We start from the raw sequence: 501,882 nt of genomic DNA, 5'->3' as shown, positions 1-501,882 counted from the left end.
AGAAAATGATATACGTGAATAATGCAAATTCCCTAACATATGCACTGAGGCGCGGCATAATTCATTGCGGGTTTCCCCGGGATCGTTGTACTTTCCGATGAAGAATGGAAGGGTCCGGGCATTCATCTCACCGTCAACAGGAAGGAGAATCGAGCGGCACCTCAATGAATCATCAAATGGGAAGATTAGTGGGAAAGAAGCTTCGAAAATTTCATGAAACTTTAAGCGCGCAAAAATCATGCATTCCGACTGCAAGTGCGCGAGGATGTCAACTCGTCCTTGTTGTTAGAAATGCCACGTGCGGGCTGTCAAGATCTCGACAAAGTGTGCTAATTTCTCTACTTAGACATTCCCTTTCACTGTGCTCAATTGCTGAGTAATTCCTCTGACAAGAAGTGTCTTAATAAATAAATAGCTGTGAAATACAGCGTGAAATTTATATATGGAAAGTATGAAAATTTTGAGGCTGCGCCGCACACTATGAATTTTAATAATGAAAAGGGATCGCATAAACTATTCCCATTCAATTAATAATAAATTTGAGATTCAGGACAGTTTCTGGGCGCTTGGAATTGGGTGTGACACAATTTTCCGAACACACCCCGATTCTCTCTTGTCTTGTCGGTGGTGAAGTTTTTGGGGTGGCTAAAGTGTTGTGGGCTATAAAGTGTAGATTTTCATAAATAAATCCCCTCGTGGGATTTATTATTCCATGGCAATTTATGGAGACTCGTGCCACACTGCAACAGAATGCAATTGTCTCTGTGTGGCCCCAAAACGGGCCACGAATGTCCACCCAGGGAAGCACTTTGTTTGCCATCAAACATGAGAACTATACTCGTTGGGACATTCCGGCACTCTTGCTGCATATTGCCAAGAATTAATGTCCACGAAGCCATATTGCGTCTCGGTGACGCATCTCCCCTAATGCCCTTTTGATTCCTTCCGCAAGCACTCATCCTCGGCGCGGTCGGAATACAAAATCACGCCTAGTGCGTCATTTTTAAGGATTAGAGATGCTGATACAGATGCCACAAGTTACACGTGGGATCAAGGACACCCGAGTATGTTCAGATCGAAAGGCTGCGCAGTGAATTAGATGTCCTGAATCCTGATGGGCGACCGAGAAGAGGAAAGGTCGTTCATAAACAATCGTGTGAGCTTGCCTCTTCCAAACAAATTGACTTTCTCAGAAACTTAAGACAGTTTTAACCACATTTGAGGCGAAATTCTGGCTTTTGTGTTTGAAATGTGAATTGAATTTCACTTGATTTTGGAGAATTTTCTTTCAATTCCATGAATTCTGTGCACATTTCCTGGAATAACATCCTAATAGAAGAAGCTCTTCTCTAATTACCTGTTTCATCATCAAAGGTTTCTCTGACTTATTAAAACTTCTCTCTGTTTTGTATGACTTTGATTGATCAATCTGGAGGGTGTTTGAGAACAATGAGAGAGAAATTGAAGACTTTAATGAAGTGAATCAATGATTTCTCAGTGAAAAACAACCTAATTGGCAAGTGATCTTCAATATAATGAAATACTTGTGAAAATCCCGCCAAACAAGTGTATCACAAACTGCGCAACTTTCCACCTGAACTCAAACATCAAATCATGGCAGGAATATTTTGCGCATAAAGGACACACAAGTTAATCTGTGTTCCTGGAATTCTTCTCAGACTTTCTAAGAAGGACAGTGCTGGATGTGAGTGAAGTTAGCTTTCGTCTCATTGACTTTACAAATTACAGAAAAGAAATTCCGAGGCCATAACAAGCTCGAATGCTTGCGCTATAGCAACACCCCATCGAGCAACGCTCTGGAAAATTCCCACACCTTTGCCATCAATTTTTACAATTCTGCCCTCATCGCCGACTTTCAGCATTTTCACACACTCGCAGACAAGGGAATGCCAAGTGATAAACCACCCCCCTGTTTACCCGTTCGCTATCGACACCATAGATCTCCCGGCTGTGGAGCTTTGCCAGAGCTTTCGGCGGTGGCGGAAAAAAACGCCGCCTTCGCGAGACGCGTGCAAAGTTTGGAGCACTTTTCGGTGCGGGCATAAAAGAAATTCACCCCCGGCAAGCAAAGTGTTCTCAGACGCTCAGTGAATACGCAATGGAATTTAATTGCTTCACCCACTTCGGGGTGATTAATTCAGCATGCTTCCAAATTGCTTTCAAAGCGCCATCGATTGGCCTTTTTTGCTCAATCACATGCTTTACCAACTAATTAATTTATTTCAAAATACATCCACCCAACATTAAATCATCCACACTCGCATTTTAATCGTGATTGCGAGAGCTTTGCCAAAACCGATCACATTCATTTGAATTAATTCAAATTAATTTTGCCTAATTTACAATTTCAACAATTATAAATCTACATATTCTATATATGAAAGCGCTTAATTAAATATCATAAATATCAATTCGAATCTTTCGTTTGATGGATATTTTGTAATTAGATATGATTTTTTCCAATAAATTATTGCTATCAGTGCGATATTTTACAATAGAGGAGAGATGAGCAATTATGGGAACTACAGAAGGGGAAATTTTACAGGTAAATTAAGTGTTTTCTCCCAATATGCGAATATTCACCTCTAATTTGTGAAACATGTTTCTGATTGAACTGTTTTTGAGTAATTTTGTTGATATTTCCCACAATTTTCTACTATAAATATCTTTCCGTGCAGTTGATTTCCCCCAATCATATTTATGTAGGTACATTTTATCATGAAAAGTCTATTTAAACTATGGTTCGACGATATTAAAGATCAGAAGAAACTTGGTCAACCCAGTATTGATTCGCGTGTGGAATATTTTGGAAGTGTTCCAAAGCAATTTGTTTGTGACATTTCCCAACTATTCTGTCCTCGTATCAATTTACTGATACATGTCATACACAAGAAGGAATGCATTGCTAGTTGTTGGTGTGGATGATGATGGTATAATGTGTTGATTGTTAGATTTATAGGCATTTGTGAGCTTTCCCACTCCGCCTATTGGCAAAGGCGACAACATTCCCTTTGGAAAGCGGCATTATCCGCAAAATATATTAAATCCATCCGCACTAGTTTGTGGTATTTGCACATGTTAGCCATTCACCACGCTTCTATGTGTGTCTCTGCATTACTCAAATTGTCCAACAACACACCAAGATTGCGAATTATCTCAATTGTTGCGGAACACTCAATGGAAAATGCTCCATTTATTGAATCCTAATGCATGACAAAGAATACACATCTGGCAACTCAACCATTATTATGCATCTCCCAATGTTCTCAAACCCACTCTTTTGGGGGCGACAGCACGAGAAATGCGAGGACTGCAGCAATTCCTGGCATTTGCAATTTCATCACTCTGGTATGTGTCATTAATGAAATGATGGGAATATTTTTTCATGATGAATCATCTCTCGTCTGGAAGGGAAATTAATTTGAGGCCCTGACGCGTGAAAGGGGGGACAATTTGGCCATTTTTGCGGCATAGACAAATTCATTGATTCTCTCGCCATCCATCAATATTAATTTTCCCTCGCGAGGCATGAATACCTCTGTGGCCGCAGAAAACAGCGAATTTAATGGAATACTGATGGTGGGGAAAAAAATGCTAGTCGCTAATTAAATATCTATTCGGCACTGGGAAGAAAAAATCTAATGAGTTTAGCGTCGTATTTCTAATTAAATTCCTTGATGAGAATCTCCTTCTATTGCTCTATTCTCCATATTATTCATTATTCAATTTAACTTCACAATATATAGCACTTATTTACGTCCTGAAACTAGCACTAATTTCTAGATAAAACTTCATTAGTGAGCACAATGTTGCGAAAATTTATAAATTTTCTAACTTTACTTAACACAATCAAATTCTCTAAACTCTTCTCCATTGTGGTCGTCAAATGCACACCCAGAGATATCAATAGCAATTATGTTCCAGGTAAAATTGAATAAGTAATGAAAAGAATATTTTAAGCACACACGCCTCAAATTGTCGTTGTCAATTTATCACGAAATGAATTCCATTATAAATTCATGTGAGTTTCACTAGACTTTCCGGCCAAATGCAGAGCTCGAATTTTCATCATGCAACATTCAAAACTCCAACAATTGATATTCGAGTCATTCTCTACAAATTCTAGAAATTTATTGAATTAGAAAACTTTGTATGCGATGTATAGTTTCGGCTATTCTCACCCCATTTCGAGCCCACAATAAACTTTGGGTCAGTCGAAGACAATTTCATTGGGTAAGAGCCTGATTGGGAAACTTTCTATTCGACTATCTTGCAAATGCAGCGATTTCTCGTCGCTTTTGTCAAATCAAAAATTAAAAGTCTGTCAGATTTCGTGATTGCCAGCTTAAAAAATATCGACATTGAGCACTGTCACTTTGAAAAGTCAATTACCAATATAGTGAAATTATGGCGAAAAGTTGTCAAAACTCTCCTGAAAAATGAAGCAGTCGACAAATTGTGAGAAACACAAGAAAAATAACTTTTCCACAGTTAAAAGTATTTTTAATTAATCACCGAAATCGATATTGTTGCGTAATCAAGTTCCAAATAATACGCATTATGGAAGTGATTAAATATTTTGGAATTCAATATGGTTGTTGCATTAACATCAGTGCATATGGATGATTTCAGCGGTGTTTTTGCAAATCCTGAAAGTATTTATAATATAATGATGATTGTTATCTCTGCAAACAGTTTAGCAAACAACACTGAGCGATTATGATAAAAATTATTATATAGTAAATATGAAATCTGTTAAATGTTGAGCCAAATTTGCCAAAAGTGCTTCCGGAAATGTCTCAATTTGAAGCAATTTGGGGTCACAAATGACTTTGCAGATGCAAATGCGAGATACTGCAAGAGTTTGAGCAGTCAGCAAAGTGGGTAAATCTCCCGAGGGGGGTGGAAAAATAAAGCGGATTGCGGATATTGGAAAAATGTTTTGCTAAATACAAGGAAAAATTCCCCTCTTCTCATAATTTCAGGATGATATTTGCATTTTGCGCCATCAGCAGTCGATGCTTTATTGCTGTGCAGGTGTGCTTGGGATGACTGGGGATGTCGTGACAAAATACTGGGAGAAATTGAGCTTCTGCTGAGCTTGTGTGGAATGCACAAACGCCCGTCAAAATCCCTGGAACAATTGGCATTTTCGTGGAAAATTCTGTGTCATTTTCAATTCCCCGCAGAAAGTTCATGATTCTGCTGGGGAAAATTCATGTGGGATCAATTTACCGGGATTTCCAATTTGACGGAGGAATCATTCCGGCTGGATGGGGAAGTGTAACCGAATACAAGGGCACAACTAATGACTCCATGAAGCTCCTGAGCACAAAAGGCCACCCGAGGTCCACTCAATCGCCCAGAGTTAAGTGCATTGGAGTGTTGCAAATTGCCGAAGCGTGAGATGCAATTGTTTTTATGTCTCCACTCCTCAAATCATCACTATAGAGAATCTGCCGATTAGCAACTGGAATTGTAGTGCCATGTTCCGGCAAACTCCAATCAATACGAGCCCGATGGCGAGTCTCCTTCTGAGGATGTGACCTCATGTAATGGGAACATTGTGTAGCTCTTGTCACCCCATTCTCATTCACAACTTGCCCCCCCATCAATAGATGCGCCCCTTTTATGGCTTCCTGACGAGCACAGCAACTTGTAGTGCAACATTTATTGTGTGTGTGCTAAAAGATGCTCTCCTTTTCCTGAAATTCCATCCGCTCTCGACTGGAAGGAAGCTCTTTGGAGTCTTTAATTAAATGCTCTTATCTCTATTGGAAACTAATTAACATTATTTTGTCATTAGGAGCGAGTAAATACACGACACTCAACTTCCATTTGCCATTTCTTCGTTGGAAAATTGAGCGCAAGTGCGCTCTTTTTTTCATTAAATCTCATTTTGTTACCCTCATTTAAAATCAATAACTCTGGGGTGATTTCACAAGAGAAGCGCCGATTAACTTGTGCTCAGCCATTTCACAATCCAATACATTTCACTCACCCAGTCAAATATTTGATAAGAGAATCTTCTTGATTGACTTCCTGACGCGCTCATGATTATTTTCGCCATCTAAATACACTCAATATGCGCTCAACTGAGTAAACGACCCTTGATTATCCTTTGAAAACAAATGCCAAATTAGAAACTTAGCACCAAATTTAATTATATACTAATATTGGACTTTCACAATCAACGTCCACGCGAAAACTATATTTACCGATACCATTTGATGTGGATGCAAATTTTAATGAGATTCATTGTATGCCAAAAATATTTCACTCCAAACACACACACACACGCTAAGTCCATTTGAATGCAAAATATGAAAAGAGCTTAACAACACACCGTGAACACGAGAGCTTGTGGAAACACAATACAGACATGAATGCATAATCCCCTCACCTGGGCGGAATTGATAAATTTCACCATTGAGCCAATTAGCACGTCTTTCCGGGGCTGTATTTGATCACTGGCTTAAATTCCTTAACTTTGCCGGGCTCCTGCCTTGCTTATTTGCACTCTACTTTCCTCCTCAATCACATCGCCATTTGGCCACGATGATGAGCGGCATAATCCAACCTGTGGGCTGCCCTCAAAGGCGCTCCGAAGCTCCTTGATTAATGTTTTGGGACAATTCCCAAGCTGAGGACGAGATATATTTGCAATTTGGGGGTATTTATCACGAGGATTGTCTGCCAGTGGGAGAAATTCAATACATTTTGAGAGACTCTGTGCTTAGTCGTCAACCTCCAATGTTTAACTCATTGTGCGTGTCAAAGAGAATGTCACAAGAAGGATGAAATTTCATTAAAAGATAATCCCCAGGAAGTGTACGTAATTTACAGAGACTTATCGATTTCGGAGAACTCGAGACAGATCCTCAAAAGCTTACTCAAAAGTAACTTGTTTAATTTAATTTTTGAACCCAAATACTTCTGAGAAAAGGATTACAAACCAATGATAGGCGTGACACAGAGCTGTGTGAAATTCCGGGAAATATCTCACATTCACACTGGCAAAATATACCGCAGGAAAATGAATTTGAGATAGCTGGTGGCTCGTGAAATTAGACTTTTTCCTCTGAAATATTCAATTGGGCAGCATTTTCGCAGCCTTGTCCTAGATTTCGGGTGTTCGGGATAGAAATATTGATGGATTGATTGGCCTATTCGGCACAACTAGCAATGCTTTCATCTTCAGGAGAGCTGGGAAAAATCCCTCACTTTGTGTACTGTGCAAAAGATACCCGAGAGATAATTAAATTGGCATGTGAACATGGGAAAAGCTCCGTGAGAATCCTCGCATTTCCCCACAAAGGATGATCTGCACCTTGGCAAGCTGACCTCAATACTTCCTTTGCAATTCAGATACACCTCCATTGATTTCGTATTGAGGCGCAGCTCCAAGGAATCCGGGTGGGCGGATTCGCGCCACCCACACACATTCCCTGATTTTGAGAGTCCCTTCAGCGGCACAGGGTGGAAATCCCTGGGAAAATTTTAATTGACTCCGCGAGCACTGGTGCTGAGTGAGTTCAATTAGTCATTTTGCGCGGGACTTCAGCTCTTTTCCAGCCATTTGTCGCGCCCCGTGGGAGTCTCGTGGCATCCGCAGCGCAATTTATGCGGCGCGCCATGGGGGAAATATTGTATGTTCAGATGCTGGGTGGGAGTAAACATAAAGATACACCCCTGTAAATCCATTGCGGTTCTCAGGGAATCATAAAAGTCAGCCTCGCTCGCCCACGAGCGCAATATTATTCGGAGTTATACTGCAGATGTTGGGCTGGAGGAGCTCAAATCGCTCCTCCGTGTAGCGCCGCGGCGCCTTGGCAATCGATTCGGGGGCCCCAATCGATTCGGAGGCCCGGAATGCGAGATGAGCCATTCTGGAGAAATGATTGTCCCTCACTGCAATTTTTCCTCGAGCTCGGCAGCAAAGGTTTTCCGCATGCGAAAACACGATAAATTTATTGTTCGCCTTATCCATCGATGCTCATCGTCCTTTTATGCCCATCCACCTAAATTATATGGCATATCCGGTGCGGGCACGTCTCGAGTTTTGCAAGACGACGCGGCAAAGGGATTTCTGCGTCTTTTTCGTGACTTTTATCGCTGTGCATAAAAATACAGAATTAATTAATGAGTCGTTCACCATCGCAATGATTTTATTTTACAGCCAAAATGTTGACCTGAATAAATCACTGAATTATTCAGATATTATTCACTGTCGAATATAAGAAATGTGCGGAAGGAATTCCTCAAGGATAGCGCGAGGGAACTTTGCCAAAATAAGGTCACTGACTCTACAAAAACTCCTCGCGAAGACTATGTTTTTCCTGCGAACTCCCAATTAAATATGTGCGCGCGGAAAAATTGTAATGTTGCTGAATTTCACAGGAAAACCGGGCTTTCATTGGGAGCACATATGTCATGTTTTCCCAATAAAAATCACCCTCTGAATATAAATTGAAGGGGGCGACGGGAAAAATATATCAACCGATATTTGTTTGTTCTCTTCCAATTTTATTTTCTGTCAACACAGCACAGAAAAGCCCGAGAGATGGTCCGGCGCTTTTTCAGTCGCAACGAGCGGCATGCAAGGAAGAATGGAGACTCTCCTGCAGGATTTGCACAATATATGACCCTCACGCTGTGCACAGTGGCGTCAATTCAAATGCGCCCGCTGCCCAGCCGACGGCAAAGTGCCACACTCAAGCGGCAGCCACTGTATCTGATTATGGGCGATTCGGGCAGCAATCTGTGTGGTGGGTCGGACTCATAATACACTCCAGTGAATGGTGTTGTGGTGCAAAATAAAATTCACATGATGGCAAAATGGAAATGTTTTGCAATAAATTGCAACGAGTTTGTCAGAAAAACGTTCTAAACTGGCAAATTTATTGCCAACGAGAGCTCTTTCGCCCCCACATTGGCCAATTGTAATCACAATTGGATGGTCCTCTCCATCTCTTTTGCCCGTTCTGCATTTTTCTCCGGCGAACCATCACTTGATGATATTTCACGGAGTGTTGCGCCTCATGTCGTGGCGGAATGTTTCCCACACTCTTCAGCGCAGAATTCCAGGGCGTTTTTAGTGGTGTCTTTGAAGCCTAATGAGAGGGATGACGATCTTGTGTCTCATCTTCTTGCGCATTGCTGAATTTTAGTGCTGTAATTTTTACTGGAGCCACTTTGAAATTACTCTTTTTTGCTTTTCACACTTTTCGCTCCCTTTCTGCGATGTCTTTGCTTCTGTTTTCATATCACCATCCGATAAGATACTTAAACATTCTTCTAATTGTCTCCATTTATATTTACACAGCGCGATAGGGATAGTGTAATAACATGCTAGAGACAGGTAAATTTAAACACTAAACTCACTCTCTCTCTCTCTCTCTCCCTAAATCCACTAAGCTCTGGCTGTATCTATTTCAGTATCACAACTTAAATTCTCAAATGCATTGAATTGTCACGAACTATCACACTATATTTCAGATCCATTTAACTGCAAATTTCTCGAGTGTTTAGAAATTCTAATGCAGTGAAAGGTGTATCTGATAGAATAACTTTCGGGAGTATTTAGCATTCATCCCAATAATTTGCATTTTCAACTATACACTGGAAGCTACGCATGTCACAGCTAAACTCCCACGTGGCGCTTGTAGGTTGTGTTCTGTGGGAGGGTAATTGGGGTCCTTTCGCACCTTCCCTCGCGCCTCCTGTGGGAAAGTAGGGTGTTTTCCCACATTTTTCACCCCCTCCCCTCCCCATTCAGACTCTGCGATGAGAGTGTGAATTAAATGCTTTCTTGCTGTGTATGTGAGTGTGTGGGTGGAGATGGGAAAAAGGGAAATTTCTTGTTTAATGCCATGGAAAAATAAAAGCAAGGGCGGAGAATTTAAGAACATGCCCATGAAAATGGGAAAATGAGTTTATTCACGTTTTGCCAAAAAGAAGAAAGAAAAAAAAAACCAGAGAAGAAATGGAAGAGATTTATCTTGAAATTTATTTATTCCTGCGAAAGTTGCTCACTTTGGTGCGCGGGGAAATCCTATTGAAAATCTGCAGAGGTTGCAGATGTATAAATATTTATTGCCTAAGCCCCGCACGTTGAGTTTAACATGAAAATATTCACATCATATCTCATGCTGGAATAGAGGTGAAATTAATTTTGTCTCCGTTGAGATTTGACAAAGTGAATTCTTGTAAATAGAAGCATTTTTCATTACAGCTCCATTCTCTTCCATTCTCTCCCATTTTTCAAACATCCGAACGTGGGCAGAGAGAGAGAGAAAAATATCAATTTGGCCCTCAATTGTATCCTTAGGATATTAATTTATGCTAAATTGCGAAATATTTCCCAGAATTAGCGCGTCAAAGGTCAAAATTTGCTTCCTGTCGAGCGAACAGTGAACAAACAGAGCTCTTCGGTCCTTAAATATGATTTCTCATTATCACAAATGATGACGATATGAGTTCCTTCCGGCACGAAAGCTCCCTGGCTCAGTGCGACAGATTGCACGCTCTGCTCGGGAAGAGTTGAGCACAACATCTACTCCGAGATTGCAGTGTGGACAAGAGTGGCCAGAGCAATTGTGGGCGACCGAAATCCCAACATCGATCCGTGAATGGCTGAGGACATTTCTGTGTTTCTTGGTCGTGTTGCTGTGCGGAAATCTTTGGGATTTGCCTCCACGCGCGCCTCCGTGTGGGTCATATTTCATCTCTCCGGGAAAATAGTCTGTCACATATGTGGTGGCTAAATGTAGCGTATTCTGTGGGTGGGCGGAATGGATGGGTTGCACAGGCCATCGCCGCACGGTCAATTTATCATCTCGTGCTTTTCGGACCCGCACAACAGCTCTCGGCACAAATTGTCGCGGTGTTTGGCGCACGCAGGGTTCACGGTCGAGTCGTGCAGTGGGAAATTTATGATTAAAAGTAATTCCAAACACCAAATTCCACTCAAAGTGCTCGTATGGTGCAAAATTAAGGGCATTCATCTTGCCAGGCTAACGACAGGGAGGCACGAGAGCTGCAGAGATGGAAGTTTGTGCTGGAAAATGACTCCCTGGGTGTCGACTTTTGTGGCCAAAATATCACTCTCGCGACGGTGCTTCTTTTCATCTTTCCTATAACGGAGAGAAGACAATACGGCACAGAGTACATCATACTGAGAAGGAGGATTTCGCTTAAGGACTCAGCGTTGGCCAAGGCAGGGCGTGTCATGTTCTTGGTGTACTCAATGAATTTGCGCGCGAAAAATTGAACAGGAATTCTGGTAAATTCAATTGACGCATTGCAAAGTCTCACAATTCAAAGTAAGTGAAAGACTCTGCATTCAATTGAAGATGTACAGTGTCAGGAAAGCTTTGTCGCCACTTGGAGAGATCACAGTTGAGAGTCATGAAAGTCTTAGTGGAAAAGAACATTGATATTTGAGCAACACACTCAGCATCTTGGAAGGTTGCCAGAATAGTGTTTAATTTTATCGTGTCGCCCATATTTTGGACAACTACCCGCTTTGCTGACTTTTTCACCCCTTGAGGAGACGCTCACTTTATGAGAAACTGGCTGGGCTGCCTCGATTGTCTTCTTTGTCACTGAGGCGAAGCATCTCAGGCGCCCACCGGAAAGAGAATTCGCCAGCTATTGAGGAGCGCGCGAGAGTGCAATAAAATGAACTTCAAGCAGTTGATGGTGCTTCTGCACGCAGTGTCACGACAGAAGTGAAACTTATTGGCATTAATGTGAAATTATGGGAGGTTTCCACCCTCTCGCGACTCCGCTTTATTGCACCATGGCTGACATCTGAGATTCCGCCAAGAGATAATGATGATGATGATGGCGGCAACCTCCAGTTTTCCCAGCGCTCATATCAAATATATCATCATGCAAATGAAGGCGCGTCGCGAGAAAAAAAAATTGGCACACAGCGCGAAATTTATCAATCCCAATGTCTTTCGCGCGCAGCATTCATCTCTTCCCGCCTCCGAAATTTCCACCAGTTTGCATACATCGCGAGAATTGCTCACACGCTTCCAATTACTGCTCGTCGTCACTTAATCATTCGCACAAGCAAGCTCAAATATTTCTGGCAAAGCGCAGCACAAAAGCTCTTTGGGAAGAATTAGCTCAACCCGGAAATCTCACGGGGCCTCTGAACCTTGTCCTACTTTTGCTGAATCTCATTCAGCCTCAGAGCCGCAATGGATGTTGTTTCGCTGCTTGTGTGGGCGATATTTCATCAAAATGAATATCCTCGATAGTGGGAAAAACATGCAATTCCGGAGATTCACGTGCGTTGTAACTTTGGGTAAATACAATATTTCCGTTCATTGAAAATTCCACGGTTTTCTTGCCACTCAATTTTATTACCTACGCTGGAATTTAATTTATTGTTGCACACAGAGAGAGATGGTAAGAATGTTGTGGAAATTCCACCCCAAGAGCCACACATTTCCACATGCGAGAAACTCAATAAATCCAATTTTTCTACCAATTTACAGCCACTGTCAACTTTCCTCCCAGAATACCTGGTTCTATTGCACTCGAATGCCTGCTGCACTTTGTCGTGCACAATTCCCAGAAGTGACGAGAAAGTTGAGCTGTTTTTTTTTTTCATTGGAAAAATGTGTTTCTCTCCCACAAAAGCAAGCTTCCCAATTGCACCATTGCTTTGGCAATTAGACAGAAAATTGTGAATTAATCAAATGAACTTGAGAGCTTTAATATCAAATTTAAACACACAATACACTAAATTATTTATAACATATTATGGAGTCTCGGCGTTTCCCTATTTGTTTGCACACTCATTTCTCTGTCTGTTTAGCATTCCTCTTCCATCAAAGAATAACATAAACTCTCCCATTTAGCATATAATCACTCTCGTAAGCTCATCTCCTGAATTAAATTCAATGCTTTTTCACATTAATTGCGAAATTTTGCGGTGCGGAGTAATATAATATTATAAATTTCCAACTTATTCAAATGAGAAATTCTCAGTATCCGTTCTGTGAATTGTAATTAAATTCTTACTGTGCGCTCGACATCTTTTGATGCCGGTGAGCTTTGCAACATGAGAAAATTCATGAAACATGTACTCATCGTCACAGTGGTAAATTACCAGCTATTTCCTGTGCGAATTTTCAATATGCTATCTATCATCTGCCTCTGGGATATTTGCAAACACATAAAAATTTCCCTGCGGTCATATTTATTTTGCAAATAGAAAACATTCAACTTTGATCTGTGCAAATGTTGCAAAACGGCCAATATGTGAAATTTGCATTGTTTGTATGCTTTTCATTTGGCACAAAATCACCTCGCGCCTCCCGCTCTGCACTCTTGCAGCTTATTGACATTGCAAGCTCTGGAGTGTGTCTCTCCTTTGCCAAGGAATGCACAGAGCCAAGGCAGCGGTGAAATTGGATTTCATGCCTTCATCTTCCCGTCGAATTTCCCTCGCGCGTCAAGCCGAACTTCTATCCGGGCATTTTTGTCGATGATTTATTATTTATTCAGTGGCTGAAGCGGCCAACAAAATTGACAAAGTACGAGTCTCGCCCCATCCAGTTAAAGTTTTATGGGCGCGAAACAGTTTTAGTGCATTAAGGGTTCATGATTTATTTATCACTGAACACATGTATAGGGTATATAGTCAGCCTTGTCAGGCTGGCAAACATTGATTTTATTTGCATCCCGAAGAATGGGATGGAGATGCTCCAATTTGCTCGCGCGCTGCACCATTTCATTTCACGATGCGCTTTTTTTTCCTCGTCAACCACCGGATTTTTGGCCATACAATCCGTGTCCGAAGTTTCTACTCTCGCTCGGGGTAAATTGATGGCACTTTGGATTGAGATATGCGATATGCTCGAGAGCTCTTTGCAAATAGCACCACTGAATGATTGAAACGATGCCATAGTGTCAGTCACAGAAGTGGCTGAAAAATGTCCACGCGAAGACCTGGGGCTTTTCAAGAGCCGACAATTGCGATTGAAAGCCGCGCGTGAAAGTCACTTAATTAGCGTAATTACACTTGTACTGGGCGAGAGAGCGGCATCCATTTGGCACCCAGGCAATTTGCACAATTATCATTTCTGGCCGGCCAATCTCTCACCCTTGATGGAGGAGGTTCTGCTGGCTGACTTGACACTTTATGGATGGTACGTGGACAAATGTTTATGCTAACACGACCCACTGCCTGAGAAAGGAAGACATTTGCGGCCGATGAGGCGGACGAAACTTTGCCATTCTGCGGAGGAAATCATTTGAACAGAGTCAAAAGTTCACACAAGTGTGTCTTCTCTGGCCAAAATGTTCGCCACACCCAAGAAAACTTCCACGCCTCAACACTCGGCCTACACAAGTGGTCAAAATGCGCCAAAATAGCTGAGTAAAGTGAGCACAGATTGTGATTTTTGAATGAAATCAGCGGAAAGATGATTGAAAAAGTGCAAAAAAGGGAAACGTAGTTCAAACAGTAATTTTTTTTTTCTCAACACCCTCATGGCAAACATGAAAAGTTAGTACACTTTAGTGCCTTCCAAAAGGCAATTAGGGGTGGAAAAATGCAATTTACATGCATTAATTAGGAATTAAAATTACAGCCACACTCCAAAGTAAATAGCAATTAAGAGTGATAATGTGATTTTTCGTTGATAAAGCCTCCAAATACACACACACTCTGTATTTTCGGTTCGCTTTCACGAGAGGAAATTGCAATTGGGAATTGTTACAATATTAAATGTGGCAAACATTCACCCGATGGAGTTTGTATTGAATTATCAATTCAAATGGGGCGAAATTTACATAAATTGCCTCACATTATTTATTGCAAATTGGACCATTTTTCAATTAAATTATATTCACAGCCAGGAAAGAGCACATGTTCAAAAAAATATTGTAATAGAAGAAAACATATCCATCAAATTTCCCAACATTTGACGCTGAATTGTTTGCCCACAGATGAAACATTGCCTTGAACATTGCTCATTTGTGCTGTTTATTAATTATTACTGAGCGAATTGTTAATGAATTCACGTTCATTCATGCAATTCCTGAACAATTGAAATTACAATTGCAATTACTAAGTGGGCAGTCTATTTACTGAATTTCAACTGCTCTAACATTCAATACATTTCCATTCGATATTTGCAGAGCAAAGCACCCTTCTCGGTGCTTTTAATAAAGTAAGAAGCTCTCCATGAGTCGTCATTTCAGCTAACTACTTAACATTTTATGTGAGAATCACTGGCGAGGAGCAAATTAAAACATCCCCTTTGGAAAATTCTGCACAACTCCGCTGGGAGAATTAAAGTTTTTCATGTAATAAGACACTTTTCACGAGAGAGAGAAAATGTTCGCAACTTATGCAAAACTATCACTTCACTTCTTGCAGAAATATGCTTGTTTTAACTTAAGGGGAATTAAATATTAAACTACCTTAATAAATTGTCTGACGATTGTGCGAAAAAGAGAATGAAAAAGAAACATGTGAAATACACTTCCGTGAACTCTCAAAAGACTTGTATTGCAAGATTCGCAAGAGTGTCTGATATTGAATGATAGAGAACATAACTTTACAAATGCATTTGTCCTCCTTTAATGCTGCATTTGCAAAACTTCCACCGGAAGCGGAAGAGCTTCCATGGCACACAAGATCATGAGCCGTCGCGAAGAAGCGAGAAAAACTGGGTTTCCGAGGCGGGAAAAAAAAAGTTTTTTTTTTCCACAACCACCAAGAGCGCAAGAAGTTTGTTGCTTGGTCAGACAATTTACACAGTGAGTTAAACATTGTTTTCGTCAATGCCCATAAATCTCTGTCGACGAGGAAGGATTTTTCAAAAAGGAAAAAATGGGTGGGAAAAATTCACTTCCTCGCGCATTTGGACAATTAATTTGTATGAGTCAGCGTCAATGGGGAAGTTTTTTGGCTGAAACTCCGCATTTTCAACTCGATTTCCTTGCATTTACACAAAAATTACCATCCACTCGGTTAATTACTCTACAGATCTGTTGACTTAAATATTAATTAGCTGTGTGCGTCTCTCCATTGTTGATGCCATCGAATGCTATACTTTGCGTGACTTCACGGGTTTCCATCGTGAGCGTTTTTGGGGTGTTGTTTTGTCATGGAGAAAAACATGAGCTCCATCTTCTCAATTATGTTTACTTCAACTTCTCTCGTCTGCTGAAGATTCTCAATTTTCAGAAAATTTCATTTATCAATCGCCCTTAATTTCATAATATTCCCAAAAAGCAAACTCTCTTGTTCATCTTCTCTTCTAAGAAAATATAATATTCCTTTTTCTCAGAAAACTTCTAAAGATAAATACTTGAATTGCTCTCAAATATTCTCTTTTAAAAAATTGTTTAAAAAAATTTTCAATTTTATTAATAAATTGTTAATTGTGCACTTTTCCAGCACTTCGGTTAAGTAATTAATAATGTAACGGAAAATATTCACTAGAAGCGAAAGCAAAAACAAGGGAAAATTTTCGGAAATGACACTTTTCATTGTGCCATTACATGATTCTCCAATCGCATTTATCAAACATTGAGAGCATAAATTATTAATTTGCACACTGGAATTAATTAAAAATCGAGGGTGCTTCAATTAAACTAAAATTCGTATAAAAAAGAACGCAGAGAGCATTAAAGGATCATTATTATTGTTATTATTTTGCCTCTTTATTCTATAACCCACTTCAAATCTTCATCTTTAAGCAAATCTTTTGTCACTCAGGCACGACTTCTTGGTACTGATTCTATCCGTGAGTAAAAATAGCACTGGATAAATTTGTATTTTGCCTATCCGGTTTATTTACCCTTTTTATCAGGCTGAGTTCATTCACAACTTCATATCACTCCTTGCTTATCGAAACACGGACACTCTTTGGCCGTCATCGCGAGTTGGGTGGAGAAAAAAATGGTTGGCAGTGTGATAAAAATGGGAAATTTTGCGCCGTGAAGTTGCCTGGAAACTCATTAATATTTATATACATCCCTCAAAATGCCTCTGACAGTGCTCAGGAGTTGTTCCTTTATCATCTCACTCAAATTTCGCCATCCATTTCACTCGTCATTTGCCTCGGGCGCCAGCGAAAGAGTTTTCTCTTGGCTAATTTTCTCGCCCAACCACCAAAAATCGAAATTAAGAGCAAAGATATACATAAATATTTTCTTCTATCAATTTCAGCGATCATCGAATGGGAAAGTTTGTGTTTTCCGTTGATGTGGAAAAACATTAGAATTTTCTTTCCACCCTTGGGAAAGTTTTCGCATGAGCGCCGCCGCGCCATGAGAGAACAAACAGTCACTTTTGCTCTCATGAAAATTTCTAATTGGGAAACTACATACATTTTCCGGGCGGGGTGTGTAAATAGCGATTGAGATATTGCTGGGAATTTTCAGTGGATGCTGACGCCACTGTTATTCCCACGTGCAATCGATACCGATAGAGCTTTTGCGGACTCTCGCCGGCGATTTTAATTAAATGTGCTATTTTGACCGACAGCATAAAATCAAATTTGTAATTAATTATCTACATTTCCCGATACGCTGGGTTTTACCACAAAATTCGGCAAATCAGGAGAATTGCTCGGCAGTCTCGTGGCTTTAAAGCATGTGGAAACACACACTCTTCGATGCCTTTCTTGACGCCACTGAGAAAGTGCATGCGAGTGGTAACGATTCTCCGTGAAATTCAATGTCTAGACATAATTTGAGAACATGAATCAAGTGCATGAAACATGATTTTCAGCACGAACACTGGCAAGAGCAAAGTTGACTGTCTAAGAGAACTTTTTGCTCTTTGACAAGCACATAAAAGCACGATTGAATGCTGAGGAACAATCTCAATATCGCGCGTCTCAAGATACCAATTCCATATTTCTCCCTCGACGATAGTCTATGAATTTTTGATATTGATGTGAATAAAATGGAATTGTGTGTGTATTTTTATATTTTGGACTAGAGCAGGAGAAAAACCAAATTCGCTGAACCATATCTAATGCTCCATTTCAATTTATTCCTTTCAAATTCAATTTATTACCCAGGATTATATGTAGCTGACAATTTTCAATATTTATACATATTATTTGGCAGAGTATTGACAAAATATAACAACTATGATACTGGAAAATTGTAAACAAATATTAATTAAGCATGCATTGTTTATGAGACAACAAATATCATATCATTCATATTAATTTTAATAAATTCTTGCTCCAAAATTCGCTCATTCAATAGCAATTTCTACAACTTAAACTCTTTGTATCAATATTATTCCAAAAATTTTATTCCGAAAAGATATTTTCTTATGCGAAATTGCGTCTAGTACAATCATAAAAATTCAACAATTTCAACCCAGGGAAGTTTTTGGGAAACCATTAAAATTCATTATAAGCGATTTGGCTGACCTTATCTAATAATTAGCCGCAGCCTAACTTGCCCAAAAGGCAATCAATCCGTTGATACATAATATCTGTAATCTTGTGAATTCTCGGTTTGTTTCCTGCCCACATCCCCTGCTCTCTGGTTGATCACACAATTTCCAAGCTGTGCCTTTTGACCGAGAAGCGGCGTAGTTTGCAAACAAACCCATGGAGGAAGGAAAACGTGAAACAGGATGCGGAAGAAGAGGTGATTCTCTGTTTATGTGTTGGCGATACGAGTGCGGAGTCAAAGAGGAGACCAAAAGTGATTACATGAGCGTCAAAAGCATGCCAAAGTGATGGGGTGAAAATGTCACGGGAGTAGAATTTTCCAATAAAACCCACCCACACTCGGCCATTTGCCCTCCACCCTTGTTGGGGGCGTCATTTTAATTGGCGAAAACATCAGTGTGATCCCATCAGTGACTCGGGATCACACTCTTAAGCCTATCAATCGCCCAGGTGAGCTGAAGAACAGCACGCGCGATTTGCTGGCGAAACTGGGGGGGCATTCGTCCTGATTTATCACACCCCGCGGTGACCCCAGAGCCCGTCTGCACCCCCGCAATTGATGTTAATTAAAAAAGTTTTGCATTTGCAGAGCGACACACTCGCTCTCGGACGGCATAAATCTCCAGGGAGGGCATTTTTGCTGGGAACTTTTGCTACCCAATACACGGCGTGCTTAAGCAATTTCATGCCATGAATTAATTAGCAGGAAGTAACATCATGTTGACTGCTCGAGAAGCCACTCAACCCTCTCACATATTGTGATTTATTCGCTACACAGTTATTCGGCTATTAAATTTGTCTTATCTCTTGATTGCCTTCATCGATTGACCCCATTTGGGCATCACTATTGGGTCGCAATCGAAAATCCGAAGGCGCGCGCCAATAGGCAAAAACACACAGCGAATACCAAAGAGATTTCCCACACCACTTTCTATAGTTTTCCCCCCACCCCGCGGACCCCCGGAAAAGCGACGGCGTCAGAGATAATAAATGACGAGTATCGCATGTCATGAAAATTAAACTGAAAAATTGAGAATATTTTTGTGAGTCACAAATAAAAGGGGAAAACAGAAAAAATGATTGTTGCATAATTTTTATGCATCAACAGTCAAAAAAGCGACAGATATTTTATTCCCCGATGAAATTCACCATGATCCGCATGACACGTTAACTGTTAAACTTTATCAATAAAATAATAACCGTGCAAAAGACTGCAAATATCAATATAAACATATATTTTGAAATAATCCCAGTAAATTAATTTTTAGCGCTATCGAGATGCACTTTTCCAATAATTTCCCATAATTCAAATATTTGTCTTTCATCGAAGCGAATGAAGAGAGATGTTATCAAAACAAATTGAATTCATTCGTTGGCGCGTTTGAAAAGGCGAAAATTGAGTGTTTTGTGCATTGGATGAAAATGTACTAAAAAAAAGCGATTTCAATGAGTTCGTGCAAGAACTCAATAACAAACTATCAAAGACACAGAAGCGATCATCGAAATAAAACACTGCAAAATGCAATTTCTCAAATTCAATTTTGAAAGGAATTTTTTGAACATATTCTAGTGAAAATAGGAGTTTTAATAATCGGCAAAGGCTCATAATGTCCTTAATTAAGATAAAAATTTCAAGTGTTATAGAAAAATGCCATTTTTCGTCAATCAATTCCTTTCTTCACAATTATGCGGAAATGTTTCATACACAGAAACTCAAATTTCATACACATTTAACCTATCTTATCTCTCAATTGCATTCGTTGGTTCTGGCACGAAGAATATGCTGCGAAAGGAAACTAAGAGCTCCTGTGGCGAATTTTATCCTGGACAAGATCCTTCTAGCAGTGCAAATGCCTCAGTCGATTTCTCTAAAAACCCCCTGAAAACGTTATCCTGAAGGACTATTTAGTCTATAAACACACCATTTCTGAGCACTTCGCCCTCTGTTCGGGATTTTCGTGCACACAATTTCAAATAGCCACGAATTCGTTAGACAATTGTATTCGAAGCGCCGATTAATCGCGGTCCCTCAACAAGTGTGACGGAAATCTGTGCGCTGCGCTAAAAGAGGTTAATGCTTTCGTGAATTTCATGAGCCAAATCTCGACGCTCTGTGAATAATTGATTAAAATCGCCTCGAAATGGGCCTCGACAGATTTCCCGTGGAAATTGCCGAGTGCAAATTGGCCATTAAGGACTGCGGAAATGGATGTGTCTTGAGAACATTGGCGCGTCTTTCAATTTGCATGCGGAGCAGCGAAGTCAATTGGCGCACTCTTAAAGTTTGGCGAAATGGACCACTTCTTCGTCTCCTGAGTGACTATTTGCTCAGTCAAAATCAATATTGTGCGTGTTTGCCTGCGAGTGAGCCCAAAATAAACAAATTCCTGAGGCTCCCCCACCGCCTTCCGCCCTTCGCTCCATCGTGAATTTTTATTTGATGATCTCGCAGTGCTGCGAAAATAGGCCGAAATCGATGGCAAATCGCAAAAGGAGCTGGCGAGGATGAGCTCTCATGGGGTGGAATTCTGGGCACTTGAGTATGGATTTTCCATCCCTGCAATTTCACTCACGACCGACAGGAGACAATATACGGGGATTTATGTTTATTTGCTGAGCACGACAAGAAAGCAAAATTCGATGATTTTTCACCCCCGCAACGCTGGGAAGATGAGCACTTTTCGAGAGTCACAAAATATTTAATGATCCTCGAAATTTCCCATTAACTTTCCAGAGCTGTTGCTCATGCAAATTCCTCCGTGTGTTTATCGCAATGCAGAGTCCAATAATTGACTCATCACATGGAGGTTTATTGCATTTTTGGCATGTCAAAATGGAAGCAAAAGCACTGATTAACGTTGGCGAATGATGAAATTTTGTCAAGCACAGCTTTTTCTGTTGTGCATTTTCCATAATATGCATTTGGAGTTGTCGGAGCGACACAGTCTCATTAATTATTCTGATATGTGACAATCTTAATTCAATATTGAACATCAAAACAGTTCATTATCGCATTTAGTGCTGCAGTTCATTAAAAACTTTAAATTGACTCAGAAACTTTCAATGCCACTGAGAGAACGCAATACATATTATAACTTCTTCTTTATAGTTGTGAAGACGAGTTTTGGACTCACTTTTCCAATGCTAAATTCTTAAGCATTTCCGAATGGATTTCATGAAGAATTTTATCATCTTTGGCACAAATAAAAGATAATTGCATTCTCTAAATGCTTCTCGAACACACACTAAACTTGTTAAATTATTACAAAATCATGTTTTTTTCATAACAAATCAGAATCCGATGCCCCGCTCTCCGCTATCTTCCACTCAACTGTTTGTAGCAGCTCTAATTTATCAGCAAAGTGATTACATTGATTTAGACGAAAGACTTAAATTGGCAAATTGCGCAAGAGGAGACCTAAAACCACTCTTGATTGTTTTCTACATTGGGAAAAGCGCACTTTGAGCCTCTCATGGTCAGACAAATCACACAATATACAGATGCACTTCTTGTTAGCCATAATTGTTCCACTTTTGCCCATCAAGAGCGACAGCATACCGATAAATCAATCAGTGGAAAATATGCTCTTCTCACTCTTACTCACCCACATTTAATGCATAATTGTTATACATTAGTGAGCAATTTGACGTTATGCAACAGCTTCAGGCTCCAGTGAGCCCAAAGTGCACTCTCCTTTTCTCACTTCACACCAAATGCCGGTAAATGCGTGCCCGGCGATCAAACGCTGGAATCATAACGCTGCACTGGACATGTAACGTTGTAGCAATTCTTCACGCAATGCAATTATCAGCGTTATCAACCGCGTGATTGTTACGAGGAGTTATGCCAAGGTCTGGCGTAACTTGCGATTGAGGAGTCTTCGATTTGCCATTCTCTTCCACGGCTCTTTTTTCGCGCCCCATCAGCCAAAAGAGGGGCTCAGAGGAAAGTGTCGGTTCGTGGTATAAAAGCTGGAGTGTGAAAGTGTCCAGACATCAGTGAATTTGCAGTGGAGTCAGAATGAAGTTGTTTGTGGTAATTGAACTGTGTGCTGGGGTGAAGCTCGTGGATTAACCTCTTGTGTGGATTAACAGGTGACGGCTGTCTTGGCCTGCGTGCTTGCGGCGTCCGCGGCGCCTTGGGGTGGTGAGTCCGGATACAACGTGAAGATCAGTCATGATCATCATGGCGGCTTCGGCGGCGGCGCAGGATTCGGAGGCAACGGCGGTGGATTCGGCGGTGATGGCGGTGGATTTGGCGGCGACGGCGGTGGATTTGGCGGCGAGGGCGGCGCTGGAGGAGGCGGCGGTTTCGGCGGTGGCGGATTTGGGGATGGCGGACAGGGTGGCGGCGGTGGAGAGGGTGGCGGCGACGAAGGAGGCGATGATGGAGGTTTTGGCGGCGGCGATGGCGGTGGCGGCGGCAGCTTTGGCGCCAGTCAACTCGACGGCGGATGGGTGAGTCCAGAGTTTCTGCCTAAAGTGTGATGTTACCAAGATCTTAAAGTCTTTCCATCTGCACAATCAGCACGTTCCCGACTACGAGTTCAAGTACGGCGTGAAGGACCCCAAAACAGGCGACCACAAGGAGCAGTGGGAGCACCGCCATCACGATCACGTGAAGGGTGAGTACTGGCTGCACGAGCCCGACGGCACGAAGCGCATTGTGGAGTACACGGCCGATCCCAAGACTGGCTTCCACGCCATCGTGAAGAAGATCGGCCATGCTGAGCATCCGCATCACTACGGCGGCGGATACTAGTCATGAGGACGCAACGACTCCGAGGATCACATCGTCACATTGAGCGCTTCATCGAACTTCTCCTCCCCTCCTGGGCAAATCTCTGCCATTCCCGCCGCGCCCGAAACCCTTCCAGGCACCGCTCGTGCATAAATGAGGCAAATTCTGTGTATTATGTCCCGAAAAAATGTGTATATTATGTATAAAAAGTACTTTATGCAATTTAAAGAATAACGAAATACAATGAAATTACGACACATAACAAAGTCTGAATTTATTGATGACAGAAAACTCCATCAGAATTCCATTTCAAATCATCATTTTAGCATTTGCAATTCCGCTTGAATTAAAAGTTTAGAATCAAGAACACTTCTGCAAGAGTGTAAGAAGTTTCGCTCGCCAGATTATGCGGTATTCAATTATTGTAGCTCCACTGGGTGTCCCATAAAGCACGGGACTTTCGCCGCAGCGCAATCCTTGTGGGAGAGAGAACAAAGGCGCAGCCCGAAAAAAGGAACTTCCTCCTCTGAATAAATTACAATAATACTCAAGGGATGAAGTGTGTGAGAAGTGGCACAGAGGCAAAAAGTATATCCTTTCAATTTAGAGATTGAGAAGAAGGAGATGAAGAAGAGGGCATAAAAAATTGAAATATTGATTTCGCCCCGACGGAAGCCCTGAAAAATTCCCTCTGTGGCCTCTGTGTGCGCACATTGCACGCTCACCGTAATTACGATGATGATGATGTTCCCGGAGAGGCGCCGTGCGTTGTGTCTGGCGTGGATTTATGCGGGGCCGAGGTGGGGGCGCGCCCATAAAGTAGCCCTGAAACCAGACAGACACACACGCCGTGTGTGTTGAGCAAAATTGAGCGGCAAGTGAGATAATGCCTTGCAAATGGGGAGAAAGAGTGGATAATCCACTGCTGAGCTCAAGCTCACGAACGCTGGGATTCCTAGGGCGCAAACAAGTGTTCTCACTTCGATTGGGCGGAGCTTAAGTGAGGGCGGAGCTTAAGTGAGGGCGGAGCGTTGAAATATGCTTTTCTTCATTATTTTGCGTAAATACCAGGAAATTTACAAAAGCTTCTCTCACTTCCTGTAAACACTAGACGTAAACAAGCATTTCAAAGATACTGAAACACCGCAATTTGTGCTTTTAACGCATTTCTGAGAAGCCTGATTGATGAACATTCGACTTCGTTTGACCTAATTCAAGTCCTCTCTCGCCCACTGTTCAATTCTGCCACATTGACTATTTTGCCTCGTCGCAAATGTTGAGAAAAGTGTTGCGAATTCCATTCTATTCACCCTCTCTCAATTTATTACGACTTCTGCCGAGAATAATTCTGCCGAATCAACCATAGAATGAGATTTATTTGCTGGTAATTGATAAACATAAATTCATGTGCAGCTGTTTTTCTACCAGGAAGATGAAGCGATCACCGCAATGTTTGTGATTATTTAGGATAACACCGACTCCACTAAAGTGTGAGGAAGTTTTTTTTTTCACAAAAGGTGGATTGTAATCATAAAATAACAATGATCAGCAAAATCCCTCGGATTTTTCTATAACGTGAATTTTATTATCAGTGCTCACACATGAAGTCGAAAACACTAGCTTTTCCCCCTCCGAAAATCGGCCACACCACAGACTCTTATATATCCATGATTTGAACTGAAAAATGACAAAAACGTGGAAATTCTGCTGGAAAACCCCCCAAATGCTTTTCATTGTTGAGTTATTCACAACAGAGCCTCAGGGTTTGGGTTCACGATTTGCAAATTTCTCCCCGTTCTTCATCCGGTGCTTGCGATGGGGGAGAAAAAGCGTCTGTGAGGAAGCTTTCTTTGCACATGTCGATTTTCTTTTCTCTCCGGGAAATCCCCATTCACGCCAACGAATTCATCCCCGAAACGACATCGTTTGCAGTGAAGGAAATTGAGGCTGTGCTCCCAGTGAAAAGTCCAAGTCACTCACAACAAATTTAATCCCCAATAATTGATGCCTCGAGGCAACAGGTGAGAAGCACTCAGCTTGAATGAGTCTATATACTTGTCTCTAGAATTATTATTAACACTGCTCTATGGCTTGGCCAAAATGTGAATGCAGAATAGATTCCCACGCATTTCACAACCCACTCAAAACACAGAGATTTGCGTACTCATTGCATTTGGGGATTCGTGATCTCCTAAGCCCGAAGGTATTTGACTAACAAAAGGTCGACCCGAGGAGCTTTGTCGCTATTTTTAGCCGGGCAAAGATGCCTGAAAAAGCTCCTCGGGAGAATGCAGGGAAAGGCAAAACTTTCACCAACGCACCAGCCCTAATAGAGAGGAAGTTGTAATGCGATAAAAATTACCTTTCCTGACTCCGGATGGGTTTCACCATTCCCACCCGTCATCACGACGAGTGGGTGGATTCGGAATCAAGGCTCAATGTTTTTCTTCTATCCTAATAAGATTTCTCTGACGCAAGACAAGTGCAAAATACACCCTTGGCAGCGGTGAAATGGTGCCCACTCAAAATTCTCCCCTTCAGTCGCACTCACAGCTCAATATCCCCATCAAGGCGAGGAGAGACACTGGCCGAGATAACTCAGGCCCGAAATAGACCTTCAAGCGCACGATGATGCTTGTTTCTGTTCAATTGAATCGCCACAAAGGGTGGGAAGTTGAAAACTCAAAGACCATGCCTCTGTCCCTTGCTTATCGGGATGCAGTGGGAGCGAGAAGGGCCATCAATCTTGCGGAGCTACTCCGGCAGATTAAAGTTCCACCCACTGTCGCGGACCTTTCATTCACTGCCAAGTAGTGCCATCATCATTCACAGATCAATCTGCAACAATTCATTCAGTGTGGCATCCTTCATCCGAACCCCTGGTTTTCGGTGTTAAATATAGCATCTGGCGATGGTCTGCGCTCCCCATTTTCCTCTTACTTATGAACATAATCAATATAATGCCCTCCCATTAGGCTGTCTCGCTCCTCTCGTTGCTTTATTGCCTTCACCCCCAACGAGAGGCTGGAATCTTCCCGCCAGATCACGCGAGGTGGAAATTTATTCGTGAAATATTTTCCCAATTTTCGCCAAAAACAAGGCACAGAATTCATTGGAGCATTTAATTATGAATATCCGAGAGATGCTTTAATTTATACTATTAAAATATTAATGTTATTGCCTCATCCAATTTATTAGTCTTCTTCAGTGAATCTCTGCAAAGAGAGTCAAATCCCACCGCTGACACCAGTTTCAAATTTGATTTTTCGGGGAATTCCCCGAATTTCGGAAGCTGGAAGCTTCAGAAAAGTCATCTTTAGTGAATTTAAATTAATCTAGCGAATCCCATCGCTGACACCAGCGCCGAGAAGGCCTTCCAGACTTTTGGCTCACTGCAGAGCAGTGATCTTCCTTCGTAAATCGCTGTGCAATTCTTCTAATTCGCATCCGACGCTGCGCAAAAGGCGAATTATTAGGTGACAGGCGGTTGTACAGCACCAAGATCTTTGACTGTTATTGGATTAGCATAAATATGCAAAAATTGAACGGAGATTTTCATGAGACTTCCATTCATTAATCCCAACCATCAGGCATTTATTCATTGAAAGTTGTGTCTCTCGAGAGTGTATTCTTTGGCCTCATTTGCATCATCAAATTGAAAATTTATACCACTTCAGCGCGGAAGGAATTTGCGATTGCCTCCTTCTCATTGCCCTTTTACGATCTCCACGTGGCCGAGAAGTGGGTAAATGCGGGGCGTCCAGACTAAATGGGTGATAACGTGATGATTTACTTAATTTTTTATAGCTCAATCCCACAAATTTGTTAACGATTTCATGCAATTGCCCTGTCATTTCCATGTGTGATAACATTAATTTGGCCACCATTTCTCGCTCATGGATGGACGTGCGCGTGCATTAAAGCCACGATGGGGATGAACTTGAGGTGCGTGCGTGGGGGTGAGACGCCGGAAAAAACACACACCTCGCTCAGGGGTGAAGTAACAAGAATACACCGAAGGTTATCGATTCACTCTGCACACTCGACGAGGCACACCATTTACCTGGTCGAAAAGCTCCAGTGAAAGCTGCTGAAGCTCCGCGCATGTGCAGAGGTGGGAGAGCCCCTTCGCGCGGGTATTTTTAGTACTCAGTTCTGCCTTGATTTTCGGGGGAGGCAGACACACACTGCCACCGCGGCTGTGGACTCACGCAGATATGCAACATGGCAAAGCGCGTCCCCAGGGAATGGCAGTGTCCTTCGTTGAGCACAACATGCTCCTCAGCTTCAATGTCATCAGCGAATCCTCTCGAGAACCTTCCAGCCCGCCAGCGTTTCTGCATTTTCAATCACACAGAGTCGCAGTTGCGATGTTGGTGCACAAACAAGCTATACTTTTCCACTCTAATTAATCAATTACAGTGAAACCCTCTTACCTCACATTGCGCTCATCGATTGATGCTGGTCGGATTTTCATGTATTGAATTTTCACTTTCACCCCGAACACACGAAAATTAATTTCCCACCATGATCCACCCCAATTCAATCCCTTTCCTCTCGTCTACCTGACAGGCGCTGCTTCCTAGAACATCCGCAAACTCTGCCAAGGTTATCCAAGCACATTAATTCAGCTCCGAGTGTCCCCACTCTTGGTTATTTTTGCAGCAAAATAATTTTCTTATTGCTCTGTGAGATGGAAAGAAAATTTCATCCAAATTGTATCATCTACCCTGCTTTTCCAACTGGCGCAAGAGTGGAGATTAACCCTCGTCGGCCAGCCAGGAGTGGAAAAAACCCAAACTCCATCAGGTTGAGTTGGAAAGTGCGCCAGAAGCACTGGCGCAGGGTTAAAGACGTCATCGTGAAATACCTGCAATTCACGATGGAGACGAAATTGTGAGTTAATTACAGACTTTCTGCTATTTATCTGCACCTGAAGATTTATTGCCAGCACAGCGGGAAACCGAGAAAATTCCTTCCCGAGTTTGGTGATAAAAAGTTTTGACATACTGTGAATAATTGCGGGCCATTTCTTGTGGTGACGATCGAAGGGATGCCAGAGCGAGTATCAATGAACGCATGAAATACCTTTGGCGAATGCCGTGCATGAGTCAAGTGCATGCTGTCACCGTTGGATATTCACCCCTTTGCGGGTGTCGAAATATCCAGAGTATTTCACACAGCCAATTGGCTTTCCATTCAAATGCATTTCCTCATCGCTGTGCAATACGGCGCAAGAACATGAAAGGCCAAGAAGAACAGCGACAGTGAGCATGTTAACATGGATTTCTATGCAGAAAGGGAGATATTTTATGCGATACTACCGGCCATGTAAATTAGAAAACTCTAATTATCTTAATGCCATTGCCCAACATCCTTGCCACCAGGATGGTATATAAGCCGAAGGGTTCTCAATGCAGAGCATCCAGTATTCGAAGTGCCTTCGAACAGTGACAAGATGAAGTTCGTTCTCGCTCTGGTTCTGTGCATCGCCTTCGCGGCTCTGCTGGAGGCAAAAATCCCAATCAGCCACACGATGCGCCACGACGACTTCCATCCCATCAAGGAAGGCTGGGTGAGCACACAACCTTCCACCCGATCTCTCCCTGTCACTAAACAGCCCTCACTCTTTCCAGCACATCCCCAGCTACGAGTACAAGTACGGCGTCTTCGATCCCAAGACCGGAGACCACAAGGAGCAGTGGGAGCACCGCCACCATGACATCGTCAAGGGTCACTATTGGCTTCACGAGCCCGACGGCACGAAGCGCATCGTGGAGTACACCTCCGACCCCGAGACTGGTTTCCACGCCATCGTCAAGACAGAGGGCTTGGCAGAGCATCCTCTGATCTACGGCATCGGCGGCGGCATTGGCGGCGGCGGCGGTGGCGGCGGCAAATAAATCATCACGATGAAACCGTCACCCTGAACCTCTTCCGCATCTATCCCCAACAAACACATCATCCAGCAAAGATAATCTATGTATAAAGCAACATTGAATATATCAAGCAATTTGTAATGAAAGCAATTCAAAGACTTTTACTTATAATATCGACGGGAAATTACAGGGATATCTGCATGAATTTGAATGAGAATGTGACGTTCTTTAACTCTATCATTATTTCGAAGCAATCTCAATAGATAGAAAACACTCAGGCATACGATTAGAAGCCTTTTATCATTCATATTTCAATGAATTTCATTACGATACTTTCTGCTATAATATTTATGACAGAAATATTAAAGACGTCTAAATGATTATATTAAATTTTGAGGCGAAGTAATTACTAGGCATTCGAAAAGGGATAAAATTTCATTACTGATTTAGTACTCGGATGAAATACTAAGAAAATAATTAAACCAGAAGAGTCGAATGGAACACATTTGTTACATAAAAGACTTAATTATAATCCGTCAGGTTCCATGTTTTCTCAGAAATCAAGGGCGTCAACAGAAAAGGTGACAAATCAATTTATTCAGCTTTACGACTAATCGAAATAATCGGAAAAGATTAGAAATTTAACTGAAATATATATGCACAAATTTCCACTTTGCAATCGACTTATTATGTTATTTTTTACAGAGTGAATGGTTCACTCCCGTTCTCGCCGTTCCTCCCACACTCCCAAAGACACTTTCTTCACCGACACTGCCGGCCAGCGAGTATTTAAGCTGTCCGGCAACCAGTGGAAATCATCCAGTCATCCAAGTGCCTTCGAGCAGTCAACAGGAAAAGAAGAAAAGTCAGTTCTCCAGACGCAGAATGAAGTTCCTCATCGTGTTCGCTCTCTTCATTGCCGCCGGCATTGTCGCTGAAGCCTGGACGCCGATCAGCCACACGATGCGCCACGACGACTTCCATCCCATCAAGGAAGACTGGGTAAGTCAGTTTCCCGCATCCCTGTGAGGGCGAGTCTAAGGGCTTCTCTCCGCAGCACATTCCCAGCTACGAGTACAAGTACGGCGTGAAGGACCCCAAGACAGGCGACCACAAGGAGGCCTGGGAGCACCGCCACCACGACGAGGTGAAGGGCGGCTACTGGCTGCACGACGCCGACGGCACGAAGCGCATCGTGGAGTACACGTCCGACCCCAAGACCGGCTTCCACGCCATCGTCAAGACCGAGGGCCACGCCGAGCATCCGCTGCACTACGGCATTGGCGGAGGCGCCGGCGGCGGAAACTAAATCCTTCCGGACTCGTCAGGACTCGTGATCGACAGCAGACAACAATCCACCTCTCCGGAAAACCTCCTTAAATTATCAGCAATGTGATTCTCCAATTGAGAAACGGAAAATATACAAGCAATTTGTAACGCAAACAATATTTTTCAATTACTAGAACATGAATGGCACTTCAAGGTTCAATTTCTTGTCTGACTTTTCCATCAATTTCCGTATATCTATCGAATGAGCGCAATAAATTATTTGCAGGTAGAAATTGTTGTTGGTTAACTTGTTGTTTTTGGTTTCAACTTCCTACATTGTTTTATAAACATTATTTGTTTTTTTTTAGTACACTTTTGTCCCTGATTAAATTTGAATTCATGATAAGAGGTGCATTTTAAAAATGCCAAATTATATCTTCGATAATACCTAAAGTTGTAATTCATTTTATGTATATTGTATGTTATGTTTATCTGCTAATTCTGATAATTAATTCGGCTTTCGATTCAACTTTGTAATCATTTGGTTATTAAGATCTGCTATCGAATGTTTGACAGAGTCATTCAATAGATCTATGAATTATGTGAATTTTTTGACATATTTTCATTGGTTTAAACGAAATATGGAAAATCCTATGAATAAATGAAGCTGTTTGAATAAATAAATTATTTATCATAAAAATTAATACAAAATTCTGAGCAATTTTTGTGCTTTATTGTACAAGCTTCCATTATTATAGAACTCACTGTGTATTTCAAGCAAAGCTACAATATTACCATGAAAGAATTGGGAAAAATTGAAAAATATTGTTTGCGTTACAAATTGCTTGTATATTTTCCGTTTCTCAATTGGAGAATTACATTGCTGATAATTTAAGGAGGTTTTCCGGAGAGGTGGTTTGTTGTCTGCTGTCGATCACGAGTCCTGACGAGTCCGGAAGGATTTAGTATCCGCCGCCGGCGCCGCCGCCGATGCCGTAGTGCAGCGGATGCTCGGCGTGGCCCTCGGTCTTGACGATGGCGTGGAAGCCGGTCTTGGGGTCGGACGTGTACTCCACGATGCGCTTCGTGCCGTCGGCGTCGTGCAGCCAGTAGCCGCCCTTCACCTCGTCGTGGTGGCGGTGCTCCCAGGCCTCCTTGTGGTCGCCTGTCTTGGGGTCCTTCACGCCGTACTTGTACTCGTAGCTGGGAATGTGCTGCGGAGAGAAGCCCTTAGACTCGCCCTCACAGGGATGCGGGAAACTGACTTACCCAGTCTTCCTTGATGGGATGGAAGTCGTCGTGGCGCATCGTGTGGCTGATCGGCGTCCAGGCTTCAGCGACAATGCCGGCGGCAATGAAGAGAGCGAACACGATGAGGAACTTCATTCTGCGTCTGGAGAACTGACTTTTCTTCTTTTCCTGTTGACTACTCGAAGGCACTTGGATGACTGGATGTCGTTCGTTCGGCTTCTCCAGGCTTTTATAGTCATTCGTGCGGAAGCACGCCAATTCCATACAACTAGTTCAAATTTAACTATGCTCAGAATGTACATTCTAATTTGTACCAATTTAATTAAAACATTGCATCCAATCATAAAGAGAAACTAGAATAAAATTGTATTAAATTTTCTATTTCCCCACTGGGCTCAATTATATTAAATTTCTGCTGTGGTGAAATATTTGTGGTATAATAACAAAATATTGGTAATTGTTTGATTTAAATTGATCTCATGATCAGTTTATTGTGGCAATTAAAACAATTTATTGCATCGCATTATTATTTTCACTTGTTTTGTGTAATTGCCGCCTCTTCACCTATTTTATGGATCATCAATTTTCGCTGCTTTGCATAACATTTTCCATTCCCATATGCAATAACTTCTTCACCCTTTCACACCGACGATGCGGCGGATTGCTGGGTAGTGAATTTGGGGAATAATTGGTGTTACTTCCCATGGAACTGACGGCGGAAGTTTCCCTTCAGCCTCTTGCGCGGCGCTCTTCAACCTCCGATGTCGTGGCAAATTCATTTAGTTCCAGGCGAGCTTCAGCGCTGTGCCCGGGAAAATTTGTGGTCTGTGCTTATGGAAAGCCACAATGAAATTGCTGTTGTGCAAATTTTCCCCTAATGGCACTCGCCCAACAAAAGCATGTCAGTGCCATTCGGAAATTGCACTGCGTTGGAGAAATTCCCTTCCTCTCCTCACACGTGCGGAGTCTCTCTGGTCATAAATCGCCCCGAGGAGTCCCCCAATTAGAGGCGACCTCATGTGTCATGCGGTGAAATCACTCGAGGGCGCTCGTGGAAGAAATGACCGTCCATTTGCCTAATTCATTGGATATCGATGAATTTATTATTCATATTCACGCACGGATTTCCAAATACCCCAAATCGGCGCGTAAAAGCACGTAATTTTTCAATTATTCGCCCCCCCACAGCCGCCATGGGCCGTATAATTCTGCAATAACATCCACCGCGAGGTGTATTTGCGGAGGGCCAAGTGGGAAAGCAATCAAATGCCTCGAAATCCCCTCGACTCGAGGAGTGGGTGTTTATCCTCGCCCGCCTGAATTAAAATCACTGGAAGATGCGAATCGGCAGGGCAACTTCTTGACAATCTCGCGTCCCACTTCTGGGATTTTGGCGCCTTGAGGGGTCCATTTGGAAATTTACGCCACTCAAGTTCATTAGGGGCTCTTCTTTGCGTCCGCGTGGCGGCTAATTATTTTGTCTCTGGGCGAGAAAAGCGCCGAAACAGACATTTTCAACCTGAGCCTCCCGGAGAAAATAGCCTTTATCAGCAGCACTGAATCACTCGCTCGCTTTCAATGTCGCCTTAATAACAATGCGAAATTTCCCAGGGGTGGAGCAACATTGCAGAACTGTTCCACGCTTCTTTACCTCTCTTTCAATGTGATTTTCCATCGGGCGACCTTCAAGCTGGAGTTGAAGGTTGAAAGAACAGAAGATAATAATAAGTACTACTTGATGCTCATTGGCAAGATTCTGAGTAGACAATTGCTTATCAAGAGTTTCTGAGTTTGAAAAGCGACTAATGACGCTGATTTTTGGCATCTTTCCAGATTGAGATTACAATATTTTGTATATTCGAGACACAAACCAAAATATCAAGATTTCAAGTTGAAAATTCACAAATTTTTCAAAAAAAGCCTTTGAAAAAAGCAGGAATTCATCTAGATTTTGCAGGTGAACAAGTGCGAATCTCAACTCTGTGGCGTCAATATTTATTTCCTAGGTTTTTCACCACCGTCGCTCAGCAATAAAATGTATAGAATAGACCACAAATAATAATGTGGTTTGCAGGATATTGTCTCTCGGAGTTTAATTTATTTCCCCATTTTCCACAATTGTAGTCGCTCATGACAAAATGAAATTATTATGATGTGATAGGAAGCAAATGTAATGAATTCCTCAAGTGTTTCATATTGCCTCTCTCCACCCGTGATTCGCATTGTGCTCAATTCTCATTCACTGCTCCGCATTTCTCCAAATTAATACCTCTTCTCTCGCTCTCATCTTGACATTTCACCCTCTGAAAATACACGCAGTCAAGGTGAATGAGAGTGTGTGTTATTAATATTTCCCTGGAAGATGATTTATATGTCGTGAAAAAAAGCAGAGAGAGAGCGAGAGAGAGTTGAATTTCCCGAGGAGCGTGAAAAGTGTGCGGAGAATGTCAACCATTAAATGTTGGGCTCCATAAAATTCACGTCGCAGGATTAATTGCAAAATTAAATTGGGGTGTGATTTAATGTGTTCCGAGCGCTGAAATGATGTGAAGGTGTTCAATTTATCGCATTTGGCGCGGAAAGTACGCCAATTGAATTATTCCATCACATGTCCTGGAAACACCGATAATCCTTCTGTCGAATACCACAAATCAATATCTTCATTAGCTCTCATGGGGACTCATGTCACCTGGCGCGCTTCTGCTGGAGTCTAGGCTGCTCATTTGCATGTCAAAGCGGTGGCGCACCATTTTCACCCGTGGAAAAGCACGGCGAAATGTCTCACGTACGAGCGAAACGTTTCACGCCTCGCCGAGATTAAGTTGTACATGGAATTTGCATGCGACATAGCTCAAATACGTCATTTGCTACGCATTCTTCCACCTCGACGGCACAAGTGCCAAATGAGAGTGGAGTTTGGGCTGGAAGCTGCGCCATAAATCCATGGGAGAATTCAATTAGGACTCGGTATTCGACAGGTGGTCAGCGCCCATCATTGTTCGCACGACCGCGGTCACTTTGCAGTAATTGATTGAGAGCCGCCGTGGCATAACAATGTGGTCAGTGGGTGGAAAAATGCAAACACCCACAAAATCATTTTCCCACTGAGTGACATTTCGCAGAAAATCCACACTGAGCGTTGGCAATTTGAATATTACTCCTCCGAGAGATAATTATATAGGAATAAATTAGAACAATTCCCGTGATTGAGTTCGCCATAATTGATAAATAGACAGCAAAGTTTTCTGGAAAACACACGCGAATCCACTTAATTATTCATTTAAATTTAAATTATAATTCTCAGGGGGCAGAAATGTGGCAAAGGAAAAGGCGCATCGCACAAATTCAATTGCTGGCAAGAATATTTTTCATGAATATTTATGGGGAAAATCATCATGACACAATTCAATTATCACCTCGCGATGTTTAGACTTTTATACAAGTTTTGGAGTCTCTGTCCTGCCAATTAGCCGTCGTGAAATGGATCTGGAGTGTCGCAATTGTGGGAGAAAAAATCATGCCGAAAAGTAGTGATCAACCCAATTAAGCGATGTGAGAAATTCCGCAAACAAGAGAACATGAAGGAGCGCTTCAACCACAAGCACAGCAAAGTTATTTTCATTAATTACTCCATAAATTTCCAGCGAAGTGGGGAATGGAGGGAGTGAAGACAGTGAAAACTTTCATTTGCACTCTGGTACAAAGTGGATTACAAAGCTTTCAAAGCACTGACCAAACTATGACCAAGCTTTCCGTTTACGTGCTGAAAATGTCTACAGTGGCTGTCTTTTGAATAAGACTCGCTGGGATTCGAAAGCATTTGAATTTTTAAAATACATTCTAGAGCGATGAATCTTCATATTCAAACGCTGGGTTATAAATACTCACGTGTTGTTGCTCTTTGGGGGGTCTTTGGCTATTTGTTGGGCGGAAAGAACACCGAAATTGCGAGAATTAAGTTAATCTCTATAAGTAGTCCCTCAATTCGTGCCATTTCAGCTCTAACGCTTTTGGGTCACCGCCATTTTCGCGTTGGGTTTCTGCGGGAGTCAAAGGAAAATATTGGATTTCCAGAGCTTAAATTGTCGCATCGCTGGAAGGAAGACACAACAGTGTGGGAAATAAGTGGGAAAATGCCATATTGCATGGAGTGAAAGCTCAGAAGCACGGGTTTATTGACAATAAAGCGCGGGGGTGGAAAATATTCCTACTCAATTGACTTATTGATCCACCCAGCTGTCGACCGAGACATGAATATTTCATTCCGCCCATATCAACAAATTATTTGTTTTTCATTTTAACACAATCCACACGCACATCGCGAGTTGAGCCATTAATTGGACAATTTTGCCAGCGAGCAAATGTGACGTTGCATGTTGGAATTCTTGTACATTGGCGCTCCAATATACACGCTCATTTGTGGCATTTTCGCCGTGCGGAAATACATGAATGAAGGACAAATTTCAATAGACTATTTGGCGCAACTTGTTGAGGCGCGAGCTTTCGGAAGCTCCCAAATGGAGCGTCAAGTGGCAATTTTGGGTGGGAAGTGCGCCGAAGAGGGTGTTTTGAGTGCGATTTAGGCGAGGGAAAACAATTCAGCGCGCGAGAGTTAATTATGGGAAGAGACTCCGCGCCAGATACTCCAGCGCCCACGCGCCCGGGCTCACCTGCGACGCCATGCCAACGGGCATCGGAGACGGTGACGCGTGAGGAGTCCCTGACGAGGCCCTGACCTCTTTCAACGGCTGGAAAATAGGTTATTTGGTCATTGCCGTGTGGGAGGCGCGCTCGTCAGAGACTCCAATGCATCATTGCGCAAAGCGAACCTCCCCAGCGCCCTTCAAGCCCGGCGCTCCCACTTTCTGGAGCTCGTCGCCCCAGCAACCCAACCACGCATCCCCGCAGTTCAGGGTCCCTCAATCCCCCAGAACACCTTGACAATTAAGTGGCAGCTCGACGCATTTTCCCGCACTTTCTCGAGCCTTCGGCGGGGAATTTCCAGGAGCCGAGAGTCCCTCGATTTATTGACTTCGTGCACATGAAAAACCTGTTGATGGCGCGCGATTTCGCTGAGTCACAAGCACAAACACGGGTCGCCAGAATTATGGGGGGAATAATTTTATGGGCCTCCCGAGGAAATTCTGGGGCTTCAACCATTTTTACTCGCCTCATTAATTCTCTATCTGATGAACTGCTGAGTTCATAGGGAAGTCAATAGGAGAGCGCGGGGCGCAAATACGCGTTTATAGTAATTCACCTCAATTTACAGCATTCCCCAAGCTATTGACAGATTGAAATTAAAAATAAACATGACTCAATTATTCAGGAAGAATTTCAATCCCGTTTTTCCGTTGATAAACCCAATTTGACAAGCATTTCCTCTCCTTTTTTGCTCGCGAATTAACATCAAAGGCATTTTCCATGGAGAAAATTATATTTCGCAACTTTATGGCCATAAAAATTGCGCCTCAATTAATTCCACTCATTCTCGGTGTTTTCTTTTAATCATGGAAATTGAATTTGATTCTTTCGCCGGCCTTATCTGCACAATTATCACGCAGCATTGCGTTTGTGTCACCCAATTGAGGGGCGGCGCGAATTGGAAAACAAAGGGACACCCTTGAATAATTTATATCCAACGGACTCTCGAGGTGAAAAGAATTCGCGGGGGCTGTTGAGGGACATTTTGGCGCTCCGTCACGGGAATGGAGACGCAAAGATGGGCGGAAAGTGATAGCGTGAAAGTTTCTCGCATTTCTTCGCACTTTTTCCACCCACTAATCCTCTGCGCCCACCCCCGCCGATTGGCCACAGCAGTGAAGGGGGCGAAAGTGAAAGGTGGAACATTTAAATTTGCATAAGTAAAGCTCCTCTTTTTCCATCGCGATAGCGCATTATAATGCGGAGTTGTCTTATTTCCGAGAAAGATGAATTGTTCTTCGGCTGTCGCATGTCCTCGAGCCAAGGCAGGAAGTTGTTCTCGTCTGACTGTGAAAAATAACGCTCGTGTGTGAGATGAATGCCAAATAATCAGTAATTGTAGCGTTTTTGCTCCACTTGTATTAACGCACTGACGATTCTTTTGAAGTTTTCCGCGAACTCTTCGACGCTTTGATAACGAACGTTCTTCTGCGTCCCGCGTTTTTATTCAATAACAATCACGATAGGATGTTCAATTTCCTCCCCTGAACACACACACACACACGTCGCTCTCAATCCGCGAATGACAACGCGTGAGCTGTGTTATTTTTGCCACAACTCTGTGCCGTCGACAAAGAAACTCTTGTGAAAGACCTGCGATTATTTGTACAGCATTTTGAATACAAATTCATACATTTTGACAAGCTTTCGCTCCTCCATCATACACACACAACAAAATGCAAAAGGAAAAATGGTTCTGTGCATATTTATGAAAATTCTCTCCGTCTGATTTCCCAGTCGATTTTTTTTTACTCCCTCAGACCCGCGCCAAAAACTTTCGATGAATTCCCGCGATAAAAGAAAAAGAGAAACATGATTTGTCGGATGGGCTTCCGTTCTGAATTCGTTATCAATATTCCTGCCCAAGTTCTGAATCAATTTCACGTGCAAAAGCACACAAAAAGGGCCGCAGGCTGAAGGGCGCGGTTCGATTGAATTTTAAATTCTGTTATTTAAACCAGACCTCCCAACCAAATCGCCTCCCGAAAGTCAAACGCTCACGCAAGCTTCCCGTGTATTCTGGAGAAGAATTCAATTATTCATCAGCAAAATGAAAAATCATTGGCCATTTCATAAATTATGCGCCACCTAATCATTTCCATTCGCCTCTCACTCTCGCCCTTTTAATTTTGTCCTCAGGACACACAATCTGTCTATGGCCGTGTGTAGATGGGTTGCGCCTAAACCCGAGGCGAAAGGTTGACCTTAATCACGCTTCAGCCATTTTGGGATTAGCTCGATGCCTTTTGCTATTCATAGTATTCAGTGGCGAATTGCTTCATCAAGAGCATCCGCAGGCAAACTTGGGATCATTTTCAAAAGGTTGGAAAGCAACTATTCAAAGTGATTTCTCATAACATTTTTAATCATAAGTGTGTCCCAGATTTACTAGAGAAAGGAGTAAATGAAAACTCATCATTGAAGCACAGAAAATCTTGAATGCAACGAGAAATTGCGTGAATCACAAATTGCTTGTATATTTTCCGTTTCTCAATTGGAGAATCACATTGCTGATAATTTAGGGAGGTTTTCCGAAGAGGTGGATTGTTGTCTGCAGTCGATCACGAGTCCTGACGAGTCCGGAAGGCTTTAGTTTCCGCCGCCGGCGCCTCCGCCAATGCCGTAGTGCAGCGGATGCTCGGCGTGGCCCTCGGTCTTGACGATGGCGTGGAAGCCGGTCTTGGGGTCGGACGTGTACTCCACGATGCGCTTCGTGCCGTCGGCGTCGTGCAGCCAGTAGCCGCCCTTCACCTCGTCGTGGTGGCGGTGCTCCCAGGCCTCCTTGTGGTCGCCTGTCTTGGGGTCCTTCACGCCGTACTTGTACTCGTAGCTGGGAATGTGCTGCGGAGAGAAGCCCTTAGACTCGCCCTCACAGGGATGCGGGAAACTGACTTACCCAGTCTTCCTTGATGGGATGGAAGTCGTCGTGGCGCATCGTGTGGCTGATCGGCGTCCAGGCTTCAGCGACAATGCCGGCGGCAATGAAGAGAGCGAACACGATGAGGAACTTCATTCTGCGTCTGGAGAACTGACTTTTCTTCTTTTCCTGTTGACTGCTCGAAGGCACTTGGATGACTGGATGGTTTGCACTGGTTGCCGGACAGCTTAAATACTCGCTGGCCGGCAGTGCGGTGAAGAAAGTGAACCATTCACTCAGAAAAACGATGGTCGATTGCTAAGTTGAATTATTGTGCAATTGTTATTACTGTTAAATTCTTAACCTTTTTGCATCGACAGTAGTTTTGTCATTTATCGCAAATCCCCTCCGAAACATGAAGTGAAAACTGTCAAACTGTTTCCCTATGCATTTCGTGAGCCTATCAAAGTTCCTGCAGAGCTTTTCACAGCGTAATCTGCATCAGAAACACCTGATATTGTTGCCAGGACTTTAATCAATACTCCACGGCGGACGCGCAGCGAACTTAATCTCTCGCTGCTCACCGCATTATGGAAAAGCTCAGCTTACATGGAGCTTTAGCCCTATCTGGGCTCCTCTGGCGCCCATATGTTGTGCCTGTGGCACATTCTCATGGGAGTCACAGGATTTTTCGCCATCAGATTTTATTATTTACATTCATTATTATTGTTATTAATGTGTGGGTGTGTGTGTGTGTGTGGATTTTGCATACGAAGAGAATTTATTACTTTCCTCCCCGTAAATATGGTTGCCTTTTCGGGGGCGGCACTGAACCTCACCCTTCGCGGCAGAACTTTGGGGACACACGGAGAGAATACGACAAAGAACGTGGATGGATGATGCTATTTTGAGAAACAGACCACAACTTTGTCTCTCGTGGCATTTTGAAGCCTAATTTATGCGAAAATATAATGTTTCTATCAGTCCACGCTATTGAGGGTGGTGAATTTTCCATGTAATATTTACATTTCCCCAGAGATTTTGCATTATTTCCAACGAGGAAAATGTCACACAAGCCGCCCCGGGGATGATATCAATTTCACACTGTTGCCCACGGTGCGGATTGACAAAGAGGAATTCTTTTGTGTAGACTTTTCTCTAATGTTGTGGCGTCTGCACTTTGTGCTCTGTATAGTGAAAATCCTCGTACAAATGCAAAAGTTTCCGGGCGAAATGACGAACTTTCCCATGTGATCGGCTTATGGCCCAATAAAATCCTCAATTAGGATATACATCTTGTATTATATTCGTCCACCTGGATGGGCGCTGAGGTGGGCGCCACCCCGCAGACAAGCCTGTCACAGAGCTCATTTCAATGTCATTCCACTCCCGATCCTCCCGCGAGGGTGGCTCATGGGGAAAAGTTCCTGTTGCTCCACGGCCGGCAGTCCGTCTCGCTCTGGCTGCCGCGCAGAGGCGCCGCGGGGGTGCTTCTGACGTGAGACGGGAACAGAGAACCCCACCACAGAATCCAGGGGCCGCTCGGAGATGCTTTAGTTTAGTACAGCCCCAAAAGCTCCCTCGCGGCACGCTGTTGATGTTCAGTCTGCTGCACGGTCTCCAGTCGCTCGCACGCATCTCCGCGCTCCGACCTTAGCCAAAGAAGAGACTCTCCAGCCCAGAAGCTCTCTTTCTCTCACACTGAGGGAAAAGCAGCAGCGAAAGCTCGCTCGCAGACGCATTTCCAGTCGAAGCGTCACTGGGTCTGCAACAGGTACGCGGCAGCAAGAGTGTGTGGCAATATTCTGTGTCAAGGTGAATCCGGGAGCCCAGAGACAGTCCCCAAGGAGAGAGAGAGCAAAAGCACCCCCAGACAGTGCGTGGAATTTCAAGAGTTCCGTGAAGAGTCCATCCATTTAATTACCCACCATTCGCCACGTAATTGATTACTCTTTTGGGCGAGTGTCGAAATCTGTTTTGATTCACTGCAAATTAAATTAACCGTGATACTCCGCAAAACTACCTGAAGAAAGTGGCTTCGTCCCTTCGCCAGAGGATTGCCAAAGTGATTTTTCATGACGGACTCTCTAAACTAATTTTAATCATTCTTTCAACCCTTTTGTTGTGCCCACACGAGCAGAAGGGATAATCGATATCCTCTGTCTCTGGAAAGGCATTCGAGATTTCATTTTTCCAGAGAGATTTGTGACTTTAAAGCTCTGTCAAAGCTTGCCGAGCCTAAGTGTAAAAAATTAGTCAAGGTTACAACCAACAGGGAAGCAACTATCCCTTTTTTCCATTTGGATTTAAATGTCTTTTCATCCCAATCGAAACGACAGCAAATTGCAATATTAGACACTCGCTTTCGCGATTTTAATTCTCTTCATTCCTTCAAGATGATGGAAATTTGTTTAGTGGCTCAAAGTGAGGTGTCGATAGAATATATTAATTATTTTTCTGAATATTTTATGAAAAACGAATTAGAAAGATGAAATACAGCACAATAAATCACTTTATAAAGTATTCTCAGTGGAAAGTTGGAAAATAAGTCTTTCGAAAAGATGAAAACTATGTAATGAAGAGTATGAAAAATTTGCTGAGAAAATGATTTTGGCTTCTTTGACGAGATTTTAAAACTTTTACAACCCTTCAGGCTTCTACTAAAGTTTCTTAGACAAACAGTTCGCATAATTGAAAAATAAGAGAATAATTCTGTTTAGCGCGAAAAGAAGATTGAGAGATTGAAATTCCATTTGAAAGTGTAAAACCTGAAAGAATTATTGTCAAAACTGTATATATCGTTATTTTTTCGGAAATCAAATTCCTTTTTCCCACCCTCGCACCATATTTCAACCATCAAAATTCACGAATTTATCAAGGAAAAACCTCCCTCGTCACAAAATTTCAGCGCCACACAATCAGCAATATCGAAATTCTTCACCTGATCCACGCAGGAAAGCCATTTGTGACTCTTTTTCAATGTCCCGAGAGGGTCGATGGGGCTCACAATTTGAGGTATTCCGAGCTGCGGGGGTGATAAAAATTCCACAAGTGGGGTGTGTATTCCTGACTCCTGAGAGATTTGACTTGTTGCCCCCTCAATTCATTTCCCACAAAGTGGCGCACAATTCAATTTTCACTCCAACAATGGTGATATTTTTCCTCAAATGCTCCAAAAACTCCCTAGTTTTTGGGCGAGTGGGAGAAATTCAATATTTCACAGAATTGCCTGGGCGCGATGCGTGTGTGTGTGTGTGTGCCAGAAATCAGGGTGTTTTTCTTGTGTAAGAAAAATTGTCTGTTCAGACACTTTTGGTCTCTTCCACTTTGCATGCTTCGGGCTCGCGAAATGCGCGGAGTAATTTCATTAAAACTTCCTTCAACGTCACGGGCAACCACCCGCCTAAACAATTCAATCAATTATTTGTCTAAGCTGCGCCCAGGACCGGCCGAGGGGCGGCCAGAGGAATAATATTTGCAAAAAGCGATTGAAAGATTAGCGAAAGCTTAAACGACGGACTTTGTTATCTCGTCATCTGCCTCTTCTTAATTTTCCTCTCGCAAACATGGCCCCAGCCCAAAGTGTTGGCTTTCACTCCGATGAAATTTTATATTGAGCGCCACCCCGCCCCTTCGCGGAAGGCCCAAAACTTCACGTGATGCTCTTGGCATAGGAGATTTCCCTAAAGGAAAATACCAAAAAACGTTTTGGCACTGAAGAGAGACACTTTCCGTGCTCAAGCCTGTGCAAAGTGGGATTCTGACGTACTTTAGAAAGGTTTACAGTTAGTTTTCTTTTTACTTTAGAGGGAGAAAATAAATTAGGAAGGTTTTTTTTTTCAAATGATTTCCAAGAATTTGTAAAGTAGGCGGAGAAAAGGCGTGGGTGTGGCCTAATTCAGCCAATAGAGAACTTTCTTGAGCGACATTTGAAGTTTATCGCGCTCGTTTTCAACTACCTCTGAATCTTCCATCACTCTTAATCGAACGCCATTAATTTGTTCTTCTCAGTATCTCGTGAAGACATTAACTGTGAATTTGGATAATGATGGCATGAGAGCCAAAAAAGTTTCGTCTTTCACCTCCGAGCACAAAAGCAGAGTCACTTCGCGTGTCAGTTGTGCTTCATTTTGTATTCATAAATTCCAGGACTTTCTGGAAGACTCTTTTGCTCCCCCAGCCTTTTCAGGTGGAAAAATCCATCTCAGACGAACTTTCATCTTCCACAAAATTTTCCACCATTTTTGGCGTAATTTTTTTTTTCTCCCTCCGCACGCTCGAGAGTCTTCTCGCTAAAAAGCTCTCCAACTCGCTAAGCTTCCGCAGTTAATTATTCACGGGGCTTGAGAAAGAAAAGTCAAGTCCTTGGAGAGACTTTAAGGCACTGTAGCTTTAATCACTTGTCTCGTGTGAGTGGCAATTTTACACATGCTTTCATCCACTCACACCACGAGCGCTCGCAACCTTTCAATTGAGTGGGGATGTGATAAAAAATTAAGGGCGCACATTTCCGCCGAAAGAGGTCCTTTATCTCCCCATGAGAATGCCTGCACACCTTCGGCAGGCGGCACACAATATAATCCTTCCCGGGCAATAGATTATAATCCAATATAAAATTTATTTCACCACGTTCTTCGCGGCATCGCGACGGAGGTGCCTCATAAATAAAACGATCATTTTCAATAATCAAAAATCGCTCCGCCGAAGTATTCTCGCTATTGGAATTCATTATGAGCGATAATAGAGATGTAAATTGGCGAAACGAGCTTCCGAAGCAAATTGATTTTCCACTCCCGCGCCAGCGGAAAAGCCTCCCGGGCACGCAGAAGAGGTGTCTGCTGGTGATTTGCCTGGCATTGAATAAAAAATGAAAAAAAAACACCCCCACAAAACCCAACCGAAATTGCGTGTGTGGATTCTTGCAGTGGTGATTAAATCTCTCAAATGAATTGCGCGCCCACAAATGCGATGGCATTCAGGGAATGGAATTCATCACTCTTAATGTCAATTCATCCACCCTCTCATCCGAAATGCTCCAATTGCATACACCCAGCATAAAGGGAGGATGCCGTACACTCCCGAGGGTTGATTAATTAAAATTCATGGAAATGACTGGGAGAAGCTCCCGGATGGGGGCTTTGGCTCCGCACAGGTTTCTTCACCTTTGCTCTGCAAAGTGCCACAAAGTAGCATGTCGAAGGGTTGCGTTGTGCTCTTGATTTCTCAATTAAACTGAGAGCTTTATTTGCCTATTCAGGTATACCGAGCAAGTGATTCACTTACAAATGACAGAGCTTTGGAATTATGAGTGGAAAAATGTTCTTTCTATGGGACAAATAAGACCCAATTGACACTAAAGGGTTAAGCTTCCAGTGATATCGTTGAAGATAAGCCATGAAAGTGAGCAAATATTGTGACAGTCTACAAAAGTGACAGGAAAATGTAAAAAAAACCCCTTTGTGACAGGGTTCAGAAAAATGGAAAACTTCCAGGAAAGCTCAGTAATTGTGATTGCAGAAAATTGCATAAGAAAGACTGAGAAATTTCTTTCCAATGAGAATTATCAGGAAAACAGATACATTTTTCCACCCTTTCCCTCAATGTCTCTGTCTGTCTTTCTCTCTGGGCTTTTGAAACGAGAACTGTGATGGGAAGAGAGGACAAAACGATGGCAAAGCACTCCTTCATTATACCTGGGGAGTCGCTATAATTGGATTGCTGTTGATTTTGCCAGCCGTGCGACGAAATATGAAATGTCTGCTCACATTGTAAATTAATATATCGTTCGCCATTGTGAAGAAGGGTATTTTGCTCTCTCTCTCTTTGCCTCTTAGTATTAAATTAATTAAAATTACACGACATTCGCCGGTGCAATTGCGGCGTGTTTGTGTTTTCATCGTGCAAAGGCGCTCTCGAGTGCATCGTCTGCCGTGGAGAATTGAATTTGATGATGGCGCAAGAGGATGTGCTGTGGAAATAGTGTGTGATCGTGGCGGGCGAGGGCGCTACGTGGGGGTCAAGTGGCTGGCCGGAAGGATCAGTGTTTGAGAAAACAGTTGTGATAATATGCCTGCAGCGACGATGTTCTCAAAGTTCAAAAGTGGCACAGCTGCTCCACAGAATCCAATCGACAGCAATCCCATATCGCAATATTTCGAAATTGGCCGACAAACAGCAGCAGCTGGACCGGAATTGGTGTGGAAAATATATGAGGCTTACAAGAAATCCGACGGCAAGGTAATTTCAATTTCAATCCCATTTCCATTCAGCCACACCTCCAGTGCCCGCCCCAAAGCCGCAAAACTTTGAAGGCACCAATTTATTTCTTCACGCCACCGTAAATATTTGGAATGTGTATTTTACTTTTATGCCTTCGCCGTGTCTATTTTTTTCTCCTTCTGTGCTCTCCATTAAAAAAGGAAAAAGGAAAAAGAACGAGGAAGCGCAACTCCCCAAACGGAGCCGGACTATTAATCCACGCCAAGTCAATAACCGAATCACGCCAAATGGAAGTCACTGACAATCCTTTTTGCCCTGCAAATTCATCATCATTTGCAATAATTGAAATGTTCATATACATAATTCATTTCGTCATTTCCATCGTTCGCCATCATGGATTCTGTTTCATTGAACTTCACTCACTTTCGCATCACTGAATATTTCAGTGAATTTTGCATAATTAAAAAAAAATCAGTCGAAACGTTTATTGGTTCATTTTAATTACAAAATTTCATATAAGCAGATATAAATTGGTTGCACACGGAACTTTGATGTTTTCCCCTCAAGATCATTCGATATTAGAGTCAAAGATTGCGCCTTCGCTTGGTAAGATCTCAGTATTTCATCGATTTCGCATACGAAATGTCGTATCTGAGCAGATACATGACCTTTGATTCTGAAACCGATAAAAATATATCATCTCAGCTTGACTTGGCTCAGGTTAAGCTGCGTTTAAGGATTTTGAAAGCAACCCTGTTGCGAAACCCAGCGCTTTTTGTTGTTCAAAATGTCGATGATTTTTGCAAAATAAATTGAGAAAAGCATAGCGTTTGCTTATCTACATTTTTATTGCGAGTGTTCCGTGATAAAACGCAGCCTAAAGCCTTCATCACCTCTGTTTTCATGCATGGCATTCATGCAATAAATTTGCAACAATACTTTAGTAATTTTCAATAGGCATCCCACGAGTGAACAAAGCGCGAGGGTGGTTTTTATACTGTATGGCGGAATGTACAACTTTGCGTCAACAAAGGCCCGCTCGTGGGTGGGGAGGGTGTTCCCCATTTTGCCTTTCACCTGGAAACCAGGGACGTACAATGGAGTGGTTAATTGTACGTTGAGTTTCTCAATTCAGTGACGCCGTGAGTTTATCACACGTAATAGCAGCTCTCCATTGAAGAGGAGCACTTTTATCTATATATTGACTCAATTTCAGGATGGAAATTCCGCCCCTCGAGGGGACGAAATCTTATTTACTCCTCTCATGTTGGCTGTTATTTACACAATAGGCACATGAAACACCTCATAAATAATTGATTCAGTGCGCCTTTTCTTTCATAGCGAAATCCAATATTTCTCTGCTTTCCTGCCTTCTGAGCGGCGCGTGGGCGGATGAAAGGAAGCGTGCAATGGGAAGGAAAATCCTTCCGTCGGACACTGGGCGCAATTAAATGACCGTGACACATTTTCCGCACATCAATTGCCGATTTCTCAGGCGAGCAAAGATGCCCAACGTTGGAGACTTCATCCAACTGGCGAGCGGCAATTCAAACTGTTGCGCATCATTGATTTCCACCCCCCCTAAAAACGGGCGGCAAACACACACAGAAGGCAAAGCCATCGCCGAGCGATTATCGGCGGGAAAAATTCAATTTTGGCTCCATTCCAGGGACGAAAATACGGCAAAGCGCCGCAGAGAGTGAATTTAATTTAATCACATATTGATTTTAATCGAATGTGAAAATCAGAAAAGCTGTCAATTGCTGCACAACATTCAACAGTTACACTCCAATTTAATGACTCGCTCACGCTACATTTGGCGCAAATTTTCCACACTCTGTGCAGCAATATTTGCCATTGCCAGCAAAAGCGACACGGCGAATTAATCTTCTGCAAGGAACATGCAGCAAATCCTTTGCATTTCAGCTCCTTCCACCATGCGATTCGAGGGGGAAAATTGCTTATCGATTGAGCATGATTTTCAATTGAAGTTTCTTAACCAAAGCCATAAGTTAGAAATTTCTGAGGGCTCTCGAATCCACTTTATACAATTTCATTAATAAAGTTAAAATTGAAAGGTGTTGCATCTGATGCCAAAGCGGATTTTCTTCTTTAGTTGAATACCAATCTTGATACGAATTGAAATGCAACAAGGAGATGAATAATTATGGAAATTTATGGCTCCAAAGTACCAATTAGAAATGTGACAAAGCACATTGTATAGTTAAACAAGCAAATCCTTTGTTTACCATTTAAACGGTCATAACAGAGCATAAAGACACCTTCCAGTCAATGCGAAAGCTCGGAAAGCTCGTATTTCAGCTCAATTCTGCTAAATTTTAAGCAGATCTTAAACAAAGAGGTGAAAAATGAGAAAATATTCGATCTGTTAATGTGAATGACAATATTAAATTCTCATCTCTGGGGCTCAGCTGACCGACAGTGAAGGACAGAATGTCATTCGTCACGGCAATCTAATTAGATTATTACGCACAAACCTCTCCATAACATCTGGGTGAGCTTTTTTTTTATTTTTCACGCAGTGTTGTCGAATCAATTATTCAATTCTTATGGCTCGTGCAGAGGGAAAAACTCATCCGGAACAGCTTCCAAGACACAAACGAGTGTCGTGGCATTATTTGTGGATGGCATGAAAAATATTTCGGGATTAAGAGGCCTCGTCATGGGTGCGAATTAATAATAAATGGCCGGATAATATGTTCACAGGGATAAATGGCTCTTTGGGGGCATGCTAGGCCATTCGCAGTTGAGGTGAGCTGAATTTGCCGCCTCTGCGGAAGCAATACCACTTGGAGTTAATTTAATTTCATTCTCTCGAGCCGGGGAAAAAATCACTCCTTCACGGCGGCATGACTTGGCGCTTTATGCTCGAGCTTCAGTCCATTGCAATGGCACTTCTTCTCACCGGGAGTCCTGAGCAATTGTGTCTGACGTGGGGGCTTTTTTGCGTGATCCCACGAGACTCGGCGTAACTCATGCTGAGTGGCATGAGAGGCGAAGGAATGCCATGCGGAAGACTGTGTCAAATAAACTTCCCTCGAGGCTCTCTGGAGTGGTTTAATGGCGAAGGTGATAAAACACAATGAAACTTCTCCCTTTGTCCAATTAATTAGTCTGTAATTAGAATTATTCTGCACACAGGCAAGTGGCTGTGAATTTCTGGTGACCTCCTTTGCCGCCCCTTTTTTCGTGGCGCCGAGCCATTTATTGAGGAGCCGCGAAGGTGTGTCTTATCACTTCCATATCGTGTCAGTGGGAAATTCTATTCCATCCTCAAACACTAATTTGATTTGCTACATTATTTGAAATTTAGATTACTCACGAAATATCGTGATGTTGCAAAAGGCGCCGTAACTTCGCTCTTTTTCGGTCAAAGCTCTCGCGAGCTCCGCCCTTTCGCGCCGCGATTGCATCCAAAGTGGAGTTTAAGGTGTTGTTTATATGCAACAAGACGATTGTAGGTTAGGGAAAGAAATATTCATACTCTATGTTGAACATCTTTAATAAAAAATAGCAATCGAAATTATCTCTCAGCGCGATAATTGCAAACAAATTCATTGCCCTATTTTACAAGTTTTATAGCATGTCTTGCTGTGGAATCTTGCTGTGGAATGCATGGAAATTCATTTACTGGAATTTTCAATTGAAATTTCACAGCATTTTGTATATAATTACATCAACCAGAGAGCAAAATATTTGCTGACCTTCTGAGAAATAGCATAATTTGGAATTTGTGCAATTTGCACAAAAAATTACCGTGTGCAGCATCGAAATTGCTCACTCGACTGGCACAAAAATACCTTTGCAACATGGTTGATGGGAAAAAAAAATAGATGAGGCAATGCGGATTTCCCCGTCAATTTTCTCCGCTCAAATTGATATAAATTAAAATTTTAATAGGGTTTGCCCAGCATTAATATTCAAGCGGATTTGACCGTTTGTTTAGCGGAGAAACTCCGAGTTCTCTCATCACTAATGCACAAGGCTTTCAAGAGCGCACTCATTAAGTAATTACCTTTTCCACACATTGATATCATTTCAAAAGGAGTGCAAATTATGAGCTTTTCGTGCTCAAACAGACTTCATTATATATCGTCGTTATTTATTTAAAGTCGCGTCTGACTATTTAAAAAACAACCCGTGCATTAATTATTGAGTGGGAGGAAAAGTTAGTGAGCTCTGCCCGATGTTTTCACTAATGAAATTTATCTCAGGAGAATTTTCCCCCCTCCCGGAAGTGCCCGAAATTGCGTCGCCCGTGAACTTTTCCATCACGCGACGCTCCTGATAAGATAGCGTGAAGTGGGGTAAAGTAGGTCATCACTGTAGCTCAATGTATTCACATAACTTGTTGCTGATCGATGGCCTCGTGGGTGGAGCATGAGAGAAATCCCCGAGGCATCCAGGGGAGGCATTTCGGTGTGGGCGGATGGATTTTTCAAACACCCGTGGGCGCTCATAAACTTCCATGTTATTTCCAAATAGACAAGAGCACCTCGTCCTCCCATCAATAGCTGGCTGATATTCTCGCTGGCAGAAAGTGAGATTCCCTCCTGCAAACTTTGCATTTTCCCCACCCCGGAGAACTTTGACCTCAGACGGAGTGGGCGAACTCGATGTAATTAGCACTAAAATAATTGTTTGTCGCATGCAAATAGAATGGGGAAGTGGAGGCAATTGGGTTGATCCACCACTTGTTGAGTGCCACGCAATGAAAATGCTCACAAAAAGCCATGGAGAGCGACACTTGAGTTCATTTTCACCTCCAAGAGGACAACAATTCTGTCCATCATTCACCACTTTGCCCGAAATTAGACCCATTAGCGCCACAAAAGCTAGTAATTTTTGTCCTTTGTCATCCGTGGTCACGTCATGGCTCATCTTCGGCCGAATTTCAGTGCATTTACCGCACTTATTGAGCTTCCAATACTGAATGGTTTGAATTTCGCATGGCCAAAGGGTGTATAATTGGGATGCCTGGCTGAATGGGGATGCAATATAATCGAAGAGTGGAGCAATTGAAGTGCACCTAATTGGCTGTTATTGGATATTCTCGTTGCAGGAGTGCTCAATATTCCTGTTTGAGAAGCGATGTGCGGAGAAGCTGCACAAGCCGAAGCGCAAGGAGACGGTCACGGAGCTTCTGCGGGCCTCCGTAAAGCAACTGGAGCGATATCGCCATCCGAAGATGCTGCAAGTCATCCATCCTGTGGAGGAGTGTGGCGACACATTGGCCTTCGCCACCGAACCAATACTCGCCAGTTTGGCCAATGTGCTGGCTTTTCAGGTGAGATCAACCACCCATTCATCTCAATAACCCCCCGCCCAAGTGAAAGCTCAGGTGCGCCGCACACCAAAAGCTCTCACAGCGGGCAAAACTTCCGCTGGCCCTCATTGACAATCCACCCCCACAGCGCAGTGAATGAAGTAGCTGACATAAAAAATAAATTAACCCAGATGGTAATAAAAAAGAAAAAGTATTTGAAACTTTCTCCGGGGGGTGGAGAAGGAGCTAAAAGGAGCATTGACAACAGGCAAACTTTTCGCATCATCCCCCAAAGTCAATTTGCCCATCATCGGAGAGATTCCCCAACGTTTTTCTTCCATTCAACTCCCCAGTGATCTCGCTTTTTGCGCCACTCTCTCTCTGGAATCCTCCCCTAATTCACACTTAGCAGGACCGCCGATCCCGCATCGACGCGGGGGCGCTCAATTGGCAGCAAAAGGGTGGAAAGTGCGCGAGAAAGAGAGATGCGCGTGATAATTGAATGAAAATGCTCAGCAAATTGTCCAAAATACTCCTAAACACAAGAAATAAGATCAAAAACACAGAAAATACTACACAATATTGGTGTCAGAAGTGGGATAGATCATGAGAAAGTCTTCCAATGAAGCTGCAATGTCGCAATTAATCTGAATCTCCTCATGTTCATTTCTCTCTAATGTTGTCATCTTATTAGACTCATTTGATTCAGCGTTGTCTTCTGTACTCTTCTTTCAGTCCTCTCTAAATTACTTCTCTCTCTCTTGTTATTCTTGGTATAATTTCACGCTCCGCAATTTGAAACTTGACTCAAGATATGTTGGAAAAGATCGTATTGAGTCTCACGAAATCATTATATTATCCACCCCTGACTGGTCTTTGACGATAGACTCACCACCATCTTCGCAGTATTAAGCGATTTTGTGTGTTTCAGCGAAAGAAATTGACACTGGGCGGAAAAAGTTATGACAACATTTGAGAAATCTACATACAGAGAAACCATAGAATGTTTTGGGGTGGTGAAAATTTCAGCTGTGCAGAACAGCAACTTTACATTCCCAAATGGCACCGCCGATGGCGCTTGTTTTTCCTCCATCAAATGATGAAGAAAAATGTCTCTGAGGGTGGCAAAACTAATTCATGACTGTAAAATGTGTTCACCCACGCGCACCACCCCAATATAGAAAAGTTTCGCCAAAGTGGAAAAGTTAACTTATTAATGTGAGTCTTTCTCTAGTTTATTTTTCGTGTGTAAAGTGCTGGTCGTTTTTTTTTGTCGCCCTCTGCGTGAATCATTAGAATGACTGTTTGCAAATCCCATAGAACTGCTCAAACACACACACACACCCGCATGCTGAGGAAGAGCAAACAATAAACATTGCCCCCGTCCCTTCGGTGCAGATACTTTTGTAATTAAACGAGACACGTAACAAACACAAAACGGAGTGTAATTAGCTTCTCCATCTGTCCCAAAATGTGTGTGTGTGAACACAGAATTTCTTGGCAATTCCGTCAGGAGCTCAGTCACCTGGAAAGCCCCGAGGAATTGAGGCAATGTCGATGGGAATGTTCCTGGTGAAAATATCAGAAATTTTATGCACATTCGTGCTTAAACGCCGGGAACGCTCGGTTCTCGACTTGAAACATTTCCACTCACGGCGCGAATCCTAATTAACCCATCTCGATTTCTTGCGTATCAAATATCTCGTCAAGTGTATTTCAAGAAGCAAATACTTTTCCACCCACATTGAAATTGATACGCACTCACATCTGCACGCCTCCACTCGGAATAGCTCATCAATCTCTCTATTTGCTTTCGTCAAAATAATATGAATACGTCGTCGGCGAAGTTGATATTCTCCCGCCAAGGGCGGCAATGGTGTGGGTGGCACTTGAGAACATCCAACAAATCACTGCACTTCCAAAGCCCTTTTCCAACCCACGCGCCTTTGCTGGCTTTATGGTCAAAGCTCAGGGTGTGGTGAAGTCTCTTAATGTGTCCCCCCGCAGAAGTCTATCAGCGCTGGGAAATCGCTTTTCACGACTCAATAAAAGAAAATCCCTCACCCAGGACAATGAGGCGAACCCCGGAGAGATAAGACTTGATGAGCTCACCTGACAAACACAGGCGCTTCATGTCTGAAAGCCCGCACTAAATAAATGCCATTAACTTTCTCACCGACTAAAGTACCTGCATTTAAAGGGCTTTTAAGCTGAGGCGGTGGAAAGTTTTACCGTCGGATTTATTATGTGTCTTACAATAAAGCGATAATGTACTCAAGTTTCTGCATCAATTTTTTACCTAATTAATTGATAATTGCACAAGGAGCTTTCCATTCATGCAAAACTTTCCCACCGGAGGGAAAAGCTATTGCCCTCTCCGCCCTCAAATGCTATTAAGCGGATGAGTTTCGGAGAAGTTTCCCATCATCTCCCGGTGTCGTGGCTTTTCAGAACAGCTCAAACGGAGGAGTGAAATCTTCAAGTTTATGAAATGTTAAGCGATTGAATTATGCGATGCGAGAATCTCTCAGATTCATGCCAAACTATAAACATCAACAATGAACTTTTCAAATAGTTTTCAAAATTTTATTAACATCAAATGTACGATGTTCTGGTGGGAGAAGACCTCACATCTGCCAAAGAGAGAGAGAGAACTACATAAAGCAATTGTTCAGCAAGTTTATTGTTAGAGTGGAGGTTCTAAAAAATTGCACATCTTGCATCTCGAGGACAAACTTCTTGGCAAAGCACTCGCTCAACTGTTGCGCGAAACTATCTCACGAGCGAATGAATGAGCTACTCTCCCTCTCTCTCCCTCTGTTGCAGAAATCAAATTTAGATTCCCCTTTTGGAAAGGAAAATGGAATTGAGAATATGTATTCCGTCTGAGTTCAAAATCTATCCGGAGAAAATCCAACAGGAGTGAAAATCCTCAGTAGAGGATCAATAGTATATCAAGTTATGTCGTTGCTTTCATCGCCCATTGCTGTAAATTCAGTTTATCCACTGTGAGGCAAAGGAAGGTGAAGATTTTTCTTAAGGTCTTCTTGCAAAACGAACACGATAAAATTTGTTGATAAATTTAAGTGTTCAATAAGGTTTTATTACCAAAAAGATACCATAAACGTTGTGTATTCCACTTATTACAACACCCCGAAAAGGTCACGATAAAATACAATTTTGCAGATACGTCAGTGGGTGATGCATGCGACCACAGGTTACAAGAATAGATTAAAATTGTGTAAATCTTCAAATTCACCCTTCGCCCCCCGCGCCCTGAAAAACAGATTTAACGTGCTTCTGAGAGACTAAGCAGGAGGGAGAAAATTGGGGTGGTTTAGGGCCAATTGATAGGAATCAGCAATACCGAGGGCGTGTATACTTCTTATGTGATGATAATAAAATTCCCAAACCATCTCTCTTCCCTCTCTCTGTCCAGGAGTCGGGCGGCGGCATCACGGGACCACCGAGCACTGGAGCCTCGCAGGTCACCCCACCGCCGGGTGCAGCACCAAAAGCCCCGCACGCCAAGGAGTATCGATTTCTCGATATTGAACTGAAATATGGAATATTACAGGTAACATTTTCCATCTCACATGGCAATTTTGATCGCCCAAGTCCGTACATGCTAACGCAATAAAAGTCAATTCAAAGGAAGACTACAAATCCCAATATCGCCACCCAAATCCTCGCCCGACGCTCGCCCCATCGTAAATTTATATAAATGGCATCGGATATTTGTGTGATTACCTTAAGTGCTCACAGGCTGTGATGAGATACACAAAATCGATAGGAAATTACACACTCTGGATCGACAGACAACAATTATCGCGCCACCGCGACTTTCTCACTCAGAGATTTTAACTGATTGAAAAATGTCACAATCGAGTGTAAGTTCGAGAGCGAACAACACCCTCGTCGCGAAGTTCCTCCAGCCACAACTTTTAGTCATTTGACATGGCAAAATTGAGTGTGGCACAGAGTTGAGGGGAAAACTTTCGGCAAAGTTGATTAAGTGTGTTTGTCTTAGAGAATCAACTAAATCAAAATGTGGCGGAAAATTAGCGACTTGCGATAAATGCCGCTTTACACTGACTCTCACATTAAAGTGATGTGCTCAAGAGGGGAATTTACGAGGTGGCAACACTTTAGCGTATTATTTCAATCTCAAAATTGCAATTGAAAAGAGGAATAAGTGTGGAAAACTTGTGGAAATGTGCAGACAATAGTCTTTGTGGGGACTTAAACTTGTCTGTGGGCGGAGTTTCCGGATGGGCGGAGCTTAATAACCTCAGTGATGAAGCATCTGAAGAGTCCTAAATCCCAGCCGAGCTCAGAGACATGTGACAAAGGCGCTGCCACAACTTTCCGTGGCATCTTCTCACAGGGAGGAAATTGGCAAGAAACCCGGGGTGTTTTGTGGGTGTGAAATTTAAAATGAATCGTCAACCTGGAGTGTCCCTAATCCTCAATTTCATCCCCACATACCAATTATTATTCCACGTAGGATGAAAAGTTGTGGCCACTGAAGCCTTAGATAGTGAGAAAAGGATTTCTTCTGAGTGATGTGCTGAATTTAAAACGCTCTCTAAACATACATATATATATATATATTTCCAGATCATCGAGGCCTTGTCATTTCTTCACTATTCTGGCCATGTGATACACAAAAATGTCTGTCCCTCATCAATTCTGGTGACAAAGAAGGGAACGTGGAAGTTGGCGGGCCTGGAGTTCATTGGTGAGTTTGTGACTGTGCAAGAAGTTCAATGGACAATCTGAGCGCCTTTTCACTTGCAGAGCACGTCACTGAGTCAGATGCAGTTGAACCGATTATTTGTCAACCGTGGAGTTCGAGGCAGTCGAAGATGATGCAGCCAAATCTGGACTTTATGGGTGAGAGAGTTGTGAAGGAGCATCTCAAGTGGAGAAGTGAATTGAACGTGATTAACCCCTTTTGCAGCTCCTGAAATTCAAATCCGCTCAAGTTGCAGCATTCTCAGTGATATGTTCTCATTAGGAATGGTGATTTGTGCAATATTCAATCACGGTCGACCACTAATTCAAGCAAATAACTCCACTTCAGCGTATTTAAAGCAATTAGAACTGGTGAGTGAAAATCACATAATATTATCGATATCCACTGAGCATTAATTCCCCATTGAGCTCCACAAATTAAATCAATCCTATATTCGAATGGCTCTGCTCGTCAATGTGCAAATCGCATCAGCAAAATTTCATATAATAGCATTTCATGGAAAATCCTTGATGAGGATCTAGCTAGAAAAGAAAGTCATTAACGAGGAAATTCGCATTGTAAGTCATGCAGTTTGGCAAATGGAGTTCTCTGAGTGAAATTAGTTCACAGTTTTACGATTATCCTCACAACTTATTAAAACCATTAATGGCCACTAACCATAAATCCCTTGCGGTCGTTCTCGCCCACATTTCCCGTCCGGGACTCGAGCTGTGCAACCTCTCATCCATGAATTATTTCATTTGTAATTTATGCAAAAGTTCTCCGATGAATTGTCGAGATATCTCATGTGAAATTTAATGAGGACGTTTTCACCTTCTCTCACGAAAATCCCTTTTTGCCGCTTTTCATGTACCAAAAATGTATTCGTCGACATTATCAGCAAATACGCTAAATGAATGGCTTTAATATGTTCTCACGCTTTTGAGCTGGATTGCAAAGTGATCGATTTAATGTGGAAACGTGAGATTAGGGAGCTTTTGTACGTTTCTCCGTTTGATCAATTAGAGATCATTTGTTGTGGCAAAAGAAAAACACTTTTTAAGTATAAAGGCTTCTTATAAACAAACTCTTCAAACGTCCTTTGAACTCCAATAATAAGTGTTTTCACGAAGCTTTTCCTGACTTGCCAATTAGTTTACAGGAAGCTTTGTCGAAGATGATCTCGAATATATCGCACTTCTCGATTATCCTAATTAATTAACTTTTAATTGGACTCACGCGAAATGGCCAAAGCTCCTTCAGGTGTGCTGAAATGGCGGCGAGCTTAAATATTTCCCACTCGCAATAACCATGCCAGACTAAATGGTAATTACAGGCGAGTCATTTTCCATTTGCTCTCTTTTATTTTAATTATCCTCCTTCCTGCACGAGCGCAATTTCACCCCACTTGGCGGGGGGATAATTCTGCAAATAATTAGCGTGGGCGAGTCAAATGGAAAAGTGCACAACAAATCCCCAATCATTGTCCCACTGAGAGAATTGAATTTGTCCGAGAGCACAACCGAAAATGGATTTAATTATAGTGAGAGCGCATGATGTTCAGTGATTGGACGACGAGCAGTGCTTTTCACCGCTGGATTTATTCGCCAAAGCATCGACTAATCTCGTATTAGTGCAAATAGATGATTCTGCTTCTGATGGATTTATAGCCCGATGAAATAAATTGATGGTGATTTATTGCTGAGACATGCACCAACTATTACCATTTATCACCACCTGGGCAAATAAGAGTGGCTTCTAAGCACCTTTCTGCGGAATTGCACATCCATTGATCATTTCTCACCTCAGCTGAAGAAAAAAAACACACTCGCAATGTCATCCAAATCAATTTCAGAGAGCTTTTCATGTGAAGCAAAAAGCTCATATATTCTATGAATTATTTTTCACAATTTACGAGCAATCGCACTTTCTTGATAACAAAAAAAATGGTGCAATTTCCTCTCGTGTTATGGGAGAAAAGTCTGCAAAATGCGCAAAGCTTGCAACAAATTAGCGCGCTTTTAACAATTTCCGTCCCACTTTCCCTAATGCGCCTTGCCTTTCGCCACCTATCGTGGAGTTTTATTCTGATGATGGAAAAAAGCAATTTTCACCATATTATAAATCACTTTGTAATGCTCTTTGCCTTCCAGTTGGACGATGGTGTGCACAACATGCTTCCGCGCGTTCCAATTCCACTGCAAGAAGCAACATCTCGGCTCGTGAGCAAGGAACCCACCGCTCGACCGACCGCTCAACTCCTTCAGCTGATCAAATATTTCGCGTAAGTGGAGATTAGGCACTCATTGTCTCAAAGACAGTCCTCAATTCCACTCCATTTCACCCTCTAGCAAATATCCTGTCAATTCTCTCCTCCTGTTTGTCATTCGCCTTTGTCGAGTCACACAATTTCCTTCCTCTCGCCCTGCCGCTTATCCTGTTGCACACACTGTGAATCTGGCACAATTTGATATACTGTTTATGCATCTGATAATGCGTGCAATCAAGTGCAGATTTGAATAAGGAAACCTCGAGAATTCCACTCCAATCTTCCATCTCAATGGTCAAACATGCTTCTGGTTCTGGGCGTCTAATTATGCTCAATATGAAAATTCCACAAACACAATATTCGAATGCTCGCCCGAATGCCTAAGAATTTTTTTTTTCTCTGTTTGATCCTTAATGGAAATTCCACTGTAATTATTCTAAGCCGCCTGACAAACAAGCGCCTGAAAGTCAATCACTTGAATACTATAAATTTTCCACACAATATCTTTAAAAAGCTCTCGCTGCTCATGTGAATAATAATCTGTGCCACGCGCTGAGTTGAAGAGTTTATTTTTGCTCTGAGGAAATCAATATTTTGCTATTCGCATTTATTCAAAATAAACATCAAACGAAGTGTATTCGACAAATGTGACTTTCCAAATTCCTCTGCTGATGGTGCTAAAATATAACTCATTTGGGCGTATTTTATCCGCTTTACTTTGGAAATTGCATTAAATGTGTAAATTAATTTCTCCTGTATCTCACTCAATTGCGCCACATCATTGAAAAGGTTGAAATTCAATTAATTTCCATTTTATTCACCGTATTGCTGATGAATTGAAGGACAAATTATCATTTTATAGTTCATGTATGCTATACAGGATTATAATTTAACAAGATAATTGAACTTAATATGCTGAAAATATAGCGAAAATTCACGCAATCAAACAAAATTGACACAATTAGGACGTAAAAATTAAGTAAAAATCAATGATTATGAAATTTCAGAGACGAATTTCACCTTATTCTGTTCAGATACTCGTAATTTATGTTCCTGATCTCGCTTCATCGCGTTCAATTCACAGTCGAGTTGAGATTCTGTTTTGGCGCCAGCTGAGGAAGATGATGCAATTTTTGCCAGAGCATGAGAATTTTCAATATCCCGTGCTAATGGCATTGCTTAGGCGGTTGTTATGGCGCAGCTTAATGAACATGGAAGGCTTCATTGCCACATACGAGTGCGGTTTGTCTGCGTGTGAGGGATGTGGCACGAGTGGAGATAAGGATCGTCACAGGCCATGGAGGACGAGGCCTGCCGACCGCAGAGCGGCATGGGAACAGGGTGGCGGAAACTTAAATGACTTTGTCACTCATCTCCCGGAAAACTCACTACCTGACGCCTCTCTCGCTCCATCCGGACCAGAGGAGGATGTCGATAAATTTCCCTGTGTGACTCTCACACGAGCACCACATGTTGTATCTTTTTTCCCTCCCCCCACGAAAAACATATTTAACTGAAGAACATAATTTTGTCATTACCATTAGACACAATGCCATCACATTAAGCTCATTATCCTCAATCTCACCAGACAGCAAAACATCCCGGCAAGTCAACATCTGAGGCTTGTCAAAGAGATATTTTCCCCCTGGGATTAATTGATTCCCATCACTGGCCTCGCATCGAAAGTCATCTCGCCATGAGAATTAATTTACTCAAGAAATATTGCTTTGGTGCAAATTGGATGATGAGAGAATATTGAATTACTTGTGAGGGAGATTTGGGATTTGCTGATGCCACAAATGTAACGATTTCCCGGTACGAAAATGAGAGAGAGAGAGATTTATCAGGCGGTGGAATTGATATGGATTTCCCGCCGGATATTGCAAAAAAGCATGGGGAAAAACCCTGACACATTTCATAATGAGTGTTCATGTCGAACATGCAGTTTGCGCTGGGGGTGTAAAAAACTACCTCAACTTATCCAATTAATTAGCTCAGCAGCGCAGAAGAGAAATTAATTTTCCTTTAAACTCTATCTCGTGCCATTAATTAAGACCACCCACGCGGGATTTTTCTGCATTTATTGCGCCAGCACACACAGATAAGCTGAGAAGCGCGCGCGTTAAATTGAAAATTATCACTCAAATTGCCAGGACGCGAGGAAAGCTGTGGAGAGCATTAAATTCCTCCAGCAAGAGTAGCGCGCGTGTCGGAGAGTTTTCCTCAGCAAAGATGCACTCATGAATGTGTGTTTTCATGTGTTTCAGCGATCCCGCAGTCCATGCCCTCCAGTTTCTCGATGTGATAAACATGAAGGATTCGCCGCAGAAGGTGAACTTCTACCGGACAACACTCAAAGACGTCCTTCCCTACATTCCCAGGGTGAGTTTTGCGCTCAGCTTCGCACTGACTTTCGCCTGACAATTGCCTCTCTGTTTGGCCACAGAAATTGTGGTGGCAGCACGTCTGGCCCTCCCTTCAGCCCGACCTCAAGACGCAGGACTCTCTGGCAGCCGTCCTGCAGCCCATCCTCGTGCTGGTGCAGGAATCTACCGTCGAGGAGTACGAGGAAACTATTCTGCCCATTTTTCGGTATGACACACACACTTCCGCAACTTTTCCCCATAAATATTCCTAGTCCACTCTTCGCCTCAGGAAAAGTTAAACTTGTGGAATTCCACACGAGAAATATTGAGGCAAACATTCCATGAATTTATGAGATTTCTGCATTAGAAGAATATAAACTTGGGCAGGTGAAATATTTTTTCTTGAATACAGCCAATGAATGCTTAGAATTTACTGACAAGTTCATTTCGCTGACCAATGAAAATTTATAGATGTTTAATCCGAATTCGAACTACTTTTCGTTAGTAAAGCTAAATTAAAATTTATTTTCATAACTCTTCACGTTTCTTTACCAAAGTACTTCATTTTTTCATGAGCACGCAACCTCAATTAAAAGTATTTGAAGCAGAAATTCCAGCACTAAAACTCGGTCAGAGTCGCTTCTGCACCTCATTTTTATATCATCATAATCATGGAGAATTCCCGCTGGAACTTCTCCGGCAATAGTTGTAGGAAATTGATTGAATGCATGCTGTAGAGGAAGTTTGATCCTCTTATTTGTGAGATATATGTTCTCACACCGATACTCGATTGCCACGGTTGAGGAAGGAGCTGCAAAAGGTGTATTATGCCAAAGCACTGAGAGAGTAATGAATTATTAAATCCGGTCAGCAGTGTATTGTGGCAATTTCTAAGCCCAATTCAAAGTGTATTTGCGACAGATTTCCTTCTGTCACCGGACAAACTTTTCCCGCATGAATTAATGTGGAAAAGACGAGAGATTGGGAGTCTATGAAAAGTTGTGCGCGGGGAAAAATTTGCATGTCTAATGTGGAGAAAGTTAAGTGTTTTCTCACACTCTTCGACCAGCTTCCTCTTCGTGTCGCCTAAAACTGTCCAAGCCACGGTGACGCTGCTGGAGAATTTGCATTTAATTCTGCTGAAGACGTCCCGCGACGAGATCCGCCTCGAGATCCTCCCGCTCCTCTTCAATGCCTTCGAGAGCACCACAATTCAGGTGCAGGTGAGTCTCGAGTGTAACTTTTGATTGATATTCCGTCGCAAATTGCTTTTCAATTAAAACTTGCGCCAGAACGCCGCCCTCGTGGCTGTCATCAATGTGTACGAGTATCTGGACGAGATGGCCATCAGGCGGATGATCCTGCCCAAGATGAAGCTTGTTTTCGAGAAGAACCAGAGTGACCTTAAGATTATGGCGAATGTGCTGCAGTGCATTGAGAAAATCTTCGACAAGCTGGACAAGTCGCAGATCATCGACGAAGTCCTCCCGCTGCTGTGGGAGGTGCGCCTCTCCGATCCCGAGATAATCCTGCGTGTTGTGCGTGAGTATCAAATTTATGTGACCATTGTTCTGTCAAGTGTCCTCGCTCATATCAGAGGAAGTCGACAGGATGGGAGACCGGGGAAAAACTAACGAACTGGAAAAATGCTCCTGAAGAAAAATTGACAAGGGATTTTCATTCTCTCTCCGCACCCCATCTCCTTATCTTCCCTCCACTCCTCCTCATCAGAGATAAGGCAGAAAATCGCACGAGCGACTTTCATAATTTCAAGGGAGATTTGTCGCCTTGCCAATCACCAGAATGCCAAAAAATACCCCCAAGATCTAACCCTGTGCGCTTCGCTCGCAACACTTTAAAAAGCTCCAACTGACAGGGGACCGAAACCGCTGTTCGTGACACATTTTCATCAGGCACATTTTTCCACTGTCGACAATTCAAAATGATTGAAATTAATTGCCATAATTTATTTTTATGTGATTCCCTCACTTGTTAAACGAAAAGCCTCACACACAAAACTTTATCTCGCACTGCAAAGCCAATATGTTATGTGCATTGCCACGCTCATGTGCGGGAAATTGCAAAAACGCCACAGCTTAAAACAAATAATAAATTTTCACTCGTGACATTTGTGGATTCGCTCCCAGAGAGAGAGAGAGAAAAAAATACTGCGGTGACACGGAAATGCCTCGGCAGGAAAATCCACGACATTCTTTTTGGGGTGGATTTTCTGTCCCCCAAACGTCAGTGAAGTAAATCCAATCAACGGCCCCAAAGATATCGAGAGGCTATTATTGCAAACAATAAGAGTCCACTTGTAGCGCTCGGACTTCTATTAATAGCGAACACTACTCCCGATAAGTCCAGTGTTTGTCTCTTGATCCATTGAGTCAGTGGTGATTTCCGACCAGTGTAGCATTTCCTTATGCCCTCCCACCCTCGCTCCGCCACCCACACGAGCGGGGTGCGATTCTGAACGCTCCGGGAATTGCGGAATATTTTCACACGTCTTCCGAATAGTTCGCACAGGCTTTTATGCCCTCTATTTGACCAAGAATCTCTCTGTTATTGCAACTATTCTCCGCATTTTTCTCTAAATATCACATTTCATTGACCATGAACTTATGTTATTGACTTGAATGTCATCACAAATAATAAAAAAAAGAAATTGTTCGAAGTTTTCTCGCTTCTGGATTTTAAAGACTAGGAATTTTCAGTTAAAACCACTTCGTGGATACAGAAAAAGTGAAAAATGCAACGTGTTTTCTTCTCATGCTGTATTGAGACTTGAAAAGCAATTTTGACCTTAGAATTTCACATCTTCGTGACATTTTCAATCTTAATTTTGCCATTTGCAAACTCCAGAGCTTATTTTTCCCCGGTTATATAAAAATCAAAAACCGGTGATTTTTATATGATTTCCTCTCAAAGAGCGTGCAAATGAGAAAAGCTTGTTTTTGTGAGTGCTGAAAATTACCTTTCTACCATGTTTAAATAGGCGTGTTGACGAACAAAGAGCATTACAGGGATTTTTGGAGCGACAAAATGTGGATTTTATCGCAAAAATTCACGCTCACCATTAATTAACGAAATTCCGTATATAAATGAATTGACGGGAAATTGATTTTTCTCCATGTGGGAAAAAAATTGCCATTTTCAATTTATTTTCCAACGAGAGTGGCGCGCGAATAATGGATATTGTGTAAATTAATTTGCTTCTACATAGTTTGGATATTTTGGGACGCTTCTTTTATGATCGAAGATCGCCTCATCAATTTAGTGGCGAACAGGCCATTTGTAGGGGGAAATTTATGATTGTTTCTCATCACTCTTCCATCTCAATTATGCCCTTTTTATTGGGCGCACTTGCTGCTCCACAAATTTATGTCACAATTAAGGTAAGAGACGTCCCGAGTCCGTGAGGCAAACAACCTGAAAATTGGACAAATGACAGACGTAGAAAAAAATCGATTACGCCGCCTCCCAGTGAAATTTTCCGGGGGCCCATCTTCAATCAATTACGTGCGAGAGAGCGGGCGGAGAGTGGGTGGGCGCCCCCAACTGTGTATCATCTTTATTGTCTATTCTTTTCCCTGTCATTCGCCCCGGTCCACCCACGAGAAATGATCTCATATTTCAGGAAGGTGGTGAGAGGCCGGCAAATCCCACTCATAAAACCACGGACATGGCGGAAAATATTTATTCTAGTGAAAAAATATTTATGTTGAGGAAGATAATAGTCGGGAGGAAGTGAGCGCCCATTTTCCTTGTGCCGTCAGACGCCAAGGAGCGCGCCCAGGAAGACGAGGAGGAAGAGGATAATTGAGGAAGGGTTGAGAAATGTGTCGATTAGTTTCATTACATCACGTTTTGCGCTTCAGTCCACCTTTTTTCCACGCAAAAGCCCCTCACTTGTGTAGCCTGGCAAAGCTCCCTTCGTGAAATTACATATTTTATCTAGACAACTCCATCCTTTGACTACACTTTTTCCCTTTGTCCTCTGCCCAACACCTCGCTGTGAGGGACACGATGGCCAAAATAACAACTCTTTCGCCCATGACTTTGAAGCATTGGGAAAAAAAGGAGGGAAAAGTGAGATTTGGGGTGGATTAAAAAAGCGTGCTCTCGCTATGATGATACGAGGTAATGAAAGTGCTGTGCAAATAAAAGGGAGAACATTACTTCAAATGAAAAATTTACACGAAATTCCACGAGGAATTCTTTCTTGCTTTTTCCATCAATTTTCACATTGAGACATGCATAAAAATCGTGCACGTTTCAACAGTGAATTCAACACTCAATCGCTGAATTTTCGCATGAATACCAAACTGCAAATAGTCGATGAAAAATTATTCAAATTCAACACTTTACTCTTTCATGATGTAAGACTTTAGTGGAAGGACTAGAAGTCTTTTTCTCGTCTACTTTTCATCACTCAACATGGCCAAACGACGGAAATTGAAGCGGAACATTTCAATCAAGACTATTTTTCCAACACATCTTATTCAAATACATTTCTAATTTTGGCACTAGAACTTGATTCACAGTTCATACTATCGTATTCCTGTCTGAAACTACCCCACTCTCCCCTAACTCTGAAGATGTGAATCTTGAAGTTGTGCTGGTAATCTCTGAGGACGTCTTGCAATATGTAAAGTTTCCCTTTGGCAATAAAATTCACGTCTGCGCCCATTTATAGTGTCACCCGACGAGGAGTTGTGTAAAATCAGCAGTGTGACACAAGTTATGTGAAAGGCGAGCGAACTTAAAATGATATTCATGCTGAAACTTTGGTCCTCAACTTGGCGACATTCAAAATCAACGACAAAAGACCCTCCAATTGTCTCGACGGCGCGGGGACATTTTGCGCCCACCGGAATTGTGCTGAGGAGAAGCTTCAGAAATGACTCTCAACTTTTGCCAGCGTCACTAATGAACACTACATGGAAAATCACAAGCCTAGGGCGCAAAGAGGTGGCAAATGAGGGAAGAAAAATCCCCAGTAAATTGAGGTAATTACAGGTATTACCCAGGTGAAAGCCGTGGCGAAAGAAGTCTGATGAGGACTTTTGAGAGTGAAAAATCACAGAACAAGGGCCACAAATTACTGCTGATGAAAGTGACGACGATGGGGAGCATCTTTTCGTGCTAATTTGAATAAATCAGGCAAACGGAAGTGTCCTCCAGTCGTCTGTCCTGCTGGAGATGCTATAATATCCCCCTTTGCAGACGGAGAAAATGAGAATGCAGAGGAGGAAAAAATCTCACTCTTTTCTCTTCTTCTTCTTCTCCCTTCCTAATGGACGATGAGAAGTTTCGAGAGCTTTTGATGCTGTATAGCTTAGGAAAATTCGCTCATGAATGACGTCTACGTGGAAATTTGCTGAGCTTTCAGTTTTTACAGCGACAGCAAAAGGGAACGAAAGCCTTCGAATGAAATTTAATGAGTAAATAAAAGTGGTACTTTCACCGTCCGAAACGACGCCCACCATTTGGTTAACATTGCATCTTGATTTGCTCGACTGTCGTTCATGGATTATTAAAAAAGCCTCCTAACAAGAATGGGTTTCACTCACATTTTTGATGTCTCCAAAGTCATTTGCTTGTCTGTACTTAAGTTGAGGGTGTATTTATAGAATGGCGCTCAAGGCGGAATGGGAAAGAGGCCACAAAATTTGCATGGGAAATTCCTTCGACACTCCACAGGGGATACTTTTCTTCGTATATCCTAATTTTAGCTGTGGAAAATTCAAAAACCCACTAAATTCGCTCCGGGCCATTCGGAAAAATCAATCAAAAGCGCCGCGCACAACTTTGCTGCCATGCCGGAAATTCCATTGATAAATCACATCGAGATGTTTTTTTTTTTGGAAAATCTTGTGTATCGAATATTTCTGCAAAATATTTGGATTATGAGTGCGGGAATGCATAGTTTTTTTTCTCTCATCTCCTTGTTTACCATTCGCCAGAACATATTTCACAAAATATTCCCAGCGTCAATATTATTCAAACATTTCCACGCATGGCAGAAATATTTTCATGTTGTCAGAGCTTAACATAAAATTTAGATTAATTGCAAAAGTTTACATTTTCCCTGGCGGCTCTAGTTTTGAATTTTGACTACTGATTATGTGCAACCAGTTGCAAATGGACAATGAAGCGATAAATGCCCGAGGCAGCAATTTTCGCCAACTGATTCACCCGCACGTAGTGCAGATTGATCCAATAAATAACATCACACGCCACGCTTAGCTGAAAAAGCTCCGCAGCTGAGGCTCAGCGGCGGCTCGGACATCATCATCAGGAGCAATGACGCACTCACTAAACACAAATCGATGGCACAGACAAGGATCTATTTTTGGTGCGACGAATGTCACAGTGTGTATACTATGGCCGCACGGCCACATTATTATTATGTATTTGCAATCAATCAAGCAGTTGGTGGAGCTTTTAGAACAACCGCACAACAACCAGGCGCCTCCACCGAGCGTCATGTGGTCACACTGTGAGATCCAATTATAAGACGACGCTGGGAAGATGGCGGGGAGACCTTCGGTGCTCACCGGAGGGATTTTTTACCATCCACTGTCAGCACAGGGGACAGGTGGTGCGGGGGAGCGCGTAATTGGGTTCTGATTTCAAATTGAATAAATTAAATACACATAATTTAGTGGAATCACTTTGGGTGGCGTCGTTCGTCAATGGAAACATGACACGCAGATTTGTCAAGGCACGTCTCATTGAGTCCTCCCACTTCTCGTCTTGTGCTTTGTCTCGCCCTCCGAGCGTAGGAATACAATATTGTCGAGGCCCGAGGCGCAGGAATCGAACGTGTCACTCGACCAGTGAATCTGTCAGCAAATTTTAATGATGTTCCTCAATCACGGAAAATTGTTTTCTATCCCAGTAAAGAAATCAGTTTACCGATGAAAATAATCTGTCAGCTCACGATGAAGTGAGTGTGTTTAGCACTGGAAAAGTTTCAGCGCTTTTCTCAGCAAATTCTCACGGATGTCGTTAGAGTTTGAATTGGAGAATGTGAACAGGAAAAAACTTCGTGAGATACAAGAAAACACATTCTCAGAGATAAAATACACCTGCTGAGCTTGCAAATGATGAAAAACCAACAACTTCTAGCTTTTACTAATAATTAAAGCTCTTTGAGATAAGAGAATCTTTCCACAAGTCTAAAACGGTGACTGAAATCAAGAGAGAAGAACACAAAATCTCCTCTCTTCTCTGTACAGCATGACACATTAAAATACTGTGAACAGTATTCAGTTTCTCCCCAGAGTTCGTCAATTGACTCATTACATTTTCTCAGAGGCACTTTTTCCCCCTGATCGTCCCTGGAGGAAGCGTGGGGAGCTCCTCGTCTCGCCGCAATGCTCCCAGCAGGAGCAATAAGCAGAGATTAACATGTGGTAAACCGTACAATGAAGATAAATGACATGACATGGAAGATTTTAACATACGCACTTCATCGAGGCAAATTGCCTTCGCATGCAATTGAGAAGTGTGTGATGGATAAGATCTCATGGATTTGCTTTATTAGGCCAGAGAATAGATAATTCTAAGAAAGATAAATGCTGCAGTGTTGCCAAAAAGCCCCGTCAAATAAATCATCTTGTTAACCTGAGCAAAAACACTATGAAAATTTAATCCCTAATAAATTGAGCTTTGGTTTTTCACTCAGTGCTTGATGGCCAAACATTGGGCGCATAACCTAAATATGCGATTCTGGGGTAAATTTATACTGAAAATCATCACTTTGTATTTTATGTTTGGGGAATTCATGAGACGAACGAGGAAGTGAAGTGTTGAAGCTGTGATTCATTAAAATGGCAGATGGAATTGTGTCGAAAGCTCTGTTCAGGCACTGCGCGTCCGCACAGAGTCCCTTTTCATGAGCAATGAATTGAAAATGGGACAAGAGTTTTCCCTCTGGGGCATTTTTGGCACAGAAGGTCCCCCCCAATGTTTCCCAAGGATGCGCATATATTTTGAATGCCGAGCTCTGGAATTATTGTTGGACAATTCTCAAGCTTAAAAATTTAAGGTTCTCTCCGGAATATTTGACTTTCAATTCCTCGATTCGCACACCCCTTGACATGAACTCAGCGACAAAGATCTCATGAAAATCCCATATGTAGAAGGGTTGTGTGATAAATATTTAAGGATTGCTCATGTTTCTGACAATTCCTTTCTTCCCTTCTTTTATTCAGACATCTACAGAATAATGCTGAGCGACAAGAAGTACGGACTGTCCGTGAATATTATGGCCACCAGAGTGATGCCGTCTCTGCTTCCGCAGACCGTCAATCCCTCGCTCAATCTCGAGCAGTTCACCATCTTGCTGGAAGTGAGCATCTTCGCACAGGAGACGCGCGCGCTGGGAGAACACTAACTGTCCGCTGATTGCAGGTGTTGCAGGAGATGCTGGATCACATTGATCGGCAGCAGCGCAACAAGCTGAAGCTGGACAATCTGTCCATTCCATCTCCGGAGCGTCACAGACCACTGCGACACCAGTTCTCCTCGGACAATATGCATGTGCCGCCCTTCAACATCCCCAATTTGCGCATCGACCAACGAAAGACCTCCAGCGCCGAGGACATGGCACGAAAGAATTCAACAGGTATGCGCAAATCCCTTTCCCATGGCCAGCGGCAGATAATTTGGATATTACGCACAAGCATGGAAATGTTTTCGCCAAGAAGCGCCCCCCCAAGTCCGCCGCCTTATCTGTGGCCTGGGCGAAATGAAATTAATCCCTTTGAATCATCACAGCTCGTCTCGCACAGTGCGAACGCAAACTAGTGGTGCGGAAAAGGTTAAGGGATGAATATAGAGATTTTAAGGAGATTAACTTATTCAACACTAGACAGAACATCGCGGCAATCCTGCTGATGTTGCAGACAAATGTTTCTCAATTCCTTATGAAAATCATTCCGTGATAATCCTGGGATTTTTCCTTCAACATTTTATCTGTTTAGAAAAAATTCCCCGAAAGTCTCAACTTGGATTTGTGACTAAATTGAGCAATAATTATGTAGAAAAAACTCTATGTTTACACTTAATCAGAACACAAAAGGGTTCCAAAGATCTTCAAATATTCGCTAGTGCGCAGTTTCAAGTGCTTTCTGCAACAAAAATGCCTGGGATCACATCTCATCTAATCGGGTTAACGTCTTGCCACTTGATATACAGTAATTGTACACACACTCAGAAAGGCTTTCGCCACACTTGTAGTCTTTCGGCACTAAAATATTCCGACCCGTGGCTGGTTTGCGAAAGGTGAGAGTGTCGAAAATCTGCGGAAAATGTCTTTGAAGCATGATAACTGGGGGTTTTAGTGTCGATCTTGTCGTCGTAAAACATCCTAATCTCTGTCTGTCTATGCAATTAACAGGACTTTTCACTCTCATAAAATTTCCCCAGAAAAATCAAATGCCATCAGCATGAGATTTACGACCGCCACTTCCCTCCGGAGCGTATGCGTGTGTGTGTGTGTGTGTGTTTGGGCTGCAAACCACCCCGGAGAATATTTTATATTTATTAATTTGAACCCTCCGAATGCTGACATCGTAAAAAGCTCTCCTCGTGCGCGAATGGAAATTTTTCTCGCGCATGAAGATTCATGCAACAGGAGTGCACTTTTGCGGGATGTTTTGATGGATGGCTTGAATTAAATTCGGAGCACGGCGCAGATGAGACTCTCCTCAGGATCCGCGTGTGTGTGTCGTGAGGATGTGTGAAATGGCATTCGCGGAATTACCACCTTGTTGTGTCATGTTCCCGTGCGTTATTGCCACTAAAAAGTGGGCTGGTGGCGGGTGTGGGTGGGCGCACGCCCAACAATTCCAATCCTCAATGTCTCGCAACACACTGACACAATGTGGGTGGGTGACTCTTGAATTGAAGCATGTTTACCAAGAGCAAAATGAAATTTAAGAGTCTCTCCTCCGCCTTTGGTGAACACGAGGAAACACTGAAAAGCTCATGTTTATCTCCATATGAAAATTTTATCTCCCATGTGAATTGAATTCCTGCTTATTTGACAAGCTCATGTTTTAGAGAGGCTTCGCCCCAAACCACTTTATAGCATGTGGAAGACGTGGATTTCCACTTTCGATCCGTCGCGAACTGGAATTCATTTGCAATGACTCGAGGTGGATGGCTTTTCACTCTCGCAAGAGCGTACGGAAAAAATTTAATTAAGATTAGATGAAAGACCGACTGTGAACCCCGTCTTTGCACAGACAAACTATGGACGGAGAACTCTCACCGCATTCACAGCTAATCTTCACACCATCTCACCTTGTGCGCTCCAATCAATTGCTTCATTGCCTCGATTGCTTGACCTCAGCTGAACCCCACAAACTCCCATCCATTCATGCAAATTTCTGAGGTCGAAGGTGACTTAACCGCACAAATCAAGCACTCATCCATTGAATCCAATTAGCCAATCTTCCATATGCTCCAGCTGTCATTTTGACAGTGTTTTCTCTGTCAGTGTCAAATTTTAAATTCGAATTCTAACATATCGCGCTACGTGTATTTCTATGTGAAAATTGTGAAGTGCGACTTTGCAAATATTTACTCTCAATGCCACTCAAAAGGTTTTTGTGTGAGCGCGCTTTGGCAAGTCAAACTTCCTAATCCACATAGTAACGAGGATTTCCCGGGGAATTTTCGCGCTCCGTGATTGACAGGGATATTTGTGCAAAATTTATGCAGCTGCCATGCAAATTTATCGGCACATTTAAATATTCGAGTTCAGGGATTTAGAGACACATCTAATCGATTCACCCGCAGCGCTATGAAAATAATATCTATAATTCCATGCGTGGGAATCACGATGGGCGTGCGATGAAGTTCTTGCGAGAGGAAGTGACGAAGTTAATGTATAAATCTCTTCCACGTTGTTTGCCATAATGCGTCTCATATGAAATGTGATTTTCCCCAATCTACATACACGAGAAGAGGGTATTTTTCACTTCCTGACGCCTCATCTTCTGAGTGGGTGGTTTTAGTGAGTCAACCTCCATGAGGCGCGCCGAGCAGACTTGAGACATTTGTCTAGAGGGTGGCGGACAACAATTTAATTGCCAAAATAATACATATATAAAACCCTTTTTTGGGGGAGCAATTTTCCCCACTCGACGCGCAAGAATGTGCCGTGCGATGCCTCAAAAGGAGCCGTCTTCGCAATGACGATGGCGCAAACAAATGGCACGACATTCATCACACACACTCCGCATCCGAGAGACGAGGAGATACTAAGCCATGGCAAGAGCCACCCTCCCAATCCACCTTGAATGTGCCTAATTTAAATTCAGATAGTATTAAGATCAAGTTAATTTACCCTTTCCGATGCGAAACATCCTTATAATTATTTATACATTCATTTTGATACAATCCATCTCCCTTTTCTGCTCGTGCCCGAGTTGAGAAAGTGTCTAGATCGGATCCGCGCGCGCCTCTTCAGCCCCTCAACTCCCGATCGCAATGTCTGCATTGCGACCCGAGAGACTCAAAGTATCGCTAAGTGGTTCAGTGCCGCGCTTTTTTCCGCTGGGGGATGAAGTTGAGAATGAAGCAGACAGCAACTCTCGGGGTGAAATCATAAATGATTCACTCCTCGTCACCCTCACTTCGCAACTCCGCCCTCGCGAGTGTGTTGTGTGCCACCGCCAAACCCCACATTTGGCTTTTCCCACCTCAAGCTCGCCTCCCAATCAGCCCACCGGCAATAAGACAGTCTGATGATGCTATCGGGAATTTCGAGCTCGCGCCAATTATTAAAAACGCCGCGGAGAAGCGAGCTGATAGATTTAACCTTTTCACACCGCGTGATCTTGGCAGGTATTGGCAATTTTGCTCGCCGAAAACCAAATATCGCTTTTATGTAAGGCATTGTTAACACGTATCCGCCATTTAGGCTCCAATCAAGTGTTCTCTTTGCCAATAAACTTGTCGTTCAAACTTAGAAATGAACATAACTCTAATTCATATACATGTATTTGAAATTTGCCTCCGCTTCGAGAGAGAATTAGCCATCAAAACGAGTAAAAAAAGGGATAAAATGCCAGTTTTTTCGTGACATATCGCATTAGAGATTGCTTTGAGCATGAAGAGTAAACAAACCGCAGGAAAACTCATTTTCTAAGCTAATAGCCGTTAATTTCATTTACGTAAGAAGCGGAGGTAGAAATTCAAATAAGACACGCGTCGCATTTTTCCCCAAAATTAAGTCATGTGCTAAACCCGAAAATCTCCTCGAGAACCATGCGGCATTTCCGATGATGCTCTCCAATTATGCTTCTACAAGATTCATCCATAATTCCGCAGAGTGAATTTATTTGTGCTCCACAAACTGGATTTTCGCATGAATAGATGGCAATATTGATTATCATAGAATTCGTGCAGCGAGTAAATACGTGATATTAAATAAATATTTAATATCTCTCAGTGAATATCCATGGAATATATTCGGTGAAAAATGCAACTTGAGATATCTGTGCGCATCTCTTTGATATTCGAGGATTTTCTCTCCAACAAATAGGGATGTTAAAGTGGAAACTGCATCAAAAACAAGCTGCAAAATTCACAACTTATGTCTTGTTCACGGATTTTCCGCTCGTCTTTCATCATGTGGAAAATTCTGGGAAAGCTCTATGATTAAACATTACAGAGAGCACAAGTCATTGGAAAATCATAACACATTAAATGTAAAAATTAAAAATGCAGAAACATGTTTTCAAAGAGCGCAACCTTGACTCCCAGATTGTACACATTTGCAAAGTCTTAATTACGAGAATTCACTGATTCGCGAGGATTTCTTCCGCTGCAGTTGCCTTGGGAGCTCCTCGCCCCAATTAATTAAGTGCCAAGGGGAGGTCGAGGCTGAGATAAGTTCCCCCAGAGACGTGGTCAGTTTGAATTCAAATGCTGTGGCGCACTCGAGGCACTTTGGCCTGAATTATTTCGCCGTTTAGAAGAAAACATTCCACTCGAGACGGGAAATTTAATGCCAACACTCGGGATCTCGGCCGAACATGCAAGCGCATGGAAATAATTTTAGTTTTCCACCCTTCGTGGCAAAAGTTTCGCCCCACCAAATAATTCGCAATAGGGCGGTATAATTCTGTGCATGATAGCAGTCCATAAGACGAGGGAGTAACTTTGGGCTGTCTTAGTTCTATATGGGGTCCTGTTTGTGCTTTCTAACTCTCCCAATTAGCTCCTAACACTCTACTCGGAATTTTATGGTACAACAGTTACAACCTATGGAAAATGTTCCCAAACGACCACAAATTTTCCCTCCACAGTCATTCCTAATTGCCAGTCTGAAATATAAACTGAGAACTCTCAACAATAACTGAGTTTATCAATGAACTTCTCGACATCAGAAAGTCATCTTCGATACAAACGAGATAAACACATAACGAACATCAAAACTTCTGGATATTCGGGAATACAATATCTAGGAAACTCGTGTTTAAAATCCCATGTTTGAATTTTCGTTTTCACTAAACGAAAATACAGAAACGACTTTTCGAGTCGAATGTCCGCATTAACATGGTAAAATCTGAGTTAAATCTACGCTACAGACCCTAAAAGGTTGACTTTAAACCTCACTTGCACTATATTCTCCTCCAGGATCAGGCATGCTAGGCGGATGGTGGTTCGGTGGCTCCCCCTCTTCGCCGGACAGCAACTTCCTTCGCGTGGCGAATGCGTTCCCGAACCGCCGCCTGTCGGACAACACGCTAATGACGCCCAAGATCCGCATCGCGCCATCCTGCGCCTCGTCGCCGGGCGGCACTCCCGGCGGCGGCCTGCCCATTCGGCGCCACTCCAGCATTGGACCACAGGAGCGCCGCAGCTCCGCCATCAATCTCTCCCCACCGACTGTAAGTATCGTCGCGGCGGCCGCGCAGGCCGTCAGCGCTCTCTTCATTCCAACACTCACGACATCTCTCATCCCATTTTTGTCTGTCGAGTGCTACCCCACAGAGGGCCTGTCATTCGTAGTCTTTCCGCGCTCACGCTGATTTTGATCGATCCACAAGGTGGAAGTTCACATCGCCTGTATATTTGAGCATTTCTCTTAGTTTTGCCACGCTTAGGATAGAATTTGCGTAAAATTGTAATTTGAAAAATTTTTAGGTGATCTCTAGAGATCGGCACACTTTGCCTTAGACACACTGTAATCTTCCACTAGACATTTTATTTTAGCTGAAATTAAAGTGACTCTCTTCTCCTATGTAAAAAAAAATCACTAGACAGCTCGAGTATATTGGTTTATTTATTTTGCCAAAGTGCCGCCAGACTGTATTCACTATACACACCGTTAGGATGAAGACATCAACCTAGAACGCTTATGTAACATGCTATATAGAAGCTTCCGTCCACATAACTTTAAGCTCCTCTTCCAGGTGGTAGTGAAATAGTTTAGACGGCTTCCACACTGCAGCACAGGAAGAATTTCAGGGCACAAGACTAAATAGCGCATTGTTTAAGCAAATCTTTAGGAGAGAGAAAAAGCTGTGTGTGTACTTCATTGACATCATTTGTGCTCCTCGTTCCTCATCTCTACCCATTTTATTTATAATAATACACAATATCTCTTACCAAATAGAGTCATAGCTGAGTAAAGAAGTATAAAATATGATGAAAAATTGTGTCACAATGTAGGGCATTGGCTTCAGCGCTCGTGGAGGCTCCGGCTCGAGCCTTTCAGTGCCTTCCTCCTCTGCTTATGTAGTAAGTTTTTCATTTTCTAACCGTCATACCCATTTTTCATTCTCAACCACCCCCCAAACCATCCCCACATTGCTGAAGCTCTCACACCACGAGGCAGCTCCAGCGACACATTATCAATGTTCTTTGATGGATTCATTTTATATCGTTCTTTGGCGTTGTTTCACTGTTCAACTGTGTGCCTTTCAATGGTCTTCGTCGTCATTTCCATGTTTAATCGTCTTGTTAACACGCATTTATCACCTCATAATTGATTGCAGTGAGACAAATTTGTGCATTTTGCCCATTTCAAATGCTAAACACTAAATCAAGAGAAACAGAGTAATTAAAATGATTTTCAAATGAAATCGCGGTAAAACTACAATTTCCTGATATAATCAATAACTTTACCGTGCAATAAATCATGTCTCTAGTGATGATAAATGAACTCTTAATGTTTCCCTCGAACTTATCTTGTGAACTATCGTCAAATTCTCACACTCACAAGGCACGGACAAAAAAAAAGGTGGGAAATGGCAAAAGGCAATTAAAAAGGCGACCCGAAGAAATTGAATAGCAAGAAATATATATTTCCTAATTAAGACAGTGGCGCTATTGTTTTATGTGACACATTAAGCAATTTGCATTAATTAAGGAGGGGCCAAGGGAGACTCGAAAGTTTCGGCACAAAGGCAACACACCAAGGGTTCACTTTTGATGGGCAAACACCAAAAATTTAACCCCATTCATTAATGCCATTTCCCTGTTTGCTTGCGATGTGGGGAGAAGAATATTTTGTACTTCATTCGTATTCGCCCCAGCATCTCGCTCGTGTTGTACTGTGCCCTCATTAGCACACGGACAAGAAAAATTGTTGGCCTGTGTGGGTGGGTGTGAGTAAACATCTGCGAGCATCAGGAAAATTCCTTGTGATGATAAATTGGATTGTGCGATAGTGAGAGGGCATTTGCGCTGAGAAAACACCCAAGCATTGTCATCGTATATATTGACTGTCTCAATCTGTGCCTAATGTACTCCTGTGCAGTGTCTCTCTGTCAATTCGCGCTGGAAGTAGTTAGTAGAAAAATCTGTTGTTCCCACCCCCGCTATTATCACCCATAAAAAGTCACATCATCACTTCGTCTCATCTCAGAGTGTATTTGCATAATTAATTAAACCATATGCTGTCCATATGTATTCACTACGGCGCACAGCAAAATGCAAGTGAGATTGCGGAGTAAATATGCTTGAGCACTTCATCTACATGACAAATTTATACAATTTCGGCAGCTTGAGTGGCGGAGATGGCGAAAAGGCAAAATCAGAAAGATTACCAGTGTATCTTACACTAATACTTTCCAAGCAAACTCATGGGGAACTTTGAGCAATTTCAAATTATAAACTCCCGCTGAGGAATGAGGCGAACCATCATCTTTCAAGGGGAACACCACAAATGGCATTAAAGATGGGGCGGAAAGTGACGAGAAAATCCCTGAGCCCCGTCTCATGTGCAATTTATGTGAGCATATGCGAAGGAGGACTGCCTCCAATAAATTGTTTCCTCCAAATCCTCTTGCGCGTCATATCGCAGACATGTGATTTTCATTAAATATTTCACGACAGCGCCAAATCACATATAGACTTTCACTTTGTCCCACGGAGCTTTCAAAATCCCGTATCGAGAGAATGGGATTTCAATTGAATAATTTCTCCTATTTGAGATTCCACGGGCGAAAAGGAAAAGCAAAACAATCCGCTGGGATTTTGTGTGTCTTAATTTCTGCACTTGCAGAATTTTAATGATTTGCCCCACTCGCGCAGAACACATCATTAAATAAAGCTCAGCGGGATAAGCATGAGAAAGAGGGTTTTAAATATTTTAAGAAAATCTACAGATTTTCTTTCACGGACGAACTTTAAAAGCGCCTTTCACTGAGCTTCTCATCAGTGCTACTGGAAAAAAGTCTTTATTCTGCATTACAAATTCTCCATGAAGTTTGCTTTGCACTAAGTGCATTCCGTAAGCAGTTTTCTTTCAGTTGTCAGATTGTGTAATATTGCACAGAAAATCCTGCCCAATAATAAGCTCCGTCTGCAAATAATTAAAATCCAGTGGCTGAGAACAGCCCGAAAATTTGTCTACAAAGCCTTTTACACTCCTAAGGAGAAATTGATGGGGGCGGAGCTTCCAAGTAGGCGGAGCATCAAACAATTTTCGTTTCTGCATACAAACATTTATCAATGAAATCAGATTTATGCAGCGCTGTTGCCACAATTTCCCCACCACTCAGACTGGCCCCCAAAAAAAGGAGAAAAGTAAATTGCAATAAATCTCCGGACAGTGAATGAGAATTTCAATCTTGATTGCATTTGGCGTAGAATAAAGTCGAAAGCGGAGCTTTCCATTGTCTTGCGACGTGATTCAGGGCCTGACAGTGGATTTCACGCGGATGGAAAATTCATTTCGAGCGCCTGATAAAACTTTCATATTTCAATCTTTGGCATTTTGCTGTGCGCTGAAATTGAAATAGACACGGGGTGAAGTGTATGTGGCTCCGAAGGAGCGCAAAAGCTGGCAGCTGATACATCGTGCGCATTAATAATTGTTGTATGTCACACAGTCTGAAGAAGGAAAAGCACTGTGGTGTTAAAGCTATTTTGGGGATTGTGTGTTCGATGGTGTTAATTTCTGTTGCCTCCCCCCAAACCCCACCCCCCGTTCATAAATGGTATTTCCACCTCGGCAGAAGAGATGCGATTTCTTGAATTCTATATTCGATGTGTGTGAGTGTTTTCATGGCCTCAATTTATTATTATTGAGAAAAAAAAACGATGAGAGAGAAAAGCGTTCATTGCAAAATGCTACTGAAAAAGCTTCTTTCTTCCTCTCGCAGCTTGCACGGAGCATGATCGTGAGTACAATTTAATTGAAAGACAACAATCACAGGGTTTAAATATGACTTTTATGTTGCTCTTGAGTTGTGCCAACATTACTTTTCATTTATTTGCCCTCTCTGTTCTTCCGTTAACTATGCCTCTCTTGCCTCTTTTTATCCGTATTCCAATTGATTTTACATATACAATTATAACGTTGAGAGAGTTGTTGGCAGAATATCTGTATCTGTTGCAATGGTGCTCCTCATTTTCATGCCATTTCGAACATTCATCCTACATTCTTTGTGGCTCTCATGTTCACAGTCAACAGTAGACAGTGGGTTTGCATAACGAACTCCTTTGTAGCCATATTTGCAGCCGCATTGATTCGATATCTAATTACAATCTCTTCTTCCCAACCCTTCTGCGTGTCCCTCTTCTCAACAGGGCGGATCCATGCCGAACACGTCGAGCAGTGTGCCCTTCCTGCTCTCCTCCAGCATGCAGTCCATCCGCTCGCGGAGACCATCCACCTGCTTGTCGTCCGGGCCGCTGGGCTCTGGATCCGGCCTCCTGCAGCAACTCGGCTCGGGCATGGTAAGGCAACTGACCACTGGTTACGGTTCCGGTGCCGCGAGTCCGGTACAACACGGCCCGTTCAACGGCAACCACAATCGAACGAATTATGTTCGCAAGTGTCCGTCACTCAATATCACATTTACCAATTGATAATCAGCCAATGCATCGCTATTCTCTTGCCGTGTAACGAGCTAACTCTGAACCGGACAAAAGACATAGGCAGATTGCATTTACAAGCGACTTTGAAACATTTTTCTTGAAAGAAGAATAGAGAAAACGAGAGACGAATGAAATTTTAGAGAGAAAAATTGATGAGCGAGAGAAGCTACAAAAGAATATTTTCCTTTAAACAAGTTGAGCCTTTTTGTGATAATTATGTTTGATGAAAGTGTTGTGGCGAGAGAGAATGTTTCGGTTGAGGCGCATTCCCCTGGGCAAAGGTCGACAAACACTGCTTCCCCCCCCAAAAAGCACCCCTTTCTCTGCGATATCTTGAGGATTAACTGTGACATTCCTGTCGACCTCCAGTGAATAATTTACTTGATTCTCCAAGTTGTGAGTAAACTCTACTTGAATTGCCGTAGGGAAAAGAGAGGCTTCTTTGGCCACTCAAATCTCTCATCAGACTTTCTTATCTATCGCAAATGAGAAAGCTTCGATCTCTTGAATTATTCAATCTAAGTGAACCAAAATTTACGCAATTTTTAACTTTTTTCGCTATAAATCTGAATTTCTTCTCTAAAAATTTCCTATTATTTGAAAGAACTCATAAAAAATTATTGAAAATCTATGTTAAATAGTCTCGCCTTTCCCTACATTTCATTCAAAAAGGCAAACTGAAGGTTATTCAAAATTTTCTAAAGAAAGATCAAAATAAGTTTTCGTGTGGAATTTTCGACAGATCGCGTAATGTATTAAAAGATTAGATGACAAAACACGTGCCTTCACATATTAGAAGAAGAATAAAAAAAAATTAGAATAGAACACAAGGATAGAAAGACATGAAGAGTATAATAAGAGAATGAGCACTCGGTGAAATGAATTTGGAATGGTGGGGAAAGGATGAAGTTTAAAGTTCACTTTTTTTCAAAATGATCCTCCCTTTGATGAAGAGGAAATGTAAGTAAAACCCTCCTTTTGAATTTATCTCTATCATCAAAGCCATTATCTGTCCTCATCCTTTGCTCTATCTATAGAGGAAATATTTGCATTTTGCTGCATTTGTGGAAGCATTCAGAGGCGAAATAATGAATTTTCTGCCACTCATTCATTCTCTCTTTCACCCTCTTTTATCGCGCTCACTCTCTCTCGCTTCCGGCTTCTGCTTTTAGTCAAAAACCACTTTTCACTCACTTTCGCATTAATTCTTCTGCAGTACAAAAGGACATGACGAAGTGCAAACAGCGTTGAATAGTGTTTAGATTGCTTTTCCAAACTATCGACCTTCGCCCAGTATTTTGGCCATGCAAGCAAAGCGCGCAATTGAAAGCATCACTTCATCATTAATGCTTCTTCTTCTCTCACCAAGAAATATATTAACTCAACATCACACGAGAACAGAAGGACAATTTCATACATAATTACTTGGAAAAGGCTTTGTTTTCACATTCCTTTCACTGAGAGAAACAAAAAACAGAATAAAAAATTGGATTGACCTTTGAGAGAGAGAAAGATAATAATAATAATAAAAAAACACGAAATTGGTGGAGAATTTTGAGAGAAAGGAAAACTCGATAAACATTGTTGAACATTGTTGAAATAACTATACAGGATTGTTAAAATTGAATGACTGACACATGCTGATCACTTCTTGTACATATTTTAAATTAATTTTAGATTGTACAGAACAGAAATTTGAGCTTCATACCAATTTAGTTGAACGAATTATTTTATCTGAATAATTTTCATGGAATTATTTACTTTTTGTTACCACAATAAAAACCCCCCAAAATTTTACGTCATATCACTATAACTATATATAATGATATATTTTTCAAATTCGTCAAATCACAGAGGCGAAAATGCGACCAGTTGTAGCAAAAAAAGAATCATTATTTTTTGAAAAAAAAAAGTTTTTAGAAACACGCTGATGATTAACTAGAAAAGTAATAGATGAAACACATTTTCACTTATAGAAATGAAAACAGATAAAAGAAATCAATGTATAATTTATTTGTATAATTGGCAGACTTTCTTATAGTCATCGTAGTTCTTATTTTCCATCTTTTATTGGCATAACAATTATTTCTGTAAATGCTCACAAACATATTTTTTTTCAGTCATATTCAACTGGATAAAGTAACTTTTCTTTCACGATTTATTTCTTCTCTCATAAATTGCACGCTTTCTGTCCATATGTCTTTAGTTTTTATTTACTGCATCACACTTTCCTACATGAATTCCCTCTTCATTCATGTCAACAGACATTTCATATTTTGTAGTTTCTGTTCTTTATATTATTTCAAAACTCAAAATTTTAGCAATAAATGCTCAAAAGCTATTATAGAATTCAGAAATCTTGCTCGAAATATATATCACAAATTAGCTTTATTTTCTGAGCAAGAGTTTCACTCTCTTTTCATTTACCAACAAAACAGTAGAGTTAGTGGCGATTCTCGTAGCTTTAATTGGACTAGTGGCAACATTTTGCTTTATTTATAGTTGAAAACGTAGTTTTGTAGTCATATTTTGCTCATTTCTTTATTCAGTCGAAATTATTAGAATTACTTTAGCGGGAGATTTTACCATCTCTTGTCACATGAACAATCAATGCTCAATGAAACTTTACAAAACTCATAACCACAGATTCTTCACAATATTGCGTATTAATAGAAACAGACACAAAAAGAAGCCACGGAAAGATGTTGTCTTACATCGCTGTCAAAAGGATTGAATATCAAGCAGCAATTGAAAAAGAAAATTGGAAATGAGAGCTCTAAAAAGCAGCGTAAAGAAGAAAATACTTACAAGCCCCGCCCACTCGAAAGCTCCGCCTTCTATATTAATTCTAGCGTGATTTATGCTCCATGAAGCAACTCATTAGACCACGCTTATCCACTCCTTCCAGTGTGACACGAAAGAGGATCGAAAAAATTCCCGCTAAAGTAATGAAACTGAAATTATAGACATTATAATCTCTACACAGAAGAAATGACATTCTCATAATCTATTCTCTTTATTTATCTCTTTCTTTCTACGATATTTTTTTTCTTCTAACATCTCTTGTAAAACTCTTTTTCTGTATATAATCTGTAAGCAAAAATTCTTAAATTTACACACTCTAGCTTAGAGGTGAGAACAAGTTAAAAAAAAGAATGCTAGAAATGATGTGCAGAAAATTTTCATATCCAAAAAAAAAAAAAGTTTTCTTTTGGCGCTTGTGCGGCGTTTAAGAAATGAAAATTTTTTGCGTCGCGTCACCTAACCAAGTGATTTTTTTCCTATTTTAATTTTGCAGTACCAGCTGTTCTCCGGTCGAACATAAAATGTTTTCCCACCCCCTTCGTGAACATGTGAACACTCATACGATCACACACTGAGCGCTTATCACGGTTATCACGTGCGTTTGAGATGCCGACGCGCCACAAAAATGCTCTATGTTCTGGTATGGACAGTCGGGGTGTCACTCTGTCTCCCTGACTCGAAATCATTCTATGAATTTAATGCAATCAGCAGCGGAAATGATAACGTACAGCAGAAGTGAAACATAATTTTAGTGTAGTGAAAGAGGAGATAATATGACAACTCTCTGTGTGTTCTGTTGACATTCTCTGGAATTTTTGTCTCTATAGTTTTCCATACTAAATTTTCCCAATATTGCTTGTCACTCATTCGCATAGGAAAGAGATAATGCGAGGAAAATGAAAAAAAAACATGAATGAGGCAATTTCCCAACCCATTTTCCTCCTGCTGCACTCAGGCGAATCATAGTGAAATACAATGTGAATTAAAAAAGTCAAGGGCCAAATGGTGAAGGCATGAGGAAAATATAAAAGTATTCAAGTAAATAAGAAAGGAAGAAATATATGATAAAATCATGAAAATTGACTATTTTTCTCTTCAAACACATAGAAAAGTAAGGCAATAAAGAATAAGAAGCATCCTTCAAAGAGGATTCACAAATTGAAATTTATACACATTGCAGCAAAGAAGAAGTAACACCTCCACTGCAAGATATGCAATACTTGGATTTCTATCTAATCTATATTACTCTAGTCTAGAGCAATAATTATTACACTTTAATTAATCTACTTTTTTCATCCTGCTATCATTTCCTCACACATTCGCCCAGTCGACGTTTTTGCACATGTAAAATCTTCACACGAGCTTCCTTCTCACTCCTTTCAGGAGCAGAAAATCCATTTTTATCAAGAAAAAAAAACCTTATTTTAAGAACATATTCAATTGACAGATTTTAAAGTGTCTTATATGAATTTATATTGCATCGACAGACAAATGAAAATATACTTATTCACCAAGGAAAACATGTGCACAATGGCAACTGGGTCAATTCTTACTCTGTCCTTTTTGCAAAACTCAAACAAGAGCTAGAGAAAGCAGTCTTTTGGAAACGTTTATATCCACGTAAAATTTTGCATTCATAATCACCTGATTTTCCTTATTTATACTTCTCACTCTCTCTCCTGAGTTTCCCTCACCGCTATTTTCTCTGTCTTCTCTTTGGATATGTATTAATCTCAAATTCCATCAACTCTCATTTTTCCTCATTTTGGAGCAAAAGATTTCTCAAAAAAGATCTCACACTCAAATGTGTGAGAAATGTACCAGAATTTCAAGTTATATTTTTGTCCTCAACCAAAAAAAACAAACTGTTTTTTCACCCTTCCTGACAATATTTATCTGTTTTTCATTTATGCAAAATAAACAAAAAAAACTATATTATAAAAGAGAAACTTTACAATTTCGAAGTTCTTCGAGAAATTCTGGTAATTATACAAATACTTAGACAAGAATTACAACATAAACTTTAAAAATTAAAGAAAGAAAGAAAAAAAACCGTGAAAACTCCTTTTGTGAAGAGAAATTTATAATATATTCCATTAAGTGTGCAAACATTTCATAAGAGATAAGATGATATTCCATATATAGAGAGAATATTTCACAGAAATCTATATAATTGTTATAAAGTGTTTAAAAGAAAGATGAATACATATATATATATATATATTTTAGGGTAAAGTGAAGATATAGATTTTTGAAATATGAGGAATATATTGCAAGTTGAAGGGAGTTTTAGCAAACGGGGCCGGATTCCCGTTGATTTTAACCCTCACGCTGGTCGTGATATTTAGATAATTTTCAATTATTCATATCAATTTAAAGGAAAGATATAAAACATAATTTTGTCACATAAAGAAAATTCTTGTTTTTATTAATTATAGCTGCCACTCATCTTAATGAAGAAGTAAAGAGATAGAATGTAATTTGAAAATATTAAGATAAGTAATATTGAAAAAAAAAGTCACAAACTTGTGAATTTATCTTTGAATATTTAAAAAAAAAAATGGATTGGAAAGAGAATAATTCATATAAATTTTATTGTGTGTGTGTATTCATAAATCAAATAATATGTGAACTCTGTCAGCAAAACTCCGGTTTTCAATGACTTCTTAAAAATATTATAAACACAAGAAATAGATGTAACGGACAATGGAAACAATGCTACAAAAGTATTTTGAAATAAACACAGAAATATTTACAAATATACCAAAAGAAGAAGAAGAAAGGATTGTGAGAAGGAAATGTACATTGTATTCACATCAAAAAGGCGTATAAATCAAAAAGGATCTATCTCAATGTTTAAAGAAGAAAAAAAAAACTAATTTATGAATAAAAATTTACAACACAAAAAAACTAAAGTAATGGATAAATCTTAAGAGAAAAAAATCGTAACATTCAATGTCAATTTTTGCGTGAATCAAAGTCTATTTATATGAATGAGAAATAGAACATTTTAAAACTTGTATAGAAAGCATCTCTAACTGACAATCGATTGAATTTTTAAACTAAATATTCTAGAGAAGTGACATCAAATAACTTAAGTATTAATTCACCTTCTAATTGGATACTTCAATATACTTGAAAACCTTTCACACTCAAGAAACTACCGTAGAATTACCAGTAAAACAAATATTCATCTTTTTACACTTTTTACTATTTACATAGGCTTTTAAATTCACTCGATATAACTTTTCATATCACTCAAAATATCTTTTTTCACCTTCTCAAGCGTCACAACCCGTTAAGAAATCGTCCGAGAACATATTCTCAAAGTAATTGTAAAAATTCCCCTGTATTTCGGAGGTTTGTTCAGTGCCATGGCGTCGTAACAGTCAATCAGATTTAGGCCACGCCCATTAGAATGCCCCGCCCAGAAACTCATTCCCATTCCCACAATTCCGCAAGATTTATCCACAAATTGCACAGCTTGGCACTGCGAACTCTCTCAACTCCCAAATCCAGAAGTGTACATTTAGGCAGAAGGATAGGCGATAAGATTTTGTTGTCTGTTGCTCAATGTAAAGTGTGGTAGTGAGATAAGTAACAATGTAATAATCATGCAGTATAATGTTCAAGGAGAGAATAAGTAATCTCTAGGAGTATAATTTTAATTTTAGCGGTTACATTTAGAGGCTCAAGAGCATGTTAACATTAGATAGATAGGAATGCCCAACGACAATCTGAAACGTAGCGCTGCACAATCGGGGCCGAGATCTCACTTGAAATATCAGCCGAGAACTCAGCTGCTGCACGTAGGAATGTAAATAGATATTGTAAATCCACCCCAACTCCCCCCAAATCTTCGTCCCCCCGTCCAGCAGAACCACCTCTCACTTGCTCTCACTCTCTCGTTGTGACTCTGTAGTTCGCGTGTTAGGCGATTAGGAGCGTAAAGCCATTAATGATAAACTTGTATGATATAATGGGTAAAAAAAAACATAGTGAGAATTATACCTCGTTATCTTCACCGACTCTTCTCCGCCACGTGCGGAGATCTTCTCGACTGACTACTCTAGAAATCCATACTGTTAACTGTATAACTTATTCAAGGCGTATTTGTATAATTCAACCTTTCTTACATAAGCTAGCCATTTCTTACACTGTACATTTTTTGGACATAACGTCGTAGTTTGTAGCTAAGTACCAAGAATAACTCCTCTGAGAAAGGGAAACTTACGCGACTTACTAAATATCATTAAACTTATAAGCTAAGGCATCGGGTGGATTCTAAGGAGTGTGTGCGAAAGGGATATTTTTGATGAACAGCAGTAGTGAAGAAGGTCACTTCAAAGTGTTGAACAACAAAGTAAAACTATTCGGTCTCCATTGTTCGATTTTAAGGAAAAAAAAAATTTAATCATTGTAAATTGGATCCAAATATGTAAGAATCTATAATAGTGAATAAGAATAATGAAAATATTACTCTCTCACTTGTCTTTCATTCCCTCCAACACTTCCGGTGGCATCTGAAACAGATTCAGGCTCGAATCCCTCAAATTCAACTCATTCTGCAGAAGATGCTGCGCATCATCGTTACCTTCCGGCTCCAATTGCCTTCTATTCTTCATCAACTCCTGCAGTTGCTTCAGCCTCTCGTTAGACTCTTCCGAGTTCACCTCTTCCATCAATTCCTGCAACAATTCACCCATTCGAAATTGGTTAAATTTATGGAAAAGTTGCATAGAATGAAGACTGCATTAAAAAGTTATGAGTTTTCAGCAAGAAAAATGTTTAACAGATAAAAAGTAACTTCCTATCAAGTTTTTGCCACAATTTCATCTAAATTTTACGCTCTTCAATCATCCTCCGAAGTTAAAGTGATACTTAGAAGCGATAAATTGCTTGCAACTCACATTAAACGCCTCACGGAGGACAATCAGCGAGCTCTCCTCGAGAGCAGAAGCGGGCTGTCCCATGCTGAGATTGTGGAGAAACAGGTAGAGATTCCTCACGTTCAGCGACGTCTGATCTTGCATCTCAGGAAGTGGATAAATCTCATGAATTCCCTTCAGAATGATGGAAAGTTCGAAATTGCTGAGGTTCTTTCCGTTCTCTGCGCTCGCCAGCTTCGCATAAGTGTCCATGGAAGTCAGCAAAGGATCTTTGATAATCTCCGGCAACTTCTCCTGAACATACTTCGACATTTCCGTCACAGCATTTGCCAACTGACTGGAAGTCTTCGTGTCTCTGATGTTCTTCAGGCAATCCTTGGAGCAATTCGAGGACAGCAGGCGAGTGTAAAGCTGCTTCCTCAAGTACTTCGTGTTCAGGATCTCATCGCAGCCCGTCAGAGTCTTTCTGATTCTGTTTTGCCGTGGCTGTTTCATCCTGTACTTCCTCTCCTTCTTGTTCATTTCACAGCCTTTCGCCAATTTCACAGACTTCAGTGCACTGAAAGAAAAAGAAGCGACACTGTAAAGAGTCACAGTATTCAATATGTTGTCAAATTGAACAAAGAAAGACCAATTCTCAAATCAAAGACACATTTGACGGGTGAACTCTGCCTAAAACTAAGCCAATTCCGATGGGATTTGCGTGAAAAACCACCGGGCGCCTCCACTGTGTTTATGTGGAAAGATGGCGCGAAAGAGAAACATTCTGACCTAAAAATAGCCATGAGAAAAATGCGCATCGCGACGTGAACAACTTCCAGAGAGACACGCGAAAGAGACGACACGAGAGCGAGAGTGAGCCATTCAATGCACGAATTGAAGCCACTGCCACAAATTAATTAATTCCACATCGACTGAATGCCTCGGCATATTTTGCAACATGCCTTTTCACTCTTCAGTTGGCCACGTTCGCGCCAATATTGCAGGTCTTTTATCGCGCACACCCACTGCAAATCATCCGGGCGCGACAGTGCCGGGCGCTTGTGTTCATCCCAATCTCCCCAATACCACTGCACGGGCCAAATCGTGAGCAGATTCTCCTCCAGTCGCGTCTCGGCACGTCCAAAGCCGCTCAGACACTCTCGCAGCGCGTCTTGGGCAAACACTGTGTGCGGGGAAATTGAGTGCGCGATACTTGCCGAAACACGTGAAACAGGTATGCAAGAAGTTGGCCAGCTTCCCTGCCCCAGAAAGCCTCCTTGTCGCGACAAAGAGGTCTTATCTCAGTCGAGGAAGACATTCAGCCACGGCGTGAGTGACTCAAAGCGCGCATGAATCGTCAGATCAAGGCGATTTTCACTCCATTCTCTGTGCCGATTAAGAAGCTTGCGCGCTGTGGAAAGATCACATACGTTTTTGTTGTTTTCTCCATCGCCAGTTTTTTTTTCTGCTGCATTCGAAATAAAAGTGATTCTCAGTGGTAGATTATAGCAGGTAATAAACACTAAATCAATCAACAATGCAGTGAGCGAAGCAATATACAAATGCCGGTAGTCAGTGGTGTAGTTTGAATCATCAGTGATAGATTAATTTGTTTCGGAGAGAGGAAAGTGTGCTCAAAGTAATGATTTTCTTAGCTAAAATCACAACTGAATTCATGCCTATCAAACAATGATTTTCATGCCTTTCTCTCTGCTTTTCCTCAATTAAAATTGATCCAAAATCCACATTTCCGCATCCATTAACAATATTTTAAATATAGACCGCAAGAGGCGCTGCTGCTTGAAATTGAGTTCAAATTTGTGCTTTTTCCAACATGTGTGTTAAAACACATGGCAATAAATAGATGGAAAAAAATGCTCTCAAATATTTTGTGCTGAGAACAATTTTACAGTGTACATTTCTGGCAAAGCTTCAGCATAAGAGCGCGATTCTTAGCAGTGCACTTGAGTGACTTGAGCACACAATGCATTTGCCAAAGGGCATCGGCAGATATGGTGTATCAGTGCGTAAAAACTGTCGCACTTCTCACCGTATAACTAGTCTTTGTCTCTGGTGACGCATGAAATTTCTCTGCCAAATATTTGAGCAGTGATTTGGAATCTCGGGCAGGGCGGGCGTGAGTCCAGCAGACAAACCCTTGGTCATCCACAGTGCGACGCGAGTGTCCGTGGGGAGCGATTGCTAACAGTGTGCTCTCCTCCGCAGAGCGACCATGAAGCTGCTGCTGAAGGTACATCGGCGCGAGTCTGACAACAGACGAAGATCTGTTCTGAATTTCAATGCAAATCACACACATCCGACACCCGTGGACACGTCCTCCAAGTACTCTACGAGCTCGTCAGGTGAGACGCTGGGTGTTTTCACGTGAGATTAATTGGCTAATTGATTGCCGTGCCACTTTCAGCCCCCCACAAGTCGCAGCGCCTCCCCTACTCGCTGATTCTGCTCGTGCTGCTGGGCTGCGCCTTCGGCCTCACCTACGTCTTCCACCGGCTGCTGCAGGAGGAGCAGGTGCCGCCGCGCTGACTCCCGAGTGCCATCAATTAGCCAACTTTATCGTGATATTCCCTCGGATATTGGCCCACATAGGAAGTGGCCTCTGTTCGGCGCTCTTCTTTTTCTACCTAAGGTGACCAACTCACCTTCCTTTTACCACTTAAGCTCATTGGCAGGGAGAATAAAGATGTGAAAATACACCTCGTGCGCCTTTGTCCTCATCCCAGTTGAGAGACTGACATGAGTGGATTCTGGACTGTATCAGCGACTCACTCAGGCATCCACATCTAATCAATTTATACTTACTTGTATTTATTTATTTCGCGTGTTTAATTTTGCGAGAGAGGAAAAAAAGTAAACACACTGACCAACGCACACATGCTAGAGAAACTCTGCGTTAACCTGTTGCCCCGCACTGCCAATGTGTGTCCATCAACTATGTAAAATATATACTCATTTGTAATTTCCAGCGAGCTCACTTAACACATGAGTGGAGCTCAGGGCAAACACTGACTGGTTTTCCCACATTCACGACGTCATGATCTCTCATGGATCACCAGTAATACTCTGCGCAACATCGCAGCCACTCTCGATCGACTGTCGACCCGAAGATTTGCAGTGGCATCGAGAAAATAAGATTTCAGCTCATTTAACTATATCAAAAGCATGCATTTTTCCTCAGCATTGTCAACTGCTGAAATCTTTATGGATTGTTTCCAACTTTGCTGCATAAGAATTGTACATATAACTGATAAATGGTCCTATTTTTCTGATTATGACCACACACATATGATTTAGTGACTTGTTGTTAGATTTTCCTTACAATTCTCCTCTGAAGCAATCAGAGAAACTGACTTGAAGCTTGAATATGAACGCACAATCGATAGAGGGACTTTCCCTAACTGAGAAGAGTGCAGCAAATCATTGTAATTCCATGTGGCAAACAATCAAGAAAATGGCACAATAAAACTCTTATCGTCGAGTGTGAGTGATAAGAATCTAAATAAGGATCGGAAGTGCAGGAGAATCACTTGATATCTGAGCTAATTCTGCAATTGAAGTATCCAATGCACCACCCAAAGCCCGCGCCCCACCTGAGTCGCCGGCAGCGAGGAGAGATTGTGGACTCCCACTCCAGGCCTGGCTGAGTCTGTTGGAGTCTCTGAGCTACTCAGTGTATTTGTGTCACTCGCCAAGATTCCTCCGGCGCGCAATTTAGCAAATTCATCCATTTTCCACTGTGACTTTCCCCAATCTAGGACTTTTCCCACAAGATTTGTGCCAAATCCAGTGATTGTGAGAAGGATTCAGTGCAATTCCAGGAAGAATTTCAAGCTGAGAGAAGTGTTCATGACGACCCAACCTTGGAAAACAGTGACGAATTATTGACTCTTTTTGCTTCTTCTGAGTGCCACACAAAATCCGCGTAACCGGAAAAGAGTCGCGACAAAGTGTGTGACAGAAAAATAGTGTTTTATGTGACAAGAGAGCAATTCTCATCTCTCGCGCGCCAGAAGATTGAGTGCAATTGAGATTCCTTATCAGCTTGATTATGCTCAGTCAATGTCCCCGCGCCATCGCGTCCAGGCACTGAGAATGCGAAGAGGATGCTCGTCACGGAGATGCCGCCCAACAGCGCCCGAGAGCAAGGCCACCTGACCGCCGACGATGCCAAGCCCAACATCACCATCGAGTCGCTGTCCGAGAGCGACGCCTCCAGCGTGGCGTCGGACAGCAGCGACGAGTACAGCGAGGCGACGGACAACCCCAAGCTCGGCGGCCGCGCGCGCTCGTACGCGCTGGGCGCCATGAGCCAGGTGGACAGGATAGGCGCCAACGGGGTCCTAGTCATCGACGACGAGCTGCAGGTGCAGAAGAGCGACCGGCCGCCCGCGATCGAGTCCGTGGCGGTGTCCAACTCCTCGGACATCACATTCGGCAACAAGACCTTCATCAACGGGCCCGTGACCATCAAGCAGTTCATCAAAGAGAGCCAACCGCAGTCGCCGCAAGGACAGGACAATCCCGCCTTCGAGGGCAGCAGCAGATCGCTTGACGGTGAGTTGTGCCAGCAAATTTCCCATGATTGTCGATGATTGCAAGCGATTCTCGGAACAGAGATTTCACGGTTGTACTGATAATGTCCATATTGCCGTGGGTAAAGTGCATTCATTTCCGCCTCAGTCTCAAATTAAATATCTTATCAAGCAGGAAGTGCGCATCGAGAAAGAACTTTCATTATTTTCTGCAGATAATCTGAACACTTTCGAGTCTCTTCAATTGGAAGACACTAATTAAAAGGCCTTTCCCAAGAATTCATGTAAATAGGAAATATTGCCAGTGATTTGCTAGACATTTTATTTCAACTTATTGTTGCGTCATTAATCACATTGAGAACAATTAAACATCGTAACAATCTTTTCTCTTGTTAATGACATAAATTGTCGTAAGAGAAGCAAAATTCTAAGCGAAAAAAAAGTCTAACAAAAGAAATTAAACTATTCAACTCGCTGATTAAATTGTACCACTCGAATATGATTCACTCTCTTATGAATTGCTGATTGAAAAGCATTAATTCAATCGCATTCGCGAGTATTTAGGCAACAAAAAAAGCTTTTAGCTTTCCCAGAATTAGAGTGAAATGAATTAAAATAGTCACAATGCACGGAATAAAGTTCACAAATTAAATAAAATTAGTTCTGACGATACAATTTGCGCACTTTTCCCTTAAATCTCCTAAAACCACCATTTTCGCGGTCTGAAGAATTTCAACACTTAAACACCCAAAAATTCACATAAACTAGAGAGCAATTATCTAAAATTATCTGTAGTTTGACGAGTTTGACTTTTTCCACTCACAGTTTCATGAGTAAATAACGTGAAAACATCTGTTTTTGCATGATTAATCATACAAAATGAATTGAGCTCAGCTCGGCAAAAATATTTGCCAAACCTGCCCAAATTCCTAAGCATCAGAAAATGTCACTGACTTATTGATTGGGCGTCTTTTGCAGCCAGCAACACGCCTGATGACTTCACGTACAAGAAGATCTTGAGATACCGAACGTGGATTCTCCTGGGAGCGACGCTCATCTTCGCTCTGGTGGGAATCGTGTGCCTGACAGTGTTCTTCGCCACGGCCGAGGATCCGCCAAAACAAGGTGATGGAGATGATTCTCGGAAGAATATCCCAATACCGTCCACAATAGGTATCATCATGCGCGCCACTCACGCACACAGAAATCTTTACTTTCCCTCTGCACAACTTCCTTTGGCACACACTTAAGTCCTCGCGATGGTTAATGCTGGACTGTGTTTCTAGGGAACGATTTGCTGCCTCCAGGCAATGAGACGCTGAGACTCGTGTCACGCAGCGAATGGATCGCTCAGCCGCCAAATGAAGAAGGCGTCGATCTCACGCTGCCCACGAACCGCGTGATCATCGCTCACACAGCCACTGAAGATTGCACTTCTCAGGTCAGTTTGATTCGTTTGATTCGATTCGTTCAAGAGACGCTCAATTTTGCCACTTATATTCAAAGCAACTCTATATGAAAAAGTCGTCAGCAATTCACTGATAAACTGTAAAATGCGATAATGCAAATATTCACAGTGATTTACAATTGACTAAGTGTTTGTTTAACCTTCTCAAAATCATTTAATGCATTAATTCCACACATTAATAGATGGCAAATTTGTGTTGTAACATCAATTTGTGGCATAGAATTTCAGAAAATGATGTTAGAAATATGAATTTCTTGTACAAAACGCTTTGAAAAGAAGGTATTTTCTCCGTGTTAGCAAAATATGTTGTTTCTGGCTAATCGATGAACTTGCGAATACAGCGTGTATTTTGTTCTTGAAAAGAAAGGCGCATCAATATTTGTGTAGAGTCTGTAATAAAGACTGGCGCAACTGGGAAAAGCAAAACTCACGTACATTGAAGAACAATAAAAGTCTCCTGCTTTTTTTTCTCATTCAGAAGCGAACAGAGTGAATGACTAAAGCATGAGTAATGCAGTGAATGATGATAAAAATCAATTCCAAACACCGCCAAGGCTTTAAATAGTATAAATTCTAATTCCAACAATAACTATCTCCAATTATGAGAAATGTTTTAATCATCCTAACAAGTGAAAATTCATTAGGAAAACTATGCAAGAAGTGATAATCAACAGAAATCCATGTGAATCACTCTCAATTTCTCGGGAATTCTTGAAAATACTTAAGTAAATAAATAATGGCATGGAAATTTTGATAAAGGCGCACTCAAAGAAATTTCGCCACAATAAAAATGTAAAAGAAAAAAAGAAAACATGATAAGAGAACGAGCTCTCGGCAAAAGAAAACCCGCAACAACATGCTAAATATTTAAAGTGCGAAGAGAGGCAAATTCGGGTCGAGATTTCTGGATGATGATTTTATTATGAATGCCCAGATAAAGTATCACAAAAATTTCGGGCATTTTGCCCTCGTCTTGATTATTTGCTGGCGATCGGAAGCTCTGAACTTGTGCTCTTGGCTTGCAGGCAAGCTGCGTCTATCGCGTGCGCTTCATCCAGACGTTCCACATGGAGTCACGCGGCTGGGATGACATCGGCTACAATTTCCTGGTGGGCGGCGACGGCTCGGCGTACGAGGGACGCGGCTGGGACAAGGTGGGCGCACACACGAAGGGCTTCAACGTGGACAGCATCTGCATCGCCTTCATCGGGACCTTCGTGAAGGTCACGCCGCCGGAGCGGCAGCTGGTGGCCGCCCAGAAGGTGATCGAGTGGGGCGTGCGGACGGGCAAGCTGAGCAAGGACTACAAACTGTTCGGCCACCGGCAGCTCATCCCCACCGAGAGCCCGGGCGCCGCTCTCTACCAAATCATCAAGACATGGCCCCACTGGTCCGAGGACCCCTCATGACTCGCTGGCACTGTGCAACGTCATCCTAGGCTGTAGAGATCGCGGCTAGGCAGTAAATGCACTCTCCCGATCACTCCTTTCGTACCTCTTCTCCTCCATCATTCGCGCAGTCACGTCGTCCGGCAGCCAGCTTACAGCCTCAGTCAGCACCTCGAACTCCTCCCTCAGACGGTGCTGCTCCTGCAGGAAGTCCTTCACCAGGTCCACAAACTCCGTCTGCTCAACAGCAAACTTCTCCGGATTCAGCACATCCACGAGCTCTTTCGCGTTCTGCTGCGCGGTCCGATTGTTCAGATCCAGGTCGATGGCTTTCAGGGCTTTCACCATCTCACTCGCCAGACGATTCCACTCCTTTTTCTCCGCTCTGACCAGCTTCATGTAATTTTCGTCCCTCGAATTCAGGGAGCCGCCGTTCACAACATCTGCAAAGCATCAGCATTCTCTCACTGAATCTCAGCAAATACACCAATATTTCCACCACAACTCACCGTTCAGCAGTGTGAAGAGACTCCGTCTGCGTTTCTCTCCCGGCGCAGCGGATTTTTCAGCACTTTCCACCTGATTTTCCATGGTTTTCCAACGGTCCTCTGAGCGACGCGATTTCAAGCAAAACTTTTGACAGCGCACAAGCTTCGCGAAAATACCTTCTGGCGCTGCAATCGCCCAAATTCCCCATAAAAACATTTCCTTCGTCTGACATGTCCATCGATACCCGAAAGAGTTCTGTAATTCCTCTTCAATTTCATATTGATTTGGTGTTAATTTCACACAAAATCGATTCTGAGTGATACATTGCAGATATAGCGGAAGCTGTAGAAGCACATATTTGACAATTTCACGGAAAGATGAGAGACAACGAAGCAGAATATTCGAAAAATTCAATCGACAGTCCGTCCGAATGTCCGTAGATTGCCTTACTGGGATCATCGGATTGTAAACATACGCGCGCGCGCCGTGTAATTTTTACACCTTTTGTCAGCTGTTCGTGGCAATTTCACGCGATCCGCGGTCTTGTGTCTTTCCACGGGAGTGGGGCTTTTCGGGCGGCGAAGATGCCACCTGAGACAAGGTCAATGGCCACACCAATAGATCTGAAAAGGTCAACTCACCACTGATCTCCAGAAAGTCGCGTAAAAACGCCACGGAATTGGTGTCACGGCAGTTCCGTTGTTTTCCAGCGTCGCGCTTGTTTTTCCGCCTCTCATGCACACAATCGCAGCATATTGTGCTATCAAGCGGAGATAAGAAGTGAAAAACTCTTCTATTCTCGCGTAGTTTGTGAACAACAGTCGAAAGTGAATCGTCACCGGAATTAGACGCGTCCGCCACACAAATCACAAACAGCGCGCGCTTATCACAGGCAGAGAAGCGAGAAGTTCCACGATTAGCTGAGACGAGTGAATTCCGCGAAAAGTTGTTGATATTTGCGATAAAACACGTGTAAATAAATTAATTCTGCCGTGTGTGCAGCAAACAAAGGTCAACAGCAATTGACATGAGCGACGAAGGTGCGTTCGTGCCCGTTCGCGAGGCGATCGGCTCGGAGGAGGCGCTCAATTTGAAATCCTTCTTCGCCAACGAATTCAACAGGGAGCCCCAGTTTTACGTGAGAGTGCCCGGAAGGTAATCAATGCACCAGGAGTGTCGTCTATTCGCTGATCCGTCGCCTTTCGCAGGGTGAACATCATCGGGGAGCACATTGACTACTGCGGCTACCCCGTTCTGCCGATGGCCATCGAGAAGAACATCATACTGGCCGTGGCGACGACTGAGGACGGCATTCTGCAGCTGAAGAATGCCCAGAACGTGCTCTACAAGCCGTTCAAGTGCTCCATCGACTCCTTCAAGTGAGCTCTTCAGAGTTTTTTTTTGCCTAAACTATCTTCCCAAACCATGTCATCTTATCTTAAGTTTGCTGAACTTTCCAATGTCGAATTGATGATAAACTTGTGATTTATTGACGGGAGCGCTAATCAGGTCAATTGCTTCAATTGCAGGATCGAGCAGTCGGAGGGGAAGCGACCGGAATGGTACAATTACTTCCTCTGTGGCGTACGCGGCGCGCTGGAGGAGATCTTGGCCAGCGGAGGACAGCCCAAGGGTCTCATGGTGGCCGTGAGCGGCAGCATTCCGCCGGCTTCCGGCCTTTCCAGCTCCAGCGCTCTCGTGAGCGCCGCCTGCCTGGCCACGATGCACGCCAATGGCCAGCCACTGCAGAAGCAACTCCTGGCCACCATCTCAGCCACCAGCGAGCGCCACATCGGCACCCAAGGCGGCGGCATGGACCAGGCGATATCATTCCTCGCGCGTCCGGGCTGCGCGCAGTTCATCGAGTGGAATCCCTTGACCGCCACGCCGGTGAACCTGCCGCCGCAGGCGCTCTTCCTCATCGCCAACAGTCTCACGGAGGCCAACAAGGCCGCGACGTCGGACTTCAACCAGAGAGTGGTCGAGTGCCGCCTTGGCTGTCGCCTCCTGGCCAAGATGTCCGGCCGCACTGACTGGCGGGAGGTTCTGCAGTTCGCTCATCTGCAGAAGCTGCTCGGCTACTCGCTGGACGAGATGGAGTCGCTGGCCGAGGAGTGTCTCTCGCGCGAGGTCTACTCGCGCGCCGATCTGCTGGCGGAATTCCAGGTGGACGCGACGGAGTTCGAGGAGTGTCTGCTCACGCCAAACACCCGCTCATCGCAGCTCTTCCGGCTGCGCCAGAGGGCTCTGCACGTCTTTCAGGAGGCCAACAGGGTGATGAAGTTCCGCCAGGCCGCGCAGCTGGGCGACATCGACAGCCTAGGAGAGCTCATGAGGGCGTCCCACGAGAGCCTGCGCGTGCAGTACGAGTGCTCGCACCAGAACCTGAACGATCTCGTGGCGGCGACAGCGCGCGCGGGCGCCAGCGGGCGGCTCACGGGCGCCGGCTGGGGCGGATGCATTGTGGCGCTGTGCCACTCGATCGACCAGTGCGACGGCGCGATGCAGGAGCTGCGAAAGTACTTCGCCCAGCGCGCGGAGGCGGAAGGACGCCGCTTTGAGGATCTAGTCTTCATCACGAATCCCCAGCGCGGAGCTGAGGTGTTCCTCAACTAGCCAGTCTACACTTATCTGTACGTTTATCATGCATTTACCCACTGATATAAATATTCCCAGAGGCAATTGTGGGGACTTTTCCGTTCGTGGATTCTCACTGGAAGAATCCATTGATTACGCTCGGTCAACAATGTTCAAATTCGTCAATTACTCCCAGTCCGCGGGCGCAGATCACAGATGGCGCGCTGGTGTCGCTGGCTGTCAAAACAGTGGAATTCAAGGGGCACTTTTTTGTGAGAATGAGGGAAACTTTGGGTGCTGCAAACCTGCATAAACATCCATAGGCGCTGCACAAATTCACCTCCGACGTAGTCCAATAGACCTAATATTCTAGAATGACGACATATTCCGAGGATAGCGAAGGTGCGTGAGAGCGAGCAGGGCAATAACATCCCTCTAGCTAGGTTATGTTTACACCCCCATTGTTCGGGCTCCCGCACTGTCTCCCGTCTGTCTTGCAGGGAAATTTATTCCGGCCTCCCAGCGACCCGACGGCACGTGGCGGAAGGCGCGCCGGGTGAAGGACGGCTACGTGCCGCAGGAGGAAGTGCCTCTGTACGAGAGCAAAGGGAAGATATTCGCCAAGAAGCCCCTCTTGCCCGTGGGCATGTGTCCCGTGGTGGCGCAGAAGGCGCGCGAGCAGCGCGAGCGTGAGCAGAAGAAGCAGCAGCAGCAGAGCATCCCCGGCCTCCTGGTGCTGAACAAGTCCACGGGCGCCAAGGCGAAACCGCACAGCGCACCCAAGAAGCCCCCCGAGAAGAAGACCAGCCCGCCAGTCACCAGCACCGCCCTGGAGGACGCCACGCGGCAGCTGGGCGACGTGCAGCTCGAGGATCCGGCCAAGAAGCTGAAGAAGCTGCGGCGGAAAGTGCGCGAAATCGAGGTGATCGAGGCGAAGCTGAAGTCCGGCGAGCTGAAGAACCCGGAGAAGGATCAGCTGGACAAGGTGGCGCGCAAGGCGGACATCGTGCGGGAGATCGCCAAGCTGGAGGCGAGCTGCGCCCAATAGTGCGCCGCACACGCGCGCGTCCGGGAGAGCAAGCAAGGGCTGTGGACCATCGTTGTTCCCCTCTTCTGGCGGTTCATTTTCCCTCCCCAAGTGTTTGTTTTCGACGACCCACCCCGCGATTTGGTACAAAGCCTCTCTCTGTCCTCGCCCATCTCACCGTCTGCATTTCATCGTGTATAGAAAGAATTCAGTCTAGCCATTTGTACGTTCGTCTTAAGTTCCCCGCGAGTAAGTTAAGGTCCTGAGATGGTTCAACTGTTGAGCACCCCCGCAAAACACACACACAACACACACAGCATCAGTCTAGAGACTCGCGAGCGAGTCGAATGTGATTTTTCCGACTTATAGCATTGATTCTCCACCCCCAGAAAAGTACGAGAAACTTCTAGTGGATAGAATTATAATAAAGATCTTTAAGAGATAATCCGAATGTATATTTCTTGTCGAGCGTCAGCAGAAAATTTCGCTTAGGACAAACATTTAGCAAAAAAAAGGACACACCTGACGCACAATAGTAATATCGCCAATATCCTCTTACATCGCGATCTCCTCAATCTCGCCAGCCTTCATTTCCGGCAACTCAGCTATCTTGCGCATCTTCGTTGCCCTGTATTTGCTGAAGACTGACTTAAATTGCGAATTTGGCGCTTCCAACACGAGCTTCGCCAAGTCTTTGGTCACCTCCTGCAGCTCCTCCTCGCTGTATTTGGAGTAGTGCTGAAGCGTTGGTGTCCACACGCCCTCAGTCGACGGGCGAATCAGTCTCAGAGACAAATAAATAGCAGCAGCCGCAATCTGAAAGCCACAACAATCGATTACTTCAATTAACTAGAATGCTTAAGCTTGGCACAACTGCCCAAAAACCGACGCAAAAGAGACTCACCAGCGACGGGCGCACGTGAACCATGCTGTACTCGATAGTGGCGAGCTCCAGGAAATACTTGGCGGCGCAGTGGATGATCTCGTCTGCGCGCGCGGCCTTGGAGAAGCGACGCAGGAAGTGGATGGGCAGCGGACGGCAGAGATTGAACTTGAGCTTGCGCAGGAGCGTCTCCTCCATCTGCCTCACCTGGCGATCCGTGTACGCGTTGTCGGAGATGTGCACTAAGTCGTAGATGGAGGGCGGCAGCACCTCCTCATATTTGCTGGCCACAAATAACGCCGCGATGCCCACCAGCTGCAGCGTCTTGCGCGAGAGATTCTTGGACAGCTGCAGCTGCCTGTCCACGAGCGCCACGGTCATGAAGTACGTCTCCGGCACGAGGTGGAACTGGCAGTGCACCTCGTTCAGCCAGTCCATCAGCACCGCCCGCATGCGCGGCTTCAGGTCCGTGTGGTTGGCCATGTAGGCCTCGTGCACAGGAAAGCGCTCCTCCAAGCTGTACAAATAGTCGTAGATGTCGTTCGCGTACTCGGGAATGTGCAGCACGTTTTCTTGATCCTCGGCGTCGATGTCGATTACCTGACTCATGAGGTAGCTCGAGTGGCTCTGCTGGCGTCGCTCCTTCGCTGGTGCCTCCTTGAAGTCGCTCTCCGGCTGCGCCAGAGGAGCTTTCTTCGGCGGACTCTTCACCACGCTCTTCTCCGCCGCCGCGGAAACCTTCTTCACCACCACCTTCTTCGGCTCCGCCTTCACGGCCACGTCTGTCTTCTTCCAACGTGTGTCGACTCGCGGCTTCACATCCTTCAGATCCACCTTCCTGAACACAGTTAAAAAAAAAGACCGTTAAATCGCCCTCCGGACGCCTCTTCTGCCGCCCCTCGTGAACTCACTTTGTGCCCGTCGTTAAGCTCGTCACTCGATTGCCCAGCTCTCCCAGGACAGCACGCCTGGTCACTCTGCCACTCACTTCATTCTTCCCGATCGCCTTCACGGCCAATTTCTCCGATTGATTCTGGGAAACAATAGAACACCGTTATCCCAAGCCACTTTTCCCACTGAATTTCACGACAAAACCCCGCAAAAATCCCACAAATCTACTCACCGACTCCTCCGCAGCACACCCGAGCGCCCCTCTGCCCACACAGCAGCCCAGGAAATTGAGTATTTTCCGGGAAAAACGGGGCCCCGCGGGCAGAGAAGTCTCCCTCACATTCCGCCCTTCCCCATGTACTTTCGCCCCATATTCCTTGTGAAATTCATCACTCACCTCGTCCACCTTCACGGTGCGCTTCCTCGTGGCCATGGTATCCGGAAAAGTGCAGTAAAATGTCGAAAATAGAAAATCCAAGCGCAGAAAATTCAACACTGCAAACAGCCGTTAGCGAGTCAAACAAATTATGCGCTGTGATTGGCCGAGAGCCGCTCGGCTTCGGCGATCGTGGACCGGTCGAAGGCGTTCGTGCGTAATCGGATTAGACCACCTGAAATCACATAACCTCAACACTCGAGATTTCTGCAGAAAATACCGATTTTCCAGGAAAATCAACACAACAGTATACACCGTAAGATGTAATGATCATTGGAGAATACCAATCTGTCCTCAGGAGCTGTGATAAACCCATACATCACCCAGAAATGTACTTACGAATTGTCAGTATTCTCTGCAAAATTACAGCTCTCAGAGATTATTCCTTCAGCTCCTGAAGCTATTCACACGAGAATTGCCACTCTCTCTCTACAAATTAGTTAAATTTCTCAAATAAAGATCCGTAATTTGTCGGTAAAGCGAACAAATGGAAAATCTCCAACGGTTTTTCTCAAATGTTTTCAGGCCCTCTGTGATCTCGTGTGTGAATTATAAAACATTTCGACGAGATTGTTTTTATTTCGAGGGATTCCCAAATTTTACATTCGCTACTGGGTTGGCATTCTGAGTGGTTGTCAGACATTTTGCCGCGCAAAAATTTTGCCAAATTTAACGCTTATCTGGAGGATCTGCGGCTTTTTCGACGACGTGACTGTGGAAAATTGAAGGATGATCCTTAAGGACCCAACAACTGACGGGCAGAATGGGCAAGGCATCCCAGGATGCTCTCACGATGCGACGCTTGGTTGCCAGTTGGATGGCGACGCCGTGATGGGCGCTAAAGATGGCGGAGGTACGTTCTTGCTGATTAGCGGGAGTGATAAGAAGAATCTTTGTGAGATATCACCTTTTGCGGTTGAGAGAGAGCTCAACGTTTTCGGGGAGGTGACGGAGATCATCAGGAGAGCGGATGGCAAGCTTTTGGTTGAGGCAGCTAGTCGTGAACAAGCGGATAAGTTGGCTGAATTAACCTCAATTGCGGATCATGAGGTATCAGTTTCTCTGGATGTTCGTATGAACACATGCAAAGCTATTATCCGAGATGAAGACATGATACATTGGAGTCAGGAGGAGATGCTAGAGAATCTCGCTAGCCAGGGCGTGATTGCCATTAAGAACATCAAATCGCGTCGCAGATTCGCCCGTGGAGCTGCTGCTCAGAATGGAGATAAAGAGAGTGAGTCGGGATGGTATCCTACTCCTCTGTTTATAGTCACCTTTGACCTGCCGAGTCGCCCTCCTTTCCTTAAAGTGGGGTATGTGAAGATTGAGACTCGTGACTACATTCCGGACCCGATTCGATGCTTCCAATGCCAGCAATTTGGACATTTTCGGACTTCCTGCAAGAATGCGGCGATTTGTGTGCGTTGTTCGGAGACGGAGCATCGCCCTAATCCCTGTAAGTCGGGGGTTAGATGTGTGAATTGTGGAGGCCCACATTTTGCGTCACACCGTGTGTGCCCGGTGTATCAGGAGCAGTTTGAGATCCAGAGGATTGCGGCCACTTTTCGGATTCCGTTTAGCACCGCCAGGAGGATCTTTAAGAGCTATACGGGAAATCAACTTACGATGGCGGAGAGGATCGCAAAAGGGATGAACTTTGCGTACCCCCTAGAGACTTCGGGGGCAAGTTGCCGATGCACGTGTTCGTGCATGCGTTGCAAGCCAGAGTTGATGCGTCAATCTTTTGGACCTGCACCTGCGAGTGGCAATAATCCGTCGGGATTGATCAGTGGAGGTGAGGATTTGATTACTCCACTCGTGTCTAAGCCGTCATCGCTGACGTCATCGATTGCGGAACTACACTCGGTCTCCAGTTTGGAGGTATCCAGTATGGAGGTGGACCAAGATTGTGTGAGCGTGGTGGAGGAGGGTCAGAAGATGGAGCGCTCTGACATGGAGGAAGAGAGTAGCAGCCGAGTCGATAAGGTGCGTGACAAGAAGCTGAAGCGCAAAATACGTATTGGAGTGAGCGCCCCTGAGAAAGCCAGCAAGATGTCGAAACATGGGAAGAAGAAGACATCCGAGACTGCGAAGGACAGGAAGGACAAGAGGCCCACGGCCAAGGCAACCTCCTGCCAGGACAATGCAGGAGAGGAGGACCCAGGAAGAGAAGAGGACACCTTTTCAAGCAACGATATTAGGGACATAATTGGAGTGAAGTAAGCGTATCTTTTTTTATTAATTCTTGATTAGCCTTTTTAGCCTTTTTCCTCATTTCAATATGAAAGTAGTTCAATGGAATATTAACGGCTTCTTTAACAATTTTAATGATCTTAAACTAATTGCTGTAAATTTAGATCCCGACTTTATTTTATTGCAAGAGACCCACCTCAAATGTTCTGATTCTCCCTCTTTCAGGGGATACAGTATTGTTTCCAACAAAGACCTTTTCGACGTTGCACGTGGTGGTGCAGCGATTTTAGTCAGGGAAGGCATTAACTTCTCAGAGATCACACTGTTTGATGAAATTGATGCGGTTGCGATTGGTTGTCGCGTGGGGGGGAGAGATCTTGCTCTGTGCTCAATCTATCTGAACCCAAGATATTATTCAATAGCGAATGAAGTTGAAAAGGTATTTGATGGTCTGCCCTCTCATGCGTTGGTGTTGGGAGACTTAAATGCTCATAATACAATGTGGGGATGTGACAGTACCAATGTCAAAGGTAGGCAAGTTGAAGAGATTTTGTTGGATAGGAACATGGCAATCTTAAATACTGGAACCCATACTTATCTTCATCCTGGGTATGGGAGCACCTCAGCGATAGACTTATCTATTTGCACTGCGTCTCTTTTGCCGATTCTCAATTGGAAGGTGTTCGATGACTCATATAGCAGTGACCACTGGCCTATATTGATAGAAACAGTGACTGCTGACTGTAGTAGATCCCAAAGAGTTAAGTGGCAGGAAGAGTCAGCAGATTGGGAGTTGTTTCACAATGCTGGTCTAGGGAAATTTGATTTACAAGAGGAATTATCTATTGAAGAGGCTGTAGAACATTTTAACTGTGTTGTGGATGGTATGGCTTTGTGTAGTATGAAAAGGTCGAATGAGTTTCTGAAGAGAAGAAGGGTACCTTGGTGGAATGATGCCATCAAAAGAGCGATTAATGAAAGAAAGAAAATGTTCAGAAGATTCTCTAAATGTCCCACTTCAGATAATTTGCTTAAACTTAAAGAGAAACAAAAATCAGTAAAAGAATTGATCAGCTCCTCCAAGAGGGAAAGCTGGAGGGAGTTTGTAAGTGGTATTAAACAGGATATGCCGCCAAAGGTTATGTGGGACAGGATACGTAAAATTAAGGGTGCATACTCTTCACCAAGAATTAATGAAATCATTCCGGAGGGCTCTGGGCATTGTTTCTCTTCTGAAAAGGATATCTCTGAACAGCTTGCTATCTGCTTCGAAAAGAATTCAAGTGATTGTGGTTTTTCTGAGCAGCAAATGATGCAAAAGCAGGCATTGGATAGCTACAGAACTGCTTCAACAGTGAGTTATCCAGCCGCTTTGGATGATGTTTTCTCTCTCGAGGAGTTAGAGTCGGCATTGCGTACTTTACATGGAAGATCATCAGGACCGGATGGGATTTCGTACGGAATGATCCGTCACCTTCCTCCGGGAGCGTATAGGTATCTTCTTCACATTTATAATAGAGTATTTGAGTCAGGATGCTTCCCGAAAATCTGGAAAACTGCTAATGTGATTCCAATTCTTAAACCAGGCAAAGATCCAACAAGTCCTCTTAGTTATAGGCCCATCTCCTTGTTAAGTTGTGTGGGAAAGCTTCTTGAAAAGATGGTGGCGAGAAGGTTGAATTGGTGGTTGGAGAGTATGGAGCTATTATCTCCAATGCAATCTGGTTTCAGGAGAGATAGAGGCACGATGGATAATTTAGGTTTTATTCAACACTTTGTTGCCAACAACTTAAACAATTCGCGACATGTCACGTTGGTGAACTTTGATATTGAGAAGGCCTATGAAAGAGTGTGGAGGAGAGTCATCATTAATAAACTTATGGATTGGGGCTTGGGTGGCAAGATGTTAAACTATATTGTAGATTTCTTGGAGGATAGAATGTGTAGGGTGCTGGTGGGTAATACACCATCATCGGAGTTCTCCCAGATTAACGGGACTCCAACTGGTAGTGTTCTTTCAGTGTCTTTGTTTTTGATTGCGATCAATGGTTTGTCGGAATCCCTTTTGGAGTCAGGTGTGGATGTTCAACACTGTTTGTATGCGGATGACTTGACCATTATGGCTTCTGGTCAGGACCAGGAGTCGCTTGAACTCAAGTTGCAAAGCTCATTTCGGGTTATCGAGTCTTGGGCTACAGAGTATGGTTTTAGGTTCTCTCCTCAGAAGACCAAAGCCTTGCATATTTGTAGGAAACGCTATTGCCGTCCTATGAATCTATCTCTAGGAGATTCCCCTATTGAAAATGTGTCACATATGAAAATTTTAGGAGTCTTGTTTGACAAGGCTTTCAACTTTCGGAAACATATTAGAGAACTCAAATTAAACTGCCAAAAACGACTCAATATCATCAAGACTTTGGCTAGTACAGAATGGGGAGCGGAGAGAGATCAACTGCTGAAGGTTCATCAGGCTCTTGTTTGTGGAAGGCTGGATTACGGTGTAATAGCGTATGGTTGTGCAAGCCAGACGGAGTTGAAGAAGTTGGATGCAGTATATCATTGTGGTATTCGTTTGGCAACGGGTGCTTTCAGATCTTCCCCTGTGGTTAGCATTCTTGTGGAGGCGGGGTTCAGCTCTCTTTTCACTCGTCGGGAATTACTGAAGGTGAGATATTGGGATAAGGTGAAGGACGCTACTGGTTTTTATAATTCAATGAATAATGGTTACAAGGAAGGGGGAAGAGTCAATTCCTGGGTGAGAGGAGCAATTAGATGGCATGAGGAGAGAGGGACGCCGGTTCACAGAGTGCTGAGCTTCTATGGTGTTGAACCGGGCTGGAGATTTGATTCATCATGTGTGGACCTTTCTCTTAAGGCTCATTGGGGCAATAAATCCTCCCAATTCTGTTCTGATTATCTTGATGAAAAGTTGGCGAGCTTGGAAGATTATCAAAAAGTTTATGTTGTTGGTAAAAAATTCAAAGGCAAGGCTGGTGTAGGAGTTTTTGTTCAAAGTAGAAATATAGTTGCGGAATTGAAGGTCAGTGATATGCTAACCACCTACAGTTTAGAGGCAATATCAGTGCACAATGCTTGTAAGTTTGCGTTAGGGTTTCAGAAAGCTGTGATCATTTCTAACTCAGCTCCAATCTTGGAACATCTAAGGGAGAGTTACGGATCGAACCCTTCGTTGGCCCTTATCAGAGATCTTCTGATAAGGAATCCCAATAGAGTGAGGTTCATTTGGGATCCGGGTCTTTTGGAGGGGAGCAAGGCTGCCAGTACATTCGCCAAGAATGGAGCTGGAAAGCCTTCTCCCAGGGTTGAAATAGTGAGTAGAGCAGATTTGAAGGTTTGGTGTAATTCGATGTTGAGAGCTCAGGGAGCCAGAGAGTGGAGGAACATCAGTTGTTTGGATAATAAGTTGAGAGAAATAAGTGAAAGGTGCAGATTCAGAAATGTTTTTGAAAACAGAAGGGATCAGGTTGCCTTGACTAGATTAAGAATTGGTCACTGTTACTTTTCACATGGGCATTTAATGTCCCGAGAAACGAGGGACTCCCCCCTGCGTTGCAGCCTCTGCAGCTGTGATCTTTCAGTCAGGCATATTTTAATGGAATGCCCAAAATCGGAGGCATTAAGAGAGTCCCTGCGCGCCACTACATTAGGAGAACTGTTGGGTAGCGTGGAAAGGGCGAAGTTGGAGACTGTACTGCAATTGGTGAGAAGAGAGGGAGGGAGAATCTGAAGAGGTATTTTAATAAGGTCTATTTCTAGTTCTATTTTGTTTTAAACATTTCAGTCGGGGTTTAAATATATAATCATAACAATAAAGCTTTCAATTCTAATTTAAATTCTAACGAATTAACTAATACGCTTACGAGTAGGGTAAAGTAAGAAATTTGTAAGTAGTATGTAAGCAACTGGTTAGTAACGAGTCCGGGAGTGGCGAATGGCAAGAGCCCGCAAGCCACGATAATAAACTATTCATTCATTCATTCCCAAATTTTACTCCTGGACACTGTGAAAATGATTATCTTGACTAGTGCGCTGTACAAAGAGATCCTGCAGCACATCAAGAACTTCCCTGGACTGTCAATTGAGTGCTTCCATCACCTGCATCACTTGTATCCTCATTTCTCTCCGCGAACACTGTGGAGCATCCTGAGTTGGGAGCACAGAGAGAGAATGCCTGAGAATGCCCAGCAAATCAGTGACAACAGCCCGGAGTTGTTGCAGGAGTACGAGAAGAGACTGGAGAGAGACCCATCGTCCGCTTTCGCTCTGCTTGTCATGGCAGCAGAGAAGAAATACTCGCCATACATGCTCTCCCAGGCGCTCATCAAGGAGAAGTTGAAGACTTCCGATGGCAAAGCCAGCAGATTGCTCAACAATCCCTCCAGGATAGCTGATGAGGTGCTCAGGCTGAATGTGCAGCAGTGCATTGAACTGGACAACTTGATGGGGCCCGTTCCGGACGCCTACAGAGACGCGATAGGAGTGTTCTTCGAGGAAATGGTAAGGATTTGTGCTGATTTCTTGATGTTGAGACTCACGAAGTCCTCATTGAAGTTGTACGACACACTGAAGAAGGCGAGGATAGAGTTCCACACGGAGAAAGACCTGCGAAGGATGGGCTTCAGAAAGACTCCGGACGCCAGACTGCTCTCCAGGTGCTTCTATCGAGGGCAGAGGATTCACTGGATCGAGAGCAAGGCGTTCTTCGGCAACAGCCTCAACCACAGCGATGTGTTCAGGCGTCAACTGGCGCCCTATCTGCATGACTTCGGCCCGGGAATTGTCATCTACTGGATGGGCTTCGTCGAAGACATCCTCGACTATGGCCCGGACATTCACGTGCGATGCGACTTTCCCGGTCCTCAAGAGCTCTTTGTGGAGTTCTAGTCAAAGAAATGTGATAAAATGCCTTAATTAAAGTGTGATGAGGGTGTTTTATTCAGTGGTCGCGGGAATAACGCAAGTCATGATGACTTTGTCCTGCACTTTCACCTCGAATTTCACGAGATGCCCTTCGCTGATGCTGCATCTCATGTCAGTGCAGGGAAGCTGACTGTTGGCGAGGAACAGAGCAAGTCTCCTGCTCTCAATTTTGCAGGTGATCTTCTCGGATTCGCCCTGGGCGAAAACATCTTGATTCCTGCAGTGGCACGAGATCTTGGCCATTGGGGACTCCGAGATGAAGGACACCGTGCCGTTTCTCACTGTCTGCACACTCATGACGGTCGAGGACTCCCGCATTGCCTCAATGATGCCCCCGATGCTCCTCACGCCGGGCACGCCGACCGTCATCTCGAAGTCCGGCAAGCTCGGCAGCTGATACTGCAGCCAGTCTCGCCGGGAAACCACCATCACGGGCACATCGTGCGAGATCCGGCGACTCGCCGCAGACGTACTCGACGGGATCTCCATTTCCAGGCACAGACAAGCAATATTCTTGCTCATCAGCTTCAATTTCAGGTATGACGTCTCGCTATTCCTGCTCCCGCTCAGAACACGCACGAGATTGGCCGCCTTCATGATCAGGATAATCGCGTTGTGACTCTCTGACAGCCCATCCATCACGTACTCCGCGAAGAACACCGTCTTCTCCAGGTCACACCACATGGGCAGCGCCGTCTGGGGCGAATCCACGTTCACAGCGACTGCCAGGCGATCCGGAAGGGCGTTGAAGATGACATCCTTGCCGCACTTCGACAGCGTCGTCACGATATCTGAAAGGATTCCTTGTGAATATCATTCCCTGTGACTTCATGGCCGAGCGACTCACTGAAAAAGTCCTTAATTGACAAGGAATCCCTGATAACTGCCCGGAATTTCATGGTTCTGTGAATGTTTGTACTTGTCTGAACACGGCGCGCGGGAACATGACGTCACTCAATCATGCCTCGCTGCGATTGTGAAGCGAATTCCATTGGATTTTTCCGAGGTGTTTCGCAAGCAAAAAGATAATTGAAAAATCTCGTTTTTATCAAAGAAAATCATTTAATCCAGGAATCGGAAACTACTTCATCCACGCCGAGCGGTCGTTGTCCCTCTTGATGGTCTCCAGGAGCTTGGGAATCTCTTCGAGGTTGCTGGAGATGGCCGTGGTGGAGGACTCGATCCACTGCAGCGAGCTCATGTGGGCGTTCAGGATCTTGCCGATCTGTACGATGGGATCGTTGGGGTCGCGCTCCTTGTTGGCCTCGTTCAAGTGCTCAATCACCTCCTTCAGATCCTCGGACATCTGCTTAAGCTGCGTGTCCAGGTTCTCGGCCAGCATGTACGTCTGCGCGCGCTCTCCGTCCACCTGCACCATCTTGGCCAGCTCGCTCTCCAGCGGCTTGATGCACTCTTCTAGTTCCGAGTGCTGCGCCGCGATGATCTCCAGCTCGTGCTCCAGCACTTTCTGCTCCGCCGTCACGCTCTCCACGGACTCGTGCAGGTTCACGATCTTCTTCGCGTTCTCCGTGAGGATCTTATCCCAGGCATTGATCTCCGTGGCTTTGTTGGTGAACACCTTCTCCTGGCCCTCCAGCTCCAGCGTCCACTTGTTTATGCACTCCTCCAGCTGGCACAGGTTCAGCTGCCCGACGGCGCTCTGCTGCGACGAGGCCGTCGTCACGGTGGCCGTGTTGAGATTCACAGCCGCGCCCTGGGTGCTCTGCTGGCCAGGCACCGTGACGCCCGCTTGGGTGGCCGTGGTGGGAATGCGGAAGCCGCTGAAGCTCGCCGTGGTCGCGGCGGGCATCGAGAAGGACAGGCTGGCGCCCGTGGTGGCCGCGGGCGCTGCCGATGGGAGCTGGAAGCCCGCCGCGGCAGGAGCGGCTGCAGTTGTGGCTGCAGACGTGATGACTGGCGTGAATCCCGCGAAGGGAGACGCAGTGCTGCTCGCGGTGCCGATTCCGGACGTTGCGGAGGTGCCAAAGGACAGACTGGCGCCACTGCTTGTCGTCGCAGGTGTGGCGGAGAAGAGGAGTGGCGTGGATTGTGGCTTAAGACCCGCATCGCCTCCTCCTGTGGTGCCAAAAGTTATGGATCCGGGAGCTGTAAAATTGAGGGTTAGATTGCAAAATGTCCTTATTTCTCCCGTCACATTCACTATTTGCACTCACTCGATGGGGAGCCGAATGTGAATCCTGTTCCTCCACTTGGATTGTTCATGATTGTGTTGATTATTTGCTGGGAAATTAAGGAAATTCGCGAAAAACCAGCATCCAAACAAAAGCCCTGCCGAACAACTGACGGCGCGCCGATCACGTGATCTTTCGACCAGTTTCACAACCTCACTTTCGTGCTGGAATTTCTTGCTCAGGAAGAAAATGTTGAAAAGCGTGAAATCCCTCTCGGGATGGTTGCCCCAAGTCAGGGGAATGTGCTACAAGAGTGACTTGAGCCTAGAGAAGCTCTATCCAAAGACCAAGACGAAAATATTCACTCCTTCGTCGCCGGTGAGATAAACAAACATTCCTGGATTGAGTAGAGATTTCAGCTATTTTCTCCCTTGCAGCCTGCGAGATCTGACACGAAATTCAACGGATATATCCCCGTGGAGCAGCTGGAGATCACATACAGCCGCAGCAGCGGTCCCGGCGGTCAGAATGTCAACATGGTAAACACGAAGGTGGATTTGCGGTTCAAGCTGGACTCCGCTTCCTGGATTCCGGAGGGCGTGCGAGCGAAGATGCACGAGAACTTCAAGAGCAGGATTAACAAGGACGGCTATTTCATGGTCAAGAGTGACTTGACGAGGTTTCAGCACATGAATCTGGCGGATGCTCTCGAGAAGCTGCGCAATTTGATCCGGAACCTGGAGAAGGGTGAACATGTGGAGCCCTCAGTGGACGCCCTGATTCGCCAGCGGCGACTGAAGGACAGAGCCAATGCCCAGCGATTGCTGGTGAAGCGAGAGAGATCCCAGATAAAGGCTCAGCGACAGGCGCCCATAGATTTCTGAGCATAGAAAGTACACACTTTGTAATTACAAAAATACATTAGTTCATTTTTGATTGATCGAGATACAAAACATCCTTCCTGGGCGCCCGGAAAAAGGGGGCTCGGAAGGGCTACAGCTAACAACTCAGACTAACAATAGTGGAATTCATGGTGTTTCCTTTGTTGGTCCCAGACAAAGGCAGAACAGAGAGAGAGAGCGAAAGAGAGGGAGAAGTGATGAACAGCTGCCGGAGGAGTTACTTGGTCTCCTCCTGGATGGGCCGACGGAAGAGCAAAATATGTGGCTCTGGGTCGTGAATCATGTAGTGAACCTGCAAGCAACACATTCCCGAATTACAGTCACAATCTTCCCGGTCAAACAAGAAAAAAAAAGCCCGGAAACTCACCCATCCTCGGGACTGCTGCACTCCCAGTGCTCTCCACTCGGTCTCGGACATGAGATGTGTTTTTGGGATGTTCTTGGCCAACTCCTTGGGCAACACGACGTGTCTGAAAGAAGGAAATCACGCGATGAATCCCGCGAGTCTCAGGGCAAAACAAAGCAGCTGCCGGAAAAGAGTGACGAACAAGTTTCTCTTCCCTTTCCTGCTCACTCAGCGCCGCTCCCCACTCACCTGTACTCGAACTCCTTGTCGTAGTACTTGCTGGAGTAGTGGATATCCTTGGCACTCATCTTTTTCCGCAGAAAATGCGATTTTCTCAAGAAAGGACGCGTTTCTCGCCTGCTAAACTGTCACTCCACTTTCAATATGGCCGCTAATTTGAACGAGAGCGCTGTGAGTCGCAAAATTATGGCACACGCCGAAAATCCGGAAAGTGTCAAAACACCACCTGTCAGCTCGCAGAAAAAGCCTTTATTTTTATGTACAGATTACCGATGGCGCGCTTTCTTGGTGGAGCTGCTCTTCTTGTTGGACATGCTCGCCCCCGTCAGTTTGTGCTTCACCCCTGCGCTGTCTTTCGACGTGGAGGTGGTGGGAGTGTGAGGTCGTTCTAGAAACATCAAAAACTCAGTCATATAAGGCTGCGAGTGTCGCGCGACGACTCTACCTGACTGCGAATTGAAATCTCCAGCGAGTCCCTGACTCTTGCCACTGTTGGCCAGGCCATCGTGGGCGGTAGTGGTGTTGTGGTGATTCGAGTTCACCCCTGAGATCTGATTGTCACTCGAGTCCTCGTTATTTGTGGCCGATTCCGACTCACTGTGTCTGTCATTTGGGTCCACGAGTCCGCTGACAGCCTAAAAGATGCGTAAACAACATGTAAATAGATCAAGAAATACCCTTAAGAGATTGCTAGGACACTTACAGCCATGGAAGTGATGGAAGACTTGGAGAAGAGCCTCTCGGCCTCCTTGAATTTGCGATTCCTCTTGTCCGCCTTGGAGTTTGTGGCCTTATTTGTCGTCAAGTATCTGTCCCATCCTCTAATGATGTTCCCATAAAGCTGAGTGTCCTCCAGATATGATCCCTCGAAGGCGTAGATCTGCCTCTCCAAGTTGGCCAGCGTCTCTGAGATTTCCGCTTTGCGTTTTATCAAGTCCGCCAACTCCGCTGTGGTGGACGCCATGATGACTGTTTACACTCACTCTTTTCCTCCTCACGCTGAAACCAAAGCACGCACGACCATTACTGCTGTTGCAAATGAGAGCCAGGCACTCAATCTCCAGAACCTTGTCAGTTATTTTGTGGCAATTTGCCGGGAAATGAGGGAAAATGTGGTTTATTTTGAGGACTCGGCCGGATCAAAACAATGCCAAGTGACACTTTGGCTCTTCTGTTGGCAGCACTGGTTAATGATGACTTTCCGGAATTATCATTGACGGAACGAAATTCCTCATCGGAAGAACAACAAGAAGGAAGAGGTGCTCAAGGGATTTCCGGTGATTGCAGGCGAGTGAATTGGCCAGGAAGGATGTCATGCATGGTGCGCAACCCCTCGGACATCACGCTCTCCATCCCCAATATCGTGGAGACGGATGGAGTGACGCAGTACGAGATAGAGGTGAAAATCGGAGAAGTGTCCTGGCGAGTGTTCCACAGATACCGCGACTTCCAGGAGCTGCACGAGAAGCTCGTGTCCGAGAGGAGTGTGTCGAAGGATCTCCTGCCACCCAAGAAGGTATGTCTGCCCAATTAAGTCACGAGAAGTGCTGAGAAATGGGGATTTTTCAGGTGATCGGCAACAGAAATCCCGCCTTCGTGGAGAAGCGCAAGGCTGGGCTGGAGAAGTACCTTCGGGAGGTGCTGATCTACCTGCAGCTGACGATGCCGCGGGAGTTTGTGGAGTTCCTGCACTTGCACGAGTATGACATCATTCATCTGCTGCACACAATGGCGGAGAGATTCTATCTGGACGGTGACTCAGTGCTCAGCGGCTCGCGCAGTCAGACATTCTCCGTTCTGGAGCTTCACGCCATCAGCGAGCGCCTGAAGCTGCCCTCGGAGGTGTCGGAGAAGAAGTACGACTTCTCGCATGTGCTGGACTTCTGTTCGCAGCTCGAGAGAGTCATCGTGATGCCCAGAAGAGGCGAGAACGCCCTCGAAGGCCGAAGCAGGGCGGATTTGCCGCTGGGAAGCAGCAACATCATTCCGCAGAGTCTCAAGTTCGATATGGTGGCTTTCAAGACGCTACAGGAGATTCAGCTGATCGGCGTGAGTCCGGCGAGCATCGTGAACGCCGCAGCGATCAGGGACAGCCTGAAGACGCTGCATGTGCATCTCACAGACACACAGCGGCTCAGCGACGTCCTGCTCTGTGATGACATCCACAAGACGGCTGTGAGTGATCCGGAAAAGGTGTGGCGAAGTGTCGAAGTGGCCAATTTCTCGGACAACAAGCTCATCGCCATCGACGAGTCCATCAAACTCCTGCCCAAGATCGCCACGCTGACGCTGGACAGGAACGAGCTGACGACCGTGCAGAATCTCAACGCCATGCCCTGCCTCAGTGCGCTGAGTCTCACGGAGAACAAGATCGCGCAGTGCCTGGATTGGCACTTGGAGCTCGGCAATCTCGTGACGCTGATCCTGTCGCAGAACTTCATCCAGAGCCTCGCCGGCTTCCGCAAGATGTACTCCCTGGTCAATCTGGACGTGAGCTGCAATCAGATCGGCGACATCGACGAGGTGGATCATCTCGCGAACTTGCCGTGCATCGAGAATATCAAGCTGACGGGAAATCCCGTGGCGGGAAGCGTGGACTATCGATCGAAGGTGCTGTCGCGGTTCGTGGAGAGGATCGGCGAGATGTGCCTGGACAACGAGAAGGCGTCGCAGAAGGAGGTGGACACCGCTCTAGTATTAGCCGCCCTGAAGATATCCCAGGACAAGATGGACAGCCCGCGCAAGGTGTCCTCGAGTCTCGGCCTCCTGAGGTGATTCTCCGCAGGTATTTCACGCCACTTCTCCGCATGCCGAATAAATGCTGTGCGTCGATGCAATCGACTCGCCAGATGATCCACTTTTCCGTCCGCACGCCGGCAAAAATGCCCAGAGATACGAGGCAGTTCAATGAAATGTTAATGACTAATTCGCATAGTGAGTTTTGTGGGACAAACAATTTCAATTTCGAGAGCGATAACACGAGTGTCTAATCCTCCATTTGAGATGCGCCAGTCACAGTGCGACTCCGCACACTTGGAGTGCGCCTTTGTGTGGCCGAAGGGGTGATTCTGGGCTTTTTCCAAATGGGCTCGTCAAACAGGGAAACTTTCCAGATGCTCAAGATAAGTGCGCAACAAGTAGCGCTGAAAAGTCAACTGTTTGCAGTCAATTGAGACGGAATTTTCACGCTTTGTGCGATTAATCCTTGCAAGGATTCTGGCGGAAAAGGTTATTTTTAACTCTCTTCGGGCTCCAGAGACATTCTCACGCCACGTGATTTGATATCTTTGGCATCTTTTCGTATTCTTATCGTGAATGATTCAACAGAAAAAGAGAGAATTCAGCTTCAGAAACGCTTCATTAGACTTGGAAGAGATGAGAGAAAATGCTTTGATCGATTTTCCATTGAGTTCTTTTACACTTTTTCTATATATAAAGACTTATTAGTAATTCGGAGCAGCTGCTAAACTGTTATTTTCCATATTCAATTATGGAAAATATTCAATTGTTGAAAATTATTCACAATTCTGTCAATTTGCAAAACAATTCCAGTTAGGAAAATGTCTGTAGAATATTAATTTGTTCAGTAAATAATCCCAGAAAGTGTTAATTGGAAAGCAAAATGAATCAAAACTTGTCATAAATCGAGAAATTATATATGTTTTATACTTTTCTGGATCATTTTACTGACCAAACATCTCAAATACCTCAAATACTAAATGTATTTGGGTATTTGATTCAATATTTTGGCCGTAATATTCGCATTCTCTCCTCAATTGACCTTTTTCGGCGCGAGGCTGACGAGGGGTAACATTGAATTCTCAGCTGTTGTGAGGCGATTTTCGCTGGGATTTCCCTTCTGAATCGAGAGCTCACGTGAGATTCCAATCGTGATTGCCTTGCAATATGCCCGCGTGGTGAGCGAGAGGGTCGTCGGGAGAGTTCCTCACTCCATTCGCTTCTGGAGTTCTCCTCCGAAGTTGCGCAGGATTTTCTGCATGCGCACTTAGAGTGTCGGATGCATCGGGACTTTTGACAGAGAGAGGAACGGGATTGATTGGGTCTGGCGAGTGTGTGAAAAATGGTAAATGCCAACAATTGGCAATTGAGGCGCTTGGCGGGAATCGGAATCGCACACGAAGTGAAGTGATGTCGTGTCTCTAATCTCAGCCTGTCTCTCTCTCTTCCCAGTTTTGCTCGGGTATCAAAACATTTATCAGTGAGTCGTGCGCTGTCGGAGACAAACCAAGGCATATTCCAAGTGACTCTCGTGGCGACACAACTCGCCTCAGCGTGCCAAATATCCGTGCCATGTGAAGTGGAGAAGTCCGTCTGGGAACAGTGTGAATAGAGAGAAAGAGAGCATCTTCCTGGGACGCGCGCTCGTGGTCAGTGTCGTGCCTTCAGCAAGTGAGTGGTGATGGTGATTGTCTCATGGGCGCTGGAGTAATTGCCACCGTTTCAGCGCGCTACAGCAAGTCCAGGCATCACAGTTCCCGTCGCTCCAGCGACTGCCACAGTAGCCACCGGCAGGAGTGCCCAGGAGTCCGCAGCCAGAGACACTCAGTGGTGAGTCAATGAATCCCCAGGCGATACGTCTCTCTCTCTCTCTTGCATATCACAGTCATTGCCACAGAACTGATAAAGGCGAAAATTGACTGGAAAGTTACTTTTGAACCCGGGCGATGGCAAAACACAGGAAATCAGTCGCAGAGCCAATGTTCGGCCAGATTCCGCGCGCCCTTTCGCCCTCTCGCCACCCCGCGGGGGCAATTTAATTTTAATTAGGCAACTCGCAATTCATACTTTTCGGCCGCGCAGCGCGTGTCTGTTTACATGTTTTCCCGCGGGATTTTTTCCCTGCGCCACTCTCGGCGCCACAAACATATTTATGCGTGTGCATCAAAATATACTCACAATAATTTGTACAACTCTGGCAAATCGCACACTTTTTTCTCTCTCCGGCTCCATTCACTAGTTGAAACGGGTTCTAATTCGTCACTTGTGACGACTAATTGGGTCAATTTGCTGGCCAGCGCGATGCAAATCTTCTTTTTTTTTGCACATCAATTCGAGAGAGTCTGCAAAATTGCTGACTTTCTTCTTCTGTGGGAATGTCTTATCTGCGGGTCTATAAATAGATGCCTTAGTGTTTACTCGGCAGAACTTTCTTTGCAAAGTGCCACAGTTTTTTTTCTTTCTTTCTTTTATTATTACTATCGGGAGTTGTTAGATTTTGGGAAAGAGACGCTATTTCACTGATAAGTTGCACTGAATTCCCCATTTATTTCCTATTTATCAGGCTACAAGATAAGGTGAGATGATAAGAAATTGATATTGATAGTAATTGGTTGAAAGTGAAGTTTCAAAGCTGGCAATGAAGGTCATTTTACTCTATTCATAATAATTTCTACGATTTCACAATGAATGTTCGAAGTAAGAAAGAATACATAATTTGGATTTATGCAGCAATGCTTGATGTGAATCTTGATTAAAATGATCACAAATAGAGATTTTAGCCATCAAATATTTGATTTTTAACTTTTTAAATAATAAAAACTAAATTATTATCTACAGATTTTAATGCTGGATTACTGAAAAAGAGAAAATCAGAGATTTTTTACTTTAATTTTAGGATTTCGAGTAATTTAAATCGAGAATTTGGTTAAAAACCTTCATTCTTTATAGTTAATGAAGAGATTTTTGCTTATCAGTTCCAATTTTGAATTAACACAAGTTTATTGTACATTTTTTAAACAGTTCTAAATTTTCCTAAAAAAAAATCGAGAATCTATTTGTGATGAAAGGATTGAATGAGTTAAGAAAACATGAATGAATATTGGGAAAATGTCTGTGGCAATAAAGTGATTTTCAATATCTCAAGTTTCATTGAAAGGCGCCAAGATTGAGTTTCCTAGTGGGGAAAATATGTTGAATTGAATGAAAAAAAATCTTGGCTTATCTCTTATGTAAAATGTATATTAGAAAAATCACGTCAAAATTTCATCATTCGCCCTTTTTTGTGCTGAAGATGCAAAGATGCCTTCAATTGCGCGGCGTCTTCAAATGATTCCCCGTCACTTTCATTGCCGCATTTCGTCATGATATTTTTATCAGCAACTCTTGTGACTGTTCATGCGTTGTTTTGCACTTTGGCGTGTGTGAGACATTTCTGCATAATTTGTAATCAAGACGAGAGAGACAATCAATTGATCTGGCATTTGTGCGATGGGGGAAAAATGTCTACAATTTCAGCGCGAGTGTCTCTTTCTCATAACACCCGATCCAGCGAGTGTGAAGGACTTTTGGCGTGCACTTGGCGAAGGTGCGATTTAGTTTCTCACGCGAATGCTGGTTCAGTGCGGAGTGGCTTTTTCTGCGGTTCGGGTGCTTCAGCGCGAACGTGGGGCGAGTCAGTTAAGCTGGGAGCAAACACTCGCCAGAGTGATTTACAATTGGGGAGAAATTATCATGGTGTGGCATTGCCTGCGGGATTAGAGTGGTTTGTTTGACAAAGAGATGGACGCGGAGGTGAAGATTGTGGAGGAGAGTCTGGGCGAGACATCGAGTCAGGTGAAGATAAGGAATCCTTTCAAGTCGCTGCGCTTGCGGAAGAAGGAAGCGACGAGTGAAGAGGGCGCGAAGCCGCTGAAGAAGTCCAAGAAGATCTCGAGGAACTTCGCCCTCCGCAGCGGATTGGGCAGGAGGCGCAAGATTGCCGACAAGCAGTCGACGGAGGGCTCGCGGCAGACGCCCGAAGGGGGCAATCCGCTGACTGATGTCACGTCACTGTCTGATGCAAGTGCCGAGATTGAGACGCAGAAAGCCCCTGAAGTCCCCATCAGTACGGCTTCCAGTGAGCGTATTGAGTTTCTCGACGACGAGAAACCCCACAGAGCGACTGTGGCGGATCGGGTTTCCGTCTTTCAGCAGCACTCCAAGAAGTCCACCTCGACCATTCGATCGCGAATCGCCAAGAGGTTCCACGTCAGCGAGGCGAATTGCATGCAGGAGTCAGAGGAGTCATCCAAGGAGGCGGCAGAGGAGCCCAAGCGGGAGCCCGTGAACTTCGCCGTGGGCAGCGCCGTCACAACTCCGCCCAATCTCGCCCATCTGCGCCACATCACGTCTCTGGAGAGCGACAGCGAGGAGCAGTCCGAGGAGAACTTCCTGCAGCAGCCCAAGAGCAGGAGTCCCTCCGGGGCGTCACTCAGGCGGATCGCCTATGAGCCTCAGGCGTCACAGGACGCCGATACGGAGCCAGAAATGCCAGCGCACGGGGACTTGATTGCGGACAATGTTGGGGTGCTTTTCCCAAGACTCTAGGAGAAATGCTGATTCTATTTGAGTTCTCATTGGTGCTTCTCTTGTGTTTTGCAGACAAATATGACGCCCAGTGGACAGACGAACGCGGGGAAGAAGGAGCATCTCTACAAAATCCTCGTGATCGGCGAGCTGGGCACAGGAAAGACGTCCTTCATCAAGCGCTACGTCCATCAGTTCTTCAGCAACAACTACAGAGCCACAATAGGGGTGGATTTCGCCCTCAAAGTGATACCGTGGGATGAGAACACGATCGTTCGGCTGCAGTTATGGGACATTGCCGGTGAGAAGCTCAAGGATTCTTATAGTGTTTCAGATATTTAAGGACATTAATCACTCTTTTAAGAAGATTTTTGACGCTTTTTCATGTTGAAAATAGGTGAAAATCACTTTAAATTGCAAAACTTTTCATGAGAAATTGTGCGATTTTATCAAAAAGTGATTTTAATAGAATTTTAATGTGTTCTTAAAGGCCAGGAACGCTTCGGGAACATGACGAGAGTGTACTACAAAGAGGCTGTCGGCGCGTTCATCGTGTTCGACGTCACGAGATCAGCCACTTTCGACGCCGTGGCGAAATGGAAGCAGGACTTGGATGCGAAGGTTCAGTTGCCGGACGGAAGCAACATTCCCTGCGTGCTGCTGGCCAACAAAGTGAGTGGCAATCAATGGAAGAGTCAGTGAAATTGAGTGTGATTGACCGTCTCTTTGTGTGCTTTTGCAGTGTGATCAGGAGAAGCAGGGCTTCGTGTGCAACTCGGCGAAGATGGATGAATATGTGCGAGAGAACAAATTCACGGCGTGGTTCGAGACGTCTGCCAAGGAGAACATCAACATTGAGGAGTCAGCAAAAGCGCTGGTGACGAAAATCCTAATCAACGATAAGACAATTGTGGCCGATCCGGCGGACGAGGAGAAGGTCTTGCTCACAAATTCAACCCACTCAGCGTCCAAATCGTGTGCCTGCTGACTTTATCTTGCCCACTTAATATCCTCCCAGAGAACGTCCATTGTGAGATTTAGCAGAAGTCTTTTATTGTCGTCAGAGAGAGTGAAAACATTGCCGCAAAATATTTCCATTTATTGAAAGAGAGAGAAAGAGATTGTCTTATATATTTGAAGAAAGCATGTTTGTATACTACACAAGTACAAAATTATATTAGGAGATGCGCGGAAGGACATTCAATTTTGCGGAGAATGATAGAGAGAGAGTCTATTTTGTCGTTGGAATCTCGTGATTAACAATTTGGCTTTGGATTTATTGGGCTGTTAGGCGAAGAGAGAAACACATTTTTCTATATCTTTATGTGAGAAAATACTCTGTAATATTGTTTTTCACACACACACGAGGGAGTCTTTTGCGAGCCTCTGGACGGGCGAATCAATATTCTGTTTTCTCCATCCAAAGAGCCGGTATTAAAGAAGCTGAGGCAGAATGCCCTCGAAATCGATTGGCTCCGCACACTCGTGCATATCCAAGCATCATTGCAAAAATCGTCCACGAGGCGTTTGAAGTAACCATTTTTTTATATATATAAAATAGCATTTTTATTTATAGCACGTCACACAATACAAGTCTTTTTCTCCAGAAGATGACTTTTTTTTCTGCCGTATTTACCGACATCGCGAACTGAGCAAATGTTTATATATCAGCAAAGAAGAAAGAGAGTAATTAAATTAAGGCTATGTATTAACTTGTCTCACAGCAAATAAAGCATTTTAGAGGAAAAGCCAATGGACTTTTGGTGCTGAAGAAAAGTGGTGCGTTTAGAAAAGCTTCTCGGAATTTCCCCTGTGATTTAAGTGTGTTGAGTGAAGTTTATTGTGTCAGTTTGTATTTAATTAAAGATTTTCTTCGCAATTATGTTGCAAAGCTGCTTCAATTAGAACTTTGTTGCTTTCTTATAACAGAATTGCCATAAAAATGTAAAAAAAAATCTCATAAAACAGCTTATAAAGTGTTGCATTCTTTCAATATTACAAATATACTTATGGGAAAAAATCACGAGTTTTTAGAGTAATAATAAATTCTATATTAATTTTAAACGCTAAAAACGGAAGAAATCCTTTAAACAATTTTATAATTTGTTTAACACATTGCAAAATATTTCAAACGACAGAATAACAGTTTAAGTAGAATTCCAAGATGACTTCACACTTTGTACATTTGTCAATCTTGAAAATTTCCAATTCCACTGAAGAAAATAGGCGTTCTGAAGCCTTAAATTTGATAAAATTGAGCAACATTCATCCTGATTACGCATCAACTATCTTCCACTCGTTACTAAAAACAAAAAACTCGGTCGCGCCGTAAATCCATCTCGTGATCTCGCAATCAAAAGCCAAACACATTCCGTGGAGGAATGTTTGTCCAGAGATCACTTATCTCGCGCCACTTGCACGTCGTGGTGCGATTGAGGCCTATTCAGTGTGTCGCGAGCATGGAAGTGACTCTGCGCTGGCAGGACGTGAGCTACAGCGTTCGTCGCCCGCGCGATTCCTGGTGGCGGCGGCGCAAGAAGTCGCCGGACGTGCGGCACATCCTGGACAACGTGTCTGGCCAGGTGTCCACGGGGAATCTGGTGGCGATTGTGGGCGCGAGTGGAGCCGGCAAAACCACTCTCTTGGCGGCGATCTCGCGGAGAATTCGCGGCAACAAATTGGCGGGAAGATTCACCATCAATGGCCGGGAGATTGAGCGCGAGGAAATGACAAGCATCTCGGGATTTGTGCCACAGAATGATAGTTTGATTAACCAACTGACCATTGAGGAACACCTCACATTCATCGGGCAGCTGAAATACTCCCGAACGATGTCTCAGGATCGCCGGAAGATCACTATTCAGAAGATTCTCACGCAGCTCGGGCTTGGCTCGCTGGCCTCCTCGAGGATCGCCACATTATCCGGCGGGGAGAGGAAGAAACTGAATCTGGCCACAGAACTGCTCGGCGAACCGTCCTTCCTCTTCTGCGATGAACCCACCACAGGTCTGGACAGCTTCAGCGCTTTGCTGGTGATGAAGACCCTGAAGAATCTCTCGGGAACCGACCGAGAGTCAAGGAGCGCGGATGACTTCGAGATGGAAATCGTCAGTTCGGACAAGGAACTCTGGGATGCGCCTTCGAGGATGTTTCCTAAGGGAATCGTCTGCTCGATTCATCAGCCGACTTCTGACATCTTCCTCTGCTTCTCACACATAATCATCCTCCGCGAGGGTCGAGTGGTCTTCCAAGGAACTCCCAGTGAGGCCGAGAGGGACTTTCAGGAAGCTGGCTTCGTGTGTCCTCCGAATTACAATCCCATTGAATTCTACGTGAAGATTGTGGCTGAACAGCCAGAACTTGATCTCTGCCGAGAAGCAGAATCAATAGATAATAAGTCAGAATCCTTTAGAGCAATGGTGGAAAAGGCTCCTCCCGTGTGGATCCTTCAGGTTCTCTATCTTCTGAAGCGATCCTCCATCGTGGCCAAGAGATCGATGAAGGAGGAAATCACACAGAGCGCGATTTATCTCTCCATAAGCGTCATTCTGGTGCTCTTTTACAAGAATGTCGGCGGAACTACTCAAACCTCCATCCAGGACATCTCCGGTCTGTTCTTCACCATCTGCACAGAAGTCATCTTCGCCAAGATCTACGCGGTCATCATGAGTTTCTCTCCTCAGCTGCCACTGATTCGACGCGAAACTGGCGAGAAGCTCTTCGATCTGTCCGCCTTCTACACCGCAACAGCCCTGATGCAGGCAAGCTAGACTTCCTCACTGATATAGCCGAGATCTAACTGCCTTTCTTGCAGATCCCGAGAGCCATCATTGAGGCCTTCCTCTTCCTGGGCATCATCTACGCCGGCGTGGCTTTCTCAGGCGATTTCTGGACCTACTTTGTCATGTCCGTGACCTTCTCCATTGCGTCTGTCGCCTCCATGGCCTATGGCTTCATGATCTCCGGTCTGTGCGTGGACGAGAAGCTGGTCCAGGAGATCTCTGTGCCCTTCGACACCATCTCACTGATCCTGGGCGGCTTCTACCTCAACATCGGCGATCTGCCGTACTTGAAGTTCCTCTCGCTCTTCTTCCTCACCAACGAGGCGATCTCCATTCAGTTCTGGCGCGAAATCGACTACATCGAGTGCTCGGCGACGAGTTGCCTGCGGAACGGCACCGACGTCCTCAATTTCTACTCCTTCGGCATGGACAACGCGACCATCTGGCGAGACTACCTCGTCATGGCGATCTGGTTCGTCGCATCGCACGCCATCGGCTTCCTTGGCCTGCGACACTACGTCCGCAAGGAGGGCTTCTATTGAACACCAGCAGACAAAGACATTCCTCGCATGAGCAGAGATTAACACACAAAAAAAACAATCCAGGTGCTATTATTTTCCATCAATCTCTCTCCTTCCACTTCGTTCTCGCGCTTGTTGAGAAGTGTTAGAAAAACTTTAATACATCATCTTGAGCAGCCACAGCGGAATTGTTATTTACAAAGTGAGCTGCATTCAATGTTGCAGCCGCAGTGTTTCCATATGGATTTAATGTTATTAGTGAGTATATACAGATGTTTGCTATTGATATACTATCGTGACGAGCATCCCACTCAGGGTTGCTCAAACTTAGCACCAGCAAACTTCCTCGACTTATCGATTTTTGAGGCTTTTGAACATCATCCAGTCTGCGCTCGGTTGCCCCAAAAGTTCGACGGTGCAGACGATTTTCTGGCAAGACTATGAACTATCTTAACCCCAGACGAGCAATGCGAAGATTTGCCATTCATTTCCTATGGTTTCCAGTTGAAATACTGCTAAAATATGAGGGATAAAGAGCTTTTTCTAAAATTCATATAAATTATTCTCGCATTTCAGCTGTTTTGAGCAGATTTCGTTTACTTCTGCATTTCTTGCTGAATATTGAGCTGGAAAAGCGTGTAAACTAGCCAAGCCACAATTTGTTTGATTGGTTCTAATCAATAATGTGTCCTAAGTGGAACGAATTTACATATAACATGTCATTTTTGTTTTACACAGAATTAGGTAGATAAATCGCGAGTATTGCTAGAAATTGGGCCTGAAATTTGTGCTTTTCTTAGCAAATTTACGAGCAGGTCTCAAAATTGAGCAAAATGTATTTGCTAAGCGTTTAGCTTTGTTTATCCAATTTTTGAGCATGCAAAAATCACCAGATTTTGACTTTCTTTAGCGAAATCTGACTCTGGCCTGGGTCAGAGTTTGGCCTTGACCACATTTCGGCGATACCAGAAAAGTCATCGAACTTTGCGGTCGACCGAAATATTTTCTCGTCGCTGGTCGTGAAGAAGTGGCAGATAAAAGCTGACCCTGCTGTTTATACCAAACGCTGAGCGCACTTCCAAGCAAGTCTAAGCACATCTCAATATCCGAAGGCATATTTCCATATTTCTGCGCGACAGCAGATGCAGAATTATAATTAGAATTCTGATTGTGTGGAGTGCATTTTGGCGGGAAACGGCGCAGGGATGGAATGCCAATGTCCCTCATCGGGCAGAGGTATTTAGAGGCATTTCGGGCCTGGAGAGGTAAAAGAGTTCCTCACCAGGTAGACGGATTGCTCATGGAAAGAGAGATGGTTTTATGATGCAAATAAAAGGGAGACGAGTGACGTGGTGTGAGTGCAATGAATAGATAGTCGCTCTGCTATTGAATTTGAGGTCTTTTTCCAGAGTTCTCTCACTCCGAGAAATGGGCCGTGGAGGGGAGTCGAAAGAAGAATGACTAAGAAGAACACATTTTACTGGTATATATCAAATACCAACAATTGAAAATGGTGAATGTGTGCCTTATTACCTCGCTATTTTCACAATTTTACTGTTTCTCTCTCTCCCCACTTTTGTGTGTATTTGAGAAAATATTAATCCAAAGTTAGTTGTACTCTCAATACACGCCAGAGAGCAACTATAGTTTGGGCTTTCAGTTCGGAATTATATCACAACCACGGCCATAAACATAATGCCTTCCTAAGCCTCTCTCGCAGCCCGTCTCACTTGCACTCGTCTGGCTTTTTTGGGTAAGTATTTTAAAATAAGCATAGAGTATTACTGCTATGTTTTATGTGTTTAATAATAATTCCAAGTATCGACCGTGTGCCTTTCCCATTCAGGCCGGGTGAGATAGTGGAAGAAGTGTGTGAAGGAGCCACAAATACAGGGAGAAAGAACCCCGACTTGCGCCTCGCATTTAGTCACAGACTAAGAGCTGTGGTAGTCGTGAGCGTTTAGTTGGCGAGACAGCACGCCAAGGGTGAAGTGCCTCGAGACACATATCGTACCATCCCTCTCGCACCAACACGCCGCAACGGGGCGCAGCCAGGACCGCGAGGATCGCAGGACAAGCACCAGGTAGTACTCCTCGGCCCCAGGCTGGCCGTTGATCCGCCAGGCGGCCGATTAGACGGCGCACTTGGGCAGATTATTTTAGACACGCCACATACACAATTTCATATAGAATGGGATGGTAAATTAAACAAATCACACACATTCGCCCCGACTATCGGGGAAAGACAAGAGCCGTGGAATAGAGAGCTGAAAAAATGCCACACAATTGCATTAGTATAGGTTCAATTATTCGTTATTTCATAATCAATTTATATTGTCTCTCTCACATGAACTAATTTTTCCAGCCATGAAGCACGAATATGAGGCGGTGACACGTTTCAAGAAGCGCGAAAGGACGCAGAACTGGACGTTTTCGGAGAAGAAGTTCCTCCTGGACTTGTGCAAGCGCGACATGAGGATTATTGAGAACAAGCGCCTGGACAGCGCTCTCATTGCCCTGAAGAACAGGGCCTGGAAGCTCATCCATCAGCGCTTCGCCGCCACTTTCGGCCCAGACAGGAACTGCAACAGGCTGAAGGAGCAGTTCAGGCGTATGAAGGCGCTCTCGCGCTCCGAGATTCTGGACTACAGCCACAGGATGAGCAGATTCGGACAGGAGGTGGCGGACAGGAAGCGCCCTAGTCCGTTCTCCTTCGAGATCTGGGAGTTCATGCAGGACGCCAAGAAGGTGTGCAAGGCTGAGTGCATGGACAACGTGGACTACTCGAAGATGCACTCGTCGCTGGAGAGAGACGACCTGGACAGCAGCAACAGCAGCAATCAGGACGACGATTCGCTCTGCACCACAATCATGTAAGCCACGAAAGTCCCTCCAAATCTCACCTGGATCTGCTGAGATTTCAGCTGAATTATGAATCTCAAATTGCGAAACGATAATCACGCAAATTTCTTTCACATTTCCAAGTGTTGTAATGATATTATTGAACTTTGGTTATGATTTTTGGTTTAATCCTGATGCTTTTCCAAGTGGAAAAATATCTTTTTCTCAACAGATTATTTATTTATTCTAGTAAAAAGAGTAAAAACGTACAATCATATTTTAAAGGCATTTGATCAAATTTCAAGCTTATCAGTTCGTCATTCTAAGTGTTTCCCTCAGAAATCACTCCTTAACGCGCGCTGGCTATGATTTTCAGGAACAAGACGTCCCACAACATGGACATGTGCGAGGTGCAGATCAAGGAGGAGCCCGGATTGAGCATGGAGTGCCTCAGCGACGACGGGCAGTCGCCCAGACAAGTGGAGCATCAGCTGGACCGCGGCATCCCGGCCAGCGATCTCAGCACCATCGCGGCCACCATCAACACGGTGAATCTCATGGAGAGCGTGATGCCGCGCGACAGGTCCATCCAGACTGAGCAGCAGTTCAACATGCGCGAGTTCTACGAGATGCAGGTGCGCGAGCACACGCTGCGGATGGACATCCTGAAGCTGCAGTTCGAGACGGCGAAGTACAACCGCGACATCGCCAAGCTCAACATGAACCTCACGCTCAAGGCGGTGCACAAGGGCTGAAGTCCAGCCGCTGCACGCGCGAACCCATCAGTATTCTAATGGCATATTTATACCTCAGTTGGCGCCCCGCGAGAGGATTGTCGAGGGCAGCAGAAGAGAATTACCTAAACTGAGCCAATGAAGCGTTCTTCAGTAGACTAAGATTTGAAAATGTAATACGTCGTTATAAGGATTTTAATTTGAACTGAACTAATAAATTGCAAAGAGCAAAAGAGAATTTATTGACCATCTTCAGCCTCTTCTGGCGCTCCTGTCTTCTCGCCTTCGTAGGATTCGAAGATTTCCAGGTCTATTTTCTCATTCAGACGATAGCCAATTATGCTGTGCACATTGCTTCCCTTGAAGGCACGCGAATCGAAGTTCAGCAGAACGTCACACTTGTTCTTGTGCAACTTGAAGGTCACTTGACCAGAGGAAGAGTACCTCTCGAGACCTGCCTGAAGCTCTGGAGCGGCATTTGGCTCTTCCTGCTTCGCTTTCTTCTTCTTTTTAGACTCCTTCTGGGGAGTTTCTTGAGCAGATTCGCATTCTTGTCTGTCTTTCTTTCGCTTCTTCTTCGGTTTCTCCTCTTGGATCACTTCTACACTCTCGATAGTCTCCTGAATGTCCTTTTTCCGTTTCTTCTTGGGCTTCTCTTCCTCAACGGGAGTTTCTTGGTACTCTTCTGCCTCTCGAGTTCGCTTTTTCTTCTTCTTAGAAGACTTCTTTGACTTCTCACATTCATCTCCATCCACAGACGCAGTTTGCTCAAAAGTCTCACTGATTTCCTGACCAGAGGATCCCGCCGCATTCATTTTCTTCTTGAAATACTCAACACTCGACATCTTGGACGTTGTTGTAGTCACTCCATAATTGCTGCTCGACGGTAATTCCTCCTCAGCGACTTCCTCTTTACTCTCCTCCACCTTCAGAGTCTTCCTGCCGAAGATATTGGCCAGATCCTTCTCGCTGTACTGCGACAAATCCTTTCCTTTCGTGAACTTCTTATAATGAACTCTCGCCCGAGACTTCTTAGACTTCTCCTCGAGAGATTCACAATTCCGGGCATCTTCTCCAGCGTCCTCGCTCTTCAAATTATCCAACAGTTTGCTGAATTCGTCCTCATGAGCTGTCCATTGAGTGTCCTTGTCCTGGAATCCCATTCCTGTGCTGGTGTTCTTGTATTTCACCCGAATAAAGTCCTTCGAACCGTCTTCCTTGGCGCCCAGGCCCTTGTCCTTGTTCCAGCCCATCTTCGTGAGCATTCTCATGCCGAAACTATCCTCATTTCCTGGAAAGGAAAAAAGTTAGAGGGATTTTCCTAGGTATTTCGAGTGTTGTTTACCTTCATAGAGAGGCTTTCCACGTGGTTGCAAAACATATGATGTTTGTTTCACCGGTTCCGCTAGCATTTCTCCTGATTTCACCTAACTTTTTGATAAAAATGATTGTCCAGAATCTGATTTGATGTATTTCACATAAATCTGACCAATATCCAACGAGAAAAGGGAGATTTTATGAGTTTTCCGCGTGTTATTGGCTCACTTCAGAAATGAAGTTCCGGAAAACTGACAGTAACAATTGGCTGCACTGTGCGGATCAAAATAGTCGTGTTGTCGAGTTGGAAAGTATTGCAGAAATTTTACTCTTTTTACTAAGATATCAAGCTAAGATCTCTCTAAAATGGTCGATGAAAGCACCAGAAAGACTCTAGCCAGCATTCCCTTGCTGCAAACGCGCGCGGGTCCGCGTGACAAGGAATTGTGGGTGAAAAGGCTGAAGGAAGAGTATCAATCCCTGATAAAGGTGAGAATAAATTCACTAAAAGTCCACAAATATGGCTAATTTCCCACTCTTTTCGTGTTTACAGTATGTGTCCAACAACAAGGATGCTGATCTGGACTGGTTCAGGCTGGAATCTAACAAGGAGGGCACAAAATGGTTCGGGAAGTGCTGGTACATTCACAATCTTCTCAAGTATGAATTCGACGTGGAATTCGATGTGAGTTGTTTGCTTGTAAACATTCTTCACTTTCTCACGGATGAAATTTCCGTAGATTCCCGTGACTTATCCAGCCACAGCCCCTGAAATTGCGCTCCCGGAATTGGACGGAAAGACAGCCAAGATGTACAGAGGAGGGAAGATTTGTCTGACGGATCACTTCAAGCCACTCTGGGCGAGGAATGTGCCCAAATTTGGAATTGCGCACGCAATGGCACTCGGGGTGAGTTGAATTTAGTGATTATCTGCGGAAAATCTCATGTAATTGATCTGAAAACTGAAATTTTCTAGTTGGCTCCCTGGCTCGCTGTCGAAGTGCCAGACTTAATCGAGAAGGGCGTGGTGAAGTACAAGGAGAAGGATGAAAAGTAATTCATCAGCATTTAAAGTATGTTTTCCATGCGATTTATATTGTGAAAATTAATTATATTGCCTGAAAATGCTAAAAACATTCTTTTTGGGAAAAGAGCGCGCTCTGCCTTATCGACAATCTTCCGGAGTGTTTGACAGCCACGTTTTTGGAGCTGTCACAATTCGGGATCATGGCGACGGGTCGTGGAATTTCTAGAGTGTTTAATGCCAATTATTTGCGACTCCTCGCCAATCGCACAGTCTTTTCCGTGCAGAAACGAGAGATTAGTGTGTGTATTGTGTGCCACAGTCAGAATGGTGTGTGTCCGGACGGTGTCCTGGCCGGGAAGCGTGGTGCTAAAGGTGTGTTGCCACCCGGTTACATCATTTTTTCAATTGCGCTGGGAAAGTCTCACGGTGTAATTTGCATTTGCAGGGACCTTCTATCGGGGATTCCACAGCAGCGGCCGCGTGCTGGGCCCCAACTACTATGACATTCTGGGCGTGACCAAGGGCGCCTCGGCAAAGGAGATCAAGAAGGCCTACTATGACTTGGCGAAGAAGTATCATCCGGACACGAACAAGGACGATCCCAATGCCGGCAAGAAGTTCCAGGAGGTCTCAGAGGCGTACGAGGTGCTGAGCGACGACACGAAGCGTCGCGAGTACGACACCTTCGGGCAGACGTCCGAGCAGATGGGCAGAGCCGGTGGCGCCACTCACGGGCCACAGGGCTTCTCGCAGCACTGGCAATTCCGCTCCACCATCGATCCCGAGGAGCTCTTCCGCAAGATCTTCGGCGACGGCGGCTTCCGCACGGGCCAGGACGATTTCGCCGAATCGCAGTTCGGCTTCGGCGCCGCGCAGGAGATCATCGTGAAGCTGTCGTTCGCCCAGGCGGCGCGCGGCGTGCACAAGGACTTGGACGTGAATGTCGTGGACACGTGCCCCAAGTGCAGAGGCTCCCGCTGCGAGCCGGGCACGAAGCCTGGCCGCTGTCAGTACTGCAACGGCACAGGAATGGAAACCATCTCCACCGGGCCCTTCGTGATGCGCTCCACATGCCGCTACTGCCAGGGCACGCGGCAGTACATCAAGTACCCCTGCGTGGAGTGCGAGGCCAAGGGCCAGACGGTGCAGAGACGCAAGATCACAGTGCCTGTGCCGGCGGGTGTTGAGGACGGACAGACGGTGCGCATGAGTGTGGGCAGCAAGGAACTCTTCATCACATTCAGGTGAGCCAATTCTCGTCTGTCCATCGATGGCAGCGCACTGAGTTCTGTCTGATGGCTTTCAGGGTGGAAAAGAGCACGTACTTCCGCCGGGACGGAGCTGATGTGCACACAGATGCAGCCATCTCGCTGTCACAGGCTATTCTGGGCGGCACAATACGCGTCGAGGGCGTGTACGAGGATCAGGTGATACAGATAATGCCCGGCACGTCGTCGCACACGCGCATCTGTCTCTCCAACAAGGGCCTGAAGCGCGTGAACTCCTACGGACACGGACATCACTATGTGAACGTGAAGATCCTCGTGCCGACGAAGCTCAGCGCAGAGCAGAAGGCATTGGTGCAAGCGTACGCGGAGCTGGAGCAGGATACGCCGGGCCAGATCATGGGTGTGACTTTCAAGAAGGACGGTAAGTCCAGTCAAGACTTTGGATGGGAGACATTCACGCAAACGGCTAAAGATGATCCAAAGTACGAGCCTCACGATCGCACGTCCACGCGAGAGTACCGCAATACCCAGACCAAACCCAGTACATATGCACTGCTGGGCTTTGGGTTGGTTATCATATTGGGTCTCAATTATCTGATGCTAAATGATAATCTCATATACAGGCATGATATTCCCGAGGAGTTTCGGCCGGGATTCAATGACAGTGAGAAGAAAACACTGTGAAGAGCGTGGAATTGGGGGAGAGTGAGTAGTGAGTGCAGGGTTTCTCGTCAAATTTGCAAGTATTTGTGATTGATTGGGTGAGTTTAGAGGGAAATTAATGGGGCGGAGCTTATAAATGGGCGGATCTTTAACTGTATTTTTCTCTGTCACGGTCTTCCTAATAAGCCTACTTGTAGAGTATTTTTAATGCAATGAGAAAAGTATCTTACTTTCGGAGAATTCACAATAAAATCACTTTTACCATAAAGAACTCGTTTTTCTTGGAAGTAGGCGGAGTATTCGAGTGGGCGGAGCATTTATTGCTTGGCAATCAAAAAAAGCATAACTTTGAGGAACTTTAAAATGATCTTTTTAAACTTTATTTATTCAATTGAGCAATTTGCCAACTCTAGTCTGATTTGTAGATAATTTCATTATCAAAATTGTTACTCTGACTCTTGTAAATTTGACGATTTTCCCTGCACAAGTCCTCTATTTTTCTGTGAATTTGGCTAAATAGTGACTTTGAATTGTAGATAGAATGCAAAAACACGACGGTATTTCTTGTCTGCGGATGAAATTCAATCGAGAAAGAGAAATAAAAGAATGTTGAGACGTGGCGCGCGAAAAGAGGAAGAAAGAGAATGCACAAAAGAGTGTTTTTCTTGCCAATGGAATATATATGTAGGAAGGAAGTGATTATGTTTGTAGTGAATGAAGTTCCTCTCCACCCCCAACTCCGCACTCTTCGCGGCATTTTTCACTCATTTCCCCATTGTTTGGCGTCCAAGCGTGAAATTCCTTGGGTGGCATCTTCTTCTGCATTGAAAGGCTGCAAGAGAAGAGTGTTGGTGTCAAGGGCGCGCGCCAGAGTTGGCACGAGCGACAATTTCATGGTGTTGTGATCAGAGACGTGGATACAAAGAAAAAAAAACACGCTGTGTCATTACAGGAACCAAAGAAGCGTACTCTGAGCCGCAGAACTTGACGAAGATCGTGCGCGAGGCCCTCGAGAAGCTGAAGGAGTGCCCAAAGGATGATTCCAGCAGCGACAAGGAGCCCTTCAGGGAAGACGCCAAGGCCAAGAAGGAGGCAGAATCTACCACGGACGACGACGTGGCCAAGAGGAGGATTTAGGGCAGAAGGAGGGAGGTGTGCTTAGTCGATAGAGCCATGATGAGAAGGGAGAGGAAGAGAGTAAACTGATGAAGAGGCATTTATTGATTTCATTTTTGCCACTTTTCGGCGAGTCCATGACCGCGACAATGGAAGTGTGGCGAATGCGAGTTTCCGCCCCTTCCGGCACTCTAATAAATGGCCCCCCGGGGGAGGTTTTTGCTGAGCCTTGACATGGTGAAAGATTGCGTTTCAAGCATCAATTTGGGCGGTTTTTGCCCAGGCGATGGGCAGAAGATGCAAATGCGCCGCCACCCTCGATTTGCATTGACTTCAACTTCTCGCGCGCGCGCGACCTTCGCATTGACGGCGAGAGAACATTAATCAGCGCGCTGAGTGACCGTGTTTTGCCAGCTGAGAGCATATTTTCTCAGGCGACGCTGAGCCGATGCTGATCTTGAGAGCTGCGCCCAGTGTTGGCTAGTGACGAGGAAGCGCGATTATGAGCACCTGTGCGGCATTATGCGCTTTCGCTCTCCACTCTGCTGTTGACTCAGAATCCGAAGGAAGCGCGACAATGAGGATTGGAAGCGACTAATGAGACTTTGAACGTCTCTCAGACAATTTATCTTCTCGAGTTTTACACTAATGAATTGAAAAACGCTCCATGAATACAAATTATAGACAATTTCACATTTGCTATCTTGCGATAAGACGGAGTTTAGGATAAAGTGTGTTATCAGAAATGTAATAGCATTTATTGATCTGTGAATTCTTCGCATAAGCAATCAAAAGAATGCTCAAAAAATGGTGTTTTTTTTTCGATTCTATTGCATAAAAATTGATTTGAATTTAATAAAATTCGGCCAAATCTATTCTAAATTGAATAAATTAGCGTGATAACGCTAAGATTTTAGCAGATTTCTACGAATATGTTGATTATTCTAAGGAATTCAGTATCAAGTAAGAGATTTTGCAAGCAGTGTGAAAAGACACGGAATTTTCCACTAAATCATTTGAAAGAAATGAAAGACTTGGCTAAATTACAGCTTTGCGTGCAGCAAAGATTACAGCTTTCTAGGTTTTATTTAGCTAGAATGGCTAGAACAGTCCAAATAAGGATTCGTTTTAATCAGAACAGAATCCTGGAAGGTAGAAAGAGGTAAATTTTTATCAAATTCTTACCATTCGATCAATAAACATTCTTCACCTCCGCATGTTTTATCGACAATAGGGAGTTTTATTGAAAGAATTAGTGTGGCAAAGAGTCCAAACAGTCTCCCAGGTCTTGCCGTATAATTGAGATTAGTGGCGAACAATAGTGAGCATTTGTGCGCGATTAATGGATGCGGAAGCACAGAGTCGCGAGCTTCGAAGCTCCCTCGAAGTGTCGATCGCAGCGTGGGAACTGAGAGTGATAATGACAAGCGCGCATTACTGAGAAATGGGTGTGATCGTCGACTAATCTCTCTCGATCGTCCAAGGAATCATTGATCATCAAAGCTCTCAGTTGCTCTGACTCACGGCCAAATCATGGGCAAAGGCTATCATTTGCTCGTGATTCTAACACGGATTGCGCAAAAGAAGAACAGCGTTTTTATGTTGACTTGTTCGACAATTTTACTGCACGGCGTTTCCGCTCATGAGACATCAACAATCTCCAGGGTGGGGGGGTGGAGAGGGAGGAGAAAAAAGAGTCAAATGAATGGATCTACGATTGATTCACACGGATTTATGGAAGATAGTGTGATTATTGTAAAATTGCCCATAATTTCAACGACATTTTTGCTCCCGCCGCTCAAGTGGCGAGAGCTTAAAAAAAGAGTTTAGAGGTGACAAATTATGTGAATTTCCCAAGAAACATGCGCAAGTCACTCTTAATTGTCTACGGGAATGCTTTTTATGTGTTGTTTTCTTGCATCTCAATTGAGGCGACTTTTCTGTAAATGGCCATCCCATTGACACTGAACTCCTTATAGTAACAAAAATGCTTCACTCAACTGAGGATTCTGACTTTTAGCGGCGATCTTGAGGCTGAGATGTTGTGTGAGAAAGCGCGCGATCATGAATTAATGAGGGGAATAACAATTCTCGCAGACAATTTGACTTGGGCTAATCGAGAATTGAGACGTTATCGCAATTTGTTATGCATTAAATCATGACTTGTCCTATAAAAACCGTAAATATTCATGACATATTTCCAGTGAATCCAGTAAAAAACGACAGTGAAAAAAAAGGTAATCTGGCTACTCAATAAATCCAGACCGACGATGATTGATACTTTTAGACTTTTAGCGTCTCTGGAATGTCTTCCAATTGTTCGTCTCTGCGTGTTGTCTTCTCCATCTTTCGTGACCCAGACCGAAGGAGTGCGCAATTGGCAAATAGAGCGCGCATTTCGGCTGCTGTCCTTCCTCAAGAGCAGAGATAGAATCTGCGGAGCGTCGGGACACACCTGTCCGTGACGCGAATGCCGAGAAGGTGAGCTCCCTTGGCCAGTGATGCCACCAAGAGAGCCAAGGATGGCGGTGTGAAGTGTTTAATGTCTCACTTAATGGCTGTGGCACTTGTGCAATCGCGCGCACAAGAGAGACCATTTAACACGCCGACAAATGGTCGAGGGATGTGTATTAATAACACAATGCGATTGTCATCTTGGTCGCAGTGCGCATAAATTAACCAGATGAGATCTTATCTTGCTGTCCAGGCTTTTTCATCATCTCGCGTTGTCACTTAAAACCACATATAAACACCTCTTTTGTCGCGTTGTCGCAGAAGTTATGGAGCTATTTTCGTATCTTTCCATGGGCTTTTGCACCTTCCGAAGACATCTGGACAATTTTTAAGCCACGCAGGCTTAGAAATGATTCCGTTTAGCAATAAATCAAATCGCTGAAGTTCTTCATTTATTCTCTATTAATTGATTCTTCTAAGTGCACAAAAACTTCTGCAACAACTTCATACAAATTGCGGTTTGCAAAAACGTTCACAGCTATTGTAATTGGGTGTCATGGTGAAATATTATCATAAAAAGCGTATTTGTTTTATTAAATTAGATGTAAAGAGCAAAGCTTTTCCCTCTGGTTAATTAACGTATTGAATTTCATTAATGGAAGAACTCAATTTCCTCGGGTCAGGAAGACAAATTGGCCCCCCGTTCAAATCAATTGCTGAAGAGTACTTTTTGCCCCCCCAACTTGAGGTGTGATAAATTGAAAGTCATCATTTGGTATCCATCGAAAATTTATTCATTTGAGAACTCTGCTCCGCTTCATCGTCGGCTACAATGGGAAATGAGAGAAATACTGCGGATGACGACTAGGCGAGATGCTGGGATTCGTTGTGTGGCGGAGTTAAAGCTTGTCTATCGCGCGAGGAGGCTGAGGATGAGGGTGAGGAGCAGCACGGGGGCGGCGAGGCTGGCGCAGCGGGCGGCGTTGCCGTAGTAGTATCGCCGGTCGCTGCCCAGGCCGCTGTACTGGGGCGTCGTGGTGGGGAAGCCGGCGAAGGAGCCGAAGGCCGTGGTGTCGTAGATGCCGTCCGGGATGGAGATGCCGTTGTCCGTCACGGCGCCGTTGATCACGGCCGCGGTGTTCACGTAGCTTCGCGTGCCCGTCGTGGCGCGCAGGATCCTGAAGTTCACCTCATTCGTGTCCAGACGTCCGGCCACGAGGTTGTGCAGCCGGTTGACCACCACGTAGAGATGTCCCTCCTCGTCGAAGCTCATGCCGTCTGTCCACTGGATGTAGAAAGGATCCCGTGCCACGATGCGCTGGTGGTCGGGCGTGAAGGGTGAGTAGGAATTCCACTGCGCGATGGCGTGATCCGCCAGCAGACCGAAGTACAGAGTACCCTCGTTGTCCATGATCATGCCGTCCGTCTGCGAGGCCTTCACGCCGTGATCCGTGACCGCGGCCATCACTTGTCTGGGCGACGCCGTCCGCGCGAAGTCTGGATTCCGCAGAACACTGGCGGGAATGGAGTAGAGATGGTAGCTGGACAGCGGGCAGTAGTACACGTTCCTCTCGAAGTTCTCATCGTAGTGCAGCGGCTGTCTGTTGAGACTGTCTCCCACGACATTGGGATTGAAGTAGGGCCCCAGGGCGATGCCATCGATGTGAATGGCAAATCCCAGCGCCGTTCCATTCACAGCGAACTGGACAGCATTCTGCGCTGCCCTCATTGAATTGCTCTCGCGCACTTTCCACGACGTGTTCAGCTTCCGCGAGAACACCACGATTCCCGGATCGGCGCCCGAGTTGTCCGTGATGTACGCGTAGCCGCCGAAAGCGTCATCCACCACGATCTTGTTGAGATAGTTGGAGCCTCGCGAGACAACCTCTTCGGGGAAGTCATAGCGATGCACCAGAGATCCATTTCGTCGCAAATCGAACATCCAGAGCTTCGGGCCGCAGATCACGGATCCGGGGCCAGGAGCCAGAGTCTCAGTGCGTCCAGAGTCCACTGCCCAGAGGATTCCGTAGGCGTCAATTGCGATTCCCTGGACAAATTGCAGGGCCGAGCAATTGGCGCGCTCGTTCATGGCCCACGAAGGGAAAGGCTCGATTTCTGGATCTGTCCGGCCGTTGTTGTCCGGCACAACGACCCATCTGCAAGCAAAGGAGGACAGCAATTACACACTGAAGACTTGGGAAACAGGATGAGTTGCTTAGAAGTAAAAATAAAGAGTTATTAGAATTAACTGAACAACTTCAGACTCATTGAAAATAGTGACATCGCTTATTCAATTAATCTGTTGACGAGCTTTTAGGCCTTCATATTTATCACTGATTTATTATGCAGACAGTGAGATCCTCGGAGAATATTGCCAATAAAATGTAATATCTTTGCAAAATATTGATGTACTTCAATAAAGCAGAAGACAGCTCATAAATTGCGTAAGTGTAGATTTTCCTACATGAAATTCACAAGACTACAAAGTGGTCTTAATTGATGGGGGCGGAACTGTTTAATGAGAATTTCAGATATTTTTCGGTCTAATGAAATTCCAAATGGAAGAAGGTGAAGCTGATTTTATATGCACCTCTTTCATGGACACCGAAAACAATAACTAAACGCTTTTATATCACAGCAAGATAACTAGAAAGATCTTTACTTTTTGTTGCTCCACATCTTCGATTGATTTTCAGCACTCGTCACAGTTTTGCGGCGTGGTAAAGGCAAAAATTGATCCATGGAGAATTGGCGAAGAGATCTCATGAATCAGATGATGGATAAATTGTGTGTTACTTCAGTGGCGAAAAATCCATAATGAATTGTGACCTCCGAGAAAACCACTCACGGTCATCTCAGGTTGTTGTTCATCTTGTTCGCGCGCTGTTCTTTCATCAACAACAATGTGCACTCTTGGCAATTAGGCAATTAAAGTGTTTTCCACGAAATTAAGCGTTGGAGATCAACGAGATTCCTAGACATTTCCCAAGTTTTCATGCCCAACATTGCGAAATGCGAGCAATATTTTTGTGATCACGCGCGCGCGCGCTTCCAGAATGCTTTAACAGTCGAGATTTTATTGCGCTTCCCAATCAATGAGACACTAAAAATGACTCGCAAAATGCCGACAAATATTGATTCATTGTAATATTTAACAAGGAATTGCGGATGGCGTGCAATTTGTATGGAAATTCAGGCACACCCTCTGGTAAAGATGGATTTTTCCAAGTCGCAAAAGACATTATTAATTTTGCACACGTCAATTAGCACGCGACATCGCGGATTAGAACAATGTTTGGCGTTCTGCTTAGCGACGAGATGAACATGTCCGGCTAAGTGGACAGGCACTCACCCCAGCGTGGCAGGGACTCCGGGCAGCATCCGTGGCATGGTGACGTACAGCCTGTTGGCGAAGGCCTTCACGTCCGAGATGAGGTTGTTCTGCGGGATGTAGTCGTGGTTGTAGATCGCCGTGAGTCGCAGCTGCTCCAGCGGGAAGGCGAAGTCGATCACGCGCCACTCGTACACCACCCTGAACTGCGCCTCCGTGGGCGGCACTCGCGTGCGCAGGTGATCGCCAGGGCCCGAGAATGGCGGAGGAAATGGGCTAGTCTGGCTGTGTGTACATTTCGCGAGCAACACTGTCGCTGCAAGTACTTTTAGCACGTTCAACATTGCGCGCGGCGCTGCAAGAGAGACGGATTTCATCATTTCCAGGCCTTTCTTCAGACCTCTAATCTCTTAATGTCTATTCCACACACTCTGCAGGTGACTTCTTGCCCAATTATCACTTCAGTGCTAACGAATTTCTCTATTTTACTTATCATTGGCAGATGCGCGAAAGAAATCATGACGCACTTGCTCTGACCAAAACAACTCCTGCGTAGTACACAAATTGCTCAATAATGCAATTGACAGACTAATTAGAACAATTACTTTGCTACAAATTAACAAAAATACCTGCAAAATGTAGCATTGAAGGTGTTTTATGACAATTTATGAAATCTGTCCATTCAATTAACATTGTAGAGCAATTGAAAATATATTTAATTGTACGATTTGAAAAAAACTGAAACCCACAAAAAGACTCGGAAGTAGAAAAACGCACCAGAGCAATTCAATTCATAAACTTTTAATGGAATTCTCCGCTGGTTAAAAGCGTTAAAAGTTTTACAAGTCGCGATAATATTTCGTACACGAATCTGTATCTGAGTTATCACTTTTTGACTAAAAATTTGAACGTCTGAGAGTCAAAATCAAGATCAAGCTCTTTTGTGGGACACAAAAGAGCCTTTTTGCAGTGCGTCTCATCACGAGAGAAAAAAAGGCACTTCATTGTCAAGTTAAATATTATGAACGCCAAAGTGTACTTAAAATCGTATTTGCGTAACATGCAAATATTATGGACACTGTGAGAATATGTAGTAATTAAGGTAAAGAAGCTCCACGATGAGTGGCTTTTGAGGACGTCACAGGAATTATTCATAAGCGCAATGATCAATTAACATGCAATAGTCGTGAGACATTTTCTCTCATGCCATCACACAGTATAAATGATACACTATCAATTATTAATTGCCAGTGTTTCACGTGCTTCAAAATGAGAAGCATAAACTGTGAAGAATCTCAATTCTGTTTGTTTAAAAAAGATCCATTGAGCTGCAATTAGACCAACCTTGGCAACTTTGGTGAATTTGAGCACTTTTTGCGTGGATATTCCTCTGAGTCTCTGCTGGCAAATAACGACAAATTATTCACTCTCAGCACCAAAATAAGGCACACAAGTCACAGGCTCAACGGCACACACTTCTCATTTGCTAAATGCGATGCTATCAGGAGGAGAATCCACACCTTACTGGATGTCCGCGCGCCAAGTGCAGGTCGCTTTATAAGCTGAGCACCTCAATGTGTGGCCGCTGAAAGTGTGCGAGAGCGACAAATTCAGCCGACACACAGTCAAGGAAATCAATTCAGAGGCAGAAGACTTGAGTAAATTGCTTGTGAACACAGCAAGTCATGATCAAGTGTCTTCTTGCGCGCCTTAAATCTGACCAAACACCCAACATATTGCAATTGAGCATTTTAGTGTAAATTGCCGCTTCAAAAACTAAAAATCTCACTATTATTATTCATGTATATTTGTTGTCAATCGACATCGAGTCATGAGTCAGATTTTGGCAACTTCAGAATCCACGTGAGCCAATTTTAGCACCTACGAAACTCTCCTTCCTCAAATAGCTCATCCGTTTCTTCAGTCAGAAAAAGTCATTTCTATCAATTGACTTTATCTCATTTCCCAACCCGAGATTGCACAATTAACTTCTTTTGCTCATCCCAAACAATAAAAGTCGAGGAGTTTATCGTTTGCAAATTAATAGGAATGCGACGTGCTCAAGAGAATTCATGTTGCGGCAAAGAGAAATGATGGAAAAAAAGGGAAAAAGTCGCACGCATTCGCGGAGCATCAATGACTTCAGTGCCACATGAAAGGTCCTCTTGTTTCGCGCCACAACAGAGAAACATGTCTTCAGAGAATTCCACCATTAGTCATGTAATATTGATTCTTCTGCGGTGTGGAAAAAATTAAGTAATTCTCCTCGATTGTTGAATTTACCATGCTAAAGTCGACGCGCGACGCATTGTGATGCATATCAGTTATCAAATATCATGACAATACGCCCACAAATTGAGGTTTTTCCTCTCTCTAGCGCGCGGCAAACATTGGCATTTCCCGTTCAGTGCGCTAATTTCTCTCTTGGCAGAAGATTCATCGGCATGGAAATGATAGTTTTCATCGATAAGGGCGAGTATTACGTGATAATTTTGCACTCAAGTCAAGACATTGTCTCATTGTGAATTATCACCTTCTTATCACCGCTATCAGTTGCTGTTCCTAAGCACCTGTCTGACTTCTCCTCAGTCTGTCATTTACCCTCAACGCACGAAGATCTGCGTGAAATCACTGCTCAAAGTCATTCTCACCTGCTTTGTTGTCGCGAAAATGTCCAATTATAACACTTTCCATCCCGATTCAGAGGGAGGAGTGACTGCAGCCATCAACGGCCAAGAAACCTCCACGCTGCTCGTAAATTCCCAGAATGGTAAGACACAATCATTCCCTCAAAAAGTGCAGAGACGATTTCAGAAAAACTACGCATGAGTTTTGCAATGAGTTTATCATTTAATTAAATGCACTCGAACGTGATGTCATAAAGGTTTCAGATTAAGATCTCAGCAATCGAGTCTCGCAATGACATAAATCTTTTTTTTAATTAAAGATATACGCAGAAAACTTACCAGATATTTTATAGAGTTCTTAGAATGAAATAAAGAGGATTCATTTGCGCTAAACATTTATCAAAATTTATCAATCAGAGTTTTCTTTTTCCGATCGAGATATTTAAGTGTTGTTCATAGTGAGCTTTTCTGATAAAAATCTATAAACTCCTCCCCTTTGGAAGCCCCGCCCCTATCGATTATATTCAATAAAACTCAAACGAATATTTGAAAATACAACACGAGATCGAGCCAACGAAGCAGGCGGTGTTATTCGAAACGCGCGCGTTTACATTTCACTTTCGCTCTCGATTGCGCCCGAGCGCGACTCCGGGAACTCTCGAGGCGGTCGATAACGAAGAGAGTCTCACCTGTTGCAGACGTCAGTGACACCAGAAAGATGAACACAAATCGCCAGGAGCAGCAGAGCCAGGCTTCTTGGGTGCAGATCGTGATGAATTTTGTGATACACTCGCTCCTGCTCGTCCTCACGGCTTACGTGGTGTACGTGAGCTTCTCGCAGGGCGTTTTCCTCTTCTCCTGGCATCCCGCCCTGATGACTGTGGGGGTGAGTTGATCAGCTGTCCGCACCGTGATCCCTCTGACCTTCTCTCCATCTTTCGTGACAGTACGTGATCTTCATGACGGAGGCGATCCTCTCGTTTGCGGAGAACAATCTCATGGCGCGCAACAGGAACTTCAAGTGGCGTGTGAAACTCCACTGGATTCTCCAGACCATTGGCGGCGTCAGCATCACAGTGGGCTTTGTGATAATCCTCACCAACAAATTCGTCAACGACAAGCCCCACTTTCACACCACTCACGCGATCGTGGGCCTCATAACTGTGATCCTCACCGTCCTGGTGGCTGCCGGTGGGATCTGGACCAAGTACAGCTACGATCTGCGGCAGTTCCTACGACCAGTGTACGCCAAGCTGATCCACGCCATCGGCGGCAGCGTTCTCTACATCCTGGCGGTGACAACTCTGATCCTGGGCATGAACTCAGACTTCTTCCAGCGCTACAGCTTCTCCTGTGCCGAGTGGGTGGGCGGCTTCATCCTCGTGCTCAGCGCAATCTACGTCCTCATCAAGCCCCTGACGACTTGCGTGGCCCGCTTCAAGACTGCCTTCATGCGAGCGAGCCTCTGAAGAGGTGTTTGCAATATTTTGCACAGTACTGTTTATGTTTGTTTTCCTTTGAGAGTGCAATGTTGGCACCCATGCGCGCTTTACATTCAGATCTTGGCGATCTTGGCTGATTTGAGATATTCATGAACTTCATGAAATATTGAAAATTTTGTATAATTTTATAGTTTTTGATAAATATAGAAAATGCAGGGATAACAATAGCAAATTGTACACTGATTGCTAATAAATTTTGATTGCTGAACCAATAAAAAATGAAAAATTTAGGCATAATTTTCAACAAATTTCTCTCTTACTTGGAAAAGTTGTGAATAAAAATTGTACTTCCTGACCAGAGTAGTCAGTATTCTGGAGAGCAGGTTTGAGGAGAATTTTCTGTCGTTCATAAGCTGGAAGGACAATCATGAGAGTCCAGCAATAAATAAATTAAAGAGACATTACTCTGTCTTGAAGATTCCTTCGCACAGCTTCAGCATTCTCCGCCAGTTACTTTAGGATCCTTTCCCATCTTCAGCTGTAATTTCAGCATGCAATCCATCCAATCAATTCGTCCACCTCGCGATGAGAAGAAAACATAAACATTCACATAGCCTCACTCTTGGCCATCATTCTATGTCCGCCCGCATGACAATGTTTCCCGCGCAAATCTGCGATGTTCCTGGCCATCACAGGATCAATGCAAATGACCACAAACTCAAGAAATTGCTGGATTTCTCCCGCAATTTGCCAAATTGGTTTGGTGGCAGAGGCAAAAAGAGTGCGTCAGCCGAGAATCGAACTCGGATCAACTGCTTGGAAGGCAACTATGCTAACCATTACACCACTGACGCCTCGAGAAGCAGTCGCGAAGACGCGCAGTGGGTCAAGTGAGTGGCAAAGCTCGCTCTTCGCGTAGACAAATCAATGCGCACATGCGAGAATCCATCATGTTTAAGGCTGCATGAAATGCAATTATGTGCAAAAAGCATCGCTCAATATCCTGAAAAACAATTTGTTAGTGATGCTCCCAAGGATGTTCCAAACAATTTCTCTCTCATCTGTATAAATTGGTCTAGAAAGATTCTCCAACCCTTCGATGTACTTTTAACTATTAAATTTACAGCCGGATTTAACATAATTGCTCATAATAGTAATAATAATTTGAATTTTAATTTCTCAGGAAATTTTTGGCTGTTCAACCTGTTAAATTATAGATTGGAAATTGACGAATTTGGGAGATTTTCAATTGGTAAAATGCAATTGAATTAAATTATGTTAATTACAGTAAATGGAATTGGAAATAATTTATGTGCACATTAACGATAATTCTAGTCTAGAGTTGGAAAATGATTTGGACCTATCCCAATAAATTAGATTTCCAGGGTTGAAATATACTTTGTTATCGACTTTACTTCATGACTATTTTTAGATGTGAAATTTTCCCGGGAGTTGCGAAATTGCATTTGAGGACTTTCCAGGCGCAACGCAGGAAGTGAATCAAGGCATGATTGCCTTGGTGATTGCACGCATTGATTGATTGCTCGGCGGTCCTGGCTGTGACGAAGTGTGATAAGCCTTTTCCTGGAAGTGCAGCCCCGGCCAATGTGTTGGTGCGCCTGGCGATAAGAGGCGCATGCCTTCCACGCAGCGCGTGTGGGTGGCAGAGAGAGCGAGAGCATCCCACGGGGCCTCAGTGCTCGTCAATCTAACAAGTGTGTACGCAAAAGCCCGTTTGCACCGAAACTCCGCCGCATCAGCGCCCGCGAGCGTGTCCAGGCGCGATCCTGGTCTCCAGAGTGTCGAATCCGGGCGTCTGCCGCCGATCCCTGCACGCCGTCGGCCTGGCAGATGGCAATCCTGGCCGCAAGGAGCCAGTGGGCGAGTGCCAGTGTGAGTGAGAGTGGAGAAATGGATTTTGTGTGTCCCTCATGGTGAGCGTGGAGTGGGAAGTCGCACAGCGGGGTGGAAGCGCCCGCCCGCGCGAGATGCAGCCTGTGGAAAGTAACGGAAGTCAGTGTACTGTGGACCGTCTCATGAACACATTGCTCAAATCAGTGCTCCTCCGTGGCCCCACCGGGAGCACGTGAAGTGCGGACTGAAGCAGTGCTCAGCAACAGGTCGGCAATGATATTGGGGCGTCTGTGCGGCCCAGCAGGGAATGCCATTTAGGAACTCTCGCGCGACTGCGACAGCCCAAACGGCCGCCCCAGTGCCCGTGGTCGCGCCCGCGGGGGCGCTCCTGGCTCCCGCCACCGCCCTCGTGGGCGTCCCCAGGCACCCGCAGGACTCGCTCACGGCGTGCCTGGACGCCAACGGTACGTACGTGTGCACGGCCTACAACTCCAGATGCCTCATCATACAGAAGGTGAGTGTCCTCGCGACATACCATATGTTGCACCACTGCATCCCAGCACCGCAGCTCCGCGCTGTGGCCGGAAAGTGGTCCACAGACACCCCACGAGCCCCCCGCCACGCACCCCGGGGCGTGTCATTGGGGCACGCGGCCGGAAATCGGCCGAGAAAAGCAGCTCCAACGCCAAATTGTTGCTCCAGCGGACAGCGATAAGCATTCACGCCATGTTGGATCAATAAAGTCTCTCATCTCGCTCTCTCCCGCACATTAGGCCCACCCCAGCCACCTCTCTTATGCACTTGGGCGTCAGGGCTGGGCAAAGCTCACCCACCCTCAATTTCTGATGCAATTCAGGGTGCAAATTGGGAAATGCCAGTCAGTGTTTATCACTCTCCCTTTGCAGGTCACCCCTCAATATATTGGATACGAGGGCGTCAGTCAGGAAGGTCACGCGGATTACGACAAAATCAACCCCAACTTGGCGCCACCCTACGATGGATATGTCTACGCCCTGCCCGAGTGCCCGCCAATGGACCCATCAGCGCCCCAGAATTTCGAATCCGCTGGTGAGTAGCCCAGAAGCAGTCGTTGAGTGTGCTATCAATTCAAAACTTCCCACCCAAACGGCAATGTCGCCCAAATCCGCGCGCCGCCATTGCCGCAGATGGCGCCACGCGCGAGTGAGGAGAACATCGAAAAAACCCGATGTCGGCCATGTTTTGGGTGGATTTGGTGCCAATTGATGTAGTCGGCCATTTTTGAAATTCAGTGAGTCAAATTGAAATTTGTGTTAAGTTTTTAGGCGATTATCATCGGTAAGCGCAATAGAATTAGCAGCTGAAAGCTATGGAAAAACATTCGTGAACATGTGCGCAATCGAGTGACAATCGAATTGGACGCAATAGTGATTGAGAAGTGTGTTTAATTGAACGTGGAAAAAAAGTCTGCACTCATCCAGCAAAATTTCTTGCTCGCGGACACACACACCGAGCACACCATAATTTCTGCCTTTTTCCGCCCCCCATGAGGGCGCGTTGGGGCGACGTGGGGGCCCCTGAGGGCGGCCGTTGGTGAGACGGTGGGCGCTGCTGGGGGGCTGTCGAGGAAATCCGGGAAATCGACCTCTGGAGGTGGGCTTTTTCGAGAAAGAGGCGACACATTTGACGAGAGCGTGCGAGAGAGAGGGACATTTTTGTTCATGTTATATGACTTGCCACTCCGCTTAGAGACATTTTGACTTTGCGGAGAATCTCTTGGCACATCGTGGCGGGTTTGGGGCGCCCCGGAGGGTGCGTGTGACAGCGGCTTTTGGGCGGCGGGAGGGTGGGAGAGAGGGGACTGACACATGAGATCCTTCGCCCCTCCCCAGCGGGCCAACCGACTGACCACACAGTCAGTACTCCACATTGCAGCAATTAGCACACACGAGACCGATGTGTGGCGACTCACCACGAAGACCACGTTCAGCGACAGAGGGGGCGCCCATGTCGAAATTTGGCATGCTGCGCGTGTGTGTGTGTGCCGAGCGAGTTGTACATGGATTTTTCTTGATTTTTTTCCAAAAAAACAGAGCATTTGAGTGCCGCACGACGTTGTGAGGACCTTCCTGTGACGTGATTGTGACGAAGGGATCTTTTAGCCGACTGACAGGGACGAGAAGAAGTGACGTGAGTGCGTGTGTGTGTGTGCAAAGGAACCATTGGAAGTCTCTTTGGATTAAGCCAGTGTGAAACAGTGGAAAATCAGGGCAATAAACCGAGTGACAGTTGAACTGGAGTGCGCGCGAGGCATTTGTTTTGAGCGGTGAGAAAAAGCGATTCATTTCTGGACACTTGTGATACCCCGAATATGATTGTGGGATTACCTTAGCAATAAGTGCACAAGGTATAAAGTGTGGAGAGATGCCAATGCAGTGGCAGAGACAAAAGCAAGAGGGAAATATATCAAATTTTGTAAGATATTGCGCGCTGAAAAGTGGTACAATTAGGAAGGTGTGAAGAATTTTTTTTTATTATTTGTTTCCTGTTACAAGAGAAGTGAGAAGAGTGAGAAAAACTGTAGAAAAATTGTACACATGTAACGCAGCGCCACTCCTTTTGGGTTCTCTTCTTCTTTTCTCAACTCAACGTGAAATACAATCAACATTGGTTCCATCACACACACCAGGAGAAGGAGAGAGAGAGAGAGCGAGAGAGCGAGAGGGAGAACGACAGAGATCAACATTACAAAATTATTATTTTATTTTAATTTTGTTTCGTTCTTTTGCGGGGCATGAATTCAACTGCTGCTGGTATGTCAATATTCTTCTTCTTTCGACACTCTCTAGTCTTATGTACAGTACACAAATATATATATATGGTTCTTTCTTTTATCATTTCATTATATTCCTCTCTAAATTGCCAATTAACCATAATGGTTTATTATTATGAATTTGTATAAAAATCATTCACTCTCATGTGCACATAAGAGAGAGAAAGAGAGAGAATTGAATTGTATTAATTTGTGCCATTGCATTTCAATTGCAATACTTTGATGATCTCTCAATGCGGACTTGTGTGACAGGGAAAAGAAAATTTATACGTAGACCAACAATGACATTTCCATTCTCCTTTTCCCTACATCGATGCGCCCTCATGGTGATAATACAAATTTTCTGCTATTCTCACACCACTTGGCACAATACATCTCACCATCTCACTCCCTCTCGTGGCGTCCAATGAGCATTTTACTGCCACTTTGACCGTTTCGTCTAATTCGCGATATTTAGTCATTAAAAATAGATGAGTTCGTTCGACATACGGTACATTTTTTGCACCAGTAAATACTTTTGCTTGCTACTGCTCTGCCACCATGGGTGTATTTTCATCTTTTTCACACATCAACGGCCACTGTTGGCCGCACATGTGCGAGCGAGAGGGCGAATGGCACAGGCCTTTCAGTCTCCTCTCGATACAGAATGCAAGAGAGCAAAGAGCGAGAGAGAGAGAGAGAGATAGAGGTTAAAAATGTATTTAGACAAATACAGATGAGAAGCGCACTCAAGTGATATTAAATAATATGAAATATAATTCCCTTTTTCCACATTTCATTCGAATTAATGACTAGAGAAGTCTTCTCATTGGAAAATACACACTCGAGGAGAGTCTCAGAATATGTAGTTAAGCTGCTAAGTCGATGGATTTGCTGCAGGAGAATTCCTGTGGTTGGATTGCGCTGAAATAAGTTTTGTGATAAGGGAAAAATGCCAAATTTCCTGTTGTAGAGTGAATATCTAATATTCATTTGTTTCCATCTATTTTTGGATCAAGGGGAGAAAGCACATGAATTCACAAGTTATACTGTAGATTCTTAATAATTTATCCACACAGTTCTTTGACTCCTTATGCAATATTCATATAAATATTGGGATATTCTCATTGAGTTCTTCGCTTGTGATTCTCAAACTTTTTGAAAGAGAGAATGGAGAAAATTCAAGAAGACGTTTGTAAAGCATAATTCGCAACAAACTTTATGAAATTATGAAATCAGAATAAGGAAAAACAGAAAAATTTCAAGATTAAAAAAAATCAAATAAAAAGCATCAATCTGAAGAAAAAAAAACTATTGAAAAAAACACCTTTGAATCAGATTTTGTGTGATAAAAATAAATCTTTGGAAGAAGCCTAAATTTTTATTAACGCCAGTGATTTACGAAAGTTTTCCTAATCAGGATTAGTAAAAGCATTTGTCCATTAGACCTAAGTTATTAATTAGTTCTGAATGACTAGACTTTGGTATTTCAAACCTTAAGTTTGGTTCAATTCCTGAAAATAGATTTCAGAATATCTTTGCTAGACTATAAAAGTAGCTCTAAATCTGCTGCATTTCTCCATTTAAGCTCTTCATGATGTTTCAATCAAATGGAATTGAATGCAGTTTTGTCAGTTTCACGACCTCAGGCAATCGCAAAAGACACACTAAGCTTGACTTTAGGACATCTAATATTACATGCGGTCAGACAGACTGTCCCTGAGGAAGGTGATAAACAGTCGTAAAACGTCTTTTAGGTAAATGAGAGAAACTTTGGTGTCGCAGTGGAGAAATTTCGTAAGAAGACGCCTGAAAAATGTGTCGAGCACGTGGCTTTTTGGCTTGGCGCTATTGATTGCTGACGTTTCCGTAGAATTATCTTATTTTCGGCCTGACTTTTCTTTGCACTTCCGCAGCGGAAGAGAGAGAGAGACATTTTCTGCGGTAGATCGAGAGGCATTTAGAGACTGAAGAAAAGAATATGTAGGAAAGTTAGTATTAGAAGATATTAATGAAAGATTAGAAGAAGTAGGTTTTATTGTGCTTGACCAATTGAAGTGTGTGCGTGTTTTATTGTGATATTTTCCTAGTCGCGGGGAACACACTAGCACGAATCTCTCTCGCATTCTTCTCCACCTTTTTTCGTTCTCCGCTCATCGTCTTCTTAAATACACTATCGTCCATTTATATTAACGTAAAAATACACATTTGTGTGCTGCCTTTCTTGCTGTCTTGTTCTCTTTTATCCACAATTAGTTGCACGGGTCTTTTTTTTTATATGAAAATGTATAAAAATTTTATGTGATATGAAGAAGAGGAAGGAGAAAATAGAAGGGAAAATCAATTGAGGCTTTTCCTTGGTTTTTTTTTTTGGCTTCGAAACTTGATGTTTGTGTGCGCGCGCGGGGAAGGAAAGGGAGTTAATTTTTTATTTCACCTCTGAAATTGGGTAATAACGACGAGTCGAGCTTATTCAGTCTTTGCAACAGTTTAATTAGTATTTCTCCCAAAAGACTCTGAACTGTGTGAAGTGGTGTATTAAAGCGCGCTTGGGTCAGAATTACCATGCAAGATGATGACCTTTCTGTGATGGTTTTTTTCTCTCCCTCCTGTTCGTGTGTGCATTTTTCTGGTGAGAAGTGTGATGGAGGAGAAGTAAAAAATATTGGTCAATCGGTTAATGTTGGACGCGCGAGAGATGTGGCAATTTGAGATTGAAGAGTTGGAAAGAGAGAATGGAAAAAGAGAAGCAAATGAGGCGCGAGTTGAAGAGATGAATGGATGAAAATCGATTTTATAATCAATTCTGTGCTATTGGATGATCTTTTTTTTTCTTCTTCTTCTTTTGAACACGTTTCTCTCTCTCTCTCTCTCTCTCTGTCTCTTCACATGTGTTTTGGGGCCGTTTTTGCCTAATCTGAACTGAAAATTTGTACTTTCCCTGTGCTAGTCAGTTCGCACTGATCACTTGAGGAGTGTGATTCATACAAAATTTAATTGAATATTTTGCACATATAACATCAGTAAATTATATTAGCTGAGGCTGTGGCTATTACATAAAAGTGAGCAACAGAGATAGACAGACAGAGAGAGGAGAATTGTGATGTGAGGAGAAGAAGAAAAAAAAGAAGTAATGTGGTGTATGAAAAGAAGTGAAGGAGGAGAAGAGAGAGAGAAAAAAATTAATCACGAAAGTGTATTTTAAAATTAGATAAATAAAAAGTCAACGAATGTAATCTTGCTGTATGGGTTTGGCGTACATTTGTGGTTTTATTGTGTGTGTGTGGAAAATGCTCTCTAAAAGAGTGATGAAACGGATTTTGATTAAGACACATACACAGTGGCATAGAAGCTCAAATAAAACTCACCGGCTATAAAGTAATGAAACTCTTTTCTCTCCTTCTCTATATATAAAATTAATTGTGGGTGGCATTTTCGAGACAGTGTTTCGCAGATAAAGAGACTTGAGGAATTGCTGAGATGAGGAGATAGTGCAAAGGAGCGAGAGCGAGAGAGAGAGAGGTATTTAAGGAATTCTAAAGTGCGGCAATGCCAGGATTGAAGCGACCACTGAAGAGTGTACGGAGAGTGGAGGTTCTTTTGTGGGAAAACAGAGCGCTATGCAATCGTGTGACCGAGAAAAGTATGTGACATACAGAGGGGAAAAGAAGTATTGGAGAATTAGCGAAAGTCCTTATCAATGAAATTCCATATTGATTCACTGGCCTTTTTCTCTCAACTTGGTGCGTGCTTAATAACAATGTGGAGTGCTTTGAGAAGGAGAAGAAGAAAATGACGAAGTGTGGTTGATAAAAGGGAATTTTCTATTGCAAAAATTCCTCTCATTCAATATTTCCAATCATTTTTACAATATATAATAATAATTCTGTCGCTCCCACTTGAGATTTGTGTGTGCAATTGTTGGAGTTTCTGTATTCGTACATTTTATGATTCATCTGCTATGTGCGCGCCTTTGACTAGTGAATTGACATTTCTCCTTGTATGACTTGTTGAAGAGGAATTGCTTAAAAAATTGCGACTGCAGACAAAATGGATGGAAGATGCCTGAAGTTTTCTCGTGTGACGTGACCGAATTATTTGTTCACACTGAGACAGTTTGTGCAATGAAATGATGCAATTTCCTATCAAGTGATGCATTAATTGCAATAAATGGTGTACCTTTTCCATAATAAAATCACTCATTTGTTGTATTACAAATGCATAAATTGAAAAATCTCTTTGGTAATCCACACAAATCCGCATCAGTTTTTTTTTCTTTTCCGTATTGCAAGTTGGAGTGAATAGAAATCTTGGTAACTGAAAAACCTGAATTTACAATAATAATAATAATAGTTTCATTCAGATCTTCTCGTTTTCTCCAGTGATTTAAGTAGTAAAACAGGAATTTGTACACTAAGCAAGGCTTAATTGAGAATCTGTGTCTATATGCCTTACGAAAACCATTCTGGAGAGTAATCCGGTTGATCGGAATATCTTACAGAGTCCTAACATGTCACTATACTTAGCCTTCGTAACTGAAAATGCAATTGAATTGATATGAATGAGAATTCATCCTAATCACTTTCTGTTTTTTTCCATTACAATTGCGTTGAAAGACAAACCGCAAATGACATGTGAGGAAACATGTCTCTTATGATGTTGATAAGAGTAAAATACAGGAACTTATTAGAGGCATTTTTAAGCTATGGCCAAAAAAAAGTGTGGACAAAATGGGAGAAAAGCAGCGCAATTTCGTTCAATTTCTTTAAGCACACACCATCGTCTCCTCGTTCCGCTCTAGTGAGATAACCTTTGTGTGGTGTGTTTGTCACTAAAAATTGTTCATTTTTGATACTTTTGTCGAAAATGTTTGTAAGAAAAAGTATTATTGTGAGTGGAAGACACAATGTGAAGGAGGAACAAAGAGAGTGTTGTTATCAGTTGTGGAATTCGCAATCGCATTGATGGAAAATCATATTATTAAATCAGTCTTGTTGATTTGCTGCTGATTTGCTAAAAAGATACGCTCATGTAATTGAAAATGTTGAGATAAATAAGGAATATATATATATAATATTTTCTACAGACACACATTTCCGGTAGAAGAATGAGAGAGTAGAATTCGCTTATGTATGCTATTTTGTGTGAATGAAAATGTAAGATTCGTGATTGCAAATGACTTTAAGTGGCAATTAATGCGGAGAGACCTCAGAAGTTTACTAATTGAGATTTTATACAACTCTCATTTAATAATTTTCCATAGTTTCGCACTGTGCATCTGGTGATGTTGCACAGTTGGCTCTATTGGGGCTCGTCAATTGGACTCTTGGAGTGGGAAAAATTGGTGAGACGACGGAGTCCAAGGAATGGAGGAATAATTTGAAGAATGCGTGCGTCTATTTTTGTCTTGGGTGAACTTTGGGGTGTTTGGACTGGTGATAAGGAGTGCCTCTGGTGTGTCCTCCTGTCGCTGGGCACTTTCGAATGATGTATTGTGGGTCAGTTTGGGAAAATGCTGTGAGTCAATGGTTGAGGAATGTCTTTCTGCTTGTGTTGTGCTGTGTTGTGTTGCCCCCCTTCTGGACACAATCGCACGCAGAGTGTGGAGAATGCGTGATAAAATAATTACATGATGTCATAATAGGCAAATGTGTGGCAAATACAATTGCCATTAAAATGTCCATCTGAAGCAAACATGCGAGAGTGACACTCTCTCTCTGTGTTGTTATCTCTTGGCGTGGAGGAGATTGCTGATTATATTTTTAAGTCAAATCCCATTATCAAACAATATATACATATATGTGGGTTTCCAAGAAGTGACTATCGACTGACTCAAGTGTTGTGTTGCATTTGCTCTGTTCGCAGGATTCGGTTATATGAATGGAGCGACGGGAAAGATGTCCACTGGCGCAGTGTTTTCCAGTATGCCTGAGTCAACGGCTGCCACAGCCATGATGGTGAGCGGCGGCATGGATCAGCCCCCGCCGGCGCCCATCGTCACGCCGGTGTCCGTGATGCCGGCCGCCGTCTCGGCTCCCGACTATGCCAACATGAATGGTGTCGTGCCCATTGCCACATTGACTGAACAGCCCGCCGCCGCCGCCACAGACTACTACTACGCCGTGGACGGCGCCGCGGCGAGCTACTCGAGCGCCGCCAATACAACGAGCGCCACGGCCACAACGAGCGACGGCGGCACGATGCCGCTGGAACAACTGAAGCAGATGCTCTCGTCGCAGCTGGACTACTATTTCTCGAGGTAAGTCACGCGCACGGAACAATGATTCGTCCCTTTTTTCACCCTCATTCTCTGCTGATTTTCTGCCTCGTGGCCAAAAGGCAGCATCCATCGCTGCCTCAAGTCTTCTTCGGCATTTTGGACAAAACTCTGGGGCATTCAGCAATTTATCGCCTTTTGTATCAATTCTGGAGAAAGGAAGCCTTCGTTTCATGCTGCAATTCCAAATCTCTGGCTGCATTAGAGATGATGATTGCAAAAAGAGCATTTTCAGCACTAATAGCGATGTGCTCTTGGAATTTATAGAATCTTAGGGCCAAAATACATTGAAGAAATGAATTTTCTCCTTGCTATTTCGAAACGATTACAAATTGAATGAATTATTAGTAGTTTTCAATGAATGGATTTCCTTGGTTGGGCGGGGCTTACGAGGGGGAGTGGCTTAGAAAACGTTTGTTTTATCAATTTATTTAGAATTATCTTTTCTTAAAACATATTCTGTCTCAACGAAAGCGAGAAACAAGAAGATTTGTATGAAAAATTGCCTACAAATTCCCTCTAAAGGGGCTAATAAATCATTGCTGATTTACAATATTTCAAGGCTCTGAAGTCAAGCAAGCGACAGTTTTCAATCTCGCATGATCAAACAATACTTATCACCGCCTTATCGCATACTTTTTCCATTCAAGTTTCTTCCAAGTTGGAATTTTTCTCAACGAGCGCAGTCAGATAAATTAGGCTGAAGTGATTATTTTGGCCTTTTTCTTTTTCGACTGTTGAGCTAGTTAAAGTGGATTTGGTGCAATTTCAGGTGTTGTGCATTTATCCATTTGAAATGATATGAAATTGTGAATGTTCAGAGTGAGAGAAGAGCAAGCATAAATATCATCTCGGGAGATTATGGTTGATGTGTTAACCCAGAAAATGGCATGAAATTCATGCTAGAGTCGAATTTTAATTGAATCATTAGTTTATTGCTGAGATGATGAAATGGTTTTTCACACACTTGATGTTGTCAAATATGAGAAATGGGTGGAAAAACAGGCACATTTGATGAATATTGATCAATATAATATGACGCTGCTGAATAATTCTTGTGGTGTTCGTTATTCTCGTGCTGTAGAAAAGTTGTTTGTTCTTTCGTTAAATTATAGAGTGAAATATAAGTGCAGGAAGTGGCAAAATTCTCCTTTGGATAGGTGCACGTTGTCCTTTTTCTCTCTTTCAACGTCTATTGGATTTTGTATCCTATAAAATATTCTCTTGAGTGCATGCAAATTTTGTCCTCTTTTCATGTTGGAATTCAAAGCATTATTTTTATAACTTTCTTCACATAATAAGATTAGGTGTGTCTCTCTGTCTGGCACTCTTCTGCCTTTGACAATGTGGTGAAATGACGGTGATGTCCAATAATTTGGGCCTTGTGAATGCACACACCGCCGCGTGATGCAATTTAGGAGAGGAAAAGATGGAAAAGAAAAGGTTTGTCTCTGTAAAAGGGTGAAAATTTTGAGTTTTTCTCAGCAAATTGTGAGTCTTTTTGGTCATTTTCTTGATCATTTGAGGCCACACCAGCAGAGTGTGTAATTGTAATCCGTGCAGTGTAGAAATTTTACTGGCATTCGGCCAGAAAGAGAATATCATTGTATTCCACACTGAAAAGAGGCATCACATCGTGTGTTTTGTCGCAAATGAACAGGGCTATGGTGACAATGTGCAAAGATTGTTGGTGCTCAATCAGGCGGAGTGAGTTGCAAATTTCACGAGAGTCGCTGTGAATTAATTAACTTGATAATTGTGGTCCTTTTGATGGGTAGAAGACAACAAAGGACATTTCTGTGGAAATGACCACACGAGGAGTGAAATGTGAGAAAGAGAGTGAGAGTTTTGATGATGAAAGGCACAATGAAAGGTCAAATGATGAAAATTGCCAAATTCAAGGAGAACTTTTAATACATTTTGCACTGAAACGCATTTGGTATTTATTTGTGAATGGATTAATGATTCAAATAATTCCAAATGCAAAATCAATAGTATTGCAAACCTTGAAAATATTCCATCTCAACACTAATTCTAATTGTGTTGGAAGTGTGCAAAAAGAAAAAAAAAGTATGCGGTGGATATAATTTATTTAAAAATAGACATCGAGTGAATAAGTTGGGAATGTATTATGAAAAAAAAAACAGAAAAAAACTTTTGTAATTGAGGAGGTTTTTCTGATAAAATCCCATTAGAAATACATTTACAGCATTCCTTCTTCCTCTTTTGTGAATTTATAATGCAACATCAACCACATAATTTTCATCAATCACTCTTCGCCAGTGTGTGAAAAATTTCCCAATTTCTTGAGGTTGTTTTGGTGAATTTGTCATCTTATTTTGAGTTTGGTGGAATTTTCCACACTATCACTGATGATCTTTTTCTTTTCACTTCTACACTTCCATCATTTCCTGCTGCAGGCGACAAATATTCCCACTGTTCGTTTGCTTTTATCTCTCTCTTTCTCTGGCGCTGAAAAATGTGTTTGAATTGCCCAAGTGTGTTTTTCACTTCAATTGGTTTACTGGGGATTCCCAATATTCATAATAATAATAATATAATTTTTCTCCTTGAACATATTTATGAGGTTATTTTCAAGCACACAAGTGGAAAAAGTTGTAAATGATTTTTCCTGCATTTTTCTTTTCGCATGATAATTTTGGGTGTTTAAAAATTCATTACAAATTATTTCTCAATGTAATATCAGACTTGTGGAAATTTTGGTGTTGTTTGTTCTGTTTTTGGTGGTTGTTGATAAGCGAAAACCCAACTAGATTATGTCCCACAAGTTGCGCCTGTCAGATTCTTCCTATTCTTGGTTATTTATTTCAGTTATTTCACTGCTTATTTCTCCATGTGCGGAATAATGAGCTGAAGACTTGGGTTTATCGCATTTTTTCACTCCTGAAAGTCACTGAAAGTGGGAGAAATAGGGGAAAGCGGACCTCTATTGATGTGAATTTGTTAGAAGGTTAAATAAGAATTAACAAAAAAGCAATTTAGAAGCTGAAGATTTCAATTTTTATAGGTTTTGGTTGGTGTTTTGGGGGTGGTTTTTTTGTTGGTGGTGTGGGTTCCAAGAAAATACTCAGAAGGAAAATCTTAAAATTCAAGACGCAAAAATTAATTCAAACAAACTCTAATCTTACTTTCTGAAGTCATGATTTTGTCTTTCTTATATTTATATTTCTCTTTTTCTCCAATACATTTGTATTAAAATCTTTATTATCTTCTCTATAATGAAAACAAGATTGAATTGCAAAATTGATACAAAATAACTTTGGTCTAAAATAAAATAACTTTATTTTCCCGAAGCCTTTCCCTTTTGTTGCAATGCGAGTCGCGATGCGGAGGAATGAAGGAGGAGATTAGAAGTAGAACGACTGGAATGAGGTGTTGTTACTAATTGTCTCGTGTGTGTGTTTTTTTTCTTCTCTTTTTGCAGAGAAAACCTTGCAAATGACACGTATCTAATCACACAGATGGATAATGATCAGTACGTTCCAATATGGACGGTGGCGAATTTCAATCAGGTGAAAAAGCTGACAAAAGACATCAAATTGATCACAGAAGTGCTGAGAGAGTCACCAAATGTTCAAGTGGACGATGAAGGTTTGAAAGTGCGTCCAAATCACAAGCGATGCATTGTTATTTTGAGGGAAATTTCCGATCATACACCTGTTGAAGATGTCAAGGTAAGAGACGCTTTTCTTATCAATATTCTCTAAGTTGTGATAAAGGCCTGCGAGATTGTCTTGCCAACACTAATAATGATATCTATTTCTTTCTCTCTTTGTGCGCTGCAGAATTTGTTCAACGGCGAAAATTGCCCTAAATTCATCTCGTGCGAATTTGCTCACAATAATTCCTGGTACATTACATTTGAGTCGGATGAGGATGCACAGCAAGCCTATAAGTATTTAAGGGAGGAAGTCAAGGAATTTCAGGTAAGGCGTGATTGAGATTGATAATGATTGCTGATGGTGAAAATGTGTGCGCTTGTGTTTCTTGCAGGGTAAACCAATAATGGCCCGGATTAAGGCCAAACCAATGTCACACAGAATGCCCATGACTCCTGTGCAGATGCCGATCAAGAATGGGTATCGGACTACACCGCCGCCGGGCGTTTACGATCCGGCGACAGCTTACACAACACAACAGCGATTTGTCTACTCAAATGGTGCTTCAATTCCTCAAGGGACAGTTCCATACACTGGTCAAGTTATGTTTGTGAGTATCAGAGAGAAATTTTTAGATTAGACATTCACTTTTTGGGCAGGAGAAGAAGAATTTGCCTGATCATCGTTTCTGACATTTTTTTTTTTCTTGAAATGCGCTGATGAAGTAAACAACACACTTTGTGCGCAAGTGTGAAGAGATCTTAATCGTGTTGATATTTGGTAGAAGAAGCTCGAGTTTTCGCTGAGATTGACTCTCGCGTGTGTGCTTTTGTTGTCTTTTGCAGCCATTCCAGCAACAGTTTTTTTCGGGCATAATGCAACCATGGCCTCACGGACCGCCGCCGCCGGGCCAGAACTTCGTCAACTATGAGCTGGGCAATGTGTTCTCGGCCAACGGCCTGACGCCGCAGGTGTCCTTCGCCACGACGACCAAGAGCCAGACGCCGCGCTACACCAGCCACCGCAGCAATGTGCGCAACAAGCGCTCCTCCAACAGCGACCACAGGTCGCAGGAGCAGCAGCAACACCAAGTGCCCAACCACCGGAACAGCTCCGCGAGTCACCAGATGTACCATCCCCTCGTGGGCGCCGCCGCCGCCGCGCAGCCGGTGGCCGCCCTGTCGCTGCCCAGCAAGGCGGCGCAGCCCGTGGCGGCCGTGAAAGTGCAATCCAGCGCCGGCGGGGAGATGTACCACCAGCCGGCCAAGTCCGGCACGGCCACCTACCTCAAGTCCGTCGTCACGAGTGTGGGCGACGAGAGAACGCTCATGTCTTCGCCAAATGTGCCACATCCGATCGCTGCCGTTGCCGTGAGCGCTGGCCAGCACCACTATCAGCACCACCACAGTGCCCAGCATCACCAGCCGAGTCACTATCACCAGGCGCACCACCACCAGGTGGCGCAGCCGCACCACATCCAGGTGGCCGCGGCGCACGTGGCGCCGCGCGAGGAGGGCGAGCCCATCGCGTTGGCGACCTACAAGGCGGCCGCCGTGAGCGCCGGCGGCGCGACGGGCATCCCGATTGTGTCCACTCTGCTGCCGCCGCTGCCCCAACATCACCACCATCACCAGCAGGTGAGAAGAGCGTTGAGCACCGTTCCCAGAGACTCCCAGACTGACGCGTTCTTCTGTCCCTTTGTAGGTGGCGTCGCAGCAGCAGTCGCTGCACGATATCGCTGGCGATGAGGCCCTCGGGCAGCAACACAAGGGCGTCCTGTCGGGCAGCAAGGAGCACTGGCCGCAGCGCTATCGTCGAAGGCGGAAGGACGAAGACGGTGGTTCCGTCGGTGGCGCCTATCGGAGTGGCGGTGGTGTGAGTTCCGGCTCGTCGAATGGAGGGGGATCCGCGGGCGGACAGCACAAGCAGTCGCCAGCCAGTCCCAATCCGTCGGCGTCACTCGTGCTGCGCGACTCGGGCGCCATTGCTGGCGCTTCCGGCCAGAGTGCCGGCAGTGTCTCGGCTGCACAGCAATCGCAGCGGACTCAGGCGCAATTCGACCTGGAAGCGTCCGCCTTTCCGCCTCTGCCTGGCTCGGACGCCGGTGGTCTCACGTCTGCGCACTTCTCGCACCAGCAGCATCACCAGTCGCACTTGCCGAGTCAGGGAGGCGCGGCGGCGTCGCGCGCAGCCGATCGTGGACTCGCTGCGGCTCAGAGTGCCACAACTGGGCAGAGTGTCCTGGCGAGTGGCGGCAGCGAGCCGGGCGGGGACGTGGCGCCGGCGGGGAACGCCTGGGGCGATCGCTTGGCGGATGTGGTGAAGGGAACTGCAAAGGCCAAAGTCAAGGTGGATGCCAGCAAAGACATGAGCACCAGCACAAGATCCAGTTCCGCCTCTCCGCCGCCATCACAACACAATCCGTCTCCCAATCAAGGTCAGTGTGGCGTCGAGACGCGCATATTAGAAGAGATGTCAAGCTGTGATTAGCAATTCCCTAAGTTTAGCAGAACTTAAGCTCATTCCTGATGATTAATGAGGATGATTTTGATACTTCAGTTCATCAAGAAGATTTTTTCTTAAGGTGCATGTGAAGTTGCATGTTAGCACTGAGAAGTCTAACAGAGCGTCTTGCGTCTCTTCCGCAGGTGTTGCATCAACGACAGTGGCGAACATAGTGACGACGACTTCAGGTAGCCAAAGTAATACTAATAATGTTAATAATATTTCTACAAATAACCATGAGCTTAGTGTAGAGCTGCAAGTGTCAGCGACAAATGCCACAGAAGCACAGAGTTGCAAGGGTGCGAATGTGGATGTGGCTGACGGTGGCGCGGTGGGTGGGGGTTGCAACAAGTCAGTGTCAACATCAACACCTCAGCACAGCGTGACGACGATAACGATGACGACGACGACGACGACAAATGAGAATAATCCTGTGATAAAAACGTGCACTGCTGATAAATCAACAAAGACTGACGAGTCTCTGCTCAATGGCGTGGAGACTTGTGCAACAACTCAACAAATTGACAATATCGGTGGCAGCAGTGAGACTCCTGTGACCAATCAGCAATCATCGTGCGCCGCTGCTCCACAATGTGCCACGCCGACCACCGCGAACGCCTCCACCATGACGTCGGCGAGCAAGCAACACACTAAGTCAACGTCAGCAGTGCCAAGCACGTCCGCGGTCGCTGGCTCGCTGCTGAGCAGCGGCTTCCCGCGCGTCTCCGCCACGGCCGCCTCGCCACCGCCCGCGTCCGCCCAGGCGGGCTTCAGCTTTGGCGCCGATCCGGTGCGCCTGAGCTATGCGCAGGTGGCGCAGCACAACAGGGAGCAGCGCCACCAGAAGCAGGACAGCCGCGACTCCGCCAGCGGCGACGCGGTGGGGCTGCAGGACAAGGAGAACAGGGAGGTGACCAAGGAGAACAGTGCCACCAACATGAACAGCCTGGGCGCAACGGGAGGCGGCGCGAGCGGCGGCGGCGGCCCGAAGACGAGCGCGAAGATTCAGTCACCGTCTAATGCAAAGATCTCCACGTTGCAACCATTTGCCGCTGGCGAGGCGAAAGACAGAAGTGAGTGTTGTGCTTTGCATGAGAGTTTGCAGGATTAGTGAATTTTACTCTTTGCCAAGAGATGGGAAACTTCAATTTTTTTTGGTCTTCAAATGCAATAAAATTCTGAATAATGTGGAGTTTACTAAAAGTGGGCGTGGCATTCACATGGGCGTGGCTTGCAAGAGTTCAATCACCATTTTTGCATGTTCTGATTCGATATTCCTTTTGCTTTCGTCAGGCGAAAATGTGCGCGAACAACGGAGAAAGGATCAACGAAGCGGCGGCTCCGGAGCGGCTGGCGTTCATCGGCGCGAGAGCGACTCCGGCGGCGCCGGGCGAAGCCGCCAGCGTCCGCATCAGATGAAGGACTACTTCCAGGCCGCCGCCGCGACGGCGAGTCCGCGCAGCCCCAAGTGATGACCGATGCTGTGCGCGACCCGCGACTTGAGGTGATGAAGAGTGCGCGCGCAAGAAAATTGTACAGGTTTGGATCTTGCTGAGGAATGAGAAGGACACGAGAGAGAGAGAGAGAAAGAGAGAGAAGGCGTAGTGTTAAGGGGAAAATTAATTTGTTGTATTGTATGTTAACTAAATGAAAAAAAACCTATTAATGTGTGTGTATAGAACATGATAAAGAAAAAGAACAAAAAAATTATGCGTGCGTCTGTCGTCTCTTCGTCATATTTAGAGAAAGAGAAAGAGAAAGAGGAGAGAAAGAGAGAAAGAAGGAATGTGTAATGAAGTAATATATTTATTAGATTTAACAAATTAGGATGAAAAGAAAGAGAGAAATTCATATATTCTTACGTGATTTCCCCTTTTGAATAAATTCGTTCAAAGGTAAAATAAAAGAAAAAGAACTATTTAGAGACAATTTTCAGAGTTGAGGATATTTTCTAAAACAAAAGAAAACCATATTTAATGCGTTTTTCTTATTTAGTTCTGAATGTTGAATATGCGCGTGACTCATTTTGAGATGTGAATATAGGAACAAAATTGCGATTTAATACTTTTTTCACTCGTATGCAAGCGATAATAATTTAATTTTAATTGAAGGAAAAAATATTAACTGAAATTTTCGGCTTGGGTGAGTGTTTGAGATGTGAAATCTTACAGGAATTTTTACAAAATTTCATCCACAACCACTGGATGTTCTTCTTCTTAGCAGAAGTAAAAAAAAAAGGAAAGATTGGCACTGAAGTATTTATTTAATGGAAATTGTAAATATGATTGAAGTCTTCATTTTTTTTTGCGTAATTCTTGAACCTATTGAAATTCTTTTTCCACGGTTACCGTTTTGTGTTTTGCTAGCCAAACGCAAAAAAAACTATGTTTTATCATATTTTCTTTTATTAGAATATTGACTTGGTTTTTTTTTTTTAATGAAAATCTGGGTAAATTTTAGAAACGATCAATTTTCTTCTCTTCAATTTTGGGTTCATTTTACAAACAACAAGAAAAAGAAATAGGAAAAAAGAGTGATTTTTGGACGAATGCAAAAATTTCTAAAATGCAATCAATCGTTTTTGCAATTGAATTTATTTCAAATTGAAATTACTTTTTTTAGGAGAAGAAGTTTAGAAAGAAAGAAAAAACACTGAGACTTGTATAAGGATGCAAAGGAAAATTTATACGTATTTGAAGGAAAAAAACCATTGATTGAGTGAAGAAAAGAGAGAGAGAAAGAAAGAGAAGGAAAATTACTTTATGTGTAAATAATTATTAAGGAGAGCAAAACAAGTAATAATACTATAAATGTAATATATAATCTACTGAAATATCTCTACAAATGAAGAAAAAAAAATGATACATTGAACAAAATTTAAGGAAATAAAAAAAACTATTATAGGAATTAATAACAAAATGAGAGGAAGATTATGATTGGAGATGATAAGAGAGAACTACAAAATATACATCTGATAAAAATAATGTATAAAATCATGTTATATATTATATATAAAAAAAAGAAGAAATCATATTTATAAAAGAATATTAATTGTAATGTTATTATCAATTTTTATTATTTTCGTTTTTATTATTTTTATTTTAGTAAAAAAAAAATATCGCTAAGTGTTTTCTTTTTTTCATATTTTTTTTTGACATTATAATAATATCGAACGTAATACAACTCATTTTTAATAATTCAAACATTTCTTATTATACATGAAGGAAGAAAAAAAAATACGTGAATGATGATAAAAATACGTTGTAATAATTTTTGTGCTATCGAAAGTCAATATTTTATTGTAATAGCGCTATAAATATTTAAGAGGAGGTGAATTAATATAATAGTGAAGAGAGACTAAGAAGAAGAAAAAAGAAGAGAACAACAGAAAATACACAAGGGAAATAATGATTTTGTGAAATTTGAACAACAATTGCTATACATCCAAAATATGATGAGTAGTTTAAAAAAAAAAGAAGAAGAAATCGATTAGAAAGACAAGAAAACACACAGAAATACACACAATATAAGAAATATTTCTTGAACTGCAGCATCAAGAGCAGTGTTGAAATGATTTTCCTTTAAAAAGAATGCTATTGAAAAATTTTCTTTTTCTATTTTCTATTAAATATTATTGTAATTATTAAAGAATAAAAAAAAAACAACCTAAGAACGTTAGTGAGAAGTGCTGATGAGAGAGAGAGAGAATATTGCGAATGATTGGCGAGCATTAAATACAAGTTGAAGAGGGAGAGAAAAAAAAATGTATTTAAGAAATCCTTAGAAATGTGAAATAATGAAGAGTAATTGATATATATAACTTTATTAATTTGTAGAATTTTTTTCAAAGAGCATGAAACAGTTAAGAGCAACTAAAGCGAGATTTGCAGCAGCAAAATAAAAAAAGTGCCTAACTCTCACATACATAAAAACCTGAGTTTCTTACAAGACGATGGAAGAAACTTTTTTCCTTTCCCAATTCTGTTGGTGGACATCTTTTGACACACACACACACATAAGCAAAAAGGACAAAAAAAAAGAACTTGCTTTTGTTGACAACATTTCATCAAGGAAGGAATTCTAGAATATTCTCACACTGCCATTTTTCAAAAAATTGACTGTTTGAAGATTTTGAAGAAATAAAAGGACTTCTCTTTACTTTTCAACCTTCCTTCTGTAGTTTATTCTATAAAACTTAAAGACAAACACTTTTTTTTTGTTGAATTTTTCCCAATATTGCGAAGGAAAACAAAGAAAAAAGCACTCTGAAGTGAATGAAAGAGACCCGTTTGGATTTTATGTGTGCAGAGAACTGTGATAAAAACTAAGAAAAAAGAATAAACAAAATGAATTATTTAAAATGAGAGATGGGGGGAAAAAAGCGGTGTAAGAAGAAATATAAGAAAAGTTATTTTCAAAAAATTGAGAATCAAAAAGAGAAATGATGCGAGATGGGAATAGGAAGAAAAGTTGAGATGATTTCGGGGGAGGGGGAGATTTTGACGAATTTACTGTGGCAGAATTGAATAAATGGAAGTTTTTTCTTTCTCATTTTTCTATTTGTTTGAAACATTGGAAGCAAAAATCGTGATGAAAATATCTCGTAAAATTCTCTTTTCTTTTATGATTTGACGGCTTTTTTCCCGGCTAAAGTGGAGAAAAGATGTGAAATTCGCGATCAGAATTCTTTGGATTAATTTCACAAATATTAACTGATTTTTTATGATGTTTTCGGTGTAAATTTGAATGTAAATGACTCAAAAACTCAAATCTCCCATTTATTCTTCACTTTCTGCCGGATTTTTGAATGTGTGGAAAGAAAATGGAGAGAAATGGCTTTTTTCGAGGAAGTGTTGGTGGGACCAAGAAAAACACAGAAATAAATGATTAGAGGAATTTTTTTGAAGTTTACTTTCAAATAGAAGAAACGGAAAAAACGTCCCTGAAATAGCGAAAAAATTGGATCTTTGCTGGGTGTAATTTTATGTTTTGATTGAAGGCGTTTCTTTGGTGACTTTCTTTTTTTTTTGAGGAAATTGAGGAGGAAAGAGAAAAGTTGAAAGAACGCAACAGAGAAAATTTCCCTAATTTTAATTTTCATTTCTTTTTATTTGAGACTGATAAAATATAGTTGATAAAAGCCGTGAGGAAATCAATATAAACTAATTCTATGTGTAAATGCAAGAAATTTAACCATAAATCAATCTTATATTAAAGAAGAAGAAAAGAAAAAAATAGATATAACAATGAAAGTGAAATGAGAGTAAAAAGAAAAATAGTAAACGAAGAAATATTTGTAATTTATGGCACTCGATGATGATTTTTTTTTCTTCTATTTTAGTTAAAAAATAAGGGAAAAGTAATACTTTCGAAAGCCCCTTTTCTTTCGTCGGAATGGTGAATAAAATGATTTATTGAAAGTGAGAGAGAGAGAGAAAGAGAGGAAAACACTCTTATACATATATATATATATATTGTATTTCATGTTAATAAGAGAGAAGGATGATCAAAGTAATATTTAATCATTAGGATTCGTGATAAAACATCTAAAATACTAAAATTCTTTTATAATAATTGTATTTTTGAGATGGTGTGAAGAAGAAAGAAAACTGACGATGAACAACAGTTAAATCCTTGTTTGCACATTTTTTTTTCATTTCAATCAATAAGAGGATATCAAAGAGGATAATTGAGGGCGAAGGACAACGATTTATCATGTTTCAAAGACACGTCATAAAAATATATCCTGTTGGATTGTTTTGCCTGGGAGGAAAATTGCGGGAAGGGAATTTTTTTTTCTTATTCTTTCGAGAGAGAGACAACAAAAAAAAACATTTACAAAAAATATGCCAAATAATGAAATGAAAACATATTCACAACTTCCACAAAGTTAAAAAAAAAAGAAAATAGCATGCATGAATTTGAAGGTATGAAAAAATGATGTAGGAATTTGTATGATAGAGTTGTAATTAATGAAAATTAATCCACAGAAAATAGAGAGAAAAAAAATCACGAGACAAATACAATTTCTTAACCACTATTCTTTAGGAAAAACAATGACTAAAAACGGTGTGAAGCAGAAAAGGACGTTAATGGAATCATTTTTAACCTGTTTGTATTAGAAATGCAAAGTCACAAATCAACTCTTAAGAATTTAGTCAAAGAAGCATCCAAAAATAAAGAAAAAAAACACAAACACTTTTGTGGGGAAGAAAACTGGGAAGACAGAGAGAGAGAGAGAGAGATGAATGAATACTTAAAATAATACAGTACTGATCAACTATAGAAAATCAACTGCAAAAGTTGCAGACAGAGAATTTTATTTATGCATTTTAGGAGCAAGAAAAGAGATGCTCAGAAATGAGTCTTTTTTTTCACAATGCTTGGCAAAAGGGCGAGAATTTGAGGAGAGAAAGAAAGAAAAAAAAGTGACGATTGAAGAAATCACGTGAAATGTAAGTGTAAAAGCGATTAAACCACAAAAGAAGATACACAAAATAAATGATACTGAAGAGGAATATATGAATATATATAAATAAAGAATCTATATGTAAATAATATACATAAAACAAATATTTATATGCAAAATGAGGACATGAGAGATGAATAGATTGACTTAGTTTGGGAGTCTAAAGAAAGCGCTGGGTTTCGAACTTTACAATGAGAGAGAGAGAAGAAGAAGGCAAAGAGAAGAGCACGGAAGTGAGATGAAGAAAAGCTGAGAACAAGTGAAGGAGAGCGGAAAATCGTATATACCAATTTTGGCGGGAATTGTGTTTGATGGCAAATCGAAGAAAAAAAAAAGGACACAAGAATGACTATTTATTTGTACATAGGCTTTATTATTTAACGACAGAGAAAAACGATTTACAAGTGCATTTCAACGTTTTTTTTTTCATTTCGTCAAATTCGGAACAAGAGAAAAACCTTTTTGGAGAGCAAAATTTTATCCGTCACACGACAAATTTCTTCCAACAACACACACAACAACAAAAAGTAAGAACAAGAAAGAACCTATCAAAGAGGAGTTGAACAAAAGAAGGAAAGAAATCTTTATAAACAACCTATAAATAGTAAATGATGAGAAGATGGTATAAATGAAGAGTATATATAAATATATAATTTCGTAAAGTGCTTTTACATAATATTTTTAATATGAAAATGAAATTATAAAGAAAAAAAACCCGAGAGGAGAGAAGACTGCACGGAGAGAGGAGGAGTGTGGGCCGGAAAAGAGAGAGAGGCGAACGTGCAGAGAAAACTCGTCACCTGAGCATAAGAAAGACGTCACTAGAATTACTCGATGCGCTGTAAAATGTATACAAGAAAAAAGAAAAGGGCGGACGAGCGAAGATGTGAAAAAAGCTACCTTCGATGACTAAGGAAAAAAAAGTGCAGCAAAGTATGCTAAAAAAAACACACACGGAGAATAATAATATTTATTATTAAATAAAAAAAAAACAAGTAAATTATAGAGTGAAAAAGGAGAATGTTGAAGCAGAAAAAAGCGGTAAATTATTTAGTGGAAGACGAAAAAGACGGAGGCAGAGGAAAAAAATACTATATATGAATTATTATATCGTATGGAAGGAAAGGAACAAGTGTAATTTTAAGGGATCTTCAGTGTCTCAATATTTGCGAAGACGAAGCCGCGATGAAGAGTGCGAAGGGAGAGAAAAGTTAGGTCCTAAGATACTTAGGTTGTTTTTTTCTGTTGAATTTGGTTGGAAATAAAAATCTGAAAACGAGAAAAATGCCGTCTTTTGCCCAACCGAAGAAGCACACACCTGAGATGAGAAGGAAAAGAAGACGTCCCCCAGAAGATGAGTCACTTTCTTGACCGGCAACTTTGAATCGCGCTTATCGTGGAGTTTCTTGTGATTCTCTTTTTTGCCTTCTTTGAACGTCTTTTTTGTGTGCGTTGAGCGCGCGCTTTTGCACGATGCAAGGGTGAAACAGCCGTGAAACTTCTCAACACTGAGAGGAAATATTGATATTGTTCGTTGAGCTTCTGTGAATTTTAAAGAATTTCAACCATCTACAAACGAATGGGAAAGAACTAGAGTAAATTCTGTAATACAATTAATAAATTGGGAATTATTGCTTGAAAAATTGAACGATGGTTTTTTAATTAAACTATCTTATCACTCTTGTGTTTATTATTCTGGGTGTTTTTCTTCCATTCTGGGCGTGGCAATCAAGTGGGCGGAGCTTCTGATACTTCTCCCCTCAAATGCTTCAAATACGCACAAAAACACTCCGGCTTAGTGCGTATTTCATGCCCCAAAATATTTGCTTCTCATCTTCAATTGTATTTCACTAATGTGAAGACATCTCGAGAATATTTTCCTCCGGAGGAAAATCTCGAGGAGTCATCGATTTCCAAGAAAAAGGTCAGAGGGTATGAGAATTTCGCAATAAGCGAAGAAATGCGTCGTCTGTTTTGCCGATGGAAATTCCGGGAAACCATCAATGTGTTCTCCCATCCCCAAAGAATCTCCCCAAGCGAGAGTGTTTCGTTCATTCACGAGTGCCAGAATTTTGGCGCGCATGAATTCTCTCCGCACTTCCATAAATGGGCAGAATGGGCAGAATTTAGATGAGGAGCGGAGACTCGGCTAATGCCAGAGGTCGTGACATTGGCGAGATGAATTGAATGGAACAGGTGATTTGTCACGATGCACGCACGTTGCGCGTAATGAGGATTGATGGAAGACAATGGGATTGCATTTTGGCCAAATTCGCAAGCAATTCGGAGTCTCTGGAGAGACTTTTGGGGGACTTTGCGGCAAGGGTGCCGAGCTTATCCATTAATCTTCCGCGTTGCAGCCCTTCTCCCATTTGTTTCTCTACATTTTTTCCTCTGTTTGCCGCCGTGTGTTTGCCGGAGAGAAGAGCAAAGCGAGGGGAAGCAGCCGAGTGTAAAATTTATGCGTGAGAATGTTGGTGGAGAAAAAAGTGTTCTGAGTCCAAAATGCAGGATGGCATTCAGGATGATCGCGTTGGTGGGAAGCCAGACAGCTCTGGAGGCTCCGTCTCGAGTCCGCAACTGCTGTTTACATAACATTCGCTTGACAGTGTAGCTTGAGGTAACTCTGACCATCTCTTTCCGGCCATGCGAGTTTCGAGCACATGGAATACTTGAGATGCTTTATCGATGACAATGCACGCGACGTCACGACTCAAGAGGCAGAATATTTAGAGATTAGGCAGGGAATCGACTCGGCGAGATGCTCAAAACTGTAAAATTGCGCTATGTTTAATTGAACAGAATTTCTTGCTAATTAGTCACTGATTTTTCTTGCCTCTTCACCGGTAATTTCTAGCGGGAAAATCCTTCGCAATAGGTGTATGTTTTGCTAACAGAATTTTATTGAACAATTCTTTCGATTCCTCCTGTCATGTCTGTCATAATTCCAATATGGCGGCGTTTCTAGTGGCGTCACAGGCTAAAACTGTGTAGCGCCTGATAAAGATGGTCATATTGCATTATTTGGCGCAAAGATGATTAAAATATGTTGATAAACCATCAGAAATCCATCTCAACTAATCAACTTGCAATAAATCCTTGAAATTGTAACAATATATAATTCCCATCCTCAGCGTAACTCCTTCAGTATTTCATAACTTCGGGAAGAAAACGAACAGCACTTGAGCCGCTCAGACACACACACATGAGTAAAGTGTGTGATCAAACAAAGAACTTAAGCTCGAACCTGCCTTTTTTCTGCCTTCAGCACAGGTTCTCGGGAGTCTCGCAAGAAAAGGTAGGAAATCAACCCCTGTTTCTCTCTCTCGCGCACCTCATCTCGCCTCCGGACGCACACAATGGAGCCGAGATGGTGTTGGTGGTGACTTCTTGGGCCGCAGCGCTCACCTTTCCGCTCGCTGGTGTGGATGAGGGCCGCTCAAAGAGCCCGAGACTCGCGTTCAAGGCGGACGACGTGCGCCATATTAAGTGGCGGGATTGTTTTGCCACAGTGTTTTCGCCAAAATATCACACCTTTCTGCCAATGAGACAACAACTTTAGTGCTCTGCAGTAGGACAAAAATCCCATCGACAGGTGAGTTTGTTGACCATCAATTCGACAGACAATAGCCGCATTGCGTCCGCGAATTCCAGTGCACAGTTCCCCCTAGTGAAAGTGCGTGTTGTGGCCCATAAAAAGGATCACAATTGAAGGCATTGCACTGCCTTTTGGTGCTCCAATTGATTGCTTTCTTCAATTGTTTCACACGTAAACCGTCCAATTTGAACATGTGCCTTTTTGTTTTGAGCATCATGAAAACTCACACAAGTTCGCGCGTGCGAATGAAAGAGATAAATTGCACAATTAGACTCTCTTCTGGCCAATTTACCTGGGCCTTTTCAATTGCCATGTCGCTCTCCAGGTGCGTGTATGTGTTCCTCGCCATTCGTGTCCACCCGCGAAGTGCGGCAACATTGCCACAATTCTCGCTACTATATGCTCTCTCTGTCCCCTTCGCACCGTGAATGAGAGCGAACACTGTACCTGATGTGTTTCTTCTTCTACCTGTTCTTAACAAAATAGTTTCTTTGCTCTCCATGCACTTCTTCTCCCTGTCTTTCTAGGTAGAAATCCGTCTTTTTACCTCTGACAACTATTCTCTCTCTTTCGTCCCGTTTTTTTTACGACCGAAGGTGCAAAAATAAAGTTTGAAGTTGTAAAGAAGACACTTTTGAATAGGTGTGTGTAGAAAAAAAACAACCTTTCCCCCTTTTTGCACGTTTCACGAGATAGAGATCTTCAGAACCTTTTGAACCCACAATTTCTGGGTTAGTGAAATAAACATGGCTTTCAAAGGGGTTTCCATGCTTAGGTAAATCTTTCAAAATATCATATTCAGCGGTGCCGATGAAGATTGTTACATTCAGAGGAAGATCTTCTGCACAGTATTGTGGCGTGAAAAGCAAGGCAAAAAGTAGCCAATAAATTGTTTTTATTTTTTTGGGAACTTTTGCCAAATTTGTAATCTTTGTGATCCAATATTTTAAACGTCTCAACATGGATTGATACATGAAATTAGAAGAAAATAAGAAAAATGATTAGAAATAAAACGTTTTGATCTTAAATTTCATTTCAATATTTCAATCATCTGGGGAAACTCTTCAAAAGCTCTTGCGTTGTCGAGTTTCCAAGAAAAGCGTTTTCCCGTTTCTATGAATCTCCGGAATAATCTCAAGAGTGCAGAAACATCTCAGGCAACTTTCCCAATGTAAGCCATTCCAATGCTACAATGCGAAAACACTGATAAAGCGTTGCCTGCTAATTTGGTTCCCTCTCAATAAATCATAGATAAAAGTTATCTGTGTGCAGGCAAAGAAATATTCCACAGCGTTTATCCGCACCGGAATTCATCCCCTGAAAAGCAGAAAGTGCGGCTGTTAAGGATGTCCATGGTAAATGCCTCTCTGTCTAACGATTCCTTGCAGGAGCGCGAGATGAGTGCGCATGCGGCCCGAAGCAGGCTCGTCATTGATTAAATTACTTATACCATCGCGTTTGCCAGCGAGGGAGGAAGCCTTCGTGCCTCTACGGCATTTTTCCGCGAACCACCCCAAAATGAGCACATTCGAGTCGAGAGGGTGGCACAAGTGCAAGTGAACAGTCTGTGTTTGTAGTGAAATATACCATTTTCTTCGCGCGAAGAAGAGCAAATTGGCCCAAGAAATATAGTGCAAAGAATGTCGCGAGAGTCGCAGAGTGTGATCACAAGTCATTGCGGTGCAATTGTGACGAGAGAGTGGTGAAAATGTGTGAATAATGCACCCGCTGACGGGCAGAATGACAGCGTCTTCGGAATCCTGCAACGGCGACTTCCCCAAAATGGAGGAGGCTCCCACAAAGGACAGCCTCAACATTCGTGAGGACACGCAGCGCCAGGAAAATCACTCGAGAAGGTCAGCTTTTCCTCCATTTCTCACCTCAAATCCACTGATTTTGAGCCCGAAATCACTTTTTTCTTCGCTTCACCCACGCAAAAACTTCCCTCCTGAAACCCCCATTTTCTCATCTCACCCGATGTTATCTGTGAAAGTGCAGGAATTGCAAGCATTTGCGAAGAGTAAACAGTGGAAAATATGAGAAGTTTCAGGTAGATTTCTGCCCAATGTTATGCTTTGGCACGACAAAAGGTTTCCCGTGTTGTAAAATATGACCCACAATATTTCTCTCAATTGGTCAGGAAGTGCGCTCAGCGACAATTAGACTAGAGAAATGTTATCTTTGTTTTCCCCGTAAGATAATTTCGGTTGCAGGAAAGAATCCGCATCAGAAAATACTTGTGTCAGAGTCTGACTGGGATTCTCATGAATCCTTAAAAGCATGAATTTATCAAATGCAGCGTGAGTTCAGTTAACAGATGCTTGGAAAAGCTTTAACAAGCGATTCTCTCATGTTCATTATCTGCTTTAAACATTGAGAGAGAAAAACTGAAATTAATTTATGAGGAAAACAACTTGAAACACAATTTAAACTTTGATTACAGATTCCCAGAAATGATAAAGATCTAATTAGGAATGTTTTGAATTAATAACCGTCTTTCTCGGAAAGATTCGAATTAAGTCAAAAATGCTCAAACTTTGTTTGAATTCTCATTTAATCACCTAAAATAAGTGTGATCTTGTGACCTGAGAAATTGCGATGTTTCTCAAGTCTTTGAAAGATTGACAATGTATTCAGATGTGCGGCAAATCTTATTCAATAACTAACAAGTGAATCGACCTACTGAAATTTAAGTTCGCTCGGTCTATTTAACTCTGAAAACAATTAAGTAATGTCACGTCCAGCGGCACAATTGTGAGGTATTTGCAAGACCCTTATCGCATTATTGCATCTCAGGTTATGCGATTATGTTTGCGAGACAAATTAAGGAGTTTCTCCGTGCCAATCTCAGTGCCTCGAGTCGTCGCCAAGTTGTATATTGGAGGTAAAGTGATTTCTGATTGCCCAAAAATTCTTTCAATTGAAGCCATTATTGTGGAATTATATGAAGAGAATGTTGTGCTATTGATAGAATTCGCGTGGAAATTCCCATGAAATATTGTTGAAGCTTCGCAAATGAGCGATAAATCTCATATTACTTTTTTTTATCTGGAAGCAATTGCAAGTTACGCAATCACGCGCGCCACACTGGAGATCATACGATTTGGCGTTGATCTGGCTCTGATGTGTCCAGGTTGTTGTGCAGGAATTTGGGCACAAGAGATCGAGAGAGATGTTTTGGCATTCTGATGGCTTTGATCATTCCCCCGAATGGAGGTGAAAAACCACACAAGATTGCCGTCGTTCTTCGCCGAAAACACATATTTTCCGCAATCGCTCGTGGAGCCCCCATATCTTGATCCCCCCACTCGCGTCTCGCATGCTTGCGTCCTCTTCTGACCGTGCTTCTGGCCCGCTCACTCGCACGGCAGGCAGTGTTGGAAGTAACTGGAAATTCCGACACACTCTCAGTCCACTTGTGTCCTCCAAAGCGCCAATGCATATGGCTCCGAAAGCTCGCCACTTTTCGTGTGTGCAAACCAGACTTTTCCCCCGTTTTCTTCTGGTGATCCTTCGTGATTTGAGTGCCCTAAAGTGCGCCTCGCGACACGGACTTTGAGCCTCAGTGGAGATTTGAGAGGAGGCAAGAAGAGCGCGGAGTTCAAAAATGGTTTTCTTCATCAACATCGTGAGTCGAGGTGAACCGCCTGATAAGGATAAAGTGAAAATGGATGCAGACGTGCAGAAAAGGTATGGCGGAAAAGCACCTTGAGGTCGTTAAGAAAGTGTTATATCGGCGGTGAGAAAAAGAGGCAGAAAATGAGTGGCAAAATGTGGGCGATCCGCCATTCTGTGTGTGACATACAAAAAGCTTCAGGGGCTCCGCAATGGATCGCCTTTTTCCCAATTCGCGTGGCCAAAATTCACCTCAAGATCGCCTAAAATCTCAATTAGAACACGGAAAAGCGCCTAAAATTCGCCAGATTTCACTGAATTGCATCATTTTCTAAGCAAAAGTCTTCGCGACGCGATAATGGAAAGCTCTTAAGAGCTTCGCCAAAGGCCAAATTGAACTTTGAAGCTCAATCGGGAGACAAAAACGATGTGAGAGAAAAAGACTTTAATTCTGGATGTGGATTTTCCATTTTGCACCTCTTCCAGTCCAATCATTGGGCGGAAGAGAGACGAACAGACTTTTCCATGGCTCGACAACAGGGTTCATCGGAAAACAATGACCTCTTCAAACGATCTTTCTTTGTGTGTGCACTTAAAATTCAATCTACGTCGTGAATTTTCTCTCTCAGTCACACAGATAATTCTCCTTTCGTCGCCATTTAATTTAGAACCCGGAAATGCACGTAATTTAGTCGGGAATTTTCAGGATCATTTTTGCGATCTTGTTTTCGATCGAAAGAGATCAAAGAAACTGTGCATTTTTAACTGTTATTTTCGTTCTAAATCAAAACGTCTGATGCTGGCAATTTCCATCGCTAATTAGAATGTGGAGAAAAGCGGCTTAATAGAATAATCGTGAATTTATTATAAAATCATACAATGAAATTAATTGACCTATTTGTTCAATAGACTTTCAATTTTTTCTCCTTCGCGTATTTCTTCTCACACCCAAAGTCTCAATACCACGCAGAAAGAAAAAGAAAAATATATCGAAACACCTTGCATTTATATCATTCACACGCTTTACATAAAGTATATGGCAGTATTTTTTTCATAAATATACTCTACGGAGAAGTATTACGTGGTGTGACGTCAATGCAACGCTTGGAATAGAGTCAGGTGATGCGTGAAGTTTTATTTTCTCAATTATTGTTACACTGGCCATGTTTTATTTTACTGTTTTGCCATGTGAGCTTTTACAAATCTGCACTGGAGGGCGATATGCTTCATGCTTTGGGATTTCCAAACCAAAATACGGGGTTTATTTAGCATGTAAGACAAAGAATTTAAAGCCATACTAGCTCTGATTTAGTAGATATTTTTAGTATATATTTTAGTCTTGATTTTGACACCACGCCCACCATAATGCCCCGCCCACTATCATACTCCCGTTGTTCGAGTCTGATATTTTACGCCACAAAGTCTTGTGGAATTTGTACAATATTCTGAACAAATAATCTCATTATTTATTACTCGTAATCTCAATCAGTTTTTCATGAATTCATGCGAGAGACAAGCGAGCACAATGGGAATTTTTTAGCTCTCTCTAAGTGATTTGATAAGGCGACCTAAACGGTACATTTCTTCCCTCCTGATATCTTCCTAACTGTTTACGAGGCACGGAATACAAGTTGAAGGGAAAAGTGAGGCAACACTGAATGATTTTGAGCTGTGCGACGGAGACAGGGCGAAAAACGTGGAGATAATTTGTCCTCGAGTGAGTGGCAATCAATATGGCTCAAAGTAGTAAGCATTGTACCAGGAAAAACCAATTTTCTCGCATTTCACAAGATTTATAGATTCTGTTCGTCGAATTCAGGACATTCTAATAAGAATGTTATCTTAGATTTTATCGATTTTATTGCATGGCTTAAAAAGTGTAATTTAACCACAGGCAAGCTAAGATAAAGAAATGTTATTTAAAGATGGAAGCAATTATTTCTAACCAGTCTACGGTGCATTGTGTTAAAATGATTGTTTTTCAAGTGATCTTGTGGACGAGTGTTCTTCTTTCTGCCTTCCTGAAGTCCTTAAGATGTACTTGAAGCACTTCTGGCTGTCCAAGAAGGTTTCTTACATCGCCAGACCGCCGCTGATTGGCGTGATCAAGGGTGTTTTGCTGACCAGAAAGACTTTCACTCAATTGTTCTAAGATCTGTACAATCATCCAGAGACAAAGGATAAGGCAATGATTGTATTTTACCTCCTTCACAAGACTTGTCTTCTGATCCGCCATCCGAAGGCTATTAAGAGGATTCTGGTAATGGATTTCTCTCATTTCACGGACAGAAATATATTATTTAACCGAAGATCGATTAAAATTTGATGCTAGGCTTCGATCTGAGGCTGCCCAGGATGAACACAGACAGAGATTTACATTTCAAATCTAAACTCACTGTCTTGTTCACTGCACTAGACCTTTGGAATTGAGCATTTGCGAGAAACGGGGGAAAATGCTGTATTTATTGTGGTAGAACTCTCTGGAAATTTGGCGCAGAATACAAGTTGAAGGGAAAAAGTGAGGCAACACTGAATGATTTTGAGCTGTGCGTAGAGATAATTTGCCCTCGAGTGAGTGTCAATCAATATGGCTCAAAGTATGTATATATTGTGAATGTATTTGAATATAATTTTTGTGTTACTTCTCTGGGCGATAACACATGAAATTCCATCTCGCGCCATTGAGGCGAAAATGTGCGCGATTCCGGGACAAATGCGACACCTAAAAACGCTAAAATACATACTTGTTCACTGTATTTTCAAGCTATTATGTTTGTTATCTCTTCGCTCTCTCTCTATAAATATATTTTTTCTCTCGCGCCTTATCTCTTATCACGGAGGTACGTTTAGTGTGTGCTAAATTCCCCTTCATCGCTCTTCGACGATTTGCTCCTCTATCGCGACGCTGGCTCGCTATCAAGTGGCTTTTCGGTGGAATTGCATCGAAACTATGGGCGCGAAGTGTTTATTTTCAACGTGCTGAGTATACACACGGGGAAAATGATTGACCTCGTGTGTTTGTCTCTGAAATCAATGGAGGGGAAATTTTTATCTCAAGGTTTCCTCACTATTTGCTCTTTTTTTCCATATTACTTTTTAATTTTGTTCGCAGCAAGAAGTTTCTCTTGACCCTTCACTTGCCATTACGCTTAATGTGCTTAACGATTCCCAGTGGAAAATGCAGAGAGACAGTGAGTGGGTGGAAAGTGTAGTTTTTCCCATTGAGAAGTGGCCATTTTTCACCATTTCTCAGACTGGATGAATTAATACAGTATCGATTTCGCATTATGGGGGAGTTTTATTGAGGAGCATTCGGAGTGCTAACGCACTTTGTGTTCTTGTTACAACAGACACAAGACCAAATAGCAGTGAATAATGCGCTCACGGGACCGCTGTGTCTGTCTTCCCTCGAATCTCCTCCTTATCACAAGTTTCTGGGCATTGTTTTGACAATTGTGTCTATTTCGGGCGACCGTGCTCATTCACACGCTGCCTCTGCTTGCAGGATGATGTGCATCCAGGAGGAGCTGGGCCAGATGGGCATCACGGACCAGAACGACCTGCCCTACAAGCCGGGCCTGGAGCACGACACGACTGTGGGCGGCTGTGGCGGCATGGGCGGCAGCAGGAGTCCCTGGATGCCGGGCGGGAGCGGCTTCGGCGGGAAGCCCATCGGCTGGATGGACGGCTTCCTGGGCTGCATGCGGCCGGTGCTGTCGCTCATCGGTAAGGCCACGGTGGACATGAAGGGCAAGCAGACGGAGGAGTGGGAAATCCCCTTCGAGGACATCAGCGACCTGGAGTTCCTGGGCTCCGGCGCCCAAGGATCCGTGTTCAGCGGCAAGTGGCGAAACGAGATTGTCGCCGTGAAGAAGGTGCACGACATCCTCGATACGGACATCAAGCATTTGAGAAAGCTCGACCATGAGAACATCATCAAATTCAAGTGAGTAGAACATTAAACTGCGCCGGGGAATTTGCACATTGGATTTATGTATGGTTTGGGACATTTGAGACAGGATTTGAGTTGATAATTAATTAATAATTGTTGGCTTTTTATAGAATTTAAAATCATTATATTTTGCATTGAAGAATAAGCAAAATTCTGAATGAATGTCCAGAGAACTATTTTTTTTTGTGTTTTAACGCTTTTACAGCACGCTAGAAAATTAAAAGATACTCTATTGTAGCAGCAAATTAATTTGATTGCCAACAATGTAGCGTGATAACACCTTAAGGTTTCGGTTTCTCTGGAATCTCTCCAGAAACAAGCGCAGTAAATTTACTCGAAATGCTCATTAGTGTGCGAATTCTCCAAGCGCCGAGTGTACTTTCGCTCGACACAGTCGTAACGACGTCTCTACGCTCTTTTTTCAGGGGAGTTTGCACGTCGGCGCCAGCGTACTGTATTATAATGGAGTTTTGCCCGTACGGAACGCTGCAGAACATACTGAAGGACGAGGAAGTCGTCCCGCCGGCCAGACTCGTTTCGTGGGCCAAGCAAATCGCGCTCGGCATGCAATATCTGCACTCGCACAAAATAATCCACAGAGACCTGAAGAGTCCCAAGTAAGTACTTTCCCCCACTCGATATGCAAATCTCTCCCTCCTGACGTCACGGATTGTTGAGCGACTACTTAACTGCGACGTCAGCGAGTTACGAGCTGAGTGGGTGGCGGGGAAAATCGATACGCCAGATAATATAAGAGGGAAAGAGTTGTTGTCTCATATATTGGGGCTTCTTGTGCGCTTCGCACTATTTTTGGACGGAGCTCTTTTTTTCCTATGAGGAATGAGGAAACTTATGTAATTCTCACCTACGCTGCGACCATTTCAAGAGAACGACCTTACATGAAACGTGACAGAGAGCTAAATAGAGAATTCTCCTCTCGGTTTTGGGGCGCTTAAAGCACGTCCAATTGAAGCAAATGGGTCAAAATCAGTGAGGAATGCAATTTGCAGAAATACTTTCGGTTATTACTTGCTAATGGTTGAGAGTTAAGTGCTTTTGCTCTGGCTCTGTCGATAAGATCTCTGGCATTTGAAGAGGGACATTTGTGCCCGAAGGGAGATGAAATTCTCAAAAATCCCCTCTTTTATGCATGAACTTTCAGCATTCTCATTGGTGACAACGAAGTGGTGAAGATCAGCGACTTCGGCACGTGTCGAGAGTGGAATGAGATCAGTACAAAGATGAGCTTCGCCGGAACGGTGGCCTGGATGGCGCCGGAGGTGATCAAGAGCGAGCCGTGCTCAGAGAAAGTGGACATCTGGTCGTACGGAATCGTGCTGTGGGAGCTGCTGACCTGCGAGATTCCCTACAAGGATGTGGACTCGTCGGCCATCATCTGGGGCGTCGGCAGCAACCAGCTGCACCTGCCCATTCCCGAGACCTGTCCGGAGGGCTTCGGCCTGCTGCTGAAGCAGTGCTGGTGCCTGAAGCCGCGCAATCGGCCCTCCTTCCGCATCATCCTCACACACCTCGAGATCGCCGGCAATGAACTGATGAAGCAGAGCGACGAGGAGTACTTCAAGTCGCAACAGAAGTGGCGCCAGGAGATCCAGACGCACATGATTGCCAACAGTGCGAACGCGCAGAAGTTCGAGCAGGACCTGATTAAGAAGCGTGAGGAGGAGCTGCGGCACATCCAGGCCATCCGGATGGTGTACGAGCGGCGGCTGGACAAGACCAACAGGATGTTCCAGGAGGTCAACATGATCATGCATAATCTGGCACATCGCGAGCGCCAACTGCACGAGCGCGAGAAGACGCTGAGTGGGTGCAAGAAGAAGGTCGGGAATCCACTAAGGAAGGTGCACGATAAGTTCTCGCGCAAGAAGTTCATGAGTCTTTGTCCCACGGATGCGCCCTATGATCACACGGTAAGTTGAACAAGGATTGAATTGAAGAGACAATTTTTAAAGAGGATTTTTGGCACTTCTTTTCCATGATTTAGTTTTTCGCAATTCAAATCGTAAAGAAAAATTCCCATTTCAACATTAATGTGAGCAAACGAGTGTTTATCCCATGTTTTATTCTCTTAATTTATGGTCCGCCAATTGTGCCACGCGCTCGTGAAGTTTCTTGATTGTTCTTATCAACAATGATAATGCATTTTCAAGAAATTTCTTCTCAGCTTATCTCCCCAACAATAATAAATTGAATTGTGCTCCATTATAATGTCTCGAAAAGACACCGACAGTTGGGAAATGATCAATCATGAAGTGATCCCTTGGCTAATTTTGGGTTTTATCTCCACTTTCTCGCCGCTGCAGAGTCCGGTGCGGGCGAATCTGTACACGCAGCTGGATGGCGCGAACCAGCCAAAGTCCGTGGCTGTGATGCCCAACAAGTCGCACAAGAAGATGCGCCACCGCCGCGTGGGATCCGGCACGATTGCGTCGCCCAAGTCCAGTCCCAACCGCGACCGGCGGTACCAGAGCGAGCCGGACACACGGTTCGTGCGCCTGGTGGACACGGAGACGCAGACAGACGCGATGGACATCAGCGAGACGGATGGCAGCCCCAGTCCCTTCTTGTCTATGCGCGAGGAGCTGCAGCGGCCGCGGCATGTGGCCGCCGTGGCTCCGCTGCAGGCGGCCAAGGGCGAGCTCACCAGTCCCAATGGGAACTCCATGAGCACAAGTGATATCACGTACCAGGACGCGTGCTCGAGTCCCGATCTCCTGGACGACGCGATGAACAGCAACGAGCGCCTGGAGATCCGCGAGTGCAGCGACGACGACCACCTGGAGATGCTGGGCAGGAAGGTGACGCAGCTGATCACGGGCGAGAACGGCAACCTGAATGCGTTCATCGAGAAGCGGGGCTTCATCAGCGTGTCCTCGGACAGCGGCGAGGTGACGGTGTTCAGGCCGAAGGCGGCCGGCGCCAAGGATCTCAACAACGGCGACTCACGCGACGAACGCAGCAACGACAGCTGGACTGATGAGGAGGGCGAGGAGCCGTCCGACTACAATTATTCACTGCGCAGGAAGAGGTGAGTCCAACGCAACGCCCTTCTCACCCACATTCGCGGCGCCAGGGTTGAAAAGGGGGGGCGCGCGCGGAGGGGTCGACGGCCCATCGCGGAAATTCCCAGTTTCATCGACCTCTTCGTCAATATGTTTACTCTTCACGTTCGATATTTGGCACTACTTTCTTTGCACATCTCGTGAGTTTTTTACGGTATTCTTTGGATGGGAAAGTTGACCCATATCTTGATATAATTCTATAGGCTCTATCATAAGATTGCACAGATGTTTAAGGCCTTGTTTGTTTGCATACAGTGAAAGAAAAGTTGAACTAAAATTAGGGCGCTTGTGATAAATAATAGTTTGTGGACAAATTAATTAGGGAGACAGAAAATGCGAATTAATTCCGAGCATTTCCTTATTAATTGCTGCAAAATAAAAGTCTGACAAAGTTTTCATTTCGTCCATTAATTTTTTCTTAGCATACAAAAGTCTAGTTGAATAGATAAAGATCACACGAAACAGAGATAACTCACGTAACGAAGGGTGATGAAACGAGAACCTTTGGCGTCAGCTGAACAATAACAGTTCAATTTACAAAAACACACGCGCAACAAAAAGCGTCAGTGGATTTTTATTTATTTAAACATTGCGGCTATAAATACGTTCTTCCCTTATCAAATTGGCACTACATAGTAATCAAGTGTAGATAATCAAAGTGTGGGAGTTCAAGGGCGCCCGCTCGACCTTGACTGCGAGAGTTCAATAGCTATATTCTGATGTGTGAAGACTTCAATTTGCAATGTACCTTCATTTTAATTTGGAATGCAAAGCACAAGAGCCTGAAGAACGACGGGGATTTTTTCCGGCGAATCACGTGTTCGGGAATGACGTCGACCTCTTAGTCACAGCGCCGCGTTTTGCTTCGCCGGTGGGAATTATTTGTCCGATTGTGGGTGATAATGTGGCTCGATGTGCACAGGAAGGAGTCACTTTCATTCAAGAGAGCCGAATTTGCCCAAATAACTCCCCCACTCAGGGCACAATCGATGTGCTTTCCAATATCTCTTATCAAAGTGATTCATTCCCGTGGCATTTGATGGGTTCCCATTGTATTTTTAATTGATGAAAATTATATTGTCGCTGTGCTATATATAGATAGGGGAGAGTGGGGTGATTTGTGGAGTTAACAACAAAGTGATGTAGATGATTTTGGCGCTAAAATTGATGTAAAAAGTGTTTTTACGTCCTTTTTTCTATTCAAAATTGCCTCATTTCATGAGCAAAAGAGTTCTTTTTCACCTGTTTGTTTCGTATTGATTTGCATTTGTAGGGAAAATATGTGTTCCATTTGGATAAATAATCTGTATGAGATAACCAAAGACTGAACATGAAAGAGAGACCTAAAAAGTCTGTTATCACAGAAGTTATCACATCTAGAATCGTCCATGAATGTGCCAGAAAAAGGAACCAAATGCCATGTTTTTATAAAATCTTTGAACTCACAGAATATGAATGAGAAAGTGAAGAGATTTCTGCAGTGCAGACAGAAGACTGCAAATGTAAACTGAGTGTTCGAAATTGCCCCGCTCTTCTCTGTGTTTGTGAACTATTTTATGAGGAAATGATTTAAATTTGAGAGCCAATTTAACTGCGATGATTTTCCCTCTTTCCGGCAGTGTGGCGCGTCTGCCGATAAGAATCGGGCTGAGATCTCGTCGCTACAAGTATCCCACGCTGAGTCCCACCGCCGCGGTGACGGTGAACCCCATCAGCGTCCCCACCGCCATCTCGGACGAGGGAAACACCTCCGAGTGCACGCCGCCGCCGTCGAGTCAGCACTCGACGCTGGACAGCAACGCTGAGGCGCCCAAGGCGGCGCCCCGGGGTGTCAAGCGCGAGCTCAAGGCGCGCAGCAGAAGCAGCAGCAGCAGCTCCTGCTCCTCCGACAGCGAATCCGACGCCGACGAGGCCGAGCGCGTGGTGAGGATCGCGCAGGCGACGCAAGTGTAGAGCGCTTCGCATGCTTCAGCAAAATCTTGTGTGTTCAGGCAACTCGCGAATGACTGATGAAAATCTCTCCCCTTATGGAAATATATAGCTAAACGGGTTTAGCTTCAATCTCCTCCACTAAAACTTTACAATATTGTCCTAACGCGAATGCTGTGCAATTTGACACTCTTTTCCCCTCCCCTTCTTTTGCACTCTTCATCCCGTGAGAAGGAATGACTTCTCTTCCCAAAAAAAATGTAAATTAATTTATAAATGTGCCCTTCTCCAGAACTCTGTCCCTTCTTCGTATCCCTCCAAGAAAAAGAAAAAAAGTGTATAGAACGAGTTTAGAAGAGAGTAACATAAGCGTAAATTTAAGATTACTAGAGTAAATATTATTCCTAACATAACAATTATAAAAATTCTCCAAAATGAAAAGAGATTCGTGTAAAGAAATTAAATTCCTAGTTTTTTTTCTCCTTTTTCTAAGAGAGGATAATCTTCTAATCTGTGCTTTCAGGAAACATTTAAGGATAACAAAAAAAAGTACCAGTGCCATGCAAAAATAAAGAAAATATAGATAAAATATGTTGAGGAAAAAAAAGAGAGAAAGATTTTGGGAAGAAATATGGTTTAGTGTAAATTATTTGGCCTATAAAAAATATTTAATTAAATTCGACACAGTAACAAATTGCAGAGAAACAAAAAAAAAGTATTCAGACAACAAAATAGTGAAGAAGAACTTTTGAAAAAAAACGGAACGTGCCTATAAAATATTTCAATTGACAAAAGAGACATAGCAAGATTTGTAACAATGGTAGAAAGAATGCCTCCTCTCTGTTGTACCTGTGTTAAAATAGATTTTTTCAGAAGGCAAGCATTAAGACAAGACGAGAGAAGAGAGTAAGAATAGGAAAAAAACACACACATAGAAATTACTAAAATATAAGACATAAAATGCAAATGTCCAATGAAATTATACATTTTTGTCGTCACTAACTCAATATTTAGTTGATAAGTAAAAGTGAGAAGAAGAAAAAAACAAACTACCTATAGTACTTAGATGTAATTTTAAGTAAAACCATGAAACTCTATTTAAGACGTAGCAAAAGAAAAGAGAGAGAGAGATGATTAAAGTGAGATACATAATAAATTTATGAGATTCTAATAATCTTGCAGTATTCTTTCAGGGCGCGAAGTGAGGGGAAAATGTCTGATGTTATTGCGTGGTTGTATTTTCTTTCCTTGAAAAGCAGACAATTGTGAGGGAAAACAATGTAAAATGATATTATTCTGCTATTTTTCACTGCTAAATTCTAAGAAGGTTTCAGGAATATGAGCAACAAAACCCGGTTGAGTGTGCAATTCGCAAATTTCATATACAAATTTATCCAGAAAATTAGACTGTCTTAACTAATCTTGTTCTAATAAAACAACTACTAATCACTAGACTACCAAAAAAGAAAAAAATACTTGAGAAAATACCTCTAATTCGGAGTGTTGCAAATTCAATATCTTTGCTTATTGCTGCGAATACGAGCAATAATGCGTGATTTTGGGCGACTCAAGAGAGCAAAATTGCTCGTTAAAATCGACATAATTGAATCTGACTGACTTTTCCACGCGTGTCTCCAAATTTTACACTTCAGTGCATATTTACTACTCAGAATATCATCTTTACAACTGGTTTTATGCCTCTCACGAGATCTGCCCTGAAGCCCCAGAAGTACGGATAAATGACACACAGAGTGAACAAAGCGAATTTGTATGAAAAGAAGCTCATTTTGTATTACAAAAGTCGATTGCAATTTTTACCTTTTGCATACTTTATTTGACTCACTTTCCAATTTTTTTTTCAGCAAAAGCAGAGTAATTGAGAGCTAATTATCATCTTTCACGATATGATTTATAGAAAGCTATTCTGAAAGTAACACAAATGTGATTTTCTGAATTTTCAATCTCAATTTGATTGCCATTATGATAATTTGGTTCCAAACTTATGGATTAATCTATGTAGAAGATAGAGAAGAAATCAGATAGAGAAAATAGTCTTCAGGGTTTTTTTTTAGGAGAACATTTGAGTAAACTTTAATAAATTATTGATTGCTCACAACATTCTCTATCTACAGTCGATTCTGGGATATGAAAAAAACAGCTTTAAAGGTGTGGGAAAACTATTCAATGGTGTTATTTTTCTCCCTCAAATTCTATTGTCTTGATTTTTAACACCATTCCAAACGATTCGCAGCAAAATCTGTAATTAGACTTATGCAAAATTCCAACACAAGGTTTCTATTGCCGTATTGAGAGCAACCTTTGCAAGTGTTGAATTTGGACAACACACAATTTACGAGGAAAAGTCAGGCAGGACATAAAGGAAAAGCAGCAGCAAATCGAAAGCGAGTATTGATTCAGCCGGGTTGCCTCATTTCTCCTCCTCAATTCAATCTAGGGCTCAATTTCAGTTGTGCTGAAAGAGTGTTTGAAAAGATCATTTTTTCAATTTATTCTTCCAACTTTATTTTCCATAGTTTCTAAATACATAAATTATTGGCTAGATATATTTTTCCACGTTGTGAAATAGAAAATAGACATGAAAGTGAATTGCATACAAGTAAAATGTAATTTTTAAAATAACACAATAAAAATTCTTGATGAAGAATTGCGGAAAAGAGATGAGAAAACGAAAACATTCTGCATTTTTTTTGTGTATGGCGAATGTCGGAGACAAAAATAATATTTACAACAAATCGTTCCAATGGATCCATGAAGAAATGTGTTTTATTTGCCAATTACTTTAGTTCCATACACGCAAAAATGAGTCCCACGAGCCCGTGGCCACGGCCATGCCGTTCTCAGTGACGCCCAGGCACGACACGCGGTTGTCGTGCCCGGCCAGGATGCCCGACCGCTCGGCCTTCATCGTGTCCCACACGTTGCAGTTGAAGTCATCGTAGCCGGCCAGCAGAAGGCGGCCGCTCCGGGAGAACGCCACGGACGTGATGCCGCAGATGATGTTGTCGTGGCTGTACATGGCCAGCTCCTGGTCGGCGCGGATGTCAAACAGCCGGCACGTGGCGTCGTCGGAGCCCGTGGCGAAGGCGTAGCCGTTGGGGAAGAACGTCACGGCGTTGATGTCGCTCTCGTGGCCCGGGAACGTCTGCTTGCACTGCCCGTCGCGGATGTCCCAGAGCTTGGCGCTGGCGTCGCACGCGCCGGACACGAAGGCGCGCCCGTGCGGGCTGAGGCTCAGCGCCATCACGTCGCCCGTGTGCCCCAGGAAGGACGCCACCTGCTGTCCCGTCTCCATGTCCCACAGGCCGCACGACATGTCCCCGGAGCTCGTGACGATCTGGTTGTCGTCCAGGAAGCGGCAGCACGACAAGTAGCCCGTGTGGCCGGGCAGCTCGCGGGACACGCGCACATTGCCCTCGCGGTTCTTCAGGCTGTAGATGCTGCAGATGTTGTCCAGCCCGCCGCAGGCCACGAAGCTGCCGCTCGGCGCGTACGCACAGGTCATGACCCAAGAGCTACGGAGCGGAATGGCGTGCACCTTGTTCGCCGTGTGGCTGTCCCACACAATCAGCTTACCGTCCTGCGACGCGCTCACGAGATTCCTGGAGTCGCTGCCCCAGTGCATGGCGTAGATCTTGGCCAGGTGGCCCCGCAGGGTGCGCCTGGTGCGCATCTGGATGCGGCCGATGGGCTCCAGATTGTTGGTGGCCTGCACAAGGCTCGTATCGCAGGCCGCCTTCCTAGCGTCCCTGATGGCATTCTTCAGCGTCTCCGCCTCCTGCCTCAGGCTATCCAGCTCGTTCATCTTCCTCTCCTCGGCTTTCACACACTATAAATCGCTTCACCTCAGTCTCTTCCAAAATCTTGCGAAAACACGATCGATTTTGACACCGCCGCCCTTTTTCACTCGACCCCACTGCGCAGCTTCCGCACTCTACGCGGAAGAGCTCACGTCCGCGGGACGCTTGCACGACACGTCCGCCGCGAGGAGACGTTCGTTGCATTTTGCCGAAACCTCCGTCTCACTTTGAATCACTTTCAGCATGCACTCTTTCGAGTTTTCAAGGTTTTTGAGGCAGAACAGAGCTAGAAAGATACTTTTTTCCTAGGAGAATCAAAGGAAATCATGTTTAATGTAAAATATTGGTACAATGTTCTTGGTTTGCATGGAAGAACGACACTTTTTGTGATTCCGAATCTCACAGAAATTTTTAATATTTGTAAAAGATAGAAAAGATACAAATTTTCATCAAGTTATAGTAATGAATATAGAACTTTTAATATTAATTGAAAGATTAGGATATTTATAGTGTATTTTTATGCGCAATTCTCTTGAATAATTGGTTAAAAAATTAAGCAATGCACAAAAGACTCCGAAATGACAAAAAATGCTGTAATTAGATAAGAAAACAAAAGTTATCTTCCTATCTTAATTTCAGATAATCAATCGATTAGGAATCTCTGCAGAATTTCCACGCTACTGTCCAGCGAAATCTTCACTGAGATGCGCGACGGGGATGCAAATGGATGCGCACTGGTTATCTATATTGGGGTGTCGCATGACTCTCCTCATCCCTCATCCCGCTCTTCCGTGAAAAATTTTATTGCCCTCAATTCATGCATTCTGAGATACAGCAAAGCCTCTCAAATCACCTCCAATATCATGATTACTCCTGAAAGTGGATGCCCAAATATGGGAGGAGTTGGAAAAATTAATTTTTTATGACACTTTTATGATTCGCGAAATTTGTGTCTTGGCTAAGTGCGAAAAAGGGCTCTCGCGCCTCTGGCGGAAACGGGAGGAAACTCAGTTTCCACGTCTCCATCGAGCATGACATTTTGGACTTCCTCATAGATTTTCTGTTCCACCGTCATTCCAGGAAGTTCCCATGCGAGTGGACTAGGGATCCTCTGAGGCTTTGCGAGAGCGTCCGAGAATGTGCTTCTTATAACATTAGTGGTGAAAGTGTGTGCAGAACTGCATTTTAGCTTGATTCCTTAGTCAATACCAGTGCGAAAGGCGTGAAAGTGGACGATGGCGAGTCCGCGGACAAGAAGGGTGCTCCAGGACCTCCGGCCGAACGATGGGAACACGGTGAGAAGGCTCTCTCCAGCGCCTGTGGCCGGAGATTGATGTTTCCCTCCTGCTTGCAGAAGTGCTTCGAGTGCGGCACGCACAATCCTCAATGGGTGTCCGTGACTTATGGCATCTGGATCTGCCTGGAGTGCTCAGGGAAGCACCGCGGTCTGGGTGTGCACCTGTCCTTCGTGCGCTCCGTCACTATGGACAAGTGGAAGGACGTGGAGCTGGAGAAGATGAAGGTGGGCGGCAACAGGAAGGCGCGAGAGTTCTTCGACACGCAGTCCGACTGGGATGAGACGATGCCCATCCAGCAGCGCTACAACAGCCAGGCGGCGTCGCTCTATCGCGACAAGATTAACACTCTGGCCCAGGGAAAACCATGGGATGAATCCAGCGCGGCCGCCAAGAGCACCACCACCACTTCTTCCCTATCCTATTCGCATAGCGAGGGCGCAATCTCAGCCAATTCCGGCTACGATTCCTACAGCTCGGGAGGCGGCTACCAGGACGGCGGCGGCGGCGGTGGGTATCAGAACTTCAACTCGCAGGAGTTCAGGGACCAGAAGGAGTCCTTCTTCAGCAAGAAGCAGCAGGAGAATGCCTCGAGACCAGAGTAAGAAGCTCTGAAATGCCCTCAAAACGATGCAAACTAAGCGAATTTTTTTGGAACTCTTTTCAGTCATTTGCCGCCCAATCAGGGTGGAAAGTATTCCGGATTTGGCTTCTCGCGAGATCCTCCGCCCAAGAGTCAATCGCAGGAGTTCTTCGACACGACCATGTCGTCGCTGGCCAGCGTGAGTTGCCCAGTGACTCATCAGCACCACTGCAATCACTCACTTTCCTCCTTATCTTCCAGGGCTGGAGCCTGTTGTCGCTGGGCGCCACGAAGGTCGCCTCCACGGCCAAGGAGAATGCGCTGAAGTATGGAAGCCTGGCGTCGCAAAAGGTAGCCGATGTGTCGAGTAGTGTGGGTGAAAAGGTCAATTTCGCGAGCGTTTTCTCTTCAGTTCATTAGCCCTGATTTGATTTGATTTTCTTTTCTTTTCGGTTTCGTTTGGCGATTTTTTTTTCTTTTAGATGAAAGACGGAACACTTTTGAATGATGTTGGCGGTCAAGTTTCCACACTTGCCAATAAGGTTTGAGTTTGTTTTGCATTCTTTTTTACTTTCCAAATCTCTTTGTTGCCATTGAAGCATCGAGAAATCTCACAATTTCTCTCACTCTTCTCGTGATTGCTCGACGTGGCGAAAATGTGAGGCATTTCACATTTTCAGCTAAGTCAACAATGTTGAGCAAAGCTGCAGAACTCAATGATTGATAAGTGGGCTGAATATGAGTAATTACGACTGAATATTAGAGGAATTTAGCAGTAAAAAACCACAGAAAACACTGAAAATCCATTGAAAAATAGCACAAATTTTGTATTAACTTCTCAAAAAAAACTTTTTACGAAAGCATTAATTAAATTACAAGGTAAATTTGTTAGGAAATTAGCTGAAATTTTAGAGCTATTCGTGATAATTTCATAAGCTTTATGTTGTACATCTTTTTAACATTTTAGGCAGTTTTTGTGCATTTTGTCACAAAATTATCATCAGTTGAAAATTGGCTGGAATTTTCAATTGGTCGATAAACTGAACATGTCTTTTTGGCAACAAAGATTTTTCTCATCAATTTTTCTTCTTTAATCTCTCAGTTATTCTCAATCATTGATGCATTCCAAATTTCGCTTTAAATCCTTAATGAAATCATCAATTTGTGTGTGTGTTGAAGGTTGGCGAGCTGGGCAAGAAGAGCTGGACGACCATCAGCAGCGGAGTGGCCTCGCCGCAGGACGGCTACACGTCGCCCGGCGAGGGCCAGAGTCGTCACGACGTCGACGGCTACCAGAGATCGTCTTCGGTGAATGGAAAGCAGGACAATTGGGAGGGAAACTGGACGGAGGATCGCTACAATTGCAGTGCTTCTTATCAGAACTCCGGCGACGCCGAAGAGTGGAATGGCTTCGAGTCCGCCAGCGAGGCGCCGGAAGTGGCAAAGCCGGTGAAGAAGAGCCTGAAACCGTCGAAGCAGAATCAATGTGATGACTTTTCTGCGCTGGACGTGAAGTCGATGAAGCCAAAAAGTGGCCAAGAGTCCAAGAAGAAGAGCGAAGATGATTTCTGGGACATGCTCAACAACTGAAGTCGCGCGCGCCCATGAATCGAGTAGAGGGAGAATTGAGAATTATAAATGAATTTTATTTAAATGTTTTTATCAAATGGCGAGGAGAGAAAATTATAGGAAAATATAACTTGTAAAGTCTTGAGAAAAAGAGGCGCATTTTATGGTGGCGGAGCGTCGATTCCAAGGCGCTTCAGCTCATTGTAGAGGAACACAACGTCGGCTTCCACTTCCTCCAATTGCTTCTCCTCCTCATCCTGCAGGTGATCCGCGTTGTCGCTGAAGTCCTGCAGGATCTGCTGCTGCTTCTGCGACTCCTGCGCGATCTCCGCTTCGGTCTTCGAGATCTGCTCGTGCAGCTTCTGCTCGCGAGTCTGCGCCGTCGCGACTTTTCCCCGCTCCACGGCCTCGTTGTGCTGGAATGTCGACGTGACGGAGCTGATCTTGTTTCTTTGATCGCCGACGGACTTCGTGAGTCTCTCCAGAGTCTTCTCCGAGCGCTCGATGTCCCTGCCAATGCGGTACTCGATGTCGCTCTTCAGGCGCTCCTGCGACTGCTGCTTCTCCACGATCTTCCTCTCCAGCACCGTCCGGATCTTGCTGAAGATGCGCTTTGTGTTCTCCATTGTGCGCGGATCAAACTGCTTCGGCTGCAGACTCACATTGGCCAGATTCTGACCTCGCACCTCCTCGGAATTCCTCTCCAGGACACTCTGAACTCTCAGATTGATGTCAATTGTTGTGTCGCCGATCTTCTTCAGCAGACGCGAGTTGTGCACTTGAGCCTCGAATTCCTTGGCCTGCAGAAGAGAGAAGAGATCTCAATTGAGTCCGGAAAGTGTGACGATTTGATCTTCCTACCTTCAACTTGTCGCAATATTCCGTGGAAGACTGTAGGCAGATCTTCTCGTTGTGGATCGTGTTCAGCAGCTGCATGTGCTTCGCCTCTCGACTCTCATGCTTCTGCTGCTTCCAATCCTTCTCCACAAAGTCCCGTTTTGCCTGGAGCTCCTCCACGCGTTCCTCCAGACTCGCGCTCTCTTCACTTTGCATCTCAACGCCCTGCGTCTTCAGCTCAATGGCGTCCTCAATAGCCAAAAGCTCGCTCTTACGGTCCTCCACTTGCGCGCGCAACTTCCTCGTCACCTGCTGCTTCGCCTCCAGAGACGCCACGTCCTTCGACAGCTTCTCGATCTGCGTGTCGAGACTCTCCAGCTCCTGATTGAGCGTCTGTTCGTCGGAGAGATTCACGCCCTCGCTGATGAACTCATTGGTGAGCTGTTGCTTCACCTCATTCACTTCCTGATCCTGGCCGTTGTTCCACATCTGGTAAGCCTCGTTCACGTTCTCCTTGAAGAACTGCATGAATGCCGTGGTGGGAAAATCCCCGCTGCTGCCGAAGTCCTCCTCCGACACGACGCTCTCGTCCGGCACGCCGTCCAGCAACCAGCAGAACATCACGATGACCTGGTTCAGCACGTGTGGCGCATTGGGCGTCTTCAGCCAGGACTTGGTGAAGGGATAGGGATAGCGAATCCTCGTGAGCATCTCGTGAATCTCATCCACATAATCACTGTTCATGCTCACTTTGGGCACCCAGAACTTTGCCAGGTGCCAGAAGATGCGCACGAAATCCCTGATAGTCATTTGCCTGATGTTCCGCGATGCCACCAAGTTCATCTCCAAGCCCTCGATTCTGCCGATATAGTTGAAAATCCGGTTCACGCCCTCGTCCAGCCACTTCTGGTCGTGCAACGGAACCTTCTTCTCCGTGCTGCGCGCGAAGGCCATCGGCGTCCTCGAGGGCGTCCTCATGGGCGTGTTGCTGGACGATCTGTAGCTGTACGGCACCGCCAGGGACTTCTTCAGCGATTGCGCCTTGTCCACGGACATGGAGCGTCGATCTGCGGAGGGGCGGAGTCCCACATTGCTCACGCTCTTCTTCCCGACCGCCACAGCGATCCTGCTCTGCCTGGAAACCGCGCATTTCTCAGTGAAAACCCTTCTGAGGAACCGGAGAAAGGAAGCTTACCTGTGAGACTTCCTGGTGGAGTCGTCAATTCGAGATTTCCTCATGGTTGCACCAGTGATGAAGCGGCAGGAATTGAGAACAACGACACTGGAAAATGCTGACTTCCTTAATGAGCGTCGTTGCGACTGAATTCAATTCTGATTGTCAAATTATTGCCGGTTTTTCGCCCTCTCGGAGGGTTTCTCAACGGAAATCCATGTGCACAAGAGCGAAACAAGGAATAGAAACGTCGATGAAACATGAGGGAAAAATGATGATTTTCTTAGGAATATTTAGGAAATATTGCTCTCTATCGCAATTTAGGAATGTAATTTCATCGTCTTTGATGGACCAAAAGTGAAAAATAATACGCACATATATCTATTAATTTTAATAATTTCAAGACGGCATTGAGTGTGTTTCTTGAAACGCTGGCGAAACACGAGAGTGTTGCTGAAAAGCGTTCGCTGGACGTCAAAGCATTCCAGTGCTCCGTAAATACAATCGCGATAGTTTGTCCAGGAAGGGGAGATAAAGTAAATTGGGAGATAAATGCGGGTGAACGAGGACAGAAAAGGCGGGGCAAGATGCGTAAGATATGGGTAAAGAAGGTGAGCATCCACAAGACGCCTCTCTACAAGCAAAAACTGCGAGTCGCATTCTTCACCGTGGCCGTGATTTCCTGCTACTACATCGTCTACCAGGTCTTCTTCATATCCGAACTGCTGGAGGAAAGCAGCAAGAGAGTCGTGCGGCCTAGTCAGAGCCCACCGGGTGTGTCTGGCTGGCTGCCCAGTCGCGACGTCCAGAAGACGGTCATTCGGTGAGTGACGAGAGACGGCATTTGTCGCATCCAAGCGCCTGATTCTCGTCTCTTTTCAGAGGAATTCGCTCAATGGACGCACACTTCTACCTGCCCAGCGAGCGCGGCACGTTCCGGTGCATCTCCAGTGGCCAGGAGATCTCCTTCGCTAAGGTCAACGATGACTACTGCGACTGCGAGTCGGATGGCAGCGACGAGCCTTCGACGAACGCCTGCTCGCGGGGCACGTTCTACTGCGAGACGCCGCAGGTGCACCTATCCGGGAAGGCCTACAACCACGTCATTCCCAGCAGCCGCATAAATGACGGCGTGTGCGACTGCTGCGACGGATCCGACGAGTGGGCGTCCGGACGACAGCTGCCCTGTCCGCTCTCCTGTTCCTGAGCTCTTCCGGGCCGTGGCAACTTCCGATGGTTCCATGCTCATCATGCACAGTGGTCTCTGAGAGCGCACAGGAAAGACACGGACGGGAGATTCCAAAGAAAATCTCGGCGGGACTTTGTCTCAAATATTAATAAGAAGATTGAAATTGTGAAGAAACTGATAAGATAGTCATATTGTTTATTAAACACAGTGATTTTTTCGGATCCACGAGTTTGCATCAGTCAGTGAATTATAGCCAGCGCAGAAATGATAAATCCAGGATTTCACGAGTCTGCTTCACTTTAAAACCCAATCATTAAGAAATTAAGATTTGCCTAACGAATGAGAATTTTTCATATTCCTACCTTAAGTTCCATGAGAGATTCTATTTCTAGAGTAAGATTCCTCTAAAAAAATCAATTTGAAAGAGATTCAATGATTAGTAAGGAGAAGGGTAAGGATTAGGAAATTTTAGACTTTTTGGCAGACCAGAGAGTAGAAAATAAAGACAGGTATTCGACTTGAAACTAGTTCTTTATTGCTATACTTAATATCCAATCTCAGGACAGAAGAAAAATGCTTGAACAGTCTGAACGACTAACAATGTTTTAACGATAATTTCTGCAGACTTTTAAACAGCTTTTAATGAGGGTAAAGTCGTTACAATGCAATCTTTTCATGCCTCACTCATTCCGATTAGATCTGGACAAGACTTCTAGCCAGAACTTGTGATCCTCTTCCATCAAGCGTTGATGCATAGCTTCGCGGCGATCCATCATCTCCCTTTTACAGTCAACTATCATTTGAGCCGCCTTTATTATCGCCGCTCCCACGGATGATCCGGCTTCAGCAGCTTCCGATCCGGACTCCGAGTAGTATGAATACTCCGATGAGGAGTCCTGTTCGGATATGTGTACCTCCGAAATGGACTCTGCGTCAGACAAAGAATCCTCCTTCGGGCAAGAATCGCAGGAACAGACCTCGCAGAAGTTCCCCCCGTTGCGCCCTCGGCTCTCCGATGAGGAGCCCACGATCGCCTCCATCTCAGCTTCTTCCAATTTCACGTTCACAACACCTTCGTTGCTCATTTTCCTTCTTTTTCTTTTATGCGATACAGCAATGTTCACTTTCAAGTCCTTCTTGCACCACAGCTCAGAGCAAAGTGAGGAGACTTGTTCTTTGACTAAACCTTATAAGCTCAAGTCTAAACTCCTTGGCTGAAGGCGCGCGGTGTGCGTGTGTGAGTGTGTAGGAATTTAGCAGCGCACGCAACGCACCATCATGGCGGACAAACAACGAAGTCGTTATAACTGAGTTATAACACAATCGGCTCTCGGCTAATAACATGGTGAGAGTCTGTGCTTTCCAATATCTCAAAACTCTCAAAACCACCCTTATTGAAAGCAATCGAAAGCCTCACAATTCTTCTTTACTGTTTTATTTATACATTTACATTATAGTTTCATAGTTTATAATAACTTTATACCACTCTCCTCCAATATAATCTTAAATATTCATAAATAGAGAGACATTCAAATACCAAATATGGACGCGCGGCTTTCAGAAGCGCCGCATCCTTTTCCTTTGGGTTGCCATAGTAATTGAGTGAGTTGTGCTAAGCCCGGCCAGCCTGGAGGGTCGCCTACTGGTACTCGTCGTCACTGCTGAGGAGCATCGTCTTCTCATTGTAGTTGTGGCTGATCGTGGCCACGCGCTGGCTGCCGGGCATGAACTTCCTCTGGTTGCCCAGCGTCTTGGACGCCACGTAGCTCTGGTGGGTGGCACTCGAGGGGGCGGCAGTGGGCTGATTGGCCGGATCGTCAGGATCGTACGAGGCCACCCGAATGCCACGCGAGTTTTTGCCACCTATCGGAGAGACAGCACATTATTTTTCAAAAGTTCGCGCGCCTGCGAGCGCACAGCGCACTCTATCGCCAGAAAGATCAATCAACAGCCCATTTGACTATGCTTAGATTTTATTTATTTAAAAAAAAAATAAAGAGATAATTTAATGGATAATCAATCTAAGAATAGAATTACATTAAACGAATGTTTCTCTGTTGGGCGCACTCGTGAACCCGCGTTCTCACGATGTGAATAGTAATAAAATTAAGTACAATGTATTTATTGCTGTCACTAACTCAATGAATGCATCATTCCATTTAAAATTATATTTCAAAATCACGAATGAATATCAAAATTTCCTTCTCTCTCTCAAAAACATAATAATAATAATATATCATTACAAAATATTAGGAAATCCATGCAAACATTAGCATTATATTTCTGAAACACTTAATAAAGAAGAAGAAAAAAAAAACACACTATAATATCCCTAGCGTATCTTACACACTATAAGAGAAAGAAGAACATACAGTTGTGTGTTTCTGCTATTTACATGAAATCAATAAAATTAAAATAATGGAAAGTGCATTCGTTGTTCTTCCTTTTTCCCCCCTTTTTTCTCACACATTACACCGCAATTCCATTGCCTTTTGATTGCCTGAATTCATCTGTTTGACACTTCATTCACTTCCCAATCAAACTCATTAATGCCAGTGAGAGAGAGAGAGAGAGAGGGAGAAGAGAAATTAACAGAAGAAGAGACATGCAGAAAATTGCGCCAATTATCAATTTTTCCTCACTTCTGCAAATGTTATTTTTTTTTATTCACTTTGCACGCAAATTTTTAAGTCACTTCACCATTTTTTTCATTTTTATTTCTTTCCAACAGCAAAAGTATTGTAAAGAAGCAAAGAAAAAAAACAACTCTATCACAAGTATTTTCAGTATAGAAAAAAAAATCTCTTGAAAAAGTTTTTTAGAAGCTCAATTTGTCACAGAGTGCAAAATACATTGAAGGAAAAGTCAGAGGCTTTTTTTCTTTTCTTTACAATTACAATCAAGAGGGGAAATTAAGAATACATCGGCTAAACAAACATATAAAATAATACGAATATAAAAAATACAATTAATTTTGTGTCTAATTTCACTTGTTTTCACAATCCAAAACATCGTCAATGTTTGTTAAGAAGTTATTTTTTTCAGGTAATATTGAGAAAATCACACAAGCGTGTTGTTTAGGGTGACAATTTCTTTGAATTAAAGCAATGTTTTCTTTTTCTTCCATTTGTTTGTTGTCTTGTCCCAAAATCATAAATTGAAGATTGAAAAGAATGTTTTCTCAATATATAGAAAGTGTTTTTTTTCACATTTTAGCAAATTATTTCTGTTTTTTTTACAGCTTCTCGTAGCGTTGCGTCGATGTCACTTCTGTAAATAGTAATTTTAAAGAAAAAAAATTCTTCTTTTAGAACCATGTGTGATCAAAGAACAATATAAACCGATTTCTCGACTCCAAAACCACCAAAATAAAGTGTGAAGTGTTAGACAAGAATTGCTTGAGGACAAGTACAGAAAAAAATATATCATTTTGTGCATAAGAAATCCTCTTCACCAAAATTACTCTTTTGAGATCATCTTTGCCAGTGTTTGTGTTATCATTCTATTTTCTTTTTGTTTTTGCACCCAAAATAATGTGTTGTTTATATGCCATAAAAAATCTGTGCGAGAAGACGGAAAAGTGAAAGAAAAGTAATGAAAAACACACACAAAGATGTAACATTATTTCAAAAAAAAAAAAACTTATAAACACTAAATTATCCATGAAGAACATTTCTTGGAAAAACAAATAAAGTGTGTTAAGAGCAATTTGAAAATATGTTTCTCTTCTCACTTTTACACCTTTTTTGCGCGCTCTTCTGCCTTCTCACAACGCCATTATTTACATACTTTTTACAAAGCAAGAAATGCAGGTGAAAAACAGTGCATCTTCAACTACATATTCTCTGACGGTTTCTCAACACTTTAACAGTGCTTCACGGCCCAAACACCGATGCATGAGAATTTACAAATGACCCCATAACAGATCCCACTAAAACTGTGTTTCCTCAGACTAATTCGCTGCTTCTTCTCGTAAAATGAAAATTACAGTAGATGGAAATATATGACAGGATTTTCTTTATTTCCCCACAGAGAGAGGGGCAAAGATAAATAGCATAAAATGACTCTCTTGAGAATTGTCTTATCACCACGAAAGCCCTCTCTACTCTGCACAAGGCACAGTCGTCGCCTCAGCATCTTTCACTCACCAAGCGGAAAAGCCCAGAAAATCCTTTTATTGCACGAGTAGCAAAACTGCTGATTGCTCGTCGCTCTTTATCTTTACAGCAACAGTCAATGGGAAGCTGTTACAATTGCACCAAGTGAAGGGTTACGCAAACATTGAACATTGTAGTAATTGAAATCAGTTTTTAATGGCCTCAAGATGCAGAGCTTTCTTCAAGACAATCAATCTTCAAATTTACATCGGATATCGTGACTTTTTATGTGGTAATCGCAAATATTTTAACAACAAGTTGATAATTGATCGAAGAAACAAGTCATGCAACTTTTTAACAGATCCGCAAAATGATCTCCGAGATAAAAAAAACGAAATTTTGAACACAAGTTACAACATTTGATATCCAAGAAAGATCATGGAATACCACTTTTTTTATCGATGAATTCTTATGTGACGATTGAAACTGACTTCAGTGTGTAAATTGAGACAATAAATTATGTTCTTTGGCAATTCCATCTTCGGATTCTTTCTTACTGTTGATGCACTGTTTTCCCCCCAAAAAAACTACATTAAACACAACATAGAACATGAAAGCACATGCAAAACTCATCACCGTGCATTGGATTTCTCATGCTTTTGTACAGAAAATCTTTACATTTCTTAAAAAATTTTGTGCAAAATTTCATCAAGAAGCCAGATTACCTGAGCTGTATTGAGTGTACTGCTGATACTGAGGATGGAAATTGTGAATGGCATCTGTCATGATGTCCTTGGGATTCATCGTCTCCTGCGGAGTGAAGGATGGGAGCGATCAGAGGCCGAAATTAGACTGTGGCTCATCGAAATCCTACCTTGAGACTGCTCGAAATGGACTGCATCGTGACGGATCTGCCGTGGGAGTCAGTCATGCATCCCTGCGCGTACACTTGATACGGGAAGGCGTACCGGAGCGCCACGGCGGCGAAGAGCATTTCAAGGCAGATGAAGAAGTTCTGGTAGCCCGCAGACACTGTACCGGCGGACGTCGTGGCGCCGTCGTTGTCCACAATGGGCGAGATTACCTCGGCCTTCTCGAGAATGGCCAGACCGACGCCCTGCCAGAAGGACAGGAAAATCACGGACTTGATGGTGCAGAACTTGAGCACGGGCTCAAAGGGCGTGAGTAAATCCTTCGTGGCGAAGTAGAATAAGTACAAGCCGTACAGCGCCAGAGACACGGAGATGTTGTAGATGATTGTGATGTAAATGTAGCCGCCATCAGCACTGAAAGGGAGTGAAAGAAGGTGTGAAAGGGTGTTAAAAAGCACCTCTAACCCACTCGTGTGTGCATACCTCCAATCGCCATCGTGATAGTGTCCAAAAGCCTGCAGAAAGATGATAATGAACGCCATGAGAGGCTTCACGAGGCAGAATTGAAGTGTTGCTTGCTTGCAGAAGCGCAAAAATCCAATTGTGTACGTTTTTCCTACAAGAAAACATCATGAAATTGTCAACAATTCCCAATCTTGCATATAAAGCATCAAAACATACCCGATAAACAGCAGGTTCCATAGAGACATGATGACTTTATTGGCTTCCCGCGGATCTCAGACATGATATTCCCTTCGCCGCCCAAATACTCATAACACAGCGAAAGGAAGTTGTAAATGACGAAAGCTGTGGGAGAAAAAACCACACAGAATTGCTATATCAATTCTCCTCCTTATTTGTGCTACTACCGCGTAATTGTCAATGCGTTAAGACAATTTCTCACTGAATAGCGTGTGTTGGTGTAATTTAAATTCAGTAACACATCACTGAATTACTTTTATTAATGGAAGCGGCAAATACTTAATTCATGCCCGAGCACAGGATTTACATTTTAAGGGTAACACAAATATAAATTCATTGCCGTGCTGAAAAGCGAGTGAATTTCATTTATTTAAGCAGAAAAGAAAAAAAGGGTCGATATATGCCATTAATATTTGATTGCAATCCCACTTTTTTCCCCCCATTTGCACCATCATCACTTTTTCTCGCGTGAAAGCAAGAAACGACTGCTCAATTTCATTCCACATCCCAAGAGATTTGAAGAACTGACCTTAACACAGCTTAGAAAGAATCATTCATTATTAATCAGCTGTAATTATAATTTAACAATTCCAATTGTTAATGCACTCAAGACTGAATAAATCAATCACTTAAGGATTAGTGTAATGATATGGACGTGTTAATTACTTTCATTCATAAGTAATCGTTCAATTACAATTTCAACAACAAAATCTTATTCTAAGCAGAATTTTAATGAAAACATTAATTTTCTGACATGAAATTTCTCTTTTGGGCTTTTCAGTGTGAGAAGCTCTAAACACAAAAACTCAAGCGGAAAAAAGGTCCTTTTCAGAACACAGAAACTCGCATTTTACCTTCATAGCAATCGCGCACCGTGAAGAAGTAAACATAAACACTCTCGGAATTGAAGAACAATAAACTTATCCAGGAGTATGTCGCATAAATTGGAACAATGAACAGAATTCTCACAATCCAGCGCTGCTCCTGAGGATTTGTGTACCACCGCAAGTGTTGGTAGATCTGTCGGGAGAGAGAGAGAGAGGAAGAAAAGCCAAGATATTATTACTGCCATTAAAGTTGACAAGTATATAAAGAAAAAGCAATCACATAAAATTGAGTGCGAGCGAGCGAGAGGGTGAGCATTAAAGAATCATCGGATAATTTTGACCTTTCAGCCCACACACATGAAAACATCGCGCCTGCAAAAGATGGACAGAGAAAAATCAATTTTCCGAGTGGCCCAACACACACAAATTTTCACCCCGAACTGTAATTTCACGGGGACTTTCGTGTTTGGTGAACATCATCATGCGGCCTTACGCCGAACCACAGTAAAATGCCCCAAAACGCGCTTTCCTTTGCTCCTCTCTTTTTCCACTGTCGCTCCTTCAAATTAAAAACCCTTTTTTTATTTGACCTGCAAATGACGAGCGAATTGAAAAGACACACACATTATTGTATGAGAATTCTTGGTGCTTTTGTGAAATTTTCCCTCTTTTTTTTTACCTTGAAATTAGTAGAACAACATATATAATCTAAATTTACACATTCTTTTCCACAAAAGCATTTCTATCGATTTTCCACCACAACTTCTTCTTCATGCCAACTCGACATAAAATAAAACACCAGAAAAATCACCCTTTAATTGATTTCTCAACGCATAATTTCATATAAATCATCTTCACATAAATTAAGAAAACCTTCTTTTTCCTGTACGAAATGAAAATTACAATTCCTACAAAACGAATGTAAATTCCGTTTTTGGTTAATATAGTGTTAAAATTGCCTTTTCGTCTCATTTGCTTCTCCTTCTGATGGCAAAAAGGCAAAGCGCGCAAGAGAGTCAAAAGTTAATTCACCATGAAAGATTTTCAAGTATGCAATAAAAGAGAGTTTCTCACACAAAATGAAATGGAGAAAAGGATTCAGAGCACATTTTCCATAAAGAGATCACTTCTTCTCCGCTAGTAATAATCAAATTCCTGAAGCTCTAGTGAATTTGCACAATGTCAATAAAAACTCTAAAATACACCTTTAACAAAGTGTCTGCAAAAGAAATAATTTTTTGTTCATCTTCTCACGTTTTATTGCATTCTTAATTAAGTGTAAACAACTTGATAAGCTGTAAAAAATTTCTTGTTCTATCAGAAAATTCAACACAAGAAGATTCACAACAGTCTGGAAAATCCATTCTTAAGCATTTCCTCTGAAATATCCATGAAAATGTTCAGCATAACAATCGGAATGGCACGACAAAGGCTCATGCATTTCATGAACAAATAGAGATAATGTGAAATATTGTTAAACTTTTTGTGTGTGCAAAGCAAATAATCTGATAAGAGAACTCTTTTCTGTTGATTCTGCATGATAAATCAGGTTCTTCTCAGAAGTAATAAGAATTCATAGAGCGCTGTTTGGCACTGACTTTTCCTCCACTGTGACCAAATGCTCGCGAGAGCAAAGAACACAACTCAACCTCATCTAAATAAACATAATATATCCAATCATTCTCAACTCGGCGAGACTAAGAATAACGGACTGATCATTAAGCGTTGAGAAATCTATGTCAATTTTACAATAATAAATCAAGAAGTACAGTGAACTGCGCGCAAAGATGCGCTCTTCTCTGATGGTAAATCATCTCGCGCACAGAGTGTAAATTTAGCATCAAATTCGATTGGGAAATAACTCAAACATACAATGATTTAGGGTCTTCACATGAGAATTCCCAGATATTGGAAAGTGCATCATAAGGAAGCCATCAAATGGCGAAGAGACCACAAAATCTCTCTGTTGGGGGAAAAAGCTGCAAAACCAATAATAATGTTGGAGAAATTAAAAAGATCAAATGAGGAACTAATTTATCAATAAAATTAATGCACGGAAACATCGAATGTGAACATTTCTTTATCGTTTTGTCCGCGTGAAAAGATTGTGTAACATTTCATTTGATTACAACCAAAAAAAACAGCGACTTTTCTTCGCTTGTTTCCACTGAAATTTTTCATGGGAAAGAGATGAAGACAACACGAATAAAATACAACAAGTTGGTATATAAAAATGAGAAAACGTGCTAAGATTGTTAATTTTTTTATAAACACTTTTCCTTCTTCAAATTAATAAAATACCATCAAGTTAATATACCAAAAAAGGTTTTTTTTTAAAATTATTATTATTGTTATTTCCACCAAATCAAAACACCGTCAAACACTTCATTCAATAAAAATCAATCATTTGCGAAGTGAAAAGTGTCCAAGTGAGTGAAAAAACACTAAATTGAAATTGATAACGATGGAAAGCGCGCACTGGAGAAAATATATAACATTCAGCCAAAAAGCATCGCATTTTAATCAGGAAAATGGCTGTGTTTTCACCAGACAAAGAGAGTCGCACACACCAAAGTCAACAAGAGGTATTTTTGGTATTTTTCCTCCTACTTTCTCAGTGATGTAAGGGGAAATGGAAGAATTTCTCAAATGCCACCGTTATATAATGTTGCGAAAAAATTTGCCAATTAATCACTTTCACTGGCAGATGCTTTTGTTCTCCTTTTTTCATTCGCAAAACAGACAAAAAAAAAACCCGTCACAATTGCTCTGTGGCCACAGCATTTTCCCAATGGACAATTGAGAATAGAGAGAGAGAGTGGCGATTTATTGATCAGAAATTTCCATCGCAACAGCAAAAAATATTGTTCATAACTTCTCTAAGTCAAAACATCATAAAATGCCACTGTATCTTCTCAGCAGAAGCTCAAGACAAACATTTCTGCTCGTCTTCTGAACACCGTTCAATCTCAGCACTTTTCCCACGATCGCAGCATTTTGTACATGAACGTGCATTGAGAGCTGACGGCGAATAACAAAAGTGAAGAAGAACATTGACCAAAAGCAAGTACAAGGAATGTAAAGTATGATTTTTGTGTGACGAAATGAAAAGTTTCCACTCCAAACCGAAGTTGAATAGAAAGGCAAAGAAATGATACAGAGCATTTCCATTTCTCAACTCTCTTTCTCTCTCTCTGTGATTCCTCACATCTCACTATGCCTTTCGAGCCTTTTGCCATTACAATTCTCATTAGAGTAATGATGTGTGATCAAGTGTGAAACACTCAAGAATATTGTGCATTTTAATTGAAATCCCCAACAAATTGTTCGTGGATTAATGAAAAAAAAAATTCACTTCTTCAATTGATTGACGAAAGATTTGCATCAATGAACAATTTCCTGCAAAATACACTCGTTCAAATATACATTGTATTTGTGTTTACTACTCAAATTTTCGTGCAGAAAAATGTCAGGAAACTTTGCGATTCAAGACAGTTTGTTGGTAGAAAACATGAAAAGGATTTTTGATTAAATAAAACCCCCTAAAGACGGTCAAAATAATAGATCAGTGAGCTGTCTAAAACTGCCCCACGCTTCGCTATTGTGTAAAACTAATTGCACAAAATATGCTTGAAGTGCTTCTTGACATGACAAAAAACCATTTAAAAACTGTTGCATATTTCATTGCAATACAATGTATCTGGAGTAAGACATGGATGAAGTGCCAAAAAATGATTTCACAGCAATTGCAAATCACAAAAGCCGCATTCATGGCGCAAAAGAGCCTCAGTTTGATTCAAATTATCCTCATTCACCAGGATTTTGAGTGAAGACTCAATTTCCCTCCGATAATCTGATAATGATGGAAAACTCAATAATCGCCGTGACACGGGAAAATTGCATGCACTGTTCGAGAGTTTTGGGTGAATTTTGTGTGTGTGTGTGCAAAATTGCAGCGACAGATTGAATTTGCGACAATCACTGGCAGTGACACGAGGTGAAAATTGGATTTTTCATCATAGTGACTCACCTGTTGACACGTGAGAAAGAGCGCCACCCACACGAAGGCGCCCGCGATTCCCTGGGCCGTCTTCGTCTGCAGGAAGATGCCGTCACCCACATGACTGAGCGGATCCATCGCCATGGCCGGCGCCGCGGACTCCGCCACGCGTGTCACGAAGTGATTCGTCCTCGATGATGCGTTCAGAATGCTCTCGGCAGCTTCAACAGATGGTGCTGCTGTCGAACTCATTCTCTGCAAAGCGAACAGAAGAAAAAATCATGCTTCAATTTACTCAACTTTTCCCATTATATTCGCGCCACACAATTTTTTTTTTCCTTTATCTCCACTTTACACGTTATTCTAAATCAATGCTCTCCTCAAGTGTGGGAAAATATGTATACATTTTCATTGTTTTCCACACCATGAGCTTCCCTCCTTCGCCAACACACACAGTAGCAACAATATATTATATTACCTTCAAACTGCTTGTCAATACAATTGATTGACGAGCAGAGCGGGAAATTGATCAAATTAATTACCCACAGGAAAATATAGCCAAAAGTGAGAAAGTTGAGAAACCCATCCGGAGAAGCCATTTGAAATCTCCAACTGTTCATCCGCGAGAAGCAAGAATGATTCTCTATTTGACCCTGAACTCGCGAGGTGAAATACCAAAACAGAAAGAGACAGACAACAACTTGAGGCATTCTTTCCTCCTTTGTGTCTTGCAGATTCTCTTCTTACATCAAGACACACATTCAATTGAGAATCCAATTTTACGGCGCTGCACATGCAAAAGACGCGCGCCAACCGAACACAAAACAAGGAAGTTTTTTCACGCGAGAAATCATGTGTATAAATCAAGAAAGAGTAAATTTTTGATGACCGAATAGATATTTCAGTGACTTTGCGTGTGACATTTTCCGTCTCACTTTCATTTTGAGCATTTATTATGAAATCAAAAAATCTACAATCACTCTTGTTCGACGTCTTTTCAGCTTCTTCTCTTCTCTTCTCATTTTTATATCTCATATCCACTCACTCTGCCCAACCGTTCGATTCCACAAGTCTCCAAGTCTGTGTCTCAATGTTTAAAAATAGATCGCAAAAGAACGCAGACATTTTATAAATCTCATCTATTAAATGCCTCAAATGCCTTTTTAAATACATATTTCCGTCTTTCTCCGAAGCAAACAAACATACATCAGCAGCATTTGACTTAGAAAATGCACAAACAAGTAATTTCACACAGTTGGAAAAACTCCAAATATACGTCTGAAAACGCTGCCATTGTGTACTTTGCCTCATGACTCCAAAACCATTGGACACAACACAAGGTTACGCGCCGTGTCATACAATATACACACTCTTGAGTGTGCAAAAACGAGATCCGAAAAAACACCTCTCTAAAGCTATTCATGAAATTACCTTTTTAGCCACAGGCAACTTGCCTATTTTTTCCCCCCAAAAAAATCTCTCATAATAATCTCTCGGTCTCGCGCGGACTTATCTCCGTGCTCTTGCGAAATATTCACTTTGCTGGATGTCTGATAGAGCTCTCTGATAAAGGTAGGGTATTCGCGAAAGCAGCCAATAAGGTGTTAGGCATGCAGAACAAGTGATAAGGAAAGTCAATTGACTTTTATGAGTACTCGTGTGTTCAGCAAAGTTGCTGTGCTTCACAAATATGTCCAAGTTCTCCTCCTAAATTTATTGCTTTCATTTATTATACAATCACTCAATGCGTGTCTGAGTCATCTGAGATTGAAAGCAATCAAGATCATGAAGAAAAAATTTAGATATCAATGAATTGTGTAGCTTCTCTCGTGATAACAAGCTTGAAAAATTGATATGTCGTATTGCGACTAACTTCACTCTGTTCTCATCTTGTTTCTTGGATTTTATGATCTTGATATTTTTGATAAGGAAATTCAAAACATAAATCCATAATTAAATTATTCTTACATTTGTCTTTATTAGCTGATCTTGTTTCAGCGTATGTTCAGTATTAATTGTTTGATTTCTATTAAAACTGTGGAATGCTTGCAATGTGTAACTTCAAAAGGCCGGGAAAATCGTGGACATCTCGTAAAATTAATGTGTTTGCACAAAAAAAAAATTGATAAAATTGCTTTAGTTACTCAGTAGATAAAGGAAATCCTCACATGTTACGCGATTTGCAGGATTAGACGGATTTGGCGATAGTAAACAGGTCAAGAACATCAAGAGTGATCAGAAAAAACAGTGTTATCTATCGGATCGCCGTATCGGACCCAAATCTAGATTTCACAGCTACTGAAATGCGACAGAAGTGTGACTCAGACATCCTAAAAACAAGGTAAATATTTTGGAATATCAATTTTCATTATTGACGCGCTGGCAAAAAGAGTTCATTGATTCAGCCAAGACTATCAACATTTGGCCTGAATATTGGATTTTCGCTTCTGTAAACTAGGAACAAGATGGTAAACAAATGCGCGCTGTCATATCGCTGTCTTCCGATTGGCTGTTCGAAAGTTCGAATGAACTTTTCAGCCGAATATTTTGCTCACTGAGAAATCCTCAATTTCCCAATCGGTGACGTAACTTTGCGACTGGTTTCATTAATAAAACATATTTTTATCACATCTCATTTCCACTTTTGAGGCTTCCAGATGTTCAGCCAATATTCACCATCTGAGGTGAATTGGCCTTTGGAAATCGATGACGATTTTCCATTGAATTCCTCACGGACGATTTCTGGGAATTTGCATAAAATCAATAAACTGCCATCTTCTGAGGCTCCACGGAGCAGCCCCCCAGAAAAAACAGCGTGGCGAAGCGAGCAGCTGGAAAGACTCACCTTTGCTGCAAGAAGTTATGCGAAGCACACAAAAGCCTCTCTTGTGCGTTGTCCAGAGAGAGAGATGGCGAGTGGTTGAGTAATTCGCCTTGAGATTGTGCCGTTTCTGCGCCTTTTTCTCTAACTCACGCACTCTCGAGACGCACTTTTGGGGCGCTCTCCAAGTCCACAAGCTCACTTTCTCGGGCCCCACAACGCCAAACTATCGCACCAGCATCCACATTGTGGGCTCGATTGAGGCAGAAGGGCGAGCTTTCGCAGAAAATATGGAACATGAAAATTCACAAGTGCTCCACATTCACCATTTGCCTTTTTTCTCCCCACTCGCGGAAGTTTCTTTTTTCCACCGCACAGAAAAACTGCTGCTTTTCTCGCCTAATCACCACTTCGAGCACTCACTCAAGCTCCGTCACTGTCTCTGCGATAAGAAATGGGGTTTTTTCGGATGAGAAACAGCAAGTTAGTGTTGTTGTCTTGAGGGAAAATACGGAGAAAATGGGGAACAGTCCGATTTTGCACAATTTCCACTCGCGACTGGAGATTTTGGAGACTCTTTTGGAGACTCTGCAACGGTGCGAAGTTGCCAGCAAGAGGCGCTGCAGCGCCGCCAATTGAGTCAACAGAGAGTTAAATTGCTGTCGATGAGTTAAATGGCGTTTCGTCTTTGTATTTTTCCTCTGTGATATTAAGCCCCAAATCTCCGATTTCTGCTGCAGAATTGCAACGGATTCCAGTGTGAAATACTTCGAAGGGATATAAGCTAGCTGAAAGTGCTGTTGAAGTGTAGCGACAATGTCTCTGGTTGATGTGGATTCATGGTGAGCAAATTGGGGAATCTTATCAGTTTTGACCCTAAATGACTAATATTCGCCCCGTTTCTCTTCAGGATCACTGAGTACGAGGCCTGCGAGCGCCTCAGTCGGGAAATTCAATCGCAGATTGTGCTGCGGAATCGGGAACAGCGTCTCTCGGATGAATACTCACGCCTGTCCGGGAGTGTTCGGGTGCGGCTCAAGCAGTTCTCCACGGAACTGGCTTCGCTGGAGACGAAGCTGGAGCAGGCGAGGCGCACAAGAAGTCTCACTACGGAGGAGGCGGAGCGCCGACAGCGCCAGCTGGAGACGCTGCAGTCGAAGCAGATCCACTTGCAGAGTCAATTCACGAGCGCCGGAGACAATTCCCGGAGCGCTCTTCTGCAACCGGGAACATCTCGATTGTGGGACGACGAGGAGGATGATCCGATGCTGGACACCAGCACCTACTCCACGGGAGATCTGCGCCGCCAGCAGACGCAAATGCTGGAGGATCAGGATCAGGGCCTCGAGGCGCTCTCGAAGGTCATCTCGCGCCAGAAAGACCTCGCCCTGAGGATTGGGGACGAGGTGGAGGCTCAGAATGATATCATAGACGACATCGCAGATCAGCTGGAGCACACGGACTCGCGTATCCACAGCGAGACGCGCCGAATCGAGGTGGTGAGCGCCAAAGATCGCACCTGGCCGTTCTGGAGTGTCATCATTGGGCTCTTCGTGGCCATCATAATCGTGGCGCTCGTATAGCAAAACACCAGCTCATCGATTAACAATAAATTTATTAACTATTCCCCACAACTGTCGCTGCTTAGAGCCTCTCCTCTTCAGTGGGCTCCTCACGTGAATTTATTAGTCATTCAATTAAATACGCGAGCGAAGAATTACAATTCATGTACGTGGGGCACAGTTGCAAGATTCCCGACGGCTCCCAGGGCCAGTTTAGCTGACGCCACCTTCTTCGCCGCCTGTAAAGAGAGGAGATCAATAAATGTATACTTTTTCACACACTGCAGTTGCCTGATCACTTACAGCATTCACATCAGAGGCAGAAACTGCGTCGATCTCAGCCACGATGGCGTCCGGCGAGAGCACGGCTCCGCACAGCGCAGCCTGGGCGCCCATGTCGGTGGCGAAGTTCTCGCCGTTCTCCACGTAGTACAGGAAGTCGTTCTTGAATTGCGTCTTGCCGCGCGCGATGTCCTCGGACGAGAGGCTTCCCGTGCGCAGAGTCTTCAGAGCTGCTTCAATAGCCTTGCCAGCATCCCTGGCCTCCGTGGAGAGGACGAAGCCGAAGAGTCCGTCATCGCTGTAGCTGGCATTGAAGGCGCCGAAGCCTAAAGGCTTGTCGCCCAGAGCGGCAGTTACTGCCTTGCCGATCACGCCGTTCACATTGCCGCGCTTCGTCCAGGAACCCACACCGGCGGCGTACTGGAGCACATGCAGAGCCAGAGCTTCCTTGGGAGTCGCCCAGCCGGCGCCTTGAGTGGCGATGGCCACATGAGCCAATCGACCGCCGCGATCGAGCCGAGCCTGCCAAGGAATCATCAGTCAAGAACACAGCGCACTAAAGATCTAAACGGACTCACCTCCTGTCCGCCCACGAAAGAGGACACGTTGTCCTTGCCAGCGCCGGAATCCAGGGGCAGATTCTGCGCATAGCCAACGAGAGTGTTGTGCTCCACTCCGACGCCCACGACGGCAGTCCTGTTGGTTGTGTAGTTCGACGCCACGTAGTGCTGCAGAGTCTCCGGGGAGATGCGTCCGATCTGGTGCTTGGGGCAGAACAGGGAATTGCCGAGGGCACTGCGATAAGCGGCGCGATGGAGCAAATCCACGGCGCGCGTCTGCAGACTGACACGAGCCAGATCTTCACGCAGTCGCGGCACAATTTCCTCGAGTTCCCACGGCTTGAACTCCTGTCCAGTGGCCACGTCCTGAAGGAACTTCAGCCCTGTATCCAAGTGATTCGGGGTCACTTCGAGGGTGTACGCGAGGGTTTCGCGATCGCCGGTCACACTGAGGCTGCCTCCGATTTGCTGGATATTGCGCGTGATGGCGAATGTGGTGGAGCCCTTTGTGGTCAGACCGGCGGCCACGCGGAGGACGTGGGCAGCGCCCAGGTTCTCGTACGTCTCATTGCGAGAACCAGCTCTGACGAGGATGGAGACTCGTGACAGCGGAAGGCCAGGTTTGGCTGAAGCTACCACGAGTTTGTTGGGCAGAGTGGTTGTCTGCACATCGCCAGAGCCACGGGCAGGCTTAGAGGCAGCCTGAGCGGCATATCCGCGAATCTGCAAAGGAGGAAAATAGTCACTTTTCCGTCGACGTTTGTGGGTTATATAACAATGGCCAAAACACCCAAAGTCTCCACTATTTCGCCCCATATTTCACCTTCTGCGCCTCTCTCGCGACAAATACTCACCGCAACTGATCGGAAGAGGGGCGCTTTAGAGGCGGAACTGGCCATTCTTCCTCAAATACTCGTGAGAAGATCGCAAAATACTTTTTCCAAGTGCTCTCAGCACACTTTCTCGACACCCAAATAGGGGATGAAAAAAGATGGCGCAACTCACAGCATCACTGACAGCACGATGGGAAATTTTCTGACAGCTGTCATGCGGTTTTGTTTTTATCGACGGCAGCGCCATCGCGAATTGCAAAGTTTTTCGTGGGCTGAAAAGTTCGAGGGTTTTTTTCTCTGGGCGATTTTCGCAGTGATTGAAAACAGCAAAGGGTGTGATTGTGAGTGACATGGCGTTCTTCAACGTTGGAGCACTGGGTGGAAATCCGTTTTCCACCCAAGTCGGCCAGAGAATCGGTAAATTGGGGGGCCAATGTTGGGGCCACACCATCTGTCACGAGTCTCTGATGGGGCGATGGAAGTGACTCAGCTGCAAATACCACGCAAATCCCTCCAATTTGCAACGTCTCTCGTGTGTTTACTCGCGAGAGTGTCTCTAATCCATCAGCTGATCCCGTCTCGCGGGCCAATTGCGAGCTGCAGAGGTGATGAATTGCGAGGCCCGGAAGGCGCTGATAAGCGGCGCCCCGTGGCCACCGCGCCCTGGATCTCTGATTATCTCTGTGACTCATCATCGGCTGGCGGAGCAGAAAAGAGCGCGCAATTGCTCTAGAAATCACCTTTGTGCGGTGAAGACGCACTTCTGAGGCGTTTTCCGGACGTGTGCGGAAAACATGTCGCAGCTGATTACTCTCGGCGTGTTGAGCACGGAAGGGAAAACATCGGCTGTGCGAGAGGCCCGAGGAGTGCGTGGGAAGCGCCCGGGCAGCCGCGGATGCGACTCAGAGTGGCCGAAGTATCGATTGGATGCATTGACGAGGTCAACGAACAGTGGGAGGCAAAAAGCGAGGGGCGCGCAAAGTGTCGCGAGAAGCCTTATCAATCCACTTCGCAGCCGCTCTTTATGTGCTTATTTGACACGGCGAGAGGTGGCAGGGAGCGATGAATAATGCAGAGCCACAGAGAGTGTCACCTTCAAAGCCAACCTGTTCGTCTAATCGCCTGCGCTATCACCTTATCGGAGCGCCTCTGCGCGCGAGCAGAAGTTCTCTTGCGGGGGGACAAAGGAGAGGGAGTAAAAAGGGCAATTAGCCGCGGTCAGAGGAGCAAAGCGTGGCCAGAGATGAAAGTTATTTCGCAATGCCACGGAAGAGTGATTTGAGCAGAGTGAGGAAATTGCAAGACAATTCTTCACGTTGACTGCCTTCCAGTGAAATGCAATTTGACGCTGTTTACAGCGAGTAATTGACGAGACAATTGATGGAAGACGGCGTGGGTGGATAAGAGACAAAGGAGCGAAAGCACTGAGACGCAGAAATGGGGGTGAAAAATGCTCAAAATAGAGGAGCAGCAAAGAGATAATCAATCGGAGGCTTTAATGTCCAAAGTTTAACTCTCATTCTGCAACCATGAACACATTGCTAATTGCTTTTTGGATTCCAATAGGAAGACTTTTGTGTTATGCGACTGACAATGGAAGAAGATTGAGAAAAATATCAATAGCACGAGACTGAATATTTTAGAATTTTTATCGATAAGTAATTTTCATATACACGCTAACAAAATAGAGGAGAAATATTGGAAAAATGCTCATGCATTAATTGACAGGACGGAAAGAAAATAGTTGATCACGTTTTGTTGCTTAATTACGAAAAAAAACACAGAGTTTCTCGCGTCATTTGTGAATATTTAGAGACTGGAAATTAGAGAAATAATGCTATTAGAATGTCGTTGGTTTCCTTTGTGCTATTTTGTCTTTCTTTATTTGATACTTTCAAAAGTACAATTCATTGTATTCTGAAGAATTTCCCAGTTTTCGAGTATTTACTAGGGAAATCTCTAAAGTTTTATGTGGCATATTTGTTCCAAATGTTAACAGTGGTTAAATTGCTTGAGATTCCATCTCAGTTCAGTATTTTCAGCCAAACAAACAGGTCAAAAAGGCCAATTTTTGATCTCATGATATCTAATTTGGAAGCTCTATGAATCTGGGTCGTTTTCTGATACCCTAAATGCTGATTTAACCAACGATGTGATGAGAAAAGAGTATCTATATAAGATAGAATTAAGTGAACCATTCCAAATGTAGCAATTTTGTACAAATGATTTACATTCTCTGACTTTTGAGGTCACACAATCTGTTCTTGTCTTTAGACACATTTTTTGTTCCTTGATGAAAATGAGACTTTACACCCAAATTGAGTCTTTTGTAGTCATTTACACACTGACAAAATGCCTTTTTTGCCCGTATAATTGCAGAACAAGCGACAGATTCGAGTTTGGCATCGGAGAATTGGGCTCTGAACATGGAAATTTGCGACATGATCAATGAATCCAGTGACGCTGCGCGCGATGCCATGAAAGCCATCCGGAAGCGGCTGCAGCAGAATGCCGGGAAGAACTACACGGTGATCATGTACACGTTGACCGTGCTGGAGACGTGCGTGAAGAACTGCGGGAAGGCTTTTCACGTGCTGGTGGCGAACAAGGAGTTCATTCAGGAGCTGGTGAAGCTGATCGGGCCGAAGAACGATCCGCCGGCGGTGGTGCAGGAAAAGGTGCTGAATCTCATTCAGATTTGGGCAGAGACTTTCCGCGCGCAGCCAGACCTCAACGGCGTGGTGCAGGTGTATCAGGAGCTGAAGAACAAGGGCATTGAGTTCCCGATGGCCGACATGGATGCCATGGCGCCAATCTACACGCCGCAGAGAGTGAGTTTGGGAACCTTTTAGGCCACATTATGCCATGCTAATGGAAGGTTTTCCCGCAGAGTGTTCCTGATGGAGTGTCACAAGCTGTGAATGTGACGAATTCGCCGCAGCACGCGACTGTGGCCGTGGCAGGAAGTGGCAATATGGTGAGAGCATGACATGATAGTCGATTGCTTGTCTGTTTCTACTGCTGATTCCTTGCAGATGACCACTCCGATGTCACTGTCGCCGGAACAGGTGTCGAAGCTGCAGTCGGAATTGGACATTGTGACGGTGAACATGTCGATTCTGGGTGAGATGCTGACGGAACTGAAGCCCGGCCAGGAGGATCCGTCCGACTACAAATTGCTCACAGACTTGGCGCACACTTGTCGCGAGATGCAGGGCCGGATTGTGGAGCTGATCGGGAAGGTGAATCACGATGAGATCACCGCCGAGTTGCTGCGCATCAATGATGAGCTGAACAATCTCTTCCTGCGGTATTCGCGCTTCGAGAAGAACCGTGACTCAAAGGCGGCCGCCACGCCGTCAGCCATTCTGGGAGCGGCCATGGGCGTGCCGGCGGACGGCGCGGCGGCCGCCAAGGACTCGCTGATCGACCTGAGCGACGAGGCGGCCGGCGGACTGTCGCGCGATCTGTCGCTGATGGGCATGGGCGAGACGAAGGTGTCGCAGATCAGCAGTGTGTCGGCGCAGTCCGGCAGTGTGGCGCAGCCGAAGGACGTGGATGAGTTCGACATGCTGGCACAGTCGCGCAATGTGAGCGATCAGGCGAAGGGAACGCCACAGAAGGACGTCGTGAGCACCAAAGGACCACAAGAGTTGGTGAGTAGAATCTCTGCATCTTACGCTTTTCTATCTCTGAAAATTCTCGGTGTCAGTGTGAAAATAGAAAGGGGAAGAATTATAATATCTTTTCCCGATGATTTTTTCTAACTGTTGTTTGGAGGCAAAGTGTTATTTTGCAGACGACAATAGTGTAGATTATTTGATCGAATTTCAGTTTATTTATTGACACAATGCATTTTTTCTTTTCATTTTTCGATGTCTCCCAACTATTTACGTTGTTTTGGTTGAAAATGTTTTTTTTAGAAAGAAACAGAGGTAAGATTGCACATTGAAATATTATACTTTTGAAATATTTCTTTTCTCCATGAAAGCTTGATTCTTTTGCTATCCGGTTTTGTCCACAACTTGCAATTCGATATTCTTCAATATTATTATTTTATTGCTCATGTCAGGCGGTACAATGGAAAATGGTGGAAAGTTTCATCGTATTTTCTCTTGAATAGTCACTGAATTATTGATCTTAAAGGTGGTCATTTAATATTTATTAGTAGAGTGACTAGAGAACTTGTTGAATATCCAACAAATAAAAGTAAAATTATGGGTTCTCAGGTCAAATTAAAGTGGAGAAAATTTAGAGAATGTAATTTGGATAGCAAATGTTTATAAATTGATTTAAATTGAAAAATGGTTTCAATTTTATCTGTTCGAGAGAAAGTGCGATGAACTGTGGAAAAAAAACACACAGAAACACTTTGAAAAATATGAGATAAACGTGCAAATCAATATAAAATCGTGTCATTTTTCCCGTAGATCCCAGTTTTATCTCTTCTTCATCCACTCTATGTTCATATCTTTATATGCTTTTGTTGTACACATTGTATAGGTGAATTGGGGTTGAATGTTTCGCTCTTTTTATTTTTTTTTTTTGGGTGACATTATAAAACCTGTGATAAGGATTTGGGAGAATTTTTCTTCCTCAAGACACATATTTATACGCAAACATACACACTGATGACTTTGCTGCAAATTTATGCTTTAGCGTCTTTTCTTTTTGGCAAAGATTATTTTTTCACTGTTGTGTGTCCCCACAGAATGCCAGAGAATCAGAATTTGACGAAATGGCAGCATGGTTAGAACACAATGTAAGTCTTTTTGGAACATTTTTGCATTCAATGTTGTATGTGTGCTGTTTTTTTTTTTATACATTTGGGTATTGTTTTGTGGAAAATTTCACACACGCACACGCGAGTTTTTAGTGGGCAAAAGAAAGTGGTGAGTCGATGAGTGAGAGAATGTTGACGCTTTTGCAGCCCACCGCGGCGGACAGCAAGCCCAGAATGACGAGTAAAGAGTTCGATCGCTTCTTGGCGGAGCGAGTTGCCGCCGCGGAGAATCTGCCCAGCATTCCTAGCCAGACAGGATCCGTTGGTGCCGCCGCGGCGGCGTCGACGAACGGTTCCTCGTCGAATCCCAGCGCGGCGCCGCGACACAATAAATCCCGCAAAGATGAGGATGGCTTGATTGCACTTTGAGGTGATGAAGAGGACTGAAGATGAGTCGGCAGAGCGAGAGACAAAGTGCTTGAATTTGTATAGAAGACAACGCTGAGGAGACATGAAAACATACCTTAATACTTTAGTGAAGGGAGAGAACGTTTTTTTCCAATAGGAAATCACTGCAGTTTAATCACTGTGAAAGTGCATAAAAAAAAAATCACTGATAACATAGGAGAGGAAAAAAGGAGAAAATTCCAATGATTTTTCTTAATAAATAGTGCAAAGGTAAAATTCTCAGTTAATCACACATGCTAAAAACAATCCAGTAACGACAGAGAAGAGAAAATTTAATAATAATTTGTGAAGACGAAATTTGATGTAAAGAAAGAGAGAATACTAAAAAAAAATAAAAATAACCAAAGATTTACAAGACGAAGGAAGAAATTAGTGAGAAAAACGGTAAAATAATGCTGTTGATGAGGTGAAAAGCATGATTTCTTTCTTATTTTGTTAATTGTTGTTGACTTTTATCTAGAGTTTTCTGAGCATTTCCTTCTCGCCGGAAATTTGTGTGGCACTTAAAAAAAACCACCTTTTGGCATTTCTTACATTTTGAAGCTGCGCTAAAAGTTATTCCAGAATTTTGCAGAAATAAATAGAAGGAGAAGAAAAAGAAAGAAAAAAAACAGATTGGAGATATTACATTTTTAGATTTTTGTACTTTTGCGGAGAAAGACGATGTCAGAGAAAAAAATATTGCTGTATTATTTTATACGGAGAAAAAGTATACATTTGTAAAAAAGAGAAAAAAAGGAGAATATCGTTAAACTTTACTGTCAAAGGAAGATTTTGCAGATGAGATGAAGGTAAAAAGGTTCGTAAATCTTCAGTGGGAGGGATTTTGGAGACAGTGACTGTAGGAAATATGAGAGAAGAGAGTATTTATTACTATTAAAAACTATATTCATAAACTTATGAATGTGTAATCCAGAGATAAAAATTGGTATAACAACTAAACTTGTATTATATCTGTATGATTATTTATATTGTGCACGAAAATAAAGAAAAGATCATAATTACAAGATTGTTGTTTGTGCTCAAGACTGTTTTTGGCCCGTTTTCACTTAGAAATGTCTAAGAAAATTGTGTCAGGAACATTGCAAGCTTGCAAATATCAATTTGGCAAACTATTCTTTCTACTTCTAAAGCTTTCTGGTTCAAATTCTTACCTTTGAATTGAGCTCTAATGGATTTGTTTGTTGGGGGAAAAGCAAGAATTTCAACTTCAAACAATCATGGAAAGTGAGTAATTTTTCTCATAGATTTCTTTTTATTAATAACATTGTAGGGCGACAAATGTTTTGTAGTTTTCCGATTTTCTTTAGCCATATACATTTGGATTTTGTGTTGAATTGTCACAATATTCTTTAGTTAATATTTCTTTTCACCATTATTGCAGAACAGCTTATTTTTCCACCCCTAATCATTTCTATGATTGTAAATATACATGTACAATATATCATGATGATTTCTACTTATTAATTCTACTCTTTTTTGTCTTAGTATTTTTTTCAATCCTTTTTGTGTGTTTTTTTTTCTTTTGAAATATGCAATGAATTGATAAAATTTACTTTTTTCTCTCTCTCTCTTCAAGTTTCCTCTCACTTTTATCATGGTTTAACCATTCTTGGTGGCCTCTTTTTCTCCTCAATGTGACCTTTTCCTCTGCTGTGCGATTTTCCGGGGCAGTGAAAATGTTGGGGGGAGGAATTCAAAGACATGCGAAGCAACTCCGGAGACTGAATGCACTTCAAGCCCGGAAAAGTGCACAGCAAAGGTAATTTCCACTGCCATTCGCTGGTTTTTTTCTTCATTGCATTGCAACCTCTCCCATTCCGATGCCCTTCTATGAGTTCTCAGCCGCACTAACGTATGAAGTTCAATGTCAAAATGTATATAATTTATAGTGTAAATGAGTGTTTTAGTGATATGTCTCTCATAATCAGACTTTGGCTGATCTCGTCCACTTCCTTGGCATTATTTTTTTTTCGCAGTATCCACTAGAGTTTTTCCGTTATATGCTATCGCTAATGCTAATTTAATATGAATGTGGTTCTTCCGCCCATGTTTCTCTGTGACCTGTGAGACTATTGGTATCAAAAAGGAAATCCGCGAAAAACTCCTCTGAAAATCAATATATTGATCAATTCTGCAAGTTTAGCAATATTCCACGATTAGTTTAATATATAATATATCCATCTCAAAATGTTTTTTTTTTGTTATATCTTGTCCTTGAAAATACTTTGCTAATAGATTTTGCATATTTGTCGCTTTGCCGTTTGAGAAGTATAGAAGGTAATTTCTCAATATATATATATATTTAAATATATTTTATAAAAACAAAGTTGTATATTATGTATATTTTTTTTCATTATTTACTCTAAGCAAAGGAATGGTTTTATCTTTTAAAAATTTCATCTATTTTATAATTGTTATATAAGTTTTTCTTTCTCGTTCAATTTATAGTCATTTCGAAATTACATTAAAATTTTACATACAAAGAAAAAAAAATATAAATATCTTTTTGTGCTTGACATTGAAAAAATAACCAACAGTAATTTATTCCATAAAGTAATAAAGAAAAAAAAAACAAAGTGAAACTAAAACTAAACGTTTATTTCTCTAGATTTGTGTAACTTTACGGTTATTTCGTATTATTTCTATTTGAAGAGATTTGTGTATAAATTGTGATGTTATTTCTTAAATTTGTTCGGCAGCATTTTTGTTTTTTAAATTTAAAAATGTATTTATATGAAGTTTTGCCTTATCGTGTTCGCTAGAAATGTTCGAGGTTTAATTTTTCATTGAGATAAAATTCTTATTTTTGATTTTCCCTTGCCGCAGTTTGAAAAAAGATGAAAATTTGAAAGAAAAGTGATTTTTTTTTTGGTGAGTTGTGATAAGAAAAAACCGCGCCTAGTAATATTCTTGAAGTATTTTCCTTGTATAACTGTTTCGTAGATTGTTTTTCTTCTTACCTTCTTTCCGAGTCGAGGAATATTTTGAAGCATAAAAAACATCTTTTTACGTCATGATATACCAATTTTCTCCTTCACTTTTTCTTGTTTTTGATATTTTTATACAACATTTTCAATTCGAATAATTTTGTGAATGTTTTTTCTCTCTCTTTCTCTCTTATTAGTTTGGCAGCGAATTTAGAGCGATGCCGAATTTAGGCAAATTTATATTTTGAAAAAACTTGATATTTAATTTATTGTTTTTCATCTTCATAATCACTATCCTAATGTAAATCTAATTGTTTTTATTCACTTTAGAGGTAAACTTTAAATCAAGTAATAATAATTATTATGCAGGATAACATAAAAACATCAAATAGTTTACATCCTTATGGGAGAGGATATATAAATTTTCATCTCACATCTCTCTAATTTTCTAATATTAGACTTTTCTATTATTCTGTGTTTTATATTTTCTTTAACTCTCTCTATATAATTATTTTTTGTTTTTTCTTCTTTTATAATATAATCACAGATAAAAGCCATCATTCACGTTAACATTTTCAATGTCTGTTCTTCTATGAATTTCTCTTTTGCTCACATTTTTTTTTTAATATTTTACTTCCGACTATTTTAGGTGCTTTTCTTAATGTTTTGTTTTTTGTTTTTGCCAAAGTATTGGTTGTTGTTCTTGCATAAATTGACAGTATTTCTGTGATCCAAAAAGAAAAGAGTCTTTTTTTTGTGTGTGGTGAAAGAATTTTTGTATGACAAAATATTGAGTCGGAACAGAAGTCATCCTTTGGATTTATGAGTATACGTAAAAATGTTCTTTCAATATATAGAAATTTTATTGCTTTCAACAGATAAAGTTTATATCCTTCGGGCGAGTGTCGCTCTTCAACAAACGCGTCCAAATGAAATAGATATCATTGCAAGTGACGATTTGTTGTTCGTCTTCGAGACACAATAAGATTAGTTTGCGACGCATCTTCTCTCTCTCTATTCTATTCGTCGTTTCACTTACTTATACACTTTATTTGGCGTAATTGATTTTCCGTCGCAAAGACAATCTGTGGAGTTAATCGTGATTCGCACACACTTTTCAATGCTACGAACTGGAATCGCGATTCTCCGTGGAATTTCCACGCAGCAGCGATCTGCTCTCGTCACCGGAATTGAATTCCTCATCTTTATCACCTTTCGCTCCCGACGCCGATGGAAACGCGGCGGTGAATGCCGTTTCGGATTCTGTAAAAATTCCAGCTGTAATTGACAATGTTGTGCAAATTAGTGTCTCATGTGCAGCCAATTTGTCTGTGTTGATATTGCTGTGAGTGGAAAGGTGAAAATTCCGAGATTCGTATCAATTGCATTTGCTGACAAAGCTGACAGTGTTAGCAAAAGAATGTGTATATAGCAGAAAAGTGGGAAAGAAATCCTGAAAAGAGTGTAGAGAATGTAGAATATTGGATTGTCAACAGTCCGTTTCAACTATTGAATGTCAATTAAATGTTTGAAAAAATACAGATTTTTTTTTGAACTACAAAATCAGAAATATTTCAGTGATTCTTCTGATTGCATTTGCGTATTCAACGTTATCACGTTAAGAGCGATGAAAGGTTTGTGGAAAAGTTTGGTAATTCTTTATGAGTGGCACAAGAAATGCTTTTAGTGCTTCTGCTTCTTGAGTGTTGAAGAGAACAGCCGAAACATTGTTAATGTAATGAAGATTGCGCTTGTGTCAGAGACTTTTCTTATTTTGTGCCGTTAATATCTATAATTAAAAATAAACAACGATAAAATAAAGAAAATGTAGTCAAAATGGGTACATTTTCAATGCATTCTATTATTTTTATCCCTTTTGTCCTGGAGGCTAGAAACGGTGCAAAGCCGACGGTGGACTTCAGGCTCAGTGTATTGTGCAAATATTTGTGTGTTATTTGAGTGAAAAAAGGTGCTAGAACCTACCTAGGCTACTGTCGCGCAGCACAGAGTCCGTCTTCGCGTCGCCGGAGAAGTTGTCGATGTACGAAGGGATTCCCATGCTGCGCTGGAGTGTGGACTTGCCCTGTCTCACCAGAAGTTCCTCCGGATATCGTGGCACCTGGAACTTGGTAGGCTTCGCCTGGGGCGACGACGTGCTGGGACACGTTGGCACGGAGCGCTGCTGCAGCAGCGGCCGATGTTTGGCCATGGGCAGCATTGAGGTCGAAGAGAGCGCAATGACGATGCGATTGGGCGAGTAGTCGGCTTCAATCTGTGGAGAATCGAAAGAGTTAGAGGCGAGGCTGGGATTCTACGCCGGCTTCTCACCGTTCCGTTGTCCGACACTCCCGATCCTGACATGTTGTCGGACAGGAGACGTTCGCTCTCCGGATCAGTCATCGCCTTCACGGCGTCCGTCTTGTTCTTGAGAATCGACTTGGAGCGCCGATGAGACTCCAGCTGAGGCGACGAGTCGATGGAGTCAATCGAGGACGACAGCTTGGCCTCACCCTTCGCTTTGGGGCTCGAACTCTGAATCCCGAAGAGATGCTGATTGATCAGCTTCGTCGCCGATGCGAGACTCTTGGCGGGCATAAAGGAAGCTCTGCGATTCTTCTTCCCCTTCTCATTCAGGCTCTCCTGCGATATCTTCGCATCCTCGAAGCGCGTCCTGGACTTGAGACTCTGCTGCTGGAAACGCGTCTTCCTGTGCTTCGGCACGCTCGGTGTTTCGCCCAAACTGGCTCTGCTTCCGCGCTCTGGCGCCTCGAAGGCCATCGGCTGCAGCGTCTGGAAATCCTCCTCGAGCGTGCCGGCGCCCAGATTCCTCAGCGCAGTGTCTCCGGACGTGGACTTCTTCACCTGCGAGCGCGCCTCCAGTGGGTTGATGTAGAGATTGTTGGTCTCCAGATCGAAGTCGCACACGGCGTCCAGCATGTCCGCCGTGAGATCGCCCTGAGAGTGGAACGGATGCGTCTGGCAGCTTGCGTACGTGTCTGAGCTGTCCACGCTGGCCAGATCGCCGTTCGCCGCGGCGCCCATCGACGTGGCCGTTGGCGTTCCGTAGGCGCGCAAGGGCGTCTCCAGCGGAAGCGTGACCGTGCTGAAGCACGACGCCGGCGGCGTCTGCAGAGCCAGCGACGCCCCGTTCTGGCGACTGCTGAGCGATTTCATCTCCAGCGACACTGGGAAGTTGAAGTCCGACGTGGGCAGTGGCATGAGACCCTCGGCATCGATGAAATCACGCAAGTCCTGTTGATGTACAACATGACCAACCATGCCATATTTCGCAAGAAGACAAAAACCAGAGAGGATAAAGTGAAATCTCCATGGATTTATAACTCTTTCGGCTAGACAGTAAACAGATAAAAAAAATAGGAAACCAAAACGGACGCAACGTATTTACATCATGCAAGGCTTATGGAATTTTTATTTCGCACATGCATTAATTCGAGAAGCGCAGAGAGAAAGAGTGAAAATTCATTTCGCTGTGCAGTGGATAAAGAGATAATGGCTTTTTTTTTAAAACAGCAAATGCATAAAAACCAAAGTTTTCTGCGCTGCTTTCGCTCTGGAAAAACAATTACTTGCATTTAGCTGAAGCCGAATGGCTCAATCTGCGGATTACTGCTAGAGAAACTATTCCAAATCAATATGCTATCAAGAGGATTAGCTAAAGTGGTGCAATGGAAGCGAAATCCTACATGTAAAGTTTATTTTATTCAATACACTTGAGTCAAGAGTTGTTCTACAAGATCTGGCATTTGACTATAATTTGTAGTTAAATTTAAATAAATTCTGAACTACGAAATAATTAGCAATGGAACATGCATCGATTATTAGCAATGTGGGATTAAAAATCTACATGTCATTAATTTAATCCCATAATATTGAAGCGAATGTAATTGAATTTAAGTGGTTTTTGGGTTTTATGCATTAAATTCAGTGGAATATTTTATTAATTTTGTAGAATGAGTTGTTTTGCCAACATTTTGCTATTCGATTATCCAGTTTATTGCCTATTTTATTACGCATTGATGAAAATATTAACTCAATATTCCTGCAGATAAATTTGGGGAATATGGGAAATTACTAGAATTGTTTTGATTGGAAGGAGATAAGAGAAAATCAAATATTTGCTAAGGTTATGGTCATTGATGACAAACTTATTGTACACAAATAACAACCATAGGATTAATGTTGATACAGTAACTGATATTATTAAAAGAAATAGATAAAGTTATAGAATAAATAATAGAATCAGAAGAAAGATCTCATGCTTAGAATTTCTTTAGCTTCAATGTTTTAAGTATTCACAAGAAATCTTGTTTAGATTGAGGCATTTAATTCTGCACCTTCTTACTCGAATCGACACCACTTTTTGCACTATAATGTGGAGAAAAAATCCAGGTTCATAAGTAAACGTCTTTGCAGAGCGAGAAAAAAGGCATAAATTGATGGGAAATTCCTGGAGGGCATTTCGGGGGCAGAAAAATGTATTTCCACTCGTTAGAGAAAATGAAGCACAAAAGTCCCTCAATGAGAAAAGCGTGTGTTAATGATTGATTAATCAATCACTTGAAAAGGTGTTTTTTTTCTTGGTCAGCATAATTTCGTGTGCTCGGGTGAGAGATGCAATAAAACATTCACATGAAAAGTGTGGAAAGGAGCTTTTTTTTCGGGGGCTCTTCGTGAGGGGAATTTTCTCTCTCTCGCACTCAATCACACTCTCTCTCTGGTGCTTCTTGCCGCAAACTTTACCGGCTTAATAACATTGAATTGGCAAGAGGTTCTCTCACAGTCATTCCTTCAGTTCACGCAAATAATTGGCATCAGTTGCTGCCGCAGAAATACATACACGCACAGAGGCTGTCGAGGGAGTGTATCGATTTTCCGCGCGAGGCGGCAATTGGGCTGGCCAGCGATGGGCCATTGTCTACATGCATTCTCTACGCGCAATTGTGGGAATCTCCAAGTGGAATTCCCTCTGCTCCAGTGCGTAAATCTCAGAGGCAAAAACCGAGTCCCATTTGTTTGCTGTACAAGAGGAAAATGCTTCGCTGGAATGGAAAATGTGATATGAGAATGGGGAGAAAATGCGCTCGAATAGCTTGAAAATTGCTGAAATTGGTTAAAGTTGTGGTTTTTGCATCCTCATACTGTGAAATTTGATTTCCTCCAGTTTCATTTTCCATTGTAAGCAACAATAGAATCTGGGCGAATTTCCCGAGTTACACACATTTGAAAATTGTGGTATAATTGCTATGAGAATTTGAAGTTTCAGTGTACGAAACAAGGTAAAATGGAAATAAAATGAGAATATAAATTGAGGATAATGTGGAAATTAGTGAAAATTTCACATAAAAGCACACAATTGTCACATTTGTGATTATTTCGAGAGTTAAACAAAAAAAAACAAAGTGACTGACGATAAATGCACAAAAACATCACGAAATTGAGAGAACGGAAAATTGATAAATCATTGGTGAAAAAAAAAGCAACATAACATAAAATTAAAAACTCACCTGATAATTTGAAATTAATTTTTGTGTCATAAGAATCTTGAAGCTAAATTTTTTCTGGTTATCAAAAGTGATACAATTGAGGAGGCATTTTGTGTGGTAAAGAAGAGAGAGTGAAATAAGGTTACAATGTGGGCTGTTTTCTCGGTTAGTGTGTGCGTGTCTCGTCTCTAGGCTAGAGCGAGACTAGAGGAGTGCGAAAGGATCGTCGTTCTGCCGCACTGTCACATCCTTTTGATGAGCTCTGACACTACTTTAACGGCTAAATTCGGAGCTTTCAGTGACAGGTCGAATGGGCATTTCGTCAGCTTTTTGTGACAACGACGATTACACACTCTTTTTCCTGAGTGGAATGCATTCACCGCGACAGTTTCCGGTTCCCTGCAAAGGGATTTCGATTGTCAGATGCAATAAATGAAAGAAGAGAAACTATAATAATAAAGATATAACTTTGCATTAAACACCAATTTAGTGAAACATAGTAGGGGGGAGAGACTTTGAGAAGTGGTCGGTGAAATATTCCCTGCCAACCTTTCACCATTGATTGGCATATTTAATTTCCATGGAGAAAGAAAACAATTTATTCTGCAAAAGGGGGAGAGGAAGTAAAGTGGTAATTAGCAGGTTTGAGCACAGTTTAACACATTGATTAAATGGTGAAAACGAAAATTGCACGATAAGCATTTCGATTTGTTCCACATTCACTTTGGTGTGTGTGTTTTTCATGTTACAACATCAATTTGTCATTTGATCTTTATATATGCTTGCTCCATTTAAATTTACCTGAAAAGTTCTTCTCTCACCGCGCAAAAATATAAAATCACCCAATGAAATATGCAAAATGAGAAAAAGAAAATAAATAAAACGGATATTCCAACTTGCACTTTATTTGGTTATTCTGGGTGTAAAAAAAAGGGAAGGAGGAAAAATCAATGGGGTGGAAAAAGGGTGGCAATTTGTGATTGCACGACAATTTGCACAGTGTGCGACACAGTAATTACATTAACTTTTTTTTATCGGTGTGTTAGTCTTGCGGTTAGAAGACGCTGAGCTTTAAGCTCTGTGGAGGTGTTTAGTCATGGGGAGGCAGAGAACAAAGTATTTCTCCATTTGATGCATTGTGAGAATTTTGCAGGAAGTCCAAGAATGCAAAGATTGCGTGTTTCTCTGTCTCCCCCCGCATTGCTTCAATCGCCGTCAGCATCTTGATAGCAAATGCATGGCAACAAGGAAGCAATCATGTTAGTATTATATGTACATACAACATTGCGCGCTTTTATAAAATTGCGCCAGCTGAGCATTTGCGTCCGAAAATCCCAAACATCCCACACAACCATCGAAAGAACAGACAACTCAGCAATAACTCCACACAATGTTAGCACGATGTGATGTTAATATATTTTATTTAGAGGAAATTTCAGGATTTTCTCTCTCTTGTACTCGTGAAAATGCATTTTCCGGCAGTGAAATTTTCCCTCATATTTGCCCTCCTATCTAAGCTGCTTTCTATATAAATCTCACCCCCAACACACACACACACACGCACACAGCAGAACAAACTTTCCGGCACTGGACAGAAACACGGAATTCCATACACTGGGCGCCTCCACTGGGAGTTCTTAATTATTTCTAGACGCAAAACCTGTGCAGGAATAATTTATGGGCACACACATTCCAGCAAGGATGTACAACCAAACAGGGCACAGTTAAACTTCCTGATAATTTATGTTATTTGTAATCGATGGCAGAGTTATGCGAGGAACTTTGAAATGAATTTCTGTACTCTCTCTGAATATGTGATACTGTTCGCATCGAGATGTTCACGCTTTACTTGTGATATCGCGTCTTCCTTTGATCCTGCGGAAATGCAGTATTGATTGCCTTTAAAGGCAAAGACAAAAGAGTGCATATAAAGTGTTTCCTCTGCCTCAAAGAGGATTCTCATTTAAATAAATTGATTTTCCTTATGTACATAAAGGGTTTATGATGATTTTGCTGATAGTGATAGTTTAATAGGGAAGAGCTTTTATAGCGATTTCTCGACAATAACACTTACTACACAATGTTTGAACGCGATATTTTGCAACTCACATTACCAATTTAAGTTCAAACCCCACGAATGTAGCGAGAAAGTTACTCAAAATCGATCTCAGACGCTTTCCACAAAACTCATCGGGAGCCCCTCCCTTGTAGATGCCACGCCCACTTTGACGCAGCACATAATAAAGCTATAAAAGTTCCACTGCAAACTCTGCATTTAATTGCATGGTAATAAAAAAAAGCCAACACAATCTCATTTGTTCCGGAACAATAATTTTGCCAAAAATTTGCCTCACTCAATTTTCCAATGAAAAGTTTGTCAATTCTGCCAAAAATAATTCAAACCGTCACGACCATCAGCAAATTAAAGTTGCCGTTGAAAATTAACAGTTGGCAGAAGGTATAGTTGAAGTTAAAACTGTCGGTATGTATCAATATTTGGGGAAAATCGGGTGAGCTGCATGCAAACATTTTGAGTCAATTTATTAGTTGGGTTACATTCGTGCCTCTGTCATGCAACATAGATAAGCATCAACATTAAGTAATTACGAGGCCACGTGGCGTAATTGCACATAAAGTCCTTAACAGAGAGACAATCAAATGCGGAAGTGCTACAAATTTTGTGGATGCAAGACGAAAAGTTTGCTTGTAATTAATTTCAGGAGGTGTGAATGTGTAAAATGTAGAGTCGGTCGAGAAATTAAGGAACAGAAACAACTGTTTAATGTTGCACTTTGGCGAAATAGAGTCGAAAGACAGTACCTTGGACGTACAAAAACAACACTCAAACTCTGTCGGTACTTCAGTCTCTGGTCTGTCTTTGTTCTTCGCATTGGGCGGCTGCTCCATGGCCACTTGACGCCGAAGCTCGGCCACCTCCTAAAACGGGTTGTTAGTTCAAAACCAAAACTACAGATCTACGTGGAATCCTACGCGTGGTCAAGGGCATTCGGGACAATAAACGGCGATAACAAGTTGGTTTCAGCGGGTTGGGAAAAGCTAGTAAAAAGGCGCCAAGCTGAAGCTCTTCCTTCAATCTCCAAACTTATTGGAAAATATAACGTTATATACTCTTCTTACATTGTGCGCATCTTGCAAAGGAATTACAGGACTTAGCGAAGCATTAGCAACATTCCGAGATATAATATTCTTTACAAATTGTCTTCTTTTCCTTAATATTTCTGTAATATTTTGATGGGCATTTTGTATATATTAAAATATAAAGCTTCATGCAAAAATTATTTCATCTTCTTAACTCCTCGATATTTACAGGATTGTTTGAATGTAAACTGTTGCCTTTTTTTTCAGGGACAATTTGAGAAAAAAATGTTCTTTACAAATTACCAGAAAGACTTCTCATTGTGCCAACAGTTTCATTCGTTTTAACCAAAAGCTATAACAAAGAGGCAAAAGTGTTATAGAATATTTTGAAAAGAAACTGATACTTATTACGTTACTATGTATTGAAAAATAAAGATTGTATTGCATTTTCTATCTGAGATACCTCTATTGTCCTCTGCTGAAAGTACTAAGCACAGTGTGAATAGAAAGAAGTATGATTTGCTTTTAACACATTTCCTAGTGAGTGGTTAAAATATCACATTGAAATTGGAGAAAAATCAAAGATTGCTTAATCCACCAAAGAAAGATCTACACTATAAGGAATCCAATTGGTCAAATGAATCATTCCGTAATTTCAGAAGACAACTAAGATAACACTAGACAAAGAGATCTATCCTTTTGCTTACGGTTGACAATATTTCATAATGGTATTCGATGGATCGTAATAGAAATAAAAGACGAAGAGCATTTTGTGGTGGAAAATGAGAAGTGACTTCACACTCACCGCTCTGGTTGCCATCATTTGCACGGGATTGTGAACCGGCGTGTCATTTTGCGTCAGCGGTTGGCTCTCATCCAGCTCATTATCCATCTCCTGGCGATCTCGCTCCATGAGACGACGCTGCAGCAGTGGACTGTACTGCGGCACGACATCCAGTGCCTGTCCAGCTCCAGTTCCCTGCGGAGAGAGCGCGATTCGTCAGTCTAGCCTTGGCTCCGCCCACTCTCAAGCCCCGCCCACTGACCTGAGACGAATTACTCCTCAGATGTGACGCCACGTGATCGTAATTGCGATAGCAGCCCGTTCCCGTGATTGCCGGGTTCCTTCCGGACGCAGATTCGCCCTCGGTACTGTTGCCATCAGTTTGCGAGAGGTTGTGTCCTGTGGGCGACCCCGGGGAGCGCGTCAGGCCAAAGAATTTGTTTCATTTCGATTGCATATGGAGGAATTATTAAGTATCCATGTTCAGTTCAGGTTAGGATTCATCAATTCTCACGTCTCGTACTTTAAAGTGGATAAAGTCTTCACATATACTTATGGGGCGCTTGTATACAGAACATGACAGAAGGAACAGAGACGACATAAAATACAGACGCATCACAAAAGCACAGAATTATATATGTAGGTGTAAATATTGCGAGATTTTTCTTAAGGCGGTCTTCAAGCCTTCAAAAGTACAGTTTGTCTTGGAACACTTTTCGAAACAAGATCAAGTTTAGGAGGAATTTTCAAGAAAATGGTTTTCCTGAAACCACAGATTTAGACTTGACATTCGATTTTACGGGGGAAAACTTAATCATGTTAGGAAATGACATTAGATAAAGCATTAGGAAAAGTGGCAAATTCTGTTGAATTAGAAAAAAAGCTCTGCCATCAAGTGCTCAAAATGATATTACAATTGGAAAATCTCAAGTTATATTTTCAGGTATGTCACCATTTATTTCATTTTTCTTTTCTCTTAAAATGTCTTAAGTTACGATTCGAAAAAGTCTGTTTTGCATTGTTCATTGTTGTTTAAATATAATGTTAGTTGTAATGTTTACTTTTAGTACACATTTAGTTAACAATAAGTTGCAAAGGAAAATTCTTCGACTAAGTTGAACTCTCTATACACATAAAAAGTCGACGATTCATCATATATATATAATTATTTATACACAGAGACAGATAGAAAAGAAAAGAGATGAAAAGGAAAAGAACACAGTGTCAGTAAATAGTGAACATTTTTGTCAAAGAACTCGCTAAACAGATGAGTATGTCTGCTTTTTTTTCTATATGTTTTCTTTAGCTGCTTCTTTCTAACTAATTCTTCTGACAGAACATAACGAGTCTAGAAAAAATTTGTTGCCTGTTTCTTTTCTGGAAAAAGTGTACAAGATTTCTTTTATACTTGAGAATTCGATAACATTGTTTCATATGTACAAAATATACTCTTATTTATACAAAAATTAGATCATATATTTAATAATCTTTCCTATAAAGTGCAGATTTGATAAATGTTACGATTTGACTCCAAGTTAGTATGACATTGTCACAATATTATCTACTTCAATCCACAGTTATTTACGCATAATCTCAAAATTCTGGTATATTTCATATTAATCCGTAAAAGGTTTCCTTCCGTTCTGATGTATAATTGATTTTCTTCAAAGTAAGAGCTTATTTACTTATGCTTACGATTCATTTTTTTTTATTTTGACTATCTAATCATTGTGATTGCTTCTTCTGCTTAAGTTGTATTTATACTAAATTTTTTTTTTTCAATATTTCCTTTTTGGTTAAAATATCTGTAAGGCAGGGAACACACAGCAATTTTATTTTCAGCGCAATTTTTTCTTTACTTTACACGTTCATATAACACGTTTTAAAGATCCTCGAATTCTTCGGGACTTTGGTTGTTTTTTTTCTGTGAAAAGCTTACGTCACAATATAAACGTTTACACAACTTTTTGAAAGTATGTTTGACGTATAAAATTGTCAACAAGATAGTATAAAAAGCTTTGCTATGGCTGTGGACGAATTCTTTCTTCGAGAGAGTAATTAATTGGCTTCTTACGATTGTGTTTATAAACCATCCCAGTTATGTTGGTAGTTTTGGATTTCTTACATTTTTCTTTTCGTGATTGTGGGGATTTTAGCCAATTGCTCTTACTCTATAAACAAACTCAACGACGTTAATTCGTCGTGGCGGACGAAAATATCGCCTTTTCCGCCCGGTTTTCCTTAACGATTTAACAAATGTTCTGTCATAAGATAAGCATATCTTTGAGTACTTTGTAACATTGCTCAGTGATGTAAAAAATTGGGGACTATCTAGTTGATGATGTGGCATCATAATCAGCGTCGGAATAGTTATTTTTATTAAGTTCTTGAACACGTGCTGAAAGGCGTTGTCTGCGTTGTGTTAGTGGTGTGTCGAAGGTCTCCTGGGGCGGTTCAAGGAGGACACATTGGTCACCTGTGGTGAGTCAAGAGAAATAATAACCGTCTTAACGTTGGTTAGGAAGTGGTCAACCTCTTGTTTTCATCTTGTATTGGGTCTGATGAGAGTTTTTGTGTATGTTTCAAGTGTGTTTTGTTGTGCAAATGATGTGTAAATGAATCATTTTCTGTACATTCACTAGAATGGGGGGAGGGAAAATGTCCTTATTGCATAATTTCTGTCACATGTACAATTTTGATGCCACGACAGACTTTCCACGACTTTCTTTCTCTCTATTTTATCTAGTCAGCGGCATTACTTGAGATTTTATAAATATACAAAAATTATATGTTTATCATAGAGAATGTGGAGCTACAGTTTATGCTGTATGTTATTCAATAATTCAAAAACTTTTGTCATAAAACTTTTCCGTATGCATTCTCCGCCTTTCAACCCATTTACTATTCCAGTTGTGACAACAATAAGAAAAAATACCTAGGAAAAGTATCTTATGGATTTACTTTCACAAGATGATACATTCCTTTCTTCAGCCACTCTTTCTGCGTCTCCAAACACCGTAAATATATATTATTGGAAAGTTGACAAAAAGCTCTGTAATAATTCAAGTGAAAAATACACATTTGTTTGTCTTCCTCACGTGGCTGGAGAAAAGTTTCCACATTCATTCTGTTTACTTAACAACATGCTTTAATCTTAATTAGATATTAATTGATGCTTAAGTAATTACGTTCTAAGAATAGACACGACTTCAAAATGTATTATTACACCTTTCTCCATTTGTTTTACACAACTCTTATCTCCTTTGTGTCCTCTCTTTGACATAATCTAATATTTATACTTCACTCTCGAGTGTGTGTTTCTCTACAGTATTTTCGGTATACAATTCTCTATATATATTGTCTAGATTTTTTTCATCTTCAGGGGAAAATATATCATCAACTTGGAGACATGCACTATTACACCTCTTTTCTTCTATCTGACAGTCGGCCGGTTTGCCCTAATGCATTTATATTTCATTAGCAAAAGAAGCCAATTATAGTCACTCAACATTTTCATTATATATATTTCTAAATCAATGAACTGCAAAAAATCCATCTCATATAAAGTCTAAGATAAATTTCTGCAGAAATAATGTTTACAATGTTGATGTGTTTAGCGAGTTGATTTATCTCAAGTATAAAGGAGACACACATAGATTACAGGGTGGATAGAAAGGTACACAATAAACAAAGAAACGGAAGAATGTCACAGTAAATCATAAAAGAGGATTTTACACACAAACAGCACAGACAGGGTCACAAATGAAAACGTTACTTTCAATCCTCTATCATGCCATCTATAGATTCACTAGTTAAGCTCTTTTACATTGTATAAATAGGGATTTTGGGATTGAGCTAATTGCCCTGGGGTAAGTCAGACTATCTTGTATGAGAAAGTGTTTACTTTCTGTTTGGGACTCTATATTACCTTTAATAACTTTGGCAAGAAACTCTGGCTATGCTTCAGTTCAGCGAGTTGCTGAATACGATTGTATTTCACCTCTTGAGAATGGTGGACGCAATGTGAGAGGGCGGGGCTAACAAAGGGGCGGGGCTACTGAATTATGCTATCAATAGTATGGCTTAAAATTGCATGCATTTTCCTTATAGTTGTCATCGTATTTAGTTCTGAATAGAAGGGGAGTTCTTGGAGGTTCTTCAAGAGGTGCAATACCATTTATCTCACAGCTAGAATGCATGTCGAACTGAAGCAACGCCAGGAGGACTTGGCGCGTGTATGATAAGTATAAATGGCTCACCTGTGTCAACGATGACGTCAATGAGATCCATGCTTTTGGCGAATGCGTCCCTTAGATTGATATGATGGAAGGAGACGATGCTGCCCTCGCGCTTGGCCCGATCCAATGCTTCCCTACGCTTAAGAGCTTTTTCTCTACGCATCTGATTCTTATAGAATTCGGCGAAATTATTAACGATGATGGGAATGGGCAAAGCAATTACCAGTACGCCGCATATACAACACACCGTGCCAATGACCTTTCCTAGCGGAGTGGTGGGATAGATGTCCCCGTACCCCACTGTGGTCATCGTGATCCCGGCCCACCAGAATGTTTCAGGAATGGATATGAATTTGGTTTGGGGCTCATCCTTTTCGGCAAAGTATGCCAAGGATGAGAATATGAGAACGCCCATTGCCAGGAACAACATGAGCAGACCGAGCTCCTTATATGAATTGCGCAACGTGAAGCCGAGCGACTGCAGGCCCGTGGAGTGGCGGGCCAGCTTGAGGATTCGCAGGATGCGCATGATGCGGAAAACCTGCACCACCCGGCGCACATCCTGGAACTGGTCCGTGGCGTTCTTGTTGGTTTCCAACAGGAACAGGGACACGAAGTATGGCATTATGGCGAGAAGATCTATCACATTGAGGCCGCCTTTGAAAAATTTCCACTTATCCGGAGATGCACTGAATCTCAATACATATTCAAGTGTAAACCATGAGATACAGACGGCCTCCACCATCGCCAGCTCGGGATTGTCCTGTGGCGTGCCATTGTGGTCGGCTTGGAGGGACGGTAGCGTATTCAGTGTCAATGCTACTGTCGACAGGACAATGAACAGGATGGATATCACTGCGATCACCTGCAAGGCGAGTCGATTCACAAATAGCTCAAGCACCATTTATACCATTTGATCACATTTACAAATTTATCTATATCTTTAACAAAAACATATTGCTCCATCAGTGTGAGATTGAAGGCAAAATAGTGTACGTTTCTCAATCAAACGGCATAAATGTATTGCAATTTGTTATTAAGATCTACGGGCTAATGGAGTTGGAACTGATCGCGTTCAAACGATCAAGTTAACATTGCGAATTCAAACTACTTTACTGCCGATCAGTTGCGATCCTCGATTAGCCCTTCTCTTGGCGTGATTGGAAGAGCGACTGGTGGCTCAAAAGTGGACTCAGCAATACTTTTCGTCAGTTAAAACATTTCTTTGAAAATGCCTTTATTACTAATTGGCACAGTCAAAACGGCGCTGAATGAAAAGACACACACACAGAACAGTGCGATACGTGAAACGTTGTCAACCGTCAAGAATGATAGCGTCGGGTCTGCAGTCGACATATATTCTCATCAAATTAAATCTGTCTCTCTGTCATATATAGCAAAATACAATTGAGAGCGTCTCTTAGATACAACTTGCTGCAGCGACATGTGTTACAACACAAAAGGGAAAAACATTTAATTTTATTACAACATGAAAGATATTAAAGTGATTCTCATATTCAGCTTTCAGTGCTTTGCTGATTAGATATTTTTTTTGTTCTTTATGCGACAATGGACGATCACAGAATATTTTATATTGTTCAATATTTAGTTTGTAGTTGTGAACTTAGTAAAAGTGTAAATTAAGAGTAAAGATTGAAATGAAAAGACAGATGAAAGATGTTGTGAAAAGAAGGGTGAAAAATTGTGTTATTAATAAGACAACTTTCAGAGAAAGATTTGTATAATATGTCAAATTTGTGAATATTTTAATTAATATCAGTTCTCAAATTTGAAAATTTTGCATTTGATATTCATTGCGCGGAGAAACACATATATTATTTTACAATAGTTGTTTGTTTTTTGACACAGAATAAAAGAAACAGAAGTGAAATCATAGTAGAAAGATTACATTTTTACATCCAATCAAAGCAGAATGCGTCAATTTTGTCTCATTACTGATGGCATGACTGATAGTAAAAGAAGGATAGTAACATAAATTCCATTAAAATATCTACACATTGACATTTAGCATAACAATTCAATATAGATAGAAGGACAAAATACATTTACTAAAATGAAAAGAGAAAGAATAATAGACGGTAAATGATAATCTAGAAAGATCTACACTTCTGTTGTGTGTTTGGGGAGAGATTTTGAGGGGTGGTTTTGTTGTGGTGTCGTGTGTTTTCTATGCATCTACAGGTTGCTTATCTTGTGTGATTCTGACAGAATTTTTGATCAAACTTCATCGTTATGACGTGGAATCAAATGGAAAAGCTTAAAACGTAACAAAAGAAGACATTTAATCGGGCTTTTTGTGTTATTTCACTACAAAGTTTCGTGTTGAACTGTTTTGGTCAGCGCTTTTTCTCACTTTGAAATCTACATTTTGTCATGTATTTATAAACTATATTCAACGCTGGTGATGTGCGTCGGAATGAATAGTTTATAAATGGTTTCTTTCTTTTTTGCTTCTTGTCATATGGATTAAATTTGTTAATGTTGAGTGCAGAATTCTAGATGAAAAATTGCTATGTATATTCTGTGTATAGTAGAAACAATAGTAGAAAAACATGCACATTATTATTTAGTTTACCAGGTGACAAATAGAAGCTCAAGCATTTGAAGCGGAAGCATTCAATGTGTCAAAGAAATGATAAGAAACTGATCAAGGGATTGACTGTGGAGGTGCCAAAACAATACAACAGTGATCATTCCCATTTCATAGAACAACCAAAGATGTGACACAAATCAATGAGAGGAATTTTTTTTTCTCGAAAAAGAAATGTGAGATAAATTTCAAATATATTTCACTAAGGGTGGACGTGCCTTTGGGGTGAGAGATTACAGGAAACATTACTCATCTAAGATTGCCTACATGTCAACTAAACACCACAAATCGAGCGACTCTTGCAAGTGGACGGAGTATAAACATTGAAAAATTCAACATTCAATATCAATGCAAATATCGGTTTCTGTATCTCTTAATTTCTTTCATTTTCTTTCAATTACTGAGGAACAAAAATTACTGCTTATTTCAATGCTTTGAGTATAATATGAAAGAAGATCTGGCATTACTCTGAGATGCCATAAAATCGGTAAAAAAACCGTTCTTGAGACACATTTGGTAGAAGTCATGACGGGTTTCTTAGCATATTTGGCAATGGTAAAAAGAAGAGCGATATAAAATGGAAAGATTTACTGTTCTTTGGAAACTTCATTTAGAGATTGGAAGATTTTTCAAAAATAGAAAATGATGTAGAAAATAAGGAAATCTCAAATTTGTCTTTGTGTTTCTTTGGTAATTGATTGATTTCTCTGTTTGTTTTTTTTTTGAAAATGTTTTCGGGCGGTAAAAAAAGGTCATAAACGCAAGAGAGAGAGAGAGAGAGAAAGTTAGAGAATGAACTGAATAAAAAAAATGTGATATTTTTGAAGTATATATAGTTTAGCATTTCAGCATTCGAAACAAAAAGGTTGGGTTTGCACGGAATAACTCACGAATGACTTTGATTGAACTCCGAGTGAATGTCCGCACCAGCATTTTGGCGGGAAATTCCGAGAGAAGCACCTCAGCAAATAGTCGTGATTCCAATATAGCCGTGAATATAGGAATTCAGGGGATCACGAGTTGTAGCTGCTTCTCCCCGGAGTTCACAGTTTTCAGCAATTGAAAAACTGTTCGAGGATTCTACAGCACCTGCCGCCTGGTCATATCGCTTCTGCCCATTCCCAACATTTTTCTCAATTACTCTTGAGGTGATTTAGCAAAGGAAATACATCATTATTCCCCCTGTTGATTCTACCAATCATTCCAATATTTGCTCAAACTGCAATTAAAAATCCTTTTGTCATTTTGGAGAGAAAAAAAAAAACAGGATTGAACGTTAGTTGGGAATGTTTGGGGGAGTTAGAAGAAAGTGGTATAGAAGGGGAAAAAAAAGAGAAAAAATAAAAATCAAAATCAAAAATTTCATATTGGTTTTGACTATAATTCCAATTATTTCTTTCTCACTATATATGTACAACATTTTATTTTCTAAGAAACTCAGAGATAAGAAAAGAAAATGAAAAAAACAGAAACCATACATAAAACATTAATTTTCTCACACACGACGATGATAAACAACGTCAAGTACTTTTTGATTGTAAGTCAAATTCTAGAAAGCATTTTCTCAATATCATTGATTTTTGCTTTCTATTCTCTGTGCCAATTCCACATACAAATTTTGTTACACAACAGAAAAAAATATATAAAGAGGATAGGGGGAGTGTTACTGGGGAGGATTTCTTTTGACAATGTGGGTTAGAATTTTCAGACAATTTTCACACGCCTAAGGAATTTGAATGCCATTTTCTTTGCCACTGAAACGAGTAACATCGATCTCTGTGGATTTATATATTGTTAATGTGACCACAGTTAGTGATGATGCCATCTATAAATATTAAACATTCCATTTAGTAAAAAATAACAAGGAATATTAAGTCTGGGAGACAATTGGCGAAAATTAATGTCTTTTCGCTCTCTCAACAATTGTCAAATGGTGATTTCACACTTGTTGAGTCATTCTTTGTAGCGCAAAACATTAATTTTTCCTTTGAGTAATTTCACTGTTGTTTTCTTTGTGTATCTTTTGTTGTGAGGAAAAATGTGTTTTAAAACTTTAAAATAAAATTCATTGTTTTAAAGTGTTTTAAAGAAGCGTAATGGTTTTTTTGTTTTGTTTCAAATATAAATTTCATTAAATGGGGGAAAGATAAAAATGAAGCTGTACATTTTTGCGTCAATATCAGTAAATTGTTGGTGTTGTGCCAATTGACAACTAAAAAAATTAAACTTGTGTTTAGTTGTTCAGCGAAACGTATTTACAAAGCGATTTGCTTTGCGTATTTTTTTTTTTTACCATATTTTCGATATTATATTTATATTCTGCAGAAGGAAGGGAGAAAAGAGCCAAAGTGTGTTTTTATGTACAATTTCAACTTCACCAAAGTTTCATCTATCGGACCATGACCACGTCATGGATGAAACAAAACCGCGGCGAGTCATTTAAATAATTCCTCCAGCAACCCTTCGTGATATCAATTCAGCGGATTTCTCTTTTCAGCCTTAATTATTATTGAGCCTTGATGAAAATTCTCAAAATGGCTCCCCTTTGCTCAAGCATAATTACGGAATAAAAGTCTAGCCGCACAGCGGCTCACAAATATTCCCCACACGCCTTATATCATCCCTTAAACACGCCGATTCACCCTCATTTCCCCGCCACACCATTAAAGCGTCATTTTGACAGAGATTTTATAGGGAAACTTTGTCGATACCACCACCTCGTGGTTGATTTAATGAGCGAAGAAAGTACTGAGCAAGAAAGTGAGGTGAAAGTTTTTAATTTCCGTACTTCTAATCATGAAATCCTTCTCTATTCACTGCATCAGTGTAAAATCGGGAAGACAGATAGGGCAGAGGAGAGCAATTGTGGTGGCAATTCAGTGTAAGCGAAGCATTCTTTCAAGAAATCCCATTAAAATTGTACGCATTGCGATGATTGTCTCACTGTAAATTATGCCAAAGCCTCATTCCTCTGACGAAAACCGCCGTGAAAAGGGTGTAGAATTTACCTCAAACCACCTTTAAGGAGGTTGTAAAGACATTCTCTTTAAAAATGCGGTTGAATTTGAGCTATATTCCTCTGTGGCCAAAACTGCCCCACCTTCTCTTGACAATTCAACCGCCCGCTGTTGTATTTCTCTGCGGTGGCGATGTAATTCAATATTTGCTGTATGTTTCGGATCCTGCTCAATGTACACATGAAGCTAATTCAGCGAGAGTGAGTATCGCTTCTTTTATCTGACGTGAATGAATATTTCCGCGTAACTCTGTCTTGAATGGTGGAGGGGGTGAAAGGAGCTCAACAGGATGTTGAAAACGGAAATTACACCCTCTAACCACTCGCTTTGTGTGTGTGTGTTTTTTATTAGTCTCTCAAGACGCCGGTTGAGGCTATATCCGGCGCCAAAATATTTCGTTTGTCCGACAAAACAATTTTCAAAATACGCCTATTCACTCTGCGCGCGTCCTGCACAGTAGCCTCGCACTATCGCAGCTCCGCGAGAGCCGCCGTGAGCGTCGTGACAAATGAATGCAATGAGAGAGTGCAGAGAAAAGTACCATGAATCAATGTGGGGGAAAATTGCAGGCGATTTATCAAATCGCACTCGTCGCGATGGTGTGAGGCTGTGGGCGTTGTGCATCCGAGGCTTCCCCATTTGGGGGCGACCATGAGACCATAAAAAGATTAGATCGAGTGCATTGGCTCCCGCGCCAAACCCCTTCTCGGGAGGGCATTAAAGCCACCTCTCGCCTGTGAGGCGCATTCTAAAGAGTCCATCAGCGTGATTGCACTGAACGGTTGCGAGGCGTAGTACTGAATGGGCTCTCGGGGTGTGGCAAACACCACTGAAATCCACCCGAAATATCTCCCAAGTGTGAGATTCCACCCCAACATAACCTCTTTATTTTTCCCGCGTCTCTCTTTCCGCCGCCTCTCGTGTGTGGCATTGATTTTTCCCTCCATACGCGACATGTGGTAGCAATTCTCACAAGAGTGGCGCCGAATGGAATTTTAATGATTCTAAAATAGTAATTTATGTGAAATCACAGGAATAAGGAGGACCTTCACAATTGCCCTAATTAGTGGTGAGAAGTGAAGGAGCCACAATATATGGAAAGTAAGTGCGTAAAATATAGCCACATATTTGATGCTCTGTTGCGTGCCCTTATCACCCCATTTCCTTCGATAAAACTTCATCTCATGAAAAATGCAACCAAATTGCTTCGGAAATGAGATTTCCCAAAAAATAAAAAAAAAAACGTGAAACTTTGGTGAACTTGCCGCTCTATTTCCCTTCCTCCTGAAATCCACAACGTCAATTGGAGCCTTCTTGACGCGGTGAAAAAAAGTGGATCTTACCAAAAAACAAATCGTAACGATTTTATGCACACACACTGTCGATGAATCGAAATGGGTCACGGAGAAATACTCACCCTCGCCGCCAGACTCGTGTTTGGCTTCTCCAGCAACTCCCACAAGTATTTCTGGTACTGGGCACACTTGCCGTCCCCGAACTCCTCCTCCTCGCGCTGCCGCAGGCTCTCGGCCTCCTTCCGCATCTCCTCGTGCACGTGCTCCTTGCGCTGGTGGTACTTGTGCTGGCAACACGACTCCAGGTACAGCTCGTCCACGCCCCAGTACTCTAGGTCATCGCTGAACGCCAGCACGCACATCTCGTCCACCAAGTGCAGTTTGCCGGTGCGGTAGAAGTTCAGGATGGAGCTGAAGCTCTTCGGGTGGCGATCGAAGAAGTACTCATTGTCCACGAGGGAGTAGTCGTCGCACAGTTCGGAGATCGCCTCGTGCGTCGTGCACTCCCGCAGGCGCCCCAGGCGCGTGTGGGGCAGCCGCTCGAGGGTTCGCCACAGCACTTCGTGCTTCACGCCGCCCACGTTTATCGACACGCGCCGATTCATCGCCTTGGATCGTTGTATCATGAAGGGCTCCGGTGGTATGGAGGACATCGACCTGCAAGACAGAGGATCGTCTCTGCACTCAGCTCTTTGCGGTTGCGGCGTGAAGGGCGTGAGACGGATTTCCCGAGACTTCTCCAAGAAACTGAGCGAGATCTTTTGACTCGTAAAATTCTAAGATCAATTGTTGTTTATTTAAATTAATATTACATTTTTGACTGCACATTTATAATTGGAATGTGCGAAAATGAGAAAAATCACTTCAAATTGATTAAAAAAAACCCCAATAAAGATTTACAATCAGCTCTAAAAAATTCAGCACATTGAACGACTTTTTCAGTGTATAATAGTTAAAATCAACATTGGCTGATAATTTTATCCATAACTGCGGGCGTAGTTTGATTCAATTTCCGGAATTGACTCAGATTTAATTGAAAACAAGCACAACTCGGGCCACATTTAATGAAGAATCGATGACAGAGTGTATGAATTATACGGAATGTCCGCTTATCGGCCGTGGAATGCCAATAGAGGTGCGTTTTCCGATCATTATGACCATCCGCAGTGGGAAAGCGATGGAGCAACAAAGATTCAATTAATGGCGCCCTCAAAGAGTGACGCTCATTCGATATTCCCGACGCACAAATTGGCGGTGTGTGTCAACAATGCAGTGTCAACATCTCATTTTAATATTTCAGCCGCCCTTTCGGCATGCTGGCCGGATTACGAGGGGCAATGTGGGGAGCAATTAGTGGGTTCGTCCCGCGGGGAAAGTCCGTGTCCGGACTTGGAGTGTCATTAGGGGAGGGTGGCGCTCACCTGGAATGTGCTCGCTGTAGCGGCGCCTGCTGGCAAGTTGTGGTCGGATTGGAGTGGGTGGGCGAGGAGACGGAGGGGAAGGGGGCATAGCGCACCTCCTTCCCCGCCGCCGCGCCCGCTGAGCCGCCGCCCTGCTGCGCCCCATGTGGGTAATTCGTTGCTCCGTCATCACAGATGCCTCCGCCGCTCTCGCCGTACACGAAGCCAATCGGCGGCGCTCCATTGTTGAAGGGGGGCGGCGTCGCGTCGCCCAGTTCCCAGCGCACCGCTTCCCGTTCCCTGTCGCGTTCGCCCACCATAGGGCCACTGCGCGAGGTGTCTGCACTGAGTCACTCCGCGTCCTCGCACGCCATCATCTTCCACTTACCGCTACATGAGTCCACTCATCCTCCGCTCACTGCACAGGCGGCCTCAGGACACTCCGCTCCCCGGATCCCCCGACCGCGGGCCCTCCCTGCGCCCCCGAAGCTCTCGTGTCACTGTTCAGCAGCTCACGCAGGCCTATTCTCATAGCGGGACTCACGACGCTCGCCACCCGTGAATCAGTCATCCCGCGTCTCGCTCGGCCGCCGATTCCATGTCATCCTGGAAAGACGAGAAGGACAGACTGTAAACTCCGATTCACCCATTTGGCGAAAGCGTGTGCGTCTATTTTAGTTTTTCTTCAATATTTCCTACACAACAGAACGAATTGGGGCAATAAAATTAATTGCCTCTCCAACAAGAGTTGTTTCTCACATGGTAATTTTATGATCCTCGAGTTACCATGCTAGTATTGCCACTACACGCACCCAAAATTGTTCATCATACGTCTCAATAATCTCAAACGTCTGATTCTTGTGTAGATCTTGACTTTATTGCACGTTGAATAAATTGATTAAACTTCCGCAGCGAGATTGACATTTAAGGCGAGAATGGGCGGGGCATTCGAATGGGCGGAGTCATTTTGAAGTGGAGAATTTTTCTCCACTTCAAGCGAAAGAAATGCAACCATAAAAAGTATAAAATGACATGTTTTACTTATTGATCCATCTTTGGGAAAGGAAACAAGTTTAGGTACTTTGCAGACTTTCTTTCACTCTCTCTCTCCCTTTCCGGGGAGACTTTTTATGAGGAAACATTCGGAAATTGACATGAATTTAGTCATAAATTGGCAGTCTCTCGGTTTCACCCGGTTTCAAAGTGAGGAAACTGAGTAATTTGTAAAAAGAGCGTAGAAAGATCGTAGAGGAAAAGTTAGGCAATAATGTTGAAATTAAAATATACGAACCATCAAACTGTATTAAGAGAACACATAAGTTTGAAAGTTTTCAGTGAAATGCATCCTGGAATTTTGACATAAAATTAATTGCGGAAGCAAGACGACAACATGAGCATATTGGTTGAATTCACCATACGAAGTGTGTAGGGAAATTTGGGCAATTCTCCTCGTGTACACTCCACTTTGTATGTATCTTGTTAGGGGAAATAAAATACACAAGGAGGACATGTGATTTCATGTCAATAGAATATTGAGCGACATGCAAATGTTTCTTTCAATTTATTTGTGCTTTCGAGTGGATTTTATATCGCACATTCTCTATACTCTTTTTTTCCTCTCCTTTTCCCCAAACTAAACTACACACACACACACTCGTGGGGAAAATTGCTGGGTAAACCATAAATATTTCTTTTCCCTCCGCACACACTTCAGCTCAAATTTGTGTAATTCATCCTCGTGAGCATGTGAATTGTGAGGACGCTGAATGGGAAAAGGAAGTGGCATAGCAATGCACTTGCCGAGTGCACAGGACAATGAAATTGTTTCCCCTTTGGAAATGAGAAAAAGTGTTGGAGTTGTCGCGCATTTTGTGTCACTTTTCACCACCATCCATCTTTTAGTGGTTTTGCCATTGCACGCCAGCTGCCCCGGGCAGTATGTTCGTGGCACGATCCGGGCAAAAGCCACAGAATTCACTTTGGCTTCCTGCACAGGGTGAAGAGAATGGCTCTGATGCGCCATAGAATGGGACAAGCGAGCGAGTGGAAGTAAGTCAACGTGTGTCTCGTTAGTAAAAAGTCTGTGTTTCATCCACGGTGGATTTTCTTGAATTTTCCATGATATCGTGACATGTCGAAATTAAAATGCCCTGCTGTTCTTTCACCCTGCCTTCCATGGAACATCATTCCAACCACCTCGTTGAGTCATTTACCATTCACTCTTCCATTCGTTGAAATTTCTGGGAAAAAAAACTATCTCCCCAGAAGCTAATAGCCAGCAATTTACTAATACAACTTTTTTACCTCTTTTCTCACAAAAAACTTCTGGATAAATGCAGTTTCACTCGTAGGGAAAAAGGCGCCACACTTTTTTTTCTGTCATGTGCGAAGAGGTGAAAACTTTGCCATTTGGTAGATAAAGAAATAAATGCACTCAGTGATCATTTGAAACAATTTTTCCGGATGAAGGGAAAAACCCGAAGCGCCATGTTCATTTCCCTTCGTCCTGAGAATTCTGCGGTGAGCGTCAAGGGGGAGAAAAACCAGGTAAAAGAGTGTTGCAAATATTCTCTCCGCACATTTTGTATTTCCGTTCATATCCACTTCTATCTAATTTCCTGAAAGCCGTTGAACCTGCCCGACCGAGAGGGTGGGTGAGAAGAGGGTGGTTTTGCGCGCGGAAAACAGAGCACGTGGCATTGGCGGAAAAGTCGTTTCTTGGGGCTCGCGATGGTAATTCGCGATAATTGGAGAAATTTAAGTACACTCTTTCTAGTTTAGACAAAACGCAGGTGAACACGCAATAGAAGTACATCCAATTATATGCAAAATCACACCTTCCCATCCTTCATCACTTCTCTTCGCTGAGCGCACATTGAAAATGTCGAGAGGGTGTGATTCTAATTAGAATTACAAATTCCCCAATGCAAATTGGCACATTTCTTCGAGCCCATTGCATGAGTCTTCCTCATCGGCAAAGTTTAAGGTCATATCAAATATATGTGTTTGAGTATAAAAAAAAAGGAAAGGGCGTTAAAGTATTAATTTACTTCTCTCTTTTTACGATTCACTTCATCCTGTTGTGTTTTTATTGCAGAGAAAATACACTAATGGTGCGCTTTTTGCTCTTCGACACTTCTTTTCCATTCCGCAGACGATGGCAATCCCGCCTTGATGGTGAATTGAGAGGAGGACACATAAACAGTGGGAAAGACATAAAAGTACAGAGTTTGTGTTCTTCGGATATCGAAGCAATCTCATAATGAGTTTAGCAACCATAAAGCTTTATGCTTTTGCCTATTGATGTGCATGAATGTTTTCAATGAGAGTCCATTTCACACTTTTCCACTTTATCTGGTTACCCACAATGCAAAAAAGCTCAGATGCCTGAGTCAGATAGAAAAATATAAATTTGATATCGCAAAGTGGCATTCAGCAGTGCAGAAGAGGAAGTTGAGAAAGCTTTTTCATACAGTCAGAGTAATGGTTGATCCTTGTTCACAAATCTCATCGATTTCAGAAATATATGAATAAATACATATAAAGAACAATTCAGTGCAAGTTTAAAACGTTGCTTTCAATACTTTGAAAAATTATTAGAAATTTAAATGCATTAGAGCACCAATATGCTTCTCTAATATTCCAAAATTGAATGAAATTGACACAGAAATCGTCTGCCTGAAATCAAATTCAGCTCGAGAAAGACAGTCAATAATTGAAAGTTCAAATTGATTTCCATTTGAGTGGAGATTGTTATTAAATTTCGCCAAACCACACGAGAGCTCTTTCGCCACCGCCATAAACTGCATTGGAACAGCATAATATGTTATGGAACATTGAGTGCGGATGTTAACTCCCCGATCCTGAGAAGTTCATGTCAGAGAAAGACCAAGTTCTTCCCATTTCCTTCAACCCATTGTGCTCTGTCACTTCCAACGTCGCATGATATAGCTTTTAATCAATTTCATGTAACTAAAACTTCCCCTTCTCTCGGCTCTTGTGTCTGATGGTGGCCCACAGCAAACCGACTGTGCGGTGAAGAGGCGTTCTCAAGATCCCTCGTGGCTTTTGCAGTTTCGGAGGTGACAAAGTGAGTGTGTTAGCAAAGGTCATAATGCTCATTTCCTCTGATTGAAGGCGCCCTTTTCCGTCCCTTCTGGCGGCAAATCGACACGCTGAAGTGAGATTTGATGAAGAATTCCATTCTGTCTGTCCTTGCACCTCGTGGGGCGCCCTCGTGCGCCCCCGCGCTCTACCCGCAGAGGTGAGAGATGGTGAGAAAGTTGGGAAATTGTGCGCGCATGAACAAAGCTTTTGGTGCTCTGTGTAGAAACTTTTTGAGAATCAATACACAAGTGGGAGAAAGAAGACGAAAGCGTATTTCCCGCCTTCGTTTTTTTCCCTCTGCTTCACTCTGTCTTTCCATCCCGAACCTGTGTGACTGCTCTTCCTTCCGGCTTTGCGGGCGTAAATCAAGGAGAGAGAGGCAGAAGTCGCACCGTGACAACAGAATTCTGCACTTCTTCTCTGCCAAGTGATTATCTCTTAGCCAAGAGCCAAAAGCTGTCGCATCTTCCCGAAAAAAGATCACTCTTTTCAATGTTTAATCGTCGGTCGACATACACCAGACGATGATGGGTGAAAAAGTGCGAGAGAAGCGCGTGAATCCCAAGAGAATCATTTCAATATAACACACAGTCGCAATGTACACTGTACATTGCCAGAGAGAGAGTGTGACACATTTTGGGCCCCAGAGGTGTCACTGGGCGACTAATTAATAATTTATGTTCCACGGAAGAGTGCCACCTAAATTGCTAAATATTGAATTTCCATCTTCAACCCATTCCACACTCCCTTTGCAAAATTCAAACTCAGCCCATAAAGCGATTCTCTCCCAAAATTACAGAACATCCGCCGATTCGCCTCAATACGCGCCTTATTGCAAAATTTATGGAAGAAAATCCCCAATGGAAGTTTTTCCGCCAACTCTCCCTTTGTGACTCGTTATCAGTTAGCGAGATAAAGTTTGCACGAGTCGAAGAAGAAGAAGTTGTAATTGGTAGGATTCTATGGTGATATATTTGATGGATTAAAATAAACTTAAACTATATGCTCAAAAGTTAATTAATTTTCGGTGAATCCCAACCATAAAATACCTAATCGTAAAACAACCAACCGTTTAATACAAATTACACCGAATGGAGCACTTTATTGCACTGACATTACACGATGTGATGGCTTTTTTCTCTCTCTCTCTAAAGGTGGAAAGTTTAATGAGAAAATGAAGAAAATGGCTTTTGCGGTGATATTTTCTGAAGTGGAAACGAAACATAAGATATGAAGTGAAGGGAAAACAGCCCCACAACAGATCGATAATTGTATTCATGTGTGTCTCAAGTACACATAAAGGACCAATAAAATATTAAGTGCTGTACATGGCATTAGAGAATCGACCGAAAGTGACCCCGTTGGGCAACTTATTTACTCTGGTATAATTTCCAATTATTTAATTTTAAACATACATAATTGATGGCGTGCTATAGCAACGAATTCCTACATTGAATTCACCAGTAATTCGCCGATAAATGCCTTTTCCCCATGTATGTGAATTCAATCTTTGTCTATTATTCCAGTCTGTGTTTTCTGTCTTGTGTCATTGACATGTACATGGAGAAGGATAGTCGCAAGTTTTTATACTCCCACGCTCATTTCTCGCGCTTCCACGCGAAGTCAATTTTCATTTTTACCACCCTCATTCAACACGTCTGCTTCACTTTTCATATTGTTCACTCCGCTGATGATGTTACACGTGAACGTGATTGATATCGTCAGAATTACATGGCTCTGTAGTCATTCCCAACATTTTCGACAATGTCAATAAAAGATATATATATACAATTTTCGGCGAAAGCTCTTCATGTGAAATGCAACAGAAAATCCTCTTCACTATTCACACAATTGTTGTTTTTTCTGCCACTCTTTCATTAATCATCTATCGAGAGAGTGAAGTTTTGATAGCAACAAGTAGTTATTGAGTGTGAAAAATTATTTAAAATAAAATCGAGAATTTTTTTTCATGCCTGTCAACTTCGTGACAACACGAGATGCGGGAGAAATAATAACATATTTGCATTTAATGGACAAATTAGCGGCTAAATTTACAAATAAGTAAATTACACGATTGGATAGATAATGTTAATATATGCATACTGCTTTCCTTTGTCGCTATAATCTGTAATAATTGCATTCTATTACGATAAATTTCTTGATCTTTTCATCTAAATATTTTAATACCTCCGCAAATTGCATGATATTGAATTTTGATAGGAAACTTTTCAAGGAAGTGATGTTATTCAAAGTCATAAACCGGAGTTTATGGCTTGTGCAGCTTCGGAGTCTGCATCAATATCCACGCTATCTGCAGTCTTCATTGGCAAAAAGTGACTCATCTGCATAAAATATTCAAAATTGAGTCGCTTAATCGAGTATAACAATAAATCATGATTGAGGGAAAGATTTGTTCATGGATTCAAAAGCTTGTTCAAATAATTCTTTTCTGAGAATCAAATTGAGAGTCAGTGAATGGTAAAAGCGTCTTGATTGCCTCCTTGATTAGCTATTTTTCCCAAATTGTGTGCGCTTGAAATAGATTTTTATTGCACACTTTCTTCAGCAAAACGTGCTGCATTTTTCACCCAGAATGAATCTAATTCTTCGCGACTAATTGAATTTGATGGCACAGTCGGGGAAAAACATCTTTAAACTATCATATTGATTGCCTGCGTGATGTTTTGGGGCGTCTGGAAGCGATGCACACAGTCATGCATTTTGTGGCTTGACGAGTGGAAAGCATTGACTTTTCACGCCGTTCTGGATTGAGCCATTAGGTCAGTAAATTGTTGGCGTTCGCGGGTGAATTTATTACGCAGCTGTGCGACTCTCGTCGTGTAAATTGGTGTATTTTCGCCAAAATGACGTCACCGGCATCAGTGATCCGCTCACGATTAGATCACGAATGAGGAGTGAAGGAGATCAGTCATTGGCTGAATTCTATAAATAATGCTGCGCTCCGCTGGCTAATACGACACCGTTCTTCACGTGCGCGCTCTTATTTTTAGGCAAACAAACACGACGCCCGAACGGGCGAGCATGACGTAATGGAATCAGGTTTGGTGTGTCTCTTCGCCTTCGATTCTGAAGATGGGCGGGCGCGCATTGGAAGCACATAATTTTACATGAAAGATTCTCAAGGTGCGAATGCCATGAAACAGCTGCCGTCTGTCGCATATTCTCAGCATTCCTGCGAAGGCCACGCATAGTGTTTGATTCGCTCATGGCGACGACCCCTTTTCCCACTGACTCGCGGTCAAGTTTTGGCCGCGCAAGGATGAACTGAAAAAAAAACCCCAAATGGGACTCTCTCTCCCATCGCGCCTATTCCCTCGGCGACACAAGTCGCCTCCAAGCAAAACACACACCGAGAGTTGCCAAAAGAGATTTATGACTCTTCACGCCCAATGTTTTCCCCCCCGAAACCCCATTTTCAGCAGCAGTCGCTCGGATTATTATCTCGTGCTTTTGGGTAGAGAAATAAGACACGGCGGCTCGAGGATGGGTGGAACGGGGTTATCGTCAACATTCCGCGGATGCCGTGAGAAATAAAGTATCGCGCACTTGAATTTTGATCGTAAATACTTTAGCATGAGCGATTAGTGTGAATTGTAGATTTTTTTTTCTCTACACAAAATTCGTGGATTGTTGCGAAAAAAAATCCAATGGATTTGCGTGAGGATTTCCATCAATAATCCTGTGAGTACACAGGATCCTGTGACTTCATCAGATTGAGTGGAATTATCGAAAATGACAAAGCGGATCAGTTGAACATACACCGCACGGAGGCTTCCTGGAAACTGACGCCTCAATCTTGCTGAGCCATTCATTAAAGTCTCGGATGTGCGCGCTCTTGAATTCCGGGGAAATTGAAGTTGATGGTGTGAGAGGAGATGAGAGAAAGACATGCCCATCCGAAGTGAACATGCAGGCAATTTGGTGACATTTTATAGGTCAAGGAATTCTTTCTCTCCTCAAATTACACACAATTGATGCCACAGAAGAATGCCGATAAATGAGAAGGTGGAGATAAGAGATGATTTTCTTCTTCCTCTATCGATTTTCCCATTATTGCCTCCGTGGAGAGTTCTCCATCTCTCACCGCCTCGCCATCCTCGGCAACGTCGACGTGTCGAAAAGCTCGTGGACGGAGCGAGAAAAATCACTGTATAGCGGGTAACTGAACTTATTATACTGGCATATGACGTCATTGGCGCTGGGGAAAGCGCCTCGACGTCATGGGAATGACGTCAGGGCGGCAGAAGGTGCGCTTCTGCGCGCTCCAGCATCCCATGGGTGTGGTGTGAGATGACTCTCGAGACGGCAAGAAGGCAGAGAGAATGAGCATCGTCCAGTGCTTGAGCGAGTTTGTCATGCACAAAATTGCCTGAATTTCACCTCTGCAACTCTGCATTAATCACAGCAATCACTCACGCCTAATCGTCCTTGTGTCATCGCTCGACGCAGCCAAAAACGCTAATTGAACACTCTTTGGAGCGAATAGTTGACGAGGCAATTTTCAATGATGTGAAAGTGTCATTAATTCGCGCGATATCGATTCGGTCGCACTGAGGATTATTTATCAAACACACACTCCTCAACCCCATCGCGCGCCCACCTTATTCATCAAATGGCTCATATTTTATTTTGAATTTTGATATCCATCGCTAAAAGGGTGCTGTAAATCATTCACATGCATGGGACTCGAGCTGTGTGCGCCAATTGGATGGGGGAGAAAAATTGACAGTGGAAATCGATAAAATTGGCGATGGGAAAAGGAAACATATCACTTGCCCGCATGGATAATATATGAACACCCCGCGATGTTTGTGATGAAACACTCCCGCTGGGCGAATTCAGATGTGACAAGGAGTGAAGTGGAGCCATTTTTTGGCGGAGTGGAATAAAATCCTCTCTGTCAATCGCCTAATAAAAAAATGTAAGTGTGCTATGAATCGCCGAGAAATTATGCGAGGTCTCCAAAGCAGCACCATGCTCATCGATAGTCATGTGACGTGGCAAGTCTGGCAGGGATTCAAGACAAATAGAATTTAATTTTATTTTTGCAATTTTCGGCGGCACATCCATCACATTCCCTCTCTCTCTCTTGCGGCGAACACATCCAGGGAATATGTATCAGGTCGCTGCAGAAGCTCGTGCACTCTTTCAGAGGTGTTTCGATGGGAATTTCAAGTTTTATTGACACTGGAAATGTCTTTGCGACCAATACAAGAACATGGAATTGATGAAAGAATATTATTAGCTTCACTTCCAGGATTGAAAGCATCGAAATGGGACACCAACTTTTGCAGAGACCTTTTATACTGTTCTGTCTTCTCAGAACAGAAGGCGAATTAATAATATTTTCTATTCAATATCTTATTGATAGTACTGTAACATCATAGTTTGCAAGATCGTGCGAACAATGACGTATTAAGCATAGCCTGAGCACTAAGTGAGACTGTATTATTACATGACTTTACCACGGAACGTGCTCTCTATTCTGACTATTTCAGTCTCGCAAGTCTCAATTTCCTCGAGAGAGTTTTTCACCTTTTCTTCCTCGATTTCTGTTGACACACAGCGACACTTTGTGACACCTCCAAGTCAAAATCTTGAGGGGTCTTTTCTCAAGAATTCAAACATATAACATCCAAGTTGATTTCCTCAGGAAATTCCCGACGGAAAATGAAAGTGCGCGAAGACTAAGAATTTCACTGGGAGTAAATACAAACACTGACGCGCATCATAAAACGCGAGATGTAAGGAAATTCAATCCAGATCCCACACTATTGTTTAGCACTCCTTCAAGACTAGACAGTGAGTGAGAAAAGACAGTGTATTATCCATCAATTGGTTTATCAATCTCCCCTGAAGTCTCAACTTGCACACACCAACAAAGCTAATTATGTAGGACGATCATCTGGCTCTGTGAAACAAGCTTCAAACGCTACAAATTTATGGACTCTCTCGTTTTCAATTGGGCCATTAAAAGTATATAAAGCACATGGAACGATGAGCGCTTTATAAATAAGCGTGATAAATCGCCGAAATTAGATATATTGACATTGAAAATGGCGCTAAAGGAAGCAAGGGAGAAATCAGTCAAAAGCCATTTCGAAGAGCATCGCTCAGTGGAAAAATCGGTGAGGCAACTCTGGTGAGCAATTAATATGTTATTGGCAAAGCAGGTGGTTACCTTGCCTTCGAGCTCTCATATGTTTTTCTAGGTCAATTTTTCCATACGCACGCATTCGCACGATGGCGCCAAAAGACTGCGCGCGGATTTCCACGCGAGGAGCCCCAAAACAGCTGTGATATGAAATTTATGCTCATGCATTGCCATCATTAATCATTTTCACACACTTCGGGACATTGTACGACGGATGCAGCTATACTTCTTTCGGCCAGTGTAGAGCCCAGCAATTGGGCGAAAGAGTTGAGGTTTCCTCTCGCTAAATCAAAATCATTTTCACTCTCATGAGAGAACATTAGCGGAAAAAATCTTGGCGCAAATAAATAAACACGCAGAGATTTTTGTACACACCGTTGTATCTGATCCTCAAATATAAATACACAAGGAATTTAATGTGATTTTTCACACCGTTTTTACGCTTACACTATCTTTTTTTTTTGCATTTCGTCAGGAAAAATCATTTGAAATTCGCTTTGCAGCTATTGTGCAAATTTATGCTGTCTTTTCTTGGGGGAAATCACACAAATTTTCCAGCAATAAATCATTCTTAGGGAGAATTTAATGGATGATTAATGAATTTCTTCACGTTTTATGCATCATTTCTTCTCTTCACTTTTTAAAACATGCATTTGCTGATACTTAAATCTCCCTCGATTTTGTTCATGCTTCAAGCTTAATCCACATGAACTTATTCGGCGAGCGTGAAATAGTTCCCAAACTTTATGCCACGGACGTCCCATTGGACTTGTGTTTTGTGCAGAGTGCGAAAGTTTGGGGCCACACTTGGTGGTTTTTGTTGTCATGGTTTGTCAAACACTGTGGAGACACACAAGAGAAAGGACTCATGAAGTTTTAATGGTCATTGTCGCGACCCATCCACTTGAAATTCGCTCAATACAGCGACAACAATTTAATGATAATAATAATGATAATGTCCAGACTTACAATTCTCCTCCGTCTTTTCTCCGTTCGCTGTGATGCATTAAATTTTCCCTCCCCATAAAACTTACAAAGACATCAAGAGACACAGACAGGAAACTACAAATTTTTCCTTTGCTTCACTTTCCCAAATAAACCTCATTTTGAAGATTTTGTCTGTGTGTTTTCTTGTAATTTCGCAATGCTTCGCGCGATGTGGAATCTATAAATCTCAATTCCTTTTATTGCAAATAAGATGACATGTGAAAATATCTTTCAATTTTAGTACGAAACATAAAAATTGGTTCTCTGCCAAGACGACTGTGTGAGATAAGATTTTTTATAAGCAATACGCGACTTTTACTCCCAAAGTTCATTGCGCAAAGTCTAGGATTTTCCAAATGGAATTTTTAAACTATCGTTTAGACTAGTTTTACTATTGCATTTGGTGTTAATATCTACTTTTTTCCTAGCTTCAACAGTAACTTTTCCCATTATAATTGAGGTGAATTTGCTAAAAGGAGTGTATTTGTTGACTCGTCAGACGAATGGCGGAATTGCGAGTAATCTATCATCACTGCGATGTGACGTGTAATCAATAAGCACGCGTGGGCTTGAAGTGAAGGCGAGTTGCCGGTCGATCAGAAAAATAAATACTATTAATTATAATCCCTCTTCATCTCGTCAGCACAAACACTTGGAATTTCACTCTGGCGTGTCTGCATGCAGAATGTTTTTTCTTTCGGCACAGCCAGAAAGTCGAAAGTTCTGCATTGGATGGAAGTTGAAACAATGAGATCAGAAAGAATATTCCACCACTTCCGACGTTTATGAGCGGAAGGATGACTATAACGGAAAGCTCAAGTCACAAAATACAATCAAGATGACTTTTTTCCGCTGTGCGACAAAGTGGGGCGAAGAGGGAAAATAGCGGAAAATCTTATGAGTCGAGTAAACGACAGCGACACAGTGTTAGGAAAAACTATTTTGAGTCTTGTGGCAAAAATACTCGAGAGTCAGGTGGTTTTTCAATCTTTCCGTTTCTTCTTTTTCGCTATAAATACCCTGAGTTTTCGTGTCAAATTATATTGTCTCGATTAACTTTCCTTACTTCTTTTGCCTCCTCCTCAATCATTACACTTTTTTTTTGCGTGCGCCATTCCGTGTGAATTTCAATGAGAACACAAATCACATCCTATCCTCTCGCAGGAATTGAAGAAAATCCCTCTGGCCATCCGCGAAGAGATCTCAATATTTGTGTTTACACACATTCAAACATCTTTACATTTGCAAAATTCATCAATCATCGTCTGGCCAGTGCATGAAGCGGTAAAAAAAATTGAATAATCTCAAGAAATTGTAAATTTTCCTCGCGCACGATTTCTCGCGAGACTTTCCGAGATCATCGAAGCCGCTTGTGGGAAACAACTGTGAATTATTTATCAAATTTTATAATTTTGCCTTTCGGTTTTGTTGTTGTTTCACGCGGGAAAATTTGGGTACATTAAGTCTCTTGCCAATAAAATTCACATTCTTCTCTGCGCTAAAGAGAAAATGAGCTGCTACAGAGTGGCCAGAAGAGTGATGTGTAAGATTTTCACGAAATTACAAGCCAAAGAAATAAAAATTGTGCCACACACACACACACACGTCGAAAAAACACTCTCTTGTGCGATGCTGAGAGACGCGAGACGTCGAAATTTAATCACAGGATTGATTTTCCCGTGAATTTTCAGCAATTATGCTTCTTACATCGCGATGTCCTGGCAGTGAACGTGTGTTCTAAATCCCATTGCGTGTTTTCCTCAGCCTGAACTCCTTTCATGACGTGAGCGCGCTCTCATTGGAGGGGCACAAAAAATATAGCTCTCCTCATAATGCTATTCTTTGTCATGAGCCCAAAAATTAAATGAATTGCTTGCCAAGGATGAAGTTATTTGCCCCCAAACTTCCCATGGACCACTTTTGAGGGCGCGCAACGGGGATGCTTCATGTCTCTGATTCATGTGAAGCCGGCAAAATGGGCGAATGTTGGCGAAATACAGAAATATTGATCCTCAATTTAATAATTGTGAATAATGCAGAGAGAGCGAGTGGACATAAATAATAATTTCGAGCCTCCGCACATTACAGCACATCCAAGCAGTAAATATTTTTGCAACTCTTGTCACTGGACATTTTCACAAAATACTCATAACAGCACTTAAATAAAAATATTTCATGTGGCACAATTTGTAGAGCAACCTCAATAGAGAGAATTCAGAGTGTTCATTTCATAAATTTAGGGGAGAGTGAGGCGATATTGGACCGGAAAGTGTTTTGATTCTATGACATCCGAGAATGATTTTTGGGCGAAGCTTTAATCTACAATCTCTTAGTCAATGTAGCTCTCTTTTCTTCTATTTGCAAAATTCCCCAATTTCAAGAGCGATAAGCATCAATTTCAGAATTGGAGTTGGAAGAGTATTTGCAGATTCTGCGATTGAGCTGAGATAATAGAGAGAAATCTCCGTGAAGCAATCTTTCTATTGATTTCGCAGAAAGAACACCCGGAATTTGCTTATTTTCCCGAGAATGCAATGCGAGAATCGACAACAAGACGTCCCAAAGACACTCCCGAAGAGACGATAATAGGACTTCAGAGTTGAGCTGAGAGTGAAATCAATAGGATCCTTAGAGGATATGTGTAGTGGGATAAAATGGACTTAATGTGGAATGAAAGCAAAGAGTTTCTCCGGCTGATTGAGCTGCCGAAGACTTCTTTGGGCCGCTGTGTGACAGCAGAATGTCGATGGTCGGCTGGGGGCGTAGCGAAAAGGGACTCCGAGAGGTGAACTCAATTGTACTGAGTTAGGCTCTTAATCCTCCCCATCTAAATGCCAAGACTCCTCCACTCTGAGCCTCGGGACACAAATACCGGCGGGGGAGGCACGAAAGAGCAAAAGAGTGTCAGGAGAGCGGAAAATTGCAGAAAATCCTCCCATCTCTGGCTCTATTATCTTTCCCATCTCACATCCGCCCCTCAAATGTCGACCTCATCAGGATTGCACGCGGTGGGATGAGTGGGGATAATTGCCGGGGATGTTCTGGTGGTATTTCGCGGTATTTTTCAAACTATTTTACAACCATCGACAGGGGAGCAAATGGTGTCTCGCGCGCGGATGGTGATTGAAGAGAGCTTTTGTGTGTTGCATGACAGAAAAATGGAGGCGCCTGGTGAATCGGTAGGAGAGGAGACGTTAATTGAGTAAATTAGTTTTGCCACTCATCCACTTCATTACAAATATACACCAGTGCTTCCTCAAACCACCTCTAGAGTCACTTGGCTCATCAAAACTGCCGCCCTCAATGCCGCATTGGTGCGATAGAAGGAGAAGGGGAACAAATGGGAAATCTAATTGAATTCTCTCGTGTATTATTATGAAAACGTCTATTTGCTTTAGTGAAAATTCTGCCTATGTGAGTGACAGGACAAAGGAGGGCGCAACTCTTTGAATGCACTTTGTGTGAAAAGTGCCACATTTGCTACGCATTACCAGACACTTCGCTGTGTCTCTTCTCGAATTTCTCGCGTCTGTAAGTTGCTTCTGTATACACATTTTATCACTTGCAGCAAGACTTTCGCATCAGAAGATTTCGTCAGTTACGCAAGTGAGGATAAACTGTAGAAGTGAGCAGTTTGTGGGCGGGGCATTCCAGTGGGCGGAGCTTCGATGTGTGATTGAATCGTTTCAGTGCATATTCACACCACGCAAGAATTCACAGTTGATTTACTGGAATATTGTGACATGTTCTCTTTACACTGCGATGAGTTTTTGGCTCACTTTGTGGCCACTGAGTAAATTATTGTTTGTTCACATGGAGTGGGGCTTGGAGAAAGACGAAAGAACCATTTTTACACTCACGAAAGTCTCATGATATGATTGATACCATTAACCACAAATTCATTCATTGTTGAAATGCGCCAATCAATCTCTGCAATTGCACTTTGACAGGTTATGCAAATCTATTTATAAGTCTGACAGCAATGTTTCCTGCGGCTTCACAATTTGCTAAAGCCCTGGCAAAGTGCACACATAATGTTTGTGGGCGTAGCATAATGAATTGGTGAAATATTTAAATGAGGGGAAAAAGGATTGCCGCGTTGTGTAGGAAAATTGGCTTTGGGAGGTTTGTCAACAATTCTCCGTTCGGACGATGACGCTCCTTCGCCCTCAAAAACGACGAGGACGAGAGTTGGAAGAGCTCATGGGGGAAACGCTCGTCCGGAAGTGCAGATAAAATATAAAAATTCCGTGCCAAGATCTTTGGGGAGCACACGAGAGTGGGACAGTTTTCTGCGGGAGAACTCTCCCCGTCTCAGGGATTATATTAAATAATGCAATAATAAACTTTTATGCAAGAATTCTGGACCGTCGAGAGATAAGTTGCCAGACGTTAACCCCATAATTCTTTATAACCCAACAAAGAGTGGAAGGAACTTTTGTACTTTTGAAGGAGCATTTTATCGTCTCCTGGGCTTATCTTTGGTCTGCGCGCTCGAGTGATGCAGGAACTGAGATGACTTTCTGGGAATTCTCTTGAGAAGTGCACGTCGCGGCGGTGCGATTTGGCTGACGGCCAAGGTCGCCGGCTCGACTCACATGTCCACAATTTCATATTCACTAATGATATAGCGCCACAGTCTCCTTTCCTCCCCCTGAATTGCACAGTGTGGGTGTGAATGTTACTTCGCAAAATGCATCGCACTTGCGGACGTTTTCAGGAATATTCACGGTGCGAGTGATGGGAAAATGTGTGAGAAAATTTTGGAAAGGATGCCAGAAAATTCGCCACAATCCAAAGGGACTTGATAGATATGATTTCCCATCCAGCTATGTTCCAATTCGCCCGATGGTGAGAGAGAGTGTAGCGCGAGAAAATCAATACGACATATGAAATGCACTGCAATTGTGTACAAGAAAACCACCAACAATCGCATCCTGAGACGTTTGGCAATAATTTTGCATGCATATTAGAAGAAAAGCAAGGAAATGTCTTGCTATATTGTGGTGTAACATTTCGGGAAAGTAGCAATGATATGAGCAAATTGTGAGGAGAAATTTTCCAACCGAAATCTTTACCGCAAAATACACATTTTAGAGTTTAATTTTCCGTAGAGCTTCAGCAAATTTCACTCCTGCATTACTGCATTTTGATAAAAACAACATGGATTGTTCATGTTTCATTATAGTTAAGCGTGGATCTGATAAAAGCCATAATAATTGAACGTGTAACCTGATAAATATAAATGAAAGTCACAAAGTTCAAAGAGTTTAATTTAATTAAATTGCAGATATTGATGAATGTTTTGTTGTTGTTAATATTCACCAACATTTTAAAACTTCAAAGTTTATTATTTTTATCAGCAGAGAGAATATTTTTTTATTAAAAAGGGTTTTAATCAACGGAAAAAGCAGAACAATAGTCACATTTATTGACAATTTTCCACAGTTTGCATGAATATTTTGATTACTATGTCAATTGAATTTACCAACATTGTGATCTAGTTTTATATTTATCAATTTTCTTTACTTCCAATGAAAAGTAGCATTTCAGTGGGGATAATTTTTCACTTTTGCAAACATTCTTTGTGCAAAATCTTTGAACTGAAGCTTCAGTTCTCGGAATTGAAAGATTTTTTTTTTAAATCTTCCTCTGAAGAATATAATTGTTTGCACTTGAAGTATAAATCTAAAGTAATATCAACATTGTGTATCAAAGAGTCAGTCAATTAACTCATCTCCAGTCTTATCTGCACAAGTTTGTCTGTTTATTGTAAGGAAATTGCTCAATTCGGCTCAAGTATATGTTTTTAATCGATTGGGCACACTTCATTCGGGCTGATTTTCTCCGCCTCATTGCCAATATATCGCATTTATTTTAAACATTCAGCCCGCATATCTGCAGTTGAGGCACATTTGTTTGTTTGCCCCATCGAAATGGAATTATAATCACAGGGAGGCCTTTTGTTCTTGTGCGGCCACGATAAGCTCTATCTGTCGTAAAAGATGTTTTGTCGAGTGTCACAATGAAATCTCAACTGTAATCGCATCGAAATCCGCATGCCTCTTGTCTGTGCAGTGTTGTGTTGTATTGAAAATTGATACCACTTTTATTACCACACACACATGATTCACTGCATGGGTTGAGGCAGTGCTAATGGCAATGATAAAGTGGCAGTTTAATTCCTTCCAGGCGAGGAATTTCTCATGTAATTGTGATGTTTTTTTGGTTGAGGAAATAAAATATGGACTCACTTTGATATTTGGTGTCACTAAAATAGACGCACACGAGAGTGGATGATGGCAATAACCTTGTGTAGCTCAAAATTGCGCGCTCTTCGCCGAGTTCGTCAAATTATAAATAATATTAATGATAAATTTATTTATAACATTTTCCACTGGCAAAACCACATAACTAGAAAACTCTTAAGGCACTGGCTTTATGTGCGATGGCTCAGCTGGCATTCCCTTCGATGCGCCGCGATGATAATTAGCTCGAGAGAAGGTGCCCATTCAGGGTCGATACAGTGACTGGAAAAACCCCTCGTGTTGTCATTTGGGGCTGTGATTGAAATGGGGGTAGAGAGGGAAAAAAAAGAGTCCTCGAGAGGGAGGAAAAGCCCACTCGAGAGAGAGAGTGAGAGAGAGAGAAGGCCAGAAGAAAAAAAAAAGGATCTCAATGAAGGAAAAAGAGAACATTTGGAAGGGTGCGGCTTAGGCTGAAGGAGTGAACTAAGAAAAAAAAAATTACAATGCCACAAACAGGGTGAAAGGTTACAACTTTTCTCTCGCAATTTTTCCACTCTGAAGGTGTTTGTGTGTGTGTGTGTTTGTGGAAAATCCACTGGTGAATGGCGAAAAATATCCTCTTCTTATCCTTCCAATTTAACTTTTTATCTCATCTCACTTGAAGCTCCCGTGGTTTGAGGGTGTTTCAGGGGGCGAGGGGAGGAAAATCGAGTCTATTGCCTGCGGATCACAGGTTTGAAGAGACAAATAAGGTCAACAAGGAACATATTGAGGGCGACCGCGAGCGGGTGACAAGAAGGGCAGGTAAGAATTTTCCGTTTTTCCACCGCCCCCATTCAATGTCACAATTGAGGATATTTCCTTTGTGTGTGCGTCTGCTTTTCCCACTGGAAAAGTTGTGCGCGCTGTAAGGGACCATCCGCCCTCCTGCACTTTTGCCCTCCTCACGGCAACACGGTGACTTTCCGTGGGAAAAGTCGGGTCTGGGAAAGAGGCTCCTCATCGATCGATTTGAGGGCACACTTCGCCCTCCCCGAGGGCAGCTGAGGAATATTCCACACACAAACACACGGAAAAAAAAGACTTCATCGCAGCACATCGAATGGCACATTCCAGCCGAAACACCGAAATTTCCACTCACTTTCATTGACCACTGCCTATGGAAGCCTTTTCCTCGCAAGCCTCCTCAGCACTCGTCGCCAGTGGGAAAAAGTCCGAAATTCACGAGGACAAAGGGACTCACTTTGCACACTTTCAGTGGTGGAAAATGATCATCACTTCCCTCGCAATATCCCACTCTTTCCTCGTCTGTCTGCTGGACTTTCTGCGTACGTAAATTGGCCGAATTCAGCAATTCTACACCCACTTGATAGTAGTCAACTTGAGAGGGAGGAAAAAATCCACTTTGATAAGCCAACACAGACAGAGAAAGTCCCATTCAATCGCGACAGAGGCCGAATCTCGACTGCCTTTCTTGCGATACCAATTCCTCTTCTCCCTCGCGAGAGCGATGCTTTTTATCACACTCTCTCTCCACACTCTCGCTCTCCCTCTCTCGGGAAAAACACATTTTCTCGCACTCTCACGCGAGTTGTAAACTTGCGAGAGCAGCCGACTGTGCGCATGCGAGAGCTTTCTCGGGGAGGGCACATGCGAGAGAGCGTGCGAGAAAAGCTGGAAAACACAACTTTTCCTACCAATAAACTCCACCGCGTACTCCACAAACACACGTGCAGCGCCGAATGCAACAATTGCAGCACGCGTTCTCTCGCTCAGAGCTTTCCCGTGAGCTTTTCTTCGATCGTCAGGCGCGCCGTGGAAGAAGCGAAACACCCGCAATTCACAACATTTCTTTCTCCGCAACGATAAAAGTATGATTGATGAATGTTTTTTTAGATGAAAAAAAAACAGTTACAACTTTACAAATTCTCAATTATATTTCAAACATTTTGTACATAACTTCAGTGGTTGATTTTTTGGTAGCATGTTAATGAAAGTGAGTTTAGTAGAAAGATAATGAAAAATAATTGCATTTTCTTCATTTTATAAACACATTCTTACTTCATAATGTAACTCTGCAGAATACTCTCGTTGAATGACTTTATCTGTTGGAAGCAATTTCTCTTCTTGGCATCGAGAATAAACTTGGTCCAAATGTCATTCTTCTGCAATGATAGAAGTACAAAATAACAAGTTGTATCATAAATAAGGACATTTAACAAAAAAACTAATAAGAGTGCTCATAAATATTCATGAAATGTCTTTTAAATGAAACTAAAAACATTTCTTTCACCATAAAATCCTTAAAACTCTAACGAAATGAAAGATATTTGAGCAAGTGCAGAAATTCAACACTTTTAAAGCGATTTCTTGATCACTTCAAGTCACTGAAGACTTACTTTGATGCTGAGAAAATTGCCGCACACGAAGAATGCCTTCTTGGCTCTGGTCAGAGCCACGTTCAATCTCATTGAGTTTGCCAAGAATCCAACACTTCCCGTCTTCGCCAGCGAAATGATAATGATATCCCGCTCCAGTCCTTGATAGTCGTCAACAGTGCTCACCATCAGATTCTTGACAATTGGGCTGCAATGGACAAAAACGAATCTTAATCTTTCTCAGGCTAATTTCACAGGCAATTTCTCACTTCAAGTGTTTGATGAAGGTGTTCTTTTGCTCCGAATGTGTCGTGATGATGCCGTAAGAGTACTGACTTGTTGGCGCTCTAGTCATCAACACCGTCAACAGACAGCTCACAAAACTCAACTCCTGCGATATTGAGGCCCTGACGTGGCTCAGCAAATCCGGCACAGTGTAATCCAAGCTGAACACATTGTACGCCTTCCACGGGAAATTGCTGTCAATCACCGCGTCATTCGTCTTGAGCTGCTTGTCGTAGAATAAATCATTTGGGAATTGGCAGATTTCTGGATGCATTCTGTACTGTTCAGTCAAGTGCTTGATGGGAATGGAGTCAATGGTGCTGAGGCGCTGGAACAGCGAGCGACTGAGACCATGTTGTTTCGCTTCCTGCAAGAGTGACACATAAATTTTAACGACCGCACTTCCCAACACACTCTCTCTCTCTCTGTCTCTGGCAATATCTCAACATACCGGCGAAAGCACAGTGGCGGGCAGTTGAAGCGGATCTCCGACAAGGACCAACGATGACACGCCAAACTGCAGTGGAGCCAAAGTGTTCGGCTCAGTTGTGTCTGTGGCCTCGTCAACGATGCAAATATCAAATGATTCAACGCCGTATTTGAGCAGATTGCAGCAACTGCTCAAAGTTGTGCACACGACATTCGCATTTGCCAGCATTGACTCATTGATGAACGTCATGCCGAACTCCTCGCCGGCCAGGAACTTCCTCATTTCGTTGATTTTCCTCTGCAAATACGCAATCTTTGCCTCTCTTCCTGGCGTCTTCGAAAATGGATTTGTCACTTCCATTCTCTTCACTTCAATCTCCATATTTTTGATCTGAAAACAGACATTAAGAAATGCAATAATTTACACATTAATATCCTTTTGTGATTCATCATTGCTGTTTGAATTACCTTTCCTTCATACGTCTTTACACAGTTCTGATCTTTTCTGGTCTTGATCAGACTGCGCTTGTAGCAATTCGCCAGCGTCTCCAGTGAATAATGCTGAGCTGCGTAATCCATCTTCTCCTCGACGCCAAATCGCACAATGCGCATCTTTCTCTTCTCATTCTCACTCATGAGATCCCTCAATGAGCCCAGTTTCTGCGTCAGCAAATTCACCGCAGCATTGCTCTGTGCACAGATGAGGATTTTCAAGTCAGAGAAGAGCTTCTGCGGCTTGTGCAACAGCAATTGTACCACAAGATTGACAACGACGCGTGTCTTTCCCGTGCCTGGCGGTCCTTGGATCAGATTGATGGTCCCACGCGGATTCATGCACTGTGTGTACACCTCCTCGAGTGCCTTCATCTGCTCGCCATTAAGCGATTCCTGCCCACAGTACGAGAAAGCCTCCTTCAACTGATACAGATCTCTCTCCATCCTGTTGGGATCCAGAATCATGTTGCACATCGGCGAATGCTGGAGCTTGAAGAGTCTATCGAAGGCTCTGCAGTAATTCAATATGTTTGCGACTTTGTGAATACTAATCAGGACTTTCTGCTCATGAGCCTCGCTGAAGAAGCAAAATCCACTCTCAAACAAAATTCTCGATGCATTCGCGTCCACATAGCGCACATACATGAAGTGCGTGTGCGATTGTGGCGTCTGATAAAGAGCCTTCACCAAATCACCAACTCTCAGTGAACAAGGCCTCGAGACAGGAATCATCGAAGCTAGAAGAAAAAGGTGAATTTATATGAGTAACATATAGATCAATTAACAATCTTTTTAACTCACCTTGGATGATAAATTTCTGGTCTTCTTGAGAACACGACTCAAATTGCAGCAGAATCTTCTCTTTGGCCTTGTGCAGGAAGTTCTCATTCACCAAAACCGCCCACAAATCCAGAAGCATCAGAGGAACAATCGTGCTGCAATGAGAGTTTCTTCAGAACTCACTCACCAATTTAAGAAGCCCAAGAAGACTCACGTGATGTAGCTGGAGTAGGAATTGAAGGTGTTCGTGACCGATTTCAGCGGCTGCGACAAAGCCTTTGACTTGTTGATGCGCTGGCACGAAGGATCATACAGCCATTCGGGATTCCACTTTGTCACCTCATTTATCACGTCCGCCACTGTGTGGCAAACATCATCTTCAGGCTCGTCCGCGCAAGTTGGCGATGGGCAGAATTCAAAGATCTCCACCAGAGGTTCTGCGAAGGAAATCTTGGTTGTTTTTTCCACTTCTTGTGGCTTGAATGGCAACAAAGGCACAAACGGAGGGATTTCGGGGAGCACCACTTCCTTGGGCTGCAAATTGTGAGCGATCCTCTTCTTCTCTCTGCTATACACATTGTGACGAAGAGGAGAAGGAGTGGGAATCTGCGAAACCAGTTCAGCAGACCACGATTCCACACTTGGCGTGTAATCGACATCCACTCGACAGTCCACACTCTTGCGCCTCAGCACCATGCGTAACGGCAATTTATTCGACTTTTCGAGAGCCTCCATCGAGGCGTCGAAGCTCTTCCTGCGACTGGGAATTGGCCTCTTTGGCAGGGCTTCTGTGAGGAAGTTACCGCGATTTTCCGTCGTCAACTTAATCTTCGCTGGGGCGCTCGTCATGATGGCCTTTTCAGCCCCAATTGTCACCTTACTCGCCGTCACTTCCTTCAGCTTCTCCTTCCGGATCTCCTTGATCTCCTTCGTGCGCACAATTGCCCTCACATCCGCCCTCGTCGTTTGCGTGACAAACTGGTTGCGCACAGTCTTCAGAGACACTTTCTTCGTCGACTTGCCCATTTCGCTGGCACAGAATCCACGAAGATGCGCCCTTTTTCGTGGCTTCACAGGCGCCTCAATGATTTCCGGCAATCTCCTCATCACTGCATTCCTCTTCCTCAGTAATTCCTCCTTATTGCCAGCCGACGATGTTGACGGTTCACACTTTTTGGCCTCTTTCGGCATCGTTGTTTCTTTTTGCTTTTCTTTCAGCGTTGGATCTTCTTTTTTCTCACTCACGTGTTTCTTGGGAAAATCAAACAGATCGATTTTCAGCCTCTTTTCCTTCTCTGTTTTCCTGCTCTCTTCCTTTTCCATATCCCTGCTCTGTTCCTTATACTTGTCTTTGCTCTCTTCCTTATCCCTATTCGTCTTGTGTCTCCTGCGTTTCCTCCCGCGATTTGAGTCCTCCCTGTCCTTTGACTCTTTGGATGCATCATGCTCTTTTTCGACCGTCTTAGCTTTAATCTTTGGCTTCTCAGGCACAGCTTCTTGTTTTTCCTCAACTTTGTCCACTTCATCTTCACATTCCAACTGAAGCACAGGAGCCGAAGTCTCTAGCATCTCAACATCTTCTTCCTCACTCACTTTCTCGTGATCCTTCGGGCTGCTCGGCATTCTCAACGGACTGAGAACAACCATAGCATCCTTCAGCTTATATCCGTAGTCTGAGGATGTCTTCTTTGTCTTCACCAGCACTTCCTTGTGCTGACTCTGAGACAGCTTCGACAACCACTGATCCACATTGGTTTCCACTTCGTCCTCGTCGTCGTCCGATATCAAATCAATGACCGCGGGCGAGATCGATTTCGGCGGTTCCACAACACTCAAATCCATCTCTTCCTGCGCCTGACTTGTGTGAATCTCCTGCACATCGTCCGCCATTTGGGACAGAATGTGGAGAGAATACTTATTCTCATCGTCGATCGCGTCACAATCGATAATCACTGGATCTGGATCGATTCTGGGCGGTTCCATGCTTCCTCTCTTCACCTTGAACACATAAGCCTCTTGATGATTCCGCGCATCCGTCAGATCCATGTTTCCACCAATTGCAATGATGTCCCACAGCTTCACCTCGCAAGACGCGTCTTTCACCACTTCGCCGTTCACGAAGGTGCCGTTTAGGGACTGCAAAAAGACAGAGAAACCCAATGAATTCTACTTCACTGCAAAATTACAGTCAGCTTTGCTTACATTTAGATCTTCTATTCCGAGCAAATTTTCTCGCAACGTGAGAATGCAGTGCTTGCGAGACGCAAATGACGAGATTGTGTGAATATCCGAGCCAATGGCTCTGCCGAATATGTTCTCGCCTTCCTTCAGCGGTATCAGCTCAGCCCATCTGCCCAGCCTTTCGAGGTACCACTTGTTCTCGTCCATCGTGTGTCGCAGGGTTTCTGGAAGAAATACTGACTGATATTCATCAATGCGGGCACTTTTAATAGGCTACAAATGCTGTGATTGCATATTTAGGGGTTAGTGAGCTAATCGATTGATATGATCGCCAATTCCGAGAAAAAGATTTTGCAACAAACCCGCTTGTTGAAACTAATCCGACTTGATAAAATCTTGAAATTGGACATCAATGCAAATAATGTAGAGAATCGGAGAGCAAAAAATCAAATGATATTTTATGGCTTCTTGTCCTCTTGCAATGCCTGCATCGACTTTCCTAAGCCAAAAAAAACGCCGGCTTTATCAATTAAGTTTTAAGGTTAAGGCATTTATCAGGGCGCCAAACTCTGAGCACTTTTATTAATAGAAATATACGTATTCAACGATTGTGTTTTTATGGATTTTATTCTTCAGAAATGATATGTATCTGCGGCATCAGCAAAAACAACAGACGATGGATGAAAATGAAGATGAAACAAAATGCGACACAGGGAAGAACAAAAGCTGAATTTGCATTGCGGAAAAGAATGTCGTATATCCATTATTTCACATGATTTTTGCTAATCTCCATATAAATAAGATTCTCAAGGGTGTAAACAATCACTGGGTGGGATTTTCATGTAAAATTGCGGTGGGAAAATGATGGAAATGCGAAGAAATTCTACTCACTGTTAAACACTCCCTTTTCTCGCCTCAAACACTTTTTGACATTACTCCAACTCGCCTAAAGTTGACCTGCGAGAGTCGTCGAAAAAGCTCTGATACCACAATATAACCTGCAAAGTGTGCGGGATTTCCTCGAGATTTTCTTATTTGGGAAAACTGGGGGTAGAAATGGTAGGATGGGGATTTCTAGGTCGCAGTGGATGGAAATTGATTGATCTTTCTGGGTTGTTTCAGATGTTCCCGATTGCCGGCATTGGGCTGCTTCGGGGATGCTTGAGCACAGCGAGTAGAGCGATTCCGACCATCCTGGCCAGATCTTTCCACAGCTTACTGGCACGACCGTCAATTTCATCCATCACACAGTCTCCAGGGCAGCTGCTGGCGTGCCCAGGAAGCCCATTAGTGAATCTAGTGAACGGATTTAAGGTGAAGGGACGTCTGAAGAGGCGCTGCAAAGATTGCTACTTCGTGTGGCGCCAGCAGAGGCTGTATGTGATGTGCAAGACTCATCCGCGCCACAAGCAGATGTCCATGGTGAAGAAGGAGTGGAACACCTGGATTCTCACGCACGCCAGCCAAGGGAAAGTTCGAGAGTGGTAGAGAAGACCTTGGCTTGCGCCTCGGGGAGTTTTGTAATAATAAAAGAAATAAAGTAGAAAAGCATTTGACCAGAAAAAATATTGGAATTTATTTCATTTCTCAAAAGGCAATACAATAAAATGTCTATCCATCTTGTGAATGTCCATTTAAAAGAGGAAATGTTGAAGTTACTGCTTGTTATCAATGGAATCAACGTCTACAGACGCTCCAGCCGCTAGAAGGTCAGATGTCTCAAGCGTGAGATATTTACAGTCAATTCGTGGGTGCGCGCACAATTTTTCATCTTTTAAAACACCTCCGGATGCCCAGAACTGTGAATTTCTATAACATTAGCGGTCTAAAGGTTGATCTTCAATCTTGCTGAGACTCCTCTATTGCCCACGCTTTACGACACCGTCACCTGCTCCGTCTTCTTCGTCACGCTCTCCACGGTCGGCTCCTTGTCCGCCACCTCCTCGAAGTTCTCCACCAGCTCCGGGACGTCGTCCTCCTCGTTCAGCAGCTTCTCGTTGCACACCACATCGTTGGCCAGCCGCTTCAAGTGGTTCAGCCCCTCCGGGCCGAGCTGCGTGAGAATGCCTGGCAGCATGTCCACAATCTGCGGAGGAAGCGTGCGGTCAGTGCGGTCCGCGGGAAGCGCGATAAGCGCGCCGCCTTACCTGCTTGTTCTCCCCATGACCCGTGATGGCGAACGTGTTGGCCGCGAGCGAAGCTTGAGCCTTTGGATTGTTGAAGTGAATCACGCTGCCGTCGTTCTTTATCATGTTCACCTCCTCAATTCTGTGGGCCAAAAAACACACCAATTCGCTCATATTGCGTCTCAATCGCGCCTCGCGTGCACCATATTTACCCGGGAATCGTATTGACGGCCAACTTCTTCAGCGATGACTGGAGCTTTTTGTCATCTGTTCCGGGCGTCTGGTGGACAATCTTCTTCTTGCGCCTCGGCGTGCCCTTGCCCCCGATGCGCACCGACTCCTGCAGCTTCTTCAACTTCTCAGCATTCATGTTCAGCAAGTTTCTATCACCACAACGACCCGAAAATGCAATTAAAACACACTTTTCACTGCCTTTGTCACGCTAATGCTCGTGCACATGGGCGCGTTTCCGCATACAGTGAGCTTTTCTCGCTCAAGCTTTCAGCACCTGACGTCTTCGTTCAGTTTGCGCGCCGCGAGCGGCGAGCATGGGAGGTCGCGGCGCGTCCGTCAATTGAATCTTCGCGGTGTTTACATTTGTGTGAATTTGGGAAATTGTGCGGAAAAGGGATGAAAATCGCCGTGGAAGGATGCGCTCATGGGGAGCTGGAGAAAATATACGACACCATTGCCCATATTGAGAGTGAGAAGGGCATTAAAGTGGATCTCCTGATTTGCTGTGGAGATTTTCAGTCCACGAGGAATCTCGAAGATCTCAATTGCATGGCGGTGCCGCCAAAATATCGTGACATCTGCACGTTTTACAAGTAATTTTCACATTAAATCCTCTCTAGCTTGCTCCTAAGTCCGTGTTGTGGCATTTCAGGTACTACAGCGGTGAGAAAACAGCCCCAATCCTCACAATATTTATTGGTGGGAATCACGAGGCGTCAAACTATCTTCAGGAACTTCCTTATGGCGGTTGGGTGGCGCCAAAAATTTACTATCTCGGCTACGCCGGCGTCATTTCCGTCGCTGGCATCCGGATAGCCGGACTGTCGGGCATCTACAAGTCCCACGATTACCATCGAGGACACTTCGAGATGTCTCCCTACACAGACGGCACGGTTCGCAGTGTTTATCACATAAGGAACCTGGAAGTGTTCCGGCTGAAGCAGCTCTCAGGGCGTCTGGACATCTGCCTGTCTCACGACTGGCCACGAGGAATCTACCATCACGGCAATGCCGAGCAGTTGATGCGCTTCAAGCCCTTCTTCCGCGAGGAAATCGAGAGAAATTCGCTGGGCAACGAAACTTGCGAGGAACTCCTGAATCACCTGAAGCCGGATCACTGGTTCTCCGCTCATCTGCACTGCAAATTCTCAGCGGTGGTGAAGCACGAGGAGGACAGGATGACAAAGTTTCTGGCCCTGGACAAGTGCCTGCCGAGGAGGAGATTCCTGCAGATTCTCGACATTCCGTCCGAAGGAGACTTAAAGCTCCACTACGACCTCGAGTGGCTCACGATTCTCGCCCTGACCAATCATCTGCTGAGCGTGAAGCACGTCCCGAACTACATGCCAGGTCCTGGCGGAGCAGAGCGCTTCAGCTTCACCCCGACTGAGGAGGAAAAGACATTTGTTCAAGAGAAATTCAGCGGGAATCTGGAAATTCCTGAGAACTTCGTGCCCACTGTGGTGCCTTTTGATCCCTCAAACAGCCAGAGGACATTCAATCAGCCTCAGGCGGAGATAAATCCCCAAACCACTCTCTTCTGCGACACCATGGGCATCGACGATCCCCTGAGATTGCTGATGATGCTCAAAAAGCAGCCTCTCAATCTCGGAAGCGCCGTGGAAATCCCTCCCAGGAACGATGAGAGCATCTGCACGGGGGAAGATGAGGATGAGGAGGAAGCTGTGCCAGAAGAACCTCCGGCTGAAGAGGAAAACGATACTTTCGTGAGCTTCAGCACGACGGACAATCTCATGGAGACTTCGAGTGAGAATGTCAGCGTCACGCCACCAGTGAAGAGATTCCGCGGTCGAAACCAGGCTCTCTACAATGCGCCAGAGGAAAGCTAAATGAATTGTGCAATTTTGGCCATATTTTGTACAAAATTAATTGAGAATTAAATATTCGCGGCAAGAATTTGGATTTGTCCCACGAAGTGTCCACAATACCGAACGACAACGGTTTTATCGGCTTTTGGTGGGGGAGGTTTTCGATATTCATCGCCGCCATTCTTTCGAAGTGTCATCGCAGGAAATTTTTCCAAGTGCGCTTCTGTGTTTGTATTTTTTGGGTGATTAGAGAGGCGAATCTCTTGAAAATTGTTGGCGTTATTTGATAAAATCACCCTCTGTGTGATAAGGAGATTTCTCAGACAGGTACGTAATCCGTGTATAGCGCTATTCGAGGCAGATAACAGTGATCCACGAGAAATTGCGTGGACTTCTGGTCGTATTGATTTTCCCAGGCTCCCTTTTGGCATCGCGAGAAAACCTTCGGATTTTTTCTCTCCACCGCGAATGAGTCACTCTTTGGGAAGTACAAATTGGCACTATTATTACTCATGAGTGGACCGATATGATTTCACGATAACGAGACCATTATTGTTGGGATTGTGTTGAGCTTTCGCCGTCTTAATTGTCCGGATTATAATTACCTCTGAAGAGGCGGTTTGATTTCTAGATCATTCTTGCTCTGGAGCTTCTCTATTTCATCATCACATGATACACTTATTTGCATTTCCGCGGAAGTCGTTTGCTGCTCACTAATGAGATTCATGAAATTCAGAAAGCTGCTGAAATGTTGAGTGTCTTTTTCCAGGATCTGCAAATGACCTTTTTCTCTCTCGTTTTCTGTCTTGCAGGTGTGTGAGAAAGAAGCGCATTCTGGGCTAATCAGCGAGATAAACTCATCTGCTATCAGAGTTGGTTTCTGGAGAAGATAATCTTATATAAGCAATGAACGGTAGGTTGTAGGAATCACTCTTGCTAATGTGTGGATCCTCTTCTCTCTTCTTCCAGTCGAGACTCTCTGCTCAGGAAGAAAGTTTTAGGCCAATTCTTAAGAGAGAGCGCGTGAGGGAAAGTCGTGAATAATGTCCTGGCAAAATGCACCGCCTTATTACCAAGGTTTATTGATTTTTTTCTTCACTCTCTCGTGAATGCAACTTATTGGCCACAACACGAACCACAAAATCACACGGAAGTTTGAAGTTGAAGTGGAGAAACATTATTATTAACTAGATTGTGTGCGGATGCTTGATTAATCTATCCAATTAGTAGAACCAATGCGATGCTACCTGAAGAATGATCCTCTTGTTGGACTGATTTGTGTTGAGTTTTTTTTTATATTCTACTTAGCATGCCGCTAATTAATATCTCACCTTGACTAGAAAGATGCGAGAGAGTTGATAATATATTCTCTATTTACACACATGCTCATAAGTGTGTTCTGTCAATGAGTCAAAGGCTTGTTTGTATTTTATCACTATCAGTTTATAGATTTTCTCTCCCTCTCTTTCTTTCTGTCAAACCTTATCATTTGGGCAGCGCAACGGGGACTTTTCGCTCGCGATCAGTGGGAAATTTCACTTGACACAGTGCGAAAAAACAGTGGCAATGGCCGATGAAGACACAAGATTGAGTAAAAGCATTTATTTCCTACTCCAATTGTCCACCCTTGCATGCCGTTTGGTCTCATCATCTCAGTGATTTTACAGTCCAAAAGACACAGACACTGCTGGTGCATGAAGTTTAGCGATCAACCCTCTGACAGCCGCTAAGATTGTCCGCGAACTCACACGCCTTTCTCTTCGACAGATCCCAATCAGCAGTACTACGGAGGACAGCCTGGCTATCCGCCGCAACCTGGCTTCAATCCCGGCTACCCGCCAGCCTCGGGCTATCCACAGCCCGGCTATGCTCAGCCCGGATACCCTCCGCAGGGCGGTTATCCGCCGCAAGGCGGAGGCTATCCGCCACAGGGCGGCTATGGACCTCAGCCCGGCTTCGCCAATCCCATGCCGCCCGGCCAGGGCGCGCCGTACGGCTACGTGCCGCCGCAGAACCCCGGCGGATATGGAGCCACGGAAGATCCAGAGGATCCGGAAGTGAAGGGCTTCGGCTTCACAGATGAGTCCATTCGCAAGGGATTCATCCGCAAGGTCTACTCAATTCTGATGGTGAGTTGGTGAAGAAATCTAAATATTTAACAAAATCGATTAACAATGACGCTATCTTGAGACGATAAGATAATATGGAAGGCGCACAAAGCAAAGTTTTAAGCGTGAAATGAGAGATAAGAAAATTCTAGAGAAGCAGTGAGTGATAAAAACAACATCTGAGAAGTTAAATTAAATTTAGTCAGCAGAACGAAATGTCCACCGGATTGGCAGGAATTTTCTGTTAAATTCAATTGCTTTAGCACAATTAAGAAGAAGAAGAACTTAGAGAATAGCTGAGAATTTAATTCATCCAGATGAATTTTCGCTACAAGACACTTGAGTACAATCTCTGTAACTTGTGCTCAAAGGGAAGATTTGATACTAAATGTCTTGAGAAATGCAAGCAAATGCATTTGTGAATTCAATTGTGAAAATTCTTCAAATGCAATCAATTCATTGCAGGCTCAATTATGCGTCAGCTTGGGCTTCATTGCGCTCTTCCTGTACCACAAGCCAACCGCGAATTGGGTGCGATCGCATCCGGAAATGTGGTGGATCGCCTTGATCTTGCTCTTTGTCACTCTGATCGCGATGGCGTGCTGCACGAACGTGCGTCGAAAGGCACCGATGAACTTCATATTCCTGGGTCTCTTCACGCTAGCGCAATCCTTCATGCTGGGCGTCATGGCGAGCAACTTCCGCTCCGAAGAGGTGAGTGAATGCATGGATATTTCCTTGTCCGCATGCTGAGTTGTCTTCCTTTTGGCGTCCAGGTCTTGCTAGCGGTGGGCATCACGGCGGCCGTGTGCCTCGGTTTGACGCTGTTCGCGTTCCAGACGCGCTGGGATTTCACGGTGATGGGCGGCGTGCTGTTTGTGGCTGTGATCGTGCTCATGATCTTCGGCATCATTGCGATCTTCGTGCCGGGAAAAACAATGACGCTGATCTATGCATCACTCGGAGCGCTCATATTCAGTGTCTACCTGATCTACGACACGCAACTGATGATGGGCGGGAAGCACAAGTACTCAATCAGTCCGGAAGAATACATCTTCGCCGCACTCAATCTGTACTTGGACATTGTCAATATCTTCATGTACATTCTGGCCATCATTGGAGCCTCGCGCGACTAAATTCTCCTCTCACTTCATGACTATTCTCAATCTTCTGTTAGTAAGTTATAAATCAGGATATTTTATTCTTTCTTCATTTCCAATGTCCACACAGATTGTCTCTCAGGATACTAGAAGTATTTTGCTTCGTTTCGCGTTACTTATAAGGGTGAGAAAATTACTATAATAATTGCTAATTCGTCCAAAACCTTGTCTAGTATCTTATACGCATAAAAAGGAAAGAAGTTTACAATGAATAGTCAATAAATTTCCCACACAATGAAAATCTTCTTCGATGATTATACAGTGGAAAGCAAACGAATTTTTTCAAGCCACATTTTCACGTTTCGCGCTCCCTTTGCGAAGCGTTCGCCCAATCTTCACAATGGACTGATGAGGTAATTGAAGGAAGTGAATTTAACGTTTGGGTACAATTAGTCTATTAATGTTTGAAGGGGATAAGCATAATATTTTATCATTGATTCACGCTTTTAATTCTATCATCATTGTTATTTTTTGCGCCAGAACCAAATGAGAACTTTTTCAAAGCTATAATTATACATAAAGTAATACTGCAAATATGCGCCCTTAAAGTAGAGATAAAGAATGGTTAACTCAGAGAGAACAATTCTTGACGAATGGTTCAAAAGAGATTTGTGAATTCTTTGAAGAAGACAAAATATTACCATATATATATAAAATCTATATTTGACATCCTTTTGAGAAGATGCTTGAAAAATATTTGATGTTGAAAAAGAAAAGATTTTGAAAAAAAATAATAAGTAAATTACGAGTTGATAATGATGTTTTCTACGTATAGCGACACTGAGAGGTGTCATAAACAGAGTAAATGTATATTCTTATTAATGTATGTGTCTTGAATTTACTGTAAACTACCAGGAATAAAATAATAAAGATTAATTGAAAGTAGAGAGAAAGGGAATATTTTGGGTTCAGCACCGAAAAATCGCCCCACTGAGTTTGGTTTCACCTCAATTGAGGCTACTTGTCGATGACGCCACGAAGAGGCACTCAGATTTGGACTTGACCGATCGAGATTGATCAGTCGTTCATCATCGAATGTGGTTTTGCCACGCAAAACCAAAGTGTACCTGAAAAAGAAAAGAGCGACAGAGAAGAAAATCAACCAAATTTGGAGAAATCAGCAGAATCGACGGGGTTCTTGATGGTTGAACAGACACTCAAGAAGGTTTCGAAGTTGTTCGGCGACTTCTTATCCTTCCTCTCGCGCAAGGCAATCCACTGACCGTCGCTGTACACGCACTCGATGATTTTGTAGTGAAACTCCTCAAGGGTGGCCACAGAATTCACCCTCGCGACTGCACTACTGAAACCCTCGACCCACAACAAGCCGATCTTCTTGTGCGGGTCACTGTCTCCCTCGCTGACGATCTGCAACCTGAAATCTAAAGACACATTAGACGGGGACTTCCACTTGAGACAGGACTGCGACACGCCGGGAGTGTAGGGATCTTCGGTGGACTGGAAGATGAGGCCGTTGGAGTTGTGACCGAAGTCTTTCAAAAAGGACGGGGACAAGAAGAACTGACAGCGGGACAAGGCATGAAATGTTTTCTGCCTGATGGAGAAGGGCTCAGAAGCCTTGTCGAGGATTCCGCATTTGAGCGCTTCCTCTCTGGGCTGAATGATTTCGCGGTAAATGCAATCGTAGCGAACGGGAAAGAAGGGCTGCCTGAAGACGCTGAGGCCATTGATCCGGATGATATCGAAGATTAAGAAGCGCGGGTAGACAACGCCGTCCACCTTGTCGAAGACCAGCTGGCCATCGAGCAGGGTGTGGGTGATATGATACCGAATATCCGAGCGGAGGGGAAAATGAAGACCAGAAACGCGGAAACACCTGAAACTCCTGTCGAACACGTAAATCTGATCCTTACCAATGATAAGCATCATGAATCGAGTGCCTTCGGCATTCCAGGACACGCAATAGGGCTTGGAGAGCAGCAGATCGAAGTGATCATCTTTGTTCATGGAAAGGGGCTGAACACCAGGGAATTCTAGGGATTTCCACTTGCACATGCTTTGGCAAAGCAATTGCAGCTCGTGGAGTTGCATGGGATCGGAAACGGGAGTAAAACCCTTGAAATCTGCGCTGAAAGGAAGGCCACCATCTTCAGTGTTTCTCTTGAAGATCTTGGCCTTTCTCTCCTCGATGAAATCAAGATCTTCGCGACGCCTCTTGAGACTAGCCGTTGACTTCGGGATGTGGGACAAGTAATCGGGATTCTTGGCGATGGTGGACAACTTGAAGTGCCAGGGCGGCAGACGGGAGGAAGGGGGCACGTTGTTGATGGAATCGTATCGGAAGTAGAGTTCACGGATGTAAGACTGCTTGTAAATGCCGGGGGGACGAGCCTTTTTGAAGCACTTAAGGGCCGCGTCAAGGGAGAATCCGAGCCTCTCCACCAAGTAGGAGACAATGAGGAAGCCAGAGCGATTGAAACCATGAAGACAGTGAACGCCGATGACACCGTTGGGACGCTTCTGCAGCGCCTGATCAACGTACATGGCGAACAAACGGACATTCGTGAGGGTGGGGGGACTGTTGGATTCTGCACAAGGCAGTGAAACGCACTGAATTCCCTTCTCCCTGATCTTCTCATGACAGTAGAAGGTCTCTTTGGTGGTGAGATCAATCCACAATCCGAGGGACATTTTGCGAACCGAAAGAGCCTGAATGAGCATGTCTGGAGAGAAAAGCCTCTCCACAAAAACGCGATTGGTAGACGGTCTAGCGATGGGTTGTTTGAAGGCCATGAAGCGATTTGCAATCAATTTACGAGCTTTACGGGGACAACGGAACCAACTTCTAGGGATCTTGGGGCCATCGGACTTAGCTTTCTTACTCTTCAAATCTCGAAAAGACATGACGAATAGGAATGACTTACAGTTCTTGGGCGACAAGATGATGAACAGCAGCAACAACACTTTGCAAAAGTTTAGAGCACAGAAGTCTGACACAGTGAACAGTTCACGACAGAGATCAGCGATCAAGTGACTAGAAGTTCCTCAGTGCACTGCTTTTATACTCTCTCAAACTGACCTGACCTGACCTGACTTGACCTGTTTGATCGGGAAATAATTACCTGAAGAAACCTTTTGCAGGATTTGATTTCTTGGAATTTAACACTTCAATGATCGGCTTTATGATTGTTTCTTAATGACCTTTAGAGTGCACAAGTAATTATGTCACCAAACTATGTTGTAAGTATCATTTAATGTATTTCACAAATTCTGTAGAAAGTCCTAAACAGATTCTTGCCGAAATGGAAATTTCTAGCTCATATTTTTCGCTGCTACTCTTGCTATCCTAAAACAGAATCCAATATTAACATTTTGTATTCAGGATGCTCATGTTTAAGAAGAGAAAATAATAATTTCTGTCGTCTTCAGGAGATAACAAAGATAGGAAAAATAGAACATTATCATCTTATATCAAAGGCATGCTGAATAATAGTGATAATTTCGACAATCATAATTTCCCAACAGTTGTCTTGTCTTTCATAATGCCAAGAATACAATGACCTTTAATCAGTTTTCCCCGGGAAAGTACCCCAAGATAAAATTGATTAGCCCTCAGCGCAACTGATAGATATCTTTATCTAATCGACGGTTGATTTCGCGACCATATTCGCCTCAAGACACCCATTCGCACACCTGCGAGCACTCGACATCGCAGTTTTGGCGTGGAGTTGAAATATTCGGTGCGTGAAAATGCTGATTTCCATACTCTTGATGGCTCTGTACAGGCTCTTCCGGCGGAAGGATCCTGAGCCTATTTTCGGGGTTTATCAGCAGCGCGGAAAGTGGTTCTGGCTCAAGTACATCATCTTCATTGTGATCTTCTACATTCGGAAGGTGAGATTGCGAAATGCCGCTTCCCGACAGAGTTGACGAAAAGAGCCTTCCTTTCAGCTGCGCTACAGGAAAGGATCGAATCGGGGCGGCCAGGGTGCCAAGTCCATCGCGGATCCGAATCTGATGGAGAAAGTGCAGCCTCTGACCGATCATCCCAAAGCCTTTGACGCTGTGTTCTATATTGGCGCCAATTCCGATGGCTATCGCTTTATCATGGGCACTGAGCGGCGGCACAAGGGCATCGTTCACGCCGTGCTGTATTTCGTCATCCCGGACATTGGCTTTATCTGTCTGCCGCAGTTTCCGGACACCATGATGTTCACCACGAGCTTCGGCAAGGAGGGCAACGCCTTTGGCGGGCCGGGATTCATTAGCGAACCCATTCTGCCCATGAACAAGTGGCGATTGCGGTATCGCGGCCAAATGCGCCAAGGAGAGAAGCTGCACGACGTTGAATTCTCGCTGGAGTTCCTCTCGCAGTGGCCCTTCTTTGACTTCGACAGCGATCTCAATCCCAGAGCCCTGGCTGAGGCCATGGCGCGGGAGAAGTGGACGCAGGAGTACTTTGCCTATCTTAAGAGCGCCCATCAGTCGCACTACGAACAAATGGGATCTATCAGAGGCACGCTGAAGATCAACGGCGAATCCAGGACTGTCGAGATGCGTGGCTTTAGGGATCACAGCTATGGCTTCAAGCGCGATTGGAGTCTGATGCATCGCTACGCCTTCATTGTGTTCTTCCTGGAAGATGGCCGGAGTGTGTCCATGGGCGTCATCTGCCAGCCTTGCACCTGTTCAGTATTAAATACAGGCTACATCTGCTCGAACAAAGGCAAGCTGTCCGCCATCAGCTGGTGTGATTTCGAACTCTATCAGCACGGTGAGGGCGGAATACCTCCTAAGGACTTTGCTTTCCAATTCTCAGCCGGCGGACGAACGCATACCGTTCAAATACTCGTGGATCACGAAAATGTCCACTACGTGGGGTCGCAATGGGAGGCAAAGATGTTCGAGAGATTCATCTCAGTCACTGTGAGTAATTTCAATTCCCATCCTTGAGCATTTTCACACTTCTTTCCCGCGAAAACCCATTTCTAGATGGACGGCGTTCCTGGCTATGGCGTGGCGGAGTTTCACTACAACAACAAGAGCGGCCGTCCGGAGGAGTTCCTGACCAAGGATCCGCAGTGGTACAAGAACGTGCTGGCCAGGGAGGCTGAATACAAGAAGCTGGAGTACACGTCACAGCGCTGACGCTAATGAAGCATTGACCTTCGCAATACATTGCAATTTCCTCATTTTCTTGTGTCTGATCACTTTTCCGCTTTCGGAGATGCGCCCAGCTTGAGCCCTGATGACATATGCGCTTTAAATTGATGTAATTGGCAAATTGAGTGAAATCGCAGCCTCAGTCTCTGGTGCACCTTTGCAGTGGAGAGATGGATTTTGACTCTATCCTGCCCCAAGTGGGCTCCTTCGGTCCCTACCAGAAGTTTGTCATCTGCGGCGTTCTGCTTCCCGCGGTCTTTCCCTGCGCCTTCCATGCTTATAGCCAACTCTTCATTGCCGCTCGTCCTGCTCACTGGTGTCGCGTGCCCGAGCTCGATGCCTGGGATGAGAATTTCACTCTCAGCATCCGCAACTTGACTGTGCCTCTGGAAATGCGCGATGGCGCTCCTAGGTTCTCAGAATGCCTGATGTTTGTGCGGAATTACAGTGAATTTGCTGAGATTTGGGACGATCAGGGGGCGAATGCATCGCGAAATGTCCTGAGCAGTGAAGTGTCGAGTTGCAAAAATGGTTGGAAGTACGACACGACAATCTTTCGCAGCACCGTCGTAACGGAAGTAGGTAGAAAATTGATTAGTTTGCCTCTATTCGCCACTAAACCTGGCTTTGCAGTGGGATTTGGTATGCGAGAAGGACTCTTATGCCACCGTGGCGCTTGTGCTGTTCGGAGTTGGAGGATTGATCGGGAATTACGTGTTTGGCTACCTTCAGGACTACTGGGGCAGGCGTCCTTCTTTCTACGCCTACCTTCTGTTGGAAATCGTGGCGGGATGCTTGAGTGCAGTTGCTTGGAACTACGCTTCCTGGGTCTTTTTCAGGACACTTGTTGGCGTCACGGTCCCTGCTATACTTGCTAGTCCTTACGTTTTAGGTACAGACTGAGATATAGACTCGAATTCAGTCAAATGATTATGTTCTTTTCTAGCCATCGAAATGGTTGGTCCATCGAAGAGAGTCTTCTGCACTATCGTGGCAAATATCGCCTATTCCTTGGGACTAGTTCTGCTGGCGGGAATAGTATTTGTCATCAGGGATTGGAGATATCTGACATTGGCTGTCTCACTGCCTCTGTTCGTCCTCTTCGGGTGTTTCTTCATTCTCCCAGAATCCCCCCGATGGCTTATTGCCACTGGAAAATTCTCCGAAGCCGCCAAGATCATGGAAAAGATGGCGGAGATCAACGGAAAAGTCCTTCCGTCAGACTTTGAGGGCTTCCTTAGGCAGCAAGCTGAGGCTGTAGCGGCCAAATTCACTCCTCAAGCGCGATCCTTCGGCATCATGGATCTTCTGATAACGCCCAACATGCGCAAGAAAACCCTCATCGTTACCTTCATCTGGTTCGCCAACACGAGCGTCTATGTGGGCCTGAGTTACTACGCCCCTGCTCTCGGTGGCAATGAGATCTGGAACTTCTTCCTGGCGGGATTGGTGGAATTACCGACTTATATCTTCCTCTGGCCCAGCCTGGCCTTCTGTGGACGTCGATGGATCCTGTGTTTGTCGATGTTGGTCGGCGGCGTGGCGTGTTTGGCCACATTTCTCGTGCAGCAGAGGCAAACGCTGATGCTGATCCTGTACTGCATCGGGAAGATGGGAATCTCGTCGGCCTTCGTGGTTCTTCCTCTGGCGGCTTCGGAGTTGTACCCAACTGTCGTCAGGGGCTTGGGAATGAGCGTGAGCTCTGTGATAGGCATGATAGGGCCAGTCGTGATACCAATAATCAACTACACAGTGAGTATTTGAGTCACCCTGCACCATGCAGCATATGCTCGATTCTCGTATTCCGCAGGGAAGCAATATTCTCGTGCTGCCCTTGATCATCATGGGGACTCTTCTCGTCCTTGGCGGCGTCATGAGCCTCTTCCTGCCGGAAACCAAGGACCAGCCCTTGCCGCAAACAATTGAGGATGGCGAAAACATTCCTCTGTCGCATCCATTTGAAGTGTTTTCAAGACGAATACGCAAGAAGAAAGCACAGAATTCGAAACACAACTATTGATTTTTCATCTTCTCTTTTAATCAATGTATATTTTTATTTTTTACTTCATACATACATAATGCGAATAGTTATCTTATATGACTACAAAATCGATATTTATCGATTTAAGTGGATAAAAAAACATTGGGAAAGTCCATCTTACACATTTTACTCTTCTTGTGCAAAAAGTTTTTTTTCTGGATGTATTCTAAATAAGAACACAAAACATCTAAATATTCCTTACATCGCTACAAGTTTTTTTTTATTCATTGGCCAGAATGAACAGAAGTACGTGAAGTTCAAGGAAAACAGTACTTTTGCAGAGGTAAATAAATAGAAAAGGGATATTTTTCAGCATTAAAACTTAATGAATTTATTTAAAGTACTCTTATTGAACGATGATGCAATAAACTTAAATTATAATTACAATTAAATATCACAATGAGAAAGTTTATCGTTCAAAATGATCAGGATTGATTTTTGATGATCTGCGCAGTCCTACAACTCATTAAAGGCTCTTTCTACAGACTTTATCCATGTTTATGTCTTATCGATATATTTTTTCTTTCTTTACTTATAGACATGTAAAAATGTATTTACTTGACAAATACTCTTCGTCATCTTTCTTCGTAAGTTGCGTTGTAAAAACAAGCATTTTGGCAGTTTCTGTTCCATTCCATTGTTTTTTTCACCTACAAAATCTACTCCTCTCGCTGCTTCAACCCACGAATTGGGGGGTGAATTTGACTCCATTATCAGTTGCATTGCATGAAAATTGCTCATTTGCCGTCCTTCTGAAGGGCTCCAAAGTGTGATGTTGTGCGCTTATTTACACTGGGTTCTCTTTTTTGGTAATAATTTATATATGTAGAAACTTTATTGCTGAACAGCTCTCAACATTGCAATCTTGAGGTCACTGCAAAAGGAGGAGAAAAAGCATTTAGATTTGATCATAGATCTAGAATCAAAATGGCGCCGGAATGGCGTCTCGCTCACCTGGCTAAGTGGGAAATGTCCACAACGGAATCCACCATTTCCTGCACGGCGTTCACGCTGGGAAAGTGCTGCGCCGCCTTCTTCGTCTTCGCCACGCAAGTCTTCATCCCATCGCTGAGGGCATCCGCGCACTGAAGAATGTTTCCTCGCACGTCCTGCTTCGTGACATTGCGATGCACAATGTCGCCGATGTTGACCAGATTGTGGGCGCTGAGGACGACGAACTTGCCGTGAGCCAGGAAGAACTTGGGCGGCTGGTTGTGCTCAACGGTCTGCAGGAAGGCGTCGATCGCCTGCGTCAGGTAGTTCATGTGCGTCACCGTCTGCGCGGCGTAGTACACCAGCAGCGTCTTGTCGTTGGCGTCCAGCTCAGCCGTGCCTGTGGCGCCAATGGCCGCGCTCTCGGCGTTCTTCACCACATTCTCGAAGTTCTTCTGCAGATCCGACGGCAGGGCGTCGCGGATCTCGGCATTCTTGCGCGCCGACGCCTCCTTGGACTCCAGACACACGTAGTCGTAGTCTTCCGGCCAGTCGCCGTTGTTGTTGTTGCTGGGCGTCTGCGGTGTCACGCTGGGCGAGATACGCTTGAAGAGCAACGTTGCGTTGCCCTGGATGAACGACGCCGTCTGTCGGACGTCTTCTGTCAGCGTCTGAGCGCAGGCGATCAATTGATCAAGACTGTCCGGAGGTAGTTGCGTGCCAGGCTTTGTCTCCACCCTGGCCAGGGTTTCTAGGCTCCAGCCTTGGACGTCGATGCAGTGCGAAGCCTCGTGCACCAGACGATCAGCGTCCTTCAGTGCGCGAACCAGCGGACGAAGCTTCACGGAAAGACCTGGAAGAGGAAAGATTTAAGTACCTTCCTTGGGAGTGGAGAGGAGAAGTTGATACCTTTGTCATCTGCTTTAGCGGTGTTTCCGAGGGCTCCTTCTCCGAACTCAGCCAGGTCGTGAAGAGCTGTTCGCAGACGCACGGCAGCCAGTTTAAGATCCATCAAGATCGGGTCCAGCTTCTCGCGCATCCGCCACTGTGGCGACACGAAGGCCAGAAGCCGCGTCACGGCGTTTGTGGCCTCCGTCTGGAGCTTGGCCAGGGTGTCCAGCGCCGATCCCAGCTCCAGCGGCAGCTCCTTGCAGGCGCTGAGCTGCAGAGTCTGGCTCTGCGGACTGTGTGGAATCGGGACGTCGTAGTTGAGCTGCAGCGACGCCGTGGAGGTGCTCATGCTCGACGGATGCGGCGAGGCTCTGGCGAGGCGCCGGGGCACATCGTAGTCCGTCATGTTGGCCAGCGAGGAGCGATTGGAGGAGGACAGGCTGAGGCTGTCCGAGGTGAGGAGGGAGGAGTTGGAGCTGCTCGGCGTGAGGTCCTTCTGGCTGAGCAGCGTCACGGGGCGTGGGATGTCGTAGCAGCAGTCTTCGGGGCGGCCTCTGGCTGAGTGCCAGACGCGCGGGATGTCGTAGTTGACGGGAACTGCGGGCTTTGGCACGTCGTATGTCTCCGATCCGTCGCCAGACATTATCGACGCGGTGCCGAGGAAACCGCTTCCACGCTGTGGAGTCGGCAGCAAGTCATAGAGATATACATCACCACATCTCTGAGGAGTCACGACCTGCAAAGGCAAGGAGAGATCCTGTTAATGCGATGCATCTCTCATCTAGGCGCCTCTTCACTCTGGATGTAAACTTCTCTTGAGCACATTGTCTCCTTTATGGGTATGAAAAGTTGTCGTGAAACTTCCGGAAGGCATAAAGCATGTATATTTATTGATGGATTTTCCAGCGAATTCTAGGATTTGCACTTAACGATGGTGTTTGGGAATAAAAAGCTCTTGAGGCATTCAGAAAATGAAGTGAGAGAGAGCAAACTTTGTCAATAATTCACCCATCTCTGATCCTATCTTCTCCGTTTCCATTCGCACTTCACTTTCGACGGCAACTTGAGGGAATTATGGTGTTTTCTCTACACTTCCGGCGCTTATTTCGATACTGGAGAACATTGGGAATGTACATGAGAACAGAATTTTCATACCACAATGAAATTGTCTCCTGAAGTTGTCGGAAAATAATTAGTTTTGAAAGCACTTTTGTCTCTCAATGAGAACACGCATAAAAGACGGTCTTTATCTGGCAAACTTACTCACAATACTACCTTCCACGAACTCATTGAGGGTGACTTTCGTGTGAGATTGTCCGAGAGAGAGGGTTTTGTGCTTTTATGGTCTCCCAGAGGAACGCATGCGCCCCTCATTCTCATCATTTCCATCCCTTTTCCACTGCCGATTCCCACTATCTTTCCTCTTTCCCTACAAAGCCCATGTAAACAGTGAAAAGAATGGAAAATGTGTGGATTTTCCCTGCGAATTCCACACAAAATTAACCAACTTTTCGCACACAAAGTCCAGTGAGGAAGCATACATAAAAACATTTCACTTCTGCTCAATGTTGTTTCCATTTGGCCAACACACGAGCAGAATTTGGCAGTTGTGAAACTCGAAGGGGAGTTAAAAAGTAAGTTTGCAGCAGATTCTAATCATACAATAAGCTGAAGTCAGTGGGAAAAAAGGGTGGGAGACAGACTAGGAAGCATCGAGACATCGCAAGTTAAAGCGATGCAACCAGTGTTTGATACTCTTTAAGAGTGCAGAACTTCGGCTGTAGAAAATTGGTGTAGAAAAAGAGTTCTTTAACCCTTTCACGGCGAAGTGATCATTATTACGATTATTACGTAGTTCAGCCAATTCTTCTCTGTATTGAATTTGAGAGTGGAGAAAGGGAAGAATTTCACGTGTTTAGGCCATAAACTTCTGTCTCCCAATTAGAGGCACTTTACGCTTCGGTCACGCAGAGACAATAAAGGGGCGCGCTCGCGTGCGCGTCGTAAAGATCGCGGGTAGACGCGTAATTTAGTGGCATCGGTGCAGCACCCCGACGGACCGCGTTGCCTAGGCTACGCGCCATGGCTGCTGCCGCCGCCGTGGCATCGCGGATGGAATGGGGCACGTCATCTCCCGTCTAACCGCTCTCCGGCGGAAGAGCAACTTCTGGACACTTCTGCACACCCCAGAGGACTCCCATCCCACTGCCAAGGAGCGCCCATATAATAGAATGCACATTGTGTAACACTACTAAATCGATTTCCACGGAAATTTATTCGCCCTGCGCCAGGATAAATTGCATCTGCTGCAGGGAGTGAAATTGAGTATCATTGGCAGCGAAGGAGACTTCTTCATGGTGTGGAACTCAATCATTCTGCAATTCTGCGAGGGAAAATGTTCAGCCACTTTTCCCCAAAGGGTTTCGCGCCGCTTTTTGTGCACAAATCTAATTAAACTTTCAGGGAATGCAGGAATTTGCAGTTCAGGAGAAAAGGAATTCAAATTAACTACATTCAGCAGGTTTCGCGACTTTAACTTTACCTTTCGTCTTTTCACACATTTTCTTTCACAATATCCATTCTGAGCACACTAAATTTCGATTAAAGACACACGGAAACGTATTTGCATGTCTTATGCAAACTGCCAAACATCTTCTTCCAATGTAATTACATTTATCGTCTTTTTATTCTCAATTTTACGATGATAGAATCTTCCTCATTATGTAGCATTTTCATTTAGAATCTCATGAACAATATGCTCTTTTTATGACTTTCACTTCGCCGTCCCGGGATGACAAAGTGTGGGAGGGTGAATTTAATGAATGGCATTCATTAGGATGAGGGTAGACGAGGGATTGATGTGTCCGGGAAAAACCCTCGGGCAGAGCGGAGGGAAAAAAGATTCAACACACTGGGAAATTTTCCGTTGTGCAAGGAGAAAAACCGTCAACAATAAAAATTGTATATTAAATTTTTCACTCAACATTTCCGTAAAAAGTGTCCTTTTAATGAATTATTACTGGCAGTATGAAGCACAGTGAAGTGATTACGGTACAAAAGGCAGAAGAAAACTTCCTCTGCGCGGCGCAAAAAGTATCATTTCTTGCCCGAGAAGTTTTTCCCGTCTTGCAGAGTTTGATGTAATTAAATTCCAATGTGTTGCAGAGCAAGAATAATTTCATCTCTCTCTCTAAAGTGTCTGGGTGATTATCATTTAAACGAGCACTTATTTGTTTCTCCACCTAATGAGCCGAGTGAAATGGTGAAGAATGTCTTGAATTTGCGACTCTGTGTGTCGATTTCTGGTGGCGGACAGAGTTCAGTGACACTTTTTGGCACAATTTCCTCGCGCGATGGCTTCAGGAAATTGTAAAGTTTTCCATGGAAAGCGCACTAGTGTGCGCGCAAAAAAAGTGCCTCGCATCGTAACAATTTGCGGAATATCTCCGCCATGGGGATTGTATGGGAAACGGAGTGCTGAAGAGGTGCATAAAAGAGATCCATATAAGGATAAACCACGAGAAACAACTTGGCCAATTTATCCCTTCTCTTGCACACTTTACCATTGATTCTTGTACTTTGGCTCTTTGTTTTTACTCCACCAACACTGGTCACATTCTCACACGAGCGCCTCGAAGGCTTTCTGCTCTTCGTATTTCAATATTTAAATTGGAAAATTAATTATTTACACACCAAACTCCTGTTCAAATTGATGACACTCGCACCAACATTCCCCCCGAGGGTGAAATATGTCGTGTGAATGCCGAAAAACAATCAGAATTCACAACCCTTCGCAGGATGACAATTTTTTGCGTCAACCGCACAAGACATCACGTTCGAGCACCACTTTTTCTGGGGCTGCCACAGAAATTTTCATCAAATTCCACTCGTGTGCCTGAGAAATGATTTAACCTGCGTGTATTTCTATCAATTTCTATGGAATTTCCAGCCCGAGACGCTGAAGCCACTATCCATCAAGCGGAGCATTCATCTCATCAACATGTCAAATGAGACACCGAAGAACGTGTTCTCTGGACATTGCCATGTGACTGTGATAGCTTCTCGCAAAGGGGTCGGAAGGGGTGCTCATTGAGGAGGAGGAAGGACAGTTTTCTCAAAATACTGCCAATTTGTGAAGTCTCTCCAGATCACGCTTTTTGTGTAATTGCGTTCGTTATACAAGAAGTCGCTGTTTTTGATCTTTTTCTCTCTCGAATTCAGTAGGAATCAATGTGCACTTTGCAAATAACGTATAATCTTAAGATGAAAGCTAAAAGTGTTCATATTATTCTGTAAGAATCACTTCTAAATGCTCAATCGACACTTTCTCATTAATTTTAACTTGCATTTCAAATGAGATTTGTTGTTTTATATATTCTTATTCAACAATAAATCAATAATTACAGTAAAAACGACTGTTTTTATGCTTCTTCAGCTAGAAAAATTTAAAAAGAGACTTAAAATGTGTTCTTTTTTTCTTAAGAATAGCGGGAACATAAACAACTTTGGGGAATTTCTTAAGAAAAACTTGAAACTAATTAGCTTGTCTATGAAATCCTCGCTTTTCACATTCTAATTAGCACTAAAATGCAGCAAAGATGTGAAACTAGAGCAAACTCAATTTTCTCCTTTCAGGAGCAGATTTAGAGCGGAGTTTGTACAAGACTTTCAGCCGTGAACAGCCTCTTTGCCACGTTGCTCGTGTTTTGCTCCCCTGCAAACTGTGGTCCAAGGGGGAGATGTCGCGTCTCGCCTCTCTTGTGGCGCACTTTGAGGGCCAAAAGGAGCAATGTTTTGCCCACAATGCACCTCCCAAACAATCCACAGCGCTCGACACTGTGCTCTGGAGACACACAAAAGAAGCGTTCTGCAAGAATCCCGCACGAAGAGTCGGCAGATAAATAATGTTGCATTCTCCTTGTTTGGTGACGCCGCCTCAGAGCCACTGAATTCGCTTTTATGGGCTTTTGTGTTGACGTGCCAGATCGCGATGGGCGCGCGCTTCCCTGAGCATCTTCGCAATCCCAGAAATAGACTCCTCTAATCAAATTGCCGATAGGGAATTCACCCTCGGGTTGCGCCTCAATGCCAATGGGGAGTGCCGGATAATCGCGAGTGTGTTTTCCCCAAAGTCACGTTCTTGCGCAACCCTCAGAGCTCTGCGGTTTTCCGTCATAAAACTCCTCCAGATCAATTTCTCACCCTCGCACTGAAGGGATGCTCTGGGAAAGTTTTTTAAATACATTTGCTGGGGAATTTCGTCTGGGTGAGAAAACAATTTGCCCAGCATAGAGATTACTTCTTGCTGAAAGTTAAACCATGAAAGTCACTTTGTTCACCCACAAATTGTCACCTATTGTCGCCGTGCTCGTGCAAATGACCTACAAATAACCCCATTTAGCCCATTTTGACCATGAACAAGGGAGATTAAATGTTGTAGAGAGGAAAAGCCACCGGAACTTCCAGCAGCAATTTCCCTCCCACCGAATGACAATGGCTCCTCGAAATCACCTGCACGCCTAATGTGGAAATTCCACAATTTCCGCATTCTCTGCCATCCTCCCGAATCTCTCTGGTCGCGCTCTGTGGGAATTCCCGCCTGTCAGGATGACAAAGATACTGTTGACGCGCAAAGAAGCGGCAGAAGAAATCAATCGCACTTCTTCCACCCTCTCAAATCCAACTCAATTGCCATCCCTCACGCGATGTTGTGATAATGGCTTGTGACACTGAATCTGGCAAATGGGGGCGGTCTCGCAAAGTTTGGCCATTTTCCCGCCAAAACTGACAAGGGACCGCGTGAATGGATTTATGTGATTGTCGGGGCGAAAATGCCTTGAGTTAGGTTGGGAGTCTTTAACCCAATTCTCATATCTTGTGGCCCCTTTTTCTCGCCCTCCTTCGCAATTCATCCTCAGGATTCGCAGACGTCACACTGATTTCAATGCCACTATTTCATTATGGGATTAGTGAGGGTCTGAAGAGTGCCTCGGCAGCAATAAACCAAATGTATTAATCGCAATTTGCGGAGCGAAGAGGCAATATGAATTACAATGTGAGGCATGCAAGAACACAAAAACATGCAATTCGTGTTAATTCACTAAGTCTGCGGAGAGGAATGGTGGAGTGGAAAAGGAAAGTGAGAGTTATTGAGCAGCTGCAAATTCATTTGATGATGATCCCTGAATTCCAAGTGATTTGTCGCAAAACTACATTGTCCAACTCGGAATGGACAATGGATGACGTTAACAATGTTGCAGAAGAGGCAAAATTCTGGATAAAAGAGGTCAAATGTTGGGATTTTTCAACAATTCCACGAATTGTGCGCTCCACAAAATCTCAGTGTTGGATTTCATCATGCAACAAAATGTGAGATCTGCAGTGAAAAGAGCGCAAACAGGAAGGCGCGTATTGTGTTAAAATTCAATATTTATTTTAATAGTTTTCCCCAAGTTTCTTACGAAGAACAATTTCCCATGTGTGTAAACAGTTTTTACGAATTTCCTCTCCTTTCAATCAATCTCAAATGCCCTTCTTCATCCATTAAGCGCGGTGATTTTGAAGATTTTTTTTGCTCATGTGCGCCAAGAGAAGGTATTTACCGAAGAATCCAATAAATGGCAGCCAGTATTGTCACTTTTAGTGCCGTTCTGTTACTGATTCCATCAAAAGTTAAGCCTCTTTAATGGGAAAGCTCGTGCTTGAGGAAGATTAATTGACATACTCAGTGGGATTAATCAAAGAAATAGCCGTTCGTGTGTACAATTAGTGAGTGTTAAAAATAAAAATGATCTCCCGTGATGGCGAAAAGTGTGATTGTGCAATGAGAGCTGAAGCACTCCTTGTCGCAACCACGTGTTTCCTCGATGGAGTAGCTCTTGAGGCTGTTCAAGTGGGATTGAGAGTGCAAAATGCAATTTCACGCCCACATGAGTGAAAAGTTATTAATATTATCCGTATGATCGCAAGATTTGTAGTGATGGAAAAATTGTAACCCGCGAGGCGGCGAACAACGGAGTCAGATTCCGTAATAGGTTTATTAGTGAGACAGAATAAAAAGCGCGGAATTAGCTTAATCATTCACAGACTCTCTGGCAATTTCGTGGAATTAAGTGCATCCACAGTATTGATTTCTTGCCTGATCGTGGGTGTGATCGTGCACTGAAGTTATGACGCTTTCATGGCAAGTGAAATATATCTCCTCTGTGGCGGAACATATCGATTTGCGTGGGAGATTCGCTGCGTCGCACGCGAAGGCGCGAAATTGCTCCAAATCATCCAGTCCAGACATGACATCAGCGATCTCTCGCAGCCCCACTTATATGCAAATCCCCGCCGAGACACGCTCTCGGCCAGACGGATCGCGGGAGCTGCAGAGATCGCCGCGAGGGGCCTTTATCAGCACTCACCTTATTGGGCATTATGTGCCACGATCGCCTCTTGCCGTGCTTCTGCAGCCTCGCCACGCTCGTGTTCTCGTACAACTCCGAGGGATTGGTGACACTTGTCGTGTGATTGGCATACAAGCTGTTGGCTGAGCCGATCGATGGGCATGGCGAGGAGACTGGAGACGGACTGCAGCAGCCGCTGTCGTAAGATTGCACAACTCGCAGGCGATTTCCTGGACAGATTCCCTGAAGAGAAATTTATCAAAGTTATAGTGGAGTTTTCTCGAAAACCGCTTGATCGATTTCTTTACAACTTCAGCATGTTTTTGTTGATTTAGTAAGCTTTCAGAAAAGTATATGTTTGTCAGAGCGCTTTTGCTTTCCAATACTTGAAATAATCAATTGAATATTTTTAGCGCATTTCTTTGTAAACTCTTAGTAAAGAATAAAGTAAGATTTTCGAGAATGTGCAATCAATTATATTTTGAAATTTAGAACAATTTAATACCTATAATTCAGTTCTTACACTTTCAAAAAATTATATATTTAATAGCTGATGAATTCGACTGAATATTCAATATGCGAAAATCTAATTTGGTCAAAAAGCCATTAAAACGCTCATCTCGGCATCGGCAAATGCATTTGGTGAGCCTTCAAAGGCATCTTCGGCATCGTTTTTCACTCAATTATTCCCACTGATGAAATTTACGACTGAAATGTTGGGCATCGTGAAACTCAAGCCTCCAAAAGCCAAATATCATATCTCTTCTCGTGCTCTCTATCTCCGCTTCGAGCTCTTTTTCGCCTTGTCTGATGCACTCGCCAGTCAATCGATTTGTTTAATCTGACAAGCCAGTGAATGCTACATGTGTCTCTATTTTGATGTTCGATTGATGTGAGAACAACACTAAATGGAAATTGACCATTTAGCTGTGGCCAAGTGGATCAACAAGCTAGATTTCTCGTAAATTTCACCGCGAAACACGATGGCAAAAGTGTAGCAAAATCAATGTGGTGATTCGTCTCGAGATGGGGTCAATAGTTCATAACTTCCTGTCTTTGCGCCCGAGGAGACGCGCCAGTCACGCGTAATTGCGTCAATTAATGTGATTTCCAGTGCAACGATTACAATTGTCTGAACGCCGCTGCTGGCCATCTTGCAGCCTCCCATCTTGCCTCCTACTCGCGTGCTCGTGGAAATTGAATAATTCCACGTAATAGCAGTGAAGGGAAGCAAATTCACCAGATATTTCAATCGACTTTCTAACCAATTTGGCGCTTCTTTTTGCCATCTCTTGATTGCTTTCTGTGTGCGTCGCGTCGCAGAAGCGTCAAGTCTTTCTTCTGCTTCACATCCAAGCAATGAGATTCAATTTCGCGCTCCAAGAAATCCTTTTTTTTGTGTGTGTGCAAAAATAACAAGCAAAAACGGCAATAGAGTATAGAATTCAATCTATGAAAATACAGTGATGTGAGGAAGTATTTGAACAGCAGGAAAATTGCCTGAAGAAGGTCTTGGAAATTGTAATGAGAAGCTTTTCATTAGCATTCTATTAATTATGGAAAATTACCCTAATTAATGACAATGTTAATATTCTCAGCAATTTCTGGTAAAAGAACGCCCCAGAGCCTAAAGAAAGTCTCTGGCGTGTGTCGCTTTCGTGTAATTCTTGTTGATTCGAGGGCTTTTCTGGCGTAATCCATCAAAATTTACATCAAACTCGACTATCTGGAAGGCATCTCAACGGCAGGGGTGAGACTCTTGGGACAAAAGGATCTATCAAAATGAAGAAAGTGCCACAAAAAAGGTCGTCTCCATCTGATTTATCGTGTCTCTTTCTGTGGGTTCTCTTCTGTTCAAATTTATTGAGTACACGACACTGGGACTCTTTTCTCTACTTTTACACCCTCTCCAGAGGCCTTTTATGCGTCTCTCGAAGGGGGGGAAACACGTAATTTCGGGCGCTTTAGCACGGCAGCACGTTCCATGCGAGTCGTATAAGTTACGATGGAAACTGCTGGGAAAAGACCCTGCACTTTGTCGATATGACAACTGATATAAGCAGCATAATTAGTTGGATCGATTGAGCCGAAGTCCCAATTTTCTCTTCGCGACATTCGCCGGCGTCGCAGATTGATTCAGCGTGCCAAGGCAGTGAAAATGAGCTGCAATTGAATTGCATGACAGACATTTCCTCAATTGATGTCGTGAACTCTTAAACTGCCATGGCATTAATTCCACTCTTTATCACTCTTGACTCCAATAATCGCTGTAGAATATGTGCGTGAATGTCTGTGAAGAGTCATGAGGAATTGTGATTTTATAAACAACTCATAGATATTCAATGTTCTGTAAAGGCGTCAATGCTGATTATATAGCTGCGATATTTTAATTGCATTTGCATAAAGCAGCAGATAAAATCAATTTTGATGATAATCCCTTGAATAAATGAGAGTGTGTTTGAAGGGTTGAATCAACAAGGGATTACATTGGATAATAAAGCATCAAATTTTCCAACCATTCCAGCTTGTGCCTCTTTTATTGCGCAACATACGCAACATATTAATAAACAGCCCGAAATTACAGACTTTGCCAGTGTAGGGATAATTTTAATGGCATCCTTTATTGAACTCCGCTCAAGGCATGCAGATGTGAAGTGCCTTTAATGAGCCACCCCTGAAATCTCAGCACGAAAGGCGGAAGTGTGTAATGCTCTTTAGTGCTTATCTCAGTACAAAAGTTTTCTAGTGAGAATTAAGTGTTGACTTAGCTTTGCTCAGAGCCAGAAAAAGGGACACGGAAGCGAGCGATCTTTCCCCCAAAATGGCAGGAGATGGAGAAAAGTGTCCCATAAATAATAATAATTTCACGAGAGCAAAAACAACTTGCGTACATTCATTGTGTGTAACTCAAGTGGCTCGGGGCGAAGGAGTGTGCGAAGAGGGTCCCAAAAAAGGAGGAATAATAGATGAAGTGAAGTAAATTATGTGGCTGCAGGAATCCATATAAAAATTACAAAAGACAAGAGGTTATTATTCAAGAGGTCTTCTCTGTCGAGAGGGGAGAGAAAACTGAGTGAATTCCAAATACCAGTGGAATAATAGAAACTCTCAAACTCAATTTACACAGAGGAAATCTAATATGTTTCTCCAAATCAAAAGCCACAAATGCGTAGAAGAATTTCAATTGAAATTTTGGGGCGCAACCCCATCGAACACACGCAATTAGTCTCGAGGGCGACAATGAGCATCTGTCGCAAATCAGCCAACTGCCAAAGTCACAAATTGCGCCCAGGAGGAAGTTTATTGGTTGCCAGCAAATTAGGAGAGAAAGAAGGTTATTTTGAGAAGTCAATCGATTTACAGAGTGAGAAATTTCAGAAATTAATCCTATTTCTGTTAATCTCATTATTGAATAGAAATGTTTCACTTTGTGCAATGAAACCGATTTCCAGACAGAAAAATATCCTTTTTTGTTAATTCAACCAACATTTCCGAGTGTTTTTCAATCAAACTTTGCCAAGTTAGGCGACTTCACGATTTCTCTCAGTGCTGCAGCGTGCAGCCTCATAATTCACGCCCTCGTCGGCAATTTGAACCCCCATGCAATGCAACCCACTCGAGATGAGGGCGATTGTTCTCACCTGCCGTCCTCTGAGCTTGCACAACCACCAACCCGTCAGGCCGTCCGTATCCTGCTCAATAACCGTCAGGATGTCGCCTCGCTTGAAGGCCAATTCATCAGGACTCTCGGCGATGTTGTCATAAATCGCCTTCGCGTACGTTGGCTGCAAAGAAAAGAAAAGGCAAAAACATCAGATGCAACTCAAGTCAACTCTGCAATATTGCAAGGGTGTGGAACTAGCTTGACCTCCACAAGTGAATGGGATTGAAAATTTGTCAGCAAAATCACATTAAAACACTCTAACGGAAAAGTCTGTATAGTCAGAAAATCAGGCAAATATTTGCCTAGTTCTTGTGGTGAATGCGTTGTATGTGAAAGGCAAACAATGTGTCTTTGAAGCATTCGTCCTACTCTTGAGAGTGACCTGAAAAATGTAAGACGAACCCCAATTTCTGCAAGCAAACTTCCCAGAAGGCGCAGGAACTCTCAATGGGAGAAAGAAATCCGGTCATTTCCCCCACAAAACCGACACGGAAGTTGATAATCGACACTCCGCATTCACCAGCACGAACAATCGTCATTAATAATTCGCCATTAGGCGATATATAATTGATTATTGCCATTAAAATGGGATCATAAGTGTAATTCCCATTGTTCGAGCGACAAACATTGAAATCATGATATTGGCAAAGGGGCAGCATTTGGGCAGAAATGTTTTTATGAAGTGCGGCGGCCTTTTGAGCAATTTGACACGAATGCGAACAAGAGAGAGAATATACTTAACATGGTTCATTTGCAGACAGAGAAATTTATGAGTAATTTGCATGCTAGAGAGTATTTTTTCTAGATAAATCATCTCTAATTGAGGAGAATTTGATTGAGAGTTAATCATTAATAACTATCGATGGCTGGAAGAGAGCACATAATTTCACTGTGTGCCGAAGTGATGGTTCTTCTCATCTGGGAAGCAAGAGGAGAGGAGAGGAGATAAAGAGTCACTTTATGCTTATTTTATCACAGTGTGTGTATTTTATATTTGCACGGCATAAAATAAATATTCATTCCCACCACTCTTTAATGATATGCAAACCAGTTGGGCAAATATACAACACCTCAATTTCGCATTCAGTGTTTTGTACCCGACGAGACTTCAGTGAAACTTCACTCATTATTCTCTTTTATTTCACGAATAAATAACACAAGAGGTGGTTGTAAAAAATAAAAATGATTCATTGCTTTGTCATTCTCACAGTTCTGCTGACCATCATCTTTTTTTCCCGGATGCACAACCATTGGATTCCCCCATTAGTTCGAGAGGAATCCAAAATATTGATCACATGACAGTGAGAGACAGAGAAGCTGCTCGAAAACAGCTCATTTCAGCTCATTTATCAACATTTCTGTTCGAGGGGAGGAATTTTATCAGGCACTTTATGGGTGGGAAATGTAATCTCGCGATAGTGAACTTTTGCGGCGAAGACCCTAATTTCGCGCCAGATGGTTTCGCACGAGGGTGAGCAGCAGCAGCCAACTGTTCAATATCAATACCTTCGTGATGTGCCTGCGAGTCACGGGGACATCGTAATCCAGATCAGCTGAGACTCTCGTGCTGCCGCCAGAAAGCCTTCCGCGGGGCACCGTCACGAGAGATACGAAAGAAAAGGCCATGGAAACTCAACACATTCTTCAACTTCACGCGAAGATCATTGGCACAATTTTAGCGAATTAATCTCTTCGCAATTTCACAATTCACATCACTTCAATTTTTTTGGCGACACAAAGAGAAATTTTGCCTCACATTTCTCTGCCTTTGCTGCACTTTATCCTTTTTGCTTGGCGTGTTGAGGACACAATGGAATTCCTGAGGGTGAAAGACACGATCGAAATCACTGTGAACGAAGCGCGCAAACACTGCGAACTGAACTCAACGACGATCCATCGGTAACTGACTCGGAGTCTCTTTCACTCGATCGCGCTGAGCTGAGTTTTCTCGGGTTCGAAAACTCTACTAAAAAACCTCCAATTGAGGAGAGAAGAGATCAAAGGAATGCCTGTGAAGACACATTCCTCGATTCACTGGCAGGAACAGCAGCCCCTATTCGCCCATGCAACTATCGTGTGACACTGCGGTATTGTTGGAACTTATCGCCGACTTTGCCATTGCGTACTTTCTGATAGCTGGAAGAGCGCGGCAAATATTAATATTGCCTCACGCGCACAACACATTGTGATTACTCCTTATCTGCCTCAGTCCAAACACATTCTGTGGCCGGAGTTAATTGAAATGGAAGATAGAAATCGATGTAATGGCCTTTCTTCCAGTCGCACTGCCTTCTTGGCGAGAGTCACAATCTCTCCGGGCAGCCTCCGCTGGAACGTGGCGCCCAAATTGCTCTCATTACTCACTCGTGGGCAGTCAGACGTCCGCACAGACTCGCCGTCGTCCAGGGCGACTGCGAACTTAGGGTCCCACTCTCAGATAAGGAGACTTAGATACATAGAGTTCTTGGAAATTGTCGCCTTATCGCCAAGAGCTCAAGTATTATTTTGCAAAGTTTACCAAGATTATTTCCCAGTCTTGCCAAAGTGTCCCCAAAATAGCCAAAGTGCCATGTTTCAGCGGCGTTTATCGATTTTAGAGTGCTTTTATACAATTTCACAACCCATCCAAGTTGATAAATAGTGCAAATTTCGCATGTGAATATGAAAATAATGGATGTGATATAAGTCCAACTTTTGTCATGAGTTAAATCAATGGAAGAAATTGGAAAATAACCCTTTCAATCAACATATTCAACAGTTCTAAGTCAACACAAATTTTCTCACGATGTCTTCAATAGGAAAGCGCGAAAACACACAAATTTGCACGTTTCGCTGGACATTTCTTGAACCAGTGAAAGTTCGGAGGGCGACTTTGCGCCCTACTTCGACCCTGGCCGACATTGTCTTGCAATCAAACAGAAGCAGGAGGAGGAGAGCAAATAAATTACTCCTTCTACCTTCTTTCCCCTGAAATCTCTCCGCATCATTCTCTGCGGCTCAACCATTCACACTCGTGAGGACTCGAGTGGAATTTCTCAAGACAACATTCGCTGCATTTTTCCACAACGTGAAACTCTATCATTCGAATTGCACTGGAAATTCCGGGAAAGTCTAAAATAACTCTCTGTCATCGGAATCCGCAGGTCCCGTGCCAGAGTCAGGGGGTCGTGGCACTCGAACGGGGGCTGTTGCGCCCATGTGGCGCTCGTGTGTGATTAACGAGTGGGAATGGTGAAAAAATTCGCGACTTTAAATTTACACAACACTGTCCGGACTTCTGTTATTGTGCAACTGTGATGCAAATTTATTGCTGCCTTCTCAATTGCACTCCAATCGAGGACAATTCTGCAACTGTTTAGACATTTTCCACATGGACGATCGGGCGGATGATCGCGATGACTGCGCCACTGAGCGTTGATCATTGTTTGGTGAAAAATGAGATCGATGATGGGCAAATCAATTGAACACCGATTGTCGCGATTGTCTTTCCGACATGTGCGAATCCATTGCGCAAAACTGCGCCGATCAAGCAGAGCCCATAAAACTCAATTGGCTTCATTATTTGTAATTTGCAGCTTGAAGGTCGAACGCTGAGAGTTGGGAAAACGCTCGTCTTCAGGCCGATACACTTCTCATGTTAGCTGTGCGGTGTCTTGTTTCTCTCTTTTTTTGTCCATCTCGTCTTTTTGCGCGAGAGAAAGCAAAACCAGAGATCTGAGAACTCCAGCAAAAAAGTGGCCACAAAAAAATCTCCTCTCAGTGTCTCACACTTCTTTCGGATGGGGAATGGATACCCTTTTAGCCGGCGAACGGGATTTCTGGGCTATGTGTTATGCTTGGCGGTGCAAGAAGTGCCGGAAAACCTCTCCGCACAATCTCGGGTCATTTCTCAAGACCCACAAATTATCTCTCTTCAGACCTCTTAAGCCGATCCCAAAACCCCTATTAATTGCTCACCATGAATCTGTCATCCTGATCCACTCCTTCGATTTCTGCGGAAGACAACTCGATTCTCAGAAGCAATTGAAATGCCATAAAAGAACAGCGTGATGCTTTTTCTGTTTGCTTCCCTCCACATGACTCTGTATGAGGAGCTCTTCGAGAGTGGTTCAGTGTCTCAAATGCGCCAAAAACCTAATGGAATTCTTCCAAAACACCATTTAGCGCTCTCGAGAGGCCGACAAACAAAAGGTCTAATAAACTTCCTCAAAGTCTGATGGCAGTTCATTGAGAAACACACTTTAGCAGATTGTTTGCTCAACCAAATTCATCACTATAAAATTAGGACGAAGAGGTCAAAATTTCCAATAACAACAATGTCATGGTTAAAAATGTTCGCTATCAGTGTTTTTGAATATTTCAAGTGTCTGCTCAGTACTAAATGACTGCTATTATACCACAAATAATTCAATTGTAAAGGATTGAAAATTTCACATGACATCTTTGACAGTCAAACAAATTGCGTAGATCCAATAGAAATCAGTTGGGAAATATTTCAAAAACTGCAGAAAACTTTGAATTATAAGAACGATAAGGACAATCATGAAAAATAGTATAAAAGCCGCAATTGGTTCATCTTCTATCAAACACTTTCCTTACTTCAGTCAAGTTAGTTCGGCAAAATGCTGAATAAGAACCACTTAAAATTGAAAAAGTTAGTGATGCTGTTCTTTACGATTTGGCGACTGGATTTCTTACCCAATCTTGGATTCTTGAACATCATCAAGCTCTCAATCTTTCCTCTGTCTATTTTTTATGCATTGTTTTGCACTGTGTGGCATCAAATTTACTATAATCCGGATTACGATGTCTTTCAATTCGCTTTCGCTCTCACACTTGTAATAGGTTTCTTACAGTGTCTCATGATTTACTGCGGATTTGTGATTCAGAATAAGCAGAGCATTTTGACCGTTTTCGACTACTTTGAGAGTCTCGTGATGTCTGAAGATCCTGAATTAATGGATGTTAGAAAGAAATATTTAGAGAAGAGTACAAGAATCTGTATTATAGTCGTGAAGTGAGATATTTAACACCACTAAAACATCAAGTTTTGATGGCAAAATAGATATCTATGTATATAATTTTTTCAGATATTTCTTGGGTACTACTTTCATCGGTGCATGGATTATCATGAGTTACACAACCATTCGAAGTGGTTATTCATCTCCACTTTTATTTTTGCTTCCCGGAATACACAAGAACAGCATCTTCTACTATCCCTGCAATCTTATCTATCAAGCAGTTATATTTCTCGTTTGCTATGAGCTCATATTATAGTCTGACCTCATCATCATGATTTGCATTATGTACTGCTATTCTGAATCCAAAGTTATCATCAAACTCATCTCTAAACTCAACGACGAGGATCTAGAAGATGTTACAGCAACAGTGAGAAAAGTGTATAAAGAGCATCTTGTCATGTCAGAACAAACTAAGAAGTTGACTTTGTCCTTCTGGTACATTTACTTTTACAAACTCTTCGCAATAACACTGTATCTCTGCAGCATGATGGTGATATTTCAATCAGGCACTCAAAATATGATGGTGGGATTTCTAGGTGTTGTTATCATGACTTCTGAAGCTTTTATTCTATGTTTCTTCGGCCAAATACTGTGGAGCAGTTCTGAAGCCTTCAGCGATGCAATTTACAGAACAAAATGGTACGAAATTGAGGTGAAAGATCAGAAGCTTATTCTCTTCTTGATGATGAGATTTCACGATCCATTAAGGGTGAAAACTTTTGGATTTGGATCTATTTCCATTTATACATTTGCTCAGGTAAATTTGTTAGTGAACTAAGGAATTCTTTGTACAAATTATTTGGTCTTTTCCCAGATCTGCAAAGCATCAATTTCCTATGCTGCAGTTCTCTATGCTGTTTTACAGTGAATCAATATAAATTTTGTTGTGAAGAATCATTAAGTGAAACCGATTTTCTTATACTGTCCTTTGTCATGTCAGTTCATAAAAAACAGCACGTGTGGAAATGGTTTGTTTTTCTTAAATCACAACAAAAACTATCTTAGAAACCAAAAAATATGTAATATTCAGGTTAGATTCTCCAATATTTAAAATAATAATAAGATTTCTATCGATTGAACCATTTATTTATTAAAAACTAATCGTAATAATACAACATTTAAGTGAGTTGCAGAATTTCTTCGCGTCTCACTCCAAAACAGAGCATTGCGAGTATTCTCATCTCGCTCACGGAAGGTATTTCCGCTCACAAAGTTGCAGTCTTGGAAGAAAATTGCTACACTTTGCTGTGTTTTCACCATTAATATTTAAGCATTCTCAAACTCCCTGTATAATTTCACTCAACTTCAGAAACATCAATACAAATATAGGAGTTGAAATTTCACGTGATATTTATACAACATGAGAAATTGTGTAGCAGCAAATATAGATAATATGTGGAGAAATATTTCAAACACTACAGAAAACTATGCAATTTAAGAACCGCCATAAAAGAAAATTTTGAGCTGTGAATTCTCCAAGTTCAAGTCTAAATTCAAACAGCCTTCTGACGACAGTCAAGATAGTTCGACAAAATGCTGACTAAGCACCATTTTAAGTTGAAGAAATTTGTGAGACTCCTTTTCAAGATTTGGCGATTGGAGTTCCTGCCGGATCTCGTATGGCGAATTCTGAACATCGTCAAGCTCTCAATTTTCCCGCTGTTTGTGGTTCATGCGTTGTTCTGTGCTGTGTGGCATCAAATTCACTACAATCCGGAAAACAATGTCTACGAATTGGCTTTCACCATCACACTCGCTGTGGGTGTTTTGCAAGGCTTCATGATTTATTTCGGATTCGTCCTGAAGAACAAGGAGAGCATTTTGGCCATATTTGACTACTTTGAGAAGCTGGTAATGTCCGATGATCACATTTTGGTGGACTCTAGGAAGAAGCACTTTGAGAAAAGTACACGACTTTCCTTCTTATTAGTGAAGTGAGAAAACTAATGTGAAAATTAACAGATGAGAAAAATAGATTTCTAATCTTGCAGATATTTCTTATGTGCAACATTCGTCGGTGGATTCAGTGTCATGATATACAACGTCTATCGAACTGACTTATCAACTCCGCTCTTGTTTCAAGTTCCTGGAATACCAAGAAATAGCATTTTCTTCTATCCTTGCAATCTCGCCTACCAAGTATTCTTATTTTTCGTTGGTTTTGAGATAATTATGATTTCCGATCTGGTCATCATGATTTGTATTATGTACTTCTATTCCGAATTGCAAGTAATTATAGATCAGATCTCTAAGCTCAATGACGGAGATGTCAAAGATGCTGGAAAAGTAATAAGAAAAGTGTATGAAGTGCATCTGGATATGTCGGAACAAGCTAGCAAATTAACGATGTCTTTCTGGGACATTTACTTCTTCAAACTCATGGCAATAATACTTTATCTCTGCAGCATGATTGTAATATTTCAGTCTGGCACAGAAGATCGACTAGTCGGAATTGCAGGTGTTTTCGTCATTCTCACAGAAGCTTTTGTCTTGTGCTTCTTCGGCCAAATTCTCTGGAGCAGTTCTGAGGCCTTAAGTGATGCAATTTATATGACAAAATGGTACGAAATGCAAGTTAAAGACCAGAAGAATCTCTTGATCTTGATGATGAGATTTCACAACCCAATAAAAGTGGAAACTTTCGGTTTTGGGTCCATTTCAAATTACACATTTGCTCAGGTAATTTTGTAAGTAAATTAAGAGTTTATTAAATTCAGTTTTCGTCTCTTTCAGATCTGCAAAGCTTCAGTTTCTTATGCTGCTGTTCTATATGCTGTATTGGAGTAATTTAATAAAAGAGGCTTGTTTTAAATGAGAATAACAGCAGGAAAGTTTCCTTACACTCGCCATCACATTCTTTAACTGGTGCTCTAATCAATAATTCGATTTTCATATCCAAGAAGTGAGTCTCTGTTGTGCTACAATGTATTACAGCAGAATGATACAGTTAAGACCAAAACCTTTCCAATCATATTCAATTCACTGTTTTGATATTATTCCAAACATCCCGAATCAGGAATTTATTCCGAGATCTCTTCGTGTCATTCAATGTAATAAATACATAAAATGATTCCAAACTCATTCATTATTTACTAAACTTTTCAACATCAATATACTTATCTACTTATACATAGTATTTAAAATTTCACATAACATTTAAATAATTTACAAACTATGGAGACGTGAAAAGCAATTTGTAGTGAAATATTTTAAACACCATAGAAAACTTTTAATTATAAGGATGGCCATCAGAAATCGTATAAAAGACGCAACTGAATCATTTTCAATCAAAATCTCTCCTGAACCCAATCGAGATAGTTTGTTCGTTCGGCAAAATGTTGAAAAATCATTTGAAGTTGAAGAAGTTAGTGAAGTTGTTTTTCACGTTTTGGCGATTGGATTTCTTGCCAAATCTTGGATTCTTAAACATCATCAAACTCTCAATTTTCCCTCTTTCTGTTGGTTACGGAATTTTTTGCAGTGTGTGGCATAAAATATTTAATAACCCGGATGTCTTTGATTTTGCCTTCTCACTTACACTTAACGTTGGATTTTTTCTTTGCCTCGCGATTTACGGTGCTTTCATTCTTATGCACAAGGATCGCATTTTAAACGTTTTCAACTACTTCGAAAGTCTCGTGATGTCTGAAGATCCCGAATTGATGGGCGTAAGGAAGAAATACTTAGAGAAGAGTACAAGAATCTGTATTATAGTCGCGAAGTGAGATGCCTAAAACCTATATTTCTACAGAATCTTATATTAGTATTCCGAATATATTGCAGATATTACTTGAGCTCAACTTTCATTGGTGCAAGTTTCATCTTAAGCTACACAACCATTCGCAGTGGTTATTCATCTCCGATATTGTTTCTGATTCCCGGAATACCCAAAAGTAGCATTTTCTTCTATCCTTGCAATCTAACGTTCCAAATAGTGCTATTCTTCATTTGCTATGAGCTTCTCATATCGTCAAACCTCATCATCATGATTTGCATTATGTATTGCTATTCTGAATCCAAAGTTATCATCAAACTTATATCTAAACTCAACGACGGAGTTCTTAAAGACGCCAGAAGAATAACAAGAAAAGTGTATAAAGAGCATCTTGTTATGTCAGAGCAAAGTAAAGAATTGATTTTGTCCTTTTGGCACCTGTACTTTTACAAACTCATGGGAATAATGCTCTACTTGTGCAATTCGATGGTGATATTTCAATCAGGAGCTAAAAATATGATAGTCGGAATTCTCAGTGTGTTTATTGCGGGTTCTGAAGCCTTCATTCTCTGTTTCTTCGGCCAAATTCTCTGGAGCAGTTTTGAAGCCTTCAGCGATGCAATTTACATGACAAAATGGTACGAAATGAGAGTTGAAGACCAGAAAAATCTCCTCTTCTTAATTATGAGATTTCACAATCCGGCAAGAGTGGAAACTTTTGGATTCGGAATAATTTCAATTTACACATATGTGCAGGTAAAATCGAAGATTTATTGGGATAAAAATTCTTAACTAACAAAAATTTGTTTTTATTTTTTTATAGATTTGCAAGGCTGCGTTTTCGTATGCTGCAGTTCTCTATGCTGTATTGGAGTAAATCAATAAAGTAAGCTTGTCTTTGAAAAAGTATAACACCCGAAATCGTCTCCTTGCCTTGCCTTTCTGGCCTGCAGTTTGCGGGTTTTTACTTTCCTTAAGCACAGAAGATTTTAGGATGAAATTGTTACTATTTTTATCCCCATTTTTTTTTTATTCACAACGACTGTCGTGTTGCCTCCAATCTATGCACATAAAATATTAACAGCTCGTGTATTTACATAAATATTTGTTGAATATGTCGTATTTAGATATTATAAATATTCTAAACGTTTTCAAACACGCTTATTACTTATTTAACTTTCAAAATATCAGTAACTTGCATAGGATTTAAAATTTCACATATAATTTAAAGATTATTCAGATTGCGTAGAATTGAAAAGAAATTTGTAGGAGAATATTTCAAACATTACAGAAAACTATGCAATTGAAGAAGTATAATTTGAGAAGATACAACGCTGCTATTGAATCAACTACGTTTAACTTCAATCAATTCCTTAACCTCAGTCCAGATAGGTCGACGAAATGTTGAATAACCATTTGAAGTTGAAGAAGTTAGTGACGCTGTTCTTTATGATTTGGCACTTAGATTTCTTGCCAAATCAAGGATTCTTGACTATCGCCAAGCTCTCAATTTTCCCTTTGTCTATTTCTTACGGATTGTTTTGCACTGTGTGGCATCAAATATTCTATAACCCGAATTACGATGTCTTTGAATTCGCCTTCGCTTTTATAATGGTAATAGGTTTCTTACAGTGTCTCGCGATTTATTGCGGATTCGTCATTAAGGAAAAGGAGAGCATTTTGATCGTATTTGACTATTTCGAGAGTTTGATAACGTCTAAAGATCCTGTTTTGATGAGTGTGCGGAAGAAGTACTTTGAAAGGACTACAAGAATCTCCTTCGTGTTCGTGAAGTGAGAAATCTCAATAAAACTTAAATGATAGGAAATTTAGACAATTAATCTTTTGCAGGTATTTTCTGACTGCAACGTTTGCCATGGCGATCGTTGGCATGACCTACACAACCATTCGAAGTGATTTCTCAACTCCGATCATGTTTCTGATTCCCGGAATACCCAAAAGTAGCGTTTTCTTCTATCCTGCAAATCTTATCTATCAAATAGTTCTGTTCTTCACTAGTTTTGAGCTAATTTTGATATCTGATCTCATCGTTATGATTTGTATTGTGTACTGCTATTCAGAATTGCTAGTAATCATTTATCTAATTTCAAAGCTTAAAGATGGAAATCTGAAATATGCACGATTAACAATAAGAAAAGTACATAATGAGTATCGCTCATTAACAGAACAAACTACACAGTTGACATTGTCCTTCTGGTACATTTATTTTTACAAACTTCTAGCAATATCTCTGTATCTCTGCGGAATGGTTATGATTTTTCAGTCTGGCACTAGAGATGTCCTTGTTGGAATTCTAGGTTTAATCATAATGGTTTCCGAAGCTTTTATCCTCTGTTTCTTCGGTCAAATACTCTGGAGCAGTTCTGAGGCCTTAAGCGATGCAATTTATATGACAAAATGGTACGAAATGCAAGTTAAAGACCAGAAGAATCTCTTGATCTTGATGATAAGATTTCACAACCCAATAAAAGTGGAAACTTTCGGTTTTGGGTTCATTTCAAATTACACATTTGCTCAGGTAATTTTATTCCACTACCAATTCATTTATTATACATACAAAATATGCTTGTTTTCTTTCAGATTTGCAAAGCTTCAATTTCTTATGCTGCATTTCTTTACGCTGTATTGGAGTAAATCAATAAAGTAAGAATAATTCTTCATTCCACTCGATTTACTAGAATATTTCAATACAGAAACACATGAAATTTGATGTCACATTTTTTTCCAGACACTCAAATATTTAAAAGCTGCGGACGAAATCATTGTTCCAAATGATACATATTTTAAGTGATTTCTAATTCTTTTCGACTTACAAGAACTGATTTTTGACTAAAAAGGAACATAAATCCACCAAAAGTAACTTTGAAGAGTTTTCTGACTTCAGTCAAGAATGTTCGACGAAACGTAGAAAATTTGTAGAAACGGGTTCTTATACATAATCTATTTGGGTTTTTTCCACATTTATAAAGTTTTAGTTTGGAATCGAGTTTTTAGACTCGCTGAATGCTCAAATCGGACTCAAAATCACGCAAAATTCACACATAGAGATCATTGCTTGTGCTTGATGTTCTCGCTTGGACTTGAACCGACTGCAATTAAATCCGCACATGCAAAAAATTGCCATCGGTTATTAAAGAAAAGTATACTGGGAATGTCAATCCTGCTTTTACTCAGCAACACTATAATATTTTAGCAATAAAACAACAGGTGATGTGGAGGTCAAGTTTCCTAATAACTAAAATATTCATACAGATATTTATTGATTGAGCTACTTATTTATTTAAAAGTAAATGGTGAAAACACAACATTCAGGAAAAACAATGAATTTTGCAGGATTTCTATGCATCTCTTTCTATCCTGAGTGTTTCACAAATATCGTCCTCTTGCTCGTCAAGAAGCCATTTCGCTTACTACGTTGCAGAGAATTGCATCAGTTTCTTGTGTTTTCACTATGAATATTTAAAAATCTTTACAAACTCACAACTTTTACTTCCTTTGAAAAACATCAATACTCAGGATTGAAAATTTCACGCGACACTTTAACATTTTAATAAATTGTACAGAAGTAAACATAGAAAGTTAAGGAGAAATATTTCAAATATGACAGAAAATTATGCAATTAAAGAACCGCCATCAGAAGAAGTAAAACGCAGCGATTGAATTCACTACGTTTAACTTTCCTCAAAAACCTTTCAGACATCAATCAAGATAGTTCGTTCGTTCGGCAAAATGTTGAAAAATCATTTGAAGTTGAAGAAGTTAGTGAAGTTGTTCTTTGCGTTTTGGCGATTGGATTTCTTGCCAAATCTTGGATTCTTGAACATCATCAAGCTCTCAATTTTCCCTCTTTCTGTTTGTTTTGGAATATTTTGCAGCGTGTGGCATCAAGTTAATTGTGATCCGGATGTCTTTGAGATGGCTTTTTCACTTACGCTTCTCGTTGGATTTTTCCTTTGCCTCGCAATTTACGGTGCTTTCATTCTTATGCACAAGGATCGCATTTTGAACGTTTTCGACTACTTTGAGAGTCTCGTGACATCAGAAGATCCCGAATTGATGGATGTTAGGAAGAAATACTTCGATAGAAACACAAAAATCTGTTACGTACTTGCGAAGTAAGACAATTAACATCTTTAAACGAAATCTTACAGAATATGTAATCAGTGTCCACTTGTCTTGCAGATATTATTTGGGAGCAACGTTCCTCATTGCGGCCGTTATCATAACCTACACAACCATTCGAAATGATTATTCATCTCCGGTCCTGTTTCTGATTCCCGGAATACCCAGAAGCAGCATCTTCTTCTATCCTACCAATCTTATCTACCAAATAGTGCTATTCTTCGTTTGCTATGAGCTTCTCATTTCGTCAAACCTCATCATTATGATTTGTATTATGTATTGCTATTCTGAATCCAAAGTTATCATCAAACTTATCTCTAAACTCAACGACGAGGATCTTGCAGATGATAGAGATACACTCAGAAAAGTGTATAAAGAGCATCTTGTTATGTCAGAGCAAACTGATGAGCTGACTTTGTCCTTTTGGCACATGTACTTCTTCAAACTTATGGGAATAATGCTCTACTTGTGCAATTCAATGGTGATATTTCAATCCGGTACTCATGATATGATGGTCGGATTTCTCAGTGTGTTTATTGCGGGTTCTGAAGCCTTCATTCTCTGTTTCTTCGGCCAAATTCTCTGGAGTAGTTCTGAAGCCTTCAGCGATGCAATTTACATGACAAAATGGTACGAAATGAGAGTTGCAGACCAGAAAAATCTTCTCTTCTTGATGATGAGATTTCACAATCCGGCAAGAGTGGAAACTTTTGGATTCGGAATAATTTCAATTTTCACATACGTGCAGGTAAAATCAAGGATTTACAAGGAAAATATTTCTAAGTTAAAGATATTTGGTTCTTTCCAGCTTTGCAAGGCTTCATTTTCCTACGCTGCAGTTCTCTATGCTGTATTGGAGTAAATGAATAAAATGCACTTGTTCTTGGGGCGAGAAGAGGCAATTCAAGTCTCTCTTCGAGTCTCTTTACACTTGAGACACTCTCCTTAACCAATAATTCGATTAGCATGTCCGAGAAGTGAGTCTTTGTTGCGCCTCGAGAAGTCACAGCGAGAATTCCGGAGGTACTAATTGAATTGGCACCTCCATTTGGTGTTTGGATAGGGATCGTCCCGGAGACACAGTCCTCACGACACAATTGGAATGGCTTTACATGAGAGTGATTTTTCCCGTCGCAACAGTGGAGAAATGCAAATTAAAAGAGCCACATAAATATTCATACGTTGGCGCTGCACCGCAGAATTCGGCATTTAAAATGGTAATTTAAAATTTGTGCGGCTGAAACCCTTCGCAGTTGAGCCGCGTTTGTGGAACTATGTGGTCGCTATTTTAATTAAAATACCCACTTCTGGGATGTGCCGCAAAATGACTTCCTCTGCAAATGAAAACTCCCAGTGTTTGCCCATCGAAAGAGATCGAAATTTCGCTGACTTTTTTCCCCATTTAAAACGCCCAGTCACTTTGCCCCACAATTAATTGCTTTCACTCTTGAGTTGAGCGTATGTTTTTTTTCCAGCAGATCTTTCGTGTGACGCGCGCATTTGAGTAAATTTATCACATTCGTCACTTAGAATTCAACAAGAATACAAATATGTGACGATCGAGTGAAGAGTGAGAAATTCCTGCGAAGGTAAACACTGAGCTACGACAACTGGAAGATGACACGCCGAGGGTTTGTGCATTGATAATGTGTGTGAGATGAAAGCACACGGCATATGATCAATTTTAATTAGACTCCGACTCCTGTGCTAATTGGGAGCCTCAATGGAGCTTCTGTGGCTCCCTGCGAAGCGACTAATTGATGTCTTCCATCAATTAATTTCACTCTTTTTTCCAGCCCGCAAACCCACTCGAACGGGAAGCGCAATTTTCCCATCCCCTTTGTGGCTGAGGCTCAGCAATTACACGGAAATCACTGGCAAGTTGCCAAAATTGGGCTTGAGATATGTGAGAAAATTCGCAGACAAACATCAAACATCCCAGAGCGACTGTTGATTTAAGTTTAAAGAGGCTTTTTGAGGAAAGGGCGAACAAGCATTTCCGACACTTTTCACCACTGACTTTCGGGACGATCAATATAAATTGTGGTTCCATGTCAACACGTGATGGAATGAGAGAAAAGTCTTTTATCGCGTGATATCACTGAAAGAAGCATTTTTTTCTGGAGATGTTCACAGAATGTTGTTTGCATTTCAAACTGTCGGGGAAAAAGACGTGTAGAATTCAAATTGCTTTAACGAGAAAATTGCAATATGCTCACGAAGTCACGAGTGAATCACACTTTTAGAGTGTGAAACTCTTCAACTTCCTCTAGGAATCGATTTTCCTGAGCCTTCATTCTCACCTTCTTGGCTTTGATTAGTCAACAAACACGGCTGAGTCTATTTTCATACGCAATTTGCATAATAGTCACTCCTTGAGTCATTTGCGGTCTGTCGATGGCGTCGCTTTAACCCGATAAACTCCCCTTGGCAGGGTGGATTTTGGGTGCAATTCCTGGGCGGAAGGGTTGCTCCTGGAACACACCCAATGCCCGAGACAGGTAAACAAACAGAGTGAGGAAAGCAAGGGCGTTTTGCGCTTTCCAGATTTCATTTGTGATTAAGCTCAACCATGAGAACAAGAGAGATTGTTGGAGGTTCTGGATCAGCAATTTATCACTTCTCTGCAGTGCAAAGTCACTTAAATTGGCGTCCCTGAGTTCGCCAGTCTTTGCCAAAATTACCTTTTTATGGTGCTTTTTAGATATGACGATAGAAGATATTCACGTCGACCCTCAATTCGATGGTTTTTTTTTTGCAATTTCCGCGATATGCCAGCCACACCTTTCCGACTCTTGCACCCTCGCCATTTGAATAAATTGCGCAGAGAGATTTCCTATCGCGGATTACACTCGATGCCCGTGGCAGATAAATATTACCATGAGGATTGAGGAAGTATCGCTCGAAAATCCTCATTGACATGCAAATACTTGGCGTTGTTTGGGATTAAAATTGTGTGGTCTGACACCGGAATCCTCTTTGTCGAAGACACTGGATGAAGTGTATTAATGGCATTTTATATGGCACTTAATCAAGAAGTTCAACATCATTCTGGGCCTAATGTGAGTCACGATCGCCAATCTCGCTAATGTCGCGCTTGTAGCCAACACTGGAAGGAATAGTTTGTCGACACAAAGAGAGTTAGAAATTCAATTATGTAGAGAATGTGATAAGAAATTTCTTCAGTGTCGGTTAAGATTTATGAGGTGGTGAATCTAAATTTCATGTGTAGCGCGCACTTCTTTTCCTCCGCCTGTGCAAAATTTACACAATTTCCCGTCTGGCGCGAAGGAGTTTCTCCCTCGTGTGCGCCAGAAGAGTGCAAATGGTGTGAGAAGGAAGTCAAGATACAACGGCGCTGATAGAGTTTCCAGACAATTTAATAAATAACACACACAGACTGTGTTGATATAAGCTGTGAAATACGATACCACCCCAACACATTGCAACTGTGCAACTCCCTCGAACTTCCCGGCTTTTCCTCCCGAAATATCTCGCCATTCCGTCTCCACCACTCATCATGCCTTAATGTGCTAATTTTTCACACACCACTAGTCAAGACTTATTAGCAAGAGCCCAGAAAGTGGGAACGTGACTGATTGTGGGTCGCAGGCGATAACGCAATTTGCAGATAACCAAATTTATGTTGAAATAAAATTTGATGACCTAAGAAAACTTACATAAACTTTGACGAGTTTCAGGGTTTATAATCTTATCGCTTATTAGATTTACTATTTTCAATTACAGTCTCTCCCAGTGATTCAATGGCTGAAGTTCTGGGAAAACTTTGACAGTTTTGCAATGAAAACAGTGGCTAAACTATGGAGAAGTTAAAGAAAACACCAGCATCAAGAGAGTAGGGGAAAGAGAGGTAGTTTGTACACTGAATCAAATGCTTGATTTGAAGTTTTGAAAAAAAGTGGAAAATAGAGTTAAAACTTACTGTTCTAAGCGTTCTAATTATGGCAATTCACATGTTGAGCATCGTGTTAATTTTGCTTACCTGGAAAGAAGAGTCAAACTTTAGTATGTCAGTTAGTTCAATACATTCTCTGGGTTAAAATAACAAATCACGTCACTGATATGACCCAACTTGGCCTGACTTTTTTATCATCCACACATTGCTCATGATTCTATGACTCACATCGAATTACTGAGTGTCTAGCTGAACTCATCAATACTGTTTGATGAATGCGTCAATTAAAATACTTCCGGTATTTCCCAAACGCACTCACGTCGAATCAATGCTCGACTGCGCAACCACATCTTCAGTACATCATCCATCAAGAGTCACAGAGACCACGCGAGCCCTGTCGCCGCGGGAAATGAGACCACCTTCGCCACAGACCGCGAACGAATCTTGGGCAAGCGAAGCAGAATTTGAGCGTGAATTAGCATAAATGAGGTGCATCTCCGTGGAGTTCCATTGAAGTCATTTGAATTGATGAGTGGCCCAAATGGGGAGTCTTTGTGCGCTTCAATTACACCCAAAATCATTGCATAATTGAAGCCGCACAGATCATCATCTGCATGAAACAATCAAATAGCAAGGCTGGAATGCGATGATTGAAAGCCTGAGTTGGATTTGATGGTGAGAAAGTTTCCCATTGAGTCACACAACTCAGCAGTATTTTCGATCTTTCGGGCACACTTTGGCGCCATTGTCCCTTCGTGGAAGCACCAGTTGAGGAGTTAATCAAGAGCGCGCCTTAAAGAGCCGCTGACATCCAGGGGAGAAATAATTAAATGAAATTTCTGATAAACTGCGTGTCTTTGAATATATTTTCGTCTCACGACTTGGCCAAGATAAGCAAAGTCTTTTGTGCTCGCCTTCAGAAGGACTCAATTATACAACTTGAAAGATGAAAAGTCATAAAATTTCGAGTAATTTTATGACTCGTCTCGATTGACTTTGATAATTCCAATAAAAGAGTCTTCTTCTGCTCGTGACAGGCGAAGCAATAGGAGCTCCACTTAGGCAAGAAACGGTCGCTCGAGTCTCTCTGGTGGAATTCGAAACTCCTCCTCTGTGTTGGAATTCCATATTTTTGCCATATGTTTCTCTCTTCTGCAGGATTCTCCATCCCTGCCAAAAAGGGTGTCCCTTTGAACTCTACCGGTGTACTCACAAGGAGGAGACCCAACAAATTCCCTAAAGGTTATTTGATCATCTCTCACTGGCTGAGAAACTTTTACATCTCTGGGAAACTCCGCAATTTTCTGTCAGTTCCTCCAGTGTTGGCTGTCTTTTGGGATGAGAGTTATCCAGAAATTTTAAGCCCGCGAACAGGATGCTTTATGACATTCTAGTGTGGATTTAACACCCTTTTGCCATCTTCCATTTACAACTTCTAGACTGCGTGTCATAAGCAGATTTCTCGGTCACAGTCCTCGTATAATTTAATCCAGTGTCACGTATGTTGGGCGTACTTTAAGTGAGCCGCAAATAGAATTTCCAACCCTTTCTCGCCATGTGATGATGATTAAATTCACCCACATCTGCTGGTGATGGACGTGTCATGCGGACGTTTACCCCTGCGGGAGGCATTTGCAGTCCTCATTGGCACAGTGAATTGAAAATTTTTCCATTACACACAGTCACGTGTCACAGATGATATTCACCCCCGTCCAAAATCCTCCCTTCCACCCTTTCGCCCCACGCTGATGCCTAATTTATTCCTCGTTAAGAGTCAATTCACAATCTATTTCGTCTCAATTTTCAATTATTGGCTCATCCTGAGGCTCAAAATGTCTCTTGAGGGAAGTCGTGAAATGCAAATACCGGTGAGACTTCATCGTGCAGTCTCCACAATTGGAATTGTGAGCTGAATAAATGGTCGGTGCGATGAGAAGAAGTTCCAACGAGGGCCATCGACTCTGCGGTGTCTCATCTCCTCTCTATGTGCTTCATGTTTGCCATCGGAAGTTGTACTTTGCGCTGTCTTTGCTATCAATTGTGCCTTCAAATATTGCCTTTTCAATAATTTTCCACTCACACAAATCACCAAGATTGTTTACTCGCATCGGACACACAATATTACGAGCTGATTCTCTGTCGTTCGGCAAATATTGAACACAGGCGCAACACAGACACAACATGGGTGAAATTCTCTGAACCTCAGCATTATCTCATTAAACCCTTTTCCCTGACGTCATACATTCGTGAGAGGAGGTCATAAAAGCGGGTCTCTTGCACTCCCCTCGACACACAGTCAGGTGAGATTGGAATCTCCTGAACTCTAGGAACAAGTGAAAGTAGAGTCTCTGCGTCTACTTCTCAAGCTATTTAATTCAACTTTGCGTGATATTTCATATTTGTCAGGTTGTTAGACATTTGTAAATGATCAAAAGGAAAATACACAACTTTCAGTGTAGATTTAGAGAGAATTCTGTACAATATCTTGAATGCTAATGAATTCTTTCGTAGTAAAACGGGGTAAAAGGATTCCTGATTACCATTTTGTGATCATTTGGCTGAGAATTCACCTGGCTGAGAACAAACACTACGAAGAACATCAGTCCTAATCGCAAGAACATGAGAATTTACCAATGTTTTCTCCCTTGTTTCAGTCATTTTCTTTATTTCCTGCTCGTCAAATGAATGTTACAAATCGAGAGACATTTCTGTACTTTGCAATTGACGATATCTCCATCCAATTGGAAGAAGCTGTCTGTCAGCAATGCCACAGAATCCGTTTCCTTGTCCTTTTGACAATCCCTTCGAATTGTAATTCATCCGTGAGTGACAATAATTGATTCGGAAAATGTGGTGTCTCTTGCAGAAAAGAAGGGAAGACAGGAAAAATGATGGGTTCGCCAAAAAAGAGCGGTAAGGAGACGAAAGTCTCCAAAGCTGTCGTTGCCAAGGCGCCAAGGAAGTCCTGAGCGGCGATTCCCCTCGCCAGACTCCATCTGATAAGCGAAGGGATCAGGAGGGCTTCATGAAATTCAGATGATGGCACATGAATAAGGTGAGGGGATGTTTATCTCGAGAGGGCGAAAGCGATACAAAACTTGAAAAGGGTGCACATGATGAAAAATCAATGAGATTGTCTGATTTGGGCTGGAAAAAGCCTCCCTCGAGACGCAGGACCGAAAGCTTGACAATAATTGGACGAGATTGCAATCGTGATTTCAACGAGGCAATTATGAATTACAGCGACAATAAATCTCTTCTTAAAAAATCTCTCCCTCTCTTAGCCTTCAAGAAAGGACAAACACCATGAAAACGTGTATGTTTTTTTCCTCGCAGATGACATAAATTCCCATTTCCGATACGCCAAAGAGGATTAAACTTGATGTCCCACTTTTGAGGGTGAAAAAAAGAACAACGACGTGCCAGACAAAAAAGACAGAGAGAAAAATTTATAGAATATCTTGCGTGATTAACAATATGAGACACGATACATTAATTGTGCTGTAAATTGTCCTTTTACGACTGCAAATAATAATTAATTGTCCAGCATTGATGCTCATGGTTTTCTACAGTGGAAATTCGATTCACGTGATGGATATTTTACCCTTGAAGAACAAGCAATTACAGGGATTAGATTAAGCCTCATCCACTCTAAACTTCTTGTACAACAGCCTCAGAAACTCAATTAGAATAAATTCAACACCCCATTCTTGAGACGCTTGCTTCAAGAGTTCCTGCACAGATTCCCATCTGGGCTCGAATGACAAATTGTAGTCTCTCATCTTCTTCAGCAATCTTAGCGTCCATTTAGCGGCGGATTAAGGGCGCGAGAGGAGAAATTAGCGATGAGACGGGAGAGATTTAAAATAATTTGCATTTTCTTGCCAGGGAGTTGAGGAGAATTAAAGCACGTCTGCGAAAGAGTCGTTCCGAAAGTGGTTATAAAGGAAAGTTTATCTCATGACAAGAGGCAAGGTGCAAAAGAGTTATCATATGGAATACACGACAGGAATTCAAGAGAAGAGCTTTGCGAATAACCGAGGATGGAATCAACAATGAATTGTTTGTATGTTATATATGAATTATGAGGAAAATATTCATTGTGCGATTTGGGGAATTTCAGCACGTTCGTCGCGGTGAAAAGGCCATCTTTTCCGCATCTGCAAATCCCTGGCTGAGGAAAGTTGGGAATTGTCCTGAGGATCTGCGCGCTTCTGTGCCTCTTCGTCCCATTAATTGCGTGAGTGCTTCTACGGTCATATCCACAGGTCGTAAACGGTGAACTTTTACGAGTGTCTTCCATGGCAACAGCGAAATCACACACGAGAGACACGCTCAAATGCACTAAAATCATCCTCTCGCATTACACATTGTCCAATAACAATAATCATCACGGCAGAATGTCTGCCTTGTCATTTGCAGAATTCACCATTTCACTGGATTTTGTCATTTTCTGCACTTAAACCATCATCATTGTTGGTCTCTTGCAAATATAGAAGACGTTTGTGTGTGTGTGTGTGTGTCTGCAAACACAAAGAGGCAAATTGATGTTAATTTACATGGAAATCCCAGAGTCAAGAGAGAGAGAAGACGAATTAATTTAAACTCATGCAAATTCTCCCGTTTTGTCCACTTTAACATCAAATTTGATGAATTGCCAGGCAAAGTTTTGCATATTCACATTCTGCAGGGGAATTTTGGGAGCTTCTCAACATTTCTGGGAAGGAGGAAAAGCTGGGAAATGGACATTTTCCCCCCATCAATTCCCACCCATCGATGAAGGTACGGGAATATGCTTCCCCCTTTCATGCCATCTGGGGCACAATGACCCCCCAAAAATCATCTCGTGTTCACTTTGTGGGGGCCCTTTTTCGTGTATTCTGCACGATAAGTGATAAATGTTCCACCCTCGCATTCAACAACGCCAGCAAAAGCTCCCTCGTAAAAGCCTTTTACAGCAAAGCATGAATCAGTTTTTAGGAAAATATAAAAAAAAGCATGGCATAAAAATATAGTGAATTGCTGAATTTTGTCATATTTTCGAGATTATCCTTGATTTTATGAGTTCTTCAGAATCATGGTAAAAGTTTCAAAACGATCATAGACTAGTTATAATGCAATCAAATCGCATGTGTGGGTTTTGGCATGGAAAAATTCTCTATGCAATCACAGCAAGGATTGCATTGGAAAAGCAAACAAGTTCAGTAAGAGAATTTGGTAATAATTTCGTGAGCTCTGTGGAAAAGCCAGCTAAAAAACCAAAATGAAAGCCTTCACGGCCATCGCGATTGTCCTTTGTGGCATCCTTCTTGCGTCTGCACAGAATGCGACAGAAAATTCTGCGATTGATATGGATTCAGGAGCAAAAGACAGCTCCTCTTCTGCAAGTTCAACAACACCTTCTGGAACAGTGAGAACAATTGAGGAAAATCCAACAGAACCACCGAAGGTGGAGACAGAGAAGGAGACTCGGCAGTCTGACAATTCTAGCATCGTTGACACTGTAAGTGAATAGATTGCAAGTTCTTTGTGGTATTCTGAGTGTCTTCTTTAGCAGGAAGAGAAGAAATCAGAAGCGTCTGTTGGAGAAGTTACGACATCTTCAAATCCAACAACTACAGCAGGGCTTTTGGCAGTTGGACCAGAAAGGCCGTCTCAAGATGCAGAACCGAAGAAGAACGATGGCACAACGGAGATTCCAGAGCCTGACGACACTTCTCCAGTCACAGAGAGTCCAGAGATGGATTCCACAACATCCGCAATTTCTGTAACCACCGGAGAAACCGAGGAGCCTGACAACAAGGCAACCTCAGTGACTCTGGGACTCCTTTTCGTGATGATGCCCTTCGCAATTGGATGGATATTGGCCATGTAAGGCGTTAATTTATGCAACAAGTCTGGGAAGAGTGTGAATTGCTGAATAAAATTTCTCGTGTTGTCTTCTCAATCTCACCCAATATTCCATCAATGTCCGGTGACACTTGTTTTCTGGCCAGTTTTCATCACAACGGCGGCCTTCGCTTGGCGCCAGTCACACTTTCATGCGCTCGCGATGGTTTTCTCGCGCCGAGAAATGCTTGCCGATGGGGAAAGTGGACAAGGAAGCGCGCAGCGATATCCTCCAGGCCAAGGAGGATTGATTCTGATCATTGATCAGCACTTGTGCAGCAGATGTTGAGTGTTAATTAATTTCTATCGAGATTGAATCTCTGGCTGTTTTCCGCCCCGGAAGGCAACTTCTTGCACTCGTGAGATCGCGATCGTGGATGTTAGAATAATACACTTCTGCACAGATGTTGCCAATCAGAATTTGTGGAAGCACCCAGCGCAGATCAATAATGTTCTGCTCATAAACAACCGGTCGGAGTTAAGAAGAACAAAAAAGACCGCCAAGTAAGACATCGAGAGTGGTGATTATTCTAAAAAGAAACGACGGAGATTCGAAGGACGCAGCATTTCTTGCGCAGCATACAATAAAAATTTTGATTTATTATCCGCATGGAAGCATCAATTGATCTCAATTGGAATCTCTCGATCGTCATTCATTCTGACGCCTCATTACACTTCTTTCCGTCCATCCTCGCGCAGAGACAACAGCATAATGAGTATTTGGTCGGAGAGTTTCACGACAGACAGAGAAGAACTCGTTCCCATTGAAGTTATCTTCGAGTGCAGAGTGGAATTTTTATTGGACATCAAAACGTGAAGTGCTTGCAATGCAAATTTCTCATTTCTCAGCACGGCAAAAGTTGCGGCCAGCATTCTTGGAAGGACTGATAAGACAGCGCGACTCATTTTGAATGGCAAAATACCTGAAAGGGTCAGTCATTGACATGCAGAGTGAAATCGAGAAGTCGCGCTCAATGTGCTGTAATTGAGGAAGTGCTCACCAAGATATCTTCAGCAGCTCTACAGATTTTCCATTAGGCCAGATAACAAAACGCCATGAGAAGTCTATTAATGGGTGGGGAAGCTGCATGAGACTCAATTGAGTGTTTCTGAATCAGTGTGAACAAGTTAATCAAACGGATGATGATCTCTTCACTCGAGAAACTTAGGCCATTGTTCGATTTCACATCCAGTCGAGTGTTTGAGCTTCAATTTAGTGAAAAATACCTCCGTTTTATCTCATTTTCAGCAATTTCATCTCGCTCCATATCCATAAAGATCCATATAAGCGATCTCAAATCATGATTTCAACTCCAGTCAAGCTTCTTTTCCAGTGCCGCCAACTTGCCAACAATAGAATAGCTTTTTCTTGTTCAACATCCACCAAGTGATAGTCAGAACTTCATTGCGGACGATAAAAAAGATAATACAGCATTCTTAGCGAGTTTCAAGACTCGACTTTTTGCACACAATAAGACCTTAACTGAAAACTATCTCGTACACTTTGAAGGCACTTGGAGAATTTTTACAGGTAAACTTCTTTCTCATGCTAATGAGAGTTGTCTTAGGAATACCGACGCTTGTGTGGTCCACGGACGAAAGGTGATAAATTTCTCTGAAGGCAAATATTGCCTTTCTAGTCAATTTTCTCCATCTCATCCCATCTGTGAAGGCAAACAATAAATTTTGGGCTGTTTGGAGGATAAAAAGACCGCCTTTCCTTGCGTCGAGGATATCCTGTAGCTGAGAGATTATCCGTTTATTCACCCCTGAAACATCTTCTCGCACTTTTCCCCTCACTTTTACTCCGTGATTCCTCCACACCCCGCAATAATGTCCTTCCACAAGGACGCCGAGGAGAATTTTGGCCGTTGATCTCTCTCAAAACTCAGAGGGAGAAGCAGAGTTGAGTGCAGTGTAGATTTACGATAGGATAATGCCATTTCTAGGCACTGCTTTAGCTCTTAAAACAGTTTTCTAAGCCCCGCCCATTCGTATGCTCCGCCCACTAAATACATTAGACAGGCTTTTTGTTACATTGCAGCAAATAGAGAGATGCAAAACTTGCTCTATTTCATTTCAACTCTAGTGTGACTGATATTAAGGAGAAGATGCGACGCAGAAATGCCTGGAATATTCAAGTACAAACATTTTTTCATGCCAACCTTCTCGAATGACAATTGCAGAGTGATTTTCTTTGTGTGCACAGGGATGACGAGACTCACTTTATTGTCATCCTGTCGCACACACACACTCCTTCTTCCTGCAACTCCAAGACCTTTCATTTCGTGCTCTTGAGGCGCTTGAAAGGGCCATCGAAATCCATTTTTTACGCCTCACACAACACTCTTCCTTCCCTGTCGTCAATGGGGAGTGTTCGTCTCCTCGCGAGCACTGAATTAATGAGTGGGACATCCAGAATCCTCCCATTGTTCGCGCCAGACCACACATGGCTCAAGTGTCGCCCCGAAATTTTATATTAATTTCATTATTCACTTATTCCTGGGGGAAGAAAGAGAGATGAATTTCGGCGCCAATGCGCTGATCACAACTGCACCCTTTCTTATCTCAGCCATATCGAGTGATGAAATGACGAAATAATTGGTGGGTGCATTGCCAAAGCCCATGTCAACGGCAATTTCGTATTTATACAATGGTAATTCATTAAATCCACAAGCAAACTCCCTTTCTTGCAAGTCACGAGCGCAATCACGATCGTAAATATCACTCTTTTTGTCCCTAGTCTCGAACCTGTGTGACTCAAATGTGAATTGACAATTCATTAAATATTGAATATGATCTGCATGTAAATTTACTTGCTTAATTGTCGTCTGAAATGCCGCCAGTGGTCTAGGCTTAAGACACAGCGTCAGAGATGCAACTTTCAGCCATAAATTAGCGATCATGTGCACGTGACTGTTTGTTTGGACTAGACAAAACAAACGAATTTGGACAAAGAGTCGTGTTAGACGCAGAGTGGGAGGCAAATAGACTTATTATATATTATATAGTAGAATTGTGAGTTTGCTTTTCGGTGAACATCACCCAAAAACGCCCACCTCATCACTCAATTCACTCCACATTTCACAATTTACCTCCAAAATGCAAATTTCCTCTTCTAACTCATCCTGACTTTCCTCTAAACTTGTAACTCTATCTTTTCACATAATTTACTCAACCCGCAGATAAGGTTCTTTATTATCTTTACCACTCACTCGCTCTCTTCCTCCCCATTCGCCAGAACACAATCAAATTTGCGAAGCACCGCGAAAAGGCAATTCGTGGGCTGTTTTTCCATTGTATTTTCAGAATGTTAAACGTTGTGGAAAATCAATTCGTAAAATATTTTCTTTTGCGACTTTTTTTCTGCCACAAAAGCCGCCCAAAAGAAGGAAAAAAAGTATGGAAAGACTTTGTAATTAATGCAGGAAAATTCCCCGGGCTTCTCATGAGGATTTTTGTGAACCTTTTACGGCTTTTTATTGTTCTACACATTTTACACACACACCAGAAATTGTGCAATGGCACTTCTTCGCGCCTTTTCTCACAAAAAAGTGTTTCAGGCCAACTTTATCACATGCCCATATTTGCATATCGCAGTGATGATAAATTCACATTTATGACGTTGTAATTACGTGAACACTTAGCATATTTCTAATCCACTGTGTTCACTATTTATCTCTTACAACATTCTAGTGATGTCAATCACTCTTTGCACACTTCTTTCCCTGCTTCGCCGCGCGGGTTTGATTTGATTTGAGGCTTGTTTACCTCATGCCTGATTAAATTGATTGGATTCTTCGCTGTGGACGCACTTTGGCTCAATTACTCCACTTTCAGCCACGCTCAGTTACAGTTCACCCATCAATCGTGCACTCAAATCCATGATGAATTGGCCAACGAAAAGTTTGTGAAAAGACCGAGCTTGTCTTAAAAAAATCCGCAAATAAATCCACAAATCGATATGTTATTTGCTGATTAAATTGACTTTCCTGTCCTCATCGTTGTTTTTCTGCCACTCCATTAATATTCATATGTGTTTCGGCAATAGAATATTTGATGATTTAGCTCCATTTTTTTTTTGCCCGCGTGTTCCATCTTCGAACAAAAAAAAAACATGCCCAAAAACGAGGGCATGAAGAGGAAAAGACAAGCAAGTGGTTGAGTGAGACTCTTAATTAAATGCCTCCGAAGCTGTCCACTAAATATTTTTCCCTAAATTATTGCTCTCAACTTCGTTTTTGTCTCACATTTTTGGCGAGACGGTGAGTTATTTCTCCTCATGTTCCTCACAATGTCGGAAATATAACATTTTAATTGTGCAAAGCTAGAAAAAAAAAACTAAACACAATCTTGATCATGTCTTGAGGAGCAACTTCTGAAGACACGGCAAATTGAATGGCTCACGCAAGTTGTTCTTTTTTTTCTTAACTCAGGTAAAGACTTCTTTTTTTTTACGCCAAAGAGAAAATTGCCATCACGAGAATTCGCAGTGGATTTTTCCTGAAAAGTTCTTTGCACTTTTCAGGAAGATTGGCTTCGACTGTCACATGAATTCTAATGAATTTGGACTGTGAAATGCGGGAGATTTTGAAAGATGACGTGCAGAAAATTATTGTTCACAATTAATACCATGAAAACCAACCCGCATTTTGAGGGCATTTTTTCCCACTCGTGTCAACACACGGAATTCTAATTGATGCATTTCACTGGTGCTCCCCGACAATTCTTCCGCCACGTTTTTTCCATTTTTCACCATTTTCGCGGTGTTTTCTTTTCACTTGTCCCGCCAGGCGAATTACATGTAATAAATTGATGCAATTTCTCAAGAAAAATTCTCTGTCTCATCCCCACAAATGAATTCTCGTCTTCTTCTCACCCGCAAGTGAAATTCAATGTTTTCCACACCCTCAAAAGCACAGAATTTTCTTCTCTCTCTCTCTTGTTCAATTTTTAATCCATTCTCCCAAAGTCACAGTGACAAAGTTCATTCACAGAGATGGAAAATTGAAATATATTTTTCCATTGGGGTTCTTCTATTTGGGGAGCATCTTTTGGGCTTTTCCCAGGACAGATTGTGTGTGTGTGGTGTGAGTGATGATTTTCCCAAGACGAATCATTTCCACTGCGAACGAGAACAATGATGTCTGCTCAAGAAGGCATGATGTAAAACTCGGTATCTTTCATCCTCGCTGAACATATTAATATTCAATCGATGGAAAATTTTCGTGGAGAGCGTGCAGAATTGAGATATCGCTCGAAAGTGAAAGACGCGAGCCAAGAAATCTTAAAGAATCACTCACACTCCTCAGCGAAAAATGTCATAAATACTGAAATTTAGATGAGACGAAGGAAGAATGTTAGAAGAAACTTATTTAACTGTTCATTTTAATGATGGATTCTAAGAATCTTATCGATTTTGCTCTAGAAAAGCTTATTCAATCCATTTATTCAAGTATTTTAGCATCAATTCCTGATTAGATTCCATAAAGTAATAAATAGATTTTTTTTCCATCAAAGCGCTACAATTCATTTATAATAACGTTATTATTATAACAATCTCACGCAAATTCCAGATGTGTAATCGCAATTTGCTATGAAAGAAACGCAAAGTATCTGTTAATTATTAAGCAACCTCATTGAAAAACTAAACCTCCACTAATTATCAAATCAACTCTAATAAACTCGCTCATTGACTTCAAAACTTACATAACTGAGAGCAGTGCAAAATGTGGATTTTCACTGGTAGTTCGCCCAGAAAATCCTGTGGGACGAGCTGAGCAGCCTTGGGCGAAGGGATGGCTCGCGATCGTGAAGGTCGCGCTGATCCAGAAACCGAGATACCAAGAGCAACAGAGTGACGAACATGCTGAAAGCATAAACAATGATCCGCACGCCGATAGCTCGCTATCTCGGAGGCTGGCGAGAGATGTTTAGCAAAAAGGGAAATAATAATTATAGATCGCGAATTGTGGATGTGAGAAGAAGATACTCAATAATTGCCACGAATGCTTTCGCAGGTATTCTTTTTCTCTCTCTACTAACTGTATCGCCTTGTCTCAGCCATCGCGAGAGCTTCTTTGGGACTCTCTTGGCAGAGGGCAGAAGTGGAGCAGGTTTCACGGACAAGTTTTCAGACGCTTCCTCTTGGAGAGCGAGACACTTTTCGTACATATCTCTGGTGGTCAGCGAGGGAAGCGCGATCTTTCCTGCGCCAACTAGCCAGAGCAGAATTAATGGCCAATCAAGAGTCTTCTAGCGAGATAAAATCATCTAATACCCTTGAAATAGTCATGCAGCTGAGATTAAAAGAGCGCTAGAACATACAAACTTCTTCATTATGGAAACTGACACCGAACGCGATCCAATCTTCCCTCTTCATCGGCAATATTGAATGAAAATGAGTGCATTTTTTCCCCACACTTTAACACCAAGTATATAACATACTCTCTCGTGGAGCATAAAGCAATTTCTGCACAATTTGCATAGCAATTGCTAAATGATCAAATTGCATTTTCACCAGCAACAATTTCATATTAAAAGGCCATCAATTAAAATTGAACGGTTTGTGCGTAAAATGAATTGATCAATGCCAATTGATGAATATAATTTCTCTGAATTTATCCGTGCGAATACCAGAGGGGATTTCCTCGATTTCTGTGCCAAAAACTTTCTTGTTTACGAGGCGCGTTCTTTTGCCTCCTCAGCACAACTCTCTGTTCACGTGTTCGGCTCGCAAAACTCGCGCGATGGGGCATTTTTATGAGTTGCTCACCAGTGAAAAGAGTTTTCGCTACGCCTCAAATAAGGTCATTGCCATTGAGTGACTCTGTGCATTGTTGCTTGGGAGATGAGATGGAAAAATCACGAACAGGTCGAAGGTTCAGATACTGACCTGAGACAGAGTGTTGGCAGATGCGCCGGCAGATCGTGCGGGATTCTCCTCCATTTGGGGCATCTTGAGACCACTTCGCGTCAGCAGTGAGTGTCCGTGAAGAGCGTTCAACGCACTGTGCACATTTCCCTGCCCAATCACTCTTGCATCTTCCTCAACACACTCAATTGCACCGCCACGCGAGATCACTCTCAATTCCCACCGTCACACTCTTTTCACTTAATGATGGGCCCAGCGCCAATGGGATGGAAACACTGAGATTAATTGTATCAAATTAATTTTCACTCCTGCTTCAGGTGTGCAACTTCTTCAGATACTCCGGCCAGACAGCAACGAGAGCGTAAAGGCAACCAGCCACGCAGAGCGTTCGAGAGAGACTGAGAGTGTTGTTGCACGTTGAACCGGTGATTCTTTGACCGTCTCTCGCGCCACAATTCGCGCACTTCTCTCGCGCGCCTCCCGAAGGACACATTCTCAGGCGACATCCACAGCCACTGTCTGTCCATCGCATTGCACTGCAGCATCAGCCAACATCCCCAGAGTCCCTTTATTCACGCACCGCCACTAATTGCCTTATCACCCATTTCATGCATAAACACTCGCGCGAGCTCACGCGCCTCTGTTGTACCGTCTTCGCAGAGCCGAGGCGCACACCATGCTTCAAACTGCAACCGCCTCGTCGATGAGACGACTGTACTTTCCATCGCACAGCGGACAGGAGAAGTCTTCCGCGTCCAGGCAATCAAAGCAAAATATTCCAGGACAATTCAACTGATCGCAAGGGTCGAGGCTATCTTCTAAGCTGCCAGGAGTGGCGCAGGAGAGACAGAACTCCTGCCATTGATGACCCAGGAAGAAAGTCAAGCAGCGAGTGTGGCGAATCCTCTCCCAGAAGTCCCTGGGAAAGAAGGCGGATCTTATCAGTAGGCGGAGTTTATGAAAAGAAGAAGGCTTATTGTACAATTGACGATTTTATCATTTCTGATGAATAAGAATCTGTGAAAATTCAACCTTTTGATAGCGTTTTCTAGATCTCTTTTATTACACGTTGAATTTCTTAAAATACTTCTATTTTCTGACAGAGAATTGCTGTCTGAAATTGCAAAATATTACTGAGAAACATTTAAATCACATTTAATCCACTCCTGAATTTAAATGTTAATCTTATCAGGCTTTTATAGTTAAGAGTTTAGTTCATTGCGTCGTACGATTTCTCTCATGCTTGTCTAACGATTATCGGCACAGTTCTTTACTGGGTAGTCAGTTGTGTCATTTTCCTGGCTTTTTCGGCTCCTGAAAAATGGGTGCCTCCAATTCCGCGACGCGCTCTTACTCAGTGGAGCCCGACGACCCCAAAACGGACGCCTCCATGGACGTCGTGGCGGTCACGGACGACGTGGTGAAGCGCCTGATGGGATATGAGCGAGGTGAGCGTTTTTCCATCCCAGATTACACCTGAAGTTGGCTCTAAATGAGTGCTTTTTGAACTTCCCAGAAGCTGCCCAGGAACCAGAGATCCCAGCTCCAGTGCCCCCACCGAAAATCCGCCCCGTGGTGCCTCCAGTTCCCTCTCCTAGTCAAGACCGCGCGCTGGAGGATCAGCTGAGGAAGTTACACGAGACTATCGAGCGATCTGAGGAGGACTTCAGACGCACTTACGACACTATCCGGAATCGAGTGGACTCTGACCAGGCAGCGCCTCAGCGCACGGACGCCTGCTCTCACCTGGCGGACACTGTGGTCTCGTGCTACCGCGACAACAGCGATAACCCCCTGAAGTGCCGCAGTCACGTCGTGGCGTTCCGGGAGTGCGTTCTGGAGTCGCTGGCGACCGCCAAACCGGCCAAATAGACTTCGAGAGGCTTGTAAATAGATTGTTGGCTGATAAATAATTAGTTACCTGAACACACTGTCCTCATTCTCCTCTCCTTTGACCGTGTGAAGTATCTTCTGCGCTGCGATGGTCAGGAAGCTCTTCCGTTGCCGCAGGATTTCAGCGTGCAGCCAAGCTGACCTCTTGCGCGCTCTCTCGGGGTGAAAAGAGTCCATCACGAGTTGCTGGATGCGCAAACTGAAGGGTTCCAGGAGCAGAAAGGCCCAGCAAATGACTGTGAGGATGATGATTGTGCGAAATCTCTGAAGATCCGGAGGACTGGGATTCGGCAGGCAATCCCTGAAGTCTGTCGTGTACCCTTTGAGCATTGGCTCGAATTCCCCAACCACGCCTCTGTACATCTCTGCCAGCGGCCCAGTTCCGTTGACTTCGATGATCGTGTAGCCAGAAGTCATTGGCGTGAGATGAGCTTCCTCGTAGTCGCGAATAACTGCGAGAATCCAGTGCAGACTGAAGTCCGTGAAGAGAATTGTGAAGATCTGAATGTTGGAGAGCAGCAGGAAGGGAAAGGAGCGAAAGAGCTTCCTTCTTTCATATCGGATGAGCCAGAAAGTGCGCATTTCGGTGTAACGATCCTCTTCTTCACCGCGCAGAGGCAAGACAAGCTTTCGTCCTTGTTCTTCGCTTTTGGCTTCAATGTCAAGGAACTCGCGAGTGATGTAGCAATTCCTGTAGTCATCGCGCTTGAGATACTGCACCTGGTATCTGAAGACTCTGCAGAGGAAGATAGAGTGTTGGATTGATCATAAAATCAGGCAATTTGTGATTTGTCTTACTTGTAGAACAGCCAAATAATGAAGATCAGCGACAGGATTTCCATGAAGCCGACAAAGGACGCGAATATTTCTGTCTTCTTCCTGAACTCCTTCGAGATGGATTGCCTGATTTCAGTCCAATTTCTCGATGCAGTAGTTTCAAAGTCAAAGTCAGAGTCGAATTCCAAGTTGAAATGGAACATTTTCTTGATCATTTCACTGAAAGTTTCAGCCACTGAAGGAAGAAATGAGGGAAAAGGTAATAAAAATGCGGTTTCGAAAAAGAATCCTTACTTACTCTCTTCAATGGCATTGAGGGCAGATTCTCCGATGTATTTTATTCCGATGCACATGAATTTGAACACTTCCATTGGAATGCAGAGCGGTTGCATGAGATAATGAAGACTGCAGAGAACAGAAGCACTTCCCAAGTCTTCTTCGCACTTCGCAATCATCCTGTTAAGCGCATCCACGCACATTTTGAACGGAGATCCGTAACTTCTCTGGCAGAGCTTCGAGACATCCTCCAGCCACGCAAAAGCCTTCCGAATGGACGGAACTAAGAGAAAGATCACAAATACATCTAGAATGAGGAAGAAAATCAAGAATCCTTACTCAAAGCGTTGATGTCTTCCTTTATGGCACTCAAGCGATCCTCAATCTCCTTCATGGCCACCAAAATGTGGTCTTGAATCCTCGAGATCAGTTGCTTGATGTCGCCAAAAGGCCGCTTGAGTCCTCTGATTATTCCCTGAAGCAATTCCTTGAGATGCTCCTGAGAGCAGGACAAACACGCCACGGTTTCCTCGACATTCCGCATGATATTCGCAACGGATCCCGAGAGAGTGAGCACGAAAATGTAGCCCACAATCGCAGATCTTCCTCTCTTGGTCACCAGCATCGGGATGAGGAGAATCATGAAACATTTGAGGAATTGCCAGCGAAGAGCAGTGAAAAACGCGAGGAAAAATAGGAGGAATACCACCAAGAAAGGCGGATTAAAGCGATAAAGCAGAGTTTGATAGAGAAATCCAGTGAAAATCACGCTGATCAGGAGAGTTTTGAGTTTGTCCACTAATTTGATGAACTGTCTTCGCTTTCGCATCTCTTGGAAGAGCTTTTTGCAGCGAGATTTTCCGGTGTTTTCACACATTTTTCACTCATAAATAAATTTCATTCATTGTTTTTCTCTGTTTGCAATGATTTCTTTGATCATTTATCCATTTTTTTACCCGCAAAGAAGGCCAAATTATGCTTCTTGTTTTATTACACGATGGAAATTCCGTTGATGAAAATTCCCAGAAATATATTCCAAATCGGGTCGGAGTTGTAAATAAATTGTGGGAATCACGCAGAGTGACAAAAATTGATCTCAGAGAGTCGCGAGGTCAATGCGAGTGTCCGGTATTTTACCTCGATCGCGAACTCAGTCCATAAATTACACACTCATGAGCAGATCTTGAGTCTCTCTAGACATCGTGGAAATTTACTGATTCCCATGAAATCTTGAGATTGCTGTCATTTCTCAGTGACGATCATGGAAGTGTCGAAGACGGTTTTGTCGCTTGTGATCTTCGGGATAATTTCGCCTGTGATTTCTGACCAATTGTGCCAACCGAGTGTGAATGATGGGCAAATTGTGAAAGTTATCTGCAAGAATGTGGACTCTATGTTGGCAATTTCGAGGGAATTGCAGCCCACGTGGAGACACTTGATTATCATCAACAATCCAGGAAGAACATTCACAAATGCCGAGCATGAATCGACCAATTTGAGGTTCATCGAACACCTGGATTTGTCACAAGCAGGCGAAATCGTTCTTTCGGATCACGGATTCAGGGACTTTCTCTCGCTATCGATACTCGATCTCACCAACTCGAGCATCGGCGAACTCAAGGGCAACTGGTTTGGCAAAGAGAATCTCGTGACGAAGATTATTCTGTCTGGAAATTCTCTGCAAAGCCTCAGAAAGGAGAATCTCAAGATCCTGTCGAATGTCGTGAGCTTGGATTTCTGCTACAACGACATTTCGTACGTTGAGAAGAACGCTTTCATGGACTTGATGAAGCTCGAGGAGCTGAATCTCAACAACAATGATCTATCAGAAATCAATCTCGGAGAGATTTCCAATCTGAAATCCTTATCACTCATGGACAACTCACTAGACAAGGTCAGTTGTTATCGCACGCTTCTTAATCTGCTGTCTAACACTCGCTCTTCCTTTTACAGTTGAGCACTGGAGCTTTCAATGGAATGCCAAAGCTGGAGGTTCTCAATGTGGCGCAAAACTACATAAAAACCATCGATCCTCGCGCTTTCGAGGGCCTGACAAGCCTAAAAGTCCTCAACATTTCCGGGAACAGCGTCAAGACAATACAATCACAGATATTCATCGGACTCTCGCGCGTGAGGCTGATGGAATTGGATTTGAGCAAGAACGACATCAATTTGATTGAAGCAAATGGATTTTCCGAGCTGAAGAATCTGCGATCGCTGAACATTTCCCAGAATTCACTCTCATCGCTCTTTCCCGCCATGTTCGAAGGCATGCAATCACTGCGAAAGCTCTTCATTAACACCAATAACATCATGAATATCCAGCCAAAGACGTTCGGTGTCATGCCTCTGCTCGAGATCCTGGAATTGGCCGAGAATCAAATACTCAATCTGGACAAAGAGATGTTCAGAGATGGTCTTCCGCGCCTCAGGAAGCTCATACTCATGCGCAATGACATCCTAACTGTTCAGCCCAGCGCCTTTGAGTTTATTCCCAATCTAGATTACCTGAGTTTGGCGGGAAATGAGATCGAATCGCTGCCTTTGGAGGTCTTTAAGCCGCTGAATAAGCTGAAGAAGCTCCACTTGGCCCACAATAGAATCGAGGAACTGCATCATGAGCATCTCAATCATCTGCGCAAGCTTTGGTCACTGCTCATTGACTACAATCGCTTGACGTTCTTCCCAGATTTGGACAATAACTTCCTCAATCTTCAGTACGTCTCCATCGAGGGAAATCCCTGGCAGTGTCCCTGCTTTAACGAAATGGTCAAGTTCCTGGCAGACCGACGAATTGAGTACCGCAGAAAAGTGCTCTTCGACGGACAACGACCAGTTTGTGTGGTGACCGGACAGAGTTTCTGCGTGAAGAACATCACCATCGTGCGTGAATACAATGTTGCTGATCAATTCAACAATGTGCTGTGATAGTGAAATAAAAATGTGGGCGTGGCATGCAATTGGGCGGGGCTTAATTAATTCCTGCACTCATCGCTCATCTCGAAAGCATTCCTCTGTCGGCGTTTAGAGATTACAAACTGGAAAAGACAGCGTGCAATCTCCAATAGATATCCTATTTAAAGCATTTTGCTAAATTGAGAACATGTCTTGCGCGATGCTGATAAATGTTGTTGCGCGATAAGTGCAAATGCATTTCCTCCAGCATGATAAGATCAAAGTGCATTTAAGGCTGCCTACACATTCCGCCACAGAGTCAAGAATCTCTTGAACTTGATCTCCAAGAGGCGATGCAATTGTGTGAGAATCTGCACTGGCAGCGTGATTCATGCGATGGCCGAATGGAAACCAGTTCCGTGTGCTGTCGCCTTGGCACTTTTCCCATCCGACTTCGCCAGCCAAGAGGCCCAAACAAGTCATTCAGTACCTGAGTGACTTGCACAGTGATCGAGTGGTGCGATGATGAGGTGCTTTGTGGCATTCCTCGTCACCTGGACGCTCTGTGGCGTTGTCCGGGCGGAGACAAAGTGCCATCCCATCTTCATTGGGGGCATCATGAAGCACATCGAGTGCCAGAACGTCGTGTCCATTGACGAGGTGTTGGCGGAGCTGCAGCCCGAATGGGTGAGTCTCTCGGTGGTGAACAAGCCCACGGAGATCTTCTCGATGGTCGGCAAGGTGCTGTCGCAGAACAGCCTTATCAACATTGAAGACATCGATCTGTCCAACTCTGGCAGCCTCGATATCCGTGAGCCATTCTTCAGGGAGTATCTCAATCTCAACCGTCTCAACATTTCCTCCACGAAGATAACAAATCTGGGCCCTTTCTGGTTCGGTCGCCTGAACTTCCTCGAGTTCCTCGATGCGAATAGCAACAAGATCTCAGAGATCAAGAGAAACTACTTCGTAAACACCACGAAACTCGAGCGATTGTGGCTGCAGAACAACGAAATCAAGATTGTTCAGATGGACGCTTTTCAAGATCTCAGACATCTTGAATTCCTCGATATCAGCTTCAATCGCCTAACCAGAGGAGAGTTGGGAGCGATTCCAGCCCTCAAAATCCTTCTCGCGCGCAAGAATCTCATCACAACGCTCACGCCCAACGCCTTCCTGAAGATGCCCGAACTGGAGTTCATTGATCTCTCAGCGAACATCATCACGAGCCTCAGAGAGAAGACCTTCACAGGTCTGGCGAACCTGAAGGAGCTGAACTTGTCGGAAAACGCCATTAACGAGATCTTGTCTCTGACTTTCTCTGGCCTCGCCAACGCCAGGATATCCAACATCGATCTCAGCCACAATCACATCCACACAATCAACAAGGACGCCTTCGAGGGCCTAGGACTCCTGCAGAAGCTAGACTTGTCCCAGAACTCTCTCACCGAACTCGAAGACTACACATTCCACGGAATGGCGACTCTGACGGACCTCAATCTCTCAGGGAACCGCATCAATGAGATCCGCAGCAATGCTTTCGCCTCTCTGCCATCGCTGGAGATGCTCGACTTGACGCACAACTCGCTGGAGGTCCTCAAGGAGGACATCTTCGGCAAGACTGGAGCGAATCTCAAGACACTCTCGCTGAAGAACAATCAACTGGTGCAGATTGATGGCAACACTTTCACTACCTTGATCGGCTTGGAAGTCCTTCAGCTGAACTTCAACAGACTGCAGTTCTTCGAAGAGTACACTTTCAGGACGCTCAGGCGCTTGAGAGTGATGCAGATCAATAACAATGGCATTGAGTATCTTCAGGGGGAGCATTTTGACAATCTCCTGGACTTGAGTGAGCTCTACATGCACAGCAACAGGATTTCCTTCTTCCCTAACACAACAAACAGCTTCCCAAGGTAAGAAGAAGTGTGTTAATAATGAGGATTTCTCAATTATTCCCGGTGATTTCCTTGCAGACTCTCCAAGGTGACTGCTGAGGACAATCCTTGGCAGTGCGTGTGTCTCAATCGCTTCCTGAACTGGGCCTCAATGAGAGGCATTCACTACGTCAAGGAGAAGTACAACGGAAAGCGCCCTGTTTGCGTGGCTGTTATCACAGGATGTATTCATGATTTGGGAATTGTCAGGGAGAAGCAAGTTGTGAAAATCTACGAGGAGGCTCTATTCCAATATTTGCGCACAACTTTCACGGGAGGCGATTAGCTCCTCCTGGTGTTCTTAAGTTATTATTTATTCATCCCCTTAATTTTGCCAATAAACTTCCCGAGAATTCACACAAACTGTTTATTGATCCCTCTTCGGACTTTACATCTTCTCCACCAGATTGATGCCGAGAATGTGGAAGCACTTCTCCAGCATTCGCGCTGTGGCTTCAGCCAGGAGAACTCGACTGTGATTGATCTTCACGATCTCGCCTGCGCAAGAGATAACAATTACCCCCGGGGAAAGAGAGATTGATATTAACACACCCCACTTACCGGCCTTATTCTTCTCGATGCAGTAGCACTTGTCGTAGAAGTCCGCGAAGGATGTCGCAATCTCGTACGTGAAGTCACAGAGGTGATTCAGCAGGAAGTCCTTAGACAGTTTCAGCAGAACATCACTGAATTTGAGCAGCACTTTGGCCAAATTCCACTCCTTCTCGTGATCCAGAGCAATTGCTGTGCTGCGCACGAGATCATCAGTCAACTTGAAGTGTTCAGCACAATTCCTCGCGATGGATTTGATTCGTGTGTATGCATAGAGAAGATAAACCGCCGTGTTGCCCTTGTCGTCCAGCATCTGCAAAGATCCGCACATTTAAATTGCACAACATGCAAAAGAGAAGAAGAAGAAAAGAGAGAGAAATGCCATCGACGAACCTGATCGAATGAGAATACATAATCGCTGACGCGATTGTGCGATAAATCAGCATACTTAATGCATCCATACGTAACGGCTTCCTGGGCAATCTTCAGCTCATCCGCCGTTAATTGCTCATGTCGTCCTTTCTCCCGCAGCTTCGCCAGCGAGCGCTGGAGTCCCTCGTCGAGCAGCATCACCAGCTTGATGGTGTCGCCAGAGCGGGTCTTGAACTTCTTCCCATCCTCACCCAACACCACCCCGAAGCCAACATGATCCACTCGGTGCAGCTCCTTGTTAATGAGACCAGTTCGCTCCGAGCACGCAAAGATGGTCTGGAAGTGAGTGAACTGGCCGGCGTCCGTCACATAAATCAGCCAGTCCGCCTTTTCCTCCACAAACCTCTGCTTAATCGCCGCCATGTCCGACGTATCATACGTGTAGCCGCCGTCGGACTTCACGATGGTCAGTGGGATGCCTCTATTCTCACCCTGAAATCCACACAGTCACTCCATCACACACGATCGCCAAACCGAAGACCTGCAGCAACTCACCGAACTCTCAGAGCTCCACATGATCTTCCTGCCTTCGTCGTCCTCCAGAAATCCACCCTTCTGTAGCTCCTCCACGATCTTCACCATCCTCTGCTGGTAGAAACTCTCTCCCCGCTCAATCAACTTCACGCCCAGGCGATCGTAGATCACCTGAAACTCCTTCCTGGACACATTGCAGATGTCCTGCCACGCCTTGATGATCTCCTTGTCGCCCGCCTGCAGCTTCACCACGCACGCATACGCCCTGGCCTTGAAGGCCTCCTCGCTGTCGAACCGCGCCTTGGATTCCTTGTAGAACGCTTGGAGATCGCTGATGGACGGCGTTGTCTTCGTGTAGTCGGGAAATTTGTCCTGCAAGTGCGCAATCAGCATGCCGAACTGCGTTCCCCAGTCGCCCACATGATTGATGCGCAGGACGTCGTGGTTGAAGAACTCCAGCAGACGGCAAATGGAGTCACCGATGATCGTTGATCTCAGATGACCCACGTGCATCTCCTTGGCGACGTTGGGCGACGAGAAGTCCACCACAACCCGTTTTCGCGCCGCACAAGGTGCCTGGATGCCGTCCACCAAGATGCTCTTTATTAGACCCGCCACGCATTCCCTGCACAGATTAATATGCCAGACAAGTGCGCTTAATATATGAGGAAATTGAACTCGAAAATTCTTATTGAGAACCTATCAAGGGGCGCATCAATGGCAATTTGGAGAGCGCATTCAATGTGAATGGGTGTGAATTTATCTTGCACTAAATGCTAGAAAGAATTGCAGAAAATGACCCAAAAAAGTGAGAGAAATTACATAAAAAAGAATGTGAGTACTGAAAATCTAAGGAAATAACTCAAAATAACCCAAATAAACCCGACATAATTCACACAAAACCATCGAAAAAACACCTAAAGACATGAAGAAATTGCTTTAGGTCTTCAAACAATACTGAAAATCATTAAATAACACACAAATTCCTCGATTTTCCCTCAAATTCTAAAGGTGTTTTCCATCTCAAAATGCACAATAGTAAATTTATGTGATTCAAGAGCTCATTTTGGAGCACTTGCACACCCCTTTCGATGGAATATAAAATATTTCTTCCTTCGGACATATCCAATTTAGATATTTCACGCTATTTTATTTCATTTATCCTCGCGAAGCAATTGACTAGAGACAATTAAAGAGACTTCTCTCGCACGCAGCAGAAGAGAGAATACAAATATTCGCCGATATCGCCAAGCTCTTCTTTAATGTTGATTTGAATCACAGACAAAACAGTGAAAACTTTCCACGCTGCGCGTTTCTTGCGTGGGCGCTCTAAGCTCGCGAAGGGGGCCCACCTGCCGCGCGCGATCCGGGCACAAATGCACATCCCGCGGGAGGAAATTGAATGTGGCCGGCAGGGGTAACGGTGACTTAGAGGGAATTTGTGATTTAAAATTAAAAATAATTGTTATTAAATATTTGCGCAATTCTGACATGTGATAATTCAACAGCATGGAATCCAGACAAACAACACTATTCCGCCGGGGCAAGTGGAAAAAAGCGAGAAATCTTCCCAAGCCCACCCACACACTTATTGGTCACACGGCGGAGGAAGGAATAATATGCGCGAGAGGTTATTTGCACTATCGTGCAGACAAGCTGAGGTACAATTTACCGTTAAGCACCGGGTATAAAAGAACAGAAGACTCCTCATCGCGAGTTCAGTTCTTGTCTATTTCGCCACTCAAGTGGTTGAGAATTTTCCCGTAGAAGAGTCACACAGAGTCAGCAGAGATGCGCTTTGGAGTCTTTCTTTCTGTGATCTGTTTGCTGGTCCTCTGGGACACAGCCACTGGCCAGTTCCCATCCTTTGGCCGATGTCCGGACTATGCGCCAGTGTCGGACTTCGACAAGGAGCGCTTCCTGGGCATGTGGTACGAGCAGGAGCGCTACTTCACCCTCACCGAGTTGGGCTCCAAGTGCACCTCAATGTACTTCGAGCGGCGCGCAGATCAGAAACTCTACGCCAACAATGGAATCGTCAACAGATTGTGAGTAGTCTTTTCGGCACACTCCGAACACTCCCGCGCAGATCCCTTGACCCAGAACCTCTCATTCCTCAGCACCAACGTGCAGAGAATCGTGTCCGGACAGATGACACTCTTCGGCCGCGGCACAACAGGAAAGTTCAACGTTCGCTACACAAACACGCCGATCGCCTATGACACGACATTCAACGTGCTGGACACTGATTACGACGGCTTCGCCGTGCTCTACTCCTGCAGCTCCATCATCCCCTTCGGCCACACTGACTTCGTCTGGCTGATGACCAGGGACCGCCTGCCGGCCGGCGAGGTGCTGCAGCGCGCCTACGGCACACTGGACAAGTACAAGATCTCGCGCACATTCTTCGTGGAGACGGACCAGAAGGACTGCGACACGGTGGCGGCGCCGCAGGAGGCCTACGATCCCACCGAGCCATCGCAGCGGAGCGAGGCCGTCGAGGCCGAGCAGCCGCAGCCCGAGGAGGCGCTGCGGAAGGACGAGGAACCCGCCAAGGCGGCACCGGCGGAGGAGATCAAGGAAGAGAAGAATGCCACCGAATAGAGCAATACAGCAACTGAATCTCTCCCCCTTCGAAACATAAAATCTACACACTCTCCTTTTTTTCCATCTTGCGATCAATTGAATAAAAAGAAGAGATCATTGAGCACGCCGCCTTTCAATCTCTCTCCCTTGTCTCACTTACCTCTTGAGGAAGATGTTGACGAAGCCGCCGCCCGCCACCTCAAATCGCTCCACAATCTCACTCTTCTGCACTTGTGCCATCACCTCCATGGCGATCTCGCGCGGGTTCCGCCCCACGCCGCGATCCTTGAAGATCTTGGCAATGGTCATGGCACTGTTGAACTGATAGTCGCCGAACTTTGCATTGTTCGTCGCCGCCACAGTGACATTCTGGACAAACTCGCCATCATAGAGACGACTCAGCGCGTCCCTGAAGATGTCAGTCAGGTGATTAAGTATCGAGAATTGGCTATTCACCTTCACTTCATCGGTGGGCTTGTACTCGCCGATTGCCTGCAAGACAAGGAGAAAAGTGCACATAAGACGATCTTGTTGCACAGCTTGCAAGATGCTTGGATTCTTTGGCTCAACTAGGAATGTGACAGAATAGATTTATCAGATTCAAATAATGATAATTCAAATAAGAAAACTTCAATTCTAGCTGGAATCGTATAAGGAAATATGAAAAATAAGTCAAAGTTAGTTCTTTTGCACAAAAAAACATCAAAATACTCACACACGCATTGAATTTCATACTAATGTCAACATAAATACACATAAAATTGTGATTTATCAGCATGAACACATGCCAAAATGGTGTTTTGAACGTGAAAATTTTAGGTAAGCTTTGTTTGCGCTCTTAAGAAATTGATTTTGACCATGAATGCGCAAGATTTAGAGTAGAAAGCATTTCAATGGGCGGAACTTACGAATGGGAGGAGCTAAAATAATGCAGATTCTTTTCAATTTCACAACATTGCCTTTCCCGACTGATTACAGAGTTGCACACAATTTCTCACTCGCAATTCCCACAAGTGCGCATCATTACCTTATTGAGAATGTGGAGTCGATGCTTCAGACTCTGGTTCTCGGCGACGAGTCTTGTGAGTTCTTCATCTTCACTCGATGCGCCAACATCACTCATGCACCGTATTTCATTCTCCAACTCCATCGCAATGTCGTTCTGCAACAAAGTGAGAGACAATTTTTTTTCAGCGTAACTTTCCATAATAGATGAAAATCCCATTTTGGTCATCACATCGATAAGAGATATCGTAATGTACGCGCGACTGATTCTGGAGGATTATTGCAAAAGAATGTGTTTCTTCGGTAAACTTATAGATTTCCCCTTTCCAGAATATGCATCATCAATTTGGCAATTTGAACGCCGATCACTAAGAAATTCCCCGCGTATTTTGGATCTTGATAAAAGTGATGAGGATTAGAGACCAGGTGCTCTCCCGACACGGTGTGTGAGTCACAGATTTGCGCGCCTTCCGTGGAATCAGGGTCGAAGATCTTGCATAACTGCGATAAGATGGAGACAATCTGAGTCCCTTATCGTGGGATTTCGTTTGGGTATAAAAGTGAAGGCGCTTCCGAGAGCTTCCAGAACTTGTCGAATACAACAATGAAGTGGATTGTGATTTTGTGCATTGCCGCGGTGGCCCTTGGCGCCGACCTGGAGACTCCGCAGACCATTCCGGAGGATGTTTTCGTGAATCCCGTGCAGCCTTACGAGCCCGACACAGTCGCGACGACCATCAACTGGGCTCAAGTGTTGCCCGTGTGGAATACTCCCACTTTCTTCGACTGGTTCCCGATCTTGCGTCGCATCTTGACACGCGACCGAGACTCCGAGTGGAATGGCTACATCCTGGGCGGGAACATCGCCGAGGCAGGTCAGTTCCCGGAGACTGTGGCGCTGCTCTTCAATCTCCCGATGGCGCACGCCTTCTGCGGCGGCACTCTGGTGTCCACCCGCTGGATCCTCACGTCTGCCCACTGCGGTGGCCTGTCGAATGCCGGAATCGCCATCATGGGCGCCCAGGAAGTGCAGAATGTCAACGAGTTCGGCCAGGTGCGCATGACTTTCAGCCGGATCGAGCGTCATCCGCTCTGGAATCCCACCACGTTCGCCAACGACATCGCCCTCGTGGAGCTGGATCACGATGTCACGTTCACGTGGCGCGTGACCGCGGCCCGTCTGCCCAGCATCCGGCACGTGAACTCCAACTGGTTCAACCAGAGGACGCTCGTGAGCGGCTGGGGCAGCCGCAAGGACACGATCTCTACGCAGCATCGCTACATCCGCGCGCAGGTGATGGCACGTCTCACGTGCACCATCAACTACCCAGGGCTCTTCCACCAGACCTCCCTGTGCACGCCCGGCAACGAGCGCTCTCCCTGCCAGGGCGACTCCGGCGCCGGACTGTCGATCGTCGAGACTGACGGCCAGAAGACCACCATCGGCGTGCTGTCCTTTGGCAGCGGCCTGGGATGCTTCTCTGGCCGCCCCGCGGTCTACACCAACGTCGCGCCCTACGTGATGTGGATCAGCGACGTGACCGGAGTCCCCATCCGTGAGAATCTGTGAGCCCCTCCGAGGCGGGACGTAAACAAAGTCGCCGGCCACGGATTTCACAGCGAGAACGGCTGAAACACGCGCACTCACCATCTTATTCAGATTGCTGAACAGCTCATCACTTTTATCACCCATATTTGAGGCAAATAAATGCGATTTTAGCAGAGAAAAAGGCAAATTTCACGCACAATCACTTCTTCACGTGGACTTGACACGTCAAAACACCCTCCACAAAGAGTTCCACAAGTCGATGAAGTGTGGACAAAGAGAATAGCGGTTGATATTTGAAAGTGCTCACTTCGAAGCTTTCGAAGACGGTTAGACACAGGGTGGCTGGAAATGGTGCTTTCGTGTTACAATAAATAATAATGCATGCATTTGAGTGGTAAAGAGAGAAAGCTAAAAACTTTGGCGACATAATCTGCCCAAAACAACAATTTTTTCTCCTTCAAAGACTCTACCTCGTTAGTTTTGGCCATAACAATTAACGTGCAGGGTAATTGTACACATGTGATTTTGATTAGTGGGTTTCTCTGTGCGTCTTTTTGTCTCAATCCCATGTGAAGAAATTGTGCTGTGATTCTCGGTTTCACGTGTCTTTTTTGCTCCTGCCTCGAGTGGCAATTTCGGGCTGTTGTGGGTCACTTTATCTGGCCAAGAGCACTTGAGTGTCTCAGTGTCGGCCAGTCAGTCGTCTGAGGTGGATTCGCGCGCGCAAGATGACTCGCGTGACCAAAGTGAGTGACTCCAGATTCCTCTCGGGCATCACAGAGATCCCATCCCTGGTCATTGGGAAGCATGAGTTCGTCTTCGAGGCGGATCTGAGCGAAAAGGCGCGCAGGACGGCGGAAAAGGAGCTGCGAGAGACGCCAGAGAGGAAGGAGGAGTCGCTGGCGGAGCTGAGACGCTTGCTGACGCAGGAGAAGGATCTCACGTGGCCAGACAACGATTTCTGGCTGGTGAAGTTCCTCAGGAAGTGCAAATTCTACCCAGAAAGCGCCTTCGAATTGGTGAGGCGAACTTTATCTCTCTATCTCTCTGGCAAACTTTTACCGCAAATTTGCGTTTTGTGGGCCATTGAGAAATAGCTGTAATTGCAAGAGCCGTGCAATTATTCATAGCGATGGAATTTAACACGGAGCGTTCAGCACTTTAAGAAGTATATTATGATTAGCCCTTTGGATTTGCTCGGGTCAAAAGGCCCGGGAACATTTCGGTGTGTTTTGCTTTCGAGTCATGATGGCGCAAAACCACTTTCACTAAATCATCGCAAGTGCTCACAAAAAATTACACCTCTATTAAGACACCGAAAATGACTGGAATAAGCAGAGGAAATGTAATATCATGGTTATGGTAATATTTCAATTGCTCTCGTGTCGAACAAATGTGGCAAAAAGGTATTTTTCAACAAAAAAAATGAATCCACAACGCAATTTCTCAACTGAAGTGTTGAAGGCAAATTGTCTCGTGTGTAAAAAATTAACAATGTTATCAATTTATGGATTGTAAGTTAAATATTTAACAATTAAAAGGTTATCTTAAATGAAACCTCTTTGATAAGCAACAATACAAAGGAGATGATTAGGAAATCACTATCATAAGTGATTTATTAGTTTAGTCAGGGTGAAGGAGAAACTTTGAAATTAATGTCGAAAAAAGAAAGAAAAATATCAATTTTTTAAATTGATAAATCGACTTTTGAGCCACATACATTTTTAATTTATTTTTAAACGTTGGGTTGAGTTTTTTTGTTGGCTGAAACTCATTTTTTATTTGCTTAATGTTGATATTATACAAATAATATATATAGCTTAACTATTAAATAAAAACAAGTTACATAATGGCAGATTTTGCTGAGAGCAAAAAGCACATTAAATGCAAATTCTCTGTGCTTCTGTGCTTTTTTATTCATTGAAAATCCTCTGCACGTGAGCAAATAATTTTTAATTGGGTTGAAATACGTAAGAGTTAGAGCAATGAATAAATTCACAACTTAATCTTCGAATAATTTTAGCAGAATTGATTAAACTTCTCGAGGAATATTTCCAGAAATTGATTGTATTCTCGAAGAATACTTTAAATAGGAAAAAACAGCATTATATATTCGCTGGCGAAGGCGGAGCAACATTGTGGGCGGGGCTAAATTTTTCTTGAGTGATAAGCAAATGACGAGCACGTGTTTTTTTCTTCCAGATCAAGAGATACTACAGCATCAAGGCGAAGCATCCTGAGTACTTCTTCGGTCTCGATGTCAATTACTACTTGGACATTGCAAACTTGAAGATGCTGCAGCTGATTCCGCGGCGGGATCACAAGGGCAGGCGCGTGATCATTGTGCGCATCGTGAAGGAGTTCAATCCGGAGATCTATTCCGTGGAGCGTCTCTTCAGGGCGGTGGCCGTGATGATGGAAGTGGCGAGCAGCGAGCCAGACACTCAAGTCAACGGCGTCGTGGGCGTTCTGGACCTCAAGGAGCTCTCGCTGAGCCACCTGAGACCCCTCACGCCATCGTTCATCCGCTTCGGGATGCAGTGGTGCCAGAACTGTATTCCTCTGCGCCTCAAGGCGCTGCACGTGGTTAACGAGACGCCCATCATCGATGCCACGTACGCGATTATTAAGAACTTTCTGGTGGACAAGTTGCGCAATCGAGTGTACTTCCATGGGAAGGATTATGAGATGATGCATGAATATTTGGCGCCGAATTGTCTGCTGAAGTCTTACGGTGGCACAGTTGAGCTCATCGACATCCCGAAGGCCGAAGACGTCCTGGCAAACTTCACAGACTTCGCCTTGCAGTGTGAGAAGGAGTTGGACATGATCAACTCTTTTGGCTACAGAAAGGTCGCGGAAAATACGCAGCTTTGATGCGCTGGGAAGCGTTTTCGCGACATTTTCCACTGCACAATATTACACATATAAGAGCAATTGCACCAATTCTGCATGGTTGGACATTTTCGCAAATAAATATTACTCTAGTGATGTTGGGAGAAGATTTATTGTCACCGAATAAATTGATGGTGTGTATTTCTGGTGTTAATGGTGAGCGAAACATAAATTGAAGTGGTGAAAAAAGGGACTATTTGACCATGGTTTACACGAAATTCATTCTCTGCACTCATCTTGTGCGTGAATTAATATTACATGCAACAAAGTGGAATCTACATTTTTCGGCAAACACAGCAATTTCGCAGGTATTTCACAAATTCCACCCACATTTGTGAATCACAGCGTCTTTTGCTGTGTAATAGCTTAATATTCACCCACGATGTAAATCAACAAGTTCTTCAAGACAGTTTAAAATCACATTCATGTCACTTTCTTTGGTGTTCTCAAATTAATTTCTTCTACCCTCGGTGAAAAAGTCACTTGTGTGCAGAGAAAATTTCCCAGGCCAGAAGTTTGAGAAGGCATTGTTTTGTAAAAATCACTCATTCGTAGGCAAATGCGAAAAGAGGTTGGAAAATGAGTGGCCACCAAATAATTTATGGTAGTATATCATGAAGGCAGAGAAAAAAAAATCACGAGTGAAACTTATGAAAACAGTCAAGAGCAGCATTTTACCACTCCCTCCGCCGTGCTTTCCGCACATATTTCCCTCCAGAGCGCGAGAGAAGCCGTGGAAGTCCACCAGACTTTACATATTTTTGTTAAATTGGGAGAAAAATAATTGCTAAATAGCGTGCATGATACTTTTTCAACAGTTGCCGGACATTTTTCCCTCTGTGCTTTTTGATCGAAGGGTGGCTTTTTGCTCATGTGTGTGTGTGTGTGAGTGCAAATCGAAGGCCTGGAAAAGTCGCGCACAAGGAAACGCGCGATGTGGAGAAATTGTGTGTGAGAAAGAGAGTGTCTCAATTGGAAAACTAAAAGCCCTGTGTGGATGAAAAATGCAAAATCACGACGAAATATGCAAAATATTCTAATGGCACTTTTAGCACCATTATCGCTATTTCAGCAAAAACGACAAAAACTCAGCCATAAAGTCTGGCCTCTCCACGTGCCTGCTGTGTGGATCCCCTAAATTCACTGAGGATGGTTTGAAAATATTTCATAAGGAATTTCTAATTAGTAATTTTCCCTCTTGCGGAAAAATCCCCAATGTGGCGGTGGAGGAGTGTGGCGGGAAAATCCTTCTGAATTTTTCACATTCTCATCGCCTCTCATTATTATGCCGAGAAGACACACAAATGAAAGTGAAATCTCCACCCCGAACATTCAAGTGATTTTCGACCAACGACCAACAGTGGACTGAATTAATGAGAATTGCTCCTCTATTTGGATAACTGGCGGGCATTTTGTGTCGAACAAGCGTGCCTAGGAGATGCTCATTAGTGCGCCCAGCATTTTCAGTTCTGATTTCGAAGGACAAAAAACGTAATTAATTCTACGAATATGGATTCATTAAATGTGGAAAATTCGCTCTGCAACTGTTGCACTCCCGAAAGAGGGTTTAAATGTGGGAACAGAGCAAAATATGGGTCCCAATTTTATGTTGTGCTCGAGAATTTGCTACAAAAAGCACTTACATGCTTTTATCCTCTCACGCCACTTTCTGATACAGATTAATAAGAAGGTGATTAAGAGTGGTGAAAAAATGGAATTTTTGTGCTTGATTTTGAGCTGGAAGCGAAGGAAAAGTGATCAAAAATGTGCCTATAAAGGATCTGAATGGAGACGTTATTGAATTTGTGTGTTCAATGTTGAGCACGCTTTCGCCACCGAGCAGTATTTCAGCTGAAAATGCATTCTTCAGCAAATTGCGTTCGCTGGGAAGAGCAAGAATTTCCAATAGAAATCACAGCAGTGGGGACGCCTGGTGTCGTCGAAAGCTCCCGGTGAGGCGCAAGCATCGTAACACGCCATATAAATCATTGATAAATTTATAACACTGGCGAGAAGCATGGGTGATGATGGAGAATGAAATAAATTTGAGCAGACACGAGAGAAAATATGGGTGATGTGAAAATTTCCGCGTCTCTAAAGTTAGTGTTTTGAAGGCATATTTGGCTGGCATTTTTTTCTCGGGCATAATTCTCCGAAGGGTGACTGTCCAGGTGTGTGTTTGTGGCATTACCCGCAATTATGAGGTGGTTTTTCGCTCTTTTTGTCGTCTCCGCCAATCCCCACCGCGGCCTCAGGCCTTTCCCTGCCGAAACTATATGTTTACCTTCCCTCTTGAAATCATAAATAATAGAATAGTGGCGAACACAATGTAACAAGTTGTGAAAGTTTTTCCATGCTCCGCACTTCGGACAGCCTTTACCCATTTCACAGGAGGGATCACTGGTGCCGTAGAGCCCCCCAAACCTCAGGCAGGATTTTCGAATATTTTCATAATTGTTGCTACCATTTTACCTGGGCACAAGTTTTCCACATGCTTTTTCCACTGTTGAATAATTACCCCACAAAATTGCTCCTCTGAGCATCACGAACACATCCGCAAAGTATCTTTCGCACAATATTACTCACATTAAACACTTTTGGGTGGAAAGTGCGGATATTACAGTCATTCAAGTGATTAAAAGGAGGCCATTTTCATGGTCAATTCGTGTCTGCTCGGAAAATTGGCCTAATTTCATTTAGCAAATAACATTTAATGTAAGAATCTACAAAAGCGTCTCATTGAGTGTAAATGTCTCCAAGCTTTTGTGGAGTTTTCCTTGTACTTTGCATTCTTGTGACTATTTAAATTGCCATAAAAGATAACAATTATTTCCTAATGAAGGCCAGAAGACGGAAAAGGAGACGTTCACGAAGTTCTGCCCACTCGAATGCTCCGCCCAATTGAATGGATAAAGAGAAGCAACTCTTCAACATCTATTTCAATAATGAATGCACAAAATAATAGCCGCTAGAATGCAGAATACAAAAAAAAATATCTTCATTAAAATGAATGATAATCAATATTGCAGTTCCGAAGCACCGTGAATGAGGTAAATAAAGTCACAGGCTTAATTGGATCGAAAGGCCATTTCAATTCCAGTTGCATTAATTCAAATTTGCTGAGTCGTTTTTGTGTGATGTCCTTTGTCCGGGGCACATCCTTTCCTTCCACATTCTCCCTATGCAGACGTATGAATTTACAATCAACGGTCACATATTCCCTTTGATGCTTCTCTCAATGAATCTCCACCCACAGCGGAGTGCGTGCTTGCATCCTTCCGAGGCTCCCCTTCGCTCCAAGGGTGGGGAAGTTGCGCACGTGCTGGCCGCCGTGCGGCGCCACATATCCATTACGTCAGTCCAACGTCCCCTCTTATGTATTTATGGGGTGGTTTTCACTCGAATCACACGGTGGAGCATGATTTTTTGGGGGGCACAAGTTCAGTAGCCGAAGATATTTCTGTGGGGCCGGTTCGTGTTTCTGTGGAGTCTGCAAAAATTTGATGTTGTACTCTTACCCTAATACATAAAGAATTACATATAGTACACTCAATATTACCAACAGTTACTCCCCTATACTTTCCATTAGCCTAAATTGTGTGTGTGCTTCGTGTAATGTACATAATTAGGGAAATACTAGTGGAATGGCAATCATGGAGAAGTGAAGAGAAAATCTCATTGAATCTCTATTGTGTAGAATATAGTTTTTTAGGATAATTGTGCGGTTTGCGAAAGTGGCACAATCTCTCCAAGTTTCTGTGCTTGTGGGTGGTGTGCAATTCCTTGCCCAGATTTTCGCCGGAGGATCTCCAGTGATTTCGTGCAGAGAAAGTATTAAGAGGAATTTGTGCGACGAGGAATCACATTCGCGGCTCTTCTTTTCCCATAACGAAAAAGACGTTAAAAAATAATACCTTCAAAACTCTTCGTGCGGTTTTCTTGGAGAGCGCGTTGGAAAAATTAGCTTCACTGTTGAGTGAAATTTTTTCTTGGTATTTTGCCTGTGTGCTTTTTTTTTAGCATGAAAAAGAAAACTTTCACCATTTCTCATGTTAATGTGAAATAATCGATAAAATATTCTGTTTTATTTGTGCCAACGAGTGTTAATAAATTTTTCTTCTGTACACCTTTTTTTTCGCCCTCTGTTGGGACTGATTAACTGTGGCGAGTTTTCATTGGAATTGCTAAAACAACAGCAAAAAAAAGAAGTGTGATCCTCTCTTGGGGAAATGCTGTGCGCAATTTAATCACATTTTCCTGCTGGTTAGCCGAAAAATGAAAGCTCATTAAATGATGGGAGAGGCGGCGGATCTTCATCGCAAGAAGTGCTCCTCTTTTGCCATGCAAATTTCATGAAACTTGAAAAAGGTTTTGGCAATAAATTTTATATGGAGTGAAGCTACAATATGTGCTCTGCCTTTTGAGGAGTCAAAAGAAAAAAAAAAGATGCGAAAGAGACGCGCTCTCTAAGTTGAGGAAGAAGTGAAAACAAGAACAAGAAATCATCTTTTCTGGCACTCCGTCATCCGATAAGAGTGCGGAATTTTTGCCAATTGGATTAGGATTTGTGTCACTGTAAATATAATTTAATCCCTCAAGTTCTTCCAAAAGTCCAGAACAAAGAGGAGGAAGTGAAAAAAAACAGAGGCTTCAAACTTCCACATGAAGAATTAGAAATTCATGGAAATGTCCCGGAACACCTTTTTTCCTGGCTGGAGAGCCTTAACTGCACCCTGATGACCTATTTTCGCATTTTCTCCTCCTCGACTTGGGAGTTCACGCGATGCTCGCTGGCTTTTCTCCACACAAACACACACTCAGTAACACACAAAAGTGCGTTTCAAGACCTTTCGTACAATTTAATCTTTCCACATCATTTACCATCGCCCTGACTTTCCGCAATCTCTTAACTTTTACCATCTTCCGCAATAATTATCAATGCGGCATCCGTTTCGTCGCCGAAAAAAAATTCGAGGGGCGCGGAACTCAGTTCCGGAAGTTTGATCGCACCAGAGAAAAGGGGAGAAGCTTTTGGCGCTCACAGTTCAATTATTTCATCGTTCATGGCAATAAATTCATTGAAGCGAATTTGCTCTTCCTTATCGAATTTCCAAGTCGTTTCGCAGCGAATTCACTAACTTTTGACGAGTTTCTGAGAGGCGATATTGAAGCATTTGTTGCTTGTGCTCTTTGAATGGACAAATACTGTGCTTTGGGAATATTATTATTGAATTTCAAAAATCTCTTGAGAAACTTCTCTTCGTCAAATTTGGATAGTACAACTTGAGGGAGAAAAAGACACAACATTAATTTAGGTGGAAAACCTCTGAAATTCTTCTTCTCTTCTGAAGTTGATTGACTGCACAGCTTTTTTCACTTTGATTTCGTGTGGAAAAGTTTTTCCTTACATTCCGATCAATCAACATTAAAAAGAATTTTTGTAATTGAATTGCGCGCATTTCACTCGTCGGAAAGCTAAAGTTGAATTCCCGTGCAAAAGTAAAAAAAAAAAAAAACACCTTGAATGCCTTGAATGTATCTACTAAGTTTAATCTTGATTCACGTGCAGGAAATAATGGAACTTTGCTGCTTTTTTATTTGATGAAAAGAGAAAACATACTGACAGCAAATAGAGAAAAAGCTCGAGTAAATATACTTGCAAAATGAATACGATTTAGTGCATTTTATAACTCTGAAAGTTGGTGTTAAATTGGTCTGGGGAAAACATAGTGATGCTTTCTTTAGCGTCTCAATGCTCGCCAGTGTGCAGTAAAGTTTCACACCCTCTTTTACTGGATACTTAAAAAGTAATTTTTCACACTCCTTCGCAACGCATTTTTCATTACTTTCATTGAGAGTGTTAAATTCTTTTGTCGGCATGCTGAAGCTTTTATTGGGTGCTGAAAGGATAATCACGAAATTTGCACTTTATCACTTTGAGATTCTTGTGCCCTTCGAGCTAATGCACTTCCATGTCAAAGACGCTGTCAAGAAAAATGACAACACCTTCAGCTTTGACGACAATAGAGAATCTTCCCGTCTATTAAATTCCCATATAAAGTTCTTTTCAATACACGAGCGCCAGTATTGAAGTTTCACAAAGACATTTTTCATGTCACTCAATATATCGTGAGATGGAGCAGGCGAAATCCCATCGCTGCAGCTCGCAAGAAGAGAAATGACACTTTTCGCGGCCGTACAATTTCCTCCTGAAGCAAAAACAGCAACACAATGGGAGAAATATGAGGGTAAATGTGGGAATAACAATAATGTGGAGGACACGAGAAGGGCTTTCTCGCTATCATTGTTCCGGTTGCTTTCCACGAAGCCACAGGCCAACTCTCTCGAAGGGCAAACTTCCACTTTGCATTGGAAGTGCTTCGTCACTCATTCGCGGCGGATTTGGCCGAAAAAAAGAGCGCCCAGTGAACAAGGTCTAATATTATGAATTATTATTCACTCAATGGATTTTATCGCCACCTTTTCTTGGTGGGAAGCCGCGCGAAGAGACCACCTTCAGTGTGGGCCCACTCCTAATGCCCTCACAACACTCCATTCTTCTCCCTAAATATGCCTGATTGATAAAAGTCACAATGTTGTGAAAGGGGCGAATTTTGGATGTGGGGAAAAAGAGAAAAATTGACTCAACTTCTGGGGATCATTGCGAGTCCTGGTTGAAAAGAACATGTTTTTCTCATATTTTCCATTCTCAACTCGTGTTTGCAGAATGATTCAAAATCGAAGAATTTTTATGATTTCAGGAAGTGCTTGTGCTTTTGTGACTTTTCATGACTTTTAAACTTTAAAATGTTTGTTTTTCAAACCGTGAAGTAGACTATATAATAATATATTAAGTTCTACATTCAGTTGACTGGGAATGCTCGCTTTTCGACGAAAATCTCTCAAGAATAATAAATCACATTTGTTTTGAACGTCTTCAAGTGTAAAACATGGAATTTAAACTTAAAATACCATTCAAATTCAAATTTTCTAGCAAAAGTGGAAAATGTCTTTGTTTGACGAGTTTCTTTATCAACACAGTCTTAGACTTTTCACTCAATAACGTCAAATGCAATTTACTGTTGGATTACAAAATGAACTAAGAAAGATCAAAAATTCAACCACTCAAGCTCACTACATTCTTAATCCCAGCGCTTTTTGAGCTTTTCCTGTGCGCAACTACTTGAAATGGCCTCAGAGGACAATTGGCAAAAAAAAAGTTAATGTCCGGATAAAAATTTAATGAAAGTGAGCAAATGGGGATGTAATTAAAAATGCAGACTGAATAAGCGAAAAATGCTCTCATGCCAATTTACGTAATACTACAATTGCCAAAATCAAATTTACCGACACATTTGTTATTAATGAGACGTGCAAATTGCCAGTATTGATTTTCCACGCTTCGCCTCTCCCGCCGTTTCGTGCTACATTTTTAAAATGGAGCAAAATGTTTTTCAAATTATAAATAAGAAATGTGCCCAGCATGAAATGTGGAAAAATGCAGAGGTGTCATGAAAAGTGCAATGAAATTCTCTCTCTCTCTCTCTCTCTCTTTCTCGCTCTCCAGTGCGACAGGTGAATGCAAATGTGGGCTGGAAATTGATCTCGGCACTAATGCGATGTTGTGTCCTGTAATTATGCTCTGAATCTCAAACACTTGTGCGGCGTGAAATTGTGGACAAAAGTGGCGCCGAAGATGCCGCGCAGAGTGAGAGCTTGATTGGGAAACTCTTGTGATCGCGATGCAGGATCACTTGCCCGACGAGCCAGGACAAAGTTGGTGAAGGTGGCAGTTTTGCGTGGAACTTGTGGATGTTTGTGATTCTCATGTGTGTCGTCCCGAAGGCAAAATGACAGATGCAATTACACCAAATGAAGGCACAGGTGAGAAATGGTATCAATATACTCAACATTGAAGTGTGTGTGTGTGTGGCAAGAAAATCATTTTCCCGTTTTGCACTGAGACACGAAATTCAATCTTTCTCTGGAGGGGAAGAATGGAATTCCACTGTGGAAATCACAGAGAAGCACAACTTTCTGAATAATTCAATTGAGCTTTGGAATGAGCGAAAAGAATACCTTTGCTTTTCTCCTATTTACCCTCATTCCCCACCCTTTTCCGCCTCACCCACAGCGCGGATTCTGCGATGGGGCTGCTCACCTTTTTTTTATTTTTCACTCACCCACACTATCTCTCCACGAGCGGAAATGCAATTCCCCTGTCGCTGGGTTTAGTGGATTCCATTGTGAGATTTTTCCGAAGGGGAGTGAGAGAAAATGGATCGCGCCACTCTATGATGATTTTCAGCATCAATTCTTCGCGGGGACTTTCGTCGTCCTGCATTCAGAGAAATCGAATCTTGTTGGCTCAAGTGGGAGACACGATTAAACTTTCGAGACTTTTCTCAGATTTGTCGAATTAAATGATAACAGAGAGACACTGATTTCTTCAAGATTAAAATTGTCTTGAGGTTATTTAAAGCTCATGCGGCTAAATGTGTAAAGTTGGAAACTTTCTGATTTGACAATGAAAATTGCCATGAAAATGCGCCAAAGTCCTAAAATGAGTGTCTAAGCGCTATTTCACACAGTTTTTGGCAATATTCAAGTCCCAGGCATAAAGATAAGCAATGCATTTTATTTCATCTGCAGCCAAGTATGCAGCGAATAATCCCGCCTTTCTTCTGTGTGCAGAAGTTGTGAGAAATCACTCTGCCACAAAAGTGTTGTGCGAGTGAGAAAAACTTTTGCCATATTTCGTAGTTCTCCTGTTTTCTCACCAGACTGAAGGCGCGAATTATTGCAGCACATCTTCATAGTCTTCTCATCTGCCCAATTCAGTGGCAAACACCATGCATAAGTACACTTTATGGCTCAATTTTCTAATCTAAAATGAGCAGAGAAGCTTCACGGAGGGAGAAAGTTAAAAAATTCAATTTTTCTTGGCCTCTCGTGCAACTGTGAAACTTTTAAATGTATCCATGGGGATTAAGCTATCTGACCTTATTTCGAATCTCCTTGTTTGACGAATGGAAAACGTGTATCACGTGAACACCCGTGTTGCGGTTGTTTTTTCGCCTCCACTTTTCGTATGAAATGGGGTTATTTTTAAGAGGATTATCTTCAAATACACAGAGTGAAGAGTCGCGTCCTTTTGCATGTGTCGAAAAGAGGATTTCTATTTTTTGAATGACAAAAATTTTCTTCACAAACAAATTGGAGAATTTTGGCCCACAACGTGCACAAGAGAAACTCAATCACTTTTAAGAACCCATCCAAGCAAGGGCTGATGCTCCTGTGCGGAAAAGCTCCTCGAAAAAGCTTTAGAACTGAGAGAAAATAAACCCATAAATTTTGTCACACTTCCCCGGACTGTCTTAGAAGTATGTGTGTAAGGACCGCAAATCAAGATGTGGAAGAAGCATTGAAAAACACCCCCGAAAACATTGGCGAATAAATTCCTCACATATCGCATTCTCGTCTCCATTTTCCTAAGCATCTCCCAGTTATAGAGTTCGCATGGCTTGCATGATGTCATAGTAAACAAACTCATTGAGTCTGTCTAATTAAATAAAATTGCTGATGAAATTGCTTTGAATATGCTGGAGAGAGATAATAAAATTTTCGGATGAATAGTCAAGTAAAATTAACAATTGTCCAGAATCTCATTTCTGCAAAATAACCCTTTCATAAGCAGAAGCGAGCACTCAGGGTCGAAGATATCAACGTTTGGGAGAAAGCAGAGCGATAAATAAAAAGGACATTGAGTGAATGGCCCAAATTGTAACACAATATTTTCCATACCTATTCTCGACATAATCGCAGGATTATTGTTGCTTAATTATCTCTCATTTGCGTCAAAGATGATTGAAATGGACTATGAAGCTCAAATGGGTGGGATTAGCTATTATAATGTCGATATCTTCGAGACTGGGCAGTTTAGGACACGCCCACTCAGAAGCCACGCCTTCTCGTCTGTTCAATCATCCCAGGAAGGTTTCCACAGGACAATACAGTCATGATACTGCCACTATGTCGCATGTACAAGACTCTCCTCGTGATTTCAAGATTTGATTCTCGCCAGGCGAGACGAACTCACATTAAGTTCAGTGGTTGAGCGGAAAATTTTTCACTTTTTCCGCCTCGGCACTCATTTTCGTGTGTATTTTGAGCTTTATCTCGATGGCACAGAGTTTCAGCGCTTTTTTTGCTGCGGAAAACTGGGGGTCCCATTCGACAAGAGTCGAAAGTCAGTTGGTGAAAAGAGCACGACTGTCGACGATAGCAGAGAAATGCCTCCATGTCACGACAGCCCATATCTATCTCACGACAAGTGTGACCCATTGGGGGTAATTAAATGGGTCGTGGGATGGCCATTATTCAGTTTTGGGGAAAAAGTGTCACATAAAAGCGCCCCATTGACACGTGTCCTCACTGTCAAGCTCCCTGTTCATTGACGGTGAGCCCAGGAGAGAGACATCAACGCTGTGGCAGAGGATTGAGTTGTTGTGTCGAAGCGTTCGCAGATGTTGTGTTAGAATGTTCAAAATTGACGATTTGGTATTTATCGAAACACTCTCTGTGCGACATTCAGAAACTGAAGCCCATCCGATTCAGTACAATTGTGTCAATGGCTATTGAAATGCTGCAATGCTGGGTGAAAATCAATAGCAAATGTGCAAAGCTCAGGTGTGATTTTAGGCAGATTTTGAAGAAAAACCATCCGTTTTTACCCAATGGATTATGAATAATTAATGCGCCACCGTTTTAAAGTAAATAAATTCAACACTGGTAAGCTTGCATACATAATGGGAATTAATTAAAAATTCTATTAACATACCGCTGGGCTAAAAGTCATGACGTTGAAGGCATTTTAATGAAATTGTCCCACTCTATTGCGCAAAAATGATTGAAAATAACTATTTCATCGAGGCTGATGGACAATAAAAGTCGATTCAGAGGAGTCCCATGAATTATTACAAGCGGAAATTGGTATAGTGATGAAAGAACTTTCTTTAGCAATTTGTTGAGCTTTCACAAACATGAGTTCATAATTGAAAATGATGCTGACCATGTGGAAAATGTCCTTCATATATTCATGTGAAGATTATGACTTATATGCTGCAAATGATTTCGGTCACTTTCCAATTTTGCTTTTACTTGATTCACTCTAGTTGGAAGACGAATAACTGCAAACATTTGCACAACAATTTTATTGCCTCCAAAAAAGGAATTGCTTAATATGCAAATGCTTGTCTTACATCGAATTTTCTGCCAACATAACTCGAAAAATCACCATGAAAGCTCTCAGCTATGTATAAAGATGAGTTTCTCAGTTTACTCTTTCATTTCAAATGCCACTGTGCCTTATTTTACGTTCTCTCTCTCTCTTTTGTGGTGTGAGTAATTTGTGCAGTATATATCGGTTTACGGCAGTTGCTCACACGAGTTCCTGAATTGCCTTCGCTGAGCATCTCAAAAAGCACTGAAATGTCTCTTATTGTTTATGGAGTCTCTCCACACAACACCTGTCACCCACCAAACTCTCACAGATGGCACACGAGTTTTCCCCAGTAACGTCTAAAATGGTTGTGAGGCTCTTTTGAAACTTTATCATTAATGCTGCTCTATTTCTTGAGCTTTTTTCCCGCCACCCACGCGCGGAAGGGGCGCATTTTGGTTGAAGGTGTCATTCTCAGGGGGATTCATTAGTCAAAAGAGAAGACATGTGTCGTGCTTGTGAAATGCAATAGCTGGATTTCTAGTCACGATTTTGGCATTCCTTCATCGGATACTTGGAATGCTGGGCGCCCTTCTGAATGAGATGACAATGGTCGTTTCTCGGTGATTGATTCAATTGTGGCCATCCAAGAGGCAAATATCTGAGTTTTTTCTGGTCAATTGGACTCGTTCTTGGGGCGGCGATATTCACAGTGTTATTCAATGAAATTGTATTCTAGACGTGTCTTCATGCGAGCTCTCTTCTTATGGCCAACAAGCACTAATCCCAAATTTATGTTCAGACAATGAGTGTTGGGAATGTGGTTTGGTGTGAAGGACGACCAGAGGGAGATTCTTGTCGGAAAATCCTTCTTTTATGTGTGGCGAGAGGAGAAATTTTGGGGGGTGGGAAAAGAAAGGCGATATCCGAAAAGCACACGCTCAGACATTCTTTCAATGGATGACCATTTTGTTGACACAAACAAGATTATTTATAGGTTAAACGACATGTTAGAGTGACTCCTTGTTCGTTGTGATTTTATGTTGCAAACCCGGGTAAAATTTTACGATCCCAGCGCGCCTCCAGGATCACCTAAATTCCCACTGATATGACTGGAAGTACGTAGTTGAAGGTCGGCTGTTTCTCGTTTCACTGGCAAGCTCATAGTCAAAATGGGGTTGAAGGAGAAGAAAAAAAATAAAAATAGAAAATATCCGTATCGAAAGTAGTGCGATGTACGTTTATAGGATGGATCAAGCATGATTTCGACACGAAATATTTAACTTTACGCTCTGGTGACTTTCACTCGTACAAACAAAAGCATATTTCGTCTGACGGTTAATCCACCATGTGGCTGCCCATCTGTTTGTACAAGCTTCAAGGCACAACCCACAAAAACTTGTAGATGAACTGAATTCCAATTCCATCGGCGAGGATGAAAGGAAAGCTCCGGAGCTTTACTCCGTTTTTCCACCAGATCGCACAGCCAAATTGCGCTCACAGTGTAAGATTTCCACTGCATTGTAGCGATATGTAGTCAATGATGGAGCTTTCAATTCATTATTATCGGAGCTTGACAGAGTTTTTGTGTGAGCTTTTGCTCGGGTTAAAAATTTCACTTGCAAATTCAGACGGAAAAACTGTTGAACATTCACCCATTTGTCTTTTTCTGGGCCCAGTGAAGTTCTTTAGGTGGAAATGACAGTTTTTCCCGTTGGATCGTGATGTGAATTTTCCCTTCCGAAAACAAAAAAAATGTAGTCTCATCAATAAGACAGTGAGAATAGGTACTTTGGCGCTGAAACACGTTACTGGCAGGAAATTTAGCGTATCAGTTTCAGAATGAAAATGGATGCTGTGCGGAAAAGAATCTCTTAAGTAAATTTGAATGGATGGTTCTCACTATTTTGCCTAAAGTGACATTCTTCCGCTTGTCGTTTTATTTCAAGCATTTCAACTCCTGATGGAAAACTCATGCTGGCTGGCGTTCATGGAATGTATTTTGTGTTTAAAGTACGGAGGAAAAGTCTCGAAAAGTCGAATAAAATGTGGTGAAATGACTTGACAAAGCTTCTCTCTCTTGTCTTCCATACTGTGCAAATGCAGATTATGGAGACAATTGCAGAGAAAAGCTTTCATTTTCCATATATGTAGCATGCAATTCTCAACTGTATGGCACATCAGCAATGTCATTGCTATAAATATGTATTCACTTTGTTCACTTTGATGATTACATTCTTGCAGAGAACAAATTCCCTATTCAAATAAATGTGCACCCATGTTAGATTAAATGCCCCATTGAAAATACTGGTTGCAGCAAAGATATTTTGCATTGAATATGACACAAATTGATAAAATACAATAAATAAATTGTGGCCTAGGGAGCAGTGCAAGTGTGTCAATCGAATGTTCATTGAGAGCTCTGTGTAATCCATTTCATTTTATCTTCTATCACATCCCCTTTCACGTCACGACTCTGCCATCGTCCTTTATTGGACACCATGCAGTAAGAGAGTACACAAATGTTCTCTTCTGGCCGACACTTTTTGGCATAGCGCCCACAATCATACCTGTTACACCCATGGCATCAACTCAATTTCCCTTCGCGACTCTATTTCCCAGAAATTCGATATTCAGTTGAGTCATTCGCCCGGAAAGTCCTGGAGACGAGCCAAGGCATAGTTCGCAATAATCATCCACAAAAGAGGGAGAATATGCCCGAGGAAAACTTCCTTGCAGATACCAATAAACGTGAGAGTTTTCACGAAACTTGCTAAATCTCTTAATATGTAGATAGTTTCCGAAGTTTGTAATGTTTTCCCAGAGGCACTGGTCAAAGGACTTTCCTGGAATTTTGACCAGTTTCTGGACTTATCTTCACGGAGATTTCTATTAAGAATTGCAGGTCAAGTTGCGTCATCTAAGATGATGGTTTTCGGTGTGTAAATAAGAAGGAAACACTCAATAATCCCACCTATTCAGAAGCTCCGCCCACTTGTTATGCCATCGTAATGCTTACAAAACAGTCTTTCATCCATTCTGCTGATGCTTCCAACAGGATGACACAATTGAAAGACCCTTGGAGTCGAGTTCGAGGCTTTGTCACCTGAAGCATGGAGTCTTAATTTAGAAGCCCCAATAAATAGTAACTGAAATTACCTGCGCCTATTTACTCCAGCACGCACTCAACCACAGATCCACATATTGTAGTTGTGCGGCCGTTCGTGCAAAGGGCTGAAATGTGGCGGTAAGGGTGGGGTCTGTGAATATAAATAAAATGCCAACACGAAATTATAAAGGTACCACATGCAGACATTGATTTTTCCACACTGACTCTCAGTGACTCTCTTGCAAAGCTTACACGTCAATCGATTGACAAACATTTCTTTTTCCCGCAAACTTTAGGCGGAAAGGAAGTTTGGATCCCAAAGTCGCACCACGAGTACTTGTAGGGCGGAAAGTTTCGTACATGTGGCTTTTTTTCCGCCCAACTCACACCACCGCGTCTCCTCTGGCACATAAAAGTGTTAATAAGGGTGACATAAAATATTTGACATGGGGTTAAGTACATCGAAAATTGTGTGTGTCGCAATAAAATGCCGCAAAGTGTTTTTATTGTACGAAATGGGGTGGAAGTTGTGGAGCTGCGAAGCCCACTGGCTTGGGATCTTAGCGCGCGTCTCAATATGTTCAACAAATAAGCAACAATGCCCCATCATGTGGCCTGTGTTCTTTCTTGTCCCATTGAATTTAATGAGGAAATATTCGCGATTGTTTGCGGCTGGAATGCGGAGACCCCGAAGCTAATTTTCCTCCCTCCCCAAAATCCCACAATGATGAGCATGGATCTCATTATGGGGTTCATTGAGTGGAAAGTGGGCGCTGTGTGATTTGATTAACATCATCGTCTGACACCTTTCCAGAGAGCCAAACCCGGCGAGAGCCTCAGCCTCGAATCATACAATGCATTATGCGAGTGAATATCGCTGGCGATGCCCGCCAGCAATGATTTTAATTAACATGGATTTAACACTGGCGAAGCTTTCTCTCACAAGAGGAGCTTTTGTGCTCAGAAGTGGTGCAGAGTTCAGTGAAAGTCCTGAGAAGTCGAAGTGTGAGAAGACAATTGTTTCTCATCACTTTACAGCTCTGTTAAGGTTTTTGTGACGATGCATTTCTTTAGGTTATGCTACTGATATAGAAATAAGACTTAAGTGAGTTAATAACGTCCTGAAACATCAATTTTTCTTACCCTAGAAAGACAGTCTAATCATGATCAGGTTCTGAAATTGTTTATCATCTGTTCACACCTTTCTCCCTTTCTCTCCGCAGCGGGACCCAAACAGCAGGTTGTGGCGTATACGGAGAAATCGCAGGATAAGCATGAATCTCGCCATATTCAGCTGGTGCGTGAGTACGGCTTCCATCCGCGCTCCAAAGTGTCCGTGGAGGATGGGGCGGTGCTGCCAAAGAAATTTGAACCCTTCCCAGAGAACATGTACGGTCGACCTCTCGAGGAGATTGATAATTTCATCTACGAGGAGGTGAGTCCCCAATCAAACACCATCCCCTATCAGATTAATCACACAGGTGGCATTATCGGCTCGCAAGTGCTCCAAATTAACCAACCCCTTGCGTTTTCATCTTGAGCCACCGAATGGGGGCAATGTGTAAATCAATGAAACCCCATGAGAACACCGCGATCAAAGGCAAATCCATAAATATTTATTGCTCAATAGTCCGTAGGAAGAGCCCTAAAAATTGTATATTCCACTCTGTCACGTTACCCCCAAAATGTATATGTTTTTCCATTGCAAATTTCATGCAAACTTTGGGCTTAAAAATTCATTTTTCGCATTTTATGACGAGCACGGATTTATTGATTTGAATTTTCAATATTTACACGACATTGGCAAATTGTTCACTCGCAATTACAAAAAGACTTACTTAATGATATGCTTAGCGCGTTGTAAACGATCTTAAATAGAATTATTCAGCATTTCCAAAATTTTCTTTTAATGCACAAGTAAAAGAAAGTCATCAATTTCCAATTTCTTCCCATAATAATTCCATATCGAATGTGCTGTGCTTTCCAATGAGGGAAGTGTTTGAGGGTGAATTGTTGGGTTGGGGTGTCGAAGAGGGCGAAATAAGCCTTGGTGGAATTCAATTCAAAGCAATTCTAATGAATTATTGATCAAAAACATCATTTGGGCGAAAAATTGAATTTCATCCCGTGGAGTCAATTTCAATGAATTTTCCATTTTTACTCCTCTTACACTCCATGTGTGGCATTTGAGGCCGAATGCGGAGGATTGAGATATAATTGAAAATTTTCATAAATCACAGTGGCGCGCGATAATTCCCCGCGAGGCTCTTGCCGTGCAATCTTCCGCGGTTCGCAGAACAATCAAATGTGCAGAATTTTCACTCGTGCAAAATTCATCCAGCAAATATACTTCAAACTTTCAATTCTCCGTTCTCGATGTGCTTTCGCCCTTGCGAAAGGGGTCATTAGGCGACGGAGTTCTGCAAAGGCCGCGTGCCAGGTGACTCTCGATGAGTGCCGTACAGTGACAAGGTGGCGCTATCTCGCGTAATGCTGATCGATACATATTGGGCGATGGTGTGATATAGAGTGGAACGCCTGATTGCACGAATACACATGTAAAGCATTGGCGTAATGGAGATAAGCTAATGACATCTCTCCCATCCACAACTCCGTCAAATTGACTTTTTGCATGATACACCGAGTCACCGCCCCCCAACTCCACATGTCACCGCTGTGACACGAAGAGAGCAAGTGTGTTTTCCTTCCGGACCGACACTTTTCCTCCTCCATTCGCTCCCGCCCGCACTCCAGTCTGTGCATACACACTACTCACGACTGCCAAGATCCACTCGCAAGCTGGCAGTCCAATCTTCTCTGTTTTTCTTGCATTTCGGGAGCCGAGAGGAAATTCGAGGCGCACAGCAAGAAGAATTCTCGAGTAGCTCCCTCGGAAAGGAGCATAACTTCTTTGATATGAAATTCAATTAACACAATTTTAATGCACTTACAAGTGTTCAGTGGAGAAGTGGCTGAATGGAGTGCAACAACTTTATGTGTAATATCATTCATATTTATTGCTTTTAACACAGTAAATTCCTGAAAGTGGTCGATATTATGGTGGGAAATAATGGAACAGTTCAGCTTGTTGAATTATTTTCTATATCTGCGCACTTTCCCATATTATTTTTCCGTGAAAAATTTATTCTACTATTTTTCTAGATTATGCCAAGGGGGAGATAATATAGTCAGAAGTGATGTACAGCTCAGCGGAAGTGTTCAAAAACATACAATATTCCTTCCCTGAGTACTTCTTTTATGCACAAATTATCCCCATTCTCTAGATTGCTTTTGATTTGTACGTAGAAAAAAGTCACAATAATCATTCTCCTACTACAAATTTCAATTCATAGAAGTGTCAGGCAAATTTAATAATAGATTTAATGTACATTACCTCCCCCTTGGATTTTACAATTATTTTGAGACAAATCAAGTGACTTTAAGAAAAATAGATTTTTTTTTCTTCAATTTATTATGAAAATAAGCATTTGCACTCCATCAATTTGAGTAAAAGTAACCTTTGAAGTCTTTCAATTAGGAAATTGTACATCAAAATCGAAAGGCAAAGCATTATTCTCGAGATATCGGCATTTAAATGACTCTTACTGGCATAATTTCCTTAAAACTACCCATCTGAGCTCCTATTGAGAGTGCCTATTGTCCTGCAGCATTTCATGGGAGGAGCAAAATCGCTCATCCATTGTTATTCCCCGAGAGCTTGTAAGTCGATCGAGCAATAAAACCATTTGCCATTTCGCATCCTCGAGTAACATCGCTCTTCAAGTCAAAATACAGACGTATTTGTGACTGTGAGCAAAGTGGAAACATGACAGGAAGTTTGAGAGCTTTTCAGCGCTTATTTAAGTGGTAGACGAGAGAACTAAGACCATAATCAATCATTTCAATCACTCGCCCACATGGACTCTATTGTACATGTTCTCAGATCCTTGCGTCCTCATTTGCCCCACTCCGAGCCGGAGACTTCCTCGGCGACCCTTTTGTTTCCACTGAACCTCGTTGGGGAGTGGAAAAAATTCATGCTGAAGGGGTTGAGAATTGAAAGTGATTTATGAGACTTTTCTCAAAATTCATATATACATAGAAATTATTGTAGCGTAATGAATTTTTGGCGGGAGAAAAAGCGGAGATTGCAGATGTGGAAATGGCGGAAGAAGGAAAAAAGAAGCGAGAACAAATTGCGAAATTTTTGCTATCTTGTCTATTCTCTAGCGGACAATTCAACTTCACAATTATGCCATTTTCAGACATCTTATGCACACCATTTCTCATTTCAGTGGGAAGTGTAATTTTTCAATTTTTTTTCCCTCCTTTCACCAAAGAAACATAAAAGTGAGGCGATATTGTGAGAGTGTGCAGATGAAATTGAAGTTATAGTATTTAGGTCAGACGACTTCACAGCACCTCTCAAGAATGTCTCTGCAAATGATATGTCTACTAGCAAAGTGTGGACAACGGAAGTGCTTGACAGTGGACACAAATAATTTAATATGTTATTTCACTGCAACTCAGCAACATTTCTATATAAATATTTGACTAAAATTCTATGCCCTTTCCCTGAATGTCAAGCATTTGAACAATTGCAATTGTGTTTTCACTCGTTTAAGAGGAATTCATGCCTTTTTCCACTTATATTTCGATAGTTTCAAGTTTTAATGTGCCACATCGTAATGTTATATAGCATTTAAGGTGATGAAATTACATGCACGAATATGACTTTCCTTATCGGAGGAACTTTTACGTAAATACACTTTCTGGGTGACTTTGTTCGGGGGAAACTTGTAGAGCCTCGAAGAGCCCATATAAAGTGTGGAAGAACTTTAATGGCAAATTGAGGCATAAAGTGAAAAACTTCAGCAATGTCTCTTATCCCATAATCGATGTATTCCTAAAGAGTTTATAGAAGAATAACTAGATTAGAGATATACATAATACGAAAAGAGACATAAATTCTTGAACAGATTTGCGATAGAGGTTGAGAATACACGTCAAATTGAGTTTTCATCCATTACATACGCGGAGTTCTCGGAAGGAAGGCTCTCACATGAGCCATTGATGCGGAAGTTGATGTAATTTTCTTATCATGCCGAAAGAGAGAGAGAGAGAGAGAGAGCTATCTCATCAATATGTGTGTACAAGAGACTCAGAGGCTTCCTCAGTGACATCATCTCCATTGTCTCACGAAACCATCAGCGTATTGTGCGCTGCCATTGTCTGGCATCCTCGGCGAAAGAAGCAACAAAACGCCCATCCGCCTTTCCTCAGACCACGAGCTCTCCATCCGCGCTCTCATATTCTCACTCATTCTTTCAACTTGTTGGGTCGATGAAAATGGCCCGAGAGTTTTTCACCTGGGCGTAGAGAATGCGACACGCAAAAATAACTCTGAATTTCCAACAAAACCCACTCTAAAATAGCAAGTGACAAAGATTGTAATTTTCCGGTGGAAACACGAGAGAAAATTGATATTTTATTTACACTGTCTCAATGACTGCAAAATTGATTACATTGAGTTGCGTATTGCTTGCGGTGATTGCGGAAAATTTGAGCTCAGCAAACAGCTTTAACTGATGGCATTTTCTTTCACTGGCTCCTCTCTTTCACTCACTCATCTCCGGCCGAAAAAAGTTTGAGATGCCATTCTCCTACCACAAAAATAAGTAATGTCACATCTGTTGGATATTTCAGTTGAAATTCATGTGATGTTTGTCATCATTTTCAGAGAGGGAAAATCCACGAGATTTCCCCCCATTCTCCCTTCTCATAATGTGGAAAATATGTGTATTTTCCGACAATTCCAATGGATCTCTCTTTTCTCAGCGGTGTGGGGCATTTTGTGGGCACGATGCGGGGAGGGGGAAAACTTATTAATATTTGACATGAAAAATTCGGGTAGGTTGTTCTTTTTGTGATAACCAAAGAGGGAAAAAAGCGTCCCCTAATTTTTCTCCGTTCTTCCTCATCAAGAGCACAATTTGAGAAAAAACGGCGCCGTTTTTTCAAGTATTGAATCTGCGAGCGGAAGAGACTTCCCGACTAAACCAAACCCTTCTGGCTCACACCAGGCGCACTTCAGCGAGACTGTTTTAATCACCCACTGTCACGATCAGTCAACTCGCGCTCCTCGATGGCAGTCGTTTGGGGAATCAAAAGCCAGAAAATATAGGTCACGTGCCATTTTCCAATCTCACTCCGCGCACTTTAATGCTTCCCTGAGCATCATCTATTTGCATATACGCGGCCTCTGGTGAATGCCACAACGCTCGCCTGTTTCGCTCCTTCTCGCGACACAAACACACTCCGCAGGAAGCCGAGGCGTCAAGTTATTCCTCCACTGCTTGATTTTGTGAAAATTTGAAAATGTCTCGCAAATAAATTTACAACATTTGCATTTTTATGATGTGGCGCTTAAAACGCAATGCTTTTCGGAATTAGCTTGGCGAGCGCTTTCGCGAACATGCACAATATTATTTGTTTGCTCTCTTTGCCCCATTATACATTACAGTTTATGTGCCTTATGAATCCATTAAGTTATGGTATTGCAGAATTATGAAGAGTATTTTCAGCGGATCATTGAAGGGAGAACAACTAAGTCAAGACAAAAATAAGCCTCAATTCTCATTCTAATGAATGCAACGAAAGCCACCGAAAAATCCCCTTTCAGATTACTTCTGATGCCGCGCAATTTTTCACCCCGATGAATACATTTGAGAACAGTCTAATGACAAATACAATTAAAATATACCTTCTGTACAATTTTCATCATCTTCCTTCGTCTTTCAATTCCACCGTGTGTTCGTCATCTTGCGCTCTTATCAGAATATTGTTAGCATGGATAAAGAGATGAGAAAGTTTCATCTCACGAAGCAAAATCCCGCATTTTGCAATTTACCAACAAGACTTCTCTTTCCACTTGACGAGGGTGAAATTAAATTTAGCATCTTCAATTTCCCGCAACGAGAATTTTCACTTGCAGGCAGAAATATAAAAGGACAGGAAGATTTATGTCACGCGGACATTGTAACGGATATGGTAGTTTTAATGTGTTTCACACCGAAAAAACTTTCCATCTGAGCCAAGAGCGTGCGTTGTTAGTGATGCTAAATCAGGTGCAAAACACTCGAGGGTGTGGGAAAAATGTGGTGCGGAAAAATGCAGCGTTTTGGGGGGAGATAGAAATTCATTTGTTGTGGTGCATTTTTACCATCCGACACTTCCGGATATGTTATTTATGCTGCCACTGCAGCTGCTGCGAATTGAACAGTGTATTCAGAGATTTGTATGTTATGTACATACAATTATCACAGGTTTGAATAATTAAATTTTCCTCCCCGATAAGATTAATGTTGCAACATGACGCTTTAATGCCACAATGGAGTGGAACAAATTTTATAATTTTATGATCATGCTCTGAAATATAAATCTCTGCGATTTGAATCTTCCTGAGCGCTGTTAAATTAGTCATTTTAACTTTTCTCGTAAAAAAGACACTTGCGCGCACTTTGCAAAACTCCTCAAATTGCCCTTCACACGTGCCAAATGGACAAAGTCGCAAAATTTATTGGATTCCAATGAGAATAGCCAAATCACGCAGGCATTAATATCTGCAACCCTCGAGCGAAGTATTGAATTTCTTCCGCGCCAAGTGCTCTGCATTCGAGCGCAAAAAGTCTCTCTCATAAAACTCTACGACGGGTTTTGATGAGGTTTGTTTTTTTCTCAGCTGGTGCAGCGCAATGAAGATAAATCCCAAAGTTAATTATTGTTTCTCATTCTGGAAAGGTATTTGTGAGCTCAATGATTCTGTATTGTGCATTTCGCGAGACCTTTTGTGCCCTTTTTTTGATTTTTCAACCCCGCACGGGTTGAATGCAAAATATTGTGCAATTTCGAGACACGGCGTTTGAGTTTACTCACCAAGAGTGAAAAATGTATCCATTTACGTGGTCCGAAATGAAAAATTAAATATTCATATGTAGGAGGTTTTACGATCTCTATGTGCTTGGCTGGAAAATGGGCAAGCAAAGTACATTCATCTCAATTTCTTTGTGGACCTCAGCTCTGCACTTTGGGCTCGTGCATGAGTTCACACACGAGCCAGAGTAAATATCGTGGTGAAAAGAGATAAAAATGCCTCTTTCTGGCTGTCTTTTTTTTCTGCAAAGTCACGCGATTTATCCGTGTGAAAATGAGCCCGACATATACATATATGCATGTGAGAATGCTGCATGAGAAACTGGACAAAGCATTTTACTACAGATGGAATAATAGTTGATATTTGTAGACGCGCGAAGGGAGTGAGAATTTCATGAGACCCAAATCACGAATTGTCGCATTCATTGTCACGCCAGGTTTCGCTGACATTTTTCTCCATCTCTGGCACGCTCTCGGAAGTCTTCAATGTTCCAGATTCAGGTGAACTTTGCACTGCGCCTATCTCGCTTTTCCATGCGTCGCACGTGAAATGCCAGAAACGTGATGATCCCTTTCCGAAAGTCCTGGAGAAAAGCTCCCATTTATCTTCCATGACGCCTCGATGGTGTGAGGCAGCATCGATTCACATATTGAATATCGGCATTATAATTCCAAATAAGGGTCTAATAGCGAATTACCCGGCCTAATAAGATAATTTTTCTATTTCCCTCATAATTTTTTACTCATAAATTCCGCCTCATCTGCTGAATAACATGAAATATTCAGCAATTCGTGCCGCCTCGTCTCTGCTGAGGTCGTAAGGAAACTCATTTGGAGATAAAAAAAAAGTTTCTCTGAATCAACAAATGAAGTGTTCTTGGGGTTGAGTGACGAGACAAAATTGATTATTAACCCTTCGCAAGCACATGTTGACGATGTAGAAAATGTTATTGGCTATAACTCATTTGCCAGTCAGATATTTTAGATTACATTAGAATTTCAATGCTCTATAAACAAAGAGGGTGAAAGGGCGGTTTGGATGGAAATTTTGTCAATAAATTTTCCCCCCCAATTTTTTTTTAATATACTGATGATTATGTAAATTAAAAAATAACAATCTACTTTTACCGCCTTTAAAACGTATTTCATGCATTTAATTTCCTACTTGTAGCGCTAAACATTAATATGGAAATAAATTTTAATCACCTTTTGCACACAATCAATATGTTCAATTACAGTTGCCTGCACAGCAATGATATAATTGTGAATTAAAATTAATATTTGAGCGGTTTTCCATTTGGATTTTGACCACTGACGGGAGTTCTTAAGAATTTATGGCTGTAACTTAATTTTTCATCCCTTCTAAAAATCCCTGTTAAACTCACGAAAGCTCAGCATGTTCAAGTCAAAATAATTTACGACCCACTGAATTAGAATACATGTGACAATCCCAGAAGGCTTTTCCGCCGCTACACATCTCAAAACTTGGTCTTCAGAGCATTTTCTTAATTAATTAAAACAAAATGAGCGACATATCCTGGCGCGCATCATTAAATTTTGTCTCAATTGAACCGTCGAGTGTGTGTAATAAAAGTCATGTGCAATTTGGGGCGGAAGGGGAAATTGCAGTGTCTGTTATTATGTGGCAAACAAATCTAAACAAATATGTAGCACTGTTTCCTGGGAAATCCGGAAGCTATTATGCATTAACTATATCTGGAGTTTGAGAGGGCGAATATGTACATACATATTGCAGTCAATTTTGTACAGTCAGGGTGAAATTGAATACGAAATGAGCTCAGTTGGTAATTATATTTTGATGAAATCATTGACATTTGGATATAAACATTTTATCGATTTTTCCTAGCGCTATCGTCAAGCCGAAGCGTGTGGGAAATCGACCTAATATCTGAGGGAAATTGCAGATATTTGCATTCGATAGGGTCTCACGCTCTCGCCATGTGCGGAATGTTATATAGACCAGAAAAATCAATGGCAAGATGAGTATCACACTAAATATCGAAGCAATTTATTTTATTACCATCCATCAAATGTACATTTCTTCAGGCTCTAATCATAGTCACGAGATAAAAGATGTTTGATTTTTTCTGCTTGAGTGCCTCAGCAAAAGAAAATGACGAGGCGAAGAGTCTCGACAAAGAGAGAAAATGATTGTGCGGAAAAAGCATCAATCAAATCCATTTCGAATCTCCCAAAAATCAGGGCACTTCCCGGGGAGAAATCATCCCTCGGATGATGAACGACAAACACCCGCCCTCGCTCGAACTTATTAAATATCGCAGCAATTTGTAATAATTTGACACGATTGGATATATGATCAAATCAGAAGGGGTGAACTTTCCACCATCAGCTTTCCGCAAGGCGAAAACTTTTCAACAACATTGTACGAAATTCTGCATTCAAGATGGAAAATCTCGCACGCTGTCCTCCTGTGTGTGCTGATAATCCGCGGATAACGACGTGATAATCTGCCTAAATACCCTCTAAAGTCACTTTACTGAGTAATAAGAGATCCCAGCAAAAGGAATTTGTCAAGACAATGGCAAACAAATTGAAAAATGACGACAATTTCACCCACTTTTCCCATTTGTAGCCCAGCAACCCAGAATGAAATTAGAGCTTTTCGCATCTCCTTTATCACACGTGTTTTTCCTCCCACCGAGAAATAACATGAGAAAAATTGTAAAGCGATTTTTTACAGCACCTTTCATAGCGCAATTCGCTCTAAAGTCTGCGCTCATTCCATTGCTATATGTTATTTTGAGTGTTGGAAAAACTCTCGCACCACTTTTCTCACGAGTTTTTTTCTCGCCTAGGTGTGAGTGGAAAAGCGTCGAAAAGGAAGAAATATAGAAAGCTCACTGGCATCAGAAAAAATGAGAAAAAAAGAGAGGAAAAATAGTCTCATTTCTCAGTTGTGAAGAGGATATTTTTAGAGCAATAACAGCTGTGGTTATGTCGAACTTCAAAGGAAATTGTTGATTAAATTCATTTTTGAGACATACTTCCATCAATTCAAACTGAATTTTGAAGTGCATTTCAAAATTTATTTACGCATATTCATATGTCCTGAAATACATTTTAGTTTTGCCGACACTTGCACAGAAAATCTAATTTATTTTATGCATACAAATGCCTGAATTCGTTCATGAATTCACACGAATTTCCCAATTTACTGTTTTTCCTTCTTTTTCCTTATCAAACATATCAAATTTGCTTCGCTCTCCCCTATTTGCGCTCTTCACCAGTGCAAAATGTTTGTGGGCATTAAAATGCCATACAGGAAGTGTACAAATTAATTGCAAAAGTGGCTTCAGGATATACAAAGTTTTTGGGACAAATAGATAATTTTTAATGACTATGTGCAGAGATTGTAATTAAATATGCGGGAATTAGTGAAAATTCACACAATTTCCAGTATACAGTGAGTGAAAAGAGCAATTACACTCTAAATTTCACTGGGTGGACTATTTTGTGAGTAAACATTCATTTTGCCACGCCCATTCCCATGCCCCGCCCACTTGATATGAGTTTTCGTGGATTTAACTCAAAATCGCGCCATGATCTTCAATAAATATGAATTTTAAGTCGAAAATAGGATGAATTACGACACATTTCTGCAGACAATGTGCATTAAATGGTGCGGAAAAGTGCTACAATGACGCTGATGATCATTTCGCTGCGCCTTTTCATTCGCATTCAGCGTGTGGGCGGCGTGTGTTTGGGAATGCACAGACAATTAGGCTTATGTGTTAAATTAATTACGTAATCATGTTCAGCTTGTCATAGTGAGTGCTCAGGCATGGAATTCCCGGGGAGCGAAGCAGTTGCTCAGGAGAGACTCTGGCCTGACACTGAATCAAATATAAACAGCGTTTGGCCAATATTTACACACTTTCAACCCTCATGGCGCACTCCTTCGCACCAACCATGCCACATTATCTAAGCCCACACATATATTGATTTATCCCACTCGCAATTGACCCAGCAGAGCGACAATTTCCCTGTACGCACATCCGCGTCCGGTTATTAAATAACAATATACACTCGTGGTTTGGCCGCGCTGTGCATCAATGTGTCGCATGAGAAGTTCGCTTAAGCATAAACTATTGCTCTCCGCAAACAAGTCTCTCCAGTGGGGAAAAGATGGGCAATGAATGTGTGCGAGAGTGGAAATATATTATTATACCAGTTTTCCAGAGTGGAGTGTTCTGCATGAAAAATACATATAAAAATTGATTTAAATGCAAAGTAAGTTTTTCTCCCCAACACAAGGATTATCCACAGTCTCATGAAAATGCTAAACGACAATGTTCATTGTGTGTCTCATCATTTTGGAAAATTGTAGCAAAACCGCGCGCCCCTCGAATTGTGGAGTCCGGGAAATGAATGGGGTGGAATATAAATTCCCCGACCTGTGTACCATTCGAGTGACAGTGATTTGACCCAGATTAGCCAACCCTCATCCGTCAGTTATGATTTCTGGCACTGGGTGGCCGTATGTTTAACATATAATAGCATTATGGGATTCAATTGTATCTCCAGCAGATTTTGCGGGGTCAAAAGGTGTTCCAAAACAGATGAAAAGAGCGCAGAATGCGTTTTTCACACACTCTGACAGGAATTAAAATTAATTACAATTCACTGCAAAATATAGGGAAAAGTCAGCCATAAATATGGGAAATTTACTGAGACTTTCCAAGAAGATGAAAAGCAAAGAGGAAACCCTAGCATGACTTATGAGATTCCTTCTGATATTGGAGCTATGAAAACCATTTGAGTCAGGATCAGAAAATCTAATGCTTTTCCACAGAAAACGAGAAAATTTTACGACATTTTGGCTAGAATTCGAACGATGAGGACAAACTGAGAATAAAAGGAAGATTTGATGTCACACAGAGACACGCTTTAGGAGAAAATTGTTCATGAAAAAAGGACGCAATAAAGAGCCCAAATCTCCCCTATTATCAAATAGTCAAATTACAGGAAAAATGAATCCTAATGAGATACAAGCTGATGGATATGGAAGCATACAATTTTGATGGGGATTATTATTCATGCAATCTGTGCATGAAACTATGCATACGCAATTGTGATACGATGAATTGATTATTACCATAATTTTCAATTGATTCGCCATGTATAAATATTATTCTGTTCACACAGTGTTGTTTACTAATGCTAATTTCTAAATTTCCCACCGAGAATGACTCGACAAATCGGCGAGTCGAGAAGTTGTGTTGAACTTTTATTACCTGTCAAAAGTTTAGACAACATATTTTAAGATACAATTAAGCACATGTCTTTTGATTTCCATCCAAATTCCCTACAAGTCGCGCGTCACCAACTTATTTCCCACAAAATATCCCATGAAATTATGTTAATTCACCGAACATCCATCTCTGGAGTGATGCGGAAAGTGTGTGTGTGTGTGTGTGCGGGGAAAAGTGGGACTAATGAATTGCCATTTTCTGGCAAAACTCATCCTCTTTCCCGCGGTGGGCGATGGGGAAAGAATGTTGCCGGCACCCCATGAAAATAATATTGATTTACCGCTTGGCAGTTCATAGTGCCATTTATCACTCCTTTACTTTCCCATATTTCGTGTGCTGTGTTTCACCACACAATCTTTCTGTGTGGTTATTTAGAGTATTTAAAAATCATGGCCTCGTTTCTCAACCCCTGGGCGGACTTCGTCACGGCGGGGTGCAAAAGAAATTAATTAACACAGACGATAGTCGCATTAATGGGGAAGGCAAAACTTCCGGGGAGGGCTTTTCACTGTTTCCACATAGCCAACAGCCATTTCCATCGTGACGAGATACAATTTCCTTGTTGTGCTTCCTTCTCGCCCCGCACCAGAGTCCTTCCTTCACCTGCACGTGGGTCATAACACTGGGGCGATTGTAGTGAATGTAATGAAGCAAACGACGACAGTCAATTAAAGTCCTCTGAAATGCCACTCAAAAACACCCTTAAAACCCCATTTTTATCCACTTTCTCCCCATGATGATGAAAAATGATGCATTTTCTTCCGCTAATGCAAATTTTCTTGCAAATTGAGCAATTTGTGTCTCACTCAAGACCGAGGCATTGATTTTAATAGAGAATTTACACACACACACACACACACACACACAATATGATGTGGAAGTACGAGAAGAATTTCTTTAAAGGACTTTCTCTCCACAAGTCAAGGAAATTTATTTGCTCATTTGCATATGTATACAAATTTTCGGTACATTTTTCCGGTAAATGTTTAGTAACATAGAGAGCATAAAATTAACCATTATTCATTCGTCCTAACGAGCATTTCTCTTCGCAAGCAGGAACCTTAATTGTTTTTGTTGTGCTTTAATTAAAAATTCCACTCGTCGTATTAATTTCACGCCATGGAACTCTGTGTGCTGTTTCAATGAAAACCAATAATTTCACATTTCTTCTGACCTTTCTTCCTGTTCGAATGCTCATTCCATGTCACAAATATTTCTACAATTCTGAAGGCAACAGAGATAAATTCACACAACGGAAAAGATACATTTTATTGACTTTGAAGTGTATTTTCACCACTTCGTCACCTGAAACAATAAATTCCAAAATAGTTTTTCGCTAAATTGTCTCGTATTTTTCGCTCCTCAATGAAATTTATATGTCCTCAGAGACAATGAACGGTGAGAGAAGCAAGGTGGAATTTTTCGCTCATTCTCTGACCTCAGCAAAATATGTGTCTCGAATTTTGTATCATCCCCTCCGCATGTTCACTTAAACTTCACCTATTTTCCTCTCACTACATATATTTTCCTCGTGGTGACAATTTACGCAATACGCGATCGTGAAAGTGGCACGTTGTGTGAGATTAATTTGAGACGAGGGAATCACAACGCACTTCGGCAAATTAATATACTGAGTCAGTGAAAAATGACTTGCCGTATAAATTGGGAAAGAATAAATAACCCATGCTTGGCTCTTTTCCCTGGTATCATGGACTGGAAATCAGGCAAAAATTATATGCCTCGAGGCAGAAATGATGCCAGAATAATCTTTTAATGGTCACGAGAGAGAGTTTAAATTAGAAGGGAATCGAGACTCCTCACACTTGACCCACATTTTGGGGCCAACCCTTAATGACAGAGTCACTAAAATAATTGCCTTTTCAGCCCCACACTGAATTACTATTGAGCCCAACTGTTGGCTCGCCGACCTCTCATTATCGTCAAATTCAACAGGGTGTCCTTCTGGGGATGTCGCTCAAGAAGTAGGATGGATGGCCCACAGAGAGAGAGAGTCTTCTTCCCCATTCGCTCCCCCAGGGAAGATTTCTTTGATTGTTTTTCTCGTCTCCTACACATGCTCGCTTTTTTAAGGACTTTCCAACAACCTTGTCAATTTACCCACAGGGATGATTTCGCTCTGACTTTTACTGTTTATTTCCTTAAACTTTCAGACAACTACATTATATGGTCTCACTAAAGAGGCTCTCTTTAAGCTTCGCCAGACTGCTTTAATAGAATCGATGTGTTTCAGAGCGACTCCTGTTGACGAAGCATCCCTAAACCCGTTAAATCGATTAGAGCTATTAAATGCTCAATTTCACCAATTTTATATCGAATTTGATACTCTGTTTGGCAGCAATTTTATCACAAGAATTTCCTCTAAACTTTATCCTTTTTCAAACCACAAAATTATGACTTTTAGCAGCGCAATTTTTTAATGCAAAATCTTGCGCACTCGCTTCCCTTGAATCCTTTAATCTCTCTGTCATTTTGCAGTGCATTTAATGGATCCAAATCTATTCAAAATAGTGATTAGCGAGATGTTGTTAGAGCTCTTCTCTCATCATGTTTAGCATAAGTATTCGTCCTCTGCCTAAAGCTCTCTCAGCCATTCGCATTGGTGTACAGCAAATAGTCTTAATCCCTGAAATTTGCATTCGCCCCGGTGTTTCTTTCATGGCAAGTTCCACCCCACATAATGCCACATCATCCACCCTTTTAATGGCAGTGCGAAAGCTTAGGCTCCCACTCTGGAGACAAAATCCGCAGCCGGTGTCACTCGCACCGTCACGAGCGTGCCGACGAGGTGGGCGAGAAGCCCTCAATAACCTCTGCTCAGACGGGGAGTTTCCGTGTCACACGCAAAACGATTTTCCCTGACCACAATCGCCAGCAGCGACCCGCCCAGCGACTTTCCCGCGCCATCTCGGGCGCCGGGGATTGAGAAATATCTGTGGAAATGCTCACATTGTGCACGTAAGTGGTCGCCTTTCTTCGTGTGCAAACAAAAGGAGTCGCAGTCCGTCTGAGACACCCACACTTCCTGAGCCGGAGAGAGAGAGAGAGCCCTTGGCGTGCCTTGTACCTGTTGTTGCATTAAAATTTCCATGCATAAATTTTCACCTAATCTACATCTGCATCGTGTTGCGATCTGCATGTTTGTGCACCAAAGTGACTCTGGGATACGGAAAGATATAGGCGCTGTTTTGGTCCACCTTTAGCCACGCACAAGAAGACTTCATTATCACTGGGGTGGAATTTGCATTACAAATAATTTCAACACAATCACTTTCCGCCCCGAAAACATTGCACTATTTTGTTCCAATTACACTGTCATTGTGTCGCACACACGGTGGAGACTTTCCAGTCATAATTCAGACGCTAATCCGAATTACGATCTCCATGTGAGGTCCTTGATAATCACTCGGCACTGTATGCATGAAAAGCTGCGCGACAAATGGTGAGGATTTTCACTGGTGGCAATTTCGACACAATTCTTGCTCCAACAAGCGACTTATCGCACTGTGTACACTTCACGGGAGGATATTTAATTAAGAAAAGTACCTCCAGAGCACAATGCCTGACAAAATCGAATGGCTAATGAGAATTAAACACTCCTTTCTACTCGACTAAATGTGTTACAGTTCACATTCACTCTCCAGTAATCGGCTTCATTGACATTTAATTAGTTATTCAGGATATACCTTTTCTACGAAAAGCTTCCAATCAAATTCTACGCTTTTGTGGATTTTTGTTGGGAAAAGTTTGCAAAAAACAATTACATTTCCACTTGCTGTGAAATCCATGATTACAATTTCGCATCATTTCAGCATGAATGCATTAAGCTCGCTTGTTTGCTTGTCCATACAATATATAATTCTGCACTCATGTTTGAATTCATGAATCCCCATTAAAAATAACTTTTGGTGTAAATTCACATTCAATGGATGAAAACATATAGTTGTGAATTTAGAGAGTTATTCAGGCACAAAATAACCAAATGTATTAATTTACGTGAGGATATACAAATCGATGGAAAGTGTCGTGATTTTGACTGTGACACAAATACTTGAGGAATTCCTTGAGCCATTCTTTCACCAACTATCGATTTCCGAGCAACTGGTTATTTCAGGGCGCAATCGGGGTTGGAATATTGAGAAATCAATGAGTGGTGCTTCTGAGGGAAAGCACTGATGGGCTGTAAAAGGACTGAAACTTGCGTGTGCAACCATAAAAAATTGTCAGTGAGATTAAAAGTCGTAAACATTTAAGTGTATCTCTCTTGATGCTCAATAATATGTGGACCGGATATCTCCCTGTTATTGCAGTTATTGTCCCCATTCCGTTTCCCCATTTTACTGTCCCTCGCCTTCGATGAACTCTTCTTCTGGGCGCGGCAAATAAAAAGGCAAATATATAAAATGCGAGGAGCAGAGAGGGAGAGAGAAAGAGAGATGAAGAGCACCACAGAAAGCCGTCGAAAATCTCCGATGCCACTGCAATAATTTATTTCTTGTGCATCAGCCATGTTCCGGCCTGCGGAAAGGATATCCTCGATTCGCTCCCTTGGCATTCCCGCAGAGACACATCGGAAGCAAATTTCAAGTGAATTATTGAGCACTGGAGGTGAATTACCTGAGAGTGTATCAGCAGAAACAGGGCGAAGGCTCAGAGAGTGGCTCCTCTGGGAAACCCGAAGGAGAAGCACATGGGACACTTATTCTTCGGGCCAAGAATGTGCGGTTGTTCTTCTTTATGGGATTGTTATGCAAAAAACACTTGTTATGCGAATATATTGCTTTCCACCCAGGATTAATGTGTTTCGAAAGTGAAAATAAAAGCTCACAATTTGGGAGAAATTATCACTTTCTCTGGCTTTAATGCCGGAGAATGAATTATTTAGTTTTATACTGTAAATTTATGAGGAGAACATTTTCAATCATTCTTAGTTCACAGATTAGAAGAAATATTCATATATTATTAAATAAAAATAATGCTGGAAATTCAAATATAACTTTTGATGATGAAACCGACGAAATGTTCCCATCAGGAGTTATGCAGTCATCACTCAATTCTTTGAACGGCAATCTTCTTGCCAAGAGCTAAAAAAAAAATGAGCAATATTGATGGATAAAATCTCGATGGATAAAATCTCGGTGGAGAAGCAGAACAGAAATTGACATGGAAATATGATACGCTATCGGTGAGATTTGATTACAAATTACCAATGTCGTTAACGTCAAGTGCTCAAGAGCCACTCGCGGCGACATTGTTTACCCGTGAGAGAGTGAAAAATCGATTGTCATATGAATATATTTGCCGATATATTGGCGCAGGAGTGTAAGTAGAATTTTCCACTTTAGGTATTTGTTCAGGAAAATATCATCATCATTGTCACAGCGGCAGACACTCGAGCTTGATTAATGGCAGTCATTTGCAGGCCTCCAAAAAAAAACCCCTTTGCAGCGTGGCGTCACGCACTTGGCGGCCGCTCCCCGCCGAAAACCCGTCCCGATGCTCGTGGAGGGAGGAAAGTTGGCAGAAAGTGTGAAAAGTGCAGAAAAGCTCCCGTTCATGAACAAATAACTAGGATTTTCCTAATTTCTTCTATTATTTTTCACCACACTTTGGTGTCTTTAAAGTCCCAAAATTGAGAGGAAGGTTGAAGATTTTCTGCTCATCTTTGTGAGAATATTTGCAGCTCCTCTCAAGCAAACATTCTCGTATGTATTTTCTAAATACAGTGACTTGAGAAGAATCTTAATGGGTATTTTCACAGCTCATAGGAAAAATTACACCACTTTGTCATTGACTCCATTCTGTGCCAAGAAGATTTTCTCTCCCCATAAACAGAATCAATGCTTTATGGCACGGGTTTTATCATCGCCTGGGAACCGTGCAGAGGTCAATGCTGACGCTGGGAAAGAGGTATTAAGTGAATTAATACGGGACGGTAATTATTCAATTTACCGTCTGTGATAAAAAGTTAAATCATGTTCAGTATATTTAATTTGAACATCCCAGAAAACGTAATGTCAGTGAAAACCTAATTTTCATTTGCATCCACTTGATTATGCGAACTTTATTGTGGCCAGTGATTTCTCTCGTGGTTTTTCCGCAGCAAAATTTCCCACAACTTTCCCGTGCGGACACTCGGGTGGGGGTTTGGGGCGCATGGGGGACGGAAAGGCACTTTCCTCTGTGAGTGCCTGAGTGAGAAATGGAGTCCCACCGTGATGTGTGGAATGAAGCAGTAGCAAGAGAGCAATTAGAAGTCACTTTAGTGCTCGCCTTTTTTCCATATTGCACTACTTGTCTTGCGCCATCTCTCCTTTTGATGTCGCGAGAGTACGTTGGCTGGGCAGGAGAATTGCAAAAAAAAAGTGAGACACAGAGATGTGAAAAAGATGGAGAAAACACCCTCAGCGCCAGAAAGAAATGTCTTCTTTAATATATTTTTATAACAAGCACTCACAATTTTATACTTTCTTTTTGATCGTAAAAGCATTCAATATCGCATTTACTACAATATTTCTCACATTTCTCTTCTCATCGTCAGTTTTCGCATCTTTTCTTTTTTATTAATTTCCACTGGTGTGAGAAAATGGCGAGAAGTTTAGAGATATGATGAAATTTATGAGGATCTTCAACTGGTGTCAAACAGCTTTCATTTCGCTGTTAGAGGTGAAAAAACAGTCACAGAAGGTTGAAATTTAATCAGGCAATAAAATTTCATGAGCTGAATTGAGACAAATAACTAAATGTCGACTATTTTCTAGTTTTAGCAAGTTGTGTTTAAAATTTCACAAAGCCTCAACGTGATTTGTGCTTCTTCGCGCAACACACTCACCAGAACGTCTAAATAAGCATTAATAATTCAGCTTCGGTTTCCTTATAATTTCCAAGTTAGACAATTTATCCTCGACTACATTTTCCATACAATTTTCTGAGATTTTTAAAATTGCAACGTTGGATTCCGCAAGCGGGAATTGCTGTATATTTCAATAGAAGCTGATTACAGAATGAAAAATTCTGCCAGACAAGTTCATTCCGGCGAAATGGGCGAATTGGGGAGGTGTTTGGCATGCCAGAGTACGTGGAAAGTGGGCGAAATTGTGAGGAATTCTCCCAGGAGGGCGTCGGAGAAATCGATAAAGATGGAAAATTGCAGTTGTCTCGTGAGATTTGCTCCCCAGCTTCGCATGTGTTGTCTGGGAAAAGCTCTTATATTCCCATTACTTTGGGGTTGATGCCACAATTCCACCTCCACATCTCAGCCCACCTCATAATCACCACTGAGAATGATGCTATCCGAGTGAGAATTCCCCGTCACACACTGACACTATCTGGCTGTAATCTCCGGATATTGCCAAAGGGTTCAGGGCTTGCATTCATCAACGCCCTCGAGCTCCTTCTCCGCATCGCGCAGCGTCTCAAGTGGGCGGTCGAGTGGGTGGCAGCTTCTTAATTTACAGCCGCACACAACCCCGCACAGAATCGACTCTCAACCCTCGAGGTCTTGACTCAAGTCGATTCATCTGACCGCCAAATTGTGGCATCCGCTCGTTCCACTGGAATTAATTAATAAACTTTTCGGATGCGATTGATCATGATGTGGGTACCGAAGGCAAAAAGTTCACTCTCCTATTTGTTGAATCAACGTCAATATTTGTGCATAGTTTTCGGTTCACCCAAATTTGCCACATTTCACACCCAAAAAGCTGCCTTTGACGGCAAAGAGAGCCGCAGTGTTTAAAGTGATTTGGGAAAGCAAAGGGCAAAAAAAGCTCTGATTGATTTATGCAACAAGCTCAATGAATGAGAAATCACTCAATTTGGCATGTTTGTTTGTGGGGAAAAGTCTAGCAATTCCACACTTTAGGTTGACAATCTCCAAAAGCTCGCACTCTGAGTGGAAAATCGCATGCAATTGATTGCAGCACACTTTATCGTGTAGCTGCATTAATTATGATTTAACTTTCATTATATCACGAATTAAGCAGAAAATGCGATAATTCGGTTGAATTTCGTCTGAAAACTCTCAACTTAATCCCCTCCCTCAAGAAGCTCAACTTTCCGCAGTGCACACGAAGAGGACTTGAGAATTTACTGAAAGTGAAGCAGCACGGCTTATAAATTCATTTTGATGCAAATCCATGTGGCATCTTATTCCGCGCCTTGAGCACAGCTAAGAAAGTGTTGAATTTGGATAAGGCGAGGATAAGGAGGAATTGGCAAGTGTCCCATTTGCCAGTTCATCTACCCTGTGAAACTCGCCTGACTGCCGGGATCATTTGCTGGCCATGCGAAAGTGTCGGATTTGCACCTTTTATTCAAATTCATCCCAATATCCGCAAAGTGTCACAATGCAGATTTTCTGTGTGTGTCTGAAGCGAGATTTGCGCCTCACAAACTCCTCCAGAGCTCGGCGGCTTCCACCCTGGGCAAATATGTTGTGTGTTTGTGTCAGTTCCGCGGTCGAAGCGAGCATATTGTTGAATATTTAATGCAACAGTTTTAATGCTACAACAAAGTGCTTCGCACACACATGCACACACCAAAGCCACCCCCATTCGCTGCCGCGGGGGTTGAAATGAATCAATATGGAGCGAATTCCACCCCGCAGGCTCTCTTGGCATATTTAGTGGCGCTGTGAAGGTCTCTTCTCGGGTAAATTGCACAAAAGCAACAGTCGGCGAAACAAACACCCCATAAATCATCACACCCGGCGAGGAATGCAAGAAGTTTAATGTCCATTTTTTCCTCACTCCACACACAAAAACCGCACGAGAAATTTGTATACCTGTGAACCCGCGGGATCATTCAACAGCTTAAATGGAGCTTTCATCCGGAAGCACATCAATCATGCATTGCAACAGCCTCTCCGCGTTTTACACCTCATTTTTCCCACCACAGAAAGCACTCACTTTATCCCGCATGTGAAGAGTCAAAAGAACACACAGAATAAGAGTCACTGGATTGACTATTTGGGTTGATTTTCTACGAATTGGAAATGTCGACAAAATTATCCCAAAACTCATTCCCAACTAATGTTATTGACTTTTCTTATTAGACAACCGAAATGAGTTCATTAGTTCATTCTATATTGATAGTGTTTTATGACGCTGAGCAAGCAAATTTTCATCTTGCAAATTGAGCAAAATTCACACCCCAAAAATTCTCTATTTTCTCTCTCTCTGATAATTTTGTGCAAAATATACTTTTTATGAATTCTCATCTGATTTGACTCAAGAAGTCGTCTTGATGGTATTTGCTTTGATGATGAGAAACGCATTGTCTCTGTTTTATTTGGATTGTTTGCTGAAAAATTCCACCCTCTCATTTTATTGTCCCCGTCCGTTGGCAAACACTTGAATTTTTATCCCTTTCTCTCGGTGTCAGAGAGGACAAAAAGGTCAACTTTAATGCACAAGACTAGGCAATAAATCGCTTTCTCTTATGACTGAATGGATTCGAGAGTATACAAATTATAGCACTTTGCGTCATTTCTGCTCATATCGGCAGTTTTGATGACGACGCAGAAGGAGAACATCAAAAGGCGGTTTAATGCTAATGCATTCAAAGGGTGGCGGTGAGAATGGTTGATGTCACTTGATAGTGAAGCATCGGAGAGCTTTGCAGGTCCTCAGGAAAAGCGGTACAAGGATTCGTTGTTAAAGAAATGTGTGCTGCTCGAGGACATGTTTTATGCCTTCAATTTCATTTTCACGCAAATGTAACGCATTTCCTGATGGGTGAGCAAAAAGCGCGCGTACACAAAGTGTATTAAATATTCATTTCACAATGCGTCACATGAAAATACAACCATTCTTCTCCTCAGTCAGCGTCATTTTCTCCCCCTCATTTTCAGTCATGGCGAAACGACTCTGGCGTTTCCCATTAGCCGCATTACTATTCTAATCAATGCGAAAGTGTCTCGCATTCAGACCATATTCGCCCAGGCTTTTATATGTTGTTGCTACAATGTGCGGGAGAAAATATGGGCGCGGTGATGAAAACTGACGAGAGTGGTTTAAATGTGTCAACTTTCGTCAATGCAAATTTTCACGCACAAACTTCAATTTGCGGTCACTTTTTTGCCACCCCCAGAAAACATGACAGAAAAGCTGCAGCACAATTAAAGGCTCCACCGAGAACGCATAAAATTACACACAAACCGCCCTGCAACAGAATACACTCCATTCGGGCATAATTACAAGCGTTTTTATTTGCACAAGTGGCGTGCTTTTCCCCAATAAAAGCTCACATTGCGCGAAGGGTGGAAGAGAATGAATTGCCCAGTATTTTTTTCCGTCTTCGCTGTGTGACGATTTCCCGGATGAAAAGTGTCAATTATGGAGTTCAACTTTCAAATTGATGCAAATTTCCTTGGGGTGTGAAAAAGTGCAGCGCTGTACAAACAAAAAGGCTTCACTCCGCGTGAAAGTGGAGAAAATTCGGACACCTTTCCCTCAATTGCACGATAGTACATCGCGCGAATTTTGCAATAATCCCAACGAGTGCAGTGGAAAAATCTGGGAAATCGGGCGAATTGGTGGATATTGATTTTCGCGATTGGGGCGAAGGCAGAAATTGACGGTGTGGAATAACAGAATTGGAATATTTGAGTAATATTTGCTGGGAAAAGGTGAAAATACGAGAGGAAATAATTCAGTGGTGCGGCTCTATTTGTTTTTCCAATAAAGAACATTGAGACTGGGTGGGAGCGCAAGAGAAGGAAAATTCCCATGAATATTTCATTAACTTGGATTACATCTATCGATGGTGAGCATCTTTTATTTTGGCACTTGCGATACTTCTTTCATCGCGATGCGATTCGGATGTGAGGAGAATTAAGTCAGCTTGATTTTATATGTATTAATTTCGTTAGTCCTGGCATATTGTAGAAAAACAACTCATGAAAATCATTTTCACAACACTAAAAGCATAAAAATAAATGCGAGAATCAGAGGAAAAATATCGTTATTGGTTTCACAGATTTTAACAATTATCCTGATAGAAGAGCTTATGAAGGGATTCAAAAGGATTATTTGCGTTGGAAAATTTATTCATTTATGCATAACAAACATACATATGATCAAAATTCCTTAAGAAAACACAGATTTTCGAGGAAAACATTCATTCAAAGATTTTCGAACTCCACGTCTAAACGTTCTGGCAATGCAAAGGAATTATTTGTGAAAATTTATAATTATTATTTAATTAAAAATGAAAATGATATTAAAAATTTATTTCTAATTTGAAGCAAAGAAAAGAGAATAGTTTTGGCAAGTTGTCTATTTAATTAAACTTTTAAATTTATTCATCAAAAATTAAAATCATGACTAAAATTCTAAGAGAGAAAATAGCACAAAAAGTTCAGCTTCATATCACTTGAAACACTTGAAAGCTCTGGAGTTGAAACTCACAAAAGAAAACATCAAAATAAAGATGATTCGTGTTAGAAATTATCGAGAATGTTGAAACTTTAGAAGAGCTTCACATTTATATGATAAAAGCGTAAGAAAAGCTTAGAAACCACTTGAATTTATTTTATCGATTTTATCTCTATGAAACTCTTGAAAATTCCTCTCGATTTAAGCGCTTTTGCTACTTTCTTGTGAGTTTGCACCTGAAAAAACCTCTCTATTTTTACAGCGAATTTTCTTTGCACTCTTCGCAGAAATTCGAGCGAAAAGAACACAGAATAATTCATTGAATCAAGAATTCCGCTGAAATGTGTGTGTAAATGCTCATTTAAATGTCCATTTACGGTCCGGAGTTTGATAATTAAGTCGCGATAGATTTATATTTGCATATTCATTTAATTTTGACCGCGAATTAAATTTACCTGAATTTCCTCTCTTGAGCTGCTTCGCGATTTTCGACGCGACTCTGTCGATCGTCTCTCGAGCAGAGCAACTCCGTTAGTGAAACACGGGAAAATGTCCGTCAGAAGGCAAATAATTAATCCGGGCGCTGCTCATGATTCTCCTGACCGCCGGAAGACGAGGGATTGCTCTCGAGGGGATTGGAGATCACTTGATTAAGCACTAATTTATGCGAGTCAGAAGCGTCTAATCGATTTTTATGCCTCCCACGTGGAATCCCCAGCAACAGCGGCAAATTAAGCGATTCCCCAGACATCGAAGCGCCCCAGCGAAACCCTTCGTGCGCAGGGAAGGCAAAAGACGCTCTTTTCGTGTCCACACAAAGGGCTATTGATTTATTTCCACAAACACAGAACATTCCTCTGACTGCACACCTTGCGGGCGCGTCACGTCCTGCTGCTCAGCAGCCCCTGTCCGGAACACGCGGAACCGTAAAGTCTGGAAAAAGATGCAAGAAATTCTCAGTGTTCTATAGGGAAATTTCCACCAATCTTTAGTCTTACCTCGTGGAGAATTACTTGGACCTCGCACGCATCTTTCTGCGCTTACGCTTCAGCCTTCGCATACGCTTCTTCCGCCACTGCAAAGAGAAGAACAAGAGTCTCAGTCGCACTTCCGGAAAGAATTACAGGTTATGTTGAATTAAGGCAGGAAATTGTGGGATTTTCATGGAATTTTCACACTCCAGCCACTCTGCAGGGCCCAAAACACACTTATTCACACAATTTTCCACCTCAGTTCCCATTTTTCATCGGAAAATCCACTTGAAATGCGGCCTCAACACGTGTCGTCAAGCCTAATTTTCAAACTGGATTTTCCTCGAAATAACGAAAAATTCCGGGAAAATCACACTCGATTCTCTTAATGCACCACTTTAGCAACGTACCTTAGCTCTCATTTTCTCAACAAGTTGGGTAGAAACCGCAGAATTTGGGAAAAATCCGCAGCCACGCCACACACGACTTGTCTTCTGGACTGATGAGAAATGAAAAGGCCGCTTCGGCTGGCCAAGATGGCGTGCTGCGCACTCGCGGGAAACCGACCACTCAGCCGAGCGCCCGAACGCGCGCACTATTGATTGCGGGTTTCGCTGTGCAGAGGGCATTGTGCGCAAGTGAGCGGATTTCCCCTCCGTGGCACTTTGAATCACATTAAAATTTCAACGTTATCGGAGATTTGGCTGCTAATTCTTGCGTTATCTCCTATTGAAGGCATTTATGCAGATTCCTTCAAAGGCAAAGGGCTGATATGATAAACATTAAGGATTGAGGAATGGTTAGAGCTGCAATGTTGATTACAAAAAATCCCCAAAATCTACATATTTTCTCGTTTTTTTTTTAAATAAAAATTTTACCAATAAACTCTGAACAAACATTGCAACATGCAATTATTGCATGGAATTCTCGCGAGGGCGGATTTTTTAAGTGGGAGTGTCTTAAATGATTTGAGTGTCACCTGATGTGAAGCATTATCAAGTGATGAAATGCTAAATTTGACTTTGATTTCACCTTTCCTTGCAGACTTTCTGTGTGGTATCGAAGCGCTTCCGGAAGAACTACATCCATCGTTTCACGGGCACCAAGAGCCTGTTCTGCTTCACCCCCTGGAGTCCGTGGCGGCGAGCCTGTGTGTACCTGGCCACGAATCAGTTCTTCGACTACGTCGTGATGGCCACGATCCTCCTCAACTGCGTCTTTCTCGCCATGACGGAGACCGTGGAAGAGGCAGAGTGAGTATTCCTCCCCAGTCGTTCTGGCCATCTGGGCTCTTGGGTATGGGCGGCACGTTTCTCCGCGGGGAGAGCCTCAGAATCGATGGCGGCAGTTGATTTCCGCCCCTCGCGGCGCTCTTTAACGGCGCCTTCACTCGTTGCACATAAAAACTCCTCGCAAGCCCTCAAATTTATCCTCGTGCGTCGTGTTTTTTTTTCAGCCAAAGTGTGCGGCTCTCTCGATGGCTTGTCGGGACGCCTGTAAATGGTTGGTATCACGTGTTAAGGGATAAAGTGGAAAATGCTCTCTGCGTGCCAAAGACGAGAAGTGGCGCGAGAAGGAGTTACTAAAGATGCTACTTTTACATCATTATTTGCCCTTCCATCAAACCCACCCTTCGGCCTAGCGCCCGATATGAATAATGATAATGATATATTTACCTCTTGCCACGCGAGAGGGAGACTTTTCCCCCCAAATTCTCCCCAACAATATTGCCATGGTGTTCATCTAATGATCACGTCTCAGCCGACAACAAATCACTGATGAAAATCGTGCGGGGAAAACACGGCAAAATAAATATTTGATCTCTTCTTGCAATTGTGGCAAGAATGTCGCTGAGCTCGGAAGTCAGCATGTGCAATTCAATTAGCAAGCTTGTGCATTAAAGCGCAAGACTTATATTTTGGTGTTGCATTTGTGAATCTAATTAGGAGTATTTGTTTTGCTATTTGCAAAATACACGAAACCGAATTAAATGCTCAGACAAGAGCAATTTCCTTGGCGGAACACACAAAGTGCAAAAGTTCATTTTATTCTATTAGTGCATATTCTCTCAAAGACTCGGGTTAATTTCCGGTGTTGAGGAATTTTATCCTCTTGAGTGGATAACAATATATATATACACATTAAATTTGCACTTCGTTTAATCCACTTCTTTTGAGCTTTGCTGTAAATGCAAGTGAGAAAATTCTGTGGGATTTTCACAGGATGACGTTTAAAGGACGAATTAGTCTACTTAAAGCACAAAGTGTAAGAGAGATTGAGGTAATTTTAACCATTGAATTAAGGACTTTTCAATTTTCAAACGATATTTTAATTGAATAATTTTCATATAGCGCAAAAAGCACGGGTGAAATTTAATTAATTCTTTCACAATATTTGATTTAAGAGAGCCATAAAGGACATTCTGCAGTGCTTAAATGCGTTAAATGCAGTCTAGAGACTCTCTTCAGCTTGTTGGCTTTCTCTAACATGCTTTTGCAAAGCACAATTTGTGTGTTAACATGAGTTTCACGAGGAGAAGAAGTGAAATAAGTCGGAAATAACAGTCTCTGGATAGTTCAGAAATATTGCATCTGGCATTAAGCTGAATTTATCGTCCAACATGAAGTGGCAGAAGTGAAAATTTACAAAATAGTGCGACCCCGTGACCTCTTTCGAGTGAGTGATCATGAGGGTGTCTCACCTGAGATGAAATGCGACCCGGGAGACGCAATGCAGATGATTCCTTAGCCAGGAACTTGTAGAATTTCCCATATGGCTCGCAAGGGCGGTCGCCCAAGACGCTGTGGGCGGGCTTTGGTGGGTTGGGGTGGCAATTCCCAGAGGATGTAATATATAGCGAGAAGGCACCTGAGAAATGGATTGAATAAACAGCAGCCCCAAAACTTGGCAGCATCTCTGAAGACAGACTCAATTTTCCCATTCGCAGATACATATTTTTGGTGATCTACACAGCTGAGATGGTAATTAAAATAATTGCCAAGGGCTTTGTTCTGAATAAATACACGTACCTGAGGAATCCATGGAATTGGCTGGACTTCGTTGTAATTACCAGCGGCTACGCCACGATTGGCATGGAAGTTGGAAATTTGGCCGGATTGAGAACATTTCGTGTGCTGAGAGCGCTCAAAACTATTTCCATAATGCCAGGTAACATATATAATGTAGCACATCAAATATTTGCTTGGGACGCTGGCCAATTTGCCAGCCGACCTTCGGCGTCATCTTGAGACACTCGTGCCAATGTTGCTCTCGTTTCTCGCCTTGCAGGACTCAAAGTCATCATCAACGCACTCCTTCACTCATTTCGTCAATTAGCGGAAGTAATGACTCTTACAATTTTCTGTTTGATGGTTTTTGCCCTTTTCGCTCTCCAGGTAAGTTTCACCGCCGCAAATCTCTGGGGAGGAGGTGTCAAAAGCACCACCCCAAAAGTGTCGTTAAAGTTTGATTATCTGTGTGATATTTGACATTAATTAAATCCACAGAGATTCCCCACACATTTAATCTCATTACACTTCTCATTCGTGGGGCGCAATGATTGAAGGTATATGGGGGAAATCATTACTCTTTTGATTCCGTCGAGGAAACGAAGAGTTGATGTGAAAAGGGGATGAAAATTTAAATACTTCCTCAAAACGAAAAGACACTGAGCGGAAAACTATCTAAAAGCATGAGCTTTTAAGCAACTCTGAAAGCTCTGTGTGGCGGTTTTGCTTCTCGCAGTGTCGCTGGAATGCAAACTGTGACGACACACTGAAGAAATTGGACTTTCTGGCTGAGCATCAAGGATTCGCCGAAGTGAATATTTCAGCTGGAAATTTTATATGCAAGAGTTCATTAAAGATAAATCTCTCCTCCCAGTTCAAGTTTGGTCGTTCAGAGGTGACCTGAAGAATTGGGTTTGAAGATTTTTGGGTCTTATTCAAAATTTTCCCTATCAAAGATATCATTCATGAGGCGCAATTCTCGATGTTGAGTCACTGCGAAATAATGCGACTTTTCTTCGCACACACAAACACAATTTCTTCACACAAAAGTGGATGGAAAAGTGGGACACTTTTTCTGTGGGGCGATTTATACAATTTTCACTGTGCACTTTTCCACACTCTCCACAGGTTTACATGGGCGAGCTTAGGAATAAGTGTGTTAGGAATCTTCCACAGGACTGGAATAGTACAGCTGAAGAGTGGAAGAGGTAAAGTTTGCGGGCTCATGAATTGAGTGGGATTTTAATGCGAAATTTCCACTTCCAGTTGGGTGAATGATACAGAGAATTGGATTTACGACGAGGAGGGATTTCCTCTGTTGTGCGGAAATCTAACCGGTGCCCGTCACTGTCCTTCAGGTATGTTTTCACCTTTGTCGAGATACAGTCTAGCATTTCTCCACCTTCGCCCCCCCCTGCGCGGCAACACAGCACTGCCAACAATGCTGAGGGAGAGTAAATTATAAAGTGAATAATGAAGAGTTTATACACCCTTGCTGTTTTCATAAAGTTTTCCACATATAAAGTTATCATTTAGTTAAAATCTATTACGAGAGAAAACATGCAAACACACGAATTCTCACATCTCTCTCGCCCACTTCACACGGGTCGAGAGGGGTGAGAGTGTGGAGAGTGTCTAAGGATCCTTGAGACAATTTGCTTTGTTTGAGGGAATTTCAGCTGGAAACACTTAAATAAATTATCCACAACATGTAGAAGAAACTTCCACGCCTCTCCACACAGAAATAATAATTAGAAATGTTTTCTGCTTAATCTTAACTCGAGACGTACTATCTTTGTAAAATCCCTTACAATGTTTTCTTTTGCCAAATTGAGCCAAAAAAGCTTTTTTCCCACAATTCCATTGTGCTCATGCACTGAAAGAGAAACTGAAGTGAATTTGAGTTTTGGCATTTTTCAAAGGAAAAATGCTTTAGTTTGGAGTATAATGAAAAATTTTGTTTTTAAGGTGCAAAATAGGCAAATTATTGAGTTTTTCTTATACATATATGACCATTTTTCAGTCTAATAAAGATTTTTTCGATTATTGACATAAATTTAATAAAAATTAGTGCGAAAAGAGATTCAAAAATATAGGAATATTTATAGAGAACTCATTTAAAAGATGCCCAATTCTTGTTCTGATATATATTTTTTCTCTCAGTTCAGTATAATTGTCTCAGTGGCAAATGAGAATGAGATTCCAAAGTGGCATACGAAGCATAACTGCTGAAAACCATGAGAATAATCATGTCCATTATGCTTACACGTCAATTGAATTGCTCTCTCTCTCTCGCCCCTTTGCAATCAACCGCCCCTCGTTTGGGGCTCCGAATTGCAAAGTGTGGGCCAGATTCGATGATTCAACTAATTTCCGCCTCCACATCCTTCCCAGGTTACACATGTTTATGTATAGGCAACAATCCAAATCACGGCTACACGAGCTTCGATAACTTCATGTGGTCCATGCTCACCACTTTCCAGCTAATAACCCTCGACTATTGGGAGAATGTTTACAATATGGTGAGAATTGCTCGGCGTGCAGTTATCACGCCTCTTTATTGCTATGCACAGTGCAATTAAAATTGCATGATTTCGCAGATTTTGGCCACATCTGGACCCATGAGCGTCTCCTTCTTCACCGTCGTGGTCTTCTTCGGGTCCTTCTATCTCATCAACCTCATGCTGGCCGTCGTAGCGTTGGCGTACGAGGAGGAGGCGCAAATTACACTTGAGGTATCAACAGTTTAAGATTAATTGCATGGGTTTAAGGTGTCTCCATCGATGCTCATCTCGCATTACTTGCCGCTTGGCGTGAACTCTGACCTGAAGTTTGTCTTAAATTGGTCTAAGGGGAGGATTGATGATGAGGATTGCTTAATCAATTGCTAAACTATTCATGTCACTTAATTTTACACTCTTGCTGTGGACAAATTGACGACGTAGGGCGTAAGTTAATGTTTAACTTTGTGTTAGACACAAGAGAGCAATGTTAAGTGTGACTCCAATCAATGAATTCAAGTCATGCCTATTCCATAGTCACTTATTTTGCTCGGTTTAATATTGATGGTTTCTTATGTCTTGAACAAGGTCTTGAATTTCCGAGTGAATTCCTGGCTTACAATGTCTTAAAATCCTGATATTTGGCAGTTGAAGTGTTATTCAAAGTCTTTCACGAGGAAACATCTTGCCAATATTCCTCGAAGCGCTGGGAAAAACAAGGGAAATCGTCTCTAAAACACTTGTGCTGCCTTTAGAGAGCCAATGGAGCCAATTTCGCCACATTTATTGAATGGTGCCAATTGCTGAAGTTGGTTATTGGATCGGTGAACTCTCGCAAATTTCACATCCAATCTTGCCAGCGATGAATAATTCAGACGCTCTTGGACCACAAAAATAGTTCCATGTCACCGAGCTGTGATGGAATGTAATGACGCCGAGAGACGCTGTCCGGGGGGTGTGGGAGACATGTCTGCAATGCTGGAGAGGAGTTTTGCCATTCGTGAATGAAGGCATGACCTGGGGAGATGATGATTTGAGGGGACACAATTAATCCCCCACCAGAGAGACACACAACACGTGCAATTTGATGCGAGACAATTGGAACGACAACGAACTGATTGACATATCACTTTGTGCTCACTTTTCCGTGTGTGTGTCTTTGCAGGAAAGAAAAAAAGACTTACTGGATCACAGGGATGATTCCACATTCAGTTTCGATCCGTCCAAATTGAATGTGAAGAAGCTAAATAAGAATCAGAGGAAGAAGATTGATTCGCGCAAGGGCGTCCTGCTGGCCAGCTATTCGCGCAAGAAGACCAGACGGAGAAAGGGAAAGACCAAGGAGGGCAACAGCAACAATCAGGTGACATTCCCTTGCAATTCTGTGCATATTTCATGCGTCAAAGTGTCTCCTCCTCTTCTTCTTCCCAGCCAAAAGGAGGTCGATCTGTGACGCCCAGTCCGAGTCCAAGTCCTCGGCCAGCGCTCGCCATTCAGAGAGGACGAGGAGTCACAGTTCAGAGCACAGCACAAAATCCCAACACTCTCCATCCATTAGGTGAGAGGAATCCAATTCCAGCAACTGCGCCCCTACCAAATTGCCATATTTCTCGGGTTTCTCGTTAAAAATTCCTGGGCATAAACTTCCCTGTTATTATGCTCACTCTCTCTCTCTCTTGACCATTTACCTGCCAAAGGAGCTTTTATGACGTCAGTCATCACCTCAAAGAGTGGGTGGAAATTTCCTGGCTAACAATAATTGGATGAGAGCAACCTTTCATGAGGGAAATTTGCCGGAATAATATGATATTGGTCATTAAAAGTTTCTATCAAGGCCCTTTTGCCATGAAATGTAAGCGATATCGCACCCATGTCATGTCAAAAATTCGGTGAAAATGCACTCTTTTTTTTCTCTCTCTCTGACTCGCGCTCCTCGCGTTGAGGGAGAGAGTTGAGGAGCGCGCGGAGGACCAGCAGCACTAATTAGTGGCGCTGGCATGTCCCATGAGCCTTCATTAGGGGGATTTACACTAAGAGCTCTCGGTGGCTAATTCGATTTGCCTCGCAGGAGCCAATTACAGGGGTCAGCTTCTGCCCAGCAGTCGCCAGGCGAGCTCCAACGCCAGCGAGGGCGGCGGCGTGAATCGCGAATCTTCCCTTGACGATTCCGGCGTGGTGGACGATCACGATGAGCAGGACTTGGCCATGGAATTGCTCCATGCGGCGAACATTGAGGTGAGTGGAGAGAGTCACTGACCAAACTTCCTCCCCTTCGCTCTCACATCTTCCCTTTTTCCCACCCCACAAACAGCAACTCCATCGGGATGTGACGCCCGTCACTCTGGCGCTCTCGCCGCGAGAAGTGCGAATAATCAAGTGCAACGGAAATATAGCACGGATGAAGAAGCACAACGTGTACGCCCTTCATCCGGAGTATCTATCGCAAATTGTTGTTTTAGGTAATCCATATGCATGCAATTTTATTCCATCTATCGCCTCACATGTTGGGAGAAAAGCGCCAGCGGAAGTCAGTCGAGAGCAGATAGAAAATTTATGTTCATGAAGCTCTCAAATCTTTCTTTAAGGAGATATTTCCTCATCTTTACATCTTTAATCTAATAGATTTCGTTTTCAATATTGGTGTTTATTGTGCAAAGTTGCAAGAATCTTTACTTCAATATTATCTGAGATAAAGAGTGACAAATTTGGTCATTAAAATATACTGTAATTGTAAGCATAGTGCTTTCTCTTGTCTCTATAATTGCATCCAATTCCTTATGTGTCCTTTGGGGATTACTCATGAGTAGCACTTTACATGAATTGGTCATTTTAATTGGCACATGGAAATTCACACTCTCATCATCTTTGTATAGTTTAACGCAATTCCTTCACATTTCCTCATCCAGTTTCTATCACTTTGTCTCTCTCTCGCCAATTCCAGATGATCTTCCTGATCGAAATTGTGACAGATGTGTTCAATGCTGCATAGATTACGAGGGCTGGCTACAGTTCCAAAATTGTTTATACAAAGTAGGACGATAATGAAAATGACGATGTGAATTTCATGGTAATTCTCCCTTCCCTTCTTCTCTCCGACTCTTTGCAGGTAGTTAAGGATCCACTGTTTGAATTAGCAATTACGTTATGTATAGTCCTAAATACAATGTTCTTAGCGTTAGAACATCACGGAATGAGTGAAAATATTCGTCAAGCCTTGGATATTGGAAATAAAGTGAGTATATATGTCGCCTGCCACTCTAACAAAGTTTAATTTTGGGTCTGTTCATCGGCTATGAATGTAATCTTTAATTACAAGACATCGTCTGCCAACTTTTCACCCGCTCTAACTTCACTTTTTCTCACTTTTCACCGTGATTTTTCCCCTCGGACAACTTTTGATCGTTAAATAATTGAAATTGAACTTTCTTTTCCCAACACACACACTTTGTCGATGAACAAGCCCTGGGTAAATTAACAGACGAAAGCAGGTTGTCTATGAAGAGAGACTAATTTGAGGGAGGGAATGAAAAGAAGGTGGATTATTTGAGAAATTTTTTCTTCCATCACAACTTTGAGCGAAGGAATGCTTAAGAGTGGATATTCAAGAAAATCCTTGGCATATTTTCATGATGATGAATTTGCTTTGCAGGTGTTCACATCAATTTTTACTTTCGAATGCATTATGAAGCTGATGGCTTTATCCAAAGACTTCTTCCTCTGCGGCTGGAATATCTTTGATTTGATCATCGTATCTGCCAGCCTTTTGGACATTATATTTGAACTTGTTGATGGACTGAGTGTCCTCAGAGGCCTGAGATTGGTGAGTTCGCCATCGCCGAATTGTCCTAAACATCCACCCTAATGCTCTGCTTTCCTACATAGTTGAGAGTCCTGAAACTGGCTCAATCATGGACAACGATGAAAGTTCTACTTAGTATTATTATATCGACAATAGGTGCTCTCGGTAACTTGACTCTCGTCTTAGTGATAGTTATTTACATATTTGCCGTGATTGGGATGCAACTGTTCTCCAAGGATTACACTCCGGACAAGTTCTTTCCCGATCCCGTTCCCAGGTCAGTTCAATCATCACCGAAAATGTCCCGCGGCGCCAACTCGTGATGAACACTAAATTCTCTCTCTTGTCGCGCTTTCAGATGGAATTTCAACGATTTTTTTCACTCCTTCATGATGATTTTTCGCATTCTCTGCGGAGAGTGGATAGAACCGCTGTGGGACTGCATGAGAGCCGAGGAGAAAGTAAATGACCGGGGCAGAAAAAAAATAATGCCCTGCTGCAGTGGGAAAGTTTTAATTGAAGACTAATAAATTTTCCTCTCTCCTTTCTCACCCTGACAGGATGGAGCCTCGTCGTGTTTTGCCATCTTCCTGCCGACACTCGTAATGGGAAATTTCATGGTGCTGAATTTGTTCTTGGCCTTGTTGCTCAACAGTTTCAATTCGGAGGAGCTTAAATCGAAAAAAGAGGTTCGTTTCCCATTCACCCCACACACACTCAATGCTGTTCGCAGTGTTTTCCTGTGTGTATTTTGTGCAATAACTTGTACTTAATGTGGACTTGTGGTGTGAATTTCGCTGGCGCCATAAATTGTTTGATGTGTATTTTCTGCATGAGTGGAGGCGAAAAAGGATTTGCGGTTAAATGTCCCTTGGGAAAAAGTTTCACTGGTGGAGAACCAAATTGCACAAGGATGATCTATAAATTTTGCCAAAAAAAAACAGTAAAACGAGCGCGACACGTGAAAATTGGCGTCACCCCGCCCACTCTAAAGCTCCGCCCACAAATGCAAATTGTGGATCATCCTTGCAAATTGAATGACCAAAGTGTTCTGCATATAATTGATAATGTAGGAAATGAGTAATTTGTGGAGTTTGTAAATATTTGTCAATGCCGCAAAATGTAATTTCAAATATCAATGTTGTGTGTGTACTTTTGTGTGAATGTGCTCTGTAAAATTTAACTGAAAATGAATATTTCAGCGCTCATCAAGCTTCCAAGAGTGTAATTATAAAATAAAAGCGAATTCTCATCTCTCTCTAAATAATTAAATAACCGTAGCAAATATAAAACCATATAAGAGGCATGTTTTAGTGTGTCTCAGTGTCTGTCATTCATGTAAATGTTTAATGTCTTTCTTTCTGTGTACTTTTTGCACAAATTTGTAAAACTTGCACAACGAAGAGATTGAAGAAGGTAATTCTATATGTGTATTTCTACCTCTTATGCTTCACTTTTGCCTATATACTGTACCGAATATTTGCTGTTAATGCTTTTTCTGCACACTTGTAATTGGTGGAGAAGTGTTGTTATTTGCTCACATTAGACGTGGAAGAAAATTTCATTGCATCTTGCCAGCTACTCCATCAGAACTTGTGCTTTGAGAGTGGTGACAATAATGTATTGTCTTGTGTGCTAAACTAGGAGGTTGGAGAAGAGTCTAAATTGGCAAGGAGTTTCGAGAGGATACGTTCTATTGTGCGAAAGAAGCGAATGGCGAGAGAAGGGGCGAGACAGAAGCCAAAACTCGAGGAGATTGTTAATGAAGTGATGGTAACGCGCAGGAGCAACAAAGATCGACTCAAGACTGCTGATAAACACTATTTATCTGTGGAAATTCAACAAAAGACTCTGTATAGGCATAGTTATCAGGTGAGACGCGAAGACAATAATACACTCAAATTAATAGAAGCTTGAATGTGAATTTTCACTCCAGGAATCGCTGAACAGACCAATTTCTGGCTCCGACTTTGGACTAGACATTCCTCTGAATCCGAAAGGATACCTTCAACCCATAACAGGAAGTCAGGAGACTTTTCGCGAAGTTGATGATCGTCAGTTTCGGGAGGATCAGTTAGAGTAATTTCTCACAATCAGAAATCGAACGTAGCTTATATTGCTGATTTTTTCCAGATATGAGGACTTGAAGCCTCCAGTTCCCAGTGAGAGAAAACTGTTGCACCAAATATCTTCAGGATTCGGAACGCAGCAGAATGACAGCCGCGACGAACCGACAACAACGGAATCCATCGAACTAAGGACACTTGGTCCGATAAACTCCACAGACACTGATCCAGGAGATCTCGTCATGACGGAGATTGATCACTTTGAAGAGCGCAGCCAGAAGGAGGAAGAGTTAACAGTGCGATCGCCAGTGACGCAGCTCAATATATCACCTCAGTCGAGGCGTTCTAGTCAGTTGTCCAGCAGTTTGAAGGTGCCTGAAGCCGGAAGAACACCTCCAATTCCAGACACACAAGATCACGAGGATCTGCCAAATCAGATGAATTTGCGCGATGAACTGCTCAACTGCGAGCAGAAGGAATTGTGGCAATTTCTCAGTGATGACTTCGACAACAGCAACAACTACTTCAGCGAGACAGTCGGATACGGAAGTGCTCTCATAGATCCAGATACAGACAGTCTCGTCTTCGACGATGGACGTCGAGATGACTCTGTGTTCTCCGACAGGAAAGTCTCAAGTGCGAGTCTGCGATCGAATTTGAGCAACATCTCGAATTCAATCTTTCAAACATTGGAGATCAAGCGAGGAGGAAGCACAGACAAGATGTATCACGATAAGAAACCCTTGGTTGAGACATCAGAGTTTGATTACTTGATCGAGAGCTTCGACAAAGAATTGACTGATCTCAAGAAACAATCTTCCCTTTCGCTCGAGCGGAAGCCATCGATCAAAGTGAGTCAGGACAAAACTGCATCTCTTCCAGCCACTCTCGAGTCATCTGATATTGTCCGTCGGCGACCGAAGCCCGTGCACGCCATTCCTCCCGACAGAGGAAGTGTGAAGATCAAGAGGCGCAGCCTGGAGAAGCAGAAGAAGATCTCCGATGATGACTTCCACGTGCCGGCGGAAATAAAGAAAATCTGTGATCAAATGCAGGCACCCTTCGGCAACGATTTGGGTGGATTGAAGCCAAAATCTGACTTTCAAGCCTCGTTCGAGCGGATCAAGCGAACGAGCCTGATAGAGCGCGTCGAGGAGGAGGAGCGGCAGCCTCTCAAGGTGGAAAGCGAGAAATTGCCAAGGAAGTACCTGGGAAAGGAGTTGAGCCTCGAGCCACTTCCGCTGAAAGTGTGCCACAGCCAAGATAACCTTAGAGCTAGCGCGTCACCCTTGCCAAAGTCCGGAAGCATTCTTCCTGTCCATCGTCAAGTGGATGCGGTGAAGAGTGTAACTTTGGATGTTGACTCTTCAGAGAAGTCTGAAAGCGATTCCCGACGAACGACGAAAGGAAAGAGCCCGAAGTCAGGTAGTTACAATCGGAGCTTTCGATTGAGCTTGTCTAATTCTATGTTTCTCTTCTGCGTAACAGACAAGAAAGCGAAAGCGAGCGATAAACCATGGCACTGTTTGGTATCATACGTGGACGATCTAACCGTGGGTGGTCGACGAAATTCCAAAGGGTGCTATGAGGATCCCATGTCATTCCCCAGCTTCGGGCGAAATCGCTCGCAGAAGGTACCACAGGATTGTTTCCCGCAACGTTGCTACGAACGATGTCCGTGCTTCCAGCGTTTCCTGAACTCACCACTTGGCAATGTGTGGACCGCAGTGCGAACGGCCGTGCTGACCATTGTAGACACGCCGACGTTCGAGTGGTTCGTCCTCGTCTTGATATTCGCCTCCAGTATTACGCTATGCTTCGAGGACATCCACTTGGACTCGAATGTGCGCCTGAAGAAGATCCTCTACTGGACAAATCTGGGCTTCTGCCTAATCTTCATTATCGAGATGGTCCTCAAGTGGATAGCTCTCGGTTTCACCAAGTACTTCACCAGCTTCTGGACCATACTGGATTTCATAATCGTCTTTGTAAGTATCCACTGTGGCGAATGGACACATCTCTCGCGATCCCGTTCATTCACTTTGTTTCAGTTTTTGTATAAGTGTGAGAGGAGTCAAGCGCAAAATAAGCAGGAAGTCATAGATATTGTCTCACGATTTTTCACAACTTAGTGGTTTTTTTTCTTTATTAGAAACAAATCTTACCTCTCCAATTGGATCTCTTTCGTTACTATACAATAGATTCGAAGATCATACGATATTTTTTTAGAATCGATCACCAAATTTTTGTAGTTGGTGCAAAATGTAGACATTTTTATCTAGATCGCGATCACTCTATCTTGAAGGCTTTATAGGACATAATTTTATACTCAACAACTCTTTATGAGCCACTTACGTACTTGATTTTTGCAATTACCCACCGAGTCTGTAGAGACTCAGGCCAATATTTTTCCATTGAAGCTTCATGCACGATCACCAGGACGATCTTTACTATTTTTCCTAGTTCGCACACTGTCACGATCGCCGAACTGACGAAGCTATGTTTTAACTTTGCAGGTGTCCGTCTTCTCACTACTCATTGAGGAGAATGAAAACCTGCGGGTTCTCCGCTCGTTGCGGACACTGAGAGCACTCCGGCCATTACGTGCCATTTCAAGATGGCAAGGAATGAGAATTGTAGTGAATGCTCTCATGTACGCGATTCCTTCGATTTTCAATGTCCTCCTTGTGTGTCTCGTCTTTTGGCTCATTTTCTCCATCATGGGCGTCCAGTTCTTTGGCGGCAAGTTCTTCAAGTGCATCGACGACGACGGTGAACTCCTCCCTGTTGACATAGTCAACGATCGCGAGCAGTGCTTCGCCCTCAATTACACCTGGGTCAACTCCAAGATCACTTTCGATCACGTCGGAATGGGCTACTTGGCCCTCCTCCAAGTGGTAAGCTTGCTCTTTGCTTCCTCAATTGATGTTCCTTAACTGATTTGCTGATGCTTCGCTTTCTAGGCTACGTTCGAGGGCTGGATGGAAGTCATGGCGGATGCCGTTGATGCTCGCGGTGTCGATCTGCAACCTCAGCGAGAGGCCAATTTGTATGCTTACTTCTACTTTGTGATATTCATAGTGTGCGGATCGTTCTTCACTCTCAATCTCTTCATCGGAGTGATCATTGACAACTTCAATATGCTAAAGAAAAAGGTAGGAATCCTGTAAATCACTGGAAGCAATGTACTAATGGCGTTTTTGTTTGCAGTACGAGGGAGGAGTGTTAGAGATGTTTCTCACAGAATCACAGAAACACTATTACACAGCCATGAAGAAGTTGGGTCGCAAGAAACCACAGAAAGTAATCAAGAGGCCAATCAATCAGTTCTTGGCCATGTTCTACGATCTCTCAAATTCACGAAGGTAACGCTCAATCGTCCATTGTTTAATGACGCCATATTGCAATCACTTGCGATGTACTTTCAGATTCGAGATAGCCATATTTGTGCTGATCTTCCTGAATATGCTGACAATGGGAATTGAACACTACAACCAACCGCATGCTGTGTTCTTTATTCTCGAAGTGAGCAACGCGTTCTTCACAACAGTCTTCGGCCTGGAGGCGATTGTGAAGATCGTGGGACTGAGATATCACTACTTCACTGTGCCATGGAATGTCTTTGACTTCCTCCTCGTGCTCGCGTCCATACTTGGCATACTCATGGAGGACATCATGATCGACCTGCCCGTGTCGCCGACGCTGCTCAGAGTGGTCAGAGTGTTCCGCATCGGCAGGATCTTGAGGCTCATCAAGGCGGCCAAGGGAATCAGGAAGCTCCTCTTCGCGCTAGTCGTCTCGTTACCGGCGCTGTTCAACATCGGCGCCCTGCTGGCGCTGATCACCTTCATCTACGCCATCCTGGGCATGTCACTCTTCGGACATGTGCGCCTGCAAGGCGCCCTGGACGACATGGTGAACTTCCAGACGTTCAGCCGCAGCATGCAACTGCTCTTTCGTCTCATGACCTCCGCGGGCTGGAATGATGTGCTGGAGTCGCTGATGATCCAGCCGCCGGACTGCGAGCTCGGCAGCACACCGTCAGCCAATGGGGACTGTGGACACCCTTTGCTGGCCATCACGTACTTCACCAGCTTCATTATAATCAGCTACATGATCGTGATCAATATGTACATCGCCATCATCCTGGAGAACTTCAACCAAGCGCACCAGGAGGAGGAGATCGGCATTGTGGAGGACGATCTGGAGATGTTTTACATACGCTGGTCAAAATACGACCCACACGCCACACAATTCATACACTTTTCCCAACTGTCCGACTTCATATCGTCACTGGACCCACCGCTGGGCATCCCGAAGCCCAACACGGTGGCCCTGGTGTCTTTCAATCTGCCCATCTCGAAGGGCAACAAAATACACTGTCTCGATATACTGCACGCACTGGTGAAACACGTCCTGGGTCACGTGGAAGAGACGGACAACTTTAAGCAGTTGCAGGAGCAGATGGACATCAAGTTCAAGAAACAATTCCCCACACGCAAAGAGCTGGAGATTGTCAGTTCGACGCGTGTGTGGAAGAGACAGGACAAGGCGGCTAAATTGATTCAGGGCACATGGAGGGAGTACTTGAGACAGAAGCGCGAGCGCGAACGATCACCGATATCACAGGATGATGAACACACTCAAACTTCGAGTCCTGGCGGGTGGCAGAGCAAATTGCAGGCGCTCAATTTTTTGCATTTGCAAGTACATAGACGCGGCACCGCCACATCGAGTCGAGCGTCCTCGCGGAAGTCGTCTCGATGCAGTGAGGGATCGGATTTGAGCGAGTTAACTGGGCCCTGGCTTAATTTACCTCTGATGTTAGTTTCTGGAACTGGTGACCTGGTCAAAGATATGAAAAATCTACAGCAAAACGGAGACGGAGGGTATTTTCCAAATCTGCACTCGCACACAACTATTCGCTGTTCAAGCTCGCATCCCAATTTGTTGGGGAAATTCTCTGTGCGCTCTGACTATGTTCAAGCATCTTCCCCAGTCGCTTTCTTCCTTTGTTCCTTCATGCCAAGTCCTCCCTGAGAATTTCTCTGCTCGTGTTTCGATGTTGTGTTCCTCCATAGAATCCTTTTGCTCTCACGGAAGAATTGTGCGCGTAGATTTTATTGCATCTGAAGCAAACACTTCAGTGGAATTGTTTGTTTGAACTCTGAACACATTCTCAAGAAGTTCTCTTTATTCAGGATTTGAAAAAGAATTGCTAAATGAAAAAAAATCACAATCTTACAAATTTGGCAAATCTTTTGTGGAATTTGTCTTCAGGACATGAAATCAAGCAATTGATTTTGCACTTTGACGAGAGAAATCATATGTTTTCTGTTTTGTTTATTGTGCCATTTGATCTTTCACCACTTTAGCCTCCCAGTTGAGACTCACATTCCGGAATGCCAATGAACGAGTTCACCTTTGTTGCGTGATAATGAATTATAAATGCAAACGTGCATCACTTCTCTCGTTAGACCATAGCAAAATTGAATGCCAAGACGCGCAATGTTTCCATGAGTGTGAAAATTGAGACTGAATGCACTCGTTTTCCCACCATCCGCCTCAATGTTCGTGCCAAAATGAAGCGAAAGTAAAATGGCAAGAGATGTGAGAAAGTTCTTTGCTGTGTTTATATTGAAATGATTTTCATTTCTTTTGACCAATTTTTGTATGTAAAGCCTGTAACTGTTAAATATTGTCGCTCTTGTAAAAGATACATTACAAAACGTACTCTCAATGTTGTCGTGTGACTGTTACAAGCTTGTGGGTGCGCTCAGGAGCTCCTCACTAACCGTCTTTTGGTTGATTTAGCACGCCGGGCCAGCAGGACGGCACGAAACCAGTGCGTCGTCGCAGCTTCTACAACTTCTTCCTGCGCCACCAGGACGCTGTGGATGACGTGGCGGCGTCACCGTCTGTCCTCAGGAAGAGTAAGAATGCTCCCTTTTACTCAGTGTCACCACGACCAAGTCTCCCATTACTTTGCCTCTCAATGTTTTATACCATCATTTTGTGACTTTGATTTCATCTCTTTTCTCTACCATTTCTCAATATGCCCACCAATGAATCAATTCATTATCTTTTAACGTAAATTCAAAGGTGTCACGCCAAGTGGGACAATTGTGTCTCTCAATAACACTGATGAGAAGTGCGAAGTTGTACAGTGCTCATCAACACCTAAAGCCAAAAGGGCCACAAGCTTCATTAAAAAGAAACCGCCATTAGAGCGCGGCCTTTCAGCACAAAGCGCACTGCGAGTCAATAGAAATGCTTTCGTTTGTAAGTTTTTCCCTTCTTCTTGTTCAAAAAAATAATCTTTCACACACACTCTTCAATGAGGCGATCACGTGAAATTTTCCCAGCTGCTATGTTGAAATGAAAGAAAATTCCATTGTGATCGTTTCGCGAAAAAGAAACACTTAAAGTTCACTCACTGCGAAGACATGCAAAGACGACAAAAACACATTGTTTAATCAGATTCTCAGCATTTTGCAATGATCTTCCCAGTGACTGACGCTTGTAAACTAACACAATATACAAGAATTTTGATCTTGATGTCTATGCATTCTAAAGTTCTTTCATTTCTAATCAAATCCGAAAAGCTGACGGACCTTCTGGACCTGCAGATGTGAGTATTCTAGTGACGGAACCTTCGCCAGACACTCCACATGTTCCAGGTGAGCGTCTTCAGGCCGATCAGACGCTAGTTCATGTGCTCGTTCACAGAGAGAGCGAGGAGTATCACACCGACGCCGAAGATGGCGGAAAAACAGGTGAATTCTGAGGCAATTTCTAGCTCCAAACTCTTCCCCCCTAAGTTTATATCTTTCTGCCTAAACAGCGTCCTCTTCAGCTGCGATAGCAGGTGAACTGGCAAAACGTAAGCCACACGAATTACCAACACACGACATTTATGCTATAGAGCCGCCATCTTCGTCGGTGACCATTATGGTGGAGAGTCCGAAGGAGCCGCCAAAGGGTGACTTTTCATCCCCTGACGCCACAACCATTGACATCAACGACCCAATTGACGTGAACATGCCCGTCGACACGACGAACATCTTCTACGATTACGACGAGGCGGCGGACAGCGAAGGACAGTTCGAAGCGTCGCCGCCAGATCAGGAAAGGTGACTACAGAGTGAGTGGAAGGCAGACAAGGACGATCCAGCAGACAGTTGACAATCTTCTAATTCCTGAGTACTCTTTAGCATAGAGAGAATTTTTAGGGAATTCCCAGCGCGGAATCAAATCTCAAGTTTAACTAAATTGTATAAAGAGAATCTGCTAGAGATTCTCCTTCAAGCTCTCATGTAAGAACAAAAAGGAGAAAATGACAAAGTGTAGGAATTTTTTGTAGATAGCGATATAATGTCACAAAGAATTATACGAATACCATCTTTTAAAAGACTTTGACCTACAAATTACCGTGCATTTTCATCCTGATGGTGAAAAGAAAAAGGCGTAAGTTTTGAGAGTGTGAAGAAATAGACCAAGAATACACAATACTTATAGAAATGTCATTAAAAGAATAGCCAGCAGATAAGATGCATCAAAGCACTTCCAAGTAAAATAGATAAAGGAAAATATTATAAATGATTGCATAATAAACAATTTTAAAGGTGGAAAACAAAACGAAACGTCTCAATGTAATGGCACAAGAACTTTTCAAAATATGCTCCTTTTGATCTAATTCGCGAAGGCACTGCGCGTATTTAATACTTATCTTTAACTTTATCATTTCCTTTAAAAATCATCAAGAAGAACTAATAATGAAAAGATAGCATTTTCAATTAAGATTATAAAGGAAAATTATTGAAAACGAATTTATATTGATAAAAAAAAGTAATATTTCGAAAATGTTTAAATAGGAACATCATGGTAAAGTGCATATTCTAATAATTTGTATAAACGAATATATAAATGAAAAAGGATATTCAGTAAAAATTCTATAATAGAAATGAAGAGTTGTTTCTTGAACAAAAAAAAAGGAAAACACACGCTAATTGGGGGGAAGAAAGACGCAAAAGAGATAAACTTATTGAACGAGAATTTTTCTTGTTAGGAAATATTCCGAATTAGAAACTATTTGTAAATACAGAAATATTGAGAAATTACATAAAACAAGAAAGAAAAAATACTGTCAATTAGCAAGAGAAAGAAAAACACAAATTAGTAGGTTTAAATTTGAGATGATACTTTAGGATTTTCATTTATTCCGCTTTCCTTTTCAAAATCTCTTTCTTAATATTACATACTTTTTCCCTATGAATCATAAGAACTTTTTGAGAAATTTATTTTATCATTTGATTTTTAGAACCTTTGTTCGTGATGATTTTAAATTTTTTTCAAATATTAATAAATAACTCTTGCTACAACACTCAAAAACCCTAAAAGGATAGAAAACTCAGATTTAGAGAAACCAATTTAGTTTTCTTTCATAAAATTCCATAAATTTTCTGGCAAACTTTCTTCTTCTAGTAAACGAGCTTATTTTTATCTCACCGTGAAGATAAAAGCTACATTTCAAAGTAAAAACCAAAATAACAGATTTTAAATAAAATAAGATGCAACTGGTGTTAATTGCGAATACAAAAAAAACACGTAAAATACATAAAATTATATTATTAAAGTTTTATCTTTGTAAACAAATGTGACTAAGAGCAGCTCGAGAAACAGAGAAAAAATATATTTGACAAAGAGATTGTAAATTTAAAAAATAGTGTGAAGATTTATCAAATTTCAGAAACTTTATAAGCCCAGATAAATATTATAAAAAAAAAACTATCGCTTGTTGGATATCAATTTAGGATGGAAAGAATATAAACAATGAATATACCTATCTTAATATGGCTGAAAACACAAAAAACGGAAATGAGGGACTCAAAAGGGGTTAGTCAACTTTACACAAAAAAAGGGATTCAATTGATTTTTTACTTTGTTAATTGCCTTTGTCAAAATCAATTTCTATTTTTGGCAAAATATTCAATGACATATCAATGGCAAAATGATCACTTTAATTTGTAGTTTGAGTCTAATTTTTTGGAATTTTGCCAAGAAATCATCTTCCAACGTACAAAATATCGTATATTTGACTAACCTCTGAGGATAGAATGTTAGACACAAAGTGGTGTTTTATCTTGGAGAAACTTGTATAATTTGCAGTCTTAGAAGAGCACACAAAATATTTGCCTGGAATAACCACGCAGAGAAAGGAACTATAAATCATGATTGCAGATGGAAAACCTTCATGATTTTCCTTTCCAACATTTCAGTGAGGAATTCAAAGGATGTAAAGCGAATTTTGACAATATTATTACGATGACAAAGAAAAATAGAACATAATAGAAATGAAGGAATAATTGTAAAAAAAAAACTTAAAGAATTGTTAACATTTTACTTAAAATATATATATTGAAAAAGATTGCTAGAAAAACATGATAAAAAAACTATTGAAAAGAATTAATAATAAAAGGCCTACGAGTATTTACAAGGTAAGAAAGTTAATATCCATGAAAGTATATTAATAAAAGGAAATTTATTACTATAAACATTAGATAATTCAAATTCGTCGATATTTTTCATCATGAGATACTTTTTTTTCTTTAATTTCATAGATAAATACTTAGAAAATACTTAGGAAATGAAATATAGAAAATATTGGAAGGAATAGTTTAAAGGTGATGAAGAGAAATCAAATTATTAGAACGACATTGAAGTCACATCGCATTTGAAGTCTGCCAAGTTGATTATTGAATATTGTAAATATTTTATACTAAATAGAGTAATTACTTTTTTCTATGTTTTTTCCCCCTTTCGATGACGACAAATTTATTTACAATTTCACGGCGATTTATCAAACATTAGTAAAAAAAAACATCTCTAAAAGGATATTAAATAGGCATAAAAAGTGCTTGACAAAGAAAGAAAAAAACTCATTTAACGCTGAAGTGTTAATTAAATCTTCATTAATTGAAAAAAATGAACGTATTTTAAGTACAAATCAGAGAAAAATATCTAATTCTTCAATATATACTTTTGTAAATAGGCAGAAAAGAGAGAAAAACAACCAAATGGAGGAAACCAAAGTTATTCAGTATAAAGAACACTAAAATAGCAATATTTTATTTGTATGAGAAACTCATCGAAATTTAAAGAAGAAAAAAAATGGAACCAGAAGTTAAGGATTGTTTGAAAAGAGAATTATGAAACAATAAAATGTGAGAAAAGTAATTATTATAGAAATAGTCAAAAAAACAAGACTTTTTTCCTTCTCAATCATCGTTTATTACAAAAAAAGAGACATAAATCTCTTCGGACTTTTCGTGAAAATGTTGAACCTGAAGTGAATCTGTAGTTCCTACCTCCTCTAGTCGCGGCGGACAGCCTATTCCGTGGCGTCGCTCTTCTCCACGGCGAACTGCTCCTCGGCAGTCATTGGAATCGAGCCGCAATCGGCGATCACGACGTCCTTCTCGGGCTTGTCGCGTCCGTCAGTCTTGGTGCTCTCGATCTTCCTCACCACATCCATGCCCTTGACCACCTTGCCGAACACCACGTGGCGTCCGTCGAGCCACGGCGTCTTCTTCGTGGTGATGAAGAACTGCGAGCCGTTCGTGTCCTTGCCGGCGTTCGCCATGCTCAGCCATCCGGCGCCATAATGCTTCAGCTTGAAGTTCTCATCCTCAAAGCGATCGCCGTAAATCGAACGACCTGCAAAGTGACGGAAAATGTTCAATATATCGCATGATATTTGGGAAGAAAAAACAAACATTTAGCAGAGATTGTGGCTTTGATATTTTGCTTTCTCACTGAAATTGGCGTGTTGATTGCTTATCTCTCCATTACTCCAAAGTGAATAATGATAAGGAAAAGACTCTTTTCATCTAATTTGAATCGCGTGTAGCTTTAGAGTCAATCAAATTTTGAACCGAAGAAAGTCTTCGAAATGCAATTACAAGTAACATTTGAAAAACATCTAAGTTCTAAGCTCCGCCCATAAGGAAGCACCGCCTTCTTATCACATCACTATCATCAATTTAGCGGGTTTCATCACAGAATTTAACACACTCTTGTGTGGATTTAAGGCCAGACTCCAATTTTGAGCAGCAGATTTCGTGATTCTGCGGGCGGAAATGATGTCTCGTGACACAGGAAATGCGTGATTAGGCACTTAGACGTGTGGGAGAGATTTAAGAGGAGTCTCGCACAAGTGATAAGCACTTTTCTCACCCACAAATTGATCAATTGGCGTGCGATGGCTAATTTCACAGGCAATATTTACCTCCAGTTCCATCGCCTCGCGTAAAGTCGCCTCCCTGGATCATGAAGTCGCGAATCACACGGTGGAATTTGCTGCCTTTGTAGCTGTTCAAATAGAGACTCTTGTTTAGAGATCTTGCGGCGCAGATCGTGAGAATTATGCACAAATTACCCGTCGCCTTCGCCCTTCTCCGCCAATTCCTTGAAATTACGCACAGTCTTGGGTACGGAGCCTCCGAAGAGGCCGATCACGATGCGTCCCACGTCCTCATTGCCAATCTTCATGTCGAAGTACACCTGCAGAGAGAAAAGAGAGAGCATTGATCCCGTGTGCGCGGAAGAAAGCCCGGAAAAGCGTCAGGGAACCGGTTTCGGGACGTAACCTCACTTCAGTGCGCCTCTTTGTCAACTCACGGAGCGCCACGTAACAAAGAGATGCGCTCACTGATATGGGCGGACAATGGGGCGACTTCGGGGGGAGCAGCACGCACCTGATCGGTCACTGTGGGGCCATTGGCGGTCTTCTCGGCGGCCACGAGGCCCACGAGAGCCAAGCAGACGAGCAGAAAGCACTTCATGGCGATGTTCGTAGCCTGAGACTATTGCTTGGGAATACTGCACAGATCACAGAGGAACACCAGCACTCAACGACTAGCCGGACAGGAGTGATTTCAGTCTGTGAAGCCCAATAGAAGTTGCCCACGACGAGTGTGCGATAATGTGGGTGGCTGTGTGTTGATGTTTCATCAAGTTAGGGCGTGAAATCTTGGAAAGAAATGTTTCACCGCGCAATGAAACACTATTTCAACGATTTTTGCGCGCACAACTGCAATTCACAAGCTGTAATCGCGGTGAAATGATTCAATAAAATGCATAGACACTAAAATTAATGCCAAAAGATGTATATTCAATTAAATTTATTGGTATTTATTGGAAATTGTGCGTGAAATAAAACGGAAAGTTTGAAACGTCTCATTTCTGTTTCTCTTGTACGCCGTGGCGCTGGCAGCGGCGGTTGTCACTCGGCGAAGGTGGAAGAAAGTCGTGTTTTGGAAAATTTCCTCCCTCGGAAATCACAAAATCCCCCAGAAGATCCAGTGAAAAACCACCGCGAGGTGAGTCAGTGTGTAGATTGCACAGCACGAGTGGCGCGGGAGTGGATTCCAGTGCGATAAGGTGCACGTGGAGTGCGGAAAGTGGGTGGAAAAGTGGATGATAATTGACGGCGTCTTAACCTCCAAAAAGAAAGCCGTGCGAGTGGAAAAGGAGGAATCTGAGAGGGGGGTTAATTTATGGCATCTTATTGATCCTCCTGCGCGGCCGAGGAGAGACAGCTGAAGCCCCTTCGAGACGAGTCGCCAGGTGAGTGCCCGGGAAGTCACCGGAATCGCCCTCGACGGCTTTCAGAGACTCTGTGAATGTAAACAAACAATACGGCGGAGAAAAAGCGAGAGAGCAAGAGAAATCGTCTCATTTGGGCGACTTCTGGGCCGAGAGGACGGCCGATTGTGTAGGTCTGGAAGTGGCTCTGCTTCCTCGCCCGCCATCCCGCAGATGGGCTAAATATAGAGCCTAAAATCTCGAGCTGAAAAGCTCTCACCAAATCCTTCCCGAACGCGACTTCTCTCTCTCTCTCTCGCTCTCGCTCTCGTGTTCGGAGAAACGCCGCTTTTGTGAGACTGCGAGCGAAAGAGAGCGAAAGCGTGGGTGAACGAGAGAGAAGAGTTAGTGCGTCATGAAGAAAATCTCATGATATTCTGTGAATTTGCATCTTTTGGGTCACGCTGAACAACTTCTCTCTTTCGTTCTCCTACTTTGCTGAAGATTCTGCTAAAGAATTGCGGGGAGAAATCTTCAAGTCTCTAACGCTTTATCACACTTGGCATTCAGATAGTGTTTGACCTCCTGAATAATCTTTACAGTCGAAAATATTTCAGTTCATGGTATTTTTCCTTCAACAAGCTTGAGAAAAAGTAGGGCAAAACGCTAATCGGGGCGTGGCTTTCAAATGGGCGGGACTTAAGACATCGCATCTTAGAATAGTAAATTGAGCCAAAAACAAAATGAAACTTCAAAAGAATATTTAGATGAATTTATATAATTCTGAGAAATCTCTGAGCTTCCAAGATTCTCTAAAGACATCAGCTAAATACCGCTGAACTTTTGGCAATAGTGCGGATTTTCCTCTGCGCACTCGGCGGTAGAGTGATCGTGGAAAAGCGGCGATCAGTTTTCTTGAGATTTCTCGTGCGGACGGTCGAATCGCGCGAGATGCGTCAGAGAGCGTCGGTGCGGAGCCGCGGCTCGTCGTCCACGGCCGGCAGTGATCCTCGTGAGCGCGTCAAGGACTGCTGCCGCAAGTTCGTGGCTTTCATGTGCACGCAGGTGGGCGTTGGGGCGCTGATTGTCGGCTATGCTCTCGTGGGCGCGGCCGCGTTCATGTCCATCGAGACGCAGGAGGTGAATCCACAGCTGGAGCTGGCAATGGGACTGCGGCGCAACTGCGCGCAGGATCTGTGGATGATCGTGGAGCAGCACAATTTGTTCAACAACTCTGTGTGGCGCCGCGAGACCGACGAGGTGTTGACGCGCTTCCAGACGGACTTCGCGAAGCTGGTGCGCAAAGGCTACGACGGCAGGACGCCGGATGAGGTGTGGACCTTCCCGGCGGCGCTGATGTTCTGTCTGTCGGTGTTCACGATGATCGGGTACGGAAATATGGTGCCGCGCACGCAGTGGGGTAAGGGCACGACCGTGATCTACGCCACGTTCGGCATCCCGCTGTACATCCTGTACTTCATGAGCATGGGCAAGGTGCTGGCGCAGTGCTTCAAGTGGCTCTACCGCTGGTTCCACGAGTGCAGCCACGAGGGCGGCGCCGAAGGCTCCGTGGATCCGGAGTCCGGGCTGCCGAAGAAGGTCATCGTGCCGTCGACGGCCTGCCTGTGGGTCATCATCGTCTACGTGGCCACGGGAACGATCATGTTCGCCGAGTGGGAGAAGTGGGACTACCTGGACTCGGCGTACTTCTGCGTCACGAGTCTGTGCAAGATCGGCATCGGCGACTTCGTGCCGGGCGCCAACATCCTGGACTCGCAGAGTGGCAAGCAGACGAAGCTGGCCATCAACTTCGTGTACATGCTCTTCGGCATGGGCCTGGTGGCCATGGCGTACAACCTCATGCGCGAGGAGGTGCGCGTGAAGATGAAGGAGATGAAGGAGGATCTGCGACTGTGCATGGAGGACGTGCGGCTGCGGTTCGCCAAGTGCTGTGGTGACAGTGATAAGGACTCTGAGGACTTCTACTTTGAGTAGGAGCGCAAGGCGCCGATGGCGGAAAGATGATCGCGTGAATTCCATTTTAGATTTATAATTATATCGCAATGTGTTTTTATTTAATGATGTTGAATGGAGACTGAGAAAAGACGCTTAAGTGGGTCAGAAATTTGTGAGTGACTTGGCGGGATAAATGGCGAGTGAGAGACAGGAAAATATTCAACGAGAAGCTATTTTTAGTATGGAAAATCATGTAAAATATCTCATAAAGTTTTCACATATAATTCACTAACAGCCACTCGAATACATTCGCATGTGCTGTAGTTTTGCGGTGGAAAACCTAGAGACCTTCTGGGTTTATTGTTATTGTAACCATCGTTGATTCAGTGGATTCAGTGGATACAGTGAGGAAGTGGCGGAAGGGATGAGAAATTAGAATGAAGAAATTATTGAAGAGTTTCTTGGAAGCTTAGAATCATCAATATTAGTTACTAAATGTATGCTTTTAATGTTTGTCTGTTCGAAAAGTGTCTTTTAAAGGGGTATTTTCATCTGTGGAAATATTTCTAGGACTAATAAAATCTAAAATATTTCCCCCGAAACACAGGAAAATTAATTAAGCTATAGATTTATAAATTCTCGCACACATTTTAACCGAATCTTAACGCATATTAATTGAATTTTGGCTTCTCTGCAAATGATCTTGGCAAGAGGAATCGCCAGAAGATTCTCACGAACTCTCTTCCGTCTTTGCAGGCACTCTCGCGCAATATTCACACCCTCACCAGAGGCCGGCGGCGGGAGCGGAAAGGGGGCAGGCGACGAGACTTGCTTGAGGAAGCGCAGCGCAAACGGCGCAGAATGCTGGGCGGCAGCAATCCGGGGCGCTTCGGCGGAAGTGCCGCCGGACCCGTGCGTCTCACGGGCGTGAGTGGCTTCGAGGGGCGCGTGAATGACGTGATCTACTGTCCGCCGCTGCAGAAGCCCGGCGAGGGAGACTCAGAGGAGCCGGAGAACACGGCCGTCGTGTACTTTGGCGGTGACATTCAGGTAAAAATTGACGTGAAGATCTCGATGAAAATTCCGTATAAAATGCCTGAGAATCTAATTTTAGACCTTTGAAATTGATTCATTCTTCGCGATTGTGAAATTTTTATGTTTTCCAATCTCTCAGACGATCTCTTGACACAAGAACACAGAGGAGCAGAGAGAGAGAGAGATCAAAAGCACGTGAAGATGGGAGAAAAAAAGTCTTTCCCAGAATTTATTCTCAATTACAATTCATGTTGGATAAACATTGCGATGCATATTAAGGGGATTTGTTTGTTTGTGTGTGCTCTCTCGAGCGCTTTTGCAGGGGAATTTGGGGTGTTGATGTGCGCTCAAATGAGTTGGAAATTCTCACATTTTCGACACTAATTTGTCACAATTTTGCAGGATTTTCCGGAGAATATGCAAATCCATCGCGACAGCAAGGCCTACATTAAGTATAATCTGGAGAACACGGCGCTGATGCTGAGGAATAACTTCCCAAAGTCTCACATTGTGATAATAAAGGCCGTCAGGTTGGCTGATGAATAGACATGACTGGATGCACTGTGATGATTATAGAGTTGTTTTGCCGTTTTTCAGGATGGAATTCAAGACATTCAGCTGTTATGACAACTTCGTGAGGGGCTGCAATGCCGGCATTCCCGATCACACGCCCATGAATCACGCGCTGCAACATCTGGAGAAGTAAGGAGAAGTGACTTGTGATCGCCTTGTGGCACTTTCTGAGACTCTGTTTGCTTTGCAGACTCCTGCAGAACATCCCAGTGAGGATCCGGGCGATTCCGGAGAATGAACTGATCAGTCAAATTACGGCGTGCGCGAATTCTGCCGCCGCTTCGAGTACAGCGACGAGCGCCACGGCGACGAGTGCAACGGTGACGTCGAATGCAGCGGCGCAGGACACTGGGCAGGACATGGACATTGACATTCTTCAGGTGCAGGACACGAACGTTGAGTCAGACAGCGGCATTGGCTTCACCTGCAAAGACAACACATGCAATTCAATTCCTCGATTGCCGACGGATTTGTCTCTCGATCTGCTGCAAGTGAGTCCTTGACCTACAAGTTCTCTGCCTCGTGATTCACATTAATATTGATTCCAGGCCACTGAGGACTCCGTGGGCTCAGTAGGCGCTCCCAATGCGGCGGATTTGCTGTGGTGGCGCGACGGATTGAATCTGGACAAGGCGACACTCACGCTGATCGCATTCAGCAAGGGTAGCGTGGTGCTGAATCAGTTCATCTACGAGTTCCACTACCTGAAGACACTCACGCCCGACGACAGCAGCATGATGAGGCTGGTGTCGCGCATCCGCGACATGTACTGGCTGGACGGCGGCCACAGCGCGCCCAAGAACACGTGGCTGACGTCGCGGAGCCTCCTGGAGACGCTCACGCGCCTCAACATCAATCTCCACGTGCACGTGACGCCGTATCAGGTGCTGGACGAGCGACGGCCGTGGATCCGGCGCGACGAGAAGGCCTTCACGGATCTGCTGAAGCGCCTGGGGGCGCCGCTGACGCGCGTGCTGCACTTCGACTCGGGCGTCACGAACCTCTTCACGCACTTCGAGGTGCTGGAAGTGTTCCGGCAGCCCGTGGAGGCGCCGGCGCAGCCCGAGGCGGCGCCCAGTGAGGCCGCGCAGAGCACATCTGCCGGCCAACCCGCGGCCGCGACCACGGAGACGGCCAAGAATGCCGACGGCGAGGAGAACTGACAGAGATGCAGAGTGCAGCGCATGTCCGCCGAGTGAATGTCCTATTTTGTGCGTGAATTGACTTCCTTCCCGTAATTGTGAGTGTGAATTAACTCGTTAATTCCTCGTGTATCCTAATGGAGAGATCATCCTTATCATGATTATTATTATTTTGTCTCCGATTCGACGTTCGAATCGTTTTTTTTAATGGAACGTAATTGACAGGCATTTAACACTGCGAGACTTCTTTGAGCTCCTCCTCTTTATCAATTTGTAAATGCAATTAATGGCATCTTTTTTTGGCAAGCTAGTCTCGAAGGGTTTTTGAAAAGAAAAAAAAATGAATTTCTATTTATCAATATAGAATTGTGAGCAAGAAGAAGAAGCGCATTCAAACTCTATAGTTTCTGTCAATGTAGAGTGTAGATTTTCGTCCCTCGTGAAAAGAAACCTGTGGTTTTTTCACAAATTGTAAATAAGTTTGTCGTCTCTTTTCTTTGAAATGTAACAAGAAAAACAAAAGGATGGAAAACATATACCGAATTATCTCTATTTTGGAATGTGAAAATTGTATTAGAATGGCAAATTCTCGAAACAAATTTCGTTCAAGAATTCACTGAATTTTATTCTTGTGTTAAACACATTACCAAAAATAAAAAGAAAAACAATTGTATAAGGTTGAGAAGAAGAAAAAAAAATATCACAGAGACAAAAATGAAGAAAAATGAAGAGAATTAATAAAGAGAAAAACTATCAGGAAAAGCTAGAAACAAGACTTTGCTTCTGAATCAATGTGAAAAGTGGATCGAATTTTATGGTTATTGAGCACTAAATGCGCAAGAATTAATGTCGGGCGATCAAAAGACCATCTTTGCTTCCTAAAACTCTCTCCCTGAGGGACTTTAATCACAGTTAATGTATCTTATGGCCTATATTATCAAGTGCACAATGATGATAGTCACTGCAGAATATAACTAAAGCAATCCGATGCGAGATAGAATGTCGTTGAGAATCATACTGTGGACGTCGTAGAAGACTTTGCGGATGTTGTTGGTGTCTGTGGCGATGGTGAAGTGGAAATAGCACTCTTTCCTCACGCACTCCTTGTTCATGATCGGACGAGGAGTTTCGCTGGTGATTTCCTGCGGGGGAAACACAACAAAATTCATCATTAAAAGCGCTTTAAATCACCCACAAAAAGTGCCAAAGAAGGATTTTGTCTCACCAGCAGTTTGTGTCGAATGAAGCATCGCGTCTTGTTGCACTCGTCAAACATGCTGCCATCCTTTGCCGACACCCTGAAGCTGTTGTAGTCCGGGAAGTACTGTCCAATGGACTTGCCCTCCATGATCTTCCTCTCCATGATATCCTGCTTGTTCATGAAGCAGATAATGCCCACGGATACGAGGAAGCGATTGTGCCAGACGCCGCGGAAGAGCTTCAGCGCTTCGCTGAGGCGATTCTGCTGCGGATCCTCGCGCAGCGTCTGGTCAAAGTCGCCGCACGAGATGAGGAAGAGCACCGCGTCGATACCGTCGAACACGTACATCCACTTGTTGCGCTGATCTCGCTGGCCACCCACGTCGATCATGCGGAACTCCTGCAAGCCGCCGCCCATGTTCTTCGGTATCTGCAACAATCGCAACAATAAACACTCAACTGAGGCTCACCAACGCAGGATTGACGGCTTTATCGCGCACACGTGCCCCAAAGTCGCGGGGAGCCGACAATTTCCGGGCTAAATGGACTGATAATGGGGCGAATTAATAATAATGAAGTGCTTCTTTATTAATTCCGAGCAATACGAGTGTTGCAAAATTACGGCGCGGCGCTTTTTTCAAACACCAGCTTTGACCGCTTTGACTCATTTCAGAACCTCTTTTGTGGCAAAATTCAATCAGATTCAGGTGAAAGATTGCACGAAACAAGAAAATTGTTTGAAGTCATCGACTTGAGAGCAAATATCGATTAATTTTCACTACTTTTTTTTTAAAGTAAGTTATTGGGTTAAAAGTCCAGAAATCAAAGGTGAATCACGATTGTTGTGTCAGTAAATATTTCAACATGATTGAGGAATTTGAGCCAAATTACAGCGACATATCGAATGTTGCGATCGCTAGCGCTTTTCCAGGTTTTCCCAGGTTATTATCACCGCCAAAAGGTGAGTTTACACGACAGCATTATTTGATTATGACGTGATTTCACCTCACGCGAAGATAGTATAACAAGAAAACTGATGATAAATAGAAGTTTCGCGCTAAAATTATTCCACAAATCTTGAATTTATGCTTTAATCGTGTTTATTTCGATATATTCTACTTATTTTATCTCATTTTTCGTTTAGTCATTGAGTTTTTATTGGGTTATAATTGTGAATTTGGAAGATAAGGAGATCAAAAGATAGATTTAAGTGACAAAATTTCACTGAATCTTCAGATTAAGAATAACATATTGTAGTTTGTCAGCTTCAACTTCTTGAACAAATCCAGAGTGTTTAAGGAAAGTTTTCGCTCAATACGATATGAAATAGTGTAATACTTGGAGCGTTGAGTCATTGTCCTGAAGCTCGCAACTTGGCTGGCAATGATTCAGGCAAGACAAGGATTAATTGCGCGATTTTTCAGTTGAATAATAATAGTAAGTAGAAGCACGCTCTCTGGCTGGCTTTGTTTGTTCTGCTCAATTTAGAAAATCCTCGTAATCCTGCCGTAAGCCGCAAATGAACTAATTAATTATATTGCCGGGAACTGTAAGCCTTGGGGCTTTGGCTGAAGAGGACGCTAATCTGCGTGGAGGATTGGCTACCAAAACAATGGCTTTCGTACCTTCACGTTGAACTTAATCTCATGGATGGTTGTTGTGATTTTCCGACTGTGGAGAATGTCATCGGTGGTCGGGATGTAGTCTGCCTTGGAGACAATCTGCACACGGTCGATAAAGCTGCGGGGCGGGAAGACAGGGGGCGGCGTGAGATAAGCGTGTGAAGAGGGAAAACAAGGCACTATCAGACTTACTACTTCGCACTATCGTTCAGCTGGTACTCGTTGGAGCGGCGAAAGCACTCTTGAACGCCGCGATCGTACCACAGATTTTCGATGTGCTCCACATAAGCGTCTTCCTGGAAGAGACGAGAGACACGCGGCTAATCACCTCTGTCAGACACGCGTACGCGATTAGACTCACCGGCTCGAAGCCCTCGGGCAGAGACTTGCCGAGCGTCAGCACGAATTGGGCGCTCCGCAGGTTGGCCGGACAGTCGAACGCCAGCCCGAGGCGCTCCACATTCGCCACGATCTCGTGCAGTGACTCGTGCAGATTCTGCCGGATCACGGGCACGCGCTCCAGTCGCTCGGCCTCCGTGAACTTGTTGATGTGCAGAATCTTCATCTGGTTGATGATCGTGGACTTGCCGGACTCGCCGGTGCCCAGCAGCAGGATCTTGATGGCCTTCTCGAAGCTCTTCGTGAAGGACTTGAGTTCTTTCTTGTTGAACGTGGTCTTGGTCATGTCGGCGGGTCGTGGAAACATGCAGCCCAGCATTGAAGCGATCCTTATCGCCAACTTCTCACCGCATGAAAAAAAACCGCGACTCCCAGAGAGATTAAGATATTCCCAGAAATTCTACAATATCTCAATGATTGATAATCATGCAGGATCTCACTTTTGGGTAGAAAGAAGAAAATAAAAGAGAAACACTTGAAATTCGATTTTACCTTCTCTTATAAATTTCACAATTTCGTGGAAATTTTTCTCAAAGAAACTCGCAATGATAAAAAGTGTCATTCAGGTGGCAATGATAAAAGTCTGAACAACATTCCTTTGCGCTTTGTATGATAACACGCAGTACAAGATCAAGTCTTGGGCGCGCAGAATACCGCGTGATTGCACTTCACTCACCTCCAGGCAAGAGAGTCCTGCTGAGAAGCTGCGGCAATTGCAGAGGAACTCGTGTGCGCCGTCCAGAAACTGTCCAAGGATGCGCGCGACTGCTCGCGAAGGTTCCGGCGCTCAGACTGTCCTTCACACGCTCTGGCTGGCCACTGAAGTATTGCGCGGGCGAATGTGGTCCCAAGAGGCACTTCAGCAATCAACTGACTCTGCCCAGTGTCTCTGTCGCACTCACGCGTCGATCGGCCAATTGACAATTGGAGTGATTAGATAAGATTAGACTCCAAACGTTAAACCTCGAAGTTCACCGTTTGGAATGCATCTTCAGTCACAACGAAGGGAAAATATCGAAATGTTTCTGCAGATGCAATTTTTCTGCTACTCCTTGTGTTTGGTATTCAATCAGAATTATCAAGATCATTTGAATAAGTATTCAAATTCACAGATTAAGTGCCGGTTTGTGATATAATAAAAGGATGCGGAGATTTTCGTTACAGCGCAAGAACACTGGCACTTTGGAATCCACTTTTCCTGTCCAGGAAAACCCGAGAATTGTGCTCAAAGTTGCCTGTAATTTATTAAGTGTGATCAGTTAATAAACCCTCCATAAAATTGCACAATCAAATCAATTGCTTATTGAAACACTATCACATTGCATTTCCACGCATCTCACGTGTGTTTGCGATTGTAAATTTCCCATTCTGACCCGAAAATCCGCGAAATCTTCATCGAATGTCGCTGAAATTCCAGAAATTGCAGTCTTTCTGAGACAAAATTTGTCCTTTAACTTCCAACTTGACGCTTTAATCGTGTCATTCAATGATAATTTCCTCTATTAAGTGATCAATTTATAGTTAAATATTGCGTTCTATTTACCCGATACTATTTCCCCATCGGAATCATAAATTCACGATTACAAAGCCATAGAGAAAAGGTAAATCAAACTACAAATTAGAGTACAATGAAGAGTTTTATTGCCTCGCACTTCAACACGTATTCAGATAGAGCAATCTCACGCCGTTGAAGCGATACAAGAGCCATCGATGTTGATCTGTGTGTCCAAAAATAAACTACACTTTCCAATGTTCCAAAATGTTCATTGACGGAAGCAACGGAAGGAAATCGATTAGGAAAGTCTTGCGATCTGCGCTCGAGAGGCGCGAGCTTACACAGAGAGTGCGTTATCAGAATTTCGGCCGATTGGCGCATACTAAATATAAATGCTATCACAGGGAAGAGCGGTGGAAACATTTCCGATGAAGTAAGTCAATTACCTAATTAAAGCGATTGTCAGCGCTTTTTCGCTGCGGATCAGCGTCAATTAGGAAGATATGCAATCGTGCGCAAGATATCTTGAAGATTTATTGCCAGAGGTTGAAGAAAGTGTTCCGATCATGATTCACAACGGAGTTCCGATAGATTTAAGCACGTAAAGTAAATATTTATCACTGAATATGTTAATATTCTGTATGAAAATGGAGGAAATCTTCAACTTACCGCCAATTTTCCGCACTGCACGTCTTTCTTCACAACATGCGTGATAAAATTGCAGAAAATTCACATTTTTCTTGACTCTAATTTTGCACTATAAAATCGACAGTGGCGCGGATTAAAATGCTTCAATTGAAAATATATTGCAATATGAAATACATTGTGGAGATTAATTTATTGTAGAAGAGACATGCTTTGGGGGATAGGATGGGTTATCTACTTAAGTAACGACCACTTCAGCTGTTCCCTAGCAGACTGAAAGACCTAAAGGAAGAGAAAATGCATTACTCTCAATCAATCGCCTTTTTATGTATAATACTTTGCCTAAAAAAATAATAATTCATACTTTTCTTCTTCTTTTTGTGTGGCACTTTTGTGACTACATGAGAATGTTCTATATAACGAGATTCTTTCGGCTCTCTTTCTGTCCCTACCAAAACAGCCCGTGAATTGCATTAGTTACCTGAGCAACTGTTTGCTCCCCAATTGGAATGTCGTCATTGCGCAGATCCACTCTCTTCACCACCGATGACGGGTCAGCATCCAGGATGATCCTGTGGGTGAGTGTCAAGTGAGCAAGAGGATCCTGTGCACGCAGGAGAGCATTGCTAAACTCACCCTCCGTCGCAAATCTCATCGAAGGCCAGCATGACAATGTCCAGATTCTCCAGCACTGTGCGCTTCTCCACGTTCTTCTTCAGGATCATGCTGACGGAGTCGAAGAGGCAATTGAGCACCGACATGAGGATGAGCTCGTTCTCGTGCGTGCTGCCCATCACGTAGAAGAAGAGATCAACATTGCTCTTGTACACACACGTCAATCCGTCCAGCATGATGATTTCCGCGTTGGCTCGATGGGTCTTGTTGAACAGATTGCGCTCGTACGCCTTCTGCTCCTTCACGGTGGGGAAGACATTCTTGTCATAGTACTTGGCCAGGATGCGATTCCCGTCGTTGTCCAGGATGCACATTCCCTTCACGGTAAACAGAGTTGGATCCTGGCAAAATCAAAACAACACAGTGAGGTTAGAACGCTTGTTTGCGTGTTTATGCGGAAATGCATTAAGCGATTGCGAGGACTACAGCATGGTCAGAGGAAAGAGATGCCACAGAAGGATTATCACTAGGAATGGCTAGGTTGAAATAAGGATAATTACCAGTAAACTCCCTTCCATTGCGGCAGATTACGTGTCGACCAAAAACAAATTATCCACTTACTGACTGGCAGCGCTGCAGTGAGCGACACAGCAACTACCCATTCGAGAAATCTTCAAACGAGAATCTTAAAATAAGAGACGAAATTCAAATGTAGGAAAAACCACAAACTTTTACATGTACATATTTTTATTATCATGATTACTTTCCAGAATTACATTTGTCACTTTAGGAGAACAATATCTTGTTAGAAAAGACAATTCATTACTCAATCTGTACAATGTATTCTTTAATATAGTTAAATGTTTGACTGAACAAGACAAAATGCTCAATAGATAAGTTTTTTTTTTATTAAAATAATTTGTATAAATTATGATATACTAAATGCTAGATATTAGTTTCTGTGTATAATTTCAAGTTGCCTTACTTTTCTTCAGAGAAAAATCAAAGTATAATCATCGTTTTTCTGCATATAAAATTAAAATAATAACGTATCTTCCAAGTGTGTGACAAAAATATCTACAATATTTTTTTTGTATTATACTTTCTCATAATTATTTAAGTATATATATTAGAAGATTCCAGAGAGAAAAGAATGAACGACGTGAAGAAAGCTGCTGTTAATTTCTCTCTTCTTTATGGCTCGTGTAAAAGTTTACTGTAAATGCTGATGGAATGTAGCATCAGTTGATTTGATAAGAACTTATTCTCTTTAGTCAATTGACGAAATTGGGATGTTTTGTTTTCCACCCATTCAAACTTACTATAAATAATTGCAGCACTGTTTCAATTTTTTATTTCTTCTTTTAGCTCTTCTTAGAAAAAAAAAGTGATTGCCAATTCAGCTAAAGGCACAATTTTTCAAAATCAGTTCTTTTCTATTCATTTCATTCATTGTCCACTTCATACAGTTACAAAAAGATAAAAGGAATAAACTGGAATTTATTAGAGCTTCTTTCGTGCAAAGAATATTCGTTGAAATATTATTATTATTATTTAAAAAAGAATGTTAGAGAAATTCACTTTTCAGCAACATCTTTTTTGTTTAGAGAACCATTAAGAATTCATCGAAGACCATCTCAAATACAAAGAAAAAACGCCCACCCTTGAATGTATAAGATTTCTAACTCAATCAAAATCAAGCGAGTAAGTAAAAGGAATAAGCTGCTCTACAGACTCTCTCTCTTTATCCAACGTGATTGCTTTCCCTTCGCCCCCATCTTAAATGGTCGCCAACTCGACATAGTTCGCCGGCAGCATTCCCACCTTTCCTGTGCGCTCAACTCTGCCCGTCATCCAGCCAGCGTCAATCGAGTCCACCTCGAATATCACATCGCCCTCCGCGAAGCTCACCTCGTCCGTGTCTTGGGCCTCGTAGTCGTACAGCGCGCGGAACACTCGCTGGACCAAAGAGAAAGAGGACACCGAACAGTCAAATCTGCCTGCATCAGGCGAAATTGATCTTCTCACCATCTTGCCGGCCCTCTGTGGCTGCTGCTGCGCCTGCGAATGCCTCATTTGGTTGTGCTGCTGCTGCTGCTGATACATGTGATTCTGCTGCTGCTCGACAGCCGCTCCGAACACGCCGTTCGCCGGATCCATGTCAGCCACGGAGCCAATTCGCCTTCCTTGGGTCGAATTCACTGTAATACGCAAGAAGTCAGCAGAAGATTAGCATTTAATCTCGCTTGAGAGGAAAATATTCATCCTGTTAATACATTCTCATATCAGAAGAGAAGCTTCAATTCTAAGAAGAGTTTAGAATTATCAATTCTACTAACTTTCTACAGACATTCTTGTTAATTTTCATTAAAACCGACTCTCTATTGCGTGTTTTCTAGTCAGTAATCAATATTTCATGGAATGGAAAATTCACTGTCGTGAAAAGATTTAAAGCTCTTCCTAAGAATAAGCATTAACTCAAAGATTATTCTTTTATCCAACGTTTAGTAGATTCTTGTACTTCTAGCATTTGAGGAAATATCAAATTTAGTATACATTCTCAGAGGTTCCCTAAAGTGTTTATCATCTTAGCCACAACTATAGAGAAGAGGAAAAATTTAAATATACAGTTTTCACTTTCTTACCATACGCCAATCAGTGGGTTGTACACAATAATACTCAAATAAACAGGCCAAAGAACCCCTCAACACTTCCACTGGAGTTAGTAAATAGTGACAAATGCTGGTTAATAAACTGATAAATTGGACATAGAGAGAGAGTGTGTGTGACAATAAAAGCAGTAAAATTGTATGAGGAAACAACCTAAAGGGCCAAAATGATGGTGTTGATGGTGAAATGAGAGGCAAAAACTCACCAGAATTGCGATCAGAACTATAAATGAGTGTCGAACTGGGTCTCTGTGTATTTGGGACATTTCTCGGTCCATCCGTCAGCGGATCATAGTCCGCGATCTTGCCAATGCCGGCCGCTGTGGCATTATTGAAGCCACCACCCATTTGGCTGTAGTGATTGTTCTGTGCGTATGCATTCTGCGTGTACGCGGGCGTGTGCTGTGCCGGCGGATGATGATACGAGTTCCCATACCCGGCCACCATCTGCGAATTGTAGCCGGCGCTCTGGTTGTTGTTGCTGTACGACGCCGGCCGCGCATAGTTCTCATACTGATCATAGTATTTTTGGTTGATCTGCTGCTGTTGCTGATGAGCATGAATGAGGCCACCGGAAGGATGGGACGATGAGTGCACGACATTGGTGCGATTGTTGTAGCCAGGCTGCTGGCCGTACGGCTGCTGCTGCTGCAGCTGCAGCTGCTGCCCAGCGGGAACTGCAGAGACTGAAGAATTATTGGTATATTGGGGCGCCGGCGGAGCCCCATACTGCGGTGCCGTCTTGCCCTGCGCCTGCTGATAGCTCACATGCGATGGCTGTGACTGATTGTGATGATGATTCGCTTGGTGATGTGCTTGCGGCGGCGGCGGCTGCTTCGCCGGTGCCTGATACTGTGACAGTGATTCAGCGGCCAATTGCTCAGAGAAGTACTCTGAATCATTGTTGTCTGCATCGGCGTTTTTTTTCGCATGTCAGCGCGCAACACAGATTTCAACAACACCAACCAACAACAACACACAGTCATTTGGTGTGAATGTGTCGTGGGACGAACACAAATGATGATGAAGATTTTCATGATGATTTTTTTTTGGTGATAAAATAAAAATAAAACAATAAGTTATCTTGACAAAATATATATATAAAGCACAATAAAAACACAGTGAAGATAGCATGCAAAATACACGAATCAACTACTAATTTCCCATCCCTCGCGACTAATAAACAATCAAGCTCTGTGTGTGCCATCAATTTAGCAGTCTCTGTAACCTTTGGCAAGGCATAATTGGGCCAATTAAAAGACTAACTTCAGAAAAATTTCGCCATGAAACTTGAACAAATTTCTTTCAGTAATCAATCTTTTGGAGAACTTGCCACTCTTTCATTATGCACAATACTCATCAAACATCGCAATATTAATGTCAACATTCACCCATTTCTTGTTCCCCTGCCGTTGAAGTACACACAATGAAAGTTGAGAATTTGAACTACAGTTGACAATGGAATAGAGAAGTGAAACGGAAGCAGATGTGCTGAAATCTCAGTTCCGCTTCACTCATCAACCTTCTTCTTTACACAATTAACTCTTCACATATGCTTCAAACTTTAAGCTCCTCTCCTGCTTCTAGTCCTCAATTTTCTCCCAACACCGAAACAACCGCTGATAAAATACCCTCAATTGTCACAAGCTTTTTGCCTCACTTCATCGCACAGCTCAACACAAAAGCTCTTGTGCAGTGTGTCAATTTCGCTGGTTGAAAAATACACAACCAAATAAGGTGGTAAGCAATAAACCGGACGTTTTCTCTGTTTTTCTCCATGCTCCTTCTCTCTCACTCTTTTTTTTCCTCCTCTTCTTCGCACTGTCTCCAGAAAGTAAATTGTTCAAGTCATTTGCGAGAATTTCTTGTCATTTTCAGGGATTTTTTCGCTCTCTCTCTCTCAAATAAATTTGTGTGTGATATGAATTTCACACACAGAGTATTCAAGAGACTTTCTCACAAGATATAATTTACGGTCAACTGTTGCACTTTCTGTTTTCGCCCACATAACACAACTCCTCATTCTTTCCTCCAAAACCGCCCACCGTCGCACCATCTCTATTGTGTTGTGGTGTCTCTAAAGAAATTATACAGCGCGCAAAATGCCTAATTTGCCACAGTGCACTTTCCGCAATCCATACACTTCACCTGTTGGCCAGGCACAATTGATTCTAATTTAACCCACCATCGCCAAGGCAGGATGCAATTTGCATTTGGCCCACACGCCGGGAAGCGCGCAACTTAGCTCCTCGCCAACATTGTTGGCTCGCTCTCTGATCTCTCCTTCCCCCCCGGAATATCTCCAAGAAGGGCACCCGAACAGAGAGAAAGAGAGACAAAAGCCGCGTACTCACCTCTTGTGTATGTATCTGATACTTCAGCGGCTTCTCTTTGTTTCTCCATTGCTGCTTTCTTCTCTAAATCACCATGATACGCCACATTCGATATGTGCATCGTGTTTTGCTTTATTCGCAGCGTTTCTGGATCATCAGCCACCTTTTGTGCGCCATGCAAAGTAAATGCCAGATTCGCAATTAGTTCACCCCAAATCAATGTTGCAAACATATTAACAATTGACACCAACCCATCATAAAATCAACATCTCTTTTTCTCTCTCACCTGTGTCACTTTTCCCTTCAACTTCTCAAATTCCGCATGATATTGAACATTTGATTGGATTTTTGTGTTTTCCGCTATTCTCTTCAATTCGGGTGTGTCAGCTATTGTCGTTGCCTTTGCCTTTGGTATGTGTCTGCAAAATAAAGGAGGAAAAAAATGCAGATAAGCTCTCCCGTTTGGTTTAATTTAGGAACATATGAGATTTGGGAAATACGCCAAAATCACAAAAAAAATTCAATAAATGATTTAATCATATAAAAACTTCCTGTTTTTTCGGGTAATTTGTAATTCTGCTGACATATTCTGAATAAAATACAAATTTTGGAAACATTCCACATCAATTGGAATAGAATAAATATCAAACTATTGCAGTTTTACACTAATAAATAAACTCTAGAATAGAAGTTTATTCAATATTGAAATTGAATGGTGAAGAAAGATAATTAAAATCTTCTCCAATCAGTCAAACAAATAATCTGTGATGTGAAATTCCACCGCCAAAAAAAAAACATAACATGCGGAATGTTACAGTGAAAGTTTTTCTCAAAAAATATATCGCTTCTTTAGATAACTTCCTCAATTCATTTTCACCTAAAAACAAATATCCAGTTTTCTGGTATTTTTTTTCTTCCACCATTCGCGTTATGTAAAATGACATCAAACGACAAAATTTAATCAATATGTATATTCTTCTCCTTCCTCAATATATTTTAAAATATACACACAACAAAACATGAAGGAGAGTCAGTGAGATGGAAATTGCTAAATTGTTGCTCGCCATTGTATTGAAATCACATCATATATAAAGTGGTCTCACACACAAACTATTATTATTCCTCGTAAAAGTCTCCAGAAGGTCATTTTAATTTTTTCTCCATACTCTCAAATTCCCTCTTTCTACCTCTCTTCTTGTCTCTCTTTTTGACTTTCCAGAAGTCAAACTGCTCAGAGAAATGTGGGCAAAAGCCCTGTTCTTGTACTGTTGGTCGAATTGTATAAATTTCCATGTCGGAGAAATTGTGACCTCTTGAAAATTGCGTTAAAATACCACTTTTTTCTTCCTTCTTTTTCTTTTTAAACAGAGAAATTACATTCACAGTAAATTTGCTTTAACACATGCAAAAGAAGAAGCTTTGCAGGAGTAACAGACAATCTATAAATAAATCCAATCTTTTTCTTCTTCCACTTTACTGTTACACACCCAATTTCCATAATATATGACGACGAAGAAGCTCGTGTGTAAGAATGGTAGAACATCTGAAATGATCTTGAACTTTCTGCCTTCATTTTTTTTTGTAATATCTTCCTCAACAGTCATACAGAAATGTATATGACTTCTTTTACTCCTCACCAAAATCTTGCAAGAAATTCACCAATTTGTAATATTTCTACAAAAATGTATCTCCACAACTTCTGTTCATTTTCTTTCAACAGAGAGAAAAAAGACTCTCTTTCTCTGTTTCGACGGTGTGTCTTTTTTCTTTCACACCTCGCGCAGTGCTAAACAGCAAGAATTTGCCAGTATTTTCTCAAGTATAACGTGGTTGAAGTCAGATTAAAAAAAAAACACGTGAAGGTGGAATATTTTTGTCTTCGTGCTTCATTCACCTTTAATAGTGTGGCAAATTTAATAAAATTACACTTCACAAGACAAAAAACACACACACGCACACACACTCTACTCTACATTGCAAATCGCCCAATTCACTGTTGCGAAGACAAAAAATGCCCAAATTCAGAAGATAGAACAACAAGTGAGAATTGAAATTCCACTTAAAGCACAAGATGGAAAACTGTTATGTGAATAAGAGAAGCTCTATTTTTGACCAACGCACATCCGGAAACATGTGAAGTTATATAGAGAGAGAAAAAAAATAACGATTTATTTTCCTGAAGAGATGAAAGAATTCCATCAGAATTTCACGATAAATCCATCATAATGTATTTAGAGATGGGGAGAAAAAAAAACTCATTATTGCTCAGAGAAAAATTGCAAAATAACCAAAGTTTACTCAATGATGAGTCAAGATTTTACGCTTTCCAATGCAAATTTCTATTTGTTCGCGTTTTTCTTATATTCTCCTCAGAGACGCTTTTTGGGTTGATTAGCCGACCTCGACAAAATCAGTATGCCTATACAGATCCTCTCCGAAGATCGCGGTGCTGATCGCATGAAATGCAGTGAGAATTTCAAGATTTCCCTACTTTTTTCGCGCACACACACACACAGAGACACACTTTGTAGCCCAACATTGTCATGATAAGACATTCCTCTGTTGTCACTTCTTAATCCATCGTGATAGAGCATTTTGAACTGCCTCTTCTCACACACATTTTCCACAATAACATATTCACTCCCGCGCGAATGGAAATTAAACACGGTGACACTCTGTATTAATCTTCATTACCTCTCTTGCTTGTCTGTGCATTGTTGTGCTCATGATAGGTAAATTCTCATGCGAGTGAAAATTTTGCTAAAGAACTCAATACACCGCGCGTCCTATCCATTCGATCTCCCTACTATTCAGTCGTCTTTCCCACAAATTACAGCGAAATTACTTTTTGTCCACCCTTCTTTTCAAATTGATTTGCATACATTCATATTGCTACTTTGAATACCAAAGAAATTTTCTTCTTTTTTTTTTACTCATATTAGAAGATATTAATAAGTCCAAGTTGATTCACATTACACTTCCCTATTTTGCAATATGATCATCAAACATTGCGAAAATATCATCACACCAAATATTATTGTTTCAATGAATGCTCTTTATACTTGACTCAGCAAATGTGAGTTGCGAATAAAATAAATAACGAGTGGGCAAATGAATAATTTAATGCTGAAACAATGCTGCAAAAGACAATTGGAAACGCCAAGAGAGTGCAAGATTTACTCTCAAATTGCAACCTTTCTGTATCAATTCACTAAAAATTCCCTCTAAATAGAATATCAAAACTTTGCATTATATAGTCAGACAACTATTCCACATTTAATGATTCAAGTGACCATGACATCATTCTGTCTCTAATATTATTTACAGTAATAAATAATAATAAATACATAAGGCAACAAAGTGTAAAAGTAATTGCATTAAGTATCGAACTTTTTCCAACAGTGGCATTAAATGCGTGAGCAATTATCACTGTGCGATTCAACAATCTTTGCAGCGTTTGGAAAATTATCGTGGTCCAGAAATTGAGAACCACTTTTGAACTGAGGAGGCTTGAATTGCTTTAAAACCAGTAAATAAGTGCTTTAATTTAATTAAAACATCGCGCAAACGTCACAAACTCACACCAAACGAATATTAGTCATTGAGAAATTACATGTCACCATTCTTAAATTCTGCATAAATTGCGTCATTCGCCGTTTGAAGTGTCACGTTTATAATTTACAACTGATAACTTTGAAAAAGGCACACAAACAGCAAAGAGACGCTCTTGATATCAAATAAATTTCTACCATGCCCGTATTTGGCATTTTTTCAGAATATATGCCGCAATCAAAGGCAATATTGCTGATCTTCTTAAGGTCAATGGATCACTTCGAGCAAGAATTGTGAAAGTCTAGCTTTCCACAGAGGATTTATTCAGCCAATCTATTGAAATCGCTCAAACAATCACTCTCTTTAGCCAAAGAGATTGAAGGACAAAATCCACGATTTTCTCTTTTTGCTCCGTGTCCTAGAAAGTAATTTGTCATATTCATAATTTGCACTACCCAGAAGATAATCAACATTTGTTACTTCCAACCATTTTTCCTCCCAATAATACACTTTAATACAGCTAAACACGTTATTACTTGGCGCCTTCTTTCGCACTCTCTTTCTTTCTACACTATATAAAATGTACAACTTCTTGGGCTTTCTCTGTTAACACGCGACCTTGATTGTTAGATGATCTAATGTTTGATACAGAGAAAAAACACAACAACGATTTTGATCAGCACTTGCACGTACATTTTTCCAAACTGTAATTCCTCTTTTTTTGCCTTCGTTTTTTCACAGCCAATTCTCCTCTTCAACAACTTCCTCTGACCGAAAATTACAAGGTAACCGTTTTTCTGGATTTTTCGCACAATATCAAGAGAAGACTTGATCATCAATTCAGATTCTATCTCACCATTTTTACTGCATTATTGAAGGCATAAAAAAAAGAAGACCCAATTCACATGATGAGAGCTTATTAAGCGGGATTCTGAACCTAATGCGTGCTGATGACAAAAAAAAGGTCTCAAGAACACACTCAAGAATCAATTTCTAACGGGTGTTTTTGTGAATTAAAATGTGATCATCAAATTGATCTGGAGAATTAAAAAAATCACTTGTGATTACCAAATGGCGTTGAAGAAATGGCAACAATGAAGAGCAGAGACAGATTTAATAAATATTAGAAAGGATTATGAAAAAGTCTATAAAGTCGCTGCTTTTTAACCTTAAATTAACGGGAAAATCATTATGCGAATTATCCATCAATGTCTCAGCGTTGTTAGAATAGAGATTAAATGGCAAAATAAATCAGAACAAATGACGAGTCAGAATTGTTTAGAATTTGAAATGACGTAATAGTTTTGTGGATATAAATTTCCAAGTGAAAATGAGTCACTATTTGGTGAAGAACTCCATTTAAATAAAGTTCTTGCATGTTCAGAATTTGTAATATAGTATAGATAAAATAAGAGAGTAACACTTACGCTTCACAATATGGCAATTTATTGAATCCTTTGTAGGTTTTCATGTTCAGCGTCATTCCACATTCGTGACATTTGAAACATGCCTTGTGCCATGACTGAAAAAAAAGAGCAGAAAACATCGGTGAGATTTACTGCATAACTATGTAAATGCACAATTAAAATGTTTCGCGTAATTTGATATATTTTCAAATTACAAAATTAGCATGATTGCTTGTAAATTGATTTTGCAGATACGAGAAACTGTTTCAATTTATCTAATTAAGATGAGCTTAACAAACACCAAATGGAAACATATTTAGCGCGAAATGTTGCAATTTACCCCATGCGTCTATAACACGAAAACTCATATTTTTTACAAACACTTTTCCCGCTTTTTGAAGAGATCATAAATTATAAAATTACTATCATTTCACGATAAAATGTCTCATTATCTTATCGATTATTCCTCGTGCCTTTTATCAATCCTCCAATTGGCCAGATAAAAAGAGTATTTTTGAAACTCATCAAGCGATTAGAGCGCAATTCCCTTCCCAAAACACATATGCGAATTGCGAATTACGACATTCCTTGAGAAAATGGAGAAAATTGATCAATATTTTACATCTCTCAAAACTAAACCCTGGGATTCCCATTTTTGTGCGCCTCTCTACAACTTCTGTGCACTCTTTTTTCGCCTCTCCCTGACACCAAAACGCACTCTTTTCCCGCCATTTGCAGAAACACCGCGCGATTGATATCTTGGCAGAATCAAATTCTTGCATACAAGAGTGTTTATTTGGATGCAAAGCTGTGGGACTTGAATTCATTATGAATTCATGCGATATTCAAGCTGATTTCAATCCCAATGATTTACAAGACCGCATGAATCTCACAATTTCTCTCTCCCTCTCTGTCGCTCTCTCTTTCTCTCTTTCGCGAGAGGCGCATTTTCGAGAAAGTCATGCATATTTTCATGGGTGGTTGACTTCCTCTTTCGTCCATACTTCACACTAATTTCCATCAATCATCATTCGTGGATGCTGATAGAGAAGAAGAAAAAAAAGAAACGATCCTCAAGATACACACACACACCATCGAGCGCGCGCGTTCGCTTCATTGAAGAATTCCATTTCATCCCATTTCGCATATTGTTTACATCCGTTTTAAGCTCTTTCACTTGCCCATTCCGTCACCCAGAGAGAACTATAATAGCCTAATTATTTGAGCACAGCAGCACATCCACTCCGGCTCACCAGGGCGTTTGTGAACCCTCCGAAACGTTCAGTTTCACCAATTCAATTTTTAAATGTAAATCCCAATTATTTTATTTATACTCGTTACTTCACACAGAAGAGTGAGACAAACCAACAAACTCCCAAATGAAATGCACACACATTTCAGTCGATCCGTGAAACGTTATACAATTTTTGTGCAAATCAAGAGTATTTATCATAATCTTTATTGCACTTCAAGAGTAAATACGATACATGCTGATAAAGTTATTCGGGAAAAAACAACTGTTAAGAGAACTTCCAAGAATTGAGCATTTCATGAATTTAACCAAATACTGTTTTTCATAGCAACATTCCAAGAATTTATTCTAAAAATACACCTCTTTTTTATCTCCTTTTCGTCTTCAACCTTGATTTTATTGATAAACCCAGAAAGACGCAAACATCAAAGCCAATTATCGATAAAATGAACAGGAAAAATGTCTGGAATTTTGAACATCATAATTTTATACATGCGAAACATCATCTCACGGCAGCGAAGTAATTTGAAATAATTTTGCGTATCAAGCGAGATAAGATTCTCCAAAGTCTCATTTGCCATCCGCGTTATCTGCAGAAGAGCTTGAACTTCTTATGTGTTGGTCGTTAAGTGATTATACGCATGACATCTCATAAAAATGCCATAAAGAACTCACTTGTTTCATTTAGAGTTGTGCTTATGTTATTTTCAGCGCGAATTTAATACTTTTTATATTACTACAATAATTAAATAATAAAATTTAGGAATATTCCTTAAGACTCAAAACAATTATGCAAATTATTCAACACTTTCAAACAAAAATATATCGACTGCATAACGAATTAAAGAATTTCTCTTAGTCCCTCCCACTTTAAAGCGCCGCCCACTGATTTGAATTGCAAACTGTCACTCTTTCTCCACCCATAGATGGAATTCTCCGGAGATTCTGCCGTTGACCTAATAAAATCGCAGCTCGCAAGCACACGGCGACAACTTATCGCATCCAATTTCCACCGAAAACACTCCCTGCCATCGCGCTCACGCGAGTGCTTTTGCGCCAGTCGTTCGGGCATGTGGAAAAGCATGAGTCGAAAATACTGGAGAAAAGGCATTTTTTGCGAGGCAAAGTTCAAGGACGTTTGACTTGGCGCTTCGCGGCTCCAATTGTTGCCAATTGGCGGCTTTTCTGACCTTCTCGGGCGCGATTGCATCGCAAATTGGGATGGCCTGCAAGAACGGGTTTGCCGCGAAGGGAGAGGTTGTTTTGAAAAGGAAAGTGTGTGCGGGACACCCTCGATCGTGAGAGCACACTTCCCCCACCCACAAAAACGTGCAACTTCAACTGGTTCCGAAAACTTTCCGAACGAGATTCTCTGCGCGCCCGACGTTTTCCGTAACGCCATCGCAGCAGCGATGTGATGTTTTGGCATGTAGGGATTTTATTTCGCGAAAAGTCGGTCAAATACCGCACTTGGGCGTCGCTTTTCCACACACGGCGCCGCTCTGGCAGCCGGAGATGGGATTTAGATGGATAAATGCGGGAAAAACACAGACCTTGTCCAAACATTTCAACTCCTCAATCGGGTACACTATTTTGCTGCATCTAGCACATGATTTATTCATTTTTGCACTGTATCCTTTGCTGCCGCCTTGTCCTGAGCACAATTAGTTGGGTTACTTGAGCAACTGCACGGCCAATTTCCACTGAAAACCCCAAATCTTCACACACTACTGCTGGAGAGAAAACTATGAGCACCCTTTCACAATGAATTCTCGAGCACGAATGACGACGGCGAAATACGAAGGCGCGGCAAAGCGAACAGCGGCTCGCCAGCGCCTCTGGCGGTGAGGAGCAAAGTCCGGGCGGGATTTATGCCCCAGGAATTTTCACTGAATCTTTATGGCTTTGTTGTCGTCCGCGGAAAACAGAGAAGAGCAAATAGAGAAATTGTGATATAAAAACTCATTTATTGCTGCTATTTTGCGAGTTTCACAGTCCAATAAGACGAAATTGCACAGACACCACTAGAGGGCTCTGAAGAAGCACCCGGAAAAATTCTTTTATGCATTTCTTTGTGCAACTGCGTTTTCGCTGGCTTTGTGTGCAGAATTTTCTGTCTTCAAATTGTATTGTGCATACGAGGAGTGACTTTCGCGGTGTGAAAGTGCAGAATTGGAAAATCACATCGAAAAACCGCCTAAAAGAACCATTGCGTGTGGCAACCCTTGGCGGCGAAGGGCGGCGAAAAATTAAATCAATAATAATCGCTGTGCTGCCGGTGTGTCCCAGTCGCAGACTTTTCCGTCTTTTCTGCCCAATTGCAGTGATATTTGGGGCTGCTGCCGTGCGTGGGTGGCAGTCCACAGTCTCAAGGAGTGTTTGAGTCGGCACAGCGTCGCGAGAGCGGGTGATTTGTGGGTGAAAATTGCCGCGAGGCGTTAAGATGGTGTTGCAGTGAGTTCTTTTCCAAATCACCAAGCTGGAGTACCTCGAGATGCAGACATTGCGTAAGAAAACAAGCCCCTGCAAATGTGAGTGTGTTTTCACGGCAGTTTTCACACGAAGAAACGAGATGGGAGGCCTGAAAAAGGGCGACAATCCATGCAATTTCCTCAATTTTTCATTCGGCCAATGTCGGCTCCGCTCGTGCGGGGCGCCATAAACGGTGACGTCATGGATTTGATAGAAAACTGCGTCGAGATTCGCCCATTCGGGGTGTTTGTGAATTAATTTGACATTCATTCACATCGCGCACTTGCCAGAGGCACTCCACCAGCGCAAGATCAGCGTTCCTGGCCAGAGGCATGGGGTCAGTGGTGTGAGGTCACACAGCTGGCGATTGTACGCGAGAGTGCAAGCGAGTGTCGTGATGAACGCGAACCAGGAAGTGCCAAGTAATAAAATTCAGGAGATTGACACTCATCCAGACACATTTACACCACAGAGATCACTGCCCTTGGCTTGTATGCGCTCTCACCACGCTCCTCTCTCTTCTCTCTTGCAGACCGAAACGATCCGGGGAGGTTCTTCGGCGATGGCGTGACGTTCAAGGCGAAACTCATCGGGATCCTGGAGGTTGGAGAGGCGCGCGGCGACCGGATGTGTCAGGAGGCGCTCCAGGTGAGTCTTAGGCACGAGATCCGGGCGGGCCGAGGGTGCTCACTCTCCTCTCTTGTGCTCCGCAGGACCTCAAGATGGCCATTCGGGCGGCGGGAGAGCACAAGCAGCGCATCACCATTCACGTGACCATCGACGGGCTCCGGCTGCGCGACGAGAAGACGGGAGACTCCCTGTACCACCACCCGGTACACAAGATCTCCTTCATCGCCCAGGACATGACGGACTCGCGCGCGTTCGGCTACATCTTCGGCTCGCCGGACAGTGGCCACCGCTTCTTCGGCATCAAGACGGACAAGGCGGCCAGCCAGGTGGTGCTGGCCATGCGCGACCTCTTCCAGGTGGTGTTCGAGCTGAAGAAGAAGGAGATCGAGCTGGCGCGCCAGAACATCCAGAGCAAGACCATCCACGAGCACCATCCCATCACGCTCAGTCGCACCATCGAGAGCAGCTACACGAAGAGCCACGAGATGGTCAGCGCGTCCAGCAAGAGCATCGCCAGGCCAGAGGTGAGTAATCCGCTCTGGAATTTCGGGCCGAAATCACTTCGCATTCCTCAGGGGATTTCTTATCGCTGCGGAGCAGAGTAATTGCCAATTGGCTTCAATCTCGGCCATAACGGCGTGGTTTGTTAGTTTCAGTTAAAAGTTTTCCCCACACTTAATGTCACAGTGTAATTAGCACTAAAGTTTCCTCGTTATCGCTGCGGTTCGCCATGATAACAGCATTATTATTCTTAAAGCATAAAACAGTGTCGTGCTGCAATTGTTGCAGCAGCATATGCTGTAAAGCAATGAGAACTTTCGGAGTAGCTTCGATTTTTGAAGATCAAGAAAGAAGAAGGACTAGAAATGAGAAATAAACCTGAAGAAAACAAGAAATTATGACGATTTCACGATCAAAATTGCATCACATGCTAATTTAAATTTATCAAATTTTGATCTTGCAATTACATGAATTAATAGTTGATTTTTCCATGGAAATCACATTGAAATTTCCTCTCTAATAGTACATTTGAAGATGATGACATGAGATTGTCTTGCAAGATATTGTTCAGTATTGAGAGGCAAATTGTTGATTTAATTTTTCACAATATTGTACGAATGAATATATTGAAACGTGATAATAAAGTGCGAAGGAAAACACATTTTGCCGCAGCAACAACAATGACGACATAGCAATTTAAGGGAAATCATAGTCAAGTGCAATGCATGAAATTTATTGAATTGTGTCAAAACTACAAATCCATAAAATTTGTACTGGAATTATTCATTAATATCTGCTCTGTGGCTCAGCTTTCTCCGGAATCAGTGGCAGATTTGGTGGACTTGGAGCAAGAGCTGAGCTCTATTCAGCGCGGCATCACGCAAATGGAGAGAATAACGCCCAACGAGTTGCCGTCGAAGTCCTCACTGGACAGTGAAGATCCCTTTGGAGACTCCTTCACCAAGTTTCCGGTGAGTTTTTTCGGGTGTTGTTTGCGTGGATTTGGAGACAATTGAGTGGTTTACTTTCACAGCACGCGTCTTACAATTTGCTGCCGCCGCCGGAATCGTCTCGATCGCGGCACTCGAAGCCGCTGAAGCCGCCGTGTGAGGAGAGGGCAGAGGAGAAGACTCCGCCGGCTGTACAGTCGGCGTCGGCGAGCGGATCGGCGCGCGAGGATTGGATGAACGTGGGCGAGTCGGACGGTGTGTTCGAAGAGGCGGCGCGAGGTGAGGAGAAGTCTCTGGAGGATTCGCTGATCGCATCCACCAGCACCGGCAGCAATCTGGGCGGTGCTGACGGCGCGACGGTGACGAAGTATGTGGATGCATTTACGGATCTCGATCCGCTGGGCACGGGAAGAACGAGGCCGTATGTGGACAAGAAGTTCTTCTTCCAAGATCTGAAGAATCCGCCCAAGAAGGTGCTGCGCGAGCTGTCCGGCCCGGACGCGGGCTTCACGGCGACATTCTCGGGCATGAGCGGCAGTGGTGGTGCTGATGAGGAGGGCAGGGCGCACGACAGTGGGATAAGTGACATTGACTTGGCCATGTTTGAGTCCGTGCAGGTGCCGGAGAAGGTGAGAGATGAGGTGAACAGGAGTGTGGATAGTGCAAAGACTGATGACTCTCTGACCAAGGAGATTTCTGATCCGTTTACCAAAGGACACATTGATCCGTTTGTCGATGATGAGGACTTCGCCAGGGCGTCCATTGATCCGTTTGACTTCTCGTTCGAGAAGGGGCAGAGCTTTGTGTCGTCCAAGAACCAAACAGCAGTATTGAGTGATACCAAAAGCAGCGCGGAGGAGGGAAAGGGGGAGGAAAATGTCTTCAATGGGCCGCTGCAGGTGAACTTGCCGCCAGAGAGTTGGCCGTCGTACATGAGTCAGAGGCGATTGGATCGCCAGAACTCCGTTTCGCCCACGGGCTTGTCTGCCTCGGCTATCATTCGCAATCGCCCGAGTGTGTTCAAGCAGAACACAGTGGATGTGATCAGTAGCATAAGCTCGAAGAAGATCGTGAAGCCGCATCTCTTCGGGCAGAAGTTCTCCAAGAGAGACTCCAACAGTATAAATATGCGGCGATTACAGGAGTCGGACTCGATGAGTGAGAATGAGACGGCGCCAGAACCTCCGCCGCGGCCGGACTCATCAACACACGTCGAACCGCCACCGTTGCCGCCGAAGAAGCAATTCGGGGACATCGTCATTCGGCCCAGCAGTCGATCGGCGAGTTCTGGCTATGGCTATCGCGATCGCTACGATTACGCTGGGGGAAAGATGAAGAACTCGGTGGACGCTCCGCCATTGCCACTGCCGTCGCGCCGCATTGGCCGCTCGGACGGCAGCTATCCGGGTCCGGGGAGGCCTGAGAAGAAGCCCACTGACGACGAGGAATATCTCACACCGCTGTCGAAGGGCGAGATGCCGATTCTACTGCCACCGCCAGCCAAGGCGGGCACAAAGTCTCGCGGACGGAAGGTCGATGTGAGTGAGATTAGGGGCCATCCGAAGCCAGCAAAGTCCGCAGAAGCGCCTCCAGTGCTGCCGGATATCACGCTGAGTCAACTGCTGACGCTCGGCATTGACGAGCTGGCACTGAAGCTCAACGTTCCAGTGTCGAAACTGAGCACAATGACGCTGGTGGAGTTGACCACGTACTTGTCGGACTTCCTGGAGAATGCCAAGAAGACACCTCCGATGGGGGCGCCTGAGGAACCGGCACCGCCGCCGCCAGCAGCTCCGACTGCGGCGATCTTCAAGGTGAACTTCGACCAGAAGAGCGATGATCAGCTCTTTGTGGCCAAGTTTGACGACGATGACAACTTCGGCGGACAGACGTTCGTGGCGAACTTCGATGAGATGGACATCAAGCCTCCGGAGCCGATTCTGCAGACTTCCGCCATCGACAGATACGCGGCGTTCAGAGAGATTATGGGCAGTGAATTCAAGGATGACGATACTCCGGCGGACAGGGAGGAGGAGGACAAGTTCGAGGACACTCTGGAGAGGATCAGTCCCATTGTGGCGGCGGGAAGCTCTCCGGAGACGGATCAGGACGGTGTGTTCCAGGCAGCGAGGATTGACACGAAAATCACGGAGGCCATTGCTCAAGCTAAAGATCGCTACGCGGCGCTGAGGGACATCATTCTGGTGGAGGATTTGTTCGACAGAGCGCCCACGTCGGCGACTGTGGTGACTTCGCAGGTGTGCGAGGAGGAGATGAAGGACGAGGAGGAGAGCGATGGCGAGAAGGCGAAGGAAATGTCTCTGTTGGATGCAAACACGCCGGCCATGAGCACGAGCAGTCTCACGGCGGCAGGAATGAAGGATGACATTGAGATTGATGAGCTGATGAATAGGGCCATTTCGAATCTATCGCTGGACAGCAGAGATCATCTGTCGCCGTCGAAATCTCCCGTGGCCACAGCACAGAATGCTTCCACGTCGCCGATTCGACTGCAAAACACGCCAGTCATGTTGCAGTCCAAATCTCCCACTCTCACCACGCCGCAGTTAGGCGAAAGTGGCCAGGAGCCAGTGATTCACGGCAAAACCACAGTGACTGACATGTCCACGTCGCCGATTCCCATCCAGAAGTCTCCAATATCGCGATCGCCATTGCAACGCTCGCCATTAGCCAAGTCACCAATTGATAATCTAGTCAATCAGCAAGGAACTTCCTCCAAATCTCCCACCATTCCCCAATCGCACGGGGTGGCCAATATCCTGGAGACTCACAGGCAGGAAAACTCCGGATCTCTGAGCGATGTGGTGTGTGTGTCTTCGCCGGACATTGACAAGAACGAAGGTGAGTTTTAATCTTAAGATTGAAGAGTTCTTTTCTGATTCATTGTTTGCCGATTATAGATGCCCAGAAAGGGAAACCAACTCCGGTCAATAGCGATTCCTGGGCAGTGTTTGATGCGCCATCAGAGGAGAAGGAAGCTCCTGTTCGCAGTCCTCGAGGTGAGATGAAATGAAGTGACTCAAGCGAACAGTGTTTATCAATGTTTTCTCTCATGTGTGAAGATCCGTCGAAGAATGGCGAGAGTCCCTGTTCGTCGGACAAGGACGACTGGAAGGGTGAGGGCGAGTTTGGTCGTCGCTGGCCGCCGAGAGGACACACATCGTCGTCCTCACGCGACGTGAGTCCTTGGGATGAGGACACGCCGGCTGAATATCGACGACGTCCGCCGCTGAGCACGGATCGCCACGGACACTACATGCGGCACGGACGGCGGATGAACTCGTGCGATGAGGACTATGAGTAAGTAGGCGTGATGTGAATCACGGTGAGGGCCGAAGAGAGATGAGAAGAAAGTTTTGGTTGTTGTTCTTGCACCAGGTACGAGATGGAGTTCAGCAAGAAGCGCGACAGACGCTCCAAGGTGCCCGTGACGCGCAGCCGGGAGACGTTCGAGGGTGGCGACACGGGCGCTTGGTATCACAGTGGCGATGCGCACAATTGGTCGCCGGCTGAGGAGGACGATCGTGCGCGATCCTTCGACAGGAGCTCCTACGAGAGGAGCACTTATGGGCCGCCGTATGAGAAGCGCGAGCACAAGGGCGGCTACTCTGGGCGCTATGACAAGAGGAAGTACTTCGGGTCCTACGCGCGAACGGGAGACTATGACTTCGAGGGGTATGACGATGCGGAAGCGTACGAGATGGCCAGAGGACGCGAGGCGGCGGGCAAGGCGTCACGCAAGGAGTACGTGGACGTGTTTGAGGCGGTGTCAACTGGTGGAGCCTTCGAGCGCAGCAGCAGCCGCGATCGCATCAAGCCGCGTGAGTACTATTACGATCGCAAGAGCTTCGACCGCGAGAGTGGCGAGTCTTACGACAGTGGCTGTGGAGGAAGATTCGGGAATCGCGACGCAACGTACGGGAGTTTGGAAGTGATGAGAGATGACTACATCGATCGCTCAAGGTGAGTTTATTGCTTTATTTTGATTTTTCCCAAGAATTCATCCCTTCGCTCATGACTAAGCGTGAGGCTTCGAGAGATGCTGACGTCCGTAATAGTCATAGTGAGGAACGTTGAACCAATAATTGGAAGCTTGTTCGTGATCATGGTGATTGTTGTTGTTGTTCACACTGTGATGCTCATTCTCATGCTGAAAGAAGAGTAATTGTCAAGTCATCTACTGAATAATGGCTATTTATTTGTACATAATTGACATGATATAGTATTTAAATGCGATCCTTGGTGAGGAAGTGCTTTGATTGCCAGAGATTTGCTGTGTATTGATTGATATAATCACGCGAGAGTTCACTATGCGGCTTAGAATGTGATCTTTTCTCATGAATTTCGTGCTGTATAAGAGAAAATGGCACTCTTAATTGTCTTAATTTGGCTAGAAGTGGTGCAGATTAACTTACAGATGCCTGAATGTGAACTTGATGTCCTCTGTGGTGGACACGAGCTGCGCACAAGGCAATTAAAGCCAGAAGTAAGAAAATGATCTTCATGGTTGAAGATTGATCAATGAACTGAATGTTATTTGTCTCATCAACCTTCTATTTATCAGCTTGCAATATTTTTGTGATTCCTGAGATTAAATAGTCAGCAATTTAACGTTGGTGATTGCATGTGGGATGATTAAATGAGCTCTAGTTCATGGGCGTAGTCTAAAGGGTAAACTATCCCTCGTTTGAGACTCATGAGTGGTTTTAACATCGTGAATTGTCTTCTAGAATGTCCATGAATTAGAAATTAGTGCATATTATCTGTCTAAGGGCGTCAAATTGGATTAAAGTGTGGTGTAATGGTGAGTAAATATCTCGTCTCATATCACAAACATTTTTCCTGTAATAAATGTCATAATTTATGTGATATTATAAAAGCACTGGAATTGCATTTGTGTGAATTCTTTGGAATGCGAATTTCGTGTTCACATCATGCTGATAAGAGATGTGATGCGAGAGTCAAAGAACTCAATTCTAAGCTCGATTTGACTATGTGGGATGAGTGGAAAGGGAGGACATGAGAAAGCTATTAAATTTAGTAAGATGAAAGGATTTGAGCGGCTTATTGAGCGTATCCTGCATTTTCAGGTATTTGTCTGCCGAGAAGAGCAGATCCTTGCGCAAGGGAATCCGCCGGAGTACCGAAGACGACGGCTATGAGCAGGATTCGGATGGTGAGATGGGAACAAGGCGTCCTGGTGACACGCGGAGTCTGCAGCGTCCGCCGCAGGGCAGCGGACGGCCGCGCAAGAGCAGCGGCTCGTCGCCGTGGGACGGAGAGGAGGTCACGCCGACGGGGCAGACGAAGACGGCTTCTCTGGCGGCGTGGAAGCGTCCGGCGAGTGCCAGTGAGTCGGAGAGGCGCTTGGCGGAGAGCCGCCGAATGCTGAGTCACGGCACGACTCTGTCTGGGTCGGACGGTGAGAAAGATCGGCGCTTCAGGAAGAAGACGCGCGTGAGGGTCAAAGACAGCGATCCGCGGGTCAACTATGCCAGCTTGCGATACAGTCAGGCGCGCAGTTGCCGCAGCGATGACTATTATGACTTCGATGACGTGCAATTGCCACCGGGAAGAGTGCCGCCGGACGCTGATTACTACAATTTGACGAAGCAGCAGTTCTTCAAGAGCACGACGCCGCGCTCCGAGACTCGGTCAATGGGTGAGACGCTGCGTGGGCAGGAGGAGAGGCGCTTCAAGAAGCACCTGTCGCGCGATCCGTACTTCGAGGTGGAGCATCCGCAGAAGTTCGCCACGTTCGACGAGGGCGCACTGAAGGCGGCCAAGGGACACTTTAGGCGGGAGTTCGACTTTGAGGAGTACGAAGACACACCGCGAAGCACCACCAGCAGCAAGTTCAACTTCGACGAGGAGCAGGGCTTCGAGAGCGACTTCAATTCCCCGTCGAATGGCAAGTCCTATCGCTTCTCGAATGACTTCTCTGACTCCAAAGAGTCCCCGCGACCGCACACGGCCGGGAATTACTCGTTCGAGTCCGGCGGCTTCTCCACGCCGTCGACGAAGCTGCGCTTCGACGAGAATGTGCAGCACATGTTCGAGGATGACTTCAGCAAGGCTGAGCTGAATGTCGAGAGTGAGGATCAGTGGAGTGCCGAATTGCCGAAGAAGTCGCTGAAGAACACGGCGAGTCGCAACAACTTTGACCACCTGAAGAAGTCGGAGTCGGTGAATATCTTCGCGAAGAAGACGGAGGATCCGTTCGAGGATGATGATTTCTTCAAGAGCTCAGAACCTGACAAGGGAGAGCCGCGCAAGAAGCCGGACAGCTACAAGTGGGAGAAGAACTTTGCAAACTTCGATGACAACATCTGATCCACCACGAGAATGTGGGTGGGGCGAGAGACGCGCGATGGCAAGAAGATGCGCACCAGCTTGAAGCTCATGCAGAAGATCTTAACAATTAAATATACGCTCGACAGTATTTTGCGTCACAAAGTCAAATACAGAATTTTGTAAGGGTTGAAACAAGTAACAATTTTAAAAAAATATTTCATACAAACTTTGCCATTTGAGGTGAAAAAAAATTCCAGCAATATTTCAATGCAGATTACGATGAAAGTCATTTCTTATTTTTTACACTCTAACACGGCCAGATATTAGCGATTTATTTTGCCAAGATCCAATACTCGTGATTTGAAATACTATATAATTGCATTTTAGTCGTGAAGGAAATTTTTTTTTCTAACAAAAGTCCTCAATTCAGTGATCGATGGGAAGAAGGGAAGAATTTATTTCTGTTGTTTTGCCATAATTGCAATATTTATTGTAGGTATTATTGAATGATTTGCATCAACTTGAATTTCTTACATTCACTCTAGAGTCATATTTCAATGATTTATGTATGATATTCTTATTTCAGTCCATTGTAAATAACATTATGGTGTAAATTGTGAACAAGTATACACAAAGTTTTAAGTATAATTAACATTGCAGAAATACTCTTTTTTCGTTGTTATGCAAGAATTCGATGAGAATGATAACCAAATAACTATTACAATGTTCACAATCTATCGTGTTTGATATTGTGTTATATATCCCAAATTTTTGACATGAGAAAGTGAAATTAAATAATTGATAAACTACTAAATTATTGATAAACAAGTAATGAAGAGAGAGAAAAAAAATATGTCAACATGATACCAAAAAAGAACTTAGATATTTCAATTAATAAAAATTCAATTACATGTAAATTGCATTGGCTTTCGATAATAGAATATTTTTGTTAGTTGTATTTCACAATGATCAAAAAGAAATTTCAGTGAATAAACAATTATTGTAGAAAAAAATGTGTCTTACTCGTGAGGAGATAATTCATGCTGGCAGAAGTGTGATAAGCTGCGATGGAGAAAGAGTGTGTGGCTTGAGGAGGCGCGCTCATTGACGAATGATGCGAAGGAGAGATGAAGAACATACATATGTACAATCCGAGATTACATGAACGCACTTCGTGGCTCTCCGGCGGCTGCATCTCGAGGAGGAGCAGAGATTTCTGGCGCGATCGTGTGGGAAAATTCGTGCCTTCGGCCCAAACGGTCGGCCTGAGCGCCCAAAATTCCCATTCTCGCTTCAGTCGTGCGCCGAAGACCATCCTGCGCGGATGGCCAAGAAGTGTTCTGCCCACAGTGAAGTAACAAAGAATAAAAAAAGAAGGCAGGAACGCCCTCAGTGATCTTTTTGTGTGCTGATCAGTTCCCAGAAATCGGACCCTCAGTGATTTCAGTGTCTCCGCTTCCATTCACCCGTTCGAGGGCTTCGAGGTGCTTCGGTTGGTGAACCTCTGCCGAGCGTGAGCCATAAATTAGGATAAAAGCGTGGTGTAATTGCTTTGCAGGGCGCAGAATGGGGCCCAGTGGAGGCGCGATCTTGCTGATCGCGGCTCTCTTGCCCGCGATCACAAGTGCGGCCGAACTCACGCCGCCGTACTTCAATCTGGCCGAGGGGCGCAAGATTTACGCCACGGCGACGTGCGGCGTGGACACGGACGGACCTGAGCTGTACTGCAAGCTCGTTGGCGCCAACACGGAGAACGACCACAGCTACTATGAACTGATCCAGGGACAAGTGAGTGGAGAAAATCATTTCAGCCTCAACTTTACGATGTTCTGCATCTTGTACGATTGAAAACTACGTGAAATACTCTATTTCCGCCCCTTATTTCTTAATTTCTTTAAAGTAATTGTATATATTTTATTTTGTCTCTATCAAACATGCTTCATGGACACAATATTTAGTTACAAGATCAATTTGGTAATTTTTGATAAGAAAATGAAGGCAATCTTTTATTTCTTGCCAAGAAATGCAGTGAAACTGACATAAAAATCAATATTAGACAAATTTAAATAGTCATAAATTGAAGTTCTTAGAAAGAAAGCGTCTAAATTTTTCAAACACTGCAAGATTTAGATACCAAACGCAAAGAAAAATCACGTATGACGAATGCAGATTAAGAATTAGTTAGAAAATGCGTAATAATAGTAGAAATTTGAACCAAAAACTGATTTTTTGTAGCTTTGTTGCAGTATTTTATAATTTTTCAATCATGTTACGAAGAAATCCGAGTTAAAGAATCATTTGATCATATTTCATTGAGGAAACGTTAAAGAGCAGAACTGAGAGCTTTGCCGGATGCTGAGTCTTTGATAGTCGGCCAAAGAGATAAGCGCAAATCTCTGAGTTGTTGACCTAGGATGAACTCTGGCGTTGTGTCCCGAATTTCTGGTTCACGCTCTTGATCTCTTGCATAGGTTTGCGACTATTGCGACCCGACCAACCCGGAGAAATCGCACCCGCCGACGTACGCCATCGACGGCACGGAGAACTGGTGGCAGAGTCCGCCGCTGTCGCGAGGGATGAAGTACAACGAAGTGAATCTGACCATCGATTTCGGCCAAGTAAGTCAACAAGAGTATGTGCGATTGCATAAGAGATCATACCAGCGGATGATCTCACGCCAAAGCAAACACACGCCACTGGATGAAGTCTGTGTTTATGGATTTCTTGGAGCTATTTTAAGCCCAGCAGCGCTTCCTCGTCAATTTTTCTGGCTCATTGTGCCATGGCAAGAGGGACACATGTTGAACAAGCGCACTGTTTATGCGTGAGCCGCACGAAAGAGAGGGAATTTGAGAGAATTTGAAAAACCCTCGCAAGAAGAGCAGAAAAAGTGCTGCGATAAGTTGAATCTTCTCAAGCGCACAAATGTAGCATGAAATTTAATTCCATCGCCACTTTGGAGGCGCACTTTTCCTCTCAAAGTGTCGCTTATTTAGTCGGAAACAGTGATAATCTCTGTGAGAGAATGTAAGAATTGAGTGTGAAGAGGAGTTTTAAGCTTAGTATGAGAAAATCAGTTTACATTGAACACCATCAACTTGAAGTCAAATAAATATTTGCCAGAGTAATTTCGTGGCGATGAACATGTGCTGCTCATCGATGACTCCATCGGATTTATTTTCACTGAAATTGTTAAATAATCACATTTTCTTCTCGCCCAAGAAGCGCGAGCACGAGAAGTCTCCAATTTCATCTCTGCTCACAGACGATTTTATTCAGCAATTTTAATCTTCTTCACTTCCTTTTTGATATAATTATTCTGTGGCCGCCAGTGAAACGCGCTTACAATTCACTCGTTTTGAGATTTTCTACCAGTGCAAGGCAAGAGAGAGATAAAAGTCAGCAACGGAAGCATCTTATCGTGGGTTTTTGCGGTCCATTCAATGCTTTGATGTTTTTGCAGGAATTCCATGTGGCATATTTGTTCATTCGCATGGGAAATTCACCTCGTCCAGGTTTGTGGACTCTCGAGAAGTCCACGGATTATGGGAAGACGTGGAAGCCTTGGCAGCACTTTTCCGACACTCCGGCTGACTGTGAAACGTACTTCGGCAGAGACAGTCTCAAGCCCATCACGAAGGACGATGACGTGATTTGCACGACTGAATACTCCAAGATTGTTCCTCTGGAGAGTGGAGAAGTAATTGTCGCGAGATGATGGAATTGGGACTGTTTCTCATCTCGATATTCTTGCAGATTCCAGTGACTCTGCTGAACAATCGTCCTTCGGCGAACAACTACTTCAACTCCACGATTCTGCAGGAGTGGACGAGAGCCACGAATGTGAGGATTCGGCTGCTGAGGACGAAGAATCTTCTGGGACACTTGATGTCTGTCGCGCGACAGGATCCGACTGTCACTCGTCGCTACTTCTACTCCATCAAGGATATCTCCATCGGAGGTCGTTGCATGTGCAACGGACACGCCGACACGTGCCACATCCTCGATCCCTCGAGTCCCAACCGCGTGTTGGCTTGTCAGTGTCGCCACAACACCTGCGGAATTCACTGCAACGAGTGCTGTCCGGGCTTTGAGCAGAAGAAGTGGCGCCAAAACACCAACGCTCGTCCTTTCCACTGCGAACGTGAGTAGATTAACGAGCAAACCTTCTTTTTTCACAGCACTTCTCTTTCTCTCTCTCGTTCTCAGCTTGCAACTGCTTCGGCCACTCCGGATCGTGCGTCTACGATGAGGAGATAGACGAGAAGGGTCTGTCGCTGGACATTCACGGCCACTACGAAGGCGGAGGCGTTTGTCAGCACTGCCAGCACAACACCGAGGGCATCAACTGCAACAAATGCAAGCCCACTTTCTACCGCCCGCGCGGGCGTCACTGGAACGAGACCGACGTCTGCCATCCGTGCAATTGCAATCAGCACTACTCCACTGGGAATTGCGAGGAGGAGACTGGACGCTGCGAGTGCCGCAAGGAGTTCCAGCCGCCATTCTGTGATGCCTGTTCTTACGGACACTTTGGATATCCCGATTGTCGGCCTTGCACGTGCAATCTCAACGGAACCGAGGGATATTATTGCGAGCCACACGACGGTAGCTGTCCTTGCAAGCCAAATTTCGCTGGCCAGTTTTGCGAGAAGTGCGCTGAAGGATACTTCAATTTCCCGGAATGCACGCGTGAGTAGAAAACCATCTTGTGTGGAGGGCAATATTGTGGCAATCGATAATTAAATTATTTACAGCTTGCGAATGCTTCCCTCTGGGATCGGTGAGCCTGGTGTGCAAGGAGGACGGACAGTGTCCGTGTCTGAGGAACTATGCCGGAAAGCATTGCGACACCTGCAAGAACGGATACTTTGGCTTCCCTGGCTGTGCTTGTGAGTGTCGGACATGTTTTTACTCTCTAATTCAGGCTGCTTATTTCCCACTGTCTTTCCCCTTCAGACTGCGATTGCGACATTCGCGGCACTGTTGATGAGGTGTGCAACAAGGACACCAGCGAGTGCATCTGTCGCGAAGGCTACGGTGGTCAGCGATGTGATAGATGCATTAACGGCTACTACAACTATCCTGATTGCGTGCCATGCAACTGCTCGACAGACGGCAGTGTGTCCATGTCCTGCGACGCGACAGGCAAGTGCAATTGCATCACGAACTTCGCCGGAAGGACGTGCTCATCGTGTGCCGCCGGATACTACAAATACCCAGAGTGCCTGCGATGCAACTGCGACATCCACGGATCGGACGGAATATCGTGCAATGCTGAGGGTCAGTGTCTGTGCCTCAATAACTTCGATGGCAAAACGTGCAGCCAGTGCAAGGAGGGATACTACAACTTCCCAGCTTGCGAGGAGTGCAACTGTGATCCCGCTGGTGTGATATCGCAATTCGCTGGATGCGGTTCAGTGCCTGCCGGCGAGTTGTGCCAGTGCAAGAAGCGCGTCACGGGACGTATTTGCGATATGTGCAAACCGCTGTACTGGAATTTGAACGTGTCGAATCCTGAAGGCTGCGAGGAGTGCAACTGCTTTGTGGATGGCACAATTGGAGCTCTGGACACTTGCGACATCAAGACTGGACAGTGTCCATGCAAGCCAACAGTGCGCGGAAGGACGTGCAACATGTGCAAGGATGGCACATTCGATCTTCACGCGGGCAGTCTCTTCGGGTGCCAGGATTGTGGGTGTGACATTGGAGGATCGATCAATGGCGTGTGCGAGAAACACACCGGACAGTGCAAATGTCATCCCAGGATCACCGGACGAACGTGTAATCAGCCGCTCACGACTCACTACTTCCCGACGCTCTATCAGTATCAGTACGAATATGAGGACGGCAGAGGACCACACGGAGAATTTGTGCGCAACAATCACGACGAGACGATCTTCCCGGACTTCAGCAAGAAGGCTTACGCGGTGTTCTCCAATCTGCAAACTGAGGTGCTCAATGAGGTGCACATCTTCAAGTCGTCGGTCTATCGTGTGGTAATTCGCTATGTGAATCCATCGGATAAGAACATCATTGGACAGATTACAATCCAATCGGACAATCCCAGTGAAGCTGATCAGACGTAAGTGTGAATCGAATTGAGCTTCAGAGTTTGAGTTATAATTCCTCTTTTTGGTGCATTTCAGGGCGAAAGTACTCTTCAAGCCGACAGATAAACCCACTTTCGTGACTGTTTCCGGATCTAGAGGCGAAATTCCCTCACCAGTTGTTCTTGATCCTGGCCATTACATCTTGAAGACCAGCATTGACAAGGTCATCTTTCTGGATTACTTCGTGCTTTTGCCAGCTGCTTACTACGAAGCCTCACTGTTGACCAGGAAAATTGAGAATCCCTGCGAAATCTCGGATCTCAGCCTCTGCAGCCACTACAGATATCCATCTGTGGACATGTACGAGCCCAAATACTATCCATATAAGAAGGACTTCAACATAATCATACTCGATGTGAACTACATGGACACTGCGGACATGAAGATACTGGACAACAACAAGATCGCGATTCTCTCTGGCTATCAACCGGCGCTTCACTATGATTTGAAAGTGGAGGAAACTGGACGATACATAATCGTTGTGGATTACATCACTGGACGCAACAACACAGAAGCTGTGCTCAGCAATGTAAAGTTCAACAACGACGAGGATGGCATCATCACGTACTATTCCTGTCCGTACACCACGGCTTGTCGCCAGCCGGTAATCGATGCAGAGTCTCGCGAGAAGATTGTGTTCCTCAGGAAGGACGATCGAGAGGTGAGCAACACAGTCATTCTCAATGCTGGCCAGAATGAGGTCGGCATTGTGTCCGTCACGGCGATTCCGCTGGAAGAATGGTCACTGGATTATGTCACGCCGAGTCCTGTGTGTGTCATGCGCGATGGACTCTGCGTTCAGGGATCCTTCCGCACAGCTCCGGACTCCAAGAAGATAGAATTCGAGACCGATCACGAAGATCTGGTGGCGAAGTTCCATCCAGTGAACATTTTCGATCTCAATGCGAATCTTGTCTATCTCGCGAAGGATCAAAGAACTGTGGAAGTGCAATCAAAGGTGCCAAATCCCGGACGATATGTGGTGCTGGTGAAGTACTATCAGCCTCATCATCCAACATTCAACATTGACTATCGCATTCAAGTGGATCAGCAATCACACGATGGCAAATTCCCGGTGCGTCACTGTCCATCCAATGTGGGATGCCGAGAGTTGATCAAGGGCGAAGGAGAGTACATTTGGTTCGACATTGAGAATGATTTCGCACTCACTCTGACCAATTCTGATCCGCACAAGGATGTGTGGCTGGACTTCGTGCTGCTCGTGCCGGCGGAGCAATTCAAAGAGTATCTTCTGAACCAGGAAACCTTCGATCAGACTAAAGAATTCATCCAGTACTGCGGCCAAGATCACTTCTACGTGCAGCTCAATGCGTCTGACTTCTGCAAGAAGGCCGTCTTCTCGCTCACGGCTGACTACAATCACGGCGCTTTGCCGTGCGCGTGCGACATTGACGGCTCCACGAGTCTCGAGTGCGATCCTTTCGGCGGCCAGTGTCAGTGCGGACCTCATATCACGGGCAGGCAGTGCGACACGTGTCGCATCGGCTACTACGGCTTCCCCTACTGCAGAGCCTGCAACTGTCCACCAACGGCGCAGTGTCATCCGCAGACCGGCGAATGCGTTTGTCCGGAGAATGTCGTTGGCGAGAAGTGTGATCGCTGCGCTCCTTACGCGTATGGCTTTGACACAGTCAGTGGCTGTCGAGAGTGTCACTGTGATCCACTCGGCGTGGTCTATGGCAATATTCAGTGCGACATCAACAACGGAAGCTGCTCGTGCAAGCCTCATGTGGTGAACAGAGCCTGCGACAGGTGCGAGAACGGCTACTTCAACTTCCCTTACTGCGATCCTTGCAATTGCGATGTTCGCGGCACGACCTTCGAAATCTGCGATCAGGCTGACGAGTCGTGCTACTGCAAGAAGAACGTTGTTGGACCGAATTGTCGAGACTGTGCTGAAGGCACTTACAATCTCCAGGCGTCGAATCCCGAAGGATGCACTAAGTGCTTCTGCTTCGGCAAGACAACGCGCTGTGAAAGTGCCTTCTTGCGACCACTGAACATCAGCATGTTCAAAGATGTGACTGTGGCTTCGATTGCTGCCTTGCCCGAGGACGTTCTCATCGAGGAGTGGCAGCCCAACAAGGAACACATCCTTGTGGATGATCAGCGACTTGAGATCCAAGTGGATTTCAATGGGCTGAACACTGAAGAGCTCGGCGTTGTGTATTTCGGCATGATTGATCGACTCGTGGGACAGGATAATCATCTCACAGCCTACGGAGGACATCTCACGTACACCATTCTCTACACAACTGGACTCTACGGCAGTGCCATCATTGCACCCGATGTCATTCTCAAGGGAAAGGATCAGACTCTCGTGCACCAGAGCTATGAACAGCCTGCCAATGCTCACGTGTTCCGCGGCGTGGTGAAAATGGTGGAATCGAATTTCAGGTAAACTGCCAACTTTCGCTGATTCATTACTAACTTTGCATTTAATTGATTTATGATTGTCTTTTGCAGAACTGTGAGCGGAGCTGCTGTGACACGTGAGCAGTTCATGACTCTGCTGAAGTGCCTGGAGAAGATTTACATCAGAGGAACTTACTGGGATGGCACAAAAGTCTCGCGATTGTCCGAAGTTGCCTTGACCATGGCAGATGCTGATCTCGAGCACTACGGACTGTACGAGGATCTGGCTGTGGAGAAGTGCTACTGTCCTGCTGGATATCAGGGCTTGTCGTGCGAGGACTGTGCTCCTGGCTACTATCGCGATCCCAACGGTCCTCATGGTGGCTACTGCATCCCATGCCACTGCAACGGACACGCGAAGACGTGCGATTACAACACGGGAATCTGCCACGAGTGTCTGCACTCCACGACGGGCGATCACTGCGAGACGTGCATTGAAGGATACTACGGCAATGCGACGTACGGCACACCGTACGATTGCATGATCTGCGCCTGTCCCATGCCCATTGAGGGCAACAACTTCGCCACCAGCTGCGAAGTGTCCGAGGACGGCTACCAGATTCACTGCGAGTGCAAGCCAGGATACGCTGGCGCCCGATGTGAGAGCTGCGCCGCCGGATTCTTCGGCGAGCCCGAGAAGGAGGGACACACTTGCAGACCTTGTGACTGCTCTGGCAACATCGACACCACAATGCCCGGATCGTGCGACTCTGTGAGCGGAGAGTGTCTTCTGTGTCTCAACAACACCTTCGGATCGGCCTGCAATCTGTGCGCGCCCGGATTCTACGGCGACGCCATCGATCTCAAGGACTGCCAAAGCTGCGTGTGCGACCAACTGGGAACGGAGTATTGCGATTCGCACATCGGCACTTGCCACTGCATGCGAAATGTCGTAGGCGACAAGTGTGATCGATGCGACGACGATCACTATGGATTCGATTCTGGGCTGGGATGCAAACCGTGCGACTGCGGCGTGGCTTCGGAGAGCACGCAGTGCGATGATCACACAGGCGGATGCAGATGCAAGCCGGGCGTTGTGGGTCGTCAATGCGATCGCTGCCATCCAGGATTCTGGAACTACACGTCGGAAGGATGCTTGCGTGAGTAGCCATATATTTCACTGAATATCTTTGACTGAATGAGTGATTTCTCGCTTTCAGCGTGCTCTTGCAACACGGACTACTCTCGCGGATTGGGCTGCAACGCGAAGACCGGACAGTGCGAGTGTCTGCCTGGCGTCATTGGGGAGAAATGCGACTCTTGCCCATATCGATGGGTTCTTATTCCCAATTCTGGCTGTCGTGAGTGCGATCACTGCCATCACGCATTGCTCGATGTCACGGATTCGCTGAGAGCCGAATTAAGTCCTGTTGTGGAGGACTTTGAGACAATCGCTGGCGGATACTTTACAGCGCAGAAATTGAATTACTTTGACGAACAAGCGAATAAAATCCAACCAGATGTTCTTGCACTCGATCCCAAAGGAGTCAATCTGAATCCTTTGGTCAACGACATCGAAGGGCTGGAGCAAGAGTTGAAGAATGCCGAGCGAAGAATATCGTATGCCGATCAGAATGCCAATGATCTCAAGACGAAAGAGTCCGAGTTGAAGAAGAAAGCCAATGAAGTGCTCAAAGGCAGTTTCGACACAGATAGAGCGGTCAAAATGACTGTGGCGGAGGTTCAGAAGCTGGCAAACAGTCTGGATGATGCCGAGGAGGAGACTCACATCGACAAGGCCATAGAAGAGGCTGAAGAACTTCTCAAGAGCATCATAGCGTACAATATAGACTTAGAGCCAGCGAATGAACAACTCGAGCAGTCGCGCAAGCAGCTAATGCACATTGACGTGACAAAGTTGCCAGCGACTCTGCAGCACTTGCAGATGCAGAACTTGCAGAATGCCACGATGGAGTTCCAGGACAGACTCACGGATGTGTTCAAATTGGGCACAGGTGCAAAGGACAAGGCTCTGAGTGCCAGATACTTAAATGAGAAGAATAAACAGGCGAAGATCAATTCGAAATTCGATACTTTGGCCGAGCAAGCGAAGGAAGCTCGTCGTCATTTGCAAGAAGGACGACATCGTCTTCAGAATGCGACGAAAACGATGCAACAAATTGCAGAGAACACGAAGGAAATCGACAGGGCGAATTATGATCTGAAGGAAATCAATCTGGTTATGGGAAATGTCCTTCCCACCAAGGAGCAGAGTTACAGGAATAAGACAGGGAAATTGCGAGATGCCGCCATTCATGCGCAGAATCTGAAGCTAACATCGCAGGATCTTCAGGATCAAATGTCGAACATCGAGGCGAATTCTGGACCAGCAATTCGAGCTGCAACTGCATATTCTGACATTGTGAACACCACAAATGACGCCCGAAAAGCTGTGCGAGAGGCAATTGAGTCAGCTGGAAATGCCACGGATCTCACGACGGGCATTGAAGATCGCGCAGGACATTCGGATCAAGTGGCGAGTGATCTGCTGATAAATGCGCAGAAAGCGCTCAATGCGGTGTCGGTTGATTTGAAGCCTCGTCTGGATAAATCGATGAATGACGTGAAGAGAATTCAGGATCTCAATCAGAACAGCGAGGATCAAAATGCCGCCATCAAAGCCACCTTGGATTCCATAATTTCCACCCCGAAGACCAAAGGATTAGAGAGGGCGAAGGACACCTCAGATACTGCTAACACAAAAGCTCGGGATTCTCTGAAAGTTCTCAAGCCCATCGTGAAGTCACTGCCTGACGATTTGGCGCGTGCACAGGAACTGCCAAAGGAGGTCGACAAGACCCAGAAGGACATTACGCAGATCTCCAATCAAGTGGATCAGGTGAAGGTGATCGTGCCGAACTTAGAGAATCTCGTTGATGAACTGGAGCAGCGGCAGAACGCAACGAATCTTATCTCGAGTGATCTCGGGGATAGGATTGGAAAGCTGCGAAAGCAGGTTGAAATGGCCAGAGACTTGGCGAATAGCGTGAAAGTGGGTGTGAATTTCCATCCGAACACGACTCTGGAGCTCAAGACACCGCCGAATCTTCCTCTTCTGGCGTCAAATACGAAAATGTCGCTGTTCTTCAACACTGAGAAGCCCAATGGCTTCCTCGTGTACTTGGGCAACGAGCAGGGCACTGGAGAGAACAGACCCAAGCACAATGACTTCATGGCGCTGGAGATTGAGAATGGCTATCCGGCGTTGACGATGGATCTTGGCTATGGTCCCGAGAAGATCATAAACAGGAAGTTCGTGGCCGATGGGAAGTGGCACGAGGCCATAATCGATCGGCAGGGGAACAATGTGCAGTTGACCATCAGAGAGGAGCTGGACGACGGCACGGAGAAGCTTCATGTGGTCAATGAGACGCTGCCTGGACCGTATTCTGTGTTCGACGTTGACAAGGACAGTCGTCTGTTTGTTGGCGGCTATCCGCCGGATTTCGTGCCACAGCCAGGACTTGTGTACAACTCCTTTGATGGGCAGATTGAGGACCTGAAGATTGGGGATCAGAATGTGGGATTGTGGAACTTCGTGGACGGACAGGATAACACTGATGGCGCGAAGGAGAGGAACAAATTGATCTCACATGAAGCGCCAACAACTGGATTCCGCTTCAATGGCAACGGATATGTTATCCTGGACGCGAGACCGTACTTCATGAAGACACGATCAACTATTCAGTTCAAGTTCAAGGCGAGCAGGGATTCAAAGGACGGACTGATGTTCTATGCGGGCAAGAATCGACACTTCATCGCTGTGGAGCTGAAGAATGGCGAAGTTCACTTCCAGTTCAAGCTGGGACAACACACTGTCAGCATGCACACAACGGACAAGTTCAATGACAACGGATGGCACGACGTTCAGGCGGTGAGAGATGGAAGGAAGGGCGTTCTGATTGTGGACCACAAACCGATGTACGAAGAGGAGACCTTCGAGGGAACCGATGAAAATCTCAGGATTTCCGATTCCATGTACTTCGGAGGCTTCCCAGGCAAACTGAATCACAGCGAAGTGACGAATCAAGGATTCGATGGTTGCATTGATGGTGTCCATATTGCCACATCGCCTGTGGATCTCAGCAGAAATCTCAAGGCTTACGGAGTTCGTCCGGGATGTCCGGATAAATTCTCCACATCGCTCACCTTCAGGCCAAATGAACCTGGTTATCTGCGACGAGGAAATGTGAGCTCGGACAACTTCTTCCAAGTGAATTTGAAGTTCAGGACCAAACAGGCTGAAGGCGTCGTCTTCTATGCTGCCAATCACGACCAGAGCTCGAACATTGGACTTGTCCTTCACGATGGACATCTCATTCTGTCTAGCAACAGGGAAGCTGTTGTTGGGAAGGCTCTCAACGACGGAGAGTGGCACATTGTGACGGCAACGCACGACAGCCAGAGTCTGAGACTTGATATTGACGATGAAAGTCACTATGGATCTGATGCTCCGGCTCCGCGTCTTCAGATCAGCTTCGGTGATATCTTCTTCGGTGGCCTGCCGAGGAACTTCCGCGTGCCGAAGAACGCACTGAAGACCACTGCGTACTTTGTGGGTTGCATAACCGATGTGACGGTGAACGGAGATGTTGTGAACTTCGCAGAGTCCACAGACAAGACCAATGCAGTCTTGGCCGAATGCCAGTCAGACTTCCTGGACTACGAACTGTGGAAGGTGAAGCATTACTATCCGGAGGAAGGCGCTCCGGATTTGCCAACCAGATTCGATGACACCATAAATGAAATTGACGAGGATGAGACGGAGAAGGAGTTCGTGACAGAGCCTAGTGCACCTGTGTATGTTCCTAGTCCTTCGCCTAAGCCAAAGCCCACCACAACAACCACCACAACTCCGCGTCCAACTCGCCGACCCGTGACACTGAAGCCTCCAGCGCCGACGGAATGCAGGCTTCCGGCCGAGCCTGTGTGGGACGTGGACTTCGAGGCTGGTTACAGATTCGGAACGGGTCTCAACACAAGGGTTGAGTTCCTGCAGATGCCCACCAAGCCGAAGCGAGCGTACGACTTCTCGCTGCAGTTCAAGACTGCCGATCCCGATGGTGTTCTTTTCTATGCCGCCGACACACGGCACACGGACTTCATCGCGCTGTACCTGCAGAAGGGCAGACTCCATCACGTGTTCAAGGGAGGCTCAACGACGGTCAACATGTCGTCACAGTACGAATACCACAACAACGAGTGGCACACAGTGGTGTTCACGCGGTCGCACAGCAAGGGCAAGTTGATTGTCGATGACGACGATATTGCCAATGGCGAGGCTTCGGAAACTCTGAGAGCCATGTCAGTGCATCCGCCTTACTATCTGGGCGGGCTTTCGCCGCAAGTTGTGGAGGATTCCTACATTAACTTGAAGCTGGAGAAGGGCAAGTACTTCACGGGATGCGTGCGCAACTTCCAAGCTGGCGGACGTCCCGTTGGCGACGCTGCCAAGCTCGAGGGCGTCATTCCGTGCTCAGAGCAAGTTGAGCAGGGACACTACTTTGGCGGTGGCTTCGTGAAGCTGCGCGAGCGCTTCCGCGTTGGCACGGACATGACAATCTCCCTGGACATCAAGCCACGCACGCAGGATGGCCTGCTGTTGTCGGTTCACGGGCGCAAGGCTTTCATGATTGTGCAGCTGGTGAAGGGCAACATAAGCTTTGTGGTGGACAACGGAGACGGAGCTTTCGAGGCGACGTTCAATCCTGAACCGAATGAGAACTTCTGTGACGGTGAGTGGCGCACTGTGACTGTAGTGAAGTCGAAGTTCGTCATCACGATTAAGGTGAACAAGATCAACTCACAACCGAAAATCGGACCCACTAAGACACCTTCGGCAGACACAACGCGTCCCTTGTTCCTCGGAGGACATCCGTATCTCCACAAGGTAAGCGCTCTAGAGTTATTAAATGCAATGATTATTGTGTGATTATTGTTCTTCTCTGCAGATTCGAGGCCTGACATCGAGACAATCGTACTTGGGATGCATCCGAAACGTCCGCATCCAGGACAGTCCGCAGGATATTTCACCAGGAATGGCGGTGGGAAATGTTCAGACTGGCGTCTGCTCGACAATTTGAGGAAGTTTGAGTTTCCGCACAGTCTCGAGAAGAAGCTCGCGAAGGTGACGACGTTTTTGGCATTTTCTTCATGGTAAAACGAAACGATGATTGGAATTTAAGAGATATTTGCATAAAATATTTTTGGTCTTATTTCACTATTGACGACTTCGGCATAGATTTGTGACAACGAGGTTGCAAATTTAGACAAAAAGAAGTGCTTTTTTTTCTCCTCTATGTAAAATCATATCAAATCTTATATTATTCTCTCTTTTGTCTATTGATCGGCTTGATTTATTAATTAATTCGCATATATTATCCATATATTAGCGCTTTTATGCTTCCATATTGAGTGTCTCTTCTAAATAAAAATGACCAGCATGTCATTTGTCTCTGATGGAGCAGAAGGAGGTGCCTTTATTTGAGATTGGAGCCAAGCTGGAAGAACCGTTCTTGTGCGATTCCACCCGCCGTGTTCGAGATTTTCCTCACAACATGAGATCGACGCCTCGATGACAAGATTAGCGTGATCTTTATGGGTGATTCAGTGAATTGCCGCATTAATTATTCACCTTTCCAATTTAATAAATTTGTATTAATCAGAAATATGACACCGCGCACAGTGATGCACGTTAGCGTTCGCCTTTATGTGGGTTTTTGGGGTGGTGATCATTGATCACGCGGCCCCACAATATTGTGCCGCGAGTGTTGGAAAAGCAGTGTAAATATGCTGCGCGCTGGGATGGGGGGGGAAAATGAATGTCTGAATCATCGCGCAGAGCGTCGTCTGATTAATTCAATCTCATAAAATCAGTCGCTGAATTGAGACTTTACAATCTATTCCAAATTGGAGATTTTCATCTCGTGGCGGCTATTCAATAAAGCATAAATGAAATTAACAGAAGCAGCAGGAATCTTTGGGTGCTCGAGCAGAAAGAATCCGATTGTCATTAGTTGTTAATTATATTATAAAATAGACGATATTTCAGAGTATTTTAGCTGAAGAATTTTTCCCTCTCTCTCTCGCTCAGCTTCTTTTTTACGAGATGCCAAGAACGGTAGTTGAGGGCGGGGGAAGGTGAATAACATGGCGAGCTCGCACGAATTAATTATTCAACAATTTCTCCATAGTTGTGGCGCGGAATTGAGGTAAATTGGCTGATGATAGAGAACGCCCGCAACGTTTAAATGTAGTTTGGGCTCTGAACATTAACACTTTTATCGGCGCGATGTGGATTTCTGCTTGCAAGATATTCTGCCCAATGTTTCATGCCTTATCGCGGCGACGATGACAGTAATTGAAGAGTGTGTGAGAATTTGAATTTCTAATCGTCCAATGTCTCTATTAAGAAGATGCCATCCGGAGCAAGTCGAGGATCAGTGGAGGCGCCCGGAGATTTATTCTGCTTTCTCATTCGATGTCCTCCTCAATCAACAGCGAGATGACGCGTGACCAAGGGGGAGATGCGCGCCTGAGATCGCACGCAACGCACGCACTTTCCGCCAAATTAGTCAAAATGCGTATTTTTCCCACTCAAGCATTTCCTAGATTTGAGCTGTTCATGCATTCATTCCCGTCTGATCACAATCCAATATCAATTTGTCACTGCTTGCATTGCTTTGTAATGAAGTCACTTTGTCATAAAATGGAAAAAAATGCTTTTCAATGACGTTCTTGAATTCGAAATGATATTTTCTTTGAATTCTGTTCGCTTTTATAACAGTTTTCACTACTAATATTCTACAATTTGCAATGAGATGCTGTTTAGTCACTGAATTTTGTTCAGATGGAGTGTTTTCACACTTCCTCGGACGTCCGCTGTGCTGTTTCCGAACCACAATATCTCCTCCTTGCGCGTGAGTGAACGGATAAAAAATCTGCCAAATTGATGGCAGCTATAAACGGTTTTGACGCGCGCTCGAGTCTGTGGAATTTCCATCCGGTGAAAGATAAAGTGTGAATTTATTTATTACACATCGATGCAGAGGAGGAGGATGAGCGCCTAGAACTCACTGAACACTATATCATCATTATTCTAACGTGCCATATTTTTTACACTTATCTTCATGATTATTGGTTTTGCTTTCGAAAAATTGACTTTGGATGCGGCAAGTCTTCAATCGTGTCATCATTATTTCACTCCTTTTTTTTGTCTCCACCGCGATGAATTCAGAGAGCGCGAGAGAGAGAAAGAGAGAGTCTAAATTGCACCTCTGGTGGAATGTTTATTTGAAATCTTTTCGATGGCAGTCAGCAGTAATACATATTATTAGGAATTCTCGATATCTAGAAATTCTCTATGCGCCTCCCGATGGCCATTAACTGAATATTTCCCCATCTGGCCGATGATGACAGTAAATAAGGGATTATATTCCGCAAGAAACGGAAATCATGGTGTGATGAAACTGTCAGCGAACTCTTCTAGAAATTCTATAAGTTTTGATTTTGCATCCTGGAGATCCATCTCTGAATTTCCACTCAATTTCAGTATCCCAAAGTAAATTATTTCTGTTACAAAACCGTAACATGGTGTTCAAGGGCAAAAAAACACACTCGACGTGAAAAGAAATTGAAATACAAAACACAACAGTCAATTTAATGCTGAACAAGACGAAATCTGTTAAAATTGATTTATTTTCTTTTCCTATACAAGTACCATGACTTTTATATTCTGACAACAATTTAATGTTAATAATAGTTTATGCAAAATAGGCAGAGCAGAAAGAAATGTCTGACGTGTAATTTTGCCCCCCCTTCGTCAAAATGATAAACAATATTATTGTGGATGAGGAGATTCGATCAATTCAATTGTTGTTGCAACACATTTGACTCAGATTTGCAAAAGAAAACAGAGGGAAAATGAAGAAAGATGGTCTGAAGGGGCGTTTTTCGTTCAAACACACTTTCAACAATTGCTTTATAATGCATAAATTGAGCTTTATTGTGTGTGTAATATAACATTTTTGCGAGAGAATCAATTGTATTCCAGCGTTTACAGTGTTGGCCAAAGAAAAATTGTAGTTTGCAAGAGTCAAGAAATTTATTAAACAGAGAATTGGATTTTTTAAACACTAGATTTGATGAAAGATATTTGGTTTTGCAGAAATATTTTTTTTAAATTAACATCAAAAATGAAGGAAATTGACTTAAATTTAAAGGAACTTTGTTCAAATTACATAAACTCTTACATACAATTACAATTACATACAATTGTGAGCCTAGCATAATGATGAGCGATACAATACATAATGTACATGCATTTATTAATAAGAAATCTCATGGCGCATGGTAAGTATGTGGAAAAAACACACAATTGTGCCATTATAGTCTTCCTCGATCCACCCTCAAAATGCTTTATGGGTGAATGAAGAAAAGGGAAAAGGCAGAATGTGTTCCTGCTCTTCCTTTTTTCTGCTCTTCATGACTTTTTTCTGATCCGTGCCTTCGAATGATGGTGTTGGAAGATGAGGCGATCGCAGAGTGTGATTATTATTATTCACAAGATCGAATCTCTTTTATTTGGACGCAGCGGCGTCGTCGTCTCCTCCGCATAAGCGACCGCCGTGTCGGGTCACGAGGGTCACCGTCAAACAATTTGTAAAATTTCCATCGACATCACCTCGTCCGCTCCCCCTGTCCAGAGCCCCAATGGCAGACAATGTCTCTCACCTTTTTTGTCTTTCTCAGGCGCACAACCAGCGAATCACTCCCTCTTCGTCTGCCTAATAACACTGGCGCGGATAATAATTGTGCGGGCAGAAGAACAATTTAATAATCAAATTGAATTGAATTCGCAAGAGAAAAATCACACCGACAACTTGTGGGGAAATTGTGAAAAGGAATTGTTTCTCACTCATTCATCTGATGGATCTGTGACTCTTCCTTTTTCTGTCTGGCGCAAAGAACAATTGAATACAGCTTTTTTTCTAGCAACATGTAGTATAAAATTCATCTCCTAAGCGCGTTCGGAGAATCATTTCCGGATGGTGTTGGCGGCCGTCAATACACTTTTCAGTCATATTGTTTGACTGATGTGATCTTGTACTGAATGTTTCACATGTTTCCTTCCCAGGGGAACGTAAATTAAAAATGTTAATTCAATTTGTTCACTCTTCACCGTTGAATAAACTTTGTGTGCGCACGGAATTTATTGAGGAGACACACTGAAAAATTGATAGGAATCTGGTTAAAATTTGAAAGTATGAAATTGTGAGAAATATTTTCCCAAAAATATATATATATTCTCCAACTTGGCGCTTTTTATGGAAATTTATCGTTGTAGGTTGAAAAGAGGAGAAAAATATGGTTTCCAAATTATTCTTCTATCACACGAAGAGAAAAGTGAACAAATCACGCCAAACTTATCTTCAATCTGGATTAGTGAGATATTCGAGAGATGATTATTTATTTACAAGAGAACACTCTCGGATGGATTGTTGGGAAAATCAGCTGAACACAGGCGCAAGAACGCGTCTCTGAGCTGGAAAATATCCAGGGAAAAAAAGACATGAATGGAGAGAAGATGCGTGCAAGAAGGAGAAAAGTATAATGATATGTTTAAATTATACCAAAGGCAGCACTTTGCATATTTTAATATTCCATTTGAGATCGATGTTGTGTGTGCCTCATTGGAAATTATGTGTTTACAGTGTTATCGTCCAAAAAAAGTGTCTGATTAATCTGGAGCTTGTGGTTGGATTAATATAACAACGACAAAATAAAGTGGAAGGAGACACGAAAACGTGTGTGACTTGTTGGTTATTAATCAATTAGCATAAATAATGAATTTCTATGCCGCCAACGCGAAAACAGTTCATCGGTATCATTGCTGGTGCTCCTCTTCGGCCAATCTTTCTCCTCTTCTCTTTCCGCTCTCTCGAGAGATGGCTTAGAATTTTTCACCTTGTGCGCGCGAGTCTGGGAGACTTTTCACCAAAGTCCGCGCAGAGCGCGATGCATTGCGGACGGAAATTGGTCAAAAGAGCTGCGGAGATGGCATTAAGAAGCTCATAAAGCTGTTAGATTAATTTAGAAAATATTGAAATTAAATTGACTCTTGATCACGCTGAAATTCGTGTCTAAAGTGGAAGTTGATTGTGAAATCTCTAAATTAGTGGCGGAATTTATAGTTTTTCTCCTTAACTTATCTCCACATATTTCTTTGGATTGTCGGCTGGGTGTTATTTTTATTTTTATTTGGGGGGAATTCAGGAGAGGGAAAAGGTGTCAGAGCTTTTGAAAAATTTCCACACGTGGAAATTATTGAATTCTTTTTGATCTTTTCTGCTCACTTTTGCCACAGAATATCAACCTGTGAATTTCTCCTCACGATGCGTTTTATCTCTGTTATCACATGGCTGAAATGGATGGAAAACATCATCGGATTTTCACCTCCAAAGCTATCATCAGTCAAAGAGTGTGTGCCAAAATTTCTTGTGGCATTTAATTCCGTGATGATGGAATATTTAGGCAGAGATTGAATTTTTCCATTATGCAAATGTTATTGCCATTTTTAACTTCTCTTTCTCTATGTTTAGAGACAATTTTTTTCCAACGACATTTGTTTTCTTCACATCTCCCAATCGCAAGAGAACATGGCGAGGAGATGAAATCCATTCACAAAAATTCTCCGCTCTGATCCTCATGATAATTCATGAGCGTCCAACTGGATTTTCTCGTGTGAGGGTGAAGTGATAATTATCGCTGATTTCTTGTGCGGCATGAATAAAATATCAATACGATATCGATTTCAGTTCATCAAATATTCTTTTATTCTTATTGCCAAAACTTCAGTGCGTAAATCACAGATAGATTTTCGAGTGTGAATTCCATCGAAGAAGTCGGTGTGAGAAACCTTTTAATGCACACAATGCTGGAAATGAATATTTAGCGTGGTGGAAAAGGTGGATAAATAACTTCCTTTCTTTGGAAGTGAAAATTGTGAAATAGTAAGCCATTTGGCTGCATGTTGGTGTTCATGAGAAAGATGAGAAGTGAGATGAGATGTAAGGAAAATGCTGTCTTCGCCAACATGATTCCACCCACATGATGTTATTTGCGCAAATTAGTTGCAATATTTCCCTTCTAAATGCTCGCCCATTGACTCGAGGAGGAAGATATCAGGCTTAAGCATAATTGCACGATACTCCCAGACATTGCCAATGTTTGCCGTGCAGATCGCGAAGACATTAGAAACATGACTGATTGAGAAAATCCGTCGAAGCTATTCAGAGAGGTTGTTAATTGCACACAGAAAGATCTTCCTCTGGCGGTGCTTCGAATTGGAGAAAAATTCACTGCTTCACAATAATATTATATTATATTTGCCAGTGACACAAATTCTTGCGCGCACATCTCTTCTGCATAATACTTAATAAGTGAGAAACTTAATGCATAATTGACAGGTCTGTAGCAACTTAATAACTATTCTGCTTTTTATATCGTTCCGTCTGTGGATATCATCTGTAAGTGTTTGTAAGTTATGACGTCCATTTTATTCTCTATTGACGTTCTGGATAATAAATATTGCATTCTATTTATACCGTGTAATAGATGCAATCTTTGCGTCCCATTGAGAAGCACTTGTGGCGTGAAAATTTTCAGTCACTGGGCGCAGAAATTTGTTATGTTCTCGGCGGTTGAAGGAAAAAAAGTAAGACATTTTCAGAAGGCATGAAATCTCGGCACGTCAATATGTCAATCTATATATTTCTCCTGCTCATTTATCGCCACAACAGCTTCTTTCTGATGCAACTCCTATTAACTAATGTGTATCTGCTCGTGAAGAACATATCCAATAAGTCTCATGGAATGCGTTTTAAATTATCCCTAATTTGCATACTTGTGATTTTGAGATTATTTGAAATATTTGTTGTATATCTGAAGTGTTGTTGAATAATTACAAGTGCCACATCAGATAAAAGCTCAATTCCATCGCCACGAAAAGGTAGCGAATTTGCATTGGGAGAGCCTTCAGCGTGTTTGAGGATAAATACGATAAAGAAAAATTTTATTAGGTAAAACTCGTGTCTTTTTCTCATGTCTTCAAATGGAAATCTCATAAATTGTGATTTTGGGAAGTCATCGAAGATGCGCGCGCTGTAATTTATTGCAAAGTCTCAATAGAGGGGAAAAAATAAGTGTGTTCCGCGATAAGCGCTGAAATGCGGAAAAACTCCCACAATTTGTTGATTAAGTTGCAATAAGGAGAAGAGTAATAAATTAACGCCACTGCCGCTGACTTACTCCACTTTTTTCCTCGCACTTCTCACCATGTTCTTACTAAACTGCAGTCATTTGGTAACGATCTCTCGGTCTTTTTGTTATTTATATACGAAAAGTGCGAGAAGCAATTCTATTTCAAGGACTACCACTTCCATTTGATCTCAAGGAGTGAGAGTGCGAACGACAGAGACAGACTCACGGTATGCCACGGCGATCACCCACAACTATGCTCTTAGTCACTTACCGGTTGCTGGCGAGTCTCGAGAATTTTTTCGCAAAATGCGACAACTTTTTAAGTAATCCACAGACATTCTTTTGTAACACTTTCACACTTGGCAGTATCTGAGCTCACTTCGACTCCTATTAAATACAAATGAGACAAATTTCTTGGCTTTTTCTGCATAGAAGCATAAAGGCTTTATCTATCTTTTGCTAAGTGGCCGTGCCAGAAAGGCATGTTCGGCAGTTGGCCATTAAACACACAGACAAGACACATATCGTGCGCAATATCGTGTGGATTAGACCGGCGAACAGATTGACAAAGAATCTGAGAAAGCCGCGAATATTCTCATCACTCAAAACTGCATTTGTATCAATATTGATCTTATGCATTCTCACGGCGATTTCTCATTAAAGCGATAATCATGAATATCAACATTCTCCGACTTTAATCACGAGCATTATCGTGAAAATTATAACATAAATTATTTATGAATGCCTACCCCCAGTGTTTATTTTGCAAATATTCCAAATGACAATGTTTTACGTCCATTAACATATGTTTTGTCATTTTAAGACTCCTAAGCTGTCGCAATTTGTTGAGGCACAAATTTGTGCACCATGTATAGAAGTTCAAATGCCCAAGTGAACCCATGCGAAGTGTGGATATTAAATATTATGAAGAGTTTAAGGCGTTTAGTATAATTTGCTGTATTGTGCTGCGACTTGTGGTGGTGGTGGGAATAATATAATATCTTATTTGTCACATTATACATGAATTTTCGTGGCGCTGCACGAGTGATGGCCACATCATTTGGTATGCCACACTCTCGCGAATGGTGTGAATGGCGAAGTATGTGCGAGAAAATACGATTTTCATGCAAATGATCGATTTTAATTTCTTCTAATTAGCAGACACTACAGTTATGTCTACGTGATTTCCTCCTCTCTGCCATAATTTTCACACATATGGAAAAATATCTTGGCTGCTCTCTCGTCACTCTTGTGTGTTTTAAAATTTAGTCAAGGTAATTAATTTGAAATGGCACAAAAACAGAGCTTTGATGGATTGCTTGAAATTGTGGGAGGAGTAAAAGCCGGAAGAACAGTATCCTTTCCCAACACACCAAGGACGCCATAGTGTATTATTTATGTCCGGGAAAATGTGTGGCATTTTTCCTTTAATTAACTGGGCAGAGAGAGAAAAGAACAAATTGACTTTATTGATTTATTGTTCATTAAAAATTTCTAACCTTATATATTTCTCTCCATCACACAGTTTCCATATCAACGGTTATATCTTAAATGCAATTGAAATCACAATATATCATTTTAGCAGTTAATAAAATAAATGCCATTTGACACGCATATTAATTCAAACTGAATAATAATTACTCTAAATAGATTTTACAATTTATTGTCAATCAATATTGTCTCCTTATTCAATTGAAAAATTTGCAATCTTGTAGTTGACACTTTCCTCAGTGAAAAAGTGAATTGTCACTGAAAGTGGCGGAATTGACGCTTTTCAATGTATTTTATGGGCATTTATACACCAAATGTGTTTGGTAAAAATTGTCCATTATCGACACATTGGCGAGGCGCAACACTGTTTTGCATGTTGATTGAAGTACTCTTCAGAGAGTCTCTTCTGGTCGCTCGCGGATCGGCATTGAGCGAAATGTATCTGAAATGTGATTTTGCTGTATCGTGTCACCATAAGCAGTGAGCCACCTTCGGCATCAACATCGTAAATTTGTTGATAAGTGCGCAAAATGTAACGCAAGGGTCTCTATTGCCAGTGCAGCACCATAACAAATGAATGCACTCTCAAGTAATATAAAACTTTACACACTGTGACACTTTCAAGAACATCGCAATTTAATGTTTGAGAATTAACACCGAAATAACAACAAATGCTGTTCAGGAGCGAATCTCGCCTCTTTTTATTGAAATATTCATTCCGTGAATGATGAAGTGAATGTCCTAGAAAAGTTTAATTAAACAACATGTTTTATAGAGTAATCTGATTATAATTTATGCAGTTTATGCACAGCATGTTGCCTTTTCCTAACACATTTCAGTTTGATGGCAGAGCCAAAAGTGCGGTTCATCTTTATCGTGTCTTTGCTTGTCTCTCATCCAGTGAAGAACGCGCCTGAAGAACAATGTTTTTCGAGTGTGGGATCAGCCAAAGTGGTGAGCTGTGAAAAGGTTGCATGCCAAACAATAGTTAATCAATGGATTTCACCTCATATTTTTGCGCCAATGCATTTGATTTCTCGTATTGGAAACAGTACAGTTCAGGGTGATTTAATTTAATCAGGAAACTCGGTTGCAAACAAGATCACAAAACTGCGACTTTTCCAGATTAAAGCACTAAATATAGGCAGTAAATTAGTATTATGCTTTTTAGATTGAAATAACAAATATTGCGCACTTATGACATGGAATATTATCAGCACTAAACTACGATATTAATAATATTTTCTTAGTTAGTTACAGACAATAATGATTGCATTGATGGCGTATAAGTGGAATAATAAAACTGCAGGTCATCAATGATATTGCACGATCAATTTATAAATATTGTTTTAATTGCGATTTTTGACGTTATTGGGTCCCATTACACTGACACGGCTTAAACATATTTATTAAGCCTGCATTGCTCATGCGAATAAACGTCGGCGATAATCTTGGATTGATACAAAACTCTCAGTTCACTTCACCTGTCGAAGGAACAGCAACTTGGAATCGCTCTGCGATGGAAAATCTATCAAATCTGGGCGCAAAATCTTCCCTGTGAACCTTCCAAGTCGTACATTTCCTGGATCTTTTCAACACCTAGCGAAATGAAAAATGAATCTGCAGAGAGTACAGGTGCTCGCCAGTATCACCTGAGAGATCCTATCTCTCGCCGCAGTCGCTGTTGTGCACTGTATCGAGCTAAATGTCACTCGTGCTTGTCCATGAGATTCAAAATAAATTACACCACATAATAAATTCTCACATTAAAAAGGAGTCTATTACCTGATGGGCTGTGGCGTGTCTCTATTTAGTCTCTTTGGGAGAATTTTGCACAATTTCGCACAATCTTTTCATCATTCATCCGCGACGTGTTGCAGTCTCAGGAAAATTGACTCTGCGGCGGATTTTTGTTTACACGTCGAATACAACAACTTGACCCAAAGAACTGTCCAATTAGTGGAGCTTGCATTAATCAGGTAAAAAGTACGTGTTTCCAGTCGTTTTGACAATTCATAATAAAGTGTGGTGTTTTAGAGATGGAATTTCATCTCGAGACTAGCACACAATTTTGCAGTCAACATTCTCTGATGGCACATTTTCAGGGTCTGCGGCTGGTTTTTAATGATTACCAGCATTACCCTTAGAGCTCAACTCATTACACACAGTGTGTGCGGAGTCTGAAAATGTCCGGATAAAATTCTCTGGCGCTTTTGCAGGAATTTATTGCCACGCCAGCTGGAAGTGGGTCAGTGAATATGATTTGTTAGAAGATTTATACGAGCCACTTCTTCGTCTCGTGCACGCGGTCCAGTTGGAGAATGTCGCCTCCTCTGGTGTTGGACGAGCGTGTCAATTGCAGAGATAATTTCCTCTCGCATTGCACCACGGATTCCAAGAGTGTCTCTCCGCGGTAAAAGACGCGATCGAGTGATTTGGGTGACATTTGGCGGTGGAGCAGCAGAAAGCACCGATATTGTCTCATTAAGCAGTCATATTTATTCAAATCGATTCAGCTCCTATCAAGCGATTGGGCACGATGTTCGAGTGATGTTTGCGCAGAGTGACTTTTAAGCGTTTGACTTGGGGCCAATGGATAAGCCACACAAGTTGGTAATTTCTCTGCATCTCAATGGGCTCGCATGCACTTTTCCCTCCATTAGCAGTTGTCGCAGGGAACTGCTTTTAAATTACATTAAATTACACCATAATTTGTAGTCACGGGGAAAAATAAGACAATCTCTTAATCTCTCTCTTGTGCAGTGTTTAATTAAGAAAGCACTTCAGCCCTTACCTCTGCTGTCAGTCTGTAGTAAATTCGATCTTGTGTAATTTACTATCACTGCACCGATGCGATGGTGTGTTTGTTGTGTCGCTGCTGGTGAACAATCACATCATACTCTGTGTCATATTGCACAAGAATGGCAAAAGCGCAGCGACAAGCGCTCCGTGATCCGGGAAACTTGTTTCACATTCAGTCGACCGAGGAAAAGTCTCATTAGACATGTAATTTTACTTTATTTTACTCACTTTTCTTTCTCTTCTCTTCTAAATTCAGTAGACATCAATATCTATTGATTAATAAACTCTGGGAATACACTATTATGTCACTCACGGCGGAATGCACAAAGTATAGATTTTGAGAAGTTTTCACAGATTTTTGGGTTGCAAATTGTTTCAATTACATTACTTTTTTTTACCATCTAACACAGATACTTATTAAGAATGATTCTGGGATGATACAAATGATCATTTTGCACTATTGAAAGAAATGTCTATAAATCGAAAAAATATTTTATGGCAAAGAAAAAAATCTTGCATTTACACACATTAATAAAATTCTATTACCACGAAAAATTGAGATACATAATTACACTTAGATGGACATACAATGAAAATATGTAATACTTTCATATATAAGAATTAAGAGATACCTAATTACATTAAACATACAGTATTAAAAGGAATATTGTTCTTTGCGTATAGTTTTAACTGCTTAGCACTTTAGAAAAATGGGCTTCTCTTCTAAAAGGAGAGGAAAAAGGAGAGATATTTAAGTTACAATATCTTAATGGCATCTAAGAACACGATTTTCTACATATGTACAAAATAATATATTATCAATAAAGTAGAGATATTACATTCTAAGTCACACGTAAAATAATATTGAAAAAACTCCTTCTTTTCGAGTTGAAACATTCAGTGTAACAATGTCAAGTCGCATTTGATAAATTTCAGCTTGTTTTTCTCTTTTGATTTCCTTATTTTAACCTTGAAGTTCTGAACCATTTATTTTTTCCTTCAGCTCTTTAGCATACTTTTTTGTTGTGATGTGAAAAGCGCGGACTTTTCCTACACTGAAACGCTTATATACAAATTATACAGTACATTTGCATTTAAATATAATCTTTCTCAGCTGAATAGCGTACACTATGTGTTTGTAAAGTGTGCTCAATGATTGATAGAGGCCTTATTGGTGCGAAAATAATTAATTAACTAATTATGCAAATTTGCACTTGTACAAATTACAAAATTGAGAGTCAACAGAAATGGTAACACATCGAGTCACAGTGATATTTTGATTTTTTTCTTTCTTTCTTCTACTTCATCTTCTAATGCGTATATTTGTGGCTTTGCCGGAAAAGACTTCACTCACAACTGTGCTCACATGCAATTTATTTTAATTAGTAAATTACTTATAGGTTGGCTTTTGAGGGGTTTTGACATTGAGACTATTGCTAGATAAGTTTGCTTGAGGGCATTTGAGATGAGCATCGCTCGAGACTTGAGTAATTTTGTCGGGACGATCCAAAGTGGGAAGCATGAAAGATTCAAACAATAGAGAATTGTACAATGAAAACAGGGACAGAACTGCACGACAAGTGCAGAAATATGAGGAAATTGTCCAACCTTCTTCACCATCATCATTGATCGCCGTATTGGCAATCTCTTTGGTGTGTACACGCATTTAAGTAACTTGCTGTCTTTTCAATGCTCTCGCATTGGGCTTATTAATTTATGTAACACAGTTAACAGTTAGTTCTTGATGGGCGGGAGGAGAACAAGGAGCGAGACGAAGGTGGGAAAAAGGAGGCAAAAAGTGATAAATGTGTAAAATAGATTCGCACTGTGTAAATTCAATAAACCATTGACAATAAAATGATTGTTAGGCGCTTGCTAAGGAGTAAAGAGAAGACACTTGGGTTTATGAAGAGGTTTTTCTTTTCTCCACACACACACACACATATACAAAAAGAGAAGAATTTTTAATGGTCACGTTGCACTTTGCATTCCACAGTGTGCAATAAATGTGCAGCAAAGGTATGAAAGTGAAAAAAAGACTTCTCAGATTGTAAAATTGCCTCTAAAGAGAATTTGCACGGGTAGCAGGTGAGAAATACTACCTAATAAAAGGCGTCAATGGGAAAATAGAAAGATATAATTTCGTGATATTCCAGAGAACAATTCCGCACGCGGATTTGTCCGGATTTGGAGTGACTTTCAGTCATAGGACAGCAAAATGGATTTCTTCTCTTTTGCAAGATTAGTTGGCTGTGAGAAGCAAACAACAAAATTTGTACTTGATTGCTGATGATAAGGTGTGCTTCTTGTGGCGAAAATTGTCACACCGCATCTTGGAGAGCGACTGTGTCCCATTTTAAGGTCGAGGCTCGTGGAGGTATTTAGCAATTAAAATTAATAGACAGAGAGACAAAACAGAGGAAATTACCATTATTGAGAGAGGCTGTGAAGATTGTTAAAATTACTTTTTTGTCATTATGCATAAAAGTCGGTAGTAAATTGTCGGTGGAGACGCCTGGTGTCCTCTCTACTTGCTCTTCGGCAGATGCCGCTTCATGTGGAGCGCCAAGTGGTCGCTCCTGGCGAAGCTCCTCTCGCAGACCACACACTTGAACGGCTTGGCCCCCGTGTGCTTCCGGTAGTGGCGGGTGAGCTCGTCCGATCGCGCGAACCTCCATTCGCACTCTGGCCACTGACACGTGTACGGCTTTTCACCTGCAAACACCAGAGCATAGAGTGATGGGAATTAGTGTCGCGCCAAATTCTTCGCAGGTCATCATGCGCATGCACAGACGCTATATTGTCTAATGTTGCTGAAAGCTGAGCTTTCATAGAATTTCAAATGGCAAATTCGTGGTGAATTACAGAAAATTGTCTCTGGTTGGCACTGTTGCAATCGCCCAGGCAGAGGCTAGTCAACAAAATTCTCTCCAATATCGACTCTTTTCCTAACATGTTTTTCCATCACAACAGAGAGGAGGCGAAAATGCACAGAATGGGCAAAAGAATCACCACGAGATACACCACTGAATGACATTATCTTCTCACTCACATCATCGCAATCATTTCACAATGCATGCTCTGAAGTGCAAATAAGTTGGAAATACAATCAGTGGCAATTTAAGTAAATGAATTCATTGCAGTGAAATGTTTTTGCCGCCAATTTATTCATCACCGTGTCTCCGATGGAATGTTTTCTTTTATTTCACCACCTCTCACACCCACACTTCACCGCCCGTCACTTGGGGTAAACCGCATATTCATGTGACAGAGAGAGAGACACATTCCTGCACACGTGAAAAGTAATCAATATTTTCGTGTATATATTGTGTGCGTGTGTTTTCCTCTGCCATCAGGGGTGAGCGAAGAAAGGAGGCGAGATGAAGGAAGAACGTGCCGAATGCAAAACTTACTTATTGTCTTTATGTTATTGCTACAAGAAGTAAACGAATGTTTTGTTTCCAATACACTCGGTCGAATTGGTATAGAGACCACTTGAGGATCGACTGCGAGGCGATCAGTGTGGCCGTATTGCAATTGCACCGCGTGTGCCGAAGTTCCTGCATGTGAAGTTCTTCATGAAAGAAACCTGCACCGCGCGAGTGTGAATGGAAGAAAGTTAACGCATTCTTTTTGAATATTAATACACGCTGAATTGAGATAATCTTTCATCATATTTTATGCCACACAGATCCATCGTTTCCATTTCAATGTAATACACCACACAATGCCGATTTTGCTATATTTATGGGGTCAAGGGATTAATAGTCAATTGTATTCCTTATGAATAACATCAGTCGCCGAGTCGTTAATGATGATGAGCCACAAGAGGTAATCATTGTACTGCCATGCCAAGACAGTAACATATATTCCTGGCGTTCTCACGTGGGTGTTCGGCAGAGGGATAAAATAAAATAAAATGCGAATTGAAATACTCATGTGCCACTAAACCCTCGTTATTTATTGTCACTTTGATAATTAAGTTGCAAGATAAATGCGCATTTCTCCGCGAATCACCTTATCAGAGTGCAATTGATACATGATACTTTCCACGCTGCCTCTTGGCCTTCGATTGCTGGTAAACAAGATTCTCGTCGATGAAACCGCAAAACCTAAATACGATGACTTTAAGGGCACAAGTTTGCAGAGGGCAAAATCGATTACAACTTCTTCGGTCAATTGTGTGTGAATTTCTCTCCCAGAGGTTAAGCAATAGATTACAACGAAAGACTTAGGCGACGAACCCGGTTTTGATGGAGAGCAAATACAAGAACTCAATGTCCGGTTATTGTCATATAAATAATTAATAATTGCTACAAAGTCGCAATTTATTGTGCAAAACAGCTAAAGTGTTGGTGTGCCTGAGCTCTTTTGTTTAGGCTTGTTCGTCAGACACAACACGGTCAATTTCTTTGCTCTTTCGCAGATTATAATGCCTCTTGCACGAGAATAATATGATGGAATGTGGATATCCTCGATAGAGTGGCAATCTGTCTTGGCGGTTCAAAGCCACACATTGCAAACGCCACCTTTCACGCCTTGGTCTCTTTGCTTAACAAGGGACGATTGAGCAAACATCAATTTGGGAACTTGTGACGGTTAAGATTGAGCAAATTGAGGTCAGCATGACGTTGTTTCTGATCCTTATGACACATCTTAGAGACGATATCGTATTTTGGAGTCAATTTTCTTGGGCAAAATATTGATTCCAGATTTATCTTCTCAACTACCACGATAAAATTACCCTTCCGTTAAGCTGATTATGAATGATTTATAAGGTTGGTTTATGGCTGAGAGGATAATAATCAAAAATGCCAGGAAACAAGACAGACAGAGACAGAGAGAGAGAGAGAGAGAGAGAGAGAGAGAGAGACAGAGAGAGAGCTGATGCGAGGCACGTGGTAACATAAGATAATAATGTGATGATTGATCTGCAATTGATGCAATAAATAACAATAAGAATTCAATTACTTCCGTGTCAAATCAATTGACTCTTCGTGACTTCTAGAATATCTCTGGTAAGTGCTGTTTGTAGATTTTAATTGATACTGTTGAGTTACAGTTAGCTGGCTGAATTGATTCTCGAAGGACTTTTCCATTTTCGAAGGCGCTCACAAATTAATGTCTTTTCCTTCCTTGGGCTCTACATGTGAATAAATATCACTGTCTTGTCGCCTCTAAAAGAGATGTTCTCTGATTGGCCAGCGAATTTGGGAATAAATTTGAATAATCTGAGATTTTCGCAGTGGCAAAAATATGCAAAGCAAGGAAGTTTGCAGATCGTCTTGAATGACTGTCTCTATTTCTGCCACGATGACTCACTCTCGATCCCCCTTTAGCCAGAGCTTAAAGAACGCCAATAGTTTGAGACTCGACCGGCATAAATTTCGCGGGTGATTTCAAGTTACCATTTCAGAGCATGGGAAAAATTCAATTTCCTTCTAAAGAGACTTCAATACGGATTCGATTTGGCGCTAAAAGATATTTTTAGTTCCAACGCGGAACGAAAATTTTTTCCAGATCGCATGGAAAAGCAACTGCAGATCAACCTTCAATGCAATTGGAGGCTAAATCAACTTCTCTATTGAGGCTTTTGTGGAGCATGCGGCTGAGTAAATTATGAAAAGAAATTAAAAACAATTCCGCGGCGCGGCTTTTTGCAGCGGCCAATTGGAGGCCTCCAAAATACATTTCTAATTACGACAAATTCATTTTCGATCGCAGTCCAGATTCATTGTTAGATTCGCCACATTATGCCGCAATTGAAGTTTCGGCAGAACGGAGAGGCGAAAAAACAGACAATAAATCTTTTTCTCATTGCTTTACAAACCCAATAAAGCTCATTGAGCAATATTTTTCGTCTATAAGAGAACTTGACATTGAATTATATCTATCTCTTTTTACCAATTCTGTCTCATATCGCTCTTGTGTATTTCCATCACGTTTTGTTTGTTGGATAATTCTTTATTAATCTACATATTTTAACTGTAGTTGCGAGCAGTGGAGGAGAGAGAAAAAAATAGGAGAAAAATAACTAAATTGAAACGTATGAGGAATTCCAATCGATTATGTTTTGCATATCAATTTGTTATTCCTCATATTGACACATGTGCAAAAAAATGCACGGCTTTTATAGCAAATTCACACTGCGTTTTGCTTTTTATGGCACTTCTTTTTTCGGTATATCTTGGCAGTTTTGCTTCTCCGCGACTCTGCGCGATGAGTAGCAAATATAGAGTTACCGATTTTAGTGTTTGATATGATATTTAGTGTGAACTTAGCGAGTGACAAATTCTCACACCTGGGAAAATAAAATATTCATAATATTTTCTGATCTACACAAACTCTTATTCTTCTGGGATATTTGATTTCGCACTCAGCTTTTGTGTTCTCTAGTCCACTTTTGTGGGCAATAAAACAATTTGCCAGATATAAATACACGGCAATTCATCATTCGTGGACAGAATTTTGTTATTATACGCGCTCTTGAGGCAATTATGTGTCTCCGCAGAGATTTCTTGAAGAAATTTGAAGGTTGAAATTCCTGTCTCAGAATCTCTTATTTAGCAAAAGTGTGTGCGCATAAATTGCCACTCTTCTTTTATTTCAAAATTTCATCTATATTTTATGCAAATGCGCGCCATGGAAAGGAATTCAGATGGAAAATCACTTCCTATTGTTACCTGAGCTTTGGCGAACTGGCAGACCTATGATTTATATCATTGACCTTTTCCATCCGATACACAATATTGACTCTATATTTGATATTTTAAATTGCTCGAAGCCTGAGAACTTGCTTGTGGTGTGAAGTGATAAGGCCAGAAATTATTCAGCGTATTTATGAGAAATTATGCAGACTTTTGCGAATGCGCCATAAATCAGTGGATCTCGAAGCGATAGAAGTTTGTTTTCCACCAGTCAACAATTATCTCTTGGGTGGACAAAATCTGCGCGAGATTTCTCAGTGGAATTGGCAACAAAAGTCTCGCGGACGCATTTCAAACACACTATGGATGGATTTCTTTGAGGCGCGCGCGATGCCAGAGAAAATTGATAGTTTCCAAATGGAATTAAATACTGTGAATTTAGTATATATATAGCAATAAAATAAAATACCACGAGTGTGAGTCACTCGTGCTGCCGCGTGGAAAAAATAAATTGTGTGTGGTGAATGATTGACCTAAATTTGCTGCTCATAACAAGAGGAGAATTTCACGTGTGCTCCATAGTCGTGTGTCTCCGCATGAGTGTTGGACTGGGGAAAAAATGAGTCTCTGTTGTGGCGTCTCTTGCTGTCTGACACTGATATGTGTACAGAAATTTCTGCGTGAAATATGGGAAATTATTTGGGAAGAGACTGAAATAAATTGCCACCTCTTAGAGAATCCTTAAACATTTTACAGTTTCATCACGATGTTGGGAGTGAAGATATAGAAAAAGCGCCAAATTTGGACTCCAAACATGCGCACGAGCTTGTAAGTCAAGCGACTGGACCCGGGATTCACCAGGTGAGGGGTCAAATGTAAATATAGTCACTGCATGAGCAACACACACACAACCCGGTGAAAAGTTCAGGGGTCATTGAAGTGGTGTCCAATTCTCAAATGATTTTCTTCGACTGTTTAATTGAAATATCAGAAAAAACGGCAATCCTCCGCAAAATTACATGCCTGCCCAAATCGTGAAGTAACGAAGCATGTAATTACGTCTCTCTTGATTCCCAACTGAGTGCTGTATCAATGGATATCACGGGGCAGATAAAAGACGTTTTTCGATGCGATGACGCCTATTTTTTGGAGCGCGCGCAATTTGGGAAGATTACTTGGATATTCCATCGCACTCTCCCTTTTATGCCTGGCCTGTCTTACTTTCAATTTAAAGGTGGAAGAGATTTTGGAAGACAATTCTTCCACCCACTCTTCGCCAAAGCAGCGCGCGCGCGCCTCAGATAATGTGTACCTGATCGCCTGAGAGAGCGATAAACTCTTCAGGGGAGAATATGATAGTCTGTGGCTTCTCTCCAGCATCCAGTGATTGAGTGTGTTCAACTTCTTCCCATTGATCCTCCAAACACTCATTCATTCAAGCCTTCGGCTCGTCTCTCTCGCTCTTCCGCATCGTGCATATAGCATGAAAGCAGCACAATTTTTCCCATCGTACGAGACATGACTTCTCCACACCTTTTACGTCTTCACCGTTGTTGCTGGTGTTGTTCATTGAGAATGGCGAGACAAGAAGAATGAGTAGAGGTTACGCCATGGAGAGCATCACCAATCTTCCTCTTCTCCGCATATCCTCAATGGTACATGGAACATTTAGAGAACTCTGTTTGACTTTCTTGTTACTCTGTCCGTTCCTTCATTTTATTGCACACTCTCGCGGAAAAAAGAGCGATCAAAATCATATTCACCGCCATTGATATTGCAAATGTAGAGTTCTGTTTGGGATTAATTGAGAAGAAAAATAAGGAAATGCCTCCAATTTGTTGACGCTTTTGATTTTTTCCGGTGATTTGCGCTTTTTTCTTGCGCTGCCAAAGCGATTGCCGGGTTGTTAAGACTCTTAGCTTGTAATCATGCCACCGCATTCAATAATACCGATCACACATAATACGTCAAAGTGCTTTTTGCTTTCATTGCTCACCTCAGGTATTACGAATAATCACCCAGTTAATTGCTCTTGAAACTATTAGCTGAATTCCGTGTGTAATGGATGAGACATTTAAAGCGCGGGGAGAAGAAAAAAAGCAAAAACAAGACCTCAACAGGCTTAGCTTATGCGAATTGGGCTTCTTGGCGAGCCTTTGGAACTTGAAAATGTGTGTTTAAGGCCGTGAATCCCACTTCTGACACCAGTATTGAACAGGAAATGTGCAGAGAATGAACTGCAACTTCAAAATCATATTGGAAATCATATGAAAAATGTATATTTCTGATTATTCTCCACTCCCAACTTCTTGTTTTAACTGCTTTCAATCTCTCAGGTGATCTCATGAAGTGAACCGGGAGAGTAACTTAAAATTCACTCCGATTAAGGTTGATTGAATACATGAAGTGGTCAAAGAGGAGGCGAAAAAACTCAAAGGTAGAATGAGATAAAGTGATTATGGGCAGAAGAGATTCTGACGCGTGCTGACCGGTTTTCCCTGCTGGGGAAGTGCCAAGATTTAAGAGATTATCTTGAGGAGCTCAAACTGACAGAGGAGGGAAAAGTACGATAGAAAATATGTGTAACACGTGCACCAATTTGGCACAGGTAATCACAGCTGGACTCACGCGTTAACTCCCGTGGCCGCCAATTGATCAATTGTTGCTCAAAGTATCCAATAAGCATGGATTATGTGCGGAGTGTTGAGAGGCGACAATTGGAGACGGTGATATATCGCGAGAAACGAAGTAAGGAATTAACAGTGCCGAGAGAAGGTAATGAGAAGTCCCGCGACTTTTTTTTCTCCTTTCAATTCTCCCCTCAGCCAACTAATGTCGATTTACAATGAATTTTACGCAATGTTTCTGTCAATCACACTGGCTTTTTGTGTGTTGTTGTGCGCGCGATTGACGATAGACAAGATATTAAATTCTCCCCCAGATGAGGAGAGTTCTGGTGTGAAAGGAGGATTGTGAGGTATTGGCGAAAGAACGGAAAATCAGGCTCTAATGATGAAGGCTACATGTATATTTTCGCTGATTTGCTTGCCTTCGCGAGCACACGAAAAGCCGTGGGTGTTGAGTATCCGGTCAAAATGCTAGCGCTATTATGTGCAAATTGTGCTTCGGTATCTTCAACACTTCTTGCTATGCGTCTCGCGCGCCGCATCTCTCAGAAGGATACACATTTAAGGCGAATTAATGTTACAACATTGCTGATTTCACGTCTTAGATGATCGCCACTTTGGTGGTGCGGGAAAAAATTAGTGTGAATGAGAGGAAATTTATTGAGGCATCGCGCGCGCATTGGTTTGCGTACGCCTTTTTCCACCCGAAACTCGCACGCAATGATCATAATTTTCCACAGAGACACACTCAATGGCATGTAATGTTTACGATAATTGCATTTTAAGATTAATCTCTCTATTGATATTGCTACAATTTAAAATGTCCATTTGCATGTATTTTCTCTGATTGTGTTGGCAGTCAACATTAAAGCCCTCTCTTTTGAGATCGCCAGGCAAGAGTGTAAAAATCTTTATGGGGACTTTTTGCAAACAATTTAAGTGATTTTATTGGAAATGGAAAATGGCATTATGGGAGACCAAAAACACACCGCCAATTCCCTTTCAATACCTGCAGTCGCGGGTAAAGTGCACAATGTTCGCGCATAGATGCGGTTTCAATTGGTAGAAAAGGTCAACAATTTATAATATTATTTGGATGATTGGCATTTATTCTTGCGCGGCGCGCAATCGAAAAAGTAATATAATAAGTCATGACTTTGCCATATTCAACTTGAATCTCTGCCTGTGAAGTTTGTCGGACATTTTTTACGTAATACAAGTCAATATCATAAGGTATAAATAGGCAGTCGATGAATACAAATGTGCCAGAGATACATTCCGAAATTCACTCTAGCCTTAATTAACACGACATAGAGCAAATGGTGAACCAATTAAAATCAAAAGTGGCACAATGGCAACTTTTTTCGCAGATTCCTCGTCTCTTCGACTATTGATGTCTTTTGTTCGCTTTTGCACTGCAGATGAGAATCTAACCAATATGAGTCGCTGATTGGGTGTGCTCACATGACAAAAAATATTGAATTTGAGCGAGAAGATCATCTGCAAACACTGGTCTGGCTGAACAATGCGTCTAAGTGTGATGCCGAGTGATAGAAATTACACTGGAAGAAATGGTTGTGATTTGGGAAGAAAGACAGAGGGCTGGAGTGGCTCGGTTTGTCAGAGTGTAGCGCATAAAGAAGCTCCGGATTCGTACTTAAGAGTGGCTGAAAAGTGGCTTTCTCACACTGTGTCATCGCAGCCAATATACGCGGTCACAGTTTCTTCGATGGAATTACAATAGTTTGCTCATGCTGTACATAGAGTTGAGTGAGTGTTTCGAGCATGGAGATGGAATAATTCGCAAAAGCGCGTCTCGCGAGTGCTTTCGAGTGGTGCGCAAGTGTCCACAACAGCTGAACACACAGCGATAAGCGCTGGAAATGTATGCAAATTGTCATATCGCTCTTCCTTTTCATTTCTCTCCAGTCTCTTATAAACAGCGAGATAGAGAAGAGAGTCATCTACGTCAATCGTGACATGTTTAATCTATTCCTACACTGAATTATATTCCATGCTTTTGGATCACAAGAGCGCGGAGAAATATTTTGAGTATCCACAAATTTAAAATCAATAATTTATGCAATTAATCGGTTTTGCCCCAGAGGAACGGCGCATCGGAGAGTTGGCTTTAAAAAAAATGACTGCACATAAATATAAATTAAGGAAGAGACGATCAAAGGCTGGAGACGCGATAAAAGTGGATATATACCTCTAATTGATGGTGAAAGAGATGGTGCTCAGTCGTAAAATCGACCGACGGAGTAACAGTTTCTTGATTCATTCATGAAAATTCAGCTCAAACACTCGCGCCTTATCATATCAATCCGATTTTCTGCATGTTCATTCTAAAGTGTAATCTCGGAATTGGTCTTGACCATTGAAAATTATAGGTTCCAGTGAGAAAATCACTGTCGCGTCTCCGAGCGTCCCCGACTTATCGAGTAAAAATGCATTTCAGCGCTTGTTTGATAAATATTCTAATGAGCTCCGATAGATATAATGGACACTTGAGGGAATTTATTGGCGTGTGGTCTTGATGTGGCCTTAATTCTTAGGGCTACACCGAAAACACACTGCACGCATATTTGTTTTGAGAAACACGGTCTCACTTTGGTCGGAATCTTCGTACATCACGCGTGCAAGAAGAGTTGTGATAGAATTTCATGCAAATTCTGTGACCTCCTTAGAGACATTCTATTCAATTTTATGTCCAACATGCCGACGATGCCATGATTCATGTAATATTTGACGTGTGTGGTTAATATTCAGCACAAAAGACACACGCTGTCAGATTTTAATTACATCAATACTAATTACCATCTGTCTTGTTTCATTTACTCATAAGATTTCTAGAAGAAAAAAAATCCACGCAGCCTTTCTTAAGTGTGGCCCCAACAATAAAGTATTTAAATTTACTGGATGAATAAAAATGTGGTCTTAAAGTATCACATGATGAGGCATTTCTCGCCTCAGAAGAGTCCCAGAGAAGTGAGAAAGAGGAAGACATGAAATTTTAGTAGTAGAATTTCATTCATATTTTTTATCCATCGCCATGAACAAAAATGTGATATAAATTTTGAGTCATTTCCCCTCCAGACCTCCAGTGCACAGCTTCCCGCGTGCGGAATACTTGTGTTGAATTATGAAGAATCGAATAATCCAACAATTTGTGGTTATTCCCTCTCCTCCGATCACCAATTTTTATATCGAACACAAAAGGCAAGAGAACCTATTAGCATATTCTCTGTTTATTATTTCATGTATATATGAATAAACTCTCCGCGTCCAATTCACTCTTTTTCCTGTGTGGGTCATCATCGTCAACATCTTATGGCACTATATAGCACCAGGGGCAAGAATTTATATTACTGGACGATGGCATTTCATTCTCTCTTCCTGCCTCGACTCTTCCTCTGCGGATGGCGCGATGTTGGCTGTTGCCACCCAAATTCTCCACAATAAACTGTCGATTTCTTCACTGAAAGCCATTTTCACGGCAGGACTTTGGCTTTTACGCACGAGCAACACTTTTCTGTCCACTCAACAATGCATTCTGGCTGCCATTTAGCCTAAAGCTCACTTGAAGCCGCTGTGTTTTGATATATAGATCAAAACACCGTGAATATGCAAAGACTTTGGCACTTGGATCTCAGCCACTCAGCGTGAAAAATGCCTTCAAACTCAATGCATAGCATGGGGGTGACTATAAAATTGCTAATATTATTGGACAATATTGAGATTCCTTTAGAATGTTGCATTTGAGACTCTAAATCAACACAAAATTTCTTCTCAGCCGCTTTTGAGAGTGAACAGAAGATCGACAATGAATACAATTTATATTATTGACGACAAGAGAGAAATCCTGCGGTCATTGGAAGTGAATATGCCATCATTAGGTGCACTTCATATTCTCTCTTTTATAGTGCCATACTAGCTTGTGTATTTGCAACAGTGTTTCGGGTCAAATGGACACTTGTCGCTGTTTAAAATGGCACATTTCTTGCTTGATTCCGCGGACTCTTTGCCAGTGACACGAAGGAAATTATCTTCGATACTTAATTGAGGGGAGAATCACACATATTTCGACTCAAATCGCCTCCTCTTCCTCTCTTCATGCCGCGTGTATAAGTTATTTTAAGTGTTTGGTGTCTAAATGAGTATTAATCAAATTAATTTCTTTTATGAATATATTTCTATAAACATAATCTCCACAGAAGTCATTAATAATGTCATAAATACTGGAAAAAATATTCCGTAATAAAATATTATTTAATGCAGTCATTAATTTTTTCTTCCACCATGACAATAAAAAGCTTATACAAACACGCGTGAAGAGACGAAGAGGTGGATTTGGAGTTCATTGAAAAGATATACAAACTCACCAGTATGAATCCGCTGATGGGCTTTGAGGTGCGAACTTTTCGTGTAAACTTTTGTGCATCCTGCAAAGACAAGAGACAGAGAGTTTCATGAGCGTTAACCATGCTGAAATAACTCCTCACGCGGTGCATGTCTATTGTCACTGGAGGCCATAAAAGACGGTTTTTAACAAGGAAAATACTTTTGGTGAAATTTCTGTGATGTGGCGTGTATATTTCTGAGATAAATGCAGCAAGAAAAAAGAGGCATTTTGGCTGCAATTTCAGCAATATACGAGGTGAATAAATACCCGCGAGAGCATGAGAAGCAATTGTTCATAATCGGCAAGCTTGTAAAAAAAAATCACAAGACAGGCAATAAGAAATCAAAGTACAGGCAAAAAAGGTGGAATTTTAATCGTTTTTGTAATGTGAGTGTAATAATTTAAATGCGATTATTGCCAATTTCGTCACATTTTCGAACTCGTTAATTTTTAATGGGAGCAATTAATTGGTAGATATGGGTAATTCGGCGCTTTTTTGACCATTGATTCCAACTGCGAAATAATGTGTGTGCGCGATCTCGTGCGCGCACGCAATTGTCTCTCCTCCAGCACAGCAATGTTATCTGACACAATTTTGGTCTTGCGTGCTTTTTTTTTGTCAACATTCAACTGAAGATCCATTTACACTTCCTCCTCATTCCGCAGCAGAGTGTGATCTTATGAGCTCCTCCGGATTCAATGAATGAATCTGTTTAGCCTGTGCGCTGCGGCAATAAATCTCACAGTGGCGATTGTACAAGAAGATGGAAAGTTAAGGTGAGAAATCGGACAGAGGCAAACCTAGGGGCAGATCATTGAAGCGGTTCTGCATTCACCCTCATTCAGATCCCGCAAGTATATCATATCGGGAAGACTGAACAGTTGCTTCGTGCTGTGATGCAAACATTCCACGGACAGAATGGCGATTCTGGTTCACTTGGGGAGCCTCCAGTTTTTTGCTCCGCATCCCCAGCTATGAAATACTCGCGCTGCGTTATTTATGGGATGCTGGCGAGTGTGATTCTTGCTGTTCACTTCTCTCACGATTAACAAGTATTTTCCGCGTGATGGAGTAGAAGAAACGAGAATGAATGAAAAGATCGTACGAGAGTCACTTGAATAGTTCTCGTCCATATTCGCCCAGCATTTGCGTGACAAATGAGAGTTTCCCCAGTAAACTCTTTGGGTCACTGTGTGTCGAGATCTGGATCATCGCGGGTCCTAGAACTCTGAACTCAGAGTGCACACAGTAATTAATGAGCAATGTGGCGCAATTTCGAAATGCACGTGCCAGAGCTCAGCGAGCGACTCTCTTGTGCGCCATGGTGAGTTAAGAGATGTAAAAAGTATTTTTCAATCGGCAGACAAATGGGAAAATGAGGCAAGACAAAGAGGTCTTTCAATTTGTCTGGTGATTGATTGAGATATCAGGCATCATAGCAAGGCAATAATATTTTTCCACAACACAGAACCGCATGAATGGCGACATACCGAGAAAATCACAGTGATGTATCCGCCGCTTCTCCAGCTCTGGATTGTTCCGCCGGTTGTACTTGCCGACGATCTTCACTTGTGCCCCCTGCAGCACCAGGGCCGACGACGAGGAGTTCCTGTGGCTCGATAGACTGCCGCTCCCGCCGCCCGGGACTCCGTTCGGCGTCGTCGCGTGGTGGTTTCCGCTGGAGACGTGCACGGACGGCGGCAGGGATGCGTTGCAGGCCTGCGACAGCGGCACTGAGAGCGCGGGCGGCGCGGACTGCGGCTGCTGCAGGTACGGCGGCGGAGGCGTTCGTCGCGGGGGTCCTTGCAGGGAGTTCCCCGGACTTCCGGGATCTGAGCTGGGCGGGGTGAGCGGCGGGACGTACATGAGCCGAGAGATCGGCGCGCAGAAGTTTGAGTTCTGCGGCGACATTTTACTGTGGTAGTTCTGCGGAAGAGCCGAGACTCAAACTGGGATTCTAGGATCAATTCATCAGTTTGTGACTTACATGGGGGTGATTCTGCTGCCAACTGTAGTAGTTGCCTTGGCTGGAGTTTGGCATGTGCACGTGGCCGCCGTTGTGCGGATGATTGCCGTTCGTCGTGGCGCCCAGGTAGCCGTTCAGGGGCCCCTGGAGCCCGTGCGACTGGTGCGGATGCTGAAGCGGTGGATAACTCGAGGGCGGAATGTGATACACTCCGCCGCCGTTCTGGCCATGATGGCCAGACGGCGGCTGGTGCAGAACTGAACTCGAGAGGTTTTGTTGTGGGTGGGATTTTTCGGTTTTTATCTCCAACGGACTCAGGAGAGGAGAAGCCAGAGGCTCTAGCAGATGATCATCTGCCGCCTCCAATTTTACCTGGACAAGATACGTAAATGCACTAAGTCTAAATTCAATATTCTTGGGTGGCAGTTGTGAGCTCACTTGTGTCGCCCCGGCTATCGTTCCCAGCATGATGGCGTTCTCGGGGTCGATGTTCTGGATGGAGCTCGTGATGTCCTCCCACAGCGGCGGCCGCAGGAAGGAATCGTCCACGTCATTGCAGAGCAGCTCCTTGCCCTTCGAGCCGAAGATGAAGTCCCTGCCATAGCTCTCGTATATCTGATGGTGGCCGCCGAAAGCACTTCCGCTCAACACACTGGATCCGCCCGCGTCCGGCGAGTCGCCGATCTGGTGGTGCTGCACAACCTCGAGTTCAATGTCTGTGTCCAATTTGTGAAGTCGGCCCATCAGCTCATGCCGATACTCTAGTTCTGGTGACTGAAAGCGGAGGGAAGAGAGATTCTGTGAGTTTGAATAATTAATAATAAATTCGTCGACAATTAATTATTTCACAAATTGTCAGTGTTAAATGTCAGCGTAAAAGACATTTTCCACTCTTTCATTACCACACCAAATCAGTCATTTATTTTAATGCGCGCGTTTTTTGTGTGTGGAAGAGAGAAATAAAAGAAATTGTGTACCATGTGAAGCAGTCGAGAGACCCCACAAAGAAATGTGACTAAAAGCTTCTTTCCTAGCACAGTTTGTATCTATCATATTTAATATGTGCGGCCGCGCGGGAAGAAGAGAAAATTATTGATAGAAGTGAGCGTTCGTGTCTTCGTGGACATCATTTATTTAATGTTTATAGTATTGCGATGATGAGGAGGCCTCTTTACGGAGATTGGGAAAAAATTTCTCGCTGTCCAAATACATGAAAGAGCCTCAGAATGAGACAACAATAGGTCACATCTGTCTACAACAAAGCGCACAATATTGAGACTACCAGTCATTAATTTTGAGCCTCGCCGGACATCCAAGACATTGGGATGCTGTGTGAACCTCAGCCGGAGATTTCACACTTTTCATTGTGATTCGTGTGTGGCTCGAAATCGTGGATGAGCCATCAAATGCTGACCATTTCGTATCGCCCAAAGAGAGGCGAACAACCTGGGCAAAGCTCGCCGTGAGGATCATGGCAAATTCCTGAATGTGACACTCTATAGAGACATCTTCTCCGCAGCCAAATAAACGGACCGTGGTGGCCGATTGCAGTGCGCGCTCCATCATTATTGACACGATCAAATTTATTCAGCATAAGGTGATGTTTGTTCAAATGGAAATTTATTTGTTCACAACAGCAAAGAGAAAAATCTACTATTTACATTATCAACTTGCACAATTATTGGCTTTGGCAAATAATAGAATTCTTAATGATGTTTAATCATTACATAAAAAGGAGATGGAATAAATAGCCACTGTCTCTCTTCTCCTCCCACAATCGCATCGTTTATTGAGCTGAAATCAGTTCTCACCGAGTGCTAAACTTCTTCTCCGCACAATCAATTCACGGAGGAGAGGTAAGAAGATGAAAGGCATTTCACAAATTCAACAGTGTTATTCGAATAATGTGGCACAATCACGATTTTTCATTCGATGGCCAACGAGAGAAGTATCATTTCATAGACGAAAAGAATGGTAGTCAATTAATTTCCCGCATATTAAAAACATCTCTGGTGCGTGCCTATTTTTTCCCCCCGATCTCCACTGGGCTTCAACTGTGTCTCATGAGGCTAATAAATGACTCTAAAGTTCTCACAAATCATAAGATGATTACTCCAGCAAGATGGATTATTGCTTTAGTTTCCGGTAGCATGTGAACAGACTTAAACTGGTATTAGTCAAAATGTCAGGACAGCTCTTGAATTTTGGTCAAAATAGCATTGGAGCTTGAGAATTATGTGGTCTTTTGTCTAAGTGAGTGAAATAAATATTTCTCCATTATGATGATGAAGAAGCTCGAAGGAAAATACATAAATTTTGTGCGCTCACGGTGGAAAAAAATCCCTGGTGATTGCATGAAATCAGTGAGACAAATGGAGTGTCATTAATAACGCAGCAGTTTTTAAGTAGTTCTTCGATATGACGTAACCCCATCAAGAGCGAGAATTTCTACATATAAAACTGCTGAGAGAAAATTTATTATTTCATCTAACTTAATAAATCACTCAAAATGTGTTTCTCATTTTTATTTTCTCAATGCTCAACCATTGGCAATGTTTTCTCTGCGCGGCAAATAGTGGTATGAATGATCGCTGCGGAGTTAAGTAAAGCCCAGCATTTAGAGCAATATTTTCATATCCTTCCCCACAATCAAGAGTTTCCATTTCTTTCTGACACTTCATCTTATTGTTGACACACATATTATCCTTGGCAAATTGCAATTGTATGCAAATAATACTCAACACATTGTATAGGCTAAATTGCCATTAAAATAATCACTTCAGCACTCGCGCGTCATTGGACGAGATGGTGTACATAAAAAGAAAATTGCGAGACAATTAATCTTCAATTGTACTTAAGAGACAAATTTTAACTTACAACCACCATTAATTTTATATGCTTCGCCTTTTATTTATTCCAATTGAATTTATCTGTCGCGCATTCTTTGATGCCTTCCGACGACGCGCGAGTCGCCGTGCTTCTCCTTCACTTGCTGGCAAATTATGATCCTCATGACAACATTGTTTCTGGCCATAGTTGGAATTTGTTCTTGGCTAATCGGCCGGAATGATGGTTTGATGGGGAAAAAACTGTCGAAACTCAAGTCACTTAGCGCCACAGAATGGACATTTTGGATCAGCGCCAATGAATATTCAGACATTCTGCGCTATCAAATTAGACTGCGATATGCCAGAATGTGGCGATGTTGTATTTAAACCACCACATTTCAGATAAACTCCTCCCGGGTTATCGCCCAAAAGAGATTCTCAAGCACCATCCAAACTACCTTTCGCTCCCATTGATCTCGGCTATGCAGATGAGATAATATTTTGCCCCACGAGAAATTTGCAATTTCATAGCACGAGAGCCGGACAGAAGTCGTTATCGGGCGTTGAATGATTCGTTCATCTGCAATAATTCACCCAAAATGAATTTTATCTCATGACACATTCAGAGCGTGGTTTGTTATTTCCTTATCTGAGCTTTTGCGTGCTAAAATTAGATTTGGAGATTTTGCCTCGTCGCACCGCGCTGAGGAACTAATATTACTGTATTTTTCTTACGAATTTAGAAGATATTCGCCTGCACGTTATCAATGAGTAAATGTTTATCAGAAATTAATGTGCCATAGTGGACGAGTTTTGTACAAATTAGTGGTTGTTTGAAGAGTGATAAATGCATCGAATCGTTAACTTTTTCCACGCCAAGCGCTATTTGCCTTTAGATAAGGAAAAATGTCTATTGCAAGGTGATTTTCTCTAATCTCATTGTCGCTGCGCGCAAAAATATCACTCAAATTTCTCGTGCCATCAACTTAAAGGACATTGGCGACAAAATATACGTCTTTTTGCCTATTTACTCGTCACATTACAGCTCATTGAGTTTGCTCTTGCATATGGAAGTGTACTTTGTTTGCAGATTGATAAAAATGAAGACTGACTCATTGCTGATATTTCCATTTTTGCTCTTTTTTTCTCTTCCTCTCGCTCGAAAAAATCCACTTACATGTAAAGTTATTTGTCAATTTTCCTTTATCACCTCGTGCGCACGTTGGTAAATTGTCGAATTATTTTTTGTACTGCAGCAACTCAGTGAAAAGTGTAAATATCTTTCACAAACATTGGTCAGCGTGTGAGAATTGTTTGACTTTTAAGTGCAAAATTAGCGTTCTTCTTCCATACATGATTATTTTCATAATCAGTGAGCAAATTGTCGATAGTGCTTCTTTTATCAAATGATTTTCACATGCGCAAGACTACTTCAGAAACTGAACACGAAATGCAGGAAAAATCTCTGACAATCTTACAATGTTTCAACAATCGAAAGGACTTCAAGCAGCAACATGTGTACAACATTTCCACCCGCAATATCTCTCCCTTGTCTTCTGATCCATTGCGCAATGCGCGCTGGACTTCTGTTCGCCTACAATTTCTCGCTAACCTGGCAAGATTGGCCTCATGTTGCCATGCATTTGTGTTCATTGGAAAATTTCCCAACTCATGGTAACACAGAGACTTTTCTAACCTCTCGCGATGATCTTCATCGGCAATTCCGATCACACGACGCGATGTATTTTCACATTATGAAAAATGAAATTGAATTTGATTACCCTTTAGTCCTCTGCGCTGTCTCACCGCCAACAGTGCACAATAATGTCGATGGAATTCTGCACGCGAGAGAATAAATTGGAACATTGCGGTGGGCACAACATTACTTAATAGACTCTTTGGGTGATCATGGTGATCTTTGTTGTGAATTTCAATGCTTTTCCCCACAATGATCATCGCAGAGTGTAAGAAATGTAAGAGATTCAACGCGTGAGAGACGAGATCTGCTGAAAAACAAACACGCCGCGTCCAAGTGACCTCTTCGCTGAACAATTCAAGTCCTGACAAAGTCGTCCTTCGGCGGAGATGGAAAAGGTGGTGGTGGTGGTGGAAAAATGGGAAAGAAATGTCACTTTAAATTGCCGCGCAAAATCCTCATTTGTGCATTATTTTCCATCATTCCCTTCTTCGCCACTAATAAAGGTAATCAAGTCATACTGTTGTGGCTCTAATGTACTCCCCAAAATGATGTAATATGAGGAGAATTTAGAGTAAAATATCAAAATCGTGACCAATTCACGAAAGCGCGCCAAATGCACTGCGCACATAAAACATTATGCGATAGATAGCGATTTCTTCTTCAGCATTGTGGGCAGACTTTTGGTTAACTTTGGATGTAATTGGAAAGTCACTGACTGCTGGTTCTCTCCTCATCGCGCCGTATTTATTTAAAACAACACTGCGAGGTGCCAAATTGTTAGCTCTAAAGACGCAAGTTCTCTGTCTCTCTAAACATTTATTTTTATTGAATTGTGTGGTGATTAAGTTCAAAATTCCCATATAGCGTTCACGTCGTTTCTCTCAACACTAATTCAATTTATACTCTGCCAGTGAGATTGAATTATACTGACTCATGCGAGAATATATAGTCGTTTTGGCGCAATTGCGAAAATTTCCCTTTGATATTGGCAAATATTAAATGTGATATTAGGCGCGTGATTTAGTGAAGGCATCAATTTATACATTTTTCGGGCTGCCCGATGAGGAAATACGCGAGTGAACATGTGAAGTTGAGCGATGATATTGGATTGTATGTGAAACTTTAATTACCATTTCATTGTATTCCAAGCATAATATTTTCCTCGATCACATTTGCCGAGTCACAATATCCCATGATCAGTCCATTCCTTGTATCTAATTGCGATATTTTGTCTCAAAATTGCGCAAAAGTATTTAAGTAATGCTCGCAATTAGTGGTGCTTAATTGGTTGAAGACTGAATAAATTGCACGTATAGAATGTATTGGGATTGCATTGAGAAGTGATGGAATCAGCAGAACAATAAAATGCATTATATAAAAGATCAACTGCTGATCGATGATCACTTATGTACTGCCAATCCGCTGTTAATGCGATGAACAGTGCGAAATGCCACGAATTCCATCATTTTCTTCGCACTTTTTTTCCACCTCAACCTGTCTCTCTGTCTGAGACACTATTGAGAAATCTATTAAGTTCTTGCGCTGCGGGAAGGGGAATGACACATTCTGCACATGGCGGGAAGAAGTGCCCAGTGAGTGAGCCAAAGTCATGACAATTGCAACCTAATAAGCTATCACTGGGGCCTTTCTATATGGGTGTTTCGCGAGCGCTTCGGGAGAACCAGTTGGTGTACTTTTCACCGCAACATCGCCATAATATAGACATAATGTAAGATTGCAAGGAGTATTGTAAGAGCAACACCTTTGTTTTGCTTTCCGTCTGAACTTTAGAGAGCGACTGAATAATTGCGCGATCGGCGCTTAAGTGAATCAATAGTGCTTGTCCCCGCGGAGCCCTAAAATTTCAGTCACGCGCACATCTTCCAAAAGGCTTATCCATACGCACTTTAGCGCGCCATCGAAGCACGTGGTTGTTGATATTAGAAGAATGGCGGATTTCGTGACTCTAACAATTTGATGGTGGCAATAATTCTTATTTTCCTGTTCTTCCCTGGTAATGCTTCACCGTCAGCACAACAAACGCGGACCACCATTGAAGGTTCACGCGGAGAAATGTGGGGTAGAGAATAAAGAATATTCACCCACATACACTACTGACCAAATGCAATTAGCTAATGAATTTTCTGGCATAAAACGAGACGAGCGTCATGAAAGGTGCTTTTATCTATACCACCATTCGACCTTTTGCCCATTCAGGACTACAAATTCACTGTAAATTGTAAATTCATACCAAAACTTTACGTACGAAAGAATACAATAACACGATTTTTCAATGTGACAAACCAGAGAAGAGGTGAAAAAAAGGCAGAGAGAAGCTCAAACAATACAACATACACTTTAATGAAAATGTTGAAAACAATAAATTTAGTGTGTTATCTGGCAATGAAGGTGTTAGGTCTTCACTCTTTGGCTCTAATTGACTTTATAAGGAAACAAATCGTAAATTTTTTCCCGACGATATTCCATATAGATACGAAGCCAGCGAGAGGAGGAATTAATAAAATAAAACCGAAGGTAGAAAACAAGACATTGAGACAATTTGTGAGTGTTGTCGGTTATGGGGATTTAAATCTCTGATTTTTCTCCTCAACCAGACACACAAACTCCTCGTTTTTTTGGAGACTCACACACCATGTGAAGCCCGTCTATTGGCGTTGTGTGAAACTCCTTATCAAATTAAATAAATAAATCGGTACAAAAATTCGGATAAAATCGGTGCATGTGAATTGTGAAGTGTTTTTGTGCGTCCTTCTCAAGTCCTTTTCCATCCAAAACTTTACAGCTCTTTGAGATATTTATCTTAATTAAACTTGTCTCCCTCACACTTGATCCTAAACAAGAATGGGTTGTTTGACGAAATGAACACACGCATTTTGGCTTTGAGAGAGCGAGAGGAGGATTGAATTTATACGAGAATTTCGAGAGTTGAAATGGAATATTGGTTTTGGTTTTCAAATTCTCCGTGGCACTTTTATACCAATAAAAAAGAGAACTGTGGAATGTTTGCTGGCGGTAAAAGAAGTAAAAAAAAACAAAATAAAATAAACTCAACAAAACAATAACCACGCGATCAAGCTCAGTCGGAGCTGAGATTCTTCCTCGACGAGCAGAGAATGTAATTAAAATTGCAGTTGAAAAGAAATCCGAGTAAGTGATCGTGTACAAAAAACTATTTATCACAATATCATCTTGTCATTTACTGCCGCAACACTTGCACTTTATGCCTTCTTTCACTCTGGCGGCTTTTGTGCTGAGACGCCATCCAGGTAAGAAGTTGGAAAATGTGTCAAAACAATTTGTCAAGATCCATTGAAAACTCCTACAGTTGACCAACAATAACTCGGCAAGTTCTCAGTGCCGCACAGTCTAATTTAATAAAAAAAAAGAGAAGGAAGGGAAAACAAATGAGGCACAAATAGAGCTTCCATCAAACCTTGCAATTAAGGCAAATTACAGAAAATTAAAAATTCAATTGGCGTGTATCTCGTCAATAAAACTAAAACTCTACATGAAACCTTTTTTGTATATTCAGCTCACATGAAAGTTTGTTGTTTAACACTTCAAGAGAGACACATAAAGTAAACGGTTCTTCCTCAGCATTTTTGCCTCTTTTTACACCGTCCATTGAGCTGTACATATTGTCATCTTGCACAGCGACTCAATCCGCCAAGTTGACTTTACGAAGTGAAGAAAATGTGTGTGTGCAATTTAGTGCGTAGTCTGACCACTGTGGGTCAATTCTGACATTTATCACAAAGATATTTGCAGCTCTATCAGGTGCAGAAATCTCTTCCCATCTCAGCCAGTTGCATATATTTCACTTACAAATGTCTTTTCTATATTGACAAAGTAATGAACATGTAATATCTTGTCAAATTTAAACTTATTAAAACTGCGTCAACAGCTAAAAGACATCTATTACCAGTCGCAGAGTGTTTTTGATTGACAATTTTACTACTTATCACAGTTGAGAGAAGGTAAAGAAATCGAAAGTACAGCGGGAAACCGGTTAGGAAAGCGAATCAAAACAGTATCATTTATTGATCAATGTTTGAAACGGCGTCGACACAAGTATTCCACTGTAATTGAAATCTCCCACAAAAACACTTTAAATGATATTTCACTAAATGAATCAAGATATTGGACATTGGCAACTGACTTTTTTTCTCTCCATCGTCAGCACCTGGAAAATGTGCCTATATAGTTTTGCAATGGCTGAATTAATTTGATTAAAATGGCACTCGAATGTCGGCCAGATATGGAAAAAGTGTTCTATTGAATTTCATATAATCATTTCTCAATTGTCTATAATGCTCGCGAGTCTGCTCGCGATGATTGAGGAGCTGAAGTCGCACGGCCTGGCAGGGGGACATGTCATGAGGGATTCGTTCTGCGTGTATGTGCGGTAGATGGTGAGAAAAGCATACATAGCACGTTGGTCTATATAGTTATTTATTTGCTCTTTCACGTGGTGTTTTATGGTAATGGCTATGCGCACAAAATTAATAATACAAACATGTTTTAGTTCGACAAACATATAAAATGTAATATTTCCATCAAAATAATGTAAGACGAAATGGACAGGTAAAGAGGGATGTGCATGCTTTTATCGTGCCTGAAATAACACTGCCAGCGCCTGTCTGCAATCAATTTGAGTTGCGGTGTTGAAAAATGGAAAATTTAGTGCTCCGCATTTGAGTAACCTTGCAAATCTCTATAGAGAAATGACTGATGATAGAGATCAAATTATTATTGAAACCATTGAAACTCCCATTCTTGGCATTTGCGCCGATTATCGCTCGAATCGATCAACAACTGCCCAATTAATTACGCCAAATGTGCATTTTCATACCGAATGAATTTCTCAATGTAATCTAGATGCATTAATTTACCACCGATTATTCCCATTTTCACCACTTTTCCTGTTTCCATTCTGGACATTTTATTGACTCTTCGTAGAGGTATTTAATGGATGAATTTGAAAATTTGTGTCACGTGTTTTGTTGACTGAAATGTGACCATAAATTTAGCTAATAATCACACTTCGTGTGAGTATATTTTGTAGAATTTCTGTACAAGACGTAGAGAAGTGGTAGATTAAGTCTCCACTCGTGGAATAAAAAAGTCTTTTTCTCCGTAATTTATTGAGCGTCATAATATGTTAATGCTAAAGTCCTATTTCCATCAACTTTGACTGGTTGGACCACACAGTTCGGATGGGGAAAGACACACTCAATTTCGCTGATAAATCTATTGATGAGGTGTCATTTATCGTGAAATTTAATTTATTAATCGCATGAGAAATTCTATCTGAATTGTAGAGTTTTCCACTTGCCAAAATAAACCGAAGACGTGATCACGCGTTATCCACTTGTTCAATCTCACAAAAGTCTTTAGGAGCAATATCTCCACCTCTCGAGTGAGCATTAGGAAGAGAAGAGATAATAAATAGCCTTTGCTCACGTTAGAAAATTAAGTAAGTCCAATACATTAAATTATACGACTTTTACCAGATTGTATTGAGGCAAAAAATGTCTCGAGAAAGACAGAAATAGAGATAATTATTGTAGTTCAATAAGTTTTATATGCAAATTTAATTACCCAGTTCCGTGTATTAGTTATTCTCTGTGATCACACATTGCTCTGTTTGCAGTGAGAAGGTGCCAGGGAGCTAAAGGCAACAGTGCTAATCAGAAAATTGCACAGCATAGCTTGAGTATGCGAAAAGGAAGAATATTAGAAGCTCCGCCCACTCGAATGCCCCGCCCATTTGCTGAATATCTCTCAAGATCTGCCAAAATAACCTTCTTCTATCTGGTGTTTTTTTTTCTTTGTGTGAATAACATTGTAGCCGTGGCACATGGAAAAGTAATGGGATTATAAGGAAAAGAATTAAAACTTGGACAGTGTGTGGAATAAATTAGATTCTGTGTGTGTTATGTTTTCCTTTTAAATTTCGTAATTTATAGTTTGTTCCATCTATTTTAATTGCTCATAATCAGTCAAATGTGATCACTATCTCTCGTGATTTCGTCTTCATGTATTTGACGTGAGACAGTTTCGCTCGGGAGTACCGAAAGAAAATTTCCAATCACGATAAAGCTTCATTAATCATTGGCTCTTGTGTTGTTCATTCTGTGTATCATTCTATACCTTCCTATGCCAGCGATTCATTTCGCTTTAACAGTGTCAATTGATTTCCTCGTTTAGACTTGGCTGCCGTGTTGCTTTCAAGTTTTCTCGTACAACTTGAGTTTTGCTTGCAAAAACACACAACAAATCTCTAAGGATGCCCTCTCATTACCAGCGAAGACATGGAAAGCCTGAAAAATTGAATATGCGAAAAGAAGTTCAACCCACGCATTTTTCTCCAGTGTTCTCACATAAGGAGTGTGTATATAAACACTGTGGTATATAAAATGAACGTTGAGAAATTGAAGATGATAATTTGACAGTGCGACTTTCACAAACAATGGCTTGAATTTTTGTGTCTCATCATCGTCTTCTTGTACATGAATTGTTGACTCTCTTCGTTCTTTTCGCCCTCCACTCAGAAAATCAGCTAACGAGAAAAAAAAGCACGACACAAAGAGGAATATTGATGCTCGCGAGATGGTCTCACTCTTTCAAATTGCATAAAATCATGTTGCTTCACACATCAAATTCAATGCAAAAGACGCCCACGCATCTTTTGCTTCTCCTGACCGTTTATTGTGCCGGTTTCGAGGCTCAAATTTAAATATGGAGCATGATAATCGAATTCAGCGAGAAGGCGAATCACTTAAGATCGCCAATCTGAAGATCAAGGATTTCTGACGGGAAGAGGAGATTGCAAGTGACTAGATTTTACTAATTGACTCAGTGTCTTCCCGAGGCATTGCGCAAATCCATGCAATCAAGTGTATTTTAATCGCTTTAATAGTCAAGTGCGAAGCTCAGTGATTAGCAACTGCAGCTCTTTCTACCCTCTTAATTCCGAGGCAGATTGTCGGCTACCACCTACTAATTACTGGGCTTTTAGTCACTCTCTCAGCCGTAGTTCAAGTTTAAGCGAAATAATTGACAATTCGTGCCTCTTGTGGCATTCAAACACCAACTGAAACTCTTAGCTTCCAGGCAAATTGACAAACAATCCTGCTGCTCGTGGCACTTTAAACATTCTCCTGTTCCTCCTCAATTAAAGCGCCTTGTCGCACTTTTTCCCGGCTATTAGCGAAAAAGGACAACTTGCTGGGTGTATTTGGACAAGCAAGTGAACATTCACAGCGTGTGTTTGGAGCTGAATTGTGTGAATCAGATTGTATATTATTTTGCATTTAAATTATTATTGCGCATTACAAGTAAGTTAGATCGGTAATTTATTCGCATAGACACGTAAATTATTGACTACCTTTCTTCGCCCACAAATAAGCTCAATAAATACTCAATCGTCTGGTGTTGCAATGCTGTGGAACATCAAATGCACCACTCAGAGCAAAGTGAGTGAATGACGCTCGATTGACACGGCAGATCACTTTGAGTAATGCAAGACGGCATGCACGATAAACCTATGAAATTGTGGCTTTTATGCAACACAATTCTCTAAGACGATCGGAGGAAGAAGGAATGCATTCTCCGGCAATCTTTATATGGTGACTTAAGTGGATTGGAGGTAATTTTTCAATGTTTCACTCACAATAGGGTGAAACTGTCTTGTGCGAATATTTTATTCAAATTTGCGTAGTTAATTGCATTTATTGCCAAGCATGCTTACGAATTAAGATTTCACGTACACGCAAAATTGCACAGATATGCGTCAAGTCGATATATTCTCAAGTCAATTACTATTGTGACATCTCATTTACAAATTAAAGTAATAAAACAGAAATAGAAATCGATTATTTTCCATAGCTAATCCCTCAGATGATGTGAACCCATTATTGGGCAACACGAGAAGCATGTTTTGATTAGGCTCAAGTCTATCATCTTTCAGCTCTACTCACAACTCTATTTTCCGTCTTGGAGCTTTTGCCACGGCGTTACTCTATTTGGCTGTGAACAATTTTCACGCACACAGGACAGAAGATTATGTGGGCATTTTGAAATTACACATTTTAGCACCAATTGTGTTTTCAAAGTTACTCTCGGAAAATTACAAGTAATCATAAAAATCAACAGATATTCATACAATATTGCAATTTGCATAAATATTTCACATTTTTCTCGCACACTCTTCGTCAAACATTCTTTTTTTCCATCAACTCCTCGCGACAATGGGAATATTTTAGTGAAGATTCGTGGATGGCAAACAAAAATACAAGAAATACACTCAACTCATGAAGGTGCTTGACGGCAAATTGGAAAATGATGAGCTCCAATTGTATTTTCTTGGACGAAGTCAGAAAAAAGCACGAAAAATAGAGAGTTAGAACATTGCAATTTTCCAGAATGAATGGCGCAAAATTGCAGGTGTATTTGGAATTGACTCAGCAATTACTACCATTTTGACCTTTCACCGCCATAATCTTCACTATCGCCGTCTAATTCCGAAAACAGCGGGCAATTTTGCATAGTTTGCCTTTGTGCAATTCATTCGCGTTGCAATAATATGCGGCACAAGAAATACAATGTGCCATATAATGACAGTAAATTTACATGCGAACAAACAGTCCTGGCTATTAAAATACATTGCAATTGCAATCATGACAAAATTTGATCGGTGATGTCAAAACGTTTGACTTGAGCAAAGGCAAGACGGCCGTGCGCCTTAAGCCTGGATATTAGAATGATGAGAAGCGAAAGAGAGAAAATAGAATAGAATTCTTCATGGCGTCTTATGCTAATTTCAGATGAATTTAAACCATCTAATCGACTGTCAAAACACGCAATTGTGACGATCAAGAGTTTATAAGATGGCATTGATTTAGAATGCTTCTTAGCCTCTCAGGAATTTCGGTGTGTATTTTGTTTGTGTGATGAATACAATTCATTGGAGATTTGCTCAATATAATTCTTTATATGCATATTTTGGCGCAGAATTCTATGGCTTTCTCTATGTCTAAGAGATAAGAACATCAGCAAGGAATTGTATCGAATTTTCTGTGCTGTGTAGAGCGAAATAACTGATCGCAATCTATATATAGCGAGAATGGTGAGAGTACACATAGCAAATGACCTACAAAATGCTTCTTCGTAATGAAAAATTCAGTGGAAATATGGGAGATTTCCACGAATTCCTAATAAAAGCATCTAAACATGATAGAAGCATATTGCTGATAGCGAATGTACAATTACAGAAGACACCACTATGAGATATTACGGCAAAATAATGTAAATGGAATGTCCATTAGGAGTGATAATCTCTTTCTCGCCAACAATGCCCCTCGACTATTTATGTACCTCTCTTTGAAATGGTAAAAGAGCCCTCGTGAATAGTGGCTACCATAAATAAGAAATTATAGGTGAAAGTCAATGAGGGTGGCTTTCGAGCGCGATGTTTTTTTTCTTCCATTCCTTATTAAAATGACTCCTCTCATCCACTTATGACCACGAAATGTTTTCTCTTCTCGCCTCTCTCCCCACACATCGATCTCTCTGTGCTGCTCTCGCGTGTGTGTGCGAGAGCGAGACGGGGCGCACGGAGAATGTTGTGAGGAGCGGAAAAAAGTATACATTGCGGGTGAGGATAATGAATTGGAAAATGACACGGAAAGCCGTGTACAAAAGAGGACCACCGATGTTAATGTGTGGTGCTGTAAAAGGGGTTTGAAAATTATATGACTTGCAGTAATTCGATAACAAGAGGCGCGTGTTGGAATGACTGCGGCGTCTTCATGTGTGGTGAGAATCGGATTGTGTGGATACAAAAGGATCCTTTGGCTGTCTATTGACACTTCTTAGCGCAGCCAGTGTTTGGGACCCTCGAAGGAGGGCCTGAAATCACACGCATGAAGAGAGAAAAAGAAGAGGGAATGAAAGACGTGAAGACTCTCTGACTTGCAACCCTCTTGAGCAAGTGACCCTCAAAATTGTGAGTTAATATGATGATTGCGGTGCGCGTGACACCTTTTGCCCCGCTGAACATGAATTTAATTTTGTTAAAACAAAATCACACTTACATGGGGATGACCCTTGAAGCACGTGTACACCTTGACTCATCAATTTACATGCACGTGAGGAAAAATACACTCTGAATCGACCAATTATTCATCGTGTTTGCAGTGTTTTAACACTGTTTACTTACAGTCACTTCCTTCCCGCGTGAGATAATTTTCCGCTGAAATTTGTACTTGACAAAGTGAGTCAAAGAATATGCACGTGAAATTTGCGCAAGAGAAACTCTTCCTCAGCAACTCAATACAGTCATGGCGGAAAGGCGATCAGTATATTTGACTCCCTATTGTCATTGAAAGTAATTAATAAATGATAAAACGTTTCGTACCATTTAGCATGTGTGTGGAGTGAAATAAGTGCTTTGAAAGCAGTGGAATTAGGAGGAACCTTTCGAAATCCCCAAAAGAGAGGAGAGAAATAAAAGATTGGTAACACAAATAAGTTGAGGCTGCCATTTTAATCGAAAATCATTAATCATATAACACGAAAAAAAGTAAATGTTAGACAAATTGCTTGGTCCGTACGGAGGAGGAGGTTTCGGCTGCGGGAGCTTTTCTCACTATAAGAAGAATCTCTTTCACCCGAAAGTTATTTGCTCTCCATCCACATTTCATGCCGCATCTCCGACGCTCTTCATCTCCGTGAGCCGCTGACCTTACTCATTATCATTTTAACATTTATTAAAAATACTACATTAGATATTTCCTCCTCCACTTCATCCCACCCTCTCACGTGTCCAGAATATCTCTCTCACTCTCTCGTGAAAAGGTTGACTCGATTGCGTGCCTGGATTCGATTTTCATCATAAACACACCATTAGTCAAAATTTGATGGTCATTTGCTCGACTCCGCAGTCGTGAAAAATGTGGCTTGGAGAGAAAAAAAATGACGAGGAGAAAAAGTGGGTAAATTAACTGTCGTGATGACGATGGCTTGAGAGACAGACTGTCCGTGTCGCGGAAGGACGAGTCTATCGTGGGCTGAAAGCCGACCAGATGGTCTCATGTTAGTCTTTAACCCCTTAATAGATGACTTTGACGGCCTCATTCCCGGAATAAGATGGAAATTAACCCGCATTTCCACGTGCAAGAACATCGCAGAAGTGCGTGATTGAGAGCCAGGTGGAAAATCGGTTCAATATGGCATTTTCCACCTCTTACTTTCCCCATCATGACTAACACGGGGGTGGAACTAACCTTCTTCCATGATTTATAGTCGTTTTTCATACTTCACGACCCCATCTATTTCAACATTCTCCGAATATCGCATTTGCCGCAATTAATTAAGGAGCTTCTTCGTGGTATTGACCACTTTTGCCCGGCGATATGTAAATGGGATTCGCTCTTGCGAGTGGAAAATGCGCACGAGTGGACACAAAGGCGCTTATTTTGACCATTCGGGAAATTCTCTAATCAATATCCCAGTTCATAAATCACTAAAGACAATGATTCACGTCTGGGCTTTGTCTTGGCTTTACAGCCGCGCACAGAGGGAGAAAAATAAAAGAAACGTTTCATTTAATTTCCGGTCAAGTTTTCGGTACAAACATGAATTTTGTATTGAACACGATGGGGAACACTTCTATCCCCATAATGTTTTCCTATCAGAGCGTGATGGCTCCATGATGCTTTTCTGCGATTATACAATTTTTCAGGCATGAACAACAATTTGAGCCAATGAAGATGGCAATTCGCTTTTCCACTGCGCCATGTGGGAAATGAGGGAGAAGAAGGAAAAAATGGGGGAATAAATTATGTTAATAGTTTTGGATCACAGAAGGGGGGAAGCAAACTGTGGCGTTCTTTTCGATTGGTTCTCGCGGGGAAAATAAAAAATGGCTGGATGAAATTTGCCACGAATGAGTGGTCGAGTGAATTGCGCGCATGAGCGACAATGGAAATGGCTTTTCATTGTTATGTTGTGCCATCAAATCGATTCTATGATTAAAGTTTCCCCGCGCGAGAGATTCACAATGTCTATACTAATGAGGGGACAAAAGAATTCTCCGCATGTTGTCGCTTCAGAATCCATCATAAGAGCCTCACTTTTGCACATCGCAATGGCGACAGGAAGCCACAGAGAGAAAGCTCTCTTTCCACACCGCAGAGTCTTTTGAGGAGAAAATGGTGTCATTTGCACAAATAAAGCGAAAAAATATATATGAACTTCCGGCAATTCTGCCGGGCGTCATTTCAAGAAATCCCCAGAAGGGGAAAAAGTCGCATTTGGACTTGTGACTGTGTTCTACGAAGGAAATATGAGCATTGTTTCTCTCCTTATTGATTTATATATTTGTGAATGTTGCTAAAAATAAATAAAGTCACGTTTTATCGCTTGTTATTTGACAAATAAGGAAATTTTATTTATTTTTCTTCACGTTCAAATATCCGAAAATGCTTGTGTGCGCGATATTGAGTTGAGAAATGCTTGGAAATTATATCATTTGACGCGCGGTATCTCCAAAAGTGCCTCAAATACCTACAAAACATGCATCATTATGCTGATTACGCTTGCAAGGTCTCTAATTGTGCATGCAAAACTCGCAATTATTGTGCTTTCATTATGCTGCACTTTTAAGGAATGAAATGCTCCAACTGAGCAATTTGTGTGGAGGTTTTTCCTGGCGTTGCTTCCTAATTAGAATGATTCATTTTCAGGCCTCAGTAGCCATGCTTCGCGGCACCCCACAAAGTTCCCTTCAGCCTCGCTTCGGCGCGACAAAAAATTGTTATGAAAAATGAAGAGGTTAAGTGAAGAGGAAGAATAGGGGGCAGAATTGAGGAATATTGTCAGTGAAAGCCTAAAAAATGACCAATTGTCCTGCTGTGATCAAGCGAGCTACAGTGGATGTGCTTCATTCATCCGGAATCGCGCACAATTACACAATGATACATACACGAGCTAAATTGCCCAAAGAAGACAAACAGCGACATTTTCTCTGACTTGAGGTGGAATTGTTATGTGGAAATGCAATGGTACATGAAATATAACGAATCAAAACAGCCATAAATGAAGGAATATTAAATTGTATGAGTCAGAGTTTGATTTGTTGAATTGATATTTTTCTTAATTATCCGTTGCTGGGCTGAAAAATTTCTCAATTTTTGACATTTTCCCCCTTTTCGTTCCACAATCGCGTGATCGACAATTGATATTAAAGCCTTCTTTTTTCTCTCTCCTTCACCAGTCCAAACATCAATGACTTTTGTAGACTGCTGATATTTCATCATTGCGCGCGCTGATCATTTTGCCGTAGTCTCTTTTTCCACCTTCAATTTAATAAACTCTTCTCGCAATTGTTACACGCCATGATATTCGCTGGATCGGTGCTTTTTTTGCCTCCTCCAGTTGCCCTCTTCCCTGAATCACAACTGAATGACTTTGTGTTACCGTATAAACTAATTTAATTGAAATTTTAATGCTTAATCATCCAACAGGGAAAGAGTGAAAGAAGCAGAATCGAAGATCTTCACGATAGATTATATTGCGCGTTGAGCTTTTTTTTTCTTCACCATCGCGGGCATAAATAATTTTCTCGGTGTTTACAAGGGGCGAGAATCTCTAATTCAATTATTTAATATTGAAATATTGTGTTAAAATGATGCCGAGATTCCATCAATTTTTCCTCATGTAGTTTCTGCCTCATCGACACGGGGATCCTGTCTAATAATGTACAATCTCACGATGACGATCGATGGACAGTGGTGGAAAATATCACTGAGAGATCACGGCAAAATTATTCATCTGCTGAGACATTCAGCGCATTATATTCCGACGCAGAGAGTGACCGAGAGCGTGTCTTGGAGAGCCGATCAATTGAGGCGCACGCGGTTTAGATCATAATGTTGCCCGCGGTGGCTAACACAATTAGTAATAAAGTAACGACGATGATGACTGCAGAGTCTAGTGATCATCACCTTTATGATGTGGAGAACGTGAATGAGGTGTTTTAACCCTTCCAGGACGATTGAGCGGAAGAATGAACACATTTTTCAAACAATTATCTCAGATTCTGTAAAAATAGACAATTTCTTGGCCAAAAATTCGACCAATAAATTTACTATGAAGAAACGAAGACTCTTTCGATCCTCTCGCAGAGTTTCTTCTCGTCGCCGATGGGTTAAACCCTCAATTCCTCTGTTCATTTCCGAAGGTGCACAAGCGCGATCGCACATTGGCATATTTGGAGTGACTCTGGATTGCACTTCCACGGCGCTGAAGACGTAACAAGTGTCACTCCGGAGAACCCCAATGAATTCTCCCTTTTCCCACGATGCAACAGCACAAACAACACAGGGGAAACCAGCGCGGAAAAGAAATAATATAATGTAGAAATTTGTGAGAGGGAAGGAATGATCGATTCTCGCCATGTATAGTTCCAAAAGCAATAAATTTATTATACGTTTACGCATTTATAACAATGGAAAATTATATTGCCATTCTATAATTGAGGGTGATACGTTTTGATGTTCATTGAGCATGAAAATACCATTTAGACTTTAGACAGAAAACGTACTTCCGTTGAGCATAATTTTCACGATTTTTATCTACACTCTTCTCTGCGCCCGTGTGACTCTGGTCTGCCTTTTTGTTATTATTCAAGTTAATCAATTTTAATTGAGTAAAAATTACAAATTACCCAATGACAAATGCCTTCACTGAATAGACAAATTTTATACAATAAAACACTTTTTTAGCGCGATTACGTAAAAATATGTACGATCACACCTTGATTTGCTCTCTGCTGGAGACATCAAAGGAGAGGAGGAAAAGTGTACATATAAATTCAATTCACTCTCAATTTCGCTCACTGTCGATCTCATGGGGACTTTGTCACTGCTATTGTTGCTGATAAATTTGTATATATGTGAAAAGTCCCAAAGAAAATCACCTGAGGCGAAAAAATTCACCCAGAAGAGTGCGCAAGAGAAGCGAAAACGCCAGAGATTGCGTTGGGCAAGGAGACCTTTTGTATCGGGGGAATAGAAAAAGAACGATATTTGTGTATATATTTGTATTATATAAAATTTGAACTTTTGTGGCAGCGCGAGATCATGGGAATGAAATTCTCTTTTGGTGTGCACCAAAGTCTGGGCTTATGTGGAGTCGCCAAGAAAATGATACCATCGCCAAGTCGCGGTGAAATATCTCGAGGGCGAATTTGTTTCATACACTTAATGTATCCTATATTTATCGTGGACATAAACAAACATTTAGCGCAAAAAGGGGCTCTTTCGCAATATTTTTCTACAATAAGACACCACACGAAGAGTCAGCAGCGCGGCCAATTTTCTATAGCAAAATAATTCACAGAGGAGATTTTCATACAATTGCGACTTTCAATGGTATTGAAGTTCATCGTGAAAGTCATGGTGTCGTGAATGAATTTTTCCTTCGCTCCAAAACATATAGAAGATCATTTCATACCTTCGCGCCAAGTGTGACAAACTTTTCGAAGCGACGAATAACACGTGTTTCATTGATGCCCGTTACTGTGCAATATTTTGCGAAATCTCCTTTGCATTTTGCAGAAAAGACAAGCCAAAGTGTTCCGCATAAATCATTCATTTAATGCATGGTGAGATGATCGATAGTGAAATTATGCGGAATGATTGTGTTAAACAATAAAGTGAGCGTAAAAAATTCAATATATTCAAGCGTTTAAATGAATTAATTTCAATAAAGGAGAACAAGGAAAGTCTTTGTAAATTGATGTAAGTTTTGCGTGGCAGTCAAATTGAAGAGATTTTTCATCTTGAGCAGTATTTTGAACGAAACACGCATCATTTTGCATTCACCCAATATTCCTTCGCGCGCGCGCGCGCGCTTAAATGCTGAGAAGTCCCACTCGAGCGGTGAGAAAATTGGAATTGGAGAAATTGGCATTAAAGAAATTTATTTATCACTTCCTCAAGGGGATTTTCCATAAACACTTCAAGTAATATCCTTACAAATCGTTATCGCAGATAGACATGAGATCAATTGAGAGGCAATCTCCGCGTTGTTTTTTATTGCATAAACAATTATCAGGCTGACTTGTTTTTTGATAATCACCTTTTAATTGTTTGTAAAAGTGTAATTTGAGATTGGACCTCAATTTTGCCGCCCACGCGAATTCAATTACTCCGCGAAGACCATTCAATTGATGCTCAAAGTGGCCAAAAGTTGCATCTCAAACCCACTTCTCAACTGCAAAAGTTAACGTAAAAGTTGATGAGAAGTCTTCACGTCCATGTATTTGCTTTGGCGCATAATCAGAGTTACGCGAGTGCAATAAATTCATTCGCAAAAGCTCAAATTTCATAAGAATTATCTAAAGCCACTCGTGCCCTTATTCCTAACGAGTCATATCGCATTTGGCGTTAGCCAGAGTGTGTGGATGTGAACCGTGAAAGTATCTTAATGGAGTAGTTGTCGGATGTTGGCAATAATATTTAATTAATGTAGCCAATTCAGTCGTCTTGTTGCAAAGCATCAAATACTATGGTTTATGAGGATCTGTGGGTGGGTGGTGATTGCAATTGCAGTAGATTGCTTTCTTAAATGCATTGTCTCTCTCACGTTCAGCCCAGCATCTCTCGCTCTGGCGCTCTTTTAAAGTCTCCCCCCCGAACATTAAGCTTTTAATCTTCTTGCTCTTTTTCCCAACTACATACTTTTATTCACAATCCTCCTTTCCTCAGCTGAACATCAACCATGTCTTCCTTCGTATTTCATTTTCTCAAATCAACAATTGCACAAGTTTTACGCTATTGTGAAATTTATTTTCGCCAAATGACGAGGCGGATGGGAATGGTTTCTGAACATGAGTATATTGACGACATGACAATTAAAATAGGAACTAAACATTTTGTGTGCTGTTTCGAAAACGCACTGTAACAGTTTGATGGGTGCTCATCAATATTATCTCTCCATTTTTATATGGCCAAACAGAAAGTTATATGCTTTTGCCCATATTTCCGTCCGAAAAAGAAGATAATCTGTGTGGTATTCATTACATTATAGATCTCAAGCCCAGCGAAACAGTGCGTAGAAATATGCAAGAAAATGAAATATGCAGAATGAATATTGATATTTTCGTGGTCAGTCGATTAATTTATTAAAATACACAAAGTTGATACATTGAGTTGTTCTAAGTGCCCAGAAGTAATTAATCACACTTCAAATGTGTTTCTTTCATATTACACTATCAAAGCATGAAACCCGAAGCTCCTAAGAAGCGACACAAATCACTGAAAACTAAGAGAGAAGAGAAAGAGGCATGAAACTATAAAAATTGACAATCATTTGATCATATAAGAGATTTTAAGCTCAAATATTTTCCAATACACAATTTATATTCTACACGCATTCACGCTAAATATGTGTATATAAAATCAATTTGAAATTATAGACGAAGTGATCATAAAATCTTTTATGCTGCTGCTCGAGGGGGAAATGATGTATTAAAAAAGCAACAGGAAGATCTTCGAACCGTGAAATATAATAATTTACAAACGGATTCACACTTTATTGAGGGAGTGCGACATGTAACAGAAAAAGTAGACTGATCGACTATTCCGAAAAGCCCCTTTACATAATTGATGTAGAATAGAAGGGGAAAAGCCAATAATGGACTCAAAATTGAGGATATTTCCCTCGTATTTTTAAGAATCAACTCACAAAAGGTGCTAAAAGTATAGAAAACCCAATTATCTTCATCGTCGGCTGCTCTGAAGCCCTAAGAAATTATGACTTCATCAGATCGCTCATACGAAGTTACTCATCTGTGCAATTTTAATTTATTTATGCTGAAAAAGCATGAGAAATTCACCGCGTGCAATTTTATTAAGAGGTGACTTTGAGACAAAAGCAGAGGAATTCTTTTATTAAAAATTGATGTCATTTTTACCTCACAAAACTTACGTAATCAAACACATTTCATGCTTTTCAAGCTTTCCCTGTCGAGAAGGCAAAATAAAGGAGGATATTTTTGGCACAAGTGGAGGAGAAAAATATGAAAATTTTATGCCGATAAATTAATTTGATGTGACAAATATGAACAATATAAAGTTCTTTTTTTGTGCATTCAATGTGATATTTCATAAATAAAAAAAAACAGACTTCACATATGTGAGACAACTTTTTTGGACACCCACAGACTCTGCAGTAAAAATTTTATTGCGTTAATTATTTTAAAATTTCTCGCACTTTTCGATCTCCTTCCCTCTTCATTTCCATACAGCTTGATCTGCGCTAAAGTGGTGAGTAAATGATGCTGAGAATGTGGAAAGGTAATAATAAAATAACCAATATATTTTCTTTTTCTCCTCCTCTGCGGACGCTATTCGTGAAGAAACGAATTGGAAATCCTCTCGTCTGTCATAATCACGCTGTCGGAGGTCCAGCGATTAATTAAGAATATCCATAAAGTCAATTAATTCGTTAATCACTTGCGGAGGCCTTCGAGAGCACTTTTCTGTGTCGTGTGCTTCGGTTGGTTTTTTGGCATGGCGCGCGATGTTTTGCCATGTTTTCAAACGTAAATCGCTGAATCTCTCTTAATTCATTGAGCAGAAAACACCATAAAATCCACAAGAGGTTTAAACCCTGCCGCGAAGAAGGGTGAATTCGCTGTCAGGCGAAATGTGCTGATAACTTTTAAAATGAATACTAAAGTTAAGTAATTTTACCTCTTTAAGTGGCCTTTAAAGCTTGCAAGCGTATATAAAGAAATATCATACGAGAAAGCAATGCCAGTAAAGTTTATTGTGAAGGCATGAAACTTGTGGGATTCTAAAAATAGCTATTATGATGTGAAATACTAAGGAAATTGCAGATTTATTCCCAAAAACTACTTTGATAGCGCAGATTTGCGCTCATGGCAATCGAGTAAGACGAAACTGTGAAAAAAAAGCAAAGAGGATAAAGATAATTTCGACTTGAGGTGCAATTTTCAGAAAGGTCAGGCTCACTTTCAGTAAGCTTTAAGTCCATTCAAACAATATCAAGACATTTCCAATTATGGTTTATACATTTTGGTACAAAATTTGAATATTAAGATATTGACGAAAAAAGGCATACTTTCCTCATAAATGTGGAAGAGATATAAATAAAAGTATATCGTTAAAGTGGAAATTGTGCATCTTTTATGGGATGTTGAAAATGCTTGGTGAAATAAATTAATTTTGTTTAATATAAAATTCAATACTCATCTCTCCATTTGCATATTCTCTGTGAAATGTCTTATACCAAATTTTATTCTTGCAATTAAGTCGAATCACTGTCGTATTTCTTCTTTCTATATATTCCAAGTGCAGGTGAGAAAAAAAAGAGGTGACGAAACATGTAAGCAATGATCGAGGAGAGAATGAGGTAAAAGATATGCGTAACATTAAAAATCCTTTCCGTCACATCACATTTGAATCGATACCTTCTTGGCATGTACAAAATTGAGAAATACACGTAAACTGCATTTATTATTATTATGTGGTGTGAATAATTCGATGAGAGGAATCTTTGGCTTAAGTGCTTCGGAATTTATGAATATAACTTTATGGCACTTTATATTCGCTGCATATTTCTTTGCCACAATTTAGAGATGTATTCATTTTCACCCAAAATAACACCCTCTCGTCCATCGACTCTCGTGACAAACCGGCCACACTATTGGCCCCAAAGTCGCACTTCACGGAAATGTTTATTGGGAAGTTCTTGAGAAAAGAAGTTCTAATCTACCAAAAGTGAGTGTGTCTATTTGAACTGTTTGGCTCGTTTATCACCGCGCCGAAGAGGGAAATCCGAAATGACATTGATAAAAGAGAAAACACATCATTAATGCTCTCTGTCAACTCGCATGAATCAGGCACTTCTCTTATGAATTTTTATTGAGGATCACTCATTATTTGAATTGCTCCGCCAGTGCTTGGGAAATTTTCGACATTTTTCTCTCTCTCCGCACTAATTCCAGGAAAGCCAAGCTCTGCTCTGCGATGTCTTAAACACCTCTCCCACAAATCTTCACACCAGCATGGCGAGATTGCTTGCGATAGGACGCCACTTTCTTGCCCATTCCGGCGACTTTCATGATCTACAATCTGCAATTTCGTGAAAATGTTGCGTGATGATTGTATCCATCGTCAATCTTGCGCGTTGGGACAAAAAGTCACTCTCTTTCGCGCGGTGTTACTTTTTCGTAGAAGCGGCGCGAAATGGGCAAAGTGTGTGTGTGTGTCACACTGCATTCTCAATATTTGATAGAGATTAATGACAAATTTGTGGAGTTTCGCAACGATATTTTTTCGGCCAGAATGACATAAAATCCACAGAAAAGGGAAAAATACACACATATTCTCAGTAAATAATCCGATACACTATCTTATGTATGTCTTATTGCGATGACGCTGATTATAGCCAAAGATAAGAGGGAAACCTCAAAGGCGCCGGCTGCTAAATATGATGATGGAAAATGAAAGAGCGCGGAGAAGGTGAAAATACACATGTGCTCATAGAGCACACTTCTAATGCCCACAAATTATCACGTTCCAGCAAGAAGAGTGATCATTAATTTGCTGTGTGTGTGTTTCAATCAGGGAAAAAATTCAGAACAAATTCAATCTTGCGCCTGATCACTCGATTTCCCATGCGTGATTTCACATCAATCGCAATTGCAACCGAAAGACTTCGAAGACGCTGAGAATGTGAATATCTTGAGGCGATGGCGCAAAGGTAATATTTGTCAATGTGCGACTGAGAGAAGTGCGCGCTGAGGAGACGAAAAAAGTGGCGAAACTAATATTAAAATGTGTTTTATCAATAGACATTTGTGAGTTCCTTCTTATGGTGTTTGCTTAGAAAGTCTCAAAGGTAAATCCCAGACACACGACACGGAACCTGCAATGGATGCATCTCACTCCATCGCATTGTGCACTTCCTGGGCGCATATACGCCATATTAATATGGAGATCTTGAATTTGTCGATCATTATTCAAACAGAGATTAATTGATTTGACTTTGGGTATGAGCACAAAATGTGAAGCTTCACACTTTCATGTTTGTCCACAATTTTCATTCATTTTCATCGCCATTTCTCCGCTGGGACTCTCATGGGCATCTCTCTTCCATATTAGACCCTCTTTCTCTCGACTCCACTTTATTTAATCAATGGTATTTATCTGTAGTGTTTGTTTATGTGTACACAAGAACTCACCTGCATTACCCACAAATTTGACGACGGCACAATTTGATCGCCTACTGTATCCATATAGAGTGCGCGGGTGCTGGTTGGCAAGGTGGAATCACTTGATCATCCACATCTGGACGACCACGATCACCGACGATTGATAAGGCAATCAGATGTGTAGAAGGAAATTCATTCACTCAGACACCGAGAAATCACTGCTAAGTACGAATTACGATTGTACACACTGGCTAGCCTTTATATGGTATTAATTTGCTTTGTATGTCAAGTGATATTCTGCGAAACTCTTTAGACAACACGATCACGTAGGTGGACTTAGAGATACGCCACAAGCATAGGAGGAGGAAAAAAAAGTGTATTTGCTAGATGGCGAAGCAGGAATAAGAATGAGTGGAGAGAAAAATGTTTTCAGACACCACGAAAAATCTTATCTTGCAAGCCAAAGAGATATCAGTTCGACCAGTTGCACTTCTACGCTTCATTTATCACAATCATTCATGATTGCGGAAAAAATGTGGAATTTGTAATTGTAATTTGCGATATGTCTCTCGCTCTAGCTTTCTTTCAATGTCTCCACAGTTGCACATGACACAATTTCGTCTCTTGGAATATTACGCTCAGCGCGGATGTGCGACAATGTTCTTAAGACTTGAGAGTTTTTCTCGCACCTCCGATAGTTGGAAAATGCACTATATTTCTCAATTATTCCCGTTTATCGCGATCATTGATCAGTAGAGTATCTCACTAATTGGACACCAATTAACATATTTCACTTTGCTCGCGCCACAAGGGAATTTTCTCCTCCCCCGCGCGACACTCGCCTCGATGATAACGCTCGTCAATTGGCAAAGTTGGGACGGCAGAGAGTGTATAGTTTACTGCATGCGCGCAATGCAGGAACAATGTCACAAAATTGCTGATCAAAGACGCTTGCCGGTCACGAGGAAAGTAGTAGAGCGACACGTCTGCGATGATTGTTCATGACTGACTTGATGACCTCTTTGAGCTGCGGCACAGAGTCTTCCGAAGAACCAGGAGATCGCAATGTGCTCTCCTATCACACAGAGATCGATCGCGTCGCTTGCGATATTGAGCTTCTGAACGAACCACGAGAGCAACCAGAGATCTCAACAGGACAGTGTGTCTTGTGCTTCCACTCCAATCGACCTGGCGAGACTGACTGACTGATTATTCCGCCCGAATCAATGAAGTGCGACCGCGGATGGCTGTGCTGGTGTGCGCACGAGAGGTACACCTGAGTGACGGCGATTGCGACATAGCTGTGTGGCGAACCTCCATCTCTGGAACAGAGACGGCCTCTGTGCGGCCACGAGGAAGTGGCCAGCTGTCTCGCTCTCGCCGCTTCGCAGGGGGTGGACTGGACTCACACCAAGACACTCCGCTCCGCTTCACACCTGACCCAGGCCCAGGTCTGCGCCACAGAATTCATCGGGCACCGCGCACCCGATCCGGCTAATCGCTTTCTGATCATCTCTCGCCACTCGCGCGGACTCCAAGAGCTCGAGACAAGGTGGCCAGATGA

General features: G+C 42.7%; 59 protein-coding genes, 2 long non-coding RNA genes and 1 other non-coding gene across 98 annotated transcripts; 33 read left to right on the top strand and 29 right to left on the bottom strand.

Annotated features, from left to right (window-relative positions):
* Positions 1-38,909: 38,909 nt before the first annotated feature.
* Positions 38,910-39,343, bottom strand: LOC132256780 (larval cuticle protein A2B-like). Its single transcript, XM_059753328.1, has 2 exons — positions 39,217-39,343; positions 38,910-39,161 (listed from the first exon to the last, which is right to left on the bottom strand). The coding sequence occupies exons 1-2, from the start codon at positions 39,331-39,333 to the stop codon at positions 38,910-38,912; spliced, it is 369 nt and encodes a 122-aa protein (XP_059609311.1). The 5' UTR covers positions 39,334-39,343.
* Positions 39,344-40,837: 1,494 nt separating this feature from the next.
* LOC132256779 (SCY1-like protein 2) lies at positions 40,838-83,738 on the top strand. The gene is made up of 17 exons (XM_059753327.1): positions 40,838-40,992; positions 45,084-45,414; positions 50,480-50,704; positions 54,123-54,260; positions 55,304-55,424; positions 55,484-55,579; positions 55,647-55,792; positions 57,575-57,705; positions 59,958-60,072; positions 60,137-60,282; positions 61,126-61,279; positions 61,349-61,598; positions 68,282-68,418; positions 68,481-68,694; positions 73,722-73,975; positions 78,126-78,275; positions 81,715-83,738. Exons 2-17 carry the CDS (start codon positions 45,244-45,246, stop codon positions 81,739-81,741), a joined length of 2,475 nt encoding a protein of 824 aa, XP_059609310.1. The 5' UTR covers positions 40,838-40,992; positions 45,084-45,243; the 3' UTR covers positions 81,742-83,738.
* Positions 83,739-83,819: 81 nt separating this feature from the next.
* On the bottom strand, positions 83,820-94,744 carry LOC132256810 (uncharacterized). Of its 5 annotated transcripts, none has more exons than XM_059753368.1 (3): positions 94,632-94,744; positions 86,132-86,669; positions 83,820-85,909 (listed from the first exon to the last, which is right to left on the bottom strand). In XM_059753368.1, exons 2-3 carry the CDS (start codon positions 86,630-86,632, stop codon positions 85,706-85,708), a joined length of 705 nt encoding a protein of 234 aa, XP_059609351.1. In that variant the 5' UTR covers positions 86,633-86,669; positions 94,632-94,744; the 3' UTR covers positions 83,820-85,705. The 5 variants fall into 5 exon arrangements, with proteins under 5 accessions (XP_059609351.1, XP_059609353.1, XP_059609355.1 ...); XM_059753370.1 differs by lacking the exon at positions 94,632-94,744 and adding an exon at positions 88,916-89,295; XM_059753372.1 differs by lacking the exon at positions 94,632-94,744 and adding an exon at positions 88,978-89,295.
* LOC132256712 (peptidoglycan-recognition protein 1-like) lies at positions 89,769-93,522 on the top strand. 3 transcript variants are annotated; one of them, XM_059753221.1, is made up of 4 exons: positions 89,769-90,667; positions 91,624-91,770; positions 91,953-92,086; positions 93,139-93,522. In XM_059753221.1, exons 1-4 carry the CDS (start codon positions 90,217-90,219, stop codon positions 93,520-93,522), a joined length of 1,116 nt encoding a protein of 371 aa, XP_059609204.1. In that variant the 5' UTR covers positions 89,769-90,216. The 3 variants fall into 3 exon arrangements, with proteins under 3 accessions (XP_059609204.1, XP_059609203.1, XP_059609202.1); XM_059753220.1 differs by having other exon boundaries at positions 91,932-92,086; XM_059753219.1 differs by having other exon boundaries at positions 91,624-91,818; positions 91,932-92,086.
* Positions 93,444-94,206, bottom strand: LOC132256713 (uncharacterized). 2 transcript variants are annotated; one of them, XM_059753223.1, is made up of 3 exons: positions 94,011-94,206; positions 93,608-93,944; positions 93,444-93,552 (listed from the first exon to the last, which is right to left on the bottom strand). In XM_059753223.1, the coding sequence occupies exons 1-3, from the start codon at positions 94,204-94,206 to the stop codon at positions 93,543-93,545; spliced, it is 543 nt and encodes a 180-aa protein (XP_059609206.1). In that variant the 3' UTR covers positions 93,444-93,542. The 2 variants fall into 2 exon arrangements, with proteins under 2 accessions (XP_059609206.1, XP_059609205.1); XM_059753222.1 differs by lacking the exon at positions 93,444-93,552 and having other exon boundaries at positions 93,568-93,944.
* A 260-nt stretch (positions 94,745-95,004) lies between the features above and the next one.
* On the top strand, positions 95,005-96,700 carry LOC132256809 (N-acetylgalactosamine kinase). Its single transcript, XM_059753367.1, has 3 exons — positions 95,005-95,145; positions 95,199-95,369; positions 95,520-96,700. The coding sequence occupies exons 1-3, from the start codon at positions 95,018-95,020 to the stop codon at positions 96,604-96,606; spliced, it is 1,386 nt and encodes a 461-aa protein (XP_059609350.1). The 5' UTR covers positions 95,005-95,017; the 3' UTR covers positions 96,607-96,700.
* Positions 96,701-96,791: 91 nt separating this feature from the next.
* LOC132256811 (partner of Y14 and mago) lies at positions 96,792-98,039 on the top strand. Its single transcript, XM_059753373.1, has 2 exons — positions 96,792-96,969; positions 97,068-98,039. The coding sequence occupies exons 1-2, from the start codon at positions 96,942-96,944 to the stop codon at positions 97,613-97,615; spliced, it is 576 nt and encodes a 191-aa protein (XP_059609356.1). The 5' UTR covers positions 96,792-96,941; the 3' UTR covers positions 97,616-98,039.
* A 110-nt stretch (positions 98,040-98,149) lies between these two features.
* On the bottom strand, positions 98,150-100,233 carry LOC132256778 (G2/mitotic-specific cyclin-B). Its single transcript, XM_059753325.1, has 5 exons — positions 100,144-100,233; positions 99,766-100,011; positions 99,389-99,510; positions 98,499-99,315; positions 98,150-98,410 (listed from the first exon to the last, which is right to left on the bottom strand). Exons 2-5 carry the CDS (start codon positions 99,799-99,801, stop codon positions 98,150-98,152), a joined length of 1,236 nt encoding a protein of 411 aa, XP_059609308.1. The 5' UTR covers positions 99,802-100,011; positions 100,144-100,233.
* Positions 100,234-106,019: 5,786 nt separating this feature from the next.
* LOC132256698 (CDAN1-interacting nuclease 1-like) lies at positions 106,020-106,935 on the top strand. Its single transcript, XM_059753195.1, has 2 exons — positions 106,020-106,518; positions 106,573-106,935. Exons 1-2 carry the CDS (start codon positions 106,030-106,032, stop codon positions 106,903-106,905), a joined length of 822 nt encoding a protein of 273 aa, XP_059609178.1. The 5' UTR covers positions 106,020-106,029; the 3' UTR covers positions 106,906-106,935.
* Positions 106,904-107,889, bottom strand: LOC132256697 (checkpoint protein HUS1). Its single transcript, XM_059753194.1, has 2 exons — positions 107,789-107,889; positions 106,904-107,732 (listed from the first exon to the last, which is right to left on the bottom strand). The coding sequence occupies exons 1-2, from the start codon at positions 107,838-107,840 to the stop codon at positions 106,954-106,956; spliced, it is 831 nt and encodes a 276-aa protein (XP_059609177.1). The 5' UTR covers positions 107,841-107,889; the 3' UTR covers positions 106,904-106,953.
* A 124-nt stretch (positions 107,890-108,013) lies between these two features.
* On the bottom strand, positions 108,014-109,220 carry LOC132256815 (nuclear pore glycoprotein p62). Its single transcript, XM_059753379.1, has 2 exons — positions 109,116-109,220; positions 108,014-109,047 (listed from the first exon to the last, which is right to left on the bottom strand). The coding sequence occupies exons 1-2, from the start codon at positions 109,162-109,164 to the stop codon at positions 108,023-108,025; spliced, it is 1,074 nt and encodes a 357-aa protein (XP_059609362.1). The 5' UTR covers positions 109,165-109,220; the 3' UTR covers positions 108,014-108,022.
* Positions 109,221-109,240: 20 nt separating this feature from the next.
* LOC132256817 (large ribosomal subunit protein mL62) lies at positions 109,241-110,069 on the top strand. The gene is made up of 2 exons (XM_059753381.1): positions 109,241-109,451; positions 109,511-110,069. The coding sequence occupies exons 1-2, from the start codon at positions 109,323-109,325 to the stop codon at positions 109,955-109,957; spliced, it is 576 nt and encodes a 191-aa protein (XP_059609364.1). The 5' UTR covers positions 109,241-109,322; the 3' UTR covers positions 109,958-110,069.
* Positions 110,070-110,157: 88 nt separating this feature from the next.
* LOC132256816 (cyclin-dependent kinases regulatory subunit) lies at positions 110,158-110,705 on the bottom strand. Its single transcript, XM_059753380.1, has 3 exons — positions 110,571-110,705; positions 110,343-110,445; positions 110,158-110,267 (listed from the first exon to the last, which is right to left on the bottom strand). Exons 1-3 carry the CDS (start codon positions 110,627-110,629, stop codon positions 110,193-110,195), a joined length of 237 nt encoding a protein of 78 aa, XP_059609363.1. The 5' UTR covers positions 110,630-110,705; the 3' UTR covers positions 110,158-110,192.
* Positions 110,706-110,812: 107 nt separating this feature from the next.
* Positions 110,813-111,740, bottom strand: LOC132256671 (chromatin modification-related protein MEAF6). The gene is made up of 4 exons (XM_059753164.1): positions 111,629-111,740; positions 111,265-111,560; positions 111,007-111,196; positions 110,813-110,949 (listed from the first exon to the last, which is right to left on the bottom strand). Exons 2-4 carry the CDS (start codon positions 111,523-111,525, stop codon positions 110,828-110,830), a joined length of 573 nt encoding a protein of 190 aa, XP_059609147.1. The 5' UTR covers positions 111,526-111,560; positions 111,629-111,740; the 3' UTR covers positions 110,813-110,827.
* On the top strand, positions 111,709-114,855 carry LOC132256668 (nischarin). 2 transcript variants are annotated; one of them, XM_059753161.1, is made up of 3 exons: positions 111,709-112,077; positions 112,131-113,346; positions 114,753-114,855. In XM_059753161.1, the coding sequence occupies exons 1-2, from the start codon at positions 111,709-111,711 to the stop codon at positions 113,334-113,336; spliced, it is 1,575 nt and encodes a 524-aa protein (XP_059609144.1). In that variant the 3' UTR covers positions 113,337-113,346; positions 114,753-114,855. The 2 variants fall into 2 exon arrangements, with proteins under 2 accessions (XP_059609144.1, XP_059609143.1); XM_059753160.1 differs by lacking the exon at positions 114,753-114,855 and having other exon boundaries at positions 112,131-113,538.
* Positions 114,856-114,871: 16 nt separating this feature from the next.
* Positions 114,872-119,610, top strand: LOC132256669 (ras-related protein Rab-38). 2 transcript variants are annotated; one of them, XM_059753163.1, is made up of 4 exons: positions 114,872-115,130; positions 117,942-118,167; positions 118,357-118,538; positions 118,609-119,610. In XM_059753163.1, the coding sequence occupies exons 1-4, from the start codon at positions 114,996-114,998 to the stop codon at positions 118,852-118,854; spliced, it is 789 nt and encodes a 262-aa protein (XP_059609146.1). In that variant the 5' UTR covers positions 114,872-114,995; the 3' UTR covers positions 118,855-119,610. The 2 variants fall into 2 exon arrangements, with proteins under 2 accessions (XP_059609146.1, XP_059609145.1); XM_059753162.1 differs by lacking the exon at positions 114,872-115,130 and adding an exon at positions 116,715-117,866.
* A 707-nt stretch (positions 119,611-120,317) lies between these two features.
* On the top strand, positions 120,318-122,654 carry LOC132256677 (protein brown). Its single transcript, XM_059753171.1, has 2 exons — positions 120,318-121,627; positions 121,681-122,654. The coding sequence occupies exons 1-2, from the start codon at positions 120,326-120,328 to the stop codon at positions 122,188-122,190; spliced, it is 1,812 nt and encodes a 603-aa protein (XP_059609154.1). The 5' UTR covers positions 120,318-120,325; the 3' UTR covers positions 122,191-122,654.
* Positions 122,655-123,072: 418 nt separating this feature from the next.
* LOC132256797 (uncharacterized) lies at positions 123,073-125,777 on the top strand. 4 transcript variants are annotated; one of them, XM_059753348.1, is made up of 4 exons: positions 123,073-123,922; positions 124,016-124,253; positions 124,535-125,042; positions 125,387-125,777. In XM_059753348.1, exons 3-4 carry the CDS (start codon positions 124,537-124,539, stop codon positions 125,763-125,765), a joined length of 885 nt encoding a protein of 294 aa, XP_059609331.1. In that variant the 5' UTR covers positions 123,073-123,922; positions 124,016-124,253; positions 124,535-124,536; the 3' UTR covers positions 125,766-125,777. The 4 variants fall into 4 exon arrangements, with proteins under 4 accessions (XP_059609331.1, XP_059609332.1, XP_059609334.1 ...); XM_059753349.1 differs by having other exon boundaries at positions 123,989-124,253; XM_059753351.1 differs by lacking the exon at positions 124,016-124,253.
* Positions 125,778-125,838: 61 nt separating this feature from the next.
* LOC132256796 (PIN2/TERF1-interacting telomerase inhibitor 1) lies at positions 125,839-127,293 on the bottom strand. The gene is made up of 2 exons (XM_059753347.1): positions 127,090-127,293; positions 125,839-127,035 (listed from the first exon to the last, which is right to left on the bottom strand). Exons 1-2 carry the CDS (start codon positions 127,154-127,156, stop codon positions 125,984-125,986), a joined length of 1,119 nt encoding a protein of 372 aa, XP_059609330.1. The 5' UTR covers positions 127,157-127,293; the 3' UTR covers positions 125,839-125,983.
* Positions 127,294-127,333: 40 nt separating this feature from the next.
* Positions 127,334-128,184, top strand: LOC132256798 (ubiquitin-fold modifier-conjugating enzyme 1). The gene is made up of 4 exons (XM_059753352.1): positions 127,334-127,550; positions 127,615-127,746; positions 127,802-127,969; positions 128,038-128,184. Exons 1-4 carry the CDS (start codon positions 127,428-127,430, stop codon positions 128,116-128,118), a joined length of 504 nt encoding a protein of 167 aa, XP_059609335.1. The 5' UTR covers positions 127,334-127,427; the 3' UTR covers positions 128,119-128,184.
* A 76-nt stretch (positions 128,185-128,260) lies between these two features.
* Positions 128,261-131,178, top strand: LOC132256795 (protein tumorous imaginal discs, mitochondrial-like). The gene is made up of 4 exons (XM_059753346.1): positions 128,261-128,460; positions 128,534-129,332; positions 129,395-129,738; positions 130,933-131,178. The coding sequence occupies exons 1-4, from the start codon at positions 128,289-128,291 to the stop codon at positions 131,115-131,117; spliced, it is 1,500 nt and encodes a 499-aa protein (XP_059609329.1). The 5' UTR covers positions 128,261-128,288; the 3' UTR covers positions 131,118-131,178.
* Positions 131,179-134,321: 3,143 nt separating this feature from the next.
* LOC132256794 (protein yellow-like) lies at positions 134,322-138,409 on the bottom strand. The gene is made up of 3 exons (XM_059753344.1): positions 138,226-138,409; positions 136,903-137,236; positions 134,322-135,706 (listed from the first exon to the last, which is right to left on the bottom strand). Exons 2-3 carry the CDS (start codon positions 137,223-137,225, stop codon positions 134,461-134,463), a joined length of 1,569 nt encoding a protein of 522 aa, XP_059609327.1. The 5' UTR covers positions 137,226-137,236; positions 138,226-138,409; the 3' UTR covers positions 134,322-134,460.
* A 1,045-nt stretch (positions 138,410-139,454) lies between these two features.
* Positions 139,455-141,182, top strand: LOC132256683 (transmembrane reductase CYB561D2-like). 2 transcript variants are annotated; one of them, XM_059753176.1, is made up of 3 exons: positions 139,455-139,651; positions 140,207-140,394; positions 140,456-141,182. In XM_059753176.1, the coding sequence occupies exons 1-3, from the start codon at positions 139,552-139,554 to the stop codon at positions 140,975-140,977; spliced, it is 810 nt and encodes a 269-aa protein (XP_059609159.1). In that variant the 5' UTR covers positions 139,455-139,551; the 3' UTR covers positions 140,978-141,182. The 2 variants fall into 2 exon arrangements, with proteins under 2 accessions (XP_059609159.1, XP_059609161.1); XM_059753178.1 differs by having other exon boundaries at positions 139,535-139,651; positions 139,829-140,394.
* Positions 141,183-141,732: 550 nt separating this feature from the next.
* On the bottom strand, positions 141,733-141,804 carry Trnag-ucc (transfer RNA glycine (anticodon UCC)). Its single transcript has one exon. It is a non-coding gene; the product is annotated as a tRNA-Gly (tRNA).
* Positions 141,805-144,016: 2,212 nt separating this feature from the next.
* Positions 144,017-165,751, top strand: LOC132256740 (la-related protein Larp4B). 3 transcript variants are annotated; one of them, XM_059753265.1, is made up of 11 exons: positions 144,017-144,121; positions 144,877-145,596; positions 151,461-151,854; positions 155,318-155,567; positions 155,679-155,819; positions 155,887-156,102; positions 156,338-157,129; positions 157,197-157,929; positions 158,141-158,185; positions 158,249-159,070; positions 159,291-165,751. In XM_059753265.1, the coding sequence occupies exons 2-11, from the start codon at positions 145,578-145,580 to the stop codon at positions 159,467-159,469; spliced, it is 3,591 nt and encodes a 1,196-aa protein (XP_059609248.1). In that variant the 5' UTR covers positions 144,017-144,121; positions 144,877-145,577; the 3' UTR covers positions 159,470-165,751. The 3 variants fall into 3 exon arrangements, with proteins under 3 accessions (XP_059609248.1, XP_059609246.1, XP_059609247.1); XM_059753263.1 differs by having other exon boundaries at positions 158,141-159,070; XM_059753264.1 differs by having other exon boundaries at positions 144,115-144,221; positions 158,141-159,070.
* Positions 165,752-169,562: 3,811 nt separating this feature from the next.
* Positions 169,563-183,285, top strand: LOC132256703 (mitogen-activated protein kinase kinase kinase 13-A). 2 transcript variants are annotated; one of them, XM_059753204.1, is made up of 6 exons: positions 169,563-169,920; positions 175,185-175,625; positions 176,057-176,248; positions 176,794-177,562; positions 177,956-178,680; positions 180,334-183,285. In XM_059753204.1, the coding sequence occupies exons 1-6, from the start codon at positions 169,784-169,786 to the stop codon at positions 180,665-180,667; spliced, it is 2,598 nt and encodes an 865-aa protein (XP_059609187.1). In that variant the 5' UTR covers positions 169,563-169,783; the 3' UTR covers positions 180,668-183,285. The 2 variants fall into 2 exon arrangements, with proteins under 2 accessions (XP_059609187.1, XP_059609188.1); XM_059753205.1 differs by lacking the exon at positions 169,563-169,920 and adding an exon at positions 171,479-171,754.
* Positions 183,286-183,402: 117 nt separating this feature from the next.
* On the bottom strand, positions 183,403-184,644 carry LOC132256708 (guanine nucleotide-binding protein subunit beta-1-like). The gene has a single exon (XM_059753211.1). It carries the CDS (start codon positions 184,464-184,466, stop codon positions 183,444-183,446), a length of 1,023 nt encoding a protein of 340 aa, XP_059609194.1. The 5' UTR covers positions 184,467-184,644; the 3' UTR covers positions 183,403-183,443.
* An 820-nt stretch (positions 184,645-185,464) lies between these two features.
* Positions 185,465-188,059, top strand: LOC132256706 (ADP-ribosylation factor GTPase-activating protein 1). 2 transcript variants are annotated; one of them, XM_059753209.1, is made up of 6 exons: positions 185,465-185,756; positions 185,816-186,357; positions 186,424-186,538; positions 186,601-186,723; positions 186,822-186,881; positions 187,519-188,059. In XM_059753209.1, exons 1-6 carry the CDS (start codon positions 185,697-185,699, stop codon positions 187,927-187,929), a joined length of 1,311 nt encoding a protein of 436 aa, XP_059609192.1. In that variant the 5' UTR covers positions 185,465-185,696; the 3' UTR covers positions 187,930-188,059. The 2 variants fall into 2 exon arrangements, with proteins under 2 accessions (XP_059609192.1, XP_059609193.1); XM_059753210.1 differs by lacking the exon at positions 186,822-186,881 and having other exon boundaries at positions 186,601-186,690.
* A 10-nt stretch (positions 188,060-188,069) lies between these two features.
* On the bottom strand, positions 188,070-190,061 carry LOC132256777 (kinetochore protein NDC80 homolog). The gene is made up of 3 exons (XM_059753324.1): positions 189,941-190,061; positions 188,770-189,880; positions 188,070-188,708 (listed from the first exon to the last, which is right to left on the bottom strand). The coding sequence occupies exons 1-3, from the start codon at positions 189,982-189,984 to the stop codon at positions 188,070-188,072; spliced, it is 1,794 nt and encodes a 597-aa protein (XP_059609307.1). The 5' UTR covers positions 189,985-190,061.
* Positions 190,062-190,355: 294 nt separating this feature from the next.
* Positions 190,356-191,329, top strand: LOC132256682 (uncharacterized). Its single transcript, XM_059753175.1, has 2 exons — positions 190,356-190,742; positions 190,802-191,329. Exons 1-2 carry the CDS (start codon positions 190,507-190,509, stop codon positions 191,124-191,126), a joined length of 561 nt encoding a protein of 186 aa, XP_059609158.1. The 5' UTR covers positions 190,356-190,506; the 3' UTR covers positions 191,127-191,329.
* A 1,198-nt stretch (positions 191,330-192,527) lies between these two features.
* Positions 192,528-204,983, bottom strand: LOC132256705 (transmembrane protein 184B). Of its 2 annotated transcripts, none has more exons than XM_059753207.1 (8): positions 204,452-204,983; positions 201,637-201,861; positions 197,634-197,799; positions 196,759-196,884; positions 196,561-196,693; positions 196,080-196,491; positions 195,931-196,015; positions 192,528-192,971 (listed from the first exon to the last, which is right to left on the bottom strand). In XM_059753207.1, the coding sequence occupies exons 2-8, from the start codon at positions 201,856-201,858 to the stop codon at positions 192,748-192,750; spliced, it is 1,368 nt and encodes a 455-aa protein (XP_059609190.1). In that variant the 5' UTR covers positions 201,859-201,861; positions 204,452-204,983; the 3' UTR covers positions 192,528-192,747. The 2 variants fall into 2 exon arrangements, with proteins under 2 accessions (XP_059609190.1, XP_059609191.1); XM_059753208.1 differs by having other exon boundaries at positions 192,860-194,378.
* An 89-nt stretch (positions 204,984-205,072) lies between these two features.
* LOC132256737 (syntaxin-8) lies at positions 205,073-206,024 on the top strand. The gene is made up of 2 exons (XM_059753260.1): positions 205,073-205,269; positions 205,338-206,024. The coding sequence occupies exons 1-2, from the start codon at positions 205,244-205,246 to the stop codon at positions 206,008-206,010; spliced, it is 699 nt and encodes a 232-aa protein (XP_059609243.1). The 5' UTR covers positions 205,073-205,243; the 3' UTR covers positions 206,011-206,024.
* Position 206,025: 1 nt separating this feature from the next.
* Positions 206,026-207,842, bottom strand: LOC132256736 (cytochrome b-c1 complex subunit 2, mitochondrial). The gene is made up of 4 exons (XM_059753259.1): positions 207,686-207,842; positions 206,850-207,554; positions 206,293-206,793; positions 206,026-206,228 (listed from the first exon to the last, which is right to left on the bottom strand). Exons 1-4 carry the CDS (start codon positions 207,728-207,730, stop codon positions 206,145-206,147), a joined length of 1,335 nt encoding a protein of 444 aa, XP_059609242.1. The 5' UTR covers positions 207,731-207,842; the 3' UTR covers positions 206,026-206,144.
* A 56-nt stretch (positions 207,843-207,898) lies between these two features.
* LOC132256735 (TOM1-like protein 2) lies at positions 207,899-213,196 on the top strand. Of its 2 annotated transcripts, XM_059753257.1 has the most exons (6): positions 207,909-208,081; positions 210,044-210,495; positions 210,555-210,641; positions 210,700-211,320; positions 212,376-212,426; positions 212,595-213,196. In XM_059753257.1, the coding sequence occupies exons 1-6, from the start codon at positions 208,015-208,017 to the stop codon at positions 212,814-212,816; spliced, it is 1,500 nt and encodes a 499-aa protein (XP_059609240.1). In that variant the 5' UTR covers positions 207,909-208,014; the 3' UTR covers positions 212,817-213,196. The 2 variants fall into 2 exon arrangements, with proteins under 2 accessions (XP_059609241.1, XP_059609240.1); XM_059753258.1 differs by lacking the exon at positions 212,376-212,426 and having other exon boundaries at positions 207,899-208,081; positions 212,576-212,743.
* Positions 213,197-214,909: 1,713 nt separating this feature from the next.
* On the bottom strand, positions 214,910-237,852 carry LOC132256734 (potassium voltage-gated channel protein Shab). 3 transcript variants are annotated; one of them, XM_059753253.1, is made up of 11 exons: positions 237,755-237,852; positions 236,456-236,990; positions 229,432-230,275; positions 225,435-225,571; positions 225,194-225,367; positions 224,852-224,875; positions 224,110-224,226; positions 218,114-219,037; positions 217,769-218,057; positions 216,825-217,063; positions 214,910-216,754 (listed from the first exon to the last, which is right to left on the bottom strand). In XM_059753253.1, exons 2-10 carry the CDS (start codon positions 236,984-236,986, stop codon positions 216,909-216,911), a joined length of 3,195 nt encoding a protein of 1,064 aa, XP_059609236.1. In that variant the 5' UTR covers positions 236,987-236,990; positions 237,755-237,852; the 3' UTR covers positions 214,910-216,754; positions 216,825-216,908. The 3 variants fall into 3 exon arrangements, with proteins under 3 accessions (XP_059609236.1, XP_059609237.1, XP_059609238.1); XM_059753254.1 differs by having other exon boundaries at positions 214,910-217,048; XM_059753255.1 differs by lacking the exon at positions 224,852-224,875 and having other exon boundaries at positions 214,910-217,063.
* A 209-nt stretch (positions 237,853-238,061) lies between these two features.
* Positions 238,062-256,701, bottom strand: LOC132256738 (uncharacterized). The gene is made up of 3 exons (XR_009468229.1): positions 256,392-256,701; positions 255,257-255,337; positions 238,062-238,339 (listed from the first exon to the last, which is right to left on the bottom strand). It is a non-coding gene; the product is annotated as an uncharacterized LOC132256738 (long non-coding RNA).
* Positions 256,702-257,206: 505 nt separating this feature from the next.
* LOC132256730 (uncharacterized) lies at positions 257,207-262,757 on the bottom strand. 4 transcript variants are annotated; one of them, XM_059753248.1, is made up of 9 exons: positions 262,690-262,757; positions 261,820-262,038; positions 259,832-261,753; positions 259,639-259,772; positions 258,811-259,574; positions 258,365-258,733; positions 257,898-258,280; positions 257,650-257,836; positions 257,207-257,415 (listed from the first exon to the last, which is right to left on the bottom strand). In XM_059753248.1, the coding sequence occupies exons 2-9, from the start codon at positions 262,003-262,005 to the stop codon at positions 257,308-257,310; spliced, it is 4,053 nt and encodes a 1,350-aa protein (XP_059609231.1). In that variant the 5' UTR covers positions 262,006-262,038; positions 262,690-262,757; the 3' UTR covers positions 257,207-257,307. The 4 variants fall into 4 exon arrangements, with proteins under 4 accessions (XP_059609231.1, XP_059609232.1, XP_059609233.1 ...); XM_059753249.1 differs by having other exon boundaries at positions 261,820-262,034; positions 262,690-262,707; XM_059753250.1 differs by lacking the exon at positions 262,690-262,757 and adding an exon at positions 262,571-262,589 and having other exon boundaries at positions 261,820-262,034.
* Positions 262,758-262,789: 32 nt separating this feature from the next.
* On the top strand, positions 262,790-263,334 carry LOC132256711 (large ribosomal subunit protein bL36m). The gene is made up of 2 exons (XM_059753218.1): positions 262,790-262,857; positions 262,921-263,334. Exons 1-2 carry the CDS (start codon positions 262,855-262,857, stop codon positions 263,284-263,286), a joined length of 369 nt encoding a protein of 122 aa, XP_059609201.1. The 5' UTR covers positions 262,790-262,854; the 3' UTR covers positions 263,287-263,334.
* Positions 263,335-263,349: 15 nt separating this feature from the next.
* Positions 263,350-264,417, bottom strand: LOC132256710 (transcription factor BTF3 homolog 4). The gene is made up of 3 exons (XM_059753217.1): positions 264,137-264,417; positions 263,946-264,066; positions 263,350-263,884 (listed from the first exon to the last, which is right to left on the bottom strand). The coding sequence occupies exons 1-3, from the start codon at positions 264,292-264,294 to the stop codon at positions 263,672-263,674; spliced, it is 492 nt and encodes a 163-aa protein (XP_059609200.1). The 5' UTR covers positions 264,295-264,417; the 3' UTR covers positions 263,350-263,671.
* A 64-nt stretch (positions 264,418-264,481) lies between these two features.
* LOC132256704 (lariat debranching enzyme) lies at positions 264,482-266,030 on the top strand. The gene is made up of 2 exons (XM_059753206.1): positions 264,482-264,751; positions 264,811-266,030. The coding sequence occupies exons 1-2, from the start codon at positions 264,555-264,557 to the stop codon at positions 266,006-266,008; spliced, it is 1,395 nt and encodes a 464-aa protein (XP_059609189.1). The 5' UTR covers positions 264,482-264,554; the 3' UTR covers positions 266,009-266,030.
* A 267-nt stretch (positions 266,031-266,297) lies between these two features.
* Positions 266,298-269,496, top strand: LOC132256709 (protein lifeguard 1-like). 4 transcript variants are annotated; one of them, XM_059753216.1, is made up of 5 exons: positions 266,298-266,316; positions 266,804-266,900; positions 267,755-268,116; positions 268,561-268,809; positions 268,872-269,496. In XM_059753216.1, the coding sequence occupies exons 2-5, from the start codon at positions 266,894-266,896 to the stop codon at positions 269,229-269,231; spliced, it is 978 nt and encodes a 325-aa protein (XP_059609199.1). In that variant the 5' UTR covers positions 266,298-266,316; positions 266,804-266,893; the 3' UTR covers positions 269,232-269,496. The 4 variants fall into 4 exon arrangements, with proteins under 4 accessions (XP_059609199.1, XP_059609198.1, XP_059609195.1 ...); XM_059753215.1 differs by lacking the exon at positions 266,298-266,316 and having other exon boundaries at positions 266,797-266,900; XM_059753212.1 differs by lacking the exons at positions 266,298-266,316; positions 266,804-266,900 and adding an exon at positions 266,952-267,064.
* Positions 269,497-270,353: 857 nt separating this feature from the next.
* Positions 270,354-272,120, bottom strand: LOC132256776 (mRNA-capping enzyme-like). The gene has a single exon (XM_059753323.1). The coding sequence runs from the start codon at positions 272,118-272,120 to the stop codon at positions 270,354-270,356; it is 1,767 nt and encodes a 588-aa protein (XP_059609306.1).
* An 818-nt stretch (positions 272,121-272,938) lies between these two features.
* Positions 272,939-274,364, top strand: LOC132256775 (uncharacterized). The gene is made up of 3 exons (XM_059753322.1): positions 272,939-273,110; positions 273,168-274,142; positions 274,209-274,364. Exons 1-3 carry the CDS (start codon positions 272,967-272,969, stop codon positions 274,362-274,364), a joined length of 1,275 nt encoding a protein of 424 aa, XP_059609305.1. The 5' UTR covers positions 272,939-272,966.
* A 185-nt stretch (positions 274,365-274,549) lies between these two features.
* LOC132256729 (beta-alanine transporter) lies at positions 274,550-276,407 on the top strand. The gene is made up of 4 exons (XM_059753246.1): positions 274,550-274,957; positions 275,013-275,271; positions 275,326-276,131; positions 276,190-276,407. Exons 1-4 carry the CDS (start codon positions 274,550-274,552, stop codon positions 276,397-276,399), a joined length of 1,683 nt encoding a protein of 560 aa, XP_059609229.1. The 3' UTR covers positions 276,400-276,407.
* Positions 276,408-276,413: 6 nt separating this feature from the next.
* LOC132256728 (breast cancer anti-estrogen resistance protein 1) lies at positions 276,414-319,532 on the bottom strand. Of its 3 annotated transcripts, none has more exons than XM_059753244.1 (6): positions 318,879-319,532; positions 289,277-289,420; positions 285,654-285,878; positions 278,263-278,980; positions 277,375-278,206; positions 276,414-277,294 (listed from the first exon to the last, which is right to left on the bottom strand). In XM_059753244.1, the coding sequence occupies exons 1-6, from the start codon at positions 318,939-318,941 to the stop codon at positions 277,255-277,257; spliced, it is 2,022 nt and encodes a 673-aa protein (XP_059609227.1). In that variant the 5' UTR covers positions 318,942-319,532; the 3' UTR covers positions 276,414-277,254. The 3 variants fall into 3 exon arrangements, with proteins under 3 accessions (XP_059609227.1, XP_059609225.1, XP_059609228.1); XM_059753242.1 differs by lacking the exon at positions 318,879-319,532 and adding an exon at positions 290,806-291,371; XM_059753245.1 differs by lacking the exons at positions 285,654-285,878; positions 289,277-289,420; positions 318,879-319,532 and adding an exon at positions 279,400-279,496.
* A 386-nt stretch (positions 319,533-319,918) lies between these two features.
* LOC132256686 (uncharacterized) lies at positions 319,919-320,786 on the top strand. Its single transcript, XM_059753181.1, has 2 exons — positions 319,919-320,305; positions 320,374-320,786. Exons 1-2 carry the CDS (start codon positions 320,179-320,181, stop codon positions 320,727-320,729), a joined length of 483 nt encoding a protein of 160 aa, XP_059609164.1. The 5' UTR covers positions 319,919-320,178; the 3' UTR covers positions 320,730-320,786.
* Positions 320,738-322,680, bottom strand: LOC132256774 (DC-STAMP domain-containing protein 2). The gene is made up of 4 exons (XM_059753321.1): positions 322,173-322,680; positions 321,826-322,110; positions 321,549-321,762; positions 320,738-321,486 (listed from the first exon to the last, which is right to left on the bottom strand). Exons 1-4 carry the CDS (start codon positions 322,678-322,680, stop codon positions 320,775-320,777), a joined length of 1,719 nt encoding a protein of 572 aa, XP_059609304.1. The 3' UTR covers positions 320,738-320,774.
* Positions 322,681-323,066: 386 nt separating this feature from the next.
* LOC132256773 (slit homolog 3 protein-like) lies at positions 323,067-326,944 on the top strand. The gene is made up of 4 exons (XM_059753320.1): positions 323,067-323,697; positions 323,757-324,727; positions 325,214-326,614; positions 326,675-326,944. Exons 1-4 carry the CDS (start codon positions 323,197-323,199, stop codon positions 326,919-326,921), a joined length of 3,120 nt encoding a protein of 1,039 aa, XP_059609303.1. The 5' UTR covers positions 323,067-323,196; the 3' UTR covers positions 326,922-326,944.
* Positions 326,930-333,472, bottom strand: LOC132256818 (probable arginine--tRNA ligase, cytoplasmic). Its single transcript, XM_059753382.1, has 7 exons — positions 333,333-333,472; positions 331,707-331,841; positions 330,840-331,171; positions 328,115-328,718; positions 327,581-328,051; positions 327,197-327,500; positions 326,930-327,133 (listed from the first exon to the last, which is right to left on the bottom strand). The coding sequence occupies exons 1-7, from the start codon at positions 333,375-333,377 to the stop codon at positions 327,024-327,026; spliced, it is 2,001 nt and encodes a 666-aa protein (XP_059609365.1). The 5' UTR covers positions 333,378-333,472; the 3' UTR covers positions 326,930-327,023.
* Positions 329,857-330,804, top strand: LOC132256820 (apolipoprotein D-like). The gene is made up of 2 exons (XM_059753384.1): positions 329,857-330,141; positions 330,214-330,804. The coding sequence occupies exons 1-2, from the start codon at positions 329,885-329,887 to the stop codon at positions 330,695-330,697; spliced, it is 741 nt and encodes a 246-aa protein (XP_059609367.1). The 5' UTR covers positions 329,857-329,884; the 3' UTR covers positions 330,698-330,804.
* A 221-nt stretch (positions 333,473-333,693) lies between the features above and the next one.
* LOC132256819 (alpha-tocopherol transfer protein-like) lies at positions 333,694-336,256 on the top strand. The gene is made up of 2 exons (XM_059753383.1): positions 333,694-334,252; positions 335,436-336,256. The coding sequence occupies exons 1-2, from the start codon at positions 333,962-333,964 to the stop codon at positions 336,108-336,110; spliced, it is 966 nt and encodes a 321-aa protein (XP_059609366.1). The 5' UTR covers positions 333,694-333,961; the 3' UTR covers positions 336,111-336,256.
* Positions 336,257-375,881: 39,625 nt separating this feature from the next.
* Positions 375,882-376,595, bottom strand: LOC132256676 (uncharacterized). Its single transcript, XR_009468228.1, has 3 exons — positions 376,462-376,595; positions 376,079-376,155; positions 375,882-376,013 (listed from the first exon to the last, which is right to left on the bottom strand). It is a non-coding gene; the product is annotated as an uncharacterized LOC132256676 (long non-coding RNA).
* Positions 376,596-377,227: 632 nt separating this feature from the next.
* Positions 377,228-396,188, top strand: LOC132256772 (sodium channel protein 60E). The gene is made up of 29 exons (XM_059753318.1): positions 377,228-377,304; positions 378,999-379,219; positions 379,340-379,446; positions 380,188-380,267; positions 380,326-380,417; positions 381,454-381,581; positions 381,660-381,794; positions 382,726-382,923; positions 382,992-383,118; positions 383,629-383,795; positions 383,872-384,019; positions 384,502-384,590; positions 384,667-384,792; positions 385,210-385,380; positions 385,443-385,636; positions 385,718-385,820; positions 385,920-386,048; positions 387,004-387,231; positions 387,296-387,438; positions 387,493-388,850; positions 388,914-389,413; positions 389,942-390,322; positions 390,389-390,580; positions 390,636-390,790; positions 390,854-392,314; positions 393,240-393,358; positions 393,528-393,707; positions 394,031-394,201; positions 394,270-396,188. The coding sequence occupies exons 1-29, from the start codon at positions 377,243-377,245 to the stop codon at positions 394,560-394,562; spliced, it is 7,458 nt and encodes a 2,485-aa protein (XP_059609301.1). The 5' UTR covers positions 377,228-377,242; the 3' UTR covers positions 394,563-396,188.
* A 1,503-nt stretch (positions 396,189-397,691) lies between these two features.
* On the bottom strand, positions 397,692-399,372 carry LOC132256757 (peptidyl-prolyl cis-trans isomerase B). Its single transcript, XM_059753302.1, has 4 exons — positions 399,182-399,372; positions 398,863-398,987; positions 398,713-398,795; positions 397,692-398,141 (listed from the first exon to the last, which is right to left on the bottom strand). The coding sequence occupies exons 1-4, from the start codon at positions 399,266-399,268 to the stop codon at positions 397,816-397,818; spliced, it is 621 nt and encodes a 206-aa protein (XP_059609285.1). The 5' UTR covers positions 399,269-399,372; the 3' UTR covers positions 397,692-397,815.
* Positions 399,373-399,709: 337 nt separating this feature from the next.
* Positions 399,710-405,478, top strand: LOC132256755 (mitochondrial protein C2orf69 homolog). Of its 4 annotated transcripts, none has more exons than XM_059753299.1 (6): positions 399,710-399,805; positions 402,723-403,016; positions 403,404-403,531; positions 403,599-403,703; positions 403,765-404,065; positions 404,123-405,478. In XM_059753299.1, the coding sequence occupies exons 2-6, from the start codon at positions 402,828-402,830 to the stop codon at positions 404,735-404,737; spliced, it is 1,338 nt and encodes a 445-aa protein (XP_059609282.1). In that variant the 5' UTR covers positions 399,710-399,805; positions 402,723-402,827; the 3' UTR covers positions 404,738-405,478. The 4 variants fall into 4 exon arrangements, with proteins under 4 accessions (XP_059609282.1, XP_059609280.1, XP_059609279.1 ...); XM_059753297.1 differs by having other exon boundaries at positions 399,710-400,052; XM_059753296.1 differs by lacking the exon at positions 399,710-399,805 and adding an exon at positions 402,070-402,219.
* Positions 400,962-402,096, top strand: LOC132256771 (TWiK family of potassium channels protein 18). The gene has a single exon (XM_059753317.1). The coding sequence runs from the start codon at positions 400,962-400,964 to the stop codon at positions 402,003-402,005; it is 1,044 nt and encodes a 347-aa protein (XP_059609300.1). The 3' UTR covers positions 402,006-402,096.
* A 91-nt stretch (positions 405,479-405,569) lies between the features above and the next one.
* LOC132256756 (guanine nucleotide-binding protein G(f) subunit alpha) lies at positions 405,570-408,906 on the bottom strand. Of its 2 annotated transcripts, XM_059753300.1 has the most exons (6): positions 408,614-408,906; positions 407,900-408,376; positions 407,731-407,834; positions 407,542-407,656; positions 405,942-406,346; positions 405,570-405,858 (listed from the first exon to the last, which is right to left on the bottom strand). In XM_059753300.1, the coding sequence occupies exons 2-6, from the start codon at positions 408,254-408,256 to the stop codon at positions 405,691-405,693; spliced, it is 1,149 nt and encodes a 382-aa protein (XP_059609283.1). In that variant the 5' UTR covers positions 408,257-408,376; positions 408,614-408,906; the 3' UTR covers positions 405,570-405,690. The 2 variants fall into 2 exon arrangements, with proteins under 2 accessions (XP_059609283.1, XP_059609284.1); XM_059753301.1 differs by lacking the exon at positions 408,614-408,906 and having other exon boundaries at positions 407,900-408,601.
* Positions 408,907-410,251: 1,345 nt separating this feature from the next.
* On the bottom strand, positions 410,252-411,324 carry LOC132256681 (coatomer subunit zeta-1). Its single transcript, XM_059753174.1, has 4 exons — positions 411,253-411,324; positions 410,714-411,093; positions 410,559-410,649; positions 410,252-410,359 (listed from the first exon to the last, which is right to left on the bottom strand). The coding sequence occupies exons 1-4, from the start codon at positions 411,268-411,270 to the stop codon at positions 410,312-410,314; spliced, it is 537 nt and encodes a 178-aa protein (XP_059609157.1). The 5' UTR covers positions 411,271-411,324; the 3' UTR covers positions 410,252-410,311.
* Positions 411,325-411,432: 108 nt separating this feature from the next.
* Positions 411,433-423,685, bottom strand: LOC132256699 (LIM and SH3 domain protein Lasp). Of its 3 annotated transcripts, none has more exons than XM_059753197.1 (7): positions 423,458-423,685; positions 420,674-420,768; positions 415,981-416,113; positions 415,716-415,857; positions 413,568-414,269; positions 412,721-412,893; positions 411,433-412,651 (listed from the first exon to the last, which is right to left on the bottom strand). In XM_059753197.1, exons 1-7 carry the CDS (start codon positions 423,524-423,526, stop codon positions 412,472-412,474), a joined length of 1,494 nt encoding a protein of 497 aa, XP_059609180.1. In that variant the 5' UTR covers positions 423,527-423,685; the 3' UTR covers positions 411,433-412,471. The 3 variants fall into 3 exon arrangements, with proteins under 3 accessions (XP_059609180.1, XP_059609181.1, XP_059609182.1); XM_059753198.1 differs by having other exon boundaries at positions 413,568-414,047; XM_059753199.1 differs by lacking the exon at positions 413,568-414,269 and having other exon boundaries at positions 411,433-412,893.
* A 708-nt stretch (positions 423,686-424,393) lies between these two features.
* Positions 424,394-433,891, top strand: LOC132256695 (protein disabled). Of its 2 annotated transcripts, none has more exons than XM_059753191.1 (9): positions 424,394-424,435; positions 424,909-425,024; positions 425,090-425,530; positions 426,317-426,478; positions 426,541-429,319; positions 429,379-429,477; positions 429,541-429,778; positions 429,857-430,441; positions 431,569-433,891. In XM_059753191.1, exons 1-9 carry the CDS (start codon positions 424,399-424,401, stop codon positions 432,809-432,811), a joined length of 5,700 nt encoding a protein of 1,899 aa, XP_059609174.1. In that variant the 5' UTR covers positions 424,394-424,398; the 3' UTR covers positions 432,812-433,891. The 2 variants fall into 2 exon arrangements, with proteins under 2 accessions (XP_059609174.1, XP_059609175.1); XM_059753192.1 differs by lacking the exon at positions 424,394-424,435 and adding an exon at positions 424,591-424,798.
* Positions 433,892-433,899: 8 nt separating this feature from the next.
* On the top strand, positions 433,900-447,765 carry LOC132256770 (laminin subunit alpha). The gene is made up of 13 exons (XM_059753316.1): positions 433,900-434,121; positions 434,189-434,264; positions 434,331-434,560; positions 435,244-435,390; positions 436,236-436,472; positions 436,529-436,916; positions 436,982-437,464; positions 437,530-437,664; positions 437,732-438,857; positions 438,922-441,303; positions 441,373-442,421; positions 442,482-447,211; positions 447,273-447,765. The coding sequence occupies exons 1-13, from the start codon at positions 433,900-433,902 to the stop codon at positions 447,402-447,404; spliced, it is 11,337 nt and encodes a 3,778-aa protein (XP_059609299.1). The 3' UTR covers positions 447,405-447,765.
* Positions 447,766-459,079: 11,314 nt separating this feature from the next.
* Positions 459,080-501,241, bottom strand: LOC132256768 (dendritic arbor reduction protein 1). The gene is made up of 6 exons (XM_059753315.1): positions 500,349-501,241; positions 474,959-475,294; positions 474,542-474,892; positions 474,045-474,480; positions 472,534-472,593; positions 459,080-461,589 (listed from the first exon to the last, which is right to left on the bottom strand). Exons 1-6 carry the CDS (start codon positions 500,400-500,402, stop codon positions 461,402-461,404), a joined length of 1,425 nt encoding a protein of 474 aa, XP_059609298.1. The 5' UTR covers positions 500,403-501,241; the 3' UTR covers positions 459,080-461,401.
* Positions 501,242-501,882: the final 641 nt, after the last annotated feature.

This window comes from Phlebotomus argentipes, unplaced genomic scaffold, assembly GCF_947086385.1.
Source record: "Phlebotomus argentipes unplaced genomic scaffold, Phlebotomus argentipes genome assembly contig_17, whole genome shotgun sequence".
NCBI classification, from domain to species: Eukaryota; Metazoa; Arthropoda; class Insecta; order Diptera; family Psychodidae; genus Phlebotomus; species Phlebotomus argentipes.
This window is presented reverse-complemented; position numbering and strand designations above follow the sequence as displayed.

What these genes read in the sequence shown, in the direction of transcription:
- LOC132256780 (XM_059753328.1), bottom strand. Translation starts at nt 39,333, where the DNA reads ATGAAGTTCCTCATCGTGTTCGCTCTCTTCATTGCCGCCGGCATTGTC. An exon ending in ATCCCATCAAGGAAGACTGG is followed by an intron (nt 39,162 to 39,216) that starts GTAAGTCAGTTT and finishes TTCTCTCCGCAG; the next exon opens with CACATTCCCAGCTACGAGTA.
- LOC132256779 (XM_059753327.1), top strand. Translation starts at nt 45,244, where the DNA reads ATGCCTGCAGCGACGATGTTCTCAAAGTTCAAAAGTGGCACAGCTGCT. An exon ending in ACAAGAAATCCGACGGCAAG is followed by an intron (nt 45,415 to 50,479) that starts GTAATTTCAATT and finishes TTCTCGTTGCAG; the next exon opens with GAGTGCTCAATATTCCTGTT. An exon ending in TCCTTCCCTACATTCCCAGG is followed by an intron (nt 60,073 to 60,136) that starts GTGAGTTTTGCG and finishes GTTTGGCCACAG; the next exon opens with AAATTGTGGTGGCAGCACGT.
- LOC132256810 (XM_059753368.1), bottom strand. Translation starts at nt 86,632, where the DNA reads ATGAACAAGAAGGAGAGGAAGTACAGGATGAAACAGCCACGGCAAAAC. An exon ending in TCCTCCGTGAGGCGTTTAAT is followed by an intron (nt 85,910 to 86,131) that starts GTGAGTTGCAAG and finishes GAATTGTTGCAG; the next exon opens with GAATTGATGGAAGAGGTGAA.
- LOC132256712 (XM_059753219.1), top strand. Translation starts at nt 90,217, where the DNA reads ATGCTCGTCACGGAGATGCCGCCCAACAGCGCCCGAGAGCAAGGCCAC. An exon ending in CAGCAGCAGATCGCTTGACG is followed by an intron (nt 90,668 to 91,623) that starts GTGAGTTGTGCC and finishes CGTCTTTTGCAG; the next exon opens with CCAGCAACACGCCTGATGAC. An exon ending in CTGAAGATTGCACTTCTCAG is followed by an intron (nt 92,087 to 93,138) that starts GTCAGTTTGATT and finishes CTTGGCTTGCAG; the next exon opens with GCAAGCTGCGTCTATCGCGT.
- LOC132256713 (XM_059753222.1), bottom strand. Translation starts at nt 94,206, where the DNA reads ATGTTTTTATGGGGAATTTGGGCGATTGCAGCGCCAGAAGGTATTTTC. An exon ending in TCTCTTCACACTGCTGAACG is followed by an intron (nt 93,945 to 94,010) that starts GTGAGTTGTGGT and finishes GATGCTTTGCAG; the next exon opens with ATGTTGTGAACGGCGGCTCC.
- LOC132256809 (XM_059753367.1), top strand. Translation starts at nt 95,018, where the DNA reads ATGAGCGACGAAGGTGCGTTCGTGCCCGTTCGCGAGGCGATCGGCTCG. An exon ending in TACGTGAGAGTGCCCGGAAG is followed by an intron (nt 95,146 to 95,198) that starts GTAATCAATGCA and finishes CGCCTTTCGCAG; the next exon opens with GGTGAACATCATCGGGGAGC. An exon ending in TGCTCCATCGACTCCTTCAA is followed by an intron (nt 95,370 to 95,519) that starts GTGAGCTCTTCA and finishes CTTCAATTGCAG; the next exon opens with GATCGAGCAGTCGGAGGGGA.
- LOC132256811 (XM_059753373.1), top strand. Translation starts at nt 96,942, where the DNA reads ATGACGACATATTCCGAGGATAGCGAAG. An exon ending in ATATTCCGAGGATAGCGAAG is followed by an intron (nt 96,970 to 97,067) that starts GTGCGTGAGAGC and finishes TCTGTCTTGCAG; the next exon opens with GGAAATTTATTCCGGCCTCC.
- LOC132256778 (XM_059753325.1), bottom strand. Translation starts at nt 99,801, where the DNA reads ATGGCCACGAGGAAGCGCACCGTGAAGGTGGACGAG. An exon ending in GCACCGTGAAGGTGGACGAG is followed by an intron (nt 99,511 to 99,765) that starts GTGAGTGATGAA and finishes ATTGTTTCCCAG; the next exon opens with AATCAATCGGAGAAATTGGC. An exon ending in AGCTTAACGACGGGCACAAA is followed by an intron (nt 99,316 to 99,388) that starts GTGAGTTCACGA and finishes AACTGTGTTCAG; the next exon opens with GAAGGTGGATCTGAAGGATG.
- LOC132256698 (XM_059753195.1), top strand. Translation starts at nt 106,030, where the DNA reads ATGATTATCTTGACTAGTGCGCTGTACAAAGAGATCCTGCAGCACATC. An exon ending in GAGTGTTCTTCGAGGAAATG is followed by an intron (nt 106,519 to 106,572) that starts GTAAGGATTTGT and finishes TCCTCATTGAAG; the next exon opens with TTGTACGACACACTGAAGAA.
- LOC132256697 (XM_059753194.1), bottom strand. Translation starts at nt 107,840, where the DNA reads ATGAAATTCCGGGCAGTTATCAGGGATTCCTTGTCAATTAAGGACTTT. An exon ending in GTCAATTAAGGACTTTTTCA is followed by an intron (nt 107,733 to 107,788) that starts GTGAGTCGCTCG and finishes GAATCCTTTCAG; the next exon opens with ATATCGTGACGACGCTGTCG.
- LOC132256815 (XM_059753379.1), bottom strand. Translation starts at nt 109,164, where the DNA reads ATGAACAATCCAAGTGGAGGAACAGGATTCACATTCGGCTCCCCATCG. An exon ending in CACATTCGGCTCCCCATCGA is followed by an intron (nt 109,048 to 109,115) that starts GTGAGTGCAAAT and finishes TCAATTTTACAG; the next exon opens with CTCCCGGATCCATAACTTTT.
- LOC132256817 (XM_059753381.1), top strand. Translation starts at nt 109,323, where the DNA reads ATGTTGAAAAGCGTGAAATCCCTCTCGGGATGGTTGCCCCAAGTCAGG. An exon ending in TATTCACTCCTTCGTCGCCG is followed by an intron (nt 109,452 to 109,510) that starts GTGAGATAAACA and finishes TCTCCCTTGCAG; the next exon opens with CCTGCGAGATCTGACACGAA.
- LOC132256816 (XM_059753380.1), bottom strand. Translation starts at nt 110,629, where the DNA reads ATGAGTGCCAAGGATATCCACTACTCCAGCAAGTACTACGACAAGGAG. An exon ending in GACAAGGAGTTCGAGTACAG is followed by an intron (nt 110,446 to 110,570) that starts GTGAGTGGGGAG and finishes TCCTTCTTTCAG; the next exon opens with ACACGTCGTGTTGCCCAAGG. An exon ending in TGCAGCAGTCCCGAGGATGG is followed by an intron (nt 110,268 to 110,342) that starts GTGAGTTTCCGG and finishes TGTTGCTTGCAG; the next exon opens with GTTCACTACATGATTCACGA.
- LOC132256671 (XM_059753164.1), bottom strand. Translation starts at nt 111,525, where the DNA reads ATGGCGTCCACCACAGCGGAGTTGGCGGACTTGATAAAACGCAAAGCG. An exon ending in CTTCCATCACTTCCATGGCT is followed by an intron (nt 111,197 to 111,264) that starts GTAAGTGTCCTA and finishes CGCATCTTTTAG; the next exon opens with GCTGTCAGCGGACTCGTGGA. An exon ending in AGATTTCAATTCGCAGTCAG is followed by an intron (nt 110,950 to 111,006) that starts GTAGAGTCGTCG and finishes TGATGTTTCTAG; the next exon opens with AACGACCTCACACTCCCACC.
- LOC132256668 (XM_059753161.1), top strand. Translation starts at nt 111,709, where the DNA reads ATGCCAAGTGACACTTTGGCTCTTCTGTTGGCAGCACTGGTTAATGAT. An exon ending in ATCTCCTGCCACCCAAGAAG is followed by an intron (nt 112,078 to 112,130) that starts GTATGTCTGCCC and finishes GGGATTTTTCAG; the next exon opens with GTGATCGGCAACAGAAATCC.
- LOC132256669 (XM_059753162.1), top strand. Translation starts at nt 117,081, where the DNA reads ATGGACGCGGAGGTGAAGATTGTGGAGGAGAGTCTGGGCGAGACATCG. An exon ending in TGATTGCGGACAATGTTGGG is followed by an intron (nt 117,867 to 117,941) that starts GTGCTTTTCCCA and finishes TGTGTTTTGCAG; the next exon opens with ACAAATATGACGCCCAGTGG. An exon ending in GCAGTTATGGGACATTGCCG is followed by an intron (nt 118,168 to 118,356) that starts GTGAGAAGCTCA and finishes GTGTTCTTAAAG; the next exon opens with GCCAGGAACGCTTCGGGAAC.
- LOC132256677 (XM_059753171.1), top strand. Translation starts at nt 120,326, where the DNA reads ATGGAAGTGACTCTGCGCTGGCAGGACGTGAGCTACAGCGTTCGTCGC. An exon ending in CCGCAACAGCCCTGATGCAG is followed by an intron (nt 121,628 to 121,680) that starts GCAAGCTAGACT and finishes CCTTTCTTGCAG; the next exon opens with ATCCCGAGAGCCATCATTGA.
- LOC132256797 (XM_059753351.1), top strand. Translation starts at nt 124,537, where the DNA reads ATGAAGCACGAATATGAGGCGGTGACACGTTTCAAGAAGCGCGAAAGG. An exon ending in TCGCTCTGCACCACAATCAT is followed by an intron (nt 125,043 to 125,386) that starts GTAAGCCACGAA and finishes TATGATTTTCAG; the next exon opens with GAACAAGACGTCCCACAACA.
- LOC132256796 (XM_059753347.1), bottom strand. Translation starts at nt 127,156, where the DNA reads ATGCTAGCGGAACCGGTGAAACAAACATCATATGTTTTGCAACCACGT. An exon ending in TGGAAAGCCTCTCTATGAAG is followed by an intron (nt 127,036 to 127,089) that starts GTAAACAACACT and finishes TTTCCTTTCCAG; the next exon opens with GAAATGAGGATAGTTTCGGC.
- LOC132256798 (XM_059753352.1), top strand. Translation starts at nt 127,428, where the DNA reads ATGGTCGATGAAAGCACCAGAAAGACTCTAGCCAGCATTCCCTTGCTG. An exon ending in AATTCGACGTGGAATTCGAT is followed by an intron (nt 127,747 to 127,801) that starts GTGAGTTGTTTG and finishes AAATTTCCGTAG; the next exon opens with ATTCCCGTGACTTATCCAGC. An exon ending in CGCACGCAATGGCACTCGGG is followed by an intron (nt 127,970 to 128,037) that starts GTGAGTTGAATT and finishes GAAATTTTCTAG; the next exon opens with TTGGCTCCCTGGCTCGCTGT.
- LOC132256795 (XM_059753346.1), top strand. Translation starts at nt 128,289, where the DNA reads ATGGCGACGGGTCGTGGAATTTCTAGAGTGTTTAATGCCAATTATTTG. An exon ending in CGGGAAGCGTGGTGCTAAAG is followed by an intron (nt 128,461 to 128,533) that starts GTGTGTTGCCAC and finishes TTGCATTTGCAG; the next exon opens with GGACCTTCTATCGGGGATTC. An exon ending in TGTGACTTTCAAGAAGGACG is followed by an intron (nt 129,739 to 130,932) that starts GTAAGTCCAGTC and finishes GTGTCATTACAG; the next exon opens with GAACCAAAGAAGCGTACTCT.
- LOC132256794 (XM_059753344.1), bottom strand. Translation starts at nt 137,225, where the DNA reads ATGTTGAACGTGCTAAAAGTACTTGCAGCGACAGTGTTGCTCGCGAAA. An exon ending in GGAGTCCCTGCCACGCTGGG is followed by an intron (nt 135,707 to 136,902) that starts GTGAGTGCCTGT and finishes CTTTGCTTGCAG; the next exon opens with ATGGGTCGTTGTGCCGGACA.
- LOC132256683 (XM_059753176.1), top strand. Translation starts at nt 139,552, where the DNA reads ATGTCCAATTATAACACTTTCCATCCCGATTCAGAGGGAGGAGTGACT. An exon ending in GCTCGTAAATTCCCAGAATG is followed by an intron (nt 139,652 to 140,206) that starts GTAAGACACAAT and finishes CACCTGTTGCAG; the next exon opens with ACGTCAGTGACACCAGAAAG. An exon ending in CCGCCCTGATGACTGTGGGG is followed by an intron (nt 140,395 to 140,455) that starts GTGAGTTGATCA and finishes CTTTCGTGACAG; the next exon opens with TACGTGATCTTCATGACGGA.
- LOC132256740 (XM_059753263.1), top strand. An exon ending in CTGGACTACTATTTCTCGAG is followed by an intron (nt 151,855 to 155,317) that starts GTAAGTCACGCG and finishes CTCTTTTTGCAG; the next exon opens with AGAAAACCTTGCAAATGACA. An exon ending in ATCACCACCATCACCAGCAG is followed by an intron (nt 157,130 to 157,196) that starts GTGAGAAGAGCG and finishes GTCCCTTTGTAG; the next exon opens with GTGGCGTCGCAGCAGCAGTC.
- LOC132256703 (XM_059753204.1), top strand. Translation starts at nt 169,784, where the DNA reads ATGCACCCGCTGACGGGCAGAATGACAGCGTCTTCGGAATCCTGCAAC. An exon ending in CAGGAAAATCACTCGAGAAG is followed by an intron (nt 169,921 to 175,184) that starts GTCAGCTTTTCC and finishes CTCTGCTTGCAG; the next exon opens with GATGATGTGCATCCAGGAGG. An exon ending in GAGAACATCATCAAATTCAA is followed by an intron (nt 175,626 to 176,056) that starts GTGAGTAGAACA and finishes CTCTTTTTTCAG; the next exon opens with GGGAGTTTGCACGTCGGCGC.
- LOC132256708 (XM_059753211.1), bottom strand. Translation starts at nt 184,466, where the DNA reads ATGAACGAGCTGGATAGCCTGAGGCAGGAGGCGGAGACGCTGAAGAAT.
- LOC132256706 (XM_059753209.1), top strand. Translation starts at nt 185,697, where the DNA reads ATGGCGAGTCCGCGGACAAGAAGGGTGCTCCAGGACCTCCGGCCGAAC. An exon ending in GGCCGAACGATGGGAACACG is followed by an intron (nt 185,757 to 185,815) that starts GTGAGAAGGCTC and finishes TCCTGCTTGCAG; the next exon opens with AAGTGCTTCGAGTGCGGCAC. An exon ending in GAGAATGCCTCGAGACCAGA is followed by an intron (nt 186,358 to 186,423) that starts GTAAGAAGCTCT and finishes AACTCTTTTCAG; the next exon opens with TCATTTGCCGCCCAATCAGG.
- LOC132256777 (XM_059753324.1), bottom strand. Translation starts at nt 189,984, where the DNA reads ATGAGGAAATCTCGAATTGACGACTCCACCAGGAAGTCTCACAG. An exon ending in TCCACCAGGAAGTCTCACAG is followed by an intron (nt 189,881 to 189,940) that starts GTAAGCTTCCTT and finishes CGCGGTTTCCAG; the next exon opens with GCAGAGCAGGATCGCTGTGG. An exon ending in AATATTGCGACAAGTTGAAG is followed by an intron (nt 188,709 to 188,769) that starts GTAGGAAGATCA and finishes TCTCTTCTGCAG; the next exon opens with GCCAAGGAATTCGAGGCTCA.
- LOC132256682 (XM_059753175.1), top strand. Translation starts at nt 190,507, where the DNA reads ATGCGTAAGATATGGGTAAAGAAGGTGAGCATCCACAAGACGCCTCTC. An exon ending in GTCCAGAAGACGGTCATTCG is followed by an intron (nt 190,743 to 190,801) that starts GTGAGTGACGAG and finishes GTCTCTTTTCAG; the next exon opens with AGGAATTCGCTCAATGGACG.
- LOC132256705 (XM_059753207.1), bottom strand. Translation starts at nt 201,858, where the DNA reads ATGAGTTCGACAGCAGCACCATCTGTTGAAGCTGCCGAGAGCATTCTG. An exon ending in TCTTTCTCACGTGTCAACAG is followed by an intron (nt 197,800 to 201,636) that starts GTGAGTCACTAT and finishes CTCTCCCGACAG; the next exon opens with ATCTACCAACACTTGCGGTG. An exon ending in GGTGCGCGATTGCTATGAAG is followed by an intron (nt 196,885 to 197,633) that starts GTAAAATGCGAG and finishes TTTCTCCCACAG; the next exon opens with CTTTCGTCATTTACAACTTC.
- LOC132256737 (XM_059753260.1), top strand. Translation starts at nt 205,244, where the DNA reads ATGTCTCTGGTTGATGTGGATTCATG. An exon ending in CTGGTTGATGTGGATTCATG is followed by an intron (nt 205,270 to 205,337) that starts GTGAGCAAATTG and finishes GTTTCTCTTCAG; the next exon opens with GATCACTGAGTACGAGGCCT.
- LOC132256736 (XM_059753259.1), bottom strand. Translation starts at nt 207,730, where the DNA reads ATGGCCAGTTCCGCCTCTAAAGCGCCCCTCTTCCGATCAGTTGCG. An exon ending in CCCTCTTCCGATCAGTTGCG is followed by an intron (nt 207,555 to 207,685) that starts GTGAGTATTTGT and finishes CCTCCTTTGCAG; the next exon opens with ATTCGCGGATATGCCGCTCA. An exon ending in CTGCCTCTGATGTGAATGCT is followed by an intron (nt 206,229 to 206,292) that starts GTAAGTGATCAG and finishes CTCTCTTTACAG; the next exon opens with GCGGCGAAGAAGGTGGCGTC.
- LOC132256735 (XM_059753257.1), top strand. Translation starts at nt 208,015, where the DNA reads ATGGCGTTCTTCAACGTTGGAGCACTGGGTGGAAATCCGTTTTCCACC. An exon ending in CAATCTACACGCCGCAGAGA is followed by an intron (nt 210,496 to 210,554) that starts GTGAGTTTGGGA and finishes GTTTTCCCGCAG; the next exon opens with AGTGTTCCTGATGGAGTGTC. An exon ending in CCAAAGGACCACAAGAGTTG is followed by an intron (nt 211,321 to 212,375) that starts GTGAGTAGAATC and finishes GTGTCCCCACAG; the next exon opens with AATGCCAGAGAATCAGAATT.
- LOC132256734 (XM_059753253.1), bottom strand. Translation starts at nt 236,986, where the DNA reads ATGTCCTCCATACCACCGGAGCCCTTCATGATACAACGATCCAAGGCG. An exon ending in ACACGAGTCTGGCGGCGAGG is followed by an intron (nt 230,276 to 236,455) that starts GTGAGTATTTCT and finishes CTCGCCTTGCAG; the next exon opens with GTGATCGCAGTGATATCCAT. An exon ending in GCTGCGCGACAGTAGCCTAG is followed by an intron (nt 217,064 to 217,768) that starts GTAGGTTCTAGC and finishes TGTCAATTACAG; the next exon opens with CTGGAATTTTTACAGAATCC.
- LOC132256730 (XM_059753248.1), bottom strand. Translation starts at nt 262,005, where the DNA reads ATGGACGAGAACAAGTGGTACCTCGAAAGGCTGGGCAGATGGGCTGAG. An exon ending in TCGGAATAGAAGATCTAAAT is followed by an intron (nt 261,754 to 261,819) that starts GTAAGCAAAGCT and finishes GTCTTTTTGCAG; the next exon opens with TCCCTAAACGGCACCTTCGT. An exon ending in GCAATTTTCTCAGCATCAAA is followed by an intron (nt 257,416 to 257,649) that starts GTAAGTCTTCAG and finishes CTATCATTGCAG; the next exon opens with AAGAATGACATTTGGACCAA.
- LOC132256710 (XM_059753217.1), bottom strand. Translation starts at nt 264,294, where the DNA reads ATGAATGCTGAGAAGTTGAAGAAGCTGCAGGAGTCGGTGCGCATCGGG. An exon ending in GCCGTCAATACGATTCCCGG is followed by an intron (nt 264,067 to 264,136) that starts GTAAATATGGTG and finishes TTTGGCCCACAG; the next exon opens with AATTGAGGAGGTGAACATGA. An exon ending in GTCATGGGGAGAACAAGCAG is followed by an intron (nt 263,885 to 263,945) that starts GTAAGGCGGCGC and finishes CTTCCTCCGCAG; the next exon opens with ATTGTGGACATGCTGCCAGG.
- LOC132256704 (XM_059753206.1), top strand. Translation starts at nt 264,555, where the DNA reads ATGAAAATCGCCGTGGAAGGATGCGCTCATGGGGAGCTGGAGAAAATA. An exon ending in GACATCTGCACGTTTTACAA is followed by an intron (nt 264,752 to 264,810) that starts GTAATTTTCACA and finishes GTGGCATTTCAG; the next exon opens with GTACTACAGCGGTGAGAAAA.
- LOC132256709 (XM_059753212.1), top strand. Translation starts at nt 267,031, where the DNA reads ATGTCCTGGCAAAATGCACCGCCTTATTACCAAG. An exon ending in AGGTCTACTCAATTCTGATG is followed by an intron (nt 268,117 to 268,560) that starts GTGAGTTGGTGA and finishes AATTCATTGCAG; the next exon opens with GCTCAATTATGCGTCAGCTT. An exon ending in GCAACTTCCGCTCCGAAGAG is followed by an intron (nt 268,810 to 268,871) that starts GTGAGTGAATGC and finishes TTTGGCGTCCAG; the next exon opens with GTCTTGCTAGCGGTGGGCAT.
- LOC132256776 (XM_059753323.1), bottom strand. Translation starts at nt 272,120, where the DNA reads ATGTCTTTTCGAGATTTGAAGAGTAAGAAAGCTAAGTCCGATGGCCCC.
- LOC132256775 (XM_059753322.1), top strand. Translation starts at nt 272,967, where the DNA reads ATGCTGATTTCCATACTCTTGATGGCTCTGTACAGGCTCTTCCGGCGG. An exon ending in TGATCTTCTACATTCGGAAG is followed by an intron (nt 273,111 to 273,167) that starts GTGAGATTGCGA and finishes CCTTCCTTTCAG; the next exon opens with CTGCGCTACAGGAAAGGATC. An exon ending in AGAGATTCATCTCAGTCACT is followed by an intron (nt 274,143 to 274,208) that starts GTGAGTAATTTC and finishes ACCCATTTCTAG; the next exon opens with ATGGACGGCGTTCCTGGCTA.
- LOC132256729 (XM_059753246.1), top strand. Translation starts at nt 274,550, where the DNA reads ATGGATTTTGACTCTATCCTGCCCCAAGTGGGCTCCTTCGGTCCCTAC. An exon ending in TGCTAGTCCTTACGTTTTAG is followed by an intron (nt 275,272 to 275,325) that starts GTACAGACTGAG and finishes GTTCTTTTCTAG; the next exon opens with CCATCGAAATGGTTGGTCCA. An exon ending in TACCAATAATCAACTACACA is followed by an intron (nt 276,132 to 276,189) that starts GTGAGTATTTGA and finishes CGTATTCCGCAG; the next exon opens with GGAAGCAATATTCTCGTGCT.
- LOC132256728 (XM_059753242.1), bottom strand. Translation starts at nt 290,925, where the DNA reads ATGGCCTTTTCTTTCGTATCTCTCGTGACGGTGCCCCGCGGAAGGCTT. An exon ending in CTCGCAGGCACATCACGAAG is followed by an intron (nt 289,421 to 290,805) that starts GTATTGATATTG and finishes TTTTCTTTGCAG; the next exon opens with CCAACGTACGCGAAGGCGAT. An exon ending in CGCTAAAGCAGATGACAAAG is followed by an intron (nt 278,207 to 278,262) that starts GTATCAACTTCT and finishes TTCCTCTTCCAG; the next exon opens with GTCTTTCCGTGAAGCTTCGT.
- LOC132256686 (XM_059753181.1), top strand. Translation starts at nt 320,179, where the DNA reads ATGGGTGCCTCCAATTCCGCGACGCGCTCTTACTCAGTGGAGCCCGAC. An exon ending in CCTGATGGGATATGAGCGAG is followed by an intron (nt 320,306 to 320,373) that starts GTGAGCGTTTTT and finishes TGAACTTCCCAG; the next exon opens with AAGCTGCCCAGGAACCAGAG.
- LOC132256774 (XM_059753321.1), bottom strand. Translation starts at nt 322,680, where the DNA reads ATGTGTGAAAACACCGGAAAATCTCGCTGCAAAAAGCTCTTCCAAGAG. An exon ending in GGAGATTGAGGATCGCTTGA is followed by an intron (nt 322,111 to 322,172) that starts GTGCCATAAAGG and finishes TCCTCATTCTAG; the next exon opens with ATGTATTTGTGATCTTTCTC. An exon ending in CCTCAATGCCATTGAAGAGA is followed by an intron (nt 321,763 to 321,825) that starts GTAAGTAAGGAT and finishes TTCTTCCTTCAG; the next exon opens with TGGCTGAAACTTTCAGTGAA.
- LOC132256773 (XM_059753320.1), top strand. Translation starts at nt 323,197, where the DNA reads ATGTTGGCAATTTCGAGGGAATTGCAGCCCACGTGGAGACACTTGATT. An exon ending in TGGACAACTCACTAGACAAG is followed by an intron (nt 323,698 to 323,756) that starts GTCAGTTGTTAT and finishes TTCCTTTTACAG; the next exon opens with TTGAGCACTGGAGCTTTCAA. An exon ending in ACAACAAACAGCTTCCCAAG is followed by an intron (nt 326,615 to 326,674) that starts GTAAGAAGAAGT and finishes ATTTCCTTGCAG; the next exon opens with ACTCTCCAAGGTGACTGCTG.
- LOC132256820 (XM_059753384.1), top strand. Translation starts at nt 329,885, where the DNA reads ATGCGCTTTGGAGTCTTTCTTTCTGTGATCTGTTTGCTGGTCCTCTGG. An exon ending in AATGGAATCGTCAACAGATT is followed by an intron (nt 330,142 to 330,213) that starts GTGAGTAGTCTT and finishes CTCATTCCTCAG; the next exon opens with CACCAACGTGCAGAGAATCG.
- LOC132256818 (XM_059753382.1), bottom strand. Translation starts at nt 333,377, where the DNA reads ATGGGTGATAAAAGTGATGAGCTGTTCAGCAATCTGAATAAGATG. An exon ending in GTCAACATCTTCCTCAAGAG is followed by an intron (nt 328,719 to 330,839) that starts GTAAGTGAGACA and finishes TAATCTGTGCAG; the next exon opens with GGAATGCGTGGCGGGTCTAA. An exon ending in TGTGGAGCTCTGAGAGTTCG is followed by an intron (nt 328,052 to 328,114) that starts GTGAGTTGCTGC and finishes TGTGGATTTCAG; the next exon opens with GGTGAGAATAGAGGCATCCC.
- LOC132256819 (XM_059753383.1), top strand. Translation starts at nt 333,962, where the DNA reads ATGACTCGCGTGACCAAAGTGAGTGACTCCAGATTCCTCTCGGGCATC. An exon ending in CAGAAAGCGCCTTCGAATTG is followed by an intron (nt 334,253 to 335,435) that starts GTGAGGCGAACT and finishes TTTTTCTTCCAG; the next exon opens with ATCAAGAGATACTACAGCAT.
- LOC132256772 (XM_059753318.1), top strand. Translation starts at nt 377,243, where the DNA reads ATGGCCACGATCCTCCTCAACTGCGTCTTTCTCGCCATGACGGAGACC. An exon ending in TGTATAGGCATAGTTATCAG is followed by an intron (nt 387,232 to 387,295) that starts GTGAGACGCGAA and finishes TTTTCACTCCAG; the next exon opens with GAATCGCTGAACAGACCAAT. An exon ending in TGGATTTCATAATCGTCTTT is followed by an intron (nt 389,414 to 389,941) that starts GTAAGTATCCAC and finishes TTAACTTTGCAG; the next exon opens with GTGTCCGTCTTCTCACTACT.
- LOC132256757 (XM_059753302.1), bottom strand. Translation starts at nt 399,268, where the DNA reads ATGAAGTGCTTTCTGCTCGTCTGCTTGGCTCTCGTGGGCCTCGTGGCC. An exon ending in GCCCCACAGTGACCGATCAG is followed by an intron (nt 398,988 to 399,181) that starts GTGCGTGCTGCT and finishes TTCTCTCTGCAG; the next exon opens with GTGTACTTCGACATGAAGAT. An exon ending in GAGAAGGGCGAAGGCGACGG is followed by an intron (nt 398,796 to 398,862) that starts GTAATTTGTGCA and finishes CTATTTGAACAG; the next exon opens with CTACAAAGGCAGCAAATTCC.
- LOC132256771 (XM_059753317.1), top strand. Translation starts at nt 400,962, where the DNA reads ATGCGTCAGAGAGCGTCGGTGCGGAGCCGCGGCTCGTCGTCCACGGCC.
- LOC132256755 (XM_059753296.1), top strand. Translation starts at nt 402,160, where the DNA reads ATGGCGAGTGAGAGACAGGAAAATATTCAACGAGAAGCTATTTTTAGT. An exon ending in TTTTTAGTATGGAAAATCAT is followed by an intron (nt 402,220 to 402,722) that starts GTAAAATATCTC and finishes CCGTCTTTGCAG; the next exon opens with GCACTCTCGCGCAATATTCA. An exon ending in GCGCTGCAACATCTGGAGAA is followed by an intron (nt 403,704 to 403,764) that starts GTAAGGAGAAGT and finishes TTTGCTTTGCAG; the next exon opens with ACTCCTGCAGAACATCCCAG.
- LOC132256756 (XM_059753300.1), bottom strand. Translation starts at nt 408,256, where the DNA reads ATGCTGGGCTGCATGTTTCCACGACCCGCCGACATGACCAAGACCACG. An exon ending in TGCCCGAGGGCTTCGAGCCG is followed by an intron (nt 407,835 to 407,899) that starts GTGAGTCTAATC and finishes CGTCTCTTCCAG; the next exon opens with GAAGACGCTTATGTGGAGCA. An exon ending in CTGAACGATAGTGCGAAGTA is followed by an intron (nt 407,657 to 407,730) that starts GTAAGTCTGATA and finishes CCCGCCCCGCAG; the next exon opens with CTTTATCGACCGTGTGCAGA.
- LOC132256681 (XM_059753174.1), bottom strand. An exon ending in GATGAGATTTGCGACGGAGG is followed by an intron (nt 410,650 to 410,713) that starts GTGAGTTTAGCA and finishes ACTCACCCACAG; the next exon opens with GATCATCCTGGATGCTGACC. An exon ending in GGGAGCAAACAGTTGCTCAG is followed by an intron (nt 410,360 to 410,558) that starts GTAACTAATGCA and finishes CTCTTCCTTTAG; the next exon opens with GTCTTTCAGTCTGCTAGGGA.
- LOC132256699 (XM_059753197.1), bottom strand. Translation starts at nt 423,526, where the DNA reads ATGAATAAATCATGTGCTAGATGCAGCAAAATAGTGTACCCGATTGAG. An exon ending in AAATTGCCATATTGTGAAGC is followed by an intron (nt 416,114 to 420,673) that starts GTAAGTGTTACT and finishes TTTATTTTGCAG; the next exon opens with ACACATACCAAAGGCAAAGG. An exon ending in TAGTTCTGATCGCAATTCTG is followed by an intron (nt 412,894 to 413,567) that starts GTGAGTTTTTGC and finishes TGCGTATTACAG; the next exon opens with TGAATTCGACCCAAGGAAGG.
- LOC132256695 (XM_059753191.1), top strand. Translation starts at nt 424,399, where the DNA reads ATGCAGACATTGCGTAAGAAAACAAGCCCCTGCAAAT. An exon ending in AGAGCATCGCCAGGCCAGAG is followed by an intron (nt 425,531 to 426,316) that starts GTGAGTAATCCG and finishes TCTGTGGCTCAG; the next exon opens with CTTTCTCCGGAATCAGTGGC. An exon ending in GACTACATCGATCGCTCAAG is followed by an intron (nt 430,442 to 431,568) that starts GTGAGTTTATTG and finishes CTGCATTTTCAG; the next exon opens with GTATTTGTCTGCCGAGAAGA.
- LOC132256770 (XM_059753316.1), top strand. Translation starts at nt 433,900, where the DNA reads ATGAAGAACATACATATGTACAATCCGAGATTACATGAACGCACTTCG. An exon ending in CAAGAAGTGTTCTGCCCACA is followed by an intron (nt 434,122 to 434,188) that starts GTGAAGTAACAA and finishes TGTGCTGATCAG; the next exon opens with TTCCCAGAAATCGGACCCTC. An exon ending in TTCCTCTGGAGAGTGGAGAA is followed by an intron (nt 436,473 to 436,528) that starts GTAATTGTCGCG and finishes ATATTCTTGCAG; the next exon opens with ATTCCAGTGACTCTGCTGAA.
- LOC132256768 (XM_059753315.1), bottom strand. Translation starts at nt 500,402, where the DNA reads ATGGATACAGTAGGCGATCAAATTGTGCCGTCGTCAAATTTGTGGGTA. An exon ending in ACATCACTGTGATTTTCTCG is followed by an intron (nt 472,594 to 474,044) that starts GTATGTCGCCAT and finishes TTGTCTTTGCAG; the next exon opens with GATGCACAAAAGTTTACACG. An exon ending in CCATCAGCGGATTCATACTG is followed by an intron (nt 461,590 to 472,533) that starts GTGAGTTTGTAT and finishes TGGTGTTTGCAG; the next exon opens with GTGAAAAGCCGTACACGTGT.